General features: G+C 39.7%; 3 protein-coding genes across 4 annotated transcripts; 2 read left to right on the forward strand and 1 right to left on the reverse strand.

Annotated features, from left to right (window-relative positions):
• Positions 1 to 28,601: 28,601 nt before the first annotated feature.
• Positions 28,602 to 29,888, forward strand: LOC124213221 (uncharacterized). The gene has a single exon (XM_046614287.1). The coding sequence runs from the start codon at positions 28,602 to 28,604 to the stop codon at positions 29,880 to 29,882; it is 1,281 nt and encodes a 426-aa protein (XP_046470243.1). The 3' UTR covers positions 29,883 to 29,888.
• A 183,156-nt stretch (positions 29,889 to 213,044) lies between these two features.
• Positions 213,045 to 484,501, forward strand: vn (membrane-bound neuregulin protein vein). 2 transcript variants are annotated; one of them, XM_046620013.1, is made up of 9 exons: positions 213,045 to 215,932; positions 353,260 to 353,422; positions 391,939 to 392,072; positions 417,478 to 417,586; positions 446,089 to 446,147; positions 464,688 to 464,762; positions 467,876 to 468,185; positions 471,107 to 471,294; positions 478,531 to 484,501. In XM_046620013.1, the coding sequence occupies exons 1-6, from the start codon at positions 215,035 to 215,037 to the stop codon at positions 464,738 to 464,740; spliced, it is 1,416 nt and encodes a 471-aa protein (XP_046475969.1). In that variant the 5' UTR covers positions 213,045 to 215,034; the 3' UTR covers positions 464,741 to 464,762; positions 467,876 to 468,185; positions 471,107 to 471,294; positions 478,531 to 484,501. The 2 variants fall into 2 exon arrangements, with proteins under 2 accessions (XP_046475969.1, XP_046475960.1); XM_046620004.2 differs by lacking the exons at positions 464,688 to 464,762; positions 467,876 to 468,185; positions 471,107 to 471,294; positions 478,531 to 484,501 and having other exon boundaries at positions 446,089 to 447,926.
• Positions 484,502 to 486,020: 1,519 nt separating this feature from the next.
• Positions 486,021 to 487,146, reverse strand: mad2 (mitotic arrest deficient 2). Its single transcript, XM_046631841.2, has 2 exons — positions 486,883 to 487,146; positions 486,021 to 486,768 (listed from the first exon to the last, which is right to left on the reverse strand). Exons 1-2 carry the CDS (start codon positions 486,953 to 486,955, stop codon positions 486,203 to 486,205), a joined length of 639 nt encoding a protein of 212 aa, XP_046487797.1. The 5' UTR covers positions 486,956 to 487,146; the 3' UTR covers positions 486,021 to 486,202.
• Positions 487,147 to 505,780: the final 18,634 nt, after the last annotated feature.

Below are 505,780 nucleotides of genomic sequence, written 5' to 3' on the forward strand. Positions count from 1 at the left end.
CTATATGCCACGAGGATGAAGGTAACTTTTAAGGCCTTCCGACGATAAGGTTGAGTCTTTAGCAGGCCAGCGATGATGCTCAAAATGTAAATGATCGCCAACCGCACGTCAGACTTATCTGATGTTGCTCAAGTTCAGGTAACCTATCGGTAATCATTCATCGTTGTGAATTTTTCGCGGTTGTAGGTAGGTAGGATAAACTAGGTGATATGGAAACTACCATATCTGAAGCTCAAAAAATATTAGACAGTGTATGAAGTCGTATGTTACTATAAAATAGATATTAGGGATATAAAAGATATAGATGGAAATAGGTGTTCATCGCACCATCGCACATTTTATTATCCTGCTTTAGAATGTGAGATTGAGAGTAGTTACTGTGTGGATGTTATAAGTAACCATTTCTGATAATTGATAACCGATACCAAACTTTTGCTACCAACCACCTTACAAAATGTTGGCCAAATAAGAATGGCAAACAACTCAGAAACGATATTTTTCTCACCGTGTCGAAGGGAGATATTCAAAGCATGGTCAGACGTGATTGTGCTTCCGGAACCGTGACTTTGGTTTTCTTCCACACGCATACGTAACGAACAAGGGAAAACATCAAAGACCAGACCGTACACCCGATACATTTCCCCCACCCTTTTTTTTTTAGAGTGGCCATTGTCCAACAACTGGCGTATTTTCTATTTTAGGTTCCGAGAATGTACGTGTTATCGAATATTCAGAATTCAAAGCGATTGGGAGGTTTTCCGGTTATGCCGATTCGCGACCCCCGGAATACCATCTCAACGGTAACACAAACTCAAGAATGTGGGCTTCCTCTTCATCGATCGACATCGTACACTTCCGCCTTCAGGTCATGGGATATAGCATAGTCTTCAAATTCGAAAGGATTCAAAGAGAAGTATAAGGCACATATAAGTAACTCGAGATCTCGAGCAAACGGGCTGATTGGCTTGGGGTTTCTTCTGACATTCAAATAGGGTTCACACATGAAAGGTGTCGGCCTCTTCATCCTCCCCGCAATTTCTTTGCCACCTTTTTCCGACGAAACCCGACACTCCCGGCCACCCTTGCAGCAGCCTATTCATTCAGCGTTAGCCATTCAAAGGAACCATTTATCAACATATTTGATATGCTCCTGCGTTATGCCAAGAAACGGCAAAGCCAGCTCAGACTCTATTGAAATAATATGCTAATCCAGAGTGGTAGAGTTTAAAAAGTGCGCCGATAAATTCTCGGGACTTTTGACGTAATTTTTCCCTTCTTAAAGAAGTTCTGAAAAATTCTTTTTGTGCCGCTTCCGTCTTAGAGAGACTTTTATACTTACGAGCGCTCCGAGTTTGATATGCTTTATAGGCTGAATTTATTATTGCATTAGCCTTCCGGATCGTCAGTTGAAAATGAAAAAATCAATGGCGGCACGTGATGGCAGCGGGCTCATCCAGCCGGCAACGTGAATTGATAAAACTTACTCTGCACCAACTCACTCTTCCGTTACGTGTTTCTACTCAATTGAATTTGCGCATCAAGTACGACTTCTTCTCTTGAACTTCGTTATTAATCATCTGTTTTTTCGCAATTTTAAAAATATGTCAGATCAGAAGCTGATGACGCAAGTTTGGATCCATGAAACAGTTGATCAAGATGGGTCAGCGCGAAAAGCGCCTGTTGTTTTTCTAACTTCCGATGAGCAGATTGCTGATAAGAGTCTTATTCCGCAGATGCTCATCTCAATCAATAACGGACTAAAAGAATATTTTGAATTAAAATTGGACTCTGCGTATTCGATAAGTGATTGGATAGCGATATGAGGGTCTTGGGTTGTAAATCCACAGGCTGGTGTCTTATACATACGCAGTGACATGCGCGGTGACGCATACGGAGATATTTATGCACCCCCGCGGCATAAACACGCGGTGAAAACCTTGCCTCATACATATATCGGTTGTATTAACCACAGCTATACTAATAGGGGAACCGCAAAGTTAAGCACAGTTTGCCCCCGATCACGAGTGCGCTCTTCACCTTCTTACCAACGTAGCATACCGTTGCGTACACAGTGCACTGACTTTTAAGGTATACCAGGTGGGTGTCGTACAGTTTTGCTACCTTCTTGAACTCGGGATCTTCTGGTTTTCTCCTGATCTTGGCGCAACGCTGTCGTTAAGAAGGGCATTAGACTAATCCGGGACATTCAATTTCGAAATGCCACGTCAGCCAGACACTTTCAAGCATATTGGGTGGTGCTTCCATTTACTTAAGTCCGCCTTTCCCTCAATTTTTACCCCCTCCATCCGCGGCCCCATCTTTATCGTCGCCAAACCAAAGCACACTCCTTCATTATAGCCACTTGAGTTTTTCCAGTTAAGATTACGACGTCTTCTTACGCCGACCACCCTGATGGGTTCGGTTATTAGGATCAGAGTGCAGATTGCCTCAGCGTCGAGCCAAATTTATGGATGACGGTAATGGTTCGGGCTTATTGAACGCTCTCTTATATTCTCAAAGCCTATATTCATACCCAGTTGAAAGTGTCCCCGCATCTCATTGACCACCAGCTGACCTTTTTGCAACTCATTTTTCATAGACTACTTATGAATCTTTCTGCACAATCTCTATTGCGCATATGCGCAAATCCTGCGATATCGTTTCTCTTTCTCGCCGTACCCTGTTTTATCGCAATACAACCTACACACTTAATAACTTCCTCATGGAATTAAAACGAACTCAAAAAATTCAAGGATCCAACCCTATCGATCAGGCTCTATCCTTACAACTTAAGTCTTTCAGAAAATGAGGTTGGAAATGCCAACAAAAATAACAGATTTCTAAAATCATCAACACTCGAAACAACAATTTTAATTTTTACACGATTCATTTGTAAAAATCTGGCACTGGAACCAAAGCTGCTCATGAATTATGCACGGAGAACGTAGGGAACGTTTTGAACTTCGTTTTCGATTGAACAAATTTTCTCAGTCTCACGTCTGAACAGAATTTGCGAAGTTTTCCTCAGCATTCTTAAGAAATATTCATTCACATATTTACCTACCAAAGCGAACGAATAATAGTACCTAAGTATAGTGTGTACATAGGCGCGAGTAAGGCGCGTAGGCGAAGCAAAGCAATCGAGGCATACGCCCCGCGATTTAAGTCGTCAACTTTTATGGAGGTAGTTTTCTTGGAGATGGCCCACAGCCACATAAAGAGGGGGTCGGAAACGGGGTTGAAGAGGTCGGGGAGTTTGTGGTAATATGGCGGCTTCGAGGGGAATATGGCGGCAAGTGTATACAAGAGATAGCGACAATATTGAAGCACCCGGCAAAGAAAACTTGAGAGAGAGAGAGAGAGCGAGCGTCTTGCTTCTATCGTGCGGCAGGCGTCGAGACCGACACGTTTCCACCTATCCAGAATGATAATGCGCTTTTATTAGCGCTGGGAAAACTCGCCGACAAAATACTGTCGGAACTTTGACAATTTTCGCGTCGTTGACTTCGAGGTCACCGATTTCATCCACGAATCAAATGCAGCTGCGCCGTTTGACACATCTCTGAATTTTGCAGCCACCCGAATTAGCGAAGGGATGAGCTGACCGTCTAGGCCTTGGCGAAAGCTTGGGGTGTGGACACGACTCTACCTAAGTCAGATCGCACTTAACGCCCTTTTATACTTCCGCTGATTGCATCTGGCATTTGTGTCACGCCCTCGAGTGTCCAGTCGATATGCCTGCCTGACAAAGTGGAACTTGGTATTCCGAACGCCTTTCCGCCGACGGCAGACGGATTTGCGGAGGACTGACTGCGGCTGCGACTGTCTCTGTATGGTAAAGTTGGTCAAATCGCTTTCGGACGATTCCGATCGCGTAGAATACTAAAACTACGGCGAAGATCTCCCCCTGTAGGTGACGAGCCGTACCGACGAACACATGCTTCGACGTTTCTCCGGAAGATAGTACACCGCAAAAATTTGGTGCTCTTACTTTTACCTCTGAAAGTACGAAACTTGAACACATCTAGGAACGAATATGCCCGCATGCCTGTTATAACAACGACCTTATCGAACGAGAAAAAATCCCAAGATCTCCGATATAAATTCCCGACACTCCAGGCGCGCGACTCGCTCGTTCAGCGGTGTGCGAAAAGTATAAGGAAGGTGGTGGAGAAGCGGTACCACCTTTTTGTTATCAGCTCGACACAGCGCGCGAGTTTTATACCAATGACACCCGGGTGTCTGTCGATATCTTATTCAATACGTATTCTTAGGATTCGTACGATCTGAGGGACTCGAACCGGCATAAAAACTTACGAGCTGTGCTCCGAGTTGTCGCGAAAGTCTTTCCCGCCTGGCGATACCGAATCCGCTCAAGATCGCTTCACCGACTTTCTGCGGTAGTCCGAGTTGTAACGCAGCTCTCCACCTTCTTCATCCGCGGCTTTGCCGATTTTTTTACTCTCCACTTTTCCGATCTATGCGGTGTACCTACGTATCGTGAAAATTTTTCTCGCTGGAAGGGAAAGTTTTTTTTCTTTCCGAAAAAGGGCGAGGAGGTACGAGGCGGAGTGAAATCTGCCACCCTTGTTTCTGTTCAATTTAGGGCTGTATTGAACCACTTCGGAAACGATACGGTTTTGGCATATTATTTAATCATCGATTCCGTGGCGCACTCTCGTTAGGGGGGTGCTGAGATAATTTCCACGCGGACTGTACCTGCTCTGATTTACTTCCAACCGATTCGGTAGGGAATTGAATTACGTTTGCGGCGAGTGCAGGCGAGGTATACCGAATTAAGAAACACTGAGATTTGCGGGAAATATCGCCGAGGTATAAATCAGGGATTGTGGAAACTTTTTTTCTTCAACACAAAACTATTCTCCATTCGATACAGTGTAAATCAATATTCCAACTGTGTGTGCGTGTCTGCGGCTACAAAATCCGGAGGGTGCGCGAGGAAAACGAAGGAAAGAAAAGATACATGCGCAATTAAATAAAAGGGTTGTGGGGGATGGAGGTGATTGGGTTGATCGGCAGTGCATGGCATGTTCTACATTCAAATCACCGATATACGTACTGCTGTAGAATTATTAAGAAAGGCTTGCAGAATCGAGAAGGGGACCACGCTACTAAGTCAATAAAAAAAAATATGGATCATTATGAGGGCTATGACTTCGGGAGAATATGGAATATTCTAGACAGTTAAAAACTTCCTTTCAGTGGCCATAAAATTACGTATTATACTCCATCAGCATTCCGTCATCCCGAATGCTTGTACCGCAAGCTTTATATTTCGACAACTTTGTTATGTAACCGTATTGCGTATTAAAATTCACGCACGTTCACATCGTACGACATATACGATACGGCCACGTGTAAGTATCGAAGATCACTGAGAACATAAAAACATGAATTTGCGTCGGTTAAGAGGGGCATGAACAAGCAAAATCTCAATTTTTCATGAATCTACTTCAGAATAGTTCATGCAAAATAAGTTACTAATCAGACGAATCTGTGTCAAATGTAACACAAGAATTTCCAATTTTTTCGGTATCCATTTTTGAGAAAATAAAAAACTCAAAGAACATGAATTTCTTCACAAGGTTAATCAGTGTGAATGTGCATATGAGAGTAAACATTGTTTGTACAGATTCCGTTCATTTTTTGCAACCGCTTCAGAACCCTTCTACAAAAAAGCGTCATACCATTCTCACACTGATAAACAATTTAAATTTATTCGACTTTTATTAATCGTTTGCTTTGAAGTAGATCATGGTTATTACTCCGAGAATTGAAAAAATTAATTTACTAATTTTCAAACGCCGCAGATTTTTTCCTGGCTTTCTAGCTTGACTCACGTTTTAAAACCGTTTTACTTGTCATCTTTCAATTTCAAAAATTTTTGGACTGATTGATAAACAGCTTCATCCAATCCACTGGCATTCGTCCGGTCCTAAAAGAGCCTGACGAGTGGATCTAGGAGTCCGTGGTTAATGGTGCTGAATCACAGATTGCGAAGACCCCTAAATTTGAATTCATTATCAACCCTTTCCCTGCACTGGATGCTGCAGCACTTAAGGATCGTAATTCTACTCGGTTGATCACAATATTTATACCCACCAACGAAAGGTTGAGGAATGAATTTACAGGCACCGACTAAAACTGGAGAATCTCGAGCGAAGATGCTCACCGTCGTATAGTTACAGGCGAGGAAAATAGGCATAAACACCAAGTGTATGTATTATATAAACCCACCGCGGGAAATTTGAATCGGATCGATACGTACAGTATAGTTTTACGATCCGGTCGTTGAACGATTATCGCGAAAGCTTTAGCAAGAAGGTGTTGATGTCGGGAGCGTTAGCCAAACGACCACGTTGTAAAATCGAACATGGTTGAACACAAAGGTCGAAAGTGACACGCGAGGCGGGGATCCTGGTTCCCGGCATCCGGACGGGAGGACGGACGCGCAATATTCAGGCAGCATTATTTGGCACGGTGGCGTTTGCAAAATGTGCGAACCTGATATCGGAGTAATAAATCAATTATAATATTCCACGGTTGGCTTCGGGTATCGGTTATTAGTAAAACCCGTCGGCGCTCCGGAAGGCGGCCATATATTCATGGGCATTCGGTGTTTCTCTCGATTACAAATTTCGCGTTTTCCATCTCCTTTATCGGCGGCCCCCGTAGCTGGCTCACGTTAACCCGGGATTCCCACTTCAAGCGGGGAACCCCGACGTACATTAGTCACTCACTTTATTCGATTTGCCGATTTATCCGGCGGGCGGCTGACGCCCAAGATCGAGAGTGACCCCCGTCGGTGGGTAGCGACCGTAAATATCCCTTCATCTCACCTCACATCCACACTTTCCAACCAATGCGCGATTCATCCCACTTCAAAAATCTAACGGAAGCATAAAAATAACCCGCGGTTTGAGCCGTCTGTTAAGTCATTCATAGATCTTGGACAATCGGTGAGAGGAAACTTTGCGTCGTCACGATTCAAAATTTATTCGACCCTGGTTTGGACGGCTCTAACGATGTCCGGCATTCTTCTCCGTGGAATTCCAGCGTTTCTTTGACCATCCAGCCAGTCATCGAGTTCTTGTAAGATACGTTCTGATCGGGAATGCGAGGTTGCTTTGCATAGTCCATACCGATGTACCAACGCCTTCCATTCCTCCCTCAGCAGCCGGCTCTCTCTCCGCCTTCGATGCAAATTACAATATTTCCGAGCTGCTCGTTCGCACGCGAAAATATACGCGCCTCTTGATCAAAATAAGAATTATATTCCGAGCGGTGGAAAGTGTGATTATGCTGCCTCGAATTCCGCGGACTATATCTTCTACCTTCAGTCTTTGTTCTCTGGTGAAGATGACGGCCAATCTGCATCGACTGTGACGCTGAACTTCGTTCGCCGTCGACCTCTGGTGCGATTTTTTTTTGGGCATGTATACTGTGAAAACGAGAAAACTAATTTTCCGACCACCGCAAATCCGTTGTCACGAGTTACGGAGCAGAAAAACGAGAATCCGACGAGGTGGAATCAGCTTAGCCGGCGGAGCTTGCGAGATGACACCAAAGCCCCGCAGGATCTCGCTCCTGCGTTTTCGAGTAATGTTTCCCACGCGGCCGATACATCCCTTCGGCCAGTTCTCTGTGTAATGCTTACCTTTTTTCCATCCGTTTTTGCTCTTCTTATCGTCCTGTTTTCCACCCCTTTCACTTCGTCCTTTTCCAATTCCCCGTGTTTTCACTTCGCTCCTCTCACCCCTTTTCTCCCGCATCCCCGCTCGCACTGGCGATATTCAGATAAAAACGAGGACGTGAGGCGACTGTGAAACGAAGAGATACAAATTGCGACCAAGTGCGTTATTTTTTAACTAATTGCCGTGAGGGAAACACGTGTCGTCTGGTTCCCCACTCTCTGCATCACGTCGAATCTTTTCTCTTTGCAAAATTGCAGGTGAATTATTTTGAGACGAGGATATTACTGTGGCTTAGACTTCCATTTCGTTTGACAAGTGCGTCTGCATTTCGGAGTCCGTTTTCATCGCCAGCCTCGATCGAGATAAGCGCTGGTGAAATCTTTTCAAATAAGCCTCCTTAAATATTCTTGAGCAAAAGTCACCCGCGAATAAGGCGTGATTGATAAGGTAATTATTTACCGTCTTTTGTTATTAAAGTAACAGGATATATATATTACATATACATACATATAGGTAAGTGGAACCCGTCAGATTTCTCATACAAATCGCCCGCCTTAGTCACCCGGCACCCTATCTAAATAATCGTGAGTATATTTCGTCGCGAAGAATTTTCTGTTCTCAGTGTTATATTAAGTTTAAGAAAATAAAAAGACACCGAGAGATATATTTTTGCCAAGACTCTAATTCTCTGACACAATGAAATTGCTCATCATTTTCATCAAGCAGCAAGCTACTGCTTCAAGTTCCAAGAGAATTTTTTATCGTGAATTCTATAAAATGACATTCCGGGAGACGAATGAAGCTCTGCTAAATTTTCAAAGTAATAACGACATTTTTTTTTTTTGATTCAATAAAAAAATTTCCATCATGAATGAAAATGTATGTAATCAATTTCGTTACGTTCAAAAATCGCGTCATAAGAAATATTTTTATGACTGCAGGACATTGAATTTGCCCAAATTGTAAATTTCTTCGATGGAAATAAATGCCCAGTATAAGATTTTTACCAAATACGCAACGGAGTTATATTTTGTTGTGTAGGTTAATGAGTAATTAAACTTAGCAAAGTTCTTTCTCGCCTGCGCAGACTTGAAAAGTTTCGATCGTAAGCTGCTGGTGGAGAAACGTTCATCTAAAATTTCAATTTACCGGAGTAAATAATCCAATGAAATTTTTTTCACATTGTCGCCTTTTATTTATCCTCGTTTTACTTTTTTTCTTCGATATTGTGTCGCTGTACAGTAGCAGCCGCCATTGGTGTCGGCAAAGTACTCAGAGTGCCTCGTTGGTTTTGTTTTAAAATAAACAGGCACCGAGAACGTTGGGACAGCGTTATTTTCCGGCACGTTGCACTTGAGCCGCTTTCGTTCGCTTTCGACCGCTTTCGTCCAAGCTCGAAGTTCGCGATTGCCTCGCCAGCAAGAGCTATAAACCTATAACCATGGCGTATTTTAATCTGATGAAACAGATTATATCACCCTCCGCGAGAGATGTAAGTAAAAAACCGCAATATGAGGCATCAGCGAATATATCGCCTCGTAGAATCGCACTCACGCCGTAAATAATACCCGGCTATCTAACGGATCTGTATGCATCGAACGCTATGGCACTTCGTGAATCATTTTCAGGCCACCGTTTTAAACTTCGTTCAATATTCCTCGAGCATAAGATGGAAATGACATTTTAACATCGTTGGGCACCGGATGAAAAATAACAGAAAAGAGGCGTAAATTTGATAGTGGCAAGTAGGGCTGCGCGATTAAACGATTTTTCAATGATCTCTGTCTAACCGTTTAGTAATCGAGTTCGACGAATCATTTCTCCGACTAAAAGAACAATCGTTTTTGTCATCGAAGGCAGCAATTGATCGATTTATCGAAAAAACGAACAATCGAGACCAATGGTAAAAATTAATTAGTTGCACGTCCCTAGTGAAAAGAAGAATGTAGGGATCAAAATTCAATAGAATCGTTTAAAATTCTTGAAATTCATCCAAAATTCGTGTAATCACGTGTACTGTATAACAGAATTCAACCTAATGAAACTTTATTTTCCGTTACGTTCGATAAAATACGTATTGTAAAATACAGTAAGATCAGGTTATCCATCCCAGTGAAATATGGATTCTTTGAAATTGAACAAAGTGTCTCAAGTCTCCCATGAAATCCCATGAGGTATTGTAGAGCCTTGACGAGGTTGCTGAAAATCTTTAAAAAAATCAACTTAAAATATTTGAAAATATTCATAAAATTTTGTACCTAATAAAGCTTATAGAAAATGACCGAAAATTGAATGAAATCGATGACATTCCACGTCAAGTCTTTTGAAACTTGTACAAAACACCAGAAACTCCCATAAAAAATTCAGAAATATTTCCAAATATTTTGAATATTTGTAAACCTCTGTGAAGCATCGTAAAAAATTCATTAAGATTCATAAATCCAGTGTAAAAAATTATTCCGATTGATCAACCCTTCAGCACGAAATACACTTATTGTTAACGCGATTACCGAAAACCGGGTCAAATGAAATTTTCACGATCAGTCTCAGTACTTAACGATTTTCCCATGGTAAAACAGACCCACGATATTTCCCTCCTTCTTATTTCCTTTGAGAATCCTTGCTCCGCAGACTTGGCGATCATAGTCGAGGGTTGGGTCAGTCAGCCGAGGCGACTCCCTGTCGCACCGCATGACCGTCACTTCGCCTTGCCTTATTCTGCCGGCTACCACGTCCCCTCCCAAGGATTCCCCAGGGCACTTTTTACGTCACCGAACCGCGTCAAATGTCTCAGCAGTATTATCTGTTAACATACTCCCTCGGGTGCTCATCCCAAGCCTGTAGATTTCATCCCTACGAAAAATTCCGACCCTATTCCACATCTCCACTCCGTTTACTGCAATCTTCCGTTAACTCTCCTGCAGGATCGATCGAGTGATGATTTCAACTCTTTTAAAATGCAGCGTAACGAATTGTTCAGCATGACTCGTCGGTGTTACAGGTGATTCAAAACACCAAAAACTGTGGTAGTAACTCGTTAAATCACTTTTGCAAATTGCAACTGATACGTAAATGCGAGGCTGAATGCAACAGTCAAGCTCGAAAAGATGATGAATGTTTAGATGAAACGTCAGCATCACTTGCTGCTTGAATCGTATAAGAAGATTTAAGAGCAGAAGCCTCTCACCGCTGTCAGGTCACAGAGGACTTTCTTCACTTTTTTCATATTGACTACTTTGCCGCGCAGACTGCCCAGCGATCCTGCAGGAGGCGTCGTCAATTGGGAACCGCTCTCGGATCTTCCGGTCAGCTCGGCTCCTGCGAGATCGTCTCTTTGTCGCTTATTGCCGGGATGATGGAGTCCCCGTAACTCGATTCCAGGCTCCATCTGAGATAGTGGAAATCTCTCGCCTTCCCACTCTCCGCCAAGTCAATAAGGCAATTCACTGACCCAAATTGACCTATTGCTTCGAAAGAATAGCTTTTAAAGAAAGATATTTCGGTAGCCTCCTTTACCGAAGTTCCATCAATCTCGCAACTTGCAGTTCTGTCTTTCATAAATTCCGTTCAAAACTCTGCTCCAGCTTTCGTCCGGAACTTTACACTCTCGTCATTGGCTGCCCGGGGCGATTTAAATCGTGATCTTTTACGCGATGGTTGTGCATTTGGACAATGGGGAAGTACATAATTTAAGCCGTTGATAATCCGCGCGCGTTGCAGACGGCTCGATGTTTTGACACGTCCGCAATTATTATAGAAATGATTCCAACTACGGACCCCTTCTAGATCGAGATCCTTATCCGTCCATAAAACTAATCCTATCGGAGCCTTCCGAAGCTAAAAAAAAAGAGCGAGAAGAGGAGGATGAAAAAAGTACGGTACGGGAAAAAAATATTTTATGAGCTGCTTATACGTTCCACTGGTCACCCTGGCCAAATCCAATTTTCAAGATAGCATCTTTACTACGGGGATCAGGTGTTGTCCGCATTTATCATCTTTCCTGCAAGTGACCATTCTCACCCGGAAACCGATTCCTCGAATTACTCGTATATAGGGTGCGCATATGCATATATTATACTTTCACACCGATATTCCGTGACGTCGAATATTTGGCGATATGTAATTGCAAAAAATGAATCGAATTTCGATCTGTCTACGTAACGATTGTCGCGCCATGACAGAAGTGGCTCAAGAATAATAGGATCATCAGAGAACTCATCAGGGAGTTTATTCCATACTGCTAATTTTTCCATTTCTCAACAGTTGGCCAGATTTTTGACTCGTTGATCGCGAACTGTGAAACGACGAAAGCGTCAAGATGCGAAAAAATCGAAGTCTTAAATATCGAAGGTGTTGTTGAGTCGAAATGAGATCCCTGCGCTCTGCGTCTGAACACTCGGTAAAATTACAATAATGAATCATTTTCGAGACAATGACGCCCGGTGTCAACTGATAACTTTCGTTGAAGAGTTATTACCATATTTAGTATTTTCCTTGGTTCGCCTACCATAGATATAAAATACTTTATAGCGGGATGGAATTAACCCTTGATTTCTGAGCATTATTCTTGCGGGTGGCGAGCCTCTTAAGATAAAAGGGAGCTTCGTATCTTAAACACATAATGGCTGCTAAAGAAGGGCACGTCGGTCTTCACAAAATGAGAGAATTAAGCGAGAGATCGCGTAACACCGCGTTGTACCGCACAATGTACTCGAAGGATTTATGATTTCTTTTATTATAAGTAATGATCCAGAGAGTAACTCCTTCGATCTTGAGTCTCACAACACGTGCCTCTGGCTTTCCTTCAATTTTGTATTTCTTCACGCATCCTTCTTTTCTCAATAATACTTTAGATTTGGACAATACTTTGTTCACGTTTTCGCCCGATACAAAGGTGCAAGTGTCTATTTTTGTGAAAGTAACAAGTCTAAAAGATGCCTCATCCCAAGCGACTTTTTCTAGAACGAACAACATATTCAAAAACACGCTTATTCAAATTTCTTCACGGAATTTTCCAAAATAAAAGTCTGATACGTTTTGACAGTTGGACTGGCTTTGTTTCAATGTGAATAATAACACATCTGATGTCATTGACTATAGAAGGTTGAAACATAACTTCATTATCTACATTAAAATAGAATAATCTTTCATTTTTTCATTTTTGAATAAAAACACATACGAATGTTACAAGAATGGTTCGGCTCTAATGAAGAAATAAACTGTTAATCCTTAAAAGTAATTAGCATAGACTTCTGGGATGTATTCAACGAAATGATCCAATCTTTCAACTTCACGTATCGCAGATTGTTCCAGTATATAAAACTATTCTCTGTACTATTACACATATAAGACCGTACTTGCGATTAATTTGGTAAACTCCACAACGAAATTATACTTAGTCTGTTTTTCGTGACACGTTATTTGAATGGGAAGCAGTCACACGCTGTGTGGCACCTCTTGGACTCGAGCCAAAAGTCTTATCCTTCCTAAAAACTAATGACTAGACCTGGTTCAGGCAAAGCAAAAAGAATATTTCACAATACCGTCCAGAATAAGCAAAATCCGCAATCCCACTTCCTCACGGAGTGGTTGGAACGTGGGTATGAAGACATGTGGATTTGGATAGATATATTATAAGGGAGGATGAAACAGGCGGCAAGCCGCGACTTGGCACCTTGTACTTCTCACAGATAAATCCTACGCGCGGCGATACCGAGAAAGGATTGGAGCGCGGGCGGGAGCGAGCGAGAGGGAGTATCCATATTCATCAAGCTCCTATGTTCGGCTGGCTCAAATTCGGAGGATTAGCGCGAAACTTCGCGCTTGACGCAACGTACCACGGGCCGCCGTATTCTAATCCGGGCATCGTGACGTCATATTGCATAACAATTAATCAACGAGCGATAACTCGCCCCTCCGCTGCCAACGCCACCGTCGAGTTGTCGGAGTGGGAAACTGTGATAATCATTTCACGGGGCAGCTTAAAGTGCCACTAGTTAACGGTAAGCCGATTTAAAACCGATTTAATATCTGGGATGATGCGTACTAGATCTCATACTGCTCGAGGTATTCGTTCTAGCTTCCTCCTATCCGCCCTTATGGGAGGAGATATACGCACGTCACCACAAAACAATGCCGAAGAATTTTCGATCGATTTTTAATTCCTGATACCCACTTAAGTCTGAATCCCGTTCCTCCTTGATAAGCACTTTGGAATTAAACTTTATTGCAGCTCAAGATCCTACACAATTTTGGAATGGTGAAAACAAGTTCGAAGTAATTCTTACGCCTTCAACCAATTCAAGGTTTTGGTGCAATGCAATTGACTTTATTATATTTCTAAACTCTGATAAAGAAGAAACTGATCACTTGTTCCGAACAATAGAAGCGTGTCAAACGAAACCAGAACCTAATAAGTTCGCTTTGATTCGAGGTTGAAAATTTTGGCGAGTCGATCAGGACATACAAGGTTCAAAAAAAAAAAAAAAAAAATAACTGTCTTTCATTTAAAAATAAAGTTGCTATCGTGAATTTGATCAATTCTGTCATAAGTTTTTTGCAACGTCACTTAACATCTCAGTCCAATGTTCGACACTGTCGTATTTTAAAAATCACTTCTTCAACAATTGTCTAAATAATGCAACGAGCAATGATTAATTCCTCAGAGTAGTGGTCGCATGACTCACGGACGCACTCAGGTCTGATCCGCACTTGGGAAAATCTCCGCGAGTCAAGATCACTCGATGAAAATCCTCTTTGTACCCCAGTTGCGGCTGGTAACGCAGGACTGCACGCCCAAATCCTGGCAAATAAATTTTCCCGCTAGCACCGCACCGGCTCTGTTTTCGTCCAACCCTTATAAGTCTTGCAGGGGTCTTTCGGTTACTTTTACACGATGAAGACCCCACGTCCACCCGCTTCGTACGTCTCTGTGTAGTTCTAATAGGCGGTGGCACCCGCCACATGCTAATGCGTAATGCCGATCAAACAACTGTTTAAGCAACCTCGAGTTAAGTGCGCCTATTCTTCGGGGGACCTGCTCTATCCCGCCAATATGGGGGCGGTGGCAAAAGTCTTGTCCACCCCAATCCGACGCCGCAAGCTTTTGATTACGAACCGTTGTTTTGGTCTCCGATAAGCTTTTCCGCGTTACGAGGATCGAAATTCTAGGAAACTAAAAATCACGCTTATCACACAAGTTCGTTTAGAGTCGTGCTGGGACATGACCAGTGCCATTCCCGCGTGCTCCGTAGTTGTTGGCCAATATTTGTTCGGCGATGGAAGCGTATATTCCATTTTCGGAGTGCGCTGATTGGGGACAGATGCACCAGGAGGGGCAGCGTCGGTGCAAGTCCACTGGGCGACCCCGTATCGCGTATGGGGCACCGTTCACAATAACCCAAGAACACAATACCGCACTGGCTCTCATAGCTACGGGGTGCAGAACACGGGGCTCGACGCCTGAACCCCGAAACGACGAGGCCTCGAAGCCGGTGGTGCGTGACAAAGCGCGGTGTTCGCACTGCCGCAAACGTCCTAGGCAAATGCGATTTTCACTCAATAACGAGAAAGTAAATGATCCGGAGCTTTGTTTCGGACGGGGAGTTGTATTTACGAAAGTTGCGGTGTTTCTCAAAAATTAATAAATAATCGTTCGTTTTGTATTTTTTAATATCTTGTCGTCAATAACGAGTAATTCTATCATTGACAATTATTCCTATATTTGTTTATTTATTCCTGATTTGAAAAACTAAATCTTCATTTTGCAAGTCTCGAATATGTACTGAATTTAAATATGAGGATTCCTGAGGATTCTATACATCTACATTCTACATTAATAGTCGTTTGGTATCTACCACCATAAAAAATTTGTACTTGAATGAAAAAGTATCTAATTTATAGAAATAAAAAAATTTGGTAATTGATAAGCAGTAAAAAAAAATTTTGCCCAGCTTTCTATCATTTTCACTTGTCAATTGAATTGATATATTGCTAGCTATGACAGTTACTTTCAGTATAAAAACATATTATTCGCGATTTAGTGTTAACACATGATTAATCAGTGTTATTGATCTTATTACAACTTCTCGTAAGATCTAAATATTCAACATAACACAGTGTTTTCCTAGTTGAAGATTTTCAGTTTTTTAAAAGAGCCATCGATGATATGTGATTATATTAGCAAAGTGAAAAAATTGTAGCCGATTTATTCATCCTGCTGTAGATTCATGGAAAAAGGGATTCCGGCGTTGCATGTGACGCACAATTTTTATCAACTCAAACAAAACTTTCATTACTAGTAGGCGTAAACCATTTCATGATTCAGGGTAATCGAGAATGGGGTTGAACAGAGTTCGCAAGTCCGCCTGAATTCATTCGGTGGATTCTGGCGTGCAAGATAATCAGCGAGTTTGTATTTCCATAAAATCTGTTACTCGCATGATCGCTTGAAATTCTAATTAAATGGCAGATTCGATGTGAGCCGGGAATGGTATGCAATCCTGATCCGGTACAGATACCAATAATATCGACCGGCGAGTTAGTTAATTAAATTAAAATACTGGTATAATAGTGTGGCAGATGGCCTGGCCAGAAATACAACTTGGAAGCGGGGTTCCGGGGGTGAAACCCTCTACCGACCCCCTCCAACGCGCCATAATACGTAACTCGTTTAGTGCTGCAGGTTGACAAGAACGTGCGACCCACCAAGCAAGAGGGTTGCTGCGATTCACCAACGTTGGCCTGGGTTAGGTTGGCCAAAGTATTTAGAGCCTTTTTTCATCTTCTTTTTTCACCCCCCTTCCGTCTCTTTTGCTTGCAAATACGGAAGGCGTCAAGGTTCTACTGCTATATGAAAATAAATAACAATTAATGTTAAGAAGGAATTCTTCGTATAGATTCAGATTTTAAATGCTGTAATTTAACCTGAGACAAATTATTGCAAACAATAGAAGCACAACTTCCCAAGTAGAGAAAACGGTCACAAGCTGCGGCCTGGTAAGATTATCAAAAATGACACAGATTTGTAAATTTTTTTTCAGAACACAGTACTGAGTTTTTCGAAAGCTGCAATGGTTGAAATACCTTGTCGAATTATATGCAAATTTGTTTTTTGGCAATATTATTCATCAACACATGATCGTTGATCTGTGATAGTTTTTGCTCCATTGATGCTGAATCACGATTCCTGTTACTAATGACTTCGATGAGTTGCCGAAATTGCAGACGAATCGTGAAAAAATTCGTAATTTTTATAAAAATAATTATTGCCAAACTGCACTATATCTACAAAGTACATTTGCTCGTTATAAATCAAGCATAAGATTTGTACAAGGTTTTTTCCTGTATTTCTTACCCCAGATTTTTGAGCTTTCGAAAGTTTCACGTATATCTATTACGTGATAGATTTATCGTCCGTAACTCATTCTGGCGCCGGAAGCTTTTTTAAAGTATATTTTCCATTTTTTCCCCATGCTATCTGGCCAAACTCGTTGAGATGAAAAAGAAAAAAAAACAAAAATGGTAGAAAACAAAGACAAAAAAAAAAAAAAAATTGAGACAAGTTAAACGATCCGGAAAGTTCGACAGTTTAGTAACCCTCGTTTGGTTTTCCCGTATTTCTCGGTCTGAAAATTTTCGACTTCTGGTAATTAAGCTTTTTCAAGTTTCACAAACTTCTTAAATATTAAACGAACGCGACAGTTTTCACGGTGGGCATAAAAAAGAATTGTTCCAGTCTCCACTGCGATTCCGGTCAGCCCACAAAACCTAAGTTTAGATGCATTAGTTATTTACCGATGCCAATCGGAGTGCTATTTACTCGCTTGGGGTGCGAGGCAGTGAACGAGCAGACCACAGTTTAGCGTTTCGGAAGACCAGAACTCCTCGTTAGCGACGTTGTCGCAACATATGCGCTAGGCAGACTCCATATGGGCTTTCGCCAACCCAAATCCGAAGCTATTCAGTCCTCCATTGCCCGGATCGATACGATTCCGTTTCGTAATCAGCCTCGAGCCTAAGTTCATTATCCATCTCCCTCAACCCTCACTTGTTAAGAATTTCGAAATCACGATTCAAAGCTCCGCTGGTGCTCGAAAAGAGAAGGTAAAGGATAACTAAAAATTGATCGGTGCAAAATTGTTTTTTCAGTACTTCGATTTTCGAGCAAGTAATGTCGTTCGTGCTCGTAAAAAAATTGCTTATTATTTTCTTGGTAGAAAAACCGAACATGGGAAAAGACGTTTCGACTCACTATGACGTTTCACCCTCCCCGATAAACATAAATGTGAAATGTGACCGCTCAATGAATCTGAAATGAAAGTAACACCGATGTGCCCATATGAAACGTGGCACGGGTCGTGGGCATAAGCGGTGCGGTCAATGGCGACTTTAAATGCAACCATATGATGCAGGGGTAAAAAACCTGCGAGTTCCATTCACACGAACGCGGCCGACCATGTTCGTGTGCGAGTCGCGCACGCACGACACGACAAGTGTAGGTGCCACTAGAGCAGGCCACGAGGTTCGAGCAGGTTGACTAGCTTTGTCCATGGTCGATGATGACTACCGGGTCACCCCTAGCACAGATGGGCCGCTAATCTCATTGAAAACTCATGAGGACTCGGGTGCCATGGGGGGCCGGCTTATGGTCGGAGAAAGCCGGCATCATCACCGGGTTCTTCATGGCAGGCACTCGGGCACCCGTGGATGTTCGCCTGCATGGATGCAGGGGCCAGCCACCATATGCCTCGCCACACAAGAAACACGCGGGGATCCGAGCCTGTATTCTTTGAGGGTGAAGGAGGCGAGTGAGACGCGAAGAATGATCGCGGCAAGGACGTGAAAACATGCGATAATGATACGCCGAGGGTAATTACCACACACGAAAATTACTCCGCGACCCCGTCATGCATGTGTTCAAGTAGCATAACTCGCGACACGGGGCGAGGCTCATGCATATTCCCTGCCCGCTGTCCGGGCGGCAAGGTTGGCTGCTCGCCTTGGTCCGCGTTTAACAAACACAACACGCAATACCGCACGCCATACGGGGACTCTTAACGAGCGGACAACTAAGGTATGCTGAGGTAACTGTGCCCTCGGTACAGCCTCGCGGGGAACGAGGGGCATCCAGCTCGCCGGATGCCACCAACATTTCTGTACCACTCGAGGGTTTTATGCTCGTCGACCGCCGCGGTGCATCCTCCGTGTCGGAGGGCAGACTCCGTTCCAGGCCGAGGGTGACTTTGGAGGACGGAGAAACATCCGCGCAAACGACGATTGCTCGACGCTGGTACCTTCCACGTTCCCAAACTCGTTCCCTAGAGGGTGTGAAAAGGGTTGTGTCTGATCGTGACTCCCAAAGCCTATTTCAATATTTACGAACATCGTCGCTTGTGTTCCGGACTTTCTAGGCTAGGAGACCGTCGACCCCAAAGATACTACGATAACGTGACCGCCCTTTGAGGGGTTGAACTGATCCGAAAGATTGCTTTTGACAGTGTGATTGGGGTGAAGCAATTGGTCGATTGAAAGATAGTGAAACTGGATACCTTCCGCCTTATGCTTCGCGTATATAGCAATGTTATACCCTGCTCGGATGTCGTGTGCGCGGTTTCTGAATCGACCTTGAGTAATCTCTCTAAAACTTAGCCATAAAAAATAGAACAAGATATCTACTCGAAACCCATAATGAAAACCGCATCGCGAATCAATCCGACGCTGAACAACCATAAATCCGGGATGGGGCGAAGGGGCGAGAAGGGGTACCTGTGTCCGGAAAACCTCCCCAGACACCACGCACCAACCATGATACCTCCATATTGTCACATGATAGATGTACTCGCATCGAGGCATATGTGAGATGCATCTGACATACTGCCAAAGCATTGTCAGCTGAGACAGGGGGCCTGCGAGTCCATTGATGTTCCAAAATGGGCTTAACTCGGTCGAATGCAGAGTTTAGCTTCTGGATTCCCTCCACGTCCGCTACGCCTCCTCCAGCAAGTCGGCTTATCCTTGTCCACAATGTGCGGTATATTCCATTTACGCATCGCGTGTAATGGCTTTGCTCGACAACTGGCATCAACTCGTTACATTACGAGTTTTACTGAGATTGGTAGTTCGAGCTGTACGAAAATAGGTTTCCGGAGACACCGAGTGATGGAAAAAGTGGAACCGTGGCCGACGGATCTGCTCCAGAGACTCCATCAATCTGAAATCGAGCGCAGGTGGTTGGTCCAGATCTATTCTGAATATGTCGACCTTGGAAGACGCGTGGTGGTTCGACTCGGACAAATTACCAGACAAGGCTGGTGAGACTAGGAGCTCTGGTTCCTCGAGGGAGAACGGCCGAGAATCAAAGTCGCATCTGTGACTACTGCAGGCGCTGGTTTTCTCCGGTGGTCCTACGGAGATGGGGAACCAAGATGCGGGAAGATTGATGGAGCGGGTCTCGCCAGCGCGTGGCTCCTATCCCATTCTCTCTCCTGGGCCGGGAGGGGTGTAAATGAGACGTTCTGCCTGGAATAAGTGGGAGATTTCGTTGTAGTTGATTCTTGAACTGTGACGGGAGTCGCGTAACCCGTGTCGCTGACAAATGCCGAGAAGCGTTTGTTCCGCTCTCCTTGAACTCGCTGTGTATATATTCAACTCTCTTTATCTTCGCTATATAACTACCTTGGCTGCTCTCACCGTTCTCAACGATAAATCTACAATTTCCTCGTGTTATCACAACCAAAACTTTCCCCACTTACCCGCTCACCGAGGGTCCACTCGGCACGAGGACGTGGCGTTCTTGTTTTGCGTTATATTTCCCTGGCGCCATACCCGCAACCCTGTTGGCAAAGAAAGCAAATATGCTTCCAAGAGAATATTGTCGTTACCGTGTCTGGGGTCTAAGTGCAATCTGGAATACCGCGGCGTTCTCTAACGGCTCACGTATATCATAGTGCTACTAATGGATCTGTTTGCCAGAAATTAAGCAATTAATCCGGACCACCGTCACTACATTTTTTGGAACGTACTGTTGGCTCAGCATTATTCCGAGAATGAGTCTTGTCTGCAACGTCATATTTTCAAACGGAGTCGTTGTTGATGACAACAAAAACTTGGTTAAAATTATTTTCACACAGAGGATAATTTATATATCCGACAAATTATGGTTGCACTTACGATTAGCAATGATTAATATTTTGATTCCGAATTATAAAGATTCGATAGTCAGCTGCAATAACATAAATTTGTACACTTCGACTTTGTATACATTTAAATCTCTGAAAACTTCATTAGACAACAGAAATTAAAAGTGAATTACCAACACGAAGACCAAAACTACATTCGGTTCTAGATACTTTTCATTGACATTGTGAGTAATTTGAAGTTTGCAGGTCTGACTGTGAATGCTATCTTGACATGACTGAAGAAGTTTTCCAAATCACGTTTTAATCTCATTAATTTTGATGTTTACGTTACTCAGAAAATGTTCTAGGAATCTAAAATTATCGGTGCCAAAGCTGATTTATATACGTCAACCTTACAATAAATTCCCATTCTTTATTTTTGAGGTGAATCCAGTTGAGTATAGAAACGAGGATCAATGTCAAAATCGATGATGACTACATTCCAACGGACTTAGCTGTCAGGAATCGCACTATTCCAACAAATAGTTACGAAGATAGTCGAAATCACAGATGCAGTGCAGACTGCAAATCGCGTATTTCACGATCGCAAGATCGCCGTGAAGAACTTTCACGTGAAACGTAAATTCTCCTGGGATAGGTTTCCTCTATATCCTGCAGTTCCAGTCGGGTGTTATATTCTCCATGTAGGAAGAATTGTGCAGGAAGATACTTTCGCCGATGTGCTGGCGTAGGTTACGGTCCGCGACACACCGTTCATCACTGAACCTGCGGCAGGGGTCCCACACAGGCAGGACGAAGAGGACGCAGACGAGAGTCCAGGACCCCCGAATCCCGAGTCTCGCGACTCCTGGCGCAGATCTGCATAGCCGTACTGGCATCTCGGGACGGGCGAGCTAAGTGCTGGATTATGCAAAGCAGCGGCCATACAGTATAAAAATACGGAGCGACTCTGCGCCATCTTTTCCGGACCATTCTAATAACTTCCCCACGTTTCTTGCCTCCTTCCCTCCTTCTTCTTTCCCATCCCGCGTTCCCTCTTCCCGTGTGTCCCCTGCTGCCGTCGCTTGGGCGAAGGGAAGAAATAAGAATTCCACAAAAATAACCATAAAGCTGTCTGAAAACCAAAGCAGCGCGGATAGTCTGGTTTGGATTATTCTATTATCCCCGAATAAAGGAGCTCCGCTCTTCAACTTTTCACCAGCACTGTATAACGAAGAGGGAGAAACGAGGTTGACGTGTTCGTGAAATATTTCGCTCAATCAACTACCCAGAAGACTTTTTACGTGGATTATTCCCCATAATCTCAATCCAAAAAATGGCAGTTCATCGAGCATATTGCGATTTTTAAAACTGCCGATAACTTACACTCAGAAAAAAAAAAAAGTTTACAAATGTATTCTGAAAATACTCACAAGATCACACGAGGCTCTAAATAACGAGTAGGCACACTAGGCTGATTAAAAAAAATCGACTATATTTTTTTAACGTCAACTATTTAATAGTTGTAGAAAGAGGAAATAAGACACCCATGATTTAATGGCGGTTCAAATGCTTTACGAAAAATCCCACAATATTTTGTGATAAGTCTAATATTTTCGCTGTTAATCTCGAAAAAAGTGAGTTCTTACATGATTTCAAATTTAACCTTGAGTAACTATTGAAAGAGCCTAATTATCAAAAAATTATAAAAGATCTTTTTTGTAGAACCTCTAAATATTAATATTAAGCGTTCAAATCAAAACGAGCGTCTTATTTCCTCTTCCTCCAACAACTAAACGTATCATATTGAAAAAAAAAAGAAAATAATAGTTTATTCTTTCGGACCAGTTTAGGGTACACTCGTCCTAAGTGTCCGATTTCGGGACTTTAAGTAGAGGAACGGGAAAGTTACTGTGTACCGTATTCTACAATGGGAGCATTAAAATCTGCTAAGTTTTGGAATGTTTAATTAATTCTTGGCCATGTAACCTGAGACTCCGCGATTCAAGCAGCGCAAGCACGTCTGGGTGACTCGATCAAGCTTAATATCAAAACCTGTGTAGTTCGTAGCATTCGGTAGTCATTAATAAAAATGAAATGGGCTTTAGCTCGAAGCATTTGGCGCTGCAACCAGGCACATGGCCTGAACCCTGCACCCTAGACTTTTGCCAGTCATTGGCAGCGATTAATGATGTATGAATATTTAGAAGTATCGTTAACTGAACTCCACGACCCAGCACGATTGAAGTCAGGCATGAAGCAACAGAGTTTCAATTAGAAGGTGACAAAATGCTCTGGCCATACAGACGGTCCTCTTTTACCATGCAAGCGTGCAAATTGATCTGATCTTATAAAAGAGACGATGATATTTCACTATGACATTTGAGTCACAAAGTATTTTTATTCTGATCCAATTTTCAACCTTTCGAAATTATGAAGGTAGAAAAAATATTTGCTTCATACATTGACCATCGTTTATTTGTAGACTTTCCTAAGATGCCGGTAGCTAGACTTCGTCACAATTAGTTGACAGTAAGTTCACTGATAAGACCGTAACAGCAACTCTTCCGGTAATATTTTGGAAACATTGTTCTACAATTCTTGATTCAAAATAACTCGATAATGCTCGTTACAAGGTTCGTCAACTTTCAACCATTTATTGTCAGTACTTGAATTCGAAAAGCTTACTTTCACTTCAATGAAATTCCGTCATAGCTGAAATTCAAATTGAGTTTAAATAAAGACTCATGTTTCACCTTACAAAATATAAAGACAAAATAAATAGGAACATACCCAAAAAAATATCGATAATTATTCAAGCATTCAGTGAGAATAAAATATGCAGGATGAATGTGAACTCACACGCATGCCTACCTATGCTTGATCTTCCTATCGTCAGGATAATAGCGCAGGGTTGAAATATGCTACAAGATGTGCAGCAGTATAAGTATAGCGAGAATGACTAACGTGAAACCTCAGTTCTAAAAGCGAAGCATGATCATCTCCGATTCCCTCGTTTCGTTCTGGCTCGTTAAGTCGTAATCTTCTTAGGCACGAATTTACAATCTTCTCGTCGACTCAACTCACGTTTTCCGCGGCTAAGAACAAGGCGGAGATAACGCCGCGGAATAGCTATGTAGTACCGGAACATTAATTTCAATGTAACCTACCTTGCTCCCTCTGCAACGCCAGCTATCCCAAGGAAGGTAGAGGTAGGTGGGTACCAGCTACATACTCCACACTCTGTCAGTTCGTACTTTGGTAAGGTGTTCACGTTCCGTGTTTCGCGTTCCGCCTTTCACGTTTCCCGTCTCACGTTTCACGTAAGCAAAACTACACGCAGCCACCGTGTGCACGGAGATAAGCCAGATAGCCCGAGCATCTTACCCCGGTAAGATCTGATTTACGTATCCGAATACACCCTGTGCTCGCCCTCTTCTCCTCTCTCTTTGTCCTATAAGCACTGACTTCTATAGTTACTCCGACTTGAAATTACGCCTCGCTAACCTTCGGGTTAACTTTCGGACGCTCCGTGAAGTGTTACGCTTTCCCGCTGGATATTTAGATACGACACAGGTACAAAAAGAGATGAGGAGATCAAATTTCTTCAAAGCAATTGTCGGTTGACTAACTGATCATGTTACTTTATTGTTTACAAGTGAATTGTTGTCATTGCGATACTATGTCGAGATTTTCAACTCTTGCACCCTGGAAGAAAGAAGAAGTTTAACTTCCTAGCCGTTGCAAATACACTCAATGTTGTAAGTGTGACAAATCTCGACATATAGTCTCATTACACGAGAAAGCTATAATGTATTTTATTAGTATGATAGAAAGCTTAATAATTTTTTAATTCAAAAACTGCGCCGGTGAATTTATTTCACTTCTGGTACCCGTTTTTTTAGCAATAACTTTCGACCGACAAACATGAAATTTTTCTCTTAGAACTGGTATGAAAGAACTCTCTAAGTTGTTGCTTTGTCCTAAACTGCGCTGAATATGCAGACTGGAATAATTTTTTGAGTACTTTTGACGTGCATAGTTTGAAACTCAGGAGCTTGTGAAATCTAGATCCTTCGCACTCTGTATCTCGTGATTACTGATCTAGTACGCCTTCTCATATGACCAATAATTTTTCTGTACCCGTGTGCGAAAAGCGAAATCCTTCACTTTGAGTCAAATCGATCTTAAATCATATAGGAATTGAAAATAGGGTTCGTCTGCACGAGAGGATAAAAACGTGTATCAGCGATGGCGATGAACAGTATCTAATTAAGCGATGCTGCGCCGGCTTCGTTCGCATCGATAAGCGAGAGAGAGGGGAGGAGCGATAGATTCTTATGTCGAATTGGAACAACCATCAATAATCCCGCTGATAAATATGCACGTCCAAAACTTTAAAGACAAACGGTCATTTATCAATCGCAGATTAATGCTTTCCGTGTAACGGTAATCATGCGAAATACAAAGGTACGCTCTGCCGCATGAACTTTTCATAAGTCGACGATGATTAATAAGTGCCGGTCAAAGTCTAGCATGAACGACTCTTAATCACAAAGAGTTTTAACTGCAAGTCTAGTTAAAATCCGCCGTCATTTCGATTCACATCAGAATCGCACACTGCGTCTTTGATAGGTGAGGATTGAATGAATACGTCACATGAAACCTCCAATGTTTTAGAGTCCTCATGGATAGATGGTACATATTACAAGGCGTTTTGTGCACCGCAAACGCATGGGTTACTACGGAGATTAAGAAAATAAGAATAGTGCGACACCCAATGCTTACCCTCTTTGAAAAAAAAGACACAATTGACCTCCGTACGATACTATGTGTTCCTACAAGGTGCCTTTTTCGGTTGAACTTGTCGGATGTGAGGTATGAGAGACATTCTTTGTAGCGAGTGACGCGTGCTTAACTGCCAGCGCGTGCCAGTCACGTGCCAGGATATATCCAGTCACCCTTTATCCCGTTCAGTTTTCAACGAGCCAGTCAATCGCGTGAACTGTGACCTGCTGGGATGACAATTCTCGTGAAATAACATAGACAGATGGTTATAGTCGAACTTCAGCGAAGAGAAATCTTTTTCAGAAGTCGAAAAATCAAGTAAAAAATTCACTTGTAAGTGTAACAGTAAATAACAGTTACCAGCAATGCAGTCACAAGATTATACCAATCATGGGGTACAAAAAATATTTATGTTCCAATCTTGTACAGCGTCTCAGGAGAAAGGTGAAAAAAAAATCATTCTATAAAGAAACTGGAAAGAGGGCCAACGGAATATAATCTGGAATTGGCTCACAGCGAATCATCGCTCGAGGGTCAACCGTTTTACGTCTGCAGAGCCATAAATACCCATTAGCTGTCCTAATCCCAGGATGGTTTGTGGAGATATAAAGATGTTCCCAGAGCCCCGTGGAGTGACGCGTGCCACAGATTTTTCACAGGGGAATCCCTTGCCGTTCTTTGCCCGCGTCCTTGTTATCGGTAAAAATATGACGATGATTAAAAATAATACAGTTATGTAAGCCAAGTTTATTTGCTTATGACGGTGAAAAGATAACGTTGCTGGCTAAGTGCAGCCGGAATATTGCATATACGATCCACGGTAGGCAAAATCGATGGGTATATGTATGCGGTTTTCACACGTCTATTAATCAGAGGTGACGATGCTCTTGCGATAGCATGTATATTCATATTCCAGACTGTGCGTCTAGGCGTAGGCATAGATTTGTCGCTCGACATTTGGCCCCCGTAGCACGGCAGTGAGCAGCACCCTCGTTCCTGAAATCATGGAACATTCATTCGAGGCAATCGCCCGTCTCGCGTTAGTGCGAAACCTGCAGGGTGAAGCCGGAATTTATTATTGCACGAATTCACGATGCACATACGTATTATTCGCGTACGTATAATATATACCTATATTCATTCTCCGGAAACCAATAAATACCAATAAATACGCGAAGAGATTGAATAATTCTGCACTTACGCGCGGGCATAAAGTGTGATCGGAATTTTGACCTCCTCCGTATCCGGAACTCCTACCAATATCTCACTGCGACTTCCATTACAAGCGATTGGAAAAAGAGCGAATCCTATGTTTGATCGAAGGCTTGGAACCGGTGCAAATGATGAGACTGGAGTAATCAGAGCTAAGCAGGATCCAATCAAAAACTCATTAAAACTTTTTGCAGACTTGATCAAGAAGTTAATGTCCTTCAACCTTTCGGAATTCCCGTAGGAATCTGCAGCATCGCGGCGCGGCGCAGCGAGTTTTACCGCGTAAGAAGTCGACAGCTCTCACATGTCCGGGAAAATGGATTGCCGGTTTATGATTGATTGCCTATTGGTTTCGCGGTGAGACTCGACTATTTCGAGACAGGGTTCTGCAGCCCTTGCAACCGCCTTAGTCACGAGGAAAAACTGCATCGGTACCTCGGCAAATGAAATCCGTCAACCTCCGCTGCTGAGGATATCTGCTAGAAGAAAAAGAGACGGCCGCAAAAGGCGAAGAGGATGTGAAGAGAAAAAGCTTGAGCTCGTGGACGATGTGAAAAATTACTATCCAAGGAACGGTCAGCTGGACCTTCTGTCCTCCGCAGTCCATTTGGCACGTCACATTACTCTCTCGTGATGACCACTCATCCCCCAAGATGACCGCTGCTGAAACGCGCGTCTGTCCACGCGCTGATATACGTTTGAAATATTCCTACATCCCCAAGTATCCCTGATGACATCCAACATTTGTCACACAGTTTAACGTTGCACTTTGGACTTCGTTATCATAGATCTCGTCAAGCTCGAAATCATTCGTGATGAGCGGATAAAAATATTGCTGAACAATCAGTGAACGTTGTTACAATGTTACAAATCACGCAGGTATCAGCGGTCGTCTATAATCTGGATTTGTTTGGGGCGCGGCATCGACTGTTCTACCGTTAACCGATACAATAAGCAGCGACAGAGAAACCGCAGCGGTGTTGAAAATATTCGCTCCCGTTAATCACCCTGAAATATAGCGATCAAGCACTGGAGCGCCAGACTCGTTCTCGGCGTGGTGCCCTCGCGCATAGCACATGTGTCGAACCTGAAATATGTGGGCGTGGCCTGAAGGGTGCCAGCAGACACGTCCCGACGACGGAATATGTTCACCCCTCGGTCGCTCCACCCCCGAATGAGACCTCCGTAGCTCTCATTGGCCGGAAGATCCCAGCCACCCCCGCCGCTCGTGGCCGTCTCAAAATTCTATCCCCTAAATACGGGGATGCTGCGACGCTATCCTCATTTGAACGTGGACCGCCGTACGGAGTCGCGCGTCATCTGGTCAGACCGAAAAGTGACAGATGGTCCCGACTCCAAGACCGCCACTCAGAGGCTGACGCAGCGATTAAGTGTGTTTCCTCCTTCGACCAAGGTGGAGGTGTACTGTGCTTTGGATTTTATTTCTCGGTAAGCAACTGATACTCAATCCTTCTCTGTCGTATTGCATTCAGTCGTTCTCCGACGAAACCATCTGGAACAAAACTAGTGAAAACCATTACGATTGGCTGAAGTTCAATCTTTTCCATAATCCATGGTCACGCAATTACCTTAAATCTTGCGCCGAACTGTAGTACACTTGTCAGTGTAGACGATGATCACCGTTCACCAAACCATTAGCTTGATTCGACTTTGGTTGGGAATAAGATAGATGAAACGAACGTTTGGTAACACAGGCCATTTGCTGTTTCAGGTTTGAGGTCAAATCCCAGCGACGTCACCGCGCACGATGACCATGGAAGATCGCTCCGGAGGGATGGAGCGCGCTGCACCCGCAACGGTGAACAACGTGACATCCTCCTCACCCTCCGACGCCTCGTACCCTCTCCAGCGTTCGGTGAAGCGTTCATTCGACGTCGCGTTTCTGGTAGCACCAGATGAGAATCTGGCCCGTCGTCAAAGCGAGAAACTGCGTCTGGTATCAACGGAGAGCCTGACGGAGAAGAGGAACCAGCGACTTCCGGAGGTCAATGTGACGACGGACCACGAGGCCGACAAGATGCCGCAGAACCTGACGATCAAGCACTACGACCACGAGAGGAAGATCCTCGACAGTCCGATCAGTCCACCCTACGTATCGCCGCGGCTGCAAATGACAAGTCCGCCGAAAGTGTCACCCGACAACGAGCCGACGCGAAGGTACAGCCTCCCCCAGCTTCACAAGACTCCGAGTCCACCGATATTCCTGAACCAGACTAGCTTGAACAAGAGTCTGGACTCGGCAGAGCTCGTCGTCGCCAAGGGCTACGATCCAGTTCCATCCCCGGACAAGAACGAGTCCAGGAGTGCTTTTACAAAAGTGGCATTCACCGGGCAAAAGAACGGCTTTGACAGTAGCCAAGTCTCGCCAAGGTCTTCCGTTTCCCCGGACCAGCTGAGCTATCAGAGCAGCATCAGTCCGCCGGTAAATCTGTCCAATCCTCCGTCGTACAAGTACGCTTCGTTTCCCGGTAAGGTGGCGTATCCCTTTCTGATGAACCACGAAGCCCAGCAGAACAGCATCCTGGAGAACCTGAAGATGCCGCAGATATCTCAACCGCCGAAGGATTTCTCGAACCAGATACCGAGCCCCAAGGTGGCCGGTTTCAGGGCGGAACTCTCCCCCGTGTATCCGAACCTCCCTTACAATCCGATCTCCGTGTTTCCGCCTATGGCCGAAGCCTTGGCCAGGCCACGATTCCTCGCGACCGCCGGGGTCACTGGGCTACTTCCGCCGTCGTTTGCCGCGCTGACTTTGCCCGCTCAGAACGTATGCGCCAAGTGCAATCTGTCATTCAGGATGACCTCAGACCTCGTCTACCACATGCGGTCCCATCACAAAAGCGAAAACGCCGGTGAAGCTGCGAGGCGGCGCCGGGAGGAGAAACTCCGATGTCCCGTCTGCGATGAAAGCTTCAGGGAACGGCATCATCTCACCAGACACATGACCGCCCACCAGGACAAGGAGAGCGACGCGATCGTCGATCAGGTCGAGATCAAGAGGCGTGCAACCGCTGTGCAAGGCAAATGACATCGCAAGGTCAGAGATGATGTCAATATACTAGGTTATGGTTACGGAAACTAATCAACGAGTCCGTCAGGTGTTGATTTGATGGTTGTTTCGTTTAACGGAGATCTTGGGTATCCCAACGGGCGCGATTTGACATCGAACGATCCAATTCACCACGCGGGCTCGTTGAAGAACAAATTATTTATTTTAAATTGCTAAGAAAAGTCAAGCGGAAATACTTAGCAATCGTAATTTATCTGTATATCTAAATACCGACATTCCCTGTATGGTCAATATTAGATAGGTGAATTTGTACATTTTCGACGTAGCAACGTAATTACTCGAATAGGGTACATCTACTAATACATAATACCACTTTTAGGGATTAAGAAAAGCAATCTTGCTCTTGTGAGTTAACTTACAGTGTATATTAGATTCAAAATATTTTGAGTCAAACGTCGCTTCATAATCGAATAATAACTTTAAGAAAAACGAATATAACTCAGAAAGTTTACAGCGTTCGTTTAACATCGGATAAACACTCTTAAAAATATGCTATAGATGGTTGCGAATGAGTTAGTATGCAGTCTGGTCACTTTGATCGATGTATCAAGCCTATTAGGCAATCGATAAGTATTTTCATTTATAGGATTCCGATCGATGGCTTCCTCTAAATATATGTATCAGATTAATTTCGTGTATTGCGCTCAAATTTCATTTTTTCTCAAAGATTTATAAAGTCGTTGAGAATTTCTGTCACATCAACTTTGAGTTGACACAAAAATAACAATAGTATATTTCAAAGCAGAAGTTAGTATTTTCCGTAATGACAGAGGACGTCGTTGGTTAACTTTTTCGAGACCAGATTATGAAATCACGCATGGAAAAATGTATATTTATCCAAAATGCATTAAAATTATTTCGTAGAGTCCAAATCAACTCGAAGATTGGAAAAAAAATGTCGAAGATTTGTCGTCATATCTATTTTCATTGCGTTTTTATTCTGGAAATTACAGTCGTAAGCGTACAAGTAGCTACATGATAATGAAAATCCTGTTTCACTATCTAAAAATTTCCAAATAGCAATCCATTGGATCTCTGAACGTTTAAAGCAGTCAATCGTCAATAATCCCAATACAAATATTATTTGTAACTACTAGACACCATAAATTGACAGGATTTCTAAGTTTTGCGCTTTTAAAGAACCTTCTGAACAACATATGCCATCAGAGGAACTGTGATGAAGTCAAGACCAGGGAATACAGAAAAAAGAGAGTATACGTCTATTTGAAAGCATGATACTGTGAAGAATTACCGTGGTTGATGTCAGGAATCTATAAAATTATGAGTCCGCGGTGGTCAAATTGCTTGATAAAATGATTGAGTTGAAATTTATTCCTTCAAAAACCGTCTTACGTCATCAAATAAAAAGAAGGATCTTGGCTTCAATTGCAAGTTTATCAACCGGTCCCGATTGTAGAGATAAAGAAGAAAAGCAACGGATATAATTTCCAACTTTCAGTTTCACACTTCCATAGGCAACTGATAACATAAAGCTTGTAAACAGTTAGCAACGGTACCTGGGGGGTCGGAATCGATGGCATCCTCGGTCAGTGCAAGCAGTAGGAAGGATGATCTGTGCCTGGCAATAAATAGATCGTAAACTGTAGCACGTCACACATAAACCTCTGGAGTGCGCATAATGGCGGGAAACAATGAAAACCGTAATCGGAAACAGTGCTGGTTTGTTATCTGGCGTTTACACTCCATTTAACTTGAAACACCGAATCGCCCGGCGTGCGCATTCGCGTTTTAAATACACGCGACCTACACCCACCCTCTCACACCCTGCAAACCCGCCTAAACCCCTCGCCACACAACCAAGTCTCGCGGTTTAACATAGGGTTAAACACAGGCTACGAACGGTTTAATATTGTCCCAAATTATGTAATTTATCGTCCGTATGCACCTCGCGCTTCTCATTTGAAACAAGGGTTGCATTTTGCAATACAGGTAAGGGTTCGTTACAAAGAATTTTGTTCGAGGCCTCCCTTGTTTGGGCGCATTAGAAATTACAATAAACAATTCTTGTACGTTTGTACATTGTCGGAATGAAATTCGATTTGAGTGAAATAGATTTGATTCAGTTGATAGATGCAGATGGAAGAATTCGATGCTCCGCCATCCTCAAGTCTTTAATTTTTGACGACTTTTATGATTTATATTGCGTTGTTATCATTTTTTCAATAATGAGGCACTAATCGATGGCATAGTATACATGTAACATATTAAAATGCCAGGGTAACGGCTAAATATGCCATTAGCATACAATTGTAAAGAATAATATACGATTCTGTGTATATTTGAAATATTCATACCTACAGTATTCTGTACAGCAATAAATGAAAAGTAGTATGTAAATATGTGGTTAGTGAAGTTTCTTGATATAGGAATAAATTATTGCAAATAATCAAGGACCCTGAAAACTATATACAGTATTAGCTTGAAGGGAAAAAGTCGGCTTTTTTAAAACTGTAGTGGTTCGAAAACGTGTCGGAGGCAAAAATTTTGAAGGCAAATTTATCCATTACATTCGATTTGCACAAGAAGCTCCGAGCAAATTTTAACAAAATATCATCTCAAGAATATTTTTTTTTTTTGTATGCTTTCGGTGAAGTGAGAGGTTAATCGGTAGAGAATGATGTCTGATAATCGAGCAGTATACTGCGATTCAAGCTATGAGAAAGAGGGGATGGAACCTCGAGTTTTGTCGAGAGATCTGTTTCTGATTGCTTTAAAATTGCGATTCGATTTTTATGGATGTTTTTGATTTATTTCATCAAGCTCGAAAGCAAAGTGATGCGCATAGACATTTTTCACAGTCCACATTGAGTTACCTTCGGTTTAAACGTAATCAGAATTTATTGCATCACGATTCGTGTAGAACAGCAGATGCTTTCGGCTATCTCGTCGAGATTAAAAAAATCATTATTCAGCTAATAAATTATTCGCCTGTTACGCGAACCTTGCGATTGTTCTGACCCTGTTGTATTCATACTTTAGAATTATATATGATGTATAATATGAATATCGATTTGTTACCGTATTACATGGAAAATCAATTTTATATATGTGAAGTGTAATTAAGTTTTCATTTATTAGATGTAAATTATATTTATTTTCTCAATGTATAAAAATCGTTGATATAATTTTTATGTAAATATAAATTATATTATGTAAATATAAATATTGTACATGTATCGCAAATCATTGTTAATTAATAAAAGAATATCCGTAAAATTAAAGAACGATTAAAACTGCTTCAATCAATCTCTTCCCACACTTACTTACCGAAACCTTTCGTCATGTATGCTCAAATAGAGATCTCTGAGTCGTTCTTTCTGCGTGGGAAATGAATTTCGCCTTTAATCAGTTTTTTTTTTTTCAAAACCAAAACCCCCCATTTTGATAGTGTAAATGATAAGCCGCCATTCCATTTCCTTTTGTTTTTCATACCCGCCCCACCGTTCGAGGCAAGGAAAATGCCGCGGACCTGCAGGGATGAAATATTTCACATCCGGCTTAGAGCTTTTTCCTCCATTGAGAAACAACGACCGATGTCTTCCTCCCTTGGCCCGGACATACGATGGTACGAGTCGAAGGAAACCACTCGACAGTATGGCCAAGCTCCGATAGCATTTTATAAGAAGCGAATTGATTCTTGGTGAGAGATTTCGTCCGTCCCTCTTCAGTTCGCCCTTCGGCAAGGTTTTCTTTCTTCCACGCACAGCGCGGTAAATCACGGAAAGCCGATTACAGGGCAACAGATTAATTTGCGGCCACTTCTGAACCCGCAACTCTCAGAGAGACGAGCGACTAAATTAATTATTGTTTGGAATTACAGTTACAACGCCGAGGAGGATTACGCCCCCTGGCGTCAGGCGAGACGCACTCAACGGTGAACCGTAATCTCCATTTTTCAATACTCAAATACCTGACGCGATAATTAAAAGTGAATTAAACAATTCTCAGTTGATCACGAGTGGCGAGGTAGCCTCTTTTTAGACTTCAACCCTAAGATGCAGATTCATTTTACTGACGCGATATATTTCATGACTAGTCATAATAAGTACAGTAGAACTTGGATTTAGACAAAATGAAATTGAAAAATACCGTGTGAAGAAAACAGGAGATGAAAGTTGTATTTCAATTGCAAATCAGCTTCGGAAGAAAAGCGGCACAAAATTTTCTGGGGTATGTATTGTAACGCGAAGGCATCTGTTTTGGGTAAGTATATTCGAGTCCGTTTACCTCCAAGAGCGGGGAACCGGGGGGGGGGGGGGGGGGGGGATGGTCTACAAACCACCTCTGACAGGCTAGGCTTATCAGTCGGATCATAACATCCTAAGAATACTGTCGTGTGATCGAGTCAAGTGTCCGTCGGTCAATCTGTGTAAGTGTGTGCGTGTGAGGACGAACGGGCGAACGCAGAAGTAAACAGATTATCGGTTAAGTAACAAGTGGCTGAGTCATTAAACAATACCTTGTGTCGAAAATTAATTATATCTGTGAGTCGCGCTTTATTTTGTTCCTTAATCCGCTCCTAAAGCTCGGCCTTGAAATTATGAACGCGACTTCGTTCGGTTGCCGTGCACCATTCGCGACCCTCGGGATGCATCCTGGAGCTAGCTGACTGGGAAAATATCCTGGTTTGGTTCGGCGCTGGGTAAGTCAACTCATACCCAACCTTGCACCTAATGAATTTTATGGTAGAGAGGAGTGAAGTTTCATGTCGGTGAGCCGAGTTCTCCGGCACACATATTAATCGGTTCTATTGTGCCCCTGAACGCCTTCGAACATTGCCTTTTCGATTACAGCGCCGTTTGGGCGGTATGTATCCAAAATTTTGGGAAAGAATACCTTATTTAAATCACCTGTGCACAATACTCCATAGGGCTGGTAAAATAACATGGAAAGTAATAATGAAGTAAAATGAATTTGGGTGCTGTTTTCAAGTGTACTTGTATATGTATTTATTCATTATTTATATACTATTTCAAGTGTACTTTAAAATAGCATCCAAATTCGTTTTGCTTCGTCGTTAATTTTCATGTTATTTTACCAGCTCTATGGAGTATGTACAGGTGATTTGAATAAAGTATTGTTTTCCAAAATATTGGATACATATCGGCCAAAGGGCGCTATATTCTGTAGAAGGAAGGTTGCGTGTAAGGTTTTTCAATTTTTGCAGTTGAATAATATTTGAAAGACAGTCACGGTCTACATTTTTCTGTAAAAACGTTGATTTTTTTGTAATTGATTATTGTAATTACTTTTTCTCAAAAGCACATTTCACTTCATGCTGTTATATTTCTAATGCAAACATATTTGAACTACGATTTTATTACAGATACAAAACAATATATTGAATCACTTCAGGCATAAAGAGAATAGCAATTTCAAATATGGTGCATTTAAGGTTTTCGTAATACGACAAGTGGAATTTCATGAAAAAAAAATTACATTATTTTTGCGTTATTGATTTAAATATCAACAAGTCTTTCACACGGCAATTTTGGTCTTTCAACCTACAAAATCGAACGGCTGCTCTGTTGATAATATTTCTGACACAATGGATAAAAAAAAATTGAATCGGCCCAACACAGACGTTAAAATTATTCATACGAAAAAATTAAACCTTTCGTCTGGAAAATATTTTCAGCTACCTCCGAATATCATTCTACGTATTAAGAAGGGATTTTCTCAATTTTTAAAATTATCACACGGATCAAATGTGGCTATAGAATTATGTCTTTGATCCAGAGAAATGACATTTGCTTCAAGAAAGAAATTATTCAAAGAACAGATTGCGTTAGCTAACATTAAATCACATTTAATTACTTCGGTAAAACGTTTCTGTCGCTACATTTGATCGCCACATCTGTTTAACTCAAGAATGATTCGTTTCAAACCATCTAGGATTTCAAGGCTACTTTTTTAACGTTGAATTGCACGATATAAAGACGGTTTGAGCTTAAAGCATTCCACGGACTAGACTCGTTTCTATAATTATATCTAGATACCATAATCTGCACCAAGACTATATCGCGTATCCAAAAAATCGCGAACCCTCGTATAGAAAGTCATTCACATCGTACCTTCTATAATCACCGGAAATTAGTTTCAATGTCTGGAAGTCCTCGGGCGACACGCGTCTCTATTAACACCCTGATGTTTGAAAAATCCTCGACCTAATCCTCGAACCGCATCGGAATAAGGACAAACAATCTCTTACCGGCCTGAACGGCTTAAGTTCCCCCCCCCCCCCCCCTCCCTCCCTTCAAGCAAGTGTACTTACCCTCTGCCCGAGGTCCATAAAGATAAATAACACCGAGGTTGTCAACCCCCTCTCCCGGCAGCGGGGCTATTCAGCTTCCTTTTCTTTCCCCCCGCCGACCCTCAGCCCCTCAGTTTTATCCCAACGTTCCACCTCCGCGGAGTCATCGCTCGCCCTTTCGACTCGAGCTTCTTCCCACCCTTGTTAGCGATACTTTCCGCCGTGGCCGTGGCGAATTGCGCGCATGCTTGTTCTGTCACTGAAATAATGACGACGTCATAGCCTGGGGCCGATTCGCCACAGCCCGTAGGACGCGTGGCCCACGTGGGTCACAATTCGAGCCGATTGGACGCGGCTATGCTAATATGGCGACCGTTCCGCGACATTTACTCTCAAATATGGATCTTTCGAGGAGCCTATCTTGACAAGCATTAAACCAATAGAGCCGGAACTTACCGAAAAGATCAGGTTTTACCTTCTTTCCAAACTCTTCTGCTCCGTTAACACCGATCGACGGATTTTTTCTCCGACTTTTGTCCCCAGCTTCGAACGATCGAGCAGTACTTGATCGATCTGCACGCGAGTCTAACCGATCAATCGTAATAGAACCTTGACAGATTTACTAATTAACAGTGACCAGTTCTTTTAGCCGTATGATCACATGACTTTGGATTTCTAGAAGTATATATTTTTTCTCCTCCGCACTTACGATCGGTTTTCCATAATTGAGACATAAGATTACGCTTTGCTACTCGATTATTATGATTCGAGGGTGGTTCGTTGGCTGATGTAGGACGGACCTTTAGCGCTGTCAAAATATCCTGTGGCAAGAAAAAATGGATACGAACCCCGCACCCTCCACCCTGTTCCAAATTCGTCGCGGTCTTTTGGGGTGATTATGTAACTTGACTGCGAACATGAAGCTTACGGAGGTCTCACGATAATCCCTGAACCAGATTCCAAACACAACAAGCATCACTAAACGATTTCACGTGAGTTAATTCGAGTGAAACTGCAGTAGAGCTGCAGTTTAAGGGCATATGTTTTAAAACTCTGCGTGGGAATGTTTTGTTCGATATTTTAACCGTAATGTAAGTCGATTTGCAAAAAACTGTAGCAGATGATGAATTATACTTGTTCCAAATTTGAGACTGTCTCTGAACTTCGTCAAAACCGATCTACCTGGTCGAGCAGAAAAAAAAACCAGCAAGCGTCGCGTCATGTGAGTGTAGCGATGTTTCATCCTCCTTTTTTGTGTTCTCTCCTTTTGTTTCATACGTTTTTTTCCGCACACACCTTGATTTACTGTGCAATATTTTGCACCGCTGCAGTTGGCGCCTATGTGTCAAACACAATGGCGCTGGGTGACAGTTCGTTTCAAATTATCATCGCAGTGAGAATTTCATAGTTTCCTATTTTTTCAAAACTCCATTGTTAACTACACCCGTTATTTCGTGGTCGGTAGAAGCCACGTTAATTTATTTCTCTCGAATTTGGTGGATCACGTGACAGCGGCCGACTGAATTTATATGACCAACTCTGAGCTGTACAGTATTTTTTATCGCTGTCCTAAAACAGAAGACGATGTTTGTCCCATTGGTTTGGTAAAAAGGGCAAGATCGATAAAACGAAATCTTGCAGTACGGCTAAATTCTACAGTGAAAATTTAAGAAATCCAGTCATTCTAGAATGTATATAATACAGTGTTCTGTAATTACATTATGCCATCGGATCGTATTTATTTGAGTCACGCTTTGATTGTTTCTTAAACCAACGTCCAATTAAAATTATTTGGGTACGATTCAATGGCAACGAATTAACTCTCTGGATTGAAAAAAAAATTTAGTATTTTTTTACTGTTCACTCCGTACAGTGTTATCGAATAGTATTCAAATAGATTACCACTCGAAAAATGACTTTTAAGAATAACATTTATTTGAAAATCATGCAGCACCTTCTCAGTCTTACAGATATCTCAATAAAAGCGATTCTTTCTATGATTTTGCAATGCAGGTGGAATCGCGTTTTCGAAAATGAAGTATGAGTATATTTTTTACTCTGAGTTTGATTTTTAAAGTAGAGAAGTAAGAATGGATTTGCAGAGAAGTCCTGATTTTAGAGAATTTGGAATCCTCAACGGTGATCACTGAATTCTGAATATTACTACTCCGAGACTCATTTGCTAAGTTTTTCTTTCGAAGTAAAACATTCAAATTTACCTACACTTCAGTATAAATAGAATTATTAAAATCAGATGTTCTCGAATAGTGTGAACATAACTGAATAACATGAGTGTAAAAAATTAAAATAAATAATTTAACAAAAGCATAACTTCGTACAAGAATAAACAAAATTACTGTGGGAATCTAAATATTCAATTTCTATAGATGTATATCCCTGAACCACGCAAACATTATTCGAGTTATCGAGAATTTTTATTGGATTTTATGCAACCTTGGCGAAGAAGTTATTTGTGGATAATTAAGGGTATGGAACCCTGCTTAAATATGTCCCACCACAAAGCAATAAAATATCTTTATCTTATACGTGCCATTACCCCCTTGATTCGGAGAGGGGGGAAATTTACATTCCTATCGGGAGTTCGGAAAGATAACCCATTTAAATAAATTAGTAATACTATCTCTTGCCGAATGAAGATTAAATATATTATCAATTTTTATACCATTGCTTCGTGAATGTGAGAAAAAAGGTTTTCACAAATTTGAAATCATGCGGAGTTTACTGTCTATATAAATGTTATTTGAATTCGATCAAAATATTTTCACCACTCTCGCAACTCTGTGCGATCAATTCGCCAACTTATAAGCACCTTAAGAAATTTTAATCAGTGAATGAAGATATTCAAATTTATGACCGATTGTCATATGGGAAGAATGCTTATGAACATTGGAAAACAGACCAAGCTTACACCGTAAGAATAAGTTTGGTGCGTGAACTTTTTGAATCTTCGAATCGACCACAAAAATTGTTCTACGATAATCCGTATTGATCGATTTCCGTTTCTACGCCGCAATTCTTCACATTGTATGATTTCGGAAAAAGTTATGTGATTTAAAAAAAAAAAAATTCCGTCTCAGAATAATCCGGGCAGAAAGTTGACTGCCTCCGAGATTCCGCAGAGCTTCCGCGTAAATAGGAGTAAATTTCGCAGGTACAATGGGTGGGACGTAGTAAGGTGGTCACATTAATTCCTAGTAATTATCAGAGATGTAATTCATCCGAGGGTCCCGGGTCGCGTCCGGGGTCACCCACTGCGTGTTAACGCCGTTGTTATGCCCCATTATTACCCCACCTTGCAAGCACACAACCGCACGCGGGGACGACGCGTGAAAAAGTTGGCACTTTTAAATTACCTGCTGTAACTTGACCCTCCTCCTTTTTTCAACTGTTGTTCTCCTCTTTCTTGTTTTTGCAAAAAATCTGGGCGGATAAATCTTCAGCGGTGAATGTCGACCTTCTCCTTTTCGATCAGAAGCTACCGTCTCTCCAGAAATCACGAACCATATTCAAAGCTCATCCTGCGGCGTCCGGATCCTGGTTTCAATTTTATAGGCGTACGAAAAGGAGAAATTAAATGAACCGCCTCGGCCGGTTTTGAGCAGATAGTTTAATGTGGATTTATTACGATCAAGATAGAGTTGGAAACGGAGTACATAGTCACGTGGTAGGAACGCATGCCTCCAACTGATAGCTGACGGCTGGGCATTGTGTTCTGGGTAGCTCGCCGATTCTAAACTGTACTCGTTGTGCGGGGAACCGCAATGTTTTAAACCAATGGGGTGTTTCACCCCAACAAAGTAGTTTGGAATGCTGATCAGAAAGCAGATAGCGCTTCCGTTCTTCAACGGATGACAAAGATCCCGGGGGGGAGATTAGAGCATATTTTGTATTACTTTTTTCGACAAATTTGTCCTGCTTTGGTATTGGATGAAGGCGCAAAAATAGGCTGGAGGGACTGGCTTTCTATCCCCCATAAGTGAATTACTAATCGGGTCACGCTGACGAATAATATCAGGATTATTTATTGAGTTTTTTCAAAATTCAAATCCACGTCTGATGTAGAGGAACTAAATGATGCAATATCAATTTCATAATTTAGAACCAAAAAAAAAAAAGTAGAACCAGAAAAGCGTGATAATCTACATAATTATTTCATTCGTTAGCATTTTCGTTGATGCAAATAATTTTGAATTTATTTTCAGTTTAGCTATTGGATGCAGTATTGATTCCAGCAAAACCTTCTTCCTTGTATATCATGGCGAATAAAAAGATTTGGTATTTCCGCTTACAATATCATAATCTAAATTAAACAGTTTCAGGATCAATAAACCCTGTGATTCAGGTTCATAATTTGTTGACAGTGAGAAATGCTGACGAGCAATGAAAATAGATTTGGAATCATCGGCTAAGAAAAAACGACCATAAAAACGAAGACGGAAGAAAACTTCCAAGATTTCAAATATTAAAATTGGATGACAACTTGAGCACTGGGTCAACAAACTGGTCATTTCGGTACCACGTCCTTGTATACAAGTCGGCGAAAGTTTAATCGAAGCATTTTTGCGCGGGTTGCAATTTGGATACCATCATCAAGACAGTAAATCAATTCTGCGACAGCAGGAATTCGAAGAAAAGTGCGCACATCATCCGACATGACAAGAATCGGTTTGGGTATCTCCGCTCTGTGACTATCTCTTGGAAAGTATAAATGTAGACGGGGCGACAGAGTCCCGAACCATATTTCACGTTATTTAATTCATATGGTAATGTGGCGTAGGAGCGTGGGTTAGTGAAAACTTTGGGGACAATGGAAGGACAATACACTAGCGCTGCAAACGGTGCAAACGCGGTTATCGAATTCACTTTGGCGACGCGCCTGTTATCGACAATGTCCACGACCGCTGGCCCGGAAGCCATTCACATTGCCCCATGACGAAATTTATTTAACTTTCAAAGGCCGCGAAGTACAATCGAGACTTGACTCGTTGCGTTCCGCGCACTGACTTCGCGAAGCTCGTGCCAATCGCCGCGCAATAATTTTCAAAAAGATTTGCCCCAACCTGACTAAATCAAAAATATAATCCAGATTCCGTCACTTCGATCCGTTTGGCACTGGCCCCTTCATCTCGTACATGAATTTCCCATTTTCCGTCGGAGCTACGCGAGGCTATCTGCAAATTCACATATGCCGAAAGAGCACTCCAATCTGCCGTTAGCCATAACGTAATAAGCGCACACTACCATATATTCACTCGCTACCTCGCTCCATTTCCCTCTCCACCATCGTTTCAAAATATTTTGAGTCAAAACGAGGGGGGGGAGGGGGGGGGGGAGATTCAGAAATCAGGAACAGCAAGAGGTCAATCACTGTTGTACTCTAATGAGCATGAGTCATTTAATCTCCGTAATCTTTTGTGATCGTTTGTAATCCTTGCATTCGTTTTGTATTCGTCATGTTATCCTTATAATCCTTGGAATCTTTGGAATATTTGTAATTACTGGTAGTCACTTGTAATCCTTGTTATCTCTTTGCAGTATCTAGTAATCTTCCTCGAATCTTTGCAGTTTTTGGATGATCTTTGAAATGTTTACTATCTCTGGAATCTTTGTAGATTTTTGTAATCTCTTTGCAATTCGTGTAATCTTCGTCTGACCTGTGCAGTCTTTGGGCAATCTTTGTAATCTTAGCTGGCTCTAAAATCTTAGTAATTCTCATTTTTTTTTTTTTCATTCTCATTGGTAATCTCTTTGCAATCCATGAAATCTGTGCAATCTTTGGGCAATCTTTGTAATCTTTTTTGTCTCTAGAATCTTTGTAATTTTTGCAATCTCTTTGTAATTCTCACAATCTTTTTCTAATCCGTGTAATTTTCGTCGAATCTGTAAGTCTGTCTTTGGATAGTATTTGTGATCGTTACCGTATCTACAGTCTTTGCAATTTTTGTAATCTCTTGGTAATTCTTATAATCTCTTTGCAATTCGTGTAATCTACGTGCAGTCTTTGCAGTTTTTTTTTTTTGTAATGCTCGTAATATTTGTAATCACGGGTAATCCATGTATGCTTCGTCGATGTGCGCCACTTTTACATACCGACCAACCTCGCGAGGAAGAACAATTCCATCTAACATCGAAACTATACATAATATTACGTAAAAACATTTGTACATGCGAACCAGACGACCCTTCAATAAAATAAAAAAATAAAAAACAAATCATAATAATTAACTTGACCAACAGATTTTTTAAGTCGTTGAAACTTTTTCAGACAGCCAGTTTTGTTGGAGAATAATGCATAACCAAGGAAGAAACGGAGGCATGGAAAGTGGCTAGTTCGTTGGGCATATGTGTCGTTTCTCGCTACGCGAGAGCTGCTCGGCTGTGTAAGGATAGGGCGAGAATCTGGAGTGGACCGCATTACAAATTTAATCTTACAAATGGATCCGAAAACTTGGAAACAATGGAATATACGAAATGCGGCCGCGTATATCAGGGCCAAGGCACTCTCGCCTTTGCCGTAGGGTGAGGGATGTGGGGGAAGGGAGTCCGCCGGCAATATTGCACGGACAATCCATATTCTCAGCCGCCTCTGTTTGTTCCGAAATTGCAAAACACTTGCTCGGTCCGGGGTAACGCGAGCAAGAAATTTCACCGCGGCTGATAAGACGGTTACAATAAAAACTCGTCCATGATATATAAAATCGCCTTATTCTTCCCGGGAAAATTCGACCCGACGATATTTTACTATGTAAACTAAATAATTTTGAAAATGATATTACCTTAGAACGAAAATAGTGCATTATGTAACAAGGGAATAAAGAGATTATTCCTGCGGGTGGCTTTACTGCCCGTGCGAAGCGCAAGCAGAGACCTCCACCTAGGAAAAAATGCATACATCTGATACGTTATTAAGTAAAGCGAATGTGTCATTGAATATTACACAATCACGTAATATCAATATCTATTCTCATAGGTAAATCCTTCTTCAATCAAATTTCAAGGAATGTAATTTTCATCTTTTTACGTTGAAATGTTAGGAGTTTGTTGAATACTTTCAAAATTTTGGATTACAAATCATAATAATTCTTTTATTCATGCGTAACTGTGATCGTTCTATCTGTTTAAAAGCTGTAATGTTATTGAAAGATTATAACAATACATATGGCAGGTTTTGCATATTTTTAGAATTTCCGCCACTGACCTACCCCCCCCCCCCCCCCCCCACCCCTCCCCCCCCCCCCCCCCCCCCCCATCCACCGGGCCAAATTTTGGCGCTGAATAGAAAATGAAAAAGACAAGAAACTGCAAAAATAATTTCCGAGAAATATGGTTTGATATTTACCGCAAATGCGGGAGAAAAGTGATACTTTTGCAAAGGGGAAATAATGTTACTTTCGTCTCGCTTTTTAGGTCAAAAAGGTTAACATTACGGTTGAGTTAGGAATAAAAATTTCTTTCGCCATGTTTGTTCACCCTATTTAATCAAGCCATCGAATATTATATCTGAAACTGAGTACACAGGAGAATTCTTCTTCATCATTTTAGATCATTCTTAATTAATTATTCGATCTTTCGGGATAATGAAATTTGACGTCAAGATTAGTCTCAGTTTTGACAATTCGAGATTTCTTTACCGACAGCGAAATTATTCCAGCATCCCTGAAACCCGAACCGATACTTTGGCTGATAATTAATAGATCCTTTTCACATTCGGGGTCAGACACGCACGCTATTTGTTCTCGTATGGAAATCAGTTAGTTGCCAGGCCGCGGCGAAGGACGAGGAGTAGGGCGGGGACGAAGGGGGTGAATTTCTAGGCAGATTAGCATAAATATGCCGTCTTAGAGCGGGTCGTTTGTCATCGTTAGCAAAGCACACGCTTCCTGGGACTGGCGGAGTCACACTCCTACGAATTGCCGAGCTGTTCTATTCCCTGTGGATTCTCCTCTCTCCGGCTGCAGTCCCACAGGAAGGAAGTTCTGATATAGTAAGCCCGCCCTGGGTGTTTCATGAACAAGTAGCCAGAGATTCCCATAGGCGGAAATGCGATATATTTACGCTAACGCACATGGGTAGTATCATTTTGACAGGAATAAGTTCAGCATCGCGACGCAGCGTTTTGGTGTCATTATGTACCGCTAATCAAACGACGCAGTCAGACCGACTGACACAAGTCTAAGTCACGACTAGCTGATGGAAAAAAAAGTGAAAAAAAGATCTTATCTCGTATCCCACCGCAGCACATCTCGAAATTCGGCGTTCAATTTGACAAATAAAAATTGAAGGAATCGTCGGGTTCTCTGTTCGGGAGAATAAGTCTAAGGCGTTGATTATCAACCGCAAATAATTTTCACGGCATCAAATCATTCTCCAGGTTTGTAGTTTGTAAATTAATTCTAAGATAATTTAGAGTTACTTGTAAATGTTTTTTTGCTAGAAAGTAAGTTCAAGTTTGATAAACAACGCTCCTTTCACGGGATTGCTGTGAAAAGGGAGGAGAAGGCATTCGGTAAAAGATATTGAAGAAATTGAGACTTTTTGTCAATAACAAATAAAGTTATTTACGAATTTCATATCGCTAGTATCATCAAGTGCACTGGAAAAGTTTATTTGAATTCATTATTCAGTTTAAGACGTTCCACCTCTGTTGTCAAAGTTCATCAGAGTGATTCTGGCAACTTTAGTTTATCTAAAAGGAAAAGTCTTCCAGAGAACTAAAGACCAGGATTCAACCAGCCAAAGATTTCAAAAGTTCATAAAACTGAAAAGTCAACATCTTAAACAAATCACCAATATAAAATAAAGTGGAAGATAGAAATTCGGGAGAGAACACTTTCCCATCACACTCTTTTCTCCTGTTAAACAATTTACAGGCACCTGAAATTTTCAAATTAGCTAGTTATTTAATTTTATTACAACCCATCCGACAGTTTTTCATCAATTAAAGTACGCAAGACTCAATTTCGCGGAAATTTTGATGGTAGTTCTCCAAGTGTACAAGAATTATTTTTCACCAGATTTTCTTAGACTGCTAATTTGTTTCATGAGAGTTTCTTTTCAGAGGAAAACAGTTAAAGACTGAATCATAATCACAAATACGGTCAGGTCTAAGCTTTGCAATAATAATTGAATAAAAATATCACTACACTTCCAATTCCGTAAGAAAAAAAAGAACTTGAGATGGCTATTTCATGATAATTGAAATACTAATTGCGCACTATTTCAAAAGTCTAAAAAATCAAGTGTTTTATTGAACAGTTATGCCTGCAGATTATTGAAATTGAAACCAATTCACACGCGTTGTGGTCCGCCTTTTCGGAGCAATTTTCATCTTTGGAATGTCGATGAAAATGAGTATCATATGAAGATGATTTGGTGGGAATGAAATGTACTTTGGCGATTGAAATTTGGAGTAATTCATTAACGAATATTGTCTTATTACTTCAACGCGTCATCGTTCCTGGCGGTTACAAGGTTTGTTTGCGAGTGAATAAATTTCAGACCAGCCAGCGATACAATCTGCGTTATTGGTATTGGTACGGTATTGGTCCCAATCTGGTAAAATGTATGGCAATACTTCTTCATAAACACCCTCGCCATTTACTCGCGCTCAGTTATATTAATACGTACATATACGTATATATCCTGCGTATATATCTATGTATAGATTCGACGACAGTCCTTTTAGGGATGACATTACTTTTCTATTACCGTGATTGAATTATTCACCACGTAGGTACGGGGCACAGTTGGGTTTCGCGGGAAAAAACTTTCTTCCGAAACTTGGACTAAAAGATAATCTCACGAATCGAATCCGTGGCTGGAATTCTTTGAAAATTTACTCGAAATTCTGTCAAACGCAGACGAATAGTTACAGGGAGGGAATGTGTGTTCTAATTGTTTTTTCCCAAAGTAAGAAAAATTTCATTTGTTACAGTATACTAGAAAGTTCTAGTAAAATTGTCATCGTTACAGTAACTTTTTAAACACTGCTCGAAATGCACAAAAAATATCCTATGAGTAACTATTTAACTTGATTATAGCCATCGATACTACATTTTCTGGTTGTTGCGATAAGTTCATTTGGATCACTACGAATTCTCAGTTGAATAAGGCTTCAACGTCAATATTTTGTTACTTCAACATCAAGTTATGACAAAAGCTGTAAAGAAGAAAAGAAAAATAGTAACACGTACTAGATTTTCTGTTTGCAACAACAAAACTCATTTGCATTTTCGACCGAAAATCGCATTTTTCAGTAATACTGAAAAAAATTAAGACAATTGAGAACTGCATACTATAAACAAATACAGAAATTTCTCACAATGCAAAAATTTTAATCGGCAAACGTCACGCCAATTTTGCAGTTAAATCGACATTGGTATGTTTTATACTGGATAATCGTACCATTTTAAGTTCGTTTCCGTTTCAGTCAAACTAAGGTAGATTTCGAAAAAACCGAAGGCAGAATCGGGCTGGTTCAACCTTTTACCGATCTGCGGGGGAAACGAAGCGTTTCGTTCGCAAGAGCTTCACCCTTCCGCCACAGAGACCGTTTACCGGATAATTCATATTTATGGGCAGCCGCTTTATCAGCCTTCCTTCTCCCCTCCTTTCTTCCGCCCCTGCACGTCGCCTTGTATTCGTTTAATTGAGACGTCCGGGTCCGCAATCCTGCAACAGCGAGTGCCGCTGTTGTTTGATAGAGGAGGGTGAGCTGGCAGGGGTGAATTTCTCTCTCCGGGGGTGAGAAGACAATGTCTCTTAGTCGATACGGACCTCGGTGCAAATATGAAGCTGACCGATCACTCGAAGGATACGCGACACGGTGGACATTGTCCGTAATTCGATTGAGGATACGGATCATCATTTACGTCCGATAATCTATTGACGTCGCAGTAAGAGAAAGACGCCATTATGGACCGAATTCACTTCGAATCGGGCACGATGAGCCAAAGTTTAATGACCCATGAAGAGAAGCGTATTGAAGTTTTTTTTTTTTTTTTTTTTTTTTTTTTTTCAAAAAGTGAACTTGTATTGGCCCAAAAATATCCAGAGTATTTCGAATCAAATTTTTGCAGTAACAGTTCACACAACATTCCTGTAAAATCTTACTGGATCAAGATTATAACATATTATCATACGAAGCGAAGCTGTTTTTTATGTTATCTTTGGAAAAACAGATGAATCTCCTTTTCTCGGTATTGAATTTGTAATTTTCAAACCTGTAATTACACGACAGATAATGACGATCGAAGGTTCCTTATTTTTTTTCTCTATAAACCGTAAGTTCAGTGTATTCACGTATTCAGAATTCGGAATCGAAAATTACAGTATTTGTGAAATATAAGCGCAGGAGTGTTAATGTGAACACCCCATGTATATCCGCTTAGTTTTTAGAGGACCCTCCTTTCCACAGCGCCCCCTCAACTATTAAATACTAATTCCATTAAATCGAGGAAGGGTTGCTTGCGCGCTTATGTATCTGACCCATATTTCATAACGAAAGCTTTTCAATCTGAGAAAATACTTATGGACCCTCGTGCGAAAATATGGCCGGCACTCTGCTCGAGCAAACTAGATTTGATGGCGAAATTATTGCCGAAAGTTTTTGTTTGTTCGTTTCTCCGCTGTTCGAGTTACCGATATAAAAAACGAGACGAACTCGGAAAAAGAGGTGATTTTCTCTAGCCAAAAAATTATACGCGTATAATCATATTTTTCTACGTCATTTCTACGGTCAGTACCGTTCGCCTTTTGACGCGAGGTCAGGTGTCGTTATGAATTATTTTGATTGAACCGCTTGGCATACAGGGTCTCGATTCGTTATTTCTCGGGAAAACAAAGACATAAGAATTACAGTACATAAAAGAAAGTTCGTCGTCGGTGCGTTATGGTGTATATTCTATAAAACGCTTCTCGCAAAAATAAGACCTGCACCGGTATCTTACGTCCTGGAAATTCCGATTCCCTTGAAAAAGGGAGGTTTTATATTTTTGGCAACAATAAAACAAGGCTACACGTGGTTATACAGCCGTGTCGTCAAATCAACTAGATCATCCACAAGCGTCATAAAATGGGCATGGGGTTCGCGTATAGTTGGTGAACACGAGGCTCGAGTTGAATTAAGAGAAATTTCATTCTTATCTTGAAACACCCAGGCTGAAATTATCCGATCAAACTTGCCTCCACTAATGTTTAATGGATATCTAAAATAGGCGAGTTTTTGTACCGAGCGAAACGCAAGACTCGGGATTCCGCGACGCGATGACGTAGAACGGCGATAACGAAATTTCAATTATAACTTGTTCGGTCGTGATATGTAGTAAATTATTATAGAGAGGTTCGGAAAACCTTAATCAGTAATTAAAATTACACGTAGAGTGCGGATTCTGAAGTTGGCAAGCGATCGATATTCCAGCGGTATATATTCGAGCTTAAAGAATCCGCTGTGAAAAATTTCGCACATTTTCACGTGATAAAATTCTCATTCGTTGATATCAAGGAGTTTTAGGTTTACTGGCATGCTATTTTTAAGCAATGCGCAAGGACCTATATCCTTTGAATATCGCTGGAATTATGGCGCAGAGAGAAAAAGCCTTTTGTCGAACTTTTAAATAGGATGGAAGTGTCGTTGCAACTCATAATATATAACCGTGCAAGTTACTCCATTTTATTTCAAATTTTCTTTTTCATTCCTTTTGTACGATGTTTTTTTTTTTGGTTCGTTTCTTCTTCTTCTTCTCTTCATTCTAAAACTATTTTCATGGCGAAAATTTTGATCGAGCGCCACTTTCTTGAACAAACTTTTACTTCAATTACTCCACAAGCTATCAAACTATCGCGTGATAACTCAACCTCAGCTTTTCCCGCGTCGGGTAACCTATATAACACATAGCTTCAATCGCTAAAAGGTCCTGCTATAACATCCCTGTTCCAGTGACGTGTGATCTTGGATAACTTTCGTATTTTCGAAAAAGGAAGCATTTGATCATTATGCTTGCAACCCGCAAGAATATGTTCAAAACCGCCGCAGCGTATGTAAAACCAGGAATTTTTTACACTGCAATTGTGCCGCGAATATTCCTCGTGCACTCTCAATACCCAACTTGGATGTTCGTGTGAAATATGGTATGGATGCGGAGTTTCGTCCAAATGCGACAGTTCCCAAAAATGGAAAAGAATTTAATTCGGGTACGAAAGGAAAGCATTTTTCTTATCAGCTAAAACAGTCAAACACAGGCATTCGTTCTAATAGAATTCCCAAATGAGGCTAATGACGATTTGATACTTATTCGAATTTTCGAAATCGCCGACGTGACTTAATGATAACTATAATTTGATGATTTGATAAAAGTCGACTTTTTGGCATGATAAATTACACCGTTTCGTTACTGATAAAATTATTTTAGCATAAAACACTATTTTGCATGCAGTCAAAGTTTATTTCACATCCCCTTTGAATTCTGATATTCTAAGCAACTCTATAACTGAACGAGTCATCTGACTCTGCTTTCCCTCCACATTTTACTGATGATCACGTTCGATCAATTGCTTTTTTATTATATGGAAAAACATGTCAACAGATTAACTTATCGCGAAATGAATATCTTAAATTAAACTGTTTCAAATATTCGATGCTTGTTTTCACTGGAACAGGTTCGAAACATAAATTTCATTTCCAAATTAACCGCGCAGTACGTTTTAACAGTTAGACTGACTTCATTTTATCAAAAATAATAAAATATTTATCTTCGTAAACTGTGGAAGGTCAGTGATTTTTAACAAAACTTATTAGCCGTTCAGATTTTGTTCCTTTCATCTGGATACCGGTAGCTCGATCGTAAAAAAATCTATCGTCATTTTTTAAAATTCTTTTATAATGCACACTAATATATTTATGTGAGACCTTACTCATGATTATTTCGGAAAGTTCTGTAAAAAGAAACTCGAATAAGTACGTTCTTTGTATTAAACAAAGCCTAAGATTTGAATTGAGCAAATTGATTTGATTGAAATTTGAAACGATTTGAACTGAGCAAGCATCCAGGAAAATCGAATTTATTTTTCCGAGACGTGTACTAGCAATTCACATTTATGAATCTCAACGAGCATCAACACGAACGTCTCTGCATGCATTATCGTCATACAGCCAATACTTGAGGTTTTCATTGTCAGTTATTCATGATTATTGAATGTGCGATAGCCGCGACACCCTCGTTCCAAAGCATCGATTTGATCGGCCTTCGACCAAGGCAACGAAATGACGGATTGCCCTCTGGCGCGCTTCCCGTCGTCCACTGGTCATGTCCAGCCATCGGAAACCCCCCGACTCCTCTTCAGACCTGAATTCGTTTTGCTTATGGATTTTCGTTAAACCAACCTAACCAAAAAAATGTTACGCCACAAGTTGACTCGCCCTAAGATTTTAGAAGCACAATACTGTAAAGGGTTCGTGATACTGGAGTAACTTGCAGTCCTGCAGTCACTTCAAGTCAAATAAATTCAATTGAAGTGACTTCACATCGTACCAAATCATTTCAAATGACGCAAGATCATTTGAGTTGAATGTTTTTTGAATTGATGACATCTTGGCTTGGGAATATTTACCACACTTGAAGTAACAAAATTGCAGTCATGCAGTCACTTCAAGCCAAATGAATTCACTTTAAGTGACTTCGCATCGTATCAAGTCGTTTCAAGTGACGCTCGGTAATTTGAGTTGAATGCGTTTCGAATTGAGGACATCTCGAAGTTATCAAAATGTATGTCGTGCAGCTTATGAATGTTTATCGCACTTCGAGTATAAAAATTGCCGTAACCTTTATACTGCGAAAGACAAAGATCTCTATTGCAGATCTGTTTGTTTTTTCGTGCGTTAAAATTCATTAAGCCTTCAACTACGTGACCTTTGCACGTATATTCGAACCACGGTTCGTAATTTCAACTCATAAATGATCATCGAGTAATCCTGCAGGGAGTCTTTGACGGATGACGCGTGGCATCCTTTCAGGATAATCCAAGCAAGGAGCATGGAACCCTTTTACAGTTTATGTAAGGGTCGAAGCACCTGCGCCAGGAGAAGAAGTACTCATTGGTTGATGCGGTGCGGAAAGACGGAGGGCGGAGTTCTACGTGGCATATCGGCTTATCGCGAGGTAGTCTTGCTTCCCTCGAGGGTGCTGCCACCCACCAAACCGTTACCCCCGGCTCTTGCGGCTCGGTTAACCAAGCATGTGCGTTAAACAGCCTCCGGGGACAAATTTCATAATCCTTCCTACGTTGAATTATGTTTGGTTTAATTTTAACGCACCTAACGTCATGCCAATCTTTCCTTTTTTACGCCGTGCAGACGATCAATTACATCACAATCGCTTGGATCGTTTAATCGCTGCAGCAGTCTCTCGGGGCGAATATCGGTCGACATATTACTACATTCGTAAATGCTAGACTCGAAGCTTCGTTTTAAAATTTCTCTGTTTCCTAGAATGGCGTCAGATAGTAACCAATGATTTCAATTTTTTGATAATTTCGGTAAACTTTTCAATCACTTTCTTGAAAAATTATATCAAAGTGCACTTTAAATTTTGGTGAGGATTTGAGTTTGCATTTGGTTGCTAGAAAAAAAAAAAAAATAAAAAATTGTCCGAGTTCTCAGCGATTATTAAGTACAAGTTTGATTGAAAAACCTATTCAAAAACCGATTACATGAGTGTTACTTCAACAGGTTTTCAACTTAGAACTGTACAATTATTGCTCACGCATCGTAAAATATTTGTGATTATTTTCTCAACACTCATTACAACTGGGACTCTGAGCTCCAATTTTTCAATTTAAACCGTACCAGTACAGTTGTAACGATCATTCATTTTCTCTACATAGCAACTGGATTAGGTATTCGAAAATATACCCTGCGAGAATTGAAATCGAGTTAACTAAAAGAGTCACCGCAGCGTGTGATCCGATAGAACGTTCATATTGGTAAATAAAAGTTCACGTATCCCGCATCGAATTACGAAGGCTCACTACATCAGCAAGAATTATAATTATACCGGATATTGAGTTCTGAATTTTCCGTCCAAAACACTAATGCGCGTAAATTCGTTACGGATCATTTTTTCATTTCGACAAGTTTGACGTGCCCGATGTTTGTGACTGCCATATTGGATGAGAAGTGAAAAAATCCGGAATATATCGGCCGCGACTGTCCGCATAGAGCATTTCCATCCCCGGGGCCCTCAGACACCCCCATCCCTTGGCCAATCAACGCCATAAACTCATTCGGCGGTTTACTGCGAATCGCTTTACAACTGGCGGTTACGATGTCACCTACCGTCGGAAACAAGAGAACTAGTTACCGAAACTGCGCTAGTTTAAATTACGAGCATGATTTTTACGATTTATTTTTGAGGGATGAAAGCCCGGCCTTGCATGTATGCGGGGATGTCTGTTTCTGTGCAAGGCGCGGAATCTTCGGTGTAGGATGAAACTGGAACGACTGAGAATTAACGCCGCACTGTTCGCCATCTCGATTTGTCCGCCCCTCAATAATTATTGCACAACCCGAATCGTTGTGTATTTATCTTCTGTGTCTGTTCTTCCTCCGGGGTCTTTTCTTATTTTCAACTATAGTTTTCCCTATTCGACGGCCACTGCTTGGAGAACATAGTCGATTCGTTTGACTCGTCCTTGTCTTCTAGCTTATCTAAGGCGAATAATACATAGAAATGGGAAAAATACACACGGATATATCGAGTCAATTGCCTGGTTTTCAAAAATTTCTATCGCCTTGTTCTATTTTCCATTTCCCAAAACTATTTCTTCTCACCAAACGATTGAATTTCCAAGATGTTACATGGACTTTTTTTGAAAATTTTTATACAGTTTCTCGTACTACTTATGCATTAATCAAATCATCTTATTTGATGTAAGTAATTCTAAAAACGTTAGAGAACAAAACATTGACAGTATATGTATATTTGCATCGGTCAAATGAATGATTTGAATCTGCAATATTGTTTGAAATTTGTGCTTCCAAAAGCCCGAACGATGCGTTCCTCAATTTCTTCATCAAAACATTCAAGCTTGGAGTGTAAAAGGGTTCTAAAAGGTACCTCGATTATATATGTATATATATATATATATATATACCTCCAGAAATAGTAAAATAATTCGTCCAATAAATTTTTGCAAAAGCCAAGCACAATGCTCACTTTTGTCGTACGGTGTAAAAATGAAAACAAAAAAAGAAAAAAATGGAGAGGTGAAGTCAACGAAATGGCATAGAAAAGACTTAGTTTTTCGAAGCTGTCATACCCCGGAGCTGAGTCGCCTCCGCAAGGCGTTCTTCTGCGGCCCATATTATTTATTATACGCGCGGCAATCGCTGGGCGCCTGAGGCCAGAATCGAAACCATCTCATTACCGCGAGGGCGTGTTCCCAGAGAATCCGTTTTGGGAATATTGAAGGTAATGTCACGGTGAGGTTTTATGCAACACCCGCCGGAGGCTTGCCGCATTAACCCGCCGTTACCAAACTCTGATGAAAAATGGTAATGCGAATTGATTCGTTTTGTTTTTTTTTTTTTTCAAATTATGTACTTCTGCGTTGTAGAATTATTCCGTTGTTGGGATTTGTTTGTACGAGAGAAAATCATTTGTCTATAATTTTATGATTTCTTATTTGGTATATTTTCTCTGAGAATAATAGCAGTGAGATCTAACCAACTATTATAGTTCAACACGTAAAAACTTTCCTCATCACTACATATACATCCTACATATACATTCCAGGTGATTCTGAAAATTACTGAACACCAAATTTTTTTCAAATAAATGTGTAGTCTACACATCGCCCAGAGGAAGAATTCGTTCAATTTTCCAAACATGGCACAATTCAATACAGTGAATAATACTTTTTTTTCGATTTGACAAAGGAGTGATCAGAATAACGATTTGGGTTTTACTGTAAAACTTCTTCAGTTCGAATCAACAAAAAATTTATTTTACCATTTTTAATCGCGAAAGTTTAACACTTTTTCTTGAAGATGACGTCAAGTATTGAAGACGGTTTTATGAATTTAAACAGTTGCAAACTTAAAACACGGTTACAATTCAAGAAAAAAATTCTTTCGTTCGTTTGAATTTCTTACTAGTTTTTAGAAATAGTAAACCTTGTTGGTTTTCGTGAGAAGCAAAGCATGCAGAATCAATTGTTATGAAAAGTTTTTTCCACGAATGAAACGTCATTTTTTACCAAGTGAAAATTCCACTTAAATCAGGGTATCCTTGGTCGGTCAATATATCACACGAACGATTTATCGATTTACTGGAGACTACAAAAACAAAGTAGCAAGAAAATTATTGAATACGAAATTTCTAACGGTTTTGGTTAAAAACGCATGACTTTTAACTTCAACACAGTCTTTCATTTATAATGTTGATTGCTTAATATTGTCCAAATTTTCTTCGTTTTATCAGTTTACTCGCCCATGTAAGACTGAGTATTTGTATGTATAAGTATACACATTATTTTCGCGTTAATGGTACAAAAATCATCAATAATTATTCCTAGACATTAAAATACATTCAATTTTCTACGACATTCCAATCTTACTGTTTTCGTACTTAAAAATTAGCCATTAAAATTTCACTTCCACAGGTATAGAAAAATATTGCAAAGCTTACATCTCCTGTCGCGAATAAATGGTCGATAACTTTTATTTTTTTTTTCTCTTTCTACGAATTCGATAATAAGAGTTCCAAAACGAATAGCAAGATTTACGGTATGCTTAGGGTAGATTTACCACAATTGATGTAGATTTGACTTGAAAAAAGTGCTGTCCATACATTCACCACAACAGATGTGAAATCTACGTTACATTTTTTTTCGTGCACGGTCGACGGCTTCGCGAGTCTGCGTAACCGCTCTCCCCGAAGAAGGCCTCCTAGTCTTACGTCGCAGGAGCAGATGACACGTCCGCCGTGGAGCGATAAGAAAATGGAAGCGCCTAAACGCGGCTCGCGAAGATGCCCGCATTACTAAGCACGAAACAGGAGCGAGAGGGCAGAATACACAGAATAGCGCAATCGGTTTTATGACGTCGTCTCGGGGCCCCCGACGTTCCTCGAATACCAAGAACAACCGCCGGCAGTCTAACGGGGGTGGTTCTCTTGGTTTTTCGACATAACTGAAGGGGCGAAGGGGGCGAAGCGACGTTGTTACAACTTTAATTAAATGTTTGTCGTTATTATACCTACGCCTGTAACTAGGCAGGTTCTGCCGGTAGGGCCGTCTCTTAGATTTCACTTTTAGCACCGATCCTGCGATAACGTAACCCGGGATGATCCTCTCCTTGCTTTGCTACGCTTCGGGTCTTGATATCGTCGACACCAAGCGTACCACTACCACGACTTCTCATTCGACGTGAGATGGCTGGAAAACACCCACAGCAGTAACTAACCGCCGAAAGAACGCCGCCGAGACGGCGGGGCTCATTCGGGTTCTTCTAAGGAAAAAAAAACTGAGGGGCTGGGTCACTTTCAAACTTGAAAGACCCCGGGGTCTGACGAAACGACTGTCCTTCTCCACCTTCAGTTTTAATTGTCAAAAACTATTGAAATCTTGAAACTATCCACTACTGTACGGATCAGTTTGCAGAAAGAAAATTGCAGGATTCAACTGCACATGGTGAATTTTTTATAACTTTTTGGAGCTCTAACTTCTTACGCGAACCGCATTATGATGTACTTGAAACAAACGATTTATGTATATCAAATGAATCACTCGATTGAGAAGAGTTAAAAAAAAAGATGGCGAATCGCATTTTTTTCAGAACGGATCAACTTGAATCGAAATTCTATTTGTTATTATGCCCAGATTATTGCTCAAGACAAAATTATTATACTCATGAGCTAATATCTTTTTGAAGAGACAAAATTATAAAATACAGTAATTATATAGAGAAGAGTTCAGCTATCAGTGGTTCATTTCAAATTTCTGCTGAATGGCTCATTTACTTAAAAATCTATCTTCTCCAAATTCAAGGGGAAAACTATTTTTCGTCATGTTGGCAGGTTTGAATATTCAATTTTACAACATCACATTGATATTGACTATCATCAAAAAATAAGATATTTAATTGACGAATGAAAAGAAATAATCCGTTCAAACGATTTTGTCGAAAATAGTATTTTGAACGAATCTATTTACTAGAATTCCAACGATTTGGCAGCGATTTAAACCGAAATATCGATATCTAAGGTTTTTTTTGTACAATTCCAATATTTCATGGTTTCTTATTAAAAAAAAAATGTCGTACCTCACGAATATAATAATTTAATGAAAACTGAGTGTACGGCTATCTGATAGCAGAAATAACAAAAAGTATCGATTTTTGGTGGACCAGCCTCCTTAATTTATAGCCTCAGTTATCTACCGCAGAATCCTTGCCACTTTAAATTAATGTATAGAAATATCCAACAAACGTTCATGTTTCTTAAACGTACACAACTAGAGGCCCGTAACTACAAAATTCATGTACAAGTTCCATGATTGCCGTCGAATGATAACGGGGTGATCAAATGAGGTAACCGCAGATGCGGTGTATTCGAGCAGCTCAGAACTGCAGATGCACTGGTTTAGCGAGCAGCGTATCAGGTTCACACACATGTAGGTAGACGATACGAAAGCTGGCCTTTGGGGGTGCGCAGGACGATAAATAGAAGCTGCAAGTCCAGCCCGTGTGTTTCGTGCATCTGTGTAAAGACGGAGGCTTCTTCGCGGGCATATTGGCAATCTCGACCGGAGGCAATCTCGGCGAGGAAATATCTTGAGCAAGGGAAAACGGTACCGTGGTCAAGATGGCGCGGCCATATATACCTAGGTTTATGTAGACTGACGCGTACCCGCGATATACAAGCACACTGCAGTGTTCCGCTCCACCTTATATTAGCATATAAACTCGTAGCCCCGAGCGACGCCCTCAAGTTCCTTGATTTATGTACTAAATATGCCTTACCCGGCTCTCCGGATTCGCCGGAGGAATAGTTGTTTGTTTGGAGACTGTTGAGATGCCGAGACGCTGGTGTGATAAGCGACCACCAAAAGGAACGGGTCACTTCTATCGGGGACTGATCTTTAAGGACTACCAATGGAACCTCGATGGCTCCAGAAAGGGGGTGAAATCAGCGCGGAGAATCTTTTTTTAAATTTACTATTTTCGTGGCTCCTCTTTTATAAATCGGAAACAATATTAGTAGGACGAAAATGCCGTTTGTATAACGCGAGCATGTTTTACGCGTTTTTTCATGCGTGTTTTCCGTACACAAAGTACCCGTTTCTATGACGGTCGAGTGAGCTTGCTAATGCGCATGTGCGGAGTACGGAAAAGATCACTTATAATACGCGCATGCGCTGTCGCAAACCGATCTGACATTACGCGACCTTAACCTCAATTTCGCGCTTTGTGAAAAAAACGCGTAACGTAGTCTTGTTATGTAAATAATCGTATACAATAAGGAGGCAACGGTCTTTTCGATTCATGTATTTGCAATATTCGTCTTCGGCTCACCTACAACTCATATTGCAAACTTACGCTCCACACGAAAAGCCCGAGTTTGCCTCCTCGTTACAAGATACGCTATTCGCTACTGTTGAAAACAAGTTTGACCGACGGTAGTTTTGCTCTTTGAAGATACGAACAAGCGTCAATTCGAATTTTGAAAAACAGACGGCAAGTTCTGTGCAGATTTTCGGCTCCGTTAGTAAAGAGAAAGAGAGAGTGAAAATAATATACGCATGTAGTGTATTCGTAACGTGTATAAAAATATAAATCAATGCACTGATAATATGGTAATAGGTTGGGATTAAACCGCGTAATCCAGCAATAATTCAAGCTCTGTGGGTATATCAAACTGAATAAGCATAAATGAATAATTGCGAAATAGATTATTTAACCTGACTCCGCTGCGAACATCTTTTGGTCGAATCTCTTCGCTGCAATGACATTCGGAAGAAGAGTCGAATAGTGAGTTCTTTCACCGTTATCGATTCGTGAAGAATTATTCATTCGGTGGTAATCGTCGATGAAAGTACTTTGAAAAATTGACGTTGTGAGTAGTACGTTTGTCGAAGGGTTCGCGGATCCTAAGCCCATGGTTATTCGTGCACAGCAACGCGTGTATAAACGGTTAAACTGAATTTTAGCCGCTATTCGCATTATACGGATATCGGTTTAACTCAGTTTCCGAGGCGTTTATGCAGATCAGGCAATTTTCTTGCGGTTTTGCCGGTGTTAAAATATGTATGGAATTGAGTTAAGCTACTCGCGGTGTCACCCGACGCCCACGTCCTCCTGGCGTCGCTCAGCGCCGGGGAAGCTGTTACCAGCCTATTTGCATCGCATCAACAACCGTTTCATTAAAATCACTGTTTTACACCCGCGAAACGAAAATATGCATTTCACTTTCGCTCCCCTTCAACCGCCAGCCGCAGTATCAAATCTAAATTGCCCCAATTTGAAAATCGCTAATTGCTGAACGTTTCAGCTTTTCTAATACTGGCTAACAAGTATTATAATTCATGCGTTTTGCGATAGTATAGCGCTCACAATGGTTTATGTGAAATGAATTTTTTTACGTAAAGTTCCATCGTTGAAAATTATATCAAGTCGTTTGGGGGTAACATTAAATATCTCCCAACTTTATCGTATAAATGAAAAGTAATGTTCGTCTTCACTTAACACTTTCTTTACGCAACAATCGTTTGTGTTGCAGTTTAGAAAATCTGTTTATTTCAAATTATTATTTATTCTCATCCACGATTATCAACTAATTTCGTATAATTGCAAATTCTGTATTATACTTAGCGCAGAATCAATTGTTAATATCGTATCTATCAAGGAATTCTGACTGGAACAGCGGTTAAATTTTTCACAAATTCTCGCACGACGCGAATTGGTGTTGAAAACCAAAATCGCCCGACCAACAGTTGCATCGACACAAGTTTTGGTCGCGCTGCAGGTCGTCGTCTTGGTTTACCCTCCGAAGTCGAATAGCTGAATCGAAAGCTTGCATCTCGGAGTGAAAGCTTTCGTATAAACGAAAAGTCGGCATTGTTTCAACGACGTAATATTCCCGGGACAATATTTTTCATTTCTTAGAGACATATGCAGCGCAACGTGTGGAATCGGTGAGTATCTCGTACATATATCGGGCGCCTATCTGCACCAAGAGTTATGGACGAGCAGCGAGAAGCGCGCGGGCGTCGCGACGGGCGCCGCCTGCCTCCGAGACTTTTGTTTCCGAAGAAGCATAAAAATCACTGGCAGCGTAAAGTCGCGGGAGCTCAGGCCGCACCAGACACTTTTATGTGTCTAACGTTAATTTGCATAATCGAATATAAAATTTGAATACCGCGCACATTTCTTTGTCGGTTCTTATGTCGTATGTCACAGCCTCCAGCGTGCCTCCGATGTCGGGATATCCACGCGTTCTCCCACCCTCGTTCAACTTATTACCAAATCAATTCTCACATTTTTCATTTCCGAAAAAGAAGAAAATATTGAATAAAATTTTTTCATTCGTTTTTGCGTCGCAGAACTTCTCTCGTTACGATGTTTTTCGTCTTGACTAAGGACGCCTTAAATAAATCCTCATTTTTCTTTGCACGAATAAATATGTATACATATATGCATTGCTATGCTATGAAAAAACCACCGTTCGATTCTACGCAACTGGTTTTTTTTCTTTTTATATTAAATGTCGATTTCCCGTAAATTGATATCTTGAGCACGGTCTATACGCATGTGTTATTAATGTTTACATGAGAGAATCTAACAATTTTCGAAATTTCATTTTACCTGCGATAGAAATCATTTTGACAAATTTTTGCAAGTATTTGTCTGACTTGGATTCACTTTTCACATGTGAAAATTTTTTAACAAATGAAACAATTGGTTATAATAAAATATCATTTAGCAAGAAACGGACGAAACACATTGAGCTTCTCGAATTCCAATCAATCAATTCCATGTATCAATGTTTTTCCGAGGAAATCCGCAATTTTTGTGTACTGCCAGTATTCAAAATTTCATTACATTATATTCACAACGTGGTGATTTTGTCCTTTTTTCACCCTCAGCTTACGTTAAATGAACGGTAACACACCGAACAGCTTTGCATCACATTTATTACATGTTAGTCCGCATATGATTGCAGCCGACCACAAATAAAATCGATCCACTATTATTTAAACATTCGATGGTAAATTCTCTGTAATCGGTCTATTGCACTCTGCGAACCGAATCGCGGTAATCCCACGAGATCACGGGTTCTACAAGGGCGACATTATCGGTCGGTAAAGCTGAGACCTTATCACCAGCAGAATATACCGTGTGACCATGCGCTGGAGCTCACCCAAATCGTTGACTGAAAGATGAACGGGGCTTCCCGCAACCGAGAATGGACGAGATAAATTCATCGTAAAGCAGCGCCCTCTACGTTGCGCATCTTGAGTCGGTAAGCGGTCGGTAAGTAAGGGCGGCAAGAAATAATGTTACCATCACTCGGCGCATGTACCCAGACGGATGATGCAGTGTAGGATATTATTATGACTATGAAATGACCATGGATTGAAATCTTCGTGTATCGCCGTACAGACGCTGTGTACCCTCCACAACTGTGCAAATTCATTTCAGGCAATTAATTTCAGTCAAGTTCAACAATGTTAATCTAACTGCATCTCATTGTGAGTCACACCGACAAAAATAATGTTACTCGAATACGTGCGCAACATGTATTTATAGATATATACGATTGACTGTTGGAAACCAGTTCTTGATATGAACGATAGGAAAATAGCCGAAGGAGTTATAATAAAGGAATGAAATTATATAGTGGTACTTATATGTAACTTAAGTACTTATAAGTCTAAGATAGATGATTAATATTTTCGTGGCCAGCAAAAGGGGGCTGATTCGGAAAATAAGTTTTTCATGCTTTAATTTACGTCAAATTTTCGAGGCTTATTTAAAGCTAGTGCATTTTTATCGGTAAGTCAGATATTTTTACATCAAAATAGTATTCGCACATTTTTATTTAAAATTAATAAATCCAAAATTGTTATTAATACTTGCGTCCATGCTGCAACAAAATCCGGTTAAATTTAGGCAATTATTATTACAAAAGTAATAGAAAAACAATTTTAATAATAACCTGGGGATTTTTTTCGCCTGTAGTATCACTTGATTGAATGGTGAAATTGGTTACTGACCTGTAAGTAATAGATTGTTCAGAAATTTATTGGTTAAATGGCTCGGAAAATTACTCATATTTGGCTTTATCATACACCCGAGACAGTCTCCGTGTTCACTGTTAGAAATGTTGAGTTTGAGAATATGTATTCTCGACAAAGTCGATATTATTTTACCTGGAATTTCAGCACTTTTCCAGTAACACCTAATACTTTGGCAATATTTTTTAGTCGTCATTGTAGGAAATGATAGATGTTTATAATGTTATTCGTGACAAAAATATCAGCTTCTCTTATTTTCACCAAGAAATGTCGTCAAAATGTACGAGGTGTTCACAAATTAACAGTTAGTAGGGAAATTTTTGTTACAAGAAGTTTCTCCATATAGCAATACCGACATAATTTGCAATTCCGTCGTTAACGACGGAAGTTGAAAGTTTATTGAGTGTTTTAGTGAAATTTATAAATTAATATTAACAAAAGTCAATGAAAATCATTCGTTGACCAATTCGTATATAGAAAATTACTAGTTAAATGTTGAAGGTTCGAAAAAAAGAAGTTACAGTATCAATCCAATTGTTGGCAAGCTTAGAAAAGACATCAAAAAGAGCGAAGGAGCATCGCGCCATCGATTCCTTTTGCAGAATTACAACGATATAGTGCATCAAAGAATTGATTTCAGAATTATTCAAAATCGTTCGAATTTTCCGAAAAAAATCCAAACATTTGCCTTGCTTTTTCGTTCATTTTGAAGCGAAAAACTTTTTGCCTTTAAATCGATCTAAAAGACCATTTTCAGACCAATTGAATCCCGAGCATAGCAAAAAAGGGATTTCAAAGATCGTAACACCAACAGCTCGGAAAATACAAAAAAAATACGAAGGAATCAATTGATTTATTGATTTATTTCAATATAGGTTACATCAAATAGTAATATTACGGTATCACATATATCGTTTCCTGCAGAAAGCAATTGCGCCTGCACGCAGACCGGAGCTTTAACTCTAGTTACAAACTAGAATAATAATCATCTCGAGCAACATTTTTCATATTCTGCCTAAGAATATGTATATTGCACATCTTCTTCAGCATACAATAGTTAGATTTCTTATGTAATGTTCAATCATTCTTTTGTATTTCCTTTTGTCTTTCACCACAACAGTATTTGGCAACTTGTTAAAGTACTATACACTGACGCCAGAACACTTGTACCAATTTTGATAGCCATTTTTCGTGACACTTTCAAAACGTTATATTATTGAGAGACAATATTAACATCTTGTCAAGATTCCAAATAAATTCACAAGACTTTTATTCTTCATTCCAGTTCATTTCCAACTGACCTCGTGATAGATTCATGTTCACTATTCATTTTCTATATTTAACAAGCACATGCATAATTTTTCACAATTAAAACCCAACTATCGCTTCCAAATTTTGGGAAAAACTCAGAAAATAGATTCAGCATTTCACACATCTTCATCGTAGTTCTAATAAAGAGAAAAGTGTTTCAGAGTTTTTCGCATATTCTCAAAAGTTGAAAAATTGAATTCTTTCAATTCGTAATTTTAAAAGTGCTTACAAAGCAAAAAATAAAAAAAATCATGCCACATAGGAAAAATCTTTAAAAGATTGGAACTAAAAATGAAGTAATTCTAAAATTTTTGAAAATATTTTTAGCTCAAATTTAACGTTGTAAAAAAAACTTGAAAAAAATAAACTGAGCATCTTAGAGAAGCCACAGTCGCCAATTAAAGAGTTAATATGTTTAGTTGTCCGAGATTTTCTCAACATTTCAAATTCACAATGACGATGGTACGTTGCCAACGATTTGCACGCGATAGGTGTTGGTTATGAAGACCGTCTTTTACCGGCGTGGCCAGTTACTTGGTTAATAATACGTGAAACTCATTATACCTCCAAACCCGTCTAGACCCGCCAAATTGTTACGAAAAATAACCAAGGGTTGTGAGTCTTAACGTCTAAGGGTAGGGTATTTTTGTCCTGATCATTTCTCGGTAACCTGGCACATTGAGTTACCCACCGTGGCCATGTATCGACCTATGGCTAGAGATATATTTATTCGAAAATGATAAGAGTCGTCCTAACAAAATCAGAAAACGATGTTGATTGGGAAGGCCAATACGAATGAGATAAAGTGTGGCTAACTATATGTCGGTAACTGATAGCGAATTGAGGGAGAACTAGCCAATGGCGTATCTACTTATGAGCCTGTAATCTAATAGTTATCTTTGGGTGGAACTAATTGCCGTTTCTTGTCATCAGTGTGCCTGTTTTTCTTCTTTCAGAACTACAGAAGTATGATATAATACACGTATGACTATAACTTTGAACTGGAAATCATAGATTTATCATAATATAAGTATAGAGATTAGTTTATATTAGCGGTGGTTACAATTCATGAAATAATTAGAGATGGTTAATTAATTAGTCCGCCTTTCTCTTATCTTGCAGCCAGAATGATGCCACTCATTTTACAATTTCATTACTTCAACGTTCGTGCCGTTAATTTTCAACTCTTTTGTTCTTATCGGTTATAATACACCAGCGCGTTATAAGCACATGAAATAATAATGTAATTAGTTCCACGGAATATTAATATCAATACCACACGCAGCAGTAAGTGTTTTCACGTTTTTTCCCCCTAATTTCATTGTTTCAATTCTATTTATGTGCAATTCATTCGCAAATTAATTTCACTCAACCTCTCGAAATATTGTATTAATGGGAACAATTCGAAACATCATATTGCTAAAATATTGTTACGAGCTTAATCATCTATCAAGTAATCGATATTCCAAGAAACATTTTCATAACGGAATTGCATGAATTGATGCGAGAATTGAATGTCTTTCAGCAACTTGGTAGAATCACATTAGAACGTAGTACAGAAAATCACTTTGAACATAAAACTACACAGTGCGAATTATGTTGAAAATGAATTTTCAGTTGATAGTCAGGCTACAATTAAAATAATGAACGGACCCCCCAGTAAAACGAAGTATAGATAATTGTCCCGGCGGCCGTTGGCCTGTACAACACGAAGGAATCCAGTAAAAAGCTTCTTACAAAGGGCTGACAGTTGGTTCGGAAACGATTGATCGTAAATTTTACTCAAGATAGATTATTGACGGCAAACTTACAACCCTCGTAAAGTTTGGTTTTATTAGGTTTCGCGGTATCGCGTTTGAGACTGAACGGTCTGTTGACGAGAGAAAAGATTCATTTTTGGTGTCATGAAGGTGAAAGAAGGATTTTCGTTAACATCACTTGGCAGATAATTTCTTGTCGATAATAACAGTCCTTGAAATAACCCAGGCATTGGAAAACGCTATGCCATTGGCTCCGCCGCAGTTGACGAGAACAATAATTCCGAAGCAATATCGTCGAAGAAAATTTAATTTGTTCAACGACAAGTTGAAGAGTCAGAAGTAGAATTTTGAGCGAGTGCCCTTCATCTTTCGAGCACTTGACATCGGTAGACATAGGGGAACGGAATGAAATGGAACAAAATGAAATGAAATGAAATGAAATGAAACGTAAGGTATAATGGAACGAAATGAAATTCATATTGCCTCGAGCGATCTTGTGGGCGTCGACAGATGAAACGAATTTCGACGTAAGGATTGACGAACCAATCTGGAATAGCTAATCATCGAACAATCTTCTCGGATAGCAAGTTCAGAACTCGGGTCTGACGGTCGGCTCTTCATCCTGAAGCGACTTGTTTTTCCCTCGTCGTGAATGTTGAACAGAAAAAGGTACTGGCGGAGAAAATCATGTTTGCTGTTCGCTCGCGGAGTCATATATAATAGACCAAATTCGCTTTTTAACCAACCATACATCTTCCGAAGTACCAGTACTGAATTTCGTTTCAAAGACCCGGGAATATCCAGGTTATTATTGATCGCGAACAGTTCACGGGAAAAGTGGAAGGCAGTTGGGGAGGATTTGAAAAAGCTGGGCAGAAAAGAGACGCAAAGATCTGTGGAAAAGTGTGGGGAACCGGGCGGCGCGGCGGCGGGAAATTGGCAAATTGCCTATCAACACGAATCGCGCGCCATTCAATATGTGAGATATTGGCTAGGATTCCGGAGGCCCCTTAACACCGCCGAAAGCTACGCAACGTGACGCCGCGGGATCCACAGGACAATGTGGCGTGGCAGCTTGCAGCCACCTCAAAGCTTTCCCTGAGGAAAATTTTGCGAGGAATTCAGTGAGACGTTACTTACGGCATCCGCCATTCGCAATGGAATCTCAGAAAACCGTCAGTATTGTCTGCATGGTGCTCGTGCCCGAAAACTATCCGCTGCGCAATAACAAGAACTTCACCGCCCATCTTTTTGCCCAAAAAGCTCGGTTTGACAGGCGTTGTCACTTTCAGGTCTCACCCAGGCTATTGTACGATTCGAAGATGCGCGTACATTCGTACGTACAACGGCATAGAGAATTTTGCTGTCGCAGTTGGCCGTAGTTCTCAAGCATCGCAGATGTGATATTTAGGATCTATAAGTTATTCCTCGGACCTTGTAGTGAGATGGATACGGCACTACCGAATGCAGTTGCTCGCACTGAGGAAAATTTCATTTGTTATGGTAACTAGAAAAATTCAGTAAAAGAGGTATCGTTAAAAGAACTGTTTGAATATTGTTGGAACCACGAAAAACGAGGTATGCGTAACCATTTTGCGCTATTGTCGATCCTTTTTTGGTGATTGCAACGCAAAATCAGTTTGTCCGGTTTACTCTACTTTTCTAGTTAAATAAGGCCTTGACTTCAATTTATTGTTGCACAAGCATTAAATTTTCGCAACAGTTACAAGAAAATATAGTAACTGTGACCATAATGAGAAAAAATAGTAACAGATACTTGACTTTCTGGTAACAGCTACAAAACTAATTTTCATTTTGTACCTAGAACTATATTTTTGGATTGTGGTAAAAAATGAGAACAGTTAAGGACTGAGCGGTAACCGGAACTAAAAATTTCTCTCAGTGCGTGTCAGAAAATACCCTCTATGAGAGAACACTGTAATGAAAAAAACAAGATACATTTAGAAGCTTTGAAATTTTCGAGAACGAAATTGATGTTGAGTATAGAATTTCTTTCAGCACCTGCAGAGAGAAGAAAGTTAGCGTTAACTTGTTAAAAGAGTCATTGAAAAATATTGCTTCCCTTGAAGGCTTTTTTAAGGGCTATTTTATGGGCAATCCACTTGAGAAAGTTTTTATATAGAGAAACTAATAGAATAAAAGTCAAAGGCTGTAATTATATCGAGCATCTGACAATTGAACGAAGTCAAAGTTCAAATTAATTGTGTAAGTCGTGCAATTGTGTTCCGTGCAGTGTTGATGAAACAGTTTGGAAAATTTATTTTCGAAAGTAATGAAAACTAAGAATAGAACAATTTATAATCCTGTAGTTCATTTTTCGACACTTGATTTAGTTCCGCGGTTAAAGAAATTAGTCGGATACGTGTTCCAATTGAAAAACTTGTTTCATACTTTGCACGAATATATACGAGTATGTGTTTAAGAATAATCATATCGAAGGTATCTTTGAACGGAACTCTTCTTACCATGCTTTTATTTTTATCTAACAATAAGGTAAAGCTTACAGATCTCAACTTGTACCTGATTCCGTTTTACACTTTTGACGGTTACATTTAACCGCTATAATAAGTCTGTGTATCGACACGAAAAGAATTCTCGAAGCCCGGTGTCAGTCCTTCAAACATACATATCAGTTTTCGCAGTCTGCATACTCATTTCACGAAAAAAATATGCCGTAAAACGTTGCCCTATTACGCGGTAGGCTCAACTCGCGTGGTCTAAGGTAATAACGTACAGTGCATCGACTGAGACGATACACGTATGCACATATATGCACTGAAAAATCGAGTTTTCAACCTTTCCGAATCACACGCATGCGTTGAAAAAAATGCAGTATTTGCAACGAAATATCGAAGTCGATTAACCACCCAAGTTATCTGATTGCAAATGCAGTTTCATACAACCAAATATTCCAGAAATCAACCAGATGATTTATACGAATATGATAGACCTTCGACTAAGTTATTTGTTATAAAAATTCTGTGACTTGGCAACAAATGATTTTAGACCAAATAAACATCTGGTAGAAGCATTCTGTTGCAAAAAGAATTGGCTCGATGAAACATTTGATTTATTGGACGAAATTTTTTTATCAATGCAGTAGGGATCTAACTGCAAATTTTCGGTTCACGATCGAAATGGAAATTTATCAAAAACCACAAGAGGTCCTCAAAAGACGACGGGTATGAACTGAAAATTATGCACAACAGGCACAACAATTCAGGGAGAATTTTTTTTTTCGTATCTATCGATTGTTTAACCACGTTCCCTCGTGTATCTAGTCACTCGATATTCATCCGCGTCAAAGTTGAGGCGCGTAAGATTTGCATAACTTTTGAGCACTGAGCATCTACAGCATTAACTCGTGTTAAAAAAGCTGTAAATACAAAACCTCAATCTCTCCGTTATATCGGCAGCTGTTCCATTGAAATGGCCTGCAACTTTGCAAGCCATTCATTTAGTCCGCCATAAACGAATCGCATCATGTTTCGTTATGGAATTTCCTCATGTAAAAAGCATCAGCAATCTCACACGGTTATCTGCACCTTTTACGCTGTGATGTCCATCGAGTCCGTTACTCGGTGCGTTCATCGTGATATCAGATCCTGCAGTTAAGTACCCATGTAATGTGAAAAAGTACGTTGTGCAGAGCTCGCTTCTCTTACCGAACTATATCTCCTCGATATTTAGGGTCTGTATAATTGCACGTAGTACCCTGTTTCTGGAGGTACGGGAAAATAGGCGCGCCATAAACCAACTTGTTATGGCTGTTAACGTTGCCCAAGCAAGTCAGTGATGTCTTCCAGAAACGAGCCAACTAGCCAACTAACTACGAGTTTAAATCTTAATAACGGCTTAATCAGAGCGACGAGCTAGGAGATTATCTGGCGTATTCGTTGCAGCCCCCGCGAGTCTGGCAGGGTGCTCAATTCTTACCCGCGATAACCAGAATACGCGAGCCAGTATCTCGTGTGCAACTCTTGTGCACGTTCGCCAACTTCTCTTCTTTTTCTTATACTTCCTTGTCTCCTACATTTTTGTTTTTCCCATTTTCTCCCTGCTTCTTCATGTTTATTCTTCTTTTTTCTTCCCCTCCTCCAAGAAAGAAACGGATCGCTTAAGCTCGTTACGACTTTCGCGGTGGACGGGAACCGCGGAACCGAATTGAATTGTCCCACTTATTATATCAACATACACGCGCACAACAGCCTCGAGTTTGCAACGACTTCACCGCCTCGGTTTCCCCCATTTCTTATCCAGTTCCCACAGGCCTTCTGCTCGAAATGTGTTACTGTTTTTGCCATCATCGTTCCTCCATTTTGGTATCAATTTTAACGGGAGTCACATGGTCGGGTGGATATACAGGCTGTACACCATTCCCAACAGCTTCTCGTGGTTGGGAAACCGTTCCTTCTGTCCGTTCCCGTATCTTGGGAAGCGAAATTAACCGAAGAAACGCCAAACGCTACGTACCAGGCAGACATCCTGGTTATCCTGCAGCCTGTCGGTGACTACCCTCGTAATTCGTTCGGCTTATTGGCCGCGAATGCGTCGCCCTGCAACCAGCGATCCGGGAATTCCCTCTGACCCGATTCTTTCGTCGCTTGCCTTGCACCCGGCGCATATAACCGGCCAAGAAAGTATGCACTGTCACGACGGTTATACGTATCCATAGACATTCCGTTGAACGGTAGTTGGTACATCTTCCTGGGCGAGCGCCAACTCCGTGTGTAACGAAAAATAGACGAGGCCGAAGACGTAGGAGGAAGAAGAAGTGGAAGAGGAAGAGGAGCTGCAGCTAGGCGGATGTAGAGCGGAGAATGAGAAAGTCAGGCGGCCCCGCGGTATTCAAATGTGTTCGGTACCCTTTGCGGCGCTTTCGAGTATAATCTATAGCGAGACAATGTCGCCCCTCCATCTCCATGACCCTACGTATTATGCAAATTTAAAACACTCGACAAAAGTGTATATTCGCACATGCGCTGAGAGAACGACCCCGCATGTCTATTGTCCCCGTTTACATACCTGGTCGCAGGATCGCCGGAAGTGATCGGATTGCCACAATATGACATGCGATTACGCTTCGTCATGGCACCGCAACCGCCAGCCATGAACAAGGTTCGCGTTGCGGAGATACAAGTTGCAATTACCCAGCGATCATGATCTCGTTGGTAATCGTCGCAACTTTTTTCACCGGAAATTTCTTTTTTTCCATATCCGAATGCAACGGATTGTTCTGAAACCAATTAAAAACAGACAAACATTTCACTGAATAGGACTGCGAGATGATTTCGTTTAACGGGGATTCAATATTGAGGAAGGAAAAAACGGAACAAATTGCTTTCTCTGAAAATAAATTGATACGGATTAAGCGTCGCGATACACGCGTGACTCTTTTCGCTTTTTTAGAAGATTATATTCAAGAGTTGCGAATTAAGGAGAGACGTACGTCTGTATGCTCTGATTTTTTCCCAGTATATAGATTAAAGGAATGTTTTATCACTTCAAATGCCGTATTGAATCTAGATTCAAACTCGAAATTTGATTGTGTAAATCAATGGTAAGTACTAAGTTAATCCTCACTTTTCTTATCAATATCAAATCTTATATCATCAGAAAACTAATCAGGTTTCTCTTCAGTTTGAAACAATAAATTAATTATCCATCGAGGTTCACGATTCTATTGTGTCCGGTAATTATAAATCTACAGAATATGATTGTGAAACCAAATCTTTACAAACACATCAATGAAAACAGCGATCAATCGTTATCATTGAAAGTTGCGGCAAATAATTGTACAGATTTTTCGCAACTTTATTGGTTATACGAGTATCAAGCTGATCAATGGCAAGGAAAAACAGCAGAACTTTCGGATGCTCATATAATACGATCGTAGTTATGAATATAATGATGTGTTTTTCGTAAGGTAATATTGCGAGAGGAGGCAGGGTCTCAGCTCATACAAAAAGATAGAAATTGGCGATCAGATACGCGGGTGGTTCGAAAATCTTTGAGAATTTAATCATAAACTGAATACCCTAGAATTCACTAGACCGATAATAATTTTCTTTGATCCGGTTTTAATTAAGTTTGTTACTTGTTTACCCAGGTGAAGTTTTCTTGAGTTTTCATAGACTTTACAAAACAGATCTGGGTCGATGTTGCGAAATTAATTTCACTCGAGGGCTCTGCCTCGATCAGTCCACAACAAGGCTAAGAACCCTCAAAATTCAATTTCAATCTTCACCGCGCGTTGGGGAAGCTGGAACCTTAAACCCCGGACATAGTACACGGTGTACAATTCGCAGATTCACCGAAGTTTTCCACTTTAAGGAACGCTTGGCTACGACTCGCTTTGTGCGTTAACGTAACTTTCGCACGAATCTCGTTTCACGTGCACGAATAAATGTAAATGCGCCTAAGATACGCGAGGCGAAACGCCAAGAGTCATATTTCGACTCATTGCCTTTTCTTATCGACAAACGCTCCGCGTCTCTCAGCTCCGCAGCTCTTTCGATGTAAGCCGGGCGTTCGAGCGCAAAAACAATGGCTGTAAACAAAGGGCCGTCTATGGGGCTGACGTGGGCCTGTATACCTTGGGGCTCAGGCCGTCGTACGCCAAATAAGTCGAGCTCGCGACCACCTGGACGCCAAGACTTTTGGAGACGAGAAGCGGTTTTTCAAGCCAATCCTCCTAAACGGGCACAGCCAAGGCTATCTCTAAATGGTGTGCCAAGGCACGGGCCAATACAGCCATGGGCACTCTCGCCGTTGCATGTCGGCATCTGTGGGATTTAAGGGCAGCTCGAAGGGAACGCGTACCTACGCACCACGGATCGGCTGATCAGGCAGACACAGATGCCGTTTCAGTCACGACTGGTACGCAAAAATTTTCATTGTCAGTTAGTTCTCTTGCAAAACGCTTCAGATACCACCCCTATTTTTAGCGAACACCATGTATATGGAAAAGATTGCACCGGCAGTTCTTGGGGTTGATGCAGTAATGGATGCTATCCATTTTGACGATGGTTTCATTTCTTACACGAATAGTTTGATTTGTAAACGTTTGCACTTATAGTTAAAGGCTGTTACTGCTTTACAATGTGAATTATTGCCACAAGATTTTAAGCTACTATAAGTGATGCGCTACTTGTACTCAGTTGTAATAATATTTATCAATGAGACCTGAGACTCAGTTTTGTAACGTAGATCGCGTATCAAGCACAGCAGCATTGCACGAGCTTAATGGGAATATTTATTATTTTCCAAACAGTGGCATCATTTTCACAAACATTAATTGATGACTTGATTTTCCAGTATCGATAAAGGCTAATACTCTCTGTTGGGTAACGAATCGTTCCATAGAAACGCTCACGTGTCATTAATTGACGAGTATATACGTCGACTCTTCAGTGTTCGTGGCTCAGACTTGGCAATAGCCTGAATTCTCATCAGTACCTACTCTCGTAGAAGACGGTGACGAATTATCGCATTCACTAGTGATCGTGATCACTATTCGCCACCTAGCTCTTGAAGATGTCAGTGTTTGATGAGAGCGAGCGGGTACGTAACTAGATCCCGTTGTCGCGTACCTGTTTATTTGCTCGAACCACTATACGAAGCCTCGATCTTAGCTTTCGACTGGTATACGTGACTACCTACCTGTTCCAATAGCGAGAAGGAGATGGAAGGAGCTGGTATAGGGTACGGGCACAAATGAGAGGAGGAGTACAAGTCGCGGAGCGGTTAAGGACAGAGAGGGTTCCATCCGAGGGTGACTGACTATACATAGGAGTCCCCGAATGGAAACCTTTACGACGGCTTACTCAAACAGCGGTACTAATTCGGGAATTATTTGAGTAAACACTCCCGAGTTTCGAGAGTTGCTCCTCTGAACGGTAGCGGCGCTTCTGATGGGACGTGGGAACAGCCATTGCCGGTCCCAATAGGCAGACTTAACTTTGATTTTCTCTCAACTACTTCTGGCTCCTTCAGTGACGCTTAACGCACGTCGAAGTACCACCTTCAATCGCGTTCACCACACCGTTTCTTGGTACTTGAGGAGCTAGTGTGTCTTCTGCACTCGATTCAGCCGTCATCAAGTCTGGATGCACAAAAGAAGACGTATTCCATGCATCGAGGGTGGAATGGAATGAGAATACACGGCGTATTTCCAGCCGTCAATGTTCGCATTATGATCTGCGGAATCACAAATGGGGAATAATTGAATGATCATGGTCAATTCTCACCCTCCTTATTCACGGACAAATTTACCCCAATCGTCCCGAACAAACAGCCACCCCATTTGACGGCTTACGGTGTGTCTTATGATTTATTGTGGTCAATATTGTGCTTGGTACTTTTACCCCTGCCAGCGCATGTGCGTTCAATCAGCCCCGGATGGTCGTTCCATTTGCTCCTATTCATTGTAAGCAAACCACCAGTGCTGGTGACACCTGGGATCGATCGATCGGACTTACACAGCAACTCGTGTCCCTGAAAGGACGCTTTAGATGGCGCGTGGAACGATCGTCACGGAGAAACTTGATTCGAGCACATGGCCCGATGTAAAAGGTTTCAGACGCTTACGATGCAAGTATTATACTCGCCTCGCGAATTCGTTTAGTCAGACATTCGAAAGTGTGACATGTAAGGATGAACGTGCAAGTCCAACTGCATGTGCTAGTGGATCAAGTATTGTTGACCGCTTTCACCCGAATTGAAGTAAATTCAAGTTCCGGTATTTGGTTAATGCGCAACACATTACCTCGAACAAAAGGCCGGCGAAGGTCTGACAAGCCCGAGGAGAATCGCGTACCTTTCACCTATATTAATGTGCTTGTAAAGGGTTCAGAATATTTGTATACATAAGCCAAACATTTCTAGCATTATGAGAATATACACATGTTTGTTCCTGAGGCTTGCTTAAAATTAGCCAAAGATTGATTTGATCGTTGATGAGCCTACGAGTTCACCAGACTTCCTTAAAATATTTTCGAGTGTTGCTTCTGTTCATTGAATCAATCTAATCTTACGTATATGTGCGTACAATTTTTATACGTACACTAAAATGGATATTATTCATCTCGTGCTCCGTAAATTGAAGAGAAAAGATGGCGTCGAACTATCAACAGTCGTGCGGTGCCAATTTATAATTTTAAATATACCTACAATCATCGGAATGACGGAAAGTTCCCTGTATTTCCAATTATACTTCAACTCAGTTGTGAAGTGAATACTTTTCTCGAAGAAGGTATCCAACTTGTTAGCAAGAGTTACTGAATTGAAAAGACCGCGAATAAGTTTGTGCAACATCAAATGTCTTGAGAAGTATTTTAATTACTTTAAACCGACGTTAAAAGCTTTGCAAAGCTGTATTTGAAACAATTTCAACCTGTCTCCAAGTTACACAGATTGACTAGATCTTGTCCAGAAATGACTTGACATGTTCAACTTCCGAAATCCTAACAAACAATTAGTCGTTTTGACACGGCGTACGAAGATTGAAGGACCCGGCCTTTTGTCGTCTGCGTCGCAGCAACTCGAACTCGGACAACGAAGAAATAACTCCAAGTCAACAAGATTAGCCATCTCGATTCACGAAGTTAAAATATTTGATAAACACGTCACCCGTAAAGACCCGCCTCGGTCCAAGGCTGATTTGCCAGGCGTCGGCTCCCCGTGGGCCCTACTGCAGGTCCTTGTTGGCTCTTGCGAGCCAGTTTGTCGGTGAGCGCGTGAAGGCACATATATAATATCGTGAACGAGGTGGCAAGGCAGGCGGGTAGGCTGCGGACAGAAGGATCTGGCATGGACTATGACGAGGGCCAAGGCAGAGCGCTTGCGGGGAAATCGGCCCGGGTGGAGGAAGGAGGCCAGGGTAAACAACGGGGTGGCCGGTGGCCCTGAGACTAATCGCTGTTCGTCCCGGGTTAAGGTTCCCACAAAGGCTCCCGTAGCACTATGGGACCCGGTGTTCTCTCACGCCCCCGCCACCCCCGGGCCACCCTGGACCAGTCCTAGGACAGCCGAGCCTAGCCGAGAGCCAGGGTGTGTACGTGCACGCGAGAGCACACAGCACACGTGCGCACCGGATCACAGACACTCAAAACTGTCAATATTGAGGGGGTATCCGAGTGTTTGCTTTTAGCTTAAAGAGTTTCGGCTTGTTTTAGTTTGGACTTTGAGTTTGTACCAATTATTGGACTGCAACGCAACGTCCGCGCTGTCACCACCGGGGAACGAATCGTTGGTTAAGATTCACGAGAAAGTTATTATAACCTACCCAGTTTCCTCGAGTGACGACCTCTTCTCACACAGTATATTCATGGACATCAATTTTTTATTCATTAATCGACAGATCTCATGTAAATTGAAAGTTCACTAGCTCACGTTAGTCCAAATCATTTCACTCCTCTCATGTTGGATTTTAACCTCATTTCTTGCATTTGATGTATAAAATGTGATTTCAGAAGGTCGTACGTATATGTTTGATTTCTCTTTGTGAGAGCTTCGCTGGTATCAGTTGCGGAGTTTTAACTCGGGGAAAAATGAACCCATGGTCGAGTTACTGTCAATTAAAAGTTCCCTTTCCCTTTGTGCACAGGATCGCCATAATAATCCATCTCGAAACTTTTTCACCCTCGACATTAACGAGGATGATAACGATATAGTTATAGGCTTAATGACTTTGCCCGGATGACGATATACACATACAAATATTGAAGTATGTAACTTTCATAACGCGCGTGAAGGGTCTTTTGGTCAAGTTTAGGGTTCAGTGCAGGTGTACACAGTTGCTCACCGTAAATCTAACGACCTGTATAGGATACTTGGCGTAAACCAAAACAGTTCCGAGCCCCCGCTTGCTATTCCGATCACGGTTTCCTTATAGTACTGTAATTGGGAGTTTTGTTGACAGGAAGGGTTGGCCTACTCAGTTCATTGACTGCGAAGCGAGGCTCTAATGTATTCCCCGAGTACGGTGTAAGTTTCATCTTCTTCGAAACCAACTTTCCTCCGTGTATACCTATACAATACCGTGGGAAAAATCTCTCCGCTTTCTCGCGATAGCTGTGGGTACGAATTTGAATTCGTTATTTTTGTTCTGAAAGCGTGTTTCTTTTTCTTTACTTTTTCTTCTGCAGTATCTCATACGAGAAAAAGTCACCGTCCCGAGTCACCCAACTTTTTGGCATCGATGTTAATTCACCGAGACAAACTTTTCGCTACAACTCTTGAATGGTAGATAACTACCTACGATCACTATTCACGAAACATCTTTCAGCACGCAATGATGCCATTTCGTTACCACCAGCATTACGTATCTGTGTTCGTGTGTTTTATTGAATTTAGAATCGAACAAACCCCACCTGTACCATATAGAATAGCGAGCACTCATTTTCTGTGATACGATAAAAAACAAAGATCGCCTAACACAATCGTTTCATCTCTCTACTTGAGGTGTATAATTGATCTCCGCGTACGGTAGGTGAAAAGCGTAGAAGAAGAAAATCGTGGGGCCTCTCTCCGAGCGTCATTTGGTGGGTCCTGATCCTGCGAGGTGTGTGGGCAGCGTTGGCGACCCCCGCCGAGCGTCGGGGCCTCTGTGAGCCGCCGCCCCGCCGCCCTGGCGCGAGGCTCAGCGTGAGGAGGTCTCAATCTCACGGGACGCGAGGCCCCTCGGTTTGGGCCCGGTACCCAATATCTCTCGGCTTAACGTCATGATTAATCGGCACCGCCTACTTATTGTGTCAGAGTTGGACGGGGGCCTGACGGGGCGGATAAAGAATCAGGATAAAGGACCCGGATAGCCGGTGATCAACAGCGTCCGAACGTTCACAACATTATTAGATACGGCACAGGCAGGCAGCAGAGATCCTCGTAAACAAACGAATAATTTAAACCGGGATGCCCGCGATGAGCACAGATCGAGTCTGCAGAGTCTCTGCGATGCGATGGGACGACTAAGAAGTTTCGTCGAGTTGACTGGTCCAATTTACTCCTGGCAAGTCTCGTCGAACTTGCACGTGGGCTTATAACGCCGGGAAATACGACAGCTAAGACAATTTCCACAAAGCTCTTAGCATCATCCCCGGGGCTTTTACGCGCTGTGCTTTTCGCAGGTACGGAAATAATACCATGTTTGTTGAAAACGCGGCGGGAGGGACGGAGGGAAGAGGACGGGGAAATATTCAGGAGAATTTACGACCCCCTATTCACGCGTTTCGATACATCCCCTGATATTCTTGGGAAGATATATATCACGAGAATAGATAAAGGGAATATATCGAATAAAGGTATAGTCGTATAACAAAACTAAAATCCGAGCTCGCGTCAAGCCATTAATCACAACGGGGTATACGCTTTATGTTAGGCTAGTCTCCGCCGGCCCTTGGAGAACTGACTTAGAGTGATAGCCCAGAAGATGATGTAGGTCGGAAAGTGCGTGTGGCATTTGTTTCAATCGTTGAACGACCCCCTTAGAAATATAGAATGAAGAAAATTACCAAGAGACTCACTAGTTTCCTTTCCATCCTTTTCTTTTTTTTATTTCTTTCTCCGTTGAACACAGCACAGCCACCTTTGTCCAGTTCCAAGTCGATTAGCGAAACTTTTCACGCGAGAAAGATATTACTGTACACTTTATGATTACTCCGCAAAACATACCATTATAATCCAACTAATTGCAATACCTCGTATAAGGTCCTAACGCCTCGTCAGAATGCCTCGCAATCATCATTAGTGCCCATTAACGTGTCAACCGCATCAGAAACGAAATGTCATTCACGAAAATTCTAAAAGTTACGATAACGTTCTGGTACCGCCTCGATAATCACTGTGAGTGACTAAGCATGTATTTTCGGATGGTGGAATAACGTTCTACGCTGTTTGTTGCCGAAAATTTTCATCCAAGTGAAGGAAAATCAACCTGCAATCTCCCGGCTCCGTTAAACGCTGCAACACGTTGTTGATCGTGGGAGCTGTGAATTCGCAGAAGGATTTGCGAACGGCTGCGACAGACGAGACTTTTAGGGCCAACTAACACCGCGTTTGCTCCAAAGGGAAGACAATTTCATTGGACTTGACTCTCGTCCCGTAGGTTGCGGTCGGCAGGGTTGACTCGCAAAATGGGAATGAAAACGGCAGAGTGCATGAGGAATTAAATTTCGTTGAAAGTTCCACTCCAGCTTTTTAAACGCCTTGGCGATACTGATTGGGCCATTTCTCCCATTACCGTACTCTTTCACAACTCGCTCGTTTAATTGAGGATAATCTGATTAGCGGAGGAGCTGTTAATAAGAGAAAATCTTTGAATCGCAGGGATTACATCAAGCGAAAGGATCAGACAAATTACCAAGTGACGCGGTGGCGTGGTTGCGTGAACACCCTTGCACCTTCCAGCGATACCAACTTTACACTTATACTCACCAGAAACTTTTCTATTATGCCATGTTTTTTCACCGAAACTCCCCGACCCTCAACCGCTGATCAGCCGCCGACACTTCCGTCGTTCCCGTTTCAAGGTGAGACGTTTTCACCTTGCGAGTAGCAAAGCCCAGAAAATGGGCCGTCGCCAGGTGTGGCCGATCGATTGTCTGACTTGAAACACCCGGCCAACGAAACCACAAACCCTGAAACCCCCTCGAAGAGATTTGGCTTACGAGGGCGTTTAAGGGAAGAAAAATGACAGTAAAAGTAGAGCGCTCGGATCCCGAAACGATGTAGGGTATTTTATTCTTCCCAAGGGGTAAATAGCTCATTCTCCTTCGTAACTGATTCCACGATGTGCTGCCAGCCGCCTGCTTTACGAAGCCGAAGCCAGCGGCCACGGATGACTCCTCGGCTGGTACAGGACTGACGGTTCGTCCTGATGGTGGAAGTTTGCCGAGGAACGTGAAGAGCAGGAAGGATGTGAAAGTATAAAAGTATCCGGAACGGAGAAATAACCCCCAGCCGTCTCTTATCCTTATCTCATTTTGACTCGTCCCTAAGAAAGTAACACAACTTGTTTGCAACTAGCACTCGCTTGGATAGTCGCTGTACGAAGGTTATGGATGGATATAAGAGGTTAACTTGTTATGTCGTTTGGATGCAATTTCCTGACTATGCCGTTATTCGTCTTCCGTTTCCCGTCTCTCTCGTCTTTCATCTTCTTCCCATCTTCGCTGCAGCTATAAGCGCCGCATCGTCTTGAAATATCCTCCGCCTCGCTTCACTAGCCCCGATGCTTCTTTATTTACGAGATAGACTCCTAGTCTCACTAGCCCCTCCCTTTATACCCGATTATTAGTGAACTTTTATCCCGGCTCGTTCTGAGATTTTTTATCCTCAGCGTCTCTATTAAATTGAGAATATCGTTGCTGATTGACCCGTCGCACGAAGGAGGGTCAACTTCACATCAAACTGCAACGGCGTCGTAAAGTGGACACTGTATTGTTCTCCAGTTCACAGTCCATGAAGAAGTTATGCTCAACTGTTCACCTTCAGCGAGAGAATAAGCTTAAATGATGAAGCACTGGAGAATCTAGCGTGAGGATTTCAGCGCAGGTATTATGCTTGGGGTACAGTGTCTTTTGATTTCTTGAATATTCAAAGCGAGCGGATCAGAAATAGTCTATAGACTAGCTTTTCTCAGCATCGAGCGATTTCCGTATTAAGGAAATTATGTTAACTGAGGATGTCCTCCAAAAGGGGCATTATTTTTGCGCTGTAAGAATGTCACTCTATCATAAAGACCTTCGATTATGCTATCCGTGATGGAACTGAAAACGGTGCGTTTATGCAGATGCAACATTTTTCCCTGGAACCAGTCGCTTACCTTTTAAAGTAATCATCACTCGAACATAAAAAACTTACCTAACACCCATTGACCGATCGGATTATTCAATGAATGACAAGATATCACGTTTCCTCAACTTTCCGTCACGCTTACCACGCTTGCCTATCGAAGTATTAAGCAACCTAATCGATTACGGATGTCGCTCATAATGTTGTTGTTTAAGGTGTGTCGACACACTCTGGTTGACGAGATAAAGATTTCCCTGAGACGATGAGTGTAGACAATTGATTGACGACCCATTTGACGCCTTCATCAAATTTCAAAATGTAGGTCATTGAGTTGAAATGTCAAGGTCCATCAGCTCCATTGAAACCTATGTATGTTAACCTAACATCCTTACAAAGTTCAAATTTGCACTACAATGGATAGCATGAAATTTTATCGCAACATGACAAGAATTCTGTTACTCAGTACAGCAAGCATTTGGCCATGAATTTTTTCTGAGAATACTCTGAAGTTCGGGATTCACGTCAGCCAACTTGCTCCAATTCGTAACTCTGATTTCTGCGGCATCACAAGCTGTAGCAACGCACTGTTACCAATGGATGTCAGTTGCATGAAGAGTATGGATACACATGTTTGCCATCAGAGATACAGCGCACAGCGGTGAGGCTACAAGGTGCTACACTTGCGCGTGCTGTGATCCTTGGAAAGAGGCCTGATCTAACCCAGGTTTGAACTCAACAGCACAACTACTGTACTAGCTCCATGATCTGAATTTGCAACGGTTACTTGCGAGAGTCGAAGCCAAAGTTAGACTCCGTTGGGAAACTGAATCGTTCCGAGCAATGGCTGTAGTGCATATCCACCTTCGTCCTGCTAAATAAATAAAGAAATGTTCAGCGCCGAGATGCGCTCACGTTCTTTAGTTTCCAATTCTTCACTTTTCAAACTTGCAAATTAAACATTACTTCCTCGATGTATACGCAATCCATAGTTGCATACAACATACGGATCTATTAGAATGAGAACATAAATTGGGCACAATATTTGTCACTGTGACATTCCATTCTGGATAGAAACGGCGTTATTAACGAGGTAAAAGCGATAGTGTCAGTAGAAAATGGACGGAAGCTCGGAACGTACACATGGGATGAAGATTAGACCAAGGTGCGAGCATAAAACGGCGAATGGAAACTTCCGGTCGATAATTGGCAACGAAAAATCTGTACACCATTAAGCGGACAGAGCTTGAAATTTGCGCAGTGGCTCGTACGGGAGTTTCGAAGTCGTTGAGACATAAAGAATCGTAATCCCGGTCACCTCCGAGATATCCACGAGTTCCGCGTCAGTTTAAAGCGTTGTGGAGCGAGAAGGGCTCCCGGAGATACTGCAGAACGGTTTAATCTCTGGGGCGCGGAGGTAGGAATTTCAAAATTCTCGATGCGAAAAGTTGAACAAGCCCGAAAGGGTTGTATTTTCCGTTAGGGAAGTGTTCGAGAGAGGTTTTTAATGGGTCGTTTTAGGGGTCTAATTATTTGTAGGTGTTACAGGACATCCGAGGCGTAAACGCCGGACGTGCCCGGCGTACGAACCCGTTTGAATTCAATGAGGGTTACAAATTTGTTAATACTCTCCTGACCGGCGCTGCAGCTTATCGGTTTACGGAGGCCACATTTAATTCTACGCGTCCTTCCGTGCCTATACAACCCCCATTCTTATCCGCTCTAACGTGGGCCGTTCCTTTCAGGGAGGCAGATGCGAAATCCGCTCTCCGCAGAAACCGCCCTTAACCAAACACATCCGAAAGCTAATTAATTTCGATGAACCCGGCAGTAGGTATCTACAATGAAAGCACGAAACGGTCAGACAGATATTTAGACCGAACACAAAGGCCAAAGGCAATCACCATGCCACCGGCAATTTCTTACTCACCTGGACCGTGTATGTTCTGATGTATGAATGGCCAACTCCAATCTGCCTCAGCTATCACCCGCTCTTTTCTAGCGTGAGAAATGGTGGATCCTTTACAGGAAACGCTTCAGAATTTGCTGTACCGTATATTTGATGTGAAATCCCCTTCCTTGTCAATCTACCATCTGGCCAACGAGTTGACGCACGTCGGTGCTCAGGTCGAATGGATGAGGGGGTGAGGTTGTCACGTTTATGCTTCCATAAACGTACCTGAGGTGCGGTGCAGAGACTGGATCACTAACCAGCCCGTTTTTATAAGTGAGCCCGGCAGTTTATGTCATACGTAAACTGAAGCATTGTAGGTATTTTCACGTGCAGAAGAAACCTGGAAATGTAACAGAAATGTTGGATGAAAGTAGGGCAAGAATATTTTAGTACTGGAATTACCGCCGAAACTGCAGTTTGGAAATAAGCAGCTGAACAATTCGTACTGCGATGTACTGAGCAAGATGCTTCAAAATTATCAATAAATCAGAATACTGTCTATGATAAATGGGTGATGGAATGTTCATAAATGACGATCGTTAACGCTGATTGTCATCCTGACCTCTTGTACCAAAACCAGGATGAAGTGCAATTCTTATTTAAAAACTTGCCCGACCTAAACTAAAGTGCATTCCTTGGTGTAAGTATATTATTTATTAAAGATCTCGTGGTACATTTACAACAACATTCTGGATATAACCCCTGCAAAGTGGCAAAATACATTGCGATTCAAACTCTATCCGGACAGCTGAAAAGGGTTGTTAAACCAACCGATGTTCACCTAAATACATCAATTCGTTGGAAAAAGAAAGTTGTAATGTATTTGACCGAGTCTGTTTCGTGTATGTAGACAAGCTTTTGGCCCGTTTACTCGTTCAAAGTGACTCGAAGTTACCGTACTCTACTTTCGCAAGTGCTTAATTCAAATTATGCATGGTGTACTCTGGCATACTTTTCCGCGCTTAATATCAGCACGGAAGTTACGTATAACATAGATCGATGGAAAATGTCGACAAATGGTATCGGCGTCCTCGCAGGGCAGTACCTTTCATGTAACTGTCCGGCGACGCGATGTAATTTGCATAATATCGCTATGGAGTAACTCACCCGAATAACTGCTTCAGTCTACGCTGTAATAATTTAACTTCCGTCAAAAGCGATGCTGCTGCAGGAATTGAAAGAAACGGGCTAGCTCTTGCCTGCGGAGAATCGACCCAAGTTTCGATTTGGTTCTCACCTGAGCCCCAGACTTCGGTATTCCCTTGAGACACGTTGATCGGCTTTCCAACTCTCCGAGTCAGCTGCAGGGGATACTGTGCCTGGTAATCCGCCAGGCTGTTGCTAAACCAATCGCAATGTAGTGCCAAACTTTTCATAACATATGAGAAAATTATTTCCAGTTACTTGATTACACCAATTGCTTCCATTCTGTTATTCCCTTTGTCTTATCCGCGAATTCAATCGCATTAATATATCAAAGTAGTCGAAGATGCTCGAATTTTCAACTGATCAGAGTGCGATTCTTATTGACTCGATTCTCTTGGTCAGAATGTTCACGTCTTTTCTCAAAGGTATCCGGTGCTTGTGCAGTTGATCAGAAATAAGTGCTAATACCCCCGATAGAACCCGAAGCGCTGGTGTGGCGGATATACGTACAGAGCAATGGCATCGAACCACCTGCACCACTTCCCGGGAGCACAACCCTGGGTAATTGTAATTGTGATTGTAATTGCAGCTATGCCGTCAGACGGCGTCTCTTTTACCGAAGCTGAGTGCTTCTGGCTCTTAAGAAGAAGATGGCTTTTGCTGACGAGTCGAATCCACGTATACCATGGAAGACACGTCGCGGCGTGGTCGTCGTACTGCAGCAGTAGAAAGTTCAAATGGTTCGGTTGCCGGGTTTTTCGCTCTGCGTTTTAGCGCTATCCGGCTACTTCCGGGGTTACTCACGTTTTTTCCTCGTTTTTTCTCCCTCAATTTCACCTTCCTTTTACACGATGGGTTCTACAACCCCGGGGTAATTCTTCCCCAAGATACGCACTTCCGTTTAGAGAATCGACGACACAGCATAAGATGGAAAGTGTGACGTATAAGAACCAGGATATCACCAGACATTTATCATCCGCGCTGGAATATATGTGTCAATTGGCTGATATAAGCTGTTCCGAGGAAAGAAGGAAACTGGAGGCTTGTCGGAAGGGGGCGAAGAAAAAAGCGTACGATTTTCATACGAAAGTTGGAACAAGGAAAAAAATATGCATAAAATCTCCTCACCGCACCACTGGTTCGAGATATAGGTATACGGTGTATACCCTGCGAGAGTAATCAGTTATTTTTTCCAATTTTACGCACGATTTATCAAGCGGGGATTTCGCATATATGCCTCGATGCAAATGAAGTCACGAACCGGCTTATCGAAGTGTTTGTGAAATGAAGTTATCCGTCTCGGTTGGTTCTAAATTCTAAAATAACCGCACACGGATGAAATGAAAGTTGGAAGTAAGCGGGCTGCGCTAACCCCTGGCGATATTTCACTAGAGGAAAACTGCTAACGTCACCGATTTCCAGGTCAGCAGTGTAGCACAATACAACACTGAGCTGTGTGCACCATTCGCCGTACTGCAAGTTCTTTGTGTATACGAGGGAATTGAACTCGATTGAACGCGGTTCCAAACGGCACTTGGAACCGAATGACAATAATTTCTAATCTACCGGATAAGCTTGTATTCAAGAGGGGAAAGGGAGTTCCCGTCAAGCCTTTCGGAGAAGCAATTCCGTCGTCGTTATGACGTAAGGCCGAGGTTATATCGGTAGTTTATTTTCCCTAAGATTAGTACAGGGTGTCGGTGTGTATTGGTGGGGTATCTATAAATCTGCTCGAGGCAAAGGCAACCCTTATCAACCGGCTTGGCAGATCGATATCATGTTCACCCTATCTAGTTAACAAGGCAATCAGGGGTGGTTTCTCGATGCCGTACTACTCAGGCTAACTTAATTAAGGGATGTTCCTACCTTCGTTGAAAGCAATAGTGAGCCTGTTACCGATGATATACACGGTTTAACCAGTTTACTTCGGTATCGTGTGAGAATAGAGTGAAGATTTAACCAGCGCGAGTATGCTTGGCGTTATTTTCTTAATTCAACTCGGGTCTTGGGTCTTTCGACGCTATGGAGATCACTGGTGCTTCGTATCGGAATACTGATCAATCACAAGTTGCGTCGAGAGCAGAATAAACAAAATAAAATAAAGTTCTACGGCGATGAATGGTAAAACTTAATTTGCGTAACCGGTAACGTAGCAAATTTTTTTAACTACTCTATTAGAGTAATTGAAGAACGCTTTCTGCAAATTAAATTCAGAAATAATTGCGTCTATCGATGTTTCTCATTTGATATATAATTTTATGTAATTATACTAGCACAATTTCTCTGTTGTTTACCTCGCTTGTCGACAGTTTTCTTTTTTCAAAAATTCTAATCAAACACTCGCAGATTGCAATTAATACACACGGCTTTGTGGAGCTAGAATGTATCGATGTCGATTAAGGGAGACTAAATCAAACATTTACAATGTTCAGCATGAACAATTTGGCTAATATGAACAAAATAGAACAGAGCAAATGAGTAGTTTGACAAGTGTACTAATACAGCCAATTATCAATCATTTCGTGCTCATTTCCATAAGGTGAAGAGTCTACAAAGAGAATATTAAGGTGGTGGAAGAATTCGATGTAAACGTATATTATAATGAAACCCTTTGGTTTTTTATGCTATATGAGCATACAACGTGGCGTGAGCTCGTAAATAAAAGTGAATTACCGGGCAGAACTAGCGGAAAATTTCGATCCCAATTATTGTGTGCGTTCAGAAAATCAACTCTCCTTGAAAAGCTCAGTTCAGTTGTATACATATTTCAAAAATTTACCAGTAATCGGCCCATTCTTTGAACATTAGATACAGGTATCAATAAGATTGCAAAGTCTCTTGGCCCGATATCTGTGATGTTAGTAATAATCCCAATCATTACATCGAGCGTATATTGCTACGACACTGTTTTAACTCTACTGGAACCTCGAAAATGCGAAATACGTTTTACAACGCATCTTTAAGAACAAAAAATTTTTCAATCATCATCGTATATCACATCGATTGCAATCGACTATCGTTGTAGGGTTGCGATAAGGTCGCGCAGTCTACGTTTCAATTTCATTTTATGCAACCAGCTATTTCAGATTACCGGATTTACTACGGTACCATTCATTTTTCCTTTATTGCATATGCGAATACCGTATTATTCCAGATAAGAGCCCGACTCCGCGGTGCACATTTTAAACGTTTGCCTCAACGGTTGATTGTTTAATGCATAGTTAAGAAGGGGGAGATCAAATCTCACTTTACCCTTAACTCGAATTTGCAGATTAACCGTAATGTTACGTTTCATTTATCGCGGTACTGTTATTTCAGTCTTCAAGCTGGCGGTTGCGATTTGAAAAATCTCCATTAAAACTTCGGAATTTGATGAAACGTGTGAAAAATATAAAATTCCGTTTCATAATAATTTGGTGGCCGAATTAAATAATGGTTTCGATTGAAGGCTGCTCGATTAAGCACAGGCTGCTCAAGTCTTTGCTACAAGCTAAGAAGTATAAAACGACTTTGGAGGTAGGTGGTTTCAAATATGAGCCGGTAATTGGATCACTTAAAATCGATCAATACACAATTACTGAGTAATTACAGAAGCAATTCAGAAGTTAAATTGAGGATTATTCAGTCCTCCAGGCGACCGCGTGGCTGCGTAATGAAATATGTTTCACCCAATTAAATAATGAAATAAGGGTGATTAATTATGCCGCAAAAATAGCAATACTTCTTACATCTCGACTCATTTTTTTCCGCATACCTTTTACAAACCCATCGATACAAATAGCTGCGTAGAACCTGGAACGAAGATCGATAAATTAATTAATTGCATCGCGATTCTGCGTCAAGTACGCGGTAAATAATTACAAACGAATGAAAAAATAAAGTTAATTCTTATGCGTCGCCGTTTACATTTGCGTGTCTCGAACTTGCACGGTACAGGCTACGGGCTTTAGGACGAAACAATTTTTCCTGCACATTTTGCGATCACGCGCTCGCGTGTGGTGCAATTTTATAGTTAATAAATAAGGCCTGACTGAATCTCCTTTATCGGCGCGGAGTGTTATCACGATAGTCACGTGCCACGGGATCTATATTGAAAGATATTAACCCACTGTATTATTCCGTCTGAAGCGTTTTCAAGAGAGTGAATAAAGAAAACGGCAAAACTGGCAGCCTGCGGGGCGGCACTCAATTCGAGCTTCATAGCTTCGAGCGTCACGCCGACTCTCAGCCGCTAATCTGCGAGCTGATTGCGTCGGGTTATGTTTATTGAATTACATGATCGGTGGGTTATTAAGATCCGATATTATCGCTGATTATCGTAAACCGGAAACGGCTTCATCGAACTCGCTGAGATCCGGCGCCCTTTACATATTATCACAGATTTCAGGACCTGGCCCTTCACCCTGTATCTATACATACTTATCTTCCGCTCAACGAGGGTTTGAACAAATTGATTAGCCATGGTTAATCACGCCTACAACTTGCGGGCACGGCCCGAGTCCCGTCTCGGTGGAGACGAGTCCAAAAATTACTACGATTAATTAACCCCCGTGGCAATTAACGCTTCTCGAGTGTTACAACCTCTGAAATATTGTGTCGGTGGAATTTGTGCTGGCTGCTGTTCGATCTTCTGGCAACGTTCTGAACGAGCAAATACCTAGTTCCAAACGCGCTGAACGAACAGTGTAGCTAAATATTTGAGGGGAAAAAGGCTCGATGCAGTAGCTGGTATTGATGCCACGAAGACATAACTCACTATTACACTGCTGCAATCAAATCAATAACTTGTGCCAATGTCTAAAGTGTCAGAAATCCAAATTTCGTTGTATAAAAATTGCAGTTTTTTTTTTAAACCAAAATTGCACTGTAAAATACGTTAACTACGTGATTTAGCAAAAATTAGAATATTTTTTTCACTTAACATTAACGTATACGCACAAATTTTCACAGACTGAAAAACGTCCCGTTTTTATATCAGACTTTCTGGGACATTCAAAAACTGTTGGAATTATCATAATATATTTTCAACGAGGTAAAAATGGTTACGCGACACTCGCGTGTTTGGAGTCGAATAAATCTCGAAGGTTCAATTACTCCGAGTAAAGCCAGCTTGTATAGTAACGTCGGTAGGTAATTGTCATAGCAATTTGTTATAAAAATACCGCGTTAGGTATATTAACCTACACGCAGCATATATTTACCCGTTATTTTGAATCTCGATAGGTTTCAACTGGGCTAATTGTTCCTCGATAAAACCTCGGAGTTATGTTATACCTACTTATTACCGCTGAATATATACAGCATCGAGTCATAAGGAAGGTACAAAAGAAGGAAAAAGAAGAGAAATTATTCCAGGAGTAAACATGGCACGATACACACAAGTGAACCATTGAAAGAACAATAAAAAGTTCCGCGACAGCTGGTTTACTTTTTCCGTAGCGTGATTAGGACCGTGAGCAGTAATGGAAACGAAAGAAAATTCATTAATACTTCCTGGTGTATTTAATTTTTTCAGCTTCTTTCAAAAGACTGCTCACCATCCGTCGTTGATGAGATGATAAAGTTTCCACGGAATATAAAGCGCAAGTACTGAGAGACGCTACTGTGGAGAAAACACGCGGAGAAAAGTGAAGAGCAAAAATGGAGAATGAAAATAAAAATAATAGGAAAACAAAACAAAAAAAAAAAAATAGAAGAATACGGGAAGAGATAAGGTGCAAAAAAGAATACACGGCTCGTGAGTCCAGGGTTGAAACTACGACTATAATATTTAGAGCCGGCTCAGGTCGTATAGTTCAAGAAGGTAGAAGAAACTAGGGGAAATCTTTCGTGAACCAAAACTGCTAGGAACTTACGGAATAACCTGAAATCCCTCGGGACACTACTTGGCAGAAGTTACGCGAAAGAGTCAGCCAGTTCCTTCGAAAGTTTTAAAAAACGTGAAATAGTTTGACCAATAAATCAGTGCACCGAATACATAGTGTACCGGCGCAATTTCTAGTATATTCAAAAGTTCAAATCCACACCCGCATTTTTAAACCAACCAGCTGGAGGATTTCCCGACCTTTTCGCATCATAAGCCAGCTTCGATTCTATGCCAGGAAATTTCTTCTTTGCAACACCGTACGTAAAATCGCATTTTACGCACTAATTGCATAATATACCATTTCACGTTCCAAAAACATGGAACGTGTGAGTGGTAAGTTCTTTTCAATCTGTAAATGGAAACAAATAAATCATGCAGTGGCTGTTCTAACGTTACGGTTACTTTCATTGTTGAAAAAAAAAAACATTTGTTTCATATTTGGTATGTGACTCCGCAACGTTAAGTACATTCGGTGAATTCGAGAAACAGACGAAAGCTCCGAAGGGGCTGCAGCTTACACCCCCGTGAAAAGTAATCGGAGAAAGTGGGAACGCGTCGGGTTATAACGCACGAAATGAAAACAGATTTACATTTCGACGTAAACCGAATCACGACCTTTAACGAACGGGCACTTAACCCGCGAAACGTCGCGTCGGGGGCGGGAAACGGGAAACGGCGAACGCCAGCCGCCACATTGCCGTAAATCTTAATGGATTTCTCATTTCTGGGATTATCATGCCCGTTATTCCATATAACTTTTTACTCTCGCCGCAAAGTTTATTCGCCTCTTAAGAAAATTAATCATAAAGCGAAAAGGGCATTCGCTGCAGCGCGATCGTCCCAAAACTACCCCCGGACCCCGAGGTGAACTGGTCCACGGTTCATGGCCAGAGGCCTCCGGTAACTCCGGACTTACTTGCGGCTAAGAGAACACCGGCAGTGATATGGTTCCGCAGAGACAAGATATAACCGTGCGATGGCTGTTGCCCCATTATACGTAACATTGTGTTGTTACCTCGACTTCGAGGGGGCGCCAAGGGCTGTAAAATGTCGGCCAGAAACCTCCGGGTCATGAAATTCAGATGGTCCTCCTCTACTTCCTAACCGCGCCCTCGTCAGCCTGCCGTACAACGGTGGAAAATTAAATTTGGATCTCTTGACGTTCGCCTGAGCAGACTATGGAGGGGAAGATTCCGCTCCTGGGAGCGGAAAAGGTGTCCGAAATTATAATCTCTGGTACACTGACGTGCGGATTTATAATTCAGGGTTCGAAAACTAGCTACTTCAGTGATCAAAATATTTACCATACATCGATACTCCGTTTGTTGTTACACTTCTGTGAAACCACGCGATTGCCACGCGGGCTGAAGTTCGCGACGTGAATTTTCAAATGGCTGCCATCTCAAGATTATACACTGATTGGAACGACAAAATATGGAAGATAATTTGAAATTTACCGAACGTGTTTTCTATGCATACCAGGGTGAGACAAATTTAAAAAAATTTGCCGAATTTCCTTGGGGCACATGGATTCAATGTTAGGTTTTGATTAAAACAAGAGCCTCAAAAAACATAGTGCAAGATTAAAGGGTTCCAAACATCATTTTTACAAAAAAAAAAAAAAGTGAAAAATCAACCACTTTTTTTACCACTCAAACGTATTTCATTACCTATATATATTGTAGGAAAATATTTGTTGATGCTGAAATATATTAATTTCAGACTCGTTGCTAAGAAACAGTGAAAAACGAACAACAAAAAAAAAATGCTGTTTTTCCCACATAGACCGAAAAAAATGGTAACATTTTTTTTGAGGTTCGTTTGTTACTGTTTGTTTAGGAACGAGTCTCAAATTAACATATTTAAGCATCAATAAATATTTTCTTACAATATATAGATGATAGTATACGTTTGAGTGATGATTATATCGATTTTTCACGTTTTTTTTTTGTTATAAAAATCATTTTTGGAACCACTAAGTCCTGCACCACAGCACTTAGTTTTTTTTTTAGGCTTTTGTTTTAATCAAAACCTAACATTTAAGCTATGCCATCAAGGAAATTCTATTTTTTTTTTTTTCAATTTGGCACACATTTATGTACATATTGGTACGTATGTATATCAAATGACAACGTGATTCAAAGAATTCTTGAATATATATAATTATGAAGATATTATTCTTCACATAAAAAAAGTTTACCGTTCTTTTATTTTTTGATTTTAGTGGATGGAATGCAGGTAGTACTTTTAAAATATGCTACTTTGAAATGAAATAATCCTCTATCGCACGTTAGAAGAAAATTATTAATTATTCCAGCATGTGAAACAAGTATATTTGAAAGTACAAATAAGGATCATTCATAGAAAATCATTTACTTTTTACTAAAAAAGTAAATCATGCCTTGAGGACATTTAGCTCCAAAGTTGGACGCAGAGTTATTCGATTTCATTTGATAACGAAGAACAGAAAAATATATGTGTCAAACTCTGAAATGATCAATTAGACTAATGAAAAAAAGACTGGCGTTTTGATGCAATCACGTTCGCATAATCTGAGAAATCCTAAAGAATAATTTTGGGAAAGCATGTTGCAGTCCGAGAAATTTTTATCCATCTCTGGTTAGTTTGCCACATTTGCCAAGATATTGTAAATAGACTAAGAATTATATATTCTATGTAGAATTCGTTAATATATCCGATCCGATAACATCATTTTCGATTACTTCCTATAGTACACGTTGGTTATTAAACGCGAAGCATAATCAGTGCTTGACATTTTACCTCAAATACTTTCCTTTGTATTGATATCAAACTTTTGCAATTATCATAACAAATTTTTATGTTTAAAATATTTTGGTGGATTAAAGACTATTCGAACTCACTTGACTCGATATAACCATCGAAAATAACATTTTATAACTGTAAACAATGAAGGGAAAATTGTTTGCATGAAATTTTTCATCTCATTTTCAGAGTATACAAAAATAAAAAGAATTACAAATTGTTTTTTATTAAAAAACCTATTGTTTTACATCCATACCATTGAATAATTCAGAATATAGGCACAACAGCGTGCAAGTATGTAAACAACCGTATTCCATCGTGCGGAACCACAGCGGAAGATTGAAAGCCTAATGAATACATGTGCCACGGAAGTATTTTCCCCTTGGAAAGTACAATGATTAATGATATCACGATTTAATGAAATTTTGATGGCTGCTGCTCGTATATAACCATCATCATGCACCGTTTATCACGCTGGATTATATATACACACATATTTATAATAAAGTTGTTGGAAACAATGACTGTTGTTTTTAACACCTGGTATCAACAGTTTTCTCCGTTCTTTCCGTCAAGTTGTAAGTCAATGCTGCTGAAATTACTGCAATTGTTTCCAGTGATGTATGCTTTTGAGTCTTGATAGTTCACTGCTCTGGGTGAACTGGAAGCACGATAAATACCGTGGCCTAAGTTTTTCATTCGTAAAACGTAGAGGGAACTGACGTGGCAGAAACTAAAAATTTTCTATGACGTTCTAATAATTTTGGCCAAGTCCAGATCTAGTACTCGTTAGGATTTCTTAACAGTTCCAACGTTTTTCACTTCACATCATGTGGAGCGTGTTTATCACGACAGTAACATGTGACTTCCTTCGAGTTCTTAAATCATGAGCTTCTTTTAAAGTTTTTCAAGTATCCTCGGATCGAATGACCCGTATAAACACGTATGATCGTTTATTGCAACCTCCATCCAGGACACAGAAGGACGGAAAGATGAGATTGCTGTTCAAACTAATGACTAGAACTTTGGATTTCCGGAATTATCGTACCTGCCATGCGTTATTTTGCGACGATCAAACTGCGGGATGGTTGGCACGATGCCATTTAAATGGCGGGTGATTTTGCGCGTGCGCCCTAAGAAACGGAGTAGCACTGGGTGGCCGCAAAGAGTCATGGTAAGGCTGTATACCTTCGTAAAGGCGACTTATCTTCAAATAACAACTTAATAAGTGGGCAAAGCCGCGGTGAACGCTGTTTACTACACGCCAGAGTCTACGCTGCTCATGCCCTTCAAGTTATACCGTGCAAGAGGCGAGCTGAGATCCTCGCATGCAGCCCGCGGTGTTTTCTTCCGTAAATAACCAGGAGGAAGCTCGTACGTTAGGCTTTAAAGCACCGCTTGTCTCCTCGGCCACGGCTCACTAGTCCACCTTTCGCCCTAAGATACCCTGCACCTTGAGGTTGAATCAGGATTAGAATTACAACCGCGATGAGAGTAATCCGAAGAATAAGAACATGATATTAAGAACCGAGCGCAACTTCGCCTGATTCTTGGGAAGGCTTAGAGGTCAGCATCCCAGAGACAGGAAGTTATAGAGAACGAGTCGAGCATTGGCATACAGAGAAATCCGTTCCTTCGCTCTTGCCTTGTCATCTAGACTTCTCCAGAAAGCAATTTCAGCTCCTCCGCGTCCTCGGCTCAGACTTCCAGTGGCAAGTCTCAAAGTCCTTGAGCGTAATTAGGCGAAACACGAAAACCGCGCTTCGGTGTATCGCAGATGAGAGAGCACGCACACCGACGGACAAACGCTGGAAACCGTATCCCGTAGCGTCGCAAAGGTGAGGCATGCAGGGCAAATAGGACGAAGGAGCGAACGAACACCGATCTCCGCGTCACGCACGAGGAGATACCGGTTTTGATCGAACGGAGGAGACGATCACGCGTACTTGCTGGTTGCACCTGCTACCACGAGATGCCAAGTAATCAAACCACGCCCATTCCTCGTTGACCTCTAAAGGACGACCGCCTGACCACTTTACTACCGCATTTACTACGCCGGTGCCCACGCGTCGACGGAGTTCCCCTTTAAATCGAGTCTCTGCAGAGCCCGCGGCATTGTGTGGTCTCAGCCCACCAGCGGACTCAAGGTGGGTTGGTAGGCATGCTAGTGTAGTGCCTGCCTTATACCTGCTCGCTAAACGGCGCTGCGGAGAGAATTGATCGAGACAAGGAATAATTTCACTCGTTGTATGTGTTACCCCCCGGACAAACGGTCTGCTCAAGACGTTACGGATTTGATTGATGAGTTATGCGAACGCACTAGCTTGTTTGTACAACTCTTGGATTACTCTACTCGTTTGGCACGCGGTGCGGGTAAGTGGAGGCTGGCATGCATTCGACCGATCCCACGTCTACGAAGAAGCAATTGCTGGGTTACCGAGGACGGAGGATTCCCGGAAACGGCCGCGTAAAGAACATCGATCAAATTCTCGTTTATTGAACGCTTCGATTATGCCCATTAATGGTGTGAAGGGCGGCAGGACGGCCCGCTATTTAACAAGCGGCAACTTCTGGAGCCTCTACTGTAGTGGAATCAGGATTCCCGGGAAGGCAACCACTGGCCATCGGCCTCGGAACGTATGGTCGGGGCCACAAACGAATACGAGATTCCGTTGTCAGAGGATTTACGCAAGAAGTGGCTCGGATTTTCTCCGACCGAGGAGGAAACCTGCGCGAAACCGATGCCAGACAGCCGTGCGCCGTTACCTTCGTTCGGTATCGAGTCTATTACCCGAGCGACGCCAAAATACTGATTTTATTACAAAGTATAAGAAAATCGACGACGGTCATCGTTGAATAATGCAGGAGTTAGGCGATCCGGTGACTCGATGCGCATGCTGTACTGACGAGTAGAGAGAAACTTCTTTTTGATAACCGTTTGACGTTTTTCGCGACGTTCAGAAATCCCTCGCGCAAACCGTTCCTACCGTAAACCTTGATTAGTTTAGTGAAGTGGTTTAGTGCTCCCCTGGGTCTGGCTCGTCGTAAACCGTCCATGATACTCGCTCGCTCTCCCTTGGCGAAAACTTGCTACGGAACCCTTTCGGACCTCCGATAGCCACCAGGCTAACTCCTTAAGCAAACGTATCCATCTATGCAATTTGACAAGCTTGGATCTTATCCAGTCACGTTTTAGAAAATACTATGGCCAATAGCCAACGGAACTGCAACGACAGTACGCTGCGATTCAACTGTGGCGATTAGCAGAATATAGATTCCTGGTATATTGATGATTCAGGGAAACATAGCGTTCATGACCACGGCGAATAATGGTAGAAATTATCGTACCATTACTACTCATTATCGTGACGTTACACAATTCCATCCATGGATAGTGATATTTTTTGTGAGGCACAGCATCAATGACTTGTCATTACACGAACACTGATGAATACCACTTCATAAACATTTTCACTGAGCGACCCTTCACCATCCTCTTTGCCCAATCGTTAAGATCAAGAGTACAATTGAGAAATCAAAAAACTAACTGGATTAGCGAACGAGGTTTTAACCTCACGCTGGCCTCCACTGAAGCTGATTGGGAGAGTTAGCGACTGATTAGAACCATGTAATTTACCACACGCTATCGGGTTATAGAGAGCTATTGACCCCTTTAACTATAGTTTCCTCAACTATTTGCAACGCGTCCCAGTGGCCTGTCAGACCCTTCGATGGGTTGTAACCCGGGAGGCCGACGAAGGACCAAAACTCTGCACTGCTTTGGCGTCTAGAGGCTGTTCGCATGTGCGCTGCACACTGTAGAGCTTGGCGGTCCAGTGTTCAATCTTGTACTTCTGTAGAAGCTCAGGTCATCGGAATGGAATTCACTTTAAATAGTTCATGATAACCATCGCGAAACAGGTCATTGCATATTCTCCTTCGAGTGCGAGATGGAGCTTTTCCCTTTCTATGTGTCGGTTCACTGAATGATTCATCACAAATCTTCGAAGGCTGAAAAGCACTCATCCCCAGACGCTTGTGTCAAAATTTCAATATTGCGCCCGAAGTATTTGATTCCAAGAGTCTCAACAACATTTTAAAATTCGACATAATGATGATAATTTGACACTTTTGATAATTTATCCTACTTTTGACTTACTGGTAGTGCTAATTGAATGATTAGTCACACACGTTCCTTTGGAATATCAGGAGATTTGACCACTTTACATGAGTGTTCGTGACACGATGGAATCGTGTTGCCTGCGTTAAGCCTTTGAATTCCGTACAAACGCGATAACTTGGTGAATTGGTCTGATGCTTTGGCCTGCGTGTGTTTCCCTTGTTCATGGTCTTTGACGCGTTAATGCGATTTGTATCGTAAGCATTCCGCAGTCAGAAATATACTCATACATGTACTCAGCGATCCTTTTTGCACCCCATGATTACGCCCGATGAAGCAATGATGGAAGTCAGCTTTTGATTCATCTTTATGAAACGTCAGCGAAATCCTGACGCTCCTGATGAAACTTTGACGTCGGGGGTTGCGTCGACAGACTAAAATCGCAACTTCGTCTTACTCACCAGGGTGGAACACCTTTATACGTGTTCGCATTATTTCTTCCAAAGAAGGCCAACTTTCGCCAAGAAAACTGCAGGGAGCTCCGATTATTCGTTGGGTAAGAAGTGGGTTCGTACGAAACTCGACGGCTCGCCCAAATCTCCCCTCGAATCTCCGTGTCTCTTCAATTTTCCGGCTCCCTTTCTCCCATAGTCCCCCATTCCCAGCTCTTTTCCACGATTCCACCTCTCTACTCTCGTTTCTCCGGCGAGACGCACGTTTCAAACTTGACTGCTACTAGGATGTGCCTTACGTCACGGCCTTCCAACGCTGAGGCAACCCCCGTGGGCAGCATCCCTCAGGAGCTTTATCGTTACGGAACGTAGAATGTATGCTAAATTATCAACTGCTCCCTGTTGCCCAATTACCATTTTCTGCATTTCCTTCTGTACAGAAAAATATTCCAACAGTCAACTCCAACACAGTTGCGATAATGCTTCTTTCATCCCTTTTTTTATACCCTTGTGGCTGGTGATATTTACCCCCCCCCCATACCGTAAAATACGTTACGGCTCGTTCGCCATAATTTCTATGCATTTGTGGTTACTTGTCAAATACCCCTCAATCCTCATCCTACGGTGGAACAATATATTAAGTGTAACTCATGTGCGAGCTTTCAACCGTGCCACAAGAATTCACTAGAACTTAGTAATTCAGAAACAATTCCACAGGACTTAATCACGGCTATGAAATTATGCTTTATACTAATGCTAAGTACCTTCAAAAGACGTGCCGACAAATTGCCTAGTGAGCATGATGAGCACGGGATGTCTCAAGAAACATTCAAATTAGTTGAACAAATCGAGTCATACAGTGAAGTGGCTTGTTATTTATTAATTTCTCGAAACTACAAGTTTCTACATGAGAAACTGGTTCAAGTGTTATTATCCTAATTACACGACGGCTTGTATACTAATTCAATTAGTAGGTAATATTGTAGCTATTTAGAAGGGTTACGAGGAAGCGTAATTGTGCAACAGGCATCGCGTAACAAATTTTGCTTGATAATTCGAGAACCGAAGCTGAGTTTGAATACGTGGATCGCGTGCCGAGTGCTGCAGCGGGTCAGGAAGAGGACGCGGTGACCCGCGCACCGCTGCATCCTTCCGTTCTCAACGTCATCCACTTATCGCACGAAGCATCCACGCCAACAAATGGGAACCAGCAGACTGAGACGCGCGAGGCGTCTGAAGGAGCCATTTGCCATTTACAGAAGCGCAATTTGTACCATACAAAACAACTGCTCCACGCGCTTTGTCGGATCCCGGTTTTGAATTTCCTACGTGTTTGTTTCCCTTCCATTATCTCTGCCGATCGGAGTAAGACAAAAAATTTGTCTCTGCCTTCATTGAAACAAAAGTTTTTCTGTCCCAGTCGTTCTTCTACTTTTTAATACCGTGAATCTCTTTAAAATTTTAAGTCTAGATTTTTGTTTTTTTTTTTTTTCCCTCAGGAAATATCTGGAATTTTTTCATGCTATCGTGCTGATCTTAACGAAAAATCGGTGCACTTTTTTGATTGGAAATATAGATAAGTTGATAAACAATATGTAACCTGTTAGAACGGACGTTTCACACAATTGTGCACCGTAATTATCGTGCTACAGATCGGATGACTGATGTCTGGCCCTGACATGCTAGTCGATCTCTGCATGCGTGAAATTGTATCTATTGTTTCATCGTGATTTGAAACATTCACGTATGCACGCTCTGGTTTGTTCAACGGATCATGATATATTATAGAAGCAATAATTATTACGGATTACTCTCACTTTTTTTTAAATATTTAGCAAAAGTATGAAAATATATCAGTTCCGACTGATTGAATAGTTTCAAGTGCTCGAAAATTATAAATTCCAATATAGAAGATAATTGTGGTGAACAGTGATGAGCATGTAGCGATTTTTTCAGAAAATATTATTGTTAATACGTAACGCGACGATTAATTAAATCTGGCGAACATCTGATGAAATATATTTGATACAATCAAAGGAACAGCAATTTGCATATAATAATACAAGAATCTCAAATACTGGCACATGAATACAAGTAGATGAAATTCAAACTTGAACTCATGAATGTTACAAAATCCTTTGATGAATACGGAAAACTTATTACGCGAACTCTCGCCGTTTGAAATTGTTTTATTTGTGGCTTTAAATCGTATGAATAATTTAAGAAAATTTGACTGTTGATTCAAAATCCAGTGTTTCCTTTTCGTTTGAAACATTATATAATTATTGTATGCCGGTATAATAAGATTGTATTTTTGTTATGTAAATATGTGAAATAGACAAGATCAGGATGGAGAATCCTCTGAATTTGCATGTCTCCCGAGAAGTAGAATTTATAAGATTCCTACCTTAGGAAACCACCTTGGCGTATTCCTTAAGTCACATTACTTCTGAGCTGGTGGGTATAGCGCCTCGCAATTGCGTGCACTCGAGAAGAAATGCGTCCAATTTATGGAGAGCTAAAATGCAACGACTCGTGAAGTGCCGAGCTGAAAGCAGACGTAAAATGTTAATAATTTGACGAGTGAATACGACACTTCCTCGCTGGACGTTTTAAATTAGTTTAAGCCGGACCAGAAAGTCCTGCAGTCTGTCTCCGTGAAGTAGTTTTTCAAAGTGAAAAGTTCCCCGGCTTAAGCTCCGACCGTCCCGGGATCCCGATTTCCAATTCTCGCGTAAAGAAAGGCGCAAAGTCACTTGTTTGCCGAACTGTATTCAAATTGAAGAGCTAAATTCAAAGCTCCGTGTAGTTGAAAATGTTTATCTATTCTCGCCACGTCTGCGCCCAATCCCCTAAAACATTGCACAGTTCCTGCGAGGCGTGCGCTTCGTATTTCAAGTTTCTTCCGCTCTCTCTACGATACGCGAGACGTGATTTTTAAAAGAAACGAAATTGCTGAGGCAAAAAACGGGGCAATAAAACGGGTCGAGACCAAGCTCTTGTCAATATTCTTTAGAAAATTGACGACCTACACTTTGGGAATGCAAAACTTGGATTTAACAGTTAACACGGAATTGAATGTACGTTGAACTTGCAAGCTGTATTTCGTTCAATCCATTACTTCTACGACACAAAAGCCGAAGTAGCAGGTACTCGCAGTTCTGTATTGTGCGCAGTTTACTCGGAATAAGATTCAGAAAACAGACAGTTACTCCAGATTTGTTTAACGACGATATCTAAATGAGTTCTTAAAAGTTTTCTGCAGTTGTGCTCCGGAAATGTTATAGAGATATAATTTTTCAAGACTTTCGAATGCGTGTAAATATTTTTTAACGTTTCATTCGTTACAAAAGGAAATATATAAAATAATCTTCTTCTATCGCATGAAATATAGCAGTGTGAAATACTTTTTGTTTATTTAGAGTTTCGCAAGCTACTAACTAAAATTGGCATACAAAATTAAATATGTAAACAAAATCGTCGTGCATCCATTCTGTGATCCAAAACTCTAAATTATTAATTGTTTTCAGATGTCAAACGTCCAAATTATAAATTGTAAATTGTCTTTCCTTTCATTTATCTTTTCGTTCTTATTAAAATCTAAAATGGGTTCTCTCTATTTCATTTATTAACTAAAGTTTTCTTCATAATATCTTGAGCTTTTACACGTAGGTACGTTGTCCAGTTCATCAGCGGAAGGTGTTAAAACGACGGTGACTCGTACTTGCGTGTTCTTGGTTTACACTGTTTATCCACTGAGAGGATATTTCTCGATATACGAGTCAACCGTATCGTACCAACGATGAAATTCATGAAAAGGTGAAAAAATTCCGGTAAATCTATCCGCTCGTGACGAACGTGAACACGTAGGTATGACGAATCGTGGTCCATCTGTAGGCTACGGGCTATTTGACGCGACGACAACGACGTCCGTATAACCTATGGCTGGAGGGATAACCGTAACATTCGATTGACGCTGATCGTGTAGGAGCGAGATTGCATTACCCCGGTTGACCGTTTTCGCAGGTTAGCCTGGAGCGAAATCAGCGCTATAAGCGACGAAACGTCGGGTGAACTTTGTCGCTTCTGCTTAGCTTGGTTTTGATTTTCGATTGAGAGGTTTCTCCGTTATCTCGGGACATTATTCTCCGAGATAAAAGTGTATCCTTGAGGTATTTGGTTCGACGAAGTTGCGGAAGCTTCGCTGGTATTGTACCTTGAGCGTGAAAATACGGTATCAATAAACTCGGAAATAATTTCCGTCCTATCTCGCGGCCTCGAGTCGTTCGCAAATACCAAAAGAGGAAACTTGGAGGAAACGCTGTGAGGAAAGTTGGTCTAAATTAGACCCAATACGAATCCTCATATTGAGTTGAACGTTTTAGCTGCAGGATAAACGTGCTCGACGTTGAATTTCTTTCGCCTGAGGTAACGAAGAGATGCGAAATTAGTTCGTACTCAACGACGATGTAATTTCGCTGAGCTCCGCCGATACGTCGAATTGAATACCCGACCCTTGACGACGGACAAAGGTGAAGTCGAGGGGCATAAGTAACCCTGTCGACTCTGGCTTTGAGTTGAATAAAAAATCGCACAACGCTTTCCCGGTGGCTCGTAGCGAAGGAGAGGCGGTGAAAAATTCAGCGAAAACTCTCCCCGAGACTACGCGGAGCCTTTCGATCTTTATTCCCTCTCTCAGCCCCGAAGCGTCACTCGTAAATTTATGGAAGATGAAGCCGCTGCCCGTTATCATTCGCTAAATCTTTCCTCAACATGTGAGTTTGAGGAATAGCGCCAATTTAAAGGATACTTTAATCCACGAAAGATGAGTTACCGCCACGATCCAATATCCCTCGGATTCCGCCCGTTCCCGGGATGAAAAACCAAATTTTCTCGTCGCCCTGCGTAAGGACAAATAATTACCCAGCGATATCGCGTGTTTGTGCTCCGCTGCAGCCGACGCGACGCGAAATACGTTAGATAACGCCTACAAAAGACTTCGTTTAGCCTCCGACAATACCGCTGTTCAAATTTTGGCACGCGTCCTAAAGCAGGTGCTTTCGGGAAAAGAGCCGTTCTCTCTCTTATCCACAAGGTATCTCGCAATTCTTTACACCGCGTGACAGGTGGACGTCTGGATTACACAGCCCTCCTTGTCAGTCCGCTTTCCCCGTCTTACGACCAATTTAAAGTTGCGCCTTGCGTGCTGTTTCTGCGGTCGAAATCAGCTGCTTTTTTCAACGGTTCCAGCGATTTTTAGCTGATAATGAGCTACGCCGAATTTTAAGATGATATAGTACAGTTGCCGTTACTCCACGAAATGAAAATTATACCGGAGTGCCGAGAACCACGCAAAATTTTGTCACCAATCTGCAGAGTCATTCATATTGGTTCACACAGGCACAGAATCTATACACGTTCCAGTTTTCACTCTGTTGTGAAACAGTCGACGAAGTGGCTGGATGAAGATGAGTTTTCGCTTTTAAATTGCAATAAAAATAGTGAAATCGGTAGACTTGAACAAAGTCCTAACCATGTTTGGTTAACTCGAGCAGTTTGTTTTCTCTTCAACTTTGTATACCCGCTGTAAATACATTTTAATTGAACTGAATTCTCTCTTACACACTTTTTAAAATGTTAATCCGTTACAGATTTTACTTCCCTCGGAATTCGTCGTTTGGCTTTCCTGTATTTATTTCTCCCATTTCAAGGGACAGGAATATTGATCCGACAAGACCCGTTATGCGATATTACAACCATTCATCTCGTGGCATCCAGATAACGTCCAGTAAATAATCGGCTACCCTTAATTCACGTCACCTCGAAATTTTCGGAAAACGTACGATATCTAAATCTCGAGACAGTCCGACGTCCCGCTTATTGAGGGGGTTTCACCAGCCTTCAGCAACGCAAAGAATAACCTAGTTCTTTATTTTCACACGTGAGAATAAGAATATCGGATAAGAAAGATGACTTATTTGATAGGAAAATCCAATACCAGTATCGACCTTCCTTCGCTGATACGAAGGCATGCAATCACAAAAGCGAAGGATTGCGGACTGCATGGCCGTCAGACTACGTGGTTTTATCGCATCTTTTTACTACTTTGATCCGCAAAGTCGATCGTGCTCGCACAAAGAACGGCTTTGAAATTTTTCGTCGCAATAAAAATAAGGAATTCAAAAACAAAGGATACCCAGCCGCATCCCTCTCAGCTCGTGGTTCCCTTGTTGCTCCTTGGCCACCAACTGACGTTCGAAATCCTCAGCGTCTGATCGACTTTTCCGTCGTCGGAAGATTCGTCGGTCTCGTTTCTACCGCAAGCCACAATATATTTGTAGGTTTTTCAACCCAGAGTCCCGTATTGGTCCTGGCTTACGTTTTATCGCTTTTCAATAGGCGCCCACCTCGCTCGGGAAAATCGAATCCGACTGTCGCCGAAAGGCAGGAAGCTCATGACACGTGCGTGTAATTTACCGGTTCTTATTTCCGTGGTCGCAGACCCGACGTCGGGTCGGAAAAAGTGTCCGAACCACAAGCTGGAGAAAATTGTATTCTATAATTCAGCGAACCGGCCTAATTCACTTTTAACGGACCTCGCAGGCTGACCCTGTTAAATGGTCGGTGGTCCGAACGATTCCTCCTGTCATTTCTACGCAACTGGAACCTTAAAACTTTTTAACGGGTACCTTACGCGAAAGCTATTTCACTTTCGAGCACATCCTCTTTCTCCGAGTTATCTGCGGTACTCGTTGGAGAGTCCGTTAAATTAACAACTGGCCATCAACTATACACGCAGAAAGTATAGCCTTATGGACTTATTCTTCAAATTTCTACGTTCTCGGATCCAGAGTTCAGGCATTCTGCGAAACACAATTCAAGTTTCTTCATAGAACCTCGCCCAATCCTTCGACCACGAGGGTATATTGAAACATGAGTTTTTGTGAAATACTAATTGGCCGAATTAGTTAGAATGGACATGCTTCGAACTTATATGTATATTCTCAATATATACAAGCATTGCAGTGGTTTCAAGATGTGTATGAATCACGTAACTTCAACAGAATCAGATCTCTGTTGATAAAAAATACAAACCATTAACGAAGCTTGTACAATTAACACCATGGTCGTATTACATTTGAGACTCTGGGTGGTCTCTGCGTAATTCCGCTTACATTGTGCAAATCATACGTAAATGCATTCTTTTTTTTTGCATTGGAGCAAGCGTATTACGTTACATAAAAATGATGAAAAAGCCGATACGATGAATATGGAAAACCTCACTTGAATCTCATCTGAAGTGGAACAATCGGAAAAAGGATTATCATTTTACAGCTTTAATTCAATGCTTTGAAGAATTTTACACATTCGTTTTTTTTTTTTTTTTTAAGTGGAATGTCTAGCTGATCTGATTGATTCTGTTCTGGTAGACCAGCGGTTCGAGTTTGACGGTTGAAATGTTTAAACAGCGCTCTTGGTAAGAATGATCCAATTCCTTCGAAGAATGAGTGAGAACTTATTGATACCAACGGTAAACAATTTTTTTAACCCGCTAAAATATCGGAATCTATTTTTTTCGCCACGGTAGCATAGCGCTTGATTTGATAAGCCTATCAAAATTCAGAGTTTCCATCTAGCACAGGAAGGTGTAAAACCTATTAACTGCACTTCCATGGAAAGAGTCCCTCTGGTAAAGATCGATAACAATTCTCCCTTAGCTGTAGCAAGGTTACGTGATGAAATTACGACTCTGCAGATGGATGCCATGGTAACATTGAGTGGACGTTAGCTGCAACTGGTGGAACACTCTGGATGTTGCTGAACTTCCACAGTTTTCCCCAGCTCTCGTCCGAGTGCAGGATTATCGTAAGACTCGTACCTGGTTCAAGAGCTCGCTGAATGCTTTCCCGATATTTCCACGTGAAGCGACCGAAGAAGGCAATAAACGTACGAACTCGGCAGTTAGATATTATCGATTTAATCGCTGGTTCTACTACTTGGCACTTGTGAATAGCAACTTTTCACTTGCCTAGGCAGTACCGTTAGAGAGAAACGTGACGCATCCGTCTACGTTTCGGAAATTTTATAGTAATCTTCGAAATGCAGCAAACATATCGTAATCAACGTCGAACCCTTGAATAGTTATTGAAGGTGGAGTTACGCTATTTCACTAAATAATTTTCGAATCCAATTCGCTAAATACAGTAGCATCAGTGATTAACTAATCAGGCATGATCACCTACTAGCATTAATGCTGCTGTCACGAAAGTCAATAATTAAAAAAAAAAAAAAAATGGGTCCATGGTTCATCGTACCCTCCAGTACATCCAACAGTGACAAGAATTGAAATAAATTAATGCAGGAGAAATTTCCACCCCTCAAATTTTAGATATTTTAGTTAACTGCAGTATTACCACCAAATTTTCAACGTTTTATACAGTAGTATCCAGTGGGGATGAAAGAGGCTATGAACATACTCTCAGCATGGTAGCGGGCTTTGATACTTATTAGTATCGAAGAGTAATTTTTGCCAATGGAAAGAAAGGCGTTTCAGGGATCAAACGATGGTTTGGTATGTCGAGAGCTATTGGCTTGAAAAACATTGTGATCTCATTTAACACAATAACTATACTTCTATCTCGTAATATCCCAAACCGACGTGGACGAAGCTGCTGGGTCGTTCCATATCGTATTTACAATTACAATTGAAAAATAAAACCTTCTCAAATATTTTTTTTCTTGCATTAATCACAAAAATAATTGACATGTATTTTTGTATTCCGACATGGTATGCAAAATGAATGACCCTATGGTTGAGGCATAAATGGCACATTGGTTTTCCGGTGGGATGACGAAATTAGGAGTTCACGCTTCATTCAAGCTCGACCAATCCCAGGGGGGTCTTCCAAAGGGTAGAGCAGAGGCAGTGGAGCAGGTGACGTCACCGACACCGGAAGCTGCAGGCACGGCAGGGCTCAGATACATATAGCTGCTGTTCGAGTTGCATAACTTTACCGCAGCCAAAACTTGTCGACTGATATTAATTTGCACCGAAACTGCACAACAGGCGTTACCAGACATTCGCTGAAAGTTGACCGCAGATTAATGCGATGGTGGATTTTGTTCCGTAATACCGCACTCTGCGCCAGCCGCCCGTACCGCATACTGGTTTCAGTGATCCAACAGTTACAATGACTCTGGATAAACCGCATTGACCGTCAAAGAACTCTGCAAAGTGGGTAATTACCATCGCGATCCTTTATTTGCCGATGTACTCTGTCCTACAGCATCATTAAATCGGATTTTGTACAGGAATAGCGTTGGATTAATCATTGCAGATTTCATACACACGTATTATCCCGTCACTTACTACGTATTTCCAAATCCAATCCTCTTCCAATCTTCTTTTATATTGTATCATCAAATTTGAAATCTGATCATTGTAATTTTTATTCAATTCGATAGAACTGTCTCCAATTCAGGACACACTTTCCGTTATTCTTCTGGTGAACGCGAACTTTTTAGAGTGACGATTATGGATCACAAATGTGGTAAGTACAAGATATGGTTGATTTGAATCCGTGAGACAGCGGATTGTGGCGTATGAAGTTGTAGGTCAGAAGAATTATAATCAATTGGTAGATACCGTAAATGCCGGCAAATGAAAACATTCACGTGGAAGACGGTGTAAGATGCCGAAAGGTATCGTCATCTTTAGAAGAGAATAAGACTAAACACAATCACAGTGAATTTCAAGCCAGCGGGCAAGTGCCAAGATGGCGATGGTTGAAACGTTCTCGAATAAGAGGCAAGTAAAGGTACCCTGCAGGGTACGGTATGCGGTCCATGGAAGGCACTGAACCTTAAAAGGATATTTGTCTCTCCATATGGAGGAATCGGATACCAAATACATCGGCCGAAAGCAAAAACAAAAGAACATCGGGTTTCAATGCCTGGCTGGGTGACACCAGTTCAAAACGACGACGTTTGTCGACGAAATTTCTACCGCAGCCTGAAAACGTTCAGAAGTGTCGCGTCGAGAGAGCTTCGCCATTATGTTTCCCCTCTGGTACTTTTCGAATTTATACAACCGAATACATACACGTACATACGTATATACTTTCACGTGTTTGCTTATACACATTTATATGTATCTGGACGAAGTTGTACGCGTTGGGAAAACCAGTCCTGCCTCGTAAATGGAGCCGGGAACGCTCGGCTGAAAAATATCGTGTCCTGTACTCGTAATAAAAATGATATTTCCAACCGGGTCCTCTCGAGTCTTCGGACTAGTGTCACTCGAGCCAGATCGAGAGCTCAGCCTCCTTCACGGAAGCACTATACGTGGGTTCCGCGATCCAACTTTTCGATTGAATTCGCGGAAAAGTTACGAAACGCGATCTTAATCGAATTTTCATCGAACCCTTGGCTGACGCAGCCACGGACCGGGTACACTTACGGCTTCCGTTAAACTCCCAACGGTGCGGTCGCTATTCGTTGATCGTGGGTGGAAGTCTCCACCCCAGCAGCTAATCCGCACGGTCTAATGCTCGGATAATTCATGTCGCCTATTAGAAATTAACCAACGGAACTAATATCTTCGCGTACTTGCTGGTCTCGCCGCGTATAAACTCCGTATATAGAAGAGACCAGGTATACCTCACACAGTCGGGTATCCTACGGGCCCTCTGGGATCGGCTCGACGCTCGTCGGGGATTCCCAGGAAATTCTTCGGCAAAAACTATTCTTGCGTACTTATCCCTACACGGACTTATGTCCGCTGCTGTAAGTAGGCACGTCGTAATACCCTGAAGTACTCTTCAACCGTGCACGTGACACGATGCGTACCGCACGCGACTCACACGCTCTATATACTCAAGTGTTTCCGACCGATGTGGTAACTTTGCACACTCGACCAGGGTCGGTGAACACCGGGGGTTCAAGGTAGAGTCAACCAGTAACTTACGGGTACAATGAAGCAAAACATACTCATATTCCGGAAACTAGACTCCTCCGATATCGTTCTTAAATGCAATATAGATATTTTTTATTAAACAATATATGAAATTCCACACTGGCATCTATTTAACTTCGCAGATGGTAGGATTATAATCTCAAAATGATTTGACGTTTATTTATTCACTGCACGTATGTCATTGACTTGAAATAGTACATTATGTCACAAGGGAATAAAGTCGACTTTTATTCCTGTGTTGCATATAGGACTTTATTTCCGACTGAACTGTGGCCACATTATTGTCTTGAAAATAGGAACTTGATAGATTTTTCGCAATATTGAGTGCCAAATCGAGAACGTGGTTTAGTAACGAAAAAAATCATTTTCAATGTCAAAAAATGCATACAATTAGTATATATGGGTCGGCGGAAGCTGGGGTGAGGGAACGGGTCCAAGGCTGCAAGCCTTGGTGGAGGTGTAGTGGGCGAAGCCGAGGGATAGGGGGGTGAGGCTCCCTTACCTAAAAATATACTTGTTTAAAAATTTTATTGAATTTTTCAAAAAAACTTGGAAATTACAGTAATGCGCTTGTCCCTATTTCCTGTTACACATTTTCGTCGAATTCACGGAATTAGTCCCACCAAATGCTACATACCGAGAGCTAAGATTTTACACATCAGTTTGTAACTTATTCTATCAATATTTGCCTCAAATCTCTTTTTTCCCTACATTTTTCCCACAAAAGTTGAGAGGGAAAAATATGCCGCGTTCGTCCCGCTTTTCAGGTTGAAAATGTTGTACACTATGGTTGAGTAGAGAATAATAATCATTTTTCGCAAGGCCATGTTCAAGATTCTCTGAAAGCACTTTGATCGTGAACTTCGATCAGTTTCGACTCTTTCTGCCAGAGCACTGTAAGGATTTTCATCCAGACGAAGACATGCTGCTATTTACTTTTAATGGCTTAACACGGTATCTGCGAATCATATTTGGCAATCGTTTATAACTTACAAACAAATAATATACTATTCCATCACAAGAACTTTACATTGTCACGAGAATTATAGATACATAATCTGTAAAATTCATTTCATCAAGATGATTCCGATACTCGTTCGTGAGTTGCAACTGTTGCGTTTCTGCGTACCGGCGATCCCACGGACAAAAGAGTCCCTTGCTGATATCTTTCAAGGGAAACTCATTTTGCTTCATCAAATTGCCGATATTTCGTTGGAAGTATCGCAAACTTTTTTATTCACAGAGCTTTGTCGTTTCTTGAGACTTGTGGTGAAGAAAAAGTTGGAATTTTAAACAGAGAAACTCCTGACTAACGAGATTGACCGTCTAAAGGTTTGCTGGAGCGTTAATATTCGTATTGATCAGTTACTCTCGTGCAACGACGTAAGAAGAGCCGTATATTTGACACGAAACATCTACGCAGTTGATTACGGTCCGCGTGAATAGAGGGAAAATGAACTGATACCCGACTTCATAAGTTTGCATAAAAAAGATTTCGTACATCTTTTGAAACGGTTGTGTTGATTTCAACTGGAGGGTTTCTAACGTGGGAATCTGGGACCGAAAATTTGTATGGATTTTTACATTGGAGATACTTTCCAGAATTGTGACCAATCACCACACTCGTGCTCCCATGGAACCGATGAAAAATGTATAGGATAACTCTTTAATGGCTAATGCAAATTGGTGGTTATTAATTCAAGATTATCCACCTCTCTAATTGCGTATTTAGAAGAGAGATATTGGTTATTGCTGATCATTAGAATCACGACCGTGTAAATAAGTGCTTGGAGTGGAAAACTCGCTTCGAAGGTGCTCAACCATGTCCCAGAGAACCAGAAGCGGCGTTTTTGATTCAAGTCTTGTTACGCCAAACCAGAACCTTCGAGGACTCAGGAAATGAACCCCACCGCAATTAATATCAGCCCTTCATTGGTCGAGGGTGGCCAGCGAGGCATAACAGATCCAATGCCAGAAATCCTATTAATTATCGAATTAACGTTCGCGGATGATGAAACACTCCTGTTCTAATCCCGCTCTCCATTCGCCTCGCCTAACTTGCAGCCTTGCATTTTGTCCCTCAGGATATGAAAAATCGAATCCCGATCCTTTTGCCGTTGAGAATAGTAGGAAAATTTCTGATGAGTGTCAAGTGTGAGACAAGCTATTTTTTCCAACTAACTGTAAAGGAAAGTTTGAAAATAACCTAGGCTCAATGATATGGTCGGTAAAATTGAGTTGTTTGAAAGTGCGCATGTGCGAAATAAAGCCCTAGTGCGTAAAGTCTAGCATTTCACGTGTGCGTGTGCGCCAACGTCGTTTTACCGCACTGTTCAGAAATGCAACACTTTCCGCACGCTTCACAAACTTCGAAAATCGAATTGTCTAAGGAAGTCTTGAAAAAAATCTTTTCTGATAATCCATTATTTCCTATCAATATATACAAAAGTTCACCCGATGTAATAATTCTCAGCCACTTATTGTAACAAAAACGATCATCTGCGAATACATCACTAAACAACACCAACCCACCCAGCCCAAAAATGTCTTCCCAAACCCATTTCGCAACCCTGTTTTGGACTCTCAGCAACGCGAGTGAGGGTGTTTAAACAAATGGAACGCGGCGGGTGGCCGAATATCGAATGGGGTCGGATGAATCTCGACGCTCGGTGGCACCGTGCGGTATGTGCGACATAACGTGGGTTGACAGGAGTCCATTCCGATTGAAATATTTCACTTCCTTGAAATAAATCCCGACCGAGTGGAATCCCGCAGAGGTGTCAGGGGCGATAGTATTTAGCGCAAGAATCCGGTTGACTGATGCCGTCAATGGTCAGCCCGGACTGACCCTGGCTTAGCCTGGGGCGCGGCCGGCCCGCAGAGATCGTCAACCATAACGCAAGTGGCAAAGATATGCCTCCGAGAACTTGCAGACCTCAAATTATGCGCCATTGCAGACCACGAGGCTGATTCCGTATCTTTTAATTTCGAAATTATGATCATTTTGTCGGTCTTGTTCGGATTGGGAAGTGTGAACATGTAGCCGTTGTAACGACGCTTCAAGTTAAGGGGGGCTCTGGTGAAATTTCGATCATATAGAGATTTTTACTTTCGAAATTACTCAAAAAGATGTGCTCAAAAATTCCTTTCAGCAAAATTTAGCTTATGGTAGTAGGTGCATTGAAAGGAAATTTCAATCATCTGCAATAAAAGTCTATGATTAAGGAACTTTTGGTAGGCTAAGGAATTTTTGATCAGATATTTTTGAGTCACTTGGAAAACTCGGTATCATCGAAATTTCACCGCAATCCTCCCCTTAAAGTAACTGCGCAGAGGATAGATTGATTTGTGATATGGTAGACGCACCATTTGCGATTGTAATGCCATTTGTGGCCACATATAGAATTCCGCAATTCAGCAATTTTAAATTTGAATTTCTTTGATTTTGGGATCCATGACTAATACTCAACGTAACTGAGCAATTGTGTTAGACAAAAGTTGCGATACTTTGCACACTTTGTTGTTCAGAAGCTGTTGCTTACATGGAACAATGCAACTTTGTTACACCAGTTGACGTAACACCTTTCAGCACGTAATTATTATGGACACGACTAGATCAAACAATGGCTTAACAACTGCTACCTAAGGTTACCGAAACCGGTACACTTGTCCAATAGTTACTAGAAAATTTTAATGCAATGGGTATCTTCAGAATAGTAATTAAAATGTCAAAATTATCACAATAGTTATTGAAAACAAAACAGAGGCCGGGTCTGTTTGTTAACAGTTACTTGATCAAGAGTATTAGGAAACACTTTAGCACACTGGGATAAAGATTTAGAAACATAACTTCAGAGTCAATTCAATTAAGTTGTCTACGATGCTCTCAAATTTTCTGCAAAATTCATCCAAATTCAGGCAACTTTCACTGCAATAAAACGCCGGCTCAATATCTGCTGGAAATGATGACGAGTGCAAATTTGAGATTATATTTTTATCCTTTCAAACATCTGTTGTTTTGTAGTAAATATGAATTGAAATGAGCAAAATTAGGCCATCGGATCGGTTCGGTAACTAAAGTACAATATAGTCAAGGGACACAATAACCGGCTGTTTCTGTCTTCCAGTCGATTCTCGCAGCCATGCGAGGAGTCGCGGAGGATCTGCAGTTTATCGTCGACTGATTTTGGAGGCAGGAATTTTCTGGCCCACATGAACCCACCCACTCGGATTTCGTTGGCTCCGAATCTTCTCGATCCGTGGAAAGACGCAGGGGCGGCGGAGCCCTTTCTTTTGGCACTCCGGTCTGGCAGTGACTAATTATTTGCGGAGCACCCATGATCTCTGCGCCTCACCAAGCGGCCTCGTTTTTCTTTATTCTACCTCGACTGCATTTCTCCCGAGGCAACGAAATACTTATATGGTCTTCGTCACCGGGCTCTGGAGGCTTCGCTGCGTTATACCAGCTCCTTGATACACCTGTATGCGTATAGTATGCACGCGCCTATATATACTTACAGGTATATACATACATATCCATCGCTATACCGCTACGCAGCCATTGTTTTGTACGGTTGGCTGAAACGAAACGCATTAGCAATTCAAATTGGCGGCAATTTTTTGAGCGCATTTTTGACCTCCTGTATCGGACTCTGCGCTTTGTAACTACGCCGCGCCGAAACTCCCGTCCTTATTAAGCCCGCCCTCGCCATATTAAGGCCAACTATAATTGGTCAGTGTGGCCAGCAAGGAGTTCGTATCTCGCCTGCAAGAAGTTTACTTTGTACCCGATACGTGTGCCTGTATTTTGGTGAAAATCATCCACGCTCTGACGACACACTGACAAACTCTAATCCCAGGAATTTTTTTGGCGGGGGTAAAAATATAGAAAGATGGAAAAATTGGACCGTCACAATATCGAATTTTTAAAGCGAGAACTTAATTTGTAGAATTTAAAAATGTTGAAAGCAGAGATATTGAGAACTGAAAGAAGAGAAAAGTCGGAACATAAAATGCTGAACTGTAGAATCGTCAGAATTCCTCTCGGTAATATAGAACCGTAAACAGATTCTCAATTTTGACCTGTCTATATTTCTTTCATTCTATATTTTGACTTTTTATACTTACAATTTTCTACGCTTGGACTTTCCACATTTTTAAATTTCATGAATGTGATTTTTGCGCTCATAAAAGTTCGATATTCTGGTCCTTCTATCAATCGACAATCCTAGTTTTTTTCCCCCTAGCCAAGGTTTTAATATATGCTTTTTCAGTGGAGAAAGTATTACGTCACTGTCTGACAAGATCTCGGATCTTGAATTTTTTGCGTAATTTGAATACAATAATGCAATAAAAAGGCTCATCACTCTTCGTTTAACTTGTTTTTCATCGCATATTGTATTTACGAAACGACGCAACTATGATGAACACATAAAGCATCTAATATAAAAGTTTAGGATTTTTTGAAGACAACCTTACTTTCTGCCAGTTATAAATAACACTTTCAACGTAAATATTAACATACTCTTGTTGAAAATTTTAGCCTAGCAAAGTTTGAGATACTAACCGAATTTCTACTGTGGCCAAACATTTTATATCGATTTATTTATCTTTGTTTCACTTTCAAAAAATTTCAAAACCAGCACCAGATTATTTAAATACAAGCACAACAGAAGGTACAAAATAAGATGAAAAACAAAGCTGTTAGTCAACGATTATAAATACGATCAAATTACTAGAATAAGTCAAGTAAGAACTGAGATTCTTTCAATTTAACCATGAAAGTAAATTTTTTTGGCCGACACTTGAACGTCCCGTAATTTATAAAAATATCGTAGAAAATTTAAAGTACAGGATTCCGTATTCTTTACGATAACTCCCCAGCAAACTTCACATCACGGTTGAATAGAGGAAGAAGTTACGAAGTTTAAACTTTGTGCTTGATTATATCAAGGGTTTATCAACCCTCCCTGCTTTTCCCGTGCTTAATTAAGAGTGTGACACTTTAACCACGCAGTTGCAATTAGATTTGTCAAAAATATACCTCCGTGAATTATGAATTGACAGATGGAAAATTTTACGTAAAAAACCATTTGAGTAAAGTGGCATGATTGGTAACGTTCATAACGATACCATTTTATTATTATTAAAAATTTTCACTTCTAGATGTTTCTTCATCATCAATTGCGTAGAATTTTATTCCTGCACAGTGTTTCAAACTTGTGGCCATTTCTTTGCGATAATTTTCCGTCCAAATTTTTTGCGATTTCCAATCGATTAGCTAAGATAACGATTCAGTTCATCTCGTAAATAGAAACTTCACAATCCTTAAGCTGAGACACCTAGAACTTGAAATGATTTGCGGAATTATAATTTTCATCTACATCTAGAAGAATCATGAAAAAATTAGTATGAATTTTTTTTCCATTATAAAACTTGCGATTCTGTCACAATAAAATCTAAAAGAATCATCTCCTTAGAAATTGTAATAAAAATCAAACTCCGGGTAAGAGAATTCCAGCAAGTTTGATTACCGTCAAAAATCGCATAAGAAAAAAAAACTTCACGTTACGAGAGAATAATTTGCATTTTCGCAATTAGAATTATCACATTTGCAGGTTCCTACGTAACGTTTCAAGGTTTCCCTTTCGCGAACAAAAATAGGAACGGATCTGGGCAGATGGATTTTTATCGGATAACAGGCAATATCAGAGAGCAGTTCCCATCGATTGTACCCGCTTCAGTTTCTATAGTGGTATCATGTAGTGGCCATGGATGATGGTGATTTAGCTTGTGAATTGGGGTAGCAAAGTTTCTCTAGCTTGATCGCCGGTCGTTGCTGCACAGTGTCCGGTTTCCGTGTTATTAATGAGAGGCTCGCGCGGCGCCTACCAATCAGCTAATTACTGGAAACTCCAATGCACCCGGTATCGAAGCATCGATTTTCATGCCGCTTTAGACCTGCTTCAAAGATCCAACAAACACTTCAAATTTTCCGAAACTACAGTTCGAAATTCATTTTATGCAATGCGCGTGCTTCTCGATTGGTTACTTAATTATCAAAATCGCCATTTTTTCACGCCTTCATACCGACCGACATCCCATAGTCCTCTGTTTTTTTCAACCACGTATGAAGATTTCTGCGTTGATGTGCCTCGATCGACTCTTCGTACCGTTTAAAATGGAGAACGTGAAACGACGCTTTTCATTCTTTCCCAAATCACGTAACTTGGCAAACGCGAGAAATTATGAAGACGTTTCAACGAGAGAAACGGAAGACTCGTGAAACTTCGTTTCTTAATATCCCACGTATTTTCCAACACGTTTCGCAAATATTTAATCAGTTGTGTATCGATTGAATTATCCCCCTCCCCCTTCAACTGATTTCTTCTTCCTTCAGTCAATATAATTCTTGCAGTAATTTGCGAAAATGCGTGAAAAATGAAAAAAAATAAACGTCGCATCGTTATAAGCTTAATGTGTATGTACATGGACGCGAAAATTGCGAGGCTGTAGTAATCAGAAACACGGCGCATAACGCGCAGCTGTCACGTAACGACATCCACGATTTAACCGATAAAATTGGACGGGGAAGAATTTATATCGAGTGACGAGTGCGAATACGCGGAAAGCAAATAAAAATCCAGAAACGGGTTGCAGGGACGCCTCGATTTCCGTCGTTACTATTTCCACCCAAACAACATATTCGTTCGTCATTTCGAACCGCAGATAAATACAAATATTATATCGGGTCGCAGATCCGACGCAACCTTACCGAAATGTTTTCGCACCCCGAGCCTGAATTCTCCTCAGAAACAAACTTGCGTGCAGCACGATATGATTCAGGAGTCGATAGGAGAAGAAATAAAAATAGGAGCGAGGGGAAGAAAAAGCAGAACAGAAAGAAGCCTAATAATCAATAATTTTTGTATTAGATAACAACAGATGAAATTTTTCACTCTTGAATGTGCTCAAACAGGTTTTTTGAGGTTTCTTGCTTCTTTTTCAAATTCAAATCCTCTGTATGACTATTGACTATACTATATATAATTCACTGTATTTTATTCCCTTAATAAAAATTACCTGTGAGCTAAAGCTCTGATAAAGCATGATTCATCGACTGATTGAAATATCAAATCAAGTAGGCATAGTGAATAACAACCAGTTTCAGAAAATTAATAGCTAAATTTTTTAGTGATGAATATTAACACAAGCTAACGTAGAGAAGTTGTTTGGAAGTTACACAAAACCGTTTTACCAAGGCCTATGTATTTCGGAATACAGTTTCGAGAATATTATCGTCTCTTATGGTTCTGACAAGAAATCAGAATTCAAAAGAAAACTTTGCAGACAGCTGTCGTAAAACAATAACGTATTACTAAACAGTGACAAATTTATTAAAAATACTTCTCCTGGCTCACAGCAAAAAAAAAAAAAAAGTTTTTCTTTATAAGTACGTCCTTGGATGATCTAGCAAAAATGCTAGTATATATAGATGATTTAAAGGACCCGTTTCAACGCCTGTACAAAATAGTAGGTATGCCATTTCATTTAGCGTTAAATGAAACGCCTTTTCAGAAACGGTTGATTTGATTTTAATAGATCAATTATCAAACATCAAAACCGTAACGAGCTGTCAGTCGAATCCGCCAGTTTGTGCCATCCCTGCGTTTAGCAATTTAGTTCTACAAATTGGCCGGGGAAACATGACAATCAAAGTGAACGGCGTAACTCGATTCCAGAATTATACATGCTCGTGTGCATTTAGAATTTTTGACCCCATTGTTTCAATCAATGTCAAAAGCCCGTAAATAATCACTCGATTTTCGGGGGTGGAGCTGAAATTCAGAATTTGAGAAGTTTCGAAGGAGCCAAAAATTTTTTTGTGGTGAAACTTGACCCTTACCTTGACACACTGGGGTACAATCATCCATATGGAATCTATGTAATGCAAGTGTGTCAAGTAAGGGTTTGAGTAAAGAAATCAAACTTTGAGGAAACATCAAAGTTTCGAATGGTCCGAAACATGACTCGCAAAGTTCCGTAAGTGCAAAGTTCCGAAAGAGCGAAATTCCGAAAAAACATAACTCCGACAGGTCGAAGCTCCGAAAGTGCGAAAATGAGAAACTTTTAAAATCTGAAACATTTAAATTCCGAATGATCGAAGATTTTCAATTCTGTGAATCCTGGATTGATGAAACTTCACCACTTTGATCTTTTTTTTCTTTTGGATTTTAGATATTTTTGAGTTCCAAATCCTGGTCATTCTGATTTACGATTTTTGTAATTTTTCACACAATCTCGTTGAGTAAACTACGCTGTGTATAAATATTTTAATTTTCGGAATTTCACTCTAGCGAAACTTTATTTTTCGAAATTTTATTCTATCGGAACTTTGCCCTATCGTAACTTAAATTTTCGGAATCTTGCATTTCGGAACTTTGTTGTTTCGTAAAAAGGTTTATTTCTTTACTTCAAGTTCCGTCACGAAATAACTTTTCAAATTCGAAACTTTAACTCTGTCCCAGTTTTCGAAGCGCATGGCATTCGGTTCTATACAGCAGGGAAGCACTTTCCAGCGTGAGAAAAACGCCTGCCAAGAATATTACAAAACGAAATTTCAATTTAACTTCCGCTTCTCGTGAGGTTTCAGATTCCTTGGTCTATTGCGATCGCTTGTCGAGAAACGGGATGAAACGATGATTGGAAAAGACGCAAGTCTAGTCAGCATTTTTGGCGTTTCACCCCAAGTGTCGTTTCTCGGCTGAATTATATGTTACACAAAAACATCAGCAATAAAGTAAGGGGGTCGAAAAGAGGAGGCCCGGCAAGAATACAAACAAATAAACAAAGAAACGAAGCACACACGCCAGCTGAGATTCAAGGTTCTGCGAATGTGCGTGAGACACGACTCGCACCGAGTGGCACGAGTGCGCCTCAAGTCAGCCATGGGAGGGTTGAGTGAGGGAAAAGCTCGCGAGGGTGGCGTTAAGCTCGACACGAATGCCGCGTCAGGGTATGTCTGCAAATGTTAATTTGAATGTCCGACAAATATACATATTACAACGCCCTCGTAACTCTCTCGGTGAGGATTTATTCAGGTCCATAACCGTCGTCTACCTTTTCAGATAATTTACCTCCCAAAAACTCTACTTCATTCATATTCTCCTAACTTTCTTTATCCTTGGCTTTGAATATGACAAGTACATCAAAGTTACAAAAACCATGAGTAGTTTTGGTTTGAATTTGCAACGCGGTCTACAAAGCCATTCGAAGATTAACCTTCCGTAATTTTGGTTTTCTCAAAGAATTATTCTTCTGTCCACAGAGTCGATATGTAGAATTTTATGAGGGTTTACGGAAACAGGATCGTATCGGCCAGTTATTTTAATTTACTCTAGTGCGAATTTTTTGTCTACGAAGTGGACGTACGATGGTTTTAGAAAATGCAACGAAACTACAAATTCTAAAATATACCTCGAACATATCGGAGTTAGAAACCTCTGTGTTTTACTTCACTTTTCTCTTCAAAACAAAACAGTCGTATAAAAAAATGTACTCCATATTAATCATCCATAACAGCAGCTCGTTCATCTTGCGAATGCAACTCGATACAAGTAAAGCTTGTTAACCAAAATTTTAACCTTCTTTTTATAGTGCTTGTTTATTTCTAGCTCATATTTGAATTTTGTCCATTGGAAATTGATATCGTAGCTTTGACGAAGATAGTTTCTCAGACAACACAAATATGCCAATCACATGGAGAGAATAAGAAACCAGATTCTACCCACAACATCCGCAAAAAAAGGAGACGTTAGGTTTTTCGCAAAAATATACTATATAATATGGCAGAATTTACCCTAAAAAGAATGAAAACCGCTATGCACAGACTAAAATCTGGTACATTTATAATAAAAAATACAGTTCAGGTGGATATTTTTATAAAAAACTTTGATGTGTTCTTCTTTTCCTGCGGTTTTGAGTAAAATCTGCTCCATCATTCTCTCCGTGTATGCTATTCGAAAATCTTCGTACTTTCGAAAGCCTGAGAAAAGTCGTCTTTCTTGTTTGTAAAGTTATAGTAAAATCTGCAGAGAATCTCAGCGATTCGTTCCGCATTTGTCGAGTACGTTTCTCGCTGCCGGGATTACAAAAAAGGAAAGAATTAGTTTAGCGTTTGAGATGAACTATATTTCTCCGAGCAAGTAAGTAAAGGGAAACAATTTGATACAGAAGTACGCGGAACCTTGAACGAGTGCAATTTATTGAAAGAAGGCAATAATCGCGGAGTGAAAGTAGCGGGCGTTGTTGCTCCGCAGGATTTAGCAGTTTTTCTAATGAACAAAAAATGTCGATTTTCCTACGAGCAGATAAAGCAAATACTTGCTCCTAGTCTAAAAAAAAAACCTTCGGAAAGACCTGGCGCTGTAGCTTAAGTGTAAAGCCGAGTCGTTTTGATTTTTGTAATAAAAAGATCGAGAAGTCGATTTTGCACACACTTGGCAGGAATTTTTTTTTTTTTTTTTTCCGATCACAAACTATCTCTTTGACATTCACCACGAGAAAATACTCGTGCAATCACGTATAATACTCGTACATTGTAACAAATAGCACTGAGTAGAGGTAGTGCTTTGAGCTGAATGTCACTAACATCCCAATAAATTATCGTTCAGAATATTCCCAGGAAAAAAACAACAATTTTCTACAATTGTAAGTTGTTGCTTTCCATAAGAATTGGAAAAAAAATGCAAATTAATTTTTGACAAGCGTACTGCATGAATAGTTTATCGTGGTGGATGTCAAAACGATAGTTTATGACAAAAGAAAGAAAAATCTCATGCATGCTAAATGTATGCTAAAATCGACTTCTCTATTTTTATATTACAAAAATCAAAACTGTTCAGTTTTACACTTGAACTACAGTGCCCAGTCTTTCCAAGGCTTCTTTTTAAACTAGGAGCAAGTATTTTCTTCATCTGCTTGTAGGGAATTCGAAATTTTTTTCCATTTCAAACATCCTCGTGTGTAGGTATATACACATATACACTGGAGTGATCCTTAAAATGGTCATTCTTGAATTTCGACTGTCTCACTCCCCAAATCAGCTCCGAGTAATTGAAAAATGATTCCGTAATTTTTCAGATTCTTATCTCAACTTTAACCCGTGCCGCCAAAGGATTGATTTCCCCATTTAACCCTTTTCAAGGGTACAGTTAATCTACCAAACGGATTTCGATGGAATTTGATCTTGGGGGATTTCTTGAGTCGCTGAATACGAATCTCGACTCGAAATTTTAAAACTCGAAGTAGCGCATCAAATATAGCGGACTGACATTCCAAAAGTTACGTGGTATTGCTTTATTGGATCCGTTATTTCGAATTTAAACATTTCGGGTCCAGATTCGTAATCACAGACTCAATAAATTCTCCGAAACTAAATTTCATCGAAATCAGTTCGGTGCATTTACTGTTCCCTTGAAAAGGGTTAACCCTTTCAGTCACATTGGGATGCTCAGCATCCCACCTCAAAAATTTTCATGCCCTAGCCTTATCGCAGTTTATTTACTGCTTCGAATGATCATTGCTACTTCGTATAACCTCAAAAACCTTGGAGTAACAAGTTTCAGCCAGAATCATTGAATTTTTATAGTTTTCTCGATTTTATATTCCTCATATTGGTTCCGCCATCATGGATCTACAAACTATCAAATTCCGAATTTAGATTCGTAGTTAACGATCCCAAAAAGCCTTGAATAACAAAACTCAGGCCAAAATATCAAGTTGACAAATGTGTAACCGAAAGCGTTAAGTATAGAAATGGAAAACTGCGATAGCACGGGCTAGAGTTCAGATAAAAATCTGAAAAAATTAAGGAGTTAGTTGTGAAATATTTCAAGCCGATTCGCAAAGTGAGATAGTCGAAATTCACAAAATGACCTTTTTAAGGACCACCGGAATATAAATATTTGCAAAACGATTTGGAAAATGACACCAATTGCGGGATAAGATCGCATCTTTGTTGCGGATGAAAAAAGGGTAACGCGGAAAAGAGGAACGCCGTGACTCTGAGTTGCTCTGAGTAATGGTCCTACTCAACGTTACAAATGGCGGCATTCAGTGCCGGCGATAGAGAGGAAACAAAATAAAATCCGAACTCTGCACCACGTGCGGATCTTCCGCGATTCACAGCGGGTCGAATCATCTACCTTAGAGAAAAGCTCTGGCCGCTCGGTGTATGAAAAACCGAAAAGCTTTCCGGTAATTTCCACGGCGGTCCGCTTTCTCTCCCTCTCTCTCTCTCTCTCTCTCTCTGTGTCTTTCCCTGGAGGGCAAAAACTAGCCCGGTTCAAATTGCCGGCTCCTGAAACTGCAGAGGCTGGATCTTTTCCACGATCCTTCTCGGCTGACGGAGGCTAGGCGCCATCAGTCTAGTCTGCGGGTTGCTGCAACGGCTAGATATCGCGGTACGAAACCGTCAGGATTTTAAGTGTTCCAGGCATCGATCAGCGGTGAAGCGTGAAAACGATCTTCGCCAACCCCTTCGCCAAATTGCAATTTCCCCTCCCGCGGTTGCCGGCGGCGTTGAGACGATGCTAAAAATACAATAAAAATAAAAGATGGATAACGGTACAATAAGCGCGAGGGAATTTAAATTACTTTCCGTCAAAGTTCCTCGAGTCCCATTGGATTCCAGATTTTCGGATTATATAAACCACTGATACGGTACGTTATTGCGCGGTTTCCGGTCGTTTATTCGCGATTCGGGATTTGATTCGCTCCGTCGAATCTAATTTCGAAAAAACAATCCTCCGTTTACAGACAACGAAATGGGCCGCGAAACGTTGCGATTTTTATCCCGTACGAAGCCGTATCTGCAAAGAAAGCAACCTTCGTAAATATGGACGACCGATTACAAATTCCTCAACCTAGCCCTGCAGCATTCCGAGATCAGAGTCTTGTCTTCCGCTAAAAAGGAGGGAAGTTTAATTCCTTGAGGTTTTTTCATCCGAATAATGGAGTTTTATTTGGGGGGAATTCTCGCGAGTGAGATTCTTGTTTGGACGGATTCCTGGGGTGCGGAATGATCCAAGCGTATAGCATCACGCGTCCGAAGATCGAAGCCGTCGATTTTCTTCGTTGAAAGGCGTTGCGCCGCGGTCGTAAAATTGCGCGGTAATCAAACAAGGCTTAATTCGCGCGCCTATCTGATCGGAATTACGCAGAGTCACGTGATCGTAGTAAAATGAAATTGGCTGGTCGCTCGACTTCTCGATAAAGGATAAAACTAATTAAAACTAATTGGAGGAAATTACTGCACCGTGGCATCGAGACGCGACGTCGTAACGCCATCGCTTCAAACTCTCCTCTAGTCGATCAAATCGACGAGTTTCTTCACACTCACAGCTGACGTCTTAGGTTTTAATCGCGTTCTCTCACGGTAATTATCCGTGAAATACGAAAATACTTTTGCAAATGTTCATCGTTTCGTCGTTTTAAAAATAACGAACATGTCATCGATAGTAACGAAATGAAGAAGTAAAAGCAAACACGAATGTATCGATCAGCTGTAACACCTTGAATTAATATTGAAGTAGGCGTTACTTACAATTAGTTGGAAGAAAATATTGCGTCAGATTATTACACGAATCGCCTGAATACTTATGAGCCATTAATCACGTGCCATATTCAATTTTTAAAACTCTTAATGTTTTAGACGAAACGAAAAAGTGAGTTGTATCGTTAAATTTCATGTTTTCTGGAATCGACTTATCGAACTTTCGTGAACTCATCGATTAAAATCACGCCGCGGAGTGCCTGAGTATTTAAAAATCTTCCACCGATCTCTCGTCGTATAATGAGAAGTTAAGATATTTTTGACAGGTAACTTTTCCGCATTGGTCGAAGTTAATCCCAATACGAAGGTTATAGATCATTGCGTGTTTCCAACATACGGATACGCGGAGACCGAACTAGCCAATGAAAATTCGAAGATACGGGTGAATGTTTTGTGAAGTATTAGTGACCAGGAGGTAGATTGAAGAATGAAGAAGGTTTAGTCGAAATCCGGTCAGGTAAATAGAAATATTTATATTATTTATAGGGTTTCGACTAAACCTTCTTCATTCTTCAACATACGGGTGAATGTGTTGAAAATTGACGATCAATGAAAAAATATAAAGAGACTGATTAGCGGTTATTGAAAAAACGCTTTGATCCCGGGAGTTTGATTATCATCTTGCGGAGCCGCCAGCAACAGCCCATTAAAGTTGTAATAACGTATTACGTTATATGTATACTGGATGAAAAATTAGCACTGCAGAAAGATTACGCTTAAGAATTTTGTAATATTAACCGTTTAAAATTCCCGCATGAAATTATTAAGGCGGTGTTGGCTAAATAAGTAGGGATGAGGAAGCAAAAAAAAAAATAAGAGTAAAAAATTCACGAAGAATGTGTCTGTGTGTGAGAGGCAGGGAGAGAGGAGAAGACACCGACGGAGGGGAGAAAAAACGAGAAATGAGAAATCGAAAATGAAAAATAAAGGAAAAGAGGCGGATTCGAACGTCGAGGCGTCTCGGGTTCGGACGGGCCGGTGTCTTGTTTGTTTTAGCGTCGATCCAGCAAAGCGCCGCGACGCAAACCTCGACTTAACGTGGCAATTTAAAATCCAGGCAGGTGTCTAACACCTTCGGAAGGGGGTCGCATGCCTACGTAACCCGTGGCAACGGCTCTCAACGTCGTCGTGGCAAAATCCCGCCTTGTGCGATTCCTTCAAGAGCCGATCGTCCACCCGTCCAGGTTCAACTTTACGCCCGTAGATCTGTGATCTTACCTACGATTCCACGTGTAGATATCTCCGTAAAATGTTCATTAAAAGAACTCTTCAATATATTCGTTTCACGTTAATAGCGAACCAGGATTAATAAAGAAAAACTGCAAATGCACCGATAAAAATTTCATTTGTTACAGTAACCAGAAAAATTCAGTAAAACAGGTATCGTAAAAAAAAGTTTTTTAATATTGTTGGAATTGCAAAAAACGAGGTACGCGTAACCATTTTGCGCTATCGTCGATACTTTTTTGGAATTGAAACGCAAAATCAGTTTGTGAGGTTTACTCCACTTTTTTAGCTAAACAAGGCTTTAACGTCTATTTATCGTTGCACAAGCGTCAAATTTTCGCAACAGTTACAAGAAAATGTAGTAACACTGATCGTAATGAGAAAGAATAGTAACGGATACTAGACTTTCTGGTAACAGCTAGAAAACTGATTTTCATTTTGTACCTAGAACTATATTTTTCGATTGTGGTAAGAAACGAAAATAGTTAAGGACTGAGCGGTAATAGGAACTAAAAATTTCTATCAGTGTGATATTCGGAGAGGTTCTATTTGGCTGCAAAAGTAGCATTGACAATTTGCTGTTCGTTTTTCTGGACACTTTATCGATATTTTCGGATTCCTCAACGTCACTTCACCTTTCGGTAAAAATACGAAAAGCCAAAGTCAATTTTCAGTTTGGTTGATTGCAATGCGATTACTTTTTTCTCTACTCAAAATGCTACTTAAGTTCTACGTTTGTAGATCAACTTCGCAGATTTGAATGACTTTAATCACTTCGTCGTTACAGCGCAGCTTATCGACTTGATTGAGATTCAGAATATCAGTGGCTTCGACAGAATTTAGGTTTATGCATTCTTCTCTGATCTTATTTATAAGTTACGCGTCGGTATGAAATTAGTATAAATTATTCACTCGTATTTTGGATGAAACAAGATCATTATTCATGCTTGATCCTGCTGAAAGTGAAATTATCAGTATTGCAGTAACGTAACGGCTTCCCTTCCGCTTTTATTTATTACTGTGTTTTTTTTTCTGATATTCCAAGTTCGAATGTACGACATTATAAACCGTAAATGAAGAAAATACAGTTGATCCATGACAGATTTACAGATCGCGATTCGGATTATACAACATGCACAATTCGAACACCATTGATTATTTTTCCGAATGCAACCCGCTAAAAATGAGCCATATCTTAATAAGAACTGTAATCTAGAACTCAAGAAATTTATAGCTCAAATAAAATTTTTGAACAAATATTATACAAAGGTCGTAACAAAGGGTAATACATAGAAATCGGGGAATTCAGAAGCTCGTGAACGCCGCAATGAAGAGTTCATTGGTTTGTGGATTATTATCTGCTGGGAGAAAAATGAACATGCCATAATATTAAATTGGGGGATGATGCTCTTCATTTGAATTATTATTTACTCAATCCTACTATTTCAGACATGAGAAAGTTTACTTTGAAAATCTACTACCCTCCAAGAAAATTTAAACGTTGAAAAGTTTTGACGTATTTTGATAAGAATTTGTAATTTTATCCCCTCCTTCTTTATTTTGTGTATTTATGAGACATATATTGCGTAACAACGTGGTAACTCAATAGATGAAATGCACGAACAAGATCCCTTTGCATAATCCGATTGGATTGTGAACAAAGAAAGAAATCAATATTAATAATTTGAACACGAAGGTATTAGTTTCTCACTGTATGCCTGTACCATTGTACATTATTGCAGCATCGCATCATGCGCAGGTTCAATCGGAGGCAAATCCTTGCCTTGAGCCCCGTTTCTGGAAAGCTATCAGCCATCTGTATTGTGCACGACACCGCGAGTCGAAGGGCTCTCACAATCAGCTAGCATTCGGTTCGTTGAACCGCCTCCAATATTCGCGGATAATCGGTTTCGTCGTCTCGAGGTTGTCCCCAAATTTTTCCCCCTCAAATCCAACGTACATATTTAGGCAGTAAATGCGACAGATTGTGTAACATAAAGAAATACTGCCAGCCTCTTGTTTCCAACATGGCAGATGAGACACTTCGACTAAATTCTTTTTTTTTTTTCTTTTTTTTTATGGTTGGGCACGAATTGCGAAAAGCAATAGATACTTCAATCGGAGAGCAAAAAAGAATCTCACGGGTCTTGGAATTACTTCCTCGGGCCTGATTCGAATTTCTTATTCATCAAAATGGAATGCAAGATATAATTTCAATGATACAACTGGGTTAGAGGTAAGAACCTTGAGAGTTATAATCTCCGTTTATTCAATCTAATAAATAAAGGTAAAATTACAGAATTATGGGATATTTGATATTACAGAATTCAGGGCTCTTAGAAATTAAAAGATAATGTAATTGAATCCTGAATTTCCTTTCGTATTGAATGTGATTCGATATTTATTATTTATCTGCCTGCGATTTATAAAATTTAAATCCCATTTCTTTCTGGTCTAATAATTTTCTATCCATTTACGAATCTGATCTATTTTGGAAATATCGCTACGTGTACATTCGATTGAAGGGAAGTCTCGAAGGAGACGAACAGGGAGATCTAGATACACCCTAAACTGCTCGGCAATAAATATTTTTCACAGAATAGAACAGGCTTGAGAACTATCGTATTACAAGCATTGCCTAACTGCAAAATAAAAATACGCATGAAGAATCAAGCCGAATAACCAAAGTACAAACAGATCTGCTCTTTAAATTTAAAGAAACAGAGTAACCGAAGTGCATAAAATTATCCCTTCTATAATATAATACTATTAGAATCCTTTATAAATAATAATCTTTCATCCTCAATAAATATCTATCAACCCTTTCGTTTATTGTAATGCCCCATTCTGTAAGGGTATGTTCTGAGACGCTACACCGAGAGAAATTTTTAGTTCCAATTACCGCTCAATCCTTAACTATTTTGATTTTTTATCACAATCGAAAAATATATTTCTTGGTAGAAAGTGAAAATTAGTTTTGTAGCTGTTACCAGAAAGTCTAGTATCCGTTACTATTTGTTCTCATTACGATCACTGTTACTATATTTTCTTGTAACCGTTGCGAAAATTTAACGCTTGTGCAACAACAAATTGATGTTAAACCCTTGTTTAACTAAAAAAGTAGAGTAAACATCACAAACTGACTTTGCGTTTCAATTACCAAAAAAGGATCGACAATAGCGCAAAATGGTTACGCGTACCTCGTTTTTCGTAATTCCAACAATATTGAAACAGTTTTTTCAACGATACCTGTTTTACTGAATTTTTCTAGTTACTATATCAAATGAAATTTTTCTCAGCGTACGCAGAGTATAAGTTCACAAATTTGGAAGTCGGAGTAAAAGTTCGCTGAACGATTTTGAAAATCAAAATTCGTCCGATCGGTGAATTCCTTCCGGTTGACAGTATTTTTCTGTGAACATGAACCGAATCACGAAGATCGGGAAACCGCTCATCGAGCTTCTCCCAAAGCGTTTCTGGCAGCGCGGAATTTTCGTGGCTGGATTACACTGGTCGACTTGAAGTTTGAGTGAGAGAAGGTGGGATTTGGGGACTCGAAGTAGCAGGGAGCATTAGAGGAGGTGAAGTAATCCGATTGAGGAGAGGGTCGAATACATGTGGAAGCCCCAAAATCCGTTCGACCGTTCGCTTATTCGAGTCACGAGTCGCGAGTATCCAGCCAACATTTAATATCGGGACACTTAATGAAATTCTACCCCAGGACGCGCACTAAAGTTCCGATACATTAACCACCTGACCAGTCACAGATAGCCACTATACGGTCACCATGTCTAGCTTACGGGGTTCGTCGTGCGGTGTGTAAGCAGAGAAGAGACGCGTGATTTACGCACACGTGCGTGCCGAATACACGTGTATATTCGTCGGAACAATTTGGATTCGCACGCGCGGATTACCGCCCTGGAAACACGAATACAGAGAATCGGTTAAATAGAGGAACGATTTACCACCCAAAGGCAACCTCACCGTACACAAACGCTGCTTGGTGGGTACTAATCGATTCCATTTATCTATGCTTCACCCATAGACGCGTGGATACGTGGGTGTACGCACAATGTGCGAATGTGAGCGCAAATCAAAACACGAGGAGAAACCATGAAGGCCACAATCATACACCTCTCGACAACCATGTTTGCATTGTTGTAGATACCGTGAAAGGAAGAAGAAAAATGTAGTGTCAACTCCTGTAGAGTATAATTTGGTGTCATTCCAACACACTATCCGATGCGAATCATTCGACACTGCTTCAGGTCAATCGGACACTATCTGATCTTGCATTTCCGAGTTGACCGCAAAAATTCCTCTTTCGAAGACCAATTTTAGTCAATTTTAACACCACTAGTTTTTGCAGTGTATTCGAATAAACGTTTCATGTTACAGATTACCCAGTGAACACATGACCTCCATATGACGTCATAGATAGGTCACATAGAGATCATCGACTTTTTACATAGATATGACATAAAAATGACTTTATTGATGACTCTGATATGATGTCATGTAGTATGACATCATTATGACATAGTGCTGACATAAAATTTGACTTTTGTATGACGTCATGATTGTGACTTAAATATTACGTAAATATTATGTCTTATCCCTATCATATGTGTGACGTCACATCAAAGTCATAAATTTATATATTATTTACGTAAGAAATAAATCATACAATTACATAAATTACAAGTCATATTCTGACGTCAAAAGGATATCATAATACCGTCATATTCTTACGTAAGAAACAACTCATACTTTTACGTAAAATTGATGTACGATGAACGTCATACTTAAGCATCAGCTTCCGGTCATTCTTTTACATACGAGTGACATAATACTAATGTCACGACGGTATAAAAAAAAACGATCAACGATACTTTTCTATTTATGTTCTATGTTGTATCATGTATTGATTTAATAATTCATAAGTGGAATTTCATATGACATTTCTTAATTTTTACTTTTATATTTAGTGTCCAAATTTAACTTACCGCAAATTCTCTTTAAATGCAAACATTAAATATATTTTTAACATTGAAAATATTAGGAGATTGTCATAAATAAAATATATAAACTAATTTCAAAATTAATTATTATATTGTAATAGAGGTACAGTAACAAAATAATCACTATTTATAAATGAAAAATATAAACATTTTGACTTTACAAGTTCTGTTGTAACAGTTATATTATTATAAGCATTCTTAAATACTTTTTATCACTATGACATCAGAGTTATGTCATCGAGACGTCAGGTAAGTTATAATCATGTCAGCCAGACGTCACAATTTTGTAAGCAACTTTACATCACTATTTTACCTCAAATTTAAGTCATCTTGACGTCAGCTAAATAACAAGTACGTCAGCTGGACGTCATATTTTTGTAAGCTTCCGGTACCGACTTTACTTCTCTATGACATCAGAGTTATGTCATTTTGACGTCAGTTAAGTCATAGTGATGTCAATTGGAGGTCATATTTACGTCATTTATCTGACGTAAGAATCTTACGTCAGGAAGTGGGAAATTATGAGTCATATGTGACTCATATATGACTCACATCTTACGTAAATCATGACGTGACATGACGTCATTCTGACATCAGTTTGACATAATTGTGTTCACTGGGTACAGTGATACGGACTCTTTTATAAATTGTATATAGTTATGAGGAAATAAGCAATTCAATGAGTTGAAATTTGTGACAGTTTAAATAGCGTGTCTATTGCGTAAATCAAATAATAATGTAGTAAAATACGAGTGGTATGAGTGGATGAATGAATTTCATCGGTTACGAACTTTGCCAGAAGTCGCCGAAGAATTAACGTCTAATTAATACCTCGTAGCCCACATTTTCAATATATTCGCACATTTCAATACATCCAACTTTATAATCTACATTTTTTCTAAAACTGTAAATGGAAACATAACAATTTTAACAGGCTTATAGTTTTAAAAGTGAAGAGCCATCTACAAAAACGAAAACGTAGCACAACAGCTTGAAAAAATCCGTCATTAAATATTTACCTGCTTTTTCACCAATAAACTTCGGAGCCTGTTTGAACAACAATAAAAAAAAGTAAGCGCTGAGTAAAAACAAAAACTAGTATTTTTTGTAGAAAAGGCTAGTTACAAAAAAATTATCGAATTAAATTTGTATGTACACATTTCTATGTAGAAAAGGCGTATTTTAATCTTGCGAATGAATGAATTGATGAATGAATGAATTGATGAATGAATGATTAAAAAACAATGAACGTTTACAATTTCATTCATACCAACTTATATACCTATGATTTATTCATTTATTAAAAGAAAAGAAATATATACATTTTACATAAAAAGAAAGAGAACGCAAATTTGATAGTAAAACAAAACTGACTGATTTTACATCTATAAATACATGGCTAAAAAATTTTCTTTATAATTTAAACCTTGTATCCTTAATAAGTTTTCTTTATTTTGTGCCTTAACGAAATATTTCTTGTCATAAATAACAACCGTTACAAATCGTCGTAAAATTTCGGGGCGATCATTAGCCTAATTTCGTTCGTTTTTGGATTTCCCACCTAGCTTCGGAAATAAAGTCTCTGACACAATTGCGAGTGTCAGAGAGAGCGAGACATCGTGAGGAGAAATATTCTCTTTGCGTATCGGTTCACTTTGAAACGCAAGACAGTTTAAACGTGCATTCGCCAAGAAGCTCAAGTGAGATTTGATAGACTGTTGCTACTTTCGTTTGAGAAATTTATTCCGAGATAGAACGTTCAGGTGAAACAAACAATCTATCCTACGATACCTTCCAAGTTCCCGACCAACATCGCAATCCATCACTTTGGCTCCGCCACTTGTGGCAGCTTATCTGAGAATATCGTGTTAATATTAGCACGAGAGCGGACTTGCACGTGAGGATTTGTTGAATTTCATGCAAAACCCGGATCATCCGAGTTCCGGTCGTGCCTACGGAGAACATCCAAAAAAAAAAAAGAAAAAAAAACAGGAAATTTCGACGAAAGACCATCTCGCCCAACGAGAATAATATCACGTAACGGTATATTTCGATCGTAGTCCGATTTAGTCTGCGGAAAATTTTGCCTACGGGTGAAATTCCGAATTTGAAAAATTTCCAAAGCGCTAAATTCCGAATTTTTTGGTGGCGCAACTTGAAGTAAAGCAATCAAACTTTGACGAAACGTCAACATTTCGAATGGTGCGAAATCCAAAGCTTAAATGTTCTGAAAGGACAAAATGTCGATAGGTCGTAACTCCAACAAATCAAAGTTCCGAAAGTGGGAAAATGAAAAAATCTGCGAAATTACGAATGATCGGAGATTTTCAGTTCTGTGAATTTCCGGCTTGGTGAAATTTCACCACTTTGATCTTGCTTTGTCTTGGATTTTCGATGTTTTTTCGGTTTTTCTGATTTTTTACACCCACTCGTAGACCAAACTACGCTGTACGAGTATATTTTAATTTTCGGAATTTTACTCTATCGAAACTTTACTTTTCGGAATCTTGCATTTCGAAACTTTGATCCTTCAGGTTTCCGATCATTCGAAACTTCATTGTTTCGTAAAAGTTTGATTTCCTCACCTCAAGTTTCACCATCAAGTAATTCGGAATAAGACGCTTTCGGAACTTTCAAAACTCGGTAGTTTAACTCTGTCCCAATTTTCGAAGCGCATAGCATTCGATTCTGTACAGCAGGGAAGTACTTTTCAGCGTGAGAAAAACCCCTTCCAAGAATATTATAAAACGAAATTTCAATTTAACTTCCGCTTCTCGTGAGGTTTCAGATTCCTTGGTCTATTGTGATCGCTCGACGAGAAACGAATGAAACAATTCTACCCCGTAAAATTTCAGGGTGGAAAAGTCCACCGGTGAAAGGTTGCGGGAAAGGTCCGCTCCCGAAGTGGTACACCACGCGTGTGCTCAGGCATGGATGGAAAGGAGATTGGCAGAAAAAATCATGGTCATTCGTCCAACAAATCGTCCTGGTCGAATGTCCCTCCCATGCTTTTTCCCTTACCCACCTATGCGAGATAAGGTTTTCCATTTTCCTTAGCGGGGTTTCTTCCGCATCTTTTTCCCCGTACGTCGTACCGCCATGGGGATACGCAGGAGGGTTTCGCGTCCCATGCACGCTGAGTTATGGAACGCAGATATCCTGCGGTTGTACTTACGACTGGGACGCGGAACCTGGTGCTGGGACTCTTTACGCAGAGATTTCCTTCTTTTTTCCCTGTATCTCTATTTAGCTTCTTCCCTCTCCTTTCCACATACGCGGTACTGGAATTGCTATGTTTTATCATATTTTATTATACATGAGATGCGGCGGTCTTTCGACGAGGATGAAATCCCTTCGCCGGCCCTTCTTCTACGGAAAAAACAATCCGGATCCTAGTTTTTGTGTACATCGCGTCGGTTCGATTAATCCCCGCTTCGAAAGGAGCGAGGTATCCCAGATTTTGTGTGGGAAATTTTCAGTTATGGGTAAACGATTAGATGGGAGAATTTAGATTGAAATGTAATTTTTTTGTGTTATCAGGTTCACTCGGATATGAATAACTCCTGAGTTTTACAGCTCTCGGAGGTCGATTAACTTTTATAACAATTTTATTCATTCTAATTTTTAGCACTTTCTGCCATCGGAAAAAATATATCTCATCCGCCGTTTTATGTGTCTCCAAAAAATCTGACATTTCGAAATGTTAGGTTCATTTTCATATATATTCGCAGCAGCAACCACTAATCAGGTTTTTTTTTCACAGAAACAGTTGTTTTGAGATTTACGAGAACAAAATAAAAATATCTGGTTGATTTCACTGAAAAGTTGAGCATTTTCAACTGTCATCCAAGGACAAAGCTTTTGTTGAGAAAAGAAATCAAGGTGTTTCTCGCAAATGGTTGCGCTAGTAATAAAATTTGGAGGATTTTCATATCTCAATACATCCGATAAGATATGAAAATTTCACCAATAATAAAAAATTTTTAATCTGATTCCTAGTTGGTAAATTTCAGAATTGCCCATACATCGTAATAACGAGGGGATGAACGGAAATTAAGATCTCCGAAGTATTTTGTACGGGATTCGGGGATCTCTAATAAGCTTTGCGACGACGCTGCACGAGACAACCTCACCCACCCCGAGGCGAATGGAAACGACGTGCGCATACAAACTGCCGTGAAAGTTATAAGCGTGGGCTGGGATCACAATTCCAAAAGCCTGAAAGTCCGAACGCCTGAATATATTGAAAATATGAATTTAATGAATTTCCAGAAACTCAGCTCTCAAATCGTTTATCGATACTTCAATTAAGATGTGGTTTCAAAACTAGGATATGATACTATAATTGTGACGTAAATCTAAGAAAATTATTACAATATTGTTTCTTCAACTAGTCACAATCCACTTAGGTGTACAAAAAAACATCAAATTCTATACTGAAATCAAATATTTCCTGCAGAGTAATATTAATTTTCATGGATAATAATTTTTCACGAATCCGGTACTTTCGATCGTTATTAATTTTTCACCCAATCATGGTTCCGATGTTCGAAAGAGAAATGTGAAGAACATAAATCTATCCGTTACTTTTAAATTTTCACAACATCACACAGTAACCATCAATCAAAACACACGAATCACACAATTTCTCCCACATTATATACACATAAGAAACGAAAGCTCCGAGATTTCGTCGCAGCTTTTTTAATATGTTTGAAACAAGTGTCTGACACTTCCTGGATCGTATATGCATATATCCAACACAGACGGACGTTAATCAATTATTGATATTACGATCGATACGTGGGAGGAAAATCCATCGGGGTGTGCAAAAAAGTCCTTGTGAGCTCTACGGGGTCGGTGGAAATCCCAGAGATTACTAATCTTTGTTAGAGGTAAACAGCCACGGGGTGATCGATTGTGACAGGTTAACTACGAGGCAGTCGCCGTTTGTTTTTAGTGAGGAATATACGCGATAGAGCGCCCTGATTTCACACCGCTCGTTCATTAGCCCCGCAAATTGTTACGAGTCGTTTGTTACACAACGAGAGATCGTTTCCGTCACGATTACTGCTATTTTCATTCGTTGTTTTGGCTATCGTTGCAAGTAATTAGTCAAATTCAGTCCCATTATGATCAATTCGTTCATTCGTTCACCAAAACTTTCACTCTAATGGCTCATACACGGCACACTACAATTTTAGAGTTGATTTAATCATTTTCCAGTGTATGACTAGAGTAAAAAAGAAATAGTAAAAATTACAAATTAAATATTGATATGAGAATTCGAAAGTTAAAATTACAAATATTTGTGTCATATTCACTAAAAGAATTGTAACAAATAATACAAATATAAAGTTGACCTACTGAGACATTATGGTTAGTTAAATTCTGTTAACAGTGTATGTCACTATAATTGACCTGTGTTTTTTCAATCATTGTTATTTTCATTCACACCAGTTTGCTTTGGCGAAAGCATTGTCAGTAAAGATGAATTCGTTTACAAGAGTGTACAATAAATTTTCCGCGTATCATCAAACTACAAAAAGGACCGGCATTAATTCAACCACAGAACAACATTAAGCTGTAATTTCGGTGACTAACTAGCTTAATAAGATATTTCATTTTATTTTAATTTATTTTTTTTTTTGATAGTTTATATTTTATTGATTTAACGTGTTTCTACGCTGACAGTATTATGGCGTTGGTGCACTTACAGATCATTAAAAGCAGTATCGCATGAATAGGAGAACGTAAACTCCAGTGTTATATATTTGCCGCAAAGAACCTCGCCGAAGCAACCCCTCGGAAAATATCAATGCTGGTTTTACTGGAAGGGCATCGAGAGGCTTCAAAGAATTGATCTAGGATGAAAGAGATAGTGGCAAAATGATCAGGGGAGAAGCGAATGCATGGCATCAGCACTGAATAAACGTGAAGAGGTAAAAGGTACTTTTTTCGTGCCAGCCTCTTGTCCGAATCGCAATACCCTTATATTCTTCGACCACTCGAACGGAAGACACTCTCCGCACGATTCTTCCTTTGTATTTGGTACGAGATTCTGAAATTGATCGTAAGCGGTGCGCCCACTTCTCGACTTCGAAGGAATATTGGATCCACCAACCGCGAGTCGTGTCGAAAGAAGACGCCGAAGATCAATCCGGCCTCTTTATTTTACAAATATCCAATATACCTGGGAGTCTATCCCGGATGAGATGATCGTCTTCCGTGCTTGACAATTGGATCGATGATTGTTGACAGTTGCTTGTTGATTATTGGTACTCCAAAGTCATCTGATACAATAATTGTGTCGGTAACTTCACTTGAACAGCAGATTCGTAATAATAATGACCAAATTTTTGATTTTCAAAAACTGACACGATAACTTTTCTATCTAATTTTTTACCCTTGGCTGAAATTAGTTTCAAGTATAAATCTTCGAAAGAACTTTCACATGTCATGATCTGTTTCGCAATTCTTTCATGTATAAATTTTTAGTAACTTTTATTAAATCCTGTTTGAAGGGTCGTCGGACTTTTGATATTGAATCGAAAATTTTACACACCGTAAGAATTTTATTAAAACCACATTTTCCAAAAAATCTGGACTGCCAGGAATCATATAAAAGGGATTTAATTCTTGACGCTGGATGGTATTATATGCGTGATTGTTATCGAGATCGGTGATCGCCGATCGCGCAAGGTTCATTAAAAAGAAACATGAACTGTCTTATACCACAAACAAAAGCCTTTGGCCTACCGGGTAAAAATATTATCACGTATTGCTCCCGTCTCACGATGTAATTCGTCGTTCGACAACTTTCAGGCGCTTATAGATTTTTAGAGCTTTCACTTAAGCTCTATATCAATACGATCGATGCACGGAGAGCCGAAACATACCAGTTGTAAGATTTCCAACATCCACGAAATTGTCAGTACGATCAAGAATTTTCGTTCTTCTTAAGATTAGATCATGACAAAAGCACGGCTCCGAGGAGCTTACGTAGATAACACAAAAGAGCTCGTATCGATCGCTCGCTCGGTCGATAATAACGTAACGTGGTAGTGCGATATACGATTAAATTTCGTAAACAATCGGTTAGCTGCGTGACATGTGATGCGAATGAATGGACGGAAAGAATATCAGAGCCAGCGTTGAAAAGTTTTCCGAGGAGGCATGTTGAGGACAGAATTCGAAGCAGATCGGTGGCATTTGAAATCCTTTTCCACCCTAGTTCGTTGGCGGTATAACCCACGCTGTTTACACGCGATCCAAATCTTTCTTCAATTTTTCTTCGTATCTTCGCATAAGTAGTGTTTTTGCGAAATTATGACCGACATTGGCTTCCAAAATGCAACCTCAAACAATGTGCTAAGAAATGATGTGGGTGTGTCGTTAAGGGTTTTTTTTTAAACGAAGATTCCGCCATCGCTGACAATGTAACACGTGGAGTAAGCTGGCAGGTGAGTCATGTCATGTGGGTTGAGTTAGTACATCATGCTACTCTAATTTATGAGTTGTCGTACAAGTATTTGCTGGTCTTGGTGTCTCATTTTTCGGCCTTGTGCCCCTAAAACTTGATTGTATTGTATTCTGTTCTTGTTAGGTTGCTGTTCTTTAGTTATCATCGTAGGGGTTGGGAATTTTTGAGCTACACAATGCAAGTTATAAGATCGTTATGAGTTATTTTGTTTTTTATTCATACCTAATTATCACCTGTCGTTGGATAAGTTTAAGGTCGGTCTGACCCCAGTGTGGCCGCAGTGTGATTCCGCAGAGATGTGGGAGCTGAGGGTTACATTTCAATCACGTTATTACTGTGAATCAACAGACATCTACTTGGCAGTAGTATGTGATTTGAATCTTTTTACGTACGCCGTGATTATATCCATACATTTTTGATCAGAGAAGGTATCCTTGAGGATAACAAGTTCTGGGTAGCAGGTAATTCACAAGAACTAGATTTCTTGATTAACCGTAAATTTGGCTGGCACGATGTCATTTACACACTGACCTTATTCTGGTACTTGACTTAGCGATAAACCAAAATTCAGTACGTCACCTCGAATATTCTCTAAATACGCGACTTCACGTTACATCACCTTGCCTTTCGATATTTCGAAATTTTTTCGAATCGGATGCCCCTTAGCAATTCGATATCATTTTGCCCATTTAACTCTGAGTATTCTTACCACCTGTTTTATGTCCATTTTTTGTATACTCAGAGAACTTTTCAACATATTTCTTTGCAGTTTTTTTTTCCATTTCTGATAGTATACTAATAGGTTTTCAACACTCGAACGTAATTATTGCGATATTATGTAAATTGTAAATGTTAGAAGCAAGTTGATTGAAAAAAATCGTGAAAATTGAAGTAGTAATCTGAAATCGGATTTTAAAAATTCGAAACGGCAGTGAACGGAAATTCCCAATTCTGTCCAGCATTGTTTATGGTTACTGGTTACGAATCTGAAATCAAGTTTTTAAAATTCAGTATGACAAATCCAAGCAGCGACCCCGAGAACCCTTGCATAGATTTTTTTGACCGGATTTGATCAAATTTGAAATTTTCGTTTGCCATATCGAATCCGCCACTTTGAACTTTTGCAATCTCATTTCAGATTCGTAATCAGCAACCCCAAAAGCCACAGAATACTCTCCTGTTATAAAAGTTGACTCATTGTCAGCACAATAACGCGTGGTTCAAAGAGTTAACTTGTTGACCCTCAGTCAATAAACAGATTTTTCAACCCTCGCGAAGCCTGCCCACCTCCGGCACAGGTGCAGCAAGAATCCTGTGACTTCCACTGCCACGTCGGCATTTGTATATTTTTTTCAAAGATAGATTATCGCGGGTAGATAACCCGGTAATAAGGCAACTAGGTAGTGGCGTCATCATCTCTGCCCAGCGCGATCTCCTCTCATCATCCGTCTACTTATGCCGTAGAGTTCTGGCTGGTCGCTTTGAGCCCCGCCTCATCTGCGAGCACAATCTCGTCAGTCAATCCGCTACTCCGAGCCCTTAAACCAGGCTCCGCGATCTTCCATCTCCCCCAGGCTTTCGCCGAACCCACTCCTCGCAAGATAGAGTCTCTAATTGAATCACGTGTTATTAGATCATGCAGAATCGCGAGTTTTCCCGCTCGCAAGGTGCGAGGCTCTCGCTTCAATCTGGGGTCTAACCTAAGAGCAAGCGGCGGCGACGACAGGGCGAAAGGACGAGTTGCAGCGAGAAGTGAGCACAAGGGGTTGATTGAAAGGATAACGCGGCTGCTCTTCACCCCATCTTATACGCTGTCAGGTGGTGCCTGATCCTTTTCTCCGCCGGCGTGTCAGGCACCCGCCGATTTCAGGAACCCTGGAATCTGACTCGGCTTACTCCGGGATTAACGATATGCGCCTGTGGGTTCGTTCAGATTTGCGAATTGCTTTATTCCCCTTATTCCCCTGATATGTGGGCGCGTCGTTTACCGCACCCTTTGAAAATCCGGGACGCCGAGGGAGGCTCGGAAGTAATTTTCCCGGTATGACCGCACGGACGGATTATAATATTGATGTTTTGACCCCGGTGATAATTATATTCTCGTTTCGATATTCGGTCCAATTTTCATTTACATTTTAATGTTGAATATGGTTATCGGATTTTCTCTTCAAATCGCCGATAATTAGTCAAATTATTGCACGGATAACCAGCGGAAGTTTTAATTAAAAAAATCACTCGCACTTGTATTTCATTCTCTGTGTCGTTGTTGGTCGGACAAATTCCCCGTAACATGCCTCACATTCTGTCGATGTTCGATCGAATCGTACCTTTCAAACGTGCGATACATCACGGCTTCAATTGAAAATTTTTTTTTTTATGAAAATACAATACTTCGTGCGGTAAGTGAATTCTACATCGATTTGAGATATTAATTTATCGTATATTATTGTACAATATATCGCTCTTAAGGAATTTAATTTTTTAACCACATCACGTTTTCAACCGTTTCAGTCGGATTCCCAATCGACACCGGACACTAAACTATTACCTCCGATCCCGCAATCGCATCGAAACATCCGATAGCATGCAGTTTGGATTGTAAAAAGTAACCGCCCATTAGCTCCAGAACGCGAGATTGCTCGCGTTGAAAATCAATGCGTTGCTGTAATAGCGAGTCGGATAACGATCTAATTAAGGAAGGTTTATTGATTACCGGTGCTGGAATAACTGCTTTATCGGATATTTGATCAATCGAATTTACTGAAAGATATTTCCTTCGTAAAAGCGACAATATGCAATCACAAATCGATCATAATTGTAATACGTACTCTGTGAAATATGTTTGAAGACACGGAAATATTGATTGATGTGTCAGTTTTCAACGATAACTGTTTTTACAGTTTGACCATTTGTTGCACTATAAAAGCACTTGAGTTTGATATGTGAATAATGTATTCTAACGATTCCAGTATTCCCGTGATGGATTATATTGAGAAAAGACTTTAACGCGTTCGCCAATTACACCTGTCTTCTCGAACAGAGATTCTTTGCGGATGCACGATTTACTGAATCGTCTGTCAACAAAATGTCTTGATAACGTATAATTTGAATAATAGCTGCAAGAATTCCAGAACGTAAAGTGTTTATATAAAATATCTTCAAGATCATAAACAAATGGTGAAATTGTATCCTAAAAAAAAAAAATCACAATTTTTCATCGAAAACGAATAACGTCTTGAATAGCTTCGAGCGGAGAGCATCGCAAGTTGAGCCAGATAAGTTATAATTGTCAGAAAAAACAACGTAAAACAGAAACGTAAAGAGAGACTTTGTGCAAATAAATAGCAAGTAGCAGTGAGTCAAATTAAACTAACGAAAGGCAATTTACAATTACAATTTCAAATTTATATACATATTTTGGTCAATAATTTGTGTGTCGATGTATTATTATATTATGATCGAATGGATGAATGAATGAATATCAAACTTGTTTTCATCATAAATACTAAAATATTTGTCTTATCTATTCTGAATCAAAGTAAATTACACAATATCGTTAACATTTTTTTTTTTTTTCCACCTACTCCAAAAAGTTATTCAAATTACTGACCACGTTATAAGAAAGTATATAAATTACTGATTTCACTTTTCAGTTCAAATTGGAATGTGTATTTTTTCTTCCTTGACAGATCCCAAAACCCTGAGCAGCTAAAACTGAAAAAATATTAAGTGACATTGATACTCTGCGGAGGAAGGTACGGGACGTCTTTGAATTTCTACTCCATTAGGCTGATTGAAAATACCCAGAGATCGTTTGTGCCTCGTTCAAAGGAGTGGCGAAAAACCTTTTCAGACCGTTGAAATGAGTTCATTTTGTCATTACAACGGGGAAAAAAAATTAATCACTGTACGATGAAAGAAGTAACGCGTATCAAATCATTTTTAAACTAATTAATCTTTTGACGCTATATTACATGCTGTGACTGTATGAAATTCTATAATGTTTTTTTTTTTTACTCTCTTTCAACCGAAACCTTGCGACCCATAATTTTTTACGAAGCTTCGTCCTTGCACCAAGGCAAGAAACCTAATTTTCTTTCATCGACTCTCGAATTGCGTGAAATTGTAAATTCGGCCTAATTTCATTCTCAATTTAAGCATATCTTTCACAAGAAATATCTAACGCGTGACTGAGATTTCAATTGAAATTGGATGGAAACAATCCCAAGCATATTGCCTTCAAGATATTAATTACCGAAACATCAATAAATCTAGATAATTTTATCATCATATGTATTTGTAAAACACTCAATATGTAATATTATCTTTGTTATTGACACTGAGCGGACATAAAAAATTTTGGAATCAAGCTAGTTTTTCCGTGAGGCAAGTTCAATTTCAGGTGTACAGATCCCTTCAATCTAGGTACGCTTAGCAATCGGCCCATGTCAATCCCTGGATAGACGGCAGCGTACCCGAGGGTTTGATTGCCGGATCACGTCTCAATTTTGCCCGACAAAGCTCCGGGTTGGAATTTCATCAACGCATATAAAAACGGGGCGAAAGGCGAGTATACGATTAAAATCAAATTGACTTCAATTTTGAAACAGTTATTAAAATCGCTCACTCGTTGCCAATCGCATAGATTCCCACTTAACACGGAAACTTTCTAAGAAACTTTCAATAAAATATTTTATAGAAAGATTATGAGAACCTTTTCAAGAACAACAACAATTAAGAAATCTGTTCTAAGTTTCTGGCGCAGACATTTTCAATTTGTAGCAACATTTTTTTTTTTTTCGAAATACTTTTGAAAGGTTTCTTTCCTTTCATGAAAGATTTCAGAAATTTTTCTGAAGTATTCTTTGTCACGTAGAAATTCACGTCCTGTCCTGCGAAATAATAAAACTGCGCGTCGTTTCAATCGATAAAAAAGGTACGAAATAGGTTCGCCTCAATTATTCTCCGTTCGACTTTTCAATCTGGATACCTAAGCTTCCTACGTCGGTAAAAAAATATCCTTGAAACTACTTAAAACTTCACAATTTTTCGGAATTTTTCTCACGTGCCCACTTTAAAGTGAATCTAATTACTTTAATTATTCCGTGCTACTCTATGTTCGGGTTAAAGTTTGCTTGCTTAATCCACCCGTGCAACTAGCGCTAGACTTACTCGACAAGTTGCTCACGAATTTAGTTCTACGTTTTTTTTTTTTTTCACAAATAGATTTTCCAAATCTCTTGCTGCAGCTGAATCTCTTGCGGTGGCGGAAAGTCGAAGCAATTCTTCCGAAGGCTGGATCGGGTTGAGAGAGAATTCGGATTTCGAAAAGCGAGGTCAAATAAGCGACTGGAAATGGTGAAACCATAACCGGAAAAGCACAATTTTTCACCCGCGAGTGAATTCAGTCAACAATAAAACGTTTGTTAACCGATGAATACCGGGATTTTCATCCACTATGGCGTATTGTTCATGATTGAAATCAGTGGTGCGACTATACGTGAAGTCTCTTCACTTCAAGGGTAGGGTTGAAGTTTTGAATTTGAAAAGTTCCGAAAGCGCCTAATTTCGAATTATTTGGTGGTGAAACTTGAAGTAAAGAAATAAAACTTTTACGAAAAAACAAAGTTTCGAATGGTCGAAAACCCGATAGCTCAAAGTTCCGAAATGCGAGATTCCGAAAATTCAAGTTACGACAGATGAAAAAGTTTCGAAAAAGAAAGTTTAGATCGAGTAAAATTCGGAAAATTAAAATATCCTTACACAGCGTAGTTTCCTCAACGCGTGGGTGCAAAAAATCAGAAAAACCGAAAACCAGAATGACTAGAATCCAAAGCAAAGAAAATCAAAGTGGTGAAATTTCACCAAGCCAGTAATATACAGAACTGAAAATCTTCAATCAATCAGAATTTCCATGTTTCAGGTTTTAAAATTTTCTCATTTTCGCATTTTCGGAACTTTGACCGTCGTGTTTCAAACCATTTGAAGCTTTGATGTTTCGTCAAGGTTTAATAACATTATTTCAAGTTTCGCCATAAAAAAATTCGAAAATCGGCGCGTTCGAATCTTTTCAAATTCGAAATTTCAACCCCACCTCTCTCCTCAGGCCTCGTGTAACTCTTAAATTCGACTTCGTCAAAGCGGATCGAGTTAATATGCGGTCCTCGAAACTCATCCCCGTAGAAAAGGGTGGATGGTGAATGGTGAGGAGCGACCGAGGTGGAAACGCTAAGCACGCACCTGAAATACCTGGCCGGCTGCTTTCGGGATCCTCTAGGAGTCTAGGAGTCATTACGCCAATTCGCGATGCAAATTTATGATGATCTAATATCAAACCCACTGGACTGAGAGCCGAGAACCGCATACCGCTGTGCGAAAATCCTTTTTGCACGTCGTCTTTGTGTGTAACACGCTTCGGTTTTCTCCCTGCCCTATGTATTATATATGGGAAATTCCATGCGAACCCAACCAGCGTCTGACCCTCACCATTTCTGATTTTGTTTAAAATTTTTTCTGCAACTGTTTGAACTCTGAAACAGTACCCTGAATTTTTTCAGATTTTTTATTCAACTTCTCGATTATTTATAAATATTTAAAGTGATTTTGAAGAGGATATTTTTTTAAACTCCCAAAAAAATTCTCAGAAACTGTATTTTCTATTCCAAACATTTCAAGACCGGGCCCATTATGGGCCAGTTTCTTCCCATCTTTTTATAGCGGTTTTAATTTTTTCGGTCAACTAGGATATTGTTTGGAAGGTCTAAAAATTCCCGAAAAATTCTCAAAACTTCTATTTTTCACTTGCAACATTTCTAGATCGGTTACATTATGGAACAATTTTCGTCTATTTTTTTGGCACATTCAACCTTTTTATCAATTTTATAATAAAACCAGCCCAATAATGTTCCAAGTGAAACATAGAAGGTTTGAGAATTGTTTGGGAATTTATAGACCGTTTAAAGAATGTTTTAGTTGGGCAGAAAACTTAAAAGTGCTCAGAAAAGAAAGAAATCAATCGCCCTATCATGGGTTCGGTCTTGAAACGTTAAGAAAAGAAAATGCAGATTTTTGAGAATTTTAAAAACGGTCCGTTTCAAAATCATTCTCAATATTTATCAATAATTAATGAGTTGAATAAAAAATGTGAAAAATTTGAGGGCACTGTTTCAGAGTTGGAACAATTGCAGAAAATTTTTTAACATAGTCAATAATAGTGAGGATCAGACGTTGCTTGGCTTCGCATGGAATGCTCTATATGTATATATACGTGGATGCAAAAACTTTGCCTCGAGCTAGAATTGAAAAAAGTGAAATTTGCTTTTATCCATCGAATACGTTACGCTGAAATTTCGTTTTTTTTATCACGCAGATTTCTGTTTCAAATTTTCCCACATGTGTTGTTTTTCACGGAGGGGGAACGTATACGTTAAATTTTAAAATTGTTAATCAAGCTATAAAACGCACTCCAAAAATCTCGTTACAAATTTCATCGTATTTATAATCATATTCAGATGTGTGTGACACAATATCTGTGTTTATAAATTTGCTGACGGAAAACAGCGCTCTTATTTTTTCTTTATCTTTTTCGTTCTCAGCGTTTTACATTTTTCATGCATCTCTTTTATTTCATCGTCTTATTTTATTCGTCACGCGGACTCTCGGGAAACAACTTGCTTTGCTTATTGCGAGGGTAAAGGTTCAAAGGAGTCTTACGAAGCAAGGTTGAAAACGTATACAAAAGAGAGCTACGGGAAAAAAATAAAATTGTAAAAACAAAGGTACATTCTGCAAGCACATGTAATACGCAGGAAAATATGTACGTACCTATATATTTTCATACATACCTACATATACCCGTGTGTAACCTATGCTCGTATCCTTAACTAAGCCCTCGGACTGGCCAAAGAATTTTGATGCGAAGCAACCTCTCTTCGAATCTTTTTCAAGCATCGATAATCCTTCATCGATTGCAAATCGAATGAAACACTTGGCTCGGTACAGATTTGAGTGTAACATTTGCAATAATGAATACTAACTGGATTTAAAGCGACTTTTCCACGGTTATGAAATCATCGACTAGTAAGAAATAGAGCAAGACACACGCGATAGTTCTTAAATAGTAAATATTAACGATCATGTTCTCTTTAACATAGAAACATTAATTAAAACATTAATAAAACATACATTCTCCCGTGACGCTTGATTGCAGCACATTTCACTAATTGCACGCATCTCGTTACGTCTGAAACTTTGCAACGAAAATCGTCTTCCTATTTCGGAACGAATGTCAATACCAGATATGAAAAACTAAACAAATCCATCTTTCATCCGATGTAGAGCTGATTGAACAGTCCAAAATTAAAATACTTCTAGAAATCTCTCAGAATACGGACATAGATAAAACAGAAATTATAAAAGAAAGGTTAGAGTTCGCGATTAAGTAAATTTCAAATCACTTCAAAATAGTTAAGAGTCTGGTCATAGATTCGTTCAAACTCACTTTGCGATGGTTTATTTTATTCAGGAGACTGTTTTATGCAACCACGAGTGAATATTTTTTTTTTTTTATGGTCAATTCAATACTATCATTTGTTGACTTGTAATCTATACCGATGCAATGTTTGAAAATGAAACATTCAACGCCACCGATACGATTAAAAAACCATATTTCACAGAATTTCTCGAAAATATTAGTCAAACGAATCTGTACAAGATTTGAAACCATTTCAAAGCGTTTCGAAACATGTACATCGCTTCAAATTTTTTGTTCGTAATTCGGCTATTTCCTGTTCGATCATTGTCAAAAAAAAAAAAAAATTCCCCCGCTATTTTGCAATGCATTTTTTTTTAAGCAGGCCGATTTCCGACCAACCGATTTCCACAAACGGTTCGAGTCTATATTTGAACGAGATCGCCGACGATCGACTCTCTCATCCGTCGAAGACAAGGCGAGATAATCAAAGTCCGAACGTCAAGTTCGCATCTCCTGCGGCACGTGGGATCATCGACGCGATGCCAAGACGCGTAACGTTGCCCATTATTACACCACCCACTCACCTTTGATGTAGCGTTAACGGACGTAAGCGAGGGTTCGCAATACGTAGTATAACATATCGGGATGAGACAGGCGTACTACACGCTGACCAGGAAGAATCAGTCATCGTTTCGCCGCAGTCACGTGCTCAAACTCAATCACCGGTGGACCAGGTCTAAGCCCGCGGCAGAGCTGTGATGATGAAAAATTTAAGACGAGACCAAGAAATATCAGACTTCTTTACTGATTGTTTCAAATGTTCCACGATAAAGAGAAAGGAATCGTTCTTCCTCGGGATAAGTCCAATACAAAATTGACGATAGGATAATCTGTTCGAAGCTAGCTGATAAATTGACTTAATCCCGTTGAGACCTTAATTCTGTAAAATATGAATCTAAGCTGCAAGCGGCGGAAAGAAACCATTAGAAATTGAAACGAGCTGTTATCAACCAGTCATTTCAACGCAAAACTCATTGTGTTCGAATATCCGAGTTGTTCTTGTACTTTTTTTGTTATATGATTTTGGTAATTTGGTAGGTTTTTATAAATTTCAGATGCTTTTGCCTGGATCAAGATGTTGCCGGCGGAACGAGAGAAGCTAATTGTTTTTCATTGGGTTAAATTAGCGGCGGGTGAAACAGTATTTTTTTAAATATATGTACATTTTTACGAAGCATTCGATTCAAGCCGATTGATTGTTATAGTTTTAGTGAGGCCATAGAATTTTTTCATGCATCTTACAGAGTATCAATATTCTCAGTCTTAATTTTTGTCCACCAACTACAGTCTTGCAATTCAAATTTTACGATTCATAATCCAGATTCGTGGCGTGCGAATTCACCAAACTTTGAATAGCGATACAGTTGCGATTTAAAAAAATTCATCATCAAATTCGTAGTAATAAAATTCGCAATTTTAAGCTCGCATTTCTGAACAGCAATTCCTGCTGGAAATTCATCGGTCGCAAGCACCTCGTCCTCAAAGGGTAAACGACAGTTTATATTTCATTGAGCAGGTGTATCGTAGCTCATTTCTCCAATTTCATTGCACAGGCTGTGCAACGGTGCATTTAGATACCTCGATTCAGAATATAACACGGAATGTCAAAACTGGCGTTATTAGCCATCAAAGTTGACAAGCCCTCAGAAAAAATGAAAGCACTTGTGAATTCAGAAACTCTGATAAGTAGTCTAATTTAACGAACACAATGACGGTGTATTGAAAGTTTTAAAAATGGTGAGGTGGAATTTTGTTCGTGTTACGTACTTTCGGATACCAGAATAGCCGAGATTTTAGGGAACAAGGAATCCTTTTTGGATCTTTTTGAGTGATTCGACAACGTAGTAACTACGAAAATAAAGTGATCTTCCCATTAATTCCGAAATAGTTTCCTACGGTTGAATGTAACGAACATTTAACGGATGCTTAAAACTTCACTGAGAAAAATTTCATTTGTTACAGTAACTGGAAAAATTCAGTAAAACAGGAATCGTTAAAAAAAAAAACTGTCTGAATATTGTTGGAATTACGGAAAATGAGGTACGCCTAACCAATTTGCGCTATTGTCGATCCTTTTTTGGTAATTGCAACGCAAAATCAGTTTGTTCGGTTTACTCCACTTTTTTAGTTAAATAAGGCTTCAACATCAATTTTCATTTTTTACCTGGAACTATATTTTTCGATTGTGGTAAAAAGTGAAAATAATTACGGACCGAGCGGTAACCGGAACTAAAAATTTCTCTCGATGTTCCGAGTTACTTTAACCATACGAACATAGGAATGCGAAAACGTATACCTGGAGTTAATATAAACGCAGATGATATCACGAGGTGGATAATATTCCCGGGCGAGTACGACGAGCCGCAGTTTAACCCGAGCCACGTTGGTGACAATGAACCTACCGAACGCTTACGTTGCACTGTATATCGAACAGGTCGGAGGTGGATGGCGGTTCTCGGTAAATAGTTAATTACCTACCAAAGCAGATTCAATCTCCGGTGCGTTTGTCTGGAACCCACGAGGAATTAATAGAATTAATTTGCTCTTCGCGTTGCTGCAGCGGCTCAAATATTATGGTGCATTGTGGGATGCGGAGGAGCGAAAATCGCACAGTGCGGAAATGGTTTGTCGGTGATGGAGATAGGGATGAAAAAGACAGTTCTCATGCTTGTAACTCCGGGTATGAAATTCTTTACAATTACCAGTGTATAATGTATATTTTAACTTTCATATTGTAAAGAATTAAAACTGAAATCAGTAATGAATTTTATTGTATACGATATCTTTGAGTTTGAAGCTGTAGTTCTTACACGAAATTGGACAAACATTTATTCACTCGTTAAAATATCCATTATCTGTTCACAAAGAATGCATGTGAAGTTGAAAATTGTTTGTGTAGATAAATTTTCTTCAGTTATAATTGTATGAACAAATCGTCTTTCTGACATTCCAAGTTTTTTTACAACCCAAAACGCAGCTTTTCTATGACATGTTCTAATTCATTCGCGTACTTTGTCAGTTGATCATTCGATTAGAATCTTTATATTTTTCTCCTTGTGACTTTGAAAATTAGTCAGTTTGTCATATCAAAGATTTATTTCGACTTGGAATATAAAAACGACTAAGCTTCAAATTCCCTGACAGTTCCTGGTTTTTCCATGATCCTTGCCAAATTCGCTAACATTTACAGGTTTTCCAGGTTTATAATATATAGTATCGAGTGACCATAATAAGAAAGAATACTTACACTGAGAAAAATTTCATCCATTATAGTAACTAGAAAAAATTCAGTAAAATAGGTATCATTAAAAAAAACTGTTTTAATATTGTTGGAATTACGAAAAACAAGGTACAGGTAACCATTTTGCGATATTGTCGATCCTTTTTTGGTAATTGCAACGCAAAATCAGTTTGTTAAGTTTTGCTCTCCTTTTTTAGTTAAATAAGGCTTCAACATCAATTTATTGTTGCACAAGCATTCAATTTTCGCAACAGCGACAAGAAAATATAGTAACAGTGATGATAATGAGAAAGAATAGTAACGGATACTAGACTTTCTGGTAACAGCTACAAAACTAATTTTCACTTTCTACCTAGAACCATATTTTTCGATTGTGGTAAAAAATGAAAATAGTTGAGGACTGAGCGGTAACTGGAATTAAAAATTTCTCTCAGTGTGCACATCCTTTTTTTTCGTTTAGTTTTGTGGTATTCAGAATTATATTTGTCGCTTATGGTATGAAACTGAAGATAGTCAGGGACTGTACAAAGCTTCCGAACTTCTTAAATGTAAAAAATCAATGACGAAAATTCGATCCCGGACTCACAAGCACGTGGAATCTAGTGGCTGCATGAATATATGTGATGTGTTATATACGTATGTAAGAATACCGTGGTAAATTCGCACGTGCGAAAATCATGAAAGAATAGAAAAAAGCGTTTGGGAGCTTGGCCAACGAAAATAGAGCCTTTGGTGAATGAACAGATTTTTAAACGACTCCGTTTATTCACGCGAAGATTATTTGAGTAAATGGAGGCGCGTCTGGCTCGTAATTATTTTTCGCCAACCAGCTTTTGCGGCTTGAGCACCTGGCGGAAAACGTCATGAGACGTTGAACGGAAAAATGAGGGAGACAATCCGTTGTCACAATTATGGATCTTACGATTGGCGCATGGCTTGTGACGAATGAAAGTGCAGCTATACGTAAACATTTTTTTTTTTTCATTTTCTGCTTATTATTCCACGTTACGAAAAAGTTCCACATTGTTTTCGAAATCTCAGCATTGATGGAGCAATGAAGCAAAATATTCTGAATTCCGAAAAAACCCTCCAGATTTTGATAAAATTAGCGAACTTTCGAGTGAAAAACAAAATTAACAAATCGGTATTTTGAATTTAATTTTAATGTAAAACGAAACTGCAGGAGTTCGAATATATTTTTATTTCACTTATATTATTCTCTTTAGCTTTGACGTAATAACTCCGCATATATTTATATCTCTAACATGTCGCGTACAAAAATTTCTCAGAAACAGACATCTCTTTCAACAAATAACCGTCTACCGTCTCGACAACCAATTCATCTATTTTTATTGAACGGAGGACGTGCACCTGGACGCACCGTAACAACTTGTGATTGGCAGAGTCGAGTAACGTTATATGTATATCTGTCAAAATCAATTATATTAGTCTTCTGGTGCTATCAGCCAGGTTGTGAAAGCTCTTGGACACATTTGACAGAAGCTCGTTCACAATTCAGCTCCGAACAAGGTTCAGCATCGCGTATAAATTACACTGACAAACTATTCGCATCAACTGTTCAATTTCAAGGTATATCTGGAGCTGACTGTGTCACTTATCTATTTTATGGTACGAGGGATATTTTGCGCTATTTTTACTTGCATTTTATCATGCAGCTTATCGTGAGACTCATACTAGCTAGCTCTTTAAATATATTTGTTTTAACCTTCAGTTGACACCTTTATCTGGTATGACATTGCTGGTGTCGTGGGGTCGTTGAAGACCCCAAATTTTTTTCTGGCATTCGCTTGGATGTGTTTGACAGGATAAAAAAGATCGCTACAATAATTTTTAATTTCTCGGTAATAATATATATGTCACATTTTCAGACTTTCGACTTACGAAAATCTCGATTAAAAACCCTTACGTCACGAAAAAACAATTTTTCTACTTTTTTTACATTTTTGCTTGCCGACGGTTACATCCTTTTTTAATCCTAGAATGGTAACGTTATTTTTTTTCACCTAGTCCGATAACAGAGGTGAAAAAGCGTCTCGATCTTGCAAATTCCATTTTTCCGGTACATCATATCGTTAAGGGTCCTATTTGGTCTCATTTTCTTTGTTTTTTGATGAATAATCGCGTAGGGCAAATAGCTTTTTGCGTAAATTCCAAAAAAGTGGTCAAAAAATTAGTTATAAGGATAGAAAACGTAAAAAATCGCAAAAACGACTTTGATTCAAATTCGTGTAGGTGTTTTTTCACCCCCTGTTACGGTTTTCGGGTTAATTCTACCAAAATTGGCACTGTGGCGCTGATACGTTATCGCCATGGATAAAGTATCGATTTTCACTCAGAGGAGTTTGCGGGAAAAATTTCACGGAGTACCGTTATCGTTTCAACGTTCAGTAAGCACGTCAGAGAGCTTCTTCTCATTCTGATTGGGAGTTTCTGCAGTTTTGCACCGCGACAGAGCCGGAGTCGATTGAACTGGCCCATCGCTAAGCCATTAGTCAAAACGCGGACGGGGTCCTTTCGATAACAAGGCAGAGGGGCCCACTTTACAGGCGCAGTCATAAAACAAGCTGAATATCGAGGCGGGAGGAGGGCGAAGATTCCGTAGGTTGAGAAGAACCGGGGTGAGATTAATGGAGCGAATTAATATTCCTCGGCGTATGCCCGAATTACACAAAGTTATCCGAGTCTCTGGATATTCCGACATATTTCTTTTTCGACCCGATCTGTATTCTCGCTTGAATAATAGGTCGATTTATTTCGCTTTGTAATCAGCAAGGGGAGCGCGAAATTCGCGCGAAAAGGTCCAACCGGAGATGTTGGATACGTTTGAAAATTAGAAATTCTCGGAGGTTGGCGTGTGAAAGTGAGAAAAGTGCAACGGTTCAACATTTACATCACTTTGCATGGATGTCGTTAAAAATTTTCTCCGAAGCTTGTAGCGAATGGATAAGATAATATTTTATTACAGAAGACTTTGTAGTCAGAGGAAAGAGATTTGTTGTACAATACGTTTCGCTGTATTTGTTCACCGATCTTGGGAATTTATCTGCCCTCCGAAAGCTCTTGAACTCTGTATAAGATATTTGAATATATAAACGACGATCACATATTCAAAGCGTAGAGATCCCGAGGGCACGAGTGGAACAGACGCCTAAAATGTTGTCCAATTTTTCATACCATTTACATTTGAAATAAGACGCAGGAAGAGAGAAAAGAGAGAGAGAGAGAGAGAGAGAAAGAGAGGAACATTCGTATTCGATGAAAAAACAATGATAAATATTATAACCCAAGTATCCTGTTTTCTTAACCTCGGCTGCGTCGAATTACATAGGTATACATTATCGCGCTGATAACCAGAATTGTGCGACAGACTCAAAAAACACAACGTGAGTTTGCTCAGGTCAGACGTTCCAGACATCTCAAATCGTCGTGGAAGAATTCTTTTAATGCTGCTTTTCTATCTTGCAAGTTTGAAAAAGTAATCCAATCAGACTCGGATCAAACTCTCTTGCAAAATAACGTATTCTTACCTACAGAGAGGAATACAGAATGCCATGAATTTATCTGAAACGCAATTCCAGTCATCACTGACTCTAAAAAATACTGCATTTTCGTACAAGCTGAAAGATCATTTCAAATTGAAAAATATCTATCGGTTGTTAGATTTCTATTTTAATCATCAATGATTGCGATCTCTTCTTTTGAGCTTCTCAGACAGATTATTCACTACGTTTTGATATTTTTTTATGAAATCGTTTATCGTTTCAAATCTGAAACCATCGTCTTTCCATATTACGTGAAATAAGTTTACATTATAAGAATCACTACAGCGTGTACTCAAATAAAAACTCAAGTAAGTTTATATTTACTAGTACTGAAATACGAGAAGTGAAAATAGCGTGGAGTGCATGAAATGAAAGACGATACAAGCTTTTTATTCCTGACAAATAATTCCGCGAAGCTGTTTGTCGATCTGCATGGATGCATTGTGTAATACAACGTTCGTTTCGCCAATTCTTCCGATAATATCGTCGTAGAACCTGAAGTTCGCAAATTATGTGCACTAGGCTGGTCCGTATATGGAGTTTGACAAAAAAATACGTGGTGGAAATTGTCAAATGGATCGCAAGTGATGAAAAGATATTCTCTAATTTTTTCAGATTCTTATTTCATTACCCTAGTCTCTCGATTTAAACGAGAAGTTTCAAATTATTCATAAATAGGCTTATCCACTATATTTCGTATTACATTTTAATTCACGGTTATTCGTTGGCGAAAAAATCCATATTCTCGAATATTCATTTTCTTTCCGGTGAAGAATAAAAAGTCTTAAATGGGGTGCTCCATGAGAAACGTGTGCTATATTAATTCGTTTTTTCAACATGACAAATAATCAGATTAAGTAAAAAGTCACCTTAATATTTGCAAACCATCGACTGTGATATTACGTAGTGTCGAGATGTGGATTATTCCATTACAGCGATGACTAAATGAATGCTAGTGTTTTGTTTTACGTTTTTTTTTCAGATCAACACTGAATGAGGAAACGATTTTTTTTTCTTCTGTGAAAAGAAGGTGAGTGAATCTCACTGCATATTCGAGAATATAGATGTTTTTGCCTACGAATAACTTTGAAATAAAATTGAATACGAAATCTAGTGAATGAGCATATGTTTGAATAATTCGAAACTTTCCGTTCGAAAAGGGAGACTAAAGGAATGAAATAAAAATCCGAAAAAATTGTGATATTTTTTTTTCACCATTTGGAGCCGATTTGACAGGCTCCATCATGATTGTTTGTTTCGACTCCATGTAAGGACCGCTCTAATGTCCACCCTTTGTCAAAGCAAGGCAATAAAATGTCTCCGGGCTAGCATTTAATTAATACTCGTTTGCTTCGATAATTATTCAACTCTTCGTTACGGTCCTGCAGCAACACCGTAGACCGAAAATTAGCTAATTAGCCGGCTCCCGGCAATGTTTCAGCTTTGTTCGCGGCTTCCTGAGACTGGTTCGCATCATCCTCTTCCTCTGCCAACCTCCGCCGGTTGTTTGTTGAAAAGCGTACACGACGTTCTCCGGCGCAATTGGCAGACGAGTTAACTCAGGGTAAGTCAAGTCGCGAAAATCTTACTGTTCAACGACTTACTTCATCACGGTTGCATAATACGCCTGTTTAATACCGGTGAAGACACGAGTAACTTCGACTCTGCGAGTTGGTTACCTCGTACATTATTACCTAGAACCATAAAATCAGGACTCGATGACGCATGTAAATTTGATTCGAAACTTTTTCACGTCTCGCAAGATTCAGAGCTTTTTTTCCCTGTATCAAACCAGCCGGTCTTTCAGCGGCGGGTTTTCTCCGTGGCTCGACAAACCCAAAATAAACCCAAGGGAGCGCATAAATATTGACGGAATTAGAGGGGGTACACTTTATTCGATCAATGATCGTTACTGTTGAACTAGCCGTTAAGCCCTGCTGTAGCTACCAACGCCGATGTATACGGAATAAGGCGGACAGTCGATAACTATACGCCAGCTTCCACTTAATACCCCATCGACTGACCCTAATCGGAAACCCTAAGCGAGTGCCTCCGTTCCTCCCTGCAAAAACACAACATTTCGCAATTTATGCCACGCAGTTACCGTCAGCCTCGAACATCGTCTCGTGTTTCACCGGCCAGAATCAATTCGGCTTCTCTTTAGCTCCCCGCGGTATCGTTGTCACTACTCGTCGATGACACCGGCTTGTTTTCGCACAGATTTCCTAAACAGGTCCTTTACGATACTTTACACGAGTGACCAGACGTACCGTACACAATTTTACAAGTGGCCGACAAGATATACACGCGAGTAAAAATACGTCTGCGAAGAGTTCTCGAACATCTTCTGTCGTTCGAAATTTATTCATTGTAATAAAATTTATCACAACGCCACACGAAGTCACCTGTGATTCCTACTGAAAGCCTCTGTCGATAGATCTCCCGGAGAGGAGTTGGATAAATAAGTAACAAGCCGATATCCTGGTCGTACCTCAGAGACAAATAGATGTTTCCGACATCCGGGGTAGAGACGGAGGCCCAAACCACTTCCACCGAAAGCCGAAGATTAGTGGCTTCAATTATTCCGGAGGGGGCGAATGAATGTCGATACTACTTTTCCAGCTAAGGTTACCCATCCACCTCACTCTCTACGTCAGGTTTCATCTCTTGACGTCGCGCTGACGTAACGAGTGGAGCGTCGATGTGCTTGCGGTTATTGCCAGAGAACATCGGACCGTCTGAACGAAGATACTCGCTTGAAAATCGAGGGCACAGTTCGCGTCGCGTGTTAAATATGTCCATTAAATTTTACCCTGCGGTTAACGATCAGTTTTGCAAGAAATAGCGCAGTTTGAAGTTGGAAAAAAAAAACTGTTCCCAACATTTCAGACTTCGACACTCTGTCATATACACCGACCTTAGTCTGCTAGGAAGGTTTTGTTCGAGATAAGTTTGCCACGTTGTCTATAATTATTTGATAGCAAGCCGATAACGAGCTGCTGGGTCTGATAGTCTAGAGCTGATTTACGATATCTCGGATGGAAGTCTCGTAAGTTTTTCCATAGCAGGGTGGTCGATCAGACCACCGAGTTTCACCTCTTGATTATCAAGCTGTTACGAAAACGTCAAATTTCCACAGTGGATCAATAAGCTTCTACATTTCTTCGATGACGAAAGAAAAAAAAAGAAAAAATCCAACGTTCTCTCCAATTCTCGATGCACTCGAGTCTCAAAAATATCGTTTGGAGATACGATAACTCAAAGTTTCACGATTGATCAAGAGAAAAAATTCCGAGAAGAATATTAGAACCGCATAAATTTGCGCAGGAGTAAAAATGCTTAGCGCGAAGCGATGCGGAGCGAGTTTCACGAAAATCGATGGACACGGGGTGGAGAAAAAAAGTAGGCCGGTTATCGCGAAAAGCTTCACGTTATGCAAATTTTAAGTGGCTCGTCGCGGCCAGGGAATCGCCACAGTAATTGGCCAAGACTCGATCTCGAGGCGTTCAAATTGGCGAGACAACGACTAAACGTGGTCTGCACTGATTTTATATTGGTATAAGGTTCGGTGTATGAGGCTGCGGAATGGCAAGAACTGAAATCGTTATTTCCAATCCAGCGGGCAGCGGGTCGTTTGATAGGACCGCCCGCGGAGAATAACATTTTAATCTTACCAGCAGCCGTGGTCCGTGGACAGAGCGAACTTCCAGGCGACGCGACGTCGACGCGAAGAAACTCGCCCCACTCGTCACGCACGTTTATGCGTGTTTTACGAGTGCCTGCACGGGTCTTGAAATCTACAAATGAGACGTACCCTCGATTCGACAAACACGCTAGAAATTATACGAGATGATTTTTCACCGCCCGAAGTTACAATACCGTGTAATCACCGCGAGGATTAAGACCTCGTTATAATTAGAGGTAAGTACGTTTTGGAGATTTTTTTTTTCATTCGTATTTCAGTTGGCACGACTTTGTAATTGCGTATGTTTGTAACGATTTTAGTTTGTTATGAAATCAAGTAAATACACAAAGACAGGAAATCAATGACCGACAGAAATTGAGTATTTTATACAATTTTGGAACTTCTGTTTTTTATTCCTTTTATTTATACACTCTAAATTAAATTCGTTCTTTTCTTTTACGGTATAAAAGATACCCTACAAACCTAGCATGCTGGTTTAAACACACATAAATAAATAACAAATGATATGTGACAAAGGAAATGGTGTATATTAGAAAATTGAGGGATCTGACCGTTTGTGTAGATTGTGACGAGAAAGTTGTTAGTATTTATATAAGACGGTGAAGATGTTTGAAAATGGATAAAAGGTCGTGAGTGAAGTCTTTTTCTCTCTGTACTATGTTTGGTTTAAAATTTTTACCTGATCAGGATTTACGCTTCAATTCACTGACTTCAAACACATCTTATCGTATTGAAGTACGTAAATCTACTAAATCTTCGCTCTTCTTGACCTAAGCTCGTCTCTCTCGCTCTCTTTCTCTTATCCTCTTTCGAATATAAATCGTCACATGTTGCAGGGTCTGAGAAGACAGACAGATATCGGTTATGATATTTTTTCCGAATTCAGAGACGGGGATCCTCTTTCTTTTCTGGCAAACACCGTTAATCTGTTTGCTAAATTGACAATCTGACTGTGAAAACAAATCTATGGAAACAAGCATATAAGTATGAGGGTGAGATTAAAAGCAGATAGCCCCGAGGAAGGCCGGGAATGAAATGGTTTAATCAGGTTGGGGAAAATTGTCAACGAAAGTCTCCGGAGATCCAAAGACAAAATGTATTCACGTGACGAAGATAAAGATCTCGCGAGAAAACTGCGCCAAGCGAACTGGAACGACGTTGCTTCCATACCGCCAATCCCCTCTATAAAAGGATCGATTTCCATACATTACGCCTCCTCCTTCTCATCCCAGGAGTGACCAGAGCCAAAAGTATCTCTGATATCATAATCGACATCGAACTTGGCCCATGATTCGAACCTTTGATTATTGGGCAGCTTAAGATCATCGAACGAACGACAGTCAATTAAAATGGTCTCACACCTAAAGTGGACTCGCAGTAGACAAAACGAGGAGCGATTCCTAATTGAAGTATCTCAAAGGTATCGAAATTCAGAAGTCAGAGATCGAACTTATAGAAAAAAAAACTCTATGTATCCAGCATTTCGAGGCAGTCAGATGCGTTTGGTTGAGGCCTGTCAAAGGTCTGCTCCGGACATGCGGCTCCTTGAAATCCTCAGAGAGTAGCATATAAGTAAGGCTCAGTTCTTACAGGTCATTTCTACGATAATTTCCTCGTTATCAATTATGGCCATTACTCTCCGAAAGTAGAACGGTACCTAAGCCTTCAGATTGCGAATCTGAGTGAAAATGCTAAAAAGCTTGGGTTGGTAAGGCCGGACGCTCAGTCCTGTTCCAATTAGCTCCTGATTGACGGGCATCGTCGAAATTTGTTACCCTAATATTCCGGTTCCATGAACTCTATTAATTCTATCAAACTTAAGATCAATCAATCGAAACCATCTGATTCAGGGAGGCAGAAAGTCATTTAAATGGGATTTACTCTTCGGATAAAGGAAAGAAATTACGAATTGCCCCTCCTTATACAACTACATCACCGTATTTGAAATCCGCGTTTCTCTCGCCGAAGGTCGTTGGCTCGTTTGATCCTAAGGAAGTGAAGCTTGATACAATTACCAACTCTGAAGAAGTTATCGATCAACGAAGTACCTCACCCGGTGTACGAACAGATCTGGACTAGGGACCAAGGCCAGTCCAATTGGCAATATCAATCGTTGGGGTTCCGGCTTCGTTTTGGCTGTTGGCGAGGACGGCGTCTTTGACTGACGACGACCCGACGTCAGGATCAAAACACAACGGGGATACAGCTCAATCGAAGCAGGCCAGCCTGTTCACCTCTTGCGATCAGGCGGACACTTGAGATGGGATCCCAAATGAGATTGGAACCTCCTTGAAAGCCGGAACCTTCCAAGGGTCTTGGGGGCATCTGACGGAGGCCGAAAAGCCACCGAGTTGGGCATGGTCGACGTTGGAGAACAACGCTCGAACGGCATTATTCTCAGTGCGAATCTGCCCTCGGTGTTCGCATGCAGCAGAGTTAATAACACGGTCCTCCGAGTGTGCGGGTGGATGCAGATTACGGCACCGGCAAATAATAACACTTTTACGAGGGCGCCATCCAACTCTCTTGACACCTGAGCACACCGCCGACGTGGGGAGCCCCACCTCGTTGCACATTGTTGTGCATTCTTCGTGCACTGCCTCCGCCACCGACCCCAAGCGATGTTCAAGATTTACTGGAACCCGAGGCATTTAGGTTCACCGCGTGCGTCGTCCGCTTTTTATCCTTGTTCCACGTGACCCGAAACGTTACTCAACCAACTTTTCTCGCGCTATTTTAAGCCGTGACGCACGTGTTTCAGGATTACCTCAAGTTATGGATAAATATTTTTAACGCCGTTGAGAAGTGGAATTGCAGCATGAAAACTGTTGGCATTTTGCGAATTCAGAGTTCAAGTAATGGGCAAAAATTACGAATTGTCGACGTTCGTACTGCGGTCGTTACATCGAATGGCACAAACTCTGAACGGTCAAGACTTCTGGTTTCGACTATTCGTAATTATGTCTGTTCGGAGTTTCAACCATTCGAATGCTCAACTGTTTCGAAATTTCAGCCATATGGAATTCTCGACCATTCCGAGTTCCGGCGATTCTAAATATCGTTTGTGGGATGTAACGATCAGTCTGAACTTTCGAAATTTGGAACTTTGACCCGCAAGCTGAGTAGTTCTTCTTATTGGACTTTGACCTCCAAACACCGCCATGATTATTTAATTCTCATCTGATCGGTACTTGGCATCTTGGGACACTTAAGAGGTTTTAAAAATAAATCACAGCCTTGGAATTTTTTGATGTAATATATTTCAGAGTAAAGGTTCAGCGAGTACAATTTACAGAACGAGATTGAATTTATTCAAGCAAAGATATCTCAGAAGCGAAACAATCAAAGGGAAATGATATAATGTATAATATTCCTAATTTTACTGTGAGTTGTACGTCAATGTAATGTTATTACATACCTAGAATCAACTGACAGTGCAAAACAGGCCATACAATAAATTTGCTTACAATGATATTATAAATTTGAAATTGTATAAATAAAAAATGAACAAACCAAGAAACAAATTACAAAGAAATAAGTGATATCACAATGAGATATAAGTATGCAACAAAAAGGTGACTTACATCCTCAGGCGTAATTCGTGGCAACTGATTAAGTCATCATTTTAATTCCAATTCAATTAAAACAGTGGTTTTATTGAATTGTAGTATATAAATGTCTCGTCGAGTCGCATTAAGATAATAAGTTCTCTGAAAACTCACAGCGAAGATAATGGCATAAATTTGCACAGCTCGAACAATATAACGTCCGTTATATTGAATACTTAGTCAGTTGCACAATACGGAAAAGCGTAGCAAGGTATAAAAATCCGAGTCTAAAGTCCAATCAGAATGAAACGAAGCAAAGCAAGCGATGCGAGCGAAGGGCTAATTACAATTATACAAACAGAATGAGTGATTAAGAACAACGCTAAGTTTGTAGAGGATGTCTGATACAGTTAACTTACCTCTTAAGCGTGAAATGAAACGTGTACCAATAATAATTTACGATGCGCGAATTCAGATGACATGTAATCATCGAGTCTGCATACGTTGGTTTGGCTCTTGGACTATTTCGCCCAGGTCTAATCGAGAAGCGACAAGAATACGGTGATCACTTGTAGATAGTACGAAGAAAAATGGGGATAACACGTGACCCAGGTATATAGATCGTCGATCAGCGATTTAGGGTATACCTAGATCCATTACAAACCAACGGAAAAAGCTCCAGTTTCAATTTTTACATTCCATTTTGTGGTACTCTCGTATTATTGTCTGGGCTAGAACAATGATTAGAGGAAAAAACTTCGAACAAGGTTGTGAAAGACGAAAAATTAGAAGCGCCTCAACGTCTCAGGATGGAATATGTATTCACTAGTCTGAATTTCCGATGCGGGTGGAAAAAGAATCTATCTTACCTTCCCCGCCGGCGTATCTATCTATCTGAAATTTGAATTAATACCGGGAGTGGCTTTAGCCAAGCGCTGACGGTGCACTTGGAAAGGATTCCTTTGTCCTCGGAAGGTAGACTCGGGTTCTTGGAAATTTCGAGAAACTGTCAACGCATACTTAATGACCCAGAACTGTCTGCCGACGAACGAGAACACCCCATTGTATTCCTTTGAGCGATTAAACACCGCAAAGGTGCGAACATGAATATACATACCCATGCATAGATTCGGGATGTAGATGCTCTACACGTAGAGGATCCGGTCTGCAGTCTCTGGCGCCGATACCAACACGTGCGAATCGATGAAGTCGGAGACACGATGCTCCCTTTCACGACCCGTTGTCACTTTCAATTGGGATAAAATTCATCCAAGGTATTCCTACGTACGGCTTCGCCCCGGGTCTTACGAAGAGGGAGAGGTGCCACGTCGAAGACATACCGTGTCATGCATAAAAGATTTGACCGTTAAAATCCTACGACCGCACTTTTATCGCCCGAGTTTCCTCGCGGCAATTGTATCTTTTTATACGAATTCAAACACTACCCGACTGCCCGCCTTACAGAGGCGAAATTGCGTCTGGATGGGAAAATGTATTATGTTTTCTCCGTACGAACCATTAACCATGGAAGTCTCCACCTCCTTTCTTCTTCCAGACTCCGGACTGCAACTCGGTACCCTCTGGATCGCCAATAACAAGTCAGCTATATCGTGGAGAAATCATGGGGAGCAAGACACGATGTGAGTTATGCTCAAACGTTAGTAACTCGGACGACGAACAGAGTTGCTGACGCAGCTTTCAATTAGGCATGGAACATCAAACATTCAGTTGGGCTCGCAGAGAGTAATACGGTTTCACGAGTGTTGGGACTCGCGGAGTTACTTTTTCCGGCCATGAACAGCTTCGCAAGTCACTTTTACTTGATAATGTGCTTCACCGATGCAACATTTTTATCGCCATTGGCGCAACGTAGTGCTTTACGTGGCAAAACTGAGGTCAGAATCGAGTTGATAAAAAAAGGTTGGGTTAACGTTAGTTAAGCAGTATTCGTGCAGTACGCAAAATGGTCCATTTGATTTAAGAGTCGACTGTAAGTTGACTTTGAGTATGCTTTTATGACAGTCACACGTTGAACTAGATGATAAAAAAAATTTTTTTCTTTTAATTTCAACATTTTTCTTAACCTTAGTGGGGGAGTTCTGGTGACGAGATCTCGTTTATTCTACGTGAAATATCTGGCTGTTCTGGACTCCAGGAGAAACCACACAACGCGGGGAAACGAAATTCATAAAATTGTAATCTTATTGCTCACTTCGGCGGCTGCCGGCCCGGTGGTATTAGGCGATACCATCTTTATCTTTGGTCGTATAACTTTTATGGAATATCGTGTATCCGTGGGAAACGTGCAAGAACGAGGATAAAATTACGAATTGCTTCATTTGTATCGCGAATCTTTTATCACGGTTTCAAAATTAATACATTCTTGCCGTTCTTTCTTCACTGTTTCTGAACAGAAGCTTGGATTGACGACTCCATCAGTGCTGGACGATTAAATCTCTCACAGTTATGCATTGCAAGTTACATACTTTATCGTCGTCCAACTGCAAGAACAATATTGTAGAATATTATCCAGCGTTAGAGTCGTTCGAGATAGGAAAACCGATATTATCACCCAGGGCAAAGAATGTCGGAACGTGAGGAGCTCCGGTAATTAATCGTCTTCGGTATTTCCTGCAGACTTAATGTTAAACAAGAATTTCAGCATTATCATGGAGTCGAATCGATCAATCATGACTGACGCAGATTCTTTTATGAAGTGAAATTAAATTCCACAAGCAATAAGTAAGCATCTTCGAACCATAATTTGCTGTCTTGTATGCAAGGTGTAATGCTGCTTTTACCGTATATCGATGTGTCCAATCATTGAACCAAAAAATTGTCGAATACAGATAAATATGCTATCAATCACTACTTTTCATAAGACCAAGTTCCAGCTTTATAACTTGCATTTTTTGTCCCTGATTCATTATTACTACGTCGTTTTTACTTTTGAACAAATAATTTAGATTCATGAGTACATATGTATATGTCTGTCTGTATTTGCACGAGGTATTTGCAATGATTCAACATTTTGTTTTTCGTAACTCGATACGATAGAAAACACTATTTGATTTCATCAAATATTTCGTTCAGTGAATCTTGTTTATTTCTTTTAACAAACTCTTACCGCATAGTAGAATGGACGGTATAAAAGCACGACTACGACTCAAGAATAAATGTTTACCTACGGTGCTACTATTTTCAATACCATCCCAAGAGTTTACCTCGCTCTCTCACACCCTGCGTTCGCATGCTTACAGTAGTTTATAATTTACTCATTCCCTGTACTTGAGGTGCATAGTCCAATTCTGTTGGTGAAACGTTTTCAAGTAACACGTATTCCCACTACGTCATGTACTTTCTATCATCGAAACATGGCTCCGAAACTTTTTTTTCTGCATGTAATTGCAGCCTGAGCGACAAAAATTTGCATATAAATTGAATACTACCTCCGTTTAGGAATGAAAAATGAATGAAGCGAAATTCGTTCTGTATATAGCCCGAAGAAAGCGGCTCATGTAGAGTTTCAAGGGCGTTCTCAACTCGGAAACATAATATAAGCTCTCATTTAAGTCTCGTCGTCTGTTCCGAGTCAAAGTGTAATCTTGAGCGAAATTGGCAACACGACTTTGGCATAAGCTTGAGGGTTTAACCAGTAGCGGCAGCCGACACGCTAGAAGAGTTTGACCATAAAATAGAAGTTTGGCTGGTATTCGTCTGGTCGCAGACTCCTCGGAGGAAGTTGAGCTGTTTACACCGTCGACCTAAAGTCCGGCATGCCGGGGTACCTTCAAATCTTAATATCCTGCCGTAATGTTCATGCAAGTACGTGTATCTCGGCGAAAATGAGATTTTGGGACACGTCTGGCTGCTCACTCAATCTCTTCATCCGCTTGTCTCAGTCGATTAGCCTCTGCAGAGCTGACGTCAAGAAGGTAAATTTATAGGAAGTGATTTTTTTTCGGTAATCGTTTAAAATCAGCAGATGAGACACTTTTTTCTTTTTGATACTGCGAGGTTTCGAAAAAAAATTAGGGAGATGTAGATGTCGTAACAAAGAGTCAAACAGCAAAGTAAGATGTGAATATTTCTCAAGAATGGGAAGATCGTTAATTTGGAAAAAGTTCACGTAACGACCATTTTAAATCTTGCGGTCTCATAAAATTAAAAAAGTTGGTTGAATATATCTACTGGGTACAGCTACTTGATTTTTAGCCTAAATGCTTTTCAAACCATTCGAACTGTTCTTCTGAAGTTTGGAAATCGACACGCAATACAGTCATTTCAAAGTTTGAAAACTCGCCTTCCTAGAACTGGACGTATTAGAAGTTTGAAGAGTACTGCGAAACATCGACAATAAGCGCTTGATTTTTTTCTCAAGTTCCAGTCGAATCGGTATCGTAGTGTGTCTGGAATTTAGGACCCAATATTTTTTTCTAGCTAAAACTAATCGTATGAATGATGAAATGTGTTTCCAAATAATAGCCAACATTTTCATTTCTTGACCGATCACGTTTTTCACAATTCTGAATCTATTATACACTCCCTGCCTCACGATGTTGATGCAAAAGCAGCGATCTTTGATTATATTGTGTTTAGGATGCGGCTTTCTTTAGGTTTCTTGGCGACGATGAAGGCCCGGCTCGTTTTCAAGGGAAGAGAAATTGGGCGAAATTCTGCGACCTTGGAGTGTTGAAGAATACCGAAAGTCCGAGTCTGAGGGAACATTGGCAAAGTTTGCGGTATTAGGTTAACCCTGAACTTTGCTGGAACGCTAACGCTTCGTCGATTAAAAGAGCCGGAGGTTGGCACTCCCACTGATCTGAGCACGCACCGTGCAGTTAAAGAGATTCGCGAATCGTGTGAGAACTTACTACGAACCAATAAAGATATCAAAAAATTTAAGACAGTTAAAATTGAACACTGAGACTGATACGTGATATTGAATGGTAAAAATATGCGTGTAAACGTTGCTTAGAGGATAGAATATCAAACTTTATTGTATCATTACTGTTCTCAGTTGAAAGACATAGCTGTTGTGGCCCGAAAAATTGGTAGGTAATTAAGACCTCAGCAGTTCGATATTATACAATGAATATTCAAATTTGGTATCAATCAAACATTGAGGTCGAATTCAAATATCGATTTGAATATTCAACACCTGTAATCTCGGTGTCAAATCAACTTCTCCTATTTCCTCAATATATATTTTATGCTGGGGTTATGAATTGCTTATAGAGATTTCAAAGACACCCTGTATTGGACTTAAAAGTTGGAGAAAGTAAAATATCTACCATATTCAAGTCTGAAACAGGTTCTCTATTCAATGCAAACTGTATCCTCCGGAGGTCATGTTATGTCTTATAAAAACCTATGGCTTTCAACACTCGAAGTACAGGCGCAAAATTTTTACCGGCGAAATAAGAACGAAGCATCTTCTGCGGTCAACTGTATCAGAGGGATCAACCATTTCTAAAATTCAGTGTACACGTTTCTCAAAGTCACCTGGAGTCACTTGAAGTCAATGAAGTCAGTTTAAGTTACTTGAAGTTACTTAAAGTCAGTCGAGTTAGTGGAATTACTTGAAATCAGTGAAGTCAGTGAGCTCACTTGTAGCGACACGAAGTCAAATAAAGTCACACGAAGAGTCAATGAGGTCGTTCGAAGTCACCTGAAGTCACGCAAAGTTACATGAAATCACACGAAGAGCCAATGAAGGCATTTGAAATCACACGAAGTCGTTTGAAATCAAGTGACTTCACGAAGTCTGTTGACATCTTGCAATAACGAAGTCAGATGTACGCTCAATCGAAGCAGTGGTTAACCCCTCGTCTGTATCCGAGTATTTTCACCCAGTGACAAGTTGGTGTCCGTAATTGAGCGCTAACCATTGAAAAGAGTAGTTTCAGCCCCCGTACTTCATCCCTCAGGGTGCCGCACCCTTTCCTTTCCTCCTTCTGCTCTCAATCTCGGCGCTAAGCGTCCCGACGCCAAGCTTCGCCACCGCCGCGTCGCGTCGTTGCGAATATTCGCAAGACCGCCGAGACTCCCTTGGGCCTGAATTAAGCCGCTTGTTGACACAGCTTCTGTTGGTTCCCATATTCTTGCGCACAAACCCGCACCGGCCCCTTGCAGACGTCGCATCACCGTCCCGGCAAATCCCGGCACATATCTCCCTATCTCTCGTTTATTCAGAACACCCCGCACTGCAATACCAAGATCCTGTAATCTAGGCACGACGATCTGCGGAAGCGAGCTACCCTCGTGTGCATCTAGATTCTGAAACAGTTTAGGGCAGGGTCGTGTTCAAATTGAACTGTTCGCGCCTCGATTCAAAACTGAGCAAAACTTCACGCGACCGAATTCTCAACGGTTCTATGGAATCAATCGGGAAATGTACCTGAACCGTTATCCACTTCAATTACGCATATAACAAACAGCAGTTTTACTGTTTTTACATAATGTCGACAGATATTTGGGAATGGTTTCTTGGATTATGTAACAATTCCATGCCAAATAGATCAACTTCATTAAACCCTCATCATTTTTTTTTTATCTTGTCAAGTCTACTTACTGTGGTGAGTCTAATACCATTAATTTATTTTTTTAGTTTTGATTGCCGAATCACTACAGTGAGTTGTAAATATTCAAACCTTTTCAAAGTTGGACCTATTTTGCAATCGACGGAAATAAAAATCCACTTGTACCGATAATTTTCAGTTTGGTTTCATTGTCGAATCACTTTAATTTCTATATTTTATGCAGGAAAATTTCACAACGACAAGAATCCACGTTTCAACCCTTCGTGGTTACAAAGGGTCCAAAGTACCCCCAGATAAACCTTGCAGATAAATAACTACACGATCGCAGTGACCCAAATGATTGGCCAGCCCCTGACTCGAGGTTTAAACTACCCTCTTTAAGTAGGGATGACTGCCTCCTGAATCTCTGTATCAGTTACGTTACAGCCGTTACAAAAACATCGTCCGTGACTCGGAGCACCAAAAATTCCTTCAATGACCAGCAAGTAATTGAAATAGAAAATGAAAATCATTTTTGAAACAACCTTTTTGTGATAAAATAGTACGAAAATTTTCGTCGGGTGTAAGTATTACTTCGGTATTACTGTCATGTTTTTAAATTCTACGTAAATACGATTACCCCTTTTCAACCTTCGCTACTCGTACTATGAACATGACACCGACCCTTTGATAAAAATCGCAATATATATGACTATATGGGTAATTGTGAACTTCATACTTTGCCAATTCTCTCTTCGAAATGTTTACCATGGTTAGATATACTTATAATTAATGAGTATGTCTTTGATGTGTAAGAAAAGTATATTTATGTTCGACAAGATCGTGAAAAAACGGCACAGTGCTCCTTATGCGAGTTGAATCGTCGGCTCAATTTTTTCCATTACGTTGCCAAAGTTTACTCGAAACCTCTCATCTGACGGTAAAGATGACCGATACATGCAGTGTTTTTACGCAGTCTTAGATTTAGAGGCAATTACGTTCGATATATTTACTTTTCAAAACAAACAATTAAGCTGTATAACAGAAACATTTCATTACTGTATTGTGACGTGGCAACGTCGCATTTCATTTAACGTGGGTGGCACAGTGCTCGCCGCGCGATGAAATTCGTCGGGCAAGGAAGCGCGAGTAACGAAAGGTTAACATCCCCTTCTCGTGATCGAAAACATAGAAGACATTTCACGTAAAATTTATTTCCAATTTTCATAAGGAAAGATCAAGAATTCTAACATCGAAGAAAAATTCAAAACGAGACGAGTGAAAATGAGGTGATTAAAAGTCGAGTCGATGACTCAAAGTTTGAACTAGCGTTGACAATCGACGAACTTGACACGAATTTACGCGGAGTAGATTCACGAACCATCCCCTTTTATTGCGTCTGGGATGAAGTAGGCAGTATTAAAGCCGAGCTTGAAACCGTAATATCTACATAAATACTAGCCACGCGTGTTTGAATATATCGGGACACGTGCGACACCGAAACGCGGTACAAGAAGACAGGATGAGGAAAGCTCTGTAATGATTTTACACACTGAGGGGCGTTAATATCGAGTGATCTACGACACCTGGGAACAGACCCTTCGTCATTTCCCCAAGAATTTTTTCACCAAGCTTTTAATATCGGTGACAATTCCTGGTCTCTCTTTTCCCCTATTCTCTCTCTCGCTCTTCTCCCTCCCTCTCATTCGTTTCCACGCTCTCAAGACGGGTCGCATTGCAGCCTAATGGGCGAGGAGAGACACCCCGACACCCTCGCGATGTTTGAATTTTCAGAACCGTCTCTCAATAGGACAAGACTCTATTTTAGAACGTGCGCGCGTCTTCTATTCAGCAAGAATCTGTGAAGGATGCTCAGAGAGCTTAGGTTAGGCGGCGTGAAAGGGATGATAAGAAAGATAACTCGCGCCCTAAGAAATCCCAGACGAGTAAGTTTTCTATCAATCTGTAGAACCACGGGACGGCGCGAACGAGTGAAAAGGAAGGGAAGGAAGTGGAAAAAACGTCTTGAACGTGAATCGTTTCATTGGCCGACGTGAGAGATGCTCTCTAACTAAAACCCGGGAGGTCAAAAGGACTCAAGCGATTCACACTAAAGGCTACAGTGTACACCGGTTTGTGTGCTAGTCTGTAGTCGTTTTCCAATAGTTTATCGCTCCGCGAACGGAAAGAGCTTTCTCCACCAAGTTGAGAACAATTGAATTGGAGAAACGTAGGTACGACAGATTTCTCCACGGCTGGAATAGCACCAGCTTTCAATTTATTTTTATCCGATAGATGAGATAAGAAAAAAAAAATACTACCTTCCAGGCATAAACACTGTAGACGTATTTTAGTATTCCTGCAGATACGATTATACTTAACCACTTTCAATCGGACTGTAATCTTTTCTGAAATTCTGCGACAAGTCCTTTGAAAAACCTGTAAAATTATAAAAGAAGTTAACAACCAAGTTTCCCTATCAATTATGAAGCTATATGCTTCGAACCGTTAAACCGTATCATCGACACGTTGTATACGTTTGGAAGCTAATCGAATTGGATTCAATTGACACAGTGATCCTTGGTTGCAGGTGGAAAGACCAAATCCCCGAAGTTGAACCGGAAGATAACAACACTTATAATGATAATACTTCTAAAGCAATTCCAAAATTTTTCTGAAGGAGTAAATTTCAGAAATTCCTGCGTAGGGGTAAATTTTTTTCAAATTAATACGTAGTTTACTGATCAGATTAACCTCCGTCTGGTAAACTGTTATTTCATTTGTCGTATAATAATAGTGCAAAAACTACATTTTTTTTCATTTCAAACACCAAATTACATCCGTAATTTTTGATAGCCAGACTCAAGTTCCGGATTGAAAAATCACTCGGTTACACCGTGAACGTATCAAATTGATGCGCATGTACGTGTGAAACGCACCCAGAAAATAATTGAGTAAATTCAAATTTGATTGAAACAATACATTCTTAAGCAGGAGTAAATATTTCTTTTCCGAAACTGGGGTATGTATTCGTCTGAAATAATACGATTCTTATAAAATTTATTTGTTGCATTCAAATAATGATTCGTTAATTCCTAAGAAAAATATTTCTGCAAGACAAGTTTATTCGATTGAAATAAAACATTTCATACAGGAAATAAATATACATATTCCGCGAAACGATAGGTATTAACTTTTTTCAAATAAGAAAGTATATTTGAAATTCAATTATTAGACTCAAATGAATTATTCAAAAATAAGTTTTTCGAAACAAAATATTCATTCGTGTCGGATATACATAAATGCCCAAACTAAATAAGTCGAATATATCGAAATATGTCGTAAATAATTGAAATAAACAAAACTAATTAATGTTACTTTGCTGTCTGGAAGTACAATATTTGTTAAACCGAATCATCTCGCCCGTTATGTCACTGCCGTCAGGTGGTTCAAATACCGACGATACGTTAATACATTGTGTATCGCAGAGAGCGAATTTAATGTAAGAGGGGGGCTGAGAGGGGACAACCTTCGAGCAATTTCTGACTGGTAAGCTCGACAGTCGAATCATAACACCCGACCTGTAACGACGCGTGTTATTGTCAATTGCCGATCGCGTGATAGTGGCTGTGAATGTGTAAGTGCCCGAGAACCGGTATGAGACCTGCGAATAATTTGGATCACGTCCATCGACGAAAAGGTAACAAGCAGCGTCAATTAATTCGTCTTTTCTTAGTTCTTTCGTGTTCACCCCCCCCCCTCCCCCCTCCCCCCCCTGCAATCCCGAGGCCTTGGGCTGGAAGAGGGAGCTTTAAGAAGGTAAGGTGGAGAGCTTCGTGCTTGCGAGCCGTGGAACGTGGACACGCGTAAAATAAGGCCCGAATTGTGTCCCTGGAGGGTTTTAAGCTTTTGTCACTGAATTGCGGACAGGGTGTTTTGCCACAATTAACATGCGTGCATTTTTTTCACAAAATTTGTCGACATCTTGGCGCAATAAGCTTTTTACGGTCGGGAGCAAGTTCACGATTTCATTATTCATGAGAAATACTGCCCTGAATATTACATTCAGGCCAATCGAATACAATATTATTACCATTGAAGAAAAAAGAAGAAATTCGTTCATCGTAAACAAGATGTTTATTTCAAATGACGATTTTCTGCTACTAAACATTTGCATACCGTCAATAACAGGAGTCAGATCAATTAATAATGTTTAAATAAAGAAATCGTGAATTAGGTTCACGTATCTACTAATATTTTTTTTCTTCGTGTGAGACAAAATTTATTTACATAAGCGGAATTTTAATTTTCGTTTCTTTGATTGTGGTATGAGGCAGGAGGATAAGAGGGCGGGGTTGAAATTTCGAGTTTAAAAAGTTCCGAAAGCGCCAAGTGTCGAATTTTTTGCTGGCGAAACTTAATGTAAAGAAATTAAACTTTGATGAAACATCAAACTTTCGAACGGTATGAAACTCAACGCTCAAAGTTAGGAACGTGCAAAACTTCCGAAAGGGCAAATTGTCAAAAGGACGGAACTACGACAAATCAAAGTTCCGAAAGTACGAAAATGAAAAAATTAAAGAATCTGAAACATCGAAATTCCGAATGATCGAAGATTTTCAGTTTTGTGAATTTCTAGCCCGGTGAAATTTCGCCACTTTGATCTTTCTTTGTTTTGGATTTTCGATATTTTTACGTTCGGAATCCTGGTCATTCTGATTTTTGGTTTTTCTAATCAAACTACGCCACGTAAGTATATTTGAATTTTTCGAACTTCACTCTATTGAATTTTTATTCTTCAGAATTTTTCTCTATAGGAGCTTTACTTTTCGAAACATTGCTCCAAGTACCGTAACTTGAATTTTCGGAACTTTGAGCCGTCGGGCTTCCGACCATTCGAAACTTGGTTGTTTCTCCAAAGTTCGATTTCTTCACTTCAAGTTTCGCCACCAAATAATTCGGAATCAGACACTTTCGGAACTTCTCAAATTCTGAACTTCAACCCCGTACCAAGACAGGTTACTGAGTCTACAAGAAGCTTATGGGAAGTTGAATAAGAAGGGGAATCGTGGGTGGAAAACAACCGTATTTAGCGTCTTTAACAAGGAGGGAGAGGAGGAGAGACCTTTTAAGGAAATCGGGGTCCACCGAGGCCCGCCGCGTTCGGTAAGAAAGTGGCAATGATCGATGGGAGGAGCTGCGAGAGGGTTCTACACGCGCATACCACTTTTGTTTTCGTTCTATTTTCGAATGCGTCAGAGGGAGACGCGCGGGTGGGCTCCGTGTTTTCCTAAGCCGGCGCAAAATTACACACCACCCCGTCGTCCCGGGGGCCCGGGAGTCCCGCAGGACGGCCAAGGCCCGTGCAGGTCGGTCCCCGCTCTTGCCATTCTTATTTTTCGGCGTTCCTTTATAGACTTCCTCCTCGCCACCCCGCCAATCAAAAGCGAGTAAAACGTAAAAAATCGAGGCCCCAAAACTCGTGGAGGGTCTTCTGGTGCAGCAGGCTCAAACAGGCACGAAAAGGTATTGACCGGGCCCAGAAACGCTGCGTGCCTTTCACTTCCACCGAATTGTTAGCCTGCAACATTCCCCTCGAAGCGTCACCGAAATCCGACTCCAATTACACAACGAAAATACTTCACCCGATCGTCATTTTCACCCTGTTTTGGAAGTCGATTTTGTACATCCCTAGGGATTTTCACACTTTTGTCATTGTTTGGTCAGTCGGAAATAATCTCTGACTCATCGGAGAACTCGGCACACTCGGAGAAATTTTTATTTCCGGTTACCGCTCAGTCCTTAACTATTTTCATTTTTTACCACAATCGAAAAATATAGTTCTAGGTAGAAAATGAAAATCTGTTTTCTATCTGTTACCGGAAAGTCTAGTATCAGTTACCGTTCTTTTTCATTACGATCACTGTTATTACATTTTCTTGCAACTGTTGCGAAAATTTAATGCTTGTGCAACAATAAATTGATGCTAAAGCCTTATTGAACTAAAAAAGTGGAGTAAACTTCAGAAACTGATTTTGCGTTGCAATTACCAAAAAAGGATCGACGATAGCGCAAAATGGTTACGCGTACCTCTATTTCGTAATTCCAACAATATTCAGTTTTTTTTTTTACCGATACCTGTTTTACTGAATTTTTGCAGTTACTATAATAATGAAGTTTTTCTCAGTGCATGTAGTGAAAGTGTGGAAATTTCGAAAATATAAAATCGATTCTCTGACTGTGGAAAGTTATAGATCGATCGATCCACATTCCTCGGATCACATTATACCTCAACCCTCGTGTGAACACTTCTTTTTAACAATTTTTGTCCGCACACTTTTTCAAAGTGTTCTGAGCTTTCGAGGAATCAGAAGAATTCGGGGTTTCTTTGTAAAGCGTCAACTACGTTATCCAAAAGTTGGTAGACTCAAAAGTTTGAAAGTATTATTCATAATATCAATATACCTAATTATACGTTTTCATCTCTGATTTGATTCATGGATAAGTCCGAAATGTCACATTTCTAGCTCTGAATTAATCGTTAAGAAAGAAGAAATTAAGGAAACTTATTTTATCAACCACAATTACGTTCTTTCGAATATTAAACCTGTACAGTTCTCGAAATTTTTACAATAAGTTACTTCTAAATTGCCTGAAGGGTTGCAAATTGAAAACAATTTTTCTTATATTGTTGCAATCTCTTCCTTGTTATTAAAATTATCACGTAGTTTTAAAGAAAGCTGAAGTTGTTACCAAAGTTGCAAAAAACAGTCCACGGTCTCATTTCATCCACTGGTAAAGTGTCGGAATTAGAAATCTTCTCGTAAATATGCAAAACCATTGGTCAATCCTAAAATACCTGATCCAAAACGAAATAAGAAGCATGTAAGGAATTTTTAATCACTGCCGAACTTTAAACCGATAGCTCAACGTTGTTTAAAGAAAACCAAGACGAGCAACAAAAACAATTTTCCGTAATTTCAACACCATCAGAACGATAAATTGAGAATGCAGCTATAAACTAAATGAGATAAGAGAAAGTGGTTATTTTAACCTGTAGCAATCAAAAAAAAAAAAAAAAATGTGTCACAAATTTATCGTCCGTCGATTATACTTGGTCGATGAAAGCAATCCCAAGTCTTTTCAACCCCCTTTCAGTCTACAACCTATACTCACAAGGCAGGAAACGTCGTTGAAGAATTTCACCTTCAGCAGAAATGGTGCATTCTTGTAAATTTCCACCCATTTCCGAAATCCCAGGTGGTAGTTCCTAATCCCCGAAGGAAGTGTTAGCCAGAGGCAAGGATCCTGAGCAATCGGAGCGCCCTCCAAGCGATCGCGAGTGATTACCACGGAAGCAAAAAACCACGGTCAGAGGGTCAGCACCGGTGGAGTCCGTTCGTTTGTCTGCGGCGAAGCGGCAACGATTGGGTTAAATCGGTTAACGAGACGGAAGATATGTTGACTTCCAGAATACCTACCTACCACCAGCTGTATAAAGCGCATCTATACGTATACATGTATATATATATGTATATGTGTGTGTGTGCGTATGTATACGTATACCGTACCGGGGAACGAAATGATTATTATAGTTTACAACCAAAGAACTGCCCATTGTAGAGCCTGTGGAAGCCGCCGTGTAATTTTCTACCCACTAAAATAGCCATTGTCTTCCTCCTCCCTTTCCCCTTCGCCCTTTCTTCTCTTCTCCATTTCTCTCTTCGTTTTATACTTATCGTCTTGTGATTCCCGGCAAATAAGAGGTACAGGTGGGTGAAAAAATTCGTCCAAAGACTTCTCCGCGTGTCGTATAATTCCGATGCTTTTGCGCGAATGGGGCGAGAAGTTATTTTGCACTACGGAAACTCGAACGCACCGGTTGCGTCGAAACTAACGTTTATAATTTCTGCAGCCTCGTTGGGACAGCGGAATCACAGTCGAATAAATTCAGACTGCGCGATGTTTTTTGAGATTCTATTTGCTCGTTGTGTTTTTGACGGGAACCGATGATGACAAATGGCAAACTTTCATTCGCTGAAGTTTATCGGGATATGCATTTGACGCTTACGTGTCTACGGAGTTAATTAACACCGCGGGGTGTGCGGGCTTTGAAAAGTTTGACAAATTTAATTGGTAAATTGTAATTCTATCGTAGTTGTTGTTGCATATGCGAGTGTAAACGCAAATAAACTTGTGATTACTTACTCAACTTTATGCATACGTTGGTACTATAAGTAATTACTCTTCCGTGTAGGAAAAGTTTGTGTAATACCAGCTTGTATAATTAAAAAGTTTACACTACTCTTCTTAACTCCTTTAAAGCTTGCACAGTGTTTGAAAATGAGAGATGTTAATTTTTCTGGATGAAACACAGCGGGAAACAGATATATTATACACTGCAAGGAAATTGTAATATTTTGAAAAACGCCGGATGTAAATTGTACAGATTCAATTACATCTCTTTCAAGGATGTTGGAATAATTTTGTCGAAAACTTGTTGCCAACTGATTTTCTGCCGGATAAAAATTCTCACAAATGGCAAAAATTCGATCCTAAATTTTAAGCTCAGTTGTTTTTTCTGGTAAAATTTTATACCCCTCGTTTATAGAATTGTTAAAACCGACGACGTGTAAAGACGATCCCTTTAAGTTTGAACTTTAGTGACGTATCTGATCGTATAGTTAGTCCTACGCAAACTTTTTTGTTTCGAATCAAACTTCTGATCGATTATTCCAAAAATACCATTAAAAAAAAACGTTACCGCTTCCTCGAGAATAGAGAAACATTGTGCGTGTGACGAAGTCAAAGAATTCTTTCCTTGATCGAAAGTTCACGAAGAAGCTTCGAGTGAGCTTTATAAAAAGCTGTCGCGTAAAACTTGGCACTTATCGGTCTAATATCCGCGGAATGTGACAAGGCGTAATTGTGCGTGACTGGGCGAAGGGGCGAATTATATGGTTCCCTGTCCGTTGAATCATCCACTCATCGTCCCGAGGTGACATCGTATAATCAAACAACGAACGGCGTCATCATCGTGCCGTGTAAAAATATATCCACCCTCGTTCCCGGTTCAAAGTTCCGTGAATACGCCATCACGCTTTCTCGCGTTTCGCGGCAACTTGTACATAACATGTACATTATATACACTTTATATATACTTATTAAACATATACACATTGTATTATATATAGCTGCAACACGGAGTACACAAGCGTTTGAAGCGAGAACTTTCCGAGGCAATTTCCATTTTTCTTTTATTTCTATTCCGCTTCAAAGGCTAAACGTTCCAACTCGCTTTTGCATAATAATTGCTTCTAAATAATGACCCTACTGAAACAACATTACCATTCGAGAATACAACACTTTGGAGCGAATAACTTTCTCGCCAATTAAAAAATTGGCCTTTTTCGTTCGACCTTCTTAATTGGTTATTTCCATTTTACTTCAGTTCGCTCTTTTTTTCCAAACGCTACGCCGGATTGTTTTTGGGTAAACAACCGTTTTCTTTTCGCATCTTTTTTACCCGATCACCGCAGCCGGCTTTGCCGTGCCTCGCATCGCATAGCATACCACGGACATCCATATCCTCAGCATGTGCAGGCGCGTAGCGAAGTCGTCAGTCAATAAATTGCCACGGCACGCAAAGTAGCCCTCAATCTTTATTCCGCTGTTAAAAAGACCAGTAATTTCATTGATTTATTGTACTTTTTTTTTTAGCCGATTCCTCCTTTTCACCGCTGTGGACAGCAGCTGGCTTTTTCCCAGTCACCGGAGTTATTCCTCCTCTTCCTCCCCCTCCTTGTAAGCCTGACAATGTGCAATTTACTTGAACAATTCCACTATGTTTATTAGATTACTTATCTCGTCGCGAGTGATGCAGGACTAGTGAAATACCGCGATTCGTTTCACGTGACAAATACTTCCGTGCGTTATCGGTAAATAATTTAGGGTGAGTCTGGGGAGAATTCATTTCCAGTTGAAATCTGCCAAGTGATCTACGATGATCAAATATTACACGTACATAATTTGTCGAGTTATTGAACTGGAGAGAAACTCGACAGGTTCAGGCGAAACTTTGTAAAAATACTTTAAGGACGTGTATTAATTTTCAAACATCCTGAGACGGTGTCAGGCAAGAAACCGTGTTATTAAGTTATAAATATTAATAAGTAATAAATATTCAATTCACCGTCGTGGAGGATTTATAACCCTTCGCAGGTGTACGTTAATTATAATTCAATCAGAAAGATTTACAAGTTTTGAAATCGACTTTTGCACCGACGTATGCACGTATACATATACATTCTGCAACTGGGAGAAATTTCTAGTGTTCCTTAAATATTTTCCAAATATCCAGAATCTTAACGGCAAAGTCTAGGACTTGTTACTATTGTTCTTGATTGGCAATCGTACTACATAAAGTGTTAAAATATAGCAAAATAAGCAAAAATTTTAATGCGGCAACGTCCAAAAAATTTGGTGTAGACAATTAAAATCACGCTGAACGATTACTTGTACTATATTTTATTATATACACGAACAACATTCGAATCGTTGTTGCATACTTTAAGGGGTGTTTCACTCAAGGAAATGTGATGTCGATACAAATCGAAATGATTTCGTAATCTACGACATGATATTGAAATCGGTAATATTAAAAGAAAATTCTGCGTCAGTAATCATTTGTAGTCATGAGAAATCATTTACGATTAGAGAAATCCGTTTGTAATCCCCAGAAATCTTCTGAAATCTTAGAACTCACAAGAAATCATATGAGATTTTAGAAATCGTGAGAAATCACTTATCGTCAGCCATCTATGACGATATCGTTCGTAGCCATCTTTACCGCGCTTAGGATTGTCAAAAATTTCTAAAAATATTATGTTAATCGGTTTAACACTTCTACTTGATGATCCAATAGTTCGCGTTACAACAATTTCAGTTGTTTGACAAATAGAAATTTTTGAACATTGGAAAACTCCCGACATACCGAGAAGTGTCATCAAAGATGGCCGGCGCAGGATTAATCAAAATAAAATTACTAGTCAATTAATTCCCGGTAATCACTCTATAAAATGTGAGTAATCTCGAAGTATTCAATCATGGTGTCAATTTTCGCTCAAGTGAAATACTCGGATTCTCATTTTACTAGAAATTTTTTCTAGTAACCACACGTGAAATGAATTTTTATTTCAGCATGAGCCCCAACCTAACCTAACCTAAGCTAACCCTAACTTAGGGCCGGCTGGTCCCTCGGCCGAAAACGATGCGGCGATCGGCTAAGAAGCGGGGAAAGTTCAGATTCCGAAAGTGAGACGGTTTCGCGTTCCTAAAATACCCGAGAGCGTTGCGCGGCCTTTGTCCAACGGTGTTACCGGCGCGGTTAGCATCGGCTAAGCTCGGTATTTAAGATTGTGTATTAGTAATACCATATAAGCTATTGGTAACACGATTCAGCGTGGTGTAGGTCAGATTTAAGCCGCCTTTGATATTTAAATCGACCGCAGGTTCCCGGCCGGCCGACCACACATGTATCTGCATACTCCGCACCTTCCGCACCTTTCAGAGATCCCACATTCCCCTTTCCCGCTGCTCGTCTGCCTTGTGAGAGGAAAAATAGAGGGACCGTGGTATAAGAGAAACGAGAAAAAAAAAAAAAAAACCAGAAATGAATAAAAAAATTTGAAAAAAATATGTAGTAAATAAGAAAACGCCCGTCGACTTCTTTTATAAATTTATCGCTCGATCCATTCCTCTTTTCTTTTTTTTTTTTTTCTTTCCGACTCATTGTCAGTGCTGTTGAGCTTTCGCGACGTTTTTTCGCGTGACAAAAGCACAGCAATGGTTTCTTTAGCGAGAGATAGTGTGCATTTTTATACGTTACTTTCAAACTTTATCTTTATACGTTGAACCCAGCTGTGCGTTGAGGCTCGAGTTGAAACGAGCGACTGATACTTTTTACTCTTTTACAACGGTGGGATTCTTTTTTAAAGTTCAATTAATAGGCCGAAAGAGTTTTCGACTCGTTTTTAATCCTCCAAAAGCACCTCGGATGTAAAAAGATTGCGCTAAGTATATTAGAATGGAAACTACCGACGAAAATTTACTTTTGCAAGTTAGAAATCACCGAAATGCTAATTTACAAATATTTGTTTTAAAAAATATGCGAATATATACCGGAAAAAATACGTTCACCTATGAAAAAAAATTAAACCAAAGCTTTATGTAGCCGAATTTTCTACTGATCTAGCTCATTATTAAATTTATAGAAATTTCACGCTACCCAAGTTTTATTTATTCTTTAAATATTATGGAATCTCAATGTTAGCTAATAATTGAGGTTTCGATCAAAGTTGACAGATTGGAATCTCAAGTACATCTTGATTCTGAATCTGACTCCAAGAAATGACAAATTTGGATGAAAAACAGCGTCAAAAACATTTGCTCTTGTATCGGTATTACTATAATTTCGTAGGAAGACTCGACTTGAGATTTTGAAACAGTTGAAAAGACAAGCTTTTCAGAATTTATTATCTCATTCGCTTTACCGTTCGTTTGTATCACGTATTGATTAAACAGGAATCTTTTTGGAATTTCACGACTGAAGAAGAAATTGAGTTAAAGGTTTAGAAAAAATCAGGACTGCTCTTTTTAATAGACAGATTGAAATGAAGAAAATCAGAACAAATCAAAACTTCGTCTTATTAATCTTTTCCCAATCCATGAAAAAAAAACCCCTTACATCATGCACACAAATTATTTATTCGAGTTGAAAAACCATTGTATGATTCTAAAATTTAAACAAATATTACTGATAACTACGGCTACTAAAATTTCTTCTACATTCAGCAGAAGGTAATCCGCCCGTTAGGATTAAGCAGTGCAACTTACTCGGACCAACTTTTCTTTTGTTAAATTTTTAAAATGTCTTATGTTGATGAAAACCCAACAGACCAATCTAAGCACTGATTAATCGGAATTGTGGAAAAAAAATGGAGAATAAGTAAGTAGACTCAGCACACGATAGGAATATCACTCTTTCAGCTAATTCACACTCAGTCGGTGATTGTTGAGCTGGTACCTTGATGACTTAAATATCGATTGTATTCGTTATATACCGAGAACTGTTTATCATTCGAAAATGAAAATAATATCGAATTTTCGAGAAAATTATATGAACACTAGGGTATTTCAGAAGAAAATAATCTGCGATGTTCCACCATATCAACCCCTAAAGAGTTCGTTTAGGTTAAAAGAAAGGTTTTGGCAAAAAATGAGCGTTCTATATTTTGTGGAATATCACGCTCAGTTGATTTCTCAATTTTATAAATTTTGTAGTGAAATTCACAGAGAATTATGAATGATTTTTTTTTTTTTACTAGTTACACCAATCACAATTCAAATTGCATCACTAAGAAGACCCACACTTGTAATATCAAGTCTCCAGTTGATGTTTGAGAAACGTATCCAACGATCTTCTCATTATTAATCCAATCTCATTAAATAGTTATAATTTAATATGAACTGTTAATTCAGGAGAATAAGATTTTCGGTTGATATATTGTTGTATCATGGATCGTCATTATTGGGTTCAATACAAATCTCAGAAAAAAAATAATAATTGAAGTGCTGCAACGCGTTCCTCCACAAATTCAAAGAAGTGTGCAAAAAAATTAAAAAATCAAATGAGCGTCATCTTCCACACAACATAGAACGGTCATCTTTTTACAAAAGCTTTCTTTTTCTTTTGACTTGAACAAATTTTTTAGACAGTGCCAAGGTGGTATTCCGCAAATTACTTCTCTTCGAAACACCCAAGCATAACAAGTCGATATCCTCGGTTGATATTTTTCCCCCGAAACCAATTCTTAGAATTCAGGAAGAACGATCCTGCAACGAGGTTCGATATCAGTGATCTTGAGAATTCGTAAGTTCGTTGTGAAAAAGGACTTCAGAAATTAAAAACAAACGTATCTGTATCGTTTCAAAAAAATACGTGTTTTTTTATTTATTTGATTATTCATTTTTTTTTTTTTCTTGTTTTTAAAATTTTCGTTTAATCAACTGACTTCTCCAATCCGGTACCTGAACCACGAAGAAGGATGAATGGATGGATGGTGAATTAGGTACGTTGTAACGCCGGTCATAACTCGAGCCAGGACTGAAAAAGAATCGCGAGTTGTCTGGCCGAGTACCAAAACGCACAACAAGAACAGACATCGACTACTCGGTGAGAAGTTAGTCAAATGGATGAAAATCTCGCGGCAGAGCTGCCAAGGTGTTCGAAATGAAGTTCTCTGTAGCTTTGTTAACTCCCGCAGCTTTTCATCGACTTAACAATACCGCACCACGTTTCATTCGTCACCGCGCACTTTCTTTCGCTTGCACCATACATCGACGCACCTTGGTGTTCGAGGACATCCCCCTCGTTTATCCGGATGCTGTCAGTCGCCTCCTTGAATCGAATGGTTCCGTGCCACATGCACGCGCCCTTTGTAGTTTCGAACAGTTTCTAATTTCGCTTTGAAATCTCTGCAAAGCCATATTCGCAGTTTGAGAGGCGATTACAGATTACATGAGATCGTTAATCGTGTGTAATATGCAACGTTTAATATACGCGTATTTCGATTACTTCTTCGTACGAAATTTTGTACTTTGGGTCGTATTTTTGATGGATGTATCAATTTTTTTTTTAATCGATGAATGGGATCCAGAGTCTGAAGTGAAATTTGGAAAGGGTGAAGAAACCATCGGTTTTTACGTTACTTTCGCTGGTAATATTTAACACGAATTGAATAATATTATTGCTATGTAATATCTACGATTGAATCTTGGCAAATTCGAACAATGTGAACTGTGAGGTACCAGCAATTTTAGAAAAGGTTTTTCAACTACACACTTCAGAATTATTGAACTCTGGTGTTTTTGATTAGATCGTATACATCGATTACAGGGTTATATTTTCTTTATTGATGCAAATAACATTGCCGAAGACTTTGCAAATGGTTCTTCCATTTTCATGACTTTTAATTTAACATATTTTGGGTCCCATTGATCCTTCAATAATTCCACAGATGTTGTTGGAATCATAAGTAATAAAACTAAGTTTCCAGTGTGAGTCATTTGCATAGTTTTCTTCAAAATATCGTACTCACGAATATTTCAGGATTATTCCGCATGAAAAGGTATGAAAAAAATGTTTAACCATATTTCTCTTTCGTTTATCAGTATTTTTATCTATTCTCGTACAGAGAAATGCCTGAACGAAAAAAACGAAAGTTTAATTACATCGGCCAGTCCACTCTGGCCAATATTCTTGATGAAAAAACAAAGGCATTAGTAAATTTGAAAAACCAAGTCAATATATGTCTCCCTACCCTGCGGCAAAAAGCCGGACTTGCATATTATTGTGGTTGAAGATGGCAGGCGGTGGATTCATTATACTCCTGATTCCACATCGCATAATTGAACAAACGGATTACCAATGAAGTTGCATAGCAAACGCGACCAAGGATACGAATGAAGAAAGTTGGGCACGTGTGCGCGGCATTGCGCAAGAAGAGACCTCGGATTCACCCGCTAACTGCGCCGAGGTTTATCTGCGAGTAATAAAACTATGAATTTATCGTCTCCCCCTTGGAGTAAGTTTTCATTCCTCCAATATGCGCGGTCGGATATTCCCCGAGCTGATGGAAAAAGTTGAAGATATCAAATAATCGTACTTTCTCCGTGCAATCTCTCCGGAAGACAAGAGTAATCAACGTTCGTTTTTCCGCCCTAGCGAACTGCATGGAATCGAACCAAAACTTGGAAATTGACGGAACTCGTCGCTGCCAGGGTATATAAATATGGGGCTTTCCACGCCAATTTTGCGAACGCTTGACCGTGACGTTTTTTATAATATTATCAAGAATTCTTTACGTCCGGCAGAGTCTCGGACGGCAATTTTTGTCTCTTAACCGTAATCTCATATTTCTCATTATCTTCTCCCGCTATCTTTCACGTTTCTTGGGGCTTGCATTTAGCTGAGAAGTACCTACTCAACTATTTGCGACCACCCACATCTTTCGGGCCTCGTCTGAACATCTCCCGTTTTGATTCTTGTACTCACTCGAAAACCTGCTTTTTGTAAAGGCACGTTTCTTAAATAAACTAGCTTTTCACAAACATCAATTATTTTTCACTGTCCTATCAAACAGATTTCAGATGTGTTTGCTTTGGGCGGTAAGAAACGCATTCAATAGTCCATATCGGACATAAAAAACTCTTTTTATGTTAATACGGCCCTTGATAAGCTCCCAAAAAAGTTTCAAATTTTTTCGATCTTTCCTCTGTATCCTATGAATTTTTGAACCCATCTCAAAAACGTAAGAATTGATACCTATGAAAGAAGAAGAAAAACATTTCGTTTTCGAAATAAAACATTCTCACGAAAGATTTAGAGTGAAAGGACGTTCTTTATATTTTTTTAATACATTTTTAGATCCGAAATCTGTTATAAAATTTCGAATAGAATCGTACATGTGTTTAAGAACTAGATGAATAGTTTGATATATGAGTAATCAAATCCGAAATGCATTATAATAGATTTTGAACAGATACGAAAAGAGACGTACAATTATAAAAATAGAAAAATGATAAAAATAACGTTAAAAAACGTCCCTGCACTTTCAATCTTGCGTGAGAAAATTTTCATTTGAAAATGGATTTTTTTACTTGTTTTGTAAAAATCGATTTGGATCTTTTTGAGATTGGTTCAAAAACTTACAGGGTAAAGACGAGTAATTGAAATGGTTGAAAATTTTTGTTTTTGAAAGCTTTTTACGGGTCGTACTAACATTGGAAAAATCCTTGATGAAATCAAAAAATGTCATAGTCAATCGTTGACAAAGTAGGCATGAAAAGATTCATATATTCATCATTTTCGCACTGATCGCCCGGATGACGTCCCTGCGTTTATGTTATAAGAACTCCCTCCCGCACTGTTAAAAATGATTGTGAATTTACTACACATTTACTGTAAAAAAAATGTGTAAATTTACAAATTCAGTGCAGCAACGTAAATTACTATGCATTTGTTTGAATTTTACAATGAAAATTTTTGATTTTACTAAAATTTATAGGAAAAACACAAAAAAGTAATTTGATTTCACTAAATTTTGTGGTAAGTTTATTCTGTTCATAAATTGAATACACAGTAAATGTATGGTGAATTCACTGTCCTGTATCCGGACAAAACTTCTAATACAGTGTAAGAAGTTCCATACAGAAATTTTTAACAGTGTGTCTGTTGATCGAAAATTTACATCGCTGGTCTAGACAAACGGAAGCGACCGTTTGAACCGCGGCTTTCGTGTCTGTGGATCATTTCCTACGGTTCGAGGAATATGGTAAGAGGAAAGATAAAGTTAGAAAAAAAGCACTCAACAAACGTAACTACCCGAAGTTTGAGCGAGCTGATAAATTACAGATAAACTTTTTCACCCTCGTAACAATGCGCCAGCAATTATTATCACGCGGATCGGAGAGCTTTTGGTGCATATGTGAGCTTTCACATTTTCCATTCTCATATTAAACTCGATCTTTCCAATTGCTAGAAAAATACAAGGTACAACGGAGTCGCTCCAACGGAGTGAATTCACTGGAAGCAGTTCTTCGAGTGCATTTGCTCCGAAATTCACTTTAGATTAAACTGACCGCCACGAGTCGTTGCAGTTTTCTCTTTCGGTCGTTGGACCTGAACGTAACTGCAATGAAAACTTCTAATGGAGACCCAGCTGAATCCGGAACGAATCCAGGCACGAGGGAACTTGGAAAAGCGCGATATTAAAAGCGGGTGAAAATCGATCGGTGCCCAGGTTCATAAAATTAGAGGATCGGCTCTTTCTCAGTCGGGGAAAACCTTAAAGAAACGCAGGAACAGGACGAGGCGAAATCTCCCGCCTGCAGGACCCGCTGCTCGCAATAACGGAAAGCACTCCGTTATTCGCTCCTAAGTGGGCGAGAAACGTTACGAAGCTTTTCGAGAGGAGAGTAAATTCCAGTCACTGCACCCCGGAAATATATTGCGAACTTTCTTTCCGCTGTTTCATCCGGTTTTCAAAGAAGTCAAGATAATTTTACGGCAAGAAGCAAAACGAGGAGAAGTCTGGCTGTCTTTTCTTTGTTACATGAATGATCGAGGATAACGTGGTGAGAAAATTCTCAACTTCAAAATTCTTTTGATACAATTCCTGCTCAAAAGACTTTTCACCAAAGGCTTCAAAACTATCCACGATTGTTTCACAAGGTTCAAAGCAAAAGCGAAGGCTATCAAATGTGCAAAATATTTGTTCGAGCAAAAGATTAAGGAACTCATTTTCTTCGTTCAAATGAAGTTGTTCCAACTGATGTGCTGATTTTTTTTAATTATTTATTTTTTTTTTTTTGATTAATCGTATCATACGCGAACATCGAGAGAAATTTCTATAATTGTGGGCATTTAAGATTTCTTAATTACTTTTATTTTTCACCGAAACAGAAAAATGTACTCTGGGTGCAAAATAAATATTATTTTCTCATCAGTAACCATAAAATTTAGTACACTGGACTATACTTATTGATTCGGGTCACTAGTGTTGAATTTTTTTGTGACAGTCGAGACACCTAATTTTATGTTGTTAGAACAATAAATTGATGTTCAGGCCCTTAAACTTGACTGAAAAAACAGGGTATACTAAACAAAGAGAAATTGTAGTGTCGTCAGCTGAAATAAGACTGAATAGTTGAAGTACCGGATAATTTTCACGTCATTGCAAAATTATTTGTACACCAAACATGTTGGAAAAATTTTCTTATCAGAATATCAGAAGTGCCGTGCATTATACGCTGTAGAAATATCTGCGACGGTGAACAGAAGCGAAGGGTCCATTATTCCGAGTTGACAAAAACCAGGAAAGGAGTTCCGTGGATAAGAAATAGGTGACGTAAAACGACCGCAGTGCGGAGGTATTATAAAAGAGGATGGAACGAAGGTCGACGACACCGTTTCTTATCGACGTGTTATTGGAACGTAGCGTAATTGCAGAGATAACGTGTATCTCGGACCTGGCCGTTGATTAACACATCACCGGGCAAAGTCCGACAGGGTTTTCGCATTGACTGTATCGCTAATAAGACACAGGTAGTTAGTGCCGGGAATCGGGAGTGAGTTAGGGCCCCGAAAGGGTGGAGGATGGCCGGAGGAAAGAGGAGGAAGCAGTTGGGCCAGCTCGCGCGCGCACCGTAGAGAAACCACGGACCCCATGGTGGACCACCCGAGTTCTGAGGTGAGCGCTGGCCGTACCCTGTAATCAGGGTCCAGCCGCGAGCCGACAAACCGAACCAAAAGAGATAAAGATAAACAGAGATTCAAGCCTAAGAGTTGATGGAGGAAAGTATAAGAAGTGAAACCGGGTCTTGTTAAGTATGATGTGCGACGTCGCTGTCGGTGCAGGGCTCCAACACAAGTCCGAGTCCCTTCTACTTGAAATATCCCCGGATCCCTGCGGGCCGACACGAGGATTCGAAGAGAATCAATAGTACAGATAGCATCGCGGTTTATGCATTGCGAGGCAAAACATTGCCGTGACTCAATGAATTACCGGCTGCTTTGGTCGGTTCGTTATTTGTTTCTCGTCCTTTTATTTTTTTTTGCAGGATTCTTTGGTTACTTTCCTTTCAAAGGTAAGGATACGGCGCTTTTCAATGACGAAAAACGGAACTGTGACGTACGAAAGACAATCACGGGCGCTAAGGGATGAAATTCAGAATTTGAAAAGATACGAAAGCACCGAATTTCGAAGTTTTTGGCTGGCGAGACTTGAAGTCAAGATAACAAACTTTGACGAAACTTCAAAGTTTCGAACGGTCCGAAGCCCGATTACTCAAAGTTCCGAAAGTTCCGAAAATGAGAAATTTTAGAAATCCAAAACATCGAGATTCTGAATAATCGAAGATTTTTAGTTCCGCGAATTTCTGGCTTGGTGAAATTTCGCCGCTTTCATCTTTCTTTGTTTTGGATTTTTGATATTTTTTTTCGGTTTTTCTGATTTTTTACACCAACTCGTTGAGTAAACTACGCTGTGTGAATATATATCAACTTTCGGAATTTTACTCTATTGAAACTTCATTTCTCGGAATTTTGCTCTATCGAAATCAACTTTTCTTTCCGGAACTTTGCTTCATCGTAGCTTAAATTTTTGGAACTTTGCGGCGTCAGGTTTCCGACCATTCGAAACTTTGTTGTTCTGCAAAGGTTTCGTTTCTTCACTTCAAATTTCGCCGCCAAATAATTCGTAATTACGGGCTTACGGAACTTCAACCCCGCCCTAAAATCGCTTCGAGGTTAATTTGCGTATTTCTTTGCTGTGCAAACGAACGATCGGTTACGAAATGCAATGTGCGACTATACGCTCATTGTAATATGTACCTGCTATTCGACCGAGTCCCAAAACAATAAAAACTTTCCGTAACTCAATCGATTTATACCTATATACTCGTAATGAGGAAATATACACATGTGTTAACTATCGTTCTTCAGATACGGGTAAAATTCTCAGTTTTTTATCCGAAGTTCTTGGAATTATTTGGTCTGAATCAAATTGTACGTGTGATGCTTCCGTAAGTTATGGCATATTAATTCAATTCTATTTGGAAATTCGTTTTTTTTTTTTAATTTTTAATAAAAATCGCTAAAAAGGAAGAAAAAAACTTTTCCGATCATCACGACACGGATGTAATATCAACTTGTATTCAGATTTTGTCGTTCAATTATTTTTACCAATAATCAAAGATCAAAGCAAGCTGTACGATCCACGTGAGTGAACTAAAAAGCTTCGCATAGAGGTAATTGGTATTCTTGACTCATAAATTGAAATAAACGGGTGCATCATTTTCACATTTGACCACGATGAAATATGTGACGAAATTTTATTTCAAGATCGTAAATATACAATGTGAAACGAGATTCGAATCAGAAATTGCGCAACAAAGATAATCGTACACAATCTCGCAAAATTGGCGCGTCCGTTGTTGAACGAGGAGGAAAAAAAAAGACGGGTGAGTAAGTTTGTGATTTTTTATATTGTTTTTGTAAAAAATGATCGAATAACTGTCTATAAATATCCGTTTGCGTAATCGTATATCGTCAGTTCATCGCTAAACTACCGTCGTCATTGTATTTTGCAAACTTTCAACATCGGCGAGTTATATCTGGTGGGATTCCTAAGATGTGACGTGTCAGCCAGTGATATCGAGAAGACGTTCACCCACACCTTGCTCAGAGTGTGACTAATACAAAACGGCATTTTTCCCACCGTTAATCGATGACTTGATTTACGTTTGGAGGAAGAAGCTCAGTTTTCGTATAACGTGCATATTCCGCTCTCTGTCGCAATATCACGTTCTTTGCCAAATGTTTCGTCTCTCTTTCTCTCTCTCCCCCTCTCATTCTTTCTCTCGCACTTTTTTACGTTTCTTTTTACCACCTTCGTCGAGATTTGCACAAGCCCGGTCACGGGATCTCGAGTGGAGCGTTGGATCACTCTAATTAATATATCTCGCTGAATAAATGCAGGATGAAAAAAAAGATATTGGAGGAGCTGAAATTTTTCAACGCTCGCTCTCGCGAGGAAAGGGTTTTCGCATTGCCAAATACGTACTTTGATTCCACGCTACGGAAGAAAATATTTTGTAAACAAGAAAGGCTAATTGACTTCATCTAAATAACAATACGCACGGTTGATGCACAGACGAATTTTCAATTAGTTTATATACAACTGAATAGTTTGTTCAGCCTTTAAAAACGCTATTACAGTAATTCGTGACTTCCGAAGCTATACCGAACTTATAAAAAGACGTAATTTTTAATACGTATGTAACACGACGAACTTTGATTCGACTCGATGAAACCTTGTGCCAAAAATTCAATTACGAGAATGAAGTTTGTAACGTTAACGTCACGTAACATATGGAAAAAATCTACACTTTAGTACGAAATCGTAGCAGTTAAGTTTGCAGAATTCGAGTGTTTAGTTTTCTTACGATTTATCGAATTTTCGACAATCCTAAAAATTACAAGCCAACAATATTTCCCGAAACGTATCGTCAAATTTACGTTACCAACTTAAACTTTGTGCGCAATTTGCATCGTAGTATCAAATAAATGCCAAACTCATACTCGTCCGGCATTTCTCGATGTTTATCGTACTCGATCGAGAACACCGACCGCGGTGTTCCGACCCACCCAGAATCCGAAAGTGAATAAATTATACAAGTGCTTGAAAGAACAACAAGACCGGTAAGAAGAGGGAGAATTTCACGATTGAACAACAGCAACACGCCGCGCGCCGGTTACCTCAACGCCGAAGCGCAAGAGAGTTAACAAAAAGCAAACGGCGGAAGCATAACGATAACAAGAGGTAAGGTGGAGCCAATTGAGAGAAAGGCGATGAGGGGCGGAGGGGGAAGCCGAAGGTGAAGGTGGAGGCAGGTTGCGCCCGCGAGCACCACATGGCGCGTCAAGAAGATGTTCGCCAGGCCGTCGGTCGGAGGCGTCCTCACCACCACTCGGTCGCCGGTCTACCGGTCGGCCGGTATCGCTGGTCGGTCGGATGAGACCACCGTGCTCGCGACAGGTGCGACTAGCCACCGCGCTCGATGCAGAGGCCAACACCATTATTATGCCCCGCTTGATGTCTCTATTCCGTCTGGCTCGTTGTTGGCCTCACCGGAGATCAAGGTTTATTCAAAGGCAGGACCAGCCGGGAGAAGAACGAGGATGAGGAGGATGAGGAGGTGGAGGAACGATACGGATGACGCGGCGACCTCGATCGTGTCCAAGAACTCCGGGACTTTGGTACAACGTGAACCGATATCCCTTCTCGTGGCTGAATATGCACGAACGTTTTCACTTATCGCGATACACCTCTGACAAATTTAGGAAATTTACAATTTAGCGAGCAGTTTCCATGCGCAGTTTATCGTTAATCTTAGAGTAATGTGCGTTTCAACTCAGCTTTGTACGAGAAAGTTGTGGAAGATTCAACGAATTAATGTTCTGTGGTATTTCACACGAAAGTTTTGTTAATGAAAGCACTGTGAAAGTGAAAGATCGATGTTGAGTTTTCACTTTTGTAATCGCTATAGTTTTGCTCAAACAATATCCAGACAATTCGAACACTGTAATATATATTTGGATGTCTAGCTGTGTCATTTCCCAATTTTGCTAAAGATTGTAGCGAGTCCAACGGGGTAATTTTCTTGAGTAAAAGGTATTTCTAAACCGCCAGACATTTTTTGTTGCCGGAATTAAATGGGTCTACATGCCACCACAGCTGACCGTAAATCGATGTAAAATATGACTGCACTGACTGAGCAATGAAAAGCTACTTTACATTCTCTTACGACGGTATGAGAATGCGCGTCTACGTATTGGCGATGATTTTAGGAATAAGCAAATGTCTGATATATCAAGATCCTCGAGTGATCGCTCGTATTCCATTTCCCGATCAGACTCCTCGTCACGTTGGTGACGAATAACCGAGTGTAAGTTTTATTTCAAGTGATTGCGAGATAAAAAAATGTTGAAAAGCTTTATGGGACCTTTATTCCGGTGCTTACGCGTCATTTATGAATCTTGGACACTTTGTCGAGTGGACAAGACGACAGTTGACACTGAAAAGAGTCGCAGGAAGAGAGGCTATAGCTTTCAGATACGAGGTCTTCAATATCGCGGATCAGAATCGTCGGCGGTTTATACGGAATTATTGCACACCCGTTATATACCGAAAGAGCCAGTGCTAGGCTTTCCTTGAAAGTATATCGACGTCGTAAAAGGTTAATAAGATTGAAGTAAGATTCCGGTAAGACGTTGTTCTTCGGTGCGAAGGTGCGATCGATTCGGAGCTTTAAAAGCTCTTATCCTTTATGTCCCTGTTTCCGGACGACCACCAGGATAACCGTGTTCAATTATGGATACGTGGTTCCGGCTTACTCAGATTATCAGCTGGTTAACGACCGAGCTTACAACTTCGCTGATTAGAAGGTCCATGAACACTCGAGAAACTCGGAAATTAAACGAAATTTTTTAGCTCCATCTAGGAAAGAGCTTCACGACTGACCGTCTAAACTGTAAATAACGGTGGTGTTAAAATTTAGCAAAATGGCACACTGTGCAGTACTGTGGAACAATTTTTATCGTCAGTTTTGAAATTCAACATCGGATAGTGGTAAATTCACACCAAATTATAGTACATAAAAGGTGATGAAAAAGATGATTTTTATTTCTTGACAGAAACCCTGATTCTAGATATTGCATGAAGCGAAGAACGTAGTCCGAGTGGCACGGAATGTGTAAAGAAATTTTCGTACCGATTTTGGACCGGTTTGATACCCGTCTCAAGTTGACTGACCAGAACATGCAAACGTGATTTAGCGAACAAAACGAGACCTGCGCAAGAAATTCGACCTTCGAGGTCCATCTAGCCCGATAATTGTGCGAACTATAGGCGAGCGGGTGAAAAAGGAAATTGAGCTTTGCCAAAGGGCAAAAACGACGCGTTCCGAAAGGGCGGAAAGAAGACTATAAATAAGCGCTTTCTTTGGTGTACGAGATACATTCGTACGGATAGATGTGAGGATACACGACGAGAGCAGAAGAAGAAGAAGAAGAAGAAAGGATGGTTTTTGCGTTAGCCGAACGGGATCTGACTTTCAAGGGTGCCGTAATGGCAATGGATTTGGTTGTTTGGGGGCGGCAAAAATACCAACAACGACTTTTTCGGCGCTGCGAGCTTTTTCCCTTGAGTCTAGTCTCCCTGAAAATTGCTTTTTAAGGGTGGCAAGGGAAAACTCCTCGCCGTTTTCGAATGGAAATGATGAAATATATGAATAACTTCGGACGAGCAACCTCTACAATTGAAACCGACCACCCGTCCGCATTACGAGTGAAAATCGAATACCCAATGCGCTGTGCATCAAGCCGGTTTGCGAGAGTTTCACACATCCTTACGTCGATATTGGTATTGAAGTTTCGAACATCAGGAACAGTACGTAGGTACCTAATTACAGGAGGACTTTGGCTGTGTATAGACTTCATGAACAAGGACTTCAAAAAATGTCCGCGATGATGGTAAAAATGATCATTGATCGAGTCAATTTTTGATCTAACGTTTTTTCTAACGTTTGAGACGATTTTAACGAATCGCGAAGCAATTAATTCCTCGAGTGGAAACGTTGAATTGATGAAATATCGACATCTAAGACCTGGCTCTGAACACCAAGGCTGATCCGAAATACAAGTGGTATTCAAAACTCTTAAAAATAATTTTATAAGCTGAATAAATATAAAGGTGGCTTATCGGAAAAGCTCACAGTCAAGCTCAACATTAAATTCTGCGAACACTGCTCTGATTCGGACACGCTTTTCCACAAAATCGAACACTGTTGACGCTTTAACGAGCAAAGAAATAAATTTTTAACTAAACTTTTTGGCATTTAGGAACAGTATTAGACGATTGAAAATAACCAATTTGGCCCGATTTGTTATTCGCATACTCTAAGGATGCTGGAATCCAGACGCCCATTATGTTTTATTATTGTCCTCTAATCTCATTTTTCATTCCCTTAAAATTGCAAAACTTACTATGATATCGATGGGCTCAATATACGATGTACAATTCGTATCCGGACATATGCTCATTTGTAAAATTTTCTGTATACTTTGAATTACGCAAATAGATCGTTGCCCTACTACTGCAACATTGCCATCAAATTCCCTGAGCGTTAGAATTTGAATTGGTATTTGAAATTGCAAAAGTAAGGTAAGGGGCCTTCTTGTCAACGAAGTCACGCTGCCGTATCCCCTTAAACTGCGTAACTGGAGCGTAAAGTCTACCGGAAGAACAAACGGGAGGAAAGGCGGGAAGAGCAGACGGTCGAGGAGCTTCGCGATCGCCATAATCCGTGAACCACCTTCGGAGAACAGCGTATAAACACTTCCGAGGATATGAGAGGCCACGAGTCCCGTCAGCACCGCGGAGAAGGTGAACAGCGATTGAAAACGATAACCATCGGACGCTTCGGAGAGAGACGGAAGGCAGAGGCGACCAAGGGCTGAACGGAGACGAAAGCAGCTACGAGTTTGCCCAACAACTCTCAACTAGCTTAGGCTGCTAGGACGCCTCACTTTCAAGTGGCATTAGCCAGAGTTTAGAGCAGCTGCACTTAAGCGCGTGCTTACCGGCTAGCTGTGACGTTGCCCAGAAACCGGGAAGAGGGATGGTGAACCGGGAACTAAGAACCCGGGGCACGAGCCATATGCCGTGGTATTATGAACCATTTTTTGTCGTCCCGTTGGCCATCAGATCCTCCAGGTTATCCAACCGAGGAGGGCAATCAGTGTAATATACCTTATACGCCTCGCCTCGGACGAAGAATCACCCCGAATCTGCGCACCTTCATTACGTCCCTTATCATTGCAGATCCGAGGTTCAAATTTTTTACCGACATTTTCTTTTTACGCTGGATAATTTGTTCGTTACACGTTACGCGCGAGATGTCCAAGCGGTGAATCTGTTCTCTTAATTTTGTAGATGAATTTCGCGAACGGTGGACAAAAAGGATACGCGTGGTTCGAAATGAATTAGGGACGCTTTTAATGCCCTGCTTCGTTCGCCGGAGCTGAATTATTAACTTCGAATTTTCGGACACAGGATTCCGTGTACAATTTTAATCTCGTATTTGCAAATCTCGACACTTGTCAAATACATTGAAACAGTGTTTTACGTGATCTCTTTAAACTTTTTCACGTGTGGAGAGAAACGCCACCGACGTTTTTAATAAATAAATCAGGTAATTATTATTTTTCGCGATATCTGTCGCCAATATTTCAACTGATAAATTTCCGAAAATATAAAGTACGGAATTCGCTTTGTACACAAACGCAGAATCGCAAGTTTTTCTATTAATTTCTGTAAATTATTCGTCACGGAAGTTATTAAATTAGAATATTTTCGGATTAACAATTGAGAGTGATTGAAATCAATTTAGATTCTCAGTTCTGGCCTCGAGTATAATTTGAAATTATAACACCGTTATCTGGCGTGCCTGTGGCACATTAATTTGCGGGAATACTCGGGGTGATCGAAACGTGTATATTCGTTACGACGTGCCCTTTACAGAGTGAGGCCCTGATTTCTGGAAGTTACAGTCTCCAATTTATTTGAGGCATGAAGCTCGAGGCGCTTCAACTTATCATTCGGCGCCTTTACTCCGCTGTTGTACAGCGAGCGAGGCTATTAAAATCGGTAAAATCTAATAACTCTTAATTCGATTGACTCCCGATTGCATGGGTACTGATTTCGTTTCTTGCCACACGTACATCGCACGCCTCCTCGCTACGGTATGGCAGAAATTGAAAATAAAAAATGTTAAAAGAGCAATAGAATAGAGAGAAAAAAAAAACAGAGAAACCGAGTAAGTATTAAAAAGGCCAGGGGATGAAAAGTGATATCCGGTGGCCAGATACGGCTGTACGGGTAGGCTGATAAATTCGGCAAAGCCGTAATCGGCTTATCTGCGTTCCTCCAGAATTTCACCACGCTTTTCCTCGCGCCACGTCTGCGGTTCGTTGATTTTTGACGTGAATCCCAGGGCAGTAAATTCCTATGAAAATTTATTCAAACGACTTTTATCTGCGCCGAACAAAACCACACGCGGTCCGCGAGGCTCGGGGACATGCGAAGAAGGGTTTAAAAATCATTCCCTCATCTTCGTCCGAGGCTCGCCTCCAAGCTTTGAGCTTGCAGTTGTCGAACCGTGTCAGCGATCGGAGCTATCAGCCCCCAACCCCCGTGTTCAACGGTATTCCCGGCTCGGGGGGCGGTGAGGCATTAAGCGCATGGTATATCAGTGCACGTAACAGGGCAGCAATTATCACCCCAACCCGAATGCAGGACAGCGTCCCCGGGGAGCTTGCATCGCATGCGTCTACGCGCAGTGCCGTGTAGTGCGTGTCGGAAAGCAGGAACAACCCGAGTCCGTTGGGGTGGAGGAAGAGCGATGGGGATGAAATGGGGATGGCTCTGACGTCGAGCCGATTGTCGAACGCAAGGATGTCGGGGGATTTGGGAATGGGGATGAATTAATCACCGTCTCATTACCGCTTTGCTCTACGGATTTATAATATATGTAACTGATATCTCCTGACTTCATTCCGGCAATTCTTCTTACTATTCACGTGCGGAACAAAAAAGTCTTGCCGAAATCTGTCCTACGCACAATTTTTTTACCCCTTTTGCAACGTTATTCAGGGTGGTTTTTCCTGTCGTCCAAGGCTGATATATCGAAAAGTACACAGAGAGAAATTTTTAGTTCCGGTTACCGCTCGGTCCTTAACTGTTTTCTTTTTTTCTACCGCAATCGAAAAATATAGTTCTAGGTACAAAATGAAAATTAGTTTTGTCGCTGTTACCGGAAAGTCTAATACCCATTGGTAGTTTTTCTCATTACGATCGCTGTGACTGTACTTTTTTGTAACTGTTGCGAAAATTTAACGCTTGTGCAACAATAAATTGACGTTAAAGCCTTATTTAACTAAAAAAGTAGAGTAAACCGAACAAACTGATTTTGCGTTGCAATTACCAAAAAAGGATCGGCAATACCGCAAAATGGTTACGCGTACCTCGTTTTTCCTAATTCCAACAATATTTGAACATTTTTTTTTTAACGATACCTGTTTTACTGAAGTTTTCTAGTTACTGTAACAAATGAAATTTCTTACAGCGTAGAAGAGATACTAGAAAAGGTTTGATGCAAAACTTGGAGGGTTTTGACGGGAATATGGGTTGATTTGTGGATTGTACCACTTTCGATATATTTTTGAGTACTTTGTGATGTCAGATATGAAAAAGGTATGTTGACTATGATCAGCTGATAACGAGTTTAAAAGGCTAATTCAAATACGTGAAAAAAAAATATGTTAAATTTTTTTCAATTTTCAGAAGTGAAAATTCTCAGAAGTTAAATACTCGACCATTTTTTCACTACTTCTTGTCATTTCTGTTTCAATAATTCAGTCACAGGAAGAAGTCGATATCAACAGAAGTAAAATTTTGACACACTACTGGATCAAGATAAAGCGACGTTGAGTTTCACTGTATCGTCATTTTTTGCGAGCAAAGGAAGTACTGAAAACTTGATTTCGATATGTTTTGAAAATTTTAAACTCAACTTAATTATTGCTATTGATTTTTGCCAACTACCTCATCTTTCCAGAATATTTTACACAAAATTTATCTAAGATATTCATAAAAATTAGACTTTGAAAAAACTGTTATATTTAACGGTAGGCTACAGAATTCGTATTACTTGTCGTAATGCTGCTTAAACAAAGATACAGAATCGTTTAAACGTGAGTAGAGAAGTCCTACTCGATGTTAAATTATTTTCCAAATCACAGGTCAAGTATTATAGCTTGTACGGTCGTTGCGTCGCGTGTAAAACATTCGTAAGGTATGAAACGGAGGAAAAAATTTTCCGCAGTAGTCACAAACGTAAAAGTTTTTCAGGATATATCAAGATTAAGTTTTCAGTATTTTTTTCTCTTGCCAACAAATTCCCGTTCACTAAAACTCCGCAACGTGTGTCTCTTTATTATTGTTTAACAGTGTGACAATTTTATTTTGTTTAATTGTCTTACAAATTGTGCAACTTTTCGTTGACAGTACTTTAGGGCTTATGTTCATAATTTTACAGGATTCGAATCAACTGCGTTGTTAGCTATGCGAGGAACACAGCAGTTGTACCTACTCAAAGAAGATGTGGAATATCAATCTTGAAAAATGCTATTTGTTTGTTCAGAAATTTCACACGTATACGGAAAATAAGTGGATTGAATAGATTGAAATCTTGATCAACTTGCCAAGGTTGTAATTCCAATCACTCGGATCATTAAAATAAAGAACGTACTTCAATTAGAAACTCTTTTCATTTCGTTAGAGCTAAACGTCTTTGCGTCCAATTCACATGTGATTTTAGTGAATTTCAGTAATTACTCATTGTATTATCATTCTCTAACATTTAGTGACTTAATTAAAAGGCCTTGTATAAATAACCGGTGTCAGCAAATGAAATATTTAAGGATAAATCAACAAAATTAAATCAATTTGTTCGAAAAAAAGTTATTTCACACATTACGCGTTCAGGTATTTACCATGTGAAAATAGATGATTAATTATTAGATTGAATGTGTAAGTTGTGCGGTGTATAAATTCATACTGTGCATAATTTGTACCATTTATATACGACCTTTGCAAGTGCTATAAAATTTCAATTCAACGGGGAATGAACGCGTCAATTCGCAGAAACTCTTTCTTGAAATACGTCGATCCGTTCTTAACTCTATGGAATCACGCGAATACGAAACATTCCTACCAACCATACCGAATTTCGCTTGTGAATCTCAACGCCACACACCTGCATCATTCTGCACAAAGTAATACAATGTTGCCGTATGGGAATCAGGAACGATTTTAAACGGAACGCAATTAATCGCGAATATTTCGTGGGAAGCGAAGGAGAAAATCTGCACCTTGCACCGTGATGCGATTTTTTGTGTTTCGTTACAGCCAGTTTGATTTGTCACGTGGTGGGTGGCGCGCCATTACCTTACATTTACAATTTCACGCGTGGAGTCCCCTTTCCAGTTTGCTCCGAAATCTCTTCCTTGATACAGGGAATCCTTGATGCTTTTCTCGCTTATCCCTCGCTCTGCGCTCACGCCGCGCGAGAGAAATCTGCGAGACTCCAACGGCTGTTCGACCATGAAATTATGCACAAAAAATCACCGTGGTAACGATCGCCACCGTTTTCGATTAGGAGAACTTCTGTTTCGTGAACCAACATCGATTATAGGATGATCGGGAAACCGAAATTGTACAATTTTTCTTGCCCTTGTTTCAAAAATCATTGTGCCTACTATTCAGCGGAAGTTAATCTCTCGATATCTTGGAGTGAGAATTAACTCCAATGGAGTAAGAAATCACTAAACGAGAGTAAAAAAATTCTAAGCTCCAAATCCAATCGAGTAAAATTTATAGTGATTTTATGTCAAAATTGCACAACATTCTTGCACTTGTTTCAGAAATCACGGCGCCAACTATTCGGTGGAAGTTAATCCCTCAATATTTTGGAGTGAGAATTAACCGGAGAGAGTAAAAACTGCGAAACTCCAAACCGAGTGAATATTCAACTCCAATCAAGTAAAATTCGGAGTGATTTTATCCGCTCCAAGAGTTTGGAGCTGAAGAATTCACTCTTAAATAGCGAATATTCACTCCATCATGCGAGCGGCGCAGTTTTCACTCCAGGGAAATTTAGCAAATATCAATCCTCATTGTTCAAACGAAAATCGATCGTATTCGAGATAGTTATTATACAATTACTCTACGATTCGAAGAGCTCGTAGAGATATCGACTGGACCATCGATCAATTATCGACGATGGCCACACTCCGAATCCAATATAAGCGATCTCTCCACGAGGCTCAACCTGTCGAGTATATATAAACCTCCGACGAAAATTGTTTTCCAATTCTAGTTATAATTGGTCGGAGCAACGTCGACGAGGGCGATGCCTGCGTGTGATGGTCGGTGATCCATGGAGCACAGCTATTATCTACTCCAGTAACGGAGTCAGACAGTCAGAAGATCCAGGCTTGACTAATCGTCCTTAAAACAATCGCCACCCGCTGCGGAAGGACCGAGTCTTGTTTACAAGAGAGTAAGACAACGGGGTTTATGGTGTATATATGTGTGTGCCTACATGTGGCAACGAGTCTATTCCAACAGCCGAAAACTCGTTAATAAATTTCGTCTCGTTGACTCGAGATTTTCTCAACAAATATTGTTCACCTCTACGGGGTGCTCGATTCACGTTGAGCTGAGAAGCCGCGAAGCGTTCGTGTGAAATTTTCGATTCACGGTCTCTGAATGTATCCGATGTATAGGAGAAAAAACCGAATATGTTTGCCGTGTCCGGATACAAACGCCACGAATCTACGAAATCTACTGTTTGTAAAGATTACCAAGAAAAATGGTTGTCTTGTACCTTCAAGATTCGTACAATTTACTCGCAATTAGGACAGAGTGAAAGAGAAAGAGAGAGAGAAAGAGAGATGGAGAGAGCGAATCGTTATAATTTAACAACCTCGGGCGTTATTCTCCTAGTAATTTTCTGAGTATTCGAGCCTCATCTCACCGTCTCGTTAAAGTTGAAGATCTTCATTGACTACGCTAGATACGTTTCATTTATTTTATCGTAATCTACCGAATATTTATTTCACTCGATACGTATCGTCTCAGATCCAACACGATCGTATCTTTGCTAACCAAAATTTACAACAATAAGAGAACTGTTTTTTGAATCATGCATTAAGTGTGAATGATTTTTTATGCCCTTGGAGAATCTTGGAGGAACTTTTCGACGATGTTAAAAAACACAATTGACTTCTGCTCATGTGTCTCGTATTACAGAAATCAGTTTATATATTTATAGCAGATAGGAGAGAATTTTCCGAAATTGTGGCATAAAAGCAACTATTTTAGTGTTTCAGCTGTGTTAATATTTAGACAAGCACTCTCTACGTTTGAAACAGAAGTAAATATGAAATTTTTACAAGAAAACGTTGAGAGTATCGATCGCTTCGCATCGGCACCCGCGAAATGATATTAGTCTGAAACTTTGGGATACAGATTGAATGGAAGAAATGATGAAATACTTTTAAAACGTGGAGCATCACAGGAGGTAATATAACAGAAAAATGTGACAAGGTGTCGTTTTTCCGTGTTCGAATGCCCTTGAGAATACACAGAAAATTGATAACTCCGAGTTGAGTAATCGGCTTTAGAATGACGGATAGACATTACCCGGATAGGTATGTGCTTTGGTAAACTTTGCGAAAAGCCACGGAACGGTGATTTTCTGACGTAAACAAATTGCGCTGGTAAAAGTACAAGGCGATTGGATGGCATCTCTTAGCCATACAATTTTCCCACAAATTTTCCATTCGAAGCTTCAACTCTGTTGCAAATTCAAACGTATTATGTAGGAAAACACTGTCTTCCATTCAAGCTTCGTCGGGAAACCAATTACTCGGTTATACCACTGAAGTTGACAAGATTCTATTCGAACAAATAGGAGGCACGATAGCATTCCATCCATGCGACGTTAATTGAAAACTAGCGAAACAGTGACAGTATTACCTTTGTTAAATAGACGGCAAAAAGATTTTTGGGAATTTTTTCTGAAGAAATCGTGTAATTTATTCGTTTAAATTTTTTAGAGTATTTTATTTTAATTTTAAGAGAAAAATATCAAATTTTTTTCGTATCAAGAAAAGCTTATCACAGTAATTATGAATTGATTTGTTTGGCATGAAACCGTTCTTGCGATGATTTGGCGTTCAAGAAAACTTATAAACTTCTAATCCGATTGACTTTTTCTTTGGGATGCGTCTGCATTGATACTTTCCTCGTTAATTGTCCTCACATAGGTATATTGTCTGGTGACATTACTGTAATTGCATAATTGACATGTTTTGGTGAAATCTCATTTTCAAGAATCGACACTGGTACAATTGGGCATATTTTTTTCAACTTAGTTTCAAATCACGCGTACACTCCTTGAGAAAAGTAACAGGTTTGAATTTTCGCCAAACAATCGCGCGAACGGTTTCGCACCAAAACAAATCAATTTATAATTACTGTGAAAACCTTTTTTCGATATAAAAAAAATTCAATACCGTTCGCTTAAACTTACAATAAAATCCCCGAAAAATCTTCAAAGGGCCAATCGTACGGTTTTTTCAAAAAAAAAAAAAATTCTCAAAATGACTTTCTTTTTATCGCGTCACACGCATCTCTCCTCTTAATTATCAGTACTCGCGAGGCTCGGCAAAGTGCTCACCGTATATTTTATCCCGCATGCCTCCTACGCAGGCAGTTATCAAGGCGACAAGAGAAGGCCTCGTAGTTCAACGTATATCGAATACGAATCAATTCGTGTACGACAGAATCGCCGCCGCAGGTAAACCGCAATGTAAACTCACGCACAGAGCTAGCAGGTACACCTGGATGTAATTAATCAGAAACCGTCATGACTTTCCGGCACAGTGGGTGTTTTCAAATGGGCAAGGAAACTACTCCGGCACATATACGTGGCCATAAAGAATTCAACGGCCAGAGGCTGGTATGCGAGTCGTATCGTGCGAATGTAGATGATGTACATTGATGCGATGCTCGCACGTATCTCGGCGCATACGTGGTCGCCATAGAGGGTTTCGCTTGTGGAACTACGGTGGCAGGGTAGCCTGTAATACGTGAGGTCACTCCGAATCGATGAACCGAACACACGAAGAAAGAAAATAAATCAAAGGAACGTTCGATTCTCCGTGAGTTGAGGGGGGAACTTGGTTCGGAACGATGAAAAAAGTGTCATTTTTCAGATTTTTTTTTCTCCGCGACCATGGAACGAAACTTTTTGGGTGTTTTATTACGTATTTTGACATTACGAAACAGTTTTGTTTTTTTTTTTTTTTTCATACGATAATATTGATTTTTTTGTACGAAACATTCTGAAATATCAAACTTCTCGACGCTGTAGTCGTTCATCATCGTGCAATTTTTATGGGAAGCAAGAAAACCAAACAATTTATCAATATTTATGTAATTTTTACACGAAGCTTTTATACAACACAAAAAAAAATTTCAAGTATAAAAAATTCAACCAATTGCGAGACTGTGAAACAAAAGTTAGGATTTTCGCTAAAATATTTCTACTTTATTGTTTAAAAACGTTGTTAGTTCGATTTTTTAAATAAATATCTAAGGTTTGCGCAGAAGAGAATGCAATTATAGAGCGAAAAAATCTTGGGTAAAGTCGATTGGTCGCATAGATCTTTTTCTATCTTGTACGCCAATTCGATAAATGTGGTTAAGAGAAAAACGCGTTTCAAAGTTTCAGCGCACTTCGGCATTGAACGTAGGAGCGAGAGCATCGGAAATACGTCGAATTTCTTTCCAAGCATTCGATATCATATTCTCGACATGTTTAGCTATCATTTTATGCATACGAAAAAATAGATATTTCAAAATATCTAAACCGACTTCAGTCACACATTTATTCACTCAACATTTTGACGCGAGTTTTGTTACTCGCTGATCACGAATCTGAAGTCAAAATTTGATGATTTCTAAATCCAACATGGCGGATGTAAGGTCGAAAAAACTATAAAAAGTGGACGATTCTGACCAAAACTTGTTCCTCGGAGGTTTTTTCGAGTCACTGATTACAAATCTGAAGTCAGAATTATTGTTAAACTGCGATAAGGCTAAGCGATGGAAATTTTTTAAGTGGGACACCGAGCATCCCACTGTGCCTGAAAGGGTTAAGCGGGAATTGGGACTCAAAGTCCCTCAATATCTTTAAAATGATGCAAAATATCACCGCAGCGGACGCGGACATCATCGACGCAAAGCACAAAGTGATGTTTCAAGTGTGGACTGATCCGGATCCGCTTTCATCTCATCCACGGGCTTGATTTTTTCGCAATAATTATGCACGACGTAACTGTGACGGTACACTCGAGCCTGTTTGAAACGACTAATTGAGACACCCTGTATACGGACGTACTTTATATGGCGCTCCAAGTGCACTTGGTGATTACACGTACGTGCACACGTATTTAGAAGTACAAAGGAACATGGGAAACTCGTTAACAACTATACGTAGAGACGTACGTTATCCGAGAGATCCAACTGCAACGATGTAGACACACTCTATTCGCATCACAACGCAATTACGTCAGAGATAAAGAAAATATGTATTATTTCTCAGAAGGAAGCCAAGGTCGTTGATTCCGAACCAGGCAGCAACCTGCCGATCATAAAATTCTTGGAGGCTTGTTCAACTTCTATCCAATTAACCGCAAATCTGTGAAGAAAGCTCAAGCTTGACAGTAACTTTTTACATGTAAATTCAACCATGGATTGAAGTACTTCAAAGTCTTGAAATAGGTGGAAATAAGAACCGAATGTACGATTCTATCATAAATTCATGACAGGCGAGTCACTGGCAAAATTAACTTGCTCTCTCGATCTTGGGTTTCTTAATCTTCACTTTCGGGTCTGATGATTTCCAACAGGAATTTCGGTTCATCTAATTTCGAGTAAAATGATGATTTTTCCTCGACGTTGCAATATCTTAAATAATAAAATAATCCCCGTCCGTAGTATAATTGAACGATTAAAGCCGACCTCGCGACTGTGCAATTTTTATCGCGCCGATGAAACGTCGTGTAGTAGTTGCTTTTATCTGGGAGTATGAGTCATTCAATCCACTTATCAACCGCGTGTTAATCAGAATTGATACGTATTTGCGATTATTCAACCCAGTCATTTTGTCACCCGTGTAAACAAGATTCATTTCATCGGTGAAGTCGCGCCCATTACGGCGAATCTGAGAATGAGAACGCCTCGCGGATCGAGTCATCGTCCAAAAAAGTTAATATAAAAATCCTTCTTCACAGTTGCGCTTAAAATATTTCCTTCAATTCGGACTAATTCCGATTACGATGAAAATCATTCACCCTGGGCAAAGAATCTCAACGAATTAGCATCAACATCCGTCAAGTTCACATCCGAACGTGAAAACTTTTTCAATAAACGAAAGGCGTTTGTCACGTAATTGCAGCGAGGGGGCAAAATTCACGGATGTATATTTTCATCTCACCCTCTGACTCTCCCGCCCAGGGGTTGAAAATATATATAAATAAAAAATAATAAAAAATAACAATAACAACAACAACAACACAACCGTACAAAAGGTTCGTCCGCGTGAGCTGGAAAACGATTTGTCATTACATATTTTATTTTTCCAGCGCGTGGTGACGTCCTCGTCCCAACTCTTGCAGAAGGGACACGTTCTGCTGTATTCCTTGTTTTACGAGGGTCGACGGGACTCGAGTTTGAACGAAAATTAAAATATTAACGCAGGCGCGCGAGTCACACACTCGAGCTCTTTCGAGGGTAGTACTTGGTGCGTAATAGAATTGGGGATTACAAAGGTTCGAAGCCAGGACGAGTCCTGTTTCTGACTATGGCGGGGCGGGAGGGAGAAAAACGGAGGCTAAACAGCCTTCGTACGAAATACGCGGAGCGAGGCGAAGCGGAGACGTGTTTTGACAGTAGCAACAGACGCGTGGCAGCAACTGGGATCGTATTTCTGAGCAAGAACCACCCTTCGGGACTTGATATTGGGGGAAAACGGGCCTGCGGTTGAAACACTGCGCACCCCGCTCCTTAATTTTTCACTTTTCATCTCAAATCCAACTCCGGCAATGCGTTTACAAGCTTCGTAAGGCCCCGGCCAAGCCTTCGTGGATCGTTGAACCTATTCTTCAATGGCGGGGTGAAACCTTTTTTTTCCATTGGATGTCGACGTTCCATCCCAAAGCCAAGAAACGATAACAAGGTTTATGCAAACATTCGCGTCAATTTTCACATCGCATATTCGATTGATGGTATCGTCGGAACGATTCGAGAAGTATTTTGACTGTATTCGTTGAAACCTTCGTTTAGCTACGGTTCTGCAATAAACTTTGGAAAAAAATGACTCTAAAGTGAAATCAAAATTTCTTTACAATCGTTAGGAATAACTAGGAACCTGTGACAAGAAGACGTCTATTGTCGATTGGAGAAATTTAATTTCGATAATATTGTTCGGACGTAATATAGTTTGGAAATAATCATCGTAAGAGAAAAGCGGTCCGTGGATTGTATTGAATCGAAAACGGTGTTTCGGAATTTTAGACACTGGCGACAATCGTGCAGAGTGAACTAAACGCGGTGTGTGTGTTGAAATCAAGTGGGGGAGTCGATTAGGAGATCAAATTCACCAGAGGGAGCCCAACCCCGCTTTCCGAACATTTCCCAAAGGACAAAGCGCTCGCTAAGAGCCGGCACGCGCTCCAGAGACTCGTTTCAAAACATGCCAACAGACATGCAGCATCGGATACGTAGCACCAGGTGCACCGGCCACAATGCTTCTCTGTCTAGTCGAGGGAGCTAGGCGGGTTCTTTCAGGAGACCGGAAGTCGACAAACGTGCGTGCGCGTTTCTTTTCTACGAGACGCACGAGCGAGGGGGTGGGCTGGGGGGGGGGGGGGGGGGGGAGGGAGGATAAGTGGAAGAGGGATGAAAAGCGAACAAGGGAGAGAGAGAGCTGCAGGGAAAGCGACGGAGAAGAGGGAAGACCCAAAGAGGTATTGGTACACTGAGAGAAATTTTTAGTTCCCGTTACCGCTCAGTCCCCTTAACTATTTTTATTTTTTACCACAATTGAAAAATATAGTTCTAGGTAGAAAATGAAAATTAGTTTTCTAGCTGTTAACGGAAAGTCCAGTATCCGTTACTATTCTTTCTCACTACGATCACTGTTGCTAGATTTTCTTGTAACTGTTGCGAAAATTTAATGCTTGCGCAACAATAAATTAATGTTAAAGCCTTATTTAACTAAAAAAAGTACAGTAAGCCGAACAAACTGATTTTGCGTTGCAATTACCGAAAATAGGATCGACAATAGTGCAAAATGGTTAGGCGTACCTCGTTTTTCGTAATTCCAACAATATTTAAACAGTTTTTTTAAAGATACCTGTTTTACTCAATTTTTCCAGTTACTGCAACAAATGAAATTTTTCTCGGTGTAGGATCTTGATACTGATCTTTGAAATTCAAAGGGAAGAAAAATCAATCGAAGCGTTAATATTATAAAGATATTTTGGAAAGTACCCTCGAGATGTTTTCAATCCAACCTGAGTTATTTAATTCCGCGTTTTACTCAAAGCTTAGAGCTTTCGCCTTAAAGTTCGGTGAATAATTATGAATTTTCATAGGTCTGCTAATCGCGTTACTGCAGCAAATGAAATTTTTCTCAGTGTATGGAGACTGATATTGGGAAGGGAGTGTTTTGAAAAATGTTCAAACCTAGCCGGGAAACATGGCGTGACGTCGCCGAAGATGACTCGCTCGGAGCTGGGCGAGAATATTACCGGAGGATCCTTGCGTAGTGGCAATATGAAAGTGCGCCGTGAAGGTATTCAAATATATTAGCTTACGATTTCACCTCAGTTCCAGGCTATCGAGTTCCACGAATGATACAGTCAATCAAAGAACTGACATAAAAAATCGCTGCCATCTGTATTCTGACATGGTAAACAATGGAAATTAACTCAAACCATTATCTCAAACCTCTAGCTAACTTGAATTCAATTTTCGCACACTTACCATCTTGACTCTGTTTGACTACGCGATACAACATTGTTAACACAGAAATATGGTCAGCCATACGCAATACCTGTTTATCATCGCACTTCCTCCATGGCAATCGTATGGTGAACACCTAAACGCTTACGAATGTCTTTTAATGTAAGTTTCCTCCGTTTAACTTTTACTATAAAATTAGATTCCCAGCCGAAACGTCGCTAAAAGAACCCTAACGGTTTTTTCCCTGCCAAAATTGACCATCCCCGACGAATTCTTCACTCGGCTATCGAGTTTGTACTTCTCCAAGGCCACGTACGATTATCGATTAGAATCTCAAGGCTGGGTAAAGTATTGGCCAAGGTCAGCTTGAAAATCGAGTCCAATCAGCGCTCGGTCGATTTAATTCTCGATCCTTTCAACCGGATCTTCCGCACTTCCGTACTTCCCACGTATAGCCTGCAGTGATCATCGGGCAATGACTACATTCGTCAAAGGGCAGGATGTTTGGTTTCAGGAATTTCCCCTGGCGTGCAATGCAAAGGCGCCGTGTCGTCGAACTGAAAATACGGCCGACATCGGGCAAGGATCAGGGTCAGGAGGGCCCCGGGCGTAGGGTAAGAGTGAGCTGAGCCAGGTCAGTGTAAGGGTGAGCGGTCGCGTGCCGGGAGTAGCGAGCGTCAGCTCCTCCGGAGCTCCGGTTGTCCTCTCTCAAATCCAACCCTCGTCGGCGACTGCCGGGAGGCGCCTGGTGGCCAATCCGTAAATACCCTAATGGGGCTAAACTGTCGCTCCTCTTCCCGCCGGTCCGTGCCAAACTCCAGGATCCTCGAGGGTCCGCCGGTAGTTCCCCCGAGAAAAGCTGGGGGAACGGATGCCCGTTGGCAAATTGCTACCTTTGTCAATGAAATAAAATCGGGATATATATTGGGGCTTTAAAATTGGGTTTCATTCACCATTTGTCCCGGAACACCCTCGCACCCGGTATTCGGTTAACGATGGACCCACGTCCGTTCTAAAAGGTAAACCGACCAGCCGCGTTTCGGTTTCGGTTCGACGGATCGCTACGGTGCCACTCGCGTTATTATGAGCCACGGAGCACACCGGGTTTGCAATTCAAATGAGGAAACCCGGAGGTTGATGTGCTGTAGGCGCCTACGGCGATTGGATTGAAATTTGAAGGACGGAAAGGGAATTGCTGAGATAAATATTACCTCGTCAACGCGACCAGACGACCCGGAATGAGACAAGATGGGACGTCTCTTACATCCGCTAACATCTATTATCCTACCTTTTGTGGTATCTTAAATGTTTTCTCGACCTTATCTTGATGATATATGTGGAATTCTCGGTGTCAATGGTCAAAATGAATGGAACTCAATGTTTCGCGTTACGGCTCTGAGGGGAATCCTCCTCGGAAAACTATAGATATTTGTTGTTAAATAAGGCAACATATCCAAAGGGACAACAAGGTGTTATTTTACAAAAACAAGAAAACTCAAGTAACAGGTAATCTGATTTTGTTCCATGAGACTTGATCCTTGTTCAGTATCAAAATTGTTAACTGATTTCGTTTCCAAACACCGTTAGCAGGATGCACTGTAGACTTTTATAGACTGCATAATTTTTTGTCAATCTGAAACTATATCGAATTTTGAATTTCCTAATTGGCCACTAAAATTGTTTTATACAGTAGTCCACACCAATCAGTTTTTACATATTTTCTAAACGTCGACGGGAGTTGGCAACGATTCCATAAGATTGAGTATTCCAAATTTATTATCAAGCGGTCGGAGTGTGTAATTATGAATCTCGCTATTAGAGGGAATTATAGTGATGAACAAATACGGCTCGCGTGACTCCTGGAAGCGATTTGAGCGAGTGCCTTGTTGTGAGAAGAATAGCGGAGCTCTTGTCGCCCGGAAGATTACGTTCGGGGTTGTATCTGTAGAACGTGATTTCAGTCAGCGTTAGAATAAGAGCGGTGTGTATAACAAGACAACCCAGTTGTCCGAATAGCCAACTAAACCTGAAAGTAAGGATAAACCGCAACAATGGAAAATCTCACAATCCTCGCGTGATACGGAGCAGCTTCTTCCGTAGGCCGTCCACGGACGTTCATGTATTACCACGTAAAACATCTCTCCGGTACTCATGGTGTGTATTTTTCACGGTGTAACGCGGCGAATTGCAGGGTACAAGGATAGGTGCCCGTTTTATTTTTGAGCATGAAGAACTTTCGCCAAAAATTCTACCGCGTCAAATTGACGACCTGACGTGAAATTTAGTGGGCACGGAAAACGTACTCGAAACATAGAAACGCTCGAATGGAACCATCAAACGCCGAGTGACACTTGCCAGGGTTCTTCGTTGTTTATTCACCTCCTCATTGTGTCTAGAATTGAGAATATTCAGCCACACTCGAGGAAAGAACACATGTCTCTCCAAAACCTTATCGCTCGCCGATAAAGGCTCTGTTATCCACCGTGACAAGAGTTTCCACGTACAAAGTTAAGTTTGATTCCTTACATCAGGTCCCTGAACCGGAAGGAAAACTTAGTTACGGGATAAAAAAGAAACTCTGAAACCAAATGCTGGATGCTGGAAAGTCAAATCGTTGGGTAAAAGACCAAGACTCGATTTCTTTCGATATTCGTCGATTCGTTGATAAGGTGATACGATACATCTGACATCTGGTTCCAGCGCATTGCACGATACGTGCAATTTCCAACATTTTAGCGTTTGGTCTTTTCGAAGCAAGGATCTCCTATCTCTCTAATTCTGGTCTTAAAACGGGATTACACGCATCCGGGGTAACCTATTTTGATAAATTTTGAACTGGTGAAATTAGATCGAATTTCATTGGACCCGTATGTTTTTTTTTTTTTTTTTTGTCCTTCTCATAAGCAGCGATTTCTGAGAAATCACGTATAGTTTGTTTAAAAAAAAAAAAAACTTCATGCGCGTTTTCATGATTTTCAAGCACATTTCAATGAAGTTGTTTTCTTGCATCAGAGTGTATCGGATGAATTTATATCGTTAAAAAAAAAACTTTGTAATTCCGGTATTTTTATTCGGAAAACATACTTTGTTGACATTCGTGAAAACATTTTTCGGTTCGGTTAATTTTGCTGCGAACCAGGTATATATTGCAGCATGCCTCGGAAAATCGGAGCAGATAATTGAATATCGATTAATAAAAAGAATACAAAATTATACCAGTCTCCAGTAGCGAAAGACCGCGAATTGGGGAAAAGGTAAGGTTCTTTAGAAATCCATAATAAAATGATAATAACCGCATTACATCGTTTTATCTTTTCAATGATAACTTCATCCGATACATTCTTCTGGAAGAAAATATTTTCATTAAAATGTACTTGAAAGTAATAAAAACACGAATAAAGAATCTTTTGTAAAACAAACCCTACGTGATTTCTCATCAATCGCTGTTCATGGAACGGAAAAAAAAGTACGGCTCTAATGAAATTCCATCTAGTTTCACCAGTTGAAATTTGATAAAAATCGTTCACCCTGCGCGATGTGGGTACTTCCCTTCTTGGATAAAATTCGCTAATTGTTTTATTTTCCACAGCCCTGTCCATTTTTTAAATGCAAATTTAGATTGTTACAATTAATGCACGGCATTACATATTGCGATGTGGTCGTTCGTTTATAACCCGGCTTACAAAGACTCATTACCATTTTGAACAATCCGTTGTAACGCGAGTTGATAATAATTTTATGTAATAACGAAACGTAATTACGATATACGCCGTGGAGGAGCTTAAAATTATACCACCGCTTGTAGGTCATCTTTATATTTCATAACCCGGGCGAAATTTATACCGCGTGTGCAAATTTTTTTCGAGTACACGTTAGCACGTGTTTACGTGTGTACGATGCTGCGTCCGCAGGTATATTTTCACACACTGGATCACAATATTTGAATTCCTTTGATCTCGAGTCCTGTATGCACGCCTATCGGTGTATCAGCATCGCGAACATATAATGCGCGATCCACCTTGTTGTACGGATACGTGGGTCCGTATGTACATTCGCACGCAGTCGGATGGTTCATTTTATATCAGTCAACTGACAGACACCGCGCGTGATTGCATCCAAGGCTTCGTTTGCAATTCTGGTTGGTTAAATTCCTCCTGTCTGCGCGCGGGCTGCACGGCATATATATATATTATATATAGGTATATATAATTTTATATGTATACATTCGTCCCGGGCTTTAAAAAGCAAATTATATAATACAGAAGCAAATTTAGAGGAAGTGAGACTTGGAAGCCGGAATGTGCTCTTTGTCGCGGTTCCACCTTTGCGTTTTTGCACCGAGAACCCAGATTGATAAAGGAAGCCGTTACACGGAGTGGATGAGAAGCCTACACGATACTCTCTTCAATCCCCGTACCTCGGAATTGAAAATGAAAAATTGCCTCAGGTATGCCGCGTATCACCTTTCACAGAGAGGAAAGTACCAAAGAAAAAGTTAATAACATCCTTTATTCGGTACACGCGCTGACAAATGCTCGTCGTCACTCAATCAACGGTTATTGTCTCTGCTGAAATCAACAATTTTGAAAGAACCTCGCATGTTTTTAACGTGAAAATATTGAATTAAATTTTCTCTCATTCCGCCGAGAGTAACTCGAGTCAATTGCAGAACTTGCGACCGTTCCAACGAGTCCATGACAAAATGATCGCTGTACATCTCATAATTCCTATTGAGGGCACAAAGCAATCCTTTAAAACCTCGATATGGGTAATTTATTACGCTATGCTACTTTTCTGTCGATCAGTAATGCACTGAGAGAGATTTTTAGTTCCGCTTATATAGATACCGCTCAGTCCTTAACTATTTTCATTTATTACCACAATTGAAAAATATAGTTACTATTCTTTCTCATTACGATCACTGTTGCTAGATTTTCTTGTAACTGTTGCAAATATTTAATGCTTGTGCAACAATAAATTGATGTTAAAGTCTTATTTAACTAAAAAAGTACAGTAAGCCTCACAAACTGATTTTACGTTGCAATTGCCAGAAAAGGATCGGCAATAGCGCAAAATGGTTACGCGTACCTCGTTCTTTCTTTACTTTTATACCGAGTTTGCACCCCTCTTTTCGCACGACCTTTTTCTACGCTTTTACCACCACCTGTATAAGGCTCACGTGTTTACGTTCAGACCTCCTATTTCCTGTTCGAATTTAAAAAAATAAAAATACCAAACGAAACAGGAAAGCGATAAAAAAAAAAGCGCGGCGTATTCGAGAACGCTGGCATACTTTCCATCCCGCGGTTTGTACCCCCCGAATAAGTCACACGTAGATGCATGCATATGTGAATACGTGCCGGTATATTCGCCGAGGGGATATTTATGCGTATGGATATTGACACGAGAAATTTACATAGACTCTGAATAATTTTCGTTACTTGCAGCAATATTTTTGAGGATCACCGAACAATTCATAAAAATTCAACGCTTTTTCACGACAAACAGGGTAAGTGACATTTTTTTTTTCCGGACTATAGATGAATCGAAAGAAGAATAGTAAGCCGTAAAGAAAATATTTTTCGTGGTACTTTTCGTTACTTTACAACCAGTTTAATTACCGGAACTAACCATCAAGTATGAGTTAAATCTTGTACAGCTGATACTCTCTTTTTCTGTTGGAATATATTGTTCATTTCACAGTTATTTGTATGTACCAAACTTTTTATAAATCTCGTATAAACCCTGTCGAAATACTCAAACTTTCGAATTGTTTTCGATGGAAGCGTCCGTTAAAAAGAAAAAAAAAAAAATCTGCAAAAACTGTTTTTTCGCGATATTCGATCTGTCCGATAAACTTTCGCGATGATCTTGAAAACGGCCGAGAGAAACAACTGAAACCGGTAGGACTTGGCACTTTAATGAAAAAGTTTTGACAAAAGAATTAGAAACAACATTTCTGACAAACAAAAAATGTATAAAACACTGGGAAAAACGTAATCGTTTAGAGAAAGTAATAAGGGGCAAAAAGTATATGTTTGTCGGTAAACATTGAAAATCGATTCATTTCAGGTAGAACTGAAAGTTCAAATTAAATGGAACATGGCTATTTTTCATGCCCATCATGTCGTTTTGAAATCCTGTAAGTTTTAGATTTTTCTAACCAGCCCTTTCGGAGATCATTGTGGAAATTTGTCGGACTGATCGACAAACCGACATATTTCTAAAAACCTGTTTTTGGGATTCCAGAGGTTCGAAGACGTAAGGATTCGTTGAAATTGGAAAAAGTGATTTTAAATCTAACTCAGTACTTTTCTTAAATCACCAAAGATGATGAAAAGTAAAAATTTCACATGGCAATTTTCCACGCAAAATCACTTGAATTTAAAATTCCGTAAAATTCTTACTTTCTCGTCAAAACTTTTCCACGATCATCGCCCGAGTTTTTCGAAACAGCAATATAAAGATTCGTTGACAAGTTCTTTTTCACATGTATTTCGAATCTTTCAAATATACCCTGAATTCGAACGTCATAAATTCCACTGTATCTGTAATGAAATTTCATTCTGGTTCAATATTCAATTATACACTTCCGCTGAAGCGCGCAAAAACGATACGCCAAAATTCAGCCTAGGTCGAGCGATAGTCGCATTGATTTATAAGGGATCAAAGTTCGGGGCGAAGTTCTTTCGGTCGGAGTTTCTTCTTCGTTTCTGCAGTTACCAGATTCGATTTAACTTGCCCTCTAGCGACTGGCCCGAGGCTGCTGTACACATAACAGCGAGCGAGACTTGCTGTACAACAATTCGCCGGCATTGAAAGTGTTTATCGATAAGCCGAGTGCTAAATTTCATTGCTCGCCACCCGTGGTTTGGGCTTTGCAGTTCGGACTTCGTTGTAGCTGCAAGTCCAATCATCCTTATTCTCCTTAACTTTGACAGGGTAACAAACTTGTACTCCGCGGAATCGCTGATAAACGATTCTCAACCATTTCGGGCAACTTTCCCACTTTTATCGTCATTCGCGTTTCAGTTTTCTCAAATTACTTGACCGGCATGTATTGTCTCGATCGTTTTCAAAGTCAAGTTAAGTCTTCGTATCATACAACCACAATTTCACAGGTATTTGAATCGGCTTGGATCCTGATTTATTCAAATCGTCACGCGCTGGATTGAGAGATCGAAGTTATCCTGCAACAAATGAGGATATTGCTTCCAACGGTAATTGGATATCAGTGTTAATTGGGTCACGTTGAGAATATAAAACAGTTACTCAGCTGCTGCGTAGGAAATGAAGCGATTCGTTATTTGAGAAAATTTTTCAAGAATATTGTAGCAAAATGGCGTATTTTTGCGAGTGGTTAATTAAATACGAAGGCTTAGCTGGAAAGACGATCATGCAATTCACCACGCGAAGTATGAAAGGTGAACTTGAGTTGCCGGACGTAGATAAAACTCGAGATAAACACTGACCTACGTCCGTTTTCCTGCTTGAGACCTACTTGCGGTGTGTATGATGTAACCGGAGTTCAGTCGAACCGCAACCTGGAGATAGAGGATCATCCGTTTTTAATTGTAAAATCGTTTAAACGTTTAAAATCTCCTCGTTTCACGCAGGGTGTTGAAAATTAAAAATCGAGCAACGAATGAGAAAGATGAGGGAACCGGCCTAATCAAATCGAATTTTGAATTGATGGGTACAAAAATAGGTATTATAAATGAGGGTGATCGCCGTTCGCCGTAATAAATGTCTTTCGTATTTTAAAAGGGAGGAAAAACAGGGTAATTAAGGGCCATTATATAACCTCTGAAGAAACGTCGATTCGATAAAGGATAGGCGACACGACGGATTCGTCGCTCCATCGAATTCTCTCAATTGGCAATTACTCTCGGACGAATGCGTTCTAGGTTCACGATTCTAAGTATACGGACTGACGAAATTGAGTGAAAAACTAATATTTCACTTGATCAATTATTTCTTGGGAGAAGTTTGAATGATACGTCGAGATCACTTCATCGGCTAAACAACCTGATAAGGATTACGCTTATTTACAGAAAAAGGATTTGTTCAAGTCATTGAATGTAATAAAGAAACAAATCACCAACCTCAAGTGTCTTAGTGCAAGAAAATCCTAGAAAAATAGAAAAGTAAAATTCTATACGAGAAATAAAATTTTTGTTATGTAATGAATTTGCTAGAGACGGTTGATTTTCTAATACAACCGTCGAGTTGTCACAATGAACTTTTCAACTCTCTCAAATTCGTGTTTAGTCGACGAAATTCAATTTGATTTGTCTGAAAGAAAACAGTTTCTTCGAATTGCGTGAAAAATCGATTTTCCTTGGCTAAATTTTGAATCAGTGATTGGTGTGCAAATAAAAATTTAACCGTACCTGCCTCAGTACTCAAGTTTATCAGGTGATTGCAATGTTAATTAGAATACGTGTTCAGCGAATTCTTTAACTGATTTCACGGTCTCGTCTCGAGACAAGACCGTTAAATTCGGAAAAACAATGCTTCCGAATCAATTCCAAAACAAAAACGGTTTTACCTGTGAGTATAAAACTATCGAATATAATTCACTGGTTCGAAATCGAAAAAATTCCGTACAATTCGATCCGCAGATCTATATCGAGGCTCGATAAATTTTTGCGTCAATCGAGAAACCTTTCAGTATCCAAAGAATATCTTTCCTCGGCGTGGGACATTCAATCTTCGTCTTGAAAATTGTAGACAAAATTCAAAACGGAAGGACATTTCGTTCGAAGTTACTACAGCCACCGAATCGCGCGCTGTGCACTGAGAGAAATTTTTATTTCCGGTTACCGCTCGGTCCTTAACTATTTTCATTTTTCACCACAATCGAAAAATATGGTTCTAGGTAGAAAGTGAAAATTAGTATTGTAGCTGTTACCGGAAAGTCTAGTATCCGTTACTATTATTTCTCATCATCATCACTGTTACTATATTTCCTCGTAACTGTTGCGAAAATTTAACGCTTGCGCAACAATAAATTGACGTTAAATCCTTATTTAACTAAAAAAGTACAGTAAACCGAAAAAAACTGATCTTACGTTGCAATTACCACAAAAATGATCGACGACAGCGCAAAATGGTTACGCTTACCTCGTTTCTCGTAATGCCAACAATATTCAAATAGTTTTTTCAACGATACCTGTTTTACCGAATTTTTCTCAGTGCGGCTTTCGTTATTATCCATTAGAGACAATTGCCGCGTGTCGTCTCCCCGCCCCCGCCTGGGAGGCAGAGAGCTTTCGATGTATTTTCGCGCGTCAAAGAAACGGACGCCGAGAGGGCGAAGGGCGGGAGCGCCGCGGCGCCGAAAGGAAGGAGCGGATCGAGCGACAGAGGAGATCGCGCTTAGGGGCAGCGAAGAGCGGCACGACGTCTCGGAGGCGGCTCGGAGGCGGCTCGGAGGCGGCGGAGGCGGCGGCGTGCGCGCGCAATGCCTCGACCGGCGTCCGCGAGGAGTCGCTGCCTCTGTGGCCGGCCTCGCTCGCGTACGCGGCCTGCTCAGTCTAATTTGAACCGCCGCGAGTGTCCGACTTACGGGGGCACCGATCTTTTCGCCGTTGTCGCACGCACTCCGGGCGCCCACGCAGCCACCGACACGTCGTGCCGCCCGATCGGAGACGAGCATAAGTGGTCGGAGATAAATGATAATCGAGGGGAGACCGAGCAGAGGGAAGAAAACGAGGAGGCGGAAAAAAAATTAATGTCATATCGCAACGGCGACAATACCAAATTATAACGTTCCAAGTCCCCGGGAAGTAAAGAGTAGAAATTTTAAACAAACGCACTCTACGACCTACGCATTATACACCGATTTTAACACCGCACACGAATCGTATACCCTCGACTCAGCTTTCAAACGCGCAGAAAATTACAGACCCCACAGAATTAACGAGCCTGATCTTTTTTTCATCCCTCTATATTTTATCGCCACGTTTTCGACCGTCGCAATCACTTCTCAGTCTCTGTCTATCTGTAAATCCCACTCATTTGTTTTCATTTCCTCGCTCTATTTTTATCGTCGAATATTCTTCGTCCAGATATCCCTTTTTATTTTTTCTCATCAACATCGTCGTAAGTCGGGTATAAATAATCATCGTTGTGTCGAGTGATAAAAATTTTCAAAAAATCTTTGCCACCCCTCCCGATAGATTATTGCGTGATTAAAAAACCGTGAAACACGTTCTGTGACATGGTGAAGAATCGTATCGCAGTTTAATTTGTGCGTGAATTAAAACCAGGATCCCTGCACGAGTTTCTCGTGAAAAAAGTTCGACGAATAATCAAACGGATAATTGATAGAACCGATCGTTGAATAAATTATCGCGAAGTGGTGTCCCTCCTGGAGTGTATAAATCAGGCGTGAGAATCGAGAACACGGTTCGCTCCGATTTTCAACTAGCAGCTCGGCAGACTCGACGATATATTTAAATAGTAACGCTGGCAAAGGGTGACACAGCTCCTCCTTAAGTGCAACGTGATATCCGAGCTAGGCGACAGTGTGACATCTGATGAACGCGTGCGTGCTAACGCGGTGCGTGCCTTTCACCAGAAGGAATATCAAATTTTTCCCAGACTTTTGAAAGAAAAAAAAACCTCCGGAGTTTCATTTTTCGCGCCAATTATTTGCCGAAATTCGAATATTCGAACAACAACCGAAGTCTTGGATTATCGCGAAGCGCGATTCTCGTCCCGGTAGCTTCAGCAGCGAGTCACGTGGTCCGAGAGTCGAAGAGGCGAACAGGGGATAAGAGTGAGGAGAGTACAGACACGTGGATCGTGGAACTCTATCAAAATATCGAGATTGAGCTCACGATGAAGAAGACGGCAATACGGAAGATAAAAGTTAAAAATCCTAAAGTCTGTTTGGAAATTTTAACCACATACCAGTGGTACAACACGTCGTGAACGCGAGATCGATTAGATAATAATAGTAACACATACGCGTATGCACTTTTAACGGAGTGCGTATAAACGTGTGTGTGTGTATATATATATATATATGTATGTATGTATGTATTTATACATATGTATATATATGTATGTATATTTAACGAAGTGTGCGTGTGTGTGTAATATATTGAAGAAAAGTAAATAAATGAATAAATAAAAGTATCTGTACATGTGTGTGTAAAATTTTTCGTGTACGCAATTGGATAACGAGAGTCTAGGAGTGGTGGAAACTAAAATTGTGCGATCGTGCGGGAAAGACGGAAAAAGAGTGAGGATAAGAAGTAAAAGTGGAAGATTCGGAGGCGGAGGCGGCGGTGGAGGAGAAAGAAAGAAAGAAAATCGGGAGATAATTAGACGACGAAAAACGACCGAACTGATTCGATCATCCCCCCCCCCCCTGCACCCGAAAATATATAAAACGATAAATAAATAAATGAATAAATAAATTAAACAACAACGTCAAAGTGCCAGTAGACGGTGAAAAAATTGCCAACTTCTGGTCAAATATCGGGGGGGGAGTGAGGCGGTGAACCCCCCGGGCGAAAAAGCGAAACCAGATTGGATAATGTGGGCATTTCTCTTTTTGGCCGGTCTATTTAGCGGTTGGTGGGGCGCTCTGTCTCTCGCCGCGCCCCCAGAATCCGCCGTTGCGGCCCCTCGGACGTCATCGACGTCAGGAAATACCCTGAGAACGTTGCTGTTCCCGTTGACGGAAAGAAATTCTGAGACCGAGTCGAGACAAGGTCGGGATCACCTGGAACCATATCGCTATAACGCGGTAAAAAGACGCTCGACGTCGCTCAGGCGACGGGAATCAAAATTTCGGTACGACAGCCTTCCGCGACTGAGATACGAGGAGGTCATCGCGAGTCACGGTAAAACCCGGGACACCGACTCGGCGATCTTTCCGGTCGTCCAAGGGCCCGAATCTACGGTCGAAAGACCCCGAGTCGCGAGGGCGGCGAAGAACCGGAAGGAGAGGACGAGGACGAGGGACAATTCCCCGAGGGAACAGCGCAGGCGGGGAAGGAACAAGGAGAGAAGGGGACAGAACTGGTGCCCCGACGTCGACGTCGGGAACAGGGCGTACCTCGCACCGACCGTTTTTGAGGGTAAGGCCAGGAGCATGTCTTCGGCCAGGAAACCCGAGTCCAACTACGCGGTGACCTTTGAGGTCAAGCGGGTATACAAGAGTCAGAGCGGCTTTCAGCCGTTGGTGAAAAACGACAGTGTGAGATTGCATTTCCGGGATAAAACTCCCGGGAAGTCCACCTTGTGCGAAAACAGTGGAATCGACGGAGTGAGTGCTCCGGGTGTTGTACGGGCAAATATCAAAAGGGGCAAAGTGTATCTAGTTTTTGTTAGCCGCGTCGGACCGAGGAACTTCACTATCCTAGGCGAACCGATTATTCGTAGCAAAAAGAACGCCCAGGCGGTTCAAGCCGTCGTTCGACCAGACTATGGTGAGTAAAAATTTAACCGATTACACTGGCCAACAGTGGTTTTGTTGCTCTTGATATTTGAGTCGTCTTCGAAAGATTCGATGTCAACGACCTTAGGAGTAAGCGTAGTTTTTCGAAATTGGCTCTAGTTATTTATTTTATCGACATTTTCATATATGACTCAAAAAAGCAATGTTTAGGTGAAAAATTCGATTTCTTTTTTTTAATATCTAAAGTTTATCAAAAAAATACTATCAATAACCTTAGTTATGCTTACTTTGTTCGGGCAGAAGTATAAAAAATATAAGAAATGTAATACTTTGTTGTTCTCGCCATGAAAAAGAGGGCACAACAAGTTTCTTCGAAAGGGGGGGTATTGGGGTGTTCCGAGAAAAAAAAAATTAAAAAATTTCTCTCAAACACGCATCAAACTTTCGGTAGAGCATCTTATATAGAATATCTCAGCCAAATACGAGCTTTTAATATTGATCTTTTTCCATTTTCCATTTAAATAACAGGTAAAAAAAATTTAGAAAAAAATATATCTCATAAACGTCTGACATATAAACCATCTAAACGTAGATCTAATAAACTATCTGTATTAACAGATTCTTATAGGAAATTTCACGCTCTATAAAAAACTACTGATATAGAACTTTAACCGTTCAAGAGAAATTCGCCTTTAAACATTGAGTCATCTCGAATACAATACTACAATAACATAAAAACCAGAGCCAATCTAATATAATCATAATTATATTCGTAAGTTTTACGTTCTCAAACACCAGGATTCACAGAAAAAATCAGAGCAACAAAAAAAAGTATTTATTTTGTAGAGCTGTGTTATCGTACTCGCGCGAGGCTGAAGTTGGCAGTCAAACGTGTCAAACTTTTTCGAGATGGAATAATGCAACGAGGAAAGGGTTTATTTAACGTTAACGAACGTGTGCTTCGATGTGACGAAATTAAGGTTTCGTTGTCGTTACCAAATTTTAGTCGAGCCGCGTGTGATTTGTTAACTCTTGACAATCGTTATTTGGTTGAACTGAAATTTGACGATAATAACAGAACGTTTCTTTCGCCAAATTCAAATATACGTTTGTCAACGGTAAATAAACTCCTTTCTCCGCGTGCAGTTCACTTTTATCCTCATAATTCTGTAAAAGTATCGGGAACTCAAGGTGTTTTACATAATTTTGATTATGCACTGGACTTCGTTACCTTATGAGCTAATTCTGGCTGCTAGCTTCAGCCTCGTCGTACTCACTTTACCCCCGTTAAATTTTCTCCGACATTTTTCACCCCCGACTTTCACCTTCGCGAAAAACTCTCTTCGCTTAGCGTGAAATTGAATATCATTCAGCATTCCCTGCATATTTTTTTTCACGTACGAAAATTTAACACAATCGATCATTCGCAACTTTACCTCGTAATGTATCCATCGTGTATTTCTTCGCACGTGGTGAATATATCAGGCAATAAACTCTCTCCTGAAAAACCGAAGTCGCTGTTATTTTTTTACCAATTTTTTATCGTCGAAGTATTCATTCTGGATTCGTACTCGTTGAACTACTAATGGATCTTTAGCACCAACGGGTCTTAGAAAAGAGCCATCGCTTTGGTAATTTTTAACAAAATTCCAAGAATATGTTGTCTCGTTAATTCAGATAATTGGAGGCCTGTTTTTTATTTTATAGTTTTTGATACAGAAATGTCAACGTCACGTGAACGAATAGTATAAAAACTGTCAAATTAAAAATCTGACGAACGTGAAACTAAAAAAAAAACAATCATCCAAACGCGCAATACGATGTAAACCAAATTTTTTTTTTCTTTTTGCCACAGAAGCGTATTATATTCCCGGAATAAATTAAAAAAAAATTATCCTGGCGAGAGACGCTTAAAATTTGAACACAAAACTGAAGTCTGCTTAATTGTTGTTTGAAACAAACGTTTGAGAGAATGGGTGATTTTTCTAAAACATCCTAAATATCGTTCTCAGTTACGCGAAAGGTATAAAAATTTGACGTAATCTAGAACGAATTAGCGATATGGTAAAAGAATCGAGCATGGAAGTGGCAGCAGGTTGAAGAGAGCCGGGCGTGTATAAATATATACGGTCATATATCGGGCCGTAGGTGCGTTGATCTGGTGCAAAGCAGCTTCCAGTTGGTGACTAAGCCTTGCAGTGCAGTCTGCAGGGGGGGTCGAGACGTCAATTATAAGGCCTTAATCGGAAACTCGTTGTTACTTCTGCAGTTAGCTTATACATACGTGCCCGAGCACATGAGAGCCGAGTACACGAGTATACTTGTTGCTTGTCTACCAGCCGAAGTACGACTCGCCTTTGGCTACCATACCGCGACTATTGGTGTAGGTATTGCTTTCTACTCATACTCGGTATGGCCATCGATGAGCCTCCGCACTCCGGTGCAAGTCGCTTGCCCCGTGCAATCGGATTGTCTTTACTTAAAAGTAGGTTGTAGTTAAAAAGTCTCGTTCTTTTCTCGGGGGGCTCTTGCGATACTCTTACTGTTGGAGAACACGCGATGAGATAGGTGGAAATTTGAGTTTCGAAAATTTCGTTCAACCCGAGGGGCTGCTCACTTGGGAAATCATTGAACCATTTTACAAAAAATCAAATAGGCAATCGCTAGGAATCGCTGGCAACCCTGCGAGTCGCACGATTCCTCGTTTTCTTATAATTTTTCCAAATATACAGGAAATCGTAGAGAATCGCCAAGAAATCACGAAATTTTCGAAATCGCTGGGAATCGCTAATCCCCTCTTCATGCAAGCAAGCCACATATATATATATATATATATATATATATTATATTTATGAATTTCTCATTTTCAATCTAGAAATCGGTGATTCTTGAAATTTAGGAATCATTCGTAACGTTAGAAGTCAGGAAAAATCACATGAAATCGCGAGTAATCTCATTGATTCAGGCGTTACGAAAATCGCAATCGAAATCACAAGAAATCGATTCCTTTCGGAAATCGATGAACTCGGAATAAGCGAGTGAGCAACCCCTCGGTTCAACCTCTCGTCCCCAACAATTAGCAACTGTTACCTCGGTGTTTGTCTCTTTTGAAATTAAGAAAGCTCTTTCTGAGACGGACAATTTTTTATGATATGGAATTGCATCGATTCATGCGTCACATTTGTGTGATTGAAGTTGGTAGCGTTGCTCTCGCGATGCATGTTTGAGAACAATTTTTGCTTCGCAACATTTGATTTTTTTTTAACCTTAGTCAACCATACTGAACCATATATGCCAATATGCTTCGAAAGCCAACTGCTTGAAAGTCATTTTAAAATTGCAAAACAATGAATTTCACCAGTGTTATGTAAGATAAGAATAAATAACTATAACAGATTGTTCAAATGACGTGAATTCGTTACTCGGAACCGATTTTTTTTTTTTTTTCATATTAATTGGAGACTGAGGAAAATTGGACAATATTTATTCGGATGTCAGAACATATTTAACAACGTGTAACTAGAAAACGACCGAATTATTTGCATAGTCATTTGGCAGCCACTTATATCATAACGATTCAAAAAAGTTCGTTAGATTGAAAGGAATTTCATTCGAGTGCCATTCTATTTACCCAAGAAAGTCACGACAATTTCAGCTTAGAAACTTTTTAGTCGGAATGATTCACGTTTTTACCGATATGAAACGAGTGAATTACATTCCGAAGAATTGCGCAGAATTTCCGAGCACGCACCGAACCGACGGTGAGAGAGAATTGGTATTCACTCCATTATTCATAATCCTTGGTACCCGTGTATTAAAGTATCGAAATGTGACAAAAACGTTCGAGTTTCCGGCAAAAGATGAGCAACTGTGACAGCCTCCTATACAATACATTGAATTTTATTAATTTCGCTCTAATTAAAGTTTACCAATTTCCAAATACGAATGCTGAATAAAATTTGGCAAGATTTGTACGTCGCGAACTGTTAGAACCTGAGGTGAATTTCTCTCTTACCGAAGTTTCGCGGCGAATGTTAAATTAACCGTTCCGTCGACGTTCATTTATACATAGAGATGCGTTGCAGGCGATCGAGCGGTAGAAGCAATCACACCGATATTCCAAGTTTCGGAAACAAATTGCTGTTCTGTGTGCTTTGGTCTGATTGGCTTGCGTCATCGGTCTATTGCGGTTCCGTCAAATTACTAGGAAAATTAATTGGTACCAATTAATATTTGCCGAACGAATATACCGCGCACTTTTGCATGTTCACGTTTCACAAAACTCAAGACATTTCTTTCGAGCAGGGAAAAGTTGGGTAATTTTTAAAATAAGACCGGAGTTTTGCGTCTGTCGAAGAGATAAATTCGATCTTGTACAAATTAGTATCGATGTTGGAAAAAAAAAAAATTGCACTCGGAGTTTCGGTTCGTGGCAAAACTTCATACATTCTATATAAACGTTACTTGGTGCCAAATTTTATTTCGTTTTTTATTCTTACGAAAAAAATTGACGCCAATCAGCGTCATTAATCATTCCTTGACAGATTACTGAAAAAATCTTATTTTCAGGATGGAAAAGTACGGGAATTTTAGATTCCAAAAAGCGTACGAAGCCTGAAATAAAAACTGTGGGTACTGAATTTCCCGGACGCGTATTCAACGTTACGAATTTTTCATAGACTTTCATTTATTCATCCTTTCGTTCGATTTTCTCCTCTTATCTTCTTTTTTCCTCACAATCGAGCCCTTTTCTCCCGCGAGGTCGTCGCGCTCTGCGGAAGGTGAAGAGTTACAGAATGGGGTGAGAAAACTGGCTCTAACTCCACCCCGGGGATGAGAAAAGAAGCATACAAGCCTGCGATAACGGCGTAGGAAAATCAAATTTGCCTCTTTCGAGAAGAGCTTTGCCGACTGTCCAGAAGAAGGAGGAAAATTGCCTGCGGAGCCGGGGAACCGCCCGTTTCAATTAAACGGGACTGACCCAATTAGCTAAGTCTCTTCATCAAACGGAACGGTAACATAAATAACGCAGCGTTCGAGCTTCAGAGCTGATATTGGAATCGTTGAACCTCGTTACGTTCAAAATCCCGTGGAGGAAAATTCTTGGGAAAAAAACAGACCGGGCATCTTAGCTTCTAGGTGGTTGAAAATTTTTTAGGTCAGGAAAGACCATTCGAGTAAATTGCTAGATACTTTGATTGGTTGATATTACGAACAGATTCTCATCACAACCAACGATGATGATAAAGATTATACCAGTTGTAAGGAAAATGCTAAACCGAAGGATAAATTTCGCCGTACGTTCGACGAGATGGAAAAGTGTAGGTTACCTGAATTGAGAGAAGGAAATGCAGTCAGGTCAAAGTTGAACGATACATTCATATTTGCAAATTGCATCAAGTAACTTTCAAATGTACAAACAAATATTCGTAATTGAATTCTGAAGTACCTTTTATTTCATTTGTAATTAATAATACTCAAACGAATTCAGAACTACCTGCCGACCTGTATTTAATAATTCTATGTATCGTTGAAAGGAAATGATGAACGAGTGAGAAAAACGTGATTTGTAAAAGTTTTATGAAGACTCTTTTTTGTACCAAGCGAAATACGGATCAGATTTTAATCGGATTACCTCGCTTATTCAAAAATTCAGGAGGCTGAAGTTAGTAACGTTAACGTAGCGAAACTTCGGGAAGAAAAATCATCATTGTGGAATTTTATAACGACTTTCTTGCAGTTGGATTTTAAAAATATCAGTACTTTTTTTTTTTTTAAATACGGTCGACTAAATTTCAGCCAATGGTGAAGTTGCGAAGTAACGATTAAAGTAACGTTACTAATTTCAATCTCATGATTATCCAGCAGAGTGTTGGGCTTTCCTAGATTAAAGAATGAATTTTCCGAATTGGCAACATTGCGATCCTTTTATACACGGTACGTTGCTGCACGTAACTACTGTACTATACAACGTAGACCTCGAAAAGAATGATTCGCTCATCGCGGCTCTCGTTGGGCTCAACGATCTGATTAATCGTGTCTATTATCGAGCCTAACGAGAGATTAACAATAAACAATAGCGGACGAATTGCGAAAGGTGGCGCCTAACGACTCTGATATCCTGTCGAATTCAGCCGTATGGATTACGTGTACGGGAGCTTTTACGTAATGAATTGGGAGGCACGTATGGAGGTATTATACATACGCACCGCAGACGATATTGCAGGCACGCAAAGCCACAGACTGGATAATAGCAACGGCATTTAAACTCTACACATGTACGTACATCGCGCGATAAATACCGCGACAAGGGATAAAGTAAACAGGGGGAAAAAGTGCCGTTAAAATCGCGACAATCGCCGTGTTTTAAACAACGATCACGGCGTCATTATCCTGGCGCAGTTCAAAATTTGCGACAACGCATTGCGGTAGAAATAACAATAAACTACGATTATAAAATATTTACATTTGAGCGGTGTGATCCCGAATATCATTTTAATCGTATAATTTCATCGGATTAAAATTGTTTTCGGTTTAAAATTGTATCGCTAATTTTTTTTTTTTGCCTCTCTAATAGTCTTAACATTTTCTGGTTGGTAATTCGTTTATGCCGTTGATTATTCTTAGCTTTAATCCTGATCGTAAACTTTTGCACTGGTCAATTTGTGTTTCTAACTTAAGATATGAAGATTTCGATTGAAACAAGGTTTTTGAATGGCTTTCATGTATTTCAAAAACTCAGGTCAGATGTATCAGATATACGGTGAATTCGATTATGTTCGTAATTGCTCATTCATGTGGATATTCGCACATTCGAAATCAGACTATTCATGTAGTGTTCCGTTTCATAAATTTTTTTATTACATAAAACGGATGTTATTGCCTGCGTACAGAAGAGAATTAACGTATTCGGAATATTGGTAAAAACTGTAATTGTTCGATAAAAGCGCAATTTTTTAGTTGCGAGGATTTATTAAATTTAGCAAATATGGAGATAAAATATGTGGAAAGAAATATTTTTTTGAAGAAAGAAAATGTCATGTGATTCTTGAAAAAACCATAAAAACATTAACTTGAATTAACGATTGGAACAACATTTATTCGAATCAGCCAAACATTTGTTCAGTCATAATCGTTAAATTAAGGGATCGTCTCAGTGTGACCCTCCGAAAAATCACTGATTTTCGCGAATTTTTTTTTCAATGTTCAAATAAACTAATCGGTCCGGTTTTTTTTTTATAAATAAATACGTTTATGAAGAATACAAAATGATTTTTTTTAAGTTTATTTATTGAGTGCATCATTGTTGTATAAATTGTTGTAATTTCACGTGAAAAAAAAGGTGCTGCACGGTTTCCACGATGACGGCCGCAATTTTGATCTGAAAAAAAAATTTCAAAAAGATTATTGATCTATAGGAAAGTCGCTATCGCGCTATGGAGGGGTTTTTTTTTCAAATTTGACAAAATGGCGGCGGTTTGAACAAAAAGTGTCGAATGTGGCACTTTTTTTCGACAGTTTTTCGTAAAAAAAAATAGGAAGTTTTCAAAAAAAAAAAAAAAAAAGCTTCCATAGCGCGATAAAGAATGACGTTTAAAATGTTCTCCCGAAATTGGAACTAGATATCTTTAAAACTCTTCCTTTGAGAGTGGAAACCGTTTTGAAAAACACCATTCTGAGAAAAACGCGTTTAAAGATTGAAGTTGGAAAAGTTTATATAAATCGTTTACTTACGATCAATCGGCGATGCCAGGTCTTGATTTTTTTCTTGGGGGTTTCTCTCGTACGTCTATCCGTGGTGGATGTCAAAAACGAACTGAAATGCTTGGACAGTTTATTCTGCAAGGTTATAGAACCTAAGCACCTTAGTACACGCGCAGGTAGAAAAACCGTTCCCTTTCTAAAAGAAACGCTGTAGCGACCGTAATAATTTGAATTTCGATTTAAAAATTTGAGAGAATGCTTAGAACAGTGTATACTATACGATAATGCAAAAAAAAAAAAACAATTTTTTGAAAATTTCACACTGAGACGATCCCTTAAGCGGCATTTTTTTCTGCACTGAGAGAAATTTTTATTTCCGGTTACCGCTGAGTCCTTAACTATTTTCATTTTTTACGACAATCGAAAAATACAGTTCTAGGTACAAAATGAAAATTAGTTTTGTAGCTGTTACCAGAAAGTCTAGTATCCGTTACTGTTCTTTCTCATTACGATCATTGTTACTATATTTTCTTGTAACTGTTGCGAAAATTTAACGCTTGTGCAGCAATAAATTGACGTTGAAGCCTTATTTAACTAAAGAAGTAGAGTAAACCTTACAAACTGATTTTGCGTTGCAATTACCAAAAAAGGATCGACAATAGCGTAAAATTGTTACGCGTACGTCGTTTTTCGTAATTCCGACAATATCCAAACAGTTTTTTTAACGATATCTGTTCCACTGAATTTTTCTAGTTACTATAACAAATGAAATTTGTCCGAGTGTGATCAAGCGAATGATTTCAGCATTACATGACAAAATAAGAAAATTCCGATTCGTCCGGTTCCTATTAAATTATTAAATCTATGAACCTATGAGAACAAAAAGTTAGCAAAATAAAATTCCAACGTCCACTTACAAAAATCGCGTGGAAAAAGTGCATGTCAAGGTCAAGCCAATAATTGGCGAGGTCCAACTTGTGTTTGGCTAAAAATGTATTTTGCTCGATTTTTCGTCGTTGGCTAGACGGGGTCCGGTTTTGGGTCGAGGAGGATTCCCTCCGACGTCTTGGGATCGGCGGGCAGGAAGGACGTCCAGGAGCCGCAGGCCAGGTTCGTAATCGCGACAGGTAGACCGGCAAACTCCGATCTGTAACCGATATAACCTGTCCCCGAGCGAATTATTCATTTCCACCGGAGTAATTACTTTCCGATAAAACTCCGCCGCGGGTTGCGGTCCGGGAGATATCTTTTTTCATCTTCATCTTATTTTAGGATATAAAAAAAAAAGAAAGAGCGTCAGGATCTCTTTCTTTGCTCCTTTTTTTTACCGTTCCTCTAATCCAAGGACCTTGCGATCACTTTGCCCCGCGTTGAGAGTATTTGAACAAGGCGAGTTGAATCGTCGATAACGATTTTTTACTTCTTGTTTGAATTCTATTCATCAAACGCGACGAGCGGATGCCTGAATTATTGGGAAGGTGTGCCGAGTGACAGGCGGGGGCCGAGTTGAAGTTCCGAAAGTGCCTGATTACCAATTATTTGTCGGCGAAACTTGAAGTGAAGAAACGTAACGTTTACGAAACAACAAAGTTTCGAATGGACGGAAACCCGACGACTCAAAGTTCCGAAACGAAAGATTCCGAAAATTCAAGTTGCGACAGATCAAAGTTCCCAGAAGTAAAGTTACGATAGATCTAAATTTCGGAAAATAAAGTTTCGATAAAGCAAGATTCCGAAAATTAAACATACTCACACAGCGTAGTTTACTCAAGAAGTGAGTGTGAAAAATCAGAAAAACCAAAAATCACAATGACCAGGATTTCGAATGTAATAATATCGAAAATCCAAAACAAAGAAAGACCAAAGCCATGAGAGGCGCTGGTGTAGTTGCAGGGAGTGGATGGTTTTGGAGGATAAAAGTCCTTTCATTAACACGCAGAAGAAAAGTACCGGAGATACGCGTAGTGAATCGAAAAAACATAAGACACATCTTTTTTTGCCTACTAATTCAAAATCCCCCTTGAAGTTTAAATATTTGAAAAATAAAGGGTTCAACTCCTGAGGGTAAAAACCATGCGCATGCGATCGTCCGTGTTGACAATGAAAATGGAAAAGTTGCGCAAAATTGTGTGGAATGGAATTGAATAAATCATTCCATTCCAAAGTGTGGTTCAATTTTTTGCTACGCGTAATCCTATCTTTCATAGAATAGTCGAACCGAACCACCTGTACGTGAAATTTGTCTCCCAGATCCTGATGAACTCGTCTTCTCTTCTTTTTCTCTCATTCTATTAACACCGCTTTTCCATTACGTCACTGGTGTCCGTAAATTATTCCGTGAATTAACTTTGCTACGATTGTTTCACGATTTTTGTACCTGAAAAAATGTAGGCAGCAATCCGTTTCCGTTACTGAATCGAACTTTTGCTCAAAAGTGACCTACGCATTCAGTTTTCAAAGAATGTCAATGGTTTGAAAAATCGATTATTGTTTCATCCCGTCCGATGATTTATTGATTGTAATTCGCTATCTGATCTTCTGAGGATTTCAATACGCAGCTTTAGAGCCTCGTCTGTAGCGATTCCGGAAGAACGAAACATCCGCGAAACAGTCTCTGTGGATGAAATAACACTCCGCGAATCCCGCGACCCAACCTTGACATCTTCACCATAGTAAAACCATAGATTGACGCTACTGTAACTAATCGCGAAGGTAGCTTCCTTTTTTTTTTTTAGTTTCAGTTTTCCAATACCAGCTGCATTCCGGAGTCGTAAATTTCACCTTGTCCACTAGAATCAAGGTTTAAACGAGATCCATAATCACGGCTCGTTGAAGCCTGTATGATATTAATTTTCCTGGGCTTGCGAGTTCCGGTTATAAATCATCAGCGCAACCTGCAGTTGATTGCGGAATAATATTGTAAGTAAGAAAAATTATCCGGGTAAATCCTCCCTCTCTTCAACTCTCCCTCTCTCTCTATCTCTCATCCGTGTATATCTGCAGTGGTTTGTTAGTCCAGTCTCATTAAAAACTCGACAAAAAGTTTGAAACTCATCCTTGGGTAAAAAAAAGAAAAGAACAAAAAAAAAAAAAAAGTCCCCTGCAGCTTGTCAATAACATGTGTTTCCCCCCGTACACGCCTGCCTACCTTTCCTACGGCCCGCCACTCTCTGCCACTCACTATGTGCAGCGCTTTTTATCCCTCGAGGGGAATGAATAAGTTTAAAGGATTCTAAATTGCATATCGACTGCTAAAACTGCACAACGTTTTGCAATTTATTTCGCTAGGGGGTTCCGGAGTAGGGGCGAAATTGCTATTCGCATTTGGCAGTCGTTCATCTATTTTCACTGGTTTTCAACTGATATATATGTATATAAATATATGTACTCATATGTATAAACATTCGTTTTGTATGCTCCGTAGGATAAACAAATCAACTTGTTCAGGCTTCATTCACGTGCGATTGGGGCAAAATAGTTTTAAAAAATGCAAATTTATGCTAGAGGCAAGTGATGCCATAAAAAAAAAGAGCCATGTAACGATAAGTAATATCTTTTTTAGAGACGCATCCATAAATATGTACCGAGCGAGCTCCTTGATACGGGATTTTAAGCATTCTCTGTAATAGTTGAGCATTCCTATGTTTTTGAAAGTTGAGGCCAAGATTTATCATCCCTTATCTTTTGCCTCGCGACTTTGCCACCGATACAATAAAAGGCTTCCTTATGAAAAAGTACAACTTCACACCAGAAAGGTAAATATCCACTAAAAACTCCATAGCGATACTTTTATTTAACATTTTACAAATTCATCGATCTACCGTAATTGAGGAGAATTTTATAAGTATCTTCGATAAAAATATATTATTGTTGAAATTTAAAAAAGCTTGGAAACTTCGGTTGCGGGTAAATCAAATTAGAAATTTACCGGCAAAGAAGTTTAGTTGCCATTACAATTAAACTTTGTATTTCAGGAGTCACCTAACCTTGAAACAAGCTTCTCGAGATTTTTTCAAATTTGTCAGTTACCTCACAAAACCAATTGGATTTGATACTGCAGATTTGAAAAATCTCATCCTTAATTCTGAGTAATCCGACACTGAGAGAAATTTTTAGTTCCGGTTACCGCTCAGTAATTAACTATTTTCATTTTTTACCACAATCAAAAATATAATTCTAGGTACAAAATGAAAATTAGTTTTGTCGCTGTTACCAGAAACTCTAGTATCCGTTACTATTCTTTCTCATTACGATCACTGTTACTAGATTTTCTTGTAACTGTTGCGAAAATTTAATGCTCGTGCAACAAAAAATTGACGTTGAAGCCTCATTTAACTAAAAAAGTAGAGTAAACCTCACAAACTGATTTTGCGTTGGAATTACCAAAAAAAGGATCGACAATAGCGCAAAACGGTTAGGCGTACCTCGTTTTTCGTAATTCCAACAATGTTCAAACAATTTTTTTAACGCTACCTGTTTTACTGAATTTTTCTAATTGCTTCAACAAATGAAATTTTTCTCAGCGTAATCATTCATGATCAACACACCAATTAAGCCTGAACAATTCAACGCCACACGTGTCACAATTTCTATTTCACTATTATTGTGGGCTACGTGCATGTGTCTTAAAATATTCCAACAGTTCCTTACCCCGGGTATAAACTTTGCACGCGGATTTAGATGACACACGGAGACTTCCAAGGAGATTTCTAGTTAGTTAGCCGAATGCAGTTAATTGTAAACTTGGCAATTTCCTACCAGCGACTTGGCAGTAATAATAATTATGCAAAATAATATAGTTTCCGATCTCTTCACTAGCTCTCATTTGCATGTATACGGAATTACGAGCTCATTGTCGTAGATGTGTGCAAACATCCTCGGGGCTTCCAGAGCGCTGCGCCTCGACTTCCATCCGCCGCCTTACGACAGTTCCGCTGATTAACCGACGCATTAATTACATATTATTCAAACTCCGGCGCTACTCGAATACGCTAATTGTAAAGTCGCGTACCCCGTGACGCAGATCTGATATCTCGAGGCACGCGAGCCGGTCTATTTTCAAACACAAACCCCTCTGCTGCTGTACCTACAAACGTTCGCCCTATTATTTATTGCCTATACAACTGTGTCCGTCTCGATCGTAATTTATCATTTAAGGTTCGTATCTGCAACTACAATGTTATACGCTTATAAAATACCCCGGGAAACACCCGCGCGTTATCGTATAAACTATACGTGTATATACATATATATTATACCTACATTTGCGAAGGACCGTTGATTCCCGATATCCTTCGGTCACTTTTTAACTACCACCTGTTATAAACAGCCTGTAACGTGTTCCACTTGCCGAAATATATCCTCGTGCAACGATATTCGACGTTCCGAAACGCTTCATTTTTTTTTTTTTTAATTTTATTTTTTTTTTCATGTTTTTTTCTCGTTCTAGATTCGAGTATTTTAAATCATGCTGAAAGGACAGGATAGCGCGAAAGCTCCAATAATTAGGACTTCTTTTTTTTTTTCGTAACAACCATTCCTGCAATCTTATTGCATTTCGTATACAAGCGAATTAGAAGAAATAATGTTCAAATTAATTAACGTCAACTTCGTTTTGAAATCATTTTTTTTTTCACAAATCAGCATTGTTTGTTGAATTTAAAATTCATGCAAATACCATCAACTGGAATTTGGACAGTTTATTTTTTCGCTTTTGTAAATCCGATAGCTGTGAAATTATATCAAACTTTTAAGAGGAAAAGTGTTACACGTGTGCAAGGAGCTTTTTAAAGATCACAAATTTCTAACGTTATTTGCAATGCATACGACAGACAATGGATGGTATACTTGTTTTACAAAACTTGATTCACGGTCAAAAGTTCGTGTCAATAAAAAATTTCGAGTTCTCGTAACGTTTTCCGTCGAGAATATTTTTTCGATAAATCGAAGAAAATACACAGAAAAAACTTCCCATCAAATATGCATTTTTTTTTTTCGCAATAATATAGCTCTCTATTTTTCAACGAACTGACTTTAATCAATATAAAAATCTTCACGGCAAAATATACGACTTACGGTTTATCGTTCTTCTATCACAGTTGAGCATTATTCTGATCAATAAATGTTTCGAGTCCACTTCCTGCGCAACTTGTAATAAGAGAACCGATTAAGTTTTTGAAAAAATTCCTATCTTCCAGTGCCTCGCCATGAAAGACTTTCGGATAAACGGAACCAATTAGCGTTTCGTCGCTTCGTTTTGCCGCGCAGCAGCGTGCCGCTGATAAATTTGGTCCAGTCTTAACCCGTCGCAAATATTTCCTCGGAAGCGCCCATAGCCTCCTAATTAGTAGCGAGTGCCGTCGTTGCATCCACCCGTGGAATAATTTCTCAACCGAATCCAAACGCCTTTGAGGGCCCGTATTTGCTTAGCTCGCTTTGTACACCGTTCAAATTCGGCCCGAAGCACTCCGCTTGACGCAACCTGCAAACGATCTTATTGTCAGCGCGATCTAAGCGGATAATTCCGTTCTAAGCCGATAAAAAATTTTAACAATCAAGTTATCCTTTGCTTTCGCATTAATTTTAAAAAGGTATTTTTGCGCTCGTTTTTGGTGCGAGTTGGAAAAATTCATTTTCATTAAGTTCAAATAGAAACCATTCGGACGAGTGTCGAGTTCAAAATGTCATCCAAACGATGAAATTCTCTTCTCGCGAATGAATTTTTACGCGATCTCACGACTTTCGTCAAAAGCGAAGAAACAGAGTGAGAGAGTCGCGTGTCAGGATGAGAAATTAGCCGAGTTGAACAGTGTCCAAGTATCAAGGGGCTAAATGCCGAAAAGTAAATCTCGCAGGATGCTCTTCACCATCTGTCAGAGACTAAGAACGGGTCATATTTCCAGTCTTGGCGAGGCTTTGCTGCTGCGACCGTACAACGTCCATGCACTTGACAAAAATATATATTCTCTCCTCCTTTCTTCCCTCCTTTCACCCCGATCTCGCGCCCACTTTTCTTTCACTTTTTACCCATCCCGCAGGCTTATATACCTGCTTCCTCCCTCGCATTAACAATTATTTCCCCGACTCGTCCTTCAGCTCAACGCAGCGCGTTCAATTCCACTCGTCAACACTTCACCAAAGTGTATTAAAGTCAAGGGGTGAACGTCTCGGTTCGAGTCACTTGGCACCCAGGAAGCTGCGGTAAACGGCATTTTCTTTAAATACTTCCGAGCCAGGGCATCCAGACTTTCGAGAGAGAATAACATTCGACTCGTTGAATCATTTATACTACTTTCCCAGGTAAGGGAATTATTTAAATTAGTCGTATCGTTAGGTAGACAAGCATATGTAGGGAGGGACAGGTGTAAACGATTACTTAATTACGCGTATAATTTGGTTTCAACATCCATATCGACGATCCCACCTCACACACCGCCATATCGTTCGCTAGGCCGGTTATAGACTCTAGAATATTTATTTAAGGTGCATGAATTTTCATCAAGTCGATACATATTCGATATTCCGGTCACGAGACAATTAATTATTCACTTCGGTCGGTGATACTTTGTTCTCTGTGTGTATAATTCACTTCGTATTACAGTGATCGATTGTACAACGTTCGTTGTTGAAAAATTCAGTGCCGGCAATAATCGTCTCCTTACAGATATGTTCGTGTAATAAGATTCGCCTATCAAATATTCATGAATTTTTACCAAAACTTTACGTCCATCGCTCACAATTAAGGAGACTGGCTCCAGCTACGTTCCGAAAAGTATGAAAATTATCAGATTTCGTCCAACGAGCGGGATGTTCAGCCTTTATTTTCAAAATCGATGATCCGAAGAGGGCATTGAAAATAATAAAAATATGTACGAAACACCGTGTCCTCGATCGATTTGTATTAATATGAGATATCGTTCCCGATTCAAATCAATTCTCGTATCTATCTTTTCAACGAGGTTTCAATACGATTTTTTCACTATATTTCGCAATAAAACTATCCGAGCTCGCTTGCCAATTGTTTACAGATGCTACTCAGAACTAAGAATTCCGCTAGTGCAGCGATTAGATCCAGCATTTCTCATTGATTAGCTTCAAATTCACTTGTTTATTGTTTTCGCTATCGACAGCTGTTCTTCTTTCTCAACAAAACCGTAAAAAAACGTTGCAATTTCACGACCAAAGCTAACGAAAATTCATAATCATCGACAATGCCGAAGGGTAACGAGGGATTTCCTTGATCCGAGGCTGCAGCCTCGGCCTCGGCCTTACGAACAAGCGTCTCGCAGTCTAGCACAGCGTTGTCTGAGAACTTGCCGCAAGTCTCATCGGTTAGTCACAACAGGCTCGAGTTATTGCTGCCGGTCTGGCTAAGCTATCTCTTGCCTTTCGCTTAATTCCTCCAATTCGCGGCAAAAAAGTAACGAGCTTCTCAGTTGGCCGGAGGAGGAGAGAGGGGATCGTAGAGAGAGAGAGAGACGTCGAATTGGCGGAAGCTCGAGAGCGAGAGAGAATCCCGAGCGTCGAGGGAAAAGATGAGGGGCGGTGGTGGTAAGGGGTCGGGGGGAGGGGGAGGGGGAGGAAGAAGAAGAGCAAAAAAGGGGGGCCGAGAAGAAGAGCCGAGGAACGCAACGCCCGGGAGTTGGCGTCTGGCTTTGATGCCGATGCACGCATGTACGCGAGAAGGACGGAGGCGTCCGGCTAGTCAAAACAATAACTATATTACCAACGGAGATAGAGTCGTCGCCGTCGGTCTGTCTGCGCCGGCCTCAAGTCTCCTTCAATTAGCCGTAATGCGTCGCCGACGCGCGACTCGCGCTGACCGCAATCAACCGAAAGGCGACGGGAACGACGTACGCCGACGGCGACGGAGGTCAGGAATGTCGCCTGCGCAAACGGTCACTGTCCCTGACCAAAGACGAGTCGAGACGCGTCTGCGCCACGCGTCGCCGATCATATTTACGATCTATAATTCGATTCGTCGGATTTCTTACAATTGGTGAGACAGTTTTATCAACCGTCGGTTGATACCGTTACGTTACGTCGTTGCGACGAGGCTCGGATGGGGAAGTCCTGTTGCTGAGAGAAATTTTTTGTTCCGGTTACCGCTCTGTCCTTAACTATTTTCATTTTTTACCATAATCGAAAAATGTAGTTCTAGGTAGAAAGTGAAAATTAGTTTTCTAGCTGTTACCGAAAAGTCTGGTATCCGTTGCTATTCTTTCTCATTGCGATCGCTGTTGCTAGATTTTCTTGTCACTTTTGCAAAATTTAATGCTTGTGCAACAATAAATTGATGTCGAAGCCTTATTTAACTAAAAAAGTAGAGCAAACCGAACAAACTGATTTTGCGTTGGAATTACCAAAAAAAGGATCGACAATAGCGCAAAATGGTTAGGCGTACGTCGTTTTTCGTAATCCCAACAATGTTCAAACAGGTTTTTTGACGATACCTGTTTTACTGAATTTTTCTAGTTACTGTAACAAATGAAATTTTTCTCAGTGTACGCACCCCGAAGGGATCCTCACCGAGTTTCGGTTAAGATGATATCAGTTAGTCTTTACCGACCGAGTGAAATAGCACTTATTTTTACTGTCACCTACGGTTACGCATCACTGATGCAAAAAAAGATAAAGATCACGCCATTTCACATGCAATGACGAGGATAAATATCCAAAAACTTTTTTTCCTTACTAGGATAACGCTAGGAAATTTATTCCTGCAATAATTGAATTAAGAACTGAATTACAGGAATACATTTCCTGGTATTATTGTTGCGCAAGAGAAACGTTTTTCGAAATATTCGTATACGATGTACGTAGAATGGTGCTATCGGTAACTTTTTTGCGTTAGTGATGCGTAAGCGCACATAATAGTCAAAATAAGCGAAATTTTACGTGGTCCGTGAAAACTGACTAATAGCATCCTCTTGATATCGAGGGGAATGGTTGTATGGGGCTTACTGTGAATATCGTATTATTCTAGTGTCCTCTGCTGCTTAAATTTTATTTGATGTTTAAATTCATGAGCGGCCAAGTTCCGAATGAATGGTCAAAATTCCGAATTGTCAAATCTCCGAATAGGCAGAAGTTCCGAATGGTAAAAACTTCAAAAATTGCCAACCTTCACGTATACGCGGTAAACGCTTCGATCACGGCGGTCAGTCTGAACTTTAGCAATTCGGAATTTTTACCCGCACTCGTGTCGTTACTTTTTGGAAAGAAAACCTGTCTCTACTTCCGACCCCAAAAGTTTCTAGAGCTGACGATACTCGAATCCCGCGATCGATAAACCAAACGGTCAATCTCATCTCATACGAATCTCCTGATATTTATATAGAAACGAATTAGTTACTAGGCAAGATTCAGATGGGATCATCAAAGTTTGAATCCAACCGTTGAAAGACTTGAACTCTTAAGAAAAAAAAGCGCGTAATACTTTTCCTTGAACGCTGTACTCGGAGATGAAAAAATGCTGTAGAAACAATCATCTCGGTCGCTATGGAGTTGAATATCCCATAAATTGATCTTGGACAATCAATTTACAATTAGTTCAATCCAATGTCCGGCTTAAAGTACCGAGTATTCCGTTAAACGTCGTTTAAATGTGTTCAATTTATCAACGAAGCGAATAAATTGATTCTGTTTGGTCGATGAAATTGCATCGATAAGGGTACTTCCACGGTATAAACTGGATAAGGAATTTGGTCGCTAGTCGGGAAGCTGAAGATGCATTTTCGAAACGTTCTCAAGCAAAATTATACGTCGTTAGGAAACCGGAATTATTCAATAACAAAAAAATTGATTGTTCGAGATAAGTTTGTCCGGTTCAATTGATCGGTGTATTTCAATCAAGTAAATGGACTATTTTTTCTCGCAGTATTTTCTCTCTCTTCTCATTCCCGTTTGTCAGTGTAAATATTCAACCAATCCGACCGGCTCTTTACGGCGACTGATTATGATACAGTTTACTCAGGCTTTAAACCCACGGCCATTTCACGACGGGACTTATAAATCGAGGAAAAATCGAGGCATCGATCGTTATTTCTGACGTAAAATTTCATCGTTCGTACAAGTTGGACGTTAGGGATAGTTCGTTTAATTTTAAACATAATACCGTCACGTTGAATCGGCGATAAGAACAACGTCGAAGAATTTACCGATAGTACAAGGAATCTCGCTGAGTGATCGAAGCGTGGGAATGACAAGTGCAGGCTTTAACTGCTTGCGAAGGCCTTATTATAACTCAAATATGTACCCAAGTAGTTATTCATCGTGTAAAGACATAAAGACACGAGGATGTCCATACCCTCATAGATAAGGAAAAAATAAATTCACATCGAACAGCCCGATGAAGCACAGACACTGACACTGACAGCTAGATGGTTCCAACTTTCGGACGAGACGTTGAAGCATTCCTGAAACCAAGCTCACCTCCTGCGTCACCGGTAATTTTCTTTATCTAATCAACAATGAATTCCGTGTCTTTGTCATAAATATTACGTAGCCTGTTTCATGACTAACTGAACAATCGTCACCCGTTATCGGACATGCGGGAAATAAGTTGATCTAAATATAAGCTACCGAGGTCAATTTCGAAGTATATAAATCGTCGTCCGTGCGGTATTAACACTTTTCAAATAAAAGTCTTTGATCTGTGAAAACCAGATGCGTTTCTGATCTTTCTCTCGTTTCGTCGAGTCGTTATCCAGCGGACATCTCAATCCCATGGCAACCGTGTAGCATTTGAATAAACACTGAATATGAAACATTCTTTACTGCTGGATGTGGCGGTCTCAATTCTCACGGTTGTTCGTAATCTTTTAGGGTGATTTTTTAATCTAATATACATCCAACAACATAAAGCGACTAGATTATTCTTCAGTTTTGATTAATTAGGTGAGCTGATATTAAGCTCAAACGACTTTCACGTCTACCAAGTAAATCCAAGACCATAAGCGATTCGCACGATTTGAATCTATCGAATGCATTTTACCCCTCTTTTTGAGATATTTTCCACTATATTATTAAAAGTTGAGTTACGTTCTATCGGATTGAAAAATCTACAAGGTACGAAAAGGTACACGATTTTTCGAGATGTCGAATCGACGATATGATCAATGCTGTAGCACTTGGCAAGGCAAGTCAGAGCCTGGTAAAGTACGTTACAATAAATGAAAACGTTCCAAACGAATTTAATTAGCAACGTTCTCTTAAGTTGTTTCACTGAGTACCGCTGAGTTCCTTTGAGTCAATATCGGATTATTAAATTCCAGAAAATATCAAAGCCTTTTACAGTTCACAGTGATTTAACTCAACTGATCTTTCTGTAGTATTCTTCACGCCTTCACGATTCGGTTTCGTCAAACTGTGCAAACTTCGGCCGATTGAAGTTGAATTATATATTTCGAAACCGCCTAGAACGAACTATCCGTGAATCGCGTGATCCATAGATGATAAATTTTATAAAGATTGACCTTCGATAACCGAATGATCACCATTCTAAGAACTTAGTCACACTTAATCAACGGACTTGAAGACTTCTTTTAGCAGTGCAGTAAATCAGCGAACTGCAGTGTTTTAATTTAATCAATGGCCGAGCACTGTTTATGTTTCGAACTAAACTCAAGTGAATCGGGTACCCGTGAGCGAACTTTAAGTCGATTTCGCTAAAAGTCCACTTTCATTAGTCAGCAGTGAATAGTGAAACGAATAGGAGTCAATTGAAATATTGTCACCTTGAAGATCCGCGACAATAAGACTAGTTTACACGGATTTTGTGACTATTAAGATTTGTGGCTTAGTGATGCTAAACTTATAAAAATTAATATTTGCCAAAAATGTTTGCTTTTACAGTCAGGAGAATACTGTTTTGAAAATTAAGAAATTTTATGATTTTTGTCACTTGAATAATTAAAATTATAGGTTTCTTGAATTTTGATGAAACATTCTACTAGCTGCAAAATTGAACTTTTTCGACAAATGGTAATTTTCCTCTGTTTAGTATCACCTAACCAATAATGAGCATGAAAAATTGTAACGTTCCTTTTAATTTGGACTTCCGATTTTATCCTGAAATAAGTCGATTTTCAATATTTTACCGACAAACATATACTTTTTCCAAACAAGCGATGATGTTTTTCCCCGTTTATATTAATTTAACAAATTTTTTTTAAAACGTTTTTTTTTTTGTTTTTCGGAAATTTGTTTACTTGATTTTTCTTTTAAAACTTATTCATTTCATTCGCTCGACCGTTTTCGAGATCATCGCGGAAGTTTGTCTAACAGACTGACAGACTTTTCCCTTTTCATGGCGATGAAAAGTACGGGGAAAAAACTGTTTTTTCAACTCGTTTCCAATGTTTCGATACATGAAAAATAAAAACATAACGAACTCAACCCATGCACAATAATAAAAAAATTTCTCTTAACCGGTACAATCATCAATACCACACTGAGAAAAATTTCATTTGTTACAGTAACTAAAAAAATTCAGTAAAACAGATATCGTTAAAAATAACTGTTTGAATATTGTTGGAACTACGAAAAACGAGGTACGCGTAACCATTTTGCGCTATCATCGATCATTTTTTGGTGATTGCAACGCAAAATCAGTTTGTTCGGTTTGCTCTACTTTTTTAGTTAAATAAGGCTTCAACGTCAATTTATTGTTGCAGAAGCATTAAATTTTCGCAACAGTTACAAGAAAATCTAGTAACAGTGATCGTAATGAGAAATAATAGTAACGGATACTAGACTTTTCGGTAACAGCTAGAAAACTAATTTTCGTTTTGGACCTGGAAATATATTTTTCGATTGTGGTAAAAAATGAAAATAGTTAAGGACCGAGCGGTAACCGGAACTAAAAATTCCTCTCAGTGCATAACCAACACCTGTTCCATCCTCGCGTAAATAATGGTAACTTTCTTCGCATCGCAATATCATCATCGGCGACACACATGATGATACTTGGCGTCACCTAGCCGGACCGTTGTTTATGGCGCGTGAACGTATATGGACAGACGACCGGGTCCAGAAGCGGAGTGTGCACCTTCGGTTGTCGGCTGTAAGGAAGTGTGTGCGTGCGGCGGAATCGCTTCAGCAATGCGCAAGGAGCTTCTGGGACCGTTGCAGTTGGTTAATGCGGTCTGAGCCGGTGTCTTCTGGACGGTATCGCGTCGGAACGGAGAGTGTAGGTACTGCTGACCATATGTATCGCTTTGCTGCTGCTACTCTTCCAGCGATACGGTATAACTTCGATGTATAGAAAACAAACTTGTTCGCTTCGCCGACGGACAAATCTTCGTCGTGAAACCGATTCCCGAAGCTTGCAAAACGATGTTACGTCTGGTGGGAGTAGTGTTTGGTAATTTTAGAGAGGAGTTATGGTAAACTTTGGATTATTAACCCTAGAACGTTAGCGTTATGTTTTTTGACCTACTTCGGTAACGAGGGGTGAAAAAACTTTCCAATCTTGTAAAATTCCGTCTCTCGGGTACATCGCATTGTTTAGGGTCCTATAGGGTCTCATTTTCTTCGTTTTTTTTTTAAAGAATCAAGTGGGCCAAAAAAATTTTTGCACGGGCTTCGATAAAGTGGTCAAAAATTAGTTAGGAGGGTAAAAAAAGGTAAGCTGTTCTCTTGCGGCGGGAAATTTAAATTCGCGCGAGGTGCTTTTTCACTTCTCGTTACCGTTCTGGGATTAAAGCTCCGGTATGGATTGCACGTATTTCGAATTTTCAAACATGGATCTGATACGAGTTCTTCTTACGAGTTGGGGAAGTTTTTTGGAATGATGCTAATTGAAATATTTCAATAATTTCAAATGCCGTGTCTATTCCGATGTAATGATCTGAAATTTTCAAAACACAAATAAGGAAATTCTACATCAAGTTGATACAGCTCGAAGTATAACTACTTAAATTCAGACACTATTATTTACCAAGCTTAAGTTATTAATGTTAACGTGACGAAACATCGGATGAAAAATCATTATCGTGCAATTTTAGAATAATTTCTCAGGAGTTGGCCTTGCAAAATATGAGTATACTTTACTTGTCACGGTTTGTTAAATTTCAGACACTTCTGAGAGTTCGATGTAACGATTTTTCCTCAACAGGCATCGTTACAATAACTTCACTAACTTTGTCTCCATTATTATTTCATTTCGACTTCTGACCCCTTGAAAATTTCGATCTTTCTCGAAAGCTCTTGCTCGCAGCATCGCGATCGAAAATTGACTCGCGTGGCGGGTTTCGTTTCTATATTTGCGAGTATACGTGAGGCGAAGAGCACCGACTATCCTGAAGCTGCATCACGCGACTCGCTCGCGTTAGCTTGTCCGGAGCAGGCGCGGTGGCGCAAATGCTCCCGACGAAAATATTGGGTCTATTTCGAAATTCTATTTTGGTGCAGTGTCGGCTGCCGAGCCGAGCGTATGGCACCACAGCCTCCTATTCACCACCCTGCAGCTTTCGCTGCTCCGAATGACTCTGACTACTCGAACTTACTACCGAAGTTACGCCCTGCGATCAAGAAGATACGCCAAAAGCGATTTAAACTGCCACATGATACCAGAATATGAAATGTACGTTTAACTGGTTCAAATTTTTTTTTATGTTGCAAAAATTGATTCCGATTTAGGTATGGTTCAAAAATCTGTTCCAGTTGAAATATAGGATGAATTTATTGAATGAGATATTCTTCTGCTCGATGCGAAATTTTTTTGCAGAAAGTAAAAATCTCAAACATACACTCGGGCAAAGATAAATCCGTTGTATACTCAACGGTGTCAATTTCACCACGGTGGCATTGTTTTTTAATACCGAAGAACCGAACTCGAGTATTTGTTGCGTACTTTTTAAAAAACATTTTCACTACGATGAAAACGTATAGTTAACTTGGAGAGGTAATGTATCCTGGATCAGATGCAAAAAGGATAAAAACCTCACCCACCTCGCACACACAAATGAAAATGCATCGTTAAAAAAATTCCCTCGTGCGTCACACCGTTCCCTCAACGGTATATCACCTTTCGAATAATTATGTATTCCTATTTTCTGCCGTCACAGCGATATTGTATGACCGCGAGACGAAGCGTTCACAGGGGATGAAAAATTTCCCGTCGTCACATTTCGTTCTACCTGCATGAATCAGCTTACCACTCGTTACAGCCGTAGGTAAAAATGTATGAAAATTTTTGTAATTAAAAATATGGGCGCCGATCATTCCGTGTGAAAAATGAGATCCTTACAAATCCGGCCACGAGCTGTGTGAAAAAAGAAAAAAAAAAAAAAATGCAAAAATTTACGCTGACAACGAGTACAATTTCGCATTGTCAAATCAATCGATGCATGAACATTTTCTTCCTCTCTCTCCGAACGGTATAATAATGATCTATAGATGGAGGCAACCTCTGATACTCCGGCGTGGAGATTAATAGTGAAATTTTGTTCCTGACGGGTGGTAAGTGGTGGTTCTTGTACAGCGTCGACGGATCGAAAAAGGAGCGAGTGAACAAGTAAAGCTCACACAAAAGCTCATCGGAGAAACGCATCTCTCCTCACGCGATTGATATCATTTGTATTTTGTACGCGCGTTTATATTCGTACCTATACATTGTATACGTGTGACCGAGATATTCGATGTTGTAAATCAATAGAAGCATGATATAAGGGATGTAAGGAGAGTCCGTTGTATACGCGATCAGGATGTGGCACAATCAGCGAATGCTCGTGACAGATTTCCAATCAGCGTGATATACCGCTCAATCCCCGGATGGGTATTCATTCCAACGTTTCCGAACGATGATCCCACGGAAATATGCACATTCTGTACCCAGCGTGACGTATTAACTTGGACAAAAGAAACCGATCCATTCCAGAGATTTGTACCTTCCAGGTGAAAAGCGGGCGACCAAGGATTTATTTGAGTTGATACGCGAACATATTAACTGTGTTTTATTGTCGTGTTTGCAAAATGAAGTAATCTTGTACGGATAAAAAAGTTCGTTTTGCGCGGGACGAGGAAGCAATTTTCTCTAGGACAAAATTAGACACCAAGAAAAAAAGACAAGGGTTGTTATTATGATTTAAGTTCGTTAAGATTTGTTTTATCTCCAAATAAGTGGGCTAGAATATTATGCGGTCTTTGATTCGTAGAGCAAAAATTTCACTGAATACAAAGTGAGAGGATATACAAAATTTAACCCGAGGTAAAATGAGAGGAGAACAGTCAAGCAATTGTTGATTATTACTGACTGATCTTGCATTGGACTAGAATATTGTGTGATAAATATAGCTCTTTGTATTATAATACATATAATGCTTTGTTTTTCACGAGTTGGTGCTATTACTAAATAGATTTTAATCGTAAAGTTTTACTAGAAGAAAATAATTATACTCTTATATAGTGCAATAATTACATGGTTATAAATGTTTATAGGTAGAAATAAATGTGTCGAATGGAAGTTTTCATTCGGAAATACCGCGAACTGTAATTTTCTTTATATATAGAAAATCAAAACGCTCTATTAATCTCGGTAGAGAAAAAATATGAAGTGCATGTGTCAAAGAGTTGCATCACTCCAAATTTATTGGCCTTCTGACAGGTGATGAAATATTCGAATGACCGAACCTCTCTATTCAGCTACGACATGCTTATGCGTAACGTTGGATGAAATGCTGATCACGTAGTCGAAATATTGATATGAATCTAGTCGCACAGTTTGTTCGAAAAAATAAAATTACGCTGCTAAAGAACTCGTCGTAATGGCCTGAAAATTCAGAAAACATCAATAAGTCTTGCGGTGAAGATTGAACAAACTTTGGTTTCAATTCCATCGAGTGATTAGAAAATTCTCAACTTTCGCATCGAATGACAAAAGTTTCATTCAACATTTCCATTCCACAAAATACAAATTCGATAAATGTCAAATCACGGAGCATCGTCGCGTGATTCGGCACTGGTGAAAGGCGATTCAATGTATCTATTTCACGAGAGGTTTAACTTTAGAAAAAATGTTTCCCGCAACAGCGGAACCGACAGCAAATTTCGCAAAAAAAGGAAAGTCGCAGGCTGTGCAACAGCCGTTTGTCAAATCACCGTGGGGACTTGATTTGTCAGCAGGAAGCTATTGATTCGTACTAGGTTCTAATGAGGCGTGCAAATTTGTCGGCGGTACGGCGCACGAAGGTGCAGGGATCGATGATCCTGCCTATCGGACCGAATGCAATGGGACTGGTGGACCGAAGTGCGTCGGTGGTTTGCAGCGATGTAACCCAAGTACGTTCATCTGCATACCCGTGCGGAGGTGAACGCGTGACGATCGGAAGAGAGACCTCCACGTCCCATTGTGCCTGTGTACAAATAACACACGCAACGAGGATGTTCGAGCACATTGGGGACAAAGCTCGCGGCTCGGTGGTTCAGAATCGTTGATTGTATAGAGAGTAGAGAGAGAGGAGAGAGAGAGAGAGAGAGAGAGAGAGGCGTCATACGTTCCGTCAGGTAAATTTTTCCCCCCAACTGTGACACGTTTATTCAGTAGAGATGAGGTGCGGGAATTCTCGTTGAGGGACAGGGTACAGAGAAACAGAGGGAACGAGAGAAAAAGATTTATGTTGCACAGTGCAGGTTACGTGCGAATTGCAATTTTTCATCGCCGTATATAAGGAGTTCGTCAGAAAATATTCTGACGTGAAAATGTGTTGTTTTATGGTGTTCTCAATATTTCACGTACGCTTTCCTCTTTTTTTCACACTTTGTAACGGAGTTCATATTATTATTGCAAGGATGAAGATTAAATATTGCATAATTTCGTCGATCGAAAAATTTCTCTTATCACCTTTTTACCATTGACAGAAAATAAGTTATAACAATGGTGTATAATCCTTCAAATTACTTGGGTGCAAATGTATATATTAGGTGTATAAATAAAACCTAAGGGTATAAAAACTTATCATGAACATCCAACTTGGGATTCAGCCTCGTTTTTAGATTTCCGTGGATCTCTTTTTGCAAGTGAAATAAAAAAAAAATCGATTATACGCTTTCGTTACTTTGACCGTGTTTATTTGTAAAATATGTATTTTTGTCTCATTACGACGAATATTGAGACTTAATGACAAACTTAGATTTGATGGACGTTTTTAATTTTTTAAAGATTTCACTCCTTTTACGACGACCAAACAACTCACAAGTATCTGATTAGAGCAAATAAGGAGCGTGCTCTTTAAAAAACTAACATTTGTCATTAAATCTCATATTTTCCAAACGAACACGTTCAAAGTAAAGAAAACGTATAACTGATTTTTTTTTTTAAGTACCAAAGGGGATCTATGGAAATCGAAAGAGAAAAAGAGGCTAAAACGAGGCAAAATCCTAAGTTGGATGTTCATGATAAGTTTTATACCCGTACGTTTCATTAATACACCTAAAATATATATTTACACCCAGGTAATTTTAAAGCTTTTACAGCGTCGTTATACCTTATTCTCTGCCAAAGGGAAAATGTGATAAAATAAATTTTGTTGATCGATGAAAGTATTCAAAATTTAATTTTGATCCTTGCAATAAGAATATAAATTCCGTTACAACTTTCACTAGCGTTCGTTTTTCTTCGACAAATTTTATCGGGCTACTTATTCCCCGCCCAACTGTCCCGTCGAACTTGCAGAGGACGGAGATCACGTGGGGCGGACAAAAGGGGACGAAGTTTAACGGGAAACGAGGGAGAAAATAAATAAATAAACTCGATATGTATCATGTTCGTGGCGCCCGAAGCTCGCCATGACGCCAAGTCACCAACTCTCGTATCCGCGAAATCTCTTCGAGTTTGTCTCTTTGGCCAAGGTTCCAAGCTGGCTGCTGGCATGACGGCGTAAGGTAAACGTCTGCGTCATACCGCACCGGAAACTTCCGAATCCCCCGATACAGGGACAAAGTTCTTCTTGCGATCCGGCGGATCCCGCAGGATCCTCGATCTGAAATCCCTGTGTATCCACATCGCCACATTTCCTTCTACCCTGACTAACCACCTGACCTCCGTCTTTTCTACCCCGAGGAAAGCAGCGGGCGTTTTGTGTTATGAATATCAAACGGAAACTTCTTATAGATTGCCACGGGGATTCCAAAGGCTCGCTTAGATTTGTTTCCCGCGTTTGCGGATCGCTTTATACAGCCGATGTACTTTTTTCTCTCGAATCTCTTCTGGTTCCTCTTTCTTTCTTTTTTTTTTTTGTTTTTGCTGTCCATGTTCACACGTCCGTCACTGGGTCAAAAATCGCACCTCAAAGCACGAAAATACCAAATCGATAATTTGGTTTGGTGAAGTTATTTTTCGTGCATCTGCGATTGAAATTATTCCCGAGTTCACGGTTGACGATGACGACGTATTCTCCGCTGGATGATCACCGCGCCTTTTTTCGGGTGAAATTGATTTTCTTTGAGATGAAAATGGGTTGTATGTACCCAGGTAGCGGCCAGAAGATCAGATTTGCAAAGCGATTCACCCCGCGGACCACAATGCGGGTAGTGAGAAAATGGTAGGTGGGTGGGTACTTTTCAACGACAAAGATATCCTTATAAGTTCCGAACCGATCTGAGACTATATATGTATATATATTATATATACGTGATACAAAGTGCGATAAAAAATAGAAATCTAAAGCACAGAATGGGTGGGAAAGAGCTTTGTGCTACGTATATCCAGTATTTTAGCACCCTCTGTGCTACTCTCGTCGATAACGGGATGCTTTTATCTACCCGGACCCGCAACACCGTCCTAACAAAACAAAAATAGAAAGAAAGAATGAACAGCGAAATAAATACAGCAGAAACTTTCGATTATATCGCGATACTTGTTTTAGCCATAACGCTCAGAGGTTTTTTAACTTCCCGTTTATCTGTTTTCACGGGAAAAACATAAGTCATTGTCTTTACTAGATCTATACGTTTTGAAATTCAGAGAATCACCTCTAATCATTTTCATGTATTTTCTTGTCCGATGATATTTCGAGAACGAATTACCAGATTTAAATGATTTTACGTCTCGATCGACGCAGTTTTTCCAATCTTTGAACCGATTAGAATTCGGCTTTGATCGGTTCAGTGCTTTTTCAATTATTCAAATAATAAAATTACAAAAAATCAATGAAAAACAATGATGATACCTTGGGAATGAACGAATGGATTGAATGAAAATTGGTACCCTGAGGCTTTTGGATCGCTAATCGCGAATCTGAGTTTAGATTTGCACAATTTAAATTTCGCGTTTTCAATAAGCTGAAGAAAACTAAAAACATTTGCATTGTGATGAAAATTGGTACCGGTCAGTTTGTTACTTTGCTGATCAGAATCTGAAATCGGATTACAAAATCTAAAACGGCGATCGAATACGGTGGACAAAATTGAAAAACATTTCTAATTTGGTAGAAATTGCTGGGCGGAGGTTTTTCGGGTCACTGATAAGACATCCGAGGTCAATCTTCCAAAATTTGTAACGGTGGTTCAAAATAAAAAAAATTGGTATGCTATGATATGGTATCGCATCCAAGGTCCTTGAAATCGTTAATCACGAATCTGAATTTGTAGCTCGAAATTCGATTTGGATATATTATTCTTTTTTCTCTACGAACTTGGAACCCGCTTTGTCAGAACGGGAAATTCGAGGGCTGGCTCACGGCCAGTCTAAAGCCGCACGTCGGTGCAAGATATTGCGTGTAATGCATTATACGAACAATCACGCCTACGTACCGGAAGCTATAGCTGGAAGCAAGAGTGCGTATAACAACAACTTTGTTGGCGGTGGGTAGCTCAAGTCGTTGGAGTCTTGAAAAAATGGTCAGCACATTTCGTGTAAGCCGCATAAAAAGCTCGGATCTTGTATAAAAATTCAATTATAAACTTGTAATCCAGAATAATCCGATTCGTCGGTTACGGCTCTCAGCAGGTCACAGGGGTGGTGGTGGGCGGTTCGGTCGGTATTGTTTTTTATAATCCTGATGAATATTAATGAATTCGTAAAAACATTTCGGCCGTTTCTGTATTCTTTTCGCGTTTGGCTTACTCACCGCGCTCTCGCTGTTCGGCTGCTGCGTATCGTACCCACAGCCAGGAGAAGGCACCGAAATACACTCCCGAGTTGCACACACGGTGCGCCATAATCCACCAACGTGGGTATTCAAATTTCGAGAATGTGCCTTGAATGAGAAGTCCAGAAAGGACAGTTTAACGTCATTCTCTTAGTTAACTATCCGTCCACTCGGCGTACCTTTCTCGATACAACCTCGTGGTCGAAGCCCACACTGAGGAAAATTTCATTTGTTACAGTAAGTAGAAAAATTGAGTAAAACAGGTATCGTCAAAAAAACCGTTTGAATATCATTGGAATTACGAAAAACGAGGTACGCCTAACCATTTTGCGCTATCGTCGATTCTTTTTTGGTAATTGCAACGCAAAATTGTCAGTTTGTTAGGTTTACTCTACTTTTTTAATCAAACAAGGCTTTAACGTCAATTTGGACCTGGAAATATATTTTTCGATTGTGGTAAAAAATGAAAATAGTTAAGGACCGAGCGGTAACCGGAATTAAAAATTTCTTTCGGTGCAGGACGTCTCGCAAGACGATTCTGACGGTTTACCCCGCACGGATTCACCCGCAGGAAATATCATATGTACCGATTCCCCGACACAATTACACGTAACTGTAACCGTGCCGTTTTACATTATCCATCACGCTAATCCCCCGCCTCTCGGGGTTCACGGATATGCACGTAAATCCGCTCTGCAACGAACAGCTTCCACGCTTCTTATTTCTCGTATCCCGCACACACGCACCCGCAAGTACATAATCGGTGTAACGCGCGGACAATATACCGTACATTTCAAGCAATCTCCGTCATCTCAAACTCCCAGAGCCGACTATTATTCCGCAAAGTTTCCAAGACTCAAGGCACGTGGCGCCGTTCACCCAACGTGTTTCCGTTGAAACGATACACGCGATCTCAGTGCCGAGTGCTTCGAAAAAGTCACGAGATTCGAATTGGTAACGTTGTCGTAACGAAACATACGGAACAAAATCACTATTTTCTTATCTTTACGATGACTCTGAAGGAACGAAGACTTCAGAATATTACTGTGTTTTGTTTTATTACGGTTTATTGAATTTCAAACGATACTAAAACCGCGATGTAACCGTTTTTCATCGGCATGAATCGTTACAATGAGGTTATTAACTTAACAAGGCAAAAGTCGATCACAACGAAACAAATAAAACAAAACACCCTTATAATTCAGAATCTTGATTCCTTAAAAATCATTGTAAAACTAAGAAAATAGTGATTTTTGCCGAATGTTTCGTTACTATAACGTTACTAACTTCAATGAGAAAAATTTCATTTGTTACAGTAACTAGAAAAATTGAGTAAAACGGGTATCGTTAAAAAAACTGTTTCAATATCGTTGGAATTACGAAACACGAGGTACGCGTAACCATTTTGCGCTATCGTCGATCCTTTTTTGGTAATTGCAACGCAAAATCAGTTTGTTCGGTTTGCTCTACTTTGTTAGTTAAACAAGGTTTTAGCATCAATTTATTGTTGAGCTAAAGCTAAATAATTCTTTTTTTTTGTATTTTCATAATGTTCACTTTCTATACTAGATGTACTTCTGGTTCTATGTACAGATGCTTCTGCATCTCTATAGAATTCTTTTGTACCAGAAATAAATAAATAAATAAATAAATAAATTAAATTTTCGCAACAGTGACAAGAAAATACAGTAACAATGATCCTAACGAGCAAGAATAGTAACGGATACTAGACTTTCCGGTAACAGGTACAAAACTAATTTTGATTTTATACCTAGAACTGTATTTCTGCGTTGTGGTAAAAAATGAAATTATTTAAGGACTGAGCGGTAACAGTAACTAAAAATTTCTCTCAGTGTTCAATCTCGTAAAAATCGTCATTGCACCGTATGTTCTCTGATCCAACTTTGAAGCAGGTAGATCATAACAATCTACACACACTTGTTCTCGAATTGTCAGTACAATCTCGGATGAAATCCGATCCCCCAATTTTTCCCTCCCACCCTGGGGATATTTTTTTTTTTTTTTTTTTTCTTGCAAAAGTGACCGCGTCTGTCTTTCGATCGTACCCTTCTTCTTTTCCGCTCTTCTCGGGTCTCGTTGTCAGGCATCAGGGGTGAGTGTGATAAAGTGCATTCCGGGGACTGTCACGTAGGTACGGGAATAACCTCACGCCGAGGAGAGGCCCCTTCATGGCTGGTGCACGCGCAGTGCAGAGTCCCCAAGCGAGCGACAACGAACCAATTAATTCGCAGCGTAACACTCGCTCGCGTGAAACAGCATTCCTTGCATAACCTTTTATCAGTGCACCCGAGTTGACAGCTAACTCCGGTATACGCTGTCTACATACCTTTTACTTCGAATATCTTGCATTCTACGTGTATATTATCCTGCTCGCTTTCGTTGGCATACTAATCTAACAGTATCGGCGTACCCGATGGACGTAAAGTTGGACCGATTTTTAACCGATCGCTCCGACTCGCGTGTCAGAGAAAACTACATCGACGTACATTCAAATCCTTGCGCACTGTGCTCGATGTTCTCAACCTCGATCCACGTTCTGACACTAGAGATCGGAGAATCTTGGATTCTGTTACCGTGAGTAAGGTCATGGAATCCGTTGCAGTAAATGGATAGGCGGCAGTGTGCGCAAATTAAGCTTTTCTCGTCATCGGAACATCAGTCTCTAAATCTCAACCATTTGTAGAAAAATTTTGTTCGAACCTCCAACAACTATACACAGTACGTATGCAGGGTGCATACACGTGACAATAGCACATGGAAGAGGATCCGTCGAATGTGACGAGCTACAATGATTAAATGTCAACAATTCGTTCACTGTCAAACGTTATCAGATTTTACGGTACGATATCAAGATCGGCCTCTGCCGTATGTCCTGTTCGCGAACTTACGTTCATTGTTGTCTGCTGCTGAAACCGATTACCGTTCCGATTAACTTAGTCACCATTATATCGATATCCATCCATACCTACACACCCATCTACAACCTCATCGATTTTCTCCAATCAAGCTGTTTTCCCCTCCCGATTCTCATCCGTAGTAATAATTTGAACTTACGCTTGAACTTGGAAACGTAAGAGAGGTTAGCACGAATCCGTTCAACTACACCGGTAATGTACCTACGGTGTATGTGAATACAAATGTAGTCGATTCTGTGTTTTGAAGCTCTAGTAGCGCAAGACTATAATTTGTCTTTGAAGTCTTCCATTATCTTTGAATTCTTCAGCCTAGTGTAGTTGTGAATTATTGTGAGCTGAAAATTCTGCACAGTGGGGCAAAAGTATTATTTTTTTGGTAAATGAATAATGAAGAAAGATCTTTTGCTTGATCAACAATTTTTAACACCTGTAGCATGAGATTGAAAATTTAATTAACTCAAGTGCTTGGTCGAAAATAGGATATTGAGCATTACGGAAGCAAAGTATATATTTCCACACCGAAGTCTAAGGGCATATTACAAATATGTGAAGCAGTGTGGTTCACAAGTTTTTTCATATTGATGAGTACTGAAAACACTCTTTATAGTACTAAGTCGTAAAAGTAGTATTTTGTTTTTACCGCAGTTACAGAAACAATTACTTTAAGTAGGTATGGAATGTAGGCAAAAAAAAAGATAAACCATACCAACGTTACGTTAACCCATTTTATTCCACTTACAAAAAATTCTAATCACTTGTAGAGTCAACTTTACCAGCACATTTTTTGCTGGATCAGTAAATTTTTTTTCCGTGCACATTAAAGTTTTCTTTGACCGAAACAGGCTTGTCTAAAAATGCAGAAATTTCAAATACGATTACATTACTATAGAAATTCAGCGCACCAGTAAGGTAATTTCTAATTTTGGATGCGTGATGAATGCTGATAATTGCGATAACGCACATTAATACATCGTTGATTTTGAAAGAGCTTCAAATTGACAGTGGCTATTCAGTGTTGCGTATTCATCATTGCAAGGTTTCAGATGATAAGAAATAATAACATCAAAGGTTTCATTACTCGTCGTCAACCGATAGAAACCAATCCAAGATGCAGGCTCAAACAACGTAGATATCCGAAGGCCTGAGTGCGTTGTCTGGAAAATTCAGTACTCCAAATCCCGGGAAAACAGCAGATCGCAACTGACTGTCAGACGACAGTCGGAGAGCGTTATTCTTCGGGTGCCACATGGCTCGACACCCAATATCGAGTCCACGGAATATTGTCCTCCGGGGTGACAAGAGCCCAAGGCGCCAATCCCGCAGGACGGCGTAGCCGTTTTTTGGCGGAGGTGAATTCGTTCTAAAGTAAGTCCCGTGGGTGCGTGCATCCGTGAGTCCGTCTTCCCGTGACTCGTGAACGGCAGCTGGGATGACGCGGACTCGTCAAAATGGGTATTCTGGGGCACTGTTCCCGGCTCGGAAGAACGCGGCTCGCTCATTTGAGCATGACGAGCATGCATATCAGGCCCGCAAAGGAGAGCCGACGGGGTCCCATGTCCACCCAGTGGCCGGGACGATTGTCATTCCGTCGACGCGCCTGGCCAAGGCCTCTCACGTGGAGAACACGCGTGTGCGTTTGTAGGCATACGCGTTAATACGGGTCTACAAGGTACGTGCACACGCACCGAGGCACGCGCATTACGGACCCCCATCATCGCCGTCGGCATCGGCATCGGCATCGCTGTGCGCCGAGTCCTCGATGGTTGATGAACCTCTCGATTCGTAACCGTGCATCCATGCTCGCGGTCATCACCCACTAGGTACGCACACATTCCCGACGGTCGGACTATCCCTACGTGCCTTCTTCCTTCCCGCGGGAAGTCATCCGAAACGAAGATTCAACCTTGGCACGATGCGATTTCCTCGTGTGTGCGAGTCTTCGTTCGAGAGCCGCTCGGCTCGTCGCCGATATTCGTCAAGGCTTTGGATCGTTTGGTGGTTCGATTGATCCCAGATCCCGTTAATGCACTTTTATCACTGACGTGTGGAGATCTGTTGCAAAAGTACGTTCGTAGACTGTGACAGATTATGCGAGATAGAATTGATCGGCGCGATTAGATTGCTTTTTGATTCGGATTCGGTTCCGGGTATCTCTGAAGGACGATTCCGAAACCGTTGAACATTGGGATTCCAAGTTGGCAGGATAATGTGATAATAAAATAATGTGTTTTCGTAGGCGTGTCTGAGACTTGTCAGCTTTTCTTCGATAACGAATGTATCTGAAGTTTCGATCAATCAAGCATGATTGGAAGTGGTTACAAATATAATTTGGCCATTACTTGAACATGTCGTACTCTTGTAATCAATCGGCAACCCAATACACTCTATAGGGATTATAAAATCGGATCTCACTGTAAGCGAGCAATAACTTGAATTTTTGCTTAAAGTAGATCGATCAGAATTTCGAGTTCATTTCAATGAATCTGAAGCCGATGTTCGACGACAATTTATCATGCTGCAAGTGAAAGACACTGTAAAGCTAGCGAAGCGGTTTGGCAATTTGAAAAATTGTATCTATTGTCTTAGTTTAACTAGAAATTAGAAACAGAAGTGTTCTGTTACGGCTAACGAAGTACACTCGCTTTGTTGAAACAGGACAATAGAAATGTAAAATCAACGCAGCTAAAGTGACTCACGTGGAACAGCCAAGTTTCGAGACATTGACCGAGGATCAATTACAGATTGTATTAGTTCTTAATTTCCTATCTCCAATCAAATGAATATAATTCGCTCAACGTGCAATTTTTGAGTTCTCGCGCAACGTTTCTTTGATCCCTTAAACGAAATTCTTTGGCTGATCTTTAAGTATGACGAAAATAACGTTTCAATGAAAGGAAGAAAATATTGTTTGAAAAATCAACGTCGACGATGTTCATACATCGAATCTACGATTCGACAAGCAATAAAGAAAATATTATTCTATCGAAAATATATCTTCAAAATGTTTACAAGTCGTGTGAATTAGTTTTCAAACTCGTTTGTTCGACCCACGTGAAAAGTATTCATTTGTGTACGAATCGATGATTCAGAAGAGCGTGACACTTTCTTGGATGAAGCCGACACAAATATTACGCGGTCTACTCATTGATTTCAACCGTGCTTCGTATACAATCGGTACCAACGCCCACGCGCAAACCTGCAACTTTGATCGGCGTGTGCAAAGTTTGTTTCTCACGATTATAGTCGGTAATGTTTTGACTTCGTCCTTTCATCCGGTGTACGATTACGGCCGCTGACTTATCGCGGTAGCTTCGTTTATATTGGCGCAACATACCGCGTTGTCAGAGCCGACACCCAAGCGTGGAAATCGAACCCAGTAGCCGGTGTCTTTAATTAATCTCAATTGCAATTCGCACTCAGAAGATATAGAGGAACAGCGTGCCGGTCCGCACTCAGGGTAATTGAATTAGCGAATGCCTCCAAGGTATCTGATTTCTACGGTGATAAGTAGTCGCAGGTTACGATAACGGCTCAAATGTCATGCTCGCCCGTTTCTCAATCAACTTAATGCACGATATTCACACTAGCCGCGAAAGTTAACAACGAAATCACGAAACGAATGCTCCGTGAAAAGCATCGCGTGGAAGGAACCGAATTTATATAACCCCGTTTACGATTCGCCACCAAATTCAACTCGGCTTACCGTCAACGATGCATTACATAACCTCGTAATGAGTTCGTTAATAAGTCTAGAATTCTAAGCGATCGTCCGATAGTTACCTTGTAAAATTTAGATCAGAAGGTACATTAATACCAGTCGACAGTATTCGCCTGACCAACTCTCGAGTTCGTTCGTGCCTATTGTACTAATTTATAACGTGAAAAGTACCAGAAATACTTTGCAAGAGATAGTACAAGGTTTTCCAAATTTCGAACTATTTTTATAAAAAATTTATTTGTAGTCCGATCAGCCGCATCTGTGAAAAATATTTCCCAAATTGTCACCTGAGTTGTTTCCAGTACCATCCGAATAATTATCACGGGGTTTCCTGCGATGAGAATAATTTCTCTAGTATAAAATCTGAGCTTATTTTCAATGTTTTTGGACATAATCAACGCGGACTTGCAAAGTTGTTTCAGAATTAGAACACGGACGTTGATCAAGGATGTAACAATTTTAGTTTCTTCTACAATCTTTGCAATAAAATAAGAAAAAAACATAAAATCAGACACCGAGTGAAACTGAGTTTTTTGTTTAATTTTTGGGACTTCCATTTTTTTCTTTTATTTCTCCACTCTTTCTTAAATTCGTTACTCTATGGTTACGGTACAAAAGGGAAACTGCTCGTCGCAGTTCTGACAAATTTAGCCTCATAGTTTAAAAAAAAAAACATATAATAAATAACAAATAACACACAAATGTGTAAATAAAAAGATGATACGATGAGTGAGGAGAAAATTGGCCGTAAAATTAAATTGTTTTTCAGTCGGACATATATAGATATGTACAGAAGACGGTGACGATATTAAATATAAATAAAAAAGTTTGCGATCAAAGTCTTCGTATTCACAGTCCTAGATTCTGTCAAAAATTTCTACCTGACCAGGATTCACGCTTCAACTCGCGATTGTCACACTGTCTCTTTTCCCATTTCCACTACAAATCGTCGCAAGGAGAAGTGAATTCCGTTCGCAAAATGCTCGTATCGTTTACAGCCGACACAGTAGCCATTATTCTACGTCCGTCCAACGATATCACGTTTTCACTGTTAGCAACATTCGCATTGATCTGAATTTTCGATCCTATTTATCATTTGTCAAACCCCGATGCTCGCTCATTACGCGAAGGGTGTAGGTAACAAGCGAGACTGGACGCGGGACATCGTGATATCAGCAGCTCGAACACGTTGGCACACGTGGGTAGAGGATCGCATCGGTATCGGTATCAAATGCGCCAGAGTTCCGATTAAAGCACGTACATCGTTCCCCCGGGGATCCAGCGTGCATGCGGAATAGATAAATATTGGAATCCCGTCTCGTGCTAGCATCCGTACCTGCACCATATCCGGCGAAACGTTCGCTTTCACGCTCTGTCAGTGTAATTTCACGACGCCAGTCATGCCCCGAAGAAATTACAACGACCTGCCGATGTTCCCCACGTTGCGCCTTTTTTCCCGGCCACCTTGCTTTTATAAACTGTCTCTTCTCATTCACTGTAATTTCTTTCTTTCATCGTTTTCTTTTTTTTTTTTTTTCTTTGTCTCTCGCTGTCCTTTTCCTCTTCCCAATCCCCTGCCATCGTATTACACTTAAACACGCTTACCGCTCGTTTAATGTCTGCCCTTTGGTCCAACGGACGGAGGGACTTGCGTATTTTTCTTTAACGAGCGCTGCAGCTTCTCCCGGTTTACACATAGGCAACGGGAGGACAGCGTAAACGTAGCTGCGTAAATCACAACATGGCATAGTTTATCGCTACATTTTATGCGCAGGTAATTACGATTTTGCGCACGACACGGTACGCGAACGATATTATACCATACAGTTTCGGATATATTAGTTCGAAGATTTAACTGGACAGTGTCCGTTTGATACGGGATATTGGCCAAATTGAAAAACACACAATTTTTGTTCGTAACATTTTTATATATTTGTAAACAAATGCGTATTTAATTTTTGTTTCTTTATATTTGAATTCTGTACACATTAATTACACGGGAAAAATGAAAGACTGTATAGAATTTATTTATACGACCCTTGCGAGATTCAAATTATCTTTAAACTTCAACATTGTACAGGCATTCAGCCGGTCATTCCTTCAGTCATTGATTTACATGGAATTATCAATCAGCAGTTCTAAAAAAATGCGTGTACATTTAAAATTGTATGTGCAAATCGTTTCTATTCAAATTTAATCGCACATATTCATGTATCTCGTCTTGTCGTCTCTGATGTTTCTCGTTTACGTAAGCAAATCTCTCGTTACGCTGAGCGAGTTTTTAGTTCCGGTCACTGCTCTGTCCTTAATTATTTTTATTTTTTACCACAATCGAAAAATATAGTTCTAGGTACGAAATGAAAATTTGTTTCATAGCTGTTACCAGAAAGTCTGGTATCCGTTACTATTCTTTCTCATTACGATCAGTGTTACTATACTTTCTTGAAACTGTTGCGAAAATTTAATGCTTTGCGCAACAATAAATTGATGTTAAAGCCTCATTTAACTAAAAAAAGTAGAGTAAACCGAACAAACTGATTTTGCGTTTCAATTACCAAAAAAGGATCGACAATACCGCAAAATGGTTACGTGTATCTCGTTTTTCGTAATTCCAACCATATTCAAACAGTTTTTTTAACGATACCCGTTTTACTGAATTTTTCTAGTTACGATAACGAATGAAATTTTTCTCAGTATACTTTCATTATATCTAATTTGAAATTCGTATTGCTGGTTGCAACTCATCGGACTAGTCTCGCTCTCGTTCTACGATCTTCAATCGCGATAGTTTGGTCGATAATGTTCGTGACGTATTTTATGTTTTCGAAGAGTACTGAGATTGGTTTGAACCTGTTTACACGCATTTTATGTTGTAAAATTGTCATAGTTCTTATTTGCTTTATAATTTAACAAGACTTTGTACCGAGGAACGATTCACTATGTTATGCTTCTTAAAGATCTTAGCAGAGAGAGAGAGAAACAGATTTGATTTGATTTATTTTGATTTGTTTATTTTTATGCCCTAGTAAACTTTGGGGCAACAAAAAGCTTTTAGCAAAATACGTAATATATATAACAAGAAATAGCAGAGAAGAGAGAAAGAGAGAGAGAGAGAGGGATTTTGTGTCAAATTCTTTTTAGTCGTCGTTCTGACTCTAGTCGGGAGTACATAAATCGTTACACATCTAGTCATGTATTTCCCGGTTGATCTATGATCAAGCTTCGAACAAATCCTTTCTACGCAACTTCTTACACATGAAAATATATAAAAATTGAGTTGGTTAATTTTTTTGAATCGTGTCTTCCGAGATCAGCCGGGTCTCTTGACAATATTACACCATTCAAATTGTAACCCTAGAACAATGTTTTTTCACGTAAGATTGAAACGACGGTTTTGACCCGTATTTGTGTATCCATTCATCGGCTCATTTGGTTTCTCGGACAGATGTACAGACCCAGCGATCCAACTTCCACAAAGTTTCGAAATCCGTGGGTCCGAGCAAGCGAGGGTAAAAACAACGGCCCTCGCTCGTAAATTTGCACCACGTTTAGCTACCGCGTTTCGATTGTTTTTGCCTCACGCCCCCGCAGCCTGCAGACAATGAGTTATCAACCTGGTTTCGGAAAATCCCCTGCTCGGTGAACAGCTGGCCTTGAGTCCACGGTGAAGAGTTGTTACGACACGAAACTCTCCTTGACCCATCGGATAAGGCCGGCAATGATACAGCGTGAGGTGAAAATGAGAGAAAAAATGAGAAAATTTAACGAAATCGAAAACGGAAGTAGGGTTTATTGGAGCCTGAAGTGAATTCATGTCGCGGATGTAACAAAATCGTCCACACACTTCATCGGGCAACTCGTCGTCTAAACAATCATCATGGTCGTCGAATGTTTGGTATCTATGGGCGTGCCTGTTACAGCGAGGTAGATCGAGCTTGAAAAATAAAAAATAAGCAATTTCTTTTTCTGTCACGAAGCGATAAGTTGTGGCTTGGTATTGAAAATTGTTTCAAAAGAAAAAAGAAACCGATATTAAACGCTTCGTGCGGTATTACCGTATCGATTTATTTGAATTTAATCGACATAGCACGAAATGGAATTGCACAATTTATTGCAAATTGAATAGATCGGTTTTTTTCATGTACATTGGAAAACGTGTCTGATGTGACGGATATAAATTATTTAATGCGAAAAGATCGATTGTTTTTGAAACGAGGAAAGCTCTGGGAAATTATTATGTAACTTAGATTCGTTCCTCGGCAAGTGCGTTTTCTCATTGCTTTCTCTTTCCATCGGCTACGCGTAACAAGGATGACAGTTGCACTCGTGAAACATTATTCAATTAAACATTGTCAATGTAACAGTTCTTTCAGATTTTAATCTTCTCTTCGAGAGTTTGAATTTCAACATCTCCTTTACAGAGCCACTCAATTTTACTAACCACTCGGCAAAAGCTCGAGGATGGATGCAGAAACTGACAGCAAGAGGAACTCGTGAGACCTGTAATAACGTTTATTCCAAGCACCGGTAGCAATGACCCGAATGGCAGGGAGGCATTTATGATTAGCGAGTGAAATGCAGCGAATAATCGTGTCTCTGTAATACATTACCACGGCAAACTTTTATTCCTTATTCAATTTCTGTGTTCTCTCTACTTCAACTTACTTTTTACCCCATTTTTCGGGGCGTGATGGCCGGATTCTGGAGAACAAAAAATATCGCTCCGAGCTTCTTGCTGCAGGTATTTTATTGCCGCTATCAAAAATTGAAAATAGTTGAGGACTGAGCGGTAAGCAGAATTAAAAATTTCTCTTAGTGTGATTGATCGATCATTGATGTATCGTAACTGTTATTCTTCCAAATTCTTACGATTAATCTTCCTTTGAACAAACCGATTCTGAAAATTTGAATCCTCTTCTGGTGTGAGGAGAAAAAAATCAGAACGAATCGAAATTGCGCAACACTTACGCAACGTGCATATATGTAACATATGCTATTGCGTACATTATAAATTGGTTAATTTGCTACAAGTGTCGGATTTTTTACCCATTCGCACGATTAACACGACTACGATAGCGGGAAATATCAACGGATTGTAGAACACTCGCACATGGCAGGAGTGTTTGTAACAAACTGTACGAACCGATAGTAAATTGCAATCAAGATAGGTTATCTCTAATAGCGGATAATTGCAATAGGTAGCAAATGGCGTTTCACGCTGTGTGCTTCTGCGGCCTGTAAATGTGTACTGTGTGCATATTTATAGACTTGAATAATGAATGACCGGATAGATACATATGTGTATAGAATGCATGTCAAACTAACATTTATCTGATTTACCTATAAAGCGGGATTATTCGGGGCGGGGTTGAAGTTCCGAATTTAAAGAGTTCCGAAAGCACATCATTCCGAATAATATCGCGGTGAAACTTGAAGTAAAGAAATTAAACTTTTTCAGAACAAACAAGTTTTGTCTGGTCGGAAACCTGACGACCTCAAAGTTTCGAAAGTTTAAGTTTCGATAGAGCAAAGTTCCGGGAATTGAAGTTCCGACAGAGCGTTGGGTTTCAGAACATTCGAAACTTTGATGTTTCGTCAAAGTTTGATTTCTTTACTTCAAGTTTCAACACCAAAAAATTCGGAATCTGGCACCATCGGAACTTTTCAAATTCGGAATTTCAAACCCGCCTCGAACTCTCTCACCAAAAACATCCGGTCAAACAATAATGTCCTTCCCTCCATCTTTGCTCATTGTTCAAACCAATTGCACTAATTGTAATTTACCCGCTTGGTTATCAATTACATTCCGCTACTGTAACTAATCTAAGATTGTTTGTCTGGCGTAACAGAAACCGGCGGTAATTCGTAGAGCCTTAACGGTTATTAGATCGTTATCGCTTTTACGTTACGATTACACCGAAATATTGTCTGTCCGCGGCGAAGCTACGTCCAAAATTCAATTTTGGCATCACGAGTGATTCGCTCTTTAAGTATAGACCAAAAAGTCATCCTTGAAAGCACTCCCACAGGTGAGACGCCCGTTTGACGGCTGACGTTAACAAGCGCTATGAATCACTGAATCACTCGTATCCATCCAGCACGTGACCACCTGAAAGCCAACAAACAACTGGGATTAAATAAGCAATGATCAAAGGAAAGGAAAATAAAAGATTCGTTCAATTTGTTGATTAGACACAACTGTGCTCAATTCTTATAATTGCACACTGACCCTGATCGGAACATGACGAGGCTTGATATTTCTACGTCAACCTTCGTCGTTGCTGCAACGTGGGATTAAAGCGATCGCGTACATGGGGAAGTGTTATAAACTTTGGCCCAATTCTCTCTTAGAGACACAGTTTACGAAACTGGCAATTGGAAGAAAACGCATGTATATCCATACCGTGTTTGGATCTATCGTCAAAGCTCCTCTTTTTCCCTCTACATTGGTTTCGACGAGTCAATTTCAGCCATTGCACTTTTCAACTTACTTGAAATGAAGTTTGAAGAATCAAGGCTGGCGTAAATAAATAAATTAGGCCGTAGGCCCGACGTCTCTACGTTCGCCAATTTTTGCTAACAGTCAAAATTGACAGGGGTCGCTTCTCGAGGGAGGAAAATTCTAAAAGTGATCTTCTATGTATTTACTCATTGAAATGTTTATCTTTCAACGCGTAGCCAAACCGTTGTCGAAACTTTGGAGAAGGAGCAGCGGCGCAAGGAGGATGAGGAAAAATCCTGGCTCGATAAATCGTTGTTATACGCAGCAGACAGCTGTCAGAAATTTTGCCAGACTGTTTAGCTAGACGTCATAACTACGGTACAGACGATGATTAGATCTAGACACAGTAGCGTAATTCGAATCAGTTTGTATACACTGCATTCACCACTGGCAGAAATGAGGAGATCCGATTCCATCGTGAGGCACAGACTCTACGATTGATATTATCTTGACTATTCTCATTCCTTTCCTTGTCTTTTTTTATTTTTTTTCTTTGTTTTTTCTTCTTCTTATTTTCAGATTAACATATTTTCCAAAGAAATCTTACGCGCTCTGGCTTTTCTCGCTATCCAATCGTTACAGCTTTGATCGAGTTCATTGAACGCGCGGGCAAATAAACCACGCGTATAATTTAAGCTACAGCCATGTTACATTCGGATCAGTGCTGTTAGTCGTCCTCTTGTTGTGAACTCGATTAACTACACAAAACTAGGTACGTTCTACGTTTTGTTTGGACGTTACTTCACTTGTGACTCCGTAATTCTATTTTCGAACGAAGCGGTGCATTTAACGCTAAAATTATATACTATTCTAAAAAAAAAAAAAAAGATTCTAAAAATGCACGCTTGCTGTACTAATTGACTGTGGGAAAGTTGGCGCGTAATTATTATCAGTTTGCAGAAATGATTTTTCTACTTCAAAGTCGTTGCAACTTTGAATAAATTTCTTTTGCCAAAACTCGATGCGTCTTATTTCAGATACTGACGTTCGAATGGCAATATTTTAGATAAACAACTATTGTGCTTTGAAGAAATGTTTCAGTAACGTTATTACACTACAACTGCAACTGCGTAATATTTTGATGCACAATCAGGCTAAAGTCAGGATCTGTGAAACACTGCCTGTCACATATATAGATGCGTTAAAAGTGAAAGCTTGCAGATCGTCGTCAGATATCAGGTTTTGCTGTTATGCAAACAACAACAACGTGAGAAATCGTTGACTGTAAAATTTCAAAAGCATTATTACACCTATTTTTCACTAATTTAACAAAAAAAATATCTTCCTGATCGTTTAATTGAGAGTTACAGATCTTATTTTTCTCCAAAAATTTTTCGAGGCTACTTGCGCTTGTGATTCCCGACTAATTTTTACTACCCAAAAGCAAGTTGACGATATACACTTTTATTTTCCTATATTTATTGCCTTTTGAAATTTTTTATTTATTATTTTTTTTTTTTATCGTGCCCTTGTCCGAAGCCGGCGAAAAATGTGTGGAAAAATATTGCAGGGTGAAAAGAACATGAATCGTGCTCTGCACCTGATCACCCGTCAAAAATACGGCATTGCTTCAGACTCCCAGCGTGCTGTGCGCACGGCGTTCTTGATTTACGCATGTATACTGTTAGCTACGCAGCGCACATTTCTCCATAAACATTAGACGTTTTATGGGCCGATTTGTACATTGTGCGTTATCCTTTTTTTTTCGTTCGTGACAAGTTTCATTTTATTAAATTTCTTTTCAATGCCTTTTTTCAAACAAAGTAGCCAGTTTTAGTGAATCTCTAATTCATATTTTAGAAAAACGTTGATGTATTTATTCGTATGACAATTCCCAAATAGTGATCGAACTGGAAAAACAAAATCAGGTCATATTGTTAATAATTATACATATACACGTGAATTATTTCACCTGGTTTAATTTGGAGCAATTGTCGATGATTCAAAATCAGCCTAAAAACGCAACGTTATCAAGACGTTTCTTTGATAACGAAAATTGATAAGAGTAGAATGTTTTTGAAAACCTTGAAAGATACTTTAATTCACATTTGATCGGTCGTTGCATCTGTCATACTCTGATTACCTGTAGCTGCTTTTAGTGACGAAAAGATGTCACAGATTCTGACTCGTTATGTTTATTACACCTTCGAGCACTAATAAAATGTAGTAATATCACGACAACGGGATGAAGTTTCTAGTTATCGTCGTGTTTCACAGTAGAGAGCACACCGTCGCAACTTCTTAAAGTTCAAATGTTTGGTAAATCACCACCGCGAATTTTCTGGTAAAAATTTTCATCCAGATTTTGAGAAGATCTTTTGAATTAAGTGTTAGAAAATTAGGAAAAATCGTTTGAAAAACCTTCGGCAATTTTTGTCATGCCAATGATGAATTTATAACTTCGCAACATCACGAGCCAAGATTTCAACGATTTGAAAAATGTTTTTATAAATTCTACAACTTTCGAAACAATTAAACTTTGGTGTTTGTGATCAGATTATAACGTCTTGGGCTTAGTTTATTCGCCATAAAGATCTACAGAGATCGCCTGAATTTTTCTTTTTTCTCCACCAAAATGTCATCCAAAGCGAATAAGAACAGGCTTGTCTCCGTATGATGAAACAGATGTTTGTCAACAATCACATTAACTTGTTTCAATGATATCAGTATGAAAGAAATTCTCGGATTCTTTTTTAACGATTTATTAGCGAACAAAACGAGCCCTAAAAAAATAATGCTGACTATTTGTGAATCGAAAACACCACAGCTTAAGGAAAAAGGGCTGAACAAACTCATTCTATACACAATTCTGAACAAAAACACTCCAACACATTTGCCTTGGGCGCAGAAATAAAGAAATGGCACGGATTCTGCAAAATCGCAATAGTAAATTCGTAGAATTCATACCATTTCTTTATTTCTACGTCAAATGAAAATATCTTCGAATGTTTCTGTTCAGAATTGTATACAGAATAGAGCTGTTCGGCCCTTTTTGCTTTTTGAGATACGTGGCCTTCGACATTTGGAGATATATGAATCGATCAGGGCACACCTTCAATCACTTTCGACGTTCTAATTACAAATGCGAGATTTTTGCCTTGGCATCCAAGGTCAATGATAAAAAAAAAACATCCATAAATGTTAACGTTTCAGCCCTTTGGTAGAGGTCCTCCTCGGAACTATAAAATTTATTGAAAATTACTCACCTTATACGTAATCCATTTGACAACCATCACTTTGGCCATCTGGCATAACAATCGTCAAGTAAAAATAAGCGTTAAAAATAAAACAAACATTATAATTAAAAAAAAAAAAGAACATTCCAGTTACAAACCCTTTCCATTCAAAGCCACTATCGTTGATATTAATATCATTTCCATAGAATTTTTCAAACGTTTTTTTTGTTTTTTTCTTCTCCCAACTCGACGCAACGTCCGCGTGGCTTACAATCTGGAAGCGGCGAGTCTGTGGCGAGTTTCGCGCGGTAATCTCGTGACAGTTTGGCTGCATTCTCCAGGCGTTGTAACTGGAAATTCTAGTACAACCGGCGCCTGTTTAACGCAACACGGCCACAGGTAAGCAATGCGCAAAGGCTAGACATAACTGTCGGTCCAAAATGCCCGGCGTGCTTTCAAACACTAGGTTTAGGTGCGCCAAACTACGCGCTCGGCCATAAAGCGTAGGTGCGGAAGGTGTTCGCCACTGTACACAGTTCGCATAGCTCCCATTTCTATGTGCACGTAGTACGGTATTAATTGAAGGGCTGCCCCGAACGACGATCCAAATGGATTTCGACCCCTTGTTTCTATTATGGTGCTAAAGCGATTCGCTTACACCCGTTCCGTTTGTCCTATGACGATATAATGCAGCTTCAAACTGGCAATTTAGTGGTTTTTACTAAAATAAACGCCTCGTTACGGACGTTGTGCTTGTTATTGTACGGTGTTAATCGTTTCGCCTTTTGAACCTGAATTTAGCAGCCGAGTTGGTAGCCATGCATCGACTATTTTTGAATACGATAATGCGGTAAAGCGCTTCTTTTGTTTCTAAATTTCATGAGGAGTACAAGAAATCCTTGGTGTTAGTTTCAGAGGTTTTTTTCGATGACCACTGAATAATGACCGCCTTAAGCGCTAAAAAATTACCCTCGTGGATGATTGATTTTCAGTCAACGATCCGGTCAGATTTTTGGTGGTTGGGATGATACGATTAATGAGGGGTCTGTGCTTAACTCCAGCTTGTGAGATAATGTATGATTTCTCACCGATACGCTCATATCTTGACCTCGCACGCTATTCGATGATTAAGATAAGGAATTAAGGCTTGCCACCTAATTCAACAATGGCTAATGATGGAGAAAATAGACTCTGTGCCGTGTGTTACATATTCGTATGTGTGAGTCTTAAGACCTTGACGCACGTGAACCGGAGGCAAAGTTTGTACAACGATGCAGTTTTGGAAAAAATCGATATTTCGTAACTTAGAGATCGTTTGAATTTTCTCAAAGCAAAATATACTCGTTTATTTTTGAAATTTAATCCGTGCAAAGTTGTTGTAAAAAACTTGAGTGCGGTAATATTTGTTGCAACGCTACGTCACATTAACGAAACTCGCATCAACCGAGTCATTTATATTTTCATTTATACTTCGTATTTCACCTGATTTTATTTCATTTGTTCTTCGTTTCGCACTTTTCTTCAGTTTCTTGCAAATCGCGTGATTTAACGGCCTGTGAGGTGAATAATAAGCACCTTTGAAACGAAACGACACGAATAACTGGAACAGCTGAAAAGTATTATACAGTCGGAGAGTTGAAGGATGACAAAGTGAAAAAGAAGTCTATAAAATCCTGCAGAAGAGTAATTTCGGAGGTTGAGCGTGCCAGGAAAGAACAATAGCTTGATTATTGTTCAACGAGGATGATTAGTTGACCGGCTTCTCTGTTCGAATTTTTGCGAAAGAGTAGAGAGAGAGGAAAAAGAAAGAAAGATATAAACGGCAAACATTTTTCGCGCATCGCTGAATTTTTCAACGTGAAAACGGAATCAATTTCGATGCGAAAATACAACAATCGTTGTACACAATGCAGAATAATCAACAACGGCATTGTGTATTCAGTTTAGCGGTTATAAATTTTATGTTAATTGACAAATAATGAAGCTTGCGCAGCCGGAGGATCAAATATTGCGTACATGTGCATCTCGTCAATAATCGTTAAAATTAGGCAAATTCCTGAAATCGATTACCGCGTCTATTATACACCGGCTACCGCGCTGGTTTACAATTTACGAAGGTACGTGCGGTGAAATTATGAACAATTTTAGTTCGGCGCGATGAATCGCGTCTGGCATTTTCGCCTCACTCGTAACCGTGCAATGCTCGAAGGGTGCGGGAACGATTCGAATCAATAAACACAACGTTATTCAGGATAAACATCAAAACCATTTGATCAGAACCACTTCTCGAGCGCGATTATCGGGCATATGAAAATTCATAATTATTCACCGAACATTGAGGTGAATGCCCGAAGCTTTGAGTAAAACGCGGAATTCAATAACACAGGTTCGATTAAACACATCTCGATGGTACTTTCAAAAATATCTTTACAATATTAGCGCTTCGATTGATATTTTTTCTTTTTGAATTTCAAAGATCAGTATCAACATCCTACACCGAGAAAAATTTCATTTGTTGCAGTAACTGGAAAAATTGAGTAAAACAGGTATCGTTAAAAAAACTGATTGAATATTGTTGGAATTACGAAAAAGGAAGTACGCGTAACCGTTTTGCGCTATTATCGATCCTTTTTTGGTAATTGAAACGCAAAATCAGTTCGTTCGGCTTACTGTATTTTTTTAGTTAAATAAGGCTTTGACGTCAATTTATTGCTGCACAAGCATTAAATTGTCGCAATAGTTGCAAGAAAATCTAATAACAGTGATCGTAATGAGAAAGAATAGTAACGGATACCAGACTTTCCGGTAACAGCTAGAAAACTAATTTTCATTTTATACCTAGAACTATATTTTTCGATTGTGGTAAAAAATGAAAATGGTTAAGGACTGAGCGGTAACGGAAACTAAAAATTTCTCTCAGTGCAGTTTCTTTCTCATCTATTACCGGAAATCATTGTCTTTCCTTTCGTTTTTTCAGGACAAGGATTCGCGAAACGAATTGATTTCAGACTAAGCACTCGGATGATAATCGTGGTTATTACAAGCCACGTGTAAATGTTTTTAATAAAACGGCAATGCGCACGCCGGTCGTGATTAATTCAATTAAAGTGTGATTGCGAACTTTTTTACCTTTCCCTCGAGAATTATGTTGTGTACGTGAAAGTATAACAATGCAATAAAGGAAGAGAGAAAAATTAGTAAACCACTTGCGTTACAGATATCGCGAGGTAGAGCGTAAAATCAAGTCAAGCCCCGGCTTGCCGTTATGTACTCTTTAATAATTCTCTCATTGTTTTACCGGAATTCCCTTGGAACGTCAACTAAGCCGTAAGCAAGCGTTGCGGTCGTTTAAAACACGTCAGCTGAAAACCACCCGAGAGGACGTCAGTATAACTTCAAATTACAAAACTCCGACGCTCAATTTTCGTCATATTTTTACAACACACCTTTTACGTTATTCCCACGGATTAAAGCGTTGGAAAATGATATGTCTGAATTTCGTGACACATCACGAATAGACTTGTAATACATTAGCAGAAATAAAACCTGTTCCAGAAATTTCATAGAAGATAGTCTTATCCGAAGATCTGGAGAACAAATCTTCCGTATAATTGACCAGTTTAAAACGATTTAAAATAAAGTATCTCTATCAAAGCTTTCGTTTTTACTTTCGGTATCATGCGTTTTTAAAGGGATCTTCGTAGCTCGCGGATATAGTAATTTTATGAGTACTGAACGCCTCACTCTCATCTGGTAATAAAATAATCAACTACATCGATATTTGGCGATCGTATGTCTCGAGGATTATTGAGGAGGAAAAGCTTCTGATAACTGATTGTGAGGGAGGGTGGTAATTTTCACAAACCTTGTGAAGTTCTCGAAATTTCAGTTGTGAAAGCCGGTTGTCTGCGGCAGCTGTCGCCCTGTCAAAACGATCGTCGAGGACGAAAACAGCGAGCTTTTCACACTCGAACAGGATTATTTTTCACTCCGTTCTCATATTCGCATGCACGCGGTTCCGCGGAGAATCGCTCGCTCGTTTGTATCCATCAACCTTTGAGCTGTTGTTAACGATGTTGTGTCGTATTTATTTATTGCGGTTATTAAACAAGACAGGTCGCACCCAGTGTGTCACCGTCTATGCATACCGCATTTATTAGACATGTAGATACCTAAGTGCGGCACAAGAACACAACTTGGACAGTCGTCAATGCCGCTGTCCCGCTTCGTTATCTTTCACAGCATCAGGGTACAGCGAGGCTCGGAACGTGTGGGCGAAAGAGGAGGACGACATTTGCGAGAAAAAAATTGGTTAGATTCTTAAAAGGGTGTCGGCATGTTACAGTGTTTGAAATCATCGAGTGGCTGAGGCGGGGTTGAAATTCCGAATTTGAAAAGTCCGAAAACGCCAAATTTCGAATTTTTTGCTGGCGAAACTTGAAGTAAAGAAATCAAAGTTTCAAAAGATCCGAAACACGATGCTCGAAATGCCGAAAGTGTGAAAATTAAAAAATTAAAAAATCCGAGACATCGAAATTCGGAATGATCGAAGATTTTCAATTCTAGCTTAGAAAAATTTCACCACTTTGATATTTCTTTGTTTTGGATTTTCAATATTTTCACCCTCGAAATTCTGGTATTCTGATTTTTTACATCGACTCATTGAGTAAACTACGCTGTGTGAGTATATTTCAATTTTTCGGAATTTCACTCTATCGAACCATTATTTTTCTAAATTTTGATCCTTCGGAACTTTGAGCTGTCAGGTTTCCGACGATTCGAAAATTGGTTGTTTTGTAAAGATCGTTTTGTAATACAGTTTCAAATCCGTGTACGAAAACCGAATTCACGTGTATTTCGTCCAAAGCAAGCAAAATTCATAAAAGTACATTTTTTAATCAAAAATTAAAAAAAAAAAAACAAAAAACAAAAAAAACAAACAATCTTGATTAAATCACAAAATTTTTGAGCAGCGTATATTCTGTCGGCAATGATTTTGCAGCTATATTTCAAGAGTTTGCTAATTATTGCTAATTTTTCGAAAACTCTTCTCCCCGTGTATAAAAACGAAGAATCTTTCTGCTCCTCGAGTACGGAACGAATTATACTTGATTTCTCAAATGCGGCAAACTTTTCCTTCTTTATAAATTGATACGTCATAATCATCTTACTGTGAAATTCATGTGATAACGACGCCGCACGATTCAGCGAATTAATGGGGTTATAAACCCTTGATGCTACAAGTAGCTCGGCGTCATTTGATAACCCTTAGCAGCGCGGCAATAATTATCTCGGCTGTCTACCTTATCGCGAGCTGCCTAACAAACGCAAATTCGAACAGACAGGTATCAGAAATGGCTGTCGAATCTTCTTTGCATCGAGTACAATGTCCCCGGATTTTACCATAAAAAATCTGCGCTTCATTCGAAATCGATCTAATTTGTATAGAAATTTCATTTCAAGGCGTTATCTGTTCTCTCTTTAATTATTCTGAATCCGATACGAGTACGTGGAATTTGACGTAACGCGTCGCAAGGTGCGTTACAGAAATAGATTCGTCAGTGTAAGACGGTTTAAAAATGTATGAAGTTCGATAATAGTCAGTTATTCATTGTCGACATTTTAAACAGATTTTCGATAATTTCAACTAATTGCATAAATCAGTTTCATTGAACGGATCCTGCGGGACTAGAATTTATTCAAATATCTAAAATCCCTTAATTAATAAAGAAACTCCACTCCAAAGTTCTAAATTAATCGTAAACACGAATGAATCCGGACTTTTCGATGGGGTTAAAAGCTCCGCTGTCTCGGGTCGATGCGAAGCTCACAGTCCGAATGCAAACTGGCTGAACTTTTGGGGCAAAAGAAAGGCTGGACCGAGTCAATTCACCCTGAAGACGAAAGGCTCTGGTTTGAAATTAACTTTACCCGGGTGACGTAAAACTAACCCTTATTAGACGCGGTAGGTTGAAGGACGCGGATCTCGATTGTTCCAAGGCTTCGACTCGGAAAGCTTCAATCGGTTTGCCGCCCCCCTTGCTTTCCATCCTGTCCTTCTCATTTACCGCAAACGATTCGGCGAGCATCTTCAAACCTTGCGAGAGCCGAGAGAAAACGCAATTCGCGAATTCCACGACTGGTGAAAATTGGAGGGAGACTCAATGACTCAGAGTATTATGTGTGTTGGCGCAACAATGTTACTTGTTTGCACGGTGCGGTTCGTTCGCGATTTCTCGTAAATCGCATCATTTACTTACTCACTCCGCGAAGCTATACTTAGAAAACTACGCCAACATCTGTGCAGCTCGGCGTAATGACGCGTGGCTCGCGTCACATCGTAGAATATCTGCGGAAATACTTTCGAAATATAGGTCAGATTACAATCATTCTCCCACCTCCCTGTATAAACATATATCTATATGTCGAATAATGGCCAATTATCACTCGCGAACTTTGTGTCTTGATAATGGGACTCGTGTTGAACCTTTTATTCAACATGAAAACTCTGAACTACGATTAAGAAAACTTTTGAAAGAGATTCAATATTTCATTTTAGAAAGATGCGTCAATCCGATCGAAGATCGAAGATATATATATAATTATATATATATATATATATATATATGTATTCTGGCCACACACCTAAAAAACCTGTGAAACCTGGAAGTATGAGGGAATTTGAAAGTCATAGGTCATGGAAAATGGAAAATGGAAAATCGGAAATTATCAAGGGAATTTTGATTTTGGCCATGAAACAAATTGAAAATATCAGTTTTCCAATATGGTAATTAGAAATGATTTTTTGAGGTGTCGAACTTACTTTCTTACATGAAGAAAAAAAAATTGGGCTTAAACTGACTTTGTTGTACATTATATTTTTCTTTAATTCGTATTGAATTTGAACCGAATAGAGAGTTGATGATTCGAACAATTGAGGTTTTAGTAACTTAGTAGAGCTAGGAAAATGTCAGGGAAAACTGGGTCTTCGGTCCTGGAAAACCTGAAAATGTTATGAAATTTTTTTCTCAAAAATTTGTAGGCAGTCTAATATACGTGTATAATATACCTATAAGAACAAGCTATGGTGAGGTGTTGGATTTTTTTTCCTCTTTCTTTTTCCTTTCTTTTTCAACTCGTTGCCAACAGTACAAGAGAGATGAAATTATATACACGTGTATCGAAGTACTTGTTTATGATTATAACTCTCGCACGTTAAACATCGTTATTTTTCCAACGCCATGCAGTCAGGCTGTTATTCTTTCGTTTATCCGCTGTATTCTTTCCAGTTTTATACAGTTGAGCGTAATCACGTTTGACGGAAGACATCTGCCCCGTTGAAACTCAATGAAAATTCACCCCTGTACACAATGTACTGCATATTCATTGACATGTAAATGTAAATGCCAATATTCCACGGTATTGAAATTGACAGTGCGTTACGGTTTTTTTTTTTTCGAAACTAAAAATGAGAAATTTTCTTATTATTACAACCGTGCGGTATTACATTTTCACGAATCCATTAGTCAGTATGCGAATAATAAATTTATACAGCGCTGATGGGATGTAAAATATTGCAATGATGAAATTTAGTTTACTAATCATGCGCTGACGAAAATTTGATTTTCTGTAATCTTGCACTTGTGGGACACTCTAATAAAATTGCTTATCTAACAACAATGGCTTGAATATTGTTGGAATTACAAGAAAATGTGGTACAAGCAACCATTCGGTGTTATAATAATAGTTGTCATTTTCTGACTGTTGCAACGTTGAATCTGTTTGTTCAATTAATTAATTTTTTCCACCTCATTAAGGCCCCGAGAACAATTTGTTGCGGTAATAGTCACAAGAACATATGTAATTCAAGTGACCATAATAAAAAAGAATGGCAACAGATGCAAAATGTTTTCACCACAGTCAGAAAACTGATTTTTATTCATATCTAGTATAAAATAGTGAAGTTCTTTATACGAACCACTATTACGTAAATTTTTCACGGTGTAAGAGATGTTCCGTGAAATCTTGTGAAAATACTTTGTTCACAGTGTTTGATTCTAGTATCGAGTAATAATTAAACCACTCGATAGTTGTTCGCACTTATCGAAGCCGTATTTTTAACCTAACTTTATCGACACAAGGCTACATAATCACGTTGGAAAGATTTTCTTTAAGATAATTGCAACGTATCAAACCTTCACGAGTGTATAATACGCAAGATTCGTTTTTGTTTTTCCGATCCTTTGAAGTATTTCTCCCCTCATAAATTGCGTACTCACTCCCGGTATATTTAAGTTTTCATAATAATTATCAGGCGGAGCTGCGTGCCCTCCGATATTATCCCGTATAACATCCTCGCGTGCCTTGTATACACGCGGTACATACACACACTCGCCTCTGGGCACAGCCACTTGAGCTTTAATCAAGTAAAGTAGCTAATTACTACTCACCGCGGAAGCGAAAGAGAGGAGGCCGAAAAGCAGGAGCTTGCACAACACGAGCCTTCGTCAAGGTGATTGGAAGTTATCGCTTGAACAATCATCGTGACGTAAGTATGAGAATCACAGGAGCGGCCGGTCAAAATTGACCCCGACGAGGAGGTTGGGTGTGAAATTTTGAATCCTGAAACTTTTCAATTATTGTGTAGCTGTGAAATAGAACGGACGACGGAAGTCGAATAAACGCAAAATTACCACAAGCACACGTCCCCGGCTCTCAAAGCTATTATTCTGAAAGTTTTGAACGTTTAATAGCTTTTAGGAAGGCGCAGAGGGCGCGACCAAAAAGTCGTTACAACTTCTACAGGCTCTCTTCGAGGTGAACGGGGTGCATGGAAGTTTTCCGGCCGCGTTAATGTTTTTCACAATTACACAAACGCCGATTTATATTTCAACGCATCGACTGCGGGACGTTGTGAAAATTATCTTCGTTGAAGTAAGATATGAGAAATCTCAGTAATACAGTTTTGGGCAACGATAACGATATTCAGCTGTTTCTTAAGATGTAAGTTTTCTATTCGTGAAACGTAATCGGTGAATCGATTCTACGATTCTTTGAATAATATCATGCATGAAGTCGTTGGTCGGAAAAATTGAAATTTAAAGCTTAAATAAAACTGAAGGTTGACGAAAACGACGTTATAATACCAATTTGCAAAACATCGAAACTCGTATACAATGTGACTCATTTAAATACAGTGTCATATGGACAGAATCGTGTAAATATTTGAATTATTTTTAAAACTGATGATTATATTTCTATGTAGAAGTAACCATGAGTCAGATGTTGAAGAAATATTTTGCAAAATGAATTTCTGTACGTTTTGTTCGAAACGGCGAACTGGAACCGAATTTCACAGATTCACTAAAACGAATATACGTCATTTGTACTGAAATAAATCCGATCAAACTGTTAAACCTACAGGATTATATCGGAAAACTTCAGAAGAAAATAGGAAAGAGTACGCTTTTTATGGATGTTATAAAAATGGTTCTGAGCTAAAATAATGCTATACTTGTAAAGGATACTTAGTGCGGTAAAAACTAACGTTTAGACATTGTTTCAATTGAAAATTAGCAAGCATTGCCTCGATCCAAAGACAGTCTGATGTACAATAAATGATATTTTTACGGTGAGTCGATCACCGCTGCACCAAATACTCGTAAATCTTTACTGCAATTCAACGAACCTCGGTTTTCACATACATGGAAAACATATCCGTGCATAGAATGCGGAAACGTTGGAATTTCCAACTCGTTGCAGTGGTAAAGCTAGAATACGCTTTCGGTGCACGTTTGATCCGATCACAGACGACGACGCATGCTTTTTTCAAAACCGATACGAGTGACCGGTAACGAGGTATCTTTGAATGGAGGATTTCGAGTGGTTCGTGTATTATATCCATCTCGGAGCGCATTACATGGGTATAAAATAAAATCGTGTTTTCGTAGTAACGATGCAATACTAGTTAATCTCTCGAAATCTGAACCAGCGATCCAGTGAATACGGTTCGAAATATGTCCTTTCATAGAATGTTTTATCTGCGTACGATGTCTCGATTCGTCCCTCCATTTCACAACTGCCAAAAATCATACGCTGCGAATTTAATATGATTATATGCATTTCTCTCCAACCCCTTGATTTATGAAACTGAAGTTAGTAACGTCAGTCTAACGAAACATCAGGGAAAACTGCATTATTATTTAATTTTAGATTGACTTTCAGTGAATCGGCTTTTCAAAATATGCACTGAGAGAAATTTCTAGTTCCGGTTACCGCTCAGTCTTTACCTATTTCCATTTGTTACCACAATCGAAAAATATACATCTTAGTACAACATGAAAATTTTTTCTCATTACGATCACTGTTACTATATTTTCTTGTAACTGTTGCGAAAATTTAACGCTTGTGCAACAATAAATTGACGTTAAAGCCTTATTTAACTAAAAAAGTAGAGTAAACCTCAGAAACTGATTTTGCGTTGCAATTACCAAAAAAAGAATCGACAATAACGCAAAATGGTTAGGCGTACCTCGTTTTTCGTAATTCCATCAATATTCAAACAGTTTTTTTAACGATACCTGTTTTACTGAATATTTCTAGTTACTATGACAAATAAAATGTTTCTCATTGTGAACGCGTCTTGTTTATTGCGGTTTGCTAAATATTACGTCACTGTAAAGTAAAGATTTTTCCTTAACGCGCATCGTTACAATAACATTATTAATTTCATTCTCATCTTGATTTGCCGCCGCGCTGTAATTCGAAAGACTTGCTTCTTGTAACTCGAGTCTGTTATACTGATACGGCTTCTTTCGCGCATAGTTGTGGCAAGTGTGCTCTGTGCTCTGTTAAATATCTTCTGCTGGCTCTATAAATCTTTCGGCAGAGTTGCCTAGAGGGATACTTTCGGGGGATAGTGGTACCGCTCTCTTTCGAGTAAATAATAAATAAATATACAGATATTCTGGCAACGAGTTTTCACGTGATTCATGGAATCAATAAAATTTACATAGACAGCGCCGTGGCAGGGGAAAATTAATAGACTGAAAACATGGCACAAAGTTAGCTTTTATTTTATGTTTTTCTTCTATCTTACTCAAAATTCACCGTCGTTTGCGTCCGTCCGGTACGTACATGAAAAGCTTCAATATATATAAATTGCATTCAAAATGAAAAAAAAAAATATCAAATATCGCGTCGTTTTTACTAATGAAAACTGCGAAATAGTTACATGCGGAGTTACAGGATGTATTGATGAAGCTGTGCGAACCGAAATGAGTTTAAAAATTGAATTTCTGCGGGGAAAAAACATTGATATAATGTAGCACGATGTACGTTTCAATTTATTAGTAGCAGAAATGAAACGTATACCTGTTCGCAATTCGAGGTAGAAACTTCAATTAAAAATTCAAGCTGACGCAACGGTAAAAAAATAAATGAAAACTAACCCGCTAATTAATGCTGCGTATCTCGCTAAGTCGGAGAAAAATTATTTCTCACGCATATATATGCCCGAAGTTAAATCACGATCTCTCGCTCTGATGATCAGGCTTGAAAAATTTTGTCCAACTGTCTGTCTAAATGATTTGCCCGCAAATTTGTGAACTGATAAAACTCGGAATTTTCGTAATAGAACAAATATTGGTCCTTGCCTGAATTTGTTTAACTTTTCAAAATACATCACGTGCGACAGCGATCGACGAATCAATATAAAATTTCTTCGGCACAGTCCAAATTCGAATCACCGAGCAATTTGTGCCATTTTTAATATTGATAAAAAAAAGTGAAACAATTATTTCTAAATCAAGGAACGAGAGGAGCAATTTTTTTCTGAAAAATTGAAACTCGATATCGCGGAAGCTGTCAGGCATTCCGGCTCTTTTTCACATTTTTATTCATCCGTAAATATCCACGACACGATGGGAAAATACAGGAATACGGAATACCTAACTCGAGTGCCTTATCGTCGTTCAAATCGGACCATTGTTCTGCCGGGGAACTCAGGGAAACCGTTCACGCGCGCATAGAATGTGTAGATTTCTTCGGAACACCGATGCAAGACTCTATACAATTTTCCAACGTTTTCGAACTTTTTACTTTCATACATTCCGTACTTGTCCCAGATCGTTGGTCCCACGGGATGTTTGCTGCTCCCGCAAATCCTCTTCGAAAAAATACTCTCTTCCCGCCGAGCCTTAGAGTTACAGTGTATATATATATATATACGTACGTACACTTTAAAGAAGCTTAGCCATCTTCTTTCGCATTCTCACGTCCGGAATAAACGCCGGAAGATTAGCGTTAGCTCATATACATATATATATATACGAGTGAAATTTACTCTGGAAGGATCAACACCTTGGAGGGAAGTTTCAGAGAAAAGTAAGACCTGATATTGGATCAACGATTCATTCTTCCTTGATTTCAACGCCCGAGAAATTAGAGAGAAATAAAAACTTCGCCGTTTTCATCCAATTTTATCAGACAAGTACATTTTTGAGATACGAATGGAGCGAACAAGACGGTTTTGACGCGGCTCTCGACAGGTGCCGTCAACATGGTAAACCACTCAGCGCACCGAGCGGAGCGTTGAATTGCCCTAATTGGCGATAGAAGTTTCTGCTGTGTGAGTCTTCGGGTACCGTATTTCTCCAATTAAGGAACGATTCCCGATATCACTGGAATTCTCTCGACTTGGTTATTCTTCGTTGCGGACCGTTCGCCTCGGAGGAATTTTTCATGATCCTTACAACTCATTGCGGACCGGCTCTATCTCTAAACGACTGTAAATGATCGCGCGTGCGATATTAGGCATGTATAGTTGGGTGCGTGCCAGCGTATAAAACGTAATAAATCTTCGCGCGCAGCGTAGGAATACGTATTACGTAGAGACGGGGGTCTTCCAGTTCCCGAATATGTTGCACCGAATCCGAAACGCTAGAAGTAAAGTGGCGGGAGCCAATAAGCCGCCTTTGTCGGATCTTCCGGTCGGCCGAGCCTCAGCTTCCGGTCGACCGAGCGTGGAAAGTATGGAATACTCGATTCGGTACACCCAATATGACCCATCCATCGAGCTGAGAAGAAGTCCGCTTCGCTATTCGAGCCACGAAATTTTCTGTAGAAAGAGACTGTGTGCTGAATTCATCGCGTATTGTCCGCTTCCTTATTTCCCAGTTTTTCCGGTACATAGATGTATGTATATACTCTACCAGTAACCCGTCGCGACTCCGACTGCATCCAAATTTAACGTAGTTCAATGAAAGTTCTATTCACGTGAAACAATCTTACTTACAGTTGAGAATATTTGATTTATAATTAATACGCTGTAAAAAATTGGAGGTGTTAAAATTCACCAATAGTGACCGGTGTGGACTTTTATAGAACAATCTTTGTAGTTGATTCGGAACTTGAATGTAATACAGTGTTAAGTAGGCACCAAAAAATATTCTGTACAAGGCCACACCGTATTTTTTTTACAGCGTGATATTTGAATTAACCTGACCTGACCTGGCCTAACATAAGATGACCTTTATTTGTAGGATTTGTTCAGCGTTCGCATGTCTGTGATCCCCTTCAAACTTATCTTACAAGTATAGTCATACCTCCGAAACTATTGATCTGGATGTATCGAAAAATGGCCCAAGTTCTGATCAAACTTTGTCGATGTCCGGGGAAAAAGAATAATCAAAATCGGTACGGTAGTTCTGGAGTTATAGGCGAACGTGCGTCAGAAAGACTTTGAGTGTATGTGTAGAGAAAAAGTACATCGAACGCCGAAAGTTCCTAGGTGGTCGAAACTTTGCCGAGACACTGCAGCTTTCTTTTTATCTATCGCGAAACGTCCCTCCTTCTTTTCTACGGCAAACGCCGCGTGTGGTCTGCAAGTGATTCGAAAACCGGAAGCGTGTGGAACTTGAGGAAGCCAAGGTGAGTTGGTACTGTTGGGTTCACGTGAGGATGAAGTTGCTGAACAGTGATCGTAATGAGAAAGAATAGTAAGAAATACTATACTTTCCGGTAACAGCTAGAAAACTAATTTTCACTTTGTACCTAGAACTGTATTTTTCGATTGTGGTAAAAAATGAAAATAATTAAGGACTGAGCGGTAACCCGAACAAAAAATTTCTCTCCGCGTGATGTTTGGGTTACGTTGACGTTACCAACTTCAACCTCATGAAATCAACCATTGTGCGACAGTTCTTCCCGCAATCCGGAATCCCCGCCATTCTTCAAGCCGAAAAAAATTGCATAACGCTTGTTACCGAGCGCCAAAGCAACATTTGGCACACCCTGCACCCAGCCGATATTTACGGCAGGCCGTCGCGAGGATCGCTGTACAATTGCGTTATTATTCCATGCATTTAAATGCAGGAAACCGAGCCGCGTGGGCACGCGGATAAATTCGAATAATCCGTAATTTTTCCCGCTCGACTGCGCTAAGATTTCCCAACGGTAGCAGCGGCGGGGATTCCACGGCTTAATTTTAACACTCCTGGGAATGATACCGTGTGTCCCGTTATATTTCACCTTAACACGCGGCAGTGAACCTCGCTTAAAATATATCTATAACAATCTACCTGCAAAACCCTTCGGCTGCATTCTCACTGCGGACTTTTCTCAGCTTCTACGGCTCGCTCCTGCGTCTCTCTCAGCTGAACTCCTGTACTTCTTTCCTATATTTCCTGCTATTCTTAATTTCTTTTTACCCTACTGCTGTATAGTTGCCCTATTTTCATACAACGCAGTGGAAGATAAAAATATTATTTTATGCTCCCCCGGGAACCGCTGTGCGCGGTGCAGTTTTCTTCGCCAACATGCTGCAGGCGTGCCATTTCGTGCAAAACTAAAAGCTCCTTACCCACCGCGCTGGTGAAAACCCTTCGAGTATTAAGACAAGTGCAAGGTATTGCGGGAAAAGAAGCTTGTGTATCTGCTTCACGTTCGCATAAGCATTATACCGTTACATCGGGATGTATAAGCGGATTCATCCTGTCAGTCGTTGAACAGGGACTATTGACGTTTGTAACGTTATTGTAAAGATGCAATTCTTTTCTTTTTTTTTTTTTGCAACTCATTATTTAACGAAGATTTGGCAAACTGTGATACAACATAAACAAGCTCCTATTTTGTAAAATCAATTCGTCCGAAGTTATTTTCAAGCTCCAAAACCAGTGAGTTCCATCGTAACATTACTAACTTCAATCTCATCGTTTTTTTGCAATGTATTATTGTCTCGAGCCTCCAAGCTAATTTTTCTGTCTCTCAGACGGTTTCAATATGTTGGTCTAACGTGAGAGGATAACTGCTCCTAAAGTTAGGTGCACACTGTAAAAAACGCCAGTGAGGTCACATTGAAGTCAATTAAGTCATAAGGTTATAAAGTCATGAAGTTACTTGAAGTCACTAGAAATCACTTAAAGTAGTAAAGTCACGAAGTCTTGAAATCACGCGTGTACTCAACTTCAGGAGTGGTTACCTCTTGGTTCAACCCTTTTTGTACGCGAGCAAGATTACAACCCCTGATACCATAGATCGCGTTTACACCGAATGCGCTCAACTCAAATTCGGGGGTTTCATCTAGATGATGAAAATGCTGATCGCTTCAAGAAGTTGGCGGAATATTAAGAACACAAAATTACACCATGAACGTTTACATTAAAAATAAGTACGAATATCAAAGTGCCGTATGTATAATACAGATATCATACGTACAAGAATTAAATTAATAAGAGTTTGAAAATATTGTTTATACAAAATACGTACGAGATCTAATCATTCAAAAGATACAACATAATTTCTTTTTGATTTTTCGTTGCGTTAATGACACGAACTTCGTTATCGAGTTCAGACGCAGTTCTCTGGAGCCGAGGTTGAAAAATTTTGGAAAACCTTAAAGCTTCCAAGCCGATTCGAGCGCCGAGAAAACTCACCGAGTTACAAAATGAGCAGTGCTTCTTTTTCTCGGACAAATTCCACCATTGTTTCGATCCTTTATCAAGCCTCTTGTATTTGCTCCGAGGAACTGACCCGTAGAAACTCATTCCGTGACAGTTTCACGATACGGCCTGTTCACAGCCAATACACCAGACGTGGCAATCAACGTTCAAATTCAGAGTTCGCACAAGCTACTGTGGAGAAGGTTTCAGTATCCATCCCCGGATCAACCCTCGGGCCATTCGAGTAACAATGGAGGCGCAACTTACCCATTACCGTTAACCTCGAAATTGCCAAAGTTTTCCACGGGTTTTCTATTTCTCAAAGGACTTACGGAATTTCTTCATTTACCTACCGTGGAAAGCGAGACGGTAGTTCTGTGCTCAAAATTCGGATATTTCAATGCTGTTGAGAAAAATGTTGAAGAACATCAGATATTGTATTTTCATAAATGACTCGTATTGTTTTTCCAACACCATACAAACGCCTCTTCGAAATGTAACCATTGAGAACCGCCAAGGATTGGTATTCTAATCGTTATCGAAAAAAATTGAAGCTGATCCGTATTTTGGTCGAACTGTTTCTTCTTTTTGTTTTACTATTACCGCTGACTCCCAATTCCAAGCGACTTTAACGGAGACGAACACACCCAGAGAACACCTTTGACTTATCTTTAGTCACTAAAGTGTCAAGTGGATCGCGTGTATATTTTCCAACGTGATGCATAGCGCGGTGATATAATACGGTGGGATATATTTAAGATCTGGCGGTAGCCAAAGTGACATTGGCAACGGCATCTCCGGTCCAAGTCGCATGGCTTTTACAGGACTCGAGAGACCCGGTGAAACGTAATACCTACCAGCCTCCGGTCTTCTTATTTTCTTCGTTCTTTCTTTCTTCATCTTCTCTTTCCTGCTCTGCCTCTTTCATTATCTCGGGACGGAGGAAAGGAGATGAGAGAAAAAGCGAGTGAGAAAAAAGTTTTCGTCGGTACGAAAACGCCGATTTTGTTCGAACGAGATGAGGAATTGGGGCAAGGCGTTTCCACTGACAACGACGCAACCTAACCACTCCGCTTTACCCGCGTATATTCGGTAGATTTTTGCCGACCATTCTCGGGTTCAATGCCCACGGGCTCCGTTAGAGCTTTAACGCGAATTGCGTCGAGTGTGAGAAATTTCATTTCGGGGTAACAAAAGTCCACTGGCTTTAGGACCTTGTACGTATCCGTATCTACGCTCCGCACGAATGTAAACTCACAGACGAGTATTTCTTCGATAAAACCCAACTGCGACAAAGTTTTCGCCAATTTTCAACTGTAATCTATACGTGCACGCACACATATATACGATATAGGACAGCTGTGTGAGAGAAAACCTGACGGTGGTGATTCCATGCCACGCGTAAAAGTTTGACTAATTGCTGTAAGTACAATTACTGGAATTAGCGGCAATTAGCACGGGTTAATTCGCAAGCTGTTACGTGTAATTGTCGAACATTAGTGGGTCAGCGCTAAGACGTTGGACGGAGTGGTGGTAGGACTGGGGGGGGGGGGAGGGGGGGAGCAGATTTGAATATTGAATCGTCACACGCAAGTTTTGCGCTCCACTCGAGTGCAGCCCTCGATCTGATAAACGAAATATCTGTAATTACGCGCCAAATCGACACCTTTCGTGCAAAAATATACGGAAACATTTTTCCTCTTGATATTATTAGGCTTTTCAAGTACCCGCGAGAAAATTTCGAAAACTTTTTTTCAACCAATCTTACGTTGTAGGTTTTTTTTTTTTTCTCCTTCGTCGTGGAATCTTGCACGATTTAGTTTGGTCAAGCTGCAGTAGTAGTAGCGTTAGTGTTTATTGTATTTTTTTTACAATGAAAATTTTTACAACGGATCCTTGATTACGTCGCATCTCTTACACGTTATAACAATGATCACAATGATCCAATCGGCTGGAAAGTTTTCTGTATTATCCTCGCTTCTGGTTCATCAACGATAGTGAATATGTGAAAAAATAATTCAAAGCTGTATAATTTCTTACAGTGGGACGGAAATTTAACGGGAGGACCGTAACCCTCTCATTCGGTCAAAGATATATATTTCAATAGTTGGTAAAGCACGGCTTCTTCTTTTCCCGCGCGATATTCCGAGGTCGCATTTTGAATGGCTTGGCCTCGCTCTTATTTTGCGGTTTGTACAGCTATTGCGGGAAATTCACCGCTCCCTTTGCGTAATTCCGGTTATTCATTTACTCGACCCTCTTTCCGGCAAGCAGCCCTCGCGAGTCGCGGAGCTTCAAGGTACGCGCTGTTGCAAGCTGCGCGCCACTGACACGATAGATTTATTGCATAGCTGAAACGTGCCCCCGCTAACCGAACGCTTCCGCAGCGAGCGGAGCGGCGCCACTTTAGATTTGAAAGGAGGTTTATTTGAGAAGTGATTTCAACCGCTACGCTGAACCAAGATTGATTTACTCCGTCGGCGAAAAGTTATTTACTGGCGAATCGGGAGGAGCTTTTGTACCTTGCGGCCCATTATCGCCCCACCGCATACATCCGGAAATATAATATCCAATCGTTGCTTCCTTCTCCCGAAGCCGAGAGGGGTGAAAAGTTTGATGGAATAAATTCAAATTAGCCACTGCCCTGTCAATTCGATAGCCTTAGGTGAAAGTCGAGGGATTTTCCACAATTTCCCTTATCGTGCGACATTTTTCAGTAGCTGCAAGGATCTCGAGAAGGTGGTGGCGATATAGAATTTCGTTTACAATCCAGTCAGAAGGTGAAAGAAATTTACACGTTGTTTGGAATCAGTCGTGACTCGCGCACCGTTCCTCGAATTTCAATTTGGCACAAAAGAGCCGTGTTACATTTTCAACGAAACGAGATACGACTGAAGATAAACCGGATAACATTTGATACTGGATTTTGCAGTGCACCTAACAGCCTGTATTTGTTTAATTGATTTCGCTCGAACAGTAGTATTTAGTTAAATCCGGACTTCCTGAAGATGTACATTTTTGATAATCCTCCGGAAACGCGAACGGCCTTGTCGAAGAAATACCGTCTCGATTTTAGCCGAGGTGTTGATATCCTAGAAAATTTAATGAATAATCTATCACGAAGATAAAGTTGGTAACGTTATTGTAACGATTCACGTTTCGGAAAAATCGTTATTTTGCAATTTTAGGAATGTCTGACGATGTGGTAAATTATAATAAGACAAAATATATTCATACTTTGAAAACTCAACTACTTCAGTTACTATAAAATTACGAAACAGTGGTTTTTCACCCCAGGTTTCGTTACGTTAACGTTACTAACTTCAGTCTTTTGATCTATTAAAGTGGGATTTCTCTATTATTCCTCTCACTCGCTTCAACTGCAGAAATGCTATAACTACAACAAAATTTACTTCACTCAGGCATAACCATGATATGATAGCACGATGAGAAAAAAGTTCGTACGGCTTATTAGACGGCCAAAGAGTAGAATACAAACAGTAATTGGCCAATGACATGGCATATTCCTCTAAAAAAAATAAAAAATATAACTGTAATATAAAAAATTATTACATCTGCGCCATACGTCTTGCACGCTGTACGTTATTCTCACGACACAATTAAACGCGATCTTTAAAAGTTGATGACATAATTTGTCAAAATTTATTCTTGATCATGTCACAATTTATTGCTGACAATCAGTTGATACGTTCGGACAATTGACGGTGACGTCAGAAACCATCATTGAGGAGCCGTCGTGCCAAGCTCATTTCATAATGAAACCTTTTTACTTTCACCGCGCACTTATCGCGAGGGTGAGGAGCTTGCATAAAGGGTATGCATGAATGAATCCGTTCGTCATTTGAGTGAAATTCGAATCACGCTGCAAAAGCTCGTTCTGTTATTCAACAAAACGTGTAGACTCTTGACTCGAGTAGCACTCGACGTATTCTTACCTAAGCACGGAAAGTGCTCCTCCTGACTCGCTTTTCTGTCTCTCTTTTTTTTTTTTTTTTTGTCAACGTACACATCGACAATTTCAATTCTACGTCAGAAGCAACTATCCGGATTAACGATCGCGTCGTTGGATTTTTTGGAAATAAAAAGGACGTAGAAATCGAAACGTAACTCTGTGTGCACTCCCATTCCAACTGAAGCAGAAATGATCTGTAGGTCGGACGTTGAATGAAGTTTTTGATACTTGATGAATGTAAAAGAAAAATAAAACTATAAAAATGACACTTCCGAATTATACCCCACCAAACACCCACCGCAGATACCAATCAGCGTAAATTTGGCGAGCTTATTTTAACGGAGTCCGGACTGATTGCTCCAATATCAGCAGATATTCTCTGGATAGTGTGATGCAGAATTGATACAATAACTGATGCAGGTGCAGGCTAGTAGCTCGTGTCACGGTTACTATGTTTCAAAATTCAGAGACCGTAGGCCAAATACGACGGGCGGATGTAAACGCATCGACGCCAGTTGCCGCAGCAGACATCCTAATCTCTACAACTAAACTGGAACTTCAGTCAAAGTTCCATCCCGACGTTCCGTTGCTATTGAACAGATATTCGATGCAGTCTAATTGAGGTTGCAAGTTGTACCAACCGCCAATCCACCGACAAACCTGCGGCCGTCTTGCAGAGCCTTACCCTGTAGTTACCTCTCCTCTTCCTGAAAGCCCCCCAGGAAGTTGACCGCGATTTGAATATGAGAATTTGAAAGCTGCAATCGTTGCCGATGATCGAGTTACACGCAGTATTACGGCTCGCGGATCGACGATGAATGAGGAAAGCTGCAGGTTGAGGTGGAAGCCTCGTTAATCACGCTGGGGAATTGCGAGATTGCCTAAAGCGTTTCACGGACTATGTAAATAGGTGTAAATATACGAAGAAGAAAGGAGGAGGCAGGTCGTGAGAGACACTTTGCGACCAGCTGTGAGCTCTGGGACCGAGGCCGAGTCTTGAAACAGTGTGTTTGTTAATTGGAGTACGCTGCAGGGTGCCATAACTGTCTGAAGAACTGTGAACCGCTTCTTTGAGTCTCCCGACGTTGCTGCAGAGTGTTGAACTGCAGACAGTGCGCCGCGCAATTAATTCCCGCAATTAGCTGTTCTGAAAAGACAAAGTTTACGACTAAAGATCCACCTGTACATTGCGGTGATATTTACAGATACACTGCCAGAACTTCTTCTCTAACGTACTTACCGGCATCGGCGCCAGCAAGAATAGGACCTTCAATTTTTCGGGTCTAACCGTTGATGGAAAATTGCCGTAAGGTGGGAGAAGGTGAAAAAAAAATCTGACCGTACTCACACATCAAGTTTAAACCGTAGGCTTTAATTTCAATGGATTATCTTCAATCGCGCAAAATTTACGACCTCGGTTATACAGTGCGCAGTTGTGTTTACCCCGAAGGTCACAGATGTTAAAATGTTCCCGAATTTAATTGGAGATGAAATTTCTTAAATTCTTTTCAACTTTGTACAGCGGAATCCTTAGCGTTCTTTTCTTCCTCGTGGAAAGTTGGGTACAGAGGTTATGCCGATGATGAGTAACGCGACGGTATCTTATAGCCCGAAGGGAGAGGTTGGAAGGTGTTCGTTGTGGCGGATATAAATCCCATATACCTAGTAACGGTATTCTAGTTTCTAGGTAAACGTAGTTTAAGCCATACTGTGGCATGGCGTTTTGGCGCAAGGCGGAAGCGCAAAACGGTCATTTTAGCAAACAGGCTTAATACTCCCAACAAAGTCAGACAGGTGTTCCGTGTCTCAGGGCACGCTCATTATTCAAATGAGAGATTAAGCGCGACTCAACTTTGGCTCTAACCTCATCCCTTACCTCATCCTCGCCGCCTCGCATTCTGCACCCCCTCGTCGTTCATCGCTGCAGAGAGGATACAAGGCTTTGGCTTTACAGTCTTGGGGGTAAGTTTAATAACGTCATCCATCCGTCAGAGAATCGTTAATATCAACTTACGTTCCGCATCTGAATTTGAATTACAAAGCGTTATACACTTATCAACTGAATATACATTGTGCGGTTTACGCGTCTTGACGACGACGTCGAAAGTCATCCTATCCCCGGGAAGCGTTAAACTTTGAAACAGGGAAGTATAAACCTTGGAACTCGAGGCTGATATCTGTACGAAAAATATTATAATATCCTTCGTAACGGAAATTCTGAAAAAGATGGTTATTTTTCACAAGAATTGCTGTTACAGCTCTGCATTTGTTGATTAAACTTATACGAGTGGGTGGAGCATGCAGCCTGTCTGCGGTTTCTGTAGTCGGTGAGAGGTTACACAACTTCGGTACGAACGTAACCCAACTGATCGATATTATGCCAAAGGGTATGAGAAATATTGTAGCACATGAAGAGAACTTACCAAGTTACGAAAGGGATGTTTGCATACACTGTTCGCAACGAAGAACGTGCCTTGCGATAAATCTGAGTCGAATTACCGAATACAAAATCTGTCGTTTGCGCCTTGTAGATTATAGCCAGAGGTAATCGATACTGACTTTCGTAATTTAGCAGGCAGTTCCGTTTACGGGAAAGTCTCGGAATAGCACATATCCAGTATAGTACAGACAACAGCAGTTCGCAAGCACCCTAGCGACATTTGCCCTTAACGACTGCTATCACTGCTATCTCTCGGTACTAACACATCTCGACGGAAAGACCCTGGTGTAGAGATGTTATAAATAACGATTCCAAGGGGCTGTTCCTCGGAGGCGAATACCCGGAGACTATGTCGAAAACTATAACACTATTATGGTCTGACACCACATGCTCCGCAGGGTTTGATCCTCGAATCACGATAAGTTGGTATCAGAGATCTTTGCTCGAACAAAAATAAACCCTCCAAGTAATTTGTCAATGCTCAATTAAGGGAGGACCCTGCCGAAACTTAAAACTTTAAAATTTTTCCTCAAACTTAAATTCCGTTTTTATTGTATGAAAGTATTCGAAAAGTCTAAGAAAATGGGTGGTTGAACTTGAAGATTCGTTCAAAATTACAAATGTTACGTCTTAGAATGTAGTATAATAATACCAAACTTCGAAACACTCCCTGCGCATTTTTATTCGCACGTTTTACTTGGGGCACTAAGGCGAAGAAACTCGATTTTGGAATTTCAGATCGAAGCATTAGTTTCTTATAAACCGTAGTTCAAACTTGACATCTCAAATTTTGAGCATTTTCAACGTTACGCGTAACTGGAATCATAAGGGTGATGCTGAATTAGAACTCAATCGGAGAAAAACACGTGCTCAGAGAGCGTTTCGAAGATATGATCAAAAAATATAGTTTTGAGTAAATCGTACTTTCATGAATACCGAAACAAAAATGACCAATTCTCCAGAATATCTAGTCCAAACAGAAAAGGAAGACGAATAATCATATTTGGTAGTCTGCACCTTCCCAGATTGATGTTGTTCCTTCTCAAGTGTTTCTTGGATAGAATCTTTTTCCGGCATCATTTTCGAATTCGCATCGCAAGAAACATAAATTGAGAATAACGAGTACTCGAGCAAAATAATAGTTCGAGCCAAGTCAATATAAAATTATGTATAGTAATAGGATACAAAAATTGGTAAAGCATTTGAAACATTCAGTTGGCCGTCATCGAAACAATTAGAATTACTCGCTTTTCAATCGCTTGACCAAAGAGCCACCAGATACTAGAACGAATTAAAAGATAATTTTTATCGCTCTTATAGCAGTCTCGATTATTGCAGATGGGCGTCTTTTAGCCATGTGTGAAATTCACAAAATGCGAAGAAGTTTCCTCTGCTGTCAGTTGTCACTTACGCGCCAGTTCGTAATAAACAAACCTAACATCCAGAAACAAACGGAACACGCGATCAATAGACTGCGCGTTCTGTGCACCGGTTTGAAGCCGTGACAAGAGAGAGAGAACAACAACTGCAGGCATTCCATCTTACTCTAATCGATGACTCGGCGGGGGAAATAAATGGATTTATAAAATTACACGTCTACGCTTGTTTTACCGCGTTCGAGGAGAAAGAAAAATATTGGTGAACTGCTTCATAAGTTTACAAAAGTAGTATTTCTCGATCAACGATTTATGAGTTGATTAATATTCATAATAAATCAACGAAAGCACACAATTTACCATTTTGCAGAAGAATCTGTTGAAGAATAGTGGCACTATTTTTCCCAACTCAAATTACACGATAGAATTCTATTATTATACACGAAAAATATGATTTCAATGCATGGAAATTTGAAAAATAACTTTCTAACCCATAAAATGTAAATGATCCCTTAGCTGAAAACTGTGATACAACAGGTGTGATTGAGTCACAAAATCATTTTTTCATTAAAAAAAAAAAAAAAAAAAAAAACAATCGGTTTTTCGACCGATTTTGGTCAAAATTTCGGTAGGGTCCTCCCTTAACATCAGATAAATTTAATATAGGGAGTAATTTCAGCTACTTCTTTTTCTTTTAAAAAGTATTTCCTAAAAGTTTTTCATGACTCTTCCATACGAAAGAAAAGCTCAGTTGAGTCACTACGATTGATCATCGAGATTAATTACCATAGAAAAAAGTGTTTAAAAAATCCTCTTACTTCTTACTGCTATCACTAAAACTATGAATTCGTCGTGATAAGACGTATTATATTTTCAAAGGTTGTTTCACTGTCTGAAAAGTTTGGAGATTAACGTCAATTTTAATCTTAGCAAGATTTTACTCGAGCTTAAATATCGCTATACTTATGCAGTAAAAATTCCTCATTTAAGTTCTCACCACTCCCCCTGAAATTTTGAATTTGTCATCTTAAGACTGCTTTCATTTTCAACGATTATTTCACTGCCTAAAAAGTTAAAAGAAAGGTTAACGTCAATATGAAACTGGCGAAGCCGCAAAAACTCCACGTCTTGACCATTGTCAGAAATTCTTTCAAACCTGCCACGTGACTTAAAGGAACCCTGGAGTATAGCTGACGAGACTTCGAACCACTTGACCTTCGAGAAAAAAAAACTTTTGCTATCGACATGAGCAACTCTCAGAAATTGAAAATCTGCAGCATGGCAGTGACATTCAATTACATTTTCGTACGGTGTACGAGTATTTTCCCCAGCAAACTTACATGGTTTGTATGTCAAAGGGGAAGGAAACTCGGTTAAGGGTGAACGAGGCGAGCCTGTAGCCAAGGTAATACATGCAGCTATCACCCAGTTTCCGTAGCAATGCGTTAGCCAGAGCAAACCAGCGTATATCAATGGCCTTTCGGGGGCAGGGTGAAGGAGAGTTGCGAGTTAGCCTGGGACGATTTCTGGCTCTCGGCGGAAATCCATATGCAGGGTAAACCCGGAATTGTAGCTAGCCACGCCACGTCTCCCTATATTTATAAGGAAAAGCTCTTTGATCGTAACTGGAGACACATAAAGACGTGAAATCAACGAAACTCCCGGCGGCACTGCACCAGGGTGCGGGAACATCGTTCCGTATTTTGCCATTTCCGGGTTCGAGCTGGTGGAACTCTTGCGACGCGACGTCCCGTCTCCGGAGTCATCTTTCTAAAGTCACGTTTCTAAGGAGTCTAATGAAATAGGGCGAGGGTGCGGAGGGAGGGTGGGAAAGAGGTGGCGAGAGACGAGTCGAGGGGGGGCACCATCCGGAGAAACTAGTCGAGTCTGCTCTCCGCCGTTCCGGTTTTCTCAGCTTTTCCGTGATTCTATGTTGGCAAAAGATTGGCTCCGGTGTAGACTCGGTTCACAGACTCGTCGTCGAGTCTTCGTCGAAATAATTCAACCGACTTGGTGGACTTTTTCCCGGGTGGTACATGCATCTGGGTAACGGGTAGGTACCCACTTCAGGGTCAACAATCCCTGAACATGTGTGAGAAACGCGACACAGTTACAAACGGTATTTACCCCGAGTGCACTCGCCTCTTCCTCTTATTCTTGATCAAACCTCCACCTCTGCACGAGGAGCCAGCTATACGTATATATACGTATATATATATATATGTGTGTATGTATATTACCCGGCGACCCACCGACGGTGGAGTTACTCGATCGTGAAATATATTTCCAATCGTAAGAACGTAAGTTTTCCAACTTTCCTACGAATCAGGTACGTACGAGTATACCGTTTGCCGGAGTAAGAAAACGCGCCGGTCCTTCTATCGGGCACAAGCCAGGAGAACTCGCGACCAGCGGATGTTTGCGGAATTCATATATTCACATTTTTACAGGTCGGTAGGTATTCGATAAAATTTTCCAACGTTACTCGGGGGCGGGAACGCGGGGAGGTATTCAACCGGTTCACTTCGCTTTGTGTAGTCGGAAATGGAAATCAATTTGAAAAAAAAAAGAAGAAGGAACCAAAGACTCGGCTGTAACATGCCGTGGGTATGCAGGATAGCATATTTCGAAATGCCTACCTTGGGATCCAAAAATTTTCATGCTTGTCGGTCGGTGGAAAACGAGTTTAGTAGTTAATTTGGATTTCAAAGTTGGCCAGTAAAGGTCGATTAAGTGGCAATGGGTGTGGAAGAGAGTGGAACTTGACAGTTCGTGAACTTTACTATACTACGCAACAGCAACTCTAGGAAGTATGTCAACTGCGAAATATGACGATTATTTTGATTTGAATTCACGGAAACATTCCAAGCACTAGATTCTGTCCGATTCATTTGTTCCGAGAAAAATCTGCTCCGTGAACTTTCCCAGGTTCCAGTGCAAGGTAATTCACCTTTGCTCAGTTGTGCAAACGTGGAACGAGATCTAAGGGGAAAACCTGACCACGTGGTGCTGCAGCTTTTTAAAAGCGATAAAGACTCTCGCGCACGATCGGTCTGTGCGAGGCCGAGGTACGAGCCTTGCCTATTTAACGCCAGTTGCTACACGAGACCTAAAAATATATGCAGCGAGTAAATGACCTTTGGATATCTGCATCTGAGCGTCGTTTATTGTTTTAACTTTGAGCCGGGGCTGCTCCATAACTCCCGGAGCGCCATGTTTGTATTAACAATTCATTAATTTTCGGCAGAACGCCGCTGTCCTCGCTGCACGAAAGATCATAACGAATTACATCTATTTAAACACCTATTTTTAGAAGTGGTACACTTCGGCCAAGTGAGACACTCCACATGCTCCGATGATTTTCAACGTATACACAGTTCAATGTTCTAAAATAACTCTATATTTCTCTCTCTGCTCGTACGATAGTCACTACCACAATTCCCAATTTGAAAATAATATACTTCTGATCCTCCTACCAGCGCCGATTTTTCCATATTTGAAACAGTAGCTGTGTTCGTTATACGATCCTGCCAAAATACATCAACAAATCACAATCGTTACACCCTGCGGCTTCTGGTCAATGTCAGATTCTGTTTAGATTTTCTTTTATCAACCGGTTGATTTGTTTTCTTCTTCTTTTTCCTCTCGAACTCCGAGAATTCTTAAATGACCTTTTCGCGGAATGGTGTCAAAACCGAAACGTAACCACGTCCAACATCGCAGATTGCGATTGATCCGTACGGACGGATTGAAACAATACGACAATTGTCGTTACGCAGCAGCCGGATCAGTGACAGCAGGGGTGCATAAATAACTTGGGCATAACCTTAACTTTTTGTTAACTTTAGCGTGCGAAGCACGAACCCTGTTATCTTTGAACGTGTCGACTTACTTGGCTAACCAGCTATGTCTGTGCACATATCTTCGAGGTGCGGAGCACAAGATTCGTGGGCAAAAACTTTTCACTTTACGAGCGAGTTGTTTTTAGATTATACACAGGAAAGGAAAATAATTCTATTTCAACTAGTCAAGGAAGCCTCGGAAACTTAGTTCAAACTAAAACTATGCACTCAAGTTAGACGATAAAGTTTTACTCCGCGACAATGGACCGCCTAGCCTATCTTCACGTTCCTCTCTATTTTTCTATTTTGTTTTTATTCCTCGGTAGTGGTAATGGACAGACGAAAAAATGATTTACATTATGGTTTTTACATTATATACATTTCCATAAGGAAATTCCCATTGTGAAAAGTAACGAGTTATATCGTTTTAAATTTTATTGAACTCGTAAAAATTTAATGCCTACCTATTCTTTCACAGGTCCTGTAGAATTTTCTTGTTAATTTTTTCCGTTACTCGGATTACAACAAAAATTGTTCCAGAAAACTTTGTCTCCGACATTAGCTGCTCGTTTTCGGTACAGGATTTAAAAACTGTATATACTGTCAAGATTCTCTTGCCGTCTCATAATAATACCATGGAAAAAAGTACTTTCGTTGCGGTCGTACAAATACAATAATTCATTGAATACCAAGTTTTCATTAACAAAAACTCTGTACCATGGTCGCAAGTCAACTCTAATTAGCACTACACTTACATAGTAAATACAATTCTCGATCGTTGAACGCTTAATCTGAAGTGAACCTAAGATAATTAACTATCTCGAGTTGATTTCCCCGGTTTGCCGTTGAATTTTTTTATATAAAAGAGCGTTTTCAAAGGCGGCGTTAGTTTGACTACGCGGAGCTAAGTGCAGATTCGAAGTACGTCAGGCGCAGGGTAAGCGTCGGACGATACAACAAATTTTTCAACGCCTCCGAGATGGGTTTCGAAAATAGAAGTGTGCCACACTGAGTACAATACATCGGTCTCTACTTAAGGCTCATTTGAGGGCTGTTAAAATGCAGTATGTCATGGTAGACCCTACGTGAGTCTAGCCTTCCAGAAATAGAAGCTGCACCCTTCGACCAAGATCCAGGCCGCTTTCGTCCGGAGAATCTAAGCCTCAGACGCTCTCCGTTCTCGATATAACTGCGCCCGACGAGTTCTACAAAGCTCTGGTAGCATGTGGACACCGATTCATCCCGGCCTAAGCCCATCTCGATGTGATTTCATTCGCACGGAAAACAGGATTGAGTAGTCAGTAATCGTAGGAGAAATTGGAGTGAAGATAACCATCCAAGGACTCCAAGGACGTGGGCGTGCATAGGCGGAGTAATTACGGCTAAGTGTCCCGTGAAAATTAGCTCGGAGAAAAATTACCTCAACCTTCCGGACTTTTTCGCTTCGTGAAGGAAAAAAGTCCGGTTCACGTCCCGCGGTTCGTTCGGAAGCGGGACCACCGCATTTTGGAAATAGACCGCTACACGGAAAAATGTCTTTCCGACACTTTCCAGAGCCCAAAGCTCTCCGAGACTTCGCGTTTCGTTCTCCGCACAATCGTGGCAAAGTTCAAAAATGGATTTTAGGCCCCGACTTTCCAATGGACTAAGGGGACGAATCAGCCCAGCCAACGTTCCCTTCTCCATCCAGCAAACAGCGAGGGTGAAGGTGAAGCGAACACGAGGACGCTTCTCGAGGGGAAAGAAGAAAGCTAACCTGACTTGAGGGACCATCTGCACGCGTTGTGTCGTGCAGCCTGCGGAATGCACGCAAGACGCAACGGTTGGTGAGTGAAAGATTCACGTGCATCCAGCATCGAAGAAGCGTGTTGGGACCGAGTTGTTTTCTGCGAGAAGCCAATCACCTTAATGATAATTTACGAGGCAGGGCATAAACGTGTCTTGGGCAAAAATTGATTTGTTTACTCTCCAGCCATCTTCGCACGCAATCCAGAAGCAGCTCGCCTGGGTGGCCTCGCCGAGATGGAACGGCAAACTTTTTTCCGCCACCCAGCTCATATCTTCATCAACCTGGCACCGTTTTTCTTACGGATAACTTTCCCTGGCCTCGCACGACCCGGCATCCGCGTCAAGATCCGTCGTTTTTATTCAATTCTTCGAATTTTTCGTTACGTGCATACCATTGTCGATCTAGCAAGAAAATGTTGTATAACAAAGTTGCCAATTCTAGTCGATGCACATTATTGTCACTGAGTATTGAATTTTATCACCTCATCACTTCGGTACAGTAACGGCATAGCCTCGTCTGGTCGTTTTTGTTTTGCTGAAATATTGGTATCAGTATTGCGGAAAATATATGGTAATTCAGGAAATGAGAATTTCCCCTTAACAATGATAAAAGTTGGCGTATTTATATAATGGGGTCGAGAATAAGGGAAGAGGTTTGGTATTGAAGCATGAAAGGCACAAGCTTAACATCTTCACAATATTACGCAACACAAGTTTCTCCTTCATTCACTTTTGCTACGTATAAATTCACTTGTCATAAAGATAACAACGCGAAGTTCGAATGATGGATAGATATAATAATATTCTTCCGTAGTGAAACGTTCCCACCTTTTTATAACAGGTACTGAGATGAAAAATTTATTCTACGGTCCGGACTGAACCAAAGATTGAAGTGACACGTGTACCCTAGAAGTTTCTGCAATTAGAAAGAACCCTCAGTTTACTCGTCCGCATTTATTAGGTTCCAGTAAAGAAAACCCCCCATATTAGGACAAAGCTTTCCTCCAACTATCGAATGTCCCTTAGTACGTACGAAAAAAGAAATTAAAGATCTATTCTTGCCTAAAGGTCGTTCATCTGATTCACTCGAGCTAGTTAATTTAATTAACGGTGACGCACCAACATCGTCCCAATTGCTAAGTATAGTACAACGCTAGGTTAGAAGGCACTTTTTCGGTTGAAAATAATTCTCGCGCGCGGCTTTATATGCTGTTATTTATAGACGCGTATGGCAGGACTTTGTAATAATGTACAAGCTCTCCAGTCTCGTAGAAAAAGCTCCGAACACTTCCCGTTTGGCGTGTTGTACGATATTCTTTAGGTCCCGCAGCCTCTTTTACAGCTCGTAGATGCACAGGGGTTGCCATGCCAGGCGGTTTAAAAGCTCACTCTTCCATACATCACGCATTATTTTCTCAGGCCCGGCCGTTCTATACGCGAATTCATCGGCCATTTATTTATGGGATCGAAACTTATTGGCGCTCCGATAGTTTATGCGGTGAGATATGGATTCGAGAGTCAAGGGTGAACCTTTTGTAAATAAAATAAATCCAAACGACCGTACCCGACGACTTCACCCGAGGTTCGAGAGAAACACCGGTGACAAATATATGTTTTTACTCACGTTTCGGCGCTGATATAGTAAAGCTGACATCGTTAGTCTTCAGGGAGCAAACACACGCGATATATGATTCGAAAAGTTTGACGACCATCAAGGCACCCTCCAATTAATTCTCTTTCGTATATTTATACCCGTTCAAAAGTTGAATAAATACTCACGTTGACACAGACGAAAGAATAACATATGATTACGCCCCAATGACAGGTGTAAGGGCGAGATTTTTTTTCTGGCACGAAATCACCTAGGCGAAAGCTATATCGCTTTGAGAATATATCTACGACTTGAAGGAACGAACATTTTGCGAAGCCGTGGTATACACTGCGAGGCTCATAGAACAGGGATATTTTATCTCTTGGTGTTTACGAAAAACTGTCAACATAAATAACGTAATCATCGAGGGCACGAACCGACGTTAAAAATTCGTTCAATTCGATGGGTGCAATCAAAAATTTGTCAGACAATATTTTTGATAAACCAATTTACCCTGGTTAATCTGAAAGTAAGAAAAAGAATATAAAGTTGACGTGAACACCCTCGTCCCATGGGTCTAATTCCATAACTGCTGTAGGTGTGAATTCCGTGAACAGGAACGTCAAGCGGTAGATTGTTGCGCGTAATTAAATTAGCCCCCCGCAGCCAAAATTCATCCCCAAGACTCCAACAGTTTCTGAATAATATGCTCGGAATGCGAAGTAGCAACGGGAAATCTTAATTTAGTTTCAGTTGTTCCAAGTTTGACGTATACATCATTATTACTCTGAGATGCGTCGATAATGTAATATACGTGTAGGTAATAGCTTGAATTGCGGCCTATTACAACCTTCAGGCTAATCTCTCTCTCTCTCTCTCTCTCTCTCTCTCTCTCTCTCTCTCTCTCTCTCTCTCTCTTACAGTCATGCATAACCATTATTGATTATTACTTAACACTGCAAGATCGTGGAAAAAAAAAAAAATATATAAAAATTCGCCAGCATTGGCTGATTGGTGAAAAACGGGAGGAAGAACGTAAGGAAAAATGTCTGCTTTTGGCGTTATTAAACGAACCCGCGAATCGGTATTCCGAAGGGAGAAAATACCCTGCGTGACGAATCCCCATCCTCAAATCTTCTCCACCCCATATAATTACTCATGGTTTGCAGGTGCCGAAAAAATTTCGCACGAATGAGTAAAATAATTTTCAAGCTCAGTACCATTATAACCAGAGAAATTTAATAATATCTGCGTTTGAAGTCGGCGTGCTTCTGTCGAATAAATTTGTCCGGTGAAATGCTGTACGACCCGAAAGAAAAGGAAAAAGAGAAAATGGAGGAACCGTAGAAAAACAAAGTATATAAAAAGAAACGATTAGGGGGGCGGAAGGCGAGAGAAAATCGCTCCAATAGCCGCACGGCTATACAAGCGAATTTCGCATTAGTCGAAAAGTGTACCCGAGGGCCAATTTAAATATAAAACAAGTGTTTCACGGTAAAAGGCAGGAACAACGCGTGCAAGCAAACGAAAGCGTTTAAAGGACCCTTGGACTGCAGTCGGGCGCATTGAACGAAAATAAATTGACACCAATGAATACCAATAGACGGCTGTGCTTGTTCAACGGGTAAAGAGAAGAACCCGGGAACGGCTTTTACAACTGCTCGAAACTCCCGGCTCCCAGGCTTCTTCAAGCACGTTAAGCGACTCTCCTCCCTGTTGTAGCTTACTTAGCACCTATAGCCAACAATTTACTCCTCTCACCTCCAGCAGCACTTGTATGCAATTACCGCGAAACATCGATACTTGTACAACCAAACAGCTACTCTCAGAATCACCTTCGCTTCAATCGTCTTTTTTCACTTGAAAATGATAAACGCGAAACGGGCGCTCAGTTCTCCACTTGTAAATGAGGAAGAAGTACGTTCCATCATCGATTTTACTGTCTTTCGATTCTTTACTTTCGACATCGAAAAAGCTGTTCCTTAACTCGACTCACAGCAAACCTTGAATATCTAATCACTGATTAAGTTTCCAATTTATATTCTCAAGATGTTCCCTGATTGTGAGAGACACACGGGTAGATTCTCACAATCAGTATTGGAATATTCCAGATTCACGAATGATTGAAGTGACAAATCTATTTCACCATCATCCAACGCAAATGATACCTCGGTCAACAATTCTCCATGCATGCAGATGTAGGTGTAAATTCGCTGTTTCGTCGTACGAGGAACAAAGACTGGGTTCAGTAATTATTCAAATTTATTATCTGCGTAATTGGTCACCGTAAGAACGAAAAGAACGAAAAAGGGGCAAGAATGGACAAAGTTAGGACACGGAAGGATACGAGATTCATACGTTTTCTCTGTGACTTGGTTGGCCTGGTTTTACGGACCATTATTACGAGCTACGAAAAAATTACCCAGCGCAATGCTTTCTCCCTTTCCATTAAACGGGCTCCCTGGTTACACCGCGACGATCCGGATATCATGAGTATTTTATTACTGGTCATAAAACAAGGTACGTTTCACTTATCGGGTACATTTCGAACGCTCCCCGAGTACCGTTTTCTCATTGAAGAGCAAACCTGATTGAATTTTCACTTCATACGTAATCAAACTTAACATATACATAAGTTGTGTGTTTCTTTTTAATTTCGTTAAGTAGTCTTGGGCTTGTGACCGGCACGGTGCGTAAGGAAAACGTAACCAAGGTATAACAAGTGTTACAGGAGACTGGAGAACAATACTCGAATACTTCGTCTCTCAACTCGGGCGTTTCCGGTCGAAAACACGCGTATCAGCTTCTCTTTGTAATTCATCCAAATAATTTGCCACTTAAAGGTAGATATTCAGAAAATAGAAGAGCAAAAGAGAGAGCGAATGAGTGAGAAGAAAAAAATGGTACGAAGAATAAAAACGTAGTTCCCTCGCTTTTTAGGGGTCGCTATTGTGGGGTACAGGAAAGGGGCGTTCTAAGGCCCATCAAAGCCATGAAAGCTCTGAATGGTGCACGGCTAAAGCCCGCCACACATTCGCCTTCACAACCTCACAACCACGCGATGAACGGACCACCACGCGAATAAATGGTGTATGTTGGTCTTCAACCAACTGGCTCTGCAAGAAATCGTTAGAGGCAGACTGCACTACTAGCTCTATTTGCCAGGCTTTTACAATTTTGTAAACTGTTCGTCAAAGTGACTCCCCATCATCATCTCCACGTTTATTTCCACTGCTTTTATTTCGTCGCGTTAATTCCTTCTCTTTTTCCACCTACACCCAACCACCATTAGCCAGTCAACCGAGATCAACACTGTCACTTGAATCCTTTTAAATATCGTGAAATGAGAATGGAGAATGAAGCAGCTTCAACACCTTCGCCAATTTCGGTAAAATCAACCGAAAAATACGGCGTTTGGTTCAAATATCGTTCACAATACTTTGGGAAGCTTTTAGTTTTTTCATTTTTTCTTCACCGATTTCCTCACATTATCTCGGTCGCATTGGATACTTGATTTTATTTCCATAGAATTTAAAACGACGCAATTAGTTTTTTCATGGCATGTATGTACACTATGTACTACTCAAATTTTCAAAACTTCATTACTTCTGATCAGGAAACTGCATCTCTACCTATGATCAAATAACCAACAAATTCAGCAACCTCTTTTTATTTACAGTGTTGCTTTGAATTCGCTTTTTCTTCTGCTTCTGACGTTGAATCCAGTAGTTGGTCAAATTCAACTGGTCAAATAGCTACCAGCACGTCGCGTGAATGGGAAAAGCAGTTCTGTAGATAAATGTGCCCAAGATGTTGAAGCTGCAATAAAACCACTTGTCGAAGGCTAATCGTGTACAGGACTAAACGACGTGAGGAAATTCTCTATCTCGTACCGTGACATTTTGAAACCTAAACGTTACACAAAACGTAATTTGAGCTATTGTCTGCTCCCGTATTTCCAAAAGCCTTCGCCGTGGCTCGCAGTGACTTTCGGATTGCTTCAACCTACGGACAACTGTGAGATGTCGGATTGGCGAGCTGAAGAGGTAAAATGGAGCAAACTCTGCTGGATCAATCGTCGCAGGTGGTGGTTAGAATTGCCGGCGCATCGCGGTAGTTAACGTTAGACTCAATTCCCGGTTCACGTGTCTCTTTCAAGTGTGTTACATATCACGTGGAAGTAGGTATGCGAGTCTGTTTCAAGTCCCGCCGAAAGCCCGCACGGAATGTTCCTAATGTCTCGAATGTCTTCCCGCGACGCACAACGTTATTGGACGGCATTCCGATTACAGCCCAGACGGAACAAGCCCTTCCATTAACGCTACGGTAGACGGAACGCATACAGAGATATCTAGACCAGGAAACACGTAACGGAGTTCCGAAACAGGTCCTTTAGTCCGCAGCGCTGCATCGCATCGAGCAACGGAGTTTGCCGCCTACTTTGACACACAGCCACCCCCTCGACAAGTTCAGGTGTAAGGATCGTCACGGTGTACCAACATGGCGTCCCATCTTCAACCCGTGTTCGCCTCGGCCTGTGTTGGTACACGGATGCAGCCAGACAGCGTGACGCCGACGATGCATCCACGGCACGTAAACTCGCCCAGCTCTTCGCCGAGCTACGAGCTCAGTCAATACGTTAACGCTCTGGATTGCGTTACAAACTCGCCCGGTACTCCTTGAGCTTCCACAGATCAGCCCAAGTCGATTCAGTTCCAAACCTATTTGACTTTGGCTTCGATTCCCTTCGGGATGAACTCGATACATTTCCATCCTGCACGTGATCTAAATGTTTTTATTTATTCGAGGAAAATACGTGCAACTTTCCGAGAGTCAGAAAGAATGAAAGAATGAAAACGGGAAATTTTTACCAGACCTTTACCTCGAGAATAAAAATCGCGATACGTGACACATGCCGACCTTCCATTCGCTCTGCATTCTACTCTTACTTCTATAACATTCACGACAAATCGACGATATTCCTCTAACTATCACGCCTTACGTAACACTGCATCTAACTGAAATCTCCGCAGGTGAAGAACAGAAAAAGAAAAATAGATAGAGAGAGTTGAATACAGTCACGGAGCCACTTCCCTAGCCCAACCCACTCGTTAGCTAAGATTACTCAGCCGGCTCGATTATTACGTTTTACTTGAAATCTACGTATTTCATCATTACACCTGGATAATCTTCAATGCGGAATCACATTATCCAACGCGCTCTAAGCTCTTAATCCGTCATATAGCAATCCGGTAGAACGACAACTCTGAATTGCATTTGCTGTAATATTAAGACTTCCTCCCTTAACCTGAAGTCAAGATGGCGTCTTCAACCTCCGGGCTAAGCCACGCTTGAATCAATCGACCTGAACAAAACACTCATACATATGCTGCTGGATAACGCCAGCTCGTTCGATATCAGCTCCGTTCTTGCGAATCGTTGCATCCACGGTTAGTTGCCTGATCGAATTATCAGAAACCAAATTTCCTTACTCATGAAAGATTTTCTCGTCTTTCGGAATTCGATATTTTGACTCTCGCATTATGTGGCCATTGTACTTTTTCACCCCCATCCATCCGAAAGTTTAGTGACTCGGTACGGAAGCCAATGCAGAGTTCTGAAATTTGCACTGATTGTGAATGCTGGAAAAATCTGCTTCGCCAACTTTACTCCCTCTGCGAAGGCGAATGACCTATTTTTTTAAACTCAGAATGAGGCGACTCTTTCCACCAACATTATATTACACCTCTGCACCTTCGACCAGCACACTTCCGGGCTCGCCCAACAGCAACGACGATCCGCGCGGGCATTTTACAGCTGCTGATCGTAGAATCTTTCACTCGGCAAAGGGGTAGTCGCCATGCGATCCTGCGGGGCAGCTCGTGCAGCACTCGGAACTAAGGTGGTTGGATTGTTTCCAACCGGAAATCGACGGGTTGATTTAAAAGTTGAAGACCGGATCGTCATACGCGAGTTTCTAATAATAACGAGTTTCAGGTGAGTCGAAATCGCGGCACGAATACCCGCGTAGTTCAATCGCATTAGAAGTTTCCCACTATTTTCCTTTTTGCAGAGTACGGAAAACGGGCGGCGGTTTATGCGTCGGCGAATTTGTTACCGCAGGCAATTTTCATGATTTACGAATCCCGCGGATATCAGAGATAAATCCGAGGTCCCATTTACCCCAACCTCGATTATTGCATCGCTAATCCGTGCGCTTGTTTCAAAGGGAGACACGCACCCGCATTGGTTTTGCGAACCGATGAACCGTGCTAGTGATTTTTCCCAATTTTCGCTCATCTGTAAGTCCGAATTAACGACAACCGCAGCCTGCATCACGAGGTGCAGAATTGTTCGTTCGTTCGACTGCGAAACGAAACGTCGCAGCGTTCCTAGGTCCGAAACTCACTCTCCGGTTCGCAAACCCTTTTGTCCAAGCCTTTGAAACTCGAACCACTCGTTCGATGGAGGAAGAAAAAAAAGCACGGACACAACCGTGCTAACGCGGTTCAATCCTCGTGTTCCGTTTGTTGGAAAAAAAATGACATTAATTAAACCGTTATACAAGCTGCTTTCACTTCTGGAAAGTGAAATATGATTCGAGAAAGAAAAAAACCACCTGCCCTTAATATGTGGGAAAAAACAACCGTCCAATTCATATTTTAATGGTTGTAACTGTGACAAACCCAAATGTGAACGACGAACGCGTGGCTGAAATGCGAACCGCAATGTCGGATTGAACCTCGACCTGTACGCACACAGCTTTGAGCTTTTGAAATTCTGTCAGCGCTTTCGCCCACGTGTCATAAAATTGTTGAAAAAATTTCTTGAGTAATGACATTGAATATCGCGTGTATCGCTTTCCCTTAACTCCCGCAGAATTGATCTTTAGGGTAGCGTGTCGCGTACCATGAATCAATCGATCAATCAATCATGATCCGGGGCTTTAGAGATCGCTCTGCGGTACAAAATCCGCCTAGCGAGACCGTGATCGTAATTGAAAGGGTCGTCAGTCGAGCAGGTGAATGCATGGATTTAGCGGAAGGTCGTAAACGGAAGTACGTGTAACCGGCGTGTCCAGCGAGAAGAAACTCGCGTGTAACGTGTAGTTACACGCGTGTCGGGCACACAACGAAGAACAATGATACGATAAATCTGGAAAGAGCTGCCCGGAGAGGGAAGCCGGTGTTACGGAGCAATTAAAAAGTGGGGCTCGCCTCGAGAGGGCTTGTTACGACCCGGGCCTTGGGCATTTATCATTTTTCCGCCATCCCATCGCACGCCGCGTCGTTGCGACTCGCGCTTAGTTGAATTCCATTGTTTCTATTTCCCGCTCTTTCCGATATAACGAACGAATCCGGGAACATTTTATTCTTCTGTTTCTTCGCTTTTATTTTCCTCCCGTGAGAGAGAAACTCGCGCTTCGTTTTCTCGCGAAATCTAACCGTTGAACAGAGGTTTCCAATTAAAAAGGAAACACACCACAGATTTTCACGAATGAAATATTCACAGCTTTCAAAACCTGCGGCATAACCTAGCTGAGAAATTATACCGCATCCAGAGGTCGTGTACTGAAAAACTTTTCCTTACCCTCACGTCCTTGCTCCGAATAGAGCAAAACAAACTTTCCTCTCAATTACGGTATTGCAATGTTACGACGGGTGTGGATCAAAAAACTAAAGTCACTCGGTTCCGCTTTGAGTACATTTGAATTTCTAGTCGAACTATTTGTAGTAGTTTTTTTTGTAACTTGAGTGAGTCCTTTCGATAAATCTACTCCTGATATTGGATAGGACATCGATCAATGCCAACAGGCTTTCAAATCTATGCTTCCAGAATTCATCAAGTTTCCCGCTTAGAGGTCACGAATTTTTTCAATAATTAATACTTAGTTAGCCTCAGGTTCAGTTTTTCTTCTACAAAGAAAAGTCTAGCAGATTTTCACCGAAGAATCGAGCACGTAGATGCAATCAGAAAAAATTACATTCCTCGATGATTTTAGCTCTAGAAAATTGTTCAACCAACCGACTAATTATCAGACTTCAAACAAGTCTACAAAAGCTTCACGTTTCTAGTACGAGCTTTCTTAATCAAACCCATCCAACCAGTCTTCATACGAAGCTTGTGCCGATCGTTCCGTCAATTTGAAACGTGATTCGCGACAAGACGGAGGCAGCTTGCATCGACTGCACAGGTGCAAGAACGGTCAATTCACACGGGCATGTGAAAATTCTGCAGGTGCCTGAGCGTCGGTTTGCACTATTGTAAACAAACGCACGTGCGCCACTATTATTCAACTATTATTACAACAAAGAGGCGCGCTCCAAATATGCCGTTCAGTGGTTGCACATTTTTGCATTGTGTTGCCCACGCACCGTTTCTTTTCAACTGTGCGGGTGATTTTTACTCTTTCTTTTTTGACTCCCTTTCGTTATTCTTCGACTCGTCCTTACCTCGTTGTTTTTTTTTCTTTTTTTTTTTTTTATCCACTTTTTCTAAAAAATAGGCATAAAAATCCCGTATCATGTTTCTCGGAAAACGTATAATCCTCTCAGTTCCACTACGCGAATGAGTCCGCGTCTTTGCTCTCCTGCTTCGTTACCTGCCAGGTAAGAGTTTTCAACGCTTTTATTTACCCGCTAGCAGTCGGTTGGAAATGATTTTTTCTTTCCCTCTGTTTTCATCGGTTCAATTCATCCCGATTCAAGTACAACTCGGGCAAGCAATTCTTTTTCTTTGTCTCGTGACTTTTCGCCCTGGCGATATGAAAGGTTCACGTTTTCGATACGAAAAAATAACGACGCTGCGAAGGCGGTCGGATGGAAGTGAAAATGAAAAATGGGGAGCTTAGCAACCTTCATCGCGCAGCTTACACGAGTCGCTCTCGTAAATGAGGAGACGAAGAAAAAAAATTTTGAATAATAGTAATAATAATAATAATAATAATAATAATAATAATAATAATAATAATAACAACAGCAATAACGATACAACAACGTGTGGAAAAAACTCTGCAAAATACTCGGTTCTGTACGCCGCGTTGAGCTCGTTTTCTGGGCAGGATTATATAATGTGACGTTTGAAATAAGTATTTGAAAAATTAATCAAATCACTTATGCAAATAAGCTCGTGCTCGTTTTGATAGCGCCCTCAGCTCTCCAGCCTGTTACCTTCACCAGCAAAGCCTGCTTATGCTGTTGAAACACCGAACCAAAGTGTTAGGCGAGCAACTGACCGTGTTAACTAGATAAGCGGCAAGGCTGAAACTTTACACGCTATTAGTTAAAGCGCAGCTTAGATCAACCAGTCTGACTTACGACCACGTCTGATGATGGAAAAAAAATTTGAATACTTTTACACCCTTACATTCACTCACAGCTCTGTCCGTCCTCGCGAGCATTCCCGTGGTATTTATAATATTTCGTGCCTTGTAACGGTCCACTTACAAATCCACTTTAATATCCTTCGGCAAAATTATTTCCGAAGTACTTGTGTCCGCCGTTTTGTGAGCATTTTCGAATTATCGAGTTTGGCTGCTTTGTAGCTTCTGTACAACATCATGGCGCGAGTGGCGGGAGTCGGAAACTGTAGCGTAGAACGACAAGTTTCACGATGAAATGCATGATGACCCGATGTTTGTTCTGCGTAAGTTGCAGGCGGAGAGTAAGAAGATGGTTGGTGGAGAAAACAGACGGGGAGAGCGCCGAGAAGTAGGGTTTAAATTTAATTAGCACCAGTTTTGTTCTCAAAGTTAGTGGTAAATAGGTATATAGAGTAGTTTAATAATTTGCCGCCCGAAGCGTGTACAACAAGTTATACAGTTTATACACAGTCTTCTTCAGGGTGCGAATATTGTCGGTGAGTCTTCGGCCTCTTTCCCATTGTTCCACGCTGAGCAGGATAAATTTTGTGAAAATCTAATTAAGAATAATCCGAAGTCTCGATCGTTGGAACGTAAACGGGCCGCAGTTTAATCAGAGCGCATTCCAGCCCGAGGCGTGGGCGTGATTCCCGATCACCAGGATGCCGCAATTCCCATCTCGAGTTCCTCGATCGATAACCAAGGCCTCTTCGAGCGGAAGAAAATGAACGCGATGATCGAAGGCGTGGTTCAGAGTTGAATAATCGCGTGGAAAATCGACGGGACAATCTTAGATACTTCCGAAGTAGGGAACGGAGAAATCCCAGCGTCTCAAAGCTGGAAGCTTTTCTCGTCCGGAGGTGAAATGAATCATTTTTACGACAAGAAAGCAGGACACCTTGAGACAGACGCATGTTGTAAATAAAATTTCAAAGCGGAAGTACGGTGTTTCAATATCCGGTTCGAGTCAGATGCCATTCTGGGGCAGAAGGGTGGGCTATAAAATGAAATAATAAAACGTACGTGAGCGGCGAAAACAACGCCAGTCTCATGTAATACTCTTTCAGTCCGGGCGAACCTTCGACTCGCTCCAAAGAGTTCAAGTTTCCAATTTTACACAATTTTTGTAAAGGTATCCCTCTTATTTCCCCTCTCGCTTTTGAACACATCGAACTGAGCAGAGGCGCAACTTTCAGTGTATTCTCACCATAAAATTGCGAATAGAATTCACCGTTTTTTTTTTGGTTACACGTACAACCTATAACCTAGCGGAGGATTTAAAAGTGGCGGTTGATGGACGGTTTGGCAGTGCTAGAACTGTAAAAATATTGTAGCAATGCAAAAGGTTTCGCGTTGACATGCGTCGCAACTTCTATTTCCTTCACTTATCATCCGAAAGTGTCCGTTTTCGGTACGCTGAAAATCGAAACAAGACCTTATTGCAAGCCCATGTGAAGCTTTTATCCTTGAAAAAATCCTTGACCATCTCTCTTTAAAAAATCAATTAGCCGCGCGGAATAATACAAATTTTCACCCAAATCCCCGCTTGCATGGAATATCGGCACAGTTGACTCTCACTTGACGTTATCCTCGAGCAGTGAAATCGTCGAATCGGTCACCATGACGCGAGAGTCTTCGAGGTACCGGGTAAAGCGTCGGACCGATGGTCGAATCTCCAAGCGAGTAAACGCTCCGTCTATCTGCAGGACCTTCGATTCGCAGCGCCTTCTTGACCCTCGACTTGTCGTATGCAGTCAATCCCAGACTAACTATTCCATCTGCGATATCGCGGAAATGTAGCGGAAAGAAGACTCGATTCCCTGTTAGACGGGTTTGTCTGCACTCCGTAGACGGGTAACAGCTTCCTGAGACGAGCATCGTTCGCGTGTAAGGTTCCATCTCCGGTATTGTACAATTCCCGGACGGGAGCGCACGTTTCCACGTTTCCACGTTTCCACGTTTCCACGTTCTCCACTATCTTTGGGAAATATACGGTCAGGCCAGGAGTGAGTTTCGGCTTCTTATTCCTAGTCGCCCGGATCCCGGCGCTCGAGACTATGAGAATAATGTGATTGACGAGGAAAGGGGATCCCCGGGACGTGCAGGTTTCCGTAAAGTGATGGATGGATCCGCACTGTGCTCCCCGAGTTTCCTTATTCTCGAACCGCTGCACCGACTTCTCGACTTATTCGCGAGAGAGGGAGAAAGATAGAGAGACGAGTCGAGGGCGACATTAATTATACCGCCTCGGATGATGATGGACCGAAACGCACGACCGGCGCCGACACAAAATTATTGTGTCTTTCAACGCGTGTGCTGCTGAAAGATCTTCGGATCCATCAAACACGACTTATCCCTTAACTGTATTACAGTATATATATACATATATATATATAATAATAATAATACGCGTGCGCTACAATTCGAAAGCAGTTGTTTGTCAGGACAACCAACAGTCATAAATTTTCTCATTCTTGGTGTTATTTTCGCGTGAAAGCAAAAACTCTTTCGATACTATTGTTTTTACCAGCGGTGTTATTTTTTCATTCATTCAAGTTCACTTATGTTTTTTTGATGTATTTTTTTTCCCCCTCTTTTTCTAACTTGTCACTCAAACGGTGTGTGGCAATTAATCTTTATAAGTGCATTTCTACCCTCACATCAAGTTTATTGATTCTGTAGATATGTACATTTTATCCATTCGTGTAACACCGTCTATTTACTTATGTTTCAGGTGAGTTGAAATTACGAGGATTATCTTGGCTCATCCAATCTCAAATACTTTCGGCATTCGCTAGCAAAAGGTGAGCAAACAAATGCTGTCAGTTATTAATATATCGTCCGATATGGATGGCTAGGTGTATAAAATTTGATGGAAAATCGATGTGTCGAGTCTCCAATTTTTCTCAGCATCGATCAGCCGGGCTAGCCACGTAGACTACAGGCACGAGCATTATTAACGTGCGTGTCAGGACAACTTGGGATTGTCATAACAATTGTTCATGTAATAAAAAAAAAAGTAAAAGAACTGCGTTTACTTTTATGTACCGGGAAAATTCCGAATATATTGTCCGGTACCCGCAGCACTCTTATCATTGCATCGATTCCAGCTACGTAGGAACAATTCGTTAATTTTGCAAGTGTTGAGAAAATTCAACCGCTCGAATTAATCAGATTGAAAAATAATTATTCTACATGGAAACTGTCATCGCGATGATAACGACGTTGATTTGCCACTCGTACCACCGAATTAACGAAAATGTTGAAACTCTAACTTTCGCCCACATGACTCCGAATATTTTCGCATTTTGCTGATGAAATATTCACGAGAATTCGCCGCGCGTCTCACATTTCCAAGAAGGAAAATGACGGAATGTTTAGTCTCTCGAAATACATGTAGTCAAGCCACCGGTAGATAGATACGGAGTAAGAGTAAATTAATCCTGGGATGTAGCGCTCCGCGTGTTTGGGTGTGACACGCTTTTCATTCCGAGAAGGAATAAGGGAGAGAAAAGTATTCCCGGAAAATGAATTGTAGACAGAGAAAATGAAAGCGCGAGTGTGTCAGCTCTGACCTTGTCACCCCATCGTCTTGGATCTCGGATCCAAATGGCCTCGGGCAAAGGCGCCCAAAGGTATGATCGTAAAGCAGAAACTGATCGTTCCTCAAGAAAATTCCACCCTTGCATCGCGGATTCACAGGGAGGCGGCTATCCTCGGAGGTTTAAAATATTCAGATGGCATTTAAAATCCAAATTGAAACCGCGGAAATGTCGCCGAGGAATGGAAAGTGTACGAAACCACCCGAATGTGGTAACCCAAATTGATTTTAAAATACGCCAAGCGTCGCGCTAAAACTCGGCACGCTGATGTTACAACGCTAAACTTTTTCGCCCCTCAGTTTTTCTCCCCTTCGTGTACACTTACGTAATAATATCTACGTTTGACTGAAAAAAATTTCACCCCCCCCCCCTCCGCAACAAGACGAAATTTTGTTTCAATCGAGATTGACGCCCCACCAGCAACGTGAATGTGCCTCTCGTCTGAGAAACTTTTCCACGTGAATAATTCTGAGAAAAAAGTTACGACAACGAGTCGAGCGATCGTTGAAGTAAATTACCATCGTTAAAAATATCTGTGTTAAGTAGAAATTCACTCTGGGCACTGTCGGTTGTGATTTTTCCGTATGCGAAAAATTCTTCACGCTGAAATTGAATATTCGATGTTTGTTGAACGATGGAATTCGAAGAGATTGATTAGTTTCAATACGATAAAAGGATTAACCTCAAATTAATGAGATTTTCGCACCACGTTTGTCTCAGGAAAACAAAATTGATAGATTTTTCCTTAACTTCAGTGTTACGGTTTTTGAAGTAGCTGAATTTGAATATAAAATCAGACTAGAAAAATTCAAAATTACGTCCATACGTGTGTCACTCCTAGTCTAGGGGTTAAGTATAATTTATTGTCCATGGTGCGTACATAAAATGAGAAAAAATTGGTTCAAGTTATTAAACATAGCGATGAGGCATGAAGAAAAAAATGTTTCATCGATTCGAATAAACACGTTTTCAGTCAATAACCCAAAATTGGTTTCGATCGCCTTGCTGCTTACAAGAAACAAAAAATTTCATTCACCCTGATTAATAAATTCAACAAATCCTTCCACTGCATGTACATGCAATCGAGATTCTGGATCTTTGAAACGACCATTCCCCTCTAGAATAGGAAGGGTAAAAGTCGCCAAATTATTGCCAACAATATATCTGCGCCAAACGGCGTCACGCACGGATACACTTGACTTGTTTAGCCTGTGTGTTGTTTCAGGGGTGAACTTTGCGGGGAAATTATAGCAGGCATCCACTGGCGGGATTTAAATGGCCGACATAGCTTCTAAGGGTGCAACTGCGCACCTCCTGACCATGGAAGTGAGCTTCCATCTCCTTCTCTCTCTCTTTCTGGATATATATCCTACCTCTACACTCGTACCTGTCCTCCGGTCAGAAAAGGACTGAGGAACGTGGATTGCGGTAGACCTGGATAAATTATTTCGTACGGGTCTGACCTCGGCGATGAATTCGTTCGTTCTAATTGCCGCTCGTTACGGCTCGAGGCCCGTCAGGATGCGGCTCCACTTCGACGTCGAAGAAAGGGAATATTAAAGTCGAGAGATAAGCGTCCCTGCCATCCGACAAGCCCGCGACGAGTGTCACCAAGGGATTATTCCGGGACGCAGGGCTTCCCAAGCCGTCGGGGAAGACGTGGGGAAAATTGCGAGTCACCGACTCCTCTGGTTTTACGGAAATATCATTTTATTCTACGAGGATTTTTCACCCCGCGTATACTCATCTTGATCCCTGGGTCCCTTGGCCAGGCGCTTTTGTACGGTAACAGTATTTTTGCCACGGATGGATCAACCAGCCAACTTCGTTGGGTATGATATTAATGGATACCGGATATTAACTTCTTGCTAGCCCGATTGGTATGGATAGCTTTACCGCGTTATACATACCTTCGCTGCTACTACTTGAGGGCAAGATGGATCGAGGCTGGCAGACATTAAGCCACCGGCATGTGCTACTCACGATAAGCTAAGTCAACGTGGAAACTGCTCACCCTCGAAACCTCCTAGTTTCTCTAACATACACAAACGCACACTCGCCTATCCTTACGTGTGAGTATGATACACACACACATATATATACCTATCATATTCATATATACACATATTATGTACACACGTTAATACACGGTCACGTACTTTACTTGTGGTATATTAATTTCCTCAAAATTAGCCACGGTCTTATATGCATAAGCTCTCGATCCTTCCATCATTCCATCACTGCATGCGTACTACAATTAATATCCCCTTGACAAGTTGATCACTCGTTGCGACATGGTTCATTCTAATGTATATGCTCGGTCCTTTTTTCTTTACTACATCTGAAAATCACATTGTGCAAAGGCGATCATTATTCGGAAGTCCAATGAAAATTTTGACTCTTTTTCTAGTGTAGTTACACGAAAGTGTTTTTTATTAGTGAAATCGAAAGAGTACCCACTTGTGTTTATCGTTAGATTGGTTTTATATCAGTTGTGTTCCGTGTAGCAGTTACTGTTTCTTATGATCGATTAAAACCAGCTTCGGGATTCCGACACTTTGATTCGAGTCAGAGTAAAAGAAACCTGATGCATCGGTAAAAAAAAAAAAAACGTAAGGTTCAACTTATTTGAAGTATTTTCTTCTACAGAAAGAAATGAAAGGAAAGATCGAAGAAAAGATACCCGTGTTCTATTACACTAACGGAGCCTGGGTGAATTACCACGTGACCGTAATAGTGCTCTAAAGATACCGTCGTTTTCTCAATAAGTCAAGATCGATTTTGACAAATCGGGCTAAATTAATCCTTCGGGTCGAGAGGATTTCCGGTCGAGATTGTCGGTAGCCGGTTGATTCTAATCTCGCGTAATTCCGGGATTTGTCAGTCGAGTTTTTCCACTCTTGGCAAGGATCCGCCCACCCCCTGATTCCGATCCCACCACCCAGCAAAGTCTCAGACAGCGTTACGAATCGTTAGAGAATTTAATTGGATGTGGGAGGAATATACCTGTACCTACATAATACATACCCGTATCCCCAAGCACTGGAAGAAGTCTCCTCCGATCGCTCCTTGCCAGATTTCACTTTTTCCATACGGCCACTCGCAGCACGTGGCGACGGGATTAATACGTGTGTAACCTGTGTAAACGAGTAGAATTGGCGGTGAGCATAACGAACCCCTGCTACTAATCCGAGTGTAGCAGTAATAGGGAAGGGGAAATTAATCGAGCGAGCTTGGCTGTCCATGTTCGGCAAGTAAAGCTTCCCCCGCAATCCTCTGTTGACGGAGAACAAACAACGCCCACCTTTGCCTGATCAAAACCATGACGACTCGGCCTACCGCGAAACTTTTGCTTGACCTATAGTCCGATCCAAGTGTCAAACTGTCGGAGCGTCTCTCCCGACTCGACCAACGCCGATGTCGAGGAAAGCTTCGCCGAGACAATTGACGATTCTCGATGTCTTTGACCATTAATATCCACGAAGGGCGTGTACTCGCCCCCTTTAATGCAGGGGTCAGACACATTGTGCTACCCTGCGGCGATATGTGCTGCATTCTTCTTCCTGGACAATGCGGATCAGTTATCGATCCTTCACTGAGTACCTTCTCTGTTCCGCACACAATGACCCTTCGGAACAGGGTCTTTTTTCTCTAAAATCCGAACCGCGTATATCATAGCCGCGTTGAACCTCTTCCGGATCTAGTCCATGATTTTTCATGAAAGGAACGATTCATTGGATTTACCGATACCAGGCCATGGTTCAAGCTCTTCCGCTAAACTTGACGACTAAACGCTGAGTGGATATTCTACACTCGGAAAGGACGGACACTTCTTTTAACGAAACTATTAGCTTGATATTCAGAGTTTATTTGACACTTTTGTAACGAACAATTCAAAGACGTTCCATTCCTCCTAGTCGAGTGATCATACGATCGACACTCAAGCGAAGGATCCCTTTCATTCTGATTTTTTCGAGCAATTCTTCTTCGAATCGAAACATTCAGCGGTTGGGTTTTCCGGTTGAGGAAACGTCGAATTTAGCAGAGCCTTGGTATAGCACACGAGTTGAGCCAAAGTCTGATTCACAACGGAGTCGGCAAAACTTTATCTTATTCTTTCCACGACTTAACGCGCCTCCAATTCTAGAGGGACTTAGTTCTGCACCAGCTTGGATTAAGTAAAATTCAAAAGGAAGAAAAAGGTAGATCCGGGTCTTTGCGATCCTCTGACACAATCTTGCGGACCCGACATTTGGAATCTCTTTGTAGCTTAATGAGCCTGTAATGTAGGTCAGTAAAAGATTAGATCGTATTCTTTCTCTCTGAGTAGCTAATAAAATGGTTGTTTCATCGAAATACCGTGAAAATTAAAGTCACTTTGAAAATCTGTCCATTACGATCTGCAACTTATGTATAATCCACTGATCAGGCATGGGTATAATATTCGTTCGCAGCGAGTATGAGTAAAATCGAATGCAAGGATTCGAGTTCGCGTATCACATTTGGGATGGATGAAAAATAGATTGAAACAAGTTGTTGAAGACGTTGAATTGTTGGAATGAGTTAAAGTAGAAGGTAGTGGATGGATCTTACTAGGACGAATTCCACTGTACGAACCAAACACTTTAGCGTCGATGGAAATGGAGGAGGATAGATAGATGAACGGTAGGTTGGACGAAATTCTTGAACCTAAAACCAATATTAAGTACGCATTACCACGGTCCATTGAGTGTGCAGATTCCGGCTATTCTTGGCTGGCTCGCAACCTTTCTCCGAAACCATTTGTCGGAAACAATGTTAAACAATTTATCGGAAACAAGAATGCTCGGAAGAAACCATTACAATTCCCATTGCGATAGACTTGAGGATCCGTCGCGTACATTTTCCTCTCCGCTCCGTGCGACGCGACTACCAATTTAAATAAATTATGGCCCGACTTAAACACTGCCATTACTGTAGAGCAGACTACTGCATTCTTAGCGAACCATTTTTTCGCCGTTGCTTTTTCCTCCCTTTCCCCCGATCCCTGCCGATAAGGTTAGATTCTTATCGAAAATTTGTTTCCTTTCTCCTTTTCTCGAAATTGGCTGCCGTTGTACTTCTGGCCGCACTTTATCGGAAGCTGATACGCGGAAGGAGGAAATACGCGACTCCGTATCTTCGCAGATTCGAGTTGAATCTTTTTTTCGTTCCCTCTTCATACTTACGCGATACGAGGGCGATATTTATTTCCTGGAGTTACGTTCGTCGAAGGTTTTATTCTCGCCCCTGATCTTTAACGTTAAGTATATTATATACGGTAAGCAGCAATTTTTCTACGCGGTTTCCGACAGCGCTACAATCATTTTGCCAAAAAATCAAAATCTATTTTAGAAGCGACACGAGTGGAACGCGCTGCAAAGAAAGTGATTTTTAAGCATCTTTTCCCAAGAAATCGTGCAATTGATCCTTCCAAAATATCTAGGGTATTTCATTGTAAGTTTAAGCAAGCTAAATCAATTTTTTTCGCTATTAAAAAAAAGGTTATCATAGTAATTACAAATTCATTTATTTGGTGCGAAACGGTTCGTGCGATGATTTGGCGGGCAGTCTATCGTCTGTTGTATTCATCTGAAATAAAAAATTCAAAAAAATTACTTTTTTCAAAGAGTATACTCATGTTTTGAACTTAATTCGAAAAAAATATGCCAAATTGTACGAATGGCGATCCTCGGTAAAAAAAAAAAAATGCAATTCCAACGAAAAACTTCCACCTTAATTATGCAATTACAGTAATGTAACCAGGCAATATCATTATAAATGTTAGTTCTAATCATGAGGAAATTATTTTTCACCAACTAATTAAAGTAAAACCTTACTAAGGACAAGAAAAATATTTTTTAAAAGCTATGTTCACGTTCATGTCAATACAGGGGAGGAGGTGTTTGGTTAAAATCAGAAAATAAAAATATTTTTGTCGCGGTACCTACAGCAAGATATTTCAGTTGGATTAAGTGGGAGATGCGTAAGAGTAACGGACCCAGTATTATCACTCAAAAGCTTCTTGGATTAGCCACCAGAGTCGGGCGCTACAATCGGACAGAAACGAAGCGAGCTGTCTTTCAGATTTTCAGTTGAGCTCTAGACATGGTGACGACGAGGAGTGCTCGAGACAGTTAAGTAGATTTCGCAATCCAAGCAATAGCGATATGATTGACACGTCGACAAGGCATTATTCTAAGGTTAGATTCGACGGTCATGGGTTGTGTTACGTTTATTGAGATTGAGTTAGTTTCGCGACCGGCCGACTATGGCGCTGCAGGTTTCTCTGTGTTGCCGACATGACTGTCTAGTGTAAAACATTAGCCGTCTCAAATTGATTGTCCCCAATTGTACATGCGTTACGTTTCGAATGCGTCGCTGCTTGGTCAAGAATCCAGGAATTTCGATGCATTGCGGTGTGTTATGACAATCGTGTTTGACATGTCTGTACACCGGATTGTAAAGAATTATGAACTTCGGAAGAAATGAGTATTTGGAGAAGATTGAAGGATATCTGTGAATGCAACTACGACTCTCTTTACTATGAACCCGTTGAGTCGGTGAGGTAAGAGGTCCTTGGTGGCCTAACTCCTGAGCGGAGACGTCCGGGACAGTATTAATGCAGACGTACGTCAAAGGAAAAGTCAATCAAATTAGCAGTTTTCGAGTTGTCTTGCACGCCAAATGTACGCGCGAACGGTTTCGCGTGAAGCAAATCAATCACTTATAATTACTGTGATGACTTTTTTTTTATAACAAAAAACAAAATTAAATTTCGATCGCTTAAACTACAATAAAAGATCCTAAAACTTTTCAAATGATCAATTATACGATTTCTTGAGCAAAAAACTTCCTAAAAATCACCTTCTTTTTAACGCGTCACACGAATTTCCCGCGCTCAAAGTTTTAGGAAAGATTGTCCTAAGTACTCTTGAATCGATAACACGACACAAAACAACGCGTTGTTCCCCGTTTCTGTCCAAGATATGCACTTTGTAACGCGAAATGATCGCACAGAACCTGTCGAGGTGTGATAAGCTTCCTATTTTACAACCGGGGCGGGCATGATAACTCGGATAAGTGAAAAGGGGAGGCAATCTCGCGGTGGTTTCCGGGTGTGCGATTATCTGGCAACCGCATATCTGCGGAGGACAGTCGGTCGTTCTCACGTGCGGTTTGGCGTGGAAGGGCGACGAGCCCGGTTGGATTAACCGAAAAATCTCTGATATAATGCAATCCGGTAATATAACGGGAGCCGTAGAACCGTGCGCGCCTATAAAGTCGTCCGCGAGTTTAATATTTCGGGAGAGAGCTCGAGGAGCACAAAAGGTGGGACAGACAACAATGTTTCAGCGTTTCCCGCACGCTCTGCCATTCAAACTCCGGGCACAATGCTTCTACTCTGGCAGAAGCCCACCTAGCGCAGTGCGACCGGACTCGGCGTTGCCTCTGCATACTCTAAATTGGACGGAATGCAAACTGGTTATAATTAAGCTGCTGTAATGTACCGGTAACGAGAACTCGATACAACGCTCTTGCATCTTCGTACCTAAATACCTTATGAATAGGGTTGCTGTTTTCGCCCCTGTCGTCCTTTACAACTTCGGCTATTATACCCGAGGTTATTGTGCGCCCTTGTCGTTTGCTAGGCGATCCATTTCTACGTTTTTCTTCGCTCTTGCATCGCTGTTCCTAGGCGAATAGCGAAGCAGTTTTTTTTTTTTTTTTTTTTTTTTTTACCTAGCATGTTCTAATTTTACGAAAAACATCGAACTTCCGCTGAATGTATTTCTAGGAAGAAACAACGTTTCCGTGATATTTAAATTATGTCATTATGGAAACGAACAAGAGATTTTTTTTATTTTTTTTTTTTTTTTGCTAAATTACTTTCAATCGCTCTGGTGTAGGAATAAAAGTGCATCCGAAATACTATTCAAATATTAAAATTCAGCTTTTCACAATAAACATTCAAATTTTCTGTCAGTACAAGTATCAAAATTTGATTTCTCTTATAACTTGAATTATATCGATCTTTGATGATTTTTGAATCATTCCGAATGAATGTAAGAAAAAACAGTTTATGCACCGGTTAAAAAGGCTGATGATACTCGATATAAACGTGACAAAAAGCACCGATTACATTTTCTTGAACGTCAAACGACGGTCAGAAATTTGCGATGATTCATATACGCAGCAAATGAACTAATTATCACCGCATCAGACGGTTTCCGCAGATAATGATCGCGTGGTAGGTGCACAGATTCGCTTATGGACAAAATAATTATTTCTTTCTTGGTTCCTTTTGCCGTTATGCGACTACATCACGCGACTAACATTAATTATGGCGTATAACATACGTATGTGTGTGTATATATATTGGTGTGCGCTACGCCGGTACGTTGCCAGGTAGTAACGCATATAATGTACGTGAATCGTAGAGCCGTGCAAAGCGGTCTGTTGCAAATGCAATTTTCCTTTGCATCACGGCTTGGAACTGGAGTTCTCACACCTCGAGCACCCTTTTCACCACTGCTACGAATTTCGCAATTCCCTCGAGCTCTTTCCCCCCTTCTCCTTTCGCCTCTCGTTCTCGCTCACCCGCTGAGTTACAATCCGTGGACACGAACCCGCTATTTGATATGGACGGTTAATGACGACAGGTTTATTAGATGAGGTTCTTTTCAAACTTAATCAAATCTCGCTCGCTGCATCTCGCGGCAGGACCATTCAAATTCATCTCGAGTCATTAAACGGGATGCGAAGAAGGTTTGGCTTTCTATGCACCCACCTTATATCCCACCGACCGCACGAAACGGGGTCTGAGATGACTCTATTTTTACACTCGACTCTCTCTCTCTCTCTCTCTCTCTCTCTCTCTCTCTCTCTCTCTCTCTCTCTCTCTCTCTTGATCTCTTGGTAAAATGCTTCACAGCTCGCGTAAAACGTTGCATAATTATCTTACAGACGATGAGTAGAATCAACAGGATCATCGAACTGTATCCGTGACGGCTTGTTATCGAGTTGAAGTTTTTCATAAACTGTGACGAACAAACACGCGGGCTCGCGTATATTTCAGCGTGTACACGGAAACTTGTTTACAATGCATTAACGGAGAATTCTGATCAGAGAGCAAACATTTGCTCATTTTCTTTTTCCACAACCCGTTGTTTGAATAGAGAGATCCAGCAGTCTGGTACGCGCCGAGCGCCTCTGAATTATAAAAATATTCTCATATTGTTACTCACGGAATAAATTTTTTCTGCAATTCCTGTTTCAGCGTGCCGTTGATTTTTTTTTTTTTTTAATTTCCCTTTTTTTCATTTTTTTTTTTTATCGTTTTTGCTTTGCTCTTATTTTTTTCAGCCGGATCTTTCTTTTTTCTCTCAACCGAGACGACGCTTTTCCTACCCTCTTTCTATCCCAACAAATGAACGTGCCTTCAATTGCTCCCGAGCGTGCATCCGACACGTTTCGACCTCGCGCTTCATTCACCAGTGCGAACAAACGAAACAGAAGGACTCTGGTGCGCTCTTCGAGCCTGCAAGTAGAGCTGGAATGGTAAAGGACTTTATAAAAAATGCTAGTAGGTGTAGAAAATGAATGTACTTACGGCTAATATTAAATTCCAGCGAGTGAACATGCATCTAACAGATTTCATAACGTGGTCCATATCGAGTTTCGAACATTTTTTACCTACGCAGCTACGTGGCGAACTTACAAAAATTTTAGAAACAGCCTATGCGGAACGAGAACCGATTACTATGCAAAATATACACATGTGAAAAACGTGGGGGGTAGAAACAAGAAATAGCATTGAGGGTAAGTAATTGGAAATCTGATGAAACTCCTCGCTGTTTAGTTATGTAATGAAATACCGTAAAAAGAGCCACAGCTAAACCATCAATTCTTCGTTTTTGTCAAACTCATCATCGGAATGTATTGGAGTCCATCGTAAATTAGGTCATGTGAAACGGTTTTACGTAAAAGACATTGATCGTTTTGAAATTCTGAAGTATCCTTAAAATGACTCACTTAGTTTAAAGCAAATGATCTACGCTATGGTAATTAATTGCAACGATTGAGATAAATTCCAAAATACTTTTTTCTCTAAAAAAATCCTGTGATGCGAGTTCAGTGATCATGTCTTGTAACTAAGAATACTGACCTCGCCAATCATACAGAAATCAAAGACCAATTACAAAATATGCTTTTCCCCTTAAAATATTTACATGTCAGATTCTGTTGTACAAAAATCATAGAGGTAATCTTCGCATAAGATTGCTCATTAAACTATAGATTAGTATGTACGAAAACTGCCCCAAAAATGACAGGACTTTGAACAGAACGAAGTTGAAACTTGCTGTAAATTAAGTGATAAGGAAACGCTTCTGATAAAATGGCGAGTTTTTTTTTCAATTTTCCAGTGATCTATGCCAGTTTTCCGATGTTTTTTACCGCCCTGTATTAATCTTCGATCCAAAAACTTATCAATTCTCCGCCAGGAAACGAATTTTCTTCAAAAGACCATACAATTTTCAAAATTCGACGCGCCAATTAAAATAGCTCGTTACCCGATTTCAAAAATGAAAAAAAAAAATCAGAAGCTTCGGAACTTTCGGGTTAGCCTGCGATCAAACGACCCGTGTGATATGAAGAAAAAAAAATGAAAATAAAACAAACTGCGAACAGGCATTTACCCCTGAAACCGTTCATTGATTTCAGGTGTCTGCAGCTTCGTGATAACCCTCTCTCAATTGTGATTTAAACGTTTTTTGTCGATCCACCATTTTGGTGCACGGGACGAAGGAAGGGTCAACCCTCACGTTGAGCGATGGATAAAGATCCAAGCAGGATCGCGTCGGAGGTTGGATCGGAATATTATTTAGATCGGATTCTAGCAAAAGCCTATTATTGAGGGTATCTGCGAGCACGGCAGCCGGTCGAACAGCCAACGTCAGTGGTTCAGAGAATACCTACCCGATGTATCCGCCGAGAGGCAAAGGCCCCTTCTGTATAAGTAATTCATCGGCAGACTCCGTCTCAATTTACCCGGAATGTGGATAATAACCTGAGCTACGGGATCCGAATTTCAGTTATCACCGAAGAGTTGCTAACTGGTGCGTGGAGCGAGGAAATGTTTTACGAGGTACGCTTGTGGTGCACGTCAAGCTGCACCGAGAGCATCGGGTCGGTGGTCATGCTGCAGGTATAAGGTATAAGGTATGCGCAGAGCAGAAATCCATATAAGTACCGCAGTGGATGATGAGTGCAGACCAGCGCTCCGCGAAACTTGCTCCTTTTCGTATCTTTTTTCCATTTTTTCTTTTTTCTTTTTTTTTTTGCTCCTCTTTCTACCACTGGAAATCATTTTTCTACCTGCGACTGTAATTCGCTCTCGTGCCGCGCACGAAGCGATCGGCTAATCTTCGACTCAAACAGCTCTCCTGAACAATGCCGGCTCTGCTCTGGCCGTGTCATCGTGCGAGCTTCGCAGTCTCCTGGTCCAGCAGCTATGCGGTACGTACTTGCAACGCTGCGAAACCGGGAACGGGGAACTGCGTACTCCTCTTGCTTCTGCACTGCCTTAAACCGATCTCTATATGGCCAGGCAATACCTCGGCCGCTGTAGCTTATAAGGCAATCGGTCCTAGGTAATGTCAGGTTGACTCGACTTTCCGAGCCACCTTTCTCCCCCCGCGGACTCGACCACGAGTGCTAAATTCATTCGGGAAATCGGTTTGCACGTGTGCCAGCTGATGACGGTTCTAATCGGACGATTGCTTGCATTCCACTTCGATGTTGAAGTACGACTTACGTCAACTTTGTCACTGGTAACAAAGAAAATTTTACCTGCCTGACAAGGCCGATCGTCTTTAACGTTGTTGCAATTCTTGTTCAGAAGGTAACAAATCACGACGTGGCGGTTAGATTTTAACTGAAAGGTAGGAGAAGCTCGGGGTTTTGTTCGGGTAAAATTTTTGTGCTGTTCAAAATCATCGGACCTAATGAAATTTACTACAGCGGTACAATTTTTAGCGTACTTGAAATTTCGGTTGACAACGAATTTTCTTGGATTGTTCGTGAAAAATTAACTCCGGCTGTTTCACCTCCCGACAAAATACTCAAGAGGCTGCAAACTGTGTCTCAAAATCGTAAGAAAAATCGACTTTATCGTTTACTCCGTAACAGCGACTGGCAATAAATTCACTAAATTGGCAACACTGTTCGCAAGTGTAGTATAATGAATAAACCATGCACGACGTCGGTAGGTATTACAGAGAATACAGAAGAATAAGAAGAAGCTAGACATGACTGACTTTCTCAGGTGTTCTCTGGAATTCAGGTCTAGAATTCTTCCGTAGTAATTCCTCATCCTGAGTCAATGTAACTTTGCACTCTTTTCGGAGAATCGCCTTTCCGATCTACGCGATTCGAAGCGGATTTACTCACGCCTGGAATCGATAAATCTGACACAACGCACCGAAGCAGCAAAGAGCTTATCCCGTATTATAATACCGTTCGTGAATCGGTATCCCATCAACCCGAAGTTTGAAATAAACGTGGTCCAACATCCGGGAAGTCGAAAGACAACGGCGTGTAATTTCCAAAAATCAGCCACTTCAACCGAAACTTAGATCTATGCGACTTTTCTGAAATGGTGTTCATTCGAGCGAGTCCGCTGGGACGTCGTGGAAAAGCCCCGAAATTTTTAATCGGACCTCTTGCTCTCCGGCAGTGTTTTCCATCGGTCATCTTGTCAGACGAGAATACGGATACGGACCCCCGGCTAATGGGTTACTCGGGAATTCGATATCCCAGGTGGCAGGTAAGGTATAAAGGTACACTCAGTGGTTGATAACTCAGGGCCTTCCCGTCTGGACGGACAGCTTTTGCAGCTAGTCATACATAATACGGTTGAACTCCGAACTCCGAGGGCACTCACTCTCTGTTCTTTAAATATTAAATGAGCAAGGATCTTGCATTATTAAAATTCAGATGTAGGAGCGGGCTTCTGGTCGGGCAACATGCACACTTCCACCTATGGATGACTCGATCTGCAAGCTTTTTGCTCGGCGAACTCGTGTCGTGGGTTTCGGTGGCCTCCCTCTCTAGTTCGTGTTTAGTTTCGTCCCGCGGTATAAAACGGGATGGCGTTCTTTCTTTTCACCACCATGTCGTTCACCATGGATTAAAATTTCATCCTCAGCCCCCAAAGCTGTGGCCTGGACTCCGCGTCATCTCGTTCCGCGTTGCTTCGGTGGAAAGCCGCCGTCGCCAGTGAGCATGAAAGTTTTAATTTGCATTTTGTACCCTCGTTTTTTTCACTGAAATCGGTGAACCGAATTTTTAGAGCTACTCGCCGCTGGTATTCGTCCAGCGAAAGTTTTCAAACGAGTTTGACGACACCGGGCGAGAAGGAAATCTCCTCAGAAGTGCGAACGCGTTTCGTTTCAACGTTTCCGAGCTGCTAAGTCTGAAAGTTGACTCGAAACTTTCGAGGACAAGGGGGAGGAAAAGTTTTTACGGAAAAACTGAAACTGTGGAATATTTCGAGGCCGTTTTCATTCTTTTTCGCACGCGTGACGGCTTCCGTACCTTTGTTTATACTTTTCAACCTTCGATCTCGCGATTTAGTGTGCTGCGCGCCTGGCGAAAGCTCGTTGCGAAGCAAAAATTAGACCCTGTTAAACCGTCTTGGTAAATGAGACAATCGAATCGTTATAGCTCAAGGCTCGTAAAATGCGGGCTTCGCTGCTTTAGAAACACGCGTCCATACGTCAACTTTCGGTAACTAACTCTTGCAGAAGCGACGAACGGACGAGGCCTCGCTTATTAAGCACTCCATTATCTCTTCGAAGGCAAATACCCGTACATTTCCTCGCCATGCGTGCAAGAGAGTGCCAAATTCCTTTGAGAAAGAATTTCGGCGTCACATACGCAGTTTTTTAACCGAAAACGCCGGTGAATCGCGTCGGTTTTCCTTTTCATTTGTGTACGTGCAGGATACCGAGAAATTTATTAGCATACGTTTGAATGTCTGCATACTTTTTTTTTTGTAATAAGTATATAAACGAGTTAAGTACGTTATGAGAATACCGTTTAGGAAGACTTGAAACTTTTACCCCTCACGCGAATAAGTACCTTGGAAAAGAGAGAAGAGGCAAAAAGCGGAGGAAAATTTTCATAATTCTCTTTCCGGGACGGTGGAATAAATCCATAACGAACGAACTCGGCTCCGCCGACTATGTATGCCTGCGTTACCAGGGACGGAAATTTTTGAGTTGACAAATTGTAATTCTACTCATCGAAGTGTCTCCTCACGCATCGGTAAAGTGAAAATATCCCGCCCCTTCCGAAGAAAAGAAGGGAATGAAACTTCATACATTATTCACAGATATTCAACCCGCAACACAAAAGTAATTTCGAATTATTACGTCGAACATAAACCCGGGTTCAAATAATCTCAAGTATCTTTACCCTCATTGTATGTTGGTGGTCTTTATTATTATTAACTTTATTATTATCAACGTACGATTTTACATATTTGGTACAATCTGTATAACGACGGTATGAACATGCCTATTACTCGATGAATTATATTACTTAGTTGTAGTACTGATCAAAAATATTGTCGAAATACCCTTTTCTCTGATACATTCCTCGAAGCCATTCGCCGCAGTCCAAAGTAACCAAGAACTGGTACAATCCTAAGATTGAGATTAATCTTCAGATGTATCAACTGCCTCAATTTGCACCCTGATTCGTTGCCACTTTTTTTTTAATCCAAGGTGTTATTACTGCGGAAGGTACTCGTAACTTTGCACACGTTGATATACGCCGAGTTTGAATAAAGTTGAAGGGTGGAAGTGGTTTAATGTTGGGAGGGTTATTTCAGGAAACTCGTGGCCATTCGCGTTACATTTGAACCCGTATGATTTCAATTCCGAAACACCACAACGGTACCTGCGTAGGTTCCAGAACTTGTTCAACCGTGCTCTGACTCGCTTGAAATGAATAACCGGGCACCCCAAGCGAGCCAAAACTCTCGAACCGTAACAAAATAGATATCGTTGATTTAGCGACACGGCTGGTTTCTCTCAATGCATTATGTGGCATCACTTCAAAGCTGACAAAGCCGGTATTTTGTCCAACCGATAGAGTGGTAAATGAATACGGGCAGCCATTCGACCAAAGGATTAAAATTTGCGCGACTACCGGCTTTGACGATCCTGTAGTGAGTAAGGAAAATGTACTATTTGTGGTAGTTTTTCACAATGTTTCATGTGTTTAATAATTTCACTTTCAATCTCTGAAATCCAACCTTGGTAAAGTTTTGGACACAAAGCTTTAGCACTCGGCACATTTTACTGTTCGAAAAATAGTGTTCACACGGATTGAAGCACCTCTCTACCATTTACGGTCACAACTGGTACTAAAGTGATCAAAAACGATACATCATCCACAAATGAATACGGTGAGAGTTGGCGGCTGGAGAAACAATCGAAGAATCGAAAGAGAAAGCGACGGAGGTGGAAAGAAATCGTCCAAACTTCCTCACCGTTTCCGGGTGGACGAGTTTGAGGAGTCTCAGAATCGGTCGAGCTATCCAAGCGAGCGAGGTGTTCTTGGGCTGCTGTCCGTGGTCCGGCTTCCACCGACGTCAAAAGAACGAGGTCAGGCTGAAAGAACTGAAATGTTTCATGCTAGGCCTCTGCGCCGAGGTACGTAATTAACAAAGAAGCTCTCGGGGTGATTAATTCTAGCGAACACGACCCGCACAGCTGCGAATATCCGGTGAGGGTTGCGCAATGACGATAGCGTCTGTTTGTCCGTCGACGGGTGCAGGTTCAGGCGAATTCCGCGTTCCCATTCTCACAGGCAAAATATATTCCCGTTCTCGAATCAGCTAGGAATTCGCACCGAGCGCACAAGACGTTGAGTACCTTACATGAGGAAGAGCTCCGAGTTACCGTGCAAACACACTTGTATCCAGCAACGCGTCTCTCCCGTTCTCCAGTCCATTGGAAGGGTCTGATTCCGGGGAAACGCAGGAGGCTTCGTTCCACGGAATTCGCGATGCATTGCAGAACTCGGAATTCCCGACACTCGGTTCTTCCCTCGCGAATCCAACCGCGGTTTGAGCATCCACACATGGCTCGTTTCTCCACCGTATCGTAGAACGCGTTCATCGAGACGTTGACGCGCTTTTGTACCGTAGGACTGAGTTTCTTGCCGAGTAGAAGCATGGCGGATTCTCAGCCTTGTGCTTGCCTCGTGCTGTTTTCGTTTGGGAAAGGAGCAGGTGGGTGGAGGAGGAAGAGAGAAATGGGCGAAGACGGGACGCGTGCGAAGCGTCAAGACTTTAATGGGATTCTATTTACAGGATTCGTGCCCTGGCTAGCCAAACATTCGAATCCTCTCCGGGTCCTCCTCGTCCTCGCCGACACCCCGCGGGGTCTTCTCAAGTCTGGCAAGAGGGTGGGTGCCATTTTGCATTAGGGAAACGCGAAAGACCGCGGGTAGCTACTTAGACGCGACTCGAGTGCGCTTGCTACCTGTCCGATGAACTTCCTGCTAAATGGCCGGCTTCGCGAACTCGCGAAGTGATGCTCGCCAAGGGAAGCCGCGGTCCTCTTCCGATTCTTTGGTTCGCCACTTGGCTCCTCAAGTGTCGTTCATTAATTTTCACTCGACAATGTTTCCTTACGAATTACGTCCCCAATCCCTCAACGATACCCTTCAGCCCCATCTCCCGGCATCGGGTATCCAACTGTGATAAAAGGCTTTCATCAAACTTTCCGATATCTTCGACGTTCAACCCTTCAACTAGCTTCACATAAACTTCAAACACGCAACTTTGGCTCGTCGTTTGTGCCTTTGTCGAATGAACAGAGTTTACCTGTACCACTCTTACTTTGAGCCATCAACTTTCTGTTGGGTTGAGGATTAGCTGGATCTTGATTCGTTTAATTTCTCATCGGTTAAAGTGTAAGCATTGCGAAAAGTCTTCAGGCAATTTATACGCACATCTTTCGAAGTTCGAGTTTTGGTGCTTGACGACTTGCGAGAAATTGCCTATTCGGAGACTTTTCTTATTTGCTTTAACCTAATTATCGGTCCTCGTAAAGCAACGATATCACAATTACGTAATTCCTTCGAAGAATGACGTTCAACGATAACGTATCAATTTTTTGTAAAATTCCCATAAAATCAGCCATTCAAAAATTCGTCAATCACTACCTACCGATGATATTCACGCAGTGCTAAAAAATGCGACAAAACGATCCGTAGGAAAGAGCCGGTGTCGCAGTCGACAACGATGGATGAAGAAAACAAATCTCGAAACATAACGCGGACGGGAGAAAACAAACGAAATACGAAGTAGGGGATTAAAAGCTTGATACGTGAGGGTATCAAACGGCTGTTACCTCGAAGCTACCAGTTCGGGCCAACGTGCGCGAATTTTTCGTAGCTTTTCAACGTGATGCCTTATGCGGTTCCAGCACGGTACGTTTCAACCGGCAAATGCGGTTCGCCGGGAGACGGTAGCCAGAGGGCGTGCTTTTCATTTTCCGAAAATTCGCCATCCTTCTATGCGGCTTCTCTTCCCGTCGTATCACGGGCAGCAGCGAGAAAGCGCCCTCGGCTCCGGAGACAAGACACGTATGTGTGCGTTACACGTACGTCTCTCTTCGGCAGAGAGAGAAAAACGCCACCTACACTCTCGGTCATCCCTTACCCGGGCCGCAACCGCAGTACCAGATCCATTTTTTCTCTCTCGACCCCGTACCGGCCAAATTAGAAATCGTCCGGGCCAAAACATATCGTTGGATATAAGCATGCGGACCTTTTTATCGTCGAATAACGCGCTAATGAGTTGTGTGTTGCAAGTTTTTTCACCTAGTGAAAATTAGACGATTAGTGATCCGTAAGTAGGCGGGAATGTTAATTATAGTCAGTGTTTTATGAATGCACACTGAGAGAAATTTTTAGTTCCTGTTACCGCTCAGTCCTTAGGTATTTTCATTTTTTACCAGAATCGAAAAATATAGTTCTAGGTACAAAATAAAAATTAGTTTTATAGCTGTTACCAGAAAGTCTGGTATCCGTTACTATTCTTTCTCATTACGATCACTATTGCTATATTTTCTTGTAACTGTTGCGAAAATTTAATGCTTGTGCAACAATAAATTGATGTTAAAGCCTTGCTTAACTAAAAAAGTAGAGTAAACCGAACAAACTGATTTTGCGTTGCAATTACCAAAAAAAGGATCGACAATAACGCAAAATGGTTACGGGTTCCTCGTTTTTCGTAATTCCAACAATATTCAAACACTTTTTTTTAACGGTACCTGTCTTACTGCATTTTTCTAGTTATTGTAACAAATGAAATTTTTCGCAGTGCATGTTTGACTTTTTTGTAATTAATATTTCTTCGCTTCATTCACGTGGGAGTTTTTCCCGGAATGTTTTTTTTTTTACTATACCCTTTCTCATATGCTCTTTCAATTTTCTTATATTCCTCTTTTCCCCCCCGCAAGCTACAAAAATGGTAATACGAAATCTCATTGTCTCATGTTTATACGAGAGGCTGAAAAGTTTTTACGAGCATGACGACGATATTGCCATTCTCCCTCCGGTTACCTGGTTCCATTTTTATGCGATGAATTCTTCTGCAGATTAACTAAGATGTTGGATGGTACGAGCTAATGGTGAAAGGATTATTCGACAGAAGACGGTTCATGACGGAAAACTTTAATAAACCATGTACCCCATGCAGAGACGAATGGTATAGATCATGGTCAAGAAAATCTGGAGATGCGCAAATCGTTGCTTCGTTACCTGTGACTAGCATCGATAAATGTGATATGAAAGTGCTAAGTTCGGTTGCAAAAGAATTCGAGGCAGTGCTTGATGAACGTGAAATTCATAGACGTTGAAATTTCGAAAATTTATACTCCCCGAATGGGGAAAAGATGAATGCAAAGTTCAGAAGGATAAAATTGTCCGTAACAAGGTACAAACGAAGATACAAGTGACTCTGCGCTCTTACGTCAAGTTACGCAAGTCGAAGAGGGTAAGTCGCTGATGCGTGATCGAGGGCGACTAAACAATAAGTTGAAAAGAAAAGTGGTACTTGAACTCATACGCCTTTGGCAAAGTTAACAATCTCGTATAGGTTCTCCATTTTTCGTATAACTACCTGCGATTTTAACGCAGTGGTTCAGAATGCAGAACAGCGAATAGATAGTTCAAAGTTAATAGAATTCGAATGAAAATTTTACTGCAAGGGTTTCCAAAACTTCGAGGTGCGGTGCATGCTAAATGATAAATTGAAAATACGAATAGAAATTGATTGAAATTCGCTAAAATTCAACAATGTCCGAAATGTTCAATTTAAAACGGGACAACAGTAACAAAATATGAATTTCGCGGACCAAGCAGGGTTATTATTGAGGCATGTATGTACATTAAGGGCGACGTGACTTGATTTGTAATCGGAATAATTTTCTCTTGAACACTCTTTGAAACCTGTCCCGAATATGTCGAAACAAAAAAAAGTGTGCAAAACTTCAAAGTGAAAGGGAAAAAGAAAGATTTATACGACGGGAATGATTTCAAGGTGAAAACAAAATATACTGAACGCAAAATATCTACAGGAAAAATCGATCAGAAGTAATTAAGAGGAAAAAATCTTTAAATAGTAATTAATTACTTATTATTTCAAATGTGTAATAAAACATCTTCGGTTCACTGAATTTTTTCGTTGCACGCGTTTCCATCGATGCAGCTGATTGTCACTTCGCATATGTTAAAAACAAAAGGAACAGCCAATGTGCCGTCTTTAAAAAAAGTGTGCATCATGGCCGGGCTTGACGCCGCCATAAGATAATGATTGCATTATAATTTAACTCAGTTTTTTTTTTTTTATTTACAATTTGTTCGAATACTAATAAACTTACGTAATGTCTCCGTAGGATATTTTACGTATGATTTTACATAAGAGGAGGCCTGCCATCATAAACGTGGCTCTCATTAACGGTCGTTGCCGACAATAATTATCGACGGTAATTAAAAATTCGTCTTAGAAAATGAAATAAATAAGGATTAAATAAATGAGAACGAGGAAAAGAAGTAAGAGACCAGAAACTCACCTACAGACATTAGTTTGACGAGTGCAAGCTAAGCAAACGAGGTATTACAAGACCACTCGATAAAAGTTTCACCCTAGGCTGAGCCGCCTCGAATAAGAACCGATTTCCTGACCGATTTATACCATGTTTGAAAGATATCTGCAGAGTCTGCCAAAACCGTAGATCGAATTTCGGAAATCGGGCGGGTCGGATAAACGGCTTAAAAGTTGCAAGGGCGCCGGGTGAGAGGTCAGTGCGAAAATTGAAAGCACTCGGATAAATTTCCAGCCATATATCCACGCTACGCTGCTCCCGTCTGTCTCAGGGGCCATTCAATTATTAGCCAATGCATTTTTTGCAAATTTTAGCCTCCCACCCCTAGTGATAACGATTGGCAATTTTTGCTTGTTTCGCCTACTACTATTTTTCAATGTTAACTAACCCTTTGTGAAAAGCTTATTGGTAGATCGATTCATTGCCTGGGAATTGCAAAAATTCCATCTATAATCGCATCCTGATCAATTTATGTCTACTGTTTTGAATATTGATTATTATTAATTATTTATAGACATTAACGTGTTCAGTAAAACGTGAATTCGTTAACAGTAGATAACGTTTCTCTGGATGGCTTATCTCTGTTTTAGCATTAGCGAATAATTGAATGGCTCCTGAGCGGGGACAATTTTTTCAAAAACCATTCGCTCTCGTTTTCTCTCTCTCTCTCTCTCTCTCTAACTTGCCGACCGAGAAATTGGCAAAATCTAATCTCTCAAAAATTATCTCGATGTAAAGTCACCTAGACATTCACGGGGGTGAAAGTGAAGGACGTTTTTTGCTGGTGTGTGTGCGTCTATACTCACATTTTGGAGGAATAAAAATACGTAACATATATCATTCCGAGAGCACGGACAGGGTTGTATAATTTATTTTGCAACCTACATAAATTCTGCAGAAGCTGGCACCCTCTCTAGCTATTCATATTGCATTATTTCCATGGTACCCAACGGCCGTATTTTAGCCGAATAAGGTCTTACGGATTTCGCTGCTCGCCGCTACTCCAGTTGCCCTAAAATCGCCCTGGCGTCGCCTGAGATTCGCCCATTCATTTCGGACGCCAATCGCCCGATACATCTCTTTGCGAACACAATGAAAAGCAATAATTGGGAAACTGGAAGACGCCATAGCGCCCCGCCTGCAATACCGTAACGAGAGATGAACACGACCTTCTCCATTATTTCTCTCTCTCTCTCTCTCTCTCTCTCTCTCTCTCTCTCTCTGTCTCTCTATATATAACACCGTTTTTCCACATTTATCATCAAGCACTATCTTCGTTTCATATTTCTCAACCGGTGTGATCAAAACGAAATTAACTATACGCAATTTCATTTTTTGATGCCGAGTTATGGGGATTTTTTTTTTCTTCGTTCAACTGACTTATTTATTTAATTAACCCATCGAATCGGATTGACATTTTTCTGCGTAACTATACACGATTTTCGGTACTACGAGTCGCTTTAAATGGGAATCGAGATAGAAATTTGGAAATATTAATCTACGACCTAGAGAATATCTGTCTATAGATATATCGAATATGCAGGAAGCGTATTAAATTTGCGCTCGGTAATTTATCAGGCTCAAGATAAAATGCAATTTATTTTCCGATTTAATTAAAGCTTTGACAAATAATTTATAATTGTGTATAAAATAACGGTGACATATTAAATCTGAAATAAATTCGTTCCATATTTCATTACGTTTTATGTTTATAATTCTGTCTTATAGATCTTAAATATATTATGAGTGTTTTTCGAATAGTTCGACGTGACTGAATTACCGGAATATGATCTATACTGAGATTTAAAATTGTTTTACGCTTGTGAAGAGAAAATCTCTACCCAATCTGAAAACTATTTCTTAAATCGTCATCCTATCTAAGCTTGGTATGAAAAATTCGACTGAACTTTAATAGGAAATTAACGAGCTGTCAGTATATAAAACTTTCAGTGAGGCTGAAGTCAGTAACGCTAACTTAACGAAACGTTGAAACAAAAATTACTATTTCACAGCTTCACAGTATTGCGGTTTCGACTTTCAAAACAACGAGTGTTTATGAAAATGTATCATCACACTTCAAACCGATAACTTTCAAGTATCGTACTCAAGAGACTCTCTTTGTAGGTCACCAAGAGTGAAATTTCTATCGAAATAGTTTCGAAACTTGGAGGTTCCCCTTCAATATTGAACCGCGAAACTGACACTCGAAATAAGCACTTTTTTTGTCCGTTTTCCACATCTTGATATGAACGACGGCCTCGAGTGCCGTCCGAAAACTGTGATGGTGGCCTAAAAAGGGGTACATTACGTGAGTCGTGCGTGTGTAGGAATGGACAAATTTATTAATAATTTGGCTTCAAGTTTCGTCGTGTTCTTCGTCCAAAATTAAGAGCCACCTTATCTTAAATGATCCCTCAAAAATAGATCTCACAGTTACGGAAAAAGACGGCCAGAGCATCTTGAATGAATATATATGCATGGATATCTGTTTCATTTGAAAAGCATTTGTTTACAAGAAATTTTTCTCGATTACTATTGCTGCTCAATCCTCATTCGCTTCGTAGATCTGTTTATCGTCACTTTCGATTTGTCCGTAAAATTCTTTTATCGTATTAATATTGCTTCTCATACTACTCTGTAAATTGAAATTTTTGAGATATAATGACATAATATCAAGTACCTGAACTCGGGAAGGACTGAACGCAATGTACAACGATTTTAGAGATTTTCTTAGCAGCAGCCTCTGTTTTTGTACTAATTACTTCAGATTATTAATGGCAATATCTAACAGTCAGTAATATTCGACACAGTAATTGGTTACGAAGCAATCCACTTTTCGATGTATCCAGAAGCCGATGATGATCAGGGTCCTGGTAAGAATCAACGTTGAGACAAAAGTTTATTTATACCATGAAAATTGAGATGAATATTATTTTCTTTCGCAACACATGGCTTTTGGAGTTCGAGCCTGCGATTTCTTCGTCGTCGAAAAAAGGCAGAAATCATTTTCAACGTACTCGATAAAGGGATCGAGACCAAACGAATGCGTAAGCCGGGAACAATTCTTGCGAGAATATCCGGATAAACTAAACGGATTGATTTTGGTCCTTCGGTAAGCCGATCCGATCCGAATCGAAGCAGCAGTTGTGGTTTTCGAGGATGTGGACAGTGTTCATCGATGCCGTGGAAGCTCTTGGCTTTTCTCCTCGTCCGTTTCCCTCGGCTCGTCTGAGCCGAATATAGCGACAGCTACTGCCTCTGGCCACCTTGCCCAAAGTATATATTTACTTTAAACACAAACTGTACCTACTACGCTCTGCACTATAGATCAGCGTACGCTGCATCCTAGTCTTGCACATCCACCCACGAAGTCGACGATTCCTCCTCCTCCTCCTCCTCCTCCTCCTCCTCTCCATATGCTCCTTCATTGGAGCACGTTAATGCTGACTCCACATGATCGCGGCCCTCTCAGTGCACAGCGGGCACGTGGTGATTTAAGAAAAGAAGTTGACGCCTTGGTCTGGATAAGTGTCGTCGGGACCAACGACTTTATGTGCTTGCCGCTTTCGATTTAAGCTGACGTCGTTGATTGGGACTTAGATGCTAATCCTGGAAGTATTGACGTAAGTCGATGATGATCGAAATGGTTTGAATGACATTCTTCGAATCCGTAAGTAGTTCGATCATTCAATAAGGGTATTCCAATAACGTAACCTCTGGGCTTAGGAGCATCGTCACTCGTACAAAAGGGTTTTAAGACGTTTTTGGGAATTGAGATTAGTTCCAGAAGTGTCTTCGATCTGCTTTTTCAATCGTAAGCCTGTAGTTTTCACGTGACAATAATGAGGGCACCGTTGTCAGGCTGACACAATTTAGTCAAAGACAGTAAAAGTTATCGATGAGTCAAACGAAGGCCGAGAAGTTCGAGTAATGATTAGCATAGGCTGCTACTGCTAAAAAGGAAATCGCGAAATCGTTCCACACTGTATCGCTATAGAGTAAATCAACCTTAAGCTACGAATCTGAAATATTTTCTGCCACAATATGGATATTCGTGATATGCGGTAGCACGAGCATTGTTCCATTAAAGCTCACAAATTACTGTAATCGGTTATCGAAGACCTCAAAAATCGTATAAATCCCCACCATAGTATCTCTCAATTTAAGAACGCGAACCTGAGGTATTGAAATTCTGCCGAATAATAAAGACCCACAAAACTTAAGTGGATTCGATTATGAATCGAAGCATTAACATGCTTGAAAATTACAAACAGCTCGAGCTGCACTCGCGTCTGTATGAAGAAAAGGATATGAATAGGGAAGAGGTTTCCCCTCTGATAGTTCCGATATCCACCACGTAATTACTTGGCTTGTTTGACCTCAAATTAACCCCCAAGATCAAGCTCGCGGTTAAACGGTACCGCTGTAGCTTGATCCACCCTGTATAGTGAGCAGCGCTCCACGTGCTTTAAGAGTGTTCTGGGTAGTATCAAGCCGCGACTACCGAGGTGTAAATATCTCGGGTGGGTGTAGTAAGTTCGGCTGATTATTTAACCGCCGTACAACTCGAGATTAGAAAGCGCGTCGAGGGTGCTTGGCCGTCGGAGACGACGCCGATCTCTCACGTTCGTACTTGCGGCAAGTGGTGGGCAGGCCATCCTCGAGAGCTTGCAGCAGCCGAGAGGCTGCGGTCTGTGTACCGACCGACCTACGCGAAACATATGTGGCGAGGTGCGAATTGGCTGATAATTGAATCTCGCCCCCGGCTGCCAGCTCCCTTGTTTATTTAAGAAATTGAAATTTTCATCCGATCCGCACTCGGGGCTCCACTCAGCTGCCGAGATCTCCGCGCCTAGTGCTTTTCCTTTTTGTTTTTTTATTTTACATTTAGTGGAGTGATAGACGATGAAAGTAGACGTACGATCGGCAAAGGCGGAAAAAACTGAAAGCCTGCGAAGATACCGATGGATTGATTCTCAGGCGCAAGACAAATCGTCGACGTCTGTCTCGGAGAGTTGATATCGCGCTTCACCGAAACCTCGAAACTCCTGACAATCCCCAAAATTTGCTTTATTAGGTTTTCGCAAGCTGGCTCTAATTCCTGCCGCGTTTAGGCAGTTTCCTTTGCCACGGGTGGAGACCAGTGGTCCCCTGCACCCTTTCCCTGGGTCGTTACTATTGCAGACACGACGCATGATGCCGGGTGTTTATTTAGCTTAACACTTGGTAATGCTTCCCACTCGCAGCCCCTCGCTGTTTATACTTTGCTCGGAGTTGGGGCTTCTTACCCTCGAAGCATGTTGCTCGCCGCCTCTCTGGGTCTCTTTGGGTCCGGGGTTCGGGGCACCGACGACCCCAGGCTCCCTCTCCTCCCCCCCGCGGGGTCTTCACCGCATCCACCACGGCACCCGTATACCCGGCGATATTCGCGTGAAAGGTAACAACAAGGCGGCGTGGTTAAAATTAGGTTAGCTTTCCTTCTTCGTTTACTAGGACCTCCCAACCTCCGAGCAAACCACCCTAGCTGTATAGCCTTTCTGACGTACGTTTGTAGAATTATTCACGAGGAGAGGTCGTGCTACAGGATCAACCGATTTCAGGTGAATTTTTTTTTTTTGCACACTCTTGGGCCTGAGTAAAGAGCTTTATAATCCGGTGATTCGTTGAATGGGACTTTTGCTATCAACGAACAAAGTGTTGATAATTTGTCTTCTGGAGAACGTTCTTTTTTCGGAAAATTTCCTTTAAGTAACCTGCTGATTTTTTTCAAGTATCTCAAGTCATACAAATATTTGAAACCAAATTTAACACCTTGGACTATTCTAACCGTAAGGTAGAATCTCTGGAACCTAAAATTGCTAACAGCCTTAGCCAGATTTACTTCACGTTTATACCCAGGAAAAAGATATTTTGTTGATTTTACTAAACAAGGCGAAAGAAATGTTTATTATTACAAGATGTTTTTTTTTTTTTTCATTTCACTTAGAAACGATCAGAGTGACCGAGTCAAGTTTTTGCCACATCTGATAGCAATATTATTGTTGAACAAACTGCTGGGATTTCGGAGTATCGACTGAGTAAGCAAATTGTATTTTGCAAGTTTTGTACACTTTTTAATAACGACGTCAGTTCAAACTTTGGGGAGTGACAGAGATTGTAATTGAACTTGTATATCCGCTAAGAAAAGTTTGTAAAATTAATGGAAATAGCGTGAATGAACTTGCTGCTGATTTTCGCTCGCTTTGGGATATGATACGCTACTGCAGGTGAATCGAATATTTTTTTAATTGTTTCCTCAAGGTTCCGAACTTTTCTTAGCCTATATACAAATTCAATTACAATCCCCATCACTCCCCAAAGTTTGAAACATATGAATCATATTTTTTTTTTTTTTAAATAATGAATCTTGTCAACAGTTCCAATACCAATTTAAAAAAAAAATATATATTAAAGACTGTCCTTTCATTTAATCATATTTTTTAGTCGAAACAGTGGTGGGAAAATGATGCGTGTAATTTTTGTTCTCATTTCTATTTTTATAAACAATTTAATATTAATTCAGTGTTAAAAAAAATATATACACATGTTTCGAGAATAGACTCAAATATCACGAAGAAAAAATACACATGCCCGACACCTGTTAATTCAAAATTGTTAACAAGTCTTTTAACTAAACGATTGATAAATTGAGAATATCTGCACGGGATCTCATCGCCAATAATTGATCCCTGAAATCGGCAACTCTTATACACCATATCGAACAAGTTTGGCCCGATCTTCATCTTCGGCGTTCTTATTATTCCGAAGCTATGCTCGTATCGGTTGATTCCCCAGGTGGCTGACGGTGGAAGTCGTGAAGATGCGAGGGCAGGAAGGGGGGAAGATTTTTCCTAGATTTCCTACCGGATTGACCCGTCGTCTTCCCGCCTCTTTGCTCTTCCGGTTTCTAGAGGCCAAAGGGCTCGGTATCTTGCAAGGACGAGACGGTCCAGCGGGGCACTCCGAGGGATCTCGATGAAGAGAAATACCTCCCAGGAGATGACGATCGTGCCGAAGGAATCACCGTACCGGCAATGCGCGACCATCGACCATCCGGAAGTCCCGATCGCCCGCGGGATATCCGGGATGTGACTTTACTCCAAAAGACTCCCTGCGTATACGCGACGGGGTAAAAAAAAAAACGCCCCTTTCACTCCCTCACCATTATTTTCGGTTCCAATTTTTGTTTTCCTCCCTGCTTTTTTCGGTTCTTCATTTCTTATTTTCTATCTTTTCCGGCGAAGCGATACCCGAATTGAGGGTGTGCATTCGTGGAGGGTGTATCACGACGTATGCTGCTTCGTCTCTCGCACGTGGCACGGTAGAAATTTATCACGCCACCACGCAATTTACCTGGAATTCGCACACACGCGCGCACGTGTGTCATGTATGGCCGTCAAGTGTAATCTTGATAAATTGCCGCAGATTTGTTCGTCTTAATGTTTGCTCGGAGGGATGAGAAGAGCGGGGGTGTGGCAGCGTTAAAAACGGGAAAGGGAACAGTCAGACAGACTGGTCCAGACTTTTGGAAAAATCCATTCGAGAAATGCGATTGCTGATAATATTCAGTTAACGCGTGTCGAAAATGCATTGACATTTTCGTAAGCGCTGTTTGAACGAAAACGTGAGCTTGTGAGTTATATATTTATCCAATTATTTGAGCAAGAGTGAGAAATATATATTGTTCGAAGAGTTTAAGCAGGGTGGGCAAAAAATGGGGTAAAAGTAAAAAAAACTGTAATAAATTCATTTTACGACCTATTTTCCATCCAGACATGGAGAAAAAAATCATTACAAAAATATTAGAGATTTGACGTCACGCAGGTTATTATTATTATTATCATTATTATTATTTTTTTTTTTTTTCATTAGTCTTTATTAACGTCCATGGCAGTGTTGGACAACTAAGATTTGTCTGTCGCGAATTAGTGCATCAATCACAAAGACAAAATTTGAAAGAGGAGAAAGCTTAAAATACAACTCTAGAAAACAAAATACAATCAGATGTTTTATAGGATATGAATAATGCATCGTTTTGTCGATTAGCGTAGTTGTTTGTATTATATTTTCTAGTTTGTAGAACAGATGGAATTAAATTCAACAGAAGGATGGGGAATTTGTTTTTTCGTGAGGATATTAACACCACTCAAATATCCCTGCAATATTGTTTACCGGAAGTGAATATTCAAGATAGCTGTACTGAGAAAAATTTCATTTGTTATAGTAACTAAAAAAATTGAGTGAAACAGATATCGTTAAAAAAAGTGTTTGAATATTGTTGGAATTACGAAAAACGAGGTACGCGTAACCATTTTGCGTTATTGTCGATCCTTTTTTTGGTAATTGCAACGCAAAATCAGTTTGTGAGGTTTACTCTATTTTTGTAGTTAAATAAAGCTTTAACATCAATTTATTGTTGCATAAGCATTAAATTTTCGCAACAGTTACAAGAAAATATAATAACAGTGATCGTAATGAGCAGGAATAGTAACGGATACTAGACTTTTTGGTAACAGCTACAAAACTAATTTTCATTTTGTACCTAGAATTATGTTTTTCGATTGTGGTAAAAAATGAAAATAGTTAAAGACTGAGCGGTAACCGGAAATAAAAATTTTTCTCAGTGTGAGGCGGGCGATTCATCATCATGCCTATAAACACAACTCATACGTGCTACACGTCATCGTCTTCATCGTCGAAATTCCGCAATATAAAAGCCTCTTCAATCGATAATCGCGTACTAAGGTAAATAAAGTGTAAATAAGTGGATAGAATCTTCTCACGCCATTTATTCCTGACGGTTTGTCCTTAGTGTTTGCGGCGAGGGGATGCAGAGCAGAATCGAGTTTATATGCGCAAAATTAATCCGTCCCACACGCGCATTAAACAGATAAAAATAAATCTTCAGCTATCTTTGAACGTCGACGTTATCGTCGATCCGAACAGCAATCCTTCACGGCACTACCTTGAACAGAACAACACAACATTTTTTCGTATATCAAAAGCGTGCTCCTCGCATTATAAAGCTGGAGGCAGGGCTGCTTCACAATAGAATTCCGAGTGGGTGGATAAGGACCCGGTTTTCCGACTGGTATACTCAAGTGTGGAAAATCTTGAAGTGAACTAATTAAAGTGAGCTATTCATCGAAAGCGTGATTGAATTATATCCGAAAGACTGCAGGTTTACAAATTCGCACCTTTTGATTACGAAATCGACGTTACAAAACGAGTCTTTAATCGTTGTTAACAAATAGCGCAGAACTGATCGAACCGCGTGTCACGAGTTGAGCTTTGAAAAGCATTTGAAAATAACGAATTTTCCAAATCACCCTGCCCTTGAGCCGTTGCATTGCCATTTTGAGCTTGACGCGTGAAGCTGCAATGGACGAGGCTGGAAGAGAAGCTTTTGCAGAAGGAAAATCTCTCAGGTTCGTGCAATGAAGAAAGCGAGCGGAGAATCCTCCGAAAAGCCTCGCGAACCTGCAGACACGAAGCAAGGCACAGAGCAGCCTTTTCGCTTCACTTCAACTTTTATTATCTCCGCAACGTACACGTTATACCTGCCCGGACGCGACGCACAAACGCACACAAACTCTCAGGTCCCTGCTTATGCAGGTAAATATACACTGTAGCTTTATACGTATATACGGAAGCCTTAAATCCCTTATACATTGAGGAGAGTCCTTAAAGCTCACTCGACTTCCGTGTATATTTCAAGGACGAGTCGTCTTATGCCACGTGTAATAAACTTTTCCCCAAAGCCTGCGTTACGCATCCTTATGTACAATATACGTATACTTTACTCAATAACCCACCGCACGTGTGCGTGTGTGTGTGTGTGTATATACATATAATCACGTGTGTAAACACGTACACGTGTATATCCACCCCTACGATATAAGGTAAATAGGGCAAGTGTATGCACACCACACAGTGTGTGCCACTCTCTGGTCCTTGGAAATTGAGACGTCGCAAAGACCGTTACGATATTTCGCTTCATTTGTCCCCCGTTAAAGGTTTGAGAAAAAACGACACGCGTTGATAAGCTTGAATTAGTTTGGAAAAACAAAAAAAAAAAAAAATTACCGATCATTGATCGAAGCAGTCGAGAATGGATAGCGTTACTTATTTATTTATTTACTTATAAAGCTCGACCGCCAAAAATTTTCACTTACAATAAAAGTATGTACAAAAAGTAGAAGATATTACGATAGGTGACGCATTTACTTATGAAAAGGAGGGTTGATGAAAAGTTGCAGTCGGTGACTTCAGTAAACGTTTAAACGTCGTCGTGAGGATTGAATAGCTTTATAAATTATACGCAATGTTGTTCCAAAGTCGCCTTAACTATGTTTGTTGTTGCATAATAGATAATATTATTTGTAGAAAAGCTCTTTTGAATTGTAGGACAGTGATTTATGTTGAAACAAGTTGAAAATTTCTTGGCTATTTGTACCTCTATGTTGTTATAGTTGTGAATAGATTTTAAGGTTCGCAGTTTAGTGGAAGAAGAAATTTCAGAGTAGTCACGTTCATATTGTTATTATTTATTTTTTATTAGTCATAATATTTCAGTTAAAAAAAAAATACTGGTTACAAATGTTGCTTGTACTCGGTTGCAAAATGCGTCGTTGAATTAACGAAAAAATCTTCTTTAAACCCATGATTTGCATATAATATGTTTCGCAGGGAAGGCGTTTTGCCAACTTGACCCGGATTTTCTCAGACCTACATTTCGTATCTTGAAACTTTAATCGGTCGCGATTCGCTGGGCGCAGGGCTATAGGAACGTAATAGACACACTCAATTATTAATTCTCATCGTCCAGCCTCGTTTTTAGGATTTCACAAAGTTGGCCGACTTTTTTTGAAAGCTTAATTAGGGAACCTTTCAGGATATTAATCTTCTTGTCAACGCGCTAAGCAGAAAAAAGTAAGGGCTCGGATATTAAAATTACTTTTTACTAAAAAATAATTATTATTCTCCCTGTGCTTTTTTTTTCTCCGTCACTACCGTCACCAACACCACCCTCTTTTTCAGTCCGTCGTGTATAGACGTAAATATACGCGTATATATGTAAATAAACGCACACGTGTATACATATTATATATATATATATATATATGTATATACTGTTCGGGGCGTGCCACCCTCCGTGTGTACCGTCGAGACAAATATTGATTCATGTTACGTCAATCTCGGACCGGGACTTGGTTCAGTTGAATACATATGGGGGCTTTCGCCCAATTATCAGCACACCGTTGGACCTCGGCGAGTGGATTTCGCGCCTGTTGTAACACTTCGACACTTTTTCAACCCCTAAATCCCGTGTGATTCGAAGAAAATTAATCACAAGCTTAAGTTCTCCATTTTAATTTCATAAATCCATCGTCGACGAACGTTGTTCATGTTTTTTTTTTTTTTTTATTTTTTTTTTTATGAAAATTGTACGCTGCGCAAAATCAGTTGATGCAAAAAAGGAATCTGAATCAAGGATTACTTCTTTTTTCCATGAAACGATGTCTAGTTGACCCGCATAATTACGCTAATCAGACCAAACGGTCGTACAAACAAACTTTCAATCCTAATTTCAAACATATCTAATATGTTTTGAGTCAGCCCAAGAATCAATTATACAATAAGTGTTTATACAGTTGGAAAAATACTTGATTTATTACGTAGATAAATTTGTCAGAACAATTAAAGCTTGAGTTAGTTCCTTGTGAAAGTATCAATTTCGCAATACATTTTCGTACGAAGAACGTGTAACGAGAAAAGATTTAGATTACCGATGAAAAAAGCGATCTTTGTTCGAAATCTCACTTGTCCGTGATCGATGCTTAAATTTGTAGCAAAAAGCACAGAGCTTTTGGGGAAAGACATGAGGTGGCTTTTTTCGAATGCCAGGGAATCGACGAGCCCAAACGCTAAGGACCAAAAATCGCACCTCAAACCGCGAGTACAAAATCTGCTCCAGTCGTCGAAAGCTGCGACGCAACGGGGAGTCAACGATAATCAACCAACAATAAATAATTACCATTTTCCCCCCGACAGCACCATTTCTGAGCAACTCCATTTCCCTGGACAAATCTCCGTCGAATCCAGTTGACGCGTAACAATGATTAATCGGGTGAGAGAAATGCCCGACACGTTTTGCTTTGAAATCCATGGGGTGCGGAGAGAGGATGGGAATATCCAGGAGTGGATGACGCCGGGAACACGCGTGTAAAATTAGGTCGAAATCGGTCCGCAGAGGAATTCCCACCTTGCGTCGCGCCGATGTTACCGTTGAATTTACTGGGCGAATCTGTCAGCTGTGGCGCTTCGAGGGTGGATCGCGGAACGAATCAACCCCTTACATCATCGGGGAGGCGACTGTAACACGGAGATCCTACATGGAGACGGACGCTAATGGGTGTAACAGTTTCTATCGATAAGTTTCCCGCGGGTTATGCGTACAACGCTTTCGCGCAGCCATCTTCGCGTGACACGCACCCTCCACCCTTCTCAGGATTGGTAATTTGCGGATGATCTTCACCCCAGCAGCCCTTCAACGTCGTTCTAATCGCTAATCACGAGTAATTACCAGGTGGATTCAGTTCCCCGTGATTAATTAAAGCTGGTTACGATGCGTCTCACACATTTCCGAGGAGACTTACAACCTGCACGCATACACGCAATTATTATATACGAAAGGTAGGGACAGGGTTGTTTTCTTGGAAATTAAGGTCTACTGATACGTAAGAAATTTTAGTCACGTTTTTACCTCCTCGGAACGATTTATGTATATTGAAAATCTATTCGATAAGATAAATAACAGACTTACAAGTTATAAGCAGCTTTTGCATTGTTTGTATGGTTGACTGTTTCGAATCAGGACAACACATGTTTTGCTTTTCTATTGGAATAAGATTTCAATTCGTTTTGTCGCATAAAATCTTCACATACTGTAGATCTAGACTACTTTTAACACAATTCTGGCTAAGGAAATTAGGTAATCGAGTCGTTCCTCACCCATTTTCTCCATTCCGTGGCATGTTGGAATACACCAAAGAATATGAGAAACGTATTTTTTACGTCCCAAGTGGGCCGTTTGAGGAGTGGAAACTACCCCTAAAGTTACCCTCAAAAAATAAGGGATGCGACCCTTGAGGGTAAAAACGCTGCGCATATTATCATCTTTTGACATTGAACGATGTCCGATTCTCTGAAATTCATTCTTAGGCGTGAATCTTGAGGTGATTTTTACCGCTTAACTGGCCAAATCAGTACATCGATACAATACGTGTCTAATGTTTTATGATGAAATTATCCTCTCAAAATATAACAGCATTTTTACGTCGGAGCAATCAGAAACCAGAATTTAAAAATTTCAGGACTTTTAGTTACACTTTATTGAAAATGGTGGATTGAAACCGACCTTCGAACATCTACAAAAACTAATATGTTTTTATTTAGATATATCGAAACGAAGCTGGTCAGACTCGAATTAAAAATCTTGTAATAATCCTCTACTTCGAGAGGAATTTTTAGTTCGGCATAAACTAATCTTCAGACTTTGTTCCAGAAGAAAAAATATATAAATATTGTCCGAATTCGAAACAGTATAATCTACAGTGTAGTGTGACTCTTTAATCGTTAGCGTCACGTCGCTCCGACGAGCCCTTGACAAATGCTTTTGACATCGCGTGACCCTGGGGACGTCAACTTGGACCGGATACGAAATGGAACGAAGCGGAACCTCGCAGTGAATACGAAGCAATGAAAAAAAAAAAAAAAAAAAAAAAAAAGAACGTTTTAAAAACAAGACGAATTTAATAGTGGAGAGACGAAAAAAAATTAGACTGCGAAACGTACAGTTGTCAGGTAATTCTTTTGTTTTCACGCTTTATTTTGCCAACACGCAAAGGTTCGTTATTATTTCCGATATGTATATTTATACAACCCTGTGATTCGTGATGCACGCTTCTTCTATTCCTACTGCATTCGGCAGCTTTGCTTGATTCTTACAATTCTCATCGTCTGTTATGAATCGTGATTTTTTAGTTGCGAATCTCACGGTTCGATCGGCAAGGGAATCAATAAAATGACGGACGATGAGATTTGCAGGGTTTGGAAAGTGAGACTTGGGTGAATCGAATTGAATTTTGTTTGAGAATAATCTACCTTCATCGTTGAAAGTAAATTGAAAACTGCGAATTCCAAGTCTTGAGCTTAACTGTGTAGCTTGGGTGGGAGATATTTTTTAGAAGAATCATTTGTAAACAAATTGAGCTACAATTCGTTCCAATTGATATTGTAAAAACTGACACTGTAATGCACTCGTTCCAAAATAACTAATGATCAGATTCTTTCGATTGAAATTTGTTGTCTAATCATTTTTTTTTTTTTTCTTTTCTAAATTCAGAACTTAGAGTTCCGCTGAATGCAGCTTAATCGTCTTCAGTTACAGCTCTATTTTTTCTCAAAAAATACGCCTGACAGAAACCTTTCAGAGGTCTCAAAATCTGTCTCAGCTGGCTTTGGTGAATTGAGAAAATTCAAATTCCCTGTGTATTTTGCACGATCCGGCTTTGCCCGTGGGATATTAAGGTCGAAGAAAATGCTTAATGCATATCCAATTTTATCCCGGTTTCGCGTCAGATATAATCATTTTGCAGTTTGTCAAAGCTGGTTAAAGTTTTATAAATACGTTGTGCCAAGTCAAGTGAGGGTGGCAACCATAAGCTGAAAAAAGTAACTACATACATATATGCACCTTTGCATATGGCTATGAAAGCCGTTTTGGTGAAAAAAAGAAGTTATTTCACAAAGCAGAAAAAATACGTTTCTTACATCTTGATCAAAAAATTCGATACATATTTTTACATTTATTCTTGAGAACTTCGAAACTGTGACCCAGTTTTTTTCAATTGCCTCAGGCATACTCTGACATTCTTACAAGAAAACTATAAAGGTTAAAGAAACTCGAAAGTTCGGATGTCTTGAAGCAGCCCACTTGACGTGGAATGCCTCATATGTAACACTGCATCGGTGAATAATAAAATGAAAAATCAATCTAGAGACTTTTCCGGTGAGGTGGGTCGAAAAATAAACCGCGCGCTCTCTCTCAACAGGATTAGATGAAAATTGAGAAAAAAAAACGAGAAAAAAAGAAGAAAACTAACGGAGAGGTGGATAAAAGATAATGATGATAATAAAATAAGATTAAAATAAGAAAAAAATATGATGTGGAAAAACGTCGGACAATTAACATAATTACTCTTTCATCCCCCTGGTCGTACAAATGAGCGGAGGTGGTACAAAGGCGGGCGGAAAGTAGGGAGGAATGAAAAATAAAAATACATACGATATTTATGCTACGCCATAATACGCGGAAATTTTTAGCTGCGATGCGATTCGTTGCAGTAAACACGAGCGAATTATTCTACCTAGTTTTGTACGGTATATTCGCAATACATGTAATTATATGTACCGGGAGGAATTGGTATCACGGAACGAAGTGAAACAAAAGCAGGAAAATCGAAAAAATCGGTTATTATAATAACAATAAGAGTAGTAACAACGCAGAACAAACGGTGAAATACCGTGATGCGTAACTTTTCGATCTAAATCTCTTTTGTCCTATAAAATTTCTGGGACAACTTGACCGAGTCCCTTCGCCCCCTCGACCCCCGCCCCCGACGACCCAAAATATCATTATTTCACTTGTATTTGCGAAGTTCGTACGAATAGATGGGATCCATACTTGCCTAGGATACAAGAAGAGAGGATATAGGCCGGTGTATACGAACTTTACCGGTCTCTCGGAAATCCTATTATCACCATCCGTGCGGCGAGGCCGGTGAAATTCGCGTTTCGACGAATTGCCAATTCCAACTCCGGGATGCTGCACCAGTCGGACACAGTTAACGTAAACAATTAGGCGCTACCCGTCAGTATTCAGTCTCATGAAACACGATTAAAACCCCCTTTGCGATCAACCAGACCACATTCGGGTATAAATACACAGGGATACGTGTATTCCAGAGTACAACGCGGCTCAGTACGGAAAATAAACTTATCCGCGCATCCCTAACAACCAAACATTTCGTGTTCGTATACTATTCCCGAACGGTGAATGTATCCCGGTATTACGTAGCTATTTATTGAATCGAACGGCAGAGCTTGTAAACACTGACGAATTCACGGGAGTTGCTGTTCAGTGCTGGGCAAAATTGTAATAAAAAATTAACAATTACAAATCACTAAGGATAATTTTTAATGACATCGAATTCCATTAAAATTATTTTCAGTAATAATAATTGAATCGGAGTTCAGTGAAATTACTTTTGATAATTGTAATTGACTCAGAGTCCATCGAAATTATTTCCAGTAATTGTAATTGAATTGGATTTCATTAAAATTACATTGAGTAATTTGAATTTAATCAAAGTTTATCAAAATTACTTTCAGTGATTGGAATTTAATCAGAAATCATTTCAATTATCCTCAGTGATTGTAATTAAATCAGACATTATTAAAATTCTTTTGAGCAATTGTAAACCACACGATGTGGTCCAACTGAATTTTTTTCTCTAACGTTATTCCTGTGAAATAATAACAAATAGACAAATAAATTTACTCCGTTTTTGGAGTATTCAAATGGTGTGATCGGAACGAGTCTTTTACAGTCAATATGTGAATGGGCTATGGTTACCAAAGTTTTTTGGGTAGCTGATCAAGGATTTCACATTACTTTGAAAAATTAATTTGTTTAAATAATTTGCTTGACCAGTCAATGTGAATATGTAAGCTCCATGAAGTTCCCGATGTTTTCGGAATTTGAAATTATGTTGAGAATTCGACATTACGTTTCCAAAGGTAATTTGTTTAAATAAATTGTGAAAAACAATTGAAATTTGAAAAAAAAACATAATCATTTCCATTAATTGTAATGGATAACAGAAAAATTACAATTGTTCCAAGTAATTGTAATTAGTAGCAAAAAAATTACAATTTTTTCAAGTAATTTTAATTGACAACAAAAAAATTACAATTATTTCGAGTAATTGTAGTTGATAATCATAAAATTACAATTGTTTATACTAACTGTAATTGGTAAATCAAAATTTATAATTATTTCCCGCAATTGTAATTAGTTACTAAATATTATAGTTATTCACAGTAATTGTAATTTACGGGTAATGAAATGACGAAAGTAATTTCTGCTGCCCAATTCTGTTGCTGTTGTGCTTTTCGAAAACGGGCCGTTCGGAGATGATGTGGAATTCACTTCCAACGGTCGAGCTTGCAAGAGTCTACGATGAACGACGCTAGGTTTCGTCTGGTGGCGAGGAACGTTAAGATGACGTGTCTTCGACGTGGTGGGGGAACAATGTCGGATAACGTTAGCTGTGTCCCTTGTACACATCGATCTGTTCATCAGATCGGTGAAGTTGTGATTAGAAGTGACGTTGATGCGGGACGAAACACTCGATCAGTGAATGTCAAGGTGTAAACATTCGTGAATTTGTAAATTTTGTAGGGGAAGGATTACTTATTGCAGCTAGAGTTTGATTCGGTAAGTCAAAATTGTTGTGATTTTTTATTGAAATAGTGTTATAATCAAATTCGAGTTGATGTGTATCAGCGATATTTCAAACATTATTTCGAGACTTGTGTTTTATGGTTTTTCGCGTTGGTAGATAATTCACGAAACGGTGTGTGGTTCGAATATTCTCAAGTACCGCACATTGTGTTTATTCAACACGGAACGGAAGATACAAGTGACAATCGATCGCCGGAAGGAATACGAGGATTTTAACCTAATTTCACTAAATTAACCGCATGAAATTTCATGCTTTGAGTAAAGCGTCAACTTTACAGCGAACGCTTTGAAGTCATTGATTTGTTTTGTTTAAAAAAATGAACTCAATACGCGTAACTCGTCAAAATAAGTTCAAATATTTTATCCTCTAGAAATTTATCGGTTTGTTGTAATAAGCGGGAGAATTGACTCTTGAAAATATATGTATATGTATTATGTATACATTGTAACGTTTGGCGAACGTCACGAAATAAATACGGGTTCGTACAGGTTAAGGACGTTCCCACCAAAAACACTTTTCTTCTAATATTTTCCAAATTTTGAATACACATACTTATGAGTGCCCTTTATGTGTAGGAATTTTTTAAAACCCTTCTTGCGGTGCTAAATTTTGAAATATTGCAAGTTCAAATTTACATATTTAACATGTGATCCCTATCCTAACCCCCATTGTGGCGCACCTTTTTTTTAAGTTACTACAGTAATTTTCTTGGAATTTCTATGAAAAACTGAAAATCACTAATTGAACATATAATAAACATGTTTCTCAAAAAATAACACAAAGAAGCGGTATTCATTTAATTATAAAAAATGTTAAAAGTGAGCTACTTTTCACTTTTTTTTCATTACTTGATCAGTGAGAAACAGCGACTTGGCAACGTTGCGTTGGGCGGAAAGTTCAAAATACCGTATAGGCGTAGTAGTTGTAAATAAATGTGAACCGCTCACAGATAGGTTAACTGTAGGCTGTTGTAAAGAAAAATGCAATTTTTTAAGTATATTAAGTATTTATTATAAATTATTTTTCAACATTAATACTCGTTATGTTAACATCATCAACAATTATAGATTCAAAAATATAATCAATCATATAATTTTCATAAAAACTATAATTTTATCAAGTAACACAAAATAAAACATTTTAGAAATATATTATTTTTTAGACGTAGGTATTTTTTTAATTTTCTTTTTTGGTGATTTTAAATTCTTAATCTTTGGCGAATTTTCATTTTTTAGGAAGTCTAAAACTGCCGTTAAAATTTTTTTATTTTTAGTTATTCGCACTTTGTTATTATCTAATTTTTCGCTAAACAATTGCACAATAGCATTTTCTCCACCTACTCTATAGATTTCCCTCAAATTATCACAAGAAATGTCATTTGAAGCCAATTTTTTACACATATTAACTGAAATAATATTTCTTAATTCGACTAACATTTTTAAGTTTACTTTAGTTTTATCTGAGTTGGATAACTCTTCCAAATAAATATTACTGTTTTTACATGCCTTTAATACACCACTTCGCAGGTTTAATGTATTAATTAAGTCTTGAAGTACCACAACGTCATACGCAGCGTCATGAAAAGATTCCTGATCATTATCAGGGTGTAAGAAGTCGTTACTTAAACTCTCTAATTTAAATTGACCCGGTCCTTTCCTATCAACCAAAGACTTTCTGAACAATGATAAAGTGTCAGCAAAACCAACAATTAAATCTAAAAGTTCGACTTTAACATTCGTAATAGCTCGTAAGAGTCGTGGTACGTCAAAGCGAGCATTATGTGCAACTAATAAACATTTCTGTTGTCCATCGGATAAGCTAATTAAAAATTGTTGAAAAGATTCTAAAGCATCAGAAATTTTGAGTGTTACGACTTGTTTGTCTCCGTAGAATAAGTCTCCATATTTATGATGAAGTTTAGTAACTGTAGTGGCTGACGATGAAATTTCGGTCTTCGTGTGTACATAGATATTAAAAATTTTACAATCACAGATCGCTGCAATTTGTATAATATGAGCATCTGAGGCGAATCCAGTTGTTTCTAAATCAAAGTAAACAATTTTTGTTTCATCATCTAATGCAATATTATTATTATCATCACAGTGTTTACGCACGTAATTGTTTATTTTATCCATTCCACAATTACTCTTATAAGTTATACCTTCATGTCTTTCGGTATTTTTACGTAAAAGTTCTCGTTTCTGTTTTAATTCTATACGTCTTAATTTTTTTGCTTTAGACTTACTCATTGCCAATCGTTTTTCTCGTTTCATTTCACTTCGTTTAACATAATTGACTGTGTGAGATCCAGCAGGAATATTCAGTCTTTGCTTAATATTTATAATACTTCGTTCACCGTCATTTTTAGCGCAGACGGCGTCAGCTACCCTAATATCACAAGAAAAGCTAGTACTTAAACACTTGTTTTTGTGTGCTTTGTTTGCTATAATATTGTTAAAACTTTCATTGCCCTGACTTGAAGCGGCAATAGAAAATTTATGAGAGTTTTGTGCGTATTTATCGAACAAATGTAATAATTCTTCATACAAGGTTTCATCAGATAGGTTTAGAGCATGATTTTTACTTGGGTTACACCACTTTCCACAGTTTTCATGTCTGCTAAAAATATGATCCGGTATTTGTCTCAAATTTCTAGCTAAGTTTTCGGAATTGCCCTTATTTTGTGCAACAGCGTATGAAAAACACTTTTTTAAATGAGGAATAACATTTGTTTTATTTAACTCTCTAAACTTATCGCGTAATTTATATAACTCTTTTCCAAAATTTTTGGTTAAATGATTTTTGTCGGCTAATTTATGATACTTTTGACCAGGGTTATCTGCTCTTACTGCTGCAATCATTGAGCTGTCTTCATCTCCTACAATAACACGTACTTGTAGTCCTGCTTCCTTTAAGATGTTGCTGTGATTAACAAGTTGAACTCCTGCATCAGCTTCCATTGCCTTAGCACTTCCGCAGAAGTTCAATCTACAATCATGATCATCTTTTTTATGCCCCATATCACATTTCTTACATTTTCTATTTCTAGTTGCGTAGTCTAGAATTTTTCCTGACAAGAAACCGATGATAGTGCTATAACCGTTCAAACTATCATAGCTACGCCCGTTACCGCGTTTAGACCAGCCCATATCAAATGACACAATGATATTTATTATTTCACCTAGTGTATTATCAAATAAATTTTGATTATCATTTGAGGAAAGCGTAAGGACATCTAACTGCGGGAAAATATCTTGGGCAATCTCCACTGGTCTGAAATAATAAATAAAAATAGTTGAAATAAAAAAATTAAACCAGATTTACAATTATTTTTTTTTTATTTTATGTAGACAATTCAATGCCGTGAAATTAATAGCAATACATTTTTTGTAAAAAATACAAGTATATAATGTAGATTAGTGCTTGTCAACTTATTGAATATTTAATTCAATTCTTGATCGAAATATTGTAAATAATTACAACAAGATAAAGTCTCTCCTTTATTTTGTGTAAAAATAAATGTTGTTGTATATTATACATTTACTGATAGCATAATAATTATAAATCACCAGTTTATGTATAATATTCAAATCCTAAGATATAAATTGAAACAAAATAATAACTACTTCTGCTTAATATTATATTACAAATAATTCATTCGTAGAAAATATAATTTTACAATTTTTCAATAAATTATATTACAATTTTATAAAAATCAGTGTTGAGAAAATGATTTATAATTATTATGATGATCAGCATCAGTCCATTGAACAGTTCAAATGAATTAGAATGGATGCTTACAATGTGTCACACAGCTTTTTGACATTTTTTATCACCAATTCTTTTTCCTCAGAAGCAGCTCGCTTGCAACTTTCTTTAGCTTCTAATTCTATTGCTTGACCAACTACAACTTCGTACTTTTTATAAATTTTGTCTATTACTCGAGGTAAATTGGCACAAGCAAGAATTTTATTTAAGCCAGTATTTCCAACACCGGCATGAATAGCCCCTGAAACATTCAAATAGTAAATATCATAAATTTCTTATAAAATAATTGTAAAGCTATTAATTATGTCAATTCAAGTTTTTTACTTTTACACATAAATAGAATATTGCGAATTCACTTACCTAAAACCACGGACATATTGACATCAGAAACACCATTGGTGGACTCTGCGGTATTAACATTATTATATCTGCCACAAGTATCACATTTTATCTTAAACTTTACGTGAAGTCCTTCTCTGTTATAGCCGTACATTTTTTCCATGTCTAAAAGACTGCTGCAGCTGGTGCATTTGAGGTTTTTAGCTAATTTTTCCAATGCAACTATACAATTCCCATCTGGAATTTTACATTGAGTAGTTTCATGCAGTGTTTCGAGAATTTTTGTTTTTTTAGCTTCTGACATAGCTGTTAGAGCTTTAGCTACTCTATCGCCTACTTTTTTTTTCACAAACCTCCCATTCTTCAAACGTGAAGTCATTATAAATAAATTATTTTTTAACTCCAAGATAAAAGTAACCTCAAAACATTAAAACTCTGTAGCACACGTCTCAGATATAATAATAATATACAGAAAGAGAATACAATGTTGCCAGATCTGAGAAACGACGCAATGGGTATATTTTTGGACTTCTGCGCACGTTCGCGCCACTGAAAATGTACACTGCACCTCAACTTTTTGTTATTGCATCATAGTATAGTTTACATACGGGGACTGTTTTAGAAGTTGAGGACCACTGCTAGGTGGGAACGTCCTTAATTAGCGAATCAATCAAAGGCGGTAATTAAATATTGAGAAAATACTTTAATGGCAAGTAAGTGTTTTCAGTTTAACGTCCGAAACAAGACTGTTTTTACAATAAAATCGGTTGACGCGGCAACCTTATTCATTCGATGACATATGAAGTCTTACATGTCTTTTATCTGTTATGACTATAACTAGATCAGTTGAAAGGGAGGTAAGACAAGTGATTTCACACTTTGTAACAATATATATGTGCCTAGCATATCTCTCGAGAAACAATTTTCAATGGAAACTTGTAATCTGCGCGTAAACTTGTATGGTATACTAGAAATTGCCTTCTTGAGTAATCAAAACAGCGGAAGTAAACTGACACCTTCCACCTTGCCTTTACGAACGTTGTTTTGGTGTATTATATTATCCTTATATAGGTAGTTCTGTGAAAATGACACTTGATGACACTTTCCGACCTCGTGATTTACGATTTGACTACAATTTTGGGTAGATGTTTTTCAAAGTTTTGTTTTCAAATTTTCCAGCGTTATGTACAGTTTATTTAATTTTTTTTTTTTTTTTTTCTACGAACGACAGTTCAGGTAATTTAACAAATTAAAAGTCATTGTAAAATTAGAACAAGTTGAACGATTAGTTTTTGCAATGATAAATAATGCAGATTTTGATAAATGTCTTGTCACTTATCGTTCAACAAATAATATTATACGAAGTGTTTCTGATGTTGGAAACAGATATTTCTGTGTACACTGAAATCGTGAGATTTTATCGGATTTCTTCGGACTGCGTATAAGGGACGGACGTCCTATACTTACAGGCAGAGAATGTCCCGCATGCGCAAGGACCATAACAAGATTTAATACAACCTAAAATCCTAACAAATCCTCTCGCTTCCGACTGGATGATGTTGTGGGAGTCGGTTTCGGTACGTCAGTCGCTGAGAGCAATATAGCCAACAATAAACTTCCAGGACGCTTTCAATGGTAGACTTTCGCGAAGCCGTCGGGACGCTCGTGGGACTCAAGATGCTTTTTGCGCCGACCCACACAACGACCTCCTTCCCGCACAAAACATGCAATTTCGTGTAACAACTTCGCTGTTTTCCGTTACCTTTGGGTCAAAATCCCACCCGAGGCTGTATATCCTCTCTTTTTTCCATTCCGCCGTTCCGAATTGAAGCTTGGCATAATGCGACGCCGATGACGCCGTAAACCAAATTTCGTGAAAGAGTTTCACTTGCATTGATGCAACGAATCCTGAGCTGAAATATTGAAAAAATTGCCGTTTCACTTAATAGAAACGCTCGTTAGAAATTAGGACACAAATTTTTACGTCCAACATTCCTTGAGTCAAGTCCAAACCTCGGAGAAGGCTTTCTTGAGGGACTCCGAAGTCTAGGAAAATCATTCACACACTGAGAAAAAATTTCATTTGTTACGGTAACTAGAAAAATTCAGTGAAACATGTATCGTTAAAAAAAACTGTTCGTATATTGTTGGAATTACGAAAAACGAGGTACGCGTAACCATTTTGCGCGATTGTCGATCCTTTTTTGGTAATTGCAACGCAAAATCAGTTTGTTCGGTTTACTCTAATTTTTTAGTTAAGTAAGGATTTAACATCAATTTATTGTTGCACCAGCATTAAATTTTCGCAACAGTTACAAGAAAATATAGTAACAGTGATCGTAATGAGAAAGAATAGTAACGGATACTGGACTTTCCGTTAACAGCTAGAAAACTAATTTTCACTTTCTACCTAGAACTATATTTTTCGATTGTGGTAAAAAGTGAAAATAGTTGAGGACTGAGCTGTAACCGGAACTAAAAATTTCTCTCAGTGTACTCCAAATCGTGGAAGCCACGGTGACATTTGATTTGTGATCGTATAAATCATGATCTTAAGTTTGTTGGAATCGTTTCAGCTGACATAAAATGACGATGCCATCATTACAAGTTTTGAATCGTTTCAGATTCACGGAGCCATATCGCGAGGGTGTTTCACACTCCTGAGCTCATTTTTCTGAAACGAGATACCAAGCGTGACGTTCGTACGTGTAAAGTTTATTTACAACCTGTGACAATTTGCCATGGCAGGCTTTTGTACAGCTCTCGCCTCGGAGCCATGGATCTTTGTTTTATTAATTGTAGTCTAGCCCGACTCGGTTTACGCTGCTTTTCGCGGTCTTTGTAGATTTTAATGATTCCCCGTGGTTCCATTATGATTTTTCTACAGCACACTTTACTAGCCGGGTAGGTGGTACGAGGCGCTTTGTCGTTTCGCAAACAATGGCGCAAGCTCCAGGCTAGCGAATTATAAGAAAATTTTTTACAATAGATCGAGCTGCGGCAAGCTCCGAAGCATTGTATGCACGTGTATATTTAATTTCACCGGGGTGAACCGTTATACACGATCGACTCACCGGTAAATAAAATTTTGACGAAGGGATATTCCTTCCTGTCACGTTTCTTCTTCGATGTCGTAAAGAAAGCCGATCGAGCAGTCGCGACGGGTACGTCGAGTGCTCGAATGTATCACAAATACTCGTCACACGCAGGTATGTATATATAGTTGCCGGTATCACCTGGCGCGTGCCATTTGATCATATTTCTTCTCATGTACGTAAACACGTAGCTTTCCTCACCCGCTTGCATGAAAATTCACACGCGCCGAGTACGCTTGGCGTGTGTATATAATCGAGAATTCATGGATCGGTGACGGGTCTCATGTCACTGTTCATCGTTTCGAGTGAGAGGTCGAAGCGTGAGTTGATGAACCGGAACGCGGCCATGACGTTCTCTTAAAAATAGCTTCTCCCTATCGCCTGTCGAATCGCTACACGCGATGATAAAATCACTACGCAGGCTACTTTTTCTCCAACTTTATACCTATCCCCTATCGATCTTGTATCCTATTTCTGAGTGTATTGGAAGTAAAGGACGCCCGTTAGTCCTGCGGCGCATGCGCGGTATGAAGTTGAATTCATATCTGTAACCTACATGCTAGCATCCCGTTGCGGCTTCGCTTGCATCGAAATTCGATCTAATAAAATGAAAACTCTATTCGGATGAAATAAGCTTGAAATTCTTACGGTTAAGAACACTTGAATGAAAATTAATCATACCTAACTTGGCCTAACATAACCTAACCTAACCTCTAACTGCAAGAGTTTATACAGCGTTCGCGTAAATGTATGATTCCGTTCCGATTTGGCTGACAAATATCGTTGTATCTCTAAAACTGTTGATTTGTTTATAACGAAATATAGCCTAAAATATGGCCAGACATTGTAACTATTCACAGAAAAAAGGATCAAAATCGGTTCAATAGTTTCGGAGTTACAAGCAAACATACGGACCAGACAGACAGAGAGATGATGAGAAAAGGAGATAGAGAAGATCCGCTTGTAGCAATCCTTGGAGATTTTCTGAGCTATGTGGTTTTTTATGGTCGAAAAAGCGGGTAATCCGATTTTGAGAAAGAAAAAGAGAGAGAGCGAAACGTTTTTTCTCCAATCGCATCTCCTTATCGGATTTATCGGAAATTGTGAAACCACAATTCAGCGGTCTCAAAAACCGAGGTATAATACGGATGTTCAACGTCCTGCACGTTAATCGTGCTTGGCGCATTTGCCTGACTCACCCAACCGACTCCACCCTGCAGCCCCGTATGTTTTCTCAGACCGGGCAGCTAGAGAATTTACATTATATACGCGGTGAGTTATGACTAATTATTTCCGCTAATGAGAAACAGACAGAGAAACAGATGCCGGTTGCTAAAATCCTTTCCTCAGTTCCACCAGCCGACTCGGCGTACTTCGCTTCGAATTAAACTTCGCCTTCTTGTTCGTTACGATGTATGCTATAAACAGTCTACCATCCGAATAGTCTTTCTAAAACCTGGGATCGACGGAACACGACTTTATAACACACATCAAAACCAGATTCAATTGAGAAGTTTTAATGAGCTCAATTTATTGACTTGATGTCTCGTCTGAATCAAATGCAACCCCAATGCGAATACTGTCCCAGTCAATTAACCGTAGGCTATTCAAGAGCGATGTGAATTGGAAGCTGTTTCCTTTTTGAGCTTTCCCTGTGACGAACTTTTTTTAAGTCTTGTGCGTTGAACGTTTCTTCGACACAATTGCATCGTGCGACGAGAATCGAAACCCAATAATGGACAAGGTGACGAATCTGAGACATGGATAGAAAACGAAGTTTTCGTTCTCCTTTTCCATCGTATTGCTTCGACGTGAAGGATAAAACGATCGCAAATTACAAAATTATATACAAACTGTTGGAAATCATCATTCCCAATACAATCAATTCATGTCCTGACAAATATAACAAGGTTGAAATCTTATATGAAATATGAATTATCGTCGACTTTGAAATGGCCAACCAAACCTTTTCGAAGATTCTAAAGTTCGAGTCTCGTCAAGCCGGTTTTAAACGTTACAAAGCTTTTATATGTAAAACCAAGTCAACCAAGTAACTATAAATACCATCGTAATTTTCATGTTACATGAAACGTTCTGAGAACTCCAATTTTCAAACTCATCGCCGAGTTCAAAATAGCATTCTAGTATCCGATAAGCGAAGAGCACCAAGGTGAGCCGATTCTGCAATAAAGTCACTCGAGAAGTCTTTTATTATTGTGAATTCACTTCTCTGACAGACGGCAGCATATTTTACATGCATTGTTTCTTGTTGTTGCAGTGAGGGAAGTAACATTGTCTGAGCTTCGAGACGCAGTTGCGAGGTTACAGGAAAAAGTGAAGCTTGTCTGCCGGACGAGAGGGTCACCACCCCCAAGGGTGCACTGGCTCAAAGACGGTATGCCTCTTCACCCCAGACAAGGTCTCAGAATTCAGCACAAGCGGTGAGTTGTGCCTTTTTCATTTCCTTTTCTTTTCGTCACAAGAAATTTATAAAAAACAAAAACCATTTAACCAACGCCTCAAGATCTCCCTCTACAACATTTTCCTACCAAATTCACACTTTCTTTGGATATCGTCGTTTCTCGTTCTTCTTTATAATATCACCGAAAGCTTATTTTCTGCTCATTGTCAGAAATATACTGAGCTTAAAATTATTACTTTCAAGCATTTTACCTAGGCACTAAAAATTATTCCAATCGTTGCAGACCTTGCATCGTTCTTTCACTTTTTCGTTTTAGGTTGATACCTAAAGATCTGTTCTTTTACTTCGTTATCCTTGCATGGGAACCATGTCAATTTTTGACTACGTATTATCAGCCTATTTTCAGAATATTTAGGAAACAGTTAAAGTCACTACGAATTGATTTTAGACTACCTGCAGTAGACTTGACGTATTACCTAAATTGGACTTTCGACCACCTTTAAGACAAAATTTTGTACTTTTTCTAAGAAGCTAGATGATTGCTGAATTCAATTGAAGTACTTATAGTCAAACGAAGAGATTATGACACAGTAATGTGAGCAAGTATTCCAATCTAAATTGCAATACATTATATTCGTGTATTTAAAAAAAGTATTGAAAAATGTCCCAGATAAAATAAACACATTCAAAATCGATTGCTTCGAAGAAATCATGTCGTGAAATGTCCGAATGAGGAATACGATCGTTCTTTTACCTGCCATGTTAACGGCGTCTTGTTTTTGAATACCCAACTGAACATTCCATCGGTGTAAAAATGATGACAACGATTATACGTGTACTCGCCGAAAAAGGCGATGTGTGACAGCAGAAGCCTCGGGAATCTTGGCCAAAATTATCCGAACCAGCAAGGCAAATAGTAACGGTAACGGCGTAGTTATTAGTAACGCCGACTACTAAGCGCATTACTGCATTCGCGGGTGTAATGGCACCAATGACTAAGCACTTGGCAAGGTTCGTCGGATCGTAAAATTAAAGATACACTTATACCGTGGCGCAGGGTTGGGTCGGCCCCATCAGTGGCAAAAGCGTCACGCGTCGCACGTGAACGGCATCAAAGGCAAAATATAACACACCAGCTTACGCAATTGTTCGTAATCCGCTTACTTTTTCGCTCTGTCTTTCTTTCAAAGCGTCGAATACAAAAATTGAAATATACTTCGGAAACATCTCAAGCACACTTGGAAGAATCGGTGGTGAAAATGACGGACCGAAAATCCAGTTCGATATATTTTATAATATCAAACTCCCGTGAATCCAATTTTTTTTTTTTTTTTTTTCCTTACGCAGTAAGACGATGTTCAGGCAAATTAATTCGTTACAATCAATACAAAATTCTGTCTTGTCTCATGAAATGAACGTTTCCAATCGATGATAAAAATTTTATTTGACTTAGATGAAGGAGATTAAAATGGGAAGGTGTTAATTGAGAAAAAGTAACCAATTTTCTTGATATAATTAGGTTCAATCTGATACTGAGTAAAAAAAAACTCGGCTATTATACATGTGGCAATGAATTACCTTTCACCAATTCTTATCTTATCTCCATTTAACTAAATGATTTAGAAAGAATTTTGTGTTTCGTTTTTTTATTACCATACTGTAAGAAAAAAAAAAAAAAAAAAACGAAGATTCATCAACGATCAACGAGTATAACAGGTTATATTTTGTCCATATGCGGAGCTTGGAAAGGTCAAACCTATGAAAAATAAGCAGCTAGAAAAATTGCGTACGTGCGCAAAACGCGGATAGATCGAGTTACGGAAGTCCGTCATTTTCAATATTATTCCAACGTAGCTTTTGGGCTTGGTTCACCGGTCAGTCGCTTCTCCACCTCTTTCGAAGTAGTTCCAGGGCCAAAAAAATACAACTTCCACCCCTACAGTGACTTCTTCACTTCAGAGCCCTCGCCGTTATTCTTTACCTCTCTTTTCGGGTATACAATGAAATGCGATGGATTCACAAGATTACCGCCCGTCTTTCGTACCGCGGTACGATGCTCGTACGAAACCTGAAAACGTACTAAATTAGCTACCAAGTGTAGCAGCCCAACTTCGTACGTGACATAAAAATCAATTCGCGGTTTTGGCAATGCGAGTAAAAAATTCACTCATACCAATGGTCGTAATAAGAATGTAAGAAAGGATGTGTGAGTATTGAAGGGCAAGTAATCGTCTCGACCCGTCGTTGCCTTGGATCGTAGGCCATGATATACGCAGCAAGAAGCAATATCCCATCTAAATGCCGAATGTTTTGATCAAAGCAAAGGAGATGATATCTGGGTTCACGTTATCTCAGAAAAGCACTATTCTCGTACACCTCAGCTTGGCAATTTCTGCTGCGCTTAATGACTACTGGAAACCAACTCACTGGAGATGAAAATCTTGATTCCAACCGAAGCACCTCGACCAAAGTTTCGTTCAAGAAGGGAACCCAAAAGCCGTCTGACTCGGGGCTGAACCCGATGAGGAAACGACGCGCTGTATTTTGTGTGCCGATAGCATTTCGAGCCAAGAAGTTGTTTTCGATAATGTTTCAAGCGTCGCGCTACAAAAGCTGTTAAATATGCAAGAGAAGAGTGCGTTGAACTGTAATCCATAGATGCGGTGAATCGAGTTTCAGTACATAACAGCGGACATTCATGCATGAATAATAAAAGCTGCGAAGAAGACCAGGTTAGGCGTATATTGTCAGGAAAGCTAAATAAACAGTTTTTAGAACATGTGGACCGACCTATTTTCGCAGTATAGGAGAGAACCGGGTAGATCCAAGATAGGAATAAGGAGTCTGAGATTCAGAGTGTAACCGTGTCCCAATCTTGCAGTCACTTTGACCGAGGAAAACACCTTTGATGTTGGCAAAATCGAGTTTTCTGTGGAGCACCAAGAGCGTAGCAGACAACGTTCATGGCACTGGTGCCGAGGGCGTCGCAGAATGCCGTAAGCATCGCATTGAGGCTCTCCTCGCTTTGAACGTAATCATTCTGGTACGTGCATGCAGTGAAATTAGTTTAAGGGGGTTACAGATTACACTCACGTGTGCAGAGATGTCGCCTTGATTCCGGTAAAACCCCCCCCCCCCCCCCCGACAAAGTCACGCGCGTAGAACAAATGCGTCAGTTATAACAGTTTCCAAAGTCCAAGAGGACACGATGGCTAGTCATACGGAAAAAGCTCGAACAGCGTAGTGAAAATCTGTTTCCTAGAGGCAAAGCAATTCCACAATTTTCACCTAGCCGCCTGAAGACAGTCAAGAATGACCGTAAAATGCTTTCTCTGCAACGATATCAGTCATCCGGAAAAACTATCGTTCAAGGAAACTCCAGAAAGGAATAAAAAAACAAGTAAGCCAATCGTTCAAAATCTGCTGCACGGTTGTGAGTCTGCTCGAGTGACTCGGAAATTAAGCGATCCGGCGATCAAACGGATCAAAGAACTGCAGTGATGTGTGTCTTTTTTTTTTTTGTTGTTTTGTTTTTTGTTTTTAACTTTCTGAAACTTACACACCAAAGACGGAAACGCCGAGCGAGCCAGAGTCGATTACACGGTCTAGTTACGTTCAGTTCCATTCCGGGGTGATTTTTAGCAAAAGGGCAATCGCCCGGCGAACCGGAATCGAAGGTTGGATAACCCGGAATTGCCTCCATTAATTGAACTCCGAAAGGGTACAGGGTTTCTTTTTCTTCGAGCCAGGTCATAGAAGCCGGCGGCTGAGCCAGCTCCTGCAGGACTAATGCCTCGCGGACCAAACCGAGAGGTTTCGGGGCTACCGCGTCGAGATAAGATCCGTTTTACATGTCGGATTCCCGCCTACATCTCCGATTCGAGGAGAATTGGGGAAAGAATATGTGCCCGCTTAGAGAGGCGAAGATCGAGGGACGGATAACGGGGGAGACTTAATTTTCCTCTGGAAGTGAGATTCGCCTTCCTGGTGACGTTTCCACCCAAGTTTTACTAAACACGTGTCAATGCCACGCTCCGGGATCGCAAGTTGATGCGAAGAAACGCCTACGGAATAAAATTTCAAACTCTAAAGTTGACTGTTATCTTCCACCAGTTGCGCAACTGATGAGGATCGTTAAATTTCATAACGGAAATTCTTTACTCCATGCTCTCGTGAACACTCGCGGAAACTTTTCCATCCGTTGCCTCACCCCGTTACTACAACGCTGCAATAACTTCTGCACTATATACCCGGTTTTAGTGCTCCTACAACGTAACTGCCGCTACTGCTATGATACTTCTCCTGCAACTCACCTTCGACGATATTCAACATGGCACGTGCCTCCTTAAAGCCTTTAGAACTGCTGAAACTATTTCTCGTTATTTGTACGAAGGGAATAAACCGCGTCTTTCGTTGTAATTTATCGCTGTTCCATCCTCGTTCTCATTCTGCAATAGCAAACATGTCTTCGAACCTTGACACAGTGCTGCTTGAAGTTGAAAATATTGTCTGATCAAACAAGCGATCACGTACTACTTTAAAAAATAATACGCCTTTAAATTGCGTAGCTGTCAGACTTTGTAAGAGTGAAAGCAAATTGTTCGATCAATTTCAATTAATTGTTAAGAATATCTTGCTCAGGGGCGGGGTTCAAGTTTCGAATTTGAAAAGTTCCGAAAGCACCGAATTCGCTATTATTCGGTGGAGAAACTTGAAGTAAAGAAATCGAACTTTCAGAAAACATTAAAGTTTCGAAGAGTCAGAAACCCGATGGCTCAAAGTTCCGGAAAGTGAAGTTTCGATAGAGCGAAATACCAAAAACAATGTTTCCAAAAATTAATATATGCTCATACAGGCTAATTTACTTAACGAGTGAATGTATAAAATCAGAAAAACCGAAAATCAAAATCACTAGAATTACGGACGTAAAAATATCGAAAACTCACACAAAGAAAGATCAAAGTGATGAAATTTTACGAAAACAGAAATTGACATAACTGAAAATCTCCGATCGTTCGGAATTTTGATGTTTCAGATCTTCTAATTTTCTCACTTTCGCACTTTCGGAACTTTAACTTGTCGGAGTTACGCCCTTTCAGAATTTTGCCCTTTTGAAACTTTGCACATTCGGAACTTTGAGCGTCGTGGTTCGGACCATTCGAAACTTTGATGTTTCGCCAAAGTTTTATTTCTTTACTTGAAGTTTCACCATCAAAAACTTCGAAATTTGTGCGCTTTCGAAAGTTTGCAAATTCGGAGTTTCAACCCCGGCCGTTTTCTCAGTTGCGAAATCTCTGCGAATCGTTTCTTCACCTCTCCAGTTAGTCAAAACACGTTTATTGACGAAGCTTTTGTACGAACTCATGCTCGATGTCTCGGAAAAATCAAACTTGTGGAACTTACGCATCGTAGTACAACTTAAACATCGTCCCTTTAAAAAATGTCGATCTCTACGTAATTTCGTTTAGGTTATGTTCCGGTTTCAATCTCGCATCCATTTCTCTCACTCACTCGCTAACCTGTATTCAAGAGAATTTTGCAAACATATCATTTCAAAGATCTGTTTTTGTCCTGCCCCGCATAATAAAACGCTGCGAAAGCTCCTCGAAACGCTTCGAGAGACTGATAAAGACCGATAACCGTGGTGCCATGGATCAAATTCTGCACGAAACCCGAACCACGCGGTATGCACGCGTGACAAATATGGTGTTCAATTATTTATCCGGCACTATCTGCAATGCATGGATCACGCTACGCGCCCCGAGGTTCACGCACGGTCGTAATAAAGCGTCCGTCATTCATGACACGAATAAATTCCAGACGAATGACAAAGTTGTCAGTGATAATGGACGCGAGTAACCGACTCGACGTAGAAACGCAGCCCGATGACGCAGGCGGAACCGCGTATGCCTGCAATTCGACAAACGACGTATTAAGTCATTCTAACGATTCACGCGTTTCTGCTGAAAATCTGTCATCCGTGTGCTAACGATTTTCAGCTCTACCTGCGGTAGAAATAAAATACCCTCCCGATGGGCTTTCCGCCGGCATATTAGCCGGCGATATTCGTTATTGACGAGCTTCTGCACGATTGAAATAACTCGAATAACTGGACGCGGATGGTCCGCATGGATGCCGGGATCTGTTAACTACGGCCGTAAATCGTTAATCGTCAAACCTCGCACCTCTTTGTATGTGTGCATGGTAATCGGTATAACACGTGCTAAAATTCACCTCTTTACGTTGTATTTCTTGGATCGAACACTCGCACGGACAACTTTACGGATCACGTATGGAAAAAGAAAATACTGCAGCAGTCATTGCATTTCAAGGAATTCTTAATGTTCGGTTAAAAGTTTCTTACAACTTTCTACGCACATTATAGAGATAAATAGGGGAAACAAAAGTAAAGACTGTGATTTTTTATTTGAAATTTCTACTGTGGTATGACTTCCAGTTTCATATCCAATCTGCTGGTCTGAATTTTTGGCGGCACTCCTCCCTGGTCTTATAGATCGTAATTTCAACATTAAACGTTCAACAGTTTCGAAGAATTTTAGAAATTTTCTTCGTACACCCGTGTATTTTTATGTAAACAGCACGGAAACCGTGATTTCTGATATTCGTGTATTAAATTCAGTGTATTATTGGCGAATAAGTAACCGTAATCAGTCAAAATTCATTTTTGAGAATATCAAAACAATCCTGCCGCTTTCAAAAATTGATAAAAAAAAATACAGATGCACCGTTTATTCGAGAACTTTTTTTTTACAAATTAATGGCAACACCGCGTTCCGATCACCGGATGGTCACACTCACGAATCACAGTTAGTTTCAAGATTATCAAAAAATCTTTATTTGCGGATTCTCGAATTTTGATCTGCAGTTATGTGTTAGTTTGAATAAAGTTTAGCGCCTTCTTTAATTAAGAGAATTTTCATCAGCCCCTAACCCAAAAATTTTTATTTTTTTTTTCTTCGTAATTCAAGATCTTGCGTGATTGAGTCCACTATTCAAGTTTAACCGATCGAGATCGTAATCATAACATGATAGCAACTCAACTCGTTCCCTTCGGCACGAACATTAAACACTTGACTGATTTTATTCCAAGTAATTTGTTTTTTAACATTCCCTGTAATGGATTGAAGTATTTTGGACTCAGCCAAGGGTGGGCAATGCCGGCTGAATCCTCCCAGTGGACTATAAATATGGAGTATAAGCGTAATGAGAGGGTATAAAAAATGTGAGTATTTCGTGCGAGTTAAATCCCCTGCGGACTTACGAAATGTCTTCTTCACATTAAAATGATTAATTTCAGCAACTGGTATAATTGACCAAAGGCATCCTCGTGCTACGGGGAAAAATTTTACGTCAAATTGTTACTTCTGACAAATATTTCCGACCAATTATCAACCTAACCGTGGTAATTTCTCAGATGAATATCTTATATACGCGCGCATTGTATAAATATGAGGCATTCCATGCGGTTTTCACGTAGCATCAAGTTGTCATCGTGTTTCTAATTTTGGAAAATAAAATACAAACCCCTGTATTTTTTTTTTTATTGTTTCTCGACGTCAGTCACCGTTGCGAAGCTAGTAACCGTTAAACTTGGAATTTTTAGACACTTTTAACGATCGATAAGAAATACAGAAAATTCTACGCAAAATTACAAAAATTACGACACCATGCGGAAAGTGGTATGTTCCTTAATTTGAAAGTTATGAATTATTCACTACCGTAACGACTGTATTTATTGTTGTATAGAATAATTTCGGCACACTGTGACAAATTTATGTAAAAAAAAAAACTACATTGAGATGTGGGAATATTTGCAAGAATTTCAGAACCGTGACAAAAAGTAGTAGTCTTATTTTTCAAAACTTGTAATTTTGCCTACAATGTTTTGTAATTGTTTTTTTACATTCTTCAGAATATCCTGAAAGTTCAATGACAATAAATTGATTCGATTACGGTATTAAATAATTCACAACTTCAAAGTCAATGAACGTGCCACTTTTCGTAATATCTTAGAATCTGGGTATGCAATTTAGCATGGAATTTTCTGTAATTATTGTCACAGGTTTCCAAAGAGTGGTCAAAATATCAAACCTCGAACTACGCTGAATAATATCGAGAGACAAAAATATACCGTCAGAGCTATTCAAGACTTATCACGTGCTGAAATTACAACAAAAATTGGAAATGGTGATTTTCCTAAGCCGGGAATTCCCCAAATATTATACCACGAAGCAACGAAATAACGTCAAACGCGACGCATAAACACCAAGATTTAATTCCACGCTATCGCGACTTTCCTGAAGTACGATGACCGGAAACTGGTTATTGAGTAGAAAAAAAAAACAAGATATAAAAATGAAAAAAAAAAAACCAATAAGAAAGAACCGCCCTCGTCGCGCGGACGTCCACACGGTGGTGTCACGGGACAATAAATTCCGACGAGCGATCGCCGTCGACGTGGGCTGGGTATAATCCATCTTTGTAGTTGTGTATCAGGTGCATGTGATCCACGGGTGTTTGGGAGGTTGGACGTTGCGCCGGGTCGATCAGCTGCTCGGGTATTCCGTAGACGATCTTCACTTATCTTGCGAACGTATTTTCAGCCATTACACGAAGAAGCTGAGAAGAAGGACCTGCTGGAGGGCGAGTTTTCCACGCGAAGTATTCCAGCCTGGCAACTAACTCCTGCAGAGGGTGTCTGATCGCCATTAACGGGGAAGTTTTATCGCCCCTTGTTCGCCGGAGTATGATTTTTATCGGCGTCGACAGTCATAACAGTCCGCGATAAAGATTATAATTGCGGTGTTATCGCTTGTCTCTTCCGTGTCATCCTCTCCAAGGATTCTCTCTCCCGGTGTACATAAACTTTCTGCATTACTGTACTATCGGCGCGATACGACCAGGACAAAAGTGGATAGGCATTCTTTTCCTTCTGGGGTAAAACCGAAGTAGAAACGAGTGGTTCCCTAAATCGTCCGAAAAGCCGTAGTGGAGTTGATCAAAACAAAACGTCGGTTTCGTTTCTGCGTTCGAAAATATCGACGATTAATCAGCGGACTGTTTGGGATGCGAATTTAATTGACAGCGGAGGCGACGTCGTATTGGTCACTAAATTCGTCGTTCCCTTTGGTTCCTGTTCTGTTCCTGTTTCTCGCCACGCTAATTTCTGCTTGCCTTCGTGCCTAAACCAACAACCGTCACTGTGTACCGGAAAATACCCGCTGAGGAAGGTGGCGCCACCCGATTACCACCCTCGAAGGCTCAACGCGTGGTAGTCAAAACAAATCGCCACTGTAGCATTGCTTCGCACAATATTTGTTCGCAAACATCGACCATTGATGTCCCTCGCCTCGACGAAACCAGCTGCGAATGGATGGAACGTTCGGCAAACACCGTTATCATTTCTCGAGTGCGAACCACTTCCCGTTTAATAACGTTTTTCTTACACGACGTATATTTTTTCGAATGCTCATCACTGTTCCCGCGAAATAACGATATTTACCAATTGTTCGGTTTCTCGATTATTATCAAGGCCTACGTTTCACCTGACGCGAATGCGATTCCGAATACAAATACTGCAAACAGTAACGTTTTTTGGTATCATACACCGAGAGAAATTCTTAGTTCCGGTTACCGCTCTGTCCTTAACTATTTTCATTTTTTACCATAATCGAAAAATATAGTTCTAGGTACAAAATGAAAATTAGTTTAAAAAAAAAATTTAATGCTTGTGCAACAATAAATTGATGTTAAAGCCTTGTTTAGCTAAAAACGTACAGTAAACCTCACAAACTGATTTTACGTTGCAATTACCAAAAAAGGATCGACAACAGCGCAAAATGATTACGTGTACCTCGTTTTTCGTAATTCCAACAATATTCGATCAGTTTTTTTTAAGGATACCTGTTTTACTAAATTTTTCTAGTTGCCATAACAAATGAAATTTTTATCAGTGTAAGTCACAGATAGAGCAACTAAAATCGCGTTTTACGTTTTGTCACGTTACGTTACGTTTCGCTTTACTCATTTACATGAAACTTAGTTCAGAAAAAAAGCAACAGTCAATGAGACTCAAATGATGTCCAGAAGATAAAAGTCAGGTCGCCAATTACAATGACAATATAGTTGGGTTGGGTTCATCATTCTTGTGAAACTGCTTCCAACAACTAAATTTGTTGGTTTCCATTTTTTTTTTTTTTTAATTGTTTGACGTAAACTCGAAGCAATCATGTTTCACCTTCGCAAATCCACTTTTTACCGTCAGATAGCTGGGTGTTTGCAACCTTTTTCGCAAACTTGGCTTCCAAATCACCGATACCCAGACATATTACGACTTTCGCGTTAAATGAAATTTCAGTTTCAACATACCTTCATTTTTCACTAATTCCGGATACTTAAGAAACACCGAAAAATCATAAGCCTAGAAATTTATTCATTTGCCAAAATATGAAGGAATGAAAGAAATTCACAGAGTGTGCACCTTCGAATATTAATTGGTTGCAATCAGCCGACAAACAAAATTTTATATTACATTGCGTTAACAGTCGACCCAGAATAACCTTGCATCATAATATTATTCACCTTTATAATTCATTCTGAATTTCATTTCACGGCTGGAATTGACCCAGCTAAAGTATAAGGTGAAAAAAAAATGAGCCGTCCTAAACAAGACGTTTAAAACTCGGGCTCATTATTTTCTCACCAGTTTTCCAGACTCAATTTTTCCCTCCTTAATTCCGTTTCCTGTCTTCCTTCCTTTTTCCCTTGATTTGTTGGTAAGCAGCGGCAATCCGATAAAAGTTTTTTTCCCTCTGGGGGGAAAAACAAGCCGACGGTTTGTTTTCGTTTTTCCGTTATTCTTTCCGGCCAGTATCAACAGCGCCCAGCCACCGACTTCTCTGTCTGACCGTAGCTGCTGCATACACACTTCGATATTGTAGGTAAATACCTGCCCATATACGCACTGTATGCACGTAGCAACGAGAAACGTATACACGTATACCCGTGTATTACGTATCGTTCCTGCAGGGGATGCGCATAAACGGGAAACGCAAGTGCGAACAACAATTGCCCCGGGTCGGTTGTAATACGGCGGAAAAGCAGAGGGAGAACGTCGTTGGTGCAAATCTGGGTCGGTCGCCATTACCCTTCGCTGTTGATGGTATTAACTTCCGCCTGCCCCCCGGCTGGACGATTGCATTAGACTGTTCCAGAGAATTCGCATATTAAAGCCACCTACGATCGAGGAGGAATAATTAAAATACTAATTAACACAAGACGTATATTGCAATTAGTATCCCTGTCGGATGGCCATGTATGGGACTAGAGTAAGCTTGCTTTGATCAATTGGGAAAGTTGAGACGATTGAGAAAATTGAACCTATCGATTTCATTGGATACTAAAAGATTTTTTAAATATCTTTAATAATCAACTGCCAGAAGTTTTCTAGAATCTTGTTGAATCCTGTGATACCCTCGCTTTGATCAACTGGGAAAGTTCGGACAATTGAGAAAATTCATCCTCGCATTTCATTAGATTGGTCAAAAAATTTTTAAATGTTTTATGATCAACTGGTGCACATTTACTAGAATCTTTTCAAATCCCGTGATAACCTCGTAATACGAAGAAATCATTGAAATAATGTAAACTTGCCTGTATTTTGAAGATATTTTTTTAAGTCGCGTAATTGTGAAATTATATTGAAAAGTAATCTTTTGAATATTGAAAAAATTTTGAAACAAATTTAGCAAGCTCAAATGATTCTTCGAAATCTGAAAAAAAACCATTCGATTTCGTTTTTAGTTTCTATAAAATTTGCAGTAAATTCAGATAGCGTCTTAGTGGAAATTTTTGAAATCATTTAAAACATTGCAAAATTTGTAAAGAATCATAGAGATCCTTTAAAATACTATGAAATTTTTCGGGAAGCTCTGTTTATAAATGAAAATCCCATTGTAACCTTGAATTCTTGTGTATAATAGAAAACTTGATAGTGGTTAAACCATCGAACAATATTGTTGATCAAATTTTTTGGGTAATGTCTTTATAATCTGGACACCTTTTCATATGCGATCTCAAGAGTATCCTGTACAAGTTTTGTCTCACAACAAGAATCTGTCCTACAAACTTGTCACAAAGTTACCACAGATACCGGCTGATCTTACCATCCTGTCAAGTGTAATCTCTCCGTAGTTCTGCTCCTTTTGGCTCGCATTTCCATAGTCTATACATAGTTATAGCGTTTACCTTTACGAGATTAGATTTCGCATCGTTCGTCTTCGCGCAAATGTCATTTACCGGGATCATCGTCCTCCTGATTTCAACCCCTTCAAAATACGGATGTCAATTTCAGCCGAGACGTTCCTTTGCCGTTGCATGTACTAACCTGCTTTTGTCATTCCACCCCCCGCGGATTCGATGCGACCGGGCGACGCGGCGAGAAACGAGGGTAAAATAATTGTGCGTGTCTTTAGCGTTTCAAGTGTGCCTGTAAATTGAGGAGAAATTGGTTGGCCAGATATCGCTGCTGTTTATTGATTTGATCAGGAGGTAGTCGTAAATTAGGTGTATGGAAAATACAGGAAATATAATAAACAATGGGTTGGATATCGATGCTTCGATTCGAATCGCTTTAAGATAGTGAGAAATTTGGTTGATTCTACCAATTGCACTCTGGGATGGCTTATTTTGTTGAAAAGCATATTGTCTACAAAATTACTGAATCAGATTTTCTGCTCTTTACGGTAGTAAATTCAATGTTACTATTTGTTGATCACGATCAACTCAGGCCCGATGTTGTAAAATTAAATATTCAACGAAACCAATATGGTACAAAAAACGTGCCTTAAAGAATTTATAAAGAAAATACTTATAAACAAAACGAATCTTCGCAGAGTTTAATCAATCGCACGAATCACCAGATTATTAACAATTCATCGATATCCAGGCTTTGGTTCATAATTTCAGTATTTTCTGTTTCTGTACTTCAAAAAGATGATAAAAAGAATTTTTTTCTCATGTCTTACCAGATATGAAGTTTTCAAGCATCTGGATCAAAGCTTAGGAATTTTCTCCAAGCCTACATTTTCCGAGAACTAGAAATTTTTGTCTATAAGAAACAGATATACTCGAAGGCGACTTCAAAAACTGGATAATTCTCCGAAAAATGGGTGAGAAAACTTTTGCCACTCCGATGAGTGTATCACAAAAGACAGTTTTAGCCATTTCGAGACGCGTACAGCTCATTGATTCGCGTTACGCCATTCGCGATACGAATTCAAGTTCGTTAATTGAAACCGTTGGTGGGCTGTAAAGCGGGAAACGTTCTTTACGCAATGAAACTTCGTCATTAATTCGATCCACGGGAAGAAGGTCCTTTAAATCCCTTTCAAAACGATCGTTTGAACCGGATAATTAACCGTTTTGTCATTCGTTGGATCGAGCAACTTTTAACGTTTCGTCTGCAGTGGTAGCGGGTCACACGCTCCATCGATCCGTCGGCTACGCGGCTGGAAAAGCGTCTCCAATTTTCCGTCCTCGAGTGTTTTTTTTTTTTTCTGCGCAATTATTCCGTAGCACCTAATTAAAAATTGTTCGCGTTAAACAGCCGCAGCTTTTTAGCGCGATGTTACACCAATTTTGACCGGGCTAAAGGAGACACCGTGTGCGACGACACTTTAAAGGTCAAACCGTCGTAATTGCCTGACGCTTATACTCGTCTCGGGACCAGCAATTTCCTTCGACCCTGCACAACATTAGCACAACCCAAATCTGCCATGGCTTTCCCGGCTTGCGGCCTGCCCAATACCGACACTCTCCTACAGGATTTATCCGTTAATCTGCAACAAGGATAATGTTCTTATCCGAATAACTCTGACCCTTGTTTTCGTATCCAAAAAGCTCAGAATGTCGAGTACTAGAAAATACGCGTGGACGAAAATTTCCAGCGACATAGTTTTTGGTTCCATTTTCACGCAAGATCCCGTTGTTATTATAAAAGGATGAATGGTCCCTTGTGTAAGCGGATGCTTTGGTATAATAGAGGACGGAAATTATGAACTAGCCAGAAGACACGCTATTAGCGGTGGCCACCCTTGGCCCTTGGGCCACACTTGCCCCGTACTATCCGACACCTCTCGCCGAGCCCGTACCCACGTAAATTGTCTCTTCCAAGTGGGGACAGGCAATTTACCTTCTCAAACCTACAGGCATAAAGATACCCATGTAAATAGGAGTATAATATAAGCACTCGTGTATACCAAATGCGATGTAAAGCATTCGCTTCAGCCAAAATTCGTGATCAACGTGTTTCTTTATTTCCTCTTTCCACACGTCCACAGCTGTAATTTAATCGCAAAACTCACGGGAGCAAGTTAATGAAACGTTTGGCACTTACGAAGCAAATATGACCGATAAGAAGCATTTTTCATCATACGAATCGATCGTGTTTCGCACGAAGGCTGAGCTGAAACCGTGACACAAATCATTGACATCCCACCGCTGCCACTAAATTCTGGCCGAGGTGCGGCAGTGGTAAAAATCAGGCGGGTCAGACACGGACGGTTGAGGAGTGCGAGTGGGCCTGCGGGTGGGCCGGCTGACCAGACGCGGTGTGATTCCACTGCAGGGAGAAGAGAGTCCGATGCAGGACGGTTGGATAACCGGCAGACAGGCAGGCTGGAGCATGGCCAATGTGATTAGTGGCTACAAGTGAAGCTCTGTACGAATACAAGGGAACGGCGGTGATGGTTCATAGAGAAAACCACGTGTCATACACGCTCCAATTTTGTTACGCTTGGAATTTGGCCAACGAGTGACAAAATTGAAAGGTACATCGGGGATTCACGACTCCCTTGGGATTGTTCTATTCCCGCTTTTTTCACGTTCTACACTCTTCGTTTTTTGATTACACGTGTGATACGCTCACAGCTGAGTCCGTGATCTGCAGTCGTTGGATCGTCGGGTTCTTGAAGGAAAAATCGGTGAAAGGGTGAGCCGAAATTTATAAGCATTCACCGAAGCGAGACGGACGCGTTGAAAGACCTGTGAATTTAAAGCTGCAAAAGATGTTAATATATTACACTCTTACCCGTTTCGTGGGGGCTCGGAATTACGCAATTTCCATACCTGTCATCCCTTTCGAGTTTTCTCCCCTCGATTTTGGAAGAGCGACTGCTGCGACATATGGAAAGGGATAAGAAGGATTCAGCGATTCCTGTCTTTTATAGACTACCACAAATCGCCCGGATTAAACACTTGATTATTGAAAATTTCACATGGATATTTTTTGTGCATGGGCTTCAGTAATGTTTACTTACAAAATTTGCTTGATTCAGTTTACAGAATTTCGATCATCGTTTAATCGCGGTATCAAAATACTCATTTAGTGGTTGATCACACGAAGAATACCTGTAATTCAATAATCCATCCGGCAGTAACGAATATAGGTACATACGTACATTTTGATGGGAAGTAATATTGAAGTTGAAGAAGTTTTTTGATTAAAAATTGCTGAAGACAAGTGGTGGAATTTGGGACAAAAAATATTCGTTTCAATTATAATTTATAGTTTGATTTCTTGAACAGTCTTCATGTATTTCGGAATTCGAGTCCAAGCCAGTGATCATTTCATTTGCAAAAAATGTCCCCTCAATAATGACAACAAATTTCTAGCTGAATTCGTTCGATTTTGAGTAATTATCAGGATTTTGGTTATATTAAAGGATACGATGCGAGGGTTAAATGTACGCGGCAAAGTGGCAAGCACGAAATTTATATATCAGCGTAGATCGTGCGAAATACATGCCGGAGTAGCGATAATCGTCGAGTTGTTATTATCGGCGTTCGTTGCGAAGTTGCGTGACAGCCATTTCAGTTCACCGTAGCATTGGCAAACATCGTGATCGTCGTCGTCGTCGTCGTCGTGGATTTCGCTTCGTTTTCATCATCCAGACGATCTTCGAGTGTAATTTAAACATGTATATATAAGGCTAACGAGTGAAAATTAACGGCGTAATAGCAGCGCGCAAAACTATGCCCGGCACTATTCAACATTATGGCTATAATCTTCGTCCGCTGGACGATGAAAGGAGTATGTCTGTATATATTTCGAGAGCCGGTTCTCGCCAATTAGGGTAGAATGGCCCATCAGTTTTAATTAATAATTAATTTGTAACGGACAAAAGCCTACGGAGACCGACGAAACGCTTCGCTCCTCCCTCTTTCCTCCGACGCGGTTTTCTCATACCGGCCGGCAAATTTCCGGCTCGGAAAATTTTCCGACGGCCGAACGCTTGCGCAGAGCATAGAAAGGAAAAGTGTATGAATATTCGCGAAATCGCGAACCGTTGTTACTGTTTACTGTATAAAGAGAGACGGAGAAAGAGAAAAGAAAGATCGGACTCAGGCCACTCGACGAAAATCCTAAGCTCGGCTTTTGTTCAGTCGTTACTTACCGCCCACGCGTTCAATTCGGAACTTGGAAAAGCGAACGAGGTCTGAAGGAGAAAAAAAACAATAAGCTTCACGAAAAAACTCGTCTCTTGTATTATCCCGGAAAAAAAACTTGACCAATTCTCATACCGCGGTAAACATATCCGTTTTTATCTCTGAGATACTTTTTCTTTTACAACACATGGGCAAGATACACGCGACGGATTCCGAAATCTCAATGTTTTTTTTTTTTTTGTTATTATTATTCTCCTTCTCAGGACATGGTATAACAATAATTCGGACAGGAATTACTGTGTTCGAAAAGCCGCTGACCACCCTCGTTTCGGACACAAACTAAACTTGGACTATAAGATATTACCCTGTGAAAAAATCTTTTTTCCACCAGCCAGTTCATTGCTTCTGAGTGGCATTATCATAAATGGACGAATTGTGTGGGCTGGGATATCACTTCAATTGATACATGTTTAAAGATCAAAAAGTAGCAAGTTTTTTTCATTCGGCTATCCCAGAAAATTTATTTGAAAAGTACTTCTTTATCTTAAAAACTGGAACTTTTCCAACTTTTGTGAAGACGATCAACAAACTATGTTAATAAAAGTTGTTGTTTCAGTAAAATTTTTGAAAGCTGTAAATGAAATAATTACGACACTTGCTTTGAAGATTCTAAAATTAAGTTAAGCGTATGGCCATTGTTCGAAGGCTCGATCGCTTGACAATGCGAATTACGAGTCGCGAAACTTATTACTTTAGAGAAATGATAGCTTTACTTAGCTTGCGAGTTTTTAATATCTCCTTGGATTTCCTTCCTCAGTGAATACTAGCTGACACTCGAGACCCTTGATCGATTTTCATAACACTTGCAACACCTCCCGGTTTGTATAAATTAAGGCGAACAATCTTACCTCGCAATTAACCACGAGGAAAAAATTTCAGCTTTGTTCCAACAATCACAATTAGTTTATAAAATTTCAGGGTAATCTGTAATAATCAAACCGGAATCTCTTTAACAAGTCGTTAAGCTCACTGGTAGCAGTTGAGGTCAGCATTGCTGGAATACTGGACTGTTGGATCAGTGGACGTGGTACTTCTCAATAGTGAATATCCGATAATCCAATGCAGGTGAACCCAAATGTAAACCAGCGGTGACTTTTCGTCAGGATTCGGTGTTGATTTCCCATTTAATCCCGTGGCTTGCAACTCAATCGACCAAACATTTGATCTCTCTAACTCAATATCCGTTCACGGAAAGAAGAAAATAGCCGAATTCGGTCTGCCATGCAAGGTTGTACACCGACGTTTCACCATAAGGGTTATTCGAATTATGGTATAAATTATCTAGTGGAATCCGGCGAGTCTCGTTTTTATTTTTTATATTTTATATTTTATATAAAAAATATTATGAACGAACTCCAAAATTCACGGAAAGAATCCTTTTTTTTTTTTTCATAGTTGAGCTGTGAAATCAATGAAATATGAGTGAAAAGTCACTAAATCTCAGTGTATATTATTAGATAAAACTTTGAATAACTTTGGAACGAGTGAATTTATCAGAACATAATAATAGACCTTTCCTAAAGAGCGTTCAATTCTCTAAAAAAATATATCTGCGAATTTTCTGTACGACACATCGTTAACTAGTTATAAAAATCCGAAGCAGCAAAAACCAGTTTTTTCCATGTGATTCTTATGGAAAATAGAAAAGTACGACGCTCAATCTCTCAATGTTAATATTGAGAGCTCAAATTTTAACAGGCGTATTTTTATACGTAAATGGTAGTTTTGAACCGTAATCAAATTTAGAGAGTATACTCGAACTTTTCACATTTTGATAATTCTACGAATTAGATTTTCGCACCTTCGAAAATTCGATATTTCCGTCCTTTTATCAATTCCAATATTTTCGCCCCACTCGAAATTTCCTCCACAGAAATCACCGATTCTCGTCAATCCGACCTCCCAAAGCTCGGGTAAAATAACGTGTTCAGAGGTCCGAGTGATCGGTCGGTGAAAATTCTTGGCGAGGAATATAGTCGATGCGTCAAAGATGAAAGGGCGAGGGGATTTCGCCGTGAGCCATCTGCGTTACTCGCGAGTATTCTTTGCCGTTGGGCAGCGGCGATAGCGGGCGACAAGACACGTGAGGTAAATTTATCGTCGGGTTACTCACGCATTTCTAGCCGATGCGATGTCTGCTAGCCGCTCGTGCCTAACCCCCTGGTGCACGTATTTATTTAGATTCGCGACAAGGTCCGGACCGTCTCCCCTGTGACTCACGATTCTCACACGCGGCAAAGGGAACTCTCGACGTCTCTTCGTCTCCGGCGATGCTGTCGCGGTTAGAGAGAAGAGCGACTTTCGGATCCGCGCCACTTGCCAAGACGCTGAGACGAAGATGATTCGACTTGAATCGAACTCTTTGGAGAAATTTTATGCAGAAATATCGCATGGCTTGAAAATATGGGCAGCCTTTTCGAGTTCACTATCGCGATCGGGCAATTTTTCACTCGTCCACGCAGTTAGAACACCCCGTACATCACACCTTCGATTAATCGAATTAATCGGGACCGAGCCTAGTTCGGATAACCGAAATGCAATTTTTATCTTGAGGTATAATAATATGTAGAACACTAATTTAAATCGACAGTCTGTATTAAACGTCTAAATACATATCGAACCTCTTTCAAACACCGAACCATTATTTTATTACTTTGGTTTTGTATAGTCGTATACTGTCAGTTGACGAACAGCTGCTCTATATTTTTTAACGAGCAACAATGTATGTTTCGCAACAAAAATGTATTTTTTGAACCGAGGTTCACAATCGATACTTTTCTTATTATTTTCTCCAATTTTCTTCACAGTGGAATTTTTTGTCGATTGGAACAAGTTGTTTTCTCTTACTCTTGGTCAAACGAGTCGTTAAATTTTTTAGCACGTTAGCATGCCAAAATTTTATCTGACTTTTTTATTGATACATATCGTACTTCCCTGTAAAGAAAACTTGTCTTCTGTGAATCTCTGCCGTAATGTTAAACTCATTAACTTATAAACTTTTCACCAAAGGCTGTATACATGTGTATACCCCTGAAATAGTTAGAATAGAATAGAAGGCTGAAAAAAATCGCTATTCCAAACTAGAAACTTTGTATTTGTGTTTCAACAACAGCTAGTTTCACCTCTCAAATCTAGCCGAGAGAAATGGATAAATGAACAGTTCGTTCGCAGGATTGACTGGATGCGTTCCATTAATTGACTTTTTTTTTTAATTATTATCTCTTGGAAATGAAAATTTTTTTGCTCAGTACAATTAAAAAGAATTCATTAATCGGTAATATGACATGCGGCATTTAGGTTGTAGTAACTGATTTAACGCTTTTGAAATTCAGAAATTTTCACATCAATTTTCGTTAGTAAAATATCCAAGTTATTGTTTCGAATGATTCAGAAACTTGAATTATTTAAGAATTTTTTGTGAAATCCCATTACTAAATACATAAAAATATGACGCTTCGAAGCGATTTAATTACAGGTCTGGGTCTCATTATCAGTATTTTTTAAAACTATATTATTGCAACGGAACTTTGACTGCAAAATTTGTACCAACACTTTTTATTCGTAATATACGAAAAATTACCGGATAAACTTTTTGATACTCTCTTCATCTTGACGGCTGATTGTTGGATTCTCCAGCCAATCGACGAACAATTACTCTTTCATTATAATAATAAGATTTTCGTGTGAACGGATAAATTTTGAATTGAAAATCGCTGGAAAATCCCATAATGCGTAATGGCGATATCGCGTGATCGGTATTTCTGTATTTTCTCTTGTAAAATCTACCGTCCGCATTTTTGGACCAATGTCACAAGACTATTTCACAAACTAATGCCACTCAGTCTGTCGAGATTCAGCCTGTGTTATCCATAATACGTATCTACACCCACCCGCATTTGTATTCTTGAAATTTTTCTTCTAGCCAACGATAAAGTGCCGGTAACAAATTCGTTTCCCGAGGTGATAATTCCCGCGCACAAGTTTGAAAATAAAAATGTCCAGATACACCAGCGATGATCAAAGGTTTACATATTTTCCCTCTTCCTCTAATATATTTACACGTCCTATTTTATACGTATTTTTTTTTTCCTCTTTATTTTTCAAATTGATATGTTTTCTCTCCTTATTCCGGGAATCGGACATGTGTGTGCGGTTTCTTCTTCTTCTTCTTCTTCTTCTTCTTCTTCCTAGAATCGCGCTATTAGCTCATCTCACCCTCCATATAACTACCACACGTGGTGATTGTGGATACCGACCGGCGAGTTCCAAACTGATCGTTGCGCGTGCGCGTCGGCGAGCGGCGTTGTAAGTCTTACGAAAATAAACGCCGGTAATAGGGTATTTATTTGTTGTTCGAAAAAACTCTCTAACAACGATTAATCTCAAGGCTTATTATATTACAGTGGAGTGGGATGTTTTGTTACGTTATTATTATTTATTCTATTCCTTTCATTGATTATTGTTTTGTTTTTGGTAAAGAATTATCGCAAAAAAGAAAACGTGGGAAAAAAACAGTGGGGAAAAAAGAAATATCGACGCGGTTCCGTCAAAACATGAGTGAAAAAGTAAACGCGGTCTAGATTGTAACCAAAAATAAAATCTAGGGCGCGGTGGCAAAATTCAGACTCCCGGTGAACAGCCAATCGTAAGAATGATGCTTCTTCAAAGAGATTAGAGTTTCTGCATTATACTTAACGCATAGTTGCTAACTCGAATCCAACTCATCACCTCGAAACTTTTCAATTTTCCACTCTTTCTCGTCACCTTTCAGCTTTCCTCGGCGCTGAAATTTTCGGGAGTTTTTACTCCGCCCACGGGTATCGATAAACGGGCGATAATTGATTTTAGGTAAAGACTAAAATGTTGTTAAAACGCTCCAAAACTTTTTGGGTGGAGTTGAAATTCCGAATTTCAAAAGTTACGAATTTCTTTGGTGGCAAAACTTAAAGTAAAGAAATCAAAAGTTCCGAAAGTGCGAAAATGAGAAAGTTTAAAAATCTGAAACATCGAAATTCCGAATAATCGAAGATTTTGAGTTCCGTGAATTTCTGGCCTGGTGAAATTTCACCACTTTGATCTCTCTTTGTTTTTCATTTTCGATATATTTACGTTCGGAATCCTGGTCATTCTGATTTTCGATTCTTCTGATTTTTTACACCCACTCGTTGAGTAAACTACACTGTGTGAATATAATTTAACTTTTGAAATTTTACTCTACCGGAACTTTATTTTTCGGAACTTTGTTCCATCGTAACTTGAATTTTCGAAATCTTCCATTTCGGAACTTTGAGCCGTCGGGTTTCCGACGATTAGAAACTTTCCTGTTTCGTAAAAGATTGATTTCTTTACTTCAAGTTTTGCCACCAAATAATTTGGAATTAGGCACTTTCGGAACTTTTCAAACTCGGAACTTCAACACAGCCCCGAACTTTTAACAATCTTTCGCCGCGTGGTTCGAATATTGAGTCTAATTTCTCGAAAAATTCTATTAAAGTTTTTAGGTCAGGTTAACTTAGAATCCAACCCTTTTTTCTCGGTGAAAATGACAAATATAAAGAAACAACTAACTTTGAGAAAGTATTGTACAATTGAATCAACTGAAAACTAATCTGGGCAATTGTAACAATCAGGATTGTAAATCACAGAGTCCAATACTAAAAAATTCGAATGCTTAATGTTACGCGATTTAAACATATTTTCGAACAAATAATGCATACGTTTATTTTTCTGAGAAAAAAATTTATTGCAGTGTGGAGTGATGGAAATCGCAATTGAATATCGATGCTATTACAGATTACGTTAATAATCGAAAATTAATTCAAGTATCCGTGAATTTTATCGAGCGCAAGTGAAGAAAACCAGTGTCAATGATTAATTGCTAGAAAGAGCGCAAAGGAATTCGAAATGTGATCGTGTGCTAAATTGCAAGATTGTTGTTTACAACGTTTAGAATCATGAATCTTTGATCGTTCCGTACGTCATATGCTTCGTCAAAACATGTAAATCGCACTTTAATAACCAATTAGTTCTGTGTTTCAATTGAATATCCCAACGAAGCTCTGCAATCTATCTCGAAGAGAGAATTTCCTCCCGGAGGAATTCCAAAAATCTCAGATTTGAATACCGTCACCCGTCTGAAGAGAAAATCGTCGCACCCAACTCTTAATTAACAACTCAGAGATTCCCTGGAGTACGACATCTCACCCCAACGCAGAGGGTAAGGATTGCACATATTTCTCTGACGTGACAGTTGAAGGCACTTAATTATGGGCAGGACCATATTCGGTGCTTGACTTAGCCCGGGATTATCTCTGGCTACAATTCCGAAGCGCGTACTGAGACAAATTTTATTCTGTCACAGTTACCAGAATGCTCTGTCCTGGTAAAACTGACATCGTTCCAATATCGGTTGACATCTTCTTGGAATTACAAGAAAGTGTAGTACCGCCAGTCGCTATTTACGATCAGTTTACAAGAGTTCACTAAATATTTTCAGTTGAATGAGGCCTTGACTTGAATTTATTATTGCACCAATATCAAACGATCGCAACAGTTACGAGAAAATACCGTGCAAATGACCTAGATCGAAAGAGCAAAAATCACACATACTAGATCATCTACTTCCAGGCACAGAAATCATTCTCAGTTTATAATCGTAACTATAATATTTTTCGAATGCGATAAAAATGAAAACAGTTGAAGAACGTATAATAACTATAACTATGATAAGAAATGATTTCGGTGCGAATAGGAAGACTCTCTCTCTCCTTCTCTCTCCCTCCCTCTGTAAAAGTCTTCTCGTTTCTGGCTATGGAATCGAGCGGTGAACTCTGACCCGAAGTTAGCAAGTCTTCCAAAATTCGCCCACGCACCATCGGATTGTGTGAGTAACTTCTTTGGGTCTGCGAACCCCGTTGCTGACAACCTGTTGTAGTGCCTGGAGGCCTGTCGTGACGGCTAACCTACGAGCTCTAATATAATAATCAAACCCAAGACGTCGAGCAGCGGTGATTGATTGCCAACAGGGAGGTCGGTACTTCTGAACAATCTACGAAACTCCGCGTGTCTATAAATAAGTTGAAAAACTACATCGGCTCATTTTCCAGAGCTCAGGTGTCTAGCATCGTTTGCCACTTTCGTCCTACCGATTAATTAACCGGTTTTGAATTTCGTTGTGAAAAGTCCGGTGAGCTTTTGACGGTGAATCATTTAAAACCAGTCATTCTCGTTCTCCGATGGTGAAAATGAGTTTATACGGATCAAAAAATTTAGGTGCCACGTATATTCGGTGTAGTGAAAACTGTAAAATAAGCAGTTTGGATTCATATAAAAACATAAAAAATATGCAGAAAGAAGTTCACTAGTTGAGTTGTAGTTGTATGCAAGCAATATACTGACAATTTCTAGACAATTTTTTCCAAACAATTAAAGATTTCAAGCGGAATATTTGCGAATCTGTAATACTTAATGACGAATGATATTCGCTTCTCACACCGTGTCCAACAACGAGAGGTGATAAGGTGTTATAAATCTTACAATTTTCCTAGACGACTACAATTATCAGTCACTACTATACTCGACTGTGAGAAAAAAAATTGTACATTATGCCACAAGGGAATAAAGTCGGAGGTTAGAGAAAAGTGCTACTTTTGCCCCACAGATGAGGGAACAAAGTTAAGAGGGAATAATATGCCACTTTTATCCCGCTTTTCAGTTCAAAAAAGTTGACATTATAGTTGAGTGGGGAATAATAAACTTTAAAGCTATCTACATCGTAACTAAAACACGTAAATGCGGACAAAATTGTCATCAGTTCTTAAATTTAATTTTACTGTATTTTTGTCATTAACTAATCACGAATTACTGCGCTCACTTGAGCTAACCTGAAAGCATTAACCGCATCACTTCGAGGCTTTTCGCTCCCACTTTGAATGGTGCAAGCCACGCCATTGATGGGTCATACTATTTATAAATCCCCTGAGGTTCGCCAGCTGCAGAGCTTTCAACTACTATACCTGCAGTGTATCGAGGTCACGTGAAAGCTCTCCTCTCGATCTTATAATATAACTTCACGACTTGAATGCTCTTCTGCTCGTCGATTTTTCTTTTTCTTTTCTCTTCGCCCCGCGTCGTCTTCCTTTCTTATCTGTCTCTTGAAGACTCGAGCTAAGCTTTGTTGCCTGAGCCAACTTATTGTACGATTTTACTTACTCTCATCGCGAGATCGTTTATAGAAAATCAGCATCCAACTGATCGAACAGACTGGAAGCTGCGGATGAAAACACGTCGCGTTAGTTGAAGTGAAAACGGAGATCGTTATACAAATGTAGGAATTATTTGAAGACGCTCGAACACCGAACGTATCGTGCAGTCACTAATCAGATTCGCGATTTATACCCGTTTGACCAAGGTGGAGGGAAAGAAATAGAAGGAGAAAGATACGGAATGACGGGACACTCCCGTAGGATTCAAAACTGTCATGGAGTTGGCAGTGCACGTTTGCGCATCTCTCCTGCCATTCAGGAAACGGCTTAAGCTGCTATTTCCGGCTGATCACCGGTGCCAAAAAGCAATAGGGTCTTCCTTCGTTCCCTCCTCTGGCTTGGAACCCGATCCCCGAGGGTCGTCCGACCAGCCGGTGGAAGAGCGGCGGTATCGAAAAAGCGCTGCCTCGCGAAAGCTCCACGCGGCGCTAACTGAGCCGGGTGCTTTTCTCAGGCTTGGAATAATTCTGTCCGTCGCGTGATGAATAAAACAAAAAAAAAAAGAAAATTTGGGGAACCAGCGAAGTCACAATCATTGCACCGGTCGCTGTCTAGACGTCGTTAATCAATTGGCGATTTTATTTGGATTCCCATTATTATACGCGGAATTACAGAAATATAGGAAGGAGAGGATAGCATCGTGTCGATAATTTCTTCTTTTTTATTCCTCGTAGAACAAGCTAGCTGAATGAGTTAACCGGTGCGCAATATACAACATGTGGAGTTTCAATTATCCCTTGTCAAGCTTCTGTCGCTGGTACTTTATTATGTATTTTATACCTATATACGCGTCTCAATATTACAGAGATGAAAAGGAACAGGCGAGACATGATAAATTCGAGTTATACGATTTTTCTTATTTATAACTGACTGAATTGCGCGGTGGAAGGACAAACCACAACCCCGGCGGCTACGATGGAACATCGGTCACTGGGGGCCAGTACCGCGAAATTTATATAAATCCCGAAATTTCTCTGGTGGAACATGAACTGCGATCTGAGCAATTGTGCCAAGCTAGGATCAGAGTCATTTCGTGTCTACGTTGCTCGTACTTGCCGTACGCAATAAAATTCGCATCTATCAAAACTGACGATTATTTTTTTTCGCATGCAAAACTTGAGACCAAGTCATTGACCAAATAATGCAACGAGAAAAAATTGAAATTCTGATTTTTACAGGGGATTTACTGGCAGAACTACTCTCGGTATAAGATTTGTGTTATCGGTGACGAATGCGTTATTTCTGAAAAGCAGATATCGCCGAAAAACAAGACTCGGGATTTCAAGTTTTGTACGAAAACATTAAGACACTTGATCTTCAGAAGGGATATTCAATTCTGAAGTTGAAAAGTGAGGTTATGTTGCGTGATTTGTATGCACAATTTTCATGACAATTGTAAGGATTACAAGGTTTAAGGCAATCGAATTATTTTCGTATGACTTTTCAAAAGCAATAAGCGTTATACACTTTTGTAATGGTTGAAAATGTGATTATTTAAATAACATCTTCCGGCATTTGCCCCTTCGTGATAGTGTCACCTCATCCCCTTGAAGTTGAAATGAGATTCTTCGTAAAAAATTTCACAGCTTGTTACTTTAACTGCCAAAAAGATGGTAATTAAAAAAAAAAAAAAAAACGTAACCCTGGCAAAGAGGATGAAGTGCAAAGAATACTGTCTCCAAATCTGAAATAAATCGGTTGAGCCGTCAGTAGGTATTATTCTCACTAATAATGCTTCCTATTAATTAATTTCAACGTAAAAAAATAACCGTGAAAACGAAGTTCGATCTGCATACCTTTGAATATGATAAACCCCAATCAAATTGAATAATTGGTTGTCGAGTTACGAATTCTTAAAACTCATCCACTTTTTTAACCGTTGATCCTGTGTAGCGATACAATCTCAAAGCGAAGTTACAAGCTCCCGCAGGTGTTCAGATAATTCTTCTTTCTCTACTCTTCTTTTCTCGCTAGTTATTACAATCGAGACAAAATCTGAACTCGCGTTACAAGGCCAAAACTATATATTACGCGATGCGGTGTAGAAGCAAACGTGTTCAAAGTACAGGTTCAAATTAACGAGCTGACTAACCAGGTTACCCGAGTTTCCTTCGACTTTTATATCTTCTTCTTCTTCTTCTTCTTCTTCTTTGTTTTTTCAAACGTAAGAAAAGTCATCGGAAACTCGTTGGCCCACGTCGAATCCATGTCCAAATCCAACGCAACCTTGCACACCATTAGCATCGAGCTGGACACTCGGCTACCTCGACTTCTATGTTTCCCAAATTCACGAATAGCATGGCTCCAGGTCGTTAGCCCTTTCACCCCGTAGCGTTAGCCCCTTTTCTTTGAATACGGTGTGGAACGCGATGGACTTACAGATCCGCAAGTCGACCACCGATTCCCATGTTGAAAAAATTTACTCTTCTGTAAGATATCACGATGAGAGTGATTTTGGAATTGATTTCTCCGATCAATTTGTTTCGAGAGTTCTTTCACTCTGGCATAAAAAAGATGACATGTAAGCTTGCTGTTTTCATGAATCAACCCAGAATACGACTCACTGCAATCACTTTTGGTGACTCAAGCCGTCAAAATCCCTCCGGGTTTCATCTGGCACCTGCTTGGCACTCAGTATGTATACTTTGTAGTATTTTCAGTGCCAGGTTGGTATCAAATAAATCTCGGATAAAACAAGCTTTCATTTTCTTTTGAGTTGAAATTGTATTTTCGCTGTAGGTGTAAACTGCAACATTCACGAATCAAACTCGGAAATTTATTCGACGTATAACGTACTTGGGAACTTGCTATTTCCAAAGTGTGTTGCTGTTGAGAAGCTTTGAATTCGTGTCAAGTTAACTGTCTGAGACGTCGGCTAAAATCAACGTGATCAATAACTGACCGTTCGGTGAGTAATAAATTTTAATGATTAAAATTCAGTCAAGTGCTCGTTTTCGTACGTATTTCGACAGCGATAATAGATGAAAGAGTGATGAAGGATTATAAAACGTAGTAATTAAGAAGGAGGGATCAATTTCCTCCGACGGTGATGTGGATACACTTGAGAGTGTCATTGAGGTCGTTTCGTTATCGTTGCCGTTGCCGTCTGCGATTACGTCAAGTAAGTTCAGTGCAATAGTTATCAGAGCAAGACTAGACACTTGGTTGGATGTGCGACGGGTGCGTGGAAGCCTCTCTTCTCTCTTCGCCAGCTTCACGCTGGCTCACCAAATGCGACGTCTAATTTTGTAACCCCAACGGTTCTCAACGTCGGTCGTATACATTCGCCTCGCCGGAATATGAATCCTCTAACGAAGTTGAAAACTAATTTCAGTTGCAGCAGTGGTCGCAAATCCTCCTTTTCTTCTCACGTACCTACACATTTCCAAATCGCGTTTCACTGCGGTAATCCGTGCGTCATGTACACCCCGCGTTAATTCCTTCAACGACACGGCGAAAAATACGTTCGTGCTTTCGCTTTTCGTCCATTATTCCAGGGATCGTACTTCCCGAAGGCGAACATTAATGACGTTGCATTGCTGCAACGTCACGAGGATTTCGAAATACACTTCTTCTAGTGTTTGATGCTTGAAGATTCATTGAGACAGTCTGCATCAGAAGGTTGAAAATGGTAAGAAACCGTTTACAATGTTTTTCAAGTTACAGAACGCGTAACTCTTTCCTTTTTCAAAGTGCCTCTCTCGCTCGGAAGCATCGGAACATTCAACTGTTTGCTTTCTTGTCACAGTAGTTTTAGTCTTACGCTTTTACTACAGCTTTATTGAAATATCCAGCACGGTATTTTTTACCTCGTTCCGAAAGCTTTCACCTTATATTTGAAGCTCAGACGTAAACAGCTTATATAACAGGTATTCGATCTTGATTTTGCAAATTTTTGTTTTACTGATATTAAAATTGACGTAGAAATTTCTGTCCATCGGATAATCTTCACGAACAGCCGAATCACGCGTAGTTTTTTGAAAAAGAAAAAGTCACCACTTGAACCCCCAAGACAAGACTGTCCATGCCACAGACATTTGTTAGTTTCAACGAAAATGCTTGTCGGCGAAGAATATTTTTGCTACTTTCGGGCATTTGTCTATACGTTACGCGTAGGTGCCTACCTACAAGCTGATGCCTTCCCCTCGATCTTTGGAATCTTACGGATAATGGGTTTCACTTAGGATCGCGCAGAAGTATTTCGTGAGAGACGCAGTCAAGAAGGAGGAGAAGGAGAACGAGAAGAAACCCCCCTCCTCACCATTCAACCGGCAAAGGCATTAACACGGCGAGGCTAACCCAAAAGAAAACCATTAACGACGAGACCGAATTGAAGAAAAACAGAAGGGGAAAGAGAGACTTTCTTCTTTCCCGTCTAGTTTCCTCGTCTCCTCCCTTCGTGGTCCTTTTCACTTTCTCTCCTCCCCCTTCGACCCCTTCTCGCTCTCTCTCTCTATCTCTCTCACCACTCGAATTCATCCGTTGTTTCCATTACAAGATAAATCGTTCGGACTCCAGTTCTTCGTGCAGTCGAAGTTGCCATTAAGAATCCATTTTCCGACTGGTCAATGAGCTTTTGATAATTGATACTATTCCGGGAACGCAGAGCCGCAAAACAGGAGCGAAAAATATTTTCAATGACGAATCCGCGAATTGATTTCTTTTTTTTTTTGTTAGTTTTTTGTTGTTTATGTTTTTTTTTATTTTTCGTTATTTTTGTGTCTGCGTAAACTCCGGTTTCACTTCTCCCTAGTGGCACGCGTGGAAGCTTGCGTACTTTAGTCACGCATAATTGCGACTGAATTGAATTACTGAACGCATATATGAAAGCGTCGAGTGAAATTCCGATGGCCAAGTGACGCCGGCCATTTGATGTGGCATCGATGCAGGTAATTTGATATCACGTTAATCCCGTAACATCCGAGGCTTCGATATCAAGTGTCAGATTCGAGAACCGCCACTGTGACCCTTTGGGTAATTCTGAGAAGCTCTCTGACAATCAGCTCCAATGAACACTGCAATTGGCTATGTAGAATTATCCTACGTAAAATTGAAACTTTACAAAGTCTCGGTTTAATGTTTCAACTGGCATCGAAGAAATAAATAATGATTTGAACGATATTTACCTTATTTAATTCATCGATATGACAAAAAGGGTTAGATGGAGTAGTCGAAAGTTCTAAGGTTTTTAAATTTTAGCGGATCAAAAAAGTTTTATATTTACGTACCATTTAAAAAAATTTCATTCGAAACTATGTGACAGTAAAATATGACTAACATAGTTTTTTTAAATTCAAATCTCGCGTGAGAAAAATTCTATGAACCACTTGAATTGAATTGTTAAAATCGATAAATGATATCCGGAACTCCAAGATGTATAGAAATTTTGAAACTAATAAAAATTGAGTGAAAGTCTTATACACAACCAGAGAATTTTTTTACACGATTTCGATCTCACGTGGATTTGTGTAAAATTTGCATCAATTAACGTAGCATTAAAGCAAAATTTATTTGTGTCGCTTTAAATTCGTGCAGATTTTTCGATGAATTTGAGTCGGAAATGCTCAAACATTTTTAACAATCTATACACGAATATTTGGTCCGATGACGCGTAATTACGAAACTGGCTACAAAAAATTTAAGAAATCCGGTTCTCTCTATTCCTCAAGTGATTGGTTCCGCAGACTGAAAACTGAAATAAACCGCAGCTTATCGAATATCACACGACTCTTGAGACCACATTTCTTTACCTACTAAAAACGTTAGATCAGCGACGTTTTTGACGCCTAGAAAACTCGCCAGGTTTACATTATACTACGATGAATCAAGAAATTGTCGTTGGAAGAAACAGACAGAAAATAGAAGATAAAAAAAAAATATCTAAAGAAATGACAAGAAGGAAATAAAAAAAAAAAAAAACGAGACACGAACAGCGTCTGGCGCTTACATTGTGTAATATTCTTGTATTTCATTTTATTCTTCTTCAGTGATTCACTTTCTTTTCGGATATGCGAGAGACATCGTCAGATTTCAGTGAGTAGCGAAGCTTTCGTTAGTCTCTTGACACTGTCTCCGCGTCTTGGGAATTTTTTACCCCACGTCTCTGCGGAGCTTTCTTCAATCGCAATTCAGTTTCTTGCGATCCAGCCGTTGAGACTTTCTTGATGAAAATCACCGCGTTGAATACTGTGACAGTGCCGCACTGGTTGCAGCAGAATTTCCATCGCTGTATCACTAATTCACATTCAACATAACCGAGTTAACTCTTCGAAGTAATTTTTTATACGCTGTTTATTGCCGACAGAAAATTTCGTCGAATCTCAAAGAGAAATTTCTTGAAACTTCCAAGTTTTTTAGAATAGAGAGTTTCGGTTATGATCGTCGGAAGAATGATCAAAAATAGAGAAAAAAGCAAAATCCGTCTGTTTCTTCGGATCCGCGAAGAGTTGAATTCTTGTTCAGAGATTTCGTTCTTGGATAAAAATCCTTGGATGTATGTAGTAAAAATTGGATATCCAAGTATAACGGCGGGCTTGAAAGCTGGACGGAATTTTTCTGCACGGACTGCAATTATGTTGAAAAATAATTTCCCTTATCATAGTTTCCGACTTCTTCTTTCACTCGCTATCGAATTCCAAAGTGATATCCACCGAACCGGAATTTCCATGGGGATTGAAAAGCCTGTTCCTCCTGACAATGTCGCTGCTGGCGTTTCTCCTTGACAGAATTTTTCGCGGACGAAAAATCCCCTCGGGATATATTCCTGCGGAGGGGAAAAATTAATTTCATCGACACACATCGGCTTCCTTACTAGGATCGGATCGCGGTCGAGGAGAGTTCTGTTATTCCTTCTGTTTCCTCGCACCCTCTTATTCCGGGCCGGATTCCCGTTCTCGTGATCCTAAACGTCGCAACGACGTATCATCGATCTATGCGGCTCTTGAGACAACGGCTCGCCGCGTCTGCTCGAAACCCTTCAAGTCTCCTTTTTTCTCTCATTTATCCGTTACCTTTTCCTTTTCCTTTTCCTTGGCCTCGAGACCAAGCTTGACTCCAGCTGATGATACCCACACCCAGTAAAACAGAAGCTCTCTTTCCTTCTCTCTTTCCTGCTCTCAATTTTCTTCTTCCCTCTCCGGCAGTTGTCGCGGAATGCGTTGGGTTCGTGAACTTGATCTGTCCCTCCGCTTTACTCTTTAAAGAATCTTGCATGTGCGCGGGAAAGAAGAACACGGTCCCAGTTGAAGAGACGCGGTAGTTTCTAATTTGGTGCGGTGGCAAAAATCGACACTCCGTCTAGACTGCCGCCACTCCTCTGACGGTGCGGGCTCTATTTATAATATTCCACTTCGTTGATGCCGTCGCTCCTTTCCTCCTTTCCGTCTCCTTTTCATCTTTTTACGTTTCTCAAGTCGACGAGGTTATACGGGAAAAGGCCACGCGCAGAGGAATCGAGAAAACCTCCGATTAGGTTCCCTCCTTTTCACCAGCTCCGCCACGTTTCCTTCTTTATATGCCGGCGCGACTAACTGCGAGACTTTGGCAATATCAACCCAACGATAAATAACGATATTGCAGACCGTCGGTCCGCCGGAAAATTTGACAACAAAGCAGGCGGCAAAACCGCGATGAAAATTGTACGTATAAATCAGTTGAAATTCGAGGCTTTTTTCACCCCCGAATCGCGGCGTCAAACTTCCGAATATCCCTTCGCAAATTTTCACTCCTCCCTTCTCGCCACGGCAAATAAAGTCCTCGGATGTGCCTCCCTGCATCCCGTAACAAACGCAACTTGGGTGTAACGTTTCAATTTTTCCATCCAGAGCAAGTTTCGACTTCTAAATAATTGGCAAAGGTTTTTCGAAAAAGATACCAATTACCTTTGTCGAATTTCTTGACCTCAAATAACGGAAATCAACGGAATCAATATCGCGTGAGAACAACTCGCGTCACATTTATAGCCGTCATACTAAATGGAAGTTATGGCATATATCGTAGTCCAATTTTGGTTACGCATTCGGAATACTTTTCGCCGTGCACGCAATCGGCTCTATAAAACTGCGAAACCTAAACCGCACGGTTACGACGCCTCACCCTATTGACAATCGATCCTGAACTTTATTGTATTCGATTGAAGTTTCACACCCCCTAAGGCCTGAACGAAAGGGCGGGCTGCGTGTTTCAAGCCTCCTTGAGCACACAATACTACGCGCATAAAAATCCGAACCATCGCGAGTGTGCGTCTTGTGTGTGTGGGGAGGAGGTCTTGAAGGTACATATTTTACGAAGCTTGATTCTCACGCAAAAAGTGTAACGAAGCTGGAGAGCAAATTTAATTTTCACCTTTCAATGCCAAATAATTTACGCGCAGCTTGGAAAACTGATAGTTTTTAACTCGTTCAGTTTTCAGCGAATAATTCGTGAAAGGTATGAGAAAGAATTGAATTATCAAAGTATTTTTTCATACCAAATTGAAGGGTTTTTCGTACCGAGTCAAGGCTGCTAAAATGTGTGATATTTTTATTTTTGTAATGCAACTGTACAAGAAATACCTACTCTAATATTCTGTATATTGAAGAAAATTGAATTGACGGAAAAATGTAAGCCTGTAGAATTTTATAGCTGTAATGAAAAAATTAATGTCTCAATATCGATTAATGAAGCTATAAATGTATAGATCTATACTTCCCTGGCTTTGGTCCAATTGAGAGGTAATAAGAAAAATACGTTTTCTTCACAACTGGCCAACTATATCTGAGGAAAATTAGGTACTTCGTACGCGTAATTTTACGGGAGAAATTCTTCGGTGATGTACGCGTTAAACGATGATCATTTCACATGTTTAATTCTGCGAAACAGTTTTTGCTGGTCTAACTGTATGTATAGGCAGTAAAGTTTGAAAACGCGACGTCAACGCGTTGAACCAACATCACAACGAAAAATGAAAAATGAAAACTGGACGTAAAACTTTTATAGCATATAGGCGACATGAAATCGTTGTTTGAAAAAGATGAAAAAAATACGTGGACCGAGTGGCGTCGGTAAACCTGCACCTGATCACTCATCAAATAGGATCTGAGACTTCGATCTATCCATCTATGAGTGTAAAAACAACGTGCAGCTGCGTAAGGCTCTAAAAATGGTCACACAATTCAAACTAGCGTTTTTAAGTCATCCGGTTACTTAAACAATCATCGGTTGAACAAATTTTTCACACGTTATTCACAAGAATAATTGAATACTGGCAGATTTATCAAATAATTGTAAAAGATCTAACGCCAAATTTTTTATTTTCATGATGTTTTCATATCTTATACTATTTAAAAGAATGCAACAACCCTGCAAGTTTCAGACATTACGGCTTGTGAGAAATCTAATGATCAGTTTTTTAACTTCAAACAGATTCATTCTTACATTAGAATATTTATCGTATCCTTATTAGGGAAAAGAATATGATGCAAGTTGTTTTTGATGAAGAAAAGTGTGATTTTTTCTACTATGTAATACGTTTTGAGTGGATCCTCAAGAACCATGAAAAATACACGAAAAACTGCTCGAGAATCAATCTAGATAAAGTAAAGAGTTTCAACGATGTGTTTTTCCAAAACGATAAGAGTAAGAAATCCGGTAAAAATTGGTGAAATATCAAATTCTGGCTCGGATTGTTTACAGATAAACGTTAGTCCTGCCCATGTGTTATCGCAAAAATTTACCTAGTAGAAAGATTCACTAGTTGAAGTGAAAAAGGAAGTAGAGTACAGGAGAGGAAGTTCTTTGGGAAAAGAACTTTCGCCAAGCGAAAAAAAATTATGACAAGTAATAGAATGTACCTAATACAGAGAGGCGCGCGTACAGTGGTCTGCAATTCACTCGAGGTTGATAAATAATTGATGAAAGTCTTTGAGCTTTTGAAAGCTTTATAAGACTGTCTTTTTTCACGGGGCGGGAGGAAAAGCGGTCAACTTGTAAAGGTCATCCGGTCCGACGGGTCCATCGTATGAGCTGAATAGATGCTCGGTGGGGAATTTATGTTATGAATTATATAACGCCACTTCAACTCGAGTAGTTTAGGGTTTTGAACCCGTTCCCTCAGCCTCGTGTCTCGCTATTTCCTCTTTAAGCCACTCCGCGGCAGCATTTCGCCGCAGGACTTTGCATCCGCTCCTTTTGAGTTGAAAATTTAGGTGGTCAAAAATCGCGACGAATTTAATATTTTACAGCAAAAGAAAAGCTCGCGTTCTTTCAACGGGAAACGAGATGCGACGGATGGATAGAAGAGAAGAAAACGGGAAGTGATTAGATAGCGAATGACTTGTTCTGTTTAGTCTGTTCTATTCCAGTCGTTAACGGATTTGGTTACCAAGGAAAAGAAAAATCAACGGATTTGGGTTGAGATCAATTGTTGTCTTAAAATAAAGAAAGGAGTTCACGGCTAAACACTAATCGTAACACAAAAAGCTGAATGACTGAGATCCAAATTTGATAAATATGACCGAGCAGCTACTTTTACCAAAACTGTCTTTTTATTGTTTTTCTTGGCAGTATCGTTGCTATTGTTATTATTATCATTATTTCAAACGATTCAGGATCATCGACCCATCTGCTTCTTGATTCTCACAGAAAATCTTTAAACTGAACGGTTGTAAAAGTACGTCATTGTTTTCAAGTAAAAAAAATATTTATATCAGTAGGCGCCCATGACTATATAGTTGTGAAATATCGAGTTCAATCAACCCGCGTTCAACTTCTCTGCTAAAATTATTCGGTCGAACGATACTGACCGTGGACGGAATAAGATGCGGACTGGTTATATATTTTTAATACGCTTCTCGGCTCGATGATACTAAAATTGCGAATTATATCTTCGATTTGTATCATCATCTTCACGAACTGTTTTCACCTACCAGGTCAATTTTAACTCCGTACCAAGTGGTTTATAGGGTTTTTCAGTCGCATTGTTCGTTCACTTTTGCTACTTTTCTTGTCCTTCGGACTGTTACTTTGCGATGGCCGAGCTACATGGAGAAGAGAAATAGTTTCGATTCTCATCGATAAGGTCAAGATATACACTAACAGTTTTTCCATGCTGCTCCACATTGGTGTAATTATTATCGGATGTTGAAATCCTTGAAGAATATCGTTGATGATACCATGGATGTGCCAAGTAAGTATGGTACACCAACTTGACGCATTTCGAGATTGCGCAAATCGAAATTTCCTGGCATTTCTATCGACTAGGTCCGACGTCTAGAATCTCCAACTTACGTACGGATTTCGAGGTGGCAGCTTCTCGAACTTGGCAAATCTTGTTTCTCGACATCGCGTATTGGTGCACGAAATTGACGTATTCCTGCAGCGTGAGATGTGCGCTGGCATGAGAAATCCATGCATATCGTACTTGTGACGAAAAAGCAACAACGAAATGTGCCACGTGTAACACGGGGAGTTGATTCATGGCGAGAAAAACATGGCAACAACTAAACGAGGGTGGGGAGAAGAAAAAGTCGCCAAAGCATTAATTCATAAGGTTATTTTTCATTCCGAATTACGCTGTTTTAAGCCGGCGCGTCGAGCTTTTCCTCATTTAACAATTTAAAAAGTTCTTCGTTCTTCGGGGAAACGGCGATTCGGTCACGTTTTAATTATTTCTGTAAAGAACTTGTCATATCAGAATGACGATAAAATTCCGTTATCAATTAAACCAAGCGACCGTGATCTGAGATGATCTCGCAATCAAACTTAAACTCTTCGATTGGCTGGAGTGCTGGCGAACAAAATTGAAAGCAAACCCGGAAATAGAGACAGCTTCTGTTTAAATCATGTTTCGGTTCCGTACGAACAAACATCTACCGAGTGACGAAGAATCCCGCACAATGATCCAATCGAAAATGTTCACAGTTTGCTTTTGTATACGTCATAATAAACGATAGCGTTTCAACTTTTTCTTATCAATACAACAACGTTTGTAACGAAGTATCGTCGTGAGTTATTTTTTTTTTTTTGGAAGCTCTCCTGCAGTAACTGACCAAGAAAATTGAAGCTTGTCTCAGTACTGCATATTTCGAGTTTTAATGAGAATATCAATTAACAGAGCTGTTAATAGAAAACAACACATAATATCACAGAAAATAACGACACTCCAAACTTCAGCCATCAATTTCCTACTTTCCAGAGGATAACAAATTTTTGACTCTCTTGATATTTTTTGCAATTACGAAATTTGAAGCATGGATTATTCGCTGCAAAAATTCATAAAAATTATCTAACAAAATTCCAAAACAGCTTCAAATTAAGCTATAGTAATTAATATGCACGCTATACATACAATGTGTCCATGAAATGTACGTAAGTCCCCGTTTTAGAAAATATACGTAACCCGTGACGAAATGTTGGACCTAATTCGGATCTCAAGAAAATTTCGAGATTCTCCAGGTTCTCACATGAGACCTTCTTATGTAGATAAATCCTTAGTGAAAAAGACCTCGTTCGAATCTCAAAACTGCGCATAAGCCCTGCTACCGATGTTCGAGGTTATAATGAGAACCAAAATCGGGACTCATTTGACCCTCGAAAGCCTCAGTTGCAATATTCGTGATTTGGACGTTAATTAATCCTTATGGTTTTCTTTTCTCAACTTCCGCAGATTCGAGGTTCACTTTCGACCCAAAATTTTTAAGAACTTCGAGGCTCTATTCAGTCAAAACTGAACTGTGAGGATCTGCAGGGTGTAAATGAGGCCTAAATTCAAGTCAGCATATCCGAATTACAAATCAATCGAGTGTCAAAAGGTTCAAACGATTTCTGAAATATCGGCTCGAAAAAAATAGCATACAATTGGAATGGTAACGAGGGACGATATCCATAGAACATTGTTAGATCCTAGTGGTTAAGTCACATGCTAGGTCTTAGTCCAATAGATCACGTGCTCAGGGTACTAATCGTCCATGTAGAAAAGAATTCTCAACCTTCTTAGGACGATGATGGTAATTTTTTCGGTGTCTTAGATAAAAAATAAAAAAACAAATTTGTTTCGACATCACTTGATCTACAACACCGTAAAAATTATTGCCATCATTATTCCATACTCTCGTGTAGGACCTGAACGTATGTCGCTCCTTGTAGTCCAGTAAAAGTATAGGTCTGAATTAAAAATATTCGGGAGGTGGCTGCATTTTTCTGTAAAGGGGTTTTCGACCTTCGGGAAAAAAATTATTTCACAAAAATTGCCCAGATGCCGTCGATAAGAAGAATTTATTTTCTCTGAATTTGTTAAACCGACTCCGTTTTCGACACACGAGGATATAATTCGACGTAGAATTTTGCGCTCTACACGATGGTCAAGTCACTTTTCATCTATCGATAGCTGTTTTTGAGGAAAACGCAAAAATGTCAAATATCAAAAACAATAACGGAACGATTTCGTCGAATTGAGGTTAGGTTATTGTAGCTACAATAAAGTTTTTTTCTTGAAACAATTACCTAAATTCGACAAAATCGTCCCATTATCTAAGAAATTGAGGTCACGAGTTTCTACATATAAATTTCAAAAACGACTTCAGATCACAATTCCTCAGGACCGAAAAGCATTATACACAAAAACGCAGCCACCTCCCGAATATTTTTAATTCAGACCCAGTTTGACTCGACTGTCGCCGCATTTCTCATTTATCCGCACCCCACACAGGCTGCAATATTGTACAGAAATGATACTGAAGCTTGTTCTCTTTCTGGTTACTGTTTCCAGGCGGAGATCGAAAGTGGTGATTGCCTCTGCGCGAGCAGAGGACAGCGGACGTTACGAATGCGTGGCGGAAAGCACCGCTGGACATCGAGCCGCCCTGGCCGCCAAACTTCTAGTCACACACGCTCCAGAAACTAGTGAGTAACGACAGGAACCCTTCGTATAAAAAGCCTTGAACCCCCCCGGCAGTAAATCTGCCCCTTGAGCTGATATATTCTTTCCGAGTAATTTCATTTCCCGCATCGACCCTCGGTGTCCTGCAGGAGTTTTGTCTTCTCCGGGACTGACGGATCGATTTCACTTTCACCGATCTAATCGAGTGTCTCGATCAAACGTGCGAATGCCCGCGTCCTTAAATAGACGTCGAGCAGACGCGCTTCGACGTGATTCAACGAGGCTACAATACACCTCGGCTTCTAAATACCGAACAATCGCCTCGCTGTCCTACGCTGTTATAATATTAGATTCCAAAAGCCTGCTGATGAACTTCGAGACGTAAACGTCGCCTCCTTCGTCCTTACCGTGACGCAATGTTTAAACGGCTGCCACGTGTTTCCAAAAGTCTGTCCGTGTGTCCCCGACACGCAAGCCTCGTATCGCAAACCCAACATAGCCGAGTCTTGGTTTTACGATTCCCAGACGCGACGGAACCTCAATCAACCTCTGCAACAACACGACGCCAAAGTCACCGCCCGCCAAAATGAGCTTTTGCCTTCTTTACGCTCATTTTTCACCTCGGGCTCGTCGAGTGAAGAGAGTAGCGCGATTTCCACTGCAGCCACCTGACGCTGACGTTCATTGACCACGGTGATTTTTTTTTTTTTTTTTGTTTTTTTTTTCTTCCTTCCCTTTCCTTTTATTTTCAACCGCCACACCGGCGAATGATGAAAATCGACTATCCCACATTGTGGTCGACAAGCTCTCATCCGGTGGGCTAATTTAATAATTAACCTGTGAAATTCATACGGGCTCGTACATTTTTGCGGATAATTACCGATAGATTTTATCACACCGCTAATTTTTTTGTCACTTGCTTCACGGAAGAAAAAAAACCTGCCGGATTTACACGCGCGATTGTATTTATTTAATATGGACAGGACTTTTTTCCGTGTAGAAAGTGTAAAAAGATTTCCGTGAGAATCGACGATTAACGCAATCGACGAAATTCTTAATACAAAAATATCCGTTCTTGCGATTACCGTCACGCGTGTAAGTCCGATAAGTTTTGTTTTTTTTTTTTCTGCGTTTTCAAACTTTTCGTGGTGATTCTTAATTGCTGGCTGAGCTTTTGACTTTTTTTTAAACTCTTTCTACATGCAATCCCGTGCGATTTAGCTATTCTTGAATATTTCATTCGACGTGAAAGCCCTTTAGAGGATAAATACGAGTATACACGTTGAAAAATGTTGTGAATTTTAGAAATTTATGTCTTGACAAAGAATCATTTAGTTTGATTACAATTTATTCTGATTAAAAGATTGTAGACGGAGCTCCATTTACCTGATTTCTTTTTTCATTGCAAAGCTTCCTAATAATTGATCCCAATAAAAATACCGAGCAAATGGAACTCGGCATCCATGATTTTGAATCGAAAGAACCCTAATCGAATTGAACAATTGATTGTCGATTTATAAATGCCTAAAATCAGAACACATACCTATACATTACGTGTAAACGCATCGGTTAATATTGATATGTAGTCAAACACCGTTCCCGAATCCCGTGGATGTCACTATAATTGCAGAGACCAGCTGTTTATGTTTCTACGGACTGGAGAAGTTTGTGAGAAAATATATCAGCAGGTGCTCCACGTAAAGTGGAAACATTTGTAATCCTGCTGCACCTTTGCAGGACTGTCAAGGCATATATGTTACACTTTCAGTGCAATCAATTCTTTAGCTAGAAGCCGAAGCGGCAGGACCTCACCATCGCCTCGGAGGACCTTTTCCACATCTAACAAACGACTGGCTTGTCGCAATTATTCCTTATTACATCTGTCGCAACCAGTTCCAAAATAAAAAGGACCTAAAATCGGTGATTACTTGATTAGCTAATGCACCGTCCTTGTTTCCGCAACAACCCTTGCGGAACTCGTCGAATATAACAGTGATCTTGGCTCTTGTCATTGGAATGAAGTGTTGAAACACGATGTCTTCGAACAAGTGCAAGATAAGTGTATTACATTGGATGTGGACTCTTGTTTCTAACAAAAAAATCAGAACCACTGAAGAAATACGGGTGGGGGTAAAAGATTAGAAAAACCAAACATCTGAATGGTCAGAATTTCGAACACAAATAAATCGAAAACTCACAATCACGAAAGAACAAAGTGGTGAATTTTCATTAAGCCAGAAATAATGGAAATAGAATATAAAAGTATCGAAATTTGAAGTTATAGTATTTAGAATGCACAATTGGTGAAAATTCCGAAGGTCCGTTAGCAGAATGAGGCAAATGCGATTGCTCGCAAACACAAATAAATAACTTTCAGATGGATCATAAAGTAAAATTTTCATCTATTCGAATTCATAAATGCGAAGGATCAAGAATCAGAACGGTTAGAACTCCGTGTTGTAATCTCATAGAATGCTCGGAATATCGAATTGCAGTATATCAGAATCGTCAGAATGAAGAATCGCAATATATCAGAAGAGTCAATAACTCATATCATATTAGAAGCCAAGAAATATAAGTTTATGGTATCAAAAGTCGTATTCAATCTTTTAATGAGATAAAAATATTGCAGAATTTTTTTGATTCTGTGTATAAAACATTTTACAAGTCAAAATATATTAGTTGGAAAGACTCAGGATGGGAAATTCCGGTGGTAAGCCATCTACACGGTTACTCTCGAAATACTGATCTTTCCGAATTGTACGATTCTTAATAACGACCCTTCTACATTCTGGATATCTGTTTTCCGCCGTTTCTAGATGATTAAGTTCCAACTTTTATTTTTATAATATTTGGAAATTTGAGAATATGAAACTTTATAACTATACTATATAACTTTATAGATATTAATACTAAATAGATTTTAGGTAAACTGCAGATTTTTATTGGGCACCATTCCGGACTTAAAATTTTTGATATTATCTGTTCTCTCATATTTGTTATTCGAGTTTATTAAATTCGGAATTCTGGCCCATCAGATTTTCGGGTTTTTCTGATTTCTTACCCCCCACCCAGAAATACATTCAGAAAACTATACTAGGATCACTTGAAACCCTCCAAAAAAAGATCGCGAGGATCTGGATCAAGTTTGTTGGAGTATTTGGGCTGGCAAAGCGGTCCCAACAGTCCGATCATCGACTTTACGCAGAACCTCGATCTTGACTCTCAAGAATACCGCATTACGTGGCATGATAGGGAAAGCCTGTAACTGTAATCCTAACTCGTCGGCAGTCTGGTGACGCGAATCGCTGTAGTGGCAGGGTGATTAATTTCCCCGTCAATGGCAGCTACGTACCAACGTGTCCCGTTGCGCATAATATGCAACATCACGTAGACGGGCGGTGATATCGGGGCATCGGCGTGGACTGAGTCAAACGGAGTCTGCGGTCGGCTGTCACCTAACGTCCTGCGAATAGGAGGTCCGACAAAGGGAAATAATTAGGACTGTGGCGGGTGGTGACGTCAAGGCTTCCCGTGCTCCCAGGGGATCTGCTGACAGGCTTCTGACGCTACTCGGAGGGTTTTCGCGCGTGTCAAGACAAGAAGTGACAATGAGCGTGTACGTGGTACACGACCACCTGCCTCCGCTTCTCCAAGGAACAGTTTCTACCAGATCACAGAAAGTCCTGACGCTGCTAACGTCCGCTCAAATACCCTCAACCTAGCCGGATATCCGCTCCGAGACGTCCTGAGGTCTAACCGCAAACCCCGCCCAAGATCATTAATTATTCCATGCTGAAATGACGACAATAACCTGATGTTGAAGCGACTTGGGTACCGAGGTCGAGTGATCGCAGAGTAGGTACCGTAGGACGGAGAGTATTACGGACTCGTACCCTACCTCCCTACCTCTTTGGTTGTCTCTACTTATTCCTGGAATCATTTTTCAAATTTATTTTCGAATACTTGTAATTGTTGCCAGTGATTCTTGTTGTCAGCCGTTATATTCTTACTGCGTTGTTCTTGTGCTTATATTGAAGATCAACGGATCCTACGTTCTGAAACAAAAATTTGGAAAAGAGGCGGGAGAAAATAGTTTGAGAAATTTCGAGCAATTTCATTTGCGCCAATGATAGTGGACGTCAGTAAAACGGAGCAGATTCTAGTAAAACATTTTGAATATTAACCAGCTGTGGTTCAAAAGATAATTCATTACATTTCCACTCAAATGTAGAGACCGTTAGCTTCTGGTTAGAGAAAAATTGCATTATTTTTGAAAATTTATTGACGACATCTAGCGTTTACTGAGTAAATATATAATTATGTTGATAATGGGGGTTGTTGCCGATTTTGACAATATTCATTAGTTCTTTGATGATATTGTTGAAATCATTACTTAACGAAAGAAGACTCGACAGAAAAGATTAATCGTTGCACCGCTCGCTGGATTCGAATAGGGGAAATTACACGGAATCGAGTATTGAAAGTTATAATACTTTGAAAAGGTCGCAAAACTTCAGTCGACATCTGCTCAGCTCAGTAGTTAGGAACAGTTTAATGTCTGCAACATCGCAACAGTAGCACTGAATATTACCGAAGAAGGTTTGTTAACAATGACAAAGTTTGGCAAAACATTACCTGCAATGCAAAAGTAGGTACAGATTATCAAGCACTAAAAAAGCAAAATCAAATAATATCGGCACCGGGTTATAAGGATACAGATATTACAGCCATTTGCGACTTCTAATATTCTCAGTAGATCAAATTTTCGTTAATCGTGATGAAAGATCATTTCGATTTACAATCATAAAGTAGTTGCTTGTTTCTATGACACGCACTGGAGCGAAAAGCTGCATAAAAAATTCCAGGCATGAGAAAGATTTTCAAATTAAACCCGCACGAACGCAACGAATTTACGCGTCTAAAATTTCGATGAAAGAGAACGGGGCGCGGGTCAAAGGCATCGACTTTTTGACCGAGCATAAAAAGGATGAGTTTTGAATCTCCGAGGTGGGCGGAATCGGGCGAGAATGCCCCATATGCGAGAGGACCGATACAGAAATGTATACATCGCTGGCGAGAGTTAAAACATCAAGTAGCGCACATGGAGAGAAGAAGAAGAGGGAAGGGAGATGAAGCTAAGAGGGAGAGAAAGACGGCGAGACGGCGCCCTGGCTGTTAGCTAAACAAACATGGCTAGGGTCCCTTGTCTGAGTATGCATTGGTCGTACTACTTGCGACGCGCATGCCGGCGCACACCACTCCCTTCATCGCCAGACAAACTAGCCACGCGCCACGGGACGCAGACGTATGATACGAGTCCACACTCCACCGCAGTGCAGATGAGATGAGATGAGATGAGATGAGATTAGATGAGATGAGAGGAGAGGAGAGAATATACACCTAGTTACGCGTATAGATGCGGAGGAGGAGGCGGACTGCGGCAAGACGGAAGTGAACGTAACTCGTTCCAGGGACGACTGCCAAGCGCCTAGATCCTCAGAGAGCTTGCGACGCGATCTTTGATCGAACCGAACAAAGCGATTCCCGGGTTTTAAAAGGGATAGACTGACGATACAAAGGGGCGGGGTTGAAGTTACGAATTTTAAAAGTTCCGAAAGCGCCTAATACCGAACTATTTGGTGGCGAAACCTGAAGTAAAGAAATCGAACTGTTACGAATTAACAAAGTTTCGAATGGTCGGAAACTTGACGGCTAAAGTTTCCAACTGCGGGATTCGGAAAAATTCAAGTTTTGATAGAGTGAGATTCCGAAAATTAAATTATAGTCGCACGGCGTGTGGGTGCAAAAAATCAGACAAATTGAAAATCAGAATGAGCAGCATCCGGAACATAAGAATATCGAAAATCTAAAGCAGAGAAAGGTAAAAGTGGTGAAATTTTGCCAAGCCAGAAATTCAAAGAACTGGAAATCTTCGATCCTTCGGAATTTGGAAGTTTCGGTTTTTGAATTTTTTCATTTTAGGACTTTCGGAACTTTGACTAGTCGGAGTTATGCCCTCTCGGCATTTTGTCTTTTTGGGATTTTCCCACGGTTTTGGACCATTTCAGACTTTGATGTTTCATCGAAGTTTGATTTCTTTACTTTAAGCTTCGCCACCAAAACATTTGAAATTCACCGCTTTCTGAACTTTTCAAATTCGGAATTTCAATCCCGCCCCGATACAAATTCATACAATTTTTGTTATTCGAATCACGTGATCTTGAGACGAATGGTGTGACAGGTTAGTTTGATAAATTAGTAAAATGTACAGAGATTGCACGAAGGTTGAAAAAAATTGGCCTCGATATTAGTCGAAAAGTACCCAAAAAAGTGTTCTTCGTGGAATTTCCTAATTCTGTCATTTGCTGTAGTGTATCAAAAGACATTGTAACGCATTTTTACAGGTGCTAATTCAACGGTTTGAGGGGTAAAAACTTACCCTTAGGGATCGCATCCGTTGATTGTTGAGGGTAAACTTTAGGGGTGGCTTCTACCCGTTTAATGGCCCAGCGGGCATGTAAAAATACGTGCCTTGTATTTTTTTCACTTACTAAAACGTATTACAACTGAAAAAATCAGTGAAATGTACCTCGGATACTTTCCTTGCCAGTGTCTCGAGGGGACATATCAGTGACGCTCTAAACTTTTTCGATACACGTGAAATTTTAAAGAGGTCCGACACCCGGGAAATATCTTTGCTCCTGCAATTTAGTCGGTTCAAAAGAAGGTTCAATCCAAGTACGCCGGAAAATGTCGCCAACCAAAAAGTCAACATTATACAGTCGAGAAGATCAATTTCACTAATGGGCTAGGATAGTAAAAAAGAAAATTAATCACCAAAAAATGGTAACGAAATTCTCAAAATAGTCAGAGCATGTATAACAAGTATCAAATTTTTTTTTTTTTTTTTTGCCACAGTGTTCTGCTGAAAAAACAAAACCGCTTCAATCCACAACATTTGATTTCAGTGTACATACAAACGTGACTGATTCATTCTTAACTTATCATCAGTCATCTAAAGTCAGTTTTCAAAATCTAAAACCAGGCAAAAACCTGAAACGCAATACTTGTAACAAAAAGAAGATAAAAACGATTTACTTCTAACGGTTCCGTCGACAAAGTCCGATGCACATTTTATTTATTCAGTCGTTTATTTTCAAGTATCCTGCATTTTATCTAACGAAATAAAACTCGGGATGGCGTTTTCCTATCGAGCGAAAAGTGATACGTTTTTAATGGAAAAAAATGACAAACGTGCCATGTGTTCAAGCCTTTGTTGTTACGGTGAACTGATAGGAAAGTGTATCGACTCTTAGGAACCATGTCGGCCTGTTTGGGGGTCGGCACTAAATCGCTGCATGCACAATAGCGAGGTGTCATCGAACCGGTAATAAATATTTTCATTTTACCTATATTCTGATATTTTTCAGGATCCCTCTCTCGACTTCGAGATATCCAGATGCTCGCTTGCCAAAATTTTAAATTCCACCCCCGCTCGATCGCTCCGGTTACATACTCCGAATAAATTATTTCCACTATACAGCTCCATCGAATCGTCAGATCACGTCAGAGTTACAGCGTCACGTGACTTGACTGCTCTGCCTGCGGAGCGTAATGTCGGCATGAAACGGAAACAAAGGAAAAGTAACGGAAAAAGAGGAAATAAGCTCACTCCGTTCTTGTATATGTTCGTTGTGATGTAGAAAGAGCTGAATCAAATATTAGATTAATCTAATCGGATCGCTCGTGCTTTGTAAACTTTGTACATTATTCAGAAATCACTGAAGCACAAGGAATCTTAAATTTCTAAGAAACGGGGATTACGATTGGTCGAAGAGTCACTGCAACTTTAACGCATATTCAGATCACTCGATATAACATTATATACCGACAATTAGTTACAGACGGTACGAAAAACGTCAAGCTCGAAGTCTCTGACTGACGAAAGACGACCGTTTTTACCCTTGTCAAATTTATCCAAGGATTTATCGTCGTTTAGCAAAGTCAAGAGAGATACTTTTAAAAATGAAATTTGAGGAAATAACGAATATTGCGAAATATTTCCACCCCTTGAACCGAGACTGGAAATTGATTGGGTCCGTGTTCGGTGTGTACTCCAACTGTTAAAATACTGTGCTGGTGAACGTTGTGTAATTCCGTTTGTAGTCGACACGTGATTAACCGAAATTCTCAAAGCCAGAAACACAACGAGGCATGAACCTCGTGCGTAGAATATTTGCGAGGAACGTGACACGGTCAACTCCGCATTCCGTGTGTGCTTTTTCCACGCGTCACTGGGCTGCTAAATACACCCGAAACTGCCCGTTTCTCACGGTTGTCTAAAAATCTAAGCCGAATCGAAAAGAACGAGTAAAACGGTTATCCTCGCTGTGATGTGGCAGAGATGAAAAAGCATAATCGAAATGTCAGAGCGAACGATATATTCAGCTTCTGAGTTTCGTTTACTTTCCCTCCGCATAGATAAATGGCTCCTGCAAACTCGTTTTCACTTTAAACCGTGCTTGCGTACGCATTTGTTCAAAAAAACTTGTTCAATCTTATCATTTGTTACACTTTATACATACTAACTGGAGCAAAGTAATGTTTTCAAATATTCGTTACATAAATTTCAGAAGCTCGCCAACTGTTGTAGGACCATTTAGGAGTTAAAAATAGTAATTTCAAGAATAATTGCTCTTCAAGTTTTCTCCAAAGTGATTAATGTCGCAGTGTTGCGATATTCAGTTTCTTCGGTCTTTTGTAATCTTCTGTTCAAGTTTTTCCGTCGAAATCTGGAATCTGATTCATATTTTTTTTCAGCGGACCAAGCTTAAAAAGATGCTAATATGTTTACTTTGATAATACGTACCGATTAGTGACCAAAATTTCAAAGTAACGAATAAAACGTTTCGTATACGTTCCCCTTCAACTCCGAGTAACTATAAACTGAAGCTTCTGCACGGATTTACGCTCTCTCGATCATTGAGATATTTGCACCTACGCGATACGAAACTGAAATATTCAAAGAATTCATTGACGCAATTAGTTCCAATACTCGTTCCAAGTTTCCATTGAATGTCAAAAACTTCTTGTTTTTCCAAACAGTCCTAAACAAGAAACTACCGTTCGCATATTTTACGATCCACTCGCGGTTCTTGGCTGCAGATATTTCGGCTCTCTTTTCTGACTTCGAAGGCGCGGTTACGCGCAGGGTTCGAAGTCGAAAGCGCCCCAACAATGGACGACTTCGATGAATAGTTATAACGGGTCTATTCGGGGCGTGGTCGAAGGAGCATAACCTTCAGGGCAATGGAACGACGGCGATATGCGATAATCCGAAGTCTATTGGGTACGCAAAGCTCGCCGGAAGCGCCTCAGCTTTCAAGCTTTCACGCCATCCCTCGGATGATAAGTCCCTTCCTTAACCCCCGAAACCCCGATATTCCTACAGACTTTGGTCAGAGCTTTCAAGCCTCCGTGCGTCGTTCGCTTTGTGAAAACGCTACGGAATACGTAGGATGAAAACTTTTCTACTGATTAAATCATTCGCCCCTTTTTTTTTTTCCTTCTTTCTATTTTCGAATAAATTATACGTTCGTTTAATAAATGCTTAACAGCCAGAGGTAATGATTACATCGGTGATATGAAAAATTTGTTTTTCTTCAATTTCTTTTTCCTAAGGTTGTTAAATTTTAATTGGAACGAAGACATGCGCAAACCCACGCTCGCGCAGACATACGTATAATATGTATAATGTATACGCTTCCTGCCGCAGCTGCGATAATTACTAAGCTCCGAAAATCGCGACGAGTTTAGAGCGAGAAATTGGATTTCTCGCGAGACATCATTGTATAATTCTGGAAGCAGGATGTACGCTCAGGGATATTCGTAGAATGGCTGTAGGTAATTAATTTTCACATTGCTGCAGGATACAGTTGAGCGAGAACCAATAGGCAAAGGACGATTGTCTCTGGAGGATGAAAATTAAGCAACGCTTGTATGGAATCAACATGTAAGAGATGAAAGCTCGATATTTAGAACCGGCTGAATACACAGACGACGTGAGTTTCCGTAGAGGCCCATAATCTTTAAGGGTAGGTAGAGTGTTTTGTTTCAGTAATTTTAGCGAGGCCCTCGGCGCCCAGACGCTGTTTTGGATCTTAAACCCCTTGCGCTCAGCGGCAGCTACACACAACTTCGACGAATGTTTCATTGTCCAAATTCACGCTAGGCATTACCGAGTCGCTAATCGTGGGAAGTTCCAGACGCCAGCCGCACGTCACGTTAGACCTGCACGATAAAGGATTCATGCCTGACATTAATAGAGCCCCTCCGAATGGCCAGAATCGCATTGACTAGTCTGCTACGCGAGAGGCCTGAGCTTTCAAGTCCGCAAATTACGAGCCACGCGTGGGTATCGGTGAAAAATATCGAACACCACCATTGAACACAAGTCGACGTTTCCGCTGATGTGCTTTGTACGGAAAATCTATCCATTAATCACTTGTTCTCAGACTAACTTGGGCAAGTGGCCATTTTCTTTTCATTACGTCTTCGTGAGAATACGGGCTGGTTGTTCACGTTTACCATGTTGTCGGGTTAACTCCTGTAATATTAATTGAAGGATTGCAGGTGTTTAAATAATATTGATAGTGATTAAAAATAGTAACAAGTTGGTATTGTAACAGATAAATTGTTTACATGAAGTTCGGACGGCTGGATTGTTACACGAGTGAGAGTTACTCGCGGAATGAACAAGTCTGCTCTCTTAAAGGATACGTGGACGACTAAACTTATTTGAAATTGAAGTGAAGCTTGGGAGAGGCAAACTTGTGGGAGAAGGTAGAAAAAACAGCATACATTTTCAGGATCTAGACGTGGTGGGATATTTATGATTAAGTTGGATTGGCCAAGAAAATGTAACGGGGATGTTAGGGGTAGTGGTTAATTTGTTATAATTTTTGAATTCGGTAAAGAGGTTGTTGTAACGATTCCACGTGATAGAAACAATACATAGAAAAATACTGAAACGTCACATGTGGAGTGTAAGAAAGTGATTAGGAAAGTTTGGGTCTATAATCAATAGTGACCAAATGTGCGATTCCATGGTGCGAAAGTGGGAGTTTTTTTATGACTATGTTAGTCCTTGGATTTATATACAATTTAGTGCTTAAAAGTATGCTTCCTAAAGTTTATGATATTTCAACGTTTAAATTAATCCTACAAATTTATCTACTTTAATTTAAACGTGTACCTAGTGAAAGTTAGCAGCAACCACTTATGAACCAGATGTGCTGTTATAAATTATCTCTTTAAACCTAGCGAGGGTTTTGCGACGCCACAGTTAGAGAAAACGATTTTAATTCTCGGTTTAACTTCTTTGCGAGAAGCTTTTCTGCACGCACAGTTTGATAATCTAAAAATGTTTTTCGCGAACGTTTATCGGTATTCTTTATTTAATTCTTTTCGCAAAACGCTGGACGTTATGCACGTGCATGCACATTGCACACGTTTCGATAGCATCGTCCCTTCGCCTGCAGTTCGATACACCGTGAACTCCGAACGGATTCAACCAATAACGCTGACCAGTGGACCGTTCGATGTTCATGCGAAACTGCAGCTGTGCAGAAGACGGAAACTTCGCTCGTTCGAATTGCCCGTCGAACTGTAGAACGGATGGTGTTTCGGTGAAATCTCGACAGTTGTACTCCGGGTGTTCCTCCATACCTAATTCGCGATCCCTGATCGGCGTAATTTTTTAGTAAGAATTTTCAATAACGTTTACAAATTTTGGAACACGGATAAAACTGTGAGGCTACACTTTCTGGGAGAAAAACATCTCCGAAAGCAGTATAATTTTTGTCGCATCCCATGAGCTCAATTTTCTTACCCCTCTGTCTTCATCGCGACATTGTAAAAAAAAATGGGCGACCTTCGCTGCTTGTTTCATGTTATGGGGAAATGGTGAGATTTTACAAGAAAAATCCTAGATTGATATGAAAAATTGAAGCTAACTATCCGAAGCAGTATGCAACTAGAAAATAAGCTGTTCCGAGAACAATCATTATACATCATACATCACCCATCATACATCATACATCATATACATAGTATTAAAGTTCGAAACCAAATTTTGGATGTTCGGATGTTTGGATGTTCAGAAAGTGATGTCACCCAAAATTTTTTTTCTCTTGAAGTCATCGATCTATAGTAATCGTCAACGACGAAAATCAGTTAGCGGAATTCCTCAGTCTGGAAACAACCACGCGGTAGAGCGGACATATGAAACTCGCGCTCCGCAGATTTCGAGTACCGGGTTCTCTACCTCATGGATTCTGTGCTCCGGGTACGCTTCCTGGTGCAACTCGAGTTCCAGGACAAGCGTCCCGTAGTTTCTACGCTCCATGTAGGCTACCTGATGAAACTCGACTTCCAGGACAAGCACTCCGGAGTTCTGGCTGTCCAGGTCCTTGACCTGGTGACTTTTGACCTTCAGGACTAATTTTCCCTAGATTTAGCTGTCCAGGTCCTCCACCTGGTGGATCTGGAGCTCCAGAGCAAACGCTTCATAGTTCTGGCTGCCCAGTTTCTTGATCTGATGACTTTTGACCTTCCGGAGTAAGTTTCAAGTTTACAAGTTTGATTATTAAAAACTTCATGTTTTGAACTATGAAACCAATATGCATGCTTCAGATAACATTTTGAATCGAAAAAAAAAACCGAACGACCAGGATCAACAAATTGCAACTGGTGAGTAGTTGGCATAATATACACAGGAATACATGACAATAACGTCGTTCAATTAGAGCTAAAATTGCTGTGCGTCGTGTTTAAAATCTGTTAGCACTTAGCTGATTGTTCTGTGGTATTTTTTGACGAAATTTATTGTCATAAAATCACAATACGTTATACTCACATGCACGTGTAAACGTGATTTGTAGCATTATATAGAAAAATCTTACAGGTAGATTCGGTTTGCGTCACATGCATAAAGACAGTGTTCACTCTGTATACTGTGAAGCAGATACCAGAATTTTTTTGGGAGTCATCGCGCCCCAGTCTCCCCTACAACTGTGTCATCTGGTAAAACACTGACAACGAGTAAGCAAGCGTGCGAGCACAAAAACCAGTTATACACTAGGCATCCGACCCCGAGCAAGCTTTAGCGAGCCAGGGTCTTGAAGGTAGTATTAATTACTCATCTCTACGAGGTCTCACATTTGTGAGAAACAAAATTCCTGGATATTTTTGACCAATCTTTAAGAACTGAGACAAGAATCTCGCAACTACAAGTTACCACTGCTGAGATTATTGCAGGACATTTATTGTATCGCACGAAGCGATTCAACTGTCTACTGATCCACTTACCTGAAACATCTTGAACTTGGTGGCGCCAGGCTGGGGATGGCAGGTCATAGATTAAGGGCGTTTAGACTCGGAAATAGTGGACGCTGACCATGAATTGTGCGGAGTAATTCCAGGCGGTGAATTCCAGGGAGTACGGTATATACCGACCCCCCATACGGCAAGTTCGTAAGCAGCGAGCGGCGAAATGACGCCATAAATAGAAAATACAATGCAGCATAGTAGGTACGGAGCTTGCAGCAAGACTGGATCGGCTGCACCTGCGCTTCAAGGAAGTGAAATACTTCCGAGAGAAGCGTTTACCTGTCCGGAACAACCCTTCCTGACTCGCCCTGCGCATCTACCGAGTGAATTTTTCGAGAATCGAAGTAACGTTCTCACCCCTCGAAAACCGCCCCGTAAAATTTCTTCGGAATTCTTTCCTTCGAGCTGCATGTGCACTACACGGTTTTATGGTCCTCCTGATGTCTGTATCCTTGGGAATAGATATTCCGGAAGGTATATAATATATAGAGCTCCTCCAATTTTCCCCTTGACGGGTTTTCACTCCTTACAAGTAGTGTGCGATTAATCAATTAATTGGCAGCTCCGATTAATCGACAGTTTCGACGATTTCGATTAATCAAAATTTCCTCATGATAATGCTACAGGTCAATCGGTATACGACTCGCAACTTATTTACCATAATCGAAATATGTTTATCTGTGACCGACGTATACAGATTCTGTACTCAGATTCTGAATTGTTACTCAGATAAATGATTTGCGATTTATATACCGATTGACCTGCATAATTATTATGAGGTAAAACCGATCGATCGATTAATCGATAATATTTAATCGACAAATCGTTGATTAATCGATTAATTTCACAGCACTACTCCTCACCCTTTAGCCGCGTCTATGATTTTTCTAGACTGCGAATGCGGACACGCGCAGCGAGCTTTTCGCCTTACCCAGAAAGGTTAAGGAACCGAGGAACCAGAACCACACTCACCTCGTCACGCGCCCCAAGGGCTTTCTCGCTCCGAGTCGTACAATCCTGGATCCCACATCTCGTAGATGCGAGAACCATTTCCTAACCTCCGGCACCCGCAGCCTGGTTTCAGAGTTTAGGCTGATGGGGTGAAATTCGGCAAATGTACAAGTGGTTAGACCGCCTGCACCGAGATCCTGATTCTCTCTTGCGGCTTTCGATGGGCGGGGTTCAAACTTAAGGAGACTCGCAAGCTCGGTTTCAGAAGGAAATTTTAAACGGTAACTACTTTTCAGTGATTAACGGTTACGGGGTTGACGTTTTATGAGACCTCGGAATTTCTTGTTGAGAGTACGAATTTGCACGACACTCGCAGTTCGTGCGGAAAGAAAAATTGCGATTTCTTTACAAGAAAATGCAGCGCGTCTTGCAAAAAGATGAACGTTTTTCAGCGAGAAAATCCGGTCGACTTACACTGATGATTGAAAAGAGAGCAAGAATTTAGGGAGACAAGATTGGAACAGTTTTTAAATATTGCATCAGGGTATTCAATGCCAATTCTCATCCTCACCAAACGATTGACCATGCCATATTTTATTTTCGCCAGAGATCTTTTTCTGTTATAGAATAATCTCTGAAAACCTCTGGCGGCAGTTTATTATTTTTTCAAGCTACTGGTCTTCAGCCCAAAACGTTCATTTTGTGTGACGATTTTTTGAATCGAAAACCAAACGATTCCATTTGTGGTTTTCGAAAAACAGTTGCAAAGTATTTAAAGAATGTTTGAAAAATCATGGACTGAAAAGAAGTTGTTTCGAATGAATATAAAAAATTACCATCACGGGAAAAATCCCTGGCGAAAATCATAAATTGGATTAATCACTTACTGAGTTGGCATGAAATACCTTGTATAAAATATACTGTTTACTGACATTTATTATCTTATTTTTTGAATTTCACGGTCACTTTTCGATCACCAATTCATTAATATCCCTTGACTAATTGATCCAATTTGTTTGTACAAAAAGGTTGATCACCATGCAAGACCTATATTTTGGTGCGATTAGATTGAATTTTCCTTTCTATACAAAATACGAATGTTTTGTATGAATTCATGCTCTTCGGTACAAATGCGACGCGTAAGGTATTTCAACTGATATGAAACGACATCCACTTTTACTTTGACTGCATCTCTACAAGACGTCTCAAAGATTCTGACTTTAATCCGATTATATTTCAAAAGTGCATAGTTATATCCTGTAATGAGACTACGTTACGGATGAAAACTCCTTCGGGACAGACTGTAGTTCTCTTAAAATCCTCCTTCACGTTCAAGATTCGTCAAGGGAACATGAGATCCCAAAGTACTGGTGAAGTAGGGACTCTTTTGCGCTTGTTATTTGTTTGAATTACATCCAAATCCGTCCTCTTTACTCGAGCTTATTTGATTCACAGTGCTCATTTGTTAGAGCGAAACTTCAAGGTATGGGAAAGGTACCCATATTATATAGGAGATATATTTATAGCCCGTATTACGTAGAAAGACGTGAGCGTTTGATTTCAAAAAGGACAAACCTTACCATATCCTACTCTGAAAAATGTATACTTTCCATTTTTTGTCAACCACTGATTTACATTTTGCTTGTAATATACGAAGATCGCGTCATGGTTCATGAGTTACGACCTATGGCATTCGAAAAAATAGAGTCTTATTGAAAAAAAAAAATGCCTGGAAGAGTATAAAGTTCAACGATACGAAATGTACCCTCTCATTTTGTGCTTTTTTTTCTCTCTCTTCTTTTCGTTTAGTTCAAATATTTCTGTTCGTCGATCGTCCGATAATATTCCACATTTCGAAATAACGTGTAATGCTTCTTGCAAAGCGTCTAGTGAAGGTTGAAAATACGTTACTACAGACATATCGAATATGCTCTAACATCGAAACAGACAAATGTCCTCCCGTGGTTTTCTTCAGACCGGCGCCATTGGTTGTAAATGTTGCATATCTCGATTTTCACCCGGAGCTACCGAGTATCGTAAAATTTTGTTGGACGATGAAAAATAATGGCAAAGAATGACGGCGAGAATCCTACTAGGAGAATAAAATTTTGCTTATATTGTAGACATTTACGGTTAACGACTCGCTTCTCAGATATAGCAAGGTGTAAAAAGCTCGAAACTCACGCAACGTTGTTACATCCCATGAAATTTTTCGAAAGTTGGACCTACTGATCTCTTAGTCTGACATATTATGCTTTTACTGTTAGCGAAAATCGGAATCTGTGATCAGATCGAATTCTGTGTTTCATAATGCCGAGGCTTGTCAGTTTTGAATTTTTAAATAAAGCACACGATTTTTGCTGGTATAATTTGGTTCTAAAATAACAGTTCCAGAAAACTGGGATGACTATTAACAATCGCTCAATCTGTATACTTTGAAACACTGAAAATTTGTAAGTATTTGCGGAAGTTTAGATCTATATCCATTATTTATCGGTTCGGATTATACAAATCGGAAGGTGTTCTGAGAAAACGATAGTATTCGTTACGTATGCAAGAACTGACTTGTATACGAAAATAATGCTGCAACAATATACACTGTTAAAAATTTCTGTATGGAACTTCTTACACTGTATTAAAAGTTTGATTCGGATACGGAACAGTGAATACACCGTAAATTTACTGTGTATTCAAATTACGAACACAATAAATTTGTTACAAAATTTAGTGAAATCAAATTACTTTTTTGTAATTGCATAGTAATTTACTTTACTGCACTGAATTTGTAAATTTACACCTCTTTTGTACAGTAAATGTGTAGTAAATTCACAATCATTTTTAACAGTGTATATATATTTATTCTAAGTCGTGCTTTCCATCAGTTGCTGCAAGTACTTGAATGTCACATTTCCTTACTGTTCGAAATACCTGCTGAAAATGAACTTATCAAATTCGGAATTTTCACCCTACCCCCGCAAAGTTCCTCTGCACATCTCTGCGCATCTATGATTTTGCAATTTCACTAGTTGCAGGGTTTCCCCTGAAAACCGTATTCCGTAGGTGCAGTGGTGGAAGGGCTGACAGATGCGGGGAACAAGTTTGCGGCGTAATAATACATTTTATACACCAGGGAAGAACGGGCCAAAGCTGAGAAGAGTACCAACGCCACCCTCACCAGTACGGAAACAAAAAGAGCTTTCATTTAGACGTCACGGGCCGCCGTCCCACTTTTATATCCATGGAACAACCCGACCATCAACCGGCCTTTGATGTCGGCTAGACCGAAGCTAGATCCTGAACACTTTTACGTCATTAACACAGCTGTACAACCCTCTGCGTCACCAGAACACCGTTTCATACACACGCTCAGCGGCAGAACAAGGCGCAAATGAAAGAACCCTTCGGGCAGCTCGATATGTTTGGGACACGCAAGTTTGGCCAATGAAGACGTCTCTCTGTCACCGACACCTGATTCTCACAAGGAGCGTCCATGCTTCTTTACTACGCTAAGAATGAGAGAAATTTTTAGTTCTGCTCAGGCCATAATTATTTTCATTTTTTACCACAATCGAAAAATACAGTTCTAGGTACAAAATGAAAATTAGTTCGCTAGCCGTTACCAGAAAGTCTAGTATCCGTTACTATTCTTTCTCATTACGATCACTGTTACTATATTTTCTTGTAGCTGTTGCGAAAATTTAATGCTTGTGCAACATTAAATTGATGTTAAAGCCTTATTTAACTAAAAAAATAGAGTAAACCGAACAAACTGATTTTGCGTTGCAATTACCAAAAAAGGATCGACAATAGCGCAAAATGGTTACGCGTACCTCGTTTTTCGTAATTCCAACAATATTCAAGCAATTTTTTTTAACGATACCTGTTTTACTGAATTTTTCTACTTACTGTAAAAAATGAAATTTTCCTCAGTGTAGGATGTACAAATCGAGCTTGCATCATCATGCAGAAATAGAAAAACTTTCGACGGTTTCGGCAGAGAGGACACGGATGAACCTTGTTGGGGTTACTTTACAAACACTTTGTAAATGTTACCTTGACTTGACTGAAGTGAGCCTCTAAAAGCTTTGAAATATTTGATCCAATTCTACTACTTCCGACAACTCGCGAAAAATTTTACCGAGATTTAACAAGTTATCTACCATCGAGTTATAATATAGAGCCTTCAAATTTCAGGAATCAATAACTCTTTGTGGATGGAAGATGTTGAGGAAGGCAATTTCTGGAAGAACTTTTTCAAAAGCTTTTCGGGTGGCTGATTCAAACTTTTTATCGATATTGAAAAATGAAAAACGGGCGATTCGCGATGATGGATTGAAAATAGAAAGCGAACACTTTCAGCGTCATTTCACTTTGATTTTTCATCCATCAGTTTGAACTTCCAAGTTTTTGGATCAAATTCAAAATACGCAGCTCTAAGAATCTCGGGGAATCGGATTCTACTACCCTCACTACTAACACATGCATAATCGGTCCTCTTCCTCCGGATGCGTTAGCGGTTAAGAACTCTAACAAACTGAAACGATTTTTTTCCATTCGAAGTTTCAACGCTGCTTCTTACGCTGTCTAGCGTCTATTTCCACGAATCGATCGAATTTCCTTTGAATCGAAAATTATTTGCGTATAACTAGAACGCGAATGCGGAGTTGAGAAATTTTTGCCTGCGCTGCATTTGAGGATATCAAAGACGCGCACAGGCTGATCTATCTACTTTGCAACACTTGATGGTCTTAAATTTGCGCTCAACTTTTTTCCGACTCCTTTGGGATGCCAGTAACGAGATGCCCGCGTCGGTTGTCTCCATTACGACAGCGGCAAATCCCTATTTTTAGCACCCATCTCGAGTGCAACTTTGTATTATTTTCGCACCGGATTTTACTTGTATCTCGTTTTATGAACGCAGGTGTTCGTCGGTGCTGCATCCAAATTATTTATGGTCGTCCCTCGCTCTGTTGGTTGTCTCTGACAGAGAACGATAGACTCGAGGAAATGTCGGGATGAAAATTTTGCGCCAAAATTCAGACAGATGAAACGACTGCGCAGAAAATTGCCTCTTACGAATCGTATTTCTACCGCGTTTCTTTTAAGTCGAACTGCATTTCTGTTGTGATCTGCAGACAGATTTGCGATAATCGCGTAACTCTGGAGTATTTCTCAACGCTTTTGGGTGCGTTTAAACCTTGTCGTTCAATCACGAACAAAATTTGATTTTGTCTGTTATCGGTGAATTACAGTATTCCAAAGCATCATAATTCCACAAGATTAATTTGTAAAACATTTTTCCGCCCCAGGAGACAAACATTTTTTCAACACTTCCTGAGGGCTATCACTTTTAGATAAACATCGAAATTTTATTTTCAATCACAATTTCACAGATCTATAAAATTGTCATAAAAGACATTTTCGACGTTAAATCTGTAAAGTCACAGAATTTTTGTAACAACAGTAACAGCATTGCGCGGGATTTTATAACGACGTGTCATTTATTCACGATTATCAATTTCGAAAATCGTAACTTTATAAACATTGATTTCAGAAAACAGCAGTGTTAGTGTGATAACACCGTTAAACTTTTCAGTATTCCCTATACAAAGTACACTTTTATTTCACCTTGATATACCGAAAGTTGCTTTTTCTGCAATTCTTAAGGTTGATGAATTTATTCATCCGAAGGTCAAGATCTAATTTTTCAGCAATATCTTGGTGAATCCAAGTGATATTCGAGTAATTGAAACAAAATTGAATTTCTTGAAACTGCAGATATTTGAGGTGTGTAATTCCACAGCTACTAAATTTTTAAGTGTAGAGTACTTCACACCTTCCGCAATGGTTTTATCGCCCCTGGAAAACAGTTATCATCTTCCATCGCGAAACAAACTAACGTAATGAGTCAGCCACCCTGAAGCATTATTGCTTGATATTTGCGTCAAACTCCTTTCTTTACGAGCTTCGAGCAAAGCAGCGCATTCGGTAAAGTCTAAAACCCTCGCCAGTCTAATCACCCAAAAAAAAAACGAACGAATTCTCGAATTTCCTCTTCCGCGCACCTTGAACGGCTCCAAATTAACGAAAACTTTTTTCATCTAATCCAACAAACTCAGGGTAAAAATTCCTCCCTATCTACCTCGTAATGTAAACTAGGGCCACGGTGGAGGGAAAAGGAACGAGTGTAAAAATCAAAACTTCACGCTGCGCGTTGAGCTTGCAGGGTGCGAAAAGTCAGGATCGAAAAATTGAAAAGAGATCGAGGGGTTGAACCGTGAGGAAAACGGGACAGGATGATGGACAGCGGCCCTCGCTCTACGTGGCATGGGTACGCGGGATTTTTTCATGGCATGGGAAAAACGGCGAAAGTTAGACCGACGTTATTGCGAGGGTGAGGAACACGCGAGATCGGAAGAAAGATCGTCTCGTCACGGCTGACGTGACGTGGGACAATCGACGCGGAGCCTGACCCAGTAATTAGCGGAGAAGCTTGCAAGTGGAGGTCGTCCAATAGGACAGCCGATTGACGATCACTTTTTTTTTTTTTTTTCTTTACCCACTAATGGGCGAAAATATCGAGTCCCTTGTTTCACAATTCCACTATGTGGTCATTTATTATCGCCGGCCAACCGTGAACGAGAAAATTACATTCGAAGTGAGACTCGGTGTACATGTAATACCAGGGTTCTGAATTTCGGATTCCAAGCGGCGAAGTCTGGCCAGACACTATTAGTTTAAGTCAGCAATATCTCCGTCTGAACTGCCCTTATTGAATCCGTCGGTCGCCCTCGTCGGAACCGATGGAACCAGGAAATACGTACACAGTCGATTGTGTTTCTGTTTCGGAGAGCTGTGAGTACCGCACAATGATATTAAGGGTCCATGGGACGTACAGTCTGGTCGGAAACGGTGTTGGAATAAAGGCTTGGAGAGTCTGATTTGAGATAATCGAGTTGCATGTAACTAAGAATGATCCCTTGGTATGGAAATGTGTTCGATAACTCTGAATTTCAAAACGCGATAACGTCTTTACGTAAATAACTTCGGAGAAATACCATCGTTCTATTAATTTTTAACGAAAAATGTACAGTTTTTGTTTGATTTTTACCGACAGTAGCTCGTTTTCTTCGTGATTAAGTTCGCCATTGATAATAATAACGTATTTCAATCGTTGTACTTGAATTTGAACACTTTTAGAATATCGCAATTTTAAATTTGCCTGAATTCCTTAAGATTTCAAATTTTCTAGTGGCTATATTTTCGAAAGTAATGCAGGTAATTTAACGAAGTAAGAGATATCGGGAAATACTCTTTACACTGATGTGACATATTTTTTCTTATGGCCATTTTAACTTCGTTGACTGAATTCTTTGATATCCTTTTTTTTACCACTGACTCCCAGTTTTTACATTCTGAACAAATATGGTTGTATTCGTTTACTGACCATGCACGAACTAACCGAGTGCCAAAGTGAATCCATGACGGAATCTTATCGAAAAAATGAAATCTTCTTGTCTTATGACGTCACGCACCGAGGTATAAGTTTTCGTTCTAAATAACCATACTGCAAATATTGAAAGTTATAAATCGACTCCTTTGTCACTGAATCACAAGTTTCTCGTTCGCAAATTATAACGATAGTGGATAATGGACTTTTTTTTCACCTCCGGACGAGAGCGAGAACAAATCTGTCTGTAAAAAAACAAGACAATATAATTCCTCTAAAGTTGTTAATAAAAAAATGTTTGAAACTGAAAATCAAAGTTCAAACATTTCTCCGTACAGCAATGGGAACTTTTTTTTATTTTATTCACCTTGACGGTTCAATTCCACTTTTTAAATCCTTGTTTAGGCATCTTTTTGTTGCTTCGACACATTTTTGAGCCGACTGTACATGCCGGACATCTTCAAACGAGATATTCATCCCCCACGGGTCGACTTCTCGGATAGAGGAAGCTTACCGCATCCGAAAATCGTACGTGTATACATTTATTATGCTCACCCTTCACCGAAGGGGTGAAGCGGGTTGAAACAAGTGGTGACTTTGATCCGAAGTTACCTTCGCGTGACTCGGATGAATTTTTCATCCAACGAATTGCTTATCGTTTTATACAGCTAATTATAGGGTTGGAGAATAATTTTTTTACGGCCAAAGTAATGATCTGTTTCCTCCCCCCCCCCCCCCCCCCCCTGTAATAACAGCCCGCGCGCTTCATCAACACGCTTCTCCGTTGCACGCCGTGCCATTTCCCTAATCAAAGTCCTCCTTTTACGAATCATTCTTCTCACTCGCAGTTTCAACTCGATAAAATTTCACAATTCTGGGGTAATAAATTTAACCTCCTGCGTAAAACATTGATGGGAAATCAAATATCGAACTGCCGGGAGAAAATTGGGAATGATGGGGTGGGAGCTTTTCCTGGAGGACATGTTTGCCCGCGGTTTTGCGTACGACGTGTCCTTGAGTTGGAAAGCACATTTACACGCCCTTAACGAGGAGAATAAGCCGGCGCATATAGGGACTGTTTAAGTAACCGAGATTAAATAAGCTGTGTAGGCGTGGCTGTGGCATTAGAGTAATTATATCTCGGTTAATTATGTTGTGGCTTCCATGCCACGCTTTTAATTATGAATAATTTAAGTACACCAACCTGCCTGACTACCTACCGCGGCGCTGCTGTAGCGCTAAACTCCTTCAGATACCTACACCGTAAGCTGCGAGTGTTTTTACTCGTAAAAAGATTTTTTCCTCTTAGCCGTGCATCAAGCACGCCAAACGCGCCGATTATTATCTTTGTATTTTTCGCCCAAGCTGCGGGATGAATTTATTATATTATATATGACCACGGTTTTTACACACTTTTCACGCAAATCCGGATCCAAGAGAATTTTCGCCTCACCGTCGGGAGATAGGATCGAATTTTTCACGCAATTAATTTCCGACATTGTCAACTGCTGAGAAATATCTTACGTGCTCTTAATACGGAATATATTATGTTAGGCGACAATGAGAAACGTAAGCCGATTTTTAGATTTATTTTACACTTCTCAGCTCTTTGACATGTACAAAGCTACTTCGTTAACCTTTTGCTTCTTTTCTCTTATTATTTAAATGCTGCTTCATTGAATTAACCGAATGAATTTTAAGGTTTATGTGCATACGAACAAGTAAGTAAGGCCACGTAAACATGAACCAACGCCTCTGAAGAAAAAGAAAATCGTTGCTTAACAATTTTTTGTAAAAATGATGAAACAAAAGCTGTCAAGTTCTTCATATTTTCTAAATTAACCCTTTGACTCACACATTATTGTGCTGAGTCAACTTTTATAACAAGATGATATTCCATGGTACCTGGAGTCGCAAATTATAAATCTGAAATCAGATTTCAAAAATTCAAGATGGTGGATCTAATATAGTGGAGGAAAATTTCAAATTTGATCGAATACGATCAAAAAATTCTATGCAGGACTTTTCGGGGTCACTAATTGGATTCAGAGTTTCCAACAATAATAATCCACATTATATAGCAGCAATTACTCTCGGGTGTTGAAAATCTATTAGTATACTATCAGAAATAGCAAAAAAATCGCAAAGAAACGCATTGAAAAGTTTTCTAAATATACAAAATATGGATATAAAATAGGTGGTAAGAATATTTAGCGCTCCGATTCAAATTTTTAAGAAAGTTGATCACCTGTGAAAAATCCACACGAGTATGGGATATAGGATGTTTGGCGTATTATGCCCGCTGCTTATTTGGGATAGATAATGTATTATTGTACGACATCCATATATTAAACAGTGTATAGATATATACGATATACACATACATATATCATGCCGCTTTTCGATTACAGTTTACACGCCCTGAGTTGCGATACCCGGTATTTTCATTGTTTGGCCGTTCCCACTTTAGCTCTTCCCGATAATCTTGATCCCCCGAAATGAGAACGCGCTGCGCCCGTTGAAATGAGGTATTCATAAATTTTCCCTCGCGATACATTTGCATACCCGAAGGTGGGACGTAATCCTTGTCCGGTTGGTGGAAATTGAAATTTACTCGTTATATTCTCTATGGAAATTGAGACGGTCGCTTTTGACCTTTGATCCGGTAACTCGAAACGGACATTTCCCAAGGATTATCCTAGATTTCGCAAGACTCGAACAAATTACCCACAGTGAGAAAAATTTCATTTGTCACAGTAACTGGAAAAATTCAGTAAAACTGGTATCGTTAAAAAAACTGTTTGAATATTGTTTATTTACATTAAATTTTCGCAACAGTTACAAGAAAATATAGTAACAGTGATCTTAACGAGAAAGAATAGTAACGGATACTAGACTTTCTGGTAACAGCGACAAAACTAATTTTCATTTTCTATCTAGAACTATATTTTTCTATTATGGTATAAAATGAAAATAGTTGAGGACTGAGCGGTAACCGGAACTAAAAATTTCTCTCAGCGCAGACGCGTATTCTTTTAAGCCTTAACCGAACTGCGTCGCTCAACGATTCGTGACGTTACATCGTAAAGGATCTGATCGAAGCAAATTTCTGTCTATTTCATAAGTGTAATAAATAACGACAAATGATCATAAATAATCCACGAATTTCCGCACGTCGTTTGAAATTGTTTGATAGAATTTCATGTTGAAAAGCACGGGGGGCAGATTTCAAGAAGTGTTAACCCGTCGCCTCCACGCCCAACTAATTCCCATACAATTATACGATTCTCGAAAGCGAATGCTGAAGTTTATCAATTCGAGATACACCTGAAAGTTTAAATACTTCGAAATCCAATTCATGCTCAATTGAAACTTCTGAATTAATCCGGTTCTTAAATAAACCCGGCATTCTCTCAGCTATACAGTCTGTGCATTAAACTCCATTCTACATTTTATACTTCTCTCTCTCTCTCTCTCTCTACCTGTCTGTGCGACTGTTCTTCCGTCTTGATTTGTATTATTTATTCTTTCTACTCCCTTAGCAAACCACAACGAATCACGGAAGACGAATATAAATCGACCGATACTGCGGATGATATTTACAAGTATCCAACTGTGATTGATTTCTGTTTCAGCGACGGCAGCGTGGCCTCGACAGGAAGCTCCTTGCCCAATTTCGGAGGACTTCTGCATGAACGGTGGAACCTGCTTGTTCTTTGAGACCGTCGGTGAACCAGCCTGCAGGTGAGCTATGAGCCTTTGTTTCTTTCATCCACTTTCCACTTTCTGTTTTTTTACCCAAAAATAAAGAATTCCCAGCTAGCAAGCTCGTCAAGAATGAGTCGATTTAGGGACAGGGGAGAGTATGAAACGTTGAACGATTTCCGGCCGAAGAAAAGGCGAAGAATCTCGTTCGCTCCGCTGCGGAGAAAAATTCACGTAAAACCAAATTTTCTTCAACTCGACTGAGACTTCTTTGCGGATGACAAAATGTAGAAACGTAACTGTCATGCTCGTTCAGCAGAACCGTCGCAATTTCACTCGATACCGAAAATTTTGAAAGGTTTTTGCCACCGAGAGCGGTATTTTTAAACGCAATGTCATATGTGGGCGCAAACTGCGCTCTCTGCTTTATTGGAGAAAAACATGGATGTGTTGATTGAAGGAGGCTGGTCAATGAGAAACTTATATTTTCCATCATACGTATTACGAAATAATCGTACGTTGAGTATCAGTCAAATGATTGTATTCGTAGACGATGAAGATCTCTTAAAAAGTACGAAAACGGAAAATACTGGATTTGCAAACGAAAGCTGTGACGTCGATGCTTTGTCTAAAGTCGTTTCAAAATTGTCGATTTCACAAAAATACTTTTTTCTACAAGTTATATGCCGCTATTATGATAAGAAAATCTATTCGAGTGAATTTATAGGAACCAGTTTCGTGAACATGATCGATCAACGTAGAATAAAATCGGGTAGATTTATGACCATCGGCTCGGATGATGAAGGAATAAACATTTCTGGAAGAGCCTTATTCGAGTCCAAAATTGCAGGCGCATAACTGATGAACAATTCACAGTATATAAATGTTGAAAAGTGTCGCATCTACAATAATCTGCGAAGGAAATTTTCCAATTTGTCCAAGTTTCCAAAAATCCCATCGTCTTAAAAGAAATTTCAAACGTCTTACAGCCTTAGACAACACGTGAGGATAAAAATTGAACTTTCAGCTTTGTCGATTCGCCAGAGCTTTGTCTCGGTGCAGTTTTGCCTACAGACTAGATACCGCAGCGTCGCAACTTTGCGCAAACAAAATACGCAATAAAGAATCCTCCCGAGGGAGGAAAAGAACAGAGAAAGGATACCGACTTTGGTTATACCGGCACGGTTTATTCTTGAGACCCTCTGGCATCCAGCGAAAGCTCAACCGTCCTTGGCTTAGACGGTGAACGTTTTCCCCAATTTCCCAGAGATCTCGCTTGATTTATTTACAGAAAAGATTTTTACCCGCAAAGAAAACAAAGCCATGGTTCGTATAAGGTTTATGCCCACCGATTCAGCATTCCTGTCGCATATTGCGCCCCGCGCTTTCCTTTAACCCCTCACTCTCGAACTCCTACTCTTGTTCTCCTCAACGGGTGATGTAAAAAGCATTTTGTCGACGCTTTAAACCGCGGGCTTAATTGTCGCCGTCGGTTGACTTTCGTTCGAAATCCCCGTTCTTTAAAGTCGACACCTGTTTAAGCAATTTCAAAACAATTACACCTTTTATACTACGATTCTGACACAGGTATTTATATTAACCAGTTCAAATTTCTTATTCGAAATCGAAAATTTTAGCATAGCCGTGTTTGTTCTTGATTCCGAAAAGTCACTTACCGATTGTTTTTGTTGGAAAAACTCTTCAAACTCTCACGATCTCCGAATACAAAATTACTGCGACCACCGAACTTCTGCAGAATTTATACAATTCTGGCCACGTTTTTGCTAACTTCTCGTTCCGCTGTTTTCAGAGAAAAAAGGAAGTTGTTGTAATTACCCCGAAAATGAAAAGTTGATTTTTGAAGTTTAGAGAATCACCTTCAATCGGTTCGTACGTATGTGATTAATTTTTTTGTCCGACTATATCTGTAGAACGAATTACCGGATTTCAATGATTTTAGTCTTAATCATTGCGGTTTTTCCAAACTCAGAACTGATTGGATTTTGGCTTTGATTCGTTCAGCAACTTTTGAATTATTTAAATACCAACATTCAAGAAATTGAATAATAATGATGATATCTTGAGAATGGACGAATGAATTCGAATGGTTTTCTGGTTCGCTGATCGCGAATCTAAATTCTGATGTGCAAAGTCTAAATTTGGCGTATCCAATATGCTGAAAAAAAAAACTATAAACAATTGAATATTCATGAAAATTGTTACTCGAAGGTTCGTTGGGTGGCTGATCACGAATCAGAGGTCAGGTTTGCGAAATCCAAAATATCGAATCCAATATGGTGGGGAAAAAATCTAAAAATATTCTGATTTTGGTAAAAATTAGTAGGCGAAGATTTTTTTGATCACTGACAACGAATCCACGGTCAGACTTCTAAAATTTGTAGTGGTGGACTCGTTATAGTGGTTCAAAATAAAAAGTCTTAATATTTTCATGTAATATTGTACCTAAGGGATTTTAAATCCTTAATCACGAATCTGAATTTGTAATTCGAAATTCGAATTGGATATTGATACTTTATTTTATTCTACGAACTTGAAACCTGCAGTGTGAAAACGGGAAGTTCAAGGACTTGCTCTCGGCCAGCGTAAAGCCGCTTGTTTTTCGATGAGCAACGTTCAATTGACCAATTTCCGAATCGATCCATGATCAATGTAAAATAAGGTCACTAAATCTTAACTATCTAGATTCGCTACTTTTGGTTCTGCAATCATGACCGTATCAAATGCAGAAAAATGGAACTCTATTCAATTACGGTTTTAGATTGCTCAGTTTTCACTAATAAAAACGATTTCGTACTCTCGCTTTCTGCACGAAATAGAAGGTCCTTCGCGATCACATCAACGGTCCTGTATCCACGAAAGCTCGAACCGCTGTTTATTGGGGACTTTGGATCGAATTTAACTCCGGCTTTTGTTTTCAATTTCTTTCTCCACCTGCACCCCCGTCTCCCTGTTTTGAATTTGAAACGTGCGTTTGAGAAATAATTCCATTATACCTTCGTACGTTCGCATTCTTAGAGAAAATAAAAAAAAAATTGTGAGTAAATAAAAAATATTTGTTATACCGCAAAACCGTAGCGCAAAAGGTATGCTCGTATACAGTAACGTAGCAACGCCCCTTCAATTTACCGTAAGCTGAGGCTGACGAGACTTGAAGATCTGGAAAAGGGCTGACATATTTGCGAACCGAGAGCACTGCCGGGAGGATTTCTCTTTTGTGAAACACACAAGCAAAAAGGCTTGTCTCTCGATTTCGGGTAAAATTTCCCTCGCGTACCACGCTCTTGGTATATAGGTTCCCCCTCTTCCTCCGGGATATCCTACCCAGTTTGCCATACGAATCCCCAGATATTTGACCGAGAATTAGAAGATTGCGTAGCCCTGATGAATTGGCCGATTGCACCGCGCGGGGCGTGGTTGAAATTCCGAATTTGAAAAGTTCCAGATGCGCCAGTTTTCGAATTTTTTGGTGGCGGAAATCAAACTTTGACAAAACTACAAAGTTTCAAATAGTCCGAAACCTGACGCTCAAAGTTCCGAAAATGCGAAAATGAGAGAGTTAAAAAATCAGAAACACTGAAATTCCGAATAATCGAAGATTTTCAGTTCTGTGAATTTCTAGCTTGGTGAAATTTCACAAGTTTGATCTTACTTTGTTTTAGATTTTCGATATTTTTACGATCGAAATTTTGCACTGAGAAAAATTTTATTTGTCATAGTAACTAGAAAAATTCAGTAAAACAGGTATCGTTAAAAAAACTATTTGAACATTGTTAGAATTACAAAAAACGAGGTACGCGTAATCATTTTGCGCTATTGTCGATCCTTTTTTGGTAATTGCAACGCAAAATCAGTTTGTTCGGCTTACTGTACTTTTTTAGCTAAGCAAAGCTTTAACATCAATTTATCGTTGCTTAAGTATTAAATTTTCGCAACACTTACAAGAAAATCTAGTAACAGTGATCGTAACGAGAAAGAATAGTAACGGATACTAGACTTTCCGGTAACAGCTAGAAAACTTATTTTGATTTTCTACCTAGAACCATATTTTTCGATTGTGGTAAAAAACGAAAATAGTTAAGGACTGAGCGGTAACCGGCACTAAAAATTCACTCTAGATTTACGGTTTTTCCGATTCTTTACACCAGCTCGTTAAGTAAATTAGGCTGTGTGAGTATATTCACTCTATCGAAACTCTATTTTTCGGAATACCGCATTCTCTATCGGAACTTTGTTCCATCCTAAGTTGAACTTTCGGAATCTTGCATTTCGAAACTCTAAGCCGTCGGATTTTCGACCATTCCGTACTTTGTCGTTTCTCCAAAGTTCGATTTCTTCACTTCAAGTTTCGCCACCAAATAATTTCCTCCCCGCTCTGTAATAAAGGCTCTTCATATAGGCGATTGAAAAAAGTTTACAGGAAATGTCCATTTGCCCAGCGTAGCGAAACCTGTACGCGTGATTAGCCAGCCTATCCGATTCTCCCTTAGGACCGATACGCATCGGCCAATCTAACTGACGAGTCACGGGCCTTCGGCCAATCACAATACCAGCCTCGGACCAAAACCTACCTTCGAGAGCTTCCGTCGGGCTTGATTTATGCTCCGGGGAGCCTCCGGCTGTCGAGCCGTTAACTGATCGCCCACGATTTCTGCTCCTTCCTGCCTTACGCAGATCCCGTCCATCCGCGCCGTTTTTTTTTTTTTTTTTTCCCCCGCAGCGAGGCTAATCATCTTCTACTTATTTTCACCCTTGTTTCCACTTACGATTTTCCAGACAATCTCTCTTGCTCGGCTTATGAACCGTCGTGATTCATGATGTATGGAGCTTAGGCATTGAATAGATTATTTACATCGCAAGCGTTTGAAATTGAAACTCTCATAGCGCCGTTTATTATACGGAGATAAATTTTCTTGTTTTAGTTACTCTAGAGTTCTTATTTTTATTCATTTCACACCATGACCACATAATCTGGACTTTCTTATTATTCTTTTTAATTGCGGTCACTCGTTTATGCACTTTTTCTGACTATTCCGATAATTTGTTGTTGACGCACCATAAATTGTTGTTAAAATTTGGTTGAATTGATAAACACAAATAATTTTCCAGCAGTTTTAATAAGTGTAATTTTTCTCAGTGTGAGCGAAGCACGCGAATCGTATTCAATTGTAATACATCGCGGTTTCGATGCTAATTTTATCCGAAATAAACTCACTCGAAATCGTGTCTGGCTTTTGTCATTTTAATGAAATCGATTTCAACAAAGGATTCGATTTCGTGATTGCGATCTTCAAAACAAGCAATGAACGGTAAAGAAATTTAAAAAATTATCAGTTTCTCAAATTTTTGGATATCTCTTACAATCGAAGGCTCGCAATTAAAACTTGACATGGCAAAAGTCAGATGGTAATTATTCCAAAATCTAAACAATCGTAGAGTTTCTATAAAAAAAAGTCATGTACAAATTTTACCAGTTGTACGAGCTTGCGTTAAAAGTTGATGCCCCTCCATCAAATTCGATTCCAATGACTTGTATCTTTTTTGCTAACGATTAATTTATGTTTCTACTTTCCGACAAACGTTGTAAAACATTTTTTAAAACAAAGGCGTTCTGGTTTCTCTAAATTTCAGCGCGACGAGTGGCAGTGTGAAAGCAAAATTTATCGACTCGGTGAAACCGTTCAAATATCAATCTCGGTATTAATAGATTCATATTATCAAGGAAATAGAAAAATTCCACAAGACTTGGGGTAGGAATCGCTGGAAAATTTTAAGGATTCGGTAACCGATTGCCGAATAAGAAGAATCGTTACACAAATTTAGCGGGCGATACCGTGAAGGGATTCCCCCTGCAGATTCTTCGGGGGATGAAAATAAAAGTTCCCAAGAGAGAAACATCGCCTGTGAGAGGCTGACAAGGGGAGACCGTCCTGGTCACACTGTCCAACCGGGCGATGCTGACCGATGACGAGGGTTTATTGGCTTTATCGGAAAATAAGGTCACCCGAAAAAGGCTCTGGCACTTCCCCACCTCGCAAGCAAACGGCCATTTTCTGTGAAAACTTTTTTGACGGGCTCCTCATTTCCATTATCTCGTCGTAGAATTATAAACGGAATGACGGATGCGTATCGTTGTCATTTATGCACAACGGTTAAGAGTTGCAGATACTGTAACTTTAGTTTCTCGTTTCACAAATTTAGCGTTACAAGGTGATGAAACTTTTGGGAATTGCAGAGTACGAAGTGTGATAAATAGTCTCATAGATTAGGTACCGAAAAAACTTTCTGTACGATCGTGAAAATCTTTTGAAATCGTTGTAGATAGTGACAGAATAATTTCACGCTACGGTTATTTTCAGAAACCTTCGGTGTGCTTGCTTGCATAAATTATGTCTGATTTATAGAACAAAAAATTTCTATATCTGCAGTATTATTTTCATCGAAGAAATGCGTGTAATTTATAATAGTACAAATCATTTTTAACGAACGAGGTTAATTACAAAACTGTTTTGATCCCGTTCACACATATTCTGACGTTAAACTCTACAAACGGGATTTTTTTGTCTGTATAACTATCAACTGTTTTTATCCGACGTGGAAAATTAATGCAAAGGATACCGATTCCGGCAATCTGCAACTAACTATGATTTATTGGTAATCTACTACTAACTAATTATGGTTAGAAAACATTATCGAGTAATCCGTTATCAAATATTTTCTAAGGACGAAGCACGCTGATGAAATTTTTTTTTCTTATTTTTATTATTGTCCTAGAGTAATTGAAAATTCTCAATAACGAATCGACTAAAACCACTTAATGAATAAACCCAACCCTTCGCTAATGTTAGAAATTATAAAAAATTTCACTCGTGGATCCAAGTTTTTTTTAACTTTTTCAAACAACAATTACAACCTGCCTGGTAGAATCTGTATTATAATTCTTATCATAAATCAAAGTAAAACCTCGTACCAGTTCCGCGCAAGAGAAGCAAATGTTGTACAACTTCTCCAGAAGTCTGAAAGAACAGCATCTTTTTTTTATTTATTCACTGTTATCATCATCATTCCGGCAAAAATATTCTATCTCCTCTCATTCTCCCTCTGGTTCTTATTCTTTTCTTTTTTCCCCATTTTACCCATTGTTGTGGTATCGGCCAAAAAGTGCGTTCAAATGTAAACTTTCTTCCGGACCCTCTCACCGGTGAGAAAACCGTAAATCTTTTCTCATCCTCGACTCATTTGTTCACTTTTGCCACCCTCGACTTTACCCTCCCTGGCTCTCTTATTCGACGAAATAAGACGTCAAAATGTACACGAAACCGAATCAACGGCTAAGGAAGTACCTAACGGGTCAATTTCCAGAAGACGCGCGTCTTTGTATCCGTATAAAATTCACCCGGCAAGAAACCTGCAGGACTGTGAGCTTTCTTTTTATCCGTCCAAAGTATCCGCACGTGTCGCGGCTGACTTTGCGATTTGTAGTTGTCACTCAGCCATGGACAGATATCCGAACGGGGCTTCTTGTTAAATCGTATTTGATAGATATCCGCCTCCTGACGCAAATGGCTTCTTGGATTGGTTTTCACTCAAAAACGAAGCTCGGCTCACCCCGATCGAAAGGGTCGGTCCGGTATCATCCCGGAATTTTAACTCGACTCGATTCGCACGACCTTTGCAGAGATATCACGATTCCCATCTCCGAATCCTCGGAAGGCATCCGAAAGAACGCTGTTATAGACACGATTCTGTATTCGCGACTAACAATAATAATAGTAACTCTTCCGCGGGTGAATATATTAATTTAGAGAACCCTTCGGTTCAGGATTTATGGAACGTACAGTCAGCGCGAAAGATCTTATTTCTCTATAGTTGTTGGCGTAAGGATGACTTCGAGATTGAAATTCGTTGTTTGAAAATTTTCCCCATTGTTCAGTTGTCCATGTACGAGTTGTGAGTTTGGAACTCTCGAAATGTTTGGAAAAGCCCGTCAAAATCTCCGGACGTCGTCTTACGGTTGTGCCATACTATCGAAACCTTCACACCTTTCGTTGATAGACGTTCTGAAAAATTTTCGGTTCACGGTTTGAATTATCGTCGTAAGAGAAGTATACGGTATGAAATCTCGTTCCACGAGACGTCTGATTATTTACGAGTTACCGTTATCCGGTGAGTTAAGTCCATTATTTATGCAAATGACAGAGAAACCTCAGCTCCTTTACCTTGACGCGAGTAAATCATTCTCCTCGGATAACCAGCAAGGCCGAAACCCGCCGTCGCGTGATAATGGAATCAAATTTTTCACCAAATCGGTACAACGTTTCACGTGTAATACGCGGGTTTGAAGTAAAGGATGTAAATCTTAGAGGAAAAAGCATAACGGACTTGTCGAATGTTAAGCCAGCTGATTTTTATATCGTCGTAATATCGTCAACCCTTTCTCACAAAAAGAACCATTCTGTCTCTTGAAAAACACTTCTCATCTTGACTCATTACCGTTTTTGCAATTGTGGAAAGCTGCAAGGAAGCTGCAACGTCCGACCAAAGTCATTTCTTCACAAATTTTATGCAAATGTATAAAATGACTTTGCACTATCTTCAACCGTACGGTTTTAAGAAAATCGAGACATGATATACTGACCGAAACCTCATATCGATGTGTCTGAAGTCGTATCGTAGGATTTGTAAAAAGTTTTGAGATCGAGACAGGTACGTGGAAAAAACAGACTCTGACTCGGTACGAAGAAATATATCTCAACCAATAACGGAACGGCTGTATCGATCATTCGTAGCAATTAACTGCCGTCTAATTGTAATTATCTGATTTTAATTGCCAGCAGTATAATTATCAGGATCAAGTAGGTACGTACTTATTACCGGATTACGACCAGTAGCTACTCATCATCTATACGTCGTGTGATTAAACTTTCCCGTCCGCTATATTTCCGCCTAGCGACGATTCGTCTGGTGGTTGAAATTATCATACACTATAGGCAACGAAGAGGAATATCAAATGATTCTCGAATCGCTTAATTAACGTGTCTCGATGTGGTAGAAGATGTGCAATTTCCCTTCTTGAAATATCAACGAGTCAACGTCCCCGAGTCTTTTGTTCGTACCTTTTCCGACTACGATTATATTAGCCTCTAAAGGTGCAAGCTCAGTATTCAAAGTTTCACAAAAGCTTATCGAACTTATTATTACCGAGTTATTTGAAATTTTGATTGATTCAGGTGATAATAAGCTTATGAAGATTTCTCTAGAAATCATATTACGGGAGGAAAGGAATTCTTGAGCCGACAAAATAGATTTTGTTCGAGTTCATTCGCTTCGATCTAGTATCCCTTATTTGTTCGAAATACGATGACTTCGATTCAAGAATTTATTTGTGTTTTCAAGCAATCGCATTTGCCTCATTCTGCTAATGGCCTTTCGGAATTTTCACCACTTGTGTATTTTAAATTCTATAACTTCAAATTTCGATAATTTTATATTCTATTTCCATTATTTCTAGTTCAACGAAGATTCACCGCTTTGTCCTTTCGTGATTGTGAATTTTCGATATATTCATGTTCGTAATTCTGACCATTCTGATTTTTGGTTCTTCTGATTTTTTTACCCGCACACCCAAGTAAGTATTATTCCAGTCGTCGAGGTTAAATTTATCCAAAGCGCACACAAGCAGATCCCGGCTTCTTCGAGTTAGAATAAATTTCTTCTTTCTCTTTCTCTCTTTCCTTTCTGCTACGCCCAATTTCAGGGGATGCAAAATCGTATTACGGCCCCCAACCTGTGCGTGTAAACAATCGGAGAAGATCCTTTCGATGGTCCGATGCAAGAAATCTCTAGTATCAATATTCGTTGCACCAGATACTGTAGCTTCGTTACGAAAAAATCGGCGTACCTGTAATATAAAATCAATGCTGACAGAGAGAGAGAGAGAGTGAGAGGGGGGAAAAATGGAGAGTCGAAATATAGGGCGAAGCTTCCACCGTCCAATTTGTAGTGGGTAGTGTAATTAATCTCTGGCTGTTGGTCTCGGTGCTCGGTGCTCGGCTGGTTCGCTCAGCCCTTCCGACCCCGTGGAAAACCACCCTCTGTATTATGCAGGATAAGCGGGCTGCTTCGCTTGGGAAGGGTAATGATTTATTTACCGGTGAAATTGATATAAGGTGACAGAGAGACGCAAAGAAAATTATACCGAATACAAGAGGCCGCAAAGAATGAAAGCGGCATGAGTTGGACAGTTTTCTCTTTGACATTTATGCCTCGTCTTCTACTCTGAGGTGGGGTTGTTGATTTTTTTATGCTCCGTTTCTCCCTCTCGTGTATAATTTATAATTTAGGTACTTTATGCGGATGACGCGGTGGACGGGCGGATGTACAAAATCATGCGTAATTCATGACGTTCGAAAACCGCAGAGGACGGGTATAATAAACAGATGGAAATTCCGACTGCAGGCTTATGCTGGTAGGGTAATTATTAATGCGATATAAGCGAGGAGCGCGAAAAACGTATCAATTTCAATATCATTCTGCATATCAATGCATGTGGGCCAACTTATCGAATATGCAGATTATGGTCACACGATTTGTTATACGAATGTACAGTCGAGCGAAAATTTTTTGGAAACGGATACGTGACTGAAGAAAGATTTCAGGGCGTAACTGAGCCTCGTCAAATTGAATATCATTTGAAAAATCAACGTAAGTCATTACGAAAAATCTTTATACACTGAATTTCTCGAACGTGATTCTACTGACTGATGTTCAAGCCATTTTAGTCGGAAAACGAAGAAACGTCGTTTTGTAAACTTTTGTTTTTCCTAATTTGATTTAATTTTTTCAGTAGCCTGTAAATCTGGTCAAACAATCTAACGAATATCAATTTTGACACTTGTGCAGGAAAGGAAATAAGCAAAATCCAAAATTGCTCCAAGTTTATTTAGCTTTGTTTGACTTCATTATTTCCAGCCCCACGTTTGCGCGAATTTTTCAATCCAGAGCTCACTTTAAATCGCTGTTCCACTGATTCATCCAATGGCTCGTACAGTCCTGACCGAAAATACCGTCGAACCTATCGAAAAACCGAAAGAATCAAGTTTGACGTCAAGAACACAATTTTTTACAATTTTTTTTTTAGCAAATACAGGCTGAATATAGTCAATAAAACAGCAACTAGAATTTCATTGCAGTTCAATAATTTTTTTACTATATACTAACGGGCTTCGTTATTTACAGCCAACTTGAATAAAAAAAATTTTTTAAAAACTGCTACTCCAAAATAACGATTATTGATTTAAATTATATGGAAACAAAATTAGTGAGAAATTTTCTCATTTCCCATTAAAATAAAGGAAATTATCAATCTAATTCCCGGATGTTATTCAACCGTCGATGGAAAATCAAGGATTACTTTTACGTCTGTGTTTATTTGTCGCGGTAATTTCGGGCGTCATGCCTCGTATATATATCGAAAACAATATCGTGACAGGGATAAACGGAACTTTTGCATAAATTTAAATTCATAGATTTATGATGAAAAAGTATTTCCTGCCAGCGCGTGTTTCACGAAACGTTGAATATTCTATTCATAGAATTCCATGGGACCTTGCCGCCGTTTTCCCCCTGAATCGGGGCTGTAATATCGGCGCTTTAGTCGTTTGGAACAGAAACGATTGACCTCATACGGAAACGGGCGGATTAATTGCGGCTTTGAATGTTTAGAATTCCATCGCCTGACCGGCTCGTTAGGTTCACACGCACGCGATATCGGCTGCCTCCTTAACAGGATTAGTTTTTTTTTTTTTTTTAATTCTAAATAGCATCCGAATCGTAGACGGAGTTTAGTTTCGAATTTATAATTTTGAATCTCTGATTCAGCCACTTTCGCACAAGTGTGAAAATTCCTGAATTCTATATTTTAAGACGTTGCCTTAAACTAGAGCTTTCATATTTCACGGTGTCCCGTGTATATCGTAAATTCAGATCGTGATGCTGAAATTTTAACAAAAGCTCAGAAAATATTACATTCGATTAACTAACAATCGTTTGAAAAATTTCGTAAATAGTAGACATATTTAGTATGGAGAAGTGTGAAATTGGGATATTTGGAGAATTCTAACTCGTACTATTTCAAATTTTTATTATAACGGGATCCACAAGAAACGTGTAGACTAGTATAACCGAAGAACGCGGGGTTCGATTCTACCGAAATCAGTTCTACATAATATGTTGCACAGACTCGCTTCTACGTAAACGTACTTCGACAAAATGTCTTTCTACAGAAAGGAATTTGAGATTCACGTAACAATTCTGCATGAATTATTTTAGAGGATAATTGTTGTACAAAATATTTTTCTACGCAACAATTATCTACAGACATTTTTTTACACAACAGTTTTCTAGTTTCATACATCCAACACAATACCCGTTCGATACTAATGATTTAAATTAAATTGGATTAAGCTCAATTAAATTAAGTCAAAATGTACGAAATTGACCGTTAAATGTATGATTTTGACGATTTGATGATTGCTCTGAACGTGGTTTGTGTCAAACACAATCTGTAGAAAAATATTCTGTAAAACATGTCTCCGGTAGAATAATTCATGCAGGATTATTTCCAATGCGAATCTAGAATTCTTTTCTAAAAATATTTCTGTAGAACATATTCTGTAGAACATTTGCCCTGTAGAACTGATTTCTGTAGAATCGATCCTTCTCCGAATCGAACATAGGTAAATAAATCGAGTTCTGTTAAGAGTATAAATTCATGGATGTGAAAGTCTTCAGTATTCTAAAGTTTCAGGAGTTTGCAATTTTAAAATCGTAAAGTTTATATGAAAACAGCAAATCTCAGTATATTCGAATAGTTCCGTGGCCTTATTTTTCTTAGTGATTCCGTCGAATGAATTCTCTGAGCTGACTTTTTCGTACCAAATTAAAATTGTTATAGAAATATCTACACCTAAATAAATAAACGCATAGTAGGTGTAAACAAAAAAATGATAATACGCTTGATAACGGAATTCATTGGTACATTGAGGCATTATTTTTTCCCTGCAAATTACAATATTACATTGCTATTTCAAGCGCTGGATCATTGCCAAACCGATGTTATCGATATTGGGAGAAATGATATCAAAATTAGCAATACCGTATAGTTAATATTACGATTTTATGTTTGAAGCCCAGCTGCAAGACGGGTGACTGGCCGTTTCGCTTTCAAAAATTATTATCGGAACATTGAGCTACTATTTATAGGCATATTGTTAAAAAATTTTTTTCAGCAACTTTGAATCAACAATTTATCTCTCTGCTGTAAATTGCTGTACCTGTATCAAATTTTTTAGTTGGACACGTGAAAAGGTAGGCATCGCAAAAATATTTTATCATACGAAAAACAAATTCACCGTTTAAGTGAGATGTATAAGAACAAAAAAAAAATCGATCTCTATCCGATATATATTTCGAAATGCGAAATCCATAAAGTTCACTGTTTTGTGAACCTGCCGGCGAAAAATTTTTTACGAATTAATCTCGCTCCGTGTAAAATATATTCAACCGCGGTAAACATGTTTATTATTAATAAATATATTATACCAACCTATCCCAGCTCACGCGGTCTGCGACCCGAGGCGAATAAATGATTATAAAATGAAATCCCTGAGCGTATTAAAATTTTATCGATAGCATTTATCTCAACGGCTAATCGTTCACAGCGCGATTCCACCTCGTCGGGGAGTGAAAATATTTCCCTTCCTTTACCATACTAGTTTTAGAAATAAATTATTATTCACCATTACTATTCGTCTTTGTTATGAAAATTCCATTGAAAAAATACATTTTTTACTGTTACATGGAATCCAAAAATTCTCTCGGCAATGTAATACGATGCTTTTGGATAAACACCGCAGTGTATCGGACTGCCTATTTTTTCGTTGTACCAATTTGGGTAACAGCTGGCGAGGGATGATAAAGGGCGGGATTATTACTTGATATTTTCCGTGGACCGTTCTTTGTCGTAGGTACGACGCATTATTTTTGCATCGCTGCGTGAGCAAAAGCAAGAAATGCTAGGTTTTTCTTCTCATCGTGTCATTTACCACACCGAATATCAGTGGAACGCAATCATAGGCAACTCAATATACTATTTGGGCATGTATAAGGAGTATTCCACGTAAATTCGACCAGGGTCTTTTCCTCACTCTTTTGGACTTGGTCCACGATTTTTTATATTGTTGTTTCAATTTTACAAACCATTTCAATTTTTTTCATATTTTTCTTACCCTCCCCAGCGTCCCCAGAACTCCTTGTACGACGATATTTTGACAGTTATTGCGACATTTTAAGAAATGATTTAATAAAATTACTGAAATTCTGTGGCTGAAACCAAAAATATTCCAATGAAAATTGCAGCGTGCAAGCAAAACGGTAATTTTTACTTATTATTCAATTAATCGATCAATTTTTTTTAGTCATTTTGATTTTTTGTAATTCACAGGGTTCGATATATGTTCCCAAGTACAACAACAATTTGTAAAATTTAACTTAAATTCTAAATTGAAATATTAAAATAATTAAAAAAGAATTATTTTGGATTATTTTTCAAATTTCAATTGAAAATTACAGATCGTTGCTGCATTACAGAAGATATATCAAATCTTGGATCTTAGCAAATAAGATTACAATAACTGGAAAAAAATTGTTTAATCAATTGAAAAACGGATAAAAAATTACGATTTTTGGGTTTGGCCATAGAATTTATGTAATTTTTTTTCTTTATCATTTTCAAAAATGACTCAATCACTGTCAAAATATCGTCATTTGAGAATCTCTGGGGGCACCAGGGACGATGGGAAAAATCTGAAACAAAATTGAAATTCTTTCCAGAGTTGGAACAACAATATGAAAAACCTCGGACCAAATCCAAGAGGATGAGGGGATCAGATCTTAGTCGAATTGACGTGGAATGCCCCGTACACAAGTATCCTTGTGGTTTTTAAGACGCTTTGTACGTCGAGCCGTCAGAAGTCGGGGTAGACATGACGGTACCTCGATAGCCAGCCAAAACATTTGGGGCGATTTGATCGCGAGCCAAAAATCGAGCAGTTGGAAAAGTTACACCTGGCCGATGCAGACAAGCGCGTGGTTGTAGGATCAAGAATAAAGAAATTTATCTGCCTCCAAATTGGTCCGCCGCGACGCGTCGGTCTGCCCCTGTGATTAAGAATTTAGGAATTTTCGGGTGGCTGCCTCCGGTGATCATCGACCCAATGACAGAATTACGCGCTTATCGACGATAGATTTGTAGTTTGAAATTTTTTCCACGTTGCTCATTCGCTCCTTGGCACGTCGCTGGCTATCACCTGCACGTTTATTACACACACGGGTCGAGAGAAGTAAAATTCAAATTCCATTTACCCACGCGATTTAGGATGTACGATGTTTGAGGATTTTTTTTTTTTTTTTTTTGGAAATTCTACATCGTGCGAATCTGTGATTCAGATATTTTCTGTATCTCGTAATGTGAGTCGGTTTTTAATAAATTTCATTGCATCATCTTGACATTTTTTTTGTTACGTTCACGGAAGTTTGAATTTGGATTACGAGTATTTTTCACGCGTTTTAAAATGGTCCCTGATTCTATAATTGAAACAACGAAACATTATTTCTCATCCGTGCTATAAGATTCATAAATAATGTCAAATTTAACCAGTATCTGACAGCAGAATTTTACGCTGTACTATTTTCAAATCGTCTGATGCAGGTTTTATTTTTAAAAATTTCATCCCACGCTATATGGATAAATGTGATATTGAAACAGCCACGAGGCAGCGGATCTTTTATCAAGATCAATACGGAAAGTGAATGTTTCACATTTAAGGCCGATTTAGACACATGCCAAAGAATTGAAAAATTTACGTTCAACTCGTGTATCTAAAAATTTTCAAACGCTTTTTTACGGGGGAATAATTTTCCGTAATTTCATTGGATTTTAGAAAATATATTTCTGTTCTTAGGCAAAAATCCTGTTTCAATTTTTCTTCTATTTACGTGTAACCCAAATTATTCAACGAGAAAAAGATGCCTGAACTGGAATATGCTGGAATTACTAATATAAAAAAAAAAAAAAAAAAATTTGTAAAATTCGGAACCGAATCAACGTCTTCTTTATCGAAAGACATAAAATCATTGAAACTGGCCAAATGAAAAAGAAGAATAATGTTTACTTTCACAAAACAGCTGTGAAATTTCGTAATCTTTTAAAACGATGACACATGACAGTCAGAATTGAAAAACGATTCCGCGTTAAATATTATTCTACATTTACGACGGGAACTCATATGACTTATATTCTCTGATTCACCTGGTCAAATATTGTTAAGTCCCGGCTATTCTTCGTTACGCAATGCGACAATACGAGAAAGGCTCAAAGTTTCTTGACCGTTCCAAACGTTGACGGAGCCAAAAAATTGTACCTCCGAGCTGCTTATATATTCCATCAGTCAAGTTGGTATAAATCAGCGGATCGATGAGGCTATTTCGAGCTTTAACCACCGTCTCATTTCGGCCTTGATCTCTCTCTCTCTCCCTCTCTATTTCTCTCTCTCTCTCTCTCTCTCTCTCTCTCTCTCTCTCTCTCTCTCTCTCTCTCTCTCTCTCTCTCTCTTCCCACGTAATTCCTTCTCCCTAAGCAATCTTGCGAGTGAAAATACATGTATAGCTCGAGAGTACGTTTGTTTGTCGCGTACGATACGTATAACGCAGAATGTGGTGCACCGGTCCACAATTCGTTTCGGAGACTAATGTACCCGTCGTGTCGTTCGTCCTTCCTCCACGATGCTGTCCGCGTGCCCGTGACGCTGGCTGGCTGGTTTATCTTTATGCTTCCAAGTGTCGGCCGAGAGGGCGAGTAATGGAACCTTGGTAGTGACGTCACTGGATCCCAAGTAGTCGAGACCGACGAAATTTCACCCGCAACGCGAGAAATTTCTATTTGCGTTTACCGCAATGATCGCGCATTATTTTTATTTCATACAACCGTATAATTTTACCCAAAAATATTGATACGAGTGTACGATGAGAATGAATTTTATTGCTTAAACGAGAGGGTTTACTTTTTCAAATTAACGGCTTTAGTCGAGTGAAAAATGCAGTAATAAGAACGGATTTAATGTTGCTTCAAGCGGAAAATATAGTATTAGAAACTATGACTACACTAAATAGTTACTAATGCTACATTTTCTTGCATAAATTCTAACACATTGTGGTAAAATGAAATTTTTCACTGCCTAAAAACTCGATCAACTCCGCTTTGAAGGAAAAACGTTCAACCCTTATTTCAATTGAAGCAAAAGTTTTCCCAGTAATTATTTCTCGGGCGTTAATTAGGAAGCGAGCCCTTATTTTTCATCCGTATTCGTTGCGATTTACATCGGTAACGGAGGACCGCCTCATTCTTCGAACCGAAGCGGAACCGCGAGAAATGTCGGGGATGCTGGGCCGGCTTGATTTTGCAGATCGGAAATCCGTCGAGAGAATTTGAAAATTGATCTTCGTAATGCCGAGCGGCAAGAGTTTTATGTTCACCGGCGCAGTGAGTCAACCGTCCAAGGTGAGCTTGCGGCGGCATCACCGAGCACATTTTCACCGACATAAATCAGTCTCGAAGACGCGATCATCCGAGATAATCCCTCCGGATTAACCGTTCAGCCAGCCGTTCCGTTTCGAACGCCCCCCTTTCGCCCACCGTCTCGACCATTGGACCCGTATTCCATCGTCAAATCTGTCGACGGTATCCGTGAAACTGCTTTTTCTATATCGACCGAATTACGACACGTGCAGCGACTAACTCGTGGCAGCGGCCACGTAATTGCGAGCTTTCACGCTGGCTAACCGGCGATTTCTTCATTTCAATTTTTTACACCTCATCCCAACCTCCGATTTCAGGGTTTCGACCCTTTCAGTCGCAGCGGTAAGTATTCTGGCCACCTATTTTATGTACATTTTTTGTTTACTTGGCGAACTTTTCATTCGGTAAAACAGGCATCGTTGAAAAAAGTGTTTGAGTATTGTTGGAATTACGAAAAACGAGGTGCGCGTAACCATTTTGCGATATCGTCGATCCTTTTTTTGGTAATTGCAACCCAAAACTTTAACTTTAGCTTGAACTTTAGCTTTATTGTTGCACAAGCATTAAATCTTCGCAATAGTTGCAAGAAAATATAGTAACAGTGATCGTAACGAGAAAGAATAGTAACGGATACTAGACTTTCTGGTAACAGCTGCAAAACTAATTTTCATCTTGTACGTAGAACGATATTTTTCTATTGTGGTAAAAAATGAAAATAGTTAAGGACTGAGCGGTAACCGGAACTAAAAATTTCTCTCAGTGAACATATTTCACTGCGGATTTTTGCTATTTCTGATCGGTGTAATGTAAATTATTATTGTTAGAAACAAATTGATTGAAAAAAAATCGTGAAAATTGAAGGAATTATTTATTTCCGGTAAAGTTCTGTAAATCACGTATAGTTTTCATGGGAAGGTGGTAAAAAGATTAAAATTTACTTTCTTCTTTTTCCGAGCAATGAACAAAAATTTGACAAAAATTGAAATACAACTGCACAAATTTCTTGCCTACATGGCAGAAATACAAAAAAATATTCCGCCTCCTGTATTCATACTCAACCTTTCCAAAAATACGTTTAGAGTAAATACCTAATCTGTTTTTGTTCGTAGAATCATAGACTTAATCTCATAAACAAAATTCTAAACTTTGTGAAACTTTTTGCAGCTAAAACCTTTTGCAGGTTATTTGTGGATCAAATAATCGACCGAAACGAATAATTTAAATTCTGCCGATAATATTTTTATTCAGGATTTTTTTTTTCATCGCCCTACCATTTCCGGACAAAAAGTGATGTAAACTTTGATTATATCTATGCACAAGATCGGCGTAATAAAAATTTTAACATCGTACACTGGGAGAAATTTTTAGTTCCGATTACCGCTCAGTCCTTGACTATTTTGATTTTTTACCACAATCGAAAAATATAGTTCCAGTCTAGTATCCGCTGCTATTCTTTCTCATTAAGATCACTGTTACTACATTTTCTTGTAATTTTGCGATAATTTAATGCCTGTGCAACAATAAATTGATTTTAAAGCCTTACTTGACTAAAAAAGTAGAGTAAACCAAAAAAAAGATCGACAATAACGCAAAATTGTTACGCGTACGTCGTTTTTCCTAATTCCAACAATATTCAAACAGTTTTTTTTTATGATACCTGTTCTACTGAATTTTTCTAGCTACTGTAACAAATGAAATTTTTCTCAGTGTATGAATTTCCATCCAAAGCTTCATCGCAGTGACTCTCTGGCGTAAGAAGTAATAAATAATCCAACTTGCTATTGTGGATACGGGATTTCCGTAATTATTTTGTTCTTTTCAAGTTCTCATGTTTCCCAGAACCAAAGCTCAACTACCGGCGGCGCCCTCGACGCGGTTACGAGTACAAAAATAATTCATTCTTGAACAACAAGCTATTACCAAACCCATCCACGTGCTACCAGTACCATATGGAACCCACTGACACCAAAAGATCTCTAACCGCCGACTCTACAACCACTTCCGGCGCCGAGCTATTCCCGTATTGCGCTACAAAAACTGCCGATTATCGGGGGTGACTCGATTTTTAAGTGTCTTCGCGGTCTTTACATCGCACTCCCGAGTACTTAAACTCATCTACTTGATTTTCATTCGGTCACCTGCTGCTCGACATCTGTATAATTTTATATTTAGCGCTACGTCGCATTTCGGAACACAAAAAACGCTTCGCAACATCGTTCAGATCGATGCGAAATGCAGCTTAAGAAGGGTGGTCACCCCTTTGTGCTGGATTTTTAAGTTGACGCTGAATTGCAGCACAAATAACCAACGGTTATACGGCTAAGAGATAGGAGTTAAAGTTTGGAATTTGAAAAATTATCTACAATTGTTAAACCCCACAATTAACTAACCTAACCTGCCACGTTTGTTCACCATTCATGGTAGAAACCGCTATTTTTTCGTATCCATCGATCTTGATCAGGAAAATACCAAAATATTTACACGCTCTCGGATATTGGAAAGAAACTTTTGCGATGAGAAATTCATTCTAAATTTTGTTCATCCATTGCTACAAGAATTGAAAACACCAATTTTTCAAAACCACAATTTTGCATTTACTGTGCCACAAAGAAATGTTTAGGAATTGGACATTTTTTTTTCAGGGTCAACTTTCCCTCGTTCTACTCGAAACAACATTTTCAAACACTTTTCATATCGGACAACGCTTCAAAACCGTTGCTAAGATTTTCACGAAACGTGGTGCACATTTTGTTCCATTAATTAGTGTTCGCAAAAAGTAGAATGATTCGCGCTCGTCGGAGTAAAACATCTTTCAAGTTAAAATGCAAACCATTCGCTTAAGAAAAAAAAAAAAATAAAATAAAAAAGCTCCACCAAACATTCTTCCGAGTATTCCCTCACGTACGAAATCCCGAAAATTCCTGGCTTTTCGCAGCACCGCTGTTCGGGATTCCCTCAACCGCTGCGGATCATCCCGTGCCGGAAAACGTATACCGACCTGCACGCGTGCTTGTGAGTGGATACGAATGACTTTAAAATGGGGCACTTTCAAAGCAGGGAAATGGCGAAGGAGGGGGAGAAGAATGGATCGAAGGAATAGAATTAAACTCGGAACTTTTCAGCGGGTTACAGTAGAGCTGCTCGCGGTGCCTCTGACGATCCAGCAGGAATATGGGATGGCTGGGGTGAAGATATTCAAGAGTGACGATCCGCCTCCCGGTCCTCAATCGAATCGGAGTGCTTTTCGGCGTAGCTTCTAATCAACGCCCATTTTACTACTCAAAAGCTCGTGAAATCCAACGAGTGGAGAACATTCGACATAATTAATCGTCCCGAAAATTTAACCGCTAACGTTCAGCTCGAGAAATGATTTTACCAGCGGTGATTTCCCACCGTTGAACCGATCCAAATACCGGCTTCGCTCCTTGCAATAGTCACCGTTTTATGACCAGGAATGAACTTTCGAATAATGCTCAAACTGCAGACATCACCTCCTGTAATTGAGATTCATGAATATCAAAGCAAAGACAAGTTTCTTTACATTTTTGAAAGAAAATATTGAGTCAACTTGCATTGAAAATTGTTCAAGGGATGTTGAAGTTTGTTTTCTAAGTCATGTATACAAGTAATTACCCACACTGAGAAAAATTTCATTTGTTATAGTAACTAGAAAAATTCAGTAGAACCGGTATCGTTAAAAAAAACTAAAAACTGTTTAAATATTGTTGGAATTACGAAAAACGAGTTACACGTAACCGTTTTGCGTTATTGTCGATCCTTTTTTTGGTAATTACTCTACTTTTTTAGTTAAATAAGACTTTAACGTCAATTTATTGCTGCACAAGCGTTAAATTTTCGCAACAGTTACAAGAAAATGTAGTAACAGTGATCGTAATGAGAAAGAACGGTAACGGATACTAAACTTTCTGATAACAATTACAAAACTAATTTTCATTTTGCACGTAGAACGATATTTTTCGATTGTGGTAAAAAATGAAAATAGTCGAGGACTGAGCGGTAACCGGAACTAAAAATTTCTCTCAGTGTACGAATTTCGTTTGACAAAAGCGAATTCTAACACGTGTCAGCAAACTTTAGATGAATTTTAATTTCAAAAGGTCTCACGCGATGGCCAAAAATGATAACGAAATTCTAAAACAAGAACTCTCGCTGATTAGTTCTAATAAAAACAAGCTGATTTCAAGGTTTCGTGAATCTTACGAAAGTCGTTGAAAACATCTTCTGCAGGCGTTCTTAGATTGAATTTTCCTTTTTAACCGACGGAATTGTAAGAGCGAACTCATTTCATGGGTGGTAAACTTCCTCACTGAAGTGAAAATTCACACGAATGCTACTTCAAACGAGCAGAATTTGCAAGAATTCCAATTCACGCAAGGAAAATATTAGCAGAACGCACCGGTGGATTTTCAAACTTTTCCGATAGGCAAGAAATTTTAATTATCAATAAAGTTTTAAGTAACAAGTATTTCTCTGCTTGTTTGGTTCGAGGGTATTCGGTGAGTTCCTGGATATCAGTTCAAATGGCGTTAAAAACTGGTGTTCTCGAAAAGTTTCTTGCGTCATACTTTTTCTCATAGAAAATTGGATCATACCTACGTTTTTTTCTCATTTCACTTTTCTTGCCAATGAATGGGATTTACGCAGTTTGATGGTTAGTCGATAGATCGAGTGCCAAATTGTGTTCTTTACGCTACCAAGACAGGTGTGAAATAATTTCAAATTTTTATGAAAAAATTTACGAGCTTTACGAAGAACGATAAATTTTCACGTGACTAAAATCAATATCAATACCGGAGGAAAACACTTGTTTCAATTAAATTCTTACCGATCGCAGTTGAAAATGTCACGTCAATTGGAAAGTTTGAATTCGGCGAATTTCACTTCGGATAAACAGAATTTACAACGGTTCCGGCTGAGATAAGCCGTGCTTTACACCGAATTAGAGGAAAATCGAGAGTGCGGGTAAAAAAAGTTGAAAAAAAAGTCGGTGTTTCTTTTTTCTTTTTTTTTTTTTTTTTTTTTTTATCGGAATACGGGCAAATAATAACCCAGCGGTCAGATCGACTGCGGAAGAAATGAAAAATGTACGAAATCGATGTTCACCGAGAATCAGGCGTCAAGCCACCGAAAACCAGTGTGAAATATTTCAGGCCATTACTGATCGAGCGTAAAACGTGTGGCTGTCATATTTCGAATAACACCAAATCGGCGCGAATATATGTATATATATATATAATAGCCGAAGATTTTACCCAGAGGTGCGATGGATTTCCGCGTTTCGACGGAAAAAATTCACCCGAAAACTACACCGCCGGCGATGACTTCCGGTACAAGGCACAGACTCGAAGCTAAAGAATTCTCCCGATCCCGGATCGCCTCGGGACCCGGGAAACCAACCCCCGACTCCATTGTCGTTCCAATTTTCCGCAGACAAGCGCCTGTCTGCCCAGATGGCACCGTTCGATACCTTGCTGCATTCACGGCGCTGCTTATATATTCTACAAAAGATCACATCGTCGGGCATAAATCTAAAACAGCACCGAGGATTCGTTTTAGAGACTCGCGAGTATATCGCTATTGTCACGGTCGGAATTGCTATCGAAACTCGGAACACCGTTAAGCCGAGATTTGTTGGCAAAAATTCAAACTTTGTATTGATTTTATTGCGAGATGGTTGTACAAATTAATTATCACCAATTGTTAATTAGCTACGGAGATCTAGTTATAGACGAAAGTTGAATTAGATGTATTTAATCAAGAGACTATTTTTTTTTTACAAAGTCTGCACTGATAAATCCTCGAAATTTTCTCACACATGTCCGAATCCGTTTGAGTAATTTGTGTTTATGTAAAATATGACACAAGCTGCAGCTTATACGGATTTGTAAAGTTCTTTCGAAATTTCGTTCACGGCAATTAATGCATAGACGAAATCAATATGTGAATGTGTTAATAGCAAGACGATACGGCAGTGTTTTATGGTTTACTTCGAATTTTCTCACACGTTTTTAGTCGCAGTTTTTGTAAAGTATCAGTTTTAATAATCGCTACGAAATAAAAAATGAATTCCACAGATCAAAGCTTTATACAAGAAGTTCTATGGGTAAAAATTTACGAGTTCGGTTACCTAGCGAGGTTTGAAAAAAAAAATGCAAATTTCGTTTTGCTAAAAAATTCAGTTCAATCAATGATGAAAAATCTAGCGCATCGAATGATTGACAGATCGATAGATAGATAGATAGATAGATAGATACGTTTGTTTGCCCCGAGACAAGTCCCCTCAGGCAGCATAAACATATGCATAAACATTGAACACAATAAAACTATCAACAAATTAACATGTATTAAGATTAAGGTTAAAAATAATGAAAAATAACGACTAGAGAAGGAGATAAAAAATAGATAAAGGTAAATAGACCGAAAAAGAGTAGAAAATAAGGACAGAATAATAAGATGAAAAAAAAAATATTGAGTTAAAAAATTTAACAAATAAATAAATAAATACGTAAAGAGGTTAGAACACGAGCAAAAATATAAGAGAATAGATAAAAGTAGCATGACATTAATCCTAACAGAAAAAATTGGTAAATCGATTCAATTGGTCAGGTGTAAAAATAAATATATAAAAACGACATTGGCGAACGACAGAACAGAGTATAAATAACATAAAATAAGGACACACCGCAAGTATTTGAACATTACACTCAGAAAACATTTAGAAACGAATAATTAAAAATGTTAAACATGTAGATGAGTAACTAAATAAGTACACGAGAATGATAAATGACAAGGAAAATTGCTTAAAAATTTCTACGTAAAATGATAGAAATGCTTCTTGTAAATCCATTCGTTCAATGGCCGTGGTTTTCAAATTAAAGCAACTAATTAAAAACGAAACGATTGATTGTGAGTTGATAGAACCGAAAAAATTCAGAAGGGGTCTTTTCACCGAAATATCAAATTTTTTTTATTTTGTTTCACACCGGCCTGCGTAAAGCGAATCGAGCTCTCCACCTCGGTAGCAAACTCAACGTGATGCAGTTTGTATCAATTAAGTAACAATTCGGTGTACAGCGGCAGGATAAATGTGTTGAGGCGGCGAGGCGAGGCGGCAAACTAGCGTCGTGTGACACTGGGAATTATAATAATAATTCAGGAAGAAAATTGCCGTTGTTTTCCTAAGTAATATCTCAGGGCGTATTGCCGTTGTCGTATACATTTATTTCGGCTGGTGGTAATTTCACTTTGTCGCCGACTCGGGGAGCTCTCGGTTTCGGTGAAAGTGCACGCCGAGTTGCAAGCTTAGCCGATGACCGAGCTGCACTTATTCAGGGTTCGTACGCAGAGGGAAAACCTGGAAAACCGGGAAAACTCAAGGAGTTTTTTACAGCAGGGAAAAGTCAGGGAATTTCGAAAATAAGACTGGAATTTCAAGTTTCTTGAAGAAATAAAATCGTTCTTACACGTACGTTACTTGATATCGAACCTCCATTCGTTTTTTTTCTTACTGAAAATCGCTGGATGTTGTTTGTAAATTAGTAGTCGGACGGTAAATTAATTACTAGGTAATACTGGAGGTATTAGTACATGTTGATGTGCAAAAAAATTGTCATTAATCAGCGGCATATTTCTTGGAAGGTTGCTGAAAAAAATCCTATTCTCAGGCTGGAACATCTGGAATAGTCAGGGAATTTCGGGTTCCAAAAAGCGTACGAACCCTGTTATTGTTGGTAACCCATAGTTTTAAACAAAGAAGTACGAAGAAACTATTTTCGTCAACGTTGGGCGTTGCTCGAAGTGTCTTTTGGCATAAAGTTTATACCTTGGGTTATTTACTTATATTCACGAAGCCGCGGTTCGTATTTCGAGACAAACATAATTTGTAGAAATATTATATTTTATCCGACTACCTTACACGTGTTTTCATTATTTTCTCACGCAAGCTCTTGAAGCGAACATTCTAAGAATCAAGAACCTATGTGGTCAAATGTTATTCTGCAAAATCACAAATCATTTCACTTCGAGATCTTTGAATGTTTTTTTTTATTTATTATTGCTTCGACAACGCGTGGCTGAATTGAAAATCAAACAATGGTATGCAGGCAATGATTAGCGTTATTCAATTAAAGCGCCGTTTATTTTATTTAACCGACAAAAATCGAAGGCTATTCAGAGAATTGAAAACAATCGTTTCTCTGCGGCCCAATCGCAGCTTTTCTACCCCCGTCAGGCGATAATACGACTGGCCAATTGCCACCCTTAAACTCGTTCCGACTTTTCAACTCCACATCTCTCTGGTCTCAAGAGAAAGTCTCATTATAAATTATTCTTCTCGTCCTCCAAACACGACTTTCGTTGGAATTATACACGGAGAAAAATGTTTCGCTGCCGCAAATCACGTTTAAAATTGTAATCATTATTCATTCGCCGTTGCAATTACTTGAAGAACTTTAACTTTGTAAGATTCACTCGGAAATATAAATAAATCACAAGTTACTGTGTATTTGATGCTTATTTACTGCTAGCAGCACGAAAAAGATTGCAATTCTCGACGGTCAATTTCCTTTTTATAACACATGCACGATTTGTGGGTTCTTTTTTTCTTCATCTAAAATCAGGGACAAAAGTAATCTTTTTACGAGCGATGAACAATGAAAATCAAGATCGGGCGGAAAAGTGATTTTCAAACTTTTATACTAATTAATAGTATATTATAAATGTATCGCAAAAAATATACGTATTGTATTAATTTCCTGATTGCATACAATTCTCAATTTATTAATTAATGTGATTTGATCCCGGACTTTTGTAAAAAAACGCATCATCTATACACGTGTTAAAAAGATATGACGTGTGTAAGTCAGTAAAAGTGTCAAATGATCAAGGGGATGAATAAGAAACTCTAATTTTTATACGTGATCTGAAATATTTTGGATTTGACGTCCGAGTTTCTATTCCTCAAAAACATGAAAATTGATAATTTTAACTATCCAAGGATTAACAAGATTCAGGATTCCTCTTTAATCCAATGGTAGATTTGAAAAATTCTAGAAGACACCAGCCGACAAAAACGTTCGCTTATAAAATTCTACAAAATGACCAAATATTTCTAAAAGTATTGACAAATTCACAAGTTTTTGTGGTCACCATTTCTTGGAGAAGAAATTTCGAAAGCTTGTCAATTTCGACGACGTAGTTCAAGTACGGTGTGAAGCAAGAGAACGATTATAAGCAACAAACTTTCATACAGCTTGAAGAAAGTCTGCGGCCTATTGTTTTCGAAGCGACGACGATTCGAAAAAGCACTCAGCGTTAGAAAATACCTAGAATGAAAAAATGACGAAGCGATTTATTCGTCATTATTCAATGTGATTAATCTGCGGCACATCCACCGTGTAACAATAAAAGTCACAATATCGCCATTATTTGGCCAACTTGGTCGGGGGTCGCGGTTAAACAACGCTAATAACGATCGATCTTTCCATCGGACTCTTCCGCCTCGATAACCTCACGAAATCATTTTTTATGCCGTTAGGCTCTTTCACGTCAATTTTTCCGCCCGCCTGAAAGCACGACGGCAAAAGCTTCGGTAGTAATGTTGTAAGTAATGCTTACTGTTTGATTTCCACGAGCCAACGATGGCGGCGATTTGACTCCCTCTGAAACGTTTCACCAACGTGAAACGCCATCCCGTTATATACATTATCATGTCTGAACGACTAAATCATTTTTATCGCCGCACGCTAGTTTTGTACAGTTCATCATCTGAGTAAACAGATCTTTTTTTTCTCTCTCTTTTTCTCTTGTTGCTTTTTTGACGTTCGCATGAACTATGGCCGATATAAATTTCACCGAGTTATTTGATGCCCCGAAAAAAATCTGCTGAGCTTGCAAAGTTTAATTATACGCGTATAATATACACAAGGGGCATTCCATGACAATTCGGCCGACGTCTATACGTCTGACTATATTGCATTTGTTCCCATTTTCGTTTATATATTAAATTCAACTTCAAAATGGACTGATATTTTTTCAATATTTTTTTTTCATCAGCTGTGGTTTTACTTGCTGAAACCGTTTTTTTAACGCCGGTTTCCGAGCTCACGGAGAACGCCAATTTTCCAAGTAACTTGAAAAAATCTCGAATTAAATACTCGGTCGGAAAACAATACGCAATATTTCATCAGTTACATAAGTACGAATAATTTTTTTCCGTGGTTATAACCGACGTCGAAAAACTTTATTATTACTATTCAAAAAGAGTAACATATTGAGATGGGAGAAAACGATTTTCTTGAAACGATACGCATTTCAAATTGTACCAAAGGTTAAAAATTTACCAGATTCGGTTGATTTCATTCAAAAGACTTTTCTTTTTTTTTTCACCAAGTCACGGAAACAGATTTTCTTTTTTTCGGTAATCGAATCAATACTGCTATTTGTTGATTATAATCGATATCGGTGAAATGTTATGATATTTAATATTCAACAATGCCAACACGATACAGAACAAAATGTTTCAATGAATTTTTAAAAAAGATTCCTTCGAATAAAACGAGTTTTCGTAAAGCGCAACCGAATAAATGTCCCAGATTCTTAACCTCTTGTAAGCAATTTGAAATTAAGCATTGATATTTAATCTTTCACTTTTAATTACTATATTTCTAAAGATATCCTCGTAGCTCACGAACGTAATAATTCAAGAAGTATTCAATACACGAGAATCTCGTGTTAAAAATCGACAACAAGTGCCGACTTTTGGTCAACCAGAGTCTTTAAAGCGACTTTCATCGCGGATAGTACGTAGAATGAATTTTATGTTGGAAAAAAAGATCCTTATCTGACGGAATACTTTGTTTGGTTTCAGGTGTGCCGAGGGTTTCACGGGCCTCCGGTGCGAGAACAAGGATGTAACAAGCACCGGAAGTGCGTACAACCGTCACAGAGGACCATTTTCCTGCAAGCTCGGGCTCTCAACCTCGTACTACTGCTAGCGATAAAGTGTCGGGGTCCGATAAGTCGTAAATTTATTGAGGCCCATGCACGAACTGCTTTTCCTCCCTCCCAACTGCAATTAGTAAACCGAAACGCGAATTAGGATAATATAACGACGACTCTGTAAAAACGGGTAGCCCGCGTTGTCGGACTCTCTCGCAAGAGAGAGTTAAGTCAGAGAGAAATTAATAAGATTATTTTAGCGAAATGTTACATGTATAATAATGTCGATAAATCGATTGATAACAGGATAAAATCAAACGACGTCGACGACAGAGAAGAATAAGAAAATCTCATCACGCGCGATTTAACGACAACCTTACTCTATAATACACTTATAACGATTGATTCGATACAAGTTTTTAACATTGTTTCAATTCCTTACACGATGCTGATGCACTTTTCACTATACAATATATTTCTACACCGAATTATAACGCGGCAATTGTGCAAGGATCGATTGTTAATTTACCGATAACTGCAGCGAACGACGCGACGGCCCGTTTGAAAATCTGCGTGGGTCTTATTTTTTTATTACTTCTATAGCGAACATACCAAAGAACCCCTCCTCCCCCCCTTTCCCCCCCCCTCACCGTCCGCGCCTATTTCTCCCCCCTCCCCCCCCCCCCCCCCCCGATCCGCCCCTCACCGCCCCCGGTGCCTGGGTGAATATCGCGCATAATTTTTATCATCAACGAAATATCAACAATCGTTCGGTTTGGTCTAAAACAATCAAGAAAGGAAACAAATAACAATAGACAAAAAAATATAAAATCAGGAACGGCGACTATCTTAATTGTAAGATTAAACGCAAATATACTTTACATCCACGGAAGATTGCTATATATATATATATAGGATATATATAATTTATGGATTTCTACATCGCGTTGAAAGATCCATTACGCGGCAGACTGATAATTTTTGAGATGAGAGACAGAACGAAAATATAACGAGCATAGTAAGAACGTTTTTACGGTAAAGTTACAAGCTAGGAATTGGAATTGGGAAAAATCTTATAATCTTGCAATGTTTAATTTTAATTATTTGTTCTCTAATCACTGCATACGAAAACTGTCAAGCTTAAGACGAATGCCAGACAAAGCGCGTAAAGATTCACTGGGCAAAATAAAGAAATAAAAACGATGATGATAATGATTATAATAATAATAATAATAATAATAATAATAATAATAATAATAAGATTATTATTAGTAGCAGCAGCAGTAGTAGTAGTAGTAGTAGTAGTAGTAGTAGTAGTAGTAGTAGTAGTAGTAGTAGTGTAGTAGTAGTAATAACAACAAAAATAATAACAATTATAATAATATCAATAGTAAAAATAGTAATAACAGTAAGAATAGCAATAATATTAATAATAGTAATAATAATAACAACAACATCAATAACAGTAATAATGGTAATAATAATGATAATGATGATGAACACAAAAGCAGAAGTAGCAGCACCAACGACAACAACAACAACAACAAGAACATTAATAATAATAATAACAATAACACTAAGAATCATAATAACGATAATGATAACAATCATAATAATGATAATGATAATAGTAATAATAACAACAAAAACACCAACATCTATGATAATAATAGTAATCATAATCGTAATCATAATCGTAATAACAATAATAATGATAATAATGATAAGAATATTAATAATAATATTAATAACAATATTAATAACAATATTATTAATAATTATATTAATAATAATATTAATAATAATAATAACAACAACAACAACAATAATAATAATAATAATAATCACGATAATCATAATTAATACTAATAATAGTGTAAAATAAATTAAAGTAATAATTATTTTAGGCTAGCCAAAACAGCAGAGGTTTAAGGTACAGTTAAACAGAATGGATATGTATAAATAGGAAATACGAAAAAAGAAAACTGGTGTACGGAGTTGAGGGGTTTCTGAACAATCTTGTTTTTGTTTTTCATTTGACTAGAATTGATGCGCAAAATATACGCGGTACCGCTATCATAGTTCTGTTGTAAAAATATACGTGGTGCCGAATAGCTTTTGACGATGCGATAGTTCGACGCGGAGTGAAAGTAAAGAGAAAAAAAAATAAAAAATTAAGAACGCGACCTGTTGTAGGACTTGTGTATCGTAAACCAACACCGGCTGCAATTCGGTCGAGCTTTTCGCAACTCGGTCACGTGTGTGAAAAAGGTATAATACATAATATATAGCATTCTGTTTGGAGACCTCTTAATAGATGTCCAATATCTGCAAGGGATACACGCGCTGTGCTCCGCCAGTCTCGGGACCCTCTTTTACGTTTTACATTATATCATATATATTTATGTATAGATATATACACACGAATACAAAGAATCCTATACATATATGTATATATATAAATATGTGTATAAAAACCGGTGGAAAAAAGAAACACAAAAAAAGAAGGGAAAAAAAAAAGAACTCACACAAAGACAAAGAACGAAAGAAGTAAGAAGCAATCGAAGAAGGGAATTTCTTAATTTATTTATTTAATTCATTATTTTATTAATTATTGATTAAACGTCATATCTTCACCTCGGCAAACACTTTTGTTGTTTACCTTGTGTTGTCCTTGTCATATTTATTATTTATTTTTCATTTATTAAACGTTTCGAAATTCAAATATTATAATTATTTATTCATTATTATATGGTTAATGGTTATACTATCTACCTATGTTTATCTATTAATGTATATAATTGTGACACGCAGAGATACACACACGAATCATTCGCTCACAACAAATGAAGGATTTTGGTAGGTAAACTCGTAATGATAGCCTGTGTAATTATTTTCAAAACAAACGATTTTCCTCTTTATCATTCTTTTTCTATATTTTATACGTACAATATCATTATACAACCTGACCTGGGTTCCTGGTGTTTGGATTTACATTCTCTTTATATTTATTTGCTCATCTTTTGCAAGGTAGGTAATTTTTTTCATTTATTTATCTTTATTCAATACCGTCTTTGTAATAATACATCATACAATTAATCACTCCAATTTCACATACTAATCAAAATTAATAACCCTCCAACGAATTGACGGACAAAGTTCCCCGGTGACACATTTCAGACTGTCCAACTACGAGCAAAAGGAAAACAACGTTTAAATTCGTTTAAAATCTCTTTCCGTCCTTTCATTTTTCATTTTTCATGTCCCCTTTCATTTATATTCCACGATTGTTGTTATTATTATTACTTCTGATGCGTTCACGTTTTGCGTTTCGAGAATTATCAACGTTATATTCACGATTATCAAAATTTCAGAAGCAATTTACGGTGTGAAATCTTGGCGAAATCGATAAAAACGTCAAAGAATTCACTGCGTCATACAGTCAGGTTCCCAGTTATTGCTAACGTGGCAATTTCTCACACTTGCGATACCTAAGTAAATAATATAATATTTGTGACGCTGGTGACGTATGCGGGGTAGATTTCTTCAACCGAAATTAGTGGACGGTTATACTTTCATATCGTAATTCTTTCCTTTTTTTTTTTTCAATTACCGCCAGGGAAACATAACATTTCTACATGGATGATATCGCGCGTATAGGTATAGATACAACTACCTACCTCGTGTGCCATGCCGTCCTATAACGTTAGCCGCAATAAAACGTTCTCATAAAACACCGTGACCACCTCGTAAAAGACGCGCGTTCAGTCGATATAAAACCAGCTGAAAAAAGTATATTTCTCTTATTACGTCTCTAATCAAAGTTCGGCAGTAAGCTTTGGAGCTTTTCGGAGATTGGAAAACGAAATATAACGGTTGCCGGTCTTAAAGCTAACGGATTATGGCCGCTGCCTCTTTCCCATCCGGAAAAAAGCTTTCCCAACTTTTCACGTCGAGCAAAAGTCAAGCGGCTGTCTCTCCCTTCCACCTCGATGTGCATTAATATGAATGCCGAGGAGCGATAAGTTTTGGAAAATCCCGAAACACTTCGGTCGTGGACTTTCGCCAAATATAAAGAAAGATTTGACCCGCCCAAGACCTGAGACTCGCCGCAAAGCTACCTAATGTTCAATAACTCGATCTGCTAAATATCACCCTGAAGTCAGGTGATAGATTCCAGTGTTGAAATTGCACGCTTTTGCTCCGCGCATTTTCGAACTTTTCGTTGAAGATTATTCGACAATTTCAGGCCGCTTGTATTATGCATATAATATTTTAGTTCATGTAACGACGTAACCAATCATCGTCGACACATTTTTTCGACCCGTGTATACCAAATTGAATTGTGCTTGCCAATCGAACGTATCGTACATTTGCATAAATGATTTGTTAGGCGAAGCGTGCAGCGCCGTCTGGCTAACTTGGCAACGGTTGGTAAAACGGGCGAAACAACGCCATCTAGGAAAACTGTCGCACACTGATCACACGAGTAAGGTAATGCCATCTCGCGGTAATTTTTAGGACTTTCAAGCTCGAAGGTTTAGGTCTACGTATTTGTCGTGATTCCCTGATTTTTCCGTCTGAATAAAATGGTGCAACATACATAAAACGCGGAAGATAGATCCAAGTTTCATGTGAAATCAATTCACTGGTATTTGACCTTATCTGTTACGAACGTACAAAGGAACGAAGCCTTCGACACGTGTATTGTATTACACATATCGGTACAATCTCTTGAAACTTGAACATCAACCGCGCATGCGCCAAATAATTCAAGCTCATTGGTCGGCGAAATCTTCCCGCAGCGATATTATTGTCTGCGATGCAGGGGGGCCAACGTACACATTTTGTGTACGTTTGAATTTTCAATGAGCATAAGCATTAAGTTCCGACCGTTCTTTGAAGAATCAACTTTCCGATCCAATAACAAATGCTTCCCAAACCATTTCGAGTCACCACCTGAATTATTTGATATTCTAACCTCGAAAATTCGTATCAACTACATCGCCGCCAGAAATAGAGTTTGCAAGCCGATGAAACTCGCGCATGCGCGGTTGATTTTCAAGTTTCAAGAGATTGTCCCGGTATAACACGTTTCGCGATATGAGTAAAACTACACGAAAAGAATAAATACACTTGGACCAGCAAATTTTAGTGTCAATACAGTCACAGCAAGATGATACTTCCGTGTAGCATTTCTGTCCGTCCCTCTTTGCTATTTGTTTTTTCCTTTCCATACTTATTTTATTTCTTCTACTTTTGAAACTAATGACGAAAAAAAAAAAAAAAACAAAAAAAATGGAAAAAAAGAGAAACCGAATATGTATATATTTCACCATGGAAACAACTTTTCTCACTCGCAGTTAATTATCGTTAAATTGCCTCATTTAAGCGTGATTAATGGGCACCAGCCCTCGGCGCCAAAGCAAGGTCCACTTTTCTTTCTAACAAGGGTCCGCGGCTCAGCGTCCACGACGCAGTGATAAAACCGTATCGCGCGCGGTTGAGGAGGCAACGGAAAAAAGAAGAAGAGAAAAAAAATACAAAAAAAAAAAAAACCGGCAAACGTTGATAAAAATTTATGATCTGCACTCTGTACGCGCGCCGTCAATTCAGGCTGGATATTTATCACTCTCCACTCCCGCGTCAAAGAATCCGAGAGCCAGAAGTGCGGTCAATCACCACTTTCCAAGCCTGCGGTGTGAACTGTGAACGACGTGACGCTGTCATCTGGTTCAACGGTAAACAATCAATCAAACGCGTAATTATCGAAAAGGAATCAATCGTAGCGAGGCGTTGAACGTGTAACCAGCCAAAAAGCAACCCGTGTGACGGCGGTGGTCAGTCATTAGGCGTCGGATGTTACAACGGCTCTACCTCCAGGCCTTAAAATCAGTTTACTGTTGCGCTGCTGGTGCAGGTCGGAATCCGGAATCAGAAAAATTCGTATCGAGCATTTATGTCGCGTTTTATTAATCAATAGAGAACGGTGAAGACTCCGAGTGATCCGAATATATTTAATGATTACGAAGGCTGATTGGCCAAAAATCGATACTTTTTATTACGAGACAGTCGTAAGTTATCGTATTTTATCGTCCAATGCACTATATTTTCAACCATTTTTTAACTGTCCAAAAATGAAGCATCGATATCTAAGCTTTTGTTTGTGATTTTAGTATTTTCTGTTCATTTATATGTTTGAAGAGATTTTCGTAGCGTACGAACATAACGAATGATTAAGTATTCAATTTATGACTATTTCGTAATGAAATGAATAAAAAGTTCGATTCTTCATTCAATAATCACGGTGACGTCAAAACTCCCCAAGTTGCTCTAATTTTAGAACATTCTTTGAAGTATACATTGTGCAAAGTCGTTATTAATCCGGATCGGTCGAAATTCTGCTCATTGTCAATCTGAACCCGAAAATGCCTGCCACTCGCGTTTATCTCCGATTTGGGTTTTAACTACGTAAATGCAACCATTGGATAAATTCACCAGTGTAAATGCTCCGTTATTAAATCTCTGTTCCTGGTATTCATTTGGAACGTTGCTCAGTCCTTTTGATGCACCATTTGAATATGAATTTTTGCAATATCTGTTCGGATTTAGAGGGATTCGAAAGCACCGATATAACTGTCATGAGCATATCGAGTAATGGAGGTTCATCCGTCGATAAAACAGTTTCTTCCTGTGTTTTTATAGTCATGCAATGATAAACTCCATATACCCATTATTTGTTTTTAAGATGAATGGGTGATTAAGAGGGTTGCAGAGAGGATGAAAATCCATACACGTATGTTTTCGTACAAATTGACTTGTAAATTATTGAACAGCATAATCCTTAACTCGAATGCAATAACATATATATTCAGCCCTCAATAAATCGAAATGTAAAAAATGGCCGAAAATTTTGAGTCGCAACAAATAATTAGTAAACAGAGAAATTTCACATATCACGTTTACTCATACGCTGCAACCTGTACAAAAATTTCGAATTTCAGCCTCATGGCGAAAGTGGTGGAAGGTCGAGTCCACAGGGACAGAAAAACTCTCGTTGGACAAAGAAAAGTACAATATTATTACACTTAACTACGGGAGTAATTTTCTTTTCTACCTTTTTTTGTCCCCTACTTTTTTTACTGTGTAGGTGTTCCCTGAAGGAACGCTTGTTAAAGAGTCGTATTAAAGAGTCGTGTTGATGAAAAAAAAAGATTGAGGGTGCTATTTAAAATATAAAACTTGATATGATTCCCATCCCGGTGAGCAAGCCATAAATCCTTAACTAAGCTGGCATGACATCAGCAGCACGATTATCTAATATTCTCTTCAATATTAAATCTAAAATTAATCGGCAAATGAGTTCGAGCTTGAATTCCGACTTGAGATAGGACATTTGGATGGAATTTGAATCACCCTCGTTTGGTTGATTGAACAATGGTTTGACCCTAGTATGCGAACATCTCTGCAAAAGTCAGGGTTTTATATCATACGATCAGCGACCATGTCGATTGGGCAAAAGTTTGACCAGAGGATTATTTTTGCGTGTGTGTGTGATCTTTTCTCTCTTCAATTCTTGCTCTCTCGCTTCCTTCCTCCAACACAGCCCGCGAGAAAAGTTTTCCTCCTTAGAAGCAAATCGCGAAATCGGCAGAATGCGACGATGAGAAGGGTCAGCAAAAGTTTACGAGAAGTTACGAAAAGTTTTTCTTTTATTAGAAAAGAGAATAGCCTCGACTAATCGCATGCTCACTAGAACCAACCTATATCAGTAACTTTCAAGATCACGAAAATCCCATCCGGTGTATAACATAATCTTTCCACGCCTCATTTCATCTCTATCTTCATTTTTCAAAAACCGCCGCATTGTTTTGCCATTTCTTATTTTATTCTCATCGCCCGACTGCAAATATATTTATTTATTTTGAACGAATCAGTTTCCAATTTCAACAGGCGAAAGAAGTGATTATATTTCATTTATTAAATTGAATTTACTTCGTACCAATATGGATGACGCAACGAGATTCAATTGGAACAAATAAATTTTTGGTTCTACTAAATGAATTTTTTGATAGTTTCACAATTTGATCTTGTTTTATTTTTCGTCCAATGCCGCGTTGTGATTCGAGTCAATCAAATACACACAATATCTTTCCATCATCTGCCATTACTGTTATTTTATCGAGGCGATCCTTTTACCTGCACACTTTCTTTTTAATGCGATATTGCGATGGAATCATCGCTAGGTAGAAACCAAAGCGTATAATAAATTCGAATGAACTATAAAATTCATAATTTTGTTTCGCGAGCATAGAGGATGACATGCAAATTTTTCTTTTGAACGAGTTACGGCGATTAAATAATCCGCGCATATAGAACGATCTATGATAACGCGTTGCATCGGCCTGTGACAAGTGATATTTGATCCACAGTACTGACTGTGAATATCAGAGAGAATTTTCAATGCGCCTCACATTCGCAATGCGATTACCACTTGAATAGGTAACGGACTTATTAGCGATCTAATCGATTACCGATAAATCACGGCAAGAAAAATGGATCCATGATTTCGAACATTCTTAGTTTGTCGTGTCCCATCACGCGACCGTTATCTGAATAATTCCGAAGTGTCACGCGCGATTCCAGACCATTCGGTAAAATTGTTGTTTTTACTTTTTCCTCTTCCCTCTCACGTCTGCAGTTTGCGTTTATTGTTCAAAGGTTGAATACCGATTTGAGGCTGATAATATTTAATAATTTTACCGTCATTGTAATGTAACGTGACTGAGAACCATGTGAATTGAAAACTCGTTAAACTGGCGCATTGATTGATTTTTAGAAATTCAATGAAAGCAAAATTTCACGTTTTCATTTCATTATCTTTAATCTTACTGTTCACTAGATCAGACCTTTTAACTGCCAAGTTAGAACTACATCCAGACTATTTTCACGTCATATTCAGATTAACCGCATGCGACATTCCATCTACCGTAACATGTAACATCCGATACGAAACAGCAAAATGTGTGTAACAACCTCGTCGTAGAAAATTGTAAGAACTTAGAATTTGAAAAATCGTCTTTATGTCTGTATAACAAATCCTACATTTGTTGTGAGAATGTCTATTGTGTATTTCTTCATAACTTTTTCAATTCTTCATCACTGCCACGTAGAGAAACTACATAAAATCATCACTAAATTCAGATCAACATTTATACTTCATATTCGTTTTTTCAGTTTACATTTTTATTTTGTACCAAATAATATATACACTGTAAGATTTTTAATTTCAATCTTAAAACAAAAACTACAAAAGTGTACAAGCCCTTAGGTCACCGAGCATGTCCGAGGAGCATGGCGATGTATTCCTAACAAATTATAATGATTGATATTGTAATACTTGTACTCCAAACGTGTACAATGAAATCACATGTCTCGCATAATCTAAATGCAGTTTACTTCACAGCACAGAAAATCAACATTACGCGAATATAAACGCAATATAAAGAGGCGCTATATGTTGGCAGAGAATTTAATATCTGTTGCCTTGCAAACATCGCATTTCATTATGAAAATCATATTTTATCGCTACATATTCACTTGAATCATCAAAACAGAACCCTAACAGCTTGCAAAAACTTTTCTGTCCATTCGTACTCGTAGAATCAACCAGTTTATGCGGGCCAACGATCAGCTGATCACTCTTCTCATCGCCATCTTTGATTATGGTTGTCTTTCTCGCCGATATTTGTGGAATGGCAATCGGGATCTCCTGTGAGAAGAAATTATAAAAGCTTTTTGTGGTTCGTTCGAAAGTACGAAACCAACTACCCAGATACACACCTGACATTGGGTATACACATATACCGTAGCGTATGCACACAGAGAGTCCTAACTTGAACTAACCGCGAAAACTCTGAGCTAACTCGTCTTTTCGTTGACGAGATAGAAACTTGTCGATAAACTTCCGGCACTCATAAGTCAACTCTCAGTTCTTCACGATCATCACGGTGCTAGGTGCGGAAAGAGAGGCCGCATGGGAGGGTGATCCTATCCGAAACTCGAACCGTGACCACTCAGGATCCGGGCGATGTTTGACTTTTCCCAAGAAAAATACCGCGTCAAGTACACCCGAACTTCGCTGCACTGATTGCGAGGGCGATGCATTGCACAGGCTTTCGGTTTGATCTTTGTTTGTTTGTATGTTTTCTATTTCACTTTGCCCTTACTCGATGACCGGAGCTTTTTTTTGAAATCTTCCAAAAACATCAGATTTTTTTAAAACTCGCTCGTGAAACTTTGTACGAATTAAAAAAATTACCACACCCAAAGCTTGCCGCATTTTTTTGAATTTCACTTCATTATCAGAGATTTTGCTATAACTGGTTCATTTACAAATGAAAGCCACAACATTCACGCAACGGGTTTGTATTCAAACGTAGTTGTGACTCTCAATTCTGATTCGGTGGGTAATTTATCGCATCATCATACAAGTGCATTTTGTGATCGGTCATCGGTTTGTAATTAATGTTTTTACGCTTTTCAATTACTCGTAATGCATGGAGCCACGTATGGACTGTTTCGCGGAGTTCAGTGTTTAACTCGTTTCCCTCTAATCAAGCATTCCCAGTAACATGTTTAGTCTACGGACGTTTCGACTGAATTACGATCCATCACCCTGTTGACCCATGCACGTAATAACGCGTGCATGCATGTTGTTCCATCAAAGTTCTATCCAGTTTTGCAAAATATTCTACATAGGTTGATACCTGCTTCAAACGGTGTTCAACTAAGAATCGCGAAAGTCGAAATTTTTAATTTTTATGGAACATGTCGCCAAGTTGGAACATGTTTGAATCTCTGTAAGAAAATTCTAAATAATCATATCGCTATAGAAAGATATTATTTGGCAATATAAGAAAAAAGAAAGGTTACAGATCAATTTGTTTTTTCCTCCTGGAGAGGACTTTGAACATCATGCGGGATCCCGTGGAAGCAATTTGCAACTTTTTTTAAACATGTAACGTACATATTATGAGATATTTCTCCTTCAGTAAACAGAGAATAGCAGCTCCCGAAACTAAAATTGATTACTTATATATAAATTTCACGATTCATTCAATTGAGTTTCGTACATTCCTTCCATGTCTTTACGAATTCAAACCAATGCAATCATGATCACGATGCATCTTAGTGAGGTGATAGTTGATGATCTTTTATGTGACTTTCCGTAGCTTTCTAATATCCCACCATCGTTCGAAGCAATCGTTGGTGAAATTCCCAGAGCAAATAACACGATAACAATCGTAGTGTGATCTCAACCTCCAAACGATTTATTTTAAAGCACTTACCTGTGAATGTTATTCCTTTTTGTGTTGGCAGCTTCTTACAATACTCGCACCTTCCATTATAATTATTTTTATTCACCATTACTTCCGTATAATTTTATCGCGTATTTATCGAACATCTAATATTAACGCTCCAACCTCAAAATGCGGTCAAAACATTTTTTTTTTTTTTTTGGTTGTGTTAACGTTAACAACGTGATACGAAGGATTTATTATATGGAGGATAGAGGCAAAAAGAAGTATCTCATATGGGTTTTCAACTGAAAAAATGTCCACCAAACAGCATGAAATAATGAATGAATATACTTTTTCTGCAGCAACGCCATCTTGATTTCCCTCTACTTTAGAAACACCTTCTACATACGGATGTAGTCCTCCTTACCTCTACCCTCCATAATCAATCGGCTCAATAGGCCAACTCGTATCGAATTAGTAAGGAGATCAGTGCCTTGGACTACCACGATACGAATACAACGGTTCGAATGCATCTCACAATCAATTCCATCTCTGAATCAATAGGGAAAAATTTGTCGTAAAGACAGTCTGTAAACTAATCAAATAGCAGCGTTACAATGGGTTCATATAAATAAAACGTAGGCAGGTTGCACAGGTCTATTGTGTAAACGATGGTGCTTGCGTCGAAGTATATATGGGGTGAAATTATGCTGTATCAGAGACCGTGACGCATCGGACGTTCGCATAATCAAATGAACGGACGTCGGCGTCCGCAGGGCGCAAAGCGCGCCAGTTCGAATGCAAATTTTCCTCATTTTGCATTTTGTCGTCCCAGCAGCGAGTGGTTCGCGTGCCGTTGTACAGCTGCAAGCCCGGTGCTTGCGATTATACATCGCCAACGCAGTTGTCTACATTTTACTGCAGAGTCATGAATACGTTACGAATGCACAGCCCGCGGGATATGGAGCGCCGCCGAGTGGTGCAGAAGAGAACACTCTCTTACCATTTTTCGAAAAGTCCGTGCAGTCGACCCGCAAAAATTGTATTAGTTCTTTTAATTCCGGTCCCAAGGATCCATCCATATATTATATGTACACGTTGTACATACGTAGCCATGTATCCTCCGATGCAGCTCAAAAGCGTAAGAGCCACGGTTTCTTAACTCCCGTCCTGCTGCACTTCGGCAAAACGAGATATGACGGTTTATTACACACTTGTAGAAGGGAAACTTTTACTCCAATATACGGAGTCACCGAAGATTAACGAGGGACTTATTAAACTCAAAGAAACGATACCGAAATTCCGTTTCACTGAGACTATTCCCAAGAAAATATAGCGACTGAAACGAATTGTGCAATATAGCGTTGCTCGTTTAATTCAAACGCAAATATTTGCAACACTGAAATTTTCTACACACCATTCACGATTCAATATTTACGGAATCGCAACAAATATTCGTGATTCGTGCAAATTCACACACCGTGACATTTGCACAAATAGTTAATCAGTACTGCAGTGGCTGACACTTTTCGTTATACGCTAATACGACGCTGTTCATTGGACCCGCAGTGGGAACAAGCGCTGTACCAAGTCCTGAAAAGAACATTTTCGAAAATTGTCTGACTCTGGATGTGAAATACTTTTCGACAGTGTAATTGAATTTCATCAAGCGTGTAAACGGGGAAATATGATAATCAGAATCGATTTTCAGTTCTCATTTATACGAAACACAGCAGGGTGATTCTGAACTAGATTGAAGTAGTTGAGACTTCGCTATCTGAACGATTTTATCAAACTGAACAATGGACTGGTTAAATCAGACCATCGTTGCATTAGGATATGCCATCTCTTTTTTCTTTAAAGTAATCAATCAAGCACAATGCTTCGAAGAAATCTCAGGTACATACTAAACTTTGGATAATCACTGCTGTTGGGATCAAAAAATAGCATAGTGAAAAAATGTCCAGATTATTCAATTATTCAATGCTAATAATTTGAAAGGGTTCGCGACAGAATTCCATGTTTTTTGGATTCGGAGAGCCAGTCAGCCTTCGTACTTTTTACGTGTTTTGAAAACATAGAATTTCGAATCAAAAGGGTTGCAGCTTCCTAACTGTCATTTATTTATTGAATATTTAATGTAAAAAAGCAGTTTCAATTATTTATCGTCAATTTAAGTGCTTCGATCGGTCCAGCAAAGGTAGTGATCCAAAAATAACAAACCCTTTGTGGGATGATTTTTTTCATTTATTTGAAATTTTCCCAATTTATGGGATCTTCTTTAAGATCTACTCTACTACAATGCAACTTTAAAATTTTACCGAACATAGTTCAAGTTGTGAAAAAAGTATAGTGTAATTTTCAGCCGAAAGCTCTTTTTTGTTCGGTGGTAGTAATTTTTTGAAAAACAATAATTTCGCACTAGTAAACAAAAAAAAAAAAAACCCTAAAGAAAATTCCTTCTATCGCTGCTGGCAAGGAGTCAAGTATTATTATTTAGAACCCAAAACTATGGAAGACTCCCGAAACCTGTCCCGTTTCGCGTGGAATACCCTTTACACAGCCTACTTCGTGAACTCAAAAAAGATCAATACTCAGAATGACTTGGCATGACTTTAAATAAACTGAAATAACATGAGAAATTCATTTAATGTCAAGGAAGTTTAAGTGACTTCAACTTTATTTTCAACGGTTTCACATGAATTAAAGTGTCTTTAATTGTATTGCACGGTTTCAACAAATAACTACCTGCAAAAATTTAGGTGAATTCGCAAGACTTCAAATATCGTCAATTGAATTAACGCGACACACATGAATTAATACGTCCTCATGTGATTTCGAATCATGTGAAGCAAATTCTCAAGCATAGTATCTCGCATTGAAAATCCTCGACATTTATAGAAATTTAGAATTAACAATTAATCACTAATTTTCTGAAGCGTTGCTTCTGTGAAATATTCCGATTGAAAAAAAAGCAACCCCAACGATGTGACGTCAAATCGTGTAAAATATCTTGTTGTCAGACCTTACGAATAATTAGACGAGCAGAAAAAAAATGTCACACACAGTAAATCCTGCCCGGATTCATGACCCGGTGCCTTTTAGGTGGGATTCCAATGTAACGTGCTATAGTATCCACGAAATGATTATGCGATGTTTATTTCGATCGCTCTGGCCGAATTACCCGAACATACGTTACCGAAATAACAAGAGGGATGACATACCGGAACACTGAAACAGGCGGGTTGGAGGGTGTAATGCATCGGCTAGACTCGTTTAATTCGCCAGCTCCGACGCGAGTATTATTACGACGGCGCCCGACGTAGTAAAGCGTCGCGACGGCGACGGGTTGTCATGGCTCGAACACACCGTGGCAGGATTTCCCATCAGCCATGAGCTATATGTACCAATAATGGTCTAGCGATCCAACTTGCAAAATCCAACAGAGCATTCGGTAAAAGTCCAACAGACCGTGAGTGAACGAGAAAAGCGTCGAGTCATAACGTCGGCGGCGTCGCATAAATTCAAATTTCATACATAGGTCGTTGATGTATGTTACACTTACAAATGGTCCGAAAGATAAACTATATACCTGCATATCCATATACCAGATTATCCTCCATTTTTTATTTCGGTTTGTTCTCTCGCCGTTTGCTTTTTTTCTTTTCTTTTTCTTTCTTGTCTTTTGTTCATCTTTTCAGTTTTTGCACACCCTGCGGGAAAAATAACAGTTTGCTTCCGAAGCTATTTATCACTCCCGTTCCAGAAAGAGAGAGAGAGAGAGAGAGAGAGAGAGAGAGAGAGAGAGAGAGAGAGAGAGAGAGAGAGAGAGAGAGAGAGAGAGAGAAGGAGAGAGAAAAAACAAACACACGCACGCACGCACGACGGAATAAAAAATGATCCGTCAAGTAGCCGATAATTACATCGTTCGTATCAATGAGGTTTCTCTACACTAAAAAATTGGCTTCAAAAATTATTTCAATTATTAAGATACATTATCAGCCCTGACCAACTTTAAGAAATTTTCTCACTTTACAAAATACGTTCACCTGCCTACTAATGAAAACAATAAAATTACTTCCGTCGGTAATATATCAAACTGTTTAACAGGTTGATAATAATAATTCATGTTATAAAAAGTTAATTATTAATAATGATAATAATAATTAATAATTAATGATAATTATCATTATTATTATGATAAAAAAAACGGAGAACAACTTTACAAAAATCACATCAAGCCGATCAGTATTACATGAAATGATTTTCGAAATTGCCAACATATTACGAATCTAACTTTGAAGTCACAAAACTTTGCGAATAGAGGTATACTTACCGTCTGTATTTCAATGGAGAAAGAGCTTCAGAACTATGTCGAGAATTTATAATTCATTTGACTCGCAATAAGATTCACAAGATTTTGCAAATAACTTTGTACAATTGAAACTAAATGCAAAAAGGAGGCCTCTTTTCGTCTCGCGTATTTGCAATATTCGTCTCTTTGGCTCGCACTGCACAATATACTATTAATTCATAGTTCAGAAGCCGATTATGCAGACTCACTGAAAGTTCGTAGTTCTCAAAAGTACGATTTACAAAACTCGTTCAAATTAATTTCGAACGGCCTGACTTTCCGGGTATTAAAGGAGCCGCTCCTTGGAGTATAAAAATCTATCGATTACGCGGTGAAACGTTGAAAGACAACAGATTCAAAGACTCACTCACCGACAGTATAATCCACTTTGCAAGTATAATTTGGTCATTACAGCGGCGGTACTATCGGCACAAGCAAACAATTAATACACTCAGTCGACGATCACGAAGTAGATACATGAATGATAATTGTATTTCAACAAGAAGCAGGAATTCCTGTAGAATCGGTTGATACTTTTTTACAACTATGGAAGTAACCCAAGGGAACGGGTCTCAGTGATTACCAAGAATTGTGATCCGGTTTGAATCTAGGATGAAATCGAGCCGAGCTTGCGGAGGGTCGGAAGTCTTAAATTGATGATCAGATTAGGAAGTGGTTCGTCAGAGTGTTTCACAGTAGGTTGCGTATAGCGGCATCGCGCTCTATGGTAATGCGTATCAGGGTACATTTCACGGCTGATTGAGGCGCCAGCAGCCAGGCCATAGACAATTCCCCAAAGGGTTCCGATATAATGGCTTACACAAGGTAATATAGTCCATCGTATTACAGTTACAAGCCCTTGCAGGTTCTATGTGCTCGGGGTTGAAGCAGGTTCATTAGCAGTGCACACAGAGCAACTCGTTTTAATCATCGCCACTTCCTCGCGTTATCCTCAGCCCGGTGCAACGAGCAGACATCTGGGGTAGACCTACGGATTATGATCCTGATCCGAATCGTCACCGGTAGGCAGTCGCAATCGTCACTTAGGCGTCCCAAGTCACCTACAACTAACCGACCATTCTATTGCGGGAACACAGTTTCTGATCATTGCGATCCTTTTTTCTCGCTAGAACAAGGACTAAACGTTAGATTTGGCCATACGATAAAATATTCTCACGAAGTATGTGAGGATTTTTATCGAAAGTCTACAATCACATGTCTCAAAGAATGTGACTACCTTCCATTTGAATAGCATGTAAAAACATCCTTGTTGTAGTTTCTTCGAAGGATAGCAAAGTTGGTTCTGGATGCCGATATAGTTACCGACACTTATCTAGTTACCGACTTATCCAAGACACAAACCTTTTTCTAGAAGGTTTGAGGGGTATCCCCACTCTGACTGTCCGACTTCATCGACCGTCGGAATTTGGATCAGTCCATCCTACGCTTGAGGAGGATTTCTATTTAAGGAAAAACTTACGTTCAGACCTTACTTCGGCGAGAAAAAAAAAAAAAAACAAAACAAAAACAATATGTTGTCCTAATCTGAAACAGTCTAGTAGTAGGGTTATTAGTACCGCTGACCTTACGCCACTTGGCTAACCCCCATCTTGCGCACGGGATCGCTCGCCGTGAAAAAGATATGCTAAGTACACCGTCAGCACCGGGTTCCTTAATTAGGCGAAACGACATTTATAACGACCATAGAGATACACGACGGTCTAGCTTCCTTCTAGGTGGCCCAGAACTTACACGTTTCGTGTTAGTGCATTTGGCTATATCCGTCGACGACAGTTATTAGAGGCAGGTCGTTAAGGGTGTTTTAGTGGCAAGATGAAGATGCTATGATATTTCTGTACTATATGCCAAATAATCATCACACCGATGCTTAACCAGCCAGTAAAATTTCAAATATACAAAAATGGAAGGAGAGAAAATTGTGTCTAAATTATAAAACAGCAACAATTTAAAAACAGGTTCTAGAATCAATTCAGAACGCGTTGAAAATTATTAAACTCTGGTGTTATTCGTCCAATTCTCATATACTGAAATGATTTAATTTTGCGAAATACTTTTTCAGACATTCAATTAAACTTGACTGATTTTCTGCGATTATTTCGTTTCATGAACGTCGGAATATTGTAAACAGTTATTTTTGCGAAAGATAATGACTAACGACCGTCTTGAACTTGAGTATTGTTCTAAAGTACGGCTGACGAACAATTTCATTCTTCAACTTTTGAATAGGTTGAATAATTAAACTGTATGATATACTTTACGTCTGTCATCGCATCGTGCATAATTATTTATACACATCAACCAATGCGAAATTCAAATTCGCGTTCTGACACAGTAGACAATTTCGTAAATACCGACAATCAGACATACCAGATGTACTTAAGATTCACGTTATGAATTTCACATGAAGTTAAATAACATAATACAATCGAGAAAATTGGCGCGATGTCAGTTACACCGAGTTACACGCGACGAATGGGGAGAGTAATTAGATCTTTGTTGTAGCACGGTTGTATAAACTGAAATGAAGATGCTTGGTCTCAAGTGACTTGAAGCAAGGCACAAAAAGCGCCACAGAATCCACCCGCGCATTGCTCTGTTGCTATGCGAGATTAAACTACCAGAAGAATTCCAACCTCTACGCTTTAATCTTTTGCCATGTCACCCGAGCCTTCATCCCCTGATATTTCCTCTTAATTGCTCCCATCACCTGCGCTAAAATGTGAAAAAAAAAAAAAAAAATCATGAAAGCAGTACGAGAGGAGGTCCTGACGCTTGCAGTGTATAAAATAACACCTCTTTACATACATGCTCGAGCCATGGACAGTTTCTGACTTAATTTTCTAATTTAAGAAATGGATAAGTACTCTTCCTTCGCCGAGGACATCTCCCTTGCCCGCTTCTAGCGCATCTAGCGGCACTGTCAAGGTAAATTGAGATTTGATCCGATCAACGACAATTATTCTCGTAATGCTTTACACAAGCGTATATACTTATATATATATATATATATTATGTCTCTTTGTCTATCTCTCTCGCCCTCACTGTGCTCATTCTGTCTGCCTCGAACAATCTTCATAACGCAATAAAGATCTGCTTCTACAGAATTTTTTTGACGCATTATACATAAATGTATGTGCAAGTATAATGTACGCATATATCTGTCATTTGCTTCGAAGCAATTATTTTCGAGAATACAGTGACAGTTTTCTGGAGAGAGATTGTTATAAAATAATATGACATACTGAAATCTTTAAGTTTTCCTAATCTATCGTATAAGTCCCTATAATTTTTCGACTGTTGTTGAAAGCTCCTCCGAAATATCCGCCACTTGCAATGTAAGGAAAATATCATGAAGGACAAAACCATCTTCAGGGATATTCGTCAATGCATACTCATTTTCCAACCGAAATGTTCAAAACCTTCATTCTTATAATTTAAATACAACTTCTGGGTTGTTTAAGTCTACCGTGATTTTTTTTTTTTTTTTTTATGTCAACGAAATTAAGACGCGGCACCATCACTAAATCATTAAAACTGGAACATTGAAATTTAAATATATTTCCATTTATGTGCAAAACCTTAGACCGAATCACCCACCAAATAAAACGACTTTTGTTAAATAATGAAGATATTTCTGAAAAAAGATATCACCAAAAAACAAAGCTCATATTTGTGTGAATTAGGCATGAAAAAAATTCGCACATCGAATGGCGTGAAAACATATCTAATTTCAAAGCAGAAAAGTTAAGTTATGTTACTTCAATTGTACGCAATTTTTATGAAATCTGGAAATAGTTGCACGACTTTAGGCAATAAAACAGTTACCAAATCAATTTCCTGGGATAAGCAACTAAAGTAATAGGCATTAATAGAATAGAATTGTAAAACAGAAGTAAAAGTCATCTGTTCCTGATGGTGCCACGTTCTTAAACCATAAAAGTTGACAAAATTTTTCACAATTTATGATTAAAAATTGAGCTGAATTTCCAAGATATTGATAAGTGAATTGAAATAATTATTATCACGCCAACGCAAATCAGCAGACGATTGTTTTGCAAACTAATCGCTCGCTTGCAACTCAGGTTGTCAGCCATCAGGCGTTACGTACTACAAGCACCAAAAAGCATCGAAAACGGAAAGCGGATGTCGCGTTGGTTCTGTAATAAATAGGCGACACCCTGGGATGGATATTGTTTTTTTTTTTTTTTTTCTATGTATTTTTCGATAGGTAAAAAAAAACGTTCCATACATTTCTCTTTTTTACTTCTATCTCTGTACACGGGAATTGGGAACGTGGCGAAACGTGGTAAACGGTGAATTTAAAACCGTTGATACCGGGGCGCTAAAATCTCGAGGGAATGGGCCGAGTATGAATTGTGCAACATACGAATAGAGACGCGTGCAATCGAGTGCCAATATTTTCCGCTACACGAACCAGCGTATATCGCATTATGCCATCCTTGCGAGAATATGTAGTCAGAGATCGCATAGAATTTTATGTTCGAATATTCCGCGGTAAAGATAGAAGTGAAATCGCGAATTCTTTAACGCGTAAAAAAAATTTGAACAGAAACATTTTCTACTTTTGTCGCAAAATTTTTAGGACGCAAATGAAAATTGTAAACGGAATGGCGGATGCTGGTGTAAAATTCCATACCGTGCTATATTTCGTAAACATAACTTTGTATGTGTACATACACTGTTTCATCTACGTGAGCGTTATTTGCGGAAACAAATACTGGCCCTTTTTATTAATTTACATCAGAGATTTCGCGTTTGGTGTGTCCACAAACCTTTAAAGATGAAGCAATATTGAAAATGAATAGCTGTTTAGTCGTAAAATACGAATTTTCGAAAAATTACACAATTGAGAATTGAAAATTTGCAAGAAGTTTATGATATTAAATGAATATTTTGCCTTTTGAAATTAAAGTAAAAATGATACACTCAATGCTTTCCTTACGTTTAAACAAAATAATTTATGCTTCCGAACTTTCTTCTACAACGAGTAATCGATGAATTCATGGAAGAACTAGTGCAAAAAATGATATTTTTTATATTTTCATAAAATTCGCGTCATTATTTTCGTATATCACACATATTTTTTTTTATGAGTATGTAAATTCTCGATTTCTTCGATCATTTTTTCACTCACGCGTAAAACATTTTTCAATACTTTCCGTAAGCTGATCAAGGAAGGTGTTGAAAATTTCGCTGTAAGTGATTAAAAAACAAGATGTGCATAAAAATAAGAGAGGTAAAATATAGTACATAATGTGCGTATAATCGCATGCGCAGCTGGTATGGCGCATGGTGAAAAAATATCTTTATCGTCGAGTTTCACTGTCACGTTTCACCCTTCGGTTTAAAAGATGCGAAATCCTGAGACGAATTTAAAAATATCAATGGAGATTGCCTGACGCTACCAGACTTGTAAGATCACACGGTATATATCCTACACGTTTATGGGAGTTTATTCGTCGAAAATCGATCATTTTTGTTAATACCAATACGAGAGAGTCGTAAGTGAGTACTTATCAAATTATCATATTCATAAAGTACGTTTGCAATCCCAGTATCTTCTAGTTTTAGATTTTCAAAGAGATCTTCGTAGCTTACACGTATAACGGTTAAACAAGTTCTGAATTTACCACTATCTGATTATATAATAAATAAACCGTATTGCTATTTTAGAGTGAAATTGAACGAATCTACTAAATTTCTAAAACTTTTTAATCAATTTGAAATGAAACATCGATGTCTGAGCTTTCATTTATAATACCAGTATTTTTCATTTTTGTATCTTTATTGAAGAGATCTCGTTAACTTACGAATATATATATATACGTTTAAATTCGATAATTACTCAATGTACGACCATCTTGTAATAAAATCAACCAACCTCCTGAGAAGAGGGAAAAATTGAATGAAATTTCGCAGGACTTATCATTGAGACGAATGTTACTATATGTTAAAGAATATCCTTCGTCTATTAACAGAAACTAACCAAATTTTCGTAAATTTCTTTCTGCTTGCAGCTTGCACACCGGGACATACATCGTGTTTTGTTTTATTGTAGCCTTACCTCATACTCCCGACATCCTCGCCTTTCCTGCCCGTCCCCGACCCCAAATAACCCGCAATTCCCATGTTTTACCCAATGGACCTGCCCTGCTTTACGCTTATACTCTACATACATCCGTTCTTTCTCCAATTTACTATTTTGTTTTCGAATGATTTCTGTATCTCCTTCTCTCAGTATTATTTCTACGTTTTTCTCTTCTCTACTCTCTTCTTATCTATTTCATCTTTGAACTTGCTGGTTCTGGGGCTGTTACTCAACTTAAGGTAAGTCTGTATACTCGATTAATTCATCCCGAAACAACGTGTTCGTACGACGTTGACGATTATTAGTTTAAATGTTAAATTTTATCTGCATACATAGTAAAATCTGTTCAATTTTGTGACAGTTGAATTATTGTAACAACAGTTTATACAAATCCAAATGCTATAATCACATTTCCGTGAAATGATTAAAAATACGAGTTTCATCCATTAGAAAACGAATTTATGTAATTTTTTTGTACATGTTTCAATCGACGTGAATTTTTACATCATAATTACTCTCTCTCTCTTTTCTCGTTCTCCCTCCCGCTGGCCTTATCGTTCATAACGTTGACTTTTAACTTCGGAGATTGAATCAATCCGTAACATTTTTTCCATTCCTTCTTTGAACTTTATAATAAATTATTATTCAATTTCGGCAATTAATTAAACCAAGTAATCTACTTGTTACAGCAATTTTATGGAGTTGTATTTGCGTACTCGAATTACAAGAGCTTCTATAATCTCACTAATTTTGTCCATAATTGTAGAATTGCGTCCTTGATTATGCCAAAAAAATTACAAACGCAAACAAAAGTTTTATGCTACAAAAAGAAAAATTTTGGTACAGAGGCAAGAAGTGAAAGCGATTTATTGCATCATTTGATATTCGTTCAATTATACTTCACACCTCGATAAGGGTTGTAATAAATCAGTGAAATTCACATATTAAAAAAATAGGAGAAGAAAAAAATAGAAAATACCAAGGTTTATTTCGTTTTACAAATGCAAGGATTATTTACTTTACACGATTCTGATAATTTGTATTTATAAAAAATGTTGCATTTCTTAGAACTATTCCTTTTCATTCTTTTCTTAATTGTGCCATCAGTTGGAGCGTTTTTTTTTTTTTTTTTTTTTTTTTTTTTTTTTTTTTTTTTTTTTTTTTTTTTTTTTTTTTTTTTTTTTTTTTTTTTATTATGCCCTCTTCTACAAAAGTGCTGAATTCTATAAACAGTTTTGTTGTCGACTGTATCGTGACCCAGGCCGTGGGACGTAACTGTTACATCAACGAGTCGATTATAAATCCAGGCAACCCAGAAAATGAAAAACTTGTACCCCAACTGAACCCCAAGGCACGGTACAAGGAGAGAACGCAATGTGCAATGGGCTGTTATGAAAGACGGAAAACGCAAAGATGCCTGTGTTACTCAAGTACTCGCATTCAAAGTTCGGGGTTGCCTTGATGGATATGTCGGAAGAATAAGACCATGTACGTACACTACCGTAATTTGGTAAATGCGCGAAAAATCTGTCCCGCGCGCAGAGGGCGCCACCGGAAATCGAAGCGATCAAACTGAAAATTCGGAGCGCTCGGCGCGAGGGAGCATTCCAAAATTATCACCCAGCGCGACAGGTCGCTAAGCGACCCAGTAACGAGTTTCTTTATCAGAAACTTCCAAGATAAACTATAAGCAGTCTGTTAGTGACTATTGACTACGACTATAACTATCGAAGGACAATAATTCTGTTAATTTCAAAAAGCAATAGAATCCCATATTTTGAAAAAACGGACTTAATGAAAAAGTGGAAATTCGAAAAATTGCAGTAGCTACCAAAATTTTTGCTTCATCAATCGTGGACGTAAAACTTTGAAGGAAATCCCGTTACTCGATATCCTTTCACGTATGTCGGCAGGAAATATTCTACAGGCTTCTGTTGAATTAGGACCTCATGGTTTGCCATGTGCAAATATGTAGCTTTGAGATAATTGAATTTCAAGTTCGATGTACACGTGCAAACAGTGCGTACGATCCCCCATCCACGAATTGTGGATCTCAAAATATTTTCGAATGTTTAATGAAAGTCAAGTTAAGAAGAAAAACACTAATACGAGTCAAAAGGTGCTTTTACACCAGCAGGACAGTTTTATGCAACCGTCAATTCTGTTGTTAATGTTCAAAAAAGAAAAAACTCTCGAAATATCTTATGAACAATATTTATTTATATTGATTTACAACTGGCCATTCGAGTATTTCATTCTGTAACGTGGACACAACATAATAATAATAATAATTTTGACGGTTCGTCATTCACCCTGTATGACCCTTTAATTCTGAAGTAGACATATAAAAACGCTAATTGTTTTCACGTGTAAGCATTCCCGGGTAATAATTGATAGGACAATGAAAAACGATGAGAAAAGAGAGTCTGAAACGCTTTGCTAATAATGTATAGGACGTACAGTCGAGTCGTAAAAGTGGTCGAAATAATAACTTGATAGAATGGAGACTTAGATAATCTAGTTGCATGTGATTAAAAAAAAAGTCCCCGCGCGACAGGAAAAAAATTTTAAATACGGAAGATTTTATATCGGAAGACCTCTTTATGTCAACAATTTTGGAAAAATAACATCACCTTATCAATTTTTATCGAAAAATCCATCATGCTTGTCCAATTTTGATTAAACAATAATTCGGTTTATTTTTGAATGAATTTGCTGTAAATAGTTTGAGATAAATTTTTATTAACAACGATGTCTTCGTCACTAAAATACAAGTTTATCATCTGTAGATTATGATGATTATACATAACGGATATTTTTTACCAACGGACGAGCTCAAAAAAAATTTCTTTCCTACAATTTGTAGTGCACTCACTTATGAGTGAATCAAGACTGAACAAAACTATAAGGACTTTCCAGTAAAAATAGTTGAAAAATATCATTACGGTTTCTTAGGATTCAGATTTGTTGTTTCGTAAAAGTTTGTTTACTTTATTACTTCAAGTTTCGCCAGCAAATAGTTCGGAATTAGGCGCATTCGGAACTTTTCAAATTTAGAACTTCAACCCCAGCTGATTTTGTGTCTAGCGCGTATCGTGATCCAGGATCAAAAAATTCGTTAACCTTTTTTCACATTTCCGTTTTTCCGTCTGTTTCGCAGATATTACAGCTGTGGCCGAGATTTTCTAGTAGCAGTCATACGTTATCACGACCCTTGAACTGCTGGCCAAACTCCATGCCTCTTCGTCCGACCAGAACTTTTGAAGAGAAACTTTAGTGAAGTTGATTGGAAATTCCAACACCTGAATCCTCTTCACATTGTTCTCGAAAATTTCAGAAGCTCCGACGGTAAGTATATTCAAATTTTAAAACGTCACTCACTGTTTTGCTTGACACGACGGAACTTGACAACGAAATGAATAGATAATACCAACGTACCTGAGGTCTCGTTGCACAGTTTCATTGGAAGTTTAACCTGGAATTGTATGTTTGGGTTCTTCAGATTTGCAAAAACTTTATCTTTGGAGTGGTGGTCAAGTTTTAAAATATTCATGTGCTAAAATACGAATTTAAATAGGGAACAGAAGGAGTGGATTAATAAAATTTTAAGTAAGCATACGACACTTCAAGTAGAATTCAAACATTTGAACCGATAAGAATTATTCATATTATTTAATATTGTTTCACCGTATAAATTATTACAACATCGCGTAATACACGAATATTTTCAAACTGCAAAGCACGAATACCCACACTGAGAAAAAAAAGTAATCAAACCAAACAACTAATTTTCTTGATTTCCAGTTTATTTGGTTCGAATAATTTATCATTCGGAACAACCACTTTTTAGTTCAAACAAAAATATTGATGCATTGATATGAATGCAAGTACGTATTTATTTCATAGTATTAAACTGAATATTTCGGAACGACAACTTCCCTTGAATCAACAAACCTCATTTAATTCGTGAAAGAATAGTATTTTAACCGCTGAACATATCGATTCAAAAGTACGGAGAGATTGGAAATAATAATCCCACGCTTGCTGAAATATCCACATTATTGCCAGATAGTGTATTTGGCTCAATGTGATGTTTGTCCGACATAACCAACGATAACTCTGATCACAGAAACGTGTCATATGTTGAAAAAAGAATTTTTTTCACAAGACAGGTCTTGATATTCATTTAGGAAAATTATTTTTTTCGTCAGATTATATAAGCTACTTCAAACAAAAAAAAATCCATCCAAGTAAATGAGGATATGATTGAGTGGAACCAAGAAATAGTTATTGAGTTGCTGTATGTACCACATTTAATTCAAGTTATTGACTAATACAATAATTTGTCTACGAGATAATAGAAACATGCTTTGAAACGAATAGAGAATATATTCAGCGTAAAGAATAAATTCATCGGTCAGTCCTATTACATACAAGGAGAATATAATAGTCAGTTTTGAGCAATCGAAATTGATATTGACAACAAATAGACAGAAACTATTGACACACGTTCAATTTATAATTCGACATGTAAAACAAATAAGTTTACAAGTTTTACCCATTAAATATCGGGTAAATCTCCTATATCATTTTGAGTAGACAGAATTATAAATGATATAATTCAAAGATTACAGTTTGTGTGCTTGAGTGACTCTAATGTTCAAACAATCCAAGAGATTTTTGTAACAACAAATTTCATTGCCTGTTTTCAACCAATTGTACTCTTGACTAAAATAAAACGTGAATTGAAGCAAGCTCTATTCATTTTGACAAAAAAATTTGATATTTTTAAAAGAACACGATTGAGGTACGTTCAATCAAATTTTTAGTCATTTCAATCACACGTTTCCTTGATACAGAATTCACATTGTCGCATGGAACTCATGGACGATTCATAGGCTCGATTTAGATCTATATTAAGTTGTCGCAAGAATTTCATCCGACAAAAGTATTTTCTTGAATTAAGTAAGTATTGCGTTCGGCGCGTTTGACTATAGAATTTAGCCGAATCAAACGAATATCACTTGACTCAAATGATCCTTTCCCTTCGTGCACTTTCGCATTTGTATAATATTACTATGGATTTCCCCACATTTCCTTTTTATTCAAATAATATTTGAACCGTAATTATTGTAACAATATCCCATGTTACTAGAATTTTGTAGTAACGGTACAGATAAAATTTTCCTCATTACCCGTGCGCAGTTTCTTATCTCGACTCTGAACTGGAAAATGTTACTCCAATTTTCCAGTTGCAAATTAGCATTTCCAATTCAAATTTCTCCACTATAATAACCGATCGAGCCGAGCTGTAAACGCACCGTAAACTGAGAACATGATCTACAGGTGAGGGGAAACTACTTGTTTATCTTAATCACCCCACCATCATGATGCGCAACAGCCGGAGATTATGTGCCGAGGGATTACGTATAAAATGTATATACCTAAATCTCACGTGTTATTTACGGTGTGCTCCTATAGCATGAATATTTCATGATACGGTACCAGCGGCCATAAAGCTCGATGATACGAGCGAATGTTCCACTGAATATTTACTCACGTTCGTGGACACTTTTCGATCGACGATCCTACTGCGCCAAATAACGCGAAACACGAATAGTTATGGCCGCAGCATAGATACTTTGACAAAAATAAAATACCAATTGCGTCACGACGTGTTTCTCGTCGTTTTTGTACGTATAAAATTTATCTGAAAAGGGGGGAAAGAGTGTATTCATTAAACGTAGAATTGTTACAGCTTATATTTTTATCTGAGAAACATGTAAAAATACGAATCACAAGGGTGTTTAGTATCAGAATTAAATTTTTATTCAACTTTCGAATGTTTCAACCACAGATATTCATTTATATTCTTTGCTGAAAACAATCAGTGCTTGAAATTTTCTTTTTTGAAGATAGTTATAAGCTTTGACGGACTGAATGAAATCAATTATCCCGATTTGGACTCATATGACAGTCATTTTAATCACGTGATTTGATGATTTATAAATGATCGATCAACTTGTACGAGTTTATAGAAAGAAATTTTTAAGCCTCATGTCCAGAAGTGAATTGTTTTGTTCATAATCAATCTGAAAAATGGCAAATTAGACAGCAAAAAAATACTGTCCCGTATATTCGTTGCTAATTTTTTACTACATTCTTATGGATATTTTCGTTGTTCTAAACACGTCGTAGTCTTTGAGTATTTCTGTCACAAAAAGTGCATTGCAATACGACAATTGGAACTTTTTATTTTAATGATTCAATTTAACGTTCAGAATTTACAGCCAATTACATAGTAATATTCTTTGTGACAGAAACTGTAGATATCGAAAATTTTATATCGCACGAGGTTTGGTAGATGAAAATCAAAAAAAAAAAAAAATACTTAGTACCGACTTGGTCCTAAGAAATGTGACAAAAAATTAGAAAAGAAATCGAAAATTAGGTGATAATTGGACCCCGATCGAATAGATATAGTTTTTTCCACGTATTTCCAATGCATAAGAGAAATTTCCAATCAAACATAATTAGCGAGAGAATTCTCGCTGTAAAAAACTTGACCCACCCATTCCAAAGTCTATCTAAAAGCTGTGAAAAACTACAAAGTAACGCAGGTACACGGATAATAAGCAAAAGTTTCGAAATTTTGAGCACGTAAACACGTCAACACAGGATTCTGCAACGGTCGCCGGAAGCAACAAGTAGTAACGCTACCCGCGGTGACAGTGAACGATAAAATACAATCATATTTCCCCAAGGCTTTCGCGACATCGATGTGCCAGCCAGCTCGTGCACCGCACACCACGTCGGTCGTGCTTTTCAGCTGCACTGCGAACTTTAACGACAGTTGCACTTGACGATATATCCGCGCTAATAGGTACACCTCCATCCTCCGTTCAACCTGTACCTACGCCTGCCAGTTCCCCTATTCAATTAAAGTCACCCAGCTCCAATATTTCACCGGAAAAATCCTCGGCCACTGCAGCCAACGAGACCAAACCCAGTTATAGGTGTACAGCTTGCCCACCATTCGCTCGTCGAATTCTATCCGTCATGATTACTCGAATTACAAGCGAGTTCAGCAATATTCAAACTTATACACGTACCAATCAGAGTTGAACAGTTTTTCTTTTACTTTTTTTTTTTTATTTATTTTTTTTCATTTTTATATACACGCGGTTTGTACTACGAGATTGATTTTCACTCTGTCAGGTTGATTTGACTATTTTTCTCTATCGTCTAGCACTGAGGCAGAAGGTGTTCATTCAATTGGATGTTAGTTTACTGTGAATGATTTCTCTTATAAAACGTGATGATGCTTTACGCGTTTTTTCATGCGCGTTTTCCGTACGCAAGGTATCCGTTTCTATGACTGTAGACTGAATTCACGACTGCGCATGCGCGGAGAACAGAAAAGATCACTTTTAACTCACAGGAGTCATACTGCGCGCATGCGCTGTCGCAATCAAATCTGACAGTAAGCGATCCTAACCTTAATTTCATGCTTCGTGAACAAACGCGTAACATACTTTTGTTATGCAACGAATCGCGCGCAACAAAAAAGCAGCGGTCTTTTCGCATCGTAGATTCGTGTTCGGCTCACCTACGACACATATTGCAAACTTTTAACGCTCGGCCCGAAAAGACCGAGTTTGCCTCCTTGTTACACAACAGACTATTTCACCAATGCAGCGAAACATTTGATTCAAGGATCTGGACAGTGTAGGTTCCTTTTTTCCAAGCAAACTAAAGGTTTTTTAAGATCAAGTAAAATTAAGTTCCAGCAGTAAAATATTTTCTTCGACACTCGCAAGGAAGTATATCTATTGAGACTGAACAATTTTTTTTCTCCATGTTTTTCCTGTAACAGGCATTAATGCGGTATACCTCTGTGAAATATAACGACGAAATCAGAAATGTAAAAATTATGGATTCCTATAAAAACTAGTCTAGCTTTTCGATGTATATACCACTAAGTGTGCATTGACACGAACTTTGCACAAGTCGTAATTTCGATCTAACAAAACCATGAAAATATACATAGCTATAACTGGCTGCATTTCGATATAAATAATAACACATTTTCTTTCTTAAAGCTTGAAGAATCTGTTTCAGTCAGCCATTCTTGACTAAAGATACAAAAGTTCTAATTTTTCGAATGTACAAGTTTGATTGCTCCAATATGAGAACAGCTTTTACCATTTATCGAGTATTTAATCACCTACACGATCTTACCCATACTCGATGATTTTGAAAAACTCCGCGACGAAATTGGAATGAATATATTTTTTTCAACGTTATTTAAATGGAAAGAAATCACAATATGCTGTGAGACTTGTAGACTTAAGCCTAAAATCCTATACTTGAAGACTTTTCTTAAGCCCAAGACCAATGTTCAGACTTTGCTCCAGCAAAAAAAAATATCACCCACTCTAATTTGATACCGAGTCTAATACACAGGGATATAAGTAATACGACAAGTACTGTGAAACTTGGCGAGGCACGTAAAGCCTGAAGAGAAAACATAAATTTAATAGTATAACGGAAATAAAATTCCCCGAGTATCCGGGCACCCCAACCTGAAATGTTTGCAGACCTTCCTCTTCAAACACAAATAAAGTGGAGCTTTTCACGTATCGAAATACGCTGTGCAGTATATATTACTGAGTAACGCGCGACGCGGCGCCGTTTACTTACGTATGCCTACGCGAATGAAGTAAACAGTCGTTGATTTGATTCGCCATGAGCACACATCGCATAAACGGGCACGAAACCGATGTACGTGTACATATAATATAGAAGATTAGACCCAATAATGGATAACCGGAATTAAGAATTACAATATTTTCCAGGGTCAAGTCATACGTCATTTTTGAAAACAATACAACTCTGGATTCTTTTTATTACTGTAAGTTTTTGCAAATTTAGAAGAGAGTGAATATTAGTCGAAGAACCAAAAAAAATTTATACTAATACCTGTGAACGAAAAAATTGTAATTATTTTTCCGTGTTCTGATACTTTTTTTCTAGATCGTCTGCCCGACAGAATGAAAAAAGATACGAAGTATCTCGCTACGAGAATGATCAAGAATTGAACTAGGATTGCCAAATTTTTTTATAAACACTACATCGATCATTGACTAACTGATTAGTTTATCGGCGAGATTAGAGGTTTCAATTTTTTAATGTTCACATCGTATTCGATGTGGGCAAATTGGAAAACGTGAACTCAATTTGACGTTAAAATAATTTGGGAAACGGGTGGATGACGACTTTCAGCATTGAACCGAATTGTCGAATGAATTGATTAGAATTTTTTATAAACCATTCGTTCAGTTTTTTGTATTGTAATTTATAAATAACATTTATCAATTAATTAATTCAATATATTTAGCTAGTCTGTTGGTTCATCATAGTTGCCTATGTAATGGTATAAATTTAAGAGGCTATGTTAACTTTTCATTTACTCACATACCATTCTATTAGAAATAATTAACCATTATTGTTACTTAATGGTAAACGTTCTTATTCTGCTAAATAATTTCATTCATTCGCGAATTTGAGGATAATTGTTTTCTCTATGAGTGGGCAGTAAAACTTACACATGTCATGTACATACGCAGGCCAATAATAATCAACATGCACCAAGAGACAGTGTGTGATAATATTTTTCAGTCTTCGGTAGAAAACAAAATTTGTTTTGTGTTGATAATTTTTTGCCACATCTAAATCCGATCCAAGTTATATGAATTATGAAAAACAAATATTCACCGCCGGGAAATTGATTCAAAAAACTTAAAACAATCACCAACGCTAGTTTTAAGTAACTGCACTTAAATCTGACCAATTGTGAGCGACATTTGAAAGGACCAAGAAAAAAGTTATTAAACTGACGGAGAATATTCCATATTTGAAGAAAATTACGAGCTTGAGAGTAGCGTAGAAAATTCTGCTATATTTCTTAAATTCATTAATGTGTACACGAAGATGTTTCAGAAAAAAATAATATCACATTTGGGTAACATTTTCAGAATGAGAAAACTTCTCGAAATGTACATAATTGGCTGAACTTTTTCAACTGATACCCGAATTCAGTTAAAAGCGTCATGAAAAGACAACTGACATTCGAAAATATCGATTTACTTGTAAAAAATGTTAAGAATATCAGAAATATAATAAAATATAACAAAATATGTGCAAGTTGCATGGAAAGCGTTACGCTTATACGGAAGTCTGAAGTTTACTCCTATACAGAAACGAGCTCTGCGAAGCAAGAAGTTTTCACTTCACCAATCGTCAATAATTTCGTGAACTTTCAGCAGTTCAGTTCGCACATATACATAGACAATTTATCATTTCATCAAATATTTCATGTTCCCTGGCCATTTCCTGCAATAACAGGTCAGTTATTGTGATAAATAACGCCACAATACGTCGAGTCAATTTATTTGCCCAGCGCCAAATGGTCATCGTGCGATCAATGAATAATGAATCAAATCAATAAACTGTAGAGCAACATTGACTTGCTTGGGTACAATTTGGATAGTTGCAATAACCCACGTTCCTCCTTATTTGCAGATCCGGCTGTGGACGAGGACGAGGACGAGGACGAGGGTTGAGGCCGAGATATCCTCGCCACCAGACTTCAAGCAAAAGTGAAAAATTTTGGGACCGAAGATGAAGACGCGACACTTGACACACCGCATGGTTACTTCATAGACATGAAAAGACGCAAAAAAAAACAACCATAAATCCGAAGACGCTCCGCACTCGGAGTGAGCAGCAAATCGACCCCTCACGAGCAATTTGTGGAACTCTTACCGTGAATTCTCGCGAATTCTCGCAGGTCTAACAAATGTCCGGTTTAACGTCTCACGTCGGGGAGAATTCGCGAGGATTCGAGAACCGTTCAGAGCACGCTCGGCACAGTGAAACTCTGTGTAGATACCTTATCGCCTTCCTCTATATTCCGTGTTTGCATACGAGGTCATCCGTCACTGTCAGTCGGCTGTGCGGCGTCGGGACGCCCACGGGAGTTAATATCTTTTTCACCGAGCAAAATGGGGTGGAAAAATAAAAATGAAAAACCGCATTTCGCTGGGGTGCAGCAGATATCGCGAAACCGAATGGCGAGACTGACTCCAGTGCATCTGCGATAGTCGCATTCTATCGATCTTCCCATTCTACATCTCGTTTTATCCTCTCTCACACGAGATTTCTCAAGCCTTCGGGGTGCAGAGTAAACCCCATGAGTACCCCAACGAACACGCTTTCTTTTATGCAACGGGCTGAAAGTGGGTGAGAGAATTTTGATTGATGCGCTTCGAGGCGGTCGGCATAAGTTAACACCTTTTACAAATACCAGAAGGAGCTACACTGATTCATGTTGTAATCACGTGTATGTATGATTTAGCTTATTTTTTTCACCTGTTATAAATTAGAAAGTTGTTTTTTCTACTAACAAACAACATCGATATTGACCCACTGATGATGAGAGACAAATTTTATTATCCTTCCTCGTTTGATTCATTCGATAAGTCATTTGTTGTTGGTTCGAACAAGGCGCACTGGAATTTAATAAACATACTAGTATCAAGGCATTGATTATTTAATTTAAGTTGTTTTTGCACCAACAAGTACGGACTTTATGAGCACTGTTCAAACAATCAATGCCTTTTAAATTTCCCAAATAGACACGTAGTTGGAATAAAATTTATTTAAATTAAGGAAGATTTCCTGAAATCAAATAAACTTTATCCGAATTAAGTATATATCTATCGGATTCGAAGAGTCTTAACCGCTTGAATAGTGCTGATATTGGCCAGACTAAGAACTTTCTGCTCGGATGTGTGCTGAGCTCATAAAATATTACGAAAGAAAATCTATTTTCTGTGTTATTTATGATGAAATCCAAAATTTAAGCAGCTCTAAGATGAGAAACACGACGTCGATTAATATCCAAGTTATCCAAATTCGTTTCTCCGTTCTTGAACTATCGTCGGACAAATATTTGATCACATACACACCCGAACTTCCATCGGCCATTCAAAAATAGTCGGAGGTAATAAACTAGACCTTATGACGTCAAGATCCAGTGAAAATTCACCTTTTCAATTTTGGGATGATTATAAGGATATTCCTTATTTTCTTTTTTTCTCCGAAAAAGAGAAGCGGAAGTGAAAAAAAAATTTAATGATCTTAGTAAACTTATCAGATTCCAGTCTGCTTGATTCGAATCATACAAATTACTTATTGCATGGAGAAAAGCAAGCGGAACAAGTAAATGTAGCTGCTTGTAACAAGTAAATATTCCTCTCATTGTATAATACGAACCATCATCGAGGATTTTCAAAATCCACGAATATGATGAATACCAGTAAAAATTCGAATAATAAATATTTGTTCTTGAAGTTATTTTAAGACAGTCGAAACGTTACATTTTATCATAATTAAACTGCATGCAACTAAATAGAAAAGTGTGATTGATTCACTAGGCGATAATATATACCGCAAGGAAAATTCGATCATTTTTTCTACTAAGGCTTCCACCATTTGTTGAGAGCTTCGCCTTTCTGATCTGCAGTAGCTCTGAAACACCGATAGACCCTTGAGGCAGCGGTTTGAATACAGAAGAGAAAAAAAAATTCGTGAAATCATGATTTTATACGCGAGCTGAATTGGCCGTAAGAGAGGATCGGAGAGGTTGGGTAAAAAGGGTACGAGTAAAGGAGGAGGGTAATCGTATTCCCTGCACCTCGTAAAGATGAGTTGATCCTCCGTGGATCATTCCCTCTTTCCTTTCAATTTGATCGAAGAAAAATAATATAAAAATTACAACCCAACCCAACCCTTGCCGCAGCTGTAAAGTACGAATAGCATTGGCTCAAATTTTATAAAATCTTTGCGAATATGAAAATATTACGAACGAATTCTGATTCAATGCAGAAAATAAACTCTGATCAATGGTCTTCGGTGTAAATCATATTCTAAAATAAGTTTTGATTCCTTGCTTCATTTTGCCGTACGCCGTATTTAAAAAAGGAATTGTTCGTTCGTACAAAAGCAAGAAAAAAAAAAAGAAATTTGAAAAACTAGTTACAAAGTTCAGCGTAATATCAAGGTCATCTTTTGCGAAATATAATTTTACAACTTTGTTTTACAGAAAGTTCCATAAGAATACGTTGTTATAATTGTTCGATCGAAAAATCACGCTGATATTGAAAACTGTAAAGTACCTTGACAATATTACCAAAAATTTACTCAAATCATACGAAACATGAAAATGCATGAAAAGAGGAAATATGAGTCCATTTAAAAATTATCGCCGTATCGCCTTGAAGTGGATGGAAGTGAACGATTCGAAGTGTTGTCCATTCTATGATGTGCATAATTGAGAAAGTTATTTCTGAAAGATCATAAAGTGCATTACTCGTATCTGACAGCGAACGGTATGCCTCTGTTTAGTAAAATTAACCGAGTAATTTTCACTTCGTGTCGTTTAAAATTACGTAACGGAATCGGAAACCAAAATTTAGGGTCAGCCGTGATAACTATTTATAACATGTACCATGCTTGAAGATTTTTGACTTTCATATGCTTGTGAAAATTACCCCCTCCCCCCCCCCCCCCCCCTCTTCCCCTCCCCCTTTATATATAGTACATTATATATTATAATATCGGAAGCATTCAATTTAGATTATTTGCAAACATCGAATAATCAAAAATTGAACTGCCGTGTATTTTGACAGCAAAAACGAGCGAAATTATACCTATATAAAGACAGACAAAATATTATAATAATTTGACGATTCTGTACCAAAGAATGTTATAGCGTATGATGTCCGTGCAAGCTTATTAGTGCCGCAATTAAATTTTCAGCGTTATTTTCTAATCGTATTTGTATATGTTACATTACATATACACGTATATGTATATATAAGTACTGTATTTATATCGAACGATTTATGAAAGTCGTAGGCTATTATCGTGTGTATAAAGAACGCGCGCGGTTCTTTTATCGAAATTTTACTCGGTCGAGTATCGATATTTCTTAACTGTAACGAAGAGTGTCATTTATTCAATTCCCCGCAGTAAGATATTGATAAAAGAACACCGCACGCGGTCAGCGAAAAGTAAAAATATTTTATGGTATAATAATAATAACAATAATAATAACAATAAAAATAATAAATACAGGCATTGATTATAATGGTGGACTATAATAACCCGTTTATACTACAACGGTTGTATAACCACGGCTCTCAAGAAACAACAATTATCTGTACCTATATCCTTAAATTGAAGAGCATCGTGGGATTGTATAACAATAAGAGAATAAGCTGTTTGTTAAAAAATTCAACAGTAGTACTAAGCTAATATTAAAATCGAACGTAGGTAAATAATTATAAGGCAGATACTTATAAATTAATCGCGATTCGTAACGAACATGATATAATTAATAATATTACGTATACTATTATGTACTTTATAAATATATAATACCAGTATGTGTAAGGAGTTATTACAGAGCTGTAATTCTATCCGATTGACCTTCTTGATGTTAGGGTCATTACGATGATTTGACACATCCCTGGGTAAAACTAGGCAAAATCATAACCAATGATAAAATACACCAAAAGTGGTGCCAGAATCAGCTGAAATGTAGAATAGAATTACAGCTGCTGAACCAATGCATTAGATAAATATCTATAACTATCTAGTTATAAAGCGCTGTGTAAAATATTGTGTACCGTTTCTCGTTATTCATTTTTCAATGTTTGTACTAGGAACGTATTTATACGACACCATATACAAACACATATATGTATAATAAATATATATATAATATATATAAAGTTAAGTATACATTTAATATAATAGGGAAGCAATTCGTAGTTCAATATTTCACAAAATAATATAAATATTACTTAACTTCAAGCGAAGTGTAAAGCTATTCCTAATTCAACAATATTATACCTATATAATATATATAATGAAATTAGACAAATTCATTGTTACAATATATATTATATATGTTCGTTACGTAGCTGCAAGGCTAATTGGATCAGTAATATAATTTATACGAAACGAACTTCGTTACGCAGCTTTAACTGTGTCGACAAGACTACACGTATATGTATATTATACAATCTATACATCATATATTATATATATTATATATTATATATATACATGTATATTTCACCTGGATATAAATCGTATGGATTTTCATCCAGCAGAGACTAGTAGCTGCATTTCATTTTTCAACGGTTAATCGGTTATCGAAAAATTATATAGGCACCTACTAAGTTCGCGTAGAGAGGCCTTACGTCTTAATTGAAAATCTATAATATAAAACACGATCAATAACAAAAAGAAATTCTCAACATCGGTATAATACTGCGGTAATATTTTTTAATAAGTGACCGTGTACGTGCCAGTAATAATAACAATTACTATCGCAATTGTCATTGAAATAAATCACAAACAAATATTGTCATGAATCAGGTGATACGACCTGTTCAATTCACCTGTAAATAGGCTGCTTTACCGTAAATATAATATTGTATACATGTTCACAAGTATGCATAATATTGTCGAGAATCAGTTATAATGAATTTAAATGAGACTCGAGAAACAGAACTGTGCGCGTGTACGATTAACTTGCGAATATTTGGCCTTTAGTTAGTATATTTTTGAAAATGTGCACATAAAACATTATAGAGCTGTCTCTAGCCGCACCAATATTGATATCGATATTCTGATTCTCGTTAAAATTAAGTTACTTTATAGGTTGTCATTCTGTAATCCTTACGATGTAGGGTATATAATAATATACAGTACTGCAGCACATTATATAACAATATAAAGCATAAGTTGATGTTTCCTGATGATCTCTAAGCCGGTAAGACGATATGATAATTACGTAGTTATGGAATTAAATAATTGTTATAACAAATAATAATCGACGAGCGGCAGCAGGCTTTCATAGGGTACAATGTAATACCTATACGCATTAATAAACTTATTTATTACATTGCTTAACGATAACAGATCAGAGCTAAGTGAGCTAATGAAGCAGCCCCTTAATATACGACGTAAATACGAGTGCTCGCATTTGTTACGTCAGCGGTTGAATTATTTCCAAAAATGATTCGACTGCCGTGATTCTTTCTTCATTTCTTTTTCTTGGTCGTTGAGGTACTTTATTTCACATCCCCTCCGTCCGAGGATACAAGAATTATACCTGTAATCAAATTCACGCTTGCAGCATTCGCTTTCAGTTGTTTGTTGTATAACTGTTATTATTACAGTGGATGTATACATGTAACGTCGCGATCGAATTAGGCTGTAATGAATTCTTACAACGAAACGTTGCTGATGTACTGTTCAAACTTTAGTCAAATACGTTGTATACATATAAATATATTTATTATTTATTCTAGTCCTAATTGCTTTACTGTAACATAATATATCTAATTCCTGTGTCAAGTGTAACAACTATAATTAAGTTCTAATAAAATCAGGTAAGACCTGCTCACTTATCTAATCAACCTTTATCATCTTTGCTTCCCAAACTAATTGTAAGTATAATTACAGTGTAACATATCCAGCTTTACAGCCGGGTGTGTGTATCAAATTACCAATAATCAGCGTCAACGCGGCAAAGCAATCAACAACGCAGGGCTCTACGATACCGACGGTTGAACATAACCCAACCAAGATATAATCCTTTTTTCTGAAGTCAGATCGAATTGAATTTTCGGTATAAATTCAGACTGATCAACACCCGATAACAGTAACTTACATAGCGAAGCGCTTGGCTGACTTACATATAATATGATAGTTTCAGAGCAGACGCAAAACAAACTCGTAGGGATGGGCAATGTAGGAAATAAAAATCAAAACATCGATTATTTCGTGAAGGAATTTTAATCAAATTAGATGATTCCGATAATTTCAATCAATATTAAAAATTACACAATTTCCCAATGAAAAATAGTTATTTGCAATTGGAAAATTTCGCATACCTTAGAGAAATGTTTGTATTTGGTGAAATTTCAAGGTATAAAAATTTCGTAACTTACACACAGAGAACGCTAACCAAATTAGTTGATAGATTTTAAATTTAGTTTATACAATTTTTTTTATAATTTCTTTAATATCAATATTTGTGACATTTTTGCATTGTGCATGACAAACTCGTACACTACAGTTTAGGCACGACAGACTCGGTACTCTATTGCCAGTTCTGTGAAGGGATGTGGCGACTGTAGCTAATCTATCCGAATCTGTGATAAGTTATAGAACGCAGCTTTGGTGGTTCTACTGCCTAAATTTGTGACAATGCAGTGATAATAAAACGTTACAATAGGTACATTATAATTACTTTGTTATAATCACACACTAATAAACTCTCTTACTACTCGGTGACAAATTTATTTCTCATTAATGGAAATAGTAGATTCATAAAATTTCAGAAGAACTATATTATATTAATGATTACTGTAGGTATTAATTCGCATACGAAATGAAGTTATATCGAGTTAGTCAATTTTTTGGTGCTGTACACTTTAACAGAATTCATAAACTTTTAATTCAGATCATGTTTCAATGTTTCCCGAATTTATCGTCGACTTTGTTGTTAGAGTGAATCATTTGGAACAATTCTTTATACCTTGTTCGATGGATCGAAGATGGTTACGAATGATTTCAAGTGATTTCCACAAACTGCGCACAATGAATATCAGGAATATGAGTAGTGATTATGCAGCCAAAACTATCTCGTTAAAAGTGTGATAAAAAAAAAAGGAGAGTAGCGACCATGAAAGTCTTATTGGCAAGACTGATCTACACAACGAAGTAGCTAAACAAAAATACAAATAAGTCTTTAAATAATGAATTGATTAGGAAATCGTGAATGTACATCAACTTCAGTATGCTGTGATCTGTGCCTAATCAGTAGAAATTCAGAACATCCAAAACCAGTGTCTTCTAGCTCTTTGAAATAAATACTACATCAGGAATTCCGTAAGGTTAGGTATGAAAAGAGGAGAGAGAAAAGTAAATGAGAGTATATAAAAACATTTATTTGAAAAATTATTGTTGTCCTTAATCAATCAAGGAGACCATTACAGTCTAATACAAAATATGATGCAATTGAAGGAGTATAATTACAATTGAATGAATATGAAGAATAAAAATTACAATAATAAGCACTTGTGTACGAAAGCGTACTGTATCATTAGTATCAATCGTTTTTATAGCTAACTATGGTCTGCATCTTATGAATGGATGTAGAGAAAGTCCTGAGTTGCACTTCCTGGCTGTTGGCGATAAATACTGGCTGGGTTTCATCCCATTCGGTGGGTATATTACAATCAGGAACTGTGTATGTCAGTATATCAAAGGAGCAGAGACAATCGAGTAGCGGCAAAAAACTGACTGTTCCTGTTATCTGACGTATCACTTCGCGGATCTCTTTTTGAATGGTCTTCGTATCCTTTGTACCAACTTCTGAGCGGTTTATATTATTGTTGCCGGTGGCGGTGCCATTTGGAGTTGATCCTTCGTAATCAACTTTGAAATCCCATTTCTCAAGTACCTCTTTAGTGTTTACATTAGTTATGACAAGCGTTACCTTTTGTACTTTCTTTTGTAGTAACCATTCTTCGATTTGACCGAGGACAGTGTTTAAGAAAGATTTTATCTTTTCATCCGTAGAGACAAGGATTGACAAACCAAAATGTTCCGCCGGTTCGAATGTTTCCGGTGGATATATACCCCGCTGATAAAGTATGCTGTTGATCCCGAAATCTGTAATAATGCAACGATTCCGAGTCGTTATAATACGGTTCAACAATAAATGAAATCCAAAACAAAGAGCTGGAAAGTGACAGTTTTTGTTAAAAGATGAGTTCAGATACTCACGCAAGTATTCAGCGACTAACTCCGCGGAACCCTTTAGAGTAATACATTTCGATTTTTGTTGCGTTTCTGTCATTATGACAGACAGGCCCAATCACCGTCGCAGCCGACAATAATAAAACTAGCTACTGCAAGCCTCCACGCATCAGCCGAATTAACCAAACAATACTTTCATGAGGTTAGAAACAATCACCGGTAGCTTTTCAAATGCACCAATCGTGTCTCATAAGGCAACTTCGAACCCCTCACCGTTCCTGTCAGCCAATCACAACCCCCAACCTTTGGTATCCATAGCGTACAAGGTACAAGACGGCAGACTCTCTACATGATTAATGTCGATCAAGCCACGGATCGTTGACTGAAGAATATAATGACGGATACCCCTGGGTAAAATTTGGTGACCAGTTTTCGGCGGGCAAATGGGCGCAGGTAGGCCTGGGAGCGTAGGAGGGTTCTGCTCTATCGACTCTACCTAACGGGCTCGCAACGACATTCGTAACAGCCGAAGTAGTGTCGGTATGGCAGCATGAGATTGAGTCGGTACAAAGTGAGTACGCAAGACTACTTGTCGACTGCGACTTAAAAATGTCGATCGGCTCGATCATCCCCGTGAGAAGACGCGAAACCGCGTCCGCCGACAACTACCATACAACCACCGAGCACCACCAATGACCGTCAACCACCTTCTCCCACCTCCGACCACCTTCGTGCTCCTTGTCCACCTCGACGCCGTCCTCCTCCTCCGCACCACGGCGCGTCGTCCGCGTCTTCGTCGTCTTTCACGACAACCGCCGATCACTTCCAACCACCTCCAAACACTTCCTACCATCTCCGTCCACCTCGTACCACCCCCTGCCACCACTTACCACTTCCGGCAACAACCGACCACCTACTATTATCCCCGACCACCATCTACCAACCCCTACCACCACCTACCTGCGCCTACCACCTGCTACCATTTCCGAACATCCCTAACCACCTTCGTCCTCCTGGTCCTCCTGCTCCACCATGTATTCCATAATATTAATATTCATAATTATTCAGACAACTTTTCATATGATCTTTCGGTCTTGAATTTTCGTAGGCATGGAATCGAAACGCTGTATTAGCTAGTCGCAAGTGAAATACCTACGTTGGGTAGAGAAGCAGAATTGTTTTTCAAAAAGTGAACATATGGGAAAAAATTCAGAGTAAGTGTAATACATCACGGATGCGCTAATTTTGATCGATATGAAATGGATGCTCCGTATATGAGACAGTATTTAACGCTGCGTAGTGATTTAAAGACCTAGAAAGGTGATAGGGAGAGAAAGAACGACGCTTCTTAACACTTCGAGTGTATTTTAACACACATTTGAAAGATACGAGCGAAATTTTTCATCATCCAACTGTCGCAGAACGGCAGCGTTATTAGCCGACCCGTTCACTGAAGAATACATCTTCAGTCAACGGCTGACGATCGAAGGGCCTGGCCGCTTGAGTCTGGAATCGGCAGGAGAGATGAAGTGTGTATTTCTTGTATGAAATGTGAAAGCTAAAATCATTATACATCATATCATATCATCGTACCTCATACATCATACATCATACATCGTACATCATACATCATCATATATAGTATCAAAGTTCGAAACCATAGTTTGGATGTCGGATGTTCAGAAAGTGACGTCACCAATTCTAAATCAGCTAGCCGAATTCCTCAGTCGGGAAACAACCGCGCAGTAGAGCGGACGGATGAGAGTCGCGCTCCGCAAATTTCGAGTACCGGGTTCTCAACCTCCCGGATCCCGCGCTGCGGGTCCGCTACGTATTTCGAGTACCGGGTTCTCAACCTTCCGGATCCCGCGCTTCGGGTTCGCTACACGGTGAAACTCGACTTCCAGGATAAGCGCTCCGTGGTTCCTGGTTCACGTTTACAATAAATTATTTCAATTCGTTTTTCGCGCAAGCCCAAATTCAGTAGCTGTCAGTCCGCTAATAAAATTTCTCGACTTCCAGGATGAGCGCTCCGTGGTTCCTGGTTCATGTTTACAATAAATTATTTCAATTCGTTTCTCGCGCAAGCCCATATTCAGTAGCTGTCAGTCCGCTAATAAAATTTCTCGACTTCCAGGATAAGCGCTCCGTGGTTCCTGGTTCATGTTTACAATAAATTATTTCAACTCGTTTTTCGCGCAACCCCAAATTCGGTGGCTGTCAGTCCACTAATAAAATTTCTCGACTTCCAGGATAAGCGCTCCGTGGTTCCTGGTTCACGTTTACAATAAATTATTTCAATTCGTTTTTCGCGCAACCCCAAATTCGGTAGCTGTCAGTCCGCTAATAAAATTTCTCGACTTCCAGGATAAGCGCTCCGTGGTTCCTGGTTCATGTTTACAATAAATTATTTCAATTCGTTTTTCGCGCAAGCCCAAATTCAATAGCTGTCAGTACGCTAATAAAATTTCTATAACTTTATAATTTTCTCATAATCTTTCTGGTAGATTATATCGATAAAAAAATTATATCAAACCTTACACATTATTTTTGATTTGTTCTCACGGTGAAAATATTTATTAGTATTCAGGGTATAACTCGAGGTGGTTGAAGGTGGTCGGAGGTGGACGAGGAGGAGGACGAGGAGGACGAGGATTTGTGCTGGGTGAGTAAAACACTTTTATAATATTTGATGGCAATTATAATTATATTTCATCTGAAATATTACAAACTTGTCACGTTTACAATAAATTATTTCAATTCATTTTTCGTGCAAGCACATATTCAGTAGCTATGAATAATCTTGTACAATTTATTATATTATTAATTAATTGATTAAATACATTAATCCTTACACAATATTTTCGATGTCTTCCTATACTAAGAATATTCATTACTATTCCAGGTATTACCCGAGGTGGTCGGAGGTGGACGAGGAGGAGGACGAGCTGGACGAGGAGGAGGCGGGGTGGGTCGTGGGAGAGGACGTCTCCTCTCCTCAGAGGAGAGGAGGGGGAGGGGCAGGGAAGGGGGAGAGGTGGGCGGGGAGTGGGAAGGGATGGGAAGGGAAGGGGAGGGGAGGGCGGCGGGGAGGGGGAAGGGAAGGGATGGGTAGAGGAGGGTGGCGGGAGGGGGGTGGGCGGGAGGGCGGGAGGGAGGGAGGGTGGGAGGGAGGGAGGGAGGGAGGGAGGGAGGGAGGGAGGGCGGGCGGGCGGGCGCAGGAGGGGGGGGGGGGGTGTACTGCTCTATTAACTCTAACGATCGACATCCGTCCTCCACTCTCTCCCTCCCTCCCACCCTCCCTCCCGCCCTCCCTCCCTCCCTCCCTCCCTCCCTCCCTCCCACCCACCCGCCCGCCCGCCCGCCCGCCCGCCCGCCCGCCCGCCCGCCCCTCTCCCGCCACCCTCCCCACCCCATCCCTTCCCTTCCCTTCCCCCTCCCCTCCCCGCCGCCCACCCCTCCCCTTCCCTTCCCATCCCTTCCCCCTCACCTTCCACCTCTCCCCCTTCCCTGCCCCTCCGCCTCCTCTCCTCTGAGGAGAGGAGAAGTCCTCTCCCACGACCCACCCCGCCTCCTCCTCGTCCACCTCGTCCTCCTCCTCGTCCACCTGGTCCTCCTCCTCGTCCAGCTCGTCCTCCTCCTCGTCCACCTCCGACCACCTCGGGTAATACCTGGAATAGTAATGAATATTTTTAGTATAGGAAGACATCGAAAATATTGTGTAAGGATTAATGTATTTAATCAATTAATTGATAATATAATAAATTGTACAAGATTATTCATAGCTACTGAATATGAGCTTGCACGAAAAATGAATTGAAATAATTTATTGTAAACGTGACAAGTTTGTAATATTTCAGATGAAATATAATTACAATTGCCATTAAATATTATAAGAATATTAATTAATTAATTAATAATATAATAAATTGTATAAGATTATTCATAGCTACTGAATATGTGCTTGCACGAAAAATGAATTGAAATAATTTATTGTAAACGTGAAAAGTTTGTAATATTTTAGATGAAATATAATTACAATTGCCATTAAATATTATAAGAATATTAATTAATTAATTATTAATATAATAAATTGTATAAGATTATTCATAGCTACTGAATACGTGCTTGCACGAAAGATGAATTGAAATTATTTATTGTAAATGTGACAAGTTTGTAATATTTCAGATGAAATATAATTACAATTGCCATTAAATATTATAAGAATATTAATTAATTAATTAATAATATAATAAATTGTATAAGATTATTCATAGCTACTGAATATGTGCTTGCACGAAAAATGAATTGAAATAATTTATTGTAAATGTGACAAGTTTGTAATATTTCAGATGAAATATAATTATAATTGCCATCAAATATTATAAAAGTGTTTTACTCACCCAGCACAAATCCTCGTCCTCCTCGTCCTCCTCCTCGTCCACCTCCGACCACCTTCAACCACCTCGAGTTATACCCCGAATACTAATAAATATTTTCAGCGTGAGAGCAAATCAAAAATAATGTGTGAGGTTTGATATAATTTTTTTATCGATATAATCTACCAGAAAGATTATGAGAAGATTATAAAGTTATAGAAATTTTATTAGCTTACTGACAGCTATTGAATTTGGGCTTGCGCGAAAAACGAATTGAAATAATTTATTGTAAACATGAACCAGGAACCACGGAGCGCTTATCCTGGAAGTCGAGAAATTTTATTAGCGGACTGACAGCTACCGAATTTGGGGTTGCGCGAAAAACGAATTGAAATAATTTATTAAAAACATGAACCAGGAACCACGGAGCGCTTATCCTGGAAGTCGAGAAATTTTATTAGCGTACTGACAGCTATTGAATTTGGGCTTGCGCGAAAAACGAATTGAAATAATTTATTGTAAACATGAACCAGGAACCACGGAGCGCTTATCCTGGAAGTCGAGAAATTTTATTAGCGGACTGACAGCTACCGAATTTGGGGTTGCGCGAAAAACGAATTGAAATAATTTATTGTAAACATGAACCAGGAACCACGGAGCGCTTATCCTGGAAGTCGAGAAATTTTATTAGCGGACTGACAGCTACTGAATTTGGGCTTGCGCGAAAAACGAATTGAAATAATTTATTGTAAACGTGAACCAGAAACCACGGAGCGCTTATCCTGGAAGTCGAGAAATTTTATTAGCGGACTGACAGCTACTGAATTTGTGCTTGCGCGAAAAACGAATTGAAATAATTTATTGTAAACATGAACCAGGAACCACGGAGCGCTTATCCTGGAAGTCGAGAAATTTTATTAGCGGACTGACAGCTACCGAATTTGGGGTTGCGCGAAAAACGAATTGAAATAATTTATTGTAAACATGAACCAGGAACCACGGAGCGCTTATCCTGGAAGTCGAGAAATTTTATTAGCGGACTGACAGCTACCGAATTTGGGGTTGCGCGAAAAACGAATTGACATAATTTATTGTAAACGTGAACCAGGAACCACGGAGCGCTTATCCTGGAAGTCGAGAAATTTTATTAGCGGACTGACAGCTACCGAATTTGGGGTTGCGCGAAAAACGAATTGAAATAATTTATTGTAAACATGAACCAGGAACCACGGAGCGCTTATCCTGGAAGTCGAGAAATTTTATTAGCGGACTGACAGCTACTGAATATGGGCTTGCGCGAGAAACGAATTGAAATAATTTATTGTAAACATGAACCAGGAACCACGGAGCGCTTATCCTGGAAGTCGAGAAATTTTATTAGCGGACTGACAGCTACCGAATTTGGGGTTGCGCGAAAAACGAATTGAAATAATTTATTGTAAACGTGAACCAGGAACCACGGAGCGCTTATCCTGGAAGTCGAGAAATTTTATTAGCGGACTGACAGCTACCGAATTTGGGGTTGCGCGAAAAACGAATTGAAATAATTTATTGTAAACGTGAACCAGGAACCACGGAGCGCTTATCCTGGAAGTCGAGAAATTTTATTAGCGGACTGACAGCCACCGAATTTGGGGTTGCGCGAAAAACGAGTTGAAATAATTTATTGTAAACATGAACCAGGAACCACGGAGCGCTTATCCTGGAAGTCGAGAAATTTTATTAGCGGACTGACAGCTACTGAATATGGGCTTGCGCGAGAAACGAATTGAAATAATTTATTGTAAACATGAACCAGGAACCACGGAGCGCTTATCCTGGAAGTCGAGAAATTTTATTAGCGGACTGACAGCTACTGAATTTGGGCTTGCGCGAAAAACGAATTGAAATAATTTATTGTAAACGTGAACCAGGAACCACGGAGCGCTTATCCTGGAAGTCGAGTTTCACCGCGTAGCGAACCCGAAGCGCGGGATCCGGAAGGTTGAGAACCCGGTACTCGAAATACGTAGCGGACCCGAAGCGCGGGATCCGGGAGGTTGAGAACCCGGTACTCGAAATTTGCGGAGCGCGACTCTCATCCGTCCGCTCTACTGCGCGGTTGTTTCCCGACTGAGGAATTCGGCTAGCTGATTTTGAATTGGTGACGTCACTTTCTGAACATCCGACATCCAAACTATGGTTTCGAACTTTGATACTATGTATGATGATGTATGATGTACGATGTATGATGTATGATGTATGATGTATGATGTATGATGTATGATGATATGATATGATGTATAATGATTTTAGCTTTCACATTTCATACAAGAAATACGCACTTTATCTCTCCTGCCGATTCCAGACTCAAGCGGCCAGGCCCTTCGATCGTCAGCCGTTGACTGAAGATGTATTCTTCAGTGAACGGGTCGGCTAATAACGCTGCCGTTCTGCGACAGTTACATGATGAAAAATTTCGCTCGTATCTTTCAAATGTGTGTTAAAATACACTCGAAGTGTTAAGAAGCGTCGTTCTTTCTCTCCCTATCACCTTTCTAGGTCTTTAAATCACTACGCTGTTTTCGCTGCGTTTTCTGAGTTCCTGAGGGTCCAATAAATCAGGTACGGGGTCATTTGAATCGAATCCGAAACAAAAAATTTTCCGCTCAAAAAATGAAGAAAAAGTAAGGCTAACCCCTTTGCATTTCTGGCGGAAATTTTTGGGATTCGGAAAAGTGCTGGAATAAATTCTTTCATGCACTATTCGGACGTGATTTTGCGAGAGCAATCGATAAGGCGCAGTTCCAATACGCTCCGATCGGCGCGTCCAAAGTTACAACCAAAAAACGAAAACCCGTGTTCTCGAAATTTTTCAGCAGGTGCTTTTTCGTCCGCCATTTCTCTCTTGTTGATCTCACGTTCATTTCGCTGCGTTTTCCTAGTTCCTGAGGGTCCAATTATTCAGATAAGGGTCATTTGAATCGAATCTGAGACCGAAAATTTTCGTTTACAAAAATGAATAAAAAGTAAGGCATTTTTTTGCATTTTTGGCGAAAATTTTCGCGATTTTCAAAAGTGCTGGAATAAATTAATTGTGGCACTATTCCGACGTAATTTTGCGAGAGAAATCGATTGGGTGCAGTCCCAATACGCTGCGATCAACGCATCGGAAGTTACAGCCAAAAAACGAAAACCTGAATTTTCGACATTTTTCAGCAGGTGCTTTTTTCCTCGTATCTTCTCTCCCGTTGATCCCACGCTCCTTTTGCTGCGTTTTCTGAGTTCCTGGGGGTCCAATTGGTCGGGAAAGAGTCATACGAATCAATTCTGAGACGAAAAATTTTTTGGTCCAAAAAATGAAGGTTAACCCCTTTGTATTTTTGGCGAAAATTTTCGCGATTTTCAAAAGTGCTGGAATAAATTAATTGTGGCACTATTCCGACGTAGTTTTGCGAGAGAAATCGATTGGGCGCAGTCCCAATACGCTGCGAGCAACGCATCGAAAGTTACAGCCAAAAAACGAAAACCTGAATTAGCGACATTTTTCATCGGGTGCTTTTTCGCTCGCCATTTCTCTCCTGTTGGTCCTACGCTCTTTTCGCTGCGATTTCTGAGTTCCTAAGGGTCCAATTGGTCGGATAAGGGTCATTGAAATCGAATCTGAGACCAAAAGTTTTTTGCCCAAAAAAAAAGTAACCCCTTTGCATTTTTGGCGAAAATTTTCGCGATTTTGGAAAGTGCTGGAATAAATTCTTTCGTGCACTATATCGACGTAATTTAGCGAGAGAAATCGATTGGGCGCAGTTCGAATACGCTGCGAGCAACGGATTAAAAGTTACAGCTAAAAAACCGGAACCTGAATTTTTGACATTTTTCACCGGGTGCTTTTTCGCTCGCCATTTCTCTCCTGTTGGACCCACGCTCTTTTCGCTGCGATTTCTGAGTTCCTGAGGGTCCAATTAGTCAGCTGAGCGTCATTAGAATCGAATCTGAGACCAAAAATTTCCGGCTTTAAAAACGAAGAAAAAGTATGGCTAACCCCACTGCATTTTAGCCCAAAATTTTCGCGATTTTGAAAAGTGCTGGAATAAATTCTTCCGTGAACTGATCGGACGTAATTTCGCGAGAGAAACCGATTGGGCGCAGTCCCAATACGCTGCGATCAACGCATCAAAAGTTACAGCCAAAAAACGAGAACCTGTGTTTTCGACATTTTTCAGCAGGTGCTTTCTTGCTTTTCCTTTCTCTCCGGTTGGTCCTACGCTCGTTTTGCTGCATTTTCTGAGTTCCTGAGGGTCCAATCAGTCAGGTGAGGGTCATTCAAATCGAATCTGAGACCAAAAACTTTCGGCTTCAAAAATGAAGAAAAAGTAAGTCTAACCCCCTTGCATTCTTGTCGAAAATTTTTGCGATAGTGAGACGCGCTCGAAACAATCCTTTTACGCACTATTCGGACGTGATTTTGCGAGAGAAATCGATTGGGCGCAGTCTTAAAACGCTGCGATCATCGCATGAAAAGTTACAGCCATAAAACGAGATCCCGTATTGTCGACATTGTTCATGAGGTGCTTTTTCGTTTGCCATTTCTTTTTGGTTGGTCCTTCGCCACCCTACCCTACCCTACCCTACCCTACCACACCATCCCCTACACTCTACCCCACCCTACACCCTACACCCAACACCCCACCCTACCCCTGACCTTTTTTCCCGCCCTTCCTCGCCCCTCCGTCCCACTCCTACTCCTAGTACTCCTACTCCTACTTCTACCACTTCTAATTCTACTCTTACTCCTCCCCTTAACCCTACTCCTACTTCTCCTGATTCGACTTCTACTTCTACTACAACTTTCACTGCAACTCCGAATACTTCTCCTCCCACTCCTACTCCTACTCGTACTCTCACTACTCCTGCCTATCACCCCCTACCACTTTCGACCACCTCCGTCCTGCTCGGCCACCTAATCCTCCTTCTCGTCTTTGTCCTCGTTCTCTCCGTCCTCCTCTTCCGCCTTCTCCTCTTCCTCCAGCCACCTTCCATTACCGCCAGCTACCGCCAACCACCTCCAACGACCATCGATAATCACCTTGAACAGTAATACATAGTTCCAGTATAAGAATACTTCAAAAGTATTGTGTACAGAATAATATAAATAAACAATTAATTAATAATGTAATAAATTGTATAAGCGAATTTATAGCTACTGAATATGTGCTTGCGCGAAGAATGAATTGAAACAATTTATTATAAGCATGACAAGTTCGATATATTTTAGATTAAATATAATTACAATTGCCAACAAATATTATAAAAATATGTTACTCACCGAGCACAAATCCTCGTCCTCATCGTCCACCTTGTTCTCCTCGTCTTCCTCCTCGTTCACCTCCGACCACCTCCGACCACCGCCAACCACCTCGGGTTACACCTTGAACTATATACATATTTTCACTATAAAAACAGATCAAAAATATTGTGTAAGAATTAGTATAATTAATGAAGTAATTATTCAATAATATAATAAATTTTAGTAGCGCATTGATAGCTACTGAATTTGTGCTTGCCCGAAAAATGAATTGTAATGATTTATTGTAAACATGAGAAGTTTAAAAAATTTCAGATATAATATAATTACAATTACCATTAAATATCACAAAAATGTTAAACTCACCGAGCACAAATCCTCGTCCTGTTCGTCCTCCTTGTCCACCTTGTTCTCCTCGTCTTCCTCGTCCTCCTCCTCGTTCACCTCCGACCACCTCCGACCACCGCCAACCACCTCCAACGACCACCGCTAACCACCTCGGGTTATACCTTCAACAGCAATAAATATTTTCAGTATTAGAACTCATCAAAAATATTTTCTAAGAATTAATATAATCAATTGATTAATTATTTAATAATATAATAAATTTTAGTAGCGCATTTATAGCTACTGAATTTGTGCTCTCCCATAAAATGAATTGAAATAATTTATTGTAAACATGACAAGTTTAAAAAATTTCAGATATAATATAATTACAATTGCCATTAAATATTACAAAAACGTTGAACTGACCGACCACAAATCCTTCTCCTCCTCGTCTTCCTCGTCCTCCGAGAGTCGAGATTCACCAGATAGCGGACCTGGAGCTCAGGAACTACGCAGCGCTTCTCCTAGAAGTCGAGTTTTATAAGCTAACCTACCCGGAGTGCAGGAACCACGGAGCGCTGGCCCCTGAAGTCGAATTCCTCCAGGTAGTTGACCTTGAGCGCAGAAACTACGAAGCACTTGTCCTGAAAGTCGAGTTTCACCAGGTAGCGCATCTGGAGCGTAGCAACTACTAAGCGCGTGTCCTAGAACTCGAGTTGCACCAGAAAGTGGATCCGGACCGCAGGATCCAGGAGGTAGAAAACCCGGTACTTGATATCTGCGGAGCGCGATTTTCATACGCCCTCTTTACTGCGCGGTCGTTTCCAGACTGAGAAATTCGGCTAGCTGATTACTATGGATCGATGACGTCAAAAGAAAAAAAATTTTTGGTGACGTCACTTTCTGGACGAATCCGAACATTCGAATACCCAAACTTTAGTTTCGATCTTTAATACTATGATGATGTATGGTGTACGATGTATGATGTATGATGTAAGATGTATGATGATATGATATGATGTATAATGATTATAGTTTCAACATTTCAGACAAGAAATACTCACTTCATCTTTCCTGCCGATTCTAGACTGAAGCGGCTAGGCAGTTCGATGGTCAGCCTTCTAATAGAGATATATCCTTCAGCTAACGAGTCAGCTAATAACGCTGCCGCTCTGCGACAGTTGGATGATAAAAATTTTTGTTCGTACCTTTGAAATGCGTGTCAAAATACACTGGAAGTTTTAAGAAGCTCCGTTCTTTCTCTACCTATCAAAAAATAAAAAAATCGCCGGTAATCACGATTTTAGGTCTTTAAATCAGGACACTGCGTTAAATACTGTCTCATATACGGAGCATCCATTTCATCTCGATCAAAATTAGCGCATCCGTGATGTATTACAGTTGCTCTGAATTTTAATCATACGAACACTTTTCGAAAAACAATTCTGCTTCTCTACCCAACGTAGATATTTCACTTGCGAATAGCTAAAACAGCGTTTCGATTCTATGTCTATGAAAATTCGAGATCGAGAGAGCAAATGAAAAGTTGTTGGAATAATTACGAATATTAATGTTATGGAATATATCGAGCGCGTGTCGAATAGAATCCCTCTTCGAAATGAATAATTCTCCCGTTTTCATATTGTAGCCGTATTATTGTAGGTAATCTAGTTTGTCTCCCGGAAAATTATAAAATTTATATTATGCATCACGTATTAATCGTAAATGGACCGCATATACATATATATACATAAGTACTGGCTTGGGCTTTCCATTGCGGAGACAGTGTTACCCGGAAGGTGAATGCAGCCAGCATCATGTCAAAATCGGTTACTCGCTGATGTTCTGCAATAAGTTCTCAACCTTACCGTTGGAACATCTCAGGGGGCTCAAGCGCAGAACGATTTTCGGTTGTCACCAAAGCCCATTGGGGCAACTGTTTACATATTCTTCAGTCAACGCACGGATCAAGCACTCAATAACACGGATGAATTTATCCCGTCCATTTTCCATTACGAAAAGTCCCATAAGGCTGTCAGTCTGTACAATTCTTCAGTCAACGCCGTAACTGGTCGGAGAATTCAAACTTTGCCTGACGTCGCATGTTACGGTAATCCTCTAAACATTTAACCGCGTTGTGTGTAGCTTACGTGGTGTTTCCAACCGGCCGTTGCGACAATAAAGATACATGAAATGAAAGAATAATTATTATCTTCCATCCTATAAATACTCCTGTCCTCTCTGTCGCTCTACACATGTGTTGTGCGGGAGGGGGGGGGAGGCAACAAGAGGGGCAGAACAGACAGATAGGCGCACGCAGGTACCCCCACTCCATGGGAAGAGCGACAGAGAGGGTGGGGGAATTATTATCTTCCATCCTTCAGAGATCTAATGTAAAATTCTTCCGAGCGCCGTGCGGCATCAGTCGGTTCCGAGCAATCCGACCGAAATCATGGTCTTTCAGTATCCGTCCAGCATTCAGACTGCGTTGTTCAGGTTGCGTTACGTTGTTCGATTAGTGTATTTCCACGAATAATAAACTAAGAGCAGCGTGTAGCCTGAACAAGAACCGCCTAACTGAAATAAAAACATCCTGTGAACGTTTAAGGTGAATTTCGTGTCCCGAGTTTTCAATGTTTTGTGTAACTTCAGGTTTCAGTGATGTCTTTTTTTGTCTCTGTGCGTCGAGTGTCAACTTTATTATGTTTTTGACTGATTTTCGGCAAATGCGCAGTTGCATTGTTGGCAAGTTTATTCAGTCCGTTTAGACAGCTACAGCACAAAAAGTGAGTGTAGAATCGAGTGTTATTGTGGTGCGGATTTTTGGATTATGAGAGATTAGTGAAGATCTAAATTATTCAAAAAGTCCGTCGCGTCACCAATAAACCTGAGATACTACAAGAACTACTACATATAAATGTGTGGAGCAGCCCAAAGTCGAGGTAACAATACTTATTTTAATTATTGATTGATAATTTAAGGTGGTACATTTAAAGCCAAACTTTTGTTCTTGCATAACATGCAATGCATAAGTATGAAACTAGACAACAGTAATAATTAATTCGAAAACCGAAAATCCAATTTGCTAAATTAATTCAAGTGTTCTGTTTTGTTTTTCACAGATTTAAGCAGACTTCCGAGTAACTTCCATTTTTCGGCAACGTTGGTGAGTTTGCACGTGTTAGGTTACGGGTATTTCCCTGGGATTCCTCTGTCACGTGGCGTGGCGGTAACAATTGTTGCACAAATCTTCGATTTCTCAGCTGCATGGATAGGCTTATTCGCGATCGCAACGTGCTTGACTTTCAGTCTAATAATTTTTTTCGCAATTTAATTTACCGCAGCTTACTTGAAGTTACAAATTTTGCACGTTGCTAAAAGTAGAATAAGCATCGCGACAGGTAATCATCGCTTACTCGGCACTCGCGAGATCGAATTGTTTTTGGCAACTGATGTAATAATCTACGTTTGAATTACCGATGATGTCGTTTAAGTGGTGGATTCACCTGAGGTTTGAACGTATTCAATTATTCACATTATTGTTAAATCGATAAAATTCCAAAGTCTGGCATAACGTAACGTAATCAAATTGCATCTTATGTTATATATATATCATTTTCAATCTTTTAACAGCCAATAAGTATTGATCAACTGCAGGCTTAGCTCGCTTAGAAAAATGCTAAGTGGCTAAGAGGATGTTTTTAATCAATTTTACAAAAGGTTAATGTATCAATAGTCTGCTAACATTTACTAAAATAATACATATAATATTAGGGTTGGCGGGATACAACCGCGATACTGTATTCAGAATAGGCAAACTATGATACAAAAACATTTTGCTCTCAACAGGTAACCAATGAAAATGTAAGTCAGTGACCACGGCGCAAATGATGAAGAATGATGTGTGTTGGAAAAAAGGAGAATCGTTTAGATCGAATATAGGTAACCGGGTAGGTAGGTGGACGTTTTGGGATCCGTCGTGGGGTTTATGCATGTGTGTGTGAGTCTCCTTTCCGTTGGGCGGTTCCGTTGTGGGAAACAGGCAAGGGTAGGAAGGTCGAGATGTGCCGTGATGTTACTAACTTTTGTAATCTACAGCGTCAAACGATCACAGATATTTTTTTCCTAAAAGACTCAGTATTGAGTCTCTCGACCATTTTTAAGCATTTGTATATTAACGAGATTGAATTTCCCATTTCTTATCACTGCAACCATTTTTCAATCGTTATTCAATTCAATTATTTAGTCATTACCGATCACTATTTCATTCAATTGATCTCTGTGATCGTCTGAATGGGCAAAACGCATCTCTGGATCATCTATCGCATTCCGTGGTACGCTAGATGAGGAGAGATGCTGAGCTCGAAGACTTCGCGTCGAAGAGGACCGCCGACCGTCACGCCACACAATAATGCATGCCCTCCAACCTCCCTCCCGATTTCGATTTGTAATCTGAGAAGAACAATCCGCATAGTAATGTATCTAATTCAGAAAGATGCAGATGTGGATTGGGTTTCTACAGAATTTTTGGGATAAGTCCCAGATAATACAAACTTTTTGACAGTTTGACCTGTCGCGCCTTCTCGCGCGTAGATTAATCACGAGAATTAGACGCAGCTTTTTGCGCGTAAAGTAATAGCAGGAATCGCATACGTTTTTATGCGCGTCGATTTTGCAAACCGTATATAAAAGAGTTACGCATTTTCGATGTTTTTTGCTGATCTTTCAGATCGTCGGTCAATTTTTGACGAATAATAAAGTTGTCAAGTTCCACGCTGCCTTTTGCACGTGGACTGATACCCTTCAGTTATAAGAAAAAGCGCGGCATTTGAGAATCGGCGCTCAACGCGCAGGAACAAAAGTCTCGGTAGTGTATATTGATAGTGAAATATTAGCGAAAGTATTTATGAAATATGTCTAAAATGTACCGAAATATTCTTTCAACTGATCGTATTATTTCCTGCTGCGGGGCAACAAATCCAATTTTTCAACAAATGCACTGAGAATTATAGAATGTTCAGTAAAAAAAAAAATATTCACTTTATAATTCAAAACAGAAAGAGTTGTGGATTCAAAAAATTTTGAATGTTTTTGTTCAGCAATACAATTCATTCAGTGAATCCTTAATGCGATTGTAACATCAGTTCGTGTCGCCTCTACTTACCGTCCGCTTACCGGATTGAGTTGCGCGTGTAGAGCAAGATGCAGAGGACACTGCTTGACAATGAATTTATATCGGCCATTCTCCATTACGAAAAACCCCATAGAAGTGTTGCCAGATCAGGGGATTTCCCCCTAGATTTAGGGTTTTTTTTGAAACGTTAGGGGGCATTTAGGGGGAAAAAATGATTGGGGTATTTTTTAGGGGAAGCCAAATTCCCGTTTTTTTTGGCAAATCGAGCAAGCGAGGTTACCAGCCGTATGCTTGAACCCAAAATAACCCAACATCCAGCCGCTGGGTTGGCACAATCGGCACAATCCTCTGACGGAGTAAGGGTGGGGGTATTTAGGGGATTTTTAGGGGGAAATAGAAATTTCCTAGGGGGAAGCTACGTAAACCATCTGGCAACACTGCCCATAAAGCTAGCAGTCTTATGTATCTTCAGTCAACGGTGGATAGTAGGGAACATATTCATAGAGATTAGTAGTCGAAAACGAACAAATTACAGACAACCAATACCAGTCGTGGGTTAATTTTTGTAATTATTTGTAGTCCACACTTACCGACTTGATTTATAGGATCAAAATGTAAAATCGAGTCGGCATGGCAGAATACTAAAGTTTCCCCGGAACTCTTCACCTCCTCTGATCAATTGCATTAAAGTCCATATTTCCATAGGGCTAACAGTTTTTATGCTATTATACATCCATATTCGAAAAAAAAATGATGTCTGAATGGAATTTTATATCTCAGTAAATTAGACGCAATGCCATCCCGGTGTCTTGTCACGGGTTGCACGTCAGGTTACGACTCGAATCCGAAGAAAGTGCATTTTTTTTATGTACCTAAGGATGCGTATTTACAACAATTGTGGCAACAGGCGCTTAAAAGAACAGTTCCTATAAAGTTTCGACAGCCTGTGTGCGAGAAACATTTCTTACCGAGCGAAATTGTTTGGCAACGTGAACTAATTGGAGGCGATGGAACCGTTCTCGGTGTAGTACGTTATTTTGTAATTTATGGGAAGATTTTTATTTTGTGGTAAATTTTTCGCATATTTTGTAACCTGAAAAAACTTTTTAGTCTGGCCGCTACAAAATACCTAAGCTACAGAAAGGTGCTATACCCTCACAATTCCCATGGACTGATAATGAGAAAAACGTCGAAGACAAACCTCAAATGCCAGGTATTATGTCCAATGAATTACAGGCTGTTGTTCCGTACAGTACATTACGAGAGCCCGATCACCCCGATGATCCCAATGTGCCTGGTGAGCCCAACAATCCGGATGAGCCGAACAAACCTGACAAATCAAACGAGCCAGATGAACCAAGCAAGTCAAATGAATCTAATAGGTCCGATAAACCAAACAAGCCACATGAGCTTAAGGAACTCGAGAAGCCTCGGTTTACTTTAGAGATTTTATATGACTATGAAGATATATGTGTACCAATCCAATGGATCAAGCATAAAACTTGTTTCAAAGGCATTAAATTCTTAATATTTTACACGACAACATGCTGTGATTTCAACGGTGACAAAGATAGATTTGGAATATTTATATTGAAGGAACTAATAGTAACAGAAAACTTGAATTTCAAATTCAATGTTACTGGACAACCAGTGGATTTGAGCTCTTTTACTCAATTGAATTGTACATATTTAAAGAATATAAAACATTTGGAAGATATGCTTTTGCTGTTTGACAGTTTGAATGTGTGTTCCGGAGCACATCGAACTCCCAAAGAGCTGCAGCAAATCAATTGCAACTTCATTTATCAAGATCGAGTTGGAACATGGAGGCATAAAAACTGTTCATTACTACTACAGAATTCGACAAAATGCCCTGCATGTGTAAATGGAAAAAAAGTTTATAGTCAAAAATTATGCCGATTGATTAACAGAATGACGCCAGAAAAGATCCATTCGATTAGGTTTACCAGAAAAAGGAGGAAATCATCACTGCTGAGGCAGGTGTCACACACGGGTGAAAATATCGTAAAAAAAGAGAATATTGATACTGAAGATCTAGATTGAAATTCTATTTTTACCATTCCATGGGTAAAGAATGCAAGATTCATAACTGTTCAGACATATTACATGCAGTTAACAAGAATCAGAAGTCTACTAGCTGAACATTCAGAAATGAAGGTAATTGGAATTAAGATTCACATGGCAAATTTATCTAATTGATCAAGAGGCTTTGAATGCATCACAAATTTCTTCCATTTGAGTAAACCCATATGACTATTTTCCTTTCAGATGATTTTCACGAAAATTACAGATGAAATGTGAACGTTTTAAAATAATACTAATAATGGACAAATTTTTGCCTGCAAATATGTCTAAAAATTCACTTGAAATTCAATGTGTCCGAAATGATCATGAAGGCAGCCATTATGGTATGAATAGTTCTTTCAATCTATCATTATTGAACATAATTTTTCAAAAAGTGACGAGTAATAACATGGATATTTCCTAAGGTTTTCAACGAATCAATGGCTTGCTTGTATTTTTATGAAACTCACTTCCTAAAATTGGAAAACAGTGAGGCTACGCTTGCTTTTTCGTAAACCACTAATCCAAGGTAATTTATAATTTCAGTAGGGGAGGGTGGGGCAAGACGGCCCCTCTAGGACAAGAAGGCCCCCTCCAAAAATTTGGTAAAAAAAAATTTTTTTTTTTTTTCAAATTATCGGGATTTTGATATATTAGCTCATTTGTAACCCTACGCGAGATACCTCGGGCAAAATGGACCAGCCAAAAATTCTAAAAAATAGATTTATTTACATTTTTAAAGTCAAATTATGAAGAATATGTACTTATTCATTTTTAGGCTGATTGTCTACTAAGTAGACTACTTGTAGGGTAAAATGAGCCACTAGCAGCATTTGAAAATAATAATTTTTTTTTAATTAATTAATTTCTTCAATTAAAGTTTTTTTTCCGAGTTTCATCAAAATGTCCATGGATTTGTTCGAAATAGGTCAAAAGTTAACTGACTTGATGATTGAAAGCCACGAGTAACAACGGCTTTGGGGGGCCGTCTTGCCCCAACCTTCCCTACTTGACATTCACAACTTTACCATTAAATAATTCTATTATAAAGCCGAAAAAAAGAACCACAGAGCTAGAGGTCAAAGGCAATCAAGATTCATTTCTTCCAGAGCCTGTCATGAAACTTGATGCTCAAAAAAATCATGTAGGAGATGGTGTCATACTTGTCAAGATCTTCTCGACAAAGCTAACTGATTGCAGTGCGGAACTGAAAATTTAATATACATTTGGCAATGTGAACTACCTTGCAGAGACCAGAAAGTTTATCAGTGTGAAATATGGTTAAGCGAATCAATATAGATATGGTAGTGATGAATTATGCATTTTGTATATTGTTACGCAACATTTAACTAACTCTGAACTTGAAAAGATGCGCTTTCATAATGATGGATTCCTTCAGCAGGTCATCTCAATCAAAAGATTAATTCAGGCTAAAAAAAAAATGCAAAGTTATGCATACGCAAATCTGATGAGAGTAATTTAAATAAATAATATATGTCCTGTTTGCATCAAGTTTAATATAAGATGATTGTATTTTACATAGATACAAGACTATCTTCTTTTTTCCCGCGTTAATATTCCGTGATACCTATGTGATGTATAAAGACTCAACCCTGAGCTATTTTTCATAACGATTCAGCGGCTCTGGAAGGGATTGGGGGTATCAGTAGTTTCACGTAATATTAACCGAGTAACTAAACACGTCGGTAACAAAGT

This window comes from Neodiprion pinetum, chromosome 1, assembly GCF_021155775.2.
Source record: "Neodiprion pinetum isolate iyNeoPine1 chromosome 1, iyNeoPine1.2, whole genome shotgun sequence".
Taxonomy (NCBI): Eukaryota; Metazoa; Arthropoda; class Insecta; order Hymenoptera; family Diprionidae; genus Neodiprion; species Neodiprion pinetum.

What these genes read in the sequence shown, in the direction of transcription:
- vn (XM_046620004.2), top strand. Translation starts at nt 215,035, where the DNA reads ATGTGGGCATTTCTCTTTTTGGCCGGTCTATTTAGCGGTTGGTGGGGC. An exon ending in CTCAGAATTCAGCACAAGCG is followed by an intron (nt 353,423 to 391,938) that starts GTGAGTTGTGCC and finishes TACTGTTTCCAG; the next exon opens with GCGGAGATCGAAAGTGGTGA. An exon ending in GTCGGTGAACCAGCCTGCAG is followed by an intron (nt 417,587 to 446,088) that starts GTGAGCTATGAG and finishes GTTTGGTTTCAG; the next exon opens with GTGTGCCGAGGGTTTCACGG.
- LOC124213221 (XM_046614287.1), top strand. Translation starts at nt 28,602, where the DNA reads ATGACCATGGAAGATCGCTCCGGAGGGATGGAGCGCGCTGCACCCGCA.
- mad2 (XM_046631841.2), bottom strand. Translation starts at nt 486,955, where the DNA reads ATGACAGAAACGCAACAAAAATCGAAATGTATTACTCTAAAGGGTTCC. An exon ending in GTTAGTCGCTGAATACTTGC is followed by an intron (nt 486,769 to 486,882) that starts GTGAGTATCTGA and finishes GCATTATTACAG; the next exon opens with ATTTCGGGATCAACAGCATA.